Below are 418,810 nucleotides of genomic sequence, written 5' to 3'. Positions count from 1 at the left end.
AAAGATTTTATTTTTATTTATTTATTCATAGAGGCAGAGAGAGAGAGAGGCAGAAACACAGGCAGAGGAGAAGCAGGCATCATACAGAGAGCCCCATGTGGGACTCGATCCAGAGTCTCCAGGATCACGCCTTGGGCTGCAGGCGGCGCTAAACCGCTGCGCCACCAGGGCTGCCCAGGGAGGGCTCTTATGATAGACTCTCTGAACCACAGTCTTTCTAGTACCCCTAATTTATGTGCACTTTTTTGGGGGAAGATTTTATTTATTTATTTATTTATTTATTTATTTATTTATTTGAGAGAGAAGGAGAGAGAACATGAGCACGTGCAAGCAGGGGGCAGGGGGAGAGGAGGAGCAGAAGGAGAGGGACAAGCCGACTCTGGTGCTGAGCATGGAGTACAATGGCTGGATTCCACTACCCTAAGATCATGACCTGAGCCAAAATCAAGAGTGGGACACTTAACCAACAGAGCCACCCAGGTGCCCCTGTGCACTTTTTTTTAAAAAAAGATGAATGCAAATAATAAACTCCAACCCTTGATCAATCCTATGATTCTAGCAATGGTTAAAAGGGGATACAGAAATAAGGGAGTGTTTTTGTTTTTATGAATAAGTTTTGAGCATATTTGTAGCTTTCATATGGGAAGGATCTAATAGAGGAAGAGTTACAAGAGAATAGGGGGACATTTGAAGGAGGAAAAACCAGGAGAAAGGACATAGCAGCTATTTAATAAATCTTTATAGAAGATAAAGACTTCTTGTGTCACCACAGTCGGAGCCACCACTGCTGCCACACCCCCTCAATCTCCATGCCAGACCTTGGAGAAGAACTTCAAATGGTGCTGTACCTTCAAACAAAGAATTAAAGATGGAAGACTTACCCGAGAGCAGCCTCCTACCCAAATTCCATTGATAATAAAACCATACAAGGGTGGGGAAAAAAAGAACCATACATGGCTGAGAAGTGGTTTCCTATCCTGGATAAAACGGAGTTCCTTGCACCTGATTATGTCAATGTAAGTGAACTCATCAAAATAATTAGAAAGCTCTTGCAGTTCAATGCTAATCAAGCCTCCTTCCTGGTAGTGAATGGACACAGCATGGTGAGTGTATCCATGCCAATTTCTGGAGTGTATGAAAGTGAGAAGCATGAAAATAGTTTCCTGTGTATGGCATATGCATCTCAGGAGACATTTGGAATGAAATTGTTAGTGTAAGATTAGAAAAATGGGTCTGTTCTATTTTGCTCCTTTGTCCTCCGTAGGTTAGGTTTTGAACTCTCATACCTATTTTTTTCCTGTTGCTGCTAACTAATGGCTTTCTAGGACTTGGTCTTGAAAAACCACAGACCATTATAATTATGGTAAAAGAAATCTCAATAAGATAAGGAAAAATGTTTAGTCTCCTAGAAAGTCAGAAAAGCAGATACGTATTTGCAACATAAAACTCCTCATAAATGTTAATTCTAATTAAGAGATACCCTGACTTCAGAGATTGTTGTTGTGGCCTGTGAAAATAACCTTTAACATCTAAAAAGTCTGTAATTCTGATTGGTTGTCTTACTTAATAATTTATTGCCCTGGTTTAATATTTAAACTGACACCCTATTTCCTAAGAGGTTTAAATGTACTTTGTAGTAGGTTGAATTTTGTCTCCCCAAAAGATATGTCCAAGCCTTAACTCCCTGTGCTTGTGACTATGACCTGACTTGGAAAGGATCTTTGCATTTATAATTAAGAAAAGGATCTTAAGATGAGATCATCCCAGGTTAGGATGAACCCTAAATCCAATTACAGTTGTCCTTAGAAGTGACAGAAAAGGGAGTGCCTGGCTGGCTTAGTCAGTGGAGTGTGTGACTCTTGATCTCAGGGTTGTGGGCTCGAGCCCCATGTTGGGTGTAGAGATTACCTAAAAAATAAAATCTTTTTAAAATGAGGCAACAAACAAGAAGACACACAGTCACACGGGGAGAATATCATGTGATGGAAACAGAGATTGGAGTGGTGTGTTTACAAGCCAAGATTTGCCTGCAGCCACCAGAACATGGGAAAGAGGCATGGAATGGATTCCCTCAGAGCCTTCAAAGGGTATCAACCCTGCTGACACCTTGATTTCAGACTTCTGACTTCCATAACTGTGAAAGAATAGATTTTTGTTGTTTTAAGCCACCCAGTGGTAATTTGTTATGACAGGCCTAGGAAACTGATACACACACATTTTTTTTTTAATGAAATCAGAACATCATTGGCATTGCTCTCTTATCCTTCATATATGGAGATTAAAAACAAAGAAACAAAAGCTATGACTGGTATATTTCTTAAGTAAACAAGAAGTCTATTCTCTTTCAGATTAATGAGGGAGTCCAAAAAACAGGCATTTTTGGAATTGTCAAAATGTTGGGGGCACAACAAGATGGGTGGTCCCAGTTGTGAAATCAAACTACCTCTTGTTAGATTAGACTCTGGGTTGTAAAGCTGCTTGCTTGACAGAGAGGGAGGACTGGTGAATGTAGCCAGCCCCAAAGTCCTATTGACAATGGTGGAGTCAGTATAGGACCAAAGGGTCGGTAACCATACTTTTATTTTAATGGACTTGGCTATTTGTCTTTTAAAACATTTCTTTAATGTCTTCATCTAATGTGCTCCAAATATTTCACAAGTTTGCTGACCAATTTTGATCTCTTTGTAATACAGTATGCAATGGAGTCACAAATTTACTTTTTTTTTTTAAGATTTTATTTCCTTGAAAAAAAAAAAGATTTTATTTACTTGAGAGAGTGCAGAGAGAGAGAAAGACAGAGACAGAGACAGAGAGCACACATGAGGTGGGGAGGGGCAGAGGGAGAGGAAGAAGCAGGCTTTCCAATGAGCAGGGACCTGGAGGGGCTCCATCCGAGGATCCCAGGTCCCAAGATCATGACCTGAGCTGAAAGCAGATGTTTAACCAACTGAACCACCCAGGCACCCCACAAATTTACTTTTATTGTACAGATGTGTACAGCAACTGTAGCTTATTTTCTATAATCTGCATTTGAGATGTTGGGGCAAAGAGTGTCTCCCCAAACCTCAGCCTTGTGGAGGCCTAGTTGGTCTGGTTCCTCTCCACAGGCTTTGTTTATCCTCTCTAGACTCAGGGCCTGGTATACCTCCCTGACCCATAGTGGGTAGTGGGGAGGGGTTTACAGACCTAGTATCTCCTTAAGGCTGTACATCCCAATAGGTCCCTGACTGAGGCAGTAGTCTTTAGAGTCCTTAGTTATAGACCACCTTGGTACCTCCTGATATTGCAGTGAACTTCTCTGGTAAGTTCCCTAGCCACAATGAGAGAGCTACTACTCTCATTTCCTCAGAAGACAGTGGGAACTTCTGGGTGTCTTCCATACTATAGCCACCATTTCTATTTTATGTAGCTGCATCAGCAGTGGTTGTTGTGGAAGCAGCTGGCAAAGAGTCTTCATCTTTAATTAATGAGATACAGATTAGCAAACTCTTTGAAGAGAAATCTAGCCAAGTTGGGGGGATGGGTTAAATAGATGATGGGTATTAAGGAGTGTACTTGTTGAGATGAGCACTGGGTAGTCTTTTTTTAATATAAATTTATTTTTTATTGGTGTTCAATTTGCCAACATATAGAATAACACCCAGTGCTCATCCCATCAAGTGCCCCCCATCAGTGCCCGTCACCCGGTCACCCCCACCCCCCGCCCACTTCCCCTTCCACCACCCCTAGTTCGTTTCCCAGAGTTAGGAGTCTCTCATGTTCTGTCTCCCTTTCTGATATTTCCCACTCATTTTTTTCTCCTTTCCCCTTTATTCCCTTTCACTATTTTTATATTCCCCAAATGAATGAGACCATATAATGTTTGTTCTTCTCCGATTGACTTATTTCACTCAGCATAATACCCTCCAGTTCCATCCACGTCGAAGCAAATGGTGGGTATTTGTCATTTCTAATGGCTGAATAATATTCCATTGTATACATAGACCACAGCTTCTTTATCCATTCATCTTTCGATGGACACCGAGGCTCCTCCCACAGTTTGGCTATTGTGGACATTGCTGCTAGAAACATCGGGGTGCAGGTGTCCTGGCGTTTCATTGCATCTGTATCTTTGGGGTAAATCCCCAGCAGTGCAATTGCTGGGTCATAGGGCAGATCTATTTTTAACTCTTTGAGGAACCTCCACACAGTTTTCCAGAGTGGCTGCACCAGTTCACATTCCCACCAATAATGCAAGAGGGTTCCTCTCTCTCCACGTCCTCTCCAACATTTGTGGTTTCCTGCCTTGTTAATTTTCCCCATTCTCTCTGGTGTGAGGTGGTATCTCATTGTGGTTTTGATTTGTATTTCCCTGATGGCAAGTGATGTGGAGCATTTTCTCATGTGCTTGTTGGCCATGTCTATGTCTTCCTCTGTGAAATTTCTGTTCATGTCTTTTGCCCATTTCATGATTAGATTGTTTGTTTCTTTGCTGTTGAGTTTATAAGTTCTTTATAGATCTTGGAAACTATAGGAAACTAAGGAAACTAGCCCTTTATCTAATACATCATTTGCAAATATCTTCTCCCATTCTGCAGGTTGTCTTTTAGTTTTGTTGACTGTATCCTTTGCTGTGCAAAAACTTCTTATCTTGATGAAGTCCCAATAGTTCATTTTTGCTTTTGTTTCTCTTGCCTTCATGGATGTATCTTGCAAGAAGTTGCTGTGGCCACGTTCAAAAAAGGTGTTGCCTGTGTTCTCCTCTATGATTTTGATGGAATCTTGTCTCACATTAAGATCTTTCATCCATTTTGAGTTTATCTTTGTGTATGGTGCAAGAGAGTGGTCTAGTTTCATTCTTCTGCATGTGGATGTCCAATTTTCCCAGCACCATTTATTGAAGAAACTGTCTTTTTTCCAGTGGATAGTCTTTCCTCCTTTGTCGAATATTAGTTGACCATAAAGTTGAGGGTCCACTTCTGGATTCTCTATTCTGTTCCATTGATCTATGTGTCTTTTTTTTGGATCACTGGGTATTCTATGTAAGTGATGATTCACAAAATTCTCTACCTGAAACTAATAATACACTCTATGTAAACTAACTGGAATTTAAATAAAAACTTGGGGAAAAAAGGAAATTTGCATTTAGAAGTCTAGGGTCTGGAATTTCTTTAGTTAGCATTATAGGAGAGCAGACCTGAGGAGTCCGATTTTACTAGAAGAAATTACAATGGTGTATGTATTGGAATGCTTTACATCTGTACAGAATCTCAAATGGGAAGCAAGACAAAACTTTCTTATATTTTGGACTTTAACCCAGGACTTCACGGAAGAAAGGTCAGGACTTCTATGTGTCTGTGTCTTCCCACAGTCCCCTGAGATTTCTCACAATGCACCCTCACAGAAAAGGCAAGCTCTCTTCTTTTGTCTCCTCTCAGGCCTGGACACTCCCAAAGTATTCTCTACTTCCTTTTTTGGAATGTAAAGTGAAAGGAAAGAGAGGCCAGTTGATTGATAAGAAAACAAATGAGGTATTATTTCTAAATGTGATGTATATTATGAAGTTATGGAGTTATTTGTCAGCGGCAACATTGGGTTAAGCGATATATGAACCCCTGTATAGTATAGAGTACCAACCTGAGTGAAGAGATAAAGCTGGCTCTAAAGTCTACTGAAAACTTAATAAAACATGAATAAGATTGCAGTTTGTTGGGCATCTGGGTGGCTCAGTGGTTGAGCATCTGCCTTTGGCTCAGGTCGTGATCTCTGGATCCTGGGATCGAGTCTTGCATTGGGTTCTCCACGAGGAGCCTGCTTCTCCCTCTGCTGTGTCTCTGCTTCTTTCTCTCCGTGTGTCTCTCATGAATAAACAAATTCTTAAAAAAAAAAAAAGATAGCAATTGATTCATTTTGTAACATGGGCCCACCTAAATGGGTGGTGACTGTATTCTAATTCAAAAGATTTATCACCTTCACTCACTTTCTGACTGATTCAGTATGTCTCTACATTGTGTAAACATATAACCAACAGTGAGATATCCCCTTCCATCAAACGTAGAGCCATATTACAGTAGATTTTTGGAATTTGAAGATTTGGTGTTCATGACCTTCGAGTATTCTCTTTTTTAAAATTTTTTAAAAAGATTTTATTTATTTGTTCATGAGAGACAAAAAGAGAGAAAGAGACAGAGACACAGGTAGAGGGAGAAGCAGGCTCCATGCAGGGAACCCGACGTTGGACTCGATCCTGGGACTCCAGGATCACACCCTGGGGTGAAGGCAGGTGCTAAATCACTGAGCCACCCAGGAATCCCACCTTTGAGTATTCTCAAATGATTGTGACTGTTCATGAAGTATGGTAATTTCACTGATGGCTATTGTGTAGGATCTTTTTTTAGCTAGTGAGTTGGCTTAAGCAACAATTTAACATCTTCACTGGTGCCATTTTATTGTTGCCTGTATGGGTTTGTATTAATTTTGTGGGGAAAATTTTGTGTTGAAGTCATCTTTTCAAATTTGGAATACCATAAAGGTCTCAGAATTTATCACGTAGGAATGTTAAGAGTCTACAAGTTGCTGTCATGTCTTTGTAAGGAAGATAGTATTGGTTGAGGCAAACTGTGAAATTGGGAATAAGATAGTGAAGCCGTCTTCAGGACTACTTTAAAAGAGTCTGGCATCCTGACACAATGAAGTCTAACCACCTTGGTTTGGATTAACTCAGAGAAAAAAATGAGAATGCTCAGCCTGTACCAGATAAGATGGGCAATTTTATCAAAGTTTTAACTTTCATGTCACAAATGTAGAAGTGGTAAATGTAAATTTGTCTATATACTTTGACAGGAGCAACACAGGCTCCCTGAGGAAGAAGCATCTTCCTTAAAAATTCTGCAGCTGTTCAACCCTAGTTGAAAAATATAATAGACTGTTTTTGCTTGCCGCCTGAATTTTGATAGTAGAAATGGCCCTTATCAAAAGGGCCATATTTTTTTAAGATTTTATTTATTTATTTGAGAGAGAGAGAGAGACAGAGATAGCAAGGGAGAGCACGAGTGGGGAGGAGATGGAGAAGTGGGAGAAGCAGGCTCCCCTCTGATCAAGCAGCCCAACTTGGGGCTCAATCCTAGGACCCCCATGACCTGAGATCATGACCAGAGTTGAAGGCAGACATTTAACCAATGGGGCCACCCAGGTGCCCCGCCCCTGTTTTTTTAAAGAGTTATCTCCAGAGATATCCTAGCAACTTACCTGTGGCCTTCAAACTTATTATGAATCTGGTAATTATATTTAATTCCTTTGTGTATGTCCATATGTCTATTGGCAATCACCTAAAGACCAATTTGCCAAACAGATTATATTAACAAAATTCTGGAAGAAAATTTCGGCTACCATATCTCCTATAGATAACATTGCTGGCACACCTATGTCGCCATTACATTTGCAAACAATACTTTAATGTAATCTTTAACTAAAACTCACACTTCCATGCAATGAGTGCTCTTCAATTTCCCACATCACTGAACCACAATCCTATAGGACATTTACATTATACAAAGCAGAGGTGCTGAGAAGGCACAACCCACAGTGACCCACAGGAGAGGCAATCTTTTTTTTTTTTTTAATTTTATTTATTTATGATAGTCACAGAGAGAGACAGAGAGAGAGAGAGAGGCAGAGACATAGGCAGAGGGAGAAGCAGGCTCCATGCAGGGAGCCTGACGTGGGATTTGATCCTGGGTCTCCGGGATCGCGCCCTGGGCCAAAGGCAGGCGCTAAACCGCTGCGCCACCCAGGGATCCCAGGAGAGGCAATCTAGTGGAATTCTCTATCTAATTCTCTTGCTGTGCTTATACAATCTGTTCCTATCAAAATATGGAGGATGACTTTTTGAGTCCACTCAAAGCCACAGAGGTAGCCAACTCCATTGAATTCTACCCCTCATTATGTTATTCTGTGATATTTTTCCCTATTACTATTCTCGGCTGTGCCTCAGGAGGTCCATCCTGTCCCCACTTCTGATATGGGAAATCAAAGTTTACAGTAGAGGGTAATACTGGTTTAATGGAACCATAAACATCTCTAACACCTGGTCCAATGGAAGGGATTAGATCCAGAAGAGCTGTCATTGGAGCCAAACTCCCACTTCAACAAGAATAATAGCAATACTGATGTTTAATAAGTACTTAGTATGTGTCAATCACTTTTCTAAGGACTTTATATTAATTATTTAATCCTTGTGATTATCCTATGTGTTAGATTCTTTTATTTCCTCCAAATGATGCCTTATGCATTAGATAGCTTTAGTATTATCTGTCAAGCCCCAATTTTTCTTTTCTGACATCGGCTACATATCCTAAGTCAGCTTTTTATTATACAAGCCCATAATTTCTTATTCAAAACCTTGGGCACCATGTGTTCTGAGATTCAGAAAATTTAAGATTTTTAGAAAGGCACTAAACTCTGTATATTGTAGATTATATAATACCCCTGGCAGAATCTGGGGAGGTACTCATAATTAAACACAGATTTATGTAGCAAATAAATGCATGTTAATTTAACATGGATATTAAAGATTATATATAACCTCACTCAGTTTAGGCCACCAAAAAAACTTTTTTAAGTCATGTTCTTTTTGTTTCATTACTTCTGAATACTAGTTTATGGAGATACTCATATACAATGAATTTCACCCTTTAAAAGTATATGATTCAGGGATCCCTGGGTGGCACAGCGGTTTGGCGCCTGTCTTTGGCCCAGGGCGCGGTCCTGGATATCTGGGATCGAATCCCACATCGGGCTCCCGGAGCATGGAGCCTGCTTCTCCCTCTGCCTGTGTCTCTGCCTCTCTCTCTCTCTCTCTCACTGTGTGCCTATCATAAATAAAAAAAAAATAAAAAAAAGTTTAAAAAAAATAAAAGTATATGATTCAGTGGTTTTTAGCATATTTTAAAAGTTGTGTATTGATCACTACTATCTAATTCTAGAACATTCATTACCCAAAAAGAAATTCCATGACCATTAGCAGTTAGTACCTATCTCCCTCTCACCCTAGTCCTTGGTAACCTCTAATCAACTGCCTGTCTCTAATGATGTGCCTGTTTTGAGTGTTTCACATAAATAGAATCAAAGAATATGTACCTTTTGTGTCTGACTTCTTTCACTCAGCATGTTTTCAAGGTTCCATCCATGTTGTAGTGTATATCAGTACCTTATTCCTTTTTATGACTGAATAATGTTCCATTTTGTGGATGTACTGCATTTTATTGATCTCTTCATCAGTTGATGGATATTTGGGTTGTTCCCACTTCTTGGCTATTATGAATAATGCTGCTATGAACATTTGTGTACACATTTTTGTGTGAACATATGCTTTTGATTTTTATGGGTAAATAAATACCCTGGAGTGGAATTGCTTGGTCACAAGGTAACTCTACATTTAACTTTTTGAGGTACTACCAAACTATTTTCCAAAGCAGCTGCATCATTTTACATTGTCAACAGCAACAGATGAAAGTTCCAGTTGCTTTTCATCTGTGAAAATACTTGTTATACTTTTTTTAAAAAATTAGAGCCATCCTAATGAATGTGAAATAGTATCTCAGTGTGTTTTTCATTTGCATTTCCCTAATGACTAATGATGTTGAGCATCTTTTCATGTGCGTAATGGCCATTGGTATATCTCTGGAGAAGTGTCTATACAAATACATAGATGGCTTTTAAATTAGATTATTTGTCTTTTTGCTGAGTTGTAAGAGAATATTCTTTATACTCCAGATTCAAGTCCCTTATCAGATATATGATTTGCAAATGTTTTCCTTTATTTTATGTTTGTCTTTTTACTTTCATTATGGTATTTTTGAAGCACAAACGTTTTAAATTTTGATGAAGTCCAAATAACCTATTTTAAATTTGGTTTCCTATGTTGTAGGTGTAATACCTAAGAAACTATTGCATAATCTAAGGTTGTGAAAATTTGTTTTCTTGTAAGCATTTTATGGTTTTAAGTTATTACATATAGATCTTTTAGCCATTTTGAGTTAATATTTGTACATTATAGGAGATAGCCAGGTTTGCTGCCAAATGAGTTATGAAAACGAGCTTTCATATTGCCGAGATTTTGGGATTTTGGAAGAATATTTAAGAGATTGTAGGCTCTTATGATCTTTCCCCCTGACCACAGGTGATCAAAATAGACATAGACAAATCACCTGTGCTGGAAAGAACGTCATTTTAAGGACAGTAGCCAGTCTCTATATTGTGTGATGAAGCTTGGAATTGTTCTCTGATCATTTTAGTGATCCGTTTCAGTCTTAGAGATTTGATGTTGAGTCATGAGTAATACTACTTCCTGTTGCAGAGGGTCCTGACCCAGTGAAACGAAACAAATTAATATGCTTAATTTTGAGATGATAAATGTTTGAATTAGTAGTATGAATTTTGTGCATCTTCTACATTGTGTGCATTTTTTAAAATCGAACTGGCTGCTTACAGTTAATTGTTTTCTTTATAATTCCAGAATTAAGGTGTTTATGACAGAATATAGTCATTATTTATCTTCGGGAGTGTGTCTCTGGTATAAGTGTTTGTTTATAAGAAATTGAAAGAGCATATCTATTACAAGAGGAACATGAAGATCTGAAATCTTTTCAATGTAACCTGGAGGAAAATGTGTGAGAAGGAACTGAACTGGATCTGACATGGTGGCATGTGAGGGGGCAGTCAGTGAGCCACATGTGATCCTACTTATGGTTGAATAAGTCAGACTTTGGAAACTCTGTCAACTATTATGGATTGGCTTCCTGCAGCCAAGGTCCATATTATATTTTGCATGGTGAGAAATGGGAGATCTTTCCTAAATACTGTGCTTGTTCCCACCATCAGTCATCCTCAAGGAGGAAATGTGGTCCCTAAGTAGAGAAGGCCAGTCTTTTACTCTGGCTGGGTCTGGGAAAGAGAGGGAAAGCCCATAGTCTGGCAGTGAAAAGATAAAAACTGTTGAAAGGGCTCCTAACTCTGGGAGGAAAGCTGTCATTCTACAACACAATGGCCAACTGAAGATCACTGGTAGGGAAACTCTCTATGGTAAAGTATTGCCAGTAGATACAAGGGCAATGATGACTAAAATTTTGTTTTAAATAATCATCTTTTCCTGTGTTCTAGTTTCTTTTATCTCTAAGTCAGCAATTATACTGATGAACACTAAAGACTCAGGTTAGCTGTGCTTTGGGATTTTAGGGAGGTGCCTACATCTACACTTGGCACAAAGTGTTAGTGGATACCCTGGGCAGAATGGAGAAAAGATTTTGAGATAGTAGGAAGAGATCCTGTGAGAAACATAGTAGTGGTCTGAGTAAGAGATGACAAGAAGCAATAATGATATATTTGTGGAGGCATGTAAGCATTTCCCAAGGAATCTTAGAGATACTCGGGGAGTGGATAAAATGCTCTGAGGTCACATAATATGGAAGTTTATGCCATGTTAGCTGGACATAAAAGAGAAAGGTGATTCCCTCAGTTCTGGGGAATTTGGAGGATATTTGAGGGTTATATTTATAACCCAGAAAGCCTTGGCTAGGGCATACCAGGATATGTTAGAACCTTTTAGAGGGCAGAAATCTGGGGCAAGCCTTGGCTTTCTAAGCCTTGGCAAGGCAGGCCTGCATGTGGGAATGAGAAGCTTTCCCTAGTCTACACCTAAGCAAGTCTGGCAAATGTGAAAATGTTAGCTGCAGACAGGCTAGTATTATTATTTATGGCTATGTATTGAACTGCATTTCCTCTCCAATTCTGTTTCTATCTGACCCGAATTCTTGGCTTCACTTCTTGTTTACAGTTCTGCTCCTGCTCATTAGACTGGCATCAGTATTTGGTATTCCCTGTTGGACTTCTGGCCTTTCCTCAAGGATGTGGCTGACAGCCACTTTAGTATTTCAAGTCTCAGAATCAAGCTTAGTTTTGGGGTTATTTAATGCTCTAAAATTAGATTGCAGTGATAGTTGCACAACTCTGTGAACATACTAAAAACCACTGAGGTTTACACTTTAACTGTATGCATTTTATGGTATATGAATAATAAATATGGTATGTGAATAGAACTGCTAAGAAATCAAGCTCTGGATCACTGGCCAGTGCACAATAAAAATATAGTAGCTTATATTTTTAGAATATTGACTATGGGCAACAAAATGGTCTAAAGTCTTTATTCATAATTCTCACCACAACTATATGAAGTAGGTATTGTCATCGTCCTTACTTTTTACAAAGAAGGAACATGTCATTTTCTCTCAGCCTTATAGCTTGTATGTGCCAGAGCCAAGATAAGAATTGGAAGTCTGGCTTCAGGATCAATCTCTGACACCATGCTATCGTGTGGTGTTAGGTCAGAGTAGGGAGTTAAGTATGTCTGTTTTTCTCATTTGAAAATGGAGGTAAATTAGGTGTGAGAATGGTAGGAGGGGTGGTCATTAGATGGTTGGAATAATGTACTGAAGTCAATTGCAAGGTGTATCATTTGTCTATTGCTACATAATAAACTACTTCCAAACTCAATGGCTTAAAACAATACGTATTTCTTTTATTCATGAGTCTGTAGAGTAATCCTTGTGGTCTGAGTCACACTGGGCTGATTCTGGTTTGTGATTGATTGGCTGGCAGGTGACTAGATGAGAAAATATTTAAGTTGGTTTTCTGAGGCATTTTATTTTTAAAAGATTTAAATTATTTTAGAGAGAGACTGTGTGTGAGCGAGGGGTAGGTAGGAGCAGAGGAGAAGGACAGGGAAAGAATCTCAAGCAGGTTCTCCTCTGAGTGCAGAGCCCCACATGGGGCTCAATCTCACAACCCTGAGATCATGACCTAAGCCAAAACCAAGTGTCTGACACTTAACCAACTGAGCCACCCTAGTGCCCTTATATTCTTAGGCATTTTAAATTGGCCTAAGGAGTAATATAGAATATCATCAATTGAAGCATAGTGGAAGTTCAACTTTCCAAATCTTATTCAACAGTTATTCTTAATTATCTAGGAGAGAGACAATACAATGTGTATTTGGGTTGCCGATAACATGATCGAGCCTATTCACTTAGATTACTTAGGTTAGTTTCCTTTTGAGACTTCAGTCTAATCACTCATTTAGAGACTATCCTTAAGATATTTTACTTTCTGGGATCCCTGGGTGGCACAGCGGTTTGGCGCCTGCCTTTGGCCCAGGGTGCGATCCTGGAGACCCGGGATCGAATCCCACGTCGGGCTTCCGGTGCATGGAGCCTGCTTCTCCTTCTGCCTATGTCTCTGCCTCTCTCTCTCTCTCTGTGTGTGTGACTATCATAAACAAAAATTAAAAAAAAACAATTAAAAAAAGAGATATTTTACTTTCCAATGTTTCAGTTATTAAAGAAACACCCCTGCAATGTATCTTGGATAATCAAATTTCCTCTGAAACTCTGTCATCTCATAGAATGGGAATTCATTTTAGGTTCAACTCCCTGTGACTCTCTCAGTAGTCTTAAATGTCTTTATCGTACTTGACTTCATTGATCTAGCTAAAAATTCATTAGAGGACTATTTCCTTGGCCATTTGGGGTTTGCAAGATGGACTTCTATATCCAACTACTTGTTTTTGCCCATTTCCATGATTTTCTCCCTGATGCATAAAGTTGCATAGCTCAGTAGATGAGAACTAAACTGTAATCTTACATTTATGCCACAGTACTGTCCTGGTGGACCATTCTGCTTAGTCAGTTCTTTTGATGGTATTTTATGAAATAGGCCATGTTCAAGGACAAACCAAGAAGTTCCAACAGGTTGCTCCTAAGAAATGAAGATTATGTTTTTTATTTCAGGCCTCTTTTTTTTTGATGGTCACAAGGCCATAAGTATTGTCAGTGTTTTTCTGTTTTTGTTTTTTAATTTAAAATTTGAGTATAGTTGACACACAATGTTACATTGGTTTCTGGTGTACAATACAGTAATCTAATATCTCTGTTATGCTATGCTGTGATCAGTGTTTTTTTTTGTTTTTGTATTGTAAGCTTTTATTTTTAAGTAATCTCTATACTCAACATGGGGCTTGAGCTCACAACCTGGAGAGTAGGAGTTGCATGTTCCACTGACTGAGCCAGCCAGGCTCAGTGTGATCAGTGTTTTGAGGAGGGTAGCCCGGTTTATTTCCTGTGTTAACCTATTCCTTCCTGAACCACTGGATGGGTGTTAGGGTTTAATATATATAGTTTTTATTTATTTATTTTTATTTTTAAAATTTTATTTATTTATTCATGAGACACGCACACACACACACACACACAGACAGACAGAGAGAGAGAGAGAGAGAGAGGTAGAAACACAGGCAGAGGGAGAAGCAGGGTCCATGCAGGGAGCCTGACGTGGGACTTGATCCTGGGTCTCCAGGATCACGCCTTGGGCTGAAGGCGGCACTAAACCGCTGAGCCCAATATACATAGGTTTTATTTGGATAAACACCTACCAGCTGTATAACTCTGGGAAAGTCATCTAAATTTTCTGAGCCTCGGTTCCCTCACCTATAAAATGGGATTACACTTATACCTGTGTAACACGGTGGTTGTAAAAATTAAAGAAGCAATGTGTACGAAGAACCAAGTATAGCCCCTGGCTCATAAGTAGATTGTGCCTGTCTGGGATGATTTCATGGTTAAATAGAAAATGGAGATGTAGAAGTAGTTTATTGAGAAATGACTAATAAAGAAAATAGTCCTAAGATGAGGCAGAGAAAACTGACCATAGGGCTGGAAGCACACATCTTGCTCTTCAATCATTACTACAAATATCAACTTACCCTGAACAGTTAGTTATTCATCCAGATTGCTGGGAAAGTTCCTTCCCAAAGGGGCCAAATAGCAACTCTGCCTCTTCAAGACAGCTCATCAGTCAAAGGTTGCTGGCATCTGATGCTTTGGACAGGCCAAGTACCAAAATCCACTGAACCAGATCCAGTGGATACGAGTACAAGAACCCACTCTTTTGTTTCACAATATGGACAGTAAAACACCAAGCAATCAGAACATAAAACTTCCACCTTCAGCTAAGATGAAGTAATGAGGACCAGATTAACCCCCACTGCCTGTTTTGAACCAAATAAAAAATTGCATGAAATATATGCAACAGTGATTTTCAAGACATTCAATATCAGCCAACATAGGAGAGTGATCCTGAGAGAAGGGAAATCAGTGAGGAGAGCCTTATGATTGCCCAACCTAACTACCGGCAGAGAGATTCCAGAAACAGCACAGGGAGGAGGTATCCAGGCAGCCCTGAGCTAAAGAGAAAGTGCTGGGAGTCTGGGGGAGGTCAAGGCGTCCCAGAGTTAAATGGGCTAAGTACAGGAGAGGAGAAACCCTTGGAAGACATTGAAAGAGAGGGACAAGACAGAGACAGAGAGAGAGGGAAGGAAGGCAAGGGAGGGAGAGAGAGATGGCAGAGACAGAAGAAGGAAGGAAGAAAAGGAGAAGGAGATAGAGAAAGATACAGATAGAGTGGTGCAAGAGCAGTGAGAACCCTCTGGAGATTGGGACAGGGCTGGGACAAGGTGAGGCAAGGGTGAGGCAAGAGAGATGCCCAGACCAAGACTTCGGTTCTTGTTTGAGTCTGAGAGATAGAGCCTTCTCAAATTTTCAGCCCTTGGGCATCCTGCTGGCCTTACTCTAGTCCTGACCCTAGATCTGCAAAATACCCTCTTAAATTCTTCAGCCAAGTACTGATCAGTACCAGCCTGTGAGGAAATTGCCTGAGGCTGGAGAAAGAACCACCTAAAAGATTGGAGGGAACTGTGCTGGAAACTTCTGGATCATAGATGAAGGGCTGTTTTTATGCTCTGCAATCATAGTAGCCAGAATATCAGCACTTTTATGCGTTTCCCCGACCCTTAATTCCCAAAGTGATGTAGAGGGCCAGATGACACCTGCGCATGTAGAAGGGCGTGATATGCGAGCAACCTGGAGTCTAGAGAAAATAATCTTTTATAATGGGCAATAAGCAAGTGAGTAGTATTGTTTTTGTTTTTGTTTTTTTTTCCAAATGAACGGAGGAGAAATAAAAAACGGCAGAACCAGGGGCCAGGTTCGAGAGTGCTTTTAATGGGGAGCGCTCCCGGGAGAGGTTCCGTGACTCGGAGAGGTGGCCCGAGTCAGGGAAGTCGCCGGGGTTGGGGAGTGTGGGGGTTTTTAAGCCTTATTGGTTCTGGGTCCGGATCCGGGTGGGTCCCTTGCCAAATTATGCAAGGGAACACCGTGTCCCTAGGTGACTGGCTGGGGGCGGGGATAGTACAGACGATGGGGGGTGGTCCCTGGCTGGAAAGTCCTGGATGGAAAGTTTCGGTGTCCCGTCTAGGCTTCGATTTACTGGAGGTGATGTGGTGGTCATGGCTGCTTTGGCGGGAAGATCAGCCATTTTGACCCAATTTGAGATGTCCGCCATTTTGGGTGCCCCTGTCTCTCAGCCAGCCCAACAGTAAGCATGCCCCCCTTTGGGCCTGGAGACAGGTGCTATCTGATTTTTGAAGACTGTTCCCTATTCAAACATCTTTGAAAAGATAGTATGAACAAAGGAAGCAAGTGTATCGATTATATAAGGTGTGCAGATACGTAAGACATCCCTGGAGAATTGCGGAATAACTGTGTGTACTATTTCAAATGCATACTATTTCCTTTTAGGAGTTGTAAACTCAAAAACCAAGAGGGGCCAGACAGGAATCATAAATAATGATAATGCTAATTATAGGGAGTGGAGAGCCCTGTGGCAAGGGTGAATTCAAGAGAATATGCCTCCCCCACCAGCCCTTCCTCCTAAAGGTATTCAGATTAAAACATTAAAAAAAATACAGTGTTTGCCAAATACAACTATGGTCATTTTCACAGTCAGTCAAAGATGAACGCAACTCTTTCCTTACACATTTGTGTTTGTGGGTTCCCTATAAGAAATCCGAAAAAAATACTGACCTAATCATTTTCAAGCTGTCTTCTATGATTTTTCACCAAAAACATAAATACCTTTATTTTTTAAAGAAAATTAGGTAGGAAACAGTAAACATTTTATAAAATAAGAATTGACTAACTGGAACAAATATTTAATTATATGATTTGATAAATTTGGCTTTAATACTGAATTGAATAAAATATAATATTTATCTAGGTTTTAGCTAGTGTATCTAAAAAAACTTGTGTGTCTCACAAATATTCCATATATGTATTACATATAAGAATATATGTAAGTTATTAAATATATATTCAATTTATATTTGAAATAATAACCCTTATTTATATAGCTTCATCTATCTAAATTTGGAATATCCCAATGTGGGCCAAATTTCCCAATCTCTAATGCCAGTCCATACTAAGAAAGATAGGAAGCTGTATGGGTTAGTGTGCTTTGATCCATTGTTAAGGGAGATTTTCCCCAAACTAACATTTTCACTTAAGATTTTGTTTGATATTCTGGGCAAACACCATGGTAAATTTTGGAGTGGTTGAGGGATATGTATTTCTTTTGTAAGGTAGAATTATTATTATGAACATATGCTCACTCTTAGACGTATCAATAGTTTAAAATTTTTTTTTAAGATTTTATTTATTTATTTTTGAGAGAGAGAATGAGCATGAGCCGGGGGAGGGGCAGAGAGAGAAGCAGACTTCCGGCTGAGCAGAGAGCCCCATGTGGGACTCAATCAGGACTCTGGGACCCTGGCCTGAGCTGAAGGCAGACACTGACTGAGCCACCCAGGTGTACTTAGACATATGAGTTACAAAAAAGGGATCTAGAAATTTGCTGAGGATCTAGAAATTGACTTCTTAAAAACATCGTGGGATGACTGAAGCTTGGGGCTGCTTTTAGGCAAACAGGCTTGAGCAATGGAATGTAGAAAGAGCCTACAGCAACCCCCTGGCTGGATACAGACAGACCCTTTGGGAGACCCACCTCAAGATATCCCTAGGCTATCACTGACCAATGGGCTACTCACAACCAGGCACAGTTACCAAAATGGGTGAATTCATTAGTGGACTTGCCTCCTCATCTTTCTCCTTAAAAACCACCCCACCCACTACCTTGTGGTAGACAGCCTCTCCTCTGCTTCCTGCTTCATTTAGTCAATAAACTTCTATCTCCTTTGTTCTGCCTCAGGTGAATCCTTTCATGGCCCCAGTGCCACCAGCCTCCACGTGGTCATTGCCCCACATTTGGGGGCCCCAATCCAATGGGACAGACAGCCCTTTTAGACACCACAGTAAGGATGTTGTCACTTATTTTCAGGAGTACTGCATCCTAGTTTGTAGATGCTGACTTACATTGTGCCCTGAGGAGCATCCTTTCCTTTGTGAATAAATTCTTCGTCTGAATTCTTCAAGCCTATTTTAACACTTTGCTCCCTTTTTGAAAACTGATGTTCCCTTGATGATGTTAGCCCCTTTGATCCCTCTCAAGAGGTGGCTTGTTGCTAAAGGCAACAAAAGCAAAAATAAGCAAATGAGCTATAGCAAGTGAAAACTTCTGCACAGCAAAGGAAATCCTCAACAAAATGAAAAGGCTATCTACCAAATGAGAGAAAACATTCACAAAATGTGTATCTGATAAGGGGTTAATATCCAAACTATATAAATAATTTATACAACTCAATACCAAAAAAAATAATCTTTTTCTTCTTAAGATTTATTTATTCATGAGGGACACAGAGAGAGAGGCAGAGACACAGGCAGAGGGAGAAGCAGGCTCCACACAGGGAGCCCAATATGGGATTCTATCCCAGAACTCCAGGATCATGCCCTAGGCCAAAGGGAGGTGCTTAACCACTGAGCCACCCAGGCGTCCCAAAATCAAATCATCTGATTAAAAAATGGGCAGGGGATCTGTACGGATATTTTTCCAAAGAACACATAGAGATGACCAACAAACAGATGACAAGGTGCTCCACATCGCTCATCATCAGGAAAATGCAAACCAAAACCACAATGAGATACCACCTCTCATCTGTCAGAATAGCTAAAATCAAAATGACAAGAACTAACAAGTGTTGGTGAGGATGTGGAAAAAGGGGAACACTTGTATGCTGTGTGTGTGGGAATGTAAATTGGTGCAGCCACCATAGAAAATCATATGGAGTTTCCCCCCAAAATTAAAAATAGAACTACCATATGATCCAGCAATTCTGCTTCTGGATATTTATCTGAAGGAAATGAAAACGCTAACTTGAGAAGATATCTGCACCTGCAAGTTAATTGCAGGATTATTTACAATAACCAACATATGGAAACAACTTAAGTGTTCATCAGTGGGTGAATGGATAAAGAAAATGTGATACACACACAAACACGCACACACACAGAGAAATATTGTTCAGCTATAAAAGAGCAGGAAATCCTGCCATTTGTAACAACATGGGTGAACTCTGAGGGTCTTCTGATAAATAAAATACAAATACCATACGATCTCAATTTTCTGTGGAATGCAAAAAAACCCAGAAAAACAAAACCAGAATAGTGGATACAAGGTATGGATTGGTGGTTGCCAGAGAGGGGGGTAGGCAAATCCTGGGGATGTAATGTATAGCATGGTGACTATAGTTAGTAGTACTGTACCATGTATTTGAAGATTGCTAGGAGAATAGATCTTGAGGATCCTTAGGGCAAGAAAAAAATTGTAATTGTGTGGTGATGGACATTGACTGGATTTATTGTGGTGATTGATCATTTAGCCGTATATACATGTATTGAACCATATGTTGTACACTTGAAACTGATAGTGTTGTATGTCAATTATATCTCAATGATTAATTAGGGATTTGGTCTCCAACTCCCTCATAGTTCCAGGACATGAGGCATCTCATCCAATCCAATCATTTTTCATTTTTTATTTGAGTATAGTTGATACAATGTTACATTAGTTTTAGGTATATAGCATAGTGATTTGACAAGTTTATACATTATGCTATGCTTACCACAAGTTAGCTACCATCTGTCACTTACAACACTATTACAATATCATGGACTATATTCCCTATACTATGCCTTTTCTTCTAAGACTTATTCATTCCATAACTGGAAGGAAGCCTGTATCTCCCACTCCCCTTAACCCATTTTGCCCAAACCCCAACTCCCCTCCACTCCAGCATTAGTTTGTTCTGTCTATTTATAGGTCTGGTTCTGCTTTTTGTTTATTCATTTGTTTTAAAATTTTTTATTTTTCTCTGTTTTGTTTCAAAATTAAAAAAACAATTTATGCTAGTTTATTTTTTTAAAGTTACTTTTCTTTGTAATCTCTACACTCAATGTGGGGCTCAAATTCATGACTGCAAGATCAAGAGTTGCATACTCTCCTGAGTCAGTGAGACACCACTAGATTCTACTTGTAAATGGAATTGTATGGTATTTATTTTTCACAATCTGTCTTATTTCATTTAGTGTAATACCCCTCCAGATACATCCATGTTGTCTCAAATGGCACAATCTCATCCTTTTTCTTTGCTGTACAATATTCCATTGTGTGTGTATTTCACATCTTCCTTATCCATTTGTCTACTGATGGCTACTTAGGTAGCCTCCATATCTTGGCTATTGTAAACCATGCTGCAATAAACATAGTGCATGTATCTTCTTGAATTAATGTTTTTGTAGTCATCTGATACTTTCATTCTTGTATCTCAGCCTGAGATCCTTCAAGTGAAATGTTTCTCATCTTTCAGATCTCAACTCAAGCATCTTTCATCAGAGAAACCTTCTGAAACCTTATTTTGGTTAGGTTCTCTTATTACATACTGTCATAAAATTGTCTTGTCTCAAGCATTTATTTCATTTATAATGATGCATTCATCAGGATGATTATGAGATTACTTTCTGTTTCCTCACAAGACAGTCATCTCCATGAGTAGAGAGAATGTTTGTTTTGCCACCATTGATCCTAGCACCTGCAGAGTGCCTGAAAAATAGTACTTGCTGGACAAATATTGTGGAATAATTGAATGATGCCCTGTGGGTCTCCTGATCAAATTCCATTACTTAAATTTTAAAGCTCCTCAGTTTGTTTCTGATAGTTAGCCAGGCTTGGGGACCGTTGCTCTAACTACATTTTACATGACAGAAGGCTTTGCTTTGTATCCTGGGCTTGGTCAGCAGGTGAAGATACGACATAAGAAAAGCCAGCTACCATTTTTAAAGTTCTGTGTCCACCAAGGTTATTAGTTGTGAACTATAGGAAGATATTCTGGTTGGCTTGAAGGATCATTTATTTTCAGGATATTGGGTTACCTTGGAATCACTGGAGAATCAGGTTCACAGTTGTGCAACCAGTAACAATGTTCTAGATCATGTTGTAGAACTTGTCTGGTGGAAACATTATAACCACTGTCCTTATCACTAGGTGGTTAGACTTGTTCTGCATACAGTTTTGAATACCTTTGCTGCAGCTGCTCCAGGAAATTCATTTACATTTGCAGTGACTACCACAGAGAGAATTTTGGGCTGTTATTACTACTGGGCATAGTTGGTGGGTGGCAATGTCTGATCAGTTGAGCCTAAGGCATGGGACCATGTTCTAGGTGCAAGAGAAGGTAGAAAAGCCACATTTTTAGTTTCCATAGTGGAAGTTGTACTCTGCCTTACTGAGAATCATAAGGAGAGGGAATTTTATAAATGAAAATTTTCAGATACCAGGTGGCTAGAAAGAGTGATAAATGTCAACTACAAATGTTTATTGTGGCCTGTGCTAATTATTTGTTTCTTCCTTTGCTATATATTCATAATTCTTTGTTTGCAGAGCACTTAGGACATTTACACTGTGTAGTATTACTTATATACATGTCCTAGTCCTCCACGAGAAATGAATTAATGTCGCATTTATCTCTCAGAGCCAAGGAAATACTTAGGTTATGGTCAGGTGGCAAGAGGATTGGGATAGCAGTAATATTTTTTGGGAACCTACTATTGAGGTATGCTGTGAATGGTTGAAAATTGAACTGAATTAAATTTGTGATTTCAGGGGCTGCTATCTAAAATATTCTAATCTCAAAATTCTTTAATCTGAAGTTCTTGTGTAATGTTTAATAAATCAAGTCCTGATACTATCAATTCTATACTCTTGAAGTTCTGAAAGATAATCATAGTAAATGTTTCTAGAACAATTCCCTAACACTAGTTTCACCAGTTGTGATTAGAATTACGTTAACACTGAAACAATGATTTCTGTCTCTTCCTTCTAATGCCTTTATTTCTATCACATTTATTCTTTCAAGTTGAATAGATCAGTTGTTCACTCTAATTTTTAGTGTTTAACTTCAGTTTGATAAAATACTGAAATGTCGGTACCAAGTGAAAAATGAGGTTTCTAAAGGTTAATGTTTTAATGCTTTTAATAACTATTAGTGCCACTTCTGCATCTTGTCAAAATGAGACAAGTTCATTCTGGCAGGACTCAGAAGAACTGCTAATGAAGAATTACTTGATTTAGTTAAATAACAAGAAAGAACAACTCTCCTCCTCCATAATTTAAAAAAATACCCCTCCTAACTCTGGCACAAATGTAAAGAGAAGTGCCAAATTATTGTAAACACTACATTAAAAATGTGAATAATTTCTTATCCTTGCAGTTAGAGCCTGAGCTGATCTGTCAGTGCTGCATCACACAAAACAGATTGGCAATGCCAAAAAAAAAAAAAAAAAAAAACCTCTGCACAAATCATGTGCATTTCTATAATATTATGCCAAACATAATATTGATTAAGGAAAAGTATAATGGAGAAAAGTTTAGAGTATTTAATTCTATATTTTTAAGTTTTTTTTTTAAGATTTTATTTATTTATTCATGAGAGGGAGAGAAAGAGATAGAGAGAGAGGCAGAGACACAGGCAGAGGGAGAAGCAGACTCCATGCAGGGAGCCCGATGCAGGACTCGATCCCAGGACCCCGGGATCATGACCTGAGCCAAAGGGCAGACACTCAACCACTGAGCCACCCAGGTGTCTCTAATTCTATGTTTTATGTACACTTGTATACAAAATGTCTGACAGCCTAAAACAAATGGAGAAATTTCCAGGTAAAAAGTGTTAGAGTCATAAATGGTGACTGAAATTCTCCCTGATATCATTTAATTCTTTAGTTTGTACAAAGGAGATTCCCTTCTATATAAACCAGATGGTGTGTATGAATGTATGTATATATATGTATTTTTTCTTTTTCTCAGAATAAAGACCCTTAACAGGTGTGTGTGTGCCTTTGCCACTTTGGAGAAAAATATTCTTTTTCCTATAGATTTTCAGTGGTATTATGGAAAAATACTGGGCAATTTTATCTTCCAAATTCTCTAGATAGGACAATGGTAGCTGGAACTTTAGAGAAATTTTCTGCTCTTGAAATTGGAGTTGTCATAAGATTTCTTCATTGGTTGTTGTAGTAATATGATTTTAAAAAGTATATAATATTCTGCAAAGCCAATTGAAGAAACTTCAGAAAGTATTATTTAATGCTAATTAGAAGGCAAAAATTTTTGGAGCCATTTCTTCGTAAACCAGACCTAACCAATAAGATTTTGAAAATATATTGTCATAAATAAGTAGAAGTCATTATCTGTAGATTTCTGTATTCTGAAAGGTCTGTACTATATTAATATACTATAAACAATGTAAAAATGAAGAGGAAAATATTTTACAAAAAGTATAAGCTTTGGGTTCAGCAAGCATTTATTGAGTATCTCTTATGTGCTAGTCACTGTATTAAACACCAGGGAAATAAAAATGAACATGATATTTGCTTATAAGGTATGCATGATTAATTGGTTAGATAAGTATGAATGAAAACAATTAAAGCCCAGGAAGATAAAACACTAACAGATGCATAAACAAAGTGTCAACTACTAGCATTTAGTTTTCCTCCTACAAAATGAGGATAAAAACTCTGGGAAACGAACTAAGGGTGGTGGAAGGGGGGAGGGCGGGGGGTGGGGGTGAATGGGTGATGGGCACTCAGTGGGGCACTTGACGGGATGAGCACTGGGTGTTTTTCTGTATGTTGGTAAATTGAACACCAATAAAAAATTAATTTATTAAAAAAAACAAAAACAAAAACAAACCAAAATGAGGATAAAGAAATCTTGAATTCAAAACAAAGGTGTGAGATAATGAGCTCCTTAATTGAGTATTTGACTTTCTTGAATGTTAGATGTAAATGTAATAAATGTAATAAAGATGTAATAAAGTAAATAAAGTCACTTTAGTTTCTGGATAGTTAGCTCAGTTGGTTTGCATAAGTCATTCATCCTTCCTTCCTTCGTTCATTTATTCATTTGTATAGGAGATACTTACTGAAAACCCACTGGGTTCCCCTGTGATGGGCACAGGGAACCCAACGGTGAAGCAGGTAGCTACAGACCAAGATTCTAATGGAATAGTAATAAAAAAAGATCATGGATTAAATCACTCTATGCAATTGTGCAATTGTGACTAGAAAAGAAGCTCAAAGAACATGCTCACTGGATGATCTGCCACTAGCAACACTTATGTATATAAAGTTTGCATCTCATCATTATCCCTTATATTCTGAGTTAACATTCTAATTTTTTGCCTTATTTTTTTAAATTAACCATATTCCAAATTCTATAAAATATGAGGCCTTGGGGAGAAAGGATTATAATAGTGGAGCATGTTTTTTTAGAACTCTTTTAAAACTTTGTGGTATTCTCATTAAATGCCAGTAACACAATCTTTTAGAATACTTACATCTAATTTTGTTTTTGATATGCAAACTGTAATTTTGTTTGAGCAAACTTATAAATATATCTTAAACTATCTTCAATGCTCTTTTTTACTCCAACTAAAATTTAAGTAGGATAGAAAATAATGTCTCTAACGTTAGCTTGATCAAATAGGAATTAGATTTTTATAATTTATTGACATAAATAAGCAGCTAAAAACTCAGCTTTTCACATCAGCGGATAAGAAGTATTGTTAAAATAATTACTCTTGTATAAAAGAGTTCAGATAACTATGCCAAAAGAAATGCTGTAGATCCTGCAGGATTCTTTCATAATAAAGGGAAAACAACAACAAAGTAACTAAAATACTTTATAATTAGTTGCAGTAGATTTTAAAGAGCTGTTACTTTGCCCAGATCCTATTCTTTGTTTAAATTTTGTTTGACAAGCATTTTATAAATGATTATAGGAGGTGGTTTCTGTTTCATTAATGAAGCTGATAATAGTTAATTACTAAAGTGGAGTAAACAGTTCAAAACCAGATCAAGAATGAAAAGCCAATTATGTAGAAATGATCCAGCTGTACTAAATATGATTTCCTTGTACTATTAAAAATATCAAAAATATTTTAAAACCCTTGAGAAAACCATCTATCTTGTAACTTTATTTCTTACTGTTTTGTTTAGAATTGAAAGCCACATCTAGTTTAGTTTTCAAATTCAGTGAAATAGCTCCAAAACACAAAATTGAATTCACTTGATTTTAACATAAAATGAAAATCAGTACAATTTAAGAGCCATTCTTTTTGATTGCTTAATATGAACTGCAACTGTAGAGTCAAATTTGGAACTTAGCTTTTCTTGTTTTCTGTGCTTTTGAAATTTATTTTTATTTAAATTCAATTTGCCAACATGTAACACCCAGTGCTCATCACATCACCCAAATACCCCTTCCCCCCACCTCCTCTTTTTTTTTTTTTTTTTTTTTTAAGATTTTATTTACTTATGCATGAGAGACACACAGAGAGAGGCAGAAACAGGAGAAGCAGGCTCCATGCAAGGAGCCTGATGTGGGACTTGATCCTGGGACTCACGCCCTGAGCTGAAGGCAGATGCTTAACTGCTGAGCCCCCCAGGCGTTCCCCCACCACTTCCTCTTCTGAAACCCTTTGTTTGTTTCCCAGAGTTACAAGTCTCTCATGGTTTGTCTTTCTCTCTAATTTTTCCCCACTCAGTTTACCCTCCTTCCCTGAGGGTTCTATTTCTTATATTCCACATATGAGAGAAACCATATGATAATTGTCTTACTCCAATCGACTTATTTCACTCAGCATAATACCCTCCAGTTCTATCACATCGATGTAAATGGTGGGTATTCATACTTTTTGATGGCTGAGTAATATTGTGTATATAGACCACATCTTCATCCGTTCATCTGTCGAAGAACATCTTGGCTCCTTCTATGTTTGGCTATTGTGGATATTGCTGCTATGAACATTGGGATACAAGTACCCCTTCACTTCACCACATCTGTATCTTTGAGGTATATACCCAGTAGTGCAATTGCTGGGTTGTAGCGTAGCTCTATTTTGTACTTTTTGAGGAACCTCCACACTGTTTTCCAGAGTGGCTGCACCAGCTTGTATTCCCACCAACAGTGCAAGAGGGTTCCCCCTTCTCCACATCCTCGTCAACATTTGTTATTTCCTGTCTTGTTAATTTTAGCCATCCTCACTGGTGTAAAGTGGTATCTCATTGGGGTTTTGATTTGTATTTCCTGATTCCAAGTGATATTGAGCATTTTTTTCATGTGTCCGTTGACCGGTTTGTAGGTCTTCTTTGGAGAAATGTCTGTTCATGTCTTCAGCCCATTTCTTGACTGGATTGTTTGTTTTTTTGGATGTTGAGTTTGATAAGTTCTTTATAGATCTTGATTACTCACCCTTTATCTGATATGTCATTTGCAGTATCTTCTCTCATTCTGTCAGTTGCCTTTTTGTTTTGTTGACTGTTTCCTTTGCTGTGCAGAAGCTTTTTATCTTCATCAAGTCCCAATTGTTCATATTGCTTTTGTTTTGCTTGCCTTTAGAGATATGTCTTACAAGAAGTTGCTGTGCCCAAAGTCAAAAATGTTGCTGCCTGTTTTTCCTCTGGGTTTTGATGGATTATTGTCTCACATTTAGATCTTTCAACCATTGTGAGTTTATCTTTGTGTGTGGTGTAAGAGAATGGTCCAATTTCATTCTTCTGCATGTGGCTGTCCAGTTTTCCCAACACCACTTGTTGAGGAGACTGTCTTTTTTCCATTGGATATTCTTTCCTGCTTTTTTGAAGATTAATTGACCATAGAATTAAGGATCCATTTCTGGGTTCTCTATCCTGTTCCATTGATTTATGTGCCTATTTTTGTGCCAGTACCACACTGTCTTGATGATCACAGCTTTGTAATACAGCCTGAAGTCAGGCTTGTGATACCCCCAGTTTTAGTTTTCTTCTTCAACATTCCTTTGGATATTTGGGGTCTTTTCTGGTTCCACACAAATTTTAGGATTATTTGTTCCAACTCTGTGAAGAAAATCCATAGTATTTTAATAGAGATTGAATGTGTAAGTTGCTCTGGGTAGCATAGACATTTCCACAATATTTATTCTTTCAATCCATGAGTGTGAAATGTTTTTCCATATCTTTGTGTCTTCCTTAATTTCTTTCATAAATGTTCTGTAGTTTTTAGAGTACAGATCCTTTATCTCTTTGGTTAGGTTTATTCCTTAGGTACCTATGGTTTTGGGTGCAGGTGTAAATGGGGTCAATTCCTTAATTTCTCTTTCTTCAGTCTCACTGTTAGTGTATAGAAATGTAACTGATTTCTGTGCATTGATTTTGTATCCTGCCACATTGCTGAATTGCTGAATAAGTTCTAGTAATCTTGGGATGGAGTCTTTTCAGTTTTCTTTATATAATACCATGTCATCTGAGAAGAGGGAGATTTTGACTTCTTTTTGCCAATTTGAATGCTTTTATTTCTTTTTGTTGTCTGATTGCTGAGGCTAGGACCTCTAGTACTATGTTGAACAACTGTGGTGAGAGTGGGCATTCCTGTTGTGTTCCTGACCTTAGGGGAAAAAAAATCTCAGTTTTGCTTCCATTGAGAATGATATTCTCTGTGGGCTTTTTGTAGATGGCTTTTAAGATATTGAGTTATATTATTCCCTCTATCCCTACACTTTGAAGAGTTTTAATCAGGAAAGGGTGCTGTATTTTCTCAAATGCTTTCTCTGCATTTATTGAGAGGATCTTATATTTCTTGTCTTTTCTTTTATTAATGTGACCTATCATGTCAATTGATTTACAAATGTTAAACTACCCTTACATTCCAGGAATATTTCCCACTTGGTCATGGTGAATAATCCTTTTAATGTACTGTTGGATCCTATTGGCTAGTACTGTTGGATCCTATTTTGGTATCCATGTTCATCAGGGATATTGGTCTGTAATTATCCTTTTTAATGGTGTCTTTGGTTTTGGGCCTTTTCTTGTTTTTAAATTGAGATTCATGAAATGTCAAATTAACCATTTAATGGTATTTAGTACATTCACAGTGGTGTGCAACTACCACCTCTATCTAGTTCCAAAACATGTTCATCACCCTAAAAGGAAAGCTCATCATCATGAAGCTATTACTCCCCATTTACCCCATCCCAGGCCCTGGCAACCACCAACATTCATCCTGTCTTTATGGATTTACCTATTCTGGGTATTTCATATAAATGGAATCATACAATATGTGACCTTTTGTGTCTACTTTCTTTTACTTAACAATATTTTTGAAGTTTACCTACATTGTACCATATGTTGGTGCACATTGTGGCTTAATTAGTATTTCATTGTAGTTTATACTACACTTTGTTTATCCATTCATCTATTGATGGACATTTGCACTGTTTCCATCTTTTGGCTAAAGTGAATAGTGCTGCTATGAACATGTATTTGAGTACTCATTTTCAATTCTTTTGGGCAATGTATTTAGGAGTAGAATTGCTTGGTCATGTGGCAATTCTATGTTAAACTTTTTGAGGAATCACTAAATTATTTTCCATAATGCTCAACTATTTTATATCCTCATCACCAATTTCCTGAAATTTCAGTTTCTCACACATTCGCCAATACTTAGTTACTATTTTTTAAAGTTATAGCTACGTCCTGGGGCATATGAAGTAGTTCTTCATTATGGTTTTTTTTTTTTAAAGATTTCATTTATTCATTAGAGACAGAGAGAGAGAGAGAGAGGGAGAGGCAGAGACATAGGCAGAGGGAGAAGCAGGCTACCTGCAAGGAGCCCAACGTGGGACTTGATCCCAGGACCTTGGGATCATGACCTGAGCCACAGGCAGATGCTCAATCATTGAGCCACCCTGGCGTCCCATTTCATTATGGTTTTGATTTGCATTTACCTAGTGGTTAATGATGTTCATTTTTTCCATGTATTTGTTGGCTCTTTGTGTATCTTCTTTAGATAAATGTGTAATCAAGTCCTTTGTGCATTTTGAAATCAGATTTTTTTTGTCTTTTTGTTGTTGGGTTGTGAGAATTCTTGATATTCTGGACACTACATATATGATTTGCAAATATTTTCTCCTGTTCTGTAGATTTTCTTTCCATCTTTTTGAGGATGTTCTTCGATGCATAGAAGTTTTTGATTTTGATGAAGTCCAATTTATGTTATTCAAAGTTTTGTTGGTATATCTGAGAAATCATTCCTGAATCCTGGATCATGTCAATTTACTCCTGTGTTTTCTTCTAGGAGTTTTATGGTTTTTGCTCTCATATTTAAGTCATTAACCCATTTTGAGTTAACTTTTTTTGTATGATGTGAGTCAGGTCAAATTTCATCCTTTTGAATCCAGTTGTTCCAGCACCATTTGTTAAAGGGACTATTCTTTCCCCATTGAATGGCATTAGCATCTTTGTAACAAATCAATTAGACATACATAAATAGGTTAGAGATTGGCTTTTAAATTACTGCAAAACGAAATGGATATTTTTATCTTACTACAGAAATTCTAAAAAATTGGATCCCAGACTAACAGGGAGTGTATAAGGATTTTCCTGGTGTTACAAATTGTGGTCTCTTGGTTTAGATCTTTTAATAGGATATGGTAGTGAGGAAGCATTTTATAGTGGAAAGAGCATTCTCTGTGCACTGCCTAGGGTTTGAATCACATCTCTGCATTTACTTGTCATTGATCTTAGGCAACTAACATTATCATAACTAAAGAACTAACATTCTTTAGGACAATGTTTAGAAATTTCTTAGTTGAATTTATTATTGTAGTGTTTATTATTGGCAAGCTGCCAAATGCTGTAGGCATGCTTCTGAAGTTTACTCTTTTACTGCAATGACAACTGTGTGGGAAAGGGTGTCCACTGGATATTTTTTCCATGATTGTGTATTGTAGAAGAAAGAAGTTTGGTGTTTACTTTTTTGTTGTATATTCTGTTCTCCCTTTACCTTCTCCTTAGTGGTTGGACTTGCAAAAGCCAACTGTGTGCATTTTTTTTTCTAATTCTGTATTTTGTAACATCAGAATGTTGTTAGCTTGATATTGGCCATGGTGGGAGTATATACACCAGGTATATACACTACAAATTTTGTTTCTTCCAGTGAGCTGGCTCACTAGCTTTCCACTGCTCCCAATCCTGCCTTACCTTATTAATTTTTAATAATTATTTTTTAAAAAGATATTTATTTATTTATTTGAGAGAGAGAAAGAGAGAGAACACAGCAGGGGGAGCAGAAGAAGGAGAGGAAGAAAAAAAAAAAAAAAAAAAAAAAAAAAAAAAAAAAAAGAAGGAGAGGAAGAAGCAGGCTCCCTGTTGAGCAGGGAACCTGATGTGGAGCTGGATCCCAGAATCCTGAGATTATGACCTGAGCTGAATGCAGATGCTTAACCAACTGAGCCACCCAGGCATCCCAATTTTTAATAATTCTTTAAAATTCAGTTTAAGTGAAATCTCACTTTGGAAGTCTTCATTCCTCTTAGCTCAAGTGTAACTCCTCTCTGCTTTAATAGAAACCAGTGCATTACTATACTGTCTTTTCAATGACTTTTCAAGGATCAAATTCAATGTCAGGATTTAACCAGAGAAGCAGAACCAGACATCTTAAGGGGTTTATTGCAAGGAATTACCTGACACAGTTGTAGAGGGTGGCTAAGTAATCCAAAGACCATAGGCAGATAGATGGTCAGGAAGGAAAGATCACACAGGTTGGAATCCATGGGCATGAGCTTTTTGGACTTTTTTCTGCATCTTCTTGACTCCTTGCATCATTAGGGTCTCCTCTCTTCACTACCATTATTCCTGTCATTTTACAAACAGTCTACTTCATGTTAAGCGCGACCTTAAATCTAGCCTTTAAATACCGGTCTAGACACCATCCCACTGCTCTGCTCCTCCATGCAGCTAAACTTCTAGCCAAATGAACAGAGAATGTTTCTATCTGTTGTGTTTTGCTATTTCTCCTCCAATTCACTTTCTTTTAAGTCAACAACTTTGTTAGAATTCATGTGTTTTAGAAACAGGAATGTAGCAAGCAGGGCAGTGTATTATGAAAAAATGTTTTGAAACTTCAAATTTGGGCAGACGCCGCCATCTATCAGCTGACCCTGCGGCCCAGCCATGTTCAACCCCACTGTGTTCTTCGGATCATGAGCCCTTGGGCCGCATCTCCTTTGAGCTGTTTGTAGACAACGTTCCTAAGATACCAGAAAACGTTCATGCTCTGAAAACTGGGGAAAAATAAATTGATTATAAAATTTCCTGCTTTCACAAGATTATTGCAGGATTTATGTGCCAGGGAGGTGACTTCACAGCCAAAATGGCACTGGCAGCAAGTCCATCTATGGGGAGAGATTCCATGATGTGAATTTCATCCTAAAGCACAGGGATTCTGGCATCTTGTCCATGGCAAATGCTGGACCCAACACAAATGGTTCCCAGTTTCTTATCTGTACTGCCAAGACTAAGTGATTGGATGCACGCATGTGGTCTTTGGCCAGACCAGCAAGAAAATCACCATCGGTGAATGTGGACAAATCTAATAAATTTGACTTGTGTCAAATTGTGTCATCTTTGTGCTCTCTCTACAATTCTATGGGTTCCATATTTTCCTTACTCCCCTCCAAGTCTAGCTGGATTGCAGAGTTAAATTTATGATTATGAAATAAAAACTAAACAACAACAAAATAAAACTGCAGGTTTGTATATATTGCTCTATTTACATCTGGAACAGGCACAGCAGCTGCACTTGTCTGATGCCTCCTTGCAGATGCAGTCCTGGGCATACTTGGCACTGCCCATAGGGCAGCAGGAGCTGCAGCTCTTCTTTAGGAGGGACATTTGCACTCTGCATTTGCAGGGGCCAGCATAGATGCAGGAGCCACTGGTGGAACAGGAGCAGTTAAGGTCCATTTTGAGTAGAGATTATGCAAAGCAGATGACATGACACAGGAGGACATGCTGGAGGTGTGGCTCCAATTCACTCTTCAGTCTACAATATAATTTGGTTTTATTCTCACCACACCACTAAAACTGCCACAGGGTCACTGTGGCAGGCACTTTTGATTGACAAAGCCCTTCATTCCCAGCCCTTTTCCCTTATTCACTTTTTCTGCAGAGGCTAGAAAAATTAAACTCTCATCTTCCCAGAGCTTCCCTTGCAGTTCAGGGTGACTGTGTGACATAGTTCTGACTGATGAGATACAAAAAAATTCTGAAGATAAGAGTTTCTTTTGAGTTTTTCTTTAAGCGGGGTATAGAGCCTGAGATAGGACTCGAACTCACAACCCTGAGATCAAGACCTGAGCTAAGATCAAGAGTCAGATGCTTAACTGACTAAGCCACCCAAGTGCCCTGGAAAGCTCTTCTATTCTTAACAAAGGGACATATGCTATGCGCTCCACAACTTTGCTTCCAACCCCCTCCCCACCACCTTTTACACGAGTCAGAGTAATGGCACCCATCACACAGTCATCAGAGAAAGTCCAAGGGAATCATAGCAGCTCCAACATGCAGCTGCCAACTAGTGCCTGTAGCAGCTCATCTCCAGACCTTTGGTTGTGTGTGTGTGTGTGTGGGGGGGGGGAATCAAATTGTTATTTGGATTTATCTTGATTTTTTTGTTGTTTCTTGATTCTGAAGTCAGTTCTTATTAATATAGTTCTCACCAACTTTCATGCTGCTAAATTCAATAGAAGCTTTTCTTTCTTCATCTTATTTAGATTCTCAGTAGCATTCCACACTGTTGAGCACCTTCTCTATGAAACATATATCTCTTTTAATTTCTTTGGTGCCTCTTCCTTGGTTTTTGCAAGCTCCCTCTTCTTAAACTAGTACTTAAATATTGGAGTTCCTCAAGGCTGTGTCCTACTACTTTTTTCTTCCCTCGTGATCTTACATATTTTGACAGCTTTAAATACCATCAATATCCTGAAAACTTTCAGATTATTATCTCCAGCATTAGCTTCTCTAAGTTCTTTTCTTGACTTTTGTGATGGGTAGAACTTCAAGTAGTATGCTCAATAACAGTGGTGAGAATAGACATCCTTATCTTGTTTCCAATCTTAGGGAGAAAGCATTTATTTTTTTTAGCATTAAGTGTGATGCTAATTGTAAAATTTCTTAAAGATTTTATTTATTTATTTAAGAGAAAGTGAGCACGAGTAGGGAGAGGGGCAGAGGGAGAAGCAGACTCCCTGCTGAGGAGGGAGCCTCTTGTGGGGCTTGATCCCAGGACCCTGGGCCTACAGAATGGAAAAAAGAAATAAAACTATTTCTATTTGCAGATGACACAATTGTCTACATGAAAAAATTCCAAGGAGCCCACAGTGGGTGGAGACATTACTTAAAAATAAAAATCTTAAGAGAAAAAAGAAAACAAAAAAATATACTTCAGATTATGTGCCTTTTCTCTGTTGAATCCTTCAATGATTTCCTATTATACCCAGAATAAAATTCAGACTTCTCTCTAAAGCTCTTATGTTAACTAACTGGAATTTAAATAAAAATGTAGAAAAATAGGGGAAATCTGTTTTTTATTTTCTCTCGAGTATCATCTTATGCTAAAGTTGTCTTCTCTGTCCACTCACCACACTGGAGTTCTTTCAATGTTACACAAGCCAACAGACAGCAATGTGTTGTTCCCACTAAACCACTCATCTCTCTGCTCTTCCTGTGGCTTTTTCTCATCCTTAGGTCTTGGCTTGGATGCCATCTCCTCAAGAGCCTTCCTTAACTTCCAACTTTATAGCAAACTAGTTGATTAGATTTATAACTCTTTAGATTGTTACTGATAAGGTAACAATGTTAATATTTATTTTAAATGGCATGTATTGATAACAATGTTAATATTTATTTTAAATGGCATGTATCTAACTATCTGGGCTAGCTGCCTAGTGAATGACTGTATAAAAAGAATAAACTTCAGGAGATTACCCCATTTATGCTTATTAAGGAGTATCAGGGAACTATGTAATTATAGAGTGCTTAGGTGTCAGTAGTCTGTATAAAGTTTAAAAATATGTTCTGCATTCCCTATTATAAATATTAACATATATTTGCACATATTTTCAAGTACTTTGGAATAAGTACTGTGCTAATATCACAGTGAGTCTAGGGTATTATTATAAACCAGGGAAGTACGTGTAAAATTTTGTGACAGTACAGTCCTGAATGAATTATTATTTGCAAAACTAAATAAGGAAGCTTGTTGCCAATTAACTGTAATATCTTAGACATAATAAGGGTGGGATTGAGGGTGTTAATGGTCATGGTAATATGAGTTAATGAAAAGTTTGAATCATTGAGCATTTAAGATATATCATTTGAATACAGAAGCTAAAATTATAGTTAGAAGTAGCGATTAAAATTGGTAATTGTCTAAATAATAAAAGTTATTTATATAGCCTCTAGCAGAAAGAATAGGCTAGAAGCTCATTGCATTGGTTTTGGTGATGATTTTTTGGATCTGACACCAAAAGCAAAGGCAACAAGAGCAAAAATAAACAAGTGAGACTACATCAAACTAAAATGCTTCTGCACAGCAAAGGAAATCATCAAAATCAACAACATGAAAAGGCAACCACCTGAACTGGAGAACACATTTGGAAATCATATATCTATTAAGGGGTTAATATCCAAAATATATAGAGAACTCATATAATTTGATGGCAAAAAACCCAACCAATCTGATTAAAAAGTGGGCAGAGAGGGGCACCTGGCTGGTTTAGTGGGTGGAGTGTGCTGCTCTTGGTCTCAGGTTTGTGGGCTTAGACTCCATGTTGGGAGTAGACATTATCTGAAAATAAAATCTTTAAAAAAATGGGCAGAAGATCTGTACAGATATTTTTTCAAAGAAGATCTAGAGGTGGCCAATAGGTACATGAAAAGGTGCTCAGCTTTACAAAACAGACACATAGATCAATGGAAGAGAATAGAGAACCCAGAAATGGGCCCTCAACTCTATGGTCAATTAATATTTGACAAATCAGGAAAGACTATCCACTGGAAAAAGGACAGTCTCTTCAATAAATGGTGCTGGGAAAATTGGGCATCCACATGCAGAAGAATGAAACTAGACCATTCTCTTACACCATATACAAAGATAAACTCAAAATGGATGAAAGATCTAAATGTGAGACAAGATTCCATCAAAATCATAGAGGAGAACACAGGCAACACCTTTTTTGAACTTGGCCACAGCAACTTCTTGCAAGATACATCTATGAAGGCAAGGGAAACAAAAGCAAAAATGAATTATTGGGAGTTAATCAAGATAAAAAGCTTCTGCACAGCAAAAGAAACAGTCAACAAAACTAAAAGACAACCTACAGAATGGGAGAAGATATTTGCAAATGACATATCAGATTAAGGGCTAGTATCCAAGATCTATAATGAACTTATTAAACTCAACAGCAAAGAAACAATCCAATCATGAAATGGGCAAAAGACATGAATAGAAATTTCACCAAAGAAGACATAGACATGCCAACAAGCACATGAGAAAATGCTCCACATCACTTGCCATCGGGGAAATACAAATCAAGACCACAATGAGATACCACCTCACCCCAGTGATTATGGTGAAAATTAACAAGACAGGAAACAACAAATGTTGGAGAGGATGTGGAGAAGGGGGAACCCTCTCGCACTGTTGGTGGGAATGTGAACTGGTGCAGCCACTCTGGAAATCTGTGTGGAGGTTCCTCAAAGAGTTAAAAAGAAAACTACCCTACTACCCAGCAATTGCACTGCTGGGGATTTACCCCAAAGATACAGATGCAGTGAAACACTAGGACACCTGCACCCCAATGTTTATAGCAGCAATGTCCACAATAGCCAAACTGTGGAAGGAGCCTCAGTGTCCATCGAAAGATGAATGGATAAAGAAGATGTGGTTTATGTATACAATGGAATATTACTCAGCCATTAGAAATGACAAATACCCACCATTTGCTTCAATGTGAATAGAACTGGATGGTATTATGCTGAGTGAAGTAAGTCAATCAGAGAAGGACAAACATTATATGGTCTCATTCATTTGGGGAATATAAAAATTAGTGAAAGGGAATAAAGGGGAAAAGAGAGAAAATGAGTGAAAATATCAGTGAGGGTGACAAAACATGAGAGACTCTTAACTCTGGGAATTGAACAAGGGGTAGTGGAAAGGGAGGTGGGCAGGGGTTGGGGTGATTGGGGTGATGGGCACTCAGGCAGGCACTTGACGGGATGAGCACTGGGTGTCGTGCTATATGTTGGCAAATTGAACTCCAATAAACAAATATACAAAAAAAAAAAAAAAAAAAGAAAAGGTGCTCAACATCACTGATTATCAAGGAAATGCATATCAAAGCCACAGTGAGATAACATCTTATACCTCTTAGAATGTGTATAATAAAAAGACAAGAAATAACAGGTGTTGGCTAGGATGTGGAGAAAGGGGAATCCTTGTGTACTGTTGGTGGGAATGTAAATTGGTGTAGCCACCAGGGGAAACAGTGTGGGGGGTTCCTCAAAAAGTTAAAAATAGATCCTTTAAAAGAAGGGGGTGTGTCTGGGTGGCTCAGCTCCCCACTAGGCGGGGGTCTGCTTGAGGATTCTCTCTCTTCCTCTCCCTCTGCCCCTCCCCCTGCGTTTGTGCTCTCCCTCTCTCTCTCTAAAATAAATAAATTTTTGAAAAAACTTTCACAATCCACAAAAAAAAAAATTAAAAATAGAACTACTATAGGACCCAGCAATTACACTTCTGGGTATTTATCTGAAAAAACAAAAAAGAAAATACTGACTCAAGAATATATCTGCACCCACATGTTCATTACAGCATTATTTACAATAGCCAACATATGGAAACAACGTAAGTGTCCAGTGATGGATGAATGGATAAAAATATAATATATATAATATATACTAATAATATATATGATATATACACAATATATACCAATATAATATATAATATATATGTATATATACACACCATATATATACCATTTATGTTTACAACAACATGAATGGACCTTGAGGGTGTTATGCCAAGTGAAATAAGGCAGACAAGGACAAATATCACATGATTTCAATTATATGTGGAATCTTAAAAAAGCAAAATAGAACAACCAGGCTCATGGATACAGAGAACAGATCAGTGGTTTCTGGGGGTTGGAGGGTGGAGGGTGGGCAAAATGGGTGAAGGGAATCAGAAGGCACAAATTTCCAGCTACAAAATAAATAACTCATGGGGATGTAATGTACAAGATAGTGACTATACTTAATACTATACTGCATATTTGGGGATCCCTGGGTGGCGCAGCGGTTTAGCGCCTGCCTTTGGCCCAGGGCACGATCCTGGAAACCCGGGATCAAATCCCACATCGGGCTCCCTGTGCATGGAGCCTGCTTCTCCCTCTGCCTGTGTCTCTGCCTCTCTCTCTCTCTCTCTGTGTGACTATCATAAATAAAAAAAAAAAAATACTATACTGCATATTTGCTAAGTGCTAAGAGAGTAGATCTTAAAAGTCCTCATCACAAGAAAAAAAGTTTGTAACTGTTTATGGCAACAGACATTAACCAGACTTATTATATTGATCACTTCACAATACATACAAATATTTGAATGATTATGTTGTAAGCCTGAGACCAATGTAATGTTTTATGTCAATTATACCTCAATTAAAACATTAAAAAATAATGATAAAATAATTTATAAGTTATCCCTGATATTTGTATACTAATAATGAAAGGGTTGAAGTTCTTTTAAAAATGTGTTTTTTTAAGAAACAAATGTTCCTGGTAAATATTTAGAAGTTAAGCATTGCTTTTAAAACACATCAAGTACTGTATGTTTGTTTTGCTCTATTTCATTGTAAGGTTTCTACTAGTCACTTCTTTTAAGACATAATTTGGAGCCTGTTTTTTGAATATTTTAGAATCAAATAAATGAATTAGAATTTTGGAACTCTTATTTTTTGGTTCACTGATTAAAATTCACAGACACAGCGTCTGTTATTTTAAAAAATAAAACTCATGTGACATGACTTGTAGATTTTCTCATGAATTCTTCCCAGTAGTAGATAAGAACCCTTGAAGAATTCAGCATCAATATAGTAGCTGTGAAGCCAGAAACATGATATGGACTGAGATCAGATGCCAAGAAAGATAGAAAAGTGTTTCCTGTGCCACTAATGCAAAAGTAGAACTGGGAGGACAGAGACTAGAGCCTAGAGCCTAGAGTCCTGTAAAATAGGTGAGTCAGAGGAAGTGTGATTAGTAGAGAATTGGAGTTTAGTGGTGGAATGCATTTGTAACCTTGCCTCTGTAGAAATGCTTTCCAGGGGTGAGACTATGAGCCTGGTATCCAACAAACTTTATGTAAATGATATTAAAAATTATAGTGAACTTATATATATATCCTGTCCAACTGCTTGCATTTTCATGGAGGTTTACTTCTGCTACTAACTAGCTATAAGAACTTGAACATGGTTATCTATCTGTGTTGCAGTTTTTCTGAGCCAAAAAATTAAGAGGGTTGGACTAGGTGACTTATACACATATGATGTACCAGTCTGAATTATTATTCACATTTCTAAGTGGATTAACACCTTTTTTGGGTAGGTAATGCGGCAATTAACTTCAAGTTGAATTGTTATAACACCTGTATTAGTAGAGTTTGAATTAATGAGGGGTTTTCCTTTTCTGTGCATATTGCTTAGGAGTTTCTAGAGAGCCAGTGTTTTGCAACCAAAATGGAAGAATGTCAAATTTAATCAAGAAAACAAAATATTTATTAAGTAAACAATAAAGAACTCTGGGAGAGTGTGACCTGAAGGTCCCAAGGACCTCTATCCCTGATGATCTGGTTATTATTTGATTTATGTCAAATAATAACTGCCCTTGTTTTGACCCAAGAGAGGACTGTGTGGGAAGTTTGTCTCTGAGATAGAGCTGAAGAGTTGCTCTGCAGAGTGTCTGGAGCCTAAGTGTACGCAGAGTGCCCCCCTCTCGGCTCCTTGATAAATAGGGGAAAAGGTCCAGTTTGCTCCAGCTGGAAAATTGAAGTCGTCGTTAAATCTCTCTATACTTGATTTGTGAAGAAAAGGACAGTCTTGTAATATCATTCAACTGTGAGTATTTTGTCTTCTCTCAAAAACCAAAATTTTATAATTTTATGCTGTGTCAAATATGAATGTTAATTTTTTGGCAATTGAGACTATTCTTAAACTCTAAGATGTTAAAGGTATTTTTGGACTTCTTTAGTTTCCACCATTGTTAATTTAGCTTCTGCAAAGTGAATAAGCCAATTGTTGTTACTACCATACTCAAGCTATAAAAAGCATTTGCCCCTTGAAAAAAGGAAATCTAAGTGGATTACACAGTGGTTTGGTTTTCCCTGAAGAATGACAAGGCAATTTTGGACTGTAGTTGGACTTCAGGACATTTGGACATTTGATGTAATAATGTAAGTTGATTCATAGTGATATTTACTCTTACATTTTAAAAATGAAACTAGTTTTCAATCAAGAACTTATTCTTAAAATTTTATTTTTTGAAAATTATTTATTTTATTTTTTTAGGTTATATGTGAATTCAAGGCAACTTGAAATAAATATGTTCTGATAAAGGTGTGTTTAGGGGATTACACTTCTATTCCAAATGCTAATTATAAAAATTCTTCCAAATTAGGTAAATAGATGCAAAATATATTTCTATATCTCTGGAGATATATATTAATTTCATAGTCTTGAATTTTCTAAATGTATAGTCTGATTTCTCTATTTTTCTTAAGCTGTGGAAATTACTTGCAATAATATTAATTAAATACCTTTTTCATTTAAAACTATATATAGAATTGTATGATTCCATTTATATGAATAGGCAAATACATAGAAACACAGAAAGTGGATTGGTGGTTGCTAGGGATGGGAGGGTGGGTAGAGAATGGGGAGTGACTGCTTACGGGCGTGGGATTTCATTTTGCAGTAATAATAATGCTCTGGAATTAGATGGTGGTTATAGTTGCATACTCTGTGAATATTCTAAAAACCAAGAAATGTACATTTTAAAAGAGTGAATTTTATGTTATGTAAATTGCATTTCAATAAAACTATATAATAAAACTCTATGTGAAGATTTCAGACTGTAAAATCCTCCCAGTATTCTAAGGTTAAAGGACAGATTTGTATAAAGGAATCAAGAAGCCTTAATTTGTGCTGTTATTCAAATATATCCTTTTCATTTTCAATTTCCTTGGTTCCAATAAGCTCAGAGAATTTTGACTCAAAGAAGCTCTGCTATGAAAAAAAAAAAAAAAAAGAAGCTCTGCTATGAAAAACTTGTTTATAATTATGCATCATAGAGCACTATCATTCGTTTTTTAAAGTAGAGGCTACTCATGAAAACTGAAATGTTTTTCTTGTGAAGCCATCTACTTTTCAGTTATATTAATTTTATGCAATGCATTATTCATGATTCAAGTGACATATATTGCAAGAGTAAAAATGTAAAAATAGTAAAATTCTTTTAACATGTAGAAATAGTTCTCAGGAGTCCATATGTTTTTCCTGTTAATGTTCCAGCTATATGAAGATTTACTAAGCATAATTTCTAGTTAAGGCAGGGGAGAAGCAAATTCATTTCTGCAATTAAGCATCTCTTCAGTAAAATAGCTATTGTAATCTATGAAAACTATAGCTTTTTAATATAATTAAATTTTTAATGAAAAAAATACAGACTTTGCCCATGCCAAATTGATCTTCTTGATAAAAGCTCCTCTCTTAACTGAGTTATTTTTGTTTTTAAATAAATATTTACTAGGAAAGATAACAAAACAGGATCACTTCAGGCCTATTGTAACTTTTTTCTTTAATAAGATAGGAAGTTTTTGATTATATACCTCCCTCTATGCTATTTATAATCTACTTAAGTGTTCTTAAACTAATTGTATGAATAGTTTATTTCTGAAGATTTTGTTTTATTATGCATACATAATACTTCTATTAAATATCTAAAAGCTCAAGAACATCTAATTGGTGAAAAATTTTATGTAGAAAATAACACAGTATTACTATGAACTTATAAAAGAGGTTAATATTTCATATTTTAAAAGGCATATTTGTAATCAAAAGCTTATTTATGTATATGTCCCATGTATGCCCTGGATAACTAGTCCATAAAAAAAGGTCTGCTATGGGGTGCTGGCTGGCTTAGTTGGAAGAGCATGCCACTTTTGATTTCGGGGTCGTGGGTTGAACCCCACTTTGGGTGTAGAGATTACTTAAATAAATCTTTTGGGTGTTTACTTACCAGTATTGGAAGGACTTGGTTTCACAACATTGTTATTTACAATTTGAATCCTGATTGTGGCTCACTACAGGATCACTTATAAGTCACTATAAGATACCTACGGTGTGTCTTTGTCAGGGTATCATCAATTTTGTTTTAGTGAGCTACCTATGTTCATTCTAAATTATTTTTCTTTTTTTTTAAAGTATAATACTGTCGATTTTTTAAAAATTTATGATAGTCACACACACACACACACACACACACACACACACACACACACACACAGAGAGGCAGAGACACAGGCAGAGGGAGAAGCAGGCTCCATGCACCGGGAGCCTGACGTGGGATTCCATCCCAGGTCTCCAGGATCGCGCCCTGGGCCAAAGGCAGGCGCCAAACCGCTGCGCCACCCGGGGATCCCCATTCTAAATTATTTTTCAAACTCTCAGCAAAGTCTCTAAGTAATACCAAATACTTAATAATTTTCAGTCCTCTTAAAATATTCAATATTATTTGAAGCCTAAGGGTAGTAAGTGCAGCCACTTTAGATGAAGGGTGAATAACAACTTCAAGTTTTCACATAGTTTTCTAAAATCTAACTGACGCTCAAAAGAGAAGTTTGGAAAGAACTGAACAGGACCATTGCTACAAAGTATCACACAAATTAAATGGATAGCATTCAGAATTATTTTTTCTATGAAGAGTCAACTGACCTGTTGCAATATAGATATAGAAGTGTAGGGATCCCTGGATGGCGCAGCGGTTTGGCGCCTGCCTTTGGCCCAGGGCGTGATCCTGGAGACGCTGGATCGAATCCCACGTCGGGCTCCCGGTGCATCGAGCCTGCTTCTCCCTCTGCCTATGTCTCTGCCTCTCTCTCTCTCTGTGTGTGACTATCATAAATAAATAAAAGTTAAAAAAGAAACAGAAGTGTAGACTGATAGATTTTATTGATTTTAGTCGTGACTTTTCAAGGAAAACTTCATATTGAAGTTTTGCTTATTTGGGGGCGCTGCTTTTGCTTCATCTCTTCCATCCAGTGCTCATTCTATAGGACTGGTGCTATGTTGTCAGAAGACGGAGATTTAAGCACTTTTAAAGGAACATTACATATGGGTGCCTTGGTGGCTCAGTGTTTGAGCATCTGCCTTTGGCTCAGGTTGCGATCCCAGGGTCCTGGGATTGAGTCCTGCATTGGGCTCCCTGCAGGAAGCCTGCTTCTCCCTCTGCCTGTGTCTCTGCCTCTCTCTGTCTCTCATGAAGAAAATCTTAAAAAAAAAAAAAAAAAAAAAAAAAAAAAGATAAAGGAACAAACTTTCTATTAGATGATAAAAGGGAAAAATTTCAGAGATAATACTATTTAAATCATCTTCATGGATATGGAAACCTCAGCCACGAAGCCCTCACATGAATAATAAATCAAAGAAAAAGGTTTTTCAATATAATCTCAGAGGCTAAGAAGTTTGTCACATAAATTTTTTGCATTATTTAAAACCCATTTTCTTTCTTTTTTAGTATTCTTTTTAAGGGTGAAAATAATCTTTATCTTTAATAGAAAGGATAAAGCTATAAAAGACGATGGAATCTAGAGTGATCTTCAGTTTCTTAAACTGTGATTTCCTGTTTAAGTTAATTCAAATTTTTGGAGTTCCTTTCTAGGAAATAAAAATAAATAGCTTTTCCTGTTAAGGGATAGTCTTAGATTTTGAATAATCTTTTCTCATAATAGCTTATGATTTTTAGGCTTTACCTTTTTAAAAAAATTTTAAATTTAAATTCAGTTTAGTTAATATATACTGTATTATTAGTTTTAGGTGTAGAACTTAGTGATTCCTCAGTTGCCTATAACATCCAATGCTCACTAAGTGCCCTCCTTAATGCCCATCACCCAGTTACCCCATCCCCCCACCCACCTCCCCTCTAGCAACCCTGTTTGTTTTCTATAGTTGAGAGTCTCTAATGGTTTGCCTCCCTGTTTTCATCTTATTTTTCTTTCCCTTTCCCTATGTTCACTTATTTCGCTTAGTATAATACTCTCTAGTTCCATCCACATCATTGCAAATGGCAAGATTTCATTCTTTTTGATGGCTGAGTAATATTCCATTGTACATACACCACATATTCTTTATTCATTCATCTGGTGATGGACATCTGGGCTCTTCCCATATTTTGGCTATTGTGGATGTTGCTGCTATATACTTTGGGGTTCATGTGCCACTTCAAATCACTATGTTTGTATCCTTTGGATAAATATCTAGTAGTGCAATTGCTGGGTTACAGGATCGTTCTATTTTTAACTTTTTGAGGAACCTCCATAGTCTTTTCCAGGGTGTCTGCATCACTTTGTATTCCCACCAGCAGTGTAAGAAGGTTCCCCTTTCTCTTCATCCTCGCCAACATCTGTTGTTTCCTGAGTGGTTCATTTTAGTTTTTAGGCTTTATTATTAAAAATAAAACACTTTTTCCAGTAACCCACAAACTTTTATTTATTTATTTATTTATTTATTTATTTATGATTTTATTTATTGAGACACACAGAGAGAGAGAGAGAGAGAGAGAGAGAGAGGGAGGCAGGGACACAGGCAGAGGGAGAAGCAGGCTCCATGCAGGGAACCCGATGTGGGACTGGATCCCGGATCTCCAGGATCACACTCTGGGCTACAGGCGGCGCTAAACTGCTGTGCTACTGGGGCTGCCCCCATAAACTTTTTTAAATAAAAAAATAAAATTTATTTAGTCAAGCAGGATCAAAATTAATGTTCCAGGGTTTAGGGCTATGAAAAATATTTAGAGAGGACTTAGATTAAAACAAGTGCTATGAAAGCGATTTTTTCCTATTCCTTAATTTCCTTCATGAAAAAAGTCTAATTTTTCTTCTTAATTCACCTAAATTTGAACACTGAGATCTTGAAATTATTAGAATAGCAATTATGAGGGATGCCTGGGTGGCTCAGGGTTGAGCATCTGCTTTTGGCTCAGGTCGTGACCCTGGGGTCCTGGGATCAAGTCCTGCATTGGGCTCCCTGCAGGGAGCCTGCTTCTCCCTGTGTTTGTGTCTCTGACTCTCTCATGAATAAATAAATAAAATCTAAAAAAAAAAGAATAGCAATTATGAGAATCAGTTATTAAGACAAGAACTTCTGGGTTTTACATGCATTAACTAAACTCTCCCAGCAATTTTGCTACAGGTTTTTAATTATTTTTCTTTCACAAATGACGAAACTAAGGTTTAAGGAGATTTACTGAATAACCCATAAATAAGTGGTGAAAGCAGTGTATGAAGCCTAACATGAAAGCTTGGTACACTTTCAAAAGCCACCTTGATTATTACCAAGAATTACTGAGTTATTTGTAAAGAGCTGAGGAATAAGAAACTGGCAGAACTAATAATTTGGTGTGTAGAGATACAAAAATATTTTTCCAGTTAAAGGATAAATATGTCTAATGTATAGATTCTACTAAACTATTTTTCAAAAATAGTATTTTACTTTTTATAAAATCATGCTGATTTGATAGTCATACTTTTAAATAGCTTACAAAAATTTTGTTTCCTTTAGTTCTATTTCAGCATTCACTGATGAATAAGTGAGAATTGGAGCAGAGAATGGCAAATACTTATGTCACTACATCTGATGGGTACTGTCTTGCTGAACCAGTGCAGTACTATGGTATGTAACAAAAAGCTATAGTATTAATAAACACTACAGTGTTTTTTTTTTTTAATTTTTTTTTTTAATTTTTATTTATTTGTGATAGTCACACACAGAGAGAGAGAGAATGAGGCAGAGACACAGGCAGAGGGAGAAGCAGGCTCCATGCACCGGGAGCCTGACGTGGGATTCGATCCCGGGTCTCCAGGATCGCGCCCTGGGCCAAAGGCAGGCGCCAAACCGCTGCGCCACCCAGGGATCCCCACTACAGTGTTAATAAAACACTTTTGGTGTGACATTATGGTTAATTACAGAGTTTTTTAAAAGAGAAATTAACAAGTACATCAATGATTTTACATTATTTCCTATTAGAGGAATTAAAATAAAAAAACAATAAAAGAATATAATTAATTACAAAAAAATCAGTAATACTACAATGTTGTAAGCCAGGATCAGATGTAAAGAGGGAAATGCATGATAGCTTAAAATTGTATTTAATTTTTAAAATTTGAATTAACATGCAAATTAGAAGTTATTTTAGGGCTAGTTGAAGCTAGATCACAAGCAATTTAGTAAATGTGGCTCAGAGTAGCTATTAAGTATCCTTGAAATTTTCATCTTACTGTAAGATTTCTAGCAAAGGGAACAAAATAGAAACAATGCAGGATACAATAGGAATTTTCTCTGAAAAGACTAAGGCAATAAGATAAATTTATTTTTAAATGCAGTTTTCTTTTAGAGTGAAGGTTAGGGTTAGGGTCTCCATTCTAATTTCCATGCCAATGGAAAATCAGTTAGTATTCTCCATGCAGTCTTTTGACACTCATTCAAGAAGGGCCCTCATCTTTAAAAAAAGTTATTGTTTTTACTGATAGCCTTTCTTTTTTATATTAGGCTGTCATTAATATTTATTCAACAGTTAGCGTTAGACTGAAGGCTGTAAGTTTGCAAGTGATTTATGTGAGTTAATAAAAATTATACTGTTTACCAATCTTGGTGGTAGAATTTTGAGGTTAAAAGTAAGTTTAATCACCTCAGTATCAGGAAAAGTATAAATATTACTAGTTACAGATATAGAGCAACTCAGTATTTCTGGGTCCTTTTGGAGCCAATTTTCTGAATTTAGATTTAGAAATTTTCCTGAAAGCAGGTGCAGCCCGGGTGGTTCAGTGGTTTAATGCTGCCTTTGGCCCAGGGCCTGATCCTGGAGAACCAGGGTCAAGTCCCACATCGGGCTCCCTGCATGGAGCCTGCTTCTCCCTCTGCCTGTGTCTCTGCCTCTCTCTCTGTGTCTCTCATGAACAAATAAATCTTAAAAAAAAAAAAAAAAAAAAAGAAAGAAAGAGGTTTTCCTGAAAGCAGAAAGTAAGTTTAAATTTTTGGTGCCTGGGTGGCTCAGTCCAGTTAAGCAGCCAGCTCTTGATTTTGGTTGAGGGCAAGATCTTAGAGTCTGGGAATCAAGCCCTGTATCAGGCTCCTTGGTCAGTGGAGAGTCTGCCCAAAGACTCTCTCTCTCCTTCTGCCCTTCCCCCAGTTGGGGCATGCACTCTCTCATTCTCTCTCCCTGAAATAAATAAATACATCTCAAAAAAGAAAGTAAGTTGGTGTTGGGAGCTTCTGATAATTATAATAATGATATTCATTAAGCATCATTTTATATATTATATATGCTTTTGCATACCCTATTTTGTTTCATCCTTATAGTAACCTAGTGAGGTAGGTGAATTTATCTCCAGATAATTGCTGGTTAGAATTGATAGTCAACAAAACACAAAAGAAACTAGTAATTTAAATCAGGTCTACAAATGGCAAAGGAGAATGTTAAGGTATATTAAATGCAGAGTCCAAAAGAAAACTTTTTTTTTTTTTTTTTGCTTGAAATAACGAGGTAGTTGGTAAAATTGTATTTTAGTTTGATTTTTTTGGGGGGAGTGGGATAATTTACTAATTTATCTCTTTTACCGACCTGACTGTACTGCAAACAGTTGTATCCACACAAGGGAAATGCAAAAGATGGGGAGACCCTTCTTTCTTTTCAAACCATGGGAAATAATGCATTTCTATTTAAGAAAGGAGACTGGAGGGGCAGCCCCGGGGGGCTCAGTGGTTTAGCGTCTGCCTTCGGCCCAGGGCGTGATCCTGGAGTCCCAGAATTGAGTACCACGTCGGGCTCCCTGCATGGAGCCTGCTTCTCCCTCTGCCTGTGTCTCTGCCTCTCTGTCTCTCTCTCTCTGGCTCTCATGAATAAATAAAATCTTAAAAAAAAAAAATGAAAGGAGACTGGATTGTTATGCAGGCCATTAGCTGCCCTTTCTCTCAGCTCCTGAGCAACCTCTGCATACCACGGGGATGGCAGTACTCCTGATGCATTGCAATTCAGTTTACTACCTCCTTCTCATGCTGGACAGCAAGTTCCTGGGATGTAGTGGACATGTGGTACTCACTGTTGAGCATAAAACTCTTTGACATTTGAAAACAATTATGAAATTTTGATTTTTACCATTTGTTTTTTTTTTTATGGTAAAAATAGATATTCTGCCAGAGCAAATCAATTATCAGCTGCACGACACTGATTTTCAAGAATCACCTTATTGCCAGTATTCTACTGTCCAGTTTCCGTCAGCTCTACAGACCCAATCTTTACAAAGTCACTTCAGCTCTTATAGCTTGGATCCACAGTTCAGTGGTGGAGAATGTGGATTTGGTTCCTATGAATTAAGCAAACCCACCTTTGTGGTTGACCATGATGCTGAAGATGGATACTCTGGAATTAAAAGGTCCAGCCTAACGCATTCTTCTATTCGGCTTAAGCGACAGGAAGAACTCTGTGTAGTTTGTGGTGATAAAGCATCAGGATATCATTATAATGCGCTTACTTGTGAAGGTTGCAAAGGTAAGGATAAAGTTAAAACTGAAGTCCTAGTGTTCTCTGAAGAGTCATGAAATTTTAGGCATGTAAGAATACTCTTACTTTTTAAAGTGTGAAAAATAAAACCGGGGAGAGCCATTGATACCTTTAAAGGTAATCTGTGTCATAAAAGACATGAAAATGGAATGTAATAAAGTTTTGATTTGGTTTTATTTTTGATGAAAAACTTACATTTAAATATAAAATAAAAAAATAAATATAAAATCTAACATTTATACATAGAAGCTATGTTCTTAGATGAATCTGATATTGGAATAGAAAATGATTTTTAGGGGTGCCTGGGTGGCTCAGTCAGTTGGGCAACTGGCTCTTGGTTTCAGCTCAGGTTGTGACCTTGGATGGTGGGATTGTGCCCTGAGTGGGGCTCTGCACTTGGCTCAGAGTCTGTTTGTCCCTGCCCCATGCATATGCCAGGGCGCTTGCTCTGTCTCAAGTAAGTAAGTAAGTAAGTATGTAAATAAATCTTTTTAAAAAAATGATTCAAAAAATATCTAAACATTAACTATTATATCTTCTCATGTGGTTGATATAATTCATACATTATAAGGGAATTTGAATTAAATGACTTCTATGATTCTATTTTAATTTCTTTGAATGCTTTTTTTGAAAACAAATGGGGGGTTTGCAAGTGAAGATCATCATTGACAATGAAGTTTTCAGAGTGAAATAGTCCTCGATGAAGTTTTGAAACACTTCTGCATTGTTTTTGTTTACAAATGCAATGTTGGGACAGAACCTGGAAATGATTAGGCTGATGCAGCACTTGGTAAACAGGTCTGTTGGAAGTTCAGGGTGAACATTTACTGTTAGAATTTCATAACTCACCGGTCACAAAGAATAGCCAAATGAAGACTGTGGAAAATGAGGTACCAGCTTCATGAATAGAATAACTGGGCAAATATTTGCTTACTCTTAAAATGCAAGGCCTTGCCGTTAAAGCTAGGTAGAAGAGGAGGCATATAGCTAGGTAGAAGAGCTCGGCATAGGCCGAGCTTTCTATTCCCTTTGATGAATCTAATGCATGAAACTCTCACTCTCTACAGAAAAAGGCATCACAGGTCTGTATGGGGGCATTGACAAAGCTTATCAACTTTACTGCTTGGAATAGATTAAGGAAGATACAGGGATTGTTGCATTGGAATGGGTAATGAAAGAGGAGTTGGGAAGGGGGACTGCTATGGAAGGATTTAGGAAGAGAAAGAAAATATAAACACCTCTACCAAAACACACATACACATAACACAGCCTATTCAATGTCTCAGACCAAATAACCAAAAAATATTTTCTCATCCTTGGGAGTGCTAAGAAAGGAAGGAGGATAGAGGAGTAAGTTTTGAAGTGGAAATATGAGGAGAGAAGAAGAGAGATTTTCCTTCTAGTTTTACATGACCATATATTCTTTCAAGTGCATCTTGAAAGATGCTTCATGGAATCTTGGCATTCTGTACAATAGAGTCGTAAAAATGCTTTTAGATGATATAACCATAATAAAATAGAAAGTTATCGTAATGTGATGGAACTATTTAAAGATGTGATTATTGAAAGGAACAATCTTGGGATTAGAAGATATCAATCATGAGGTAATATAAATGTATATTAAACCAATTCTTATTGATGGAAAAAAACATTTTATTGAAATAATTTATTTTTATTACTTTACTAGGAAGGTAGTAAAAACTGAAAAGATCTAAAGTAAAATTTTAAAAATAATTTTTTTTGTCATTAGGTTTTTTTCGACGTAGCATTACCAAAAATGCAGTATATCATTGCAAGAATGGTGGCCACTGTGAAATGGACATGTACATGCGTAGGAAATGTCAAGAGTGCAGACTGAAAAAGTGTAAGGCAGTGGGAATGTTGGCAGAATGTAAGTGTTATTTATTGACTCTGGGGGTTCTTTTTTGGGGGGATTTTACTTTTTCTTACTTTATTGACAACATAATGCATTTTTCAAGTTATCAATTTGAACATTAACATTTTGTCTAGATTTAAGCTATTTTTCTACCAACTGATAGATTAGGATAACTGGTAACCAATCTAGGTAATTATTTCCATAAACCCTATTCTATACTGTACTGCTTTAATTTTGGCAATACTAGTATGTTCGTCTTCATTGGAAATCCTTGAATTTTCATATTTACTTAAAGTTACGTATCTGTAAAGAGCAGAATTTTAAATTAGTAGTTCCCCTTCTTTGGTCTTATATTTTTAGCAGCCTACATGATAACTAGGTATGTAGAGCCTACTAACTCATCATAGGTGTCAAAACCCAACTCAACAGGCAGAAGGGTACCTTGGTTAAGTTCCTTCTACATTCACAATACTTTTAGCTTATACATTACATGATGTCTTGTAATCTTCAGAGTAGTACCAAGATTTTGGCATTATTTCCTCAATTCCTCCTATTTTCCAGGGCCCAAAATGTCATGGTGATTTCAAAATTCATTTTTCTTAATAAGGTACTATTAGTGTTATCTTTTCATATCTAAGCTAGCCTGGTACAAACTCTTACTATCTTGCACTTATACTATTATATTAATTTCATGGCTATTTCTTCATTATCTCTTTTTAGTTCAATCCACCTCCAACTGCTATGATAATATTCTTTAATTTTTATTACACTATACTCCTGTTAAACAAACACCAGTGCAATGTTGTTTATATTATATGCTTATTTTAATAAAATCAAAGCTCTTTCAAGTTTTTGACCGAAAGGATTCCTATTCTTTAAAATTCTGGAGTCAGGGCTGCCTGACTAGCTAGCTCAGTTGGTGGACTATGTGACTTTTGATTTCAAGGGTTGTGAATTTGAGCCCCATATTGGGGATAGAGATTACTTAAAAATCTTTAAAAAAAATTTCAGGATTGGAGTAGATCTTAAGATTATCCTATCCAACCAGACTGAATCCTTTACTTTATCCCTGTCTGAGACTGCTCAGGCTGCCATAACAAATGCCATTGTCTTGTCTTATTAGGAAAAAATTGACTTAGCTCATTTAACAAAATCACAAAATATTCTCTTGACCTTATATAAAAATCAAAGAAAAAAAGCTCATAGATAAGGTAGTTGAGGGATCCCTGGGTGGCGCAGCGGTTTGGCGCCTGCCTTTGGCCCAGGGCGCGATCCTGGAGACCCGGGATCGAATCCCACGTCGGGCTCCCGGTGGATGGAGCCTGCTTCTCCCTCTGCCTATGTCTCTGCCTCTCTCTCTCTCTCTCTCTGTGACTATCATAAAAAAAAAAAAAAAAAAAGATAAGGTAGTTGAACTGTTATATCAATTGATATTTTATGTCATTTCCAAGATATACTTTATATGGAAATTTATCTAATATAAAAAGGTCTAAATGTATGATTTGGAGTTGCAAAATTGATTTTCAACTTATATTTAGGATGACTGTGTACTTTTAGGTAGAGGGTACTTATGGAAGGAAAAGGAGAAAGTAATGTAGTAAATTTAACTGCTGTGTACATATGTGCCAAAAATGAAATGTTCTTCATGAAAAGACAAGTCTATGATTATACGTGTATACAGTATAAGACAACTTACATCAAATCCTATGTTATTTGCCATACCTAAAACATTTTATATGAATTGTAATATCACAGGTTTGCTCACAGAAATCCAATGCAAATCAAAGAGACTTCGAAAGAACTTTAAACAGAAGAACAGTTTTTACTCTAGCATCAAAGTGGAAGAGGAAGGAGTAGACAAGCTTGTATCATCCACCACTAGATCTGGAAAAGTGGCAAGACTCACAAAATTTCTCGTTTCTTTAATGATGACATGTTTTGCTTAATAATAATTCATTATAGTTTTTCCCTTATGTTTTCTTATAGATTAAGGAGAGCGTGGAACTAACTCAAGAGGAACATCAGCTCATTAATAACATTGTGGCTGCTCATCAAAAATATACAATTCCTTTGGAGGAAACAAAGAAATTTGTATGTGTTAATCACAAGAAATAATTTATAGCTAATTATGTTAGAAAATAAGAGCATAAACATGAAAGTTAAAGATTTAAACAGTTAGTTGAAAGAAATAAAATATGTTAATCTTATTTCTTTTTGTTGGCTAGCTGCAGAAGTATGCAAATCCTGAACTGAGCTTTTTGCGACTCTCAGAGACAGTGGTTCTACACCTACAGGGGTTAATAGATTTTACCAAGGAACTCCCAGGTAATCACTTTACCTTTGGAAAAAAAAGTAATTTAATATTTAATTTTTAAAAAGTTCCCTGTTTTATTTTTTAAAGGTTTTATTTATTCATTCATTCATGAGAGACACACACACAGAGAGGCAGAGACACAAGCAGAGGGAGAAGCAGGCTCCATGTAGGGAGCCCGACTCAGGACTCGATCCCGGGTCTCGAGGATCACACCCTGGGCTGAAGGTGGCACTAAACCGCTGAGCCACCTGGGCTGACCCCTCAAAGAAGTTCCCTGTTTTAAAGAACCGGGACATTTTAGGAAAACAAAAACCTCTATTTTTCTACCAAATCTGCTTCCAAATGCAAAAACATATTCATTTTGTCTGCTTTAAATAATCAGGTGTGGGGGTGGTGCTTTTGTGGCTCAGTTGGTTAAGCATCCCACTCTTGATTTCCGCTCAGGTCATGATCTCAGGTCGTGAGTTCTAGCCCTACTATCCCTCTACCTCTGCGCCTCCCCTCCTCTTCTGCACTCTCTCTCTCTAAAAACAAAACAAAGCAAAAACAATCAGGTGGTTGAAAATATAAATATTTAAAAATATTAAATGACCCTAAAGATGTAGAGCAAGACAAATGATGATTGTTATCTTTTAATGTTTCGAAATAAACTTTTTGTTTTTTATATAAAATATGAAATAAAATTGCCTCTACAATATGAAAAAATAAAGCTACAGTTGGCCAAAATAGAACTATTTACATGTAGATAACTCACTGTAAAAATAAATTATTTGAGGCTAAACTGTGTTTCATTTGCTCTTATTAAATCTCATATTAAAGTATTACAAGTTCTGATGAAAGTGCTCCAAAATACTACCACGTGGAATCAAGAATTTTGTTCAGATTTGAAGTTACAAATAGTGATTATTCTAGGGAAACATACAGGATTCTATTATAACTAAATGAATAATTAAAAATATTAAATCATACACCTGAACATTTTCTTTTCATTATTGATTTCAAACAACTATGTGATCTTTTCTTCAAGGATTTGAAAATTTGACAATTGAGGACCAGACTGCATTACGCAAAGGATCAAAAACTGAAGTGATGTTCCTTCATGGGGCCCAACTTTACAGTCAGAAACAATGTCTTTCATCAGCTTCTGAAAGTAAAAAAGGCCAATCAATTCAATCTTAATGTTAACAGTTACTATAAAATATGGCAATAAATTACACATTATTTTTTAATTATATTTTTGTTTTTCTAGTGTAGTTATGAATAAGCACTTCATAGTAGTTTTTCCAATTCATTGGTCTAGCTTTTAAGCTGCTTTTCTTTTCTTTTTTATTATTTTTATTTATTTTTAATAAATTTATTTTTTATTGGTGTTCAACTTGCCAACATATAGAATAACACCCAGTGCTCATCCCGTCAAGAGCTCACCTCAGTGCCCATCACCCAATCACCCCCACCCCCCGCCCACCTCCCCTTCCACCACCCCTAGTTCGTTTCCCAGAGTTAGGAGTCTCTCATGTTCTGTCTCCCTTTCTGATATTTCCCTCTCATTTTTTCTCCTTTCCCCTTTATTCCCTTTCACTATTTTTTATATTCCCCAAATGAATGAGACCATATAATGTTTGTCCTCTGATTGACTTATTTCACTCAGCAGAATACCCTCCAGTTCCATCCACGTCGAAGCAAATGGTGGGTATTTGTAGTTTCTAATGGCTGAGTAATATTCCATTGTATACATAGACCACATCTTCTTTTTTAATAAATTTATTTTTTATTGGTGTTCAATTTGCCAACATACAGAATAACACCCAGTTCTCATCCTGTCAAGTGCCCCCGTCAGTGCCCGTCACCCATTCACCCCCACCCCCGCCCTCCTCCCCTTCCACCACCCCTAGTTCGTTTCCCAGAATTAGGAGTCTTTATGTTCTGTCTCCTTTTCTGATATTTCCTACCCGTTTCTTCTCCCTTCCCCTCTATTCCCTTTCACTATTATTTATATTCCCCAAATGAATGAGAACATATAATGTTTGTCCTTCTCCGATTGACTTATTTCACTCAGCATAATACCCTCCAGTTCCATCCACGTCGAAGCACATGGTGGGTATTTGTCATTTCTAATGGCTGAGTAATATTCCATTGTATCCATAAACCACATCTTCTTTATCCATTCATCATTCGATGGACACCGAGGCTCCTTCCACAGTTTGGCTATTGGGGACATTGCTGCTATATACATTGGGGTGCAGGTGTCCCGGCGTTTCATTGCATCTGTATCTTTGGGGTAAATCCCCAACAGTGCAATTGCTGGGTCATAGGGCAGATCTATTTTTAACTCTTTGAGGAACCTCCACACAGTTTTCCAGAGTGGCTGCACCAGTTCACATTCCACCAATAGTGCAAGAGGGTTCCCCTTTCTCCACATCCTCTCCAACATTTGTGGTTTCCTGCCTTGTTAATTTTCCCCATTCTCTCTGGTGTGAGGTGGTATCTCATTGTGGTTTTGATTTGTATTTCCCTGATGGCAAGTGATGTGGAGCATTTTCTCATGTGCTTGTTGGCCATGTCTATGTCTTCCTCTGTGAGATTTCTGTTCGTGTCTTTTGCTGCTTTTCTTTGAAAGAAAACCTTTTTTTTTAAAAAAAATTATGGCATCATGGAAAGCATATTTTTGCAGTTTTCTACACAAAATTTATATAAAATATGAACTATTAATTTCAGTTCATGTTTCAGTAATAAAAATTATAAAGCTACCATTTGTTGGGAATATTTCCTGTCTAAAAGATTAGAGAGATTGAATTTACTATCAGTATAAAGTTTTTTTAAAAATCAGACTTTATGTTTTTCCCTGTTACTAGGTACTATGAGAATAGCAGATCATTCAGATCATTCACTGAATTTTCATAATCAGAGTGATAATAGAAATGTTATTTATTCTGTGGAAACATTTCACAATGAAGACTGTCTTCCTACTACACTGACTGGTAATATTTACATACAATACAAAATATTATATTGGATGGAAAATATTGGCCAGATACAATGTTTCATTATTCTGCTTTGAGAAAAAGATTATAACGGTAATATGATTCTGCACTATAGTCTGATGAAAATACATTTAACATTAATCTTTTCAGGTATTGCTGAAGAATTTATTACTACACTGTTTTACTTCTATAGAAGAATGAGTGAACTTAATATTACTAATATTGAATATGCTCTGCTTGCGGCAACAACCGTGTTTTTTTCAGGTAAAAAAACCATTCAGAAATAAAAATTTGGGTTAAGTTTGGCAATCAAATCATGACATCTGTGGTTATTATTCACTGATGCCAAATATAACAATTTAGTTTCATCAAAATTTTCTCTGAGAGAATTCTCTTCAGTTTATGAACATGCTGTAATTTCTTGCATTAAAAAAAAATGCCTTCTTGACTTCTAATCCCTTTCAGCTATTTTCCCCATTTCTCTGTTCTACTCTACAGAATTTTTTTATAGTTGTCTATACTCCCCCCTTTATTTCTCCCATTTATTCCTGAACCCACTGCAGCCATATTTTGTTCCCTTCTTTCCACTCCACCACAATTTGTCCAAGATCTTCAGTAATCTGGCATTGCTGATTATTTTTTTTACAGTGGTCAATCTTAGTTCTCATTGTACTTGGCCCATCAGCTTCATGTGACAGAGCAAAAAATTCCTTCTTTCTTGGAAAACTTTCATCCCTTGGCTTCTGTTGATCACTCCCTCCTGCTAGACATTTCCCCCCGCCCCTTGATTTCCAGGACATCGCATGCTCTTGATTTTCCTCCTCAGTGGCTGCTTTTTCCAACCCCTTTGTTAATTCCTCCTCATCTCCCACACAGATAAATGTTAAGGGTGTCCTAGGGTTCAGTTCTTTTTTCTTCTACACTTGATCCCTTTGAAATTTCATCCTATCTCATGGCTTTAAACATAATCTATATATTGACAACTCCCAAAGTTATATACCACATTGAACTGCTCTCCTAAGCTCCACTAAATAGCTTACTCAAGATTTCAACTTGTAGTAGGCATATCAAATTTAACATGTCCCAAGGTGAACTCTCGATCTGTCCCCTGAACTCCTATAATATTCCTCCGTCTTTACTAAACGGAATCTCCATCCTTCAAGTTGCACAAGCCAAAATTTGTGAAGTCATCCTTCACTACTTTCTCTTATGCTCTATCAAATAGGCAACACCTCCTGTTAGCTCTAGCCTCAAAATATATTCAGAACTCAACCACTTCTTACTCTGTCCCTGCTACCTTAATTCAAACTAGTATCCTTTTTTGCTTTCCTGTTTCTGTCCTTGCCTCCCTAGAGTCTATTCTCCATATAGTAGTCAGTTTTCCTTTATTATTTTTATTTTTTAAAAAGATTTTATTTTTTCATGAGAGACACACAGAGAGAGAGAGAGAGGCAGAGACAAAGGCAGAGGCAGAAGCAGGCTCCATGCAGGGAGCCCAATGTGGGACTTGATCCCGGGTCTCTAGGATCATGCCCTGGGCTGAAGGCAGGTGCTAAACTGCTGAGCCACCCAGGGATCCCCCTAGTTATTCCTTTAAAACATAATCCAGATCATTTCATTTCTCTGCTCATAACCCTTTCATGGCTTCCTGTTCTACACAGATTAAAGCTGAATTCTTCCCATTATTGCCTACTCCTGTTCCTTTTGCTTACACCACCACCGCCACATTACTTTTGAAACATGTATTACTTGAAAATGTCAAGCAGGTTCCTGCCACAGGTTGTATTGTGTTGGACAAATATGTTTGGAAAGCTCTTTCCCCAGATAGCTACATGCCTCTCTCCTTCATCTCAGATCTCTGTTAAATGTCACCTTACCTCTGATTATCCTTTTAAAAATAGCTACTGCCCTTCTACCCTAAATTCTTATTCCTTTCTCTGTTTATTTTTGTCCATAGCACTTATATTGTCATATTATATTTTTATTTAAAATGTGAATATATCTCTTCTCACCGACTCCTCCCAAAGTCAGGATATAAGCTTAAAAAGGGCAGGAAATTGTGTCTGTTATGCTCACTGCTGTATCTCCACCACAATGCCTGGATAGATAATTGCTGCTTAACCATTAAGAAATTCTTGGTTGGTTCTTCTGTTTTATATCTAGGTTCTTAGGAAGCTTGCCTTTTGCTTACTATCGATCTTGAGGAAATTAATCTTTTTAAGTTTCAAGTAAGCTTGAAACTTGCTCTTATATTCCTACAACCACTTACTGACCCTTCTCTTCTCTGCATCTTATGAAGCTCGTCTGAGAAAAAGTGGTAATAGTAGAACTTAACTCATAGCATACTATGAAGATTAAATAAGGCATTGCATGAAATAAGTTACTTAGCATAATATCTTGCATATATTAAGAGTTCAGCAAATATTTGCTCTTTTGATTATTTACAAACTGTACTGTTCTAAATTCATTATTTTCTACCACTTTCCAGTATTCATTAAGATATATATGATGATGTTTTTCAGATCGTCCACACCTTAAAAATAAGCGACATGTGGAAAATTTACAAGAACCAATTTTACACATTTTGTACAAATATTCAAAAATTTATCATCCGGAAGACCTACAACATTTTGCTCATCTCATAGGGAGGCTCACTGAACTGAGAACGCTGAATCACAACTACTCAGAAATACTTAGCACTTGGAAAGCAAAGGATCCCTAATTGGCTAGTTTACTCTTGGAGAAATGGAATTTGTATTCACATTGCTGAAATTTTAGAATGTTGTTGTGGTTTGCCTTAAAACTTTCTAAATCTAGATTATTTACTCTATCATCATAGGATAACTGCTTTGAAAAACAAACCGGATTGCTAGGTTTGTTATAGCAATATATCACCATAAAATGGACTTTATCAGTGCTCATCAAGTTTTGTGAAATATAGGACCAACCACTAGAGGGACATCTAGGATTCTCTTCAAGATTTGACTCAAAGAAGCAATGATGTTACTACATGGTTCCTTTAAATGGAAATAAAGCTAAATAGAGTTCTTACCTGAAGAAACTCTACTTTTTCTCCTTTACTAGAAAATTGAATGAAAACATATGGATTATAGACATGAGAAAGGCTATCTAGTGGAAACAACTGTAATCAGAATAAAGATAGTTTGTGAACCTCATTTAAATTAGGCCAGATTGATGGATGAAGAAATAACATTTGAACTTATTCCTGTTGGAATTTTATGAATTATTAAAGAGGAACAAAACTTTGTTCAACTCTTACCATTTTTTAATTTTTTTTAAGGAGAAATCTTTAAGTCCACATTCTAAAAATCTGTGATGGCGAGATATCGATAAAAGTTAAAATGACTAATCATTAAAATGTTTTCACATAAATTGGGAAATTTAGCACAATTCACTGGTTATTCTGCTAGACAATATTTGACGCTTTTGCCAATACCTTTTGTAGAAAAAGTGAAATCCTTAAAAAGTGAAAACTTTCCACAAATATTTTAATCTTTGTAAGGATAGGAAGACTACTTAGTAAAAATAAATTTCATGTGAATTACATGAGATTGAGAAATTCTACGGTGGCACTATTGTTTTGGAAGACTGGTGTTAAGTAAAATATTATGAATTCAATACTACTAGTAGTAGCATTTTGGTTTTCAATAAAGCAGTTGGTTTTCAAAAGTTGTTTTTCAATTATAAAACTTAAAACTGGAATATTGACTTTATACCTCAACTTTAAAAAGATCTTATTTAAATGTATTAATTATTGCCCTCATGGGGTATCTTGGGCATAAACCTGGGATCATATCATCTCTCGGAATATTTTGTCTTTTTAAAGGTATGTAGACTCCTTAAACATAAAATGGAGGACTTAACTCGGATTATCTTTTCAGCTCAAAATTTTTTGTGTTTTATTTTATTTTATCTTTAAATTTTATTTATTTATTTATTTATTTATTTATTTATTTATTTATTTATTTATTTAATTCATGAGAGACACTCAGAGAGGCAGAAATACAGGGAGAGGGAGAAACAGGCTCCCTACGGGGAGCCCGATGCGGGACTTGATCCCAGGATCCCGGGATCATGACCTGAGCTGAAGGCAGATGCTCAACCGCTGAGCCACCCAGGCGTCTCCAGCTCAAGATCTTTTAAATTTTAGCATGAACCATGATGCGTCATAGATGAAATTTATACAACACAATTGGTTATATAAAAATAGTACTTAAGTCTTTTGGAAAAACATGTTATCTTACGTGGAGACGTGAGAAAACACTGTCAAATGTGTTCAAAATGGAACTCATTATCTTATTGCTCAACCTAGGTCTTTGGTACCAGAATATTTATCGTATTTACTCGCCCCAGCGTGGAGCCAAGCAGTCACCTTAGACTCTTTTCACTGCTTACTATTAAAAAGCCATCAAATCCAGTTTCACTTCTAAACATCTTTTACATTTTGAGGCCTCTTCTTCATCTCCACGCCACTACCAATGGCTCGGCTCCTCACAGCTAACCTAGCCTATTTTTTTTTTTAATTTTTATTTATTTATTTATTTATTTATGATGGTCACAGAGAGAGAGAGAGAGAGAGAGAGAGAGAGAGAGAGGCAGAGACACAGGCAGAGGGAGAAGCAGGCTCCATGCACCAGGAGCCCAACGTGGGATTCGATCCCGGGTCTCCAGGATCACGCCCTGGGCCAAAGGCAGGCGCCAAACCACTGCGCCACCCAGGGATCCCTAACCTAGCCTATTAAAACTGTCTCCCCACACCCCGCCCGCCCCCCAAAAAAGTCTCCTTAAATAACTCCAGTCCCATATGCGTGCGTAACCCGTTTTTCATACTACAAATCTTCTCAATTTGAGCTCACCCCCCTTTCTACTCGGAGCTCTTCAAGAGCCCCCATCCATGAAGGTTAAAACCCAAAAGCCCTGGCAAGACGTCGGACCCGCCAAGCGTGCAGCCTCAGCTCTTGGCGTTTTCCCACCAGGCCGCACTTCTCGGACGCTCCTGCTCCTCTCGCTCTCGCTCACGTCTACAGGGCCGCCGCCTACCTTCCCTCGGTCAGGAATTCCATCCTGCCCGCTCTTTCTCGCTCGTCACTCTCTTGTTTGGGGGGAAGCCCTAAGACATGCCTACCAGCTGGGTGCAGCCTCTCCTGACTCCCCAGGCCCCCTCCCGCGCCGCTTTCCCTGTGTCCTAACCACCCTTTCAAAATTACCTTTAAGTGATCACAAAACCTGGCTATCATCTTCTACCCAACACTGTCCTCCCTAAGATTGAACTCTTGGACACCAGAAATGTTTTTCTTTTTTTTCTATATATATATTTTTTTTAACTCTCCCCTCCAACCAATCGTAGTCCTGGCTAGCCTTCCTTGCATTCTCCGACGACAGCAGACGCTTACGGAACATCGACGCTAAAGAGAAACAGAACCCGTGCGAAGAAGCGATTGTGACCGCGTCGAGGAAAGTCTCGCGAGAGTCGGGAACCTGGCAAACCGTCACCAGCGACCGTTATTTAGCCGTTAAACCGTCGAGCGCCGGGTCCTTCCTGGCTGGCCGCCGAGGTGGAGCGGTTTCCCGCCTTTTCCGAGGTTCGGAGGCAGAAGCTCGTAGTGATTCTTTCTGCTGACCTACGCGACACAGCAAGTAGTTCGCGTGGGCGCCGAGCCCACGGTTTCTCCCTGAATCTTGAGAGGTAAGCGCAGGCTTACGGAGTTCCGTTCTTGACGGAACCCGGAGCAGGGCGCGGTTTGGATTCCGCACCTGCGGCAGTAGGTGCCCCCGCCCCCAGCCCCCCTCCCCCCTCCCCCTCCCCCCTTCCCCCTTCCCACCAGCGCCTCCTAGGCAGCCCGCAGCTTTCTAAGAACCTGTGGTAGTGTTCCCGGCGGGCCGATACAACTTACTGGTGGAGCTAGGGCTTGCTTTGGGGGCTGCCACGGGCATGATATCTGCGTTGGGAGTCGTCCGGCCCATCTAGGTCGCCAGCGTGGCCATTGGGGGTGGGGGATGCTGGGAACAACTGCGGGAGGGTTTTTACTTTGACAGCCCGGGGATGCGACGCTGCAGACTCACACTGTAGCAGAGGTTACACCAGCCCCTTTATATAGCATTTATTATACAGACATCGCTTTTTAAAATAAAGCATAGAGCGTGTATTAATGAAACCATGTGAAACTCTTCCCGCTCCCCTTCTCCCCCCCCCCCCCCCCCCCGCCCTCTAGGGCAAAAGGTAATTTACAACTGGAAGAGAGAAAATGGAAAAGCAAAAGCCTTTTAAATTGTTTGTACCACCAAGATTAAGTAGCAGTCAGGTATCTGCAGTGAAACCTCAGACTTTGGGAGGAGATTCTAATTTCTTCAAGGTAAGCTTGCATATATGAATCTTAATTCTCCTGTTGTTAAACTTGAGGTCAGAAGGCAGGGTGTATTTTATTACTGGTGTTATTTTATAATTTCCCCCCCCCCCCAGCAAATGTGGCCTGATTTACCCAAGAATTTTTTTTTCTTTTTTCTTTTTTTTTTAATTTTTATTTATTTATGATAGTTACAGAGAGAGAGAGAGAGGCAGAGACACAGGCAGAGGGAGAAGCAGGCTCCATGCACCGGGAGCCCGACGTGGGATTCGATCCCGGGTCTCCAGGATCGCGCCCTGGGCCAAAGGCAGGCGCCAAACCGCTGCGCCACCCAGGGATCCCTACCCAAGAATTTTTAAACAGACTTATTTAAAATTTTAAGTCCAATTTACTTGACAGTGTTGTTAGTTTCAGGTGTACAGTATAGTGATTCAGCACTTCCATATATCACCCGGTGCTTACCATGTGAAGGGCCCTCCTTTTTATTTTTTTAATTTATTTTATTATTTTTTTATTCCTTTTTATTGACATTGGCAAATTAAAATAGAATAAATTAACAAGTATTTTTTCAAAAAAAATGTTTTGTACAAAAATACTGTCAAAATTTCCTAAAAAGCTTTCAATACAGTAGTATCTTTTCATGTACTGAACATAACTATTAGCACAGTGTCCAAAATGTTGAAGACAGAAACAAAATAAAAATCTGTGAAATGTTTGCCACTGACGACATTCCACACCCTATTATTGTCTGTACATATGGGGGAGGGGGGCAGCCAACTTGAAAGTGAACAGTATGACTTTTCCTGATCCAGAACGGTTTAAGGGCCCTCCTTTTTAAATTTTTCTAAAAAAATATTTATTCATGAGAGACACACAGAGAGAGGCAGGGACACCGGCAGAAGGAGAAGCAGGCTCCCTGCGGGAATCCTGATGCGGGACTCAATCCCAGGACCCTGGGATCAAGCTCTGAATTAAAGGCATATATGCTCTACTGCTGAGCCACCCAGGCCTCCTGATAAGCCCTAGTTAATCCTCATTACCTATTTCCCATCCTCCTCCCCTCTGGTAACCCATCAATTCTCCCTCCTTAAGTCTCTTTCTTGGGTTTGTCGCCCCCCCCCCACCATGATTGTTTATTTTGTTTCTTTTTTTGCTTTGTTTCTTAAATTCCACATGAATGAGAATATATAGTATCTTTTTCTGACTCATTTATTTCACTTAGGATAAAACACTCTAGCTCCATATATGTCAAATTTCAAATCACAAATGGCAAGATTTCATTTTTATTGTTGGCTGAGTAATACTCCACTGTGTATATATACTGCATCCCCTTTATCCATTCATCAGTTGGTAGACACTTGGGCTGCTTCTGTAGTTTGGCTTTGTATATGATGCTACCATAAACATACATCTTTTCAAATTAGTTTTTTCATATTCTTTGGGTAAATACCCAGTAGTGGAGTTGCTAGATCATAGGGTAGTTCTATTTTTTCATTAAAAAAATTTTTTTTTTGAAGAACCTCCGTACTCTTTTCCAGAGTGGCTGCACCAGTTTACATTCCACCAACAGTGCATGAGGGTTCCTTCTTCTCCTCATCTTTGTCAACACTTGTTGCTTCTTGTATTTTTCATTTTAGCTATTCAGATAGGTGTGAGATACCTCATTGTAGTTTTAATTGCATTTTCCTGATGAAATGATGTTGAGCATCTTTTCATGTGTCTGTTGGCCATCTGTATGTCTTCTTTGGAGAAATGTCTGCTCATGCCTTCCCATTTTTCAGTTGAATTGTTTATTTTTGGGGTGTTGAATTTTATAAATTCTTTATACATTTTGGATACTATCTCTTTATTGGATATCATTTGCAAGTATCTTCCACCCATTTTTCAATTGAATTATTTGTTTTTTGGGTACTAACCCTTTATTGGATATGCCATTTGGAAATATCTTCTCCCATTTTGTAGGTTGCTTTTTAGTTTTGTTGATTGTTTCCTTCACTGTGCAAAAGTTTTTTGTCTTGAGGAAGTCCCAATAGTTCATTTTTCCTTTTGTTTACCTTGACTCAGAAGACTTATCTAGATACATGTGGCTATGGCCAATGTCAGAGAAATTACTGCCTGTGTTGTCTTCTGGGATTTTCATTACCAAGAATTTTTTTTTTTTTTAAGATTTTATTTATTTATGAGAGACAGAGGGAGAGAGAGAGGCAGGGAGAGAGATAGAGGGAGAAGCAGGCTCCTTGCAGGGAGCCTGATACGAGACTCAATCCCTGGGCAGGGATCACACCCTGAGCCAAAGGCAGACACTCAACTGCTGAGCCACCCAGGTGTTCCTTACCCAGGAATTTGGATAGTATTGCTTTGAATGAATAAAGAGCACACTTAATGTTTGGAAGCATCTTCATTTAAAAAAATAATGACTGCTTTTGTAGAACTCTGGATACTTAATGAGTCCTGCTTATTTGAATCTTCCTTTGTCCTTAAATGATTTGAGGCAATTTGTAAGATACATACAATGAAGTAGCAAGATTACAAAAATATATTAAGAGAATATTAGGATCAAAGAAAAAATAAAATTTGGAAAATATGCCAACATACTGGTAAAAATTAGCGTCTAAGCTTAAAATTTGGTTTTGAGCTTCCTGGTTGTCAGGACAAAAAGAGAAATTCATTTGTACAGTAGAGTTCTTATCAGAGAGGAGGAATTAGGAACACCTAACACCTGGTGGCTCAGGGGTCGAGCATCTACCTTCGGCTCAGAGCATGATCCCAGGATATGTCCCACATCGGGTTCTCTGCAAGGAGACTGCATCTCCCTCTGCCTGTGTGTCTGCTTCTCTCTCTGTGTCTCTCATGAATAAATAAATAAATCTTAAAAAAAAAGAAAGGAGGAATTAATACAGCTTTTACTGCTAAATTATTTTATTTATTTATTTATTTATTTATTTATTTATTTCTTGCTAAATTATTTTAAAAATTTCTCTGTGGAACATCATATTGGAGATGGAATGAAGCAATGAATATTTCAGTTTATACACTGTAGAAAAATTCCTGTCTATATAGCTAGAGTATACTATCAAAATGCTATTCAGTGAAGACCACTCTAAATTTTATCAAGGGGAAGATCATATTGAAATTGAAGAAAACTATTAAGCTACTGATTAAAATTACTGTTATTTTCTTGAATACTTACAAAGCATGTATTTTTTGCTTTTTTACATATCAAAACCACTTGAAGTTTTAGATATTGCATATACATTAAAGGATTTGTAATTAAAGTCACTTCTTTAAGCAGATGTGTATTATTTATATAGTTATACATATTATACGAATAGTTATCAGAGTGGTTTGGAATAGTATGTTTAAGAACTTCTTTGTGTTTGTAGGGTGCCAACAAATGTATTGAAGATGATTTTAGTTTTCCATTTGCAATGACTAATCTCTCCAAAAATGGGGAAAACATTGATTCAGGTAAGAGCCTGGGAAAGCAATATATCACTGTATATGGACATATTTTTTACATACATGTTGCTAGATATTGACTATAATTATTGTTATTAGCCTTGATATTAAAGCTAGATTTAATACTTCATATAAAAATAAGATGCTGACATATTTAATACCAGTTGTTTTTTATCTTGCAGATCCTGCTTTACAAAAAGTTAAATTTTTGCCCATGCTTGAACAGGTAAGTTAAGTATAGGGTACATAGACATAATCTGTTTAGGTATTTAGTTGCTTGTTTGAAAGAAGGGAAAAAACTCTTTAGTTGTTGGTTTATGAGTTGTCAGTACTTAATTACTACTGTTTGGAAACTTTCATCAGAAATATTTTCTTACAGGAAACACTTATTCATTTTTTTAGGTTGATAATTCTGACAATTGTCATTACCAGGAAGGACTAAAAGATTCTGATTTTGAGGTCAGAAGATTTTCTATTTTTATTAAATTTCTTGTAATTGGAGTATCATTTCTTGTTAATTATATATATCTTTCTTTTTGAAGCTTCTAAGGGATTAGGATTTGGTTAATGTTTTAAGTTATATTGTTTAAAACTATTTTCTCCCCTTTGTTTTTCTTTAAAGTTGCTGAAATACTAGGCTTTTGTATTTTTCTGGGTTACACAAGCATGCATTCTTTAGTGGCAATTTAATTTTAAGCCATAAAGAGCAATAATAAAAGAGAGGATGTGGCTACAATATGTGAAAACTGCTATTTTACAAGCAATCCTTTAATTAATAGGTTATGAATATTGGGCTTGTTTGCTGTCTAAGGAATTTATAGAACATGCTGTGCTTTTTATTTTAGTTATAAAAATCATTTTTACTTATGACACATAGATGTCTTTAAAACAAAAATTCTGGGGTGCCTGGCTGGCTCAGTTGGTAGAGCATGGGATTCTTGAATTCAAGCCCCATTTTGGGCATGAAGTCTACTTAAGGAAAAAAAAAGAAATTCCATGGCTTTATAAAGTGCTATATGTTTGTTGCTGTGATTAAAATATCACAGAATTTAAAAATATGGAACTTATTCATATATTTTGATAACAAAGAGCCATCAGCAAGCAGACATCTGTGATTTTAAAAAATATAAACTGACTTTTACCTTATAATGTTGAAATGGATAATTCAGGAAATCTGAATAAAAGCTAAATAAAACCTTAGAATAAATGATAGCTAGATCTTGTGTTAACTATTATTTTTGTCATTATATTTTTTTGTTTGTTTTTATTTTTGTCATTATATTTTAAAATTCATGTCCTTTAGATAATCTTCAAACTGTATAACCAAAATGTTTTCAAGACCATTGTAAAAATTTATAGATATTGTGTAACTTATTTTAACTTTTAACCCACCAGATTCTCTCATTGACTAAAATATTTCCAATATCTGGCTTAGATTTATTTTGAAGGTATTGGATTTTTTCAATAGCGCATAACTTAGTCAAGTGACCAGTAACTTTAGTGAAGTAGCTAATGCTGCTAATAACTTAAAGAGTTAAATGTAGTTTTCAGGATGCTGTTAGGACATAAATTGAGGAGAGATTTGTTCTTCACTATTAAGATACTTTATTACTAGGATATTTTTAGCAGGCAGCTGTAGTTTGTGAATTGTTCAAAATTTTAGCATTACTACTCTTTGAAAACCCTTTTATTTTAATAGAATTCAGAGCCAATGAGCAGACTATATTCAAAACTGTATAAGGAAGCTGAAAAGATCAAGAAGTGGAAAGTGAGTGTAGAATCTGAATTGAAGCAGAAAGAAAATAAGTTGCAAGAAAACAGAAAGATAATTGAAGCACAACGGAAAGCCATTCAGGAACTACAGGTATAATAAGATTTGGAATAGAAAATATAGTGTAGTAGATTTTATCATAGTACTGTTTTAAAATAGAGTATTACAGTGATGTGGATTTTAAGGACAGTGCTTTTTTTGAAGTTTTGCTGATACTGCATTTCAACTTTAGGATGAGCATAGAAAAGTTGCCCAAAACTTAATGCAAATGTTTAGGGAAATAATAAATTACTTTAGATAAAGATTGATTCATAGATTTTAAAATGTTTATTAATTCCTGTTACTGATGATGACTTGTATATGTTTTTTATTAATTGGAATATGAGATTTATGGATAAAATTTTATATTTGGAACTCTTCAGCTTTGTGGCGGAGTAAAAGAAAAATGTTGAGAAAATACAATATTGGATTGGGACAAAGATAAAACATTAAAAATGTTTAGGGAAGATAATATTGCATTAAAATATTGTTGATACTTTTTTGGGGATGATTCAGCAAACTTGATTTTAGATTTGTGAAAGTGGGATCCATATTCTTATGGGAAATCCATAAGCTGTGACACACAAAAATTTGCAAAGAATTCTTACACATCTTAGTTGTTAGCAAAGAAATGCTGCTTAATGATTATACTCATGTTTATTTTGCTAAGCAAAATGTGATGAACTGTTCTTTTGTTTTGTAAATTAGTTTGAAAATGAAAAAGTAAGCTTGAAATTAGAAGAAGGAATTCAAGAAAATAAAGATTTAATAAAAGAGTAAGTAATTTAATGAATTTGTTTTTTCTAAATTTATTTATTCCATACTTATTAAAGTGATTTCCAGAAATTTATTTAACTTAATATTCTGTTATGTAATATTAACTTATACGTAGAATTCTACCTGGGAAGTGTGGAAGAAGGAAGACCTACTTATTTTATTTACATTCTTGTATTTGGCCAACAGTGGTCACTGACTAATAATTTCTTGCTTTTTAAAATGTCAGGCAGGAGAAACCATTATTTGTGTCAAAAGGTATCTGATAATCCTGTATCTACAACTGCCTATGTATATTGTCTACCTTTCTATTTGTTGCAGTATTTTAGGTGGAGCATTTGTAAAATCATGCTCAACTTAGTTACTAGCTAATTCTTACTCTTAAATTCCTGTTTTTGTCAGTGGCCTAATGATTCTTCCATTAATGTTAGCTTAAAATTCTAGTATCATCTTTAGCTTTTCCTTTCCTTTGTTTTAGGCAATAGCTAAGCCTTATTTTATACCCTTATCACCTCATTCAGATGATATCGTATAGAATTTAATAGAAAAATGTAACTTGTTTATTTCACCTACTAAGTAGATATTGAGTAGTTAGAATGTAATGTATGGGTCCACAAAGAGTACAGAATTTATATATTCCTATATGTTTAAGTTAAACATCATAGCTTTAGAAGACATACCACTTTGTCAGGGAAGTTGCTGATAAATTAAAAGAGCTCTTACAATAGATTTAGTCCAGTTGAAAAACAACCTATGGGGGTGCCTGGCTGGCTCAGTTGGAAGAGCCTGTGACTTTTGATCTTGGGGTGGTGAGTTTGAGCCCAATACTGGGGGTAGAGATTACTTAAATAAATTAAAAAAAGACAACCTGTGACTTTCCAGATAAAATTTAAATATTAAACCTTAATTTTTTCCCTGTCTAATTGAGGTTTGGTTATTAAGGAGAAAGGATAGAGAAGAGAAAGTTTCTGACATTGTGTGCTTATTGTATGTTTGATACTTATGGTCACTTTTGTATGGGTATGTGATTGAGTTTCTGTAGTATCTTACAAGACCTTTAAAGCCTGCTTTAGCCCTAATACCAGTCTTTGAAAACTTGTGAGTTTTCTTAAGATGGTTGTTGCCTCTGTTGATGAAAAGTTGAATTTTTGTGAATACTTTGAGTTTAGTTACATAGTATAGTGTAAGGTAGTGTAGTGTGATATAGTATAGAATTTATGCCATTTTTTTTTTTTTTGAGGTGAGAGGGAGTGTGTTTATTTTGGGTATGATTTCCTTCTATTTTAAATAATTGTTTCAGTTCTGTTTTTGCCTCAAATACTGAATTGTCAATTGTTGTCTGAAGGAACCTAACATTTAGCTAAGAGCTTTGTCAAAATATAGGTGAGAAACAAAGTTGCGCTTAAGGTAGAGTGACTTGATTGTCGGAAGACAGGTTTAATATACAGTTGCTCAGGACCAGCTCATTAACTGATCATAACTTTTTAAAAGAGATATAGATTTGAAAGAGACTTTGGATATTTCAAAACCATATGCCTGTCCTGTAATAAAAGTTGAGAGGGAATGGACACTTTGGTTTATTGATATTTTTGAGCAGGAAAAGTGTTTTGAGATAATTTATATAATTTTGAAGGCATTTTTTTTTGAATGGAGCAGGACCTTCTATATGATTTGATTTCCAACATTAGATGTAATAATAGTTTCAATTTTCAAATTTCACGAGTCAAACCTGAAGCATCCACAATTACGTATTTTCAGAAATAACCTTAAAAAGCAACATTTGATTTTTGTCAGACTCCTATCTGGGATTTGTTTAAATAATTTGATGAATTAAACCCATCAAGCCCTGTTACATGCATTTGATGGTGGTCATTGTCAGAGAAGGCTTTCTTTCTTTTTTTTTATATTTTATTTGTTTATTCATGAGACAGAGAGAGAAAGAGAGAGGCAGAGGAAGAAGCAAGCTCCATGCAGGGAGCCTGACATGGGACTCGATCCCGGGTCTCCAGGTTCATGCCCTGGGCCAAAGGAAGGCGCTAAACTGTTGAGCCACCCGGGGATCCTTCTAGAAAAGGCTTTCTAAAGATGAGAATGTCTGAAGGATGAATAGGAATTAGCCAGGAGGAGAATTAGAGGTTGCTACTCTGGCATTGCATGACATGCTAAGGAATTTTGATTTTTGTGTCAAAGCATAGGGATTGCAGAGGGTAGGTTAAAGGCTGAGTGATTATAGCTATGGCTCCCTTTAACAGGAACATTGTTATTTTAAAAATACGATTCAAAATCTTGTGTATCCACTTAAGATATCATATTGAAAAAGGATTTTGGTTCTAGAAAAAAAAAAAACTTTGAAAATTGCTGCAGATGGTCATTTGGAAGCTAGTGAAGAGTTTTAAGAATTTTAAAATTGAGACATTTCTAAGAACATAGCAGACTTAAAATAAATATTTTTTGATTGGATGGTTGCTTATATATGGAGTAAATGTCTGGCTTTATGCCAGGTTGTGCTGCTTCTGTGGTTTAGGGAACATACTGCTAAAGCACTTTTGTCCTCTCTCCCTCACCATAAATTAACAGGGGAAAAGGCTGAAGTTGTTTTACAAATTGTAATTGAAGAATTAGGTTCATGGTCACTTGTTTTTGATTTTTTACAAAACCAGTAACAAAAAAGTCCCTCTCTATTGTAATTGAAGAATTAGGTTCATGGTCACTTGTTTTTGGTTTTTTACAAAACCAGTAACAAAAAAGTCCCTCTCTACCAGTGGTTCTTAAATTTTAGCAAGCACCAGAATTAACTGCAGTGCTTGTTAAAACATACACTGTTGTCCTCTGCTCCCTTACCAGAATTTCTGGTTAAGTGGAGTAGGGCTTCAGAATTTGAGCTTTTAATGAGTGATGTGGATGTTGCTAGGACAAGGATCATACTTTGGGAACTACTGCTCTATACTGGAGAACAGTCATAGGCTTTGAAAACAAAACCAAACCAACCTTTCTCTGACTGGCTTATTTTGCTTAACATTTTACCCTTTGGATCCATCCATATTGTTGCAAATGGCAAGATTTCTTTCTTTTTTATGGCTGAGTAATATTCCATATTTTTTGTGTGTATGCTGTTTATTATGTATATATATGTATCACATCTTTTTTTATTTTTTAAAGGTTTTATTTATTTATTCATGACAGAAATACACAGAGAGAGGCAGGGACATAGGCAGAGGGAGAAGCAGGCTCCCTGCGGGTAGCCTGATGTGGGACTCAAACCCAGGACCCTGGGATCATGAGCTGAGCCAAAGGCAGTTGCTCAACCACTGAGCCATCCAGGTTTCCAGACATCTTTTTTTTAAAAAGATTTTATTTATTTATTCATAAGTGACACAGAGAGAGGCAGAGACATAGGCAGAGGGAGAAACAGGCTCTATGGGAGTTGATACCAGAACCCCAGGATTATGACCTGAGCCAAAGGTAGATACTCAGCCACTGAACCACCCAGGTGCCCCTATACCACATCTTTTTTATCCATTCATCTATCAGTGGATACTTGGGTTGCTTTCATAATTTGGCTATTGGATATAATGCAATAGGAATGCATATACCCCTTCAAATTAGTGTTTTCATATTCTTGGGGTAAATACTTAGTGTGATTACCAGATCATAGGATAGGTCTATTTTTTTTTAATTTTTATTTATTTATGATAGTCACACAAAGAGAGAGAGAGGCAGAGACATAGGCAGAGGGAGAAGCAGGCTCCATGCACCAGGAGCCTGATGTGGGATTCGATCCCGGGTCTCCAGGATCACGCCCTGGGCCAAAGGCAGGCGCCAAACCGCTGCACCACCCAGGGATCCTGGATAGGTCTATTTTTAATTTTTTAAGCAACCTCCATACTGTATTCCATAGCAGCTGCATCAGTTTGCTTTTCCACAATGCATGAGGATTTTTCTTTCTTCACATCCTTGCCAACATGTGTTGTTTCTTGTTTTTCATTTTATATGACCATATATTCATGACTTTATTTTTGGACTCTCTGTTCTGTTCTGTTGATTTATGTGTTTTTTTTTTTTTGTTGTTGTTGTTGTTTAAAGTCTTTATTTATTTGAGAGAGAGAGAAGAGCATGAGTGGGAGAAGAGGCAAAGGGAGAAGGACAAGCAGACTCCACACTGAGTGTGGAGCCTGATGCAGAACTCAGTCTCACAACTCTGAGATCATGACCTGAGACAAAATTAAGAGTTGGATGCTTAACCCACTGAGCCAGCTAGGTACCCCTATGTGTCTGCTTTTATGCTAATACCATACTAGTTTTTTTTAGGTTTATTTAAATTCTAGTTAGTTAAAAGAGTATAATATTAGTTTCAGGTGTATAATGTAGTGATTCGGCACTTCTATATAATAGCTGGTGCTCATCACAACACCTGTACTCCTTGATCTCCATCACCTATTTAACTTAACCTCCCAGGGTGCCTGGGTGGCTCAGTTGGTTGAGCATCTGATTCTTGATTTCAGCTCAGGTCATGATCTTGGGGTTGTAGGACTGCTCTGCATTGGGCTCTGTATTTATTAGCAAGGAGTCTGCTTGGGATTTTTTCTCCTTCCTTTGCCCCTCCCTCCCTTCAAATAAATAAATAAAATCTTAAAACAAACCTAACCTTCCACCCACCTCCCATACTGGTTTTTTAAAAAACTTTATTTGAGAGAGAAAGAGAGAGTATGAACAGGTGGAGAGGAGGAGACTCCCCACGGAGCAGGGAGCCTTGATCCCAAGGACCCCAGGATCATGACCCAAGCTGAAGGCAGATGCTTAACGGACTGAGCCACCCAGGCATCTCATCCCATACTATTTTGGTCACTATAGTATTGTCATACGGTTTGAAATCAGGAAGTGTGATTCTTCCAGCTCTTTTCTTCTTTCTCAAGTTTGCTTTGGCTCTTCGGTGATTATATACAAATTTTAGGTTTGTTCTATTTCTGAAAAATGCCATTGGAAATTTGTTTGGGATTATATTGAATCTGTAAACTGTTTTGGGTAGTATGAAATATATAAGAAAAAAACCTATGCTTTGGTCATTCACATGACCAAATATGTTATTTCTCATAGATGTATTTGGTCTTCATCTACCATTCCTGACTCATAATCTCCAAAACCTTTGGAATTTCCCAAGTGCTGAGAGTGACTAAGTTGTCTCTTGTTATGTTAATGAGGTAACTTCTGGACCCCACTTAAGGATGGGGCTGGTTGCCAAGAGAATCAAAATCAACCATGTGATCAGATGGTTGGAACTTTCAGTTCCTCCCTCAACCTTGGGGATGGGAAAGAGTCTGAAGTTTGAATCAATTATCAATGGCCAGTGATTTAATCAATCACAATTATGTAACTAAGCCTCCATAAAAACCCAAGAGGACAAGGTTTGGAAAACTTCTAGGTTGCTGAAGAGATCTAGGGAGAGTGGTGAGCTCAGAGAAAGCATGGAAGCTCTATACCCTTTTCCTCCATGCCTTGTCCTATACATCTCTCCTATCTAGCTGTTCCTGAGTTATATCCTTTTATAATAAACTAGTAATCTAACAAGTAAATTGTTTCTTTGAGTTCAGTGACCTGCTCCAGCAAATTAATTGAACCCAAGGAACCTTAGATTTATAGGCAGTCTGTCAGAGATTCAGGTAACAATCTGAACCTGTGATTGGTGTCGGAAAAACTAAGGAATGAGTCATGAAAACTTCTGATTTATAGCTAGTTTGATAGAAGTCCAGGTAGCAACCTGGGATTACCGACTGGTATCTTAAGTGGGGCCAGGGGGACAGTAGTTTTGTAGGACTGAACCCTTAACCTGTGGAATCTGAGGCTATCTTCAGGTTGATAGTGTCATAATTGAATTATGGGACACCCAGCTAGTGTCCCAAAAATTGCTTGTTGGTGTGGAAATTGGTTATCAGGACCCATTTAAGTAGTGTGGATATTTTACCAATATTCTTCTAATCCATAAATACAGAATATCTTTCCATTTGTTTGTGTTTTCAGTTTCTTTCATTAATGTCTTATAGTTTTCAGTATACAGGTCTTTCACCTCCTTGGTTAAATTTAATCCTAGATATTTTATTCTTTTTGGTATAGTTATAAATTGGGCTGTTTTCTGTTTTCTTAATTTCTCCTTCAGATAGTTCATTCATTATTAGTGTACAGAAATGAAACTGATCTTTGTGTATTAATTTTGCATATTGCAAACTTTACTGAATTTGTTATATTCTGGAAGTTTTTTTTTGTGGAGTCTTTAGGGTTTCTATATATAATATCATGTCCTCTGCAAATAGAATTTTACTTCTTCCTTTCCAAATTGGATACGTCTTTTTTCTTGCCTAATTGTTCTAAGCCTTCCAATACTATGTTGAATAAAAGTGGTGAGAGTGGGCATTCTTGTCTTGTTCTTGATCTAAGAGGAAAGTCTTTCAGCTTTTTACTTTTTACTATTAAGTATGGGGTTAACTGTGGACTTGTCATACATGCCCTTTATTATGTTGAGAGTTTTATCATAAATGGATATTTATACCCACTTTGTTGAGAATTTTTATCATAAATGAATATTGAATTTTATCAAATGCTTTCTCTGCTCCTATTGAGATGATCAGAGGTCTTATTATTCATGTAATGAAAGGCTAGTCAGAAAGTTACCTGTTTAATGTTTTGAGGATAAGACAGCTAGAATATTTCTGGGGCAAATAGTAAAAGAAAAACCCAGCCCTCTTTTCTCATTTTTTTTTTTCCCGTGGGCAAAATCTGGAACTATTTACTGAAAGGTTATTGTTAGCTACTTGGGTAGAAACTTGTTAAGAAACTATCCTTTTTACTTTTAAGAGAGGAAGTTACTAAGTTGTCTTTGCTACTAGTATAATCAACCCATTTTTAAAATCACTTGAGTGATGTGATATATATGTGTGTAAATATAAGAATTTCTTTAAAAATTGTAACGTTTCATAACTTTTCCATATGATTTTGCTTTGAGATCAGATTATACTTAGGCAGACTCTTTGTTTTCTTTCAGGAATAATGCTACAAGGCATTTATGTAATTTACTCAAAGAAACCTGTGCCAGATCTGCAGAAAAGACAAAGAAATGTAAATATATTTCTTATTTTATGTGATTTTTATCAATTTATTTTTATTTTAATGGTGGGGGTGGATAAGGGAAGAAATTATTCTTTCACTTTTTGGATCCAATTTTGATTTGAACAAGTTATAAGTGCCTTATACAATTTCTTTGCATAAGTAGTAATTTGATTCTCAGTTCTTTGAGCTTTGAAAGCTCAAAGTGTTTTGAAAGATAATATATTTCAAAAGATACATACTTGACATTTGTAGTTGAAATGTGATCTTGAGGCTTTTTCTTCTCTTTGGAACAGCTAGCAAATTGAATTGATACATAGCTGTGTTCATAATAGAAAATACCGATGGACAGCTATGCTGAAGGCACAGTACTTAAGAATAGTACAATATTTATTTCAAATCTAAATATAATTCTCAAATTTCTCCTAAAGAAACATGCTTTTAAAATATTCTAATAAGGTTGTAGTATAAATATTCAAGTACACATTCTCATTTTATGCATACTCAATTTTACTTGTAGGAATGTTTTTCATTTTTTAAAAAATATTTTATTTATTTATTCATGAGAAACACAGAGAGAGAGAGAGGCAGAGACACAGGCAGAAGGAAAAGCAGACTCCATGCAGGGAGCCCGAAGCAGGACTTGATCCTGGGACTCCAGGACTATGCCCTGGGGCGAAGGAAGGCGCTAAACTGCCGAGCCACCCAGGGATCCCCCGAATTTTTTTCATTTTGATGAAAAACATAAACATCTTTTTTAAAAAAACAGCAGTATTATCTTTGTCATTAATTTGACACCAGCTCTACTTTGTTTATGCCAAGAATCTATTAGAAAATACTGTCTACCTGCTTTTTCAGCATAGCAGTATAGCTCCTGCTTTTCTTAGCTAAAATTTTATTTCTTAAAATTTATTTATGAGAGAGATAGAGAGAGAGAGGCAAAGACACACAGAGAGAGAGAAGCAGGCTTGCTGTGGGGAGCCTGATATGGGACTTGATCCCAGGACCCTGAGCCAAAGACAGATGCTTAAGCACCGAGCCACCCAGGTGTCCCTAGCTAAAATTTTATTTTATTTTATTTTATTTTATTTTATTTTATTTTATTTTATTTTATTTTATTTTATTTTATTTTTATTATTTTATTTTATTTTATTTTATTTTATTTTATTTTATTTTATTTATTTTATTTTTTTTAAAACCTAGCTAAAATTTTAATATCACAGTGTACTGCTTAAGAGCTTAGGCTAAGAGTAGACAGCCTATGCTCAAATTCAGACTTTCAGTTGCTGTCCACCTGACCATGAATAAGCTATATAATCTCTCTGACCTACTGTTTATTGGTTAATAAAGTGCCTCTTAGTGCTGTTTTGAGAATTAGGTTAGTTAATAAATTGCTTAGAACAGTGCAAAGTGCTCAGTGTTAGCTATTCTTATTTCCATTATGCACTATTACTAGGGTTTTTCTTGGGCTCTGCATATAGTACTTTGCTTTTGGACCTATAAATACTTACCAGAATGTAGCATACCTACTTAACAGAACGTAGGACACGACTAACAGCTCCTCTGTTACATCCCATTTATTTAACTTTCAATATTAGCTTTTCCATCCAGGTATAAAAAGTGGGGAAAAGTGGCTCAGTGGTTTATGCCACCGTCAGCCCAGGGCCTGATCTTGGAGACCCATGATCGAATCCCACATCGGGCTCCCTGCATGGAGCCTGCTTCTCCCTTTGCCTGTGTCTCTGCCTCTCTCTCTCTGTGTCTCTCATGAATAAATAAATAAAATCTTAAAAAAAGTGGGGAAAAGTATATAGATGGGGATGGAGGGATGGTGTATTGACTGCTTTGTAGAAAGTAACTTAGGCCATGGAGACAGGCTACTAGTTTTTTTTTTTTTTGTTGTTGTTGTTGTTTTTTTTTGTTTTTGTTTTTGTTTTTTCCCTCTGTTTAGTTTTATGCTAAGATGGTAGGAAGAGGTTTGAAGAATCTTTAAAAAATTTTTTTTGGTGATCTCTTAAATGAACCAATGAGCATATATATATATATATATTTTTTTTTTATATATATATATATTTTAAAGATTTAATTTATTTATTTGAGAAAGAGAGTGCACACAAGTAGGGGGAGAGGGAGAAGCAGACTCCTCGCTGAGCATAGAGCCCGAAAAGGGCCTCGATCCCAGGAAGCTAGATCCCAGGACCCTGGGATCATGACCTTAGCCGAAGGCAAATGCTTAACTAACAGAGCCACCCAGGTGCCCCCCAATAAGCATACCTTACTTAATATGACATGTAGATAGTTTTTCTTTTCTTAAAAAAGTCTTTAGGGAAGCTTGCGTGGCTCTGTCAGTTAATCCAGTGCTTGATTTTTGGCTCAGGTCATGATCTCAGGGTTGTGAGATCAAGTCCCATGTTGGGCTTTGTGCTGGATGTGGAACCTGCTTAAGATTCTCTCTCTCCCTCTCCCCTCTCCTTTCTCTCTCTTCCTCTCAAAAAAAAAAAAGTCTTTATACTTGCTAACATAAGCCCCACCTAGATTCTTGTCTTAAGCCTTTCCTCTTGCTATTGCAGTTTTTATGTCTTATTTATTCATTCACCAGTTTTTTTTTTAATTATTTATTTATTGAGAGGGGGTGTGGGGAGAGAGAATCCTCAGGTAGATTCCCCACTGAGCCTGGAGCCTGATTTGGGGCTTGATCCTACTGCCCATGAGAGCACTAGCAAGGCAAAGGCCACTTAACCGATTGAGCAACCCAGGTACCTCTCATTTACCAGCTTTTGCTTTTACTTTTATTTTTTAAGATTTTATTTATTTATTTGAGAGAGAGAGAGAGAGAGAGATATCTCAAGCCAGTGGAGGGGCAGAAAGAGAGGGAGAAGCAGACTCCCTTCTAAGCAGGGAGCCTGTATCCCAGGGCCCCGTGACCATGACCTGAGCTGAAGGCAGGTACTAAGACTGAGCCACCCAGGTGCCCCTTATTCACCAGTTTTTAAAGTGCATACTTTGTGTCATGAAATGTTCTGAAGGGTGAGGAAAACAACAATGAACAACAGTTTCTGCTCTTAAGAAGTGTGCATTTGGGATGCCTGGGTGGCTCAGTGGTTGAGCATCTGGTTCAGGTGTGATCCTGGTCTGGGATCAAGTCTCACATTGGGCTCCCTGCAGGGAGCCTGCTTTTCTCTCTGCCTGTGTCTCAGCCTCTCTCTCTCTGTGTCTTTCATGAATAAATAAGTTAAAAAAAAAGAGAAAAGAAGTGTGCATCATAGTGGAGGGACATAGATCATAAAAAAATAAAATATATGTATGGTAATAATAATTGCTTAAGGAGATTTTGGGATATTTTGGGATAGGATGACTGGGGAAGGATTATAGTGACCCTAATAAGTGAGGGAATGAGCCATGAAACTATTTTGGGAAATAGTAAGTGCAAAGTCCCTTAGATGAAAGCCTATTTAATCTTTCCAAGTCAACGAGGCTACTTTACTGTACCTTTGGTATTTCTGCCTTGGGTGTATTTTTTATCTTTTTTCTTGTGCACCATTCAGGAAAGTATCTTCTACTCTCTTCCAGTATACTTATTCTCTATTCACTATTTATAGTCTTTTTTTTTCTCTTTTTTTTTCTAGTCTGTTTTCAAATTCATCAGTTAAGGTTTTATTGTTTGTTATTGGTTTTTTCTGGTTCTGTAAATATTAGCTGATTTTTAAAATATCTGTAGTGTCACTTTTTAGACTTTCAATTTTATTGCTGTAATTTTTAAAAATTGACATGTAGTTGACAACGTTTCATTAGGTTTAGTTGTGTAACTTAATGATTTGATAGGTCTGTATATAATGCTATGCTCACCACTAGTATTCTTTGCTGAAATTTTTAAGTGCAGCTTTTTATCTACATGAATATAGTAAACATTGTTTTATTAAGGTTTTAATAAAGTTTATTAAAGGAGTTTATTTCTGGTCTGTTCTGTAGATTCTAGAGGTTTGTATAGTATACTTCATTATTTTTGATTATTTGCTTGAAACCTAGAATGGTGTCATATTTTCCTAGTTCTTTGAATGTTGAGCATTTTTTGGATTATATTCTGGACATTTTGAAATTATTATGTTGTGAGATTCTCAGTCCTTTTAAAATCCCTAGGAGAATATTTGTTTATTTTTTTTAGCAGACAGCCAACTTGGGTTCATGCCACAAATTCTATCTTTTGTGTGCTGGGTTCCAATATCAGTTCAGTTTTCAATGTCTTTGCTATGCTACTCTGGCTCTGCCACTCAAGATTAGGTCTGGGATGTGAATAGTGATTTATATTATATATTAGAGTTCAGTTTTCAAAGTCTTCGCTGTATTTGTTTTGGGTCTGTCTTATATATGTATATCCTTCCTTTTCCCCATGGGACTTGTGTCAATTCATGCACATAATTAGGTAATCCTCTTTTGGAGCTGTCTCTAAGATTGTCCCCTCATGCTCAGCCTCGCAGGGGCCCATTTTCCCTGTTCTTTGGCTAGAAATACTGAGTTTCTCTTGGAGTTTTATCTGTCCTTGCTGCCATGGGTGCTGCAGCTCTACTTCTGGAGCCATTCTTGGGATAGGGCTATGAGAGGGAAAAGAAGAAAAAAAAATCGGATTTCCTTTTGCTGCTCATGTTTCCTGTTACAGTTTTGTTGGGGCCTTACATTTGGCTAATGCTGGGAGGGGAGATAGGAAAAAAAAAAAAACTAAACAGGAAACTTAAACTTCACATGAGTCACTTCAAGATTTTTACTTTTTTTCTCCCACCCTACCTTCCTTTGCTTTCTTTTCAGAGTCCTGAAGTAGTGCTTTATGTATTTCATTCAGAGTTTTTAGTTGTAAGCAGTGGGAGAGAAAGGCTATAGTGGGATTACTTTGTCCTGACTGGCAATGGAAGGTTGTTTAGTGATTTTTTTTTTTTTATTTTATTTATTCGTGAGAGACACACACAGAGGCAGAGACACAAGCAGAGGGAGAAGCAGGCTCCATGCAGGGAGCCTGACGTGGGACTCGATCCCCGGTCTCCAGGATCACACTCTGGGCCGATGGCAGGCTCTAAACCACTGAGCCACTCAGGGATCCCTGTTTAGTGTTTTTGAATTATAATCCTCAATCTATTCTTGGTCTGATGATTTGTCAGTATCCTTTGAGAACTTTGGTTTTTTTTAAGAATTAAAGAAATCCTCCAGATTTTTAATTGTCTGCAACAGGATGTCTGAATTACTTAGCCATTACCAGAAAACAGTCCTTGATGCATTTCTAAAATACGTATCAGGGCAGCCCAGTTGGCTCAGCGGTTTAGCGCCCCCTTCAGCCCAGGGCCTGATCCTGGAGACTCGGGATTGAGTCCCACGTCCGGCTCCCTGCATGGAGCCTGCTTCTCCCTCAGACTGTGTCTCTGCATTTCTCTCTCTCTCTCTCTCTCTGTGTGTGTGTCTCATGAATAAATAAGTAAAATCTTAAAAAAAATACAGATCAAATCATGTTACTAATTCTTTCAATGACTTTCCATAATTTTTTGGATAGCATGGAGTTTGCACTTCCCTCCACCTTGCCAAATGTTCCCCATATACCCCATATATAAAGGCTCATGGAGAACTACTTGTTACTCCCTAAACAGGTTATTTTTCTGAGTTTTCGTGTGTGTGTGTGTGTGTGTGTGTGTATATATATGTTTTTTTTTAATTGGCTGATACTCTTTCATTCATCTCATTACCTCTTATTTGTCCTTCAAAACTCAGAATAAATATTGCCACTTTTGGGAAATATTCCCTAATTTTGCAGCCTGATTTGGTGGATGCTCCTCTTCTTTCACTTAGTACTCTTAGTATAGCTTAACCATATATTTATGAATTCCCTCAACAGATATTTATTGAGTGCCTATTACATGCTAGACATCTCACTATAATCTTAAGGGTAAGGGGTCATACCTTGATTGAGGATAGTCAACATTTTAGACAGTGTCTTTGAAGATAATAGGCAATAAATTAATGAATTAAAGAACAAATCTATTCTTAGATGTAGCTTTAAAAAAAACCTCTACTTTTTGTAATTGTTTTAAAAAAACTCTTTAATTGGTTCTCTATTGCACACAATATAGAATTATTTTGAATTCTTTAGCCTGCTATTCAAAGTACTGTATAAACTTTTTTATAGCCTTACCTCCTAACCTAAATTAATTGATTTTTGGGGAGGACTTTAAAGCTTTTGTAGTCTACTTACATTTCCATTGACTTCCTTTCCTTTAAAGCATGTCTAACCAAGTGTTAGTCTTTTTTATGTTTGAATATATTCAGTGATGGAAACTCACTAACCTCAAGATTGTCATTTAAGGACAGCTCTTATTTTTATTGAGCTGAAGTTTCTACATAGTTTCTCTTATTGTAATTCTCCTTAGAGCATATGGAAAAAGTATAAGTTATTTTTTATGTGCTCTTTAGATTTTTAAAACTGGCTTCTTGTCCTTTTGAATTTTGCCTTCTTTACCTTAGTTCAAGATTCTTCAGTATTTTTGTTATTTTGGTTGATCTGTTGAACATCTTTGTTATAGAGTTCAGGTCCATATGAGGTAATGTACTGTGTATAACTTAATCTGTGTAAGGGACTATTCACTGTCTAATTGCAGATGTCTTAATGAACTCTAAGGTCAGCTTGAGAGCTACTATACTTTATAGGCTTAGTGACTTCACTAATTAAAACCTTTAAATTTTCTTTTTTATTTCATTCTTTGCATGTACATTTAGATTTTTAGATCCAGATAGCATTCTTTGCACTTATCTATACTGGATTTAATCAGGAACATCTGTGTTTTAGTCATGTACCACTAATTACTAACTTTGGGATCCTGGTGAATAAATAATTTTATATATCACGCTTTCCTCATCCATGAAATGAGGGGATCACAGTTCCCTATATGTATACCTATATCTGTGTTTATGTGTGTGTGTGTGTGTATTCTTGGTGTGTGTGTGTGTGTGTATGTATTCTTGATCCTTATAATTCAAAATTTTGTCCATATGATTATTTCAATCTAGGTATACCAGTCTTTCTTTAGCCCAGGAAACTATATCTTTGGCTACCATCTGGTTTTTGGGCAATACTTATTATTTGTATTGGCCCTCAGTTCTTTTCTCTAATTGTTTTAATGTTTATTTTCCCCCCTTTCGTTTTTTTGTTTCCTATGTTTCCAATTTGACTTTTCAAGTGTCAGTTCTATCCTGCCCTTCCTCTAATTTATAATTCCCTTGTAATCTAATTAGCTAATCCATTGTCCCTTTCCTCATCATTTGTTTTTCTATTTAATTTGTTCCATTTCTTGCATTTCTGTTGTAGCCTATTCTTTCTTTATCACTCTACCTTCCTCTTTCATTGATTATATTTTCCGGGTTCTGTTGAGAATACTGGATAGTTTTCTGAAATTTTCATCTGGATTCTCTAGATAGAATTCATTTTCAGAATTATGTTATTCCTTTTAACATCTCTCATGGTGTCCCCTTTTCTTCCTTTGACAATATTTTTTCATAGGGCTTATATAGTTTTTCACACCATATATATCATTGAAAAAGTCAAGAGCTATCCAGACTAAATAAGCAAACTAGGTGATAAATTGACCTTAGTTCTGATTTGCCTCCCCTGGTTTAGTGGTTGAATCCTCTCTTCATATTCATAGTTGTATGGCACGTCACTGAACAGTTTCTAAAGCTTTCATCTTGTGTAACTCTACCCCTTCTGCCTTGTTTTCTGGTACTCTGATAAGTTTTGTAGAACATATGACTCTGAGCAATTTTAGTCAAAAAACTGAAGCATGCAAAACACTTTCGTATCTTGAAATATAAAAAATATTAATTTTTAATATCTTAAATCCTGATGTTGCTGACATAAGATAAACTTTAATCTTAGTAAATTTGGGAATTTTCACCCTTCTTCTGGGGTTGTATCTAAATTTGGGGATTCCCATATAGTACATGCTAGAGAAGTGGTAGAGTGGTAGAGAAGGACATTTATTTTTCAGTTATCTATCCATTGAGATTTTTAAAAAAGATTTTATTTATTTATTCATGAGATACAGAGAAATAGAGGCAGACATAGGCAGAGGGAGAAGCAGACTCCCTGCCAGAAGCCTGATGTGGAACTTGATCCCAGGATCCTGGGATCACAACCTGAGCTGAAGGCAGATGCTCAACTATTGAGCCACCCAGATGCCCTGATGCATTGAGATTTTCATTGTTTCATTTAGTATTCAGTAACTGGCCCACATAAGTTCCTCATTTATGCCCTCAGGGCCCATTCATGTCGGCTGGTTCTCTGTGCTTTATTACATCATGCTCAGCTGCACAGTGTTAGGACAAGGGAAACTGAAAATGTCTAAGGCCCTGTCTAGACATATATTTCATAGGCATTTCTTCTCAGATTTTGTCATCTTAGAGCCCTACTGAAGACAAAAAAAGTACAATCTCACTCTGCTCTTGGTTTGCCCAAATTATCTGGGGTTTTTGTGGTCCTCAATGCTGAGGCTTAGTCTGGTGAGTGTAGAGGGCTTCAGAACCTCTTCTTAAGTATCTGCCAGAACCTCATAAGCTCTCTTAGCCTCCTCCTTTTATTTTTCATTAAAAAAAATCATTTATTTATTTATTAGAGAGAGTGCATGAGCGGGAGAGGGAGAGAGAATCTCAAGCAGACTCTGCTCTGAGCATGGAGGCTGACTTAGGGTTCGATTCCAGTACCCCCAGATCATGACCTGAGCTGAAACCAAGAATTGGACATTTAACTGACTGCACCACTACCCATGCACCTTAACTCCCCTTTTAAAGGCTTCTTTCCACAAATGAGTAAATATTTCTTGGTGTAGAGGTTAAAAAGCTTCATTCTGATTCAAATATTTAAAAAAACCTATTGTTTATGTCCTGAACCTGCCCCTAACCTTCAACACTGGTCTTTTGAAGTTCAGAGATTTTTTTCTTTGCTTTTGGTTGAATCATCTCTTCTTTAAGGGAGCAAATGCTGAGAGATCTAGTTGCTCAGACTGGGGCAAAGTAAGTGTTGGAGTGGGGGAGGCAGAAAGGGGTTGGGGAAGGGAAGAGGGAAGGTAGGTAGTAGGGAGAGGTAGTGAAGTGGGGGGTGAGGAGATAGGTAGGTAGATAAATGGATAGATAAATATCAAGAAAAACAAAAAATGTAGGCTTATATTTTTACAATACTGCACATCACTACTTGGAATACTCAGCTACCAGAGTCCCTTTGTGCTACCTGTAGGACCTTGCTTCTGACAACTGTAAAGTACATCAAACCCATTTATTTTCTTTTCTGTAGTTTTTTTTGTTCAATTTTTCGGGACTGTCCTATTAGAAGAATGGCTGGAGGGTATTTTGAAAGTATTGATGTTATTGGTAATGGGAAGATTGGAGGTGTTGGCAACAGAATGCAGTTCTTTGGCACAAATAGTTTCTGAGCAGTAGAGAAGATGTGTTTCTAAGTGTATTAGGTAGTGAATATGAGAAAGAATAGGTGGAGAAGTAAAAACTATCTTTCTGTTCAAATGCTGATATGTTCTGCCTTTATTTCCTTAAATTTCCCAGCTCTTTAATATTCAGATAAAAATGGTTCAGTTCCTGTTTCATATGCTATAAGTCCAGAGTGCTTTCCATTATTTTTGAAAGGTTTAGAAACCTGTATTCTTCTGAAGTTAGTTCATATACCCTCTTTTCAGTTATTTGGCTTCTCATTAACAGTTGAGTCTATCATAGCTGTTGTGCTCTTGTTTGCCATTTGTTACTGATAATGTCGGACTTACACCCTGTTTAAATTTGATATGCTTTGTAGCACCTGGGTGGCTCAGTCAGTTAAGCATCCGACTCTTGATTTCATCTCAGGGTCATGAGTTCAAGCTTTGCATTGGGCTCCATGTTGGATGTAGAGGGTTTTTTAAAAGAAAAGTATCTTTAATGTGCTTTATGTGATGCTGGCCTCATTTGGGGGAATGATAAAGGGGCAACCCCACTTTCTGTTATTATTTTGTGCCTTAATTCTGGTAGAATCTATTGAATAGATTATAGCTAGAGGGAATAATTGCTTAGGTTAAAAAACATAAAAATAAAAAGGTGGTCAAGGATTTATAGGGGATTTCCTTCTGGGGTTACACCTATTCATAACCTTGTTCTTTGTGTCTTGAGGTTTATCTTTCTTTCTGCTTCCTCAGGTAGAGCAAGAAATCAGAAGAGTGGGCTTTTCATGTGTACCCTATGAATTGTAAATATACAAAGGAAAAATACTTGAAAGAATAATTGTTAAATCCCTACTCATTGTAAAAGCTAAAACTGTAAATATATTTTACAAAGTTTGGATAAAATCATGGATAGTAATTCTAAAACAGAAAATTAGAGCTTTTGAGGTTGAAGTACAATCATGTCTCACTGTGTCTTACTATGAAGTACTTATCTTAAAAGTTTATGTTGAAGTATAGTTGACATACAATATTACTTTAGTTTCGGATGTACAACATAGTAATTCAATAATTCTATACGTTTGATGATACTTTAAGAGACTCAAGATATACTAATATACTTCACTAACACAGAATTTTAAATATTTTAATGTTTTCCTGAGGCATTTTGAGTATTATCTTGTTGGCATCGTAATCATTTTAAAATTTAATTCTAAAATATTTTATGTTAATAATAGATGAATATGAACGAGAAGAAACTAGGCAAGTATATGTGGATCTAAATAATAATATTGAGGTAAGTGATAGTAAAAAGTTAAATATTTTAAACAGATCATTTCTAAGTAGAGTGATAGCTCTCCTTGATGTAAGGATTATTAATTTGTTGACATGTGATTATATCCAGTAAGATTCTTAAGGTTCTTTACTAGGTGTGTTAATGTGTTGTTAGTAGCTTTTGAATTTCCTGTTAGTGACACCTTTTAATATATCAAATATAAACTCTGTGTCAGAGACTAGCATATTATGACACATACCCATTAATTTGAAAAACATACAAAATATTATTAATCTGTGTCTGGTTGCTGCTTACTTTTCTTATCCCATCCCTTTTTGTTTTCCACTTTGCTTCTCTACTATAGTTGTTCTTTTCTTTTTAAGGTTCCTGAAATTTGCTAAGCTCTTTTTGATCTAGATTCTTTGACTTTGTTCCGTCTAGAACTTTTGTGTCCAAGATTTTATGCAAGTTTATAAGCTTCATTTTCCTTTTTTTAAATCCCCCTACTTTATCTAAAACACCTTTCCATTCAGTTATTCTCTATCTCCTTACCTCATTCAACTTTTCTGAAGAGGACTTAGAACTACATGACATTTATTTGATAATACATGTGTATGTGTAAGTATTCTTTCTTACACTGGAATGTAAGTTAGTTCCAGTAGGGTAAGGACTTTGTCTTATATCTCAAGTGCCTAAGACAGTGATTGGCACATAATAATAGATAGGAAATAAATGAATTGAATTCCTTAAATTTTGAACAAATAAATGAATTCATAAAATTTTGCAAATCAGAATTTGTTGAATACTGAATGAACTCATGCTGTCAGATAATGGAAGCGTAATTTGGACTCTAGTGGGGAGAGAACTCAGATAGGTTACACTTTAGTGGGGGGAAGACAGAAATTAAATAAGTAAGCCAAAAATAAAATTACAGATTTTAATATGAGCTATTAAAAATGAGTAGAATACCAACAATCATTTTGCTGCTGTTTGGTGTTATATAACATGTCTTCAGTGCCTTTAAGCACCTGGGAAGCTAATATAATAGACTCTCTTAATGCATTTTTAGTAAATTACTTAATTATTATAAATTATAGGTATTATTCAAAGTTGAGTGGTTTTAAATCTAATGATCATGAGACAAATTTATTAATATATTCATAATTTGAAGAACCTATTTAAAAAATGTAAGTATGATTCTTAAAAGTTAACCTTTATGTTTCAGAAAATGATAATAGCTTTTGAGGAACTTCGTGTGCAAGCTGAGAATTCCAGATTGGAGATGCATTTTAAATGTACGGATCTGGGGCACTTGGGTGGCTCAGTTGGTTAGCGTCTGCCTTTGTCTTAGGTCATGATCCCTGGGTCCTGTGATTTAGTCCCGCATTGGTCTCCTTGCTCAGCAGGGAACCTGCCTCTCCCTCTCCTCCCTGCTTGTGCTCTTGCTCTCTCTGTCACTATGTCTTTCTCTCTCAAATAAGTAAATCTTTAAAAGAAATAATTGTATGGATCCTATTTAATTTTCATATTATTGTACTGATGTTTCTCTTTTTATTAGATTCTTTTAATGTTTTCACACTGTCAGCTTGATGCTCCAATTGCTTTATTATTTTGTATTTTTTTTTAAAGATTTTATTTATTTATTCATGAGAGACAGAGAGGCAGAGACATAGGCAGTGGGAAAAGCAGGATCCCCACAGGAAGCCTGATGCAGGACTCAATCCTGATCCTGGACCCTGGGAGATCACACCCTGAGCCAAATTGCTGAGCCACCCAGGTGTCCCGCCCCAGTTCCTTTAAATTTTGTATTTGTTGTTTTGTAAACCCCTCAAAATCTTGTGGAATGTGGCAGGGAATTGATAATATATTAAAAATTACCTTCTGGCTTCAAAGCTACATTTTCCCTGAAATCAAACTTACTATGATTTGTTTTTATTTTATTTTATTTTATTTTTGTTTTTTAACTTACTATGATTTGTACTTAATTTTTTAGAAGTGTAATTTGGTCTTATTTTTACATTTTTTGAGTAAAATTTCATGTTAAAATAACACACACACACAGACACACAGACTTAATTTTTTAGAAGTGTAATTTGGTCTTATTTTTACATTTTTTGAGTAAAATTTCATGTTAAAATAACACACACACAGAGAGGGGGTGGGGTGCAGAGACATAGACAGAGGGAGAAGCAGGCTCCATGCAGGGAGCCTGACGTGGGATCTTGGGATCCGGGGTCTCCAGGATCATCCAGGATCAGGCCCTGGGCTGAAGGCGGCGTGATACTGCTGAGCCACCTGGGCTGCCCATCTTTATGATTTTCTTAATATTTTCTTTTTTCTAACTTTATTTTAGGAATTCAGTTTATAATACATTAGATATTTAAAATACGTGTTAAGCAATTTTATATTATGGTTAAGAATTCTGGTTAATAGGCTATTAGTAGTTAAGTTTTGGGGGGAGCCAAATATTATACATGAATTTTCAACTGTATATGGGTCAGCACCCCTAATGTTCAAGGATCAACTGTATATATATTTAAAATTTGTTACTTCAGATTATTATTTTTTTTAATTATTTATTTATTTATTTATTTATTTATTTATTTATTTATTTATGATAGTCACACAGAGAGAGAGAGAGAGAAGCAGAGACACAGGCAGAGGGAGAAGCAGGCTCCATGCACTGGGAGCCCGATGTGGGATTCGATCCCGGGTCTCCAGGATCGTGCCCTGGGCCAAAGGCAGGCGCCAAACCGCTGCGCCGCCCAGGGATCCCGTGTTACTTTAGATTATTATAAAGAATAAGCTCTTACATATATGCTATTGTAAAAATTATAGAATTTTTTTGTTATACTTTGATGTTTTTTAAATTTACTACTTTACTAAACAAAGTTGGCAGCAAGAAAATAGTAATTTAGCTTGTTTGAAACCTTTGGGGTTTAGTATCTAGATAAATAAGGAGGTGGAATAAAATGTCGGAAGCTTTAAATTCTGTTGTTATAGAACTATGTTAAGATATTAAACCATTTCTGCTTTATTTTTAAAGTAAAGGAAGATTATGAAAAAATCCACCACCTGGAAGAGGAATATAAGAAGGAAGTAAATGACAAGGAAAAGCAGGTATTTTTAAATAATCAGCTCTATTTTTTGTATTTGTTACTTCATAAAATACTTAAAATTTCAAAAGAAATCTGTATCAGCTTACTGCATGATGAATTTCTATGAGAATTTTAATATTCTGCATATCTAAATATTTAAACTTTTGCCTAGCAGAATTAATTTACATTGATTCAAACATGCATGCACTGAATGCCAGCCCTTTTAGAAAAAAATCAATGAATTTTCTACAATATTTATATCAGTGGGTAATCGGACATTGCTGTGAAAATATTTAAGAACTTCTGTTCAGATAAAAACTTTCTAAAATGTAAAGATGATGATCATTGACCACTCAACCCACGTTGTGCAGTTTAGTTTTAAATGCATTACTATTCGTGACACCATGGAAGGGGAACTAAAATACTCTTTTGCTTCTTTCTATTAATGTCATATAGTGGAAAACTTGAAAATAAGAGTCTGTGTTCTTAGATATTCACAAGAATGTCGATTTCAGGTTATGGCAACTTTATCAATTTCAAGTCAAATGCTTCCCAAATAGAAAATGATTTATAGAAAGGAATCCTCTTCTGTTTCGCCCTATTTTTTTCAGAGTTTTCTTCTTTGATTTGCCGCAAGATACTTTGTAATGATAGATAACAAGGATATCTACTTAAAAAGTTAATTGAAAGTACAGAGAAGATACTTAGAGGTTTCTTTAAGTTATGGTTATGTTATGCTTGAATCCTTTTTTTTTTTAAGATTTTATTTATTTATTCATGAGAGACACAGAGAAAGAGAGAGAGAGAGGCAGAGACACAGGCAGAGGGAGAAGCAGGCTCCATGCAGGGAGCCTGATGTGGGATTCGATCCCAGGGCTCCAGGATTATGCCCTGGGCCGAAGGCAGGTGCTAAACCACTGAGCTACCCAGGGATCAATGTTTGGATCTTTTGAAAGAGTTAACAGTTTTCTATGTTTTAGCTGAACTTTTAAACTAGATTTCTGAAAGAAGGCCTTTTAAGAGTTAAAATTGTGCATATTATAAGGAACGCAAAAGTAAAAGGAAGTGCTTAAAAGCTTATTGGAGTTCTGGATGCATGAGCAGAGCTTGTAGATTGTTGGAGTTCCCTGTACAATGGTGGTGTGGCCAACTGGTATTTTGCTATGGACTTCTAAATGTTATTATTTATAATAATTTTTTTTCTGGAGTTCTCCAAATTCCTGCTTGGGGATAAAAACTTGGCCAATGGCATTTTGGATTGGGGTTGGTAGGGTAGGAAGGACAGACTGAGTCTCACCATTCCATATGCTGATCTTTCAGTTATATCCTTCACTCCCAACCCGCCCTGTGCTTGGAATACCAGGTTTAGGGATTTTCCTTTTCAATATGACTATGCATCTTTTGCAAAAATTGGGTAGGGTTAGTTCTCTGACTACATTGGCTATCAAGGAGTAGAGTCCAAAAAAAGAAGGTTAAGTGGGCCTAGGGATGTCTTAATACTTTTACAGACTTCCAAATAGTCTCCTTATACTTAGTCTCCTTTTTCATACCTACTTTCCACAGTTTCTGTTGCCTCCAATTCTTGAAACATTCTGGAGTTCTTTGGTTTTGACTTATTTTGCTTCTCAGTAGTTATCTTTCCTCTGTGGGCTCTTAGGTTTGACCTTACTTTTCTATTCTCAATCATTTTCCATTCCTTCCAACTGCTTTCCTTTACATGTTGTGGTTTGGGTTATAGAAGTCTCAAGGTTTCATGGGAGATGGAGTCTGTCCTCCTATTTTTTTTTGTTTTTGTTTTTGTTTTTTTTTGTTTTTGGATGATTTGTAAATGAAATAGGGCAGTGGGGTATTTCCTGCCATCTTGAATTTGCAAGTCTCCGGCTTGTCTTTTTAAGTTTATCTTTTACCTTCTCATGGACTCTATTTTCTAGTCATCTGAATATTTTCAGTTCTCTAAATGAAGCATAAACTCTTGATCCTTTGTGCTTTTGTATGAGTTAGAACATTCATTTTTTCTGTGTTTGCCTGATTAATTTCTACTGTCTATCCGGATTCAGTTCAGTACTCTGAAAAGGACTAATTTTTTATTATATCTCCTAGGGCTGATTTAGGTATTTTTTTTCTTGATTCATATAATAATTTTTTCATATTACTAAAAAAATTTGAGTATAGTTGTTTGTTTCCTGGTCTAGGCTCTGAGTTTTTTTTTTTTTTTATGCTTTCTAATCAGTATATTGAGAAGACATTCATACATTTCAAGGATTGCTTAATTTTTTTAAAAAAAGATTTATTCATGAGAGACACACACAGAAAGAGGCAGAGACATAGGTGGAGAAGCAGGCTCCCTGAAGGGAGTCTGATGCAGGACTCAATCCCAGGACCCCGAGATCATGACCTGAGCCCAACAAAGTAGATGTTCAACCGCTGAGCCACCAAGGCATCCCAAGAATTGCTTAATTCTGATATCTAGATTTAAACTTGTGGACATGACTTTTCTTAAACATACAATTAAAGCTCTTCATCATAATTTGGTATACTACCAACATTAAATTACAGTTACTTTGGAACAGAAGTTAAATGGTTTAGAGTAAGCCTATACCTTAAAAAACACCTTTCTATCTGTCTCATACATGCGAATTAACTTCTCCACATGAATGTCTCTTCACTCCAAGTGACCCTGCTCCCCAAGTCACTACTCTGAAGCTTATCATGGTCCAAAGAGAAGGAAAAAAGTGTAACCAGGAGCCAAAACCCCCACTAGCTCCACCTTCTTTAATTGTCTGTTCCTCCTTCTTTGTCACATAATTCCCTTTTCTTTCCATCGGAGAGCACTTCATAAGCTTGAGAAATCTGTTTAAACTTTTCTCCTTCATTTGGATTCTTATCAGGATGATACTTAAAATATAGTTTCCTATAAGCCTTTTTCAGTTCTTCTTGAGTGGCATTGGGTTTGACTCCCAAAGGATCATATTTAAGTAGTTACTTTCACCATATTCTACAGCTATCATAGAGGCCAATGTCGGGGAGCAGGAAGGAGGACATTGCTGGGTGCACCTTAGGCAGCCACTGCTCCTCTGCTTCTCACCAGCTGTTCTGGAAAGTTCCTAGGCCCTGAGTTTCTTGAAGTTAAGTTCCCTCATCTCTGTATACACAATGCTTACTTAGTATGGTCTGTGGAACAGAGTAAGTGCTCCATAATATTAATGGAATAAATGAACCAACAGATTTTATTACATTTCTTCTAAATGCTAACTTTAAATGAAAAAATAATATTGGATAGATCATATTAGTTTAAACATTTATTGAATGAATGAACACAATGTAAGTATATTACTAAATGCCCAGGCACAACCAGCTAAAAAGCATATAAACAAGTACATAAAATAATCATAGGTGATGGTAAATGCTAAGGTGTCATATTTAATTTTTCATATCTATAATGTATTACTTAAATATTTCCTTTTTAGGTATCACTGCTATTGCTCCAAAATACTGAGAAAGAGAATAAAATGAAAGATTTAATATTTCTGCTAGAAGAATCCAGAGATAAAGTTAATCAATTAGAAGAAAAGACAAGTAAGAATTTACATAAGAAAATATAACAATGAGTCTTATGTATTACCCTTATATTTAAAATTTTGGTTTTCATTATAATTTTGTTGTAATGCTTTCTAGTGCTATAATTCTCAACCTGGATTGGATCAGTTGGAGGAGAATGTAGTAGAGTCACTTTCAGGAGCTTTTTCAACGTACATGTGGTCCTCTTTTTACTTTTCCATACTCTATCCTTCTTCAGAATGTCAACAAAATGCTCCAAAAAACAGAGATGTATTTTTTTTCTTTTGTTTACTGATGCATTCCAAGTGCCTAGAACAATGTCTGACATACAGGACACTCAATAAATATTTCATAAATGAATGAAAACATGGGGAACATGATCTAGAGGGAGTATTTCTGGAGCAAGATATTTGGAAAGGCATTAGGGAAAATTGCTTGTTGAACTAAACCTTTGATAATTATCATTTCACTAGACAGTGAATTGGAAGGGAGAATGTAGGCAGAAGAAATGCCTTGTGCAAATCCTAGAAGTGTCAAAGTTAGGATATATTTGAAACACTGATTAGTGTGTCTTTATGCTAGAGAACTCAGGTAGATGAGACTGGAAAAGAATGATTGGATCAGACTATGAAGAATCTTGAATGTTATGTTTAGAGTATTTTATTGAATATTTTTTAAACTTGTTTAAGTGACAGGGCACTTGGAAGGCATAATACACTTTGTGAAACACTGTGCACCTTTCAGAGCATCATATAGATTTTGTGATATTCATCTCTTTTCTCTTAAAAACATTCTTTTTCACATGGCAAATATTATCTAGTCCTGTGAAACTATGCCCTTCATTTTACCTTACAATTATTAATACATCCTATACTCCAGATATCATGAAATTAACTTCTCCTACATTTTACGTTCTTCCTATGTCACCTTCATACTTTTGACTACTTCCTCTGTCCAAAAGGAGGGACCTCTTATTTCCACTCCAGATATTTTGCCTAAATTCCAGTGAACTCTTTCTTCTTTAGAATGGTTTAACCATTACTCATCTGTGACTGGGTGCCTTGCAGGAAGGGACTGTCTCTCATTAAATATCTATGTAACTCAGTTCCCAGCATACTGCTATGTACATAGTAGTTAAATAGTTGTTAGGATAAATGGATATTTAATCTTATCATATAACCTGGACATAATATACTGGTAACAAGTAACTCTGTGTGATTCTGTAGACTCATAAGCACTGAAATGTATTCATTTAAGTTACTTTTCATTTGTCCCATGTGTATCTTTTATTCTTTTTTTCTCTATTTCATTTTGGAAATCTTCTATCCACCTGTTTCCTAATCTTGCCTTCTGCTGTGTCTAATTTGCTTTTAAACAAAAATGGAATGGAATTCTAAATTTTGGATTAATCATATTTTTTTCCTTCTAAAATATCCATTTTATTACTTTTTCAAATTCCAATTCTCTGGAATTTGAATTCTCTTTTTCTACATACTGTATGTTTGTATTTTTATTAAAGTATAATTAACATATAGTATTATATTTCAGATATATAATATAATGATTTAATTTTATACATTACTCAGAGCTCACTGAGGTACCAAACAACATTACTACATTATGACTATTTTCTATGCTATTCTTTTCATCTCCATGACTTACTCATTTTATAGGTAAAGTTTGTACTTCTTAATCCTCTTTATTTATTTCATGCATCTCCTTTTACCCACTTTCCCCTCTGGTAGCCCTTGAGTTTGTTATCTGTATTGAACAGTCTGTTTTTTTTTTTTTTAACAGTCTGTTTTTTGTTTTGCTTTTTTGATTCTGTGTATAAGTGAAATCATATGGTATTTGTCTTTCTGTGTCTGACTTTATTTCATTTAGCATAATACTCTCTAGGTCCATCCATGTTGTCACAAATAGCAAGATCTCATTCTTTTTTATATCGCTGAGTAGTATTTCATTGTATTTATATACCACATCTCTTTATCCATTCATCTATTGATGGTCACTTGGGTTAATTCCATATCTTGGCTATTGTAAACAGTGCTGCAGTAATATAGGGGTGCATATATCTTTTTGAATTATTATTTTTGTTTTCTTTGGATGTATATCCAGAAGTGGAATTGCTGGATTTTATGGTAATGCTATTTATAACATTGGTGGAATTTTTATACTGTTTTCCACAGTAGCTGCACCAATTTACATTGTCAGCGGCACTGCATGAGGGTTTCCTATTCTCTACATCCTGCCAACGCTTGTTATTTGTTGTCTTTTTTATTCTAGCCATTCTCTGACAGGTGTGAGGTGATAACTCATTGTAGTTTTGATTTGCATTTCCTTGATGTTGAGTGATGTTGAGCATCTTTTCATGTGTCTGTTGGTAATCTGTATGTCTTTTTTGGAAAAAATATCTATTCCAGTCCTGTGCTCATTTTTTAAAAAATATTTATTCGAAAGAGAGAGAGAGAATATCAAAGAACAAGTCAGAGAGGGAGGGGCTGAGGGGGAGGGAGAAGGAAAGGGAAAGAATCTCAAGCAGATTCCATGCTGAGCAGTGAGCCCACCTTGGAGCTTGATTTTAGGATCCTGAGATTGTGACCTGTGCCCAAACTGAGAGTTAGATGCTCAGCTGACTGAGCAACCCAGGAGCCCTAGGTCCTCTGCTCATTTTTTAATTGGATTTTTTTTTTTTTTTGGTGTTGCATTGTGTAAGTTCTTTCTGTATTTTCTATATTAATCCCTTACTGGACATATCATTGGCAAATATCTTCTCCCATTTAGTAGGTTGCCTTTTTGTTTTATTGACGGTTTCCTTTGCTGTAAAGCTTTTTATTTTGGTATAGTCTCAGTAGTTTATTTTTTGCTTTTGCTTCTCTTGCCTAAGAAGATATATGCATAAGTAGGTTACTGAGATGACGTGGATGGAACTAGAGGATATTATGCTAAGTGAGATAAGTCAGTCAGAGAAAGATAAATACCATATGATATAACTCATACATGGAATTTGAGAAACAAAATAGATTAATACAGGGACGGGAAGGAAAAAAAGATGAAAATTGAGAGGGAGACAAATCATAAGAGACATTGAACTCTAGGGAACAAATCGAGGGTTGTTGCTGGAGGAGTGGGTTGGGGGAAGGGATAGTTGGGCGATGAGCATTAAGGAGGTCACTTGATGTCATGAGCCCTAAGTATTATATGCAAGTGATGAATCACTGAATTCTACCTCTGAAACGAATAAAAAATAAAAAGATAAAATTAAAAAAATATGCTGCTGAGGACAGTGTCCAAGAAGTTACTACTATGTTTTCACTTAGGAATTTTATGGCTTCAGGTCTCACATATAGGTTTTTAATCCATTTTTAGGTTATTTTTGTGTATGGTGTAAGAAAGTAGTCCACTTTTGTTCTCTTAAATGTCAGTTTTTAGTCTCGCCAGTCCCAATTGAAGAGACTGTCTTTTTCCCATTATATATTCTTGCCTCCTTTGTTGTAGATTAATTGATTATATAGGTGTGAGTTTACTTCTGGGCTCACTATTATGTTCCATTGATCTATGTGTCTTATTTTTGTGCCAGTACCATACTATTTTGTTTGCGACAGTTTTGTAGTGTATCTTGAGATCTGGGATTGTGATACCTCCAGCTTCATTCTTCTTTTTCAAAATTGCTTTGGTTATTCAGGGTCTTATATGGTTTCATTCAGGTTTTGGAATTATTTTTCCTAGTTCTATTAAAATACTATTGGTATTTTGATAGGGATTATATTGAATATGTAGTTTGCTTTGGGTAGTATGGAATTTTTTTTTTTTTTTTTTTTTTTTTTTTTAGTATGGATGTTTTAACGATATTAATTCTTGTAGTTCAAGAGCATGGAATGTCTTTGTGGCAAGGTTAGGTAGCTAATAAGAGGATGTAGAATAATTTGAACCCAGGGAAGAGAGCATGAACTTCTTTTTTTTCTCTATTGTTTTTATGATGTTTAAAAGTGAATGCACACATACAAAGCACATAGACTAGTAACTAACACTTAATATTTAGTGAATGTTAGCTGTAGAGTCAAAAGCTTTTTCCCCATAATATTTCAGCATATAAATATAATATTTTATTTTAGTTATTTAAAGATTTATTCATTCATTTATTTGAGAGAAAGGGGGGGAGAGAGAGAGAGAAAATGAGCAGGAGGGGCAGAGGCAGAGGGAGAGAGAGAGAGAATTGCAAGCTGACTCCATAGCCCAATGTGGGACTTGATCTCATAAGCCTGAGATTGTGATATGAGCTGGAGTCAAGAGTCAGAGATCTAACCAACTGCACGACCCAGGTACCCCTGAATGTAACATTTGAGAAAAATCTAAAAATCAAGGTGGGCAATGATGAAAATAAAATATGGAATAATTTCACCATTAGGAGATAAATTACTTGTAATATTTTTGTGTGTCCTTTCACGTGCACTATTTATATAACTACCATTTAAACTTGCCCTTTTGTGAATGTGTATTGAAATTGGTGATTAATAAGTCATCATTTTTGGTGGCTACATGGTATGCCATTGTGTGTATGTACCATTGTAATTAATCTATCTCCTGTTGTTTCAATGTTCAGCTGTTATTAAAAACGTAGCACCAAAAATCTTTGTATATTCACTGTTGAGTGCTTGGGAGATAATCTTGAAAAGTCAGTAAAAGTAGATGATGACCAATATCAGAGCATTTGTATTTGCATAATTATACTTCATTTTAGAGTATTTCATTAGAAGAATAAAAGTAGTTGTAACAGATAATTCGCTTTCTTGGTATGTATTTTTTATTAAGTACTACCAATTCACAACTCTCTTTTTTAGAATTACAGAATGAAAACCTAAAAGAGTCAAATGAGAAGCAGAATCATTTGATATCAGAACTAGAAGATATTAAAATGTCTTTGCAAAGAAGTGTGGTATGATATAAAAACCTATTAGTGTCTGATAAGCCTCATACTATGAATCAAATATTTATTGAATGCTAATACTATATACAAGGAACCAGAACTTCAAGTAGAGAAGATAAAATCCTAGTCTATAAAATGCTTATAGTTCAATTAAAAACATTGGATAAAAACACATCAAAAGTAATAACTAAAATAGTTAAGACCATGCTAGGTACCAACAGAGTGATTCAGGCAAAAATTGCTACACTAGTTCTAAAAATTGAAAGAACCCTATGGGCCAGGAGGACTCCATTGGGAAGTTGGGACTATAGATTGGCATTGGGAGAATACTGAATTGAAATAGGAGTACTTGAGTGGGCATTCCAGATTGCCCAGGGTGGTGTAAAGGAGGTGGGTGATAAGAAGAGAGCGAAGGGCAGCGAATCGTAGAAGCAGAGGAGTTCAGGTTTTTTTTTTTTTTTTTTTTTTTTTTTTTAAGGCCCATGGATTATAGCATGTGTTTTTTTACTTTATTTCATTTAGAGTACTCAGAAGGCTTTAGAGGAAGATTTACAGGTGGCAACACAAAAAATATATCAACTCACTGGAGAAAAAGAAGATCAGATGGAAGAATTTAATAAAGCTAAAGCTGCTCATTCATTTGTGGTTACTGAACTTAAAACTTCTATCTACAACTTGAAAGAACTATTGACAACAGAACAGCAAAGGTAAAAATATTTTTTATTTAGTTGAATGAAAACAATTTATTTCCAATATTCATTGTATTCTCTCTTCTTTGTCAACTGAACTCTAATTCTTATAACATTGGAAACCAAGTCTCTTTTTTAATGTAAAAAGTGGGAATACATTTTAAAAGTTTGTATTAGGTAAGCAGGTTTCCTAAGAAAAGATGGCAGGTGTTCTCTGGGATAGTTGCCATGCATACTGTGCCACGGAATCAAGCTATATAGCTAAGCTCATAATGCTGATGCAGTGATAGAATATATTTAATTAAGTTGTAGATTATTTATTAGCTTCATAGAAATAACTTCCTAGGGTGTGGGTTTGTTTTGCTGGGGTCTGTAACCTTTCTGATGTATGATATTAGTAACTAGCCTGGAACAGAGTAGATATGCAAATACTTTTATTAAAATAATGAATATGATTATATAAAAAACTCATTTACATTTCATCTAAATAACAGTTTGTCTAAAACTTGAATTAAAAACTTACTCTGTTTTCATACTTTGTATTTATAAAGCTGTGTTAAGAGGCCTAAGTAATTATTTTTTCCCATTAACATTAGGGTTAATTAAGTTTGGTAGGATGCAAGAGAGGTAGATGCAAACTCTTCTGTAAAGTCATGACCAGTATTTCTTCTCTACTGCTTATGTATAGAAAGAAAATCTAGCTTTTCTAAAAAGTTCACCTCATCTTATGTATTCTTGATTGATCTTTCTAAGCAGTTTTCAAATTTTGCAATTGTAATAGATATCATCTGTTCCAGTTACCTCCAGTTACCAGTTTTATAGAGGAGACCAAAACCTGGAGGAATTAAGTGAATTGCACAATTCTCACATTTATATTGTTCCTAAGGCAGAATTCAATGTAATAATAGTTACATATTCAGTCTCTTTCAAAGTTCTAAGGTGTATTAATTTGATTATCATCAGTAGCTAAGAGATAAATTGTCACCATAAGCTTTAAGGTTTTTGTGCAGATGAAATTAATATACAACTATGTATTTATAATAATGTCTTCTTTTGAAGTGTTATGCATGATAGGTACTCAAAAAATGTTTAAAAATTGAATGAGTGAATCCAAGATATATTGTTAAATTGTACCAATTTTAGTTACAAGATGAATTCTGATTAAAAGAACGTTTTACATTGTAAACATTTTGTAAAATATATTTTACAAGATTGGAAAAAAGTGATGATCAATTGAAAACACTTACCATGGAGCTTAAGAAGAGATCAAGTGAACTGGGTAAGTTTTAGAGAATTAGAATTAGAGAATAACATGTGTACATGTGTACATATACATGATATTAGCTGATTATAAAAAATTATTTAAAAAACACCCTGTTTCAGAATAAAATATAGTTTCTCCTCTATCATTAATAATTAACAATTATTTTGTAATTTTTAATTTGATTTTTCAAAGACAGAAAATTTAAACCTTAAGAAAAACTATTCAGTTCCATTTTGCAATTCATAGATATCTAGAAATGTAAGGAACCTAAGAGATGTTTGTAGTCTGTTTTTCTTTTTTTTTTTTTTATTTTTATTTTATTTATTTATTTATTTATTTTTTTTATTGGTGTTCAATTTACTAACATACAGAATAACACCCAGTGCCCGTCACCCATTCACTCCCACCCCCCGCCCTCCTCCCCTTCTACCACCCCTAGTTCGTTTCCCAGAGTTAGCAGTCTTTACGTTCTGTCTCCCTTTCTGATATTTCCCACACATTTCTTCTCCCTTCCCTTATTTTCCCTTTCACTATTATTTATATTCCCCAAATGAATGAGAACATATACTGTTTGTCCTTCTCCGACTGACTTACTTCACTCAGCATAATACCCTCCAGTTCCATCCATGTTGAAGCAAATGGTGGGTATTTGTCAGTCTGTTTTTCTTATATTAGGATTTAGAGGCTTTAATAATTCTTGCTGGAAAATGTCTCATATTTTAATTGAATTTTAAAATTTTATTGATTTGTCATGTTGGATTATGAACTATTTATAGGAAAATGCTACCCGGTTTTGTCATATGGTATTGCTAATATTCAACAGATTTCATGGCCAAACGAGAAATTCTATAGTTATTTTATGAATTTAAGGACCCATTAATTAGCTAATCCTAATAACTCCTATGTTTCATATTTACAGATAGGTACAGATGAGGAGAATTACAAATATATAAAAACATTTTTTCCAATTTTGGTGAAAAGAATGATTATTTTTAAAAGATTTATTATGTTTAGAAAGAGAGAGAGGGAGAGCATGTGCAAGAGCGGGGTGGGGGGCAGAAGTAGAGGTAGAGAGAATCTCAAGCAAACTCCTCCTCAGTGTGGAGCCTGACATTGGGCTTGATCCCATGACCCTGAGATCATGACCTGAGCTGCAATCAAGAGTTGGGTTGCTTAACCAACTGAGCCACCCAGATGCCCTGAAAAGAATTATTTTTATAAATTAAAATAACTCATGAATTGGCTGGTGTTTTTCTAGACTATACAACTTTCTGTAGGCTTTATTACTAGCTTTGGATACTTGTATAATTAAAATAATTGCAAGAAATTTTGCCTTGTCAGGATGTTTGGTTGAACTTTTGAAACTTATTTATGCTTTCCCTTTGGCAATGCCTAATTTCCTACTATAGACCACAATCTTTGTACATCCAAAATTGTATTATACAATGATAAATACTTTCTTTGGTATTACTTTATATTAGAGTGATTATAAACACATTTTTCATCGAATTTTTAAATCTTCCTTCAATTAAGTGTTGTATATTAAGGAATAATTTTAGTCCTTAAAATATTTTTAATGGATATTTATTTGTAATGACTCAGTCTGATATTGCAATTAAGTGGCACTTATTGTCAGATTAGCAAACCAAATGCATAAGGTGATTTTCCTCACAATAGAGCAATGGATTAAGAAAAGTTTGCATAAGGAATTCTTCGAGAACTGTGAAACAGTTCTGTGTGTGTTTCTTAGCATCATCTCAGGTGCTATGGAAACATATAAAAGATGTAAAATACTATGCTCTTGAAGAAATCTCTAATTATTGTGAGAGAAATGTTGAACACATAAAATCATTAGAGCAGTGTTTCCAAAATGAGGGGATGAGCAAGAATTCAATTAGGATAGGGGAAGGAATTATTGGAACTTCTATTTATTTTATGCTTTTCATATATTTTATAATGAATATCACAATACACATATTTATATTTTAAAACTTTATATGAGAGTCGCTTAGGTGGCTCAGCGACTGAGTGTCTGCCTTTGGTTTGGGTTGTGATCCTGGAGTCCCAGGATTGAGTCCCACATTGGGCTCCTTGCATGGAGCCTGCTTCTCCCTCTGGCTATGCCTCTGCCTCTCCTTCTCTCTGTTCTCTCGTGAATAAATAAATAAAATCTTAAAAAAAACTTTATATGATATATAAATATGTATTTGTGTTTTATACATACTTATATATTTGCGGTGAATGCTCACAGATTTGTTACTGATGGATATGTTTTAATGCTGATGATAAGAGGAAGCCAAAGGTATCACTGTGGACTGGAGAATTGGAAAAGACTTTGTAGAAGAGGTAGATTTTAAAAGTAAACTTTCAGATATAAAGAGGCTTTGGGTAGTTGTAGAGAATGGTGGAACGTGGAAAGCATTATGTGTAGGAGAGCAGCATTAACAATGATGTAAGTACTCAGCATTAGGCTGTTTCCTTCTTTGGTTAAAAGTATTGTTTTCAAAATCAAAATCTTGGATGATACTCTTTTTTTTTCCCCACTTATTTTTCACTTCTAATTGATTATCTAGTTCTTCTGTTTCTAACTTTTATTTTTATTTTTTTTAAGATTATTTATTTATTTATTCATGATAGAGAGAGAGAGAGAGAGAGAGGGAGAGAGAGAAAGGCACAGACACAGGCAGAGGGAAAAGCAGGCTCCATGTAGGGAGCCCAACGTGGGATTCGATCCTGGGACTCGATCCTGGGACTCAATCCTGGGACTCTAGGATCATGCCCTGGGCCAAAGGCAGGCGCCAAACCGCTGAGCCACCCAGAGATCCCCTGTTTCTAACATTTAATATCTACTTCATAAAACCTAACTAATGTAATTCTATCTTTTGAATCATTCCATTTTTCTTCATCTCTATACACTTAGAACAGTTCTAGTCCCTATTTCTTCTTTCCTGGTTTTAAGATCCCAGCACATTCTCTTAGTCTACCAGAGGGATGCATGTGAGTAACATAGTGAAACACAAATTGTATTTGGCAGATTAATCATCAAACCATGCTTCAGATTGCCCTCATTTGTCCTCATTTTTGTTCATCCCTTGTTGTATTCAATACACAATACATTGAATAGAAGACCAGCGGAAGCTTTGCCTTATTTTCATAACCTTTTTCTTACTCCAATAGCCCTTATTCTTATTGCTTTGTTTCCTGATTACACTTTGCATTCTTCCTTGGTGACATATTCTTAAGCTAACATTTTGGTTAGAATGTTCCTCCATCAGCCTCTGTCATTTCCTCAGCAGTCTCAGTCATTGACTCACACTAAGACCACTTTTTTTTTCTGTGTAGTTAAGCCTGCTCTACCTATTATATCTTGGTATTAGGTCTGGACCACATGCCTCTGACCAGTAATAATTGTAATAGCTTGAGAATTGGTACTTTTGTTTCCAGGCTTGTCTCCCTTCTGTTCATTCTTTGCACTAATGCTAGAGTGTTCCTTTAAAAATACAAATCTGGCTATTCTGTGTTATAAATTTAAGAGCCATCTCATTGCTTGAGTTCAAACTCTCTAAATATCACCTTTTTTTATTGCTCATTTAAGAGTATGGTAGTGCAGATGAAGTGAGTTAAAACCAACGGTAAACACAAAGTCTTTGTCAATTTATTCTCAGTTTTTGACTTGGGACAGTTTACTTTGCTTCTTCATATGTCTTCTCTCTTCAGTTTAGTCTAATGTTGCTCTAAACAGGTTTTTACTCCTGTGGTCATTTTTCTATGTACACTTGTTGCTTTTGCTCTGTTAGGTAACAGATTCACCCTCTATTTTTAATCAGTCCTTAAGTTTGAAAAAATTAACTCTTTTTGTGTAAAATGAAATGTGCTTATTAAATAAGCTTTGCATGTGACAGGCTTTTCTTTCAGATTCCATAGTGACATTTTATATTTTGTTGATTTTTCCTTAAAAACGGCGGGCAATTGCAAATTTTTTGCTTATTTTTAAGGTACAGAGTCTGGGAAACTTCTAGCAAGTCTCTCATATCTTCAATGATTAAAACATGTAGCAGTGAGGGAGGACACTGTTTTGGATACAACAAAATTTTAGGTGACCAACATCATTTGGGAACCTTGTAGGCAGCTAAAAAAAATCTAATAAAGGAATGAAAAGCAGGAGGTTTGAATTGGAAAGGTTTTAAAATTAATTAGCTTAAATAAAGTCTTAAAAATTAATTAGCCTAATACTGAATTAATAGAAGGTAGAAGGAAAAGCATTGTAGAGTGTTATTATTTACGGTAGAAAAAAAGGATGTCAGCAAAGAAAATAGGAGTAGGAATTAGAGAGGATAGGAAATGCAAATAATGCAAGGTTTTGAAAATGACAGGGAGAAAAGTAGAGAGTAGTTAATAGCATCAAATATCAGAAAGCTCTACAATAAAGAGGACTGAGAATTATTCCACAAAATGGTTATTGATCTTTGAAATCATAGTTTTCATTAATGTAATAAGATGTGATATGTAGCTTTAGTTTTGCATGGGTCTGAGAAAGAAATGTGTAGATAAAAAAGAGGAATTTGTCTGCAAAACAAAGTAAGAAATTTGACAATAGTATGAAAGGGCAGAAAGGTCAATCAGGTATTGTTTTGTATTCAAATGGATGTTTAGATGGGATGGGGGAATTTAAAGATTCCTCTACAGAGGTTCCATGTATATCGGTAATAGAACAACTAAAGTCTCAGAGGAGGTAGGAACATTGAGGTCTAGAGTACAATAGTCAGAATTAGCTTGAGAAAGTGGATTGCTTCTCCTTTTTAATTTGAAGAGTAAGAGTAGATATTTAGATAGTGATGAAGTAAATGTAAAGGCACATGCTGGATGACCTCATTCCAAATATATTTTATATAGATTCATTGCTTGTTTTGATTAGTGAACTTTGAGTTCATTTGATTGTGACTTTATAGAAACAGAAACATTCCTATTAATACTTATCTATTATTTTTGCATTAGTTCCATTTGGACTGCCTCATAAAGCTTTATGGTGCTTTAATTGGACTAAACCATCTCTTGGTTTTTTTCCCTTTTAAATGATGGTATTCTTATTTCTTGTCTCTCCTTTCATGTTCTTTTAATCTGACTTTTAACATCTTTTGTTTGTTTATTTTAGAAGAGATGACTAAGCTTAAAAATAACAGAGAAGTAGAACTTGAAGAATTGAAAATAATCTTGGTAAGTATATAATTTCTCTTGTTAATACAGAGCAGTTACTTTTCAAAGTAATATTGAATCCACTAACTTAGACTCTCACATTATAGATGTTTTATATTAGTGTTTTCAGCTAAAATATAAAACAAATTGTGTTTTAATGAAGTCACATTCTTAGTTGTACCAAGTTTAATACATTTTGAAAACTGTCTTGGTGAAGGTGTTTATATTATTTGAGTGTGTGTTGACATTACATTTAATTAAATATTAAATATTCATGTGATACTACAGATTTACTGATAGTAAGTTTGGTATGCCTTTGATACCTTTAAGCTACCAAGCTACAGTTTTGAGGAAGATATATATGTTATATGTTCAGTAACTATGTTTAATATTCAGATAGAATCATGTTTAATGAATTTGTTAAGATAGGCTTCATTATGTTTTAATTGATTACAATATACAGAGCATGGGCAGCAAACATTTTTTTAAAGAACTAGATAGTAAATATTTTAGGCTTTTAGTCTACATAGAAAATGTTAATTTTCTTCTCCTCTTTCCACACCTCCCTTCCCCTTCTTGTCCTTTTCCTGTCTTTTATTTTTAACGAGCTTGTAAAAATATAAAAATGACCCTTAGGTTAAGGGCCTACAAAAAGAGACTGTAGGCTGATTTTGTCTGGCAGGCTGTAGTTTGCTAACCTTTGGTATATAATACTGTTTATGATTACAGATACATGATTTTGGGTTTAACCTATTGTATCTCTACTTGATTTTGCAACTCCTGGTTCTTCTCTCAGGAAGCATTATTTCCAAATGCTAATTCTTTCTCCATTGAATTGCTTTACTCCAGCTCTTGTGAATAATAAAGTTTATATTGCTTTTAGATTTCATAATGCATACTTATTTTTTTGTTATACTTTAAGTCTCACCTTGAATGTCAGTTTAGGAAAAATCTCTTGATATTATCTATAAATCCCTCTTATCTAGTTTAGGTCTCTGTATGGCCTATGGCTATAGCCACCCTGAACTTTTCCTTAATAGCACGTATCACAAATGGAATTAATTTATTTTGGTATAATTGTTTAAAGATTTATTCACCCTTTTGACTCCCCCATACTTAGCAAAACAGACTACGAACATCTCTTAGGTTCCTTACATTTCTAGATATCTATGAATTGCAAAATGGAACTGAATAGTTTTTCTTAAGGTTTAAATTTTCTGTCTTTGAAAAATCAAATTAAAAATTACAAAATAATTGTTGTGCCTCAGTTTTCCATCTGTGAAATGGGGAAAATAATTGTACAAATCTAATGGGGTAGTTATAAGGAAAAAAATAAAACAATATATTTAACCATTTGACAAACATATACTGACTTTCTATTATGCTATACTCTGGGGGTATAATTGGGAGCAAATGGATGCATATGCTGCTTGCATGGGTCTATAGTCATGAAATAATCACACTTAAATATAAGCAGTCATTCAAAGATAATATTAAAATGGTGACAAAGGTAGTAAAAGATTAATTCATAGTGCTATCAGGCCTATAATAAAGGGATTTGAACTAGTTAGGTAAGGAGAGCCTTTTTTTTTTTTTTCAAAAGTAAAGATTGAACTGAAATCCAGATAAGGAAGGGAAGAGCTTATCCAGAAGAGAAAATATTGTTTGTAAAGTTCCTTTGATAGGAAGGAGTATGGTAAGTGCAATGTGGAGTGAAAAGAAGAGAGTGGTACAAAATGAGGCTAAAGAGTTAAGTAGTAGGAGTGTGGCAATTGATGGCCTTTTGAATCATATCAAGATAGTTTTGTATTTATCCTAAGAGGAATGGAAAGCTCTAAAGAATTTGAGTAGAGAGTGACTTAGTTTGCATTTTGAAAAGCTTATTTGGCTTGTAATATTGAGAACAGTATATTAAGATACAACAGTTAAGTAGACAGACAACCGAAGTAGCTAGAGGAGAGATTGATTATAACTTAGGCTGGGAGGTGGTGGTGAGAAAAAGTGGATGGTTTTGAGAGATATTTAAGATTTAAATACTTTGGATTGATCTAGGGGGGTATTATCATTTGTTGAAAAGATTCCTTTTCTTTTTCCATTGAATTGCTTTTATACATTTATAGAAAAATCAATTGGCCATATTTGTATGGATCTGTTTCTAGACTATTTCTGTTTTCTTGGTCTATTTGTTATCAGTTCACCAATATATCAGTGTCTTGATTATTGTAGCTTTATAATTAGTCTTAGATTTTGGTAATGTGATTCCTCCAGCTTCATTATTTTTCAAAATTGTTTTAGCTATTCCAGTTCCTTTATCATATAAATTTTCAGCTGGTCTGTATCTAAGAAAATTACATCAGAATTATAATAGTAATTGTGGGGGGGGATCCCTGGGTGGCTCAGCGGTTTGGTGTCTGCCTTTGGCCCAGGGCACTATCCTGGAGTCCCGGGATTGAGTCCCACGTCGGGCTCCCGGCGTGGAGCCTGCTTCTCCCTCCTCCTGTGTCTCTGCCTCTCTCTCTCTCTCTCTCTCTCTCTCTCATAAATAAATAAATAAATCCTATAATAGTAATTGTGTGAAATCTATAGATCAATTTGAGTTGAATTGTTATGATTACTTATGTTGAGTCTTCTAATACTTGAACATGGTATCTATTTGTCCTTGAATCTTTAATTAGCATTTTGTAGTTTTCAGTGTATAGATCTATTCATGTTACATTTATATCTAAGTATTTCCTTTCTGAAAGGTGTTTTGCATTTATTTAAAAGTGTCTTTCCAGTTGTACTTTGCTAGTAGATGGGAAATGATTGCTTTATGCACTAACCTTGTATCCTGCAGTCTTCCTAAAATCATTTGTTAGTTCTAGGAGTTTTTTGCACATTCCTTAAATTTTCTATGTAGACAGCCACTTTGTCGGCAAATAAGGACAGTGGTAGTTCTTTTATTCTTGTCTAACTGCACTGGATCAGACTTCTAATATGACATTCTTGAATAGGAGTGGTGAGCATGTACATCTTGGATACTTTGATCTTAAGTGTGATGTTAATTATTATTATTATTATTATTTTTAGAAATGCCCTTCTATGCATAGTTTTTTTGACAGCTTTTTTTTTTTTAAGATTTTATTTATTTATTCATGAGAGACATAGAGAGGCAGAGATATAGGCAGAGGGAGAAGCAGGCTCCATGCAAAGAGCCCGATGCGGGACTTGATCCTGGGACTCCAGGATCATGCCCTGGGCCAAAGGCAGGTGCTCAACTGCTGAGCCACCCAGGCGTCCCTTTGACAGCTTTTAATGTGAATCTATGTTGAATTTTGTCAAATGCTTTTTTCTGTGCCTTTTGATACAATTATGTGGTTTTTCTTTTTCAGAATCTTAATATGGTATAGTACATTGATTTTTCAAGTATTGAACTAGCTTTGCATTCTTGGGATAAATCCCAGTTGGTGTGGCATATTTTTCTTTTTCTACATTGAATGAATTTGTTTTATTAATATTCTGTTGAGGATTTTTGTTTTAGTGTTCATGGGAAGTCTATAGTTTTCTTCGATTATCTGGTTTTGGAATTAGGCTGTTACTGGCCTCAGAAAATGAGTTGGGAAGCATTTCTTTCATTTCCATTTTTTTGAAAGGGATTTTATAGAATTAGTGTTATTTCTTCCTTAAACATTTGGTAGAATTTTCTGGTGAAATCATCTGAACCTAGAGACTCTTTTTTGGCAAGATTTTAAACTATGAATCTAATGTCTTTCATTATTATAAAACTATTAAGTTACCTGTTTTATCTTAGGTGATTTTGGTAGTTTGTGGTTTTTAGGGAATTACTCCATTTCATTGAAGTTGTCAACTTTCTGTGCATAGAGTTTGTAGCATTTGTTATATTTTGAATGTCTATGGAATCTATAGTATTTACCCTTACTTTCATTACTAATATTGGTGATTTGTGTATGCTCTCTTTTTTCTTTGTCAGTCTTGATAGAAATTTATTAATTTTACTTTTCAAATAACCAACTTTCCATTTTGTTTATATTTCTCCGTTTTTCTATTTTCAGTTTCATTGATTTCTGCTCTTTACTATTTCCTTCCTCCTATTTGCTTTGGGTTGTTTATTTTTATCTTTTTCTAGGTTCTTAAGATAGAAACTTAGATCGTTGTTTTGAGACCATTCTTTTCCAAAATGAGCATTTAATGCTGTAAGTTTCCTTTAATCGTCTCTTTAGCTGCATCCCACAAATTTTGTTATATTTTCATTTTCATTTAGGTTGAAATATTTTCAGTTTCTTTTGATTTCTTCTTTACCCTGGGGTTATTTAGAAGTTTGTTACTTAATTTCTCCATGTATTTGGAGACTTTCCTGTTTTATTTCTGTTATTCATTTTTAGTTTAATTCCATTATGGATCAGAGAATATATTATTTAAATTTATTAAGGATATATCTTAGTAAATGTTCCACATGTACTTGTAAAGAATTTGTACTCTCCTATTGTTAGGTATAGTGTTTTATAAATGTCAGTTAGATTCAGTTGATTAACTGTATTGTGAAAATCTTCTGTTTTTTTTTTTTTTTGTCCTTTTTTCTATAATTGAGAGAGAAGTGTTAAAATCTCCTTTTTTAAAAAAAGTATTTTATTTATTCCTGAGAGAGAGGAGGGGGTTCAGAGACACAGGCAGAGGGAGAAGCAGGCTCCATGCAGTGAGCTTGACGCGGGACCCAATCCCGGGTCTCCAGGACCGGGCCCTGGGCCGAAGGTGGCGCCAAACTGCTGAGCCACTAGGGCTGCCCATTCTATTTTGATTTAGTAATGTTTCTTTCTAATTATGTCAATATTTGCGTCACATATTTTGAATTTATATTATAAGCCTCACATTCATATATAACTATTATATCTTCCTGACAAATTGATCTTTGATCATTATTAAATATCTTTTTTTTATCTCTGATAGTATCCTTTTGTCTTTTTTTTTTTTTTTTTTTTTAGTATCCTTTTGTCTTGAAGAAAGTTTATGATTTGCATGGTGCATCTTTCAACTTATATTAGTCTTTATATTTGTAGATACTTGTGTGTGTGTATATACACATATATATGTATATGGATCTTTCTATATATTATTAGAGTTAGCTTTTTAAATCACAAATATGATCATATTATATGCTGTATTGAAATTTTAAATAGCTCCACATTGCCTATAGATAAAATTCAGACTCTTTAAGTACAATTAGTAGGTTTTTTAAAAAAGTTTTTATTTAAATTCTATTTAGTTAACATATAGTATATTGTTAGTTTCAGGGATAGAATTTAGTGATTCATCAGTTGCCTCTAATATCCACTGCTCATTACATGAAGTGCCCTCCTTAACACCCATCATTCAATTACTCCATACCCCCACTCATCTCTCCTCCAGCAACTCTCAGTTTGTTTTCTATACTTTAGAGTCTCTCATGGTTTGCCTCTCTTATTTTTCCTTCCGTTCCCCTATGTTCATGAGTTTTGTTCCTTAAATTCCGCATATGGATGAAATCATATGGTATTTGTCTTTCTCTGACTTAATTCACTTAGGATAATACCCTCTAGTTCCATCCACATCATTGCAAATGGCAAGAGTTCATTCTTTTTGATGGCTGGGTAATATTCCATTGTGCATATGTATGTGTGTGTGTATATACATATATGCATACACATACACACACCACATCTTTATCCATTCATCTGTTGATGGATATCTTGGCTCTTTCTACAGTTTGGCTATTGTGGACACTGCTGCTCTAAATATTTGAATCACTATTTTTGTATCCTTTGGATAAATACCCAGTAGTGCAATTGCTGGGTTGTAAGGTAATTCTATTTTTAACTTTTTGAGGAAGCTCCATACTGTTTTCCAGAGTGGCTGTACCAGCTTGCATTCCCACCAAGAATGTAAGAGGGTTCCCCTTTCTCTGTCTCCTTGCCAACATCTGTTGTTTCCTGAGTTGTTAATTTTAGCTATCTGACAAGTGTGAGGTGGTATCTCATAGTGGTTTTGATTTGTATTTCCCTAATGCCAAGTGATGTGGAGCATTTTTTCATGTGTCCAGCAAGATGTTGCTGCGGCAGAGGTCAAAGAAGTTTGCTGCCTATGTTCTCCTCTAGGATTTTGATGGATTCCTGTCTCACATTTAGGTCTTTCATCCATTATGAATTTATTTCTGTGTATGGTGTAAGAAAATGGTCCAGGTTCATTCATTCTTCTACATGTGGCTATCCAATTTTCCCAACACCACTTGTTGAGGAGACTTTTTTTCCAGTGAATATTCTTTTCTGCTTTGTCGAATATTTTTTGCCATAGTGTTGAGGGTCTATTTCTGGGATCTCTATTCTGTTCTTTTGATCTATGTGTCTGTTTTTGTGCCAGTACCATACTGTTAGGGTGATTACAGCTTTGTAATAGAGCTTGAAGTCCAGAATTGTGATGCTTTCAGTTTTTCTTTTATTTTTAAAGATTGCTTTGGCTATTTGGGGCATTTTCTGTTTCCATACAAATTTTAGAATGGTTTGTTCAGCTCTGTGAAAAGTGCTCGTGGTATTTTGATAGGGATAGAAATAGTGAATGTGTAGATTACTTTGGGTAGCAAAGACATTTTAACAATATTTGTTCTTCCAATCCATGAGCATGGAACATTTTTCCATTTCTTTGTGTCTTCTTCGATTTCTTTCATAAGTGTTATATATTTGCTAGAGTACAGGTGTTTTGCCTCTTTGGTTAGGTTTATTCCTTAGGTATCAAGATTTTTGGTGCAGTTGCAAATGGGATCAATTCTTGGATTTCTCTTTCTGCTGCTTCATTGTTAGTGTATAAAATGCAGTAGACTTTTTTGTGTTGATTTTATATCCTCCAACTTTATGAGTTCCTATATCAGTTCTAGCAATTTTTTGGTAGAGCCTTTTGGGTTTTCTATATAGAGTATCATGTTGTTTGGGAAGACATGATTTAGATGCCTTTTATTTCTTTTTGTTGTCTGATTGCTGAGGCTAGGACTTACAGTACTGTTATATAACAGTAGTAAGAGTGAACATCACTGCTGTGTTCCTGATCTTAGAGGAAAAGCTCTTAGTTTTTCACCCATTGAGAATGATATTCACTGTGTCTTTCATATATGGCTTTTATGATATTGACATATGTTCCCTCTATCCATATATTGTGGAGGGTTTTTATGAAGAAAGCACACTATAGTTTGTCAGATGCTTTTTCTGCATCAGCTGAGAAGGTCATATGATTCTTGTCCTTTCTTTTGTTAATGTGATGTATCATGTTGATTGATTTGTGGATGTTGAAGCACCTCTGCAGCCCAGGAATAAATCTCACTTGGCCATAGTGAATAATCCTTTTAATGTACTATTGGATCCTATTAGCTAGTATCTTGTTGAGAATTTTGGCAACCGTTTTGATCAGGGATATTGGCTTATAATTCTCCCTATTAGTGGGGTCTTTGTGTGGTTTTGGGGTCAAGGTAATGCTGGCCTCAAAGAATGAATTTCAAAGTTTTCCTTCCATTTCTATTTTTGGGCACAGTTTCAGAAGAATAGGTATTATCCTTCTTTAAATGTTTGCTAGGCTTACCCTGGGAAGCCATCTGGCCTTGGACTCTTGTTTGTTGGGAGATTTTTTTTGGGGGGGGGGAGATTTTTGATGACTAATTCAATTTCCTTGCTGGTTATGGGTCTGTTCAGGTTTTCTATTTCTTCTGGCTTCAGTTTAGGTAGTTTATGTTTCTAGGAATGCATCCATTTCTTCCAGATTGCCTAATTTGTTGGCATATAATTGCTCGTAATACTTTTTTAATTGTTTGTATTTCTGTGATTGTGATATCTCCTCTTTCATTGGTGATTTTAAAGATTTGGTCCTTTCTCTTTTCTTTTTAATAAGTCTGGCTTGGGGTTTATCAGTCTTAATTTTTTCAAAGAACTGGTTCCTAGTTTTGTTGATTTGTCCTACTGTCTTAAAAAATCTTTATATCATCTATTTCTGCTCTACTCTTTATTATTTCTCTTCTCCTGCTGAATTTAAGCTTTATTTGCTGTTCTTTTTCCAGCTCCTTTAGGTGTAAAGTGAGGTTGTATATTTGACACTTTTCTTGCTTCTTTAAGAAGGGCTCTATTGCTTTATAATTCCCTCTTAGGACCTCCTTTGCTGCATCCCAAAGGTTTTGAGGTGTCATATTTTCATTTTCATTTGCTTCCATGTATTTTTAAAGTTCTTCTTTAATATCCTGGTTGACCCATTCATTCTTTAGGAGGACGTCCTTTAATCTCCATGTATTTGTTGTCCTTCCAAGTTTTTTTTAAGATTTTATTTATTTATCCATGAGACACACACACACACACACACACAGAGAGAGAGAGAGAGAGAGAGAAGCAGAGACACAGGCAGAGGGAGAAGCAGGCTCTATGCAGGGAGCCTGATGTGGGACTGATGTGGGCGTGTTTCCAGGATCATGCCCTGGGCTGAAGGTGATGCTAAGCTACTGAGCCACCTGGGCTGCCCCATTCCAAGTTTTTTCTTACATTTGACTTCAAGTCTCATAGCATTGTGGTGTGAAAATACTGAGGTTAGGATCTCAGTCTGTTTTGTACCAGTTGAGTCCTGATTTGTGCCCCAGTATGTGATCTGATCTGTTCTGAAGATCGTTCCGTGTGCACTTGAAAAGATTGTGTACTCTGCTGCTTTAGGAGGAAATGCTCTGAATATATCTGTTAAGTCCATCTGATCCAGTTTGTTATTCAAAGTCCTTGTTTCTCTGTTGATCTTCTGCTTAGATGATTTGTCCATTGCTGTGAGGTGTTATTAAAATCCTCTACTATTAGTGTGTTATTATCAATGAGTTTCTTTAATTTTGTTATTAATTGATTTATATATTTGGCTGCCAAGTTAAGAAGTGTTAAATACTGTAAATATTTACAGTTGTTACAACTTCTTGTTGGATAGACCCCTTTATTATGATATAGTGTCTTTCTTCATCTCTTATTAATCTTTGGTTTAAAATCTAGTTTGTCTGATACAAGGATGGCTACTCAGGTCCATCCTGAGGGAATAAAGTAAAACCATTTCATAGGAAGAATGATAATAGAATTAGAGATTATAGATAGTGAAGATAAAATATTTGTTAGCTGTCATGTAAAAAAGAAATTAGAGTTATGTGACTAAGGAAGGCAGAACAATGATCATTGCATGAAAATTATAGGGAAGCACATTTTAGTATAATATAACGAGAAGCAGGATTGATGAAATAGTGAGTGACTAATAAATTTAATAAATTGGAGTGATTTATACATAAGATAAAGTTTGAATTCAGTAACCAGTATTTTTTTTTTAAATAAAAAATTTCAGGGCTCTGTCCATTGTCATATTTAGTTTTGAAATTTACTTAATTATGACTTGTTTTCTCATTTTGAAAAAATTTAGCCAAAGAGATACTGATAATTCTTTTTGCTACAGTTAGACATTTTGATTATTTTGCATACATGTGTGCTTTGGCCGTCATGATTTGTTAATGTTCTTAAATAGGCAGAAAACCAAAAGCTTTTAGATGAAAAGAAACAATTTGAGAAAATTGCTGAAGAATTAAAAGGAACAGAACAAGAACTAACTGGTCTTCTCCAAACCAGAGAGGTTTGCTTTAAAAAAATACATTTTTCTTTCCAACATTTTATTAGTAGAGTACATGTTTACAGAATAGATTGTGGTATAGTTGTTAGCTTTGTGAGAGATTTCTTCACAAAATTCCTTTCAAAGGACGTGTTCATGCTACATATAATATACTAATGATTGTTTGAAACCAGTCTAAAGAATTTTCATATTATAATGTGGGAGAGAAAGGTCAACATTGAGATCTCAATAGATATCAATAGTATGCATAATGCTATGGTTTATAACAATCACATTTTCAATTTCTTTAGTATTTCTTAATTTATACATTTAAAATTTCACCGTTATTAAGTTCTTTTTAATTTTTAAGTTCTTTTTTATAATTTTATAGTGTTCTTACTATAATTTTAGAATAGATTTTTTATTTAAAAGAAGTATTTTTTCAGCATTACATTGTAACTATCTTTTTATAATAAGAACAGCTTAGATTTTTTTTAAAGATTTTATTTATTTGAGCATGAGCAGAAGTGGGGGAGGGGCATAGGGTGAGAGACAGGGACAAGCCAACTCCCTGCTGAGTGTGGAGTTGGAGGTGGGGCTAGATCTCAGTTCCTGATCATGACCTGAACTGAAGTTATATCCTTAACTGACTGAGTACCTAGGCACCCCCAGAAGAGCTTAGTTTTTAAGATACTGCCTGATTTCATTAATTAATGTATTTTTTCTTAATATAACATTTTAATTGAGATTAATTACCTTGTAGAGCAAAATTGATGAAAATATTTTATATGTGAACATAATTTTACTAGTTGAGCTTTAGAATATCAAGATGGAATTTACTTAAATTTGTCATTGATCCTTGTTCTAAAATTATAATGGTTTTGGCATTAAATCCAAGTTTTAAAATTTGACATTTTCTTATCAAAATATTGCCAAATATATGACTTGATTACAAAGTGGCCATACTTTTAAATAAGAAAATAGTAAAAAAATGTTTGCTGTTATTATATACATTTACTTTCCAGGAAAAAGTACATGATTTGGAAATACAATTAACTGCCATTGTGACAAGTGAACAGCATTATTCTAAACAGGTTAAAGAGCTGAAAACTGAGCTTGAAAATGAGAAGTAAGTTTTCTGTCTATAAATAACTTATATATTCAATTTCTAAGCTTTCTGATAGTTAAGAGTAAATTAGTAAGTTATATTTGATATTTATTTAAATGGGGTTAAAGTTGTGTTTTATTCCTAGAGATCAAAATAATTTATTAATTCCATTGTTAATTACTTTAGCAATGATATATACATATTATTAACATAAAAAGAGTACGTTACAAAGTTGAAAACTTCTTTATAAGATCACTGTATTACTTTTCTTGGAGATATCTGGTTCCTGATAAAAATAATCATTTGCAGTTCTACATAGTTATTTTGGTTATTTTGTTAAATTATTTCATAGATTTGTTTTGGTGACACACAGGTCTTTGAATTATCGGTAAAAATTTATCAACCAAATTTCCTTTTAACAAATGGGTTGGTTAGTTATTTATACTTCAGTATAAATTTATGATATCCTTGGTATATTTGCTTTTTCAACCTTTCTTTTTTTTAATCTACTCTTCAATGATTTTCCAGTACTGGTAAGTAGAAGAAGATAGTAGGTGCTACTGAAATCATTCCATAGAGACACACAGTCCCCTTCTCTCATTTAAAATTGATTTTGATTGCAACCAATAATTGCAATAATCTCTCTTCCAGTGTAGAGCATTTGAGATCTTGTAAGAGCTGTTCAAGTGTTGTGTATAGAAGTTAAACAAATTTTATTTATTTTAATTTAAATATTTTGTTAAAAATAGTTCATACCTCGTGTACTACTTTAATCAAATCACCAGAAGTTTGGAATAGTTTCTAAAAGACAGTATACTAGAGAGAAAAAATAATATGAAAATAATCATATATCCTTCAAAATGTGTGGAAAAATATGGGGCATGAAATGTGTAGGGAATATTCAAGGAAATATATGACATCTTGAAAAATTTATTCTAGAAAATTTCAAGCATGTACAAAGTCGGGGGAATAATGTAATGAAGCAGCATGTACCTATCACTCAGATTCAGAAATTATTAACTAATGGCCAATCTTATTTATACTCCCAGCTCTTTCTTCCTTTACCCTAAGATTATCTTGAATTAAATTCCACATCATATAATTTAATAGGTAAATATTTAGGTCTGACATGTTTTTAAAAAATAGGCTTAAGACTACTGAACTAAATGCAAGCTGCAACAGGCTTTCACTGGAGAACAAAGAACTAGCACAAGAAACAAGTGATATGGCCCTAGAAATCAAGAAACAGCAAGAAGATATTGATGTGAGTTGAAAAAGTACCAGTGACTTAGTTTTCTAACCTTTAAAATTAGGGTATTAGAATAGATGACCTTCCAAGATTCTTTCACCTTTACAAATCTGATTATCTTAGAGCTGATACTTTGTTTCAAAAGAAAAACTTGCATATTGATTTAGATGGTGATAATGAGCAACAGAATATATAGACTACCGATTGATAAAGTTGATCTAGTTTTAAGCATCAAGATTTTTGGAAAGTATTTATTAAGTTATGTAAGAATGTGGAGGATACAATGGTGAATAACCTCTTCCTTCCTCTTAAAGTTCTTATGGCTCAATAGAAACCAAAGGCTCAAATAACTTAAAATACTATATGTGTTGTTTTTGGGATCAAGTGTTGCCAGAGTTGACAGGATTACTTCTGCCTTGGTGGAAGAGAAGGCTTCAGAGAGTATAGCATTGATTTTGGGCTTAAAAGATAAATGAGTTCAGTAGGTAACAGTGAATGGAAAAGCATTCCTTGAAACCACAGAAATATGAAGAGAGGATAGAAGGCTTAAATTATCACTGGGAAACAGCAAGTAAGACTTGTTTTTTTAGCTCCTATATAGAGATTGTTAGGGGAGTAATTAAAGTAAGGCTGGAAAAATAATGTGGAACTATGCAAGGTAAATAACCCATTGTCTTGTTTTATATATAACTAAATGAATTTTATGCTGACAGATAAAGGTTTTAGATAAGTTTCAATTTTATTTTTGTTGAAACAAAATAATTAATATAAACACCTTTATTTCCTTAGAATAGCAAAAAGCAGGAAGAAATGATGTTGAAACAAATAGAAAAACTGGAAGAAACAGAAACACAGTTAAGGCAAGACCAATGAGTTGGCTTTTTTTTTTGTCTGGCAGAAGATTTAGTATTTCTTTTCTGTTAATCTGTTACAGTTAATTTAGATAATACTTAATGTTGAATGTGGGATAAAATAAAAAATTAGAATTACTACGTTGGAGTTCTGCTTAGAAATAAAATTGTAATAATATCTTTTGTTCTTAGTGTTGAAATAGTAAGATTAGGCATAGAAATTAATTTTAAAGCATCCTAAACTTTCTTATATTTAAAATTTAAGAAAGTAACTATATGCAAGAAAATTTAGAAATTTAAAAAAAAATTAGTATTTTTAAACATTATCCATGTTTCTGTGTGTTTTCACAATCATCTATTTTATTGCTTCTAAACTAGTTAAGTGGATATAACTATTTATTTTAATTCTTTTTGATTTTAGATATTTATGTTTTCTAGTTTTCCATTATCATAAATAGTACAGTAGTCAACATTTTGGTGCCTACAGATTTGTTTCCTTATTTTGAATTTGATAGGGTACATTTCAAGGAGTAAAATTTTCTGAGTCACTGCAATAATTGTTTCAATGACTTTTGATAGTCATATGTTTTCTGATAGGTTTTACTGGTTGTAAACCATACAGTTCAATGATTTTTGTATGAAAATGCTAGTTCCAAAGCCTTTTAATTTGTTTTGGATATTATCATTAACTTATTTGATAATATAATAGCTAAAAACAACTCAATACTCTTATGATTTATAATATTAGTTTTTTGGATAAACTTTATCCAAAAACTTTATAATTTTTTGTTTGCTTGCTAGAATTTCTTATTTCTGAAATTGCTTCTATCTGTTCCCCATTAATATTTTGAGGTCTCAATTGTTTTCTTACTGATTTATTTAAGCTTTAAAAAATATAGTAATCCTTTATCTTGTTTAATTTATAGTACATATTTCCCCCAACTTGTTTTCCTTTTATTTTGGCAATTTTTGTCTTACACAAGGTTTTTGATTTTTGTATTAAGTCTAATTGTCTTTTTTGGGGGGGAGTGTAAATTTTCCCATTGCTTGTCTACTTAGAAATTTTTTGCCTGCTTGAAATCAAATATTAATTTTTTTAGTTCTTTTTCAATTTGATATATTGATACTTAGGTTTTTTTCTCTTTTTCAAATAATAAAAACATTTCAAAATAGTAGTTTACTTCTTAACACAGCTATGGATCTATGAACTTGGGTTTTGATATATAGTGTTTTATTTTTTTTATTTTATAAAGATTTTATTTACTTGTTTATGAGAGACACAGAGAGAGAGAGAGGCAGAGACACAGGCAGAGGGAGAAGCAGGCTCCCCGCAGGGAACCCAATATGGAAATCCATTCCAGGATCACACCCTGAGCCAAAGGCAGACGCTCAACTGCTGAGCTACCCAGGTGTCCTGATATATAGTGTTTTAGTGTTTATTTTCTAAGTAACCTGTTTTTGTATTTTATTTCCTTTTAATCCATTAGTAATTTGGATGATTTCCAAATATTTGGGGGCTCTTGTTCGTACTTATATTCTGACATATTAAGTTTTTTTTTTATATTTGGTTAATATATAACATTTTGTTATATGTGGTTATGTGGACAAAGTGCTGCGTACAGTTCCTGGACACATAACTCGTTATTTTCTAGGTTTAGAAAGTCATTTTTTATCATACTTCTAATGATTGCTTTTGTTGTTTTTGCTCAATTTTCTCCTTCAGAAGTAGCCATTATTTTTAGATTCAATCTCTGTGATTAAGGCACTGTATATTTTGAGGATAAAAAGTGAAGACCTATTTTAGGGAAAGCTGCTGTTTATTTAAGAGGATTCAAATTATTTGGTTAATAGCTTTTCGTACGTGTACCTATAGACTTAAAGAACCTAAATATAAATACATAAGAATAATAAGAATATGCCAATTAAAAAAATGCCAATTAAAAATTTAATACTCGGGATCGCTGGGTGGCGCAGCGGTTTAGCGCCTGCCTTTGGCCCAGGGTGCAATCCTGGAGACCCGGGATCGAATCCCACGTCGGGCTCCCGGTGCATGGAGCCTGCTTCTCCCTCTGCCTGTGTCTCTGCCTCTCTGTCTCTCTCTGTGTGACTATCATAAAAAAAAAAAAAATTAATTCTCAGTTAAAGAGTAAATATCCTGGACTCAGTTTTTACATGGCCAGCCATATGAATGAATGATATTCTGTGCATACAGGCTAGACCCAGCAACGTATTAGTGCTAACCAGAGAGACTGTAATTAGAAATAGCTTCAAGGATCTGACACAAAGGTACCTTTGCTTTAATGTGTAACAGGCAGATTTTTAATCTAAACAATTTTGAAAGGATTATACAAACATATGGCACAAGTTTCAAAGTGACAAAGCGGCACATAGGGAAAGAAAACTATCTTCCTATTGTCTCCCTGCTATCTAGTTTCCTTCCCCAGAAGTATCACTGTTTCTTGTGTGTTTCCAGAGATACTCTCTCTATATGTAAGGATATTTGTCTATGTAAATATCTCATTAAAATCACTTGTATTTATGTCCCTAATTTATTTGTATAAAATTGTGACATGTTAGAATGATGACTGGTTTATGACTTACGAGTAAAGTGAAATCTTGACTTAAAAAAAGTATTTCTTTTTTTTTTAATGGATAAAGGATCTAGATGATTAGTTCCAAATTAAATGTATAAAGTAATTTAAGTGTAGGAGAGGAAGTGTACCTGTTGACATTAATGCATGAAAAATTACCAAAAAAAAAAAAGAAAAAGAAAATCTAAACCAAGAGAAAATATAATAGTCAATGATTTTAAGAAATCCCAGAAAAGGAGTGAAACAAAAATATAAAAATTTTTTCACTGTCACTCTTCCATTTCCTTTAAGGAATGAATTGGTATCTGTGAGAGAAGAACTAAAACGGAAAGGAGATGAAGTTAAATGTAAATTGGACAAAAGTGAAGAAAATGTATGTTATATTTAATAATAAATTGTATAACAGAATTTCAAGTCCTAAAATAAACAGCACATGTTTAAAAAAGAAGTGAAGTATGCTATAGTATAAATAGTGATATAGGGACTCTTGTAGGCTATTGACCTTTAAACTATAGGCAAAGTTGGGTTATTTTGCTTACATGGTTTATATCTAGAAGAAATAGTGGCATAATTTTAAATTTCTTTCATAAATGCTCAATATTTAGGGGCACCTAGGTGGCTCAGTCACTTAAGCACCTGACTGTGATCTCAGCTCAGGTCTTGATCTCGGGCTCATGAGTACAAGTCAGGTTCCATGCTGATGTGGAGCCTACTTAAAAAACACAAAGCAAAACCCCATAAATGTTCAATATTTAATGTTGATTTACATTTTTAGGCTAAAGGGGCTCATGTTTTAGTAGTAAGGAACATACTGATAAATTGATGTTTGTGTTGTGCTTTGGTGGATATGATTTCAACAAGTTGAGATAGGAAGATTTTTAAGCAAAGAATGTCACAGAAGTGGAATAGTACAAAATATGTGACATGATAATAGTATTCAGTATACGTAGTGGGGGAAAAATTTGCCTAAATAGAAAGATCAAGCTAGATTGTAAAGGCCTTGACTGTGTTTTTTCATTCATTCAACACATATTATTAGCTACGTACATGTGTGAGGCATTGTTCCAAGTGCCCAGTTTGGATTTCATTTGTTCTGGTGGATAATATGTAATCTAATTAAGGGTTTTTTTTTAAATTAGGGAAATGACATTTTTAATTTTTAAGAATGGATTGGGGAGATGTGAAAGGCACTGGAATCAGTTGGAAGGCTTTAAAAAAACATCTTGAATGCTCTGAAAAAAATCTTGGAAAGGACTTTGGCCTAGTTTAGTTTACTTACTTATTCTTGAGTCAGTAATTGTGGTTAAGGGGTAAAGTAATTTGGTGAAGCCTAAGCTGTGTACCCACCTACTCCTAGAGACAGATCAGCTTCCATCAAACCACATGGATTAATAAGCCAGATTACTATGGAATTTATACTAATAGTGTCTTCTCAGGAAAGGATGGTTGCCAAACCAAAGCAGGTTCTCTATATAAATGATACTGGAATCTATACAGGGAGCATCTAATCAAAAATTGAGTCAGGACAAGCTTACTGGAAGAAGTGACATTCAGTTTGAAACCTAAGATTAATAGGAATTAGTGGAAGGCAGAGGAGTGGACACAAATATATCAGGGAAGAGAGTATTATAAATTATAAGCACACACACATACACTCTATGCAGAGTATGAGAGAGTGTCATATTTAAACAACTATGAAAAGTTCATCTTGGCTAAAAGGTGGAGTTTAAGATAGTAGTAATAGTGGAGGGAGTAGGAAAAGATGAGAGTAGAGAGATGAGCATGGAGAGATGAAGGATAGGGGAAATGAAGATTGAGAGAGATGAGGGCAGATTATTTAAGGCTTCATAAACTATATTTAGGAATTTGAGGTTATTGAACAATTTTGACCTGAGAAGTGTCATATTTATTTTTAGAAAGTTGTAAGACTATATCGACTAAGGATGAGATGAACTAATATTTTTAACGGCTGACAGTGTACCAGGAACATTCTAGTTCTTTATATACATTCTTAGTTAACTGCAAGTTATTTTTTCCTCGTTTTATAAATTAAGGAATTAGGCCTCTGAAGAGTGAAAAAGCCTTGAAAGGAAGGCTACATGACTAAGAAGTAGTGGTGCTGGCCTTTTAACATTGATTGTTTAGACTATACCACACTTTTTTTCTCTCCAAAAGGTATTTTTTCTTTATATTTATTAAGTTCAACTAGACAATGGAATTTAATCTCCCAAAGGTTTGCTATGTAATATACTACTTTAAAATTTGCATCACAGGCTGCTTCAGGACACTAGTTCTTTTGTGATGGAGAAAAATATGAATTTATTGTTCAATGTAAAATAAAAATCCTTTACCAGGAATTTAAATGTATTTCACCAATGTACAAGATATTAGTGATAAGGAAAAAAGCTGAAAATGAAACACTTACACTTTGTTAGCACTTTTAAGCTTGTTCCGTGGTCGGATTTCAATTTACTTATTGAAACAGTTTCCCCAAAAGAATCCAATTTGGAAGTAGTTCTCAGAAGTTTGCCTGATATTGAAATTCATTACACCTTTCTCCCCAATTCGCTACCTTAGTTCAGACATTTATATTATTTTATACATGCTCTCTCTCAGACTATTTTCTCATCTCTACAATGGATATAATAATACCTGCCCTTTATCATTGGGTTGTTCTGAGGTTCAGGTTAACAGATGTTTGTGAAAGATACATTTAAAAGATTATAAACATTTCTGTACAAGACAACTTTAAAAAATTCAGGGTAAACTGGGAAAGTTGATTAAATATTACAAAGTAATATTGGGCTAAGATTAAAATAAGAATGATGAACATTAACAAAAAAATTAATTTCTCTTTAAAAAAGGATACTGCATTAAACTGGGAGTCTGGATATTTTATGTAGAAATATAAGACTAAGTTATGTAATTCCACTTTTGAAAGATATTCATAGAAGAAAATAGAAATTCTGTTAACATTTTAAATCTGATGGCAAATAATGTTTCTTAGGCTCGCAGCATTGAATGTGAAGTTTTAAAAAAAGAGAAACAAATGAAGATCTTAGAAAACAAGGTATTATCAAATTGCAAGAAATGTTTTTAAGAAGAGTCTTTGTAACAATATATATATGACTAGATTCTGACCAGTCTTTATACTGTCCTGTACAGGGAGATTTCAGTTCTCTTTTGAAGGCGTTAAAGGAATAATTTTGGATTTTACCACAGATTTCTTTGAAGAAGCTCTGGTTTCAGGAGTTTTGTACTTCAAAATTTCAAAGAGCAAAGTTTCATTAAACTCCTCTTTAGTTATCTTTTTCCCTTTCCCCAAATTTTACACTCTCAGCAGCTGCATTTGTTGCAGATATGTTTAGAATGGCAAGATGCTTTTAAACATTGTTGTTAGACATTTCTCTCATTCTTATAATCAAAGGAGCTACAGAAAATTTTCTACTCTCTTTATGTGAAGTTGTGAAGTGTTTTTACTGCCTGGCTGCCCATCCCAATTCACTTCTCTCATCTCTATACATTTGTCCTAAACTTGACCTTCTACATAAGTAATGCTCTGGAAAAGTATGGTTCTCTCTGAAGTTCTGACCTCTGATAATCAACACCATTTTTTTTCTGCCTAGAATTCTGGTAAATGAAATTCTTTATTGCTATTTTACTTAGAAATGAACTGTGATTGTGGGACGGCTGGGTGGCTCAATGGTTGAGCATCTGCTTTTGGTGAGTCCCACATGGGGCTCCCTATTGGGAGCCTGCTTCTCCTTCTGCCTATGTCTCTGCCTCTCTCTCTGTGTCTTTCATGAATAAATAAATAAAATCTTAAAAAAAAAAAAGAAATGGACTGTGATTGGGGAAAAAAAACTATGGTAGTTTAAATCCTTTTCAAGAATTTTGGACATTTTACCAAATATATTTATCTTCATTAGCCCTGAATTTGGAGATTATTTAAATTTAAAAGGAGTGACAAGTTATTTTAATTTTCATTAGTTTATTCAGAAAAAAAAAGAGTAAGATGGAGCAGTCAAATGACATTCAAAGTTGATAGTTTTGATGTCATTATTTTAGTAAGACATGCACTTATTTTTGGACTGTAGTAATGTGAGTTATAAAGTTGGCTTTATAGGAATATCAATATCTGAAGTCTTTTCAGGGGTAAGTCTGATTTTCATTCTTTCTGCTGATGTTTACTCATTGATTCTTATGAATTCTTTGTGTTCTTTATGATTCTTTGGAATTTTATCTATGGGAATTCTTTGAGGCTTGTGTTAAAGTTTATATCTTCCCAAAAGGATTTCTTTTTTTTTAATTTTTATTTATTTATGATAGTCACACAGAGAGAGAGAGAGAGAGAGGCAGAGACATAGCAGAGGGAGAAGCAGGCTCCATGCACCGGGAGCCCGACGTGGGACTCGATCCCGGGTCTCCAGGATCACGCCCTGGGTCAAAGGCAGGCGCCAAGCCGCTGTGCCACCCAGGGATCCCCCAAAAGGATTTCTTTAGGAGCACCTTTCACCAGGAACCATTTTAAATTAAATTCTCCATTTTAGGCTTTCCCAAATCCTAGTAATAGTATGAATTCAGGCTATAAACTCCTATAAGGCCACCTCATGGCTAAAATTCTGAGACCATTTTGATACTTTTCACTTAGTGCTAACATCAAGGCAGACAAGTTTTCTTGTGCCCCTCTGTGTGACAGATTTATTTATTTATTTTTACATTTTCATGGAGTAGGTAGTCTTTTGAGTTTGTGGCTTTATGCAGGGTTGTCTTATTCAATTCCTTTCCTTTAGTGAGCTCTAAGTTTTATCTCCTATCTCCCTTTTCCTAGGTAGTTTTAGCAGATATCCTTAGCTAGCTTTGGTGCTACCCCCAAACCTATTATTGCCACTTTAAAGTTACATTTCAAGTAAGCAGATTCCTTATTTTGTAGCCATTTCCTTTTAAATTATCTTTATTAGGAAGGTTGTTCAGAGTATATAGGTGGCTTTTCTGCCAAAATTGGAAATTGTAGATTTTTAAAATAAATAAACATTGTATAATAGTTGTACCTGCTAATATGTTTATATCAGTAAAATTGGCATGAAAGTCACTAAAATGTTTCTCATTTTTCTATAGCTTTTCTTCCTTAGTTTTCTTTTGCGTTTTCTGAAGTAGACCATATAGAGGTGGGGTATATTAAAAATGAGATATTAAATAGCTGTGCCATGTATTACTCAGTTTTAGAGTAAATAGCAGACTGTGACTGTACATGGGTTTTGCAATAAAAATATTTAACAGAGTATTTTGTGCTGAGAGATTAATTTTTTTCCATTGGAGTGTCTTTCTAGATGGAAATTAGGACAACTTACATATCTGTAGCATTTTACGACTGTTTAGAAATCTGTGCTGCTTTTATGGTACTCCAAATATTTCTTAGCCTAATGCCTCTTAATCTAATTGTGTGTGTACTCAGGTGAAATAGTCTCTCAAAGTGAGATATAAAAATTGGTTTAGGTGGTATTTCTATATTAGAATATATTTAGAAGGAGGTAGATTATTATATTATTCCCCTTCCCCAAATATAAAAGTATAAGAGACTCGGAAATGAGAAATGGAGAATAATGAGTAAGGAAGAAGGCAAGTTATAGGTAATCTTACTTCTGGCTGTAGCTTTTCAAAATCCAATTAATGATATAATTCAGCCATTTATATAGAATTAATTGACCAAGAAGTACATTTTCCTTAAAGTAATTGAATTCATGTATTCTTTAAATAGGTTGAGAAATGTTAAGAATTTCAAATTTACATTGAGAAAATCTTTATTAAAATTTATACTTAATCACATAATTTTTTACATTAATGGGATTACTAAACTAAATGATTTTTGAAGTGACCTTTATGTTATTTTATGCAATATTTTTGTTAGTTTGAAATTACCTATGTTGACTGGAATATTGAATAAGATAATTATTAGTTTCTCATAATTTTTTAGTGTAACAGTTTAAAGAAACAAGTTGAAAATAAAAGCAAGTGTATTGAAGAACTCCAGCAGGAGGTATGTACTGATTCTCAAAATTAAACTGTTAAAGAAAAACTTTTTTTTTTCACTATACTTTTAGAGAATAATTCTTTAGTAATTTCAGTCTAAGTCAGTGGCAGTGCAGAATTGAATCACATTGTTAGTAAGCATAATTCTTTAATTTTTTTTTTTTTTTTTTTTTTTTTTTACAGAATAAGGCCTTGAAAAAAAAGGGTACAGCAGAAAGCAAGCAACTGAATGTTTATGAGATAAAGGTATTTGGAATCTTTATTTTTGTTTTTAAAATACTAGTAAGGAGATGAGAACTTAGGAATTTTATACTTTATTTTAGCAGTTATTTTGAAAAATTATCTTTTGAGGTTGTAGGAATCCTTTTAGTTGTAATAGAGTGCTTGTTTGTGACTGAGCTGTATTAGAACAATCTAAGCAGCTTAAATATATGAGCATGTGTGGTATATGTGTGCATTCCTTACCCGTATCTTCAGATTTGAGAATGAGTAGGTTTGAGGTGGAGCCTTGCCCTCTGTGTTTTATAGAAGGTCTATATATGATTATCCTGTTGCACAAGAAGTTTGAGAACCATTGATTTTGTAGAAACAAAGTTAGGAAATGTCAGCTCTTGATGTCAAAGCCTTAATTTGTTTATTTTCATATTCCCAAGTCTCTGAACAACAACTGACAGTATTCAAATAGTTTTTGAGTCTTGAATGGAAAACAATGGTTCTCAGTGTTTGAATGATGTTCCTTTTCTAGGAAAGCAAAGATCTTATATCTTATTTTAATACTTTTTGAAATTAAAATATATAAACATTGTAATAAAAATGAAAAGAATTCTCATATTGCTGGTATATAGAAAAGTAACTGATAACAGATATCCTATAAATTCAGCCTTCTATAGGTAGAATAAAGAGAAATATATAAAATATTCATAACAGCATTATTTGTTGTAGTAGCCCTAAAATGAAGATGACACAGATGGTAACCATTGCTAGTGTAAAAATAAGTCAATAGCAAATCACTCTAAGATGACCCAGATGTTGGAATTAGGAGGTAAGGTCATTTATTTAGTTTTTATAAGTATATTCAAAGATGGAGAGTGTGATTATCATGAAATAACAAACGGAGAATCTCAGCAAAGAAATGGAAACTTTAAAAAAGAATCAAATAGAAATTCTAGACTGAAAAATAAAATATCTTACAAACTTCAAAGGTCCAAGTAGTAGATTGAAGGTAGATGAAAAGAGTGTCAGTGAACTTGAAGCTGGGTTAGTAGAAATGGTTAGAGAAACATAGGAAAAAAAATTAAAAAGAAGAAGAAAGTTTCCTTAGTCACCTGTGGAACAATATCAAGTAGGTATAAATGTGTAATTGGAGACCCTAAGGAGAGGAAAGAGAGGGAGAATAGGGCAAAAGAAAGTTACTTGAAAAATTTCTGAAAAAATTACCACATTTAATAAAAGCATAAATTTGCAGATCTATGGCTTTTATCAAATCTAAAGCAAGATTAACAGAAAGAAAATGATAAATGATAAAGAAAATGATACCTAGGCGCAGGTATCAATGATACCACCTATGCACAGTGGTAAATCCAAAAATAAAGAGAAACTTTTAAAGTTTCTCCCTCAAGGTGGGCGGAGGGTTGGGGTGACTGGGTGATGGGCACTGAGGGGGGCACTTGATGGGATGAGCACTGGGTGTTATGCTATATGTTGGCAAATTGAACTCCAATAAAAAAATAAAAACAAACAAAACAAAACAAAAAAAGTTTCTCCCTCAGAGAAAGGGGAAACACTGACACAAATGAGGGCTGACCTTCAATCAGGACAGTGAAGGCCAGATAACAAAGGAAAGACATCTGTAAAATGATGCCAGAAATAAACTATCAAGCCACAATTCTGTATGCTGCAAAAATAAGGACCTTGGAAACTATACTAAATGCCAAAGACATGCGAAAGGATTTTTTTTTCATCTGAAGGAAAATGACATCAGATGAAAATTTGAATCAATGGGAGGAATGAAAAAAATTATAAACAATATGTAGATAAATATAAAAGGCTATATATTTTTTCTTAATTTTTAAGGTATGTATATGGCTTCTTTAAGAAATGCTATATAGAGTGCATTAGATATATGATAACCATGACACAAAGGGCAGGAGGAGGGTAAATACGACTATTTTGTTATAAAATTTTTTCATTATGCATGAAGTAGTACACTATTAAGTCTTAAGTACACTATGGTAAGTTATTGATACATATCATTCTCCCTAGAGCAGCCACTATAAAATAATGAGAAGAAACCTAGAAAGCCAATACTAAAAAATTGTTTTTCCATCGGTTGTCAAATGATCCTTTATTGAAATATTTTCCTTTGGAGTTCTTAACTTAGTTGGGCTTTCACTACACACTGTTGTCATCTGTGATATCATGAGGCTGGTCATCAACATTTCAGCCTACAGATTGGGTAATCCCCAGGATCTCTTTAATAGTTCCAGAGAGTTCTCTGGCTGAAGATTGGTGCTATGTCTGTTTGGCTTTGTTGATGAGATGACAATCTCATCAAATTAGTATTTCCATTGTGCTTAATGTTTTTCTGCTGTCTCTTGTCAGTTCCCTGAGGGCTTTGATAATCAGGGCAGAGGCAGAAGATACTTCAATCTGGGCTTTCTGATCTGAACGGTCAGTTTCACTGTAATCCTCAGACCCTTCCAATCACTGGTTGCTTTGGCAGTGTCATCACCAACCTTTTTTTGAGACATACAGGGGGCTGATCTTCAGGCCTAGGGCAGATGTGACACCAACTTCCCCAGTGGCATTTCAGGTGTACGACTTTGATTTCATCGGGGCTGACCTTAGGCAGCATGGTGGAGGCATTTCTTTCAGATGAACCCAGATTTGGGATGACCAAAGACATTGCACCTTCATCTCCTTCGAGCTGAAAGCCAAAAATTAGAGCACTAAAAAGTTTTGATAAACCCAAAAAAGGGGCAGAAAAAAAAGGTGATATGAATAGAAGGCAAAGAGCAAAATGATACATCTGAATGAAACATATCAATAATTACCCTAAATATCAGTGGACTACTTTAATAAAAAGGCAGAGATTATTAGTCTGAATAAAAAATGGAGACTAAACTATAAACTGGCCATAAGAGACACACTTTATTTAATATAAAGTTACAAGGAAGTTGAAAATAAAGATTTTAAAAAGATACATCATATCCCATGCAAACAGTAAGAATAGGAAAATTGGATTGATTATTTTAAGAACACACAAAATAGATTGAAATACAAATATCAGAGATCCAAAGAGGCATTTCACAGTGATAAAGGCCTTAGTTCATCTGGAAGATGTAACGATCATGTATATGTTTGTATTTAGTGAAAGGGCTTCAAAAAACATGAAATAAAAACTTAAACTAAAATGAGAACTAGACAATCTAATCATAGTTGGGAATTGTAATATCCCTCTTTTAGCAGTCGATAGTAGTGAAAAATTGGTAAGAATGTAGAAATTCTGAACAACACTATTTATTACCTTGACTTAATTTATATTTATAGAGCACCATAGCTATAATGGTGAAGGACACATAGAATGTTTACTGGAAAGACCGTATGCTGAACCATAAGACAAGTCTCCCTATGTTTAAAATGATTGAGATTTTACAGAGTCTCTTCTTTAACTACATCACAATTATCCTAGAAATAGGTGACCTTAACATACCTAAAAAAGGCTGAATATTTAGATACCACACTGGTAAATAAATTCATGGGCCAAAGAAGAAATCACAAGGAAAATAATCAGAAATTATTTTATTTTATTTTTTCAGAAATTATTTTAATGAATAATCTGAATAATGATAGAAATGTAGCATGTCAAAATTTGTGGCATGAAACTATAGCAGATTTTGGAGGGAAATGTATAAAAAATGTTTATTTTAGAACAGAAGAAATAACTCAGATTTTTATTGAGACACTTAAAAAAGGTGAACAAATTAAACCCACAGAAAATAGATAAAAGGAAATAGTAAAGAATAGAGAAAAAAAGAAAAAAAGGAAAAAATCAATGAAATCAAAAGTTGATTCTTTGAGAATATTAATACAATAGATAATCCCCTAGCAAGATTGATTACAAAAAGAGGATAAAACTCACTGTAGGGTAGGAATGAAATAGGACATTATTAATGTAGATACTATGAATAGTAAAATATAGGAATGTGATGAACAACTTTATGGCAATAAATTTGAAACTTAGATGAAATGGGAAAATTTGGAAAATCCAATTTACTAAGACTGACATAAGATGAAATAGAAAAACTTAAAGAGCCATATACCAGGGATATTGAATTTGTCATAAAAAATTTCCTAGAGAAATACCCAGATCTAGAAGGTCTTACTGGTGAATTCTAATACACACTTCAGGAAAAAATAATACCAGTCTTGGGGAGATGGGCAAAATGAATGATATAGCCTCCTAGTTATGGAATGTATAAGTCATGGGATAAAAGGTTCAGATTAGGAATATAGTCAGTGTTTTTCTAATGGTATTCTATGATGACAGATGGTAGCTACACTTGTGGTGAACATAGCATAATGTATAGAGACATTGAATCACTATATTGTATGCCTTAAACTAATGTAACACTGTATACTCAAATTTAAAAAATTAAAGAAATAATACCAGGGTTTTACAAACTTTTCCTAAAGATAGAAGAGAAAGAAAAATTTCCAACTAGTTTTTTGATACCAAATCCTGACAAAGACATTACAAGTGAAGAAAATTGCAGACCAATATCCCTTATAAATATTGATATAAAATCGTAATTATAATATTAGTAAATATAATCCAGCAGTATATTAAAGCTACAAGTGGAGATTTTTTTCTGGGGAAAGTAATTTTAAAATTTAAGACTATTATTGTAATTTCCTGTATCATAATGAAAGGGAAAAATCATAATCATCTCAGTGGTTGTGGGAAAAGCATCTGACAAAATTCACTCATTCTTTTTATTTTTTAAAAAGATTTTATTTATTCATAAGAGACACAGAGAAAGGCAGAAACACCGGCAGAGGGAGAAGCAGTCTCCATGCAGGGAGCCTGACGTGGGACTCGATCCCGAGTCTCCAAGATCACACCCTGAGCTGAAAGTGGCATATTATTCTTCCTAGAGCAGCCACTATAAAATAATGAAAAGAAAAGAAAAGAAAAGAAAAGAAAAGAAACCTAGTGAAAGCCGATACTAAAAAATTGTTTTTCCATTGGAAAAACTGCTGAGCCACCCAGGCTCCCCAGCACTCATTCTTGATAACAAATTTTCAGTAAACTAGAAATAAACTTCCTCAGTTTGACCCAGAGCACCTACAAAATATTTAAAGCCATCATCATGCTTAACAATGAAAGACTGAATCCCTTTTTTTCAAATATCAAGAACGATTTTTGCTCTAATCACCCGTACTTGTATTGGAGGTTAGTACATTAAGAAAAAGATTTATAGATTAGAAAGAATAAGTTAAACTATCTCTTCTTTTGTTTTTAAGGTTTTTATTTTATTTGAGAGAGAGCCCAAGCAAGGGGAGGGGCAGTGGGAGAAAAGCAGACTTCCTGCTAAGCCAGGAGCCTGAGATCATTACCTGAGCCAAAGGCAGATGCTTAACTGACAGAGCCACCCATGTGCCCTTAAACTATCTTCTTAAGTGATATATTTGTCTATATTAAAAAAAAAATACTAAGGTTCCTATAAGTTGCTAGTGTGCTAGTAAGTAAACTTGGCAAAGTCACTGGATACAGTGTTGATTACCAAAAATCAATTGTATTTCTGTCTATTGACAACTACTAACTGAAAAATGAATTTTAAAACACAATATCACAGTGGCATCAAAATCCATATAATAGAGACAAGTTTAACAAAGTATGTTGAAGACTTATACACTAAGAAGTACTAACATTGATGAGACAAAGAAGACCTAACTAAGTAAAAATAAACATATTCATGTTCGTTGATTGGATGCCTTGGTATCTTAAAGATGTCAGATTTTCCCAAATTGATCTAGAGAGTCAGTCAATCCCCATTACAGCAAACTTATTTTTTTTTTTATATAGACCGTAACAAGCGGCTTATAAAATGTATATGAATGTGCAAAGGACCCAACGATTTTGAGGAAAAAAAATAAAGTCAGAGGATTTAGATTGCCTGATTTGAAGAGTTGCTGTAAAGCTACAGTAATCAAGATAGTGTATTATTATAGTTAAGATGTATTATTATAGTTAAGTTGTATTTCTAGTTCTATCTTAACTAGAAATACAACTAGAAATACACTAGTTGATATATAGTCTGTTGATTTTTCAACAGAGGTGACAAAAAATACAATGGGAGAAATGAAAGTCTTTTCAACAAATGTTTTATTTATTTTATTATTTAAAAAATATTTTTAAAAAAGATTTTATTTATTTATTTATTTATTTATTTATTTATTTATGAGAGACACACAGAGAGAGAGAGAGAGAGAGAGGCAGAGACACAGGCAGAGGGAGAAGCAGGCTCCGTGCAGGGTGCCTGATGTGGGACTTGATCCTGGGACTCCAGGATCACGCCCTGGGCCGAAGGCAGACGCTAAACCATGGAGCCACCCAGGGATCCTTAAAAAGATTTTATTTATTCATAAGAGACAGAGAGAGAGAGAGAGAGGCAGAGACATAGGCAGAGGGAGAAGCAGGCTCCTTGAGGGGAACCTGATGCAGGACTCGATCCCAGGACTCCAGGATCATGACCTGAGCCAAAGGCAGACACTCAACCACTGAGCCACCCAGGTTCTCCTCAACAAATGTTTTAGAATAACTGGATATCCATATGGAGGGAAAAACCCTCCTACCTCAAACTAGAAACAAAAGTTAAATTCAAATGAGTTATAGACCTAAAAATAGTGAGCTCTAAAGCCTCTAGAAGAAAATATAGGAGAGTATCTTCATGCCTTGGAGGTCAGCAAAGATTTCTTAGGGTGCAGAAAGCAATATTAATAAAATTATGATAAATTAGACCATCAAAATCTGAAAGATCTGTATTTTCAAAGGTGTCATTAAGAAAATAGTCAAGATACAAAGAAGGTGCAAATACTGAGAAATACATTTATTTGACAAGTGACCTATATTGAAAATATATAAAGAACTCTTAAAACTCAACACTAAAAGGTAAATATTCCAATTCAAAATGAGCTAAAGACAACAACAAACAACTTGATTTAAAAAATTGCAAAGGTCTTGAATAGACATTTCCCTAAAGAAGATATATAGGTGTCCAATAAGTACATGAAAAGATGCTCAACATCACTAATAATTAGGGATATGCAAATCAAAACTACAATAAGATGCCACCTCACATCCATTAGAATGGATACTATAAAAAAAAAGTGTTGGTGAAGTTGTAGATCATTTTGAGTTTTTGTATAATGGTGGGAATGTCAAATGGTACCACTGCCATGGAAAGTAGTCTGGTGATTACTCAACAAACTAAAAAGAGAATTAACCATATATCCAGTAATTCCACTTCTGGGTATATACCTAAAAGATTTAAAAGCAGAGTCTCAAAGAGATATGTGTACACCCATGTTCACAAGCAGCATTATTCACGACAGCCAAAAGGTAGAAGCAACTCAACATTTATTTATTGTCCATATATAATGGACAAACAAAATGTGGTATATATGTAGAGTGGAATATTATTCAGCCTGAAGAAGGAAATTATGATAGATGCTACAGCATGGATAAAATTTGAGGACAAAAGGACAAATTCTGTATTCTACTTATATGAGGTACCTAAGAGTAGCCAAATTTATAGGCTAGAGAATGGTGGTTGCCAAAGGCTATGGGGAGGGAGAAAGTGGAGTTGTTGTTTAATGAGTACTTAGGTCTAGTTTTATAAAATGAAAATAGTTCTGGAGTTGGTTCCATAACAATATAAACTAACTGTACAGTTAAAAAGGTTAAGATGGTAAATTGTATGTTATAGGTATTTTACCACAATAAAAAATAAAAATATTGGCAAGAGAATAGACATTTCACAAAGGAAATGTACAAGATTAATCAGCTCATGATAAAATGTTCAACACTATGGTTATAAGAAATGAAAAATAAAACCATAAGGGGATATTACTACACCCACAAGCAGAACCAGCTATATATTTTCAGGGGTCAGTGCAAAGTGAAAAGGTGGGGCATCTAGCTCAAAAATCATCAAAAATTTCAAGATGACTATAACAGAGCAGGAAACTAAGCTCAGGGCACTGCCCACAGGAATGGCTGAAGTTAAAAAGACCATCAGCAGCAAATGCTAGTGAGGATACAGATTAACCAGAACATTCAAATTTTGTTATTAGGAGTATAAATAGTACAATTACTTTGAAAATACTTTGGTTGTTTCTTTAAAAACTAAGCATACATGATCCAGTGATTCTTTTCTTAGATATTTACTTAAGAGAAATGAAAATATGTTTACTAAAAGTATTGCACAAGATACTCATAGCAGCTTTATTTATAATTATAATAAACTAGAAAGAGTTCAGATATCCATTAACAGGAGACTAGATAAGCAAATTTGTTATATATTCATGCAGTGGAATATTATTACTCAGCAGTAAAGAAGACCTATTGACTCTACAGAAACATGGATGAATCTTAGAACATAGCAAAATAATCCACATGACAAGGGGATATGATTGGCATAATTCCATTTAAATGAAGTTTTAGAATAGACAAAGACATTTATAGAGACAGAAAGCAGAATATTGGTTGCCTTTGAGAAATGGGGCTTAGACTGCAAAAGGGCATTAAGGGTACTTTCTGGGATGATGGAAATGATCTATGTTTTGATTGATGTTGTCATTACATGGCTGTAAAAACATTTGTCAAAGCTTACCATACTGTTACATTAAAAATAATTCTGTATTTTATTGCATATACATTATATTTTGATAAAGGTGAACTCATTCATGAAACCTCCAGGGCCTAGAGTTCTCTTTGTGGAAAGGTTTGTAATTTATCATACAATTTCATCAATAGTTATAGTATTATTTAGTTATTATTTCTTCAATTTTGGTAAATAATATTTTTCTGGATTTTGCCGAGTTCATCTGTGTTTTCTATAAAATTGTCTGCAGCATCTATAGTTATGTTCTCTTTTCAATCCTGGTATTGGTTATTTGTGCCTTCTCTTGTTTATTCTTTTTTTAAGTTTTTATTTTAATTCCAATTGACATTCAGTGTAATATTAGTTTCAGGGTTACAATATAATGATTAAACAATTCCATGCAACAACTGGTGCTCATTACAACAAGGGTACTCCTTAACCCCCATCACCTATTTAACTCATCCACTCTGCACACCTTCTCTATAGTGACTATCAGTTTGTTCTTTATAGCTAAGAGTCTGTTTCTTGCTTTGTCTCTCTCTCTTTTTTCTTTGCTCTCATTTGTTTTGTATCTTAAATTCCACATATGAGTGAAATCATGAAGTATTTGTCTTTCTCTGATGGAATTATTTCACTTAGCATTATACCTTCTAGCTCCACGCATGTCATTGCAAATGGCAATATTTTGTTCTTTTTTATGGCTGAGTAATATTCTATTATGTGTATATAACCCTTCCAATTAGTGTTTTTTTATTGGTTGGGTACAATTTCTGGATCATAGGGTAGTTCTATTTTTAACTTTTTTGAGGAATCTCCATACTGTTTTCCAGAGTGGGTGCAGCAGTTTGCATTTCCACTACCAGTACACGAAGGTTCCTTTTTTTCCACATCCTTGCCCAGACTTCTTGTTTCTTGTGTTTGATTTTAGCTATTCTGACAGGGTGTGAGGTGATATCTCATTGTAGTTTTGATTTGTACTTCCCTGACAGTAAGTGATGATCAGCGTGTTTTCATATGTCTCTTGACCACCTGTATGTCTTCTTTGGAGAAATGTCTCCTGTCTTCCACCCATTTTTCAATTGAATTATTTGTTTTCTGGTGTTGAGTTTGTAAGTTCTTTATATATTTTGGATACTAACCCTTCATTGGATATGTCATTTGGAAATATCTTTTCCCATTCTGTAGGCTGCTTCTTAGTTTTGTTGCTTGTTCCTTCACTGTGCAGAAGCTTTTTATTTTTATTTTATTTTTTTTTTTTTCTCTTTTTTTTTTTTTTTTTATTGGTGTTCAATTTACTAACATACAGAATAACACCCAGTGCCCGTCACCCATTCACTCCCACCCCCCGCCCTCCTCCCCTTCTACCACCCCTAGTTCGTTTCCCAGAGTTAGCAGTCTTTATGTTCTGTCTCCCTTTCTGATATTTCCCACACATTTCTTCTCCCTTCCCTTATTTTCCCTTTCACTATTATTTATATTCCCCAAATGAATGAGAACATATAATGTTTGTCCTTCTCCGACTGACTTACTTCACTCAGCATAATACCCTCCAGTTCCATCCACGTTGAAGCAAATGGTGGGTATTTGTCATTTCTAATAGCTGAGTAATATTCCATTGTATACATAAACCACATCTTCTTTATCCATTCATCTTTCGTTGGACACCGAGGCTCCTTCCACAGTTTGGCTATCGTGGCCATTGCTGCTAGAAACATCGGGGTGCAGGTGTCCCAGCGTTTCATTGCATTTGTATCTTTGGGGTAAATCCCCAACAGTGCAATTGCTGGGTCGTAGGGCAGGTATATTTTTAACTGTTTGAGGAACCTCCACACAGTTTTCCACAGTGGCTGCACCAGTTCACATTCCCACCAACAGTGTAAGAGGGTTCCCTTTTCTCCACATCCTCTCCAACATTTGTTGTTTCCTGCCTTGTTAATTTTTCCCATTCTCACTGGTGTGAGGTGGTATCTCATTGTGGTTTTGATTTGTATTTCCCTGATGGCAAGTGATGCAGAGCATTTTCTCATGTGCATGTTGGCCATGTCTATGTCTTCTTCTGTGAGATTTCTGTTCATGTCTTTTGCCCATTTCATGATTGGATTGTTTGTTTCTTTGGTGTTGAGTTTAAGAAGCTTTTTATTTTGATATAATTACAGCAGTTTATTTTTGCTTTTGTTTCCTTTGCCTCAGGAGACCTATCTAGAAAAAGTTGCGATAGCCAGTGTCTAAGAAATTAATGCCTTTGCTCTCTTCTAGCTTTTATATGGATGGTTTCAGGTCTCAAATTTAGGTTTTAATCCATTTTGAATTTATTTTTGCGTATAATGTAAGAAAGTGGTCCAGTTTCATTCTTTTGCATGTTGCTTTCAACACTATTTGTTGAAGAGACCATCTTTTTCCCACTGGATATTCTTTCTTGCTTTGTTGAAGATTAATTGACCATGTAGTTGTGGATTTATTTCTGGATTTTCTATTCTGTTCCATTGATCTATATGTCTTTTTTTTTTTTTTTTTTTGCCATTATCTTACTATTTTGATCACTACAGCTTTGTAGTATAACTTGAAGTCTGGAATTGTGATGCCTCCAGCTTTTCTTTTTCAAGGAACCTGTATAGTTGACTTACTATGAACATCATTATGCCAATATATTTGAAAAACTTAAAATGAAGTAGATTAACCAAAAAACAATCTTAAAAAGAAATAATTAGCCTGGCTATTAGTCTTATTACAGAAATTGAATCAGCAATTTAATATCTTTTAACAAAGCTACTTTAAACTCAAGTGAAAAAAAAAACAAACTCAGGTAGTTTTAGATGGGAGTTGTATATGTAGTATATCTATAATTATACAATTATTAAGTGTGTTTATTAAAGTTGTTAGATATATGGCCATTACAGAGAAATATTACTAGTTGTACAAATTTTCAATTTGTAAAATTATTAGAAAATATAATTTACTATTAGAAAGTATAATTTTAGGGGGGCCTGGGTGGCTTAGTTGGTTAGATGTCTGGCTCTTTATCTCAGCTTAGGTCTTGATCCTCAGGGTCATAGGTTCAAGCTCCACACTGGGTGTGGAGCCTACCTAAAAAAAAATATATATATATATATATGTATATATATATAATTTTAAAAATATATGACTTATATGAAAATGCTGTTTTTTTCCAAATTGATCTACATATTCAATTAAAATTTCACCAATGATTTTTGTAGAAACTGACAAACTGGTTCTAAAATTTAAATGTGAGAGCAGTAGGCTAAGAATAACTAAGGCAGTTCTCAGAAGGAACAAGGGGGAGTAAATGTGCCCAACCAGGTATAAAGATTAATTGTGAAGCTAAAGTAATAAAGAGCATAGTACTGGCAGAGGGGTAATCAGATGAGTTTAACACAAGAGAGAATCTAGGAAGAGATCCATGCATAAGTGATAACTTGATATAATACAGGGGTGGGTAGTATTATAGATATGTAGTGCTGGAACATTTGACTCTTCATATATAAGCATGAAATTGTACCTCTATGCTACATACAAAAATGAATTGCTTAAGGATGTAAATGTTAAAGGCAGGGCTTCAAAATGTTTGAGCAAAATTACAGAGTATCTCCTGTAGTCTGGTGGTCAAGAAAGATTTCCTAAGCAGTGTAAGAAGTACAATCATGTTTCAAAATGTTGATAAACCCATATATGCTGTAATTAATAATTTTTGCTTATTTAGAAAACAGAGACAAACCTCATACTTTGGAGGAATATCCATTATACACATATAATGAACAAAATACTAGAATCCATAATTAAAGAATTTCTATAAGTCATTAGGATGAAACAACTAAATAGATAAGTGAAAGATCTGAATAGAAATTTTACAGAATGGAAAAAAATGAAGAATTAAACATAAAATTTTTAGGAAAATACAAATTAAATAACAAAACTTCAGGCAAGTACTTTTGACTGTTACTATCAACTATTGATGAGGCTGTGAAGCAGGCAAAGCTCCTAACACACTGTTGCTGGGACTTTAAATTGGTACGTGTACTTTGTATCTTGACTGAACGCAGAATATTTTCAAGAAATCCACATCATTAACTAATGTTCATGCTATTTTCTTTACTCAAAGGTCAGTAAATTAGAGTTAGAACTAGAAGATGCCAAACAAAAATTTAAAGAAATGACTGGCAGCTATCAAAAAGAAATTGAGGAAAAAAAGATGTCAGAAGAAAATCTTTTGCAAGAGGTAGGAAAAATTAAACATATTTGAAAATTTGTTATATTAAAGCTCTATATTTGTTTATTAGCAATTTAAGAGAAAAACAATTTTAATTTTAAAATTATAACTTAAAAGATTTAATAAATTTATATGAGACAGTTAACTAGTTTCTGAGGAAGCTTAAAAGTATCTTTGTTATTTTAAGTATTTGAGTATTGAGCAGTGTATTATTTTGAAAAGATAAATGCTTATTACAGTGTTATACTGTCATCTCACTTGATAGGACACCCTAAAATAAATCAAAATAGTAATGCATTTTTTACTTGGCTTTCCTAATTTCCTGGTATTTGATTTTTTGCACTTTATGTAAATAGTGTGTGTGGTCTTTACATTTAAGTTAAATTTGTTTTTTGTGCATTAATTTTAAGAAACTATTTTATAGGTTGAGAAAGCAAAAGCAGTAGCTGATGAAGCAGTAAAGTTACAGAAAGAAATTGATATACGATGTCAACATAAAATAGCTGAAATGGTAGCACTTATGGAAAAACATAAGGTAACGTGTGTATTTAATGAAGAACTATTAATTAGAACCATTTTATGCATAAAATGTTAAAATCAAGAAAGCATTCTGATTTGTCAGAAAATTATACAATGATGACTGATTACAGATAGAGAAATAGGAGATCAAGAATATCCTAAGTTCAGGTCTTAACCACACAAAGCTGAGTTTGGGTATATTCCTTCAGAATATCTCTTCTTGTCATCAGTGATGTTTAGAAGTAATTACTTTCCTTCTGAATTTTCCTAATAGTCTCTTAGAGCGCTTTTCACCTTATATTTATTTAAGTAGATCACCCGGAATATGTATCTGGTAGATACTTATACCCTCTATGTGTGCCTAACATATATTAGGCTAAATAAATTTTTATCAGTGGTATAAATAGATGAAAGTGGTATAAATAGATGTTTTTTGTGTTTGTGAGTATGCTTTATTTTTTGTTGTTTTAAAAGTAATCATTCTGTTAATGGAATTCAGCTTTATTCCCTTCAAGATCTGGAGAGAAGAGGTGGGATCTACCTACCTATTCATCTTTAAAATTGTTGGTGGGATATAACATAGTTATGAGGTAACAAATGAAGATTAAAAAGTATTTTAACAATAAAAATTAACAAAATTCATTAAAATACTAGGAATTCAGAGATTTAAATTGAATACTGTATTTGGTATGTCTCAAATCAGTCTAATCCTTGATACTCAAGTTGTTCCTCTTTTGGCCAGTGGGAGGCTCTTCAAACTAGCTGGCCGGTCCTTTTGACTTGACCCTAATAATCTCTGACAGCTTTTTTCCTTTTTATTATGACAAAATGTTCAAGACTCATCTTGTATTTCCTGCCCCAGATCTGAAATCAGTTACATTTCTAAGAGGTCTTGGTATTTCTAGCCTATTTTATAAATCATAAAATTCAGCATTTCCAATTAAAAAGACTTTTTGTTGTTCTTATGTTAGATTACTTTCAAGACTGTTTTCTATGTTTCATTGTTTATTATTTGAATAAAAAATGACTTGAAAAATTAGAAAAAGCTCAAATGTGTATATAACTGAATTCATTGACATTTTTTGCCAATATTAAATGCATAAGGATAACAGTATTATTAAACATAATCTGTGTTCTAATATACCTAAAATATTTTCTCTGTTTAATGTAGCACCAATATGATAAAATAGTTGAAGAAAGAGACTCAGAATTAGGACATTATAAAAGCAAGGAACAAGAACAGTCATCAATGAAAGCATCTTTGGTAAGATACAGAATGAAGAACAGTAAAAGCCAATTTTCATATCAGCATGGCTAGGGTAAAGAATAATATTAAATAAAATTTTTGAGCTGTGGAATCAAAGAATTTTAGATTTGAAAAATATAGGTTTTATAGGTAAATGGCTTTCCAGTTTTATTTTTTGAAATGGTAGAATAGACTCTTTTTTTCAAATGAATAAATACAAACTCCAGTTACAAATAAATTTGGAGCTCTGATAGAGATTGGGAGAGGAGGAATGGGATAGATTGGGAGAAGGTAAGGAAGATATATAGTGTTAAATATTTCTTTAGAGAAAACCATATGAAATTTGTCTAAATGAAATCTTTAGTCATGTTCAACTAGCAGCCTCCATATCAGTAGACCTCAAGTTTATATATTTTATGAGTGAATTCATTTTTCTGTAAAACTAAATATAAAGCATTTGTTAGCATTTTCACTGTTTTGAGAAATACAAGGATACACTTATACATTTCATGTTTTTTTTCTTTAGGAGTCTGAATTGTCTAATCTCAAAAGTGAACTTTTGTCTGTTAAGAAACAACTTGAAATAGAAAGAGAAGAAAAGGTAGATTTTGTGGCATTATAGTAAAGTAACTAATAACATTTAGGTGCAACTTTCTAGTTTTTTTTTAATTAAATTTTTTAACTTAAGTATAACTGCAACTTTGTTTTTATAAGCACATCATATTAGAAAATATATTTGGGTAACTAGGATTAAAACATATAGTTTTTACCCCATTAGCTTTTTTTCAGAAGGATACAGTATATTCCTTTGTTTAAATATTAAACACATAGAAATATATAAGCATACTCTAAGGGTAGAAGTGCTTTTAAATATAAGTACTTGGGAAAATCTCAAATGTTATAAAATACTTATATATTTAGATGTGTTTTTAAACTGTTCATCAGATTTTAGAAAAAATAATGCCTTATATTTGTATAGTGTTTTGCAATTTACAATATGAATTGACTTACTTTAAAATGACAAATACCATTTATTTTTTTACTTCTATTGGACAGGCACTGTGCTATATCCTACTTACATCTAATTTAGTTCTTAGAACAATGCTAAAAGCAATACTTATTATTTTCATTTTTACAGAGGTTAGGTTATTTATTCATGATCACATAATGAAAAAGTAGAATGGCTTAGAATTCAAATGTAGGTTTTGCATGATTCCAAAACCTTTTATCTTAATCCCTCAGCAACAGCCTAGGTAACATGCACTTTCAATTTCAAGACCCTGTCCATTTGTTCTGTTTCCTGTACTTAATTCCTTTCTTCCTTTATCCACTCTTAAACATCTGACACATGTTTCCTATTGCAAAGATGAGCTTACTATATCTACATATTCTCATAGCACTTTGTTTTTATATTAAAATAGTTATGTCACTCTGTGCTTCCATTATGTTTCAAGCTCTTCAAAGGTAAGGATTGTGTCTTATTCTTATTTTCCCTTTATCTGAGCACAATATTTTGAAAATTTTTTGTTTTTAATGAATGTTGTTAAAGGAATAACTAAATAAATGGCTTCTCTTCACCTATAATGGTAACACATACTTACCTTTATACTACTGCTTTAGTAGAAGGCTTCATTGTCTCTAACTAATGTTCTTTTTTTCCAAATGTTTTTGAGATTTATTGAGAGATAATTGATATACAGCCCTGTGCAAATTTATGTGGCATAATTTGACCTATATATATTGTGAAATGATTATCATATAGATTTAGTTAATATCCATCATTTCAATATAAGAAAAAAAGAAAAGAATGTTCTTTGCCTTATGATGAGAACATTTAGGATTTACTCTCTTAAATCTCAAACATACCATACAGCAGTGTTAACTATAGACATTGGGTTGTAAAATTACATCCTTAGTACTTATCTTATAACTTGAAGTTTGTAGCTTTGACCACTTTTCATCTAATTCCCCAACCCCTAAACCTCTGCCCCTGGTAACCACAAATCTGATCTCTTTTTCTATGAGTTTTTAAAATTTTAGATTCCACATATAAATAAGATTGTACAAGTGTTTGTCTTTCTCTGACTTAATTCATTTAGCATAATGCTCTCAGGGTCCATTTATGTCATTGGAAATGGCAGGATTTCCTTCTCTTTATGGCTGAATAATATTGCATTGTGTGTGTATGTGTCTGTGTATCAATCACTCTTACCCATTAATCTATTGGTATCATTTAGGTTGTTTCTATATCTTGGCTATTGGAAATAATGCTGCAGTGAACGTGTGGGTGCAGATATCTCTTCAGCATAGTGTTTTTGTTTCTTTTGAGTATATTCCCAGAAATGGAATTGCTGAATCATATGGCAGTTTTATTATTAATTTTTTGAAGAACATTACACTGTTTTCTATAATGGCTGTACCAATTAAAATTCTACCAACAGTGCACAATGTTTTTCTTTTTGTATTGTTGTTTTAAGTTTTTATTTATATTCTAGTTAGTTATTGTATAGTGTAATATGGGTTTCAGGAGCAGAATTTAGTGATTCATCATTTATATATAACACCCAGTGCTCATCACATGTGCCCTTCTTTTTTTTTATTTTTTTATTTTATTTTATTTTATTTTATTTTTATTTATTTATTTATTTTTTCACATGTGCCCTTCTTAATACACACCACCCATTTAGCCCATACCCTAGCCCACCTCCTCTCCTACAACAACTACAACTAGTTTGTTCTCTGTAATTAAGAGTCTGTTTTATGGCCTGCCTCTTCTCCCCCCATGTCAATCTGTTTTATTTCCTAAATTCTGCATATGAGTGAAATCTAGGGTATTTGCTTTCTCCGACTGACTCATTTTGCTTAGCATAATACACTCTAGCTCCATTTACATCATTGCAAATGGCAAAATTTCACTCTTTTTTGATGGCTGAGTAATATTCCATTGTATAGGTATACTACATCTTCCTTATCCATTCCTCAGTTGATGGACATTAGGGCTGTTTCCATAATTTTGCTGTTGTTGACAATGCTGCTATAAATATCAGGGTGCATGTATCCCTTTGAATCTGTATTTTTGTTTCTTTGGATAAATACATAGTAGTGCAATTGCTGGATCATAGGGGTAGTTCTATTTTTAACTTTTTGAGGGACCTCCATATTGTTTTCCAGAGTGGCTGCACCAGTTTGCACTCCCATCAACAGGGTAAGAAAGTTTCCCTTTCTCTACATCCTCACCAACATCTGTGATTTCCTGTGTTAATTTTAGCCATTCTAGCAGGTGTGAGGTGAGAGCTCATTGTAGTTTTGATTTGTCTTTCCTTGACGATGAATGATGTTGAGCATCTTTTCATGTGTCTGTTAGCCATCTAGATGTCATCTTTGGAAAAAATATTTATTCATGTTGAGCATCTTTTCATGTGTCTGTTAGCCATCTAGATGTCGTCTTTGGAAAAAATATTTATTCATGTTTTCTGCCCATTTTTTAACAGAATTATTATTTTTTTTGGTGTTGAATTTGGTAAGGTCTTTATAGATTTTTGGATAGTAACTCTTTATTAGATATATCATTTGGAAATATCTTCTCCCATTCCATAGACTGCTTTTTAGTTTTGTTGTTTACTTCACTGTGCAGAAGCTTTATATCTCGATGAAATCCAAGTAGTTCACTTTTGCTTTTGTTTCTCTTGCCTCCAGCAACGTGTCTAGTAAGAAGTTGCTGTTGCTGAGGTCAAAGAGGTTGCTGCCTGTATTCTCCTCTAGGATTCTGATAGGTTCCTGTCTCACATTTAGGTCTTTAATCCATTTTGAATTTGTTTTTGTGATTGGTGTAAGAAAGTGGTCCAGTTTCATTCTTCTGCATGTGACTGTCCAGTTTTCCCAACGCTGCTTGTTGAAGAGATTGTCTTTTTTTTCCATTTGATATTCTTAACTGCTCTGTTGAAGATTAGTTGACCTTAGGGTTGAGGGGTCCATTCTTGGATTCTTCCATTGATCTATGTGTCTGTTTTTGTGTTAGTACGATACTGTTTTGATGAATACAGCTTTTTAATATAGCTTGAAGTCTGAAATAGTGGTACCTCCAGCTTTTTTTTCTTTTTCAAGATTGCTCTGGCTGTTGGGGTCTTTTCTGTTTCCATACAAGTTTTAGAATAGTTTATTCTAGAATTATAGAAAATTCATGCCATTTTGCTGATGTCACTCTTCCCTTTTTCCTAATGAAAGCATTTAGCACTATAGATTTTTTTTCTCTCTACTGCTTTAGCTACATTCCACATGCATTTGGTATGTTGTGGTTTTGTTTTCATTCAGTCCTATATAATTTTAGATTTTTTTGTGACTTTTTTGACCCATAGGTTATTTAAAAGTATGTTTAAAAATTTTCATGTATTCTAAGATTTTCTTGTAAACTTTCTGTTACTGATTTTTAGTTTGATTCAGAGAACACAATCTGTATGATTTTTGTATTAGCCTGCTTGGGTTACTGTAACAAAAGACTTAAGGCAGAGACTTAGGCAGAGAGGGAAGGAGGCTCCCTGCAGGGAGTCCGATGAGGGACTCCATTCCCAGACCCGGGATCATGCCCTGAGCCAAAGCCAGATGCTCAACCGCTGAGCCACCCAGGCGTTCCAAATTGCTGGTTAATATAATATATCTATGCTTAGCATTTTAAGGTACTGCCCAACTTTTCCAAGCCAGTTTTTCCATTTTGGGTTCCCACTATCAACACATGAAAGTCCCAATTTTTCCACATCCTCGGAAACACTTTTTGGATTATAATCATCCTATTGAGTATGACATGGTATATCATCATTGTTTTGATTTATATTTCTTTAATGGCTAGTGATGTTGATCATCCTTTCATGTGCTGTTGGCCATTTGTAAATCTTTTTTGGAGAAATGTATATTCAGATGCTTGGCCTATTAAAAAATTTGGTTCTGTGTTTTTTTAGTTTTGAATTTTAAGAATTCTTTATATATTCTAGATATCAGTCCCTTATCTGATATAAGATTTGCAAGGGCTTTCTTCCATTCTGTAGATTATCTTTTTATTTGTTGATGGTATTATTTGTAGCACAGAACCTTTAATTCTGATGAAGTTCAGTTTATCTAGATGCCCTTTACCAAATTGGGGAAATTTCTAATTTATTGAATGTTTTTATCATAGAAGGGTGCTGGGTTTTGTGTTTTTTCTGCCTTTTTTGTGTATATTGAGATGATCATGTGGTTTTTGTATCAATACGAAGTATTACATTAATTGATTTTCAGATGTTAAACCAATCTTACATTCGTGGGAGAAATCCTATTTGTTCATGATGTTTAATCTTTATATTCCATCAGATTCAGTTCATTGCTATTTTGTTGAGGATTTTTTGCATCCCTATTCATAAAGAGATATTGGTCTGTAGTTTTCTTGTGATGTTTTGTCCTTAGGCTTCAGATTTTTTTCACCAACTCAGTGTAAAGCTCTAGAGCCTATATATCTATCTGAAAGGGTAAGTTGTGGTATTTCTTTTTCTTAAAATTGAAGTATCATTGATACACAATGTTATGTTAGTTTCAGGAGTATAACAGAGAGATTCAGACAACTCTATATGTTACACTATGTTTACCCCAAGTGTAGTTACCATCTGTCATCATCCAGTGCTATTACAATATCACTGACTCTATTTTATATGCTGTATCTTTCATCCCTGTGACTTAGTCATTCCAGTAGAAGCTGGTATGTCCTATTCTCCAGCACCCATTTTGCCAGCCCCCACCCACCTCCTCTCAGGCAACCATCAATTTGTTCTTTGTATTTATGAGTCTGTTTCTGCTTTGTCTGTTCAGTTGTTTTTTAGATTCCACATATAAGTGAAATCATATGGTATATGTCTTTGACTTATTAAGCAAAATACTCTCTAGGTCTCTTCATGTTGCAAATGGCAAGAGCTCGTTCTTTTTCATGGCTGAGTAATATTTCATGTGTGTGTGTATACATATACATATATACATATGGTTATTTGCTTTTTGCCATTTTACCAATCTATCTTCAAGATGTATTTCTTTAGCCTGTTTTATGAGGGAAAAGATAAGAATACTATGGTTTGATATATTCTACTTACAGGGTGATGAGAGGGAACCATGGAAAAGTACACAATTCATGTGTTTTTTCAATGAATCTCTTCTTTTTTTGTGTTTTCTGCTCTTTCATAGGGATCTTTTATTTCTTTTTTTTTTTTGAAGCTTGTCTTTTGGCTTTATTGCTAGTGTGTTCTATTTATTGGCAAGGATAATGTGCTTTCTTTGTCTAGACAGAGAGACCAAGGTGAAAAAGTTTAGTTATTTTTCCCAAAACTTTCACTCTCTGTGCATTTTCTTGGCCTCCTTTTTTTAATAGACTACTTATATATCCCCTCAGATACTTCTTATCAATTCAAGTATATTATTGACAGTTATTCTCATTATTGTATGTGTCCACTTTCACCAATATTATGCAAATGATGATTAGATTAAGAGTTATATTGATTAGAGCCAAATTAGCACAAGTATACTCTGTGGCTGTCATGCTGAGCCTCACTAGAATCCCAAATTATGGCATAAGGTTGTGTGTTTTTATTGTTGAATTTGTTTTTGAAGTTCTTAATTACTCCTTTCCCTTGTTGGCCAGTTGTATATCTTGTTTAGAGAATTGTCTATTCAAAGTTTCTATTCTGTTGCCCATTGTTTAGTTGTTTTTTATTGTTGACTTATAGGAGTTCCTTATGTATTCTAGATATTAACTCCCTATTGATATATAATTGAATCATGTTTTTGTCATATTATTTTACATTACATATTAGTATTTTCCTTTTCTCTAAATTGTGTGTATCTGGTTGATTTAAAAGGTGTGTGTAGGGATCCCTGGGTGGCGCAGCGGTTTGGCGCCTGCCTTTGGCCCAGGGCGTGATCCTGGAGACCCAGGATCGAGTCCCACATCGGGCTCCTGGTGCATGGAGCCTGCTTCTCCCTCTGCCTGTGTCTCTGCCTCTCTCTCTCTCTGTATGACTATCATAAATAAATAAATAAATAAAGGTGTGTGTAGTATTTTGAATTATTTTACTGATAACCTTTATATTTTTAAGCATTATATCTAACACTTTCTCCTACTGCCTCTTCCTCTACATATACGATTTTTATATATATTTGGTTAATTTATGTTTTCAAGATTAATAAAAATATATATTTGTTCTGTAACCATGATTCTGGTATTTGTTTAATTTGAACTTTATGTTTACATATATTCAGTTCATCTTTTATGTGAAACTTTTTTCTTAGTTCTCAATTTTGATCCTAGTTAATACACAATCCCTATTTTGACCTATGTTACTTGCCCATCAGTATGACAAAACTGTTACTGGATAACAGTCAATTTAATTTTCCAATTAAGTTGGTTTTGTGGGACTGTGATAAATCACTTTCTCTACATCTTTCATGATTCAATGGACCTGAATCTCTACCTAGGTAAGATGTGGCATTTGATACATTTGTTTACATTCTTGAAATGGAAGAAGGTTTCAGAGTCTTCTAGTTGGTCCTCCTAAACTTAAAAACTTCATTCTGAAACAAACAAACAAACAAACAAACAAACAAACTTCATTCTGTGGTGAGAACCAATATAGGGATTATGGCATTACTGAGTTTATTCAGACTTTGTATTTAGGATCTAAAGAAATGACCACAGATTAGGTCAGTGGTTCCATGGGCTCATTATGAGGTAGACTTGGATTAAATGCCATTTATCACCTGACCCCAATACACTTACACGTGAACTAATGAAAAAATAGCAACATTTTAGGTTATAATAATTGGTGCTAGTTAATAGTCAATGTCCAGTTACACATAAGTTTTAGTATCTTGGTGCACAAGACAGTGGAAAGGATACAGTATATATTTGTGATACTATTGCAAAATCCTTCTATAAGAGTTACTAGGCTTTCTTTTAATTTGAGGGGTTCTAGGTTTATAAATTTATTGAGGTCTGAAATTTGGGTACAGGGCTATCATTCTTTTATTTCTGTGGCTGAAGTCAATCATCTATTTGATGCCATATTATAGGCATATTTGAGTTATTCAGATTAAATAGGGACCATAGTAGACTGCCTATCTCTTTGGTCTTAGGGAACTCATGATTAGTTAGCCACTACCAAAGATATTTGTTTGTGTATGAGCTAATAATTCACACCTTGGAAACATATGTTGTATTAGAACAGATTGTAAGGTCTCCAGACTAGCAAATGTGTCCAGAATCTAGAGAGAAAATGTAATCATAGAAGGTGCTTTTCTCTCTTCTGTCCTCTAAAAGCCTCTGGAAGGTCCTCTGAGAGGCAGTGCAATTTTGCTAGTTTAGAGGATATAATTTATCCTAAAAGACAGCGTTCTAGCCCCTTATTGTAGACCCCAGTTGTCACTGTAACTGAAGATCAACTATTGTTCATTGATAGGGTACATAATAAGAATAGTGACTATTGTTACATTAGCTTACTACCAGCTTCATGGTGAAGTGAGTTCTCCAGTTAGGAGCAACACTCTGGGAGAGAGAATATGGTATATACAAAGCATTCAGTGAGGTTGATATTGGCATAGGCATCATGGGTAGGCAAGGCAAGTTTGCTTAAAATTCTGTGTTGGAACTTTATCTTCTCTGAGTCCTTTAAGGCTTCCTGGGGCTGTAACAATTCTCTTCTCTGGGTGACTATCATATTAAAGGCATAGTACATATTCTTTTTTGTAGGTCAGGGTTAATTTTTCTTTTTCCTCTACTGAATATACACACACCCTAATCTCTAGCAAAAATGATGTATTGTTTCCTAAGTATTTTGTACTTTCTTGTACTTCCTCCCCCATCCTTGTTTATCTCATGTTAAAAATTCATTATTCAAGGTTCAACTGAAATGTGCCCTTCCTCAATGCACATAAAAAATTGAATTCTGTCTCTAAAGGCCCATAATACTTTGGATCTCTTAATAGCTCTTCACAATTAGTTACTTAAGTGTATTCCTTAGTTTATAATCTGATCATTTTACAAATGAGAAAGTTGATTCAGAGTGTTAAAAGACTTACCCAAGATTCCATAGATACATACTGGATAGATAAGAATTTTTTAAAAAGGTAATTAAAAGTAATAACAAGCTCTGTAGAAAGAAACTAATTTATTTTTCTTGTTTTGTTTTCATTATAAGATTTTAGAGTTTATTCTTTGTTAGTAATTCTTAGAAGTATTTTGATAATAGCATTAGTTTTTGATAATAATAGTGACTTCATTGTGTGTACTCATTTTTAATAGGAAAAACTCAAAAGAGAGGCAAAAGAAAACATAGTTATTACTCTTGAAAAAAAAGACAAGGTAAGAGTTTTATATAATTCTCCTGATTTTTCTTAGTAAGTCAACTTGTTTTCTAACATCTACTTGGAAAAATTTTTGTTCATAAATAGGTAAGGAACATCTAATATTCATTTCAAATATAGAATGTGTTCAGATTATGAAAATAGGTGTCACATTTTGTATGGAGTTGTTTTGATTCAGTATAATTTTAGTAAAATACACCCATTATTTATTTCTGTTTTCAAGTAGATTAGTAAATGCCACAACTGTTTATCTGAAGTCCTAGATACATAAATTACAAATGATGAGGAAATAATAAAAACATTTTAAATAGGCCTTTATTTGCTATACTTTATTCCAATGATATTGAAGTATCATAAGCCTTATATATAATAATTAATAGTTTTATCAAACATTTCTGATTTGGACAAGTTATTTCTTTCGGCCTCAGCTTGTTCATATATAAATGACTAATTAATAGTATCTGTTTTTTAAAGTTGTTAAAAGGACTAAGTGAGATAATATTTTTAAGGCATTGATAAATAAACAGTGCTTGGCATGTAGGAAATGCCATATAAGCATTCTAAAAAATAGAATGATGAGCACTGAGTAATGCATAGAATTGTTGAATCATTATATTACACTTGAAACAAATATAATAGTATATGTTAATTATGCTTCAATGTAAAAAAATCGTAAATATTCTATATACAGACATACCTTAATCTTGTGGGTTCAGTTCCAGACCAATGCAGTGAAGTGAGTATCACAATAAATAAAGCAAGTCAAATGAGTTTTTGGTTTCCCAGTGCAAATAAAAGTTATATGCACACTGTATGTTGAGTGTGCAATAGAATTATGTCTAAAAAACAATGTTCATACCTTAATTTAAAAATACTGTATTACTTAAAAATGCTAACCATCATGTGAGCTTTCAATAAGTTGTAATCTTTTTGCTGGTAGAGGATCTTGTCTTGATATTAATGGCTGTTGACTGATCAGGGCTGATGGTTGCTGAAAGTTGGGATGACCATGGCAATTTTGTAAAATAAGACAACAGTGAAGGTTGCTTCATTGACTCTTCCTTTTGTGAATGATTTCTCTTTACCATAGGATTACTGTTTGATAGCATTTTACCCACAGGAGAACTTCTTTCAAAATCAGAGTCAATCCTCTCATATGCTGTTGCTGATTTATCAGTGAAGTTTACATAATATTCTAAATCCTTTGTTGTCATTTTAACAATCTTCACAGCATGTTCACCAGGAGTAGATTTTATCTCAAGAAACCACTTCTTTTTGCTGATCTATAAGAAGCAACTACTCACTTTTTTTTTTTTTGAACATAGCATCAAGATTTTATTGTCTTCATAACAAAATATGAAGTTTAGAACTGGATCACTTGGCCTTTTCTCTTCTTACCTCCTCCCAGTTCAAAATGCTTGCATCTCTTAATAGCCAGCATTCTCTTCGATCTGCAGTTGGGCTCAACACATTCAAGCCTCAGCACAATCTTCTTTGTAGTTTTAGCCTTTTTCCGGAAGATCGGCTTAGTCTGCCCACCATAGCCACTCTGCTTCCGGTCATAACGCCGCTTTCCCTGGGTGTAAAGAGAATCTTTGCCTTTCTTGTACTGTGTCACTTTGTGGGGTTGGTGCTTACCACACTTCTTGCAGAAAGTCCGGCGGGTTTTAGGAACATTCACCATCTTTGCGAGAGCGCTATCGGCACGGAAAGCAACTCCTCACTTTTTGAAGTAATCATGAGATTGCAACCATTAAGTCACGTTGTCAGGCTCCATTTTTAATTCTAGTTTCCTTGCTGTTTCCACCACATCTGCAGTTATTTTTGCCAGGAAAGTCTTGAACCCCTTATAGTCATCCATGAGGGTTGGAATCAACTTCTTCTGAATTCCTGTTAATAATTGATATTTGACCTCTTCCTATGAATCACAAATATGCTTTTTTAAAAAAAGATTTTATTTATTTATTCATGAGAGATACACAGAGAGAGGCAGAGACATAGGCAGAGGGAGAAGCAGACTCTCCCCAAGGAGCCCGATTTGGGACTTGATCTCAGACCCTGGGATCACACCCTGAGTCAAAGGCAGATGCTCAACCACTGAGCCACCCAGGCATCCCAAATCACAAACATTCTTTTTTTTTTTTTTAAGATTTTATTTATTTATTCATGAGAGACAGAGAGAGAGAGAGAGAGAGGCAGAGACACAGGCAGAGGGAGAAGCAGGCTCCATGCAGGGAGCCTGACATGGGACTCGATCCCAGGTCTCCAGGATCACACACTGAGCTGAAGGCGGCGCTAAACTGCTGAGCCACCTGGGCTGCCCCACCAATATTCTTAATAGCATCTAGAATGGTGCCTTCTTTCCAGAAAGTTTTCTTTTTTTTTTTTAAGATTTTATTTATTTATTCATGAGAGACACACAGATAGAGGCAGACGCATACGCAGAGGGAGAATCAGGTGCCCCGCAGAGAAGCCCAATGAGGGACTCAATCCCAGGACTCCAAGATCACTACCTAAGCCAAAGGCAGATGTTCAACCACTTAGCCACCCAGGTCCCCTCAGAAGGTTTTCAACTTACTTTTCCCAGATCCATCAGTAGAATCACTATCTATGGCACCTATAGTTTTACAAAATGTATTTCTTAAATAATAAGACTTGAAAGTCGGAATGACTCTTTGATGCATGGGCTTCAGAATGATGTTGTATTAGCAGGTATCACAGCGTTTATCTTGTGCATCTCCATCAGAGCTCTTGGGTAAGTAGGTCCATTATCAATGAGCAATAATATTTTGAAAGGAATCTTTTTGTCCAAGCAGTAGGTCTTAACAGTGGGGTTAAAATATTTAGTAAACCATGTTGTAATTAGATATACTGTCATCCAGGCTTGGTTGTTGTTCTATTTATAGAGCATAGGCAAGTAGATTTGGCATAATTCTTAAAGAGCCCTAGGATTTTCAGAAGGGTTAATGAGCACTGGCTTCAACTTAAAGTCACCAGCTGCATTAGTCTTTAACAAGGGAGTCAGCCCGTCCTTTGAAACTTTGAAGGCAGGCATTGACTTATGCTCCCTAGCTATGAAAGTCCTAGATGACATCTTCTTCCAATATTTGGCTATTTTGTCTACATTGAAACTCTTTTTTTAGTATTGACCTCTTCAGTACTTAATTAGCTAGGTCTTCTGGATAACTTGTTGGAGTTTCTACATTAGCACTTGCTGCTCACTGTGCACTTTTTTAAAAAAGAGAATTATGTATTAGAGAGCAAGTGAGTGAGAGAACATAAGTGGGGTGGGGGCAAAGGGAGAGGGAGAAACAGACATCCTGCTGAGCAGGGAGCCCAATGCAGGGCTTGATAGCAGGATCCTGGAATCATGACTTGAGCCAAAGGCAGATGCTTAATTGACTGAGCCACCTAGGCACCCCTCACCTTCACTTTTATCTTATGGAAATGTCTTCTTTCCTTAAATCTCATGAGCCAACCTCTGCTAGCTTCAGACTTTTCTTCTGCAACTTTCTCATCTCTCTCAGCCTTCCTAGAATTGAAGAGAGTTAGGGCCTTGCTCTGGGTTAGGTTTTGGCTTAAAGTAATGTTGTAACTGGTTTGATTTATCCAGACCACTGCAACTTTCTCCATATCAGTATAGGCTGTTTCACTTTCTTATCGTTCGTGTGCTCCCTGAAAATAGTACTTTTAGCATCCTTCAAGAACTTTTCCTTTCCATTCACAACTTGGCTAAGTGGTTGGTGCAAGAGGCCTAGCTTTTGGCCATGTCTCAGCTCTCAACATTCCTTCCTCTCTCTAGCTGAATCATTTCTAGCTTTTGATTTAAAGTGAGAGATGGATAACTCTTTTTCTCTTACGAGTGCATGAAGATTGGCCTAATTTCAGTTTTGTTGTGCCTCAGAGAATAGGGAGGCTTAAAGACAGGGAGAGAGATGGGGAATGGTAGGTCAGTGGAGCAATCAGAACACACACAACACTTAGGTTAAGTTTGCCATCTTATATGGGTGTGGTTCATGGTGCCCCCAAACAATTACAATAGTAACATCAAAGGTCACTAATAACGGATTACCATAGCAAATATAATAATCTAGCAGTTTGAAATATTATAAGGACTACCAAAATATGACACAAAGTGACACAAGTGGCATTGAGTAAATGCTTTTGGAAAAATGGTGCTGATAGACTTGCCTGAGTCAGAGTTGTCACAAACCTTCCAATTTGCAAAAAAATAAAAACACCAAAAAACATACAGAATCTGTAAAGTGCAATAAAGTGAAATACAATAAAATATTCTTGTAACATTCATAGAAGAATGTAACTCATAGGAAAGTACATTTCCATGACTTATAATGAAGAGGTCTATTTCAGTGTTCTAGAATGGGAGTGCATTTTCTTTCAAATGTTAAATTCCCAGACTTGGCCACAAGGTGGTGTAGTTGTCATTCTCAGTCCTTTCAGGAGAGAAAAATTTGTCCCTGAAAACAGTTATATTTTGGAGATTCTGAGGATGACTCCTGGTGAACTTAGAGAGCAGAAAAAGTTTGCTTTCATCAAAATTGTGTTATCAACTATAATGTAGAAATATATAGGCCTTCCTAAACAGGAATATAGGATACAAAAAATACAGCTGTGTAAAGTAATGCTCCCAAAATTTATACCTGCTGGAAAAAAGATGGTGAAGTGAGATGACTAGAACTGGGCAGAAATGTACACATCATCTCATTTTTAGTCCCTTCATCATACAGATGCATAAATTCAGGCCTAGGGATGCTTGAAAATTTACTTAATATCATCCAACAAGATATTATGAGATCCAAGAGAAAAGAGCATATTACTTGACTCCTGGTCCTATGGTTGTTTGTGTACACGCGAGTGCGCGCGCACGCACACACACACACACAGTTAACATACAGTGTTACATAAGTTCAGGTGTACAGCATAGTGATTCAATAAGTTTGTACGTTATACTGTGTTCATCGCAAATGTAGATACTGTATGTCCTGTTTAATTGGTATTACAATATCATTGACTTTTCTCCTTATGCTGTGCCTCTTGTTCCCATGATTTATTAATTCCCTAACTGAAACCTTGTTTTTCCCACATCCCTTCATCTATTTTGCCTATCCTTCCCCCATCTGACAAACATCAATTTGTCCTGTGCATTTATAGGTCTGCTTATGCTTTTTGTTTGTTTATTCACTTGTTTTTTGGGATTCCACATATGAGTGAAATCATATGGTACTTGTTTTTGTCAGTCTGATTTATTTCACTTAGCATAATTATGCCCTCTAGGTCTATCCATGGTGTCTCAGATGGCACAATGTCATCCTTTATTACAGTTGTGTTATATTCCTCTTGTGTGTAGGTACCATATCTTCCTTATCCATTTGTCCATCAATCAGTCCAGTGTTTTTATAGCACATGTGGTCACCTCTTAATCTTGCATCCTGTACTCTCCTAACTTAAATTTACTGCAGATTTAACCACTGAACTTTTGAGAATAGCCCTTTGTGTGTATGTGTGTGTGATTGTGTGTTTGTGCATGCACTCTTGTTTTTTCTTGTAATTGCCATGATTGTATTCATGGAGATGGTGGTGACCAAAGGAAGTGATAAAATTAGAAAGCAGCTAGCACAATTCCACCAAAGCAGTTATTATGAACTCTTACTAGAAAGATAGGTCAGGCGCTGAAAAGAAGATACATATAAAGATAGAAAGAAAATGGAAGAAATTGAGTTCAAGTAAAGTCCTAAGTATTTAGAGTAAATTTGTAATTTGTTTATCTTCAGAATTGAAGAAAGTAGTTATTTTTTTCCTCCTGGAAAAAGTTTCTGATTCTTTACTTTTACAATTTTTCTTCTCTATTTTTCTTTTCTCCTCCTCCTCCTCCTCCTCCTTCTTTCTTCCTCCTCCTCCTCTTCCTCCTCTTCTTCTTCTTCTTTCTTTTTTTTTTTTTTGTGAGGAGTAAGGCTGGTGGATAGGAAAGGGCTGATATTTTTATAGATGAGAGAGGAAATATGAAAGCATAAAAGAGAATGGATACAAATAAGAATAAAATAAACTGCCCTCTGGTTTTTAGGCTATTGTAATGAACCACAAAGAAAGGCTTTTTGCCACCAGGAATAGAGATTTGTCTTCAGCAGATCCTCAGCTTTTGGTTGGTTAGAGAATTGAGACATTTTATTTATTTTCATAGCAGCTCTGTGAAGACAGACAGATACCATTTTCATCTTAAGTGGAAAAATAAAGTGGCAAGGGTAATTTATTCAAAGTTATTAATTATTAATAAATTTGAGGATAAATTCTAGTTTATTCCAGTGTTATTTCTACTAATTAGTACACTTTAATTAAAATGACATGTAGTGATGATTTTATTCCCTTTTGTTGTTCAATACAGAAAACACAGACACCTTTATTGAAAACACCTGAAACTCATTATTGGAAATTTGATTCTAAAGCAGCTCCTTCACAAAATGTATCTCAAAACTTCACATCAGCTGACCATAGCAAATCCAAAGATAAGAGAGACTATTCGTGGACACCGACTAAAAGTACTTTATCTACACCATTGCCAAAGGTTGGTTGCTAAAATTTCTAGGAAGGTCATAATATTTTTAGTTAAAAAGTAAGGTTCTGCTATCATATACCATATATCTGGAATCACACATATAAATATAAAACCAATTCAATCTTGTGAAATTTTTTTTTGTATCACTGTCCTCAACTGAATGACATTTTGAGTAGATTCCATAACTTTCTGTCATTCACCAGATGGCATTCCCTGATGTGAGAAATCTGGTTCTTAACATTTTTCAGTATCACCCCAGTTACTTTGTATTATCTTCCTGCTAGAGTCCTTTACTTAGCAGTCAGCCCTTGGTGGATCAGGTGCCACCAACAAGAAGGCTCAGTTACTAGCTACCTTCCACATATCCACTTAATCCATGGGGAATTCATTCAACCTTTGCATGCTAAATAGCAGTACAGAATACTCTATTTCTGACCCCATGTCCTGCCACCCATCTCTCTCTCATTTCTTTTTATTCTAAGCTATCCAGACAGGCACAAAGAGATAAAATTTATTTTTTTATTTTTTTATTTTTTAATTTTTTTTATTTTTTATTGGTGTTCAATTTACTAACCTACAGAATAACACCCAGTGCCCGTCACCCATTCACTCCCACCCCCCGCCCTCCTCCCCTTCTACCACCCCTAGTTCGTTTCCCAGAGTTAGCAGTCTTTACGTTCTGTCTCCCTTTCTGATATTTCCCACACATTTCTTCTCCCTTCCCTTATATTCCCTTTCACTATTATTTATATTCCCCAAATGAATGAGAACATATAATGTTTGTCCTTCTCCGACTGACTTACTTCACTCAGCATAATACCCTCCAGTTCCATCCACGTTGAAGCAAATGGTGGGTATTTGTCATTTCTAATAGCTGAGTAATATTCCATTGTATACATAAACCACATCTTCTTTATCCATTCATCTTTCGTTGGACACCGAGGCTCCTTCCACAGTTTGGCTATCGTGGCCATTGCTGCTATAAAATTTCTTCCTTAGTTTATATCTATTGAGGGAATGAGATGCCAGTCCTTCTTGAAGGTCTATTTTTTGTAAGGCCGCTGTTAAGGGTTATCTCCTCATTTGCGTTGGAAATTGAAGGGAAAAATATTTTGACCTCTCTATTCCTCTAACCTGAAATTTCATGCGTTCCCCTCCTAGTTTCCTTAAAATAACTGGGGAAAAAAGGTGTTTGGTGATTGTAGGGCCAGTTTAACCACCTTTTAATAAGCCCTAGAGAAGGATCTGGCTTTAATCATAGGTTGCTTTCTTTAGAATATGGGTTATTAGCATTTTTTTCCATAGCTTTGTGCTCCAGTTGACAATTTCAGAGCAAAAGGAAGAGTCTCTCTCACATCCTGTTACATATACAATATTATCCACACTATGGAAATTATGAAGATTAGTAAACTACATAGCTTTGAGAGGCTTTTATATAAAATTATTTTTTATATTTATATTATTCAGATTATGAAGTGATCTCTATATGGAATGACTTTACTTAAAAAACTTTATATTGAAATATATGTAAGAAAAATGCACAGCTCTTAATTATACAACTCGATGATTCTTTACAAACTAAACATGACTTTGTAACCAGCATTCAGATTAAAACACATGTTACTGTCACTCCTGAAGATTTTCTTGTGCCCCTTTTAATCACTAGTTTCTCCCCCAAGACCCAACTACTGTCCCAACTCTAATAGATATATCAGTTTTTGCATTTTCCCCATTTTTGCATTTTCTATACAGAGAATCATTTTTGTTTTTAGTTTTTTCACTTAATATTATGTTTGTGGGACTCACTATCCATATTGTTGCTTGAAGTTGTAGATTTTCTGTTTATATTTCTATATAGTATTCCATTGTGTGATGTGCCACAGTTTACTTATTTATTGTATTGTTAGTGGACTTTTGGGTACTTTCCTGACTGGATTTTTATGCATAGTCTTGCTATAAAAAGTCTAATATTTGACATATATGTTGGGTATGTCTTTAGGAATGAAATTGGTGGGTTATAAGGTTATGCATAATATGTTCCATCTTAATAGATAGTGCCTGAGCTGTTTTTTACTGCTGTGTTTTACTGTGATACAAAACATATGGGGTTCTTTTTTCCTATGCCAGTTCTCTGATTTTCCAGACAACAACTAGTTGTCCTAAAATTTGATTAAATTCTGATAGTATTTGGAGTTAATATAGACCCCACAGGTTAAGGGCTCAGTCCCACAATACTGCTTCCACTTCACACACCAGGCATAACCTTGGTTTGCCACTTGTACTACTGACCAACTGGCTCTAAATTGGGGGTTCCTATAACCCTCCTCCCCAGGTTTGCTGATTTGCTAAAATGATTCACAGAACTCAGGAAGTTCATTTACTTACTAGTTCATTTACTTACTATTAACAGTTTATCATAAAGAATACAACTCAAGAACCGTCAAATGGTAAAGATGAATAGGGCAAGGTGTAAGGAAAGGGGTACAGAACTTTCATGCCTTCTTCAGGAGTGCCACCCTTCCAGTGCCTCTATGTGTTTGCCCACATGGAAACTCTCAGAACCTCATTCATTTAGGGGTTTTTATGGAGGTTTCATTACCCACCATGATTGGTTAAATCATTGGCCATTGGTGATTAACTCAATCTCCAACCCCTCTTCCCTCCCGAGGAGGTCAAGGGGTATAGCTGAAAGGTTACAAACTTCTAATCAAGCCTTGGTTTTTCTGGTGACCGCCATTATCCTGAAGTTATCTAGGAGCCACTTACTGCCAGTTATTTCATTAGCCTTAATTCTGGTCCAGTTGAAAGGAGCTTTTTTTTTTTTAAAAATTTTTTTTAATTTATGGTAGTCACACACACACACACACACACACACACACACACACAGGCAGAGACACAGGCAGAGGGAGAAACAGGCTCCATGCACTGGGAGCCTGGCGTGGGATTCGATCCTGGGTCTCCAGGATCGCGCCCTGGGCCAAAGGCAGGTGCTAAACGGCTGCGCCACCCAGGGATCCCGAAAGGAGCTTATTTCGAATAACAGAAGACTCATGTTACATTACTGGGGACAAAACCAAATATTGTACCAAAAGATGCTCTGATCACCCCATCACTCAGGAAATTACACAGGTTTTAGAAGTTGTTTCAGGAACCAGGGACAAAGACTAAACATATATTTCTCATTGTATCATACTGCCAATCATGTTTTTCTTTTTTAAAAAATTGCACCAGTTTACAGCCTAGCTAGCAGTGAGTGAGTATTCTAGTTGTTCCACATCCTTGCCACCACATGGTGTTTTTTAACTTTTTGATTTTAGCTGTTCTCATGGGTGTGGTGACCCCATGAGCATTTTTTTAAAAGAGCATTTTTTTACCATAATTTTAAATTCACAGATAAGTTGCAAAGGTAGTACAGAGAATTTCTTTATATCTGTCACCCAGTTTTCCACATTGTTAACACCTTCATTACCATTTGTTGAAACTAAGAAACATACATTGGCACATTACTGTTAACAAAACTTTAGATTTTATTTGATTTTTCCAATGTCAGAGCTTTTCAAAGCCTCTATGGATGTCTCATTTCCCACCTGTTCTTTTGAACTTTTTGGTTAGTCTATCATTTGCCCTCTTAAAATCATTGCCTCCTGGAGCTGCAAAGTTAAAACATTTGCCTGTAATTGTTTTGACAAATGCTGTGCTGTATTCCACACCAAGGAGAAAGCTCTTTGAACTGAATGAGCTCTAAGTCAGTTTAAATACAGACAGCCTTGTCAGTGAGGTCTTTCAGGGGCCACTAGACAGTTAATGACAACTTTTTTGGGAATAAAGCTTTTTGAAAGAGCTCTCAATTCTGTTCTTCTCTGTCTAGTGGCTCTCAGGCTGGACCAGGACTGTGGGATATTATTTTTTGAGGATAACATAGAAAACCGGGGCTGGGATGAAGAAAAGTTAAGATACCACAAAACTTAATGTTCTTTCAGGGGTTCAGCCATTAAAAAAAAGAAGCAGCACTATAGTTTGTGGCAAGCTTTTGGTTAATTTTCAGAGTTCTAAAAAAGCTGACTTTGACCATTTTACTAGTATTTTTATTGCTTTATGGAAGAGCAAATTTTTGGAGTACCTTACTCTGCCGTTTTTGCTGATGTCACTGATCTAACTCTTTAAAGGTACTTTTTTAAAAAAATTATAAGACTTACAGGATAATATGGAATACTAAACACTTACTAATGTGAATTACTTTATGAACAAAATATAAGCATACCTATTTTCTCATAAATCAGTATTTTTGTAGAGAGAGCAAAGCTCATTCAGTTCTTTGGTCTTAAGTCCCTCGTTTCTTAAGTTTGTTGACTGCTAAAGCTAGAGAGCCCCTCTACCCCCTCTCTCATGCCATTATTTTCCTTAGTCAGTTGAAGGGAAGGACAAAGAAAATGTCCAATATTATAATTTGTTTGAAGAAAGAAGTTTTAGTATCAAAAATATCTGAATGAAATTCTTATCAAAAATCTCTCTATACATCCCATTAATAATGATGACTTATTTATTACTAAAGATTCAACTTATATTTATCAATAATATAGGGTTTGATGTGATAATATGTTTTTATTTTTGGATAGGCATATACTGTGAAGACACCAACGAAACTAAAAATTCAGCAAAGAGAAAGCAAGAATGTACCCACTGAAGAAAGTAATAAAAAGAGAAAAATGGTCTTTGAGTTTGATATTAATTCGGATAGCTCAGAAGCTACTGATCTTTTGGTAAAAAAACTACAAATCAGTATTTATTACTTGTTTATATAATTTTTATACATTATTTTTTGATGTATATATATGATGTATGCACATAGTATCTACCATTGCAATATTAAAACATAATAGAGCTCTATAACTCAGAACTCTATGCTTGTGCATTTTGGAGAAGTAGGGTTCAAAGAATCTAACTTCAGAAAACAGCATTGTGAAATACTTGATGTCACATAATTGACACACGAGATGATGAAATCATTTTGTTTTCCAGCAGAGTGGTATAAAAGAGTTTTTACCACGTTTTCTTTTTCTTTTTTGTTTTTAAGGAAGGTTAGGTGAATCTTGCAAATAACCAAATTTGTTATTTAGGGCCCTTCTTGATTTTGTGTATTATTCATGTTCCTTATTTTATATCACTTATTGATTGAAATCTATATCCAGTTATTGGTTGACAAGTATAACATTTCTATCATTCTTGAAGAGTTAATGTATTAAAGATGAGTTGTTTAAGGAAGATATTTCCCCTAGCAGTTTATATTACTAATTATGCCGTCATGAGTGTATCCACACATACCAGTATTTTCTAAAGTTATAATACTGATTTATTGAGAATAATTAAATTTAGATTAATTCTAAAACAAACCTCATCACACAAAATGAAGCAATATACCAAAGAGTCTTAGTTACAAAATTCCAGTTAAAGGCACTTGTTTGTTTCATTATTGCCACTTATAGCTTTTGAGATCCTTCAAGCTTTTTTACTGCTTTGGGACTCTCTATTTTCATTTATTCTGGAATAATGAGTAGCTGAAGTCTTAAAACATGAATTATTGAAGTTAACATCCTTACTTAAGTACCTCCTTGTTTTATAGATGATGATTAATATTTTAATATTTTAATGATTAAAACTGCGAACCAAGCACTGTTGCAAAGATTACATACATTATTTCTTAGAACAATCTCATGTTAGAAATATACAGTGTTGCTATTCTCGTTTTACAGATTAGGAAACTGAGTCACAGAGGTACCTTGCCCAAGATCATAGCTAGTAAGTCACGGAACCAAAATTTGAACACAGATAGTTTAGCTCCATAGACTATGTAAGTCATTATACATAATAACTGCTAGCTCAAACTGAAGTCCAGATATACAAAAATTTAAAGAGAATTAGTAGAAAGATTATGAGCTCTGGAATTAGTCTAGTGTTGGAATCCATACTATTTTTCTAGCAGTGTGGATTTAGTCTAGTTTCTTAGCTGATATGAGATTCAGATTGATTCATGATTTCATTTTTAAATGGAGCATCACAACTTTGTGACACAATAAACATACTACAGTATTATATAAGTATGCACAATTATTTATACTTGCCTAAAAAGACATTTCACAGTCTATTTGATTATAATTATCACTTGAAGTTACTATTTTTGTAATTTTCTTATTGTTGCATATAAATGTTGGTGAACATTCAAATAATTTTAAAATTAGATTAAAAAATAGATTGTCTAGAGTGACCTTACAGAAGATGGTGGAGTATGAAATACCATGAATTTATTTCTTTACCTATACAGCAGTTGTACTTCAGAAATTGTCTGAAGTGATTATTTTGGAACTCTGGAGACTGTTTGGATTCTTGCAACTTCCAAGGTTGAAACTTAGTAAATTATAGTTAATTTTGGTCAATTTCAGCCTTAAGAATGTTAGTGACTGCCTCTCATTCAATCCATAGCTCTATTGTTGGCAGCCATGCTCATGTCTTGCTGTAGCCAGGGTGAGAAATAAGGATTTTTTTCTCTGAATATCAAGACTCAGTGTTTTGTATTATCATTGCTACTTCTCATCATTGTGCAGGCACAGAAACTGGCTACCATTATTTCAACCCACACTGGCTGAAAGCGTCTCACAGAGGATTTAAATGAACTGTACCTGGTTTTCTTTTTTTCACTTTTCTTCTTTGGAGGACCAGGCATTTTAAGAATTAGGACATTCAAGAGCAATCACATTTCTGGGGTATTTAAAACCATTGCACATGCCCAGGGAAAGACAGGCTCAAAAAAAAAAAATAACTGAGAAGATCTCAAAATTTTAATCCAGGCTGATCCATGGCACAGAAACTTATACTACATAAAGCAAAACAAAACTAACTCACTACAGCAAATCCTGGGGAAAGGGAAGAATCTGATTTGTAGTATCCAGTTAGAAGATTCATATCTAGTTCCAACCACCAAAAAAATCACAAGGTATACAAAGAAGGAAAGCATAGCAAAACAAGTCAACAAAAATGTCTCTGAAGAAGCCCCAGTGTTGAACTTACAGGACAAATATTTCAAAATTGTCTTAAAGATGCTGAAAGAGCTAAAGGAAGACAGACAAAGAAGAATGATGTATGACTAAAATGAGAATATCGATGAAGAGAAATTATAAAAAGAACCAAAAAGAAATTAAGTTGAAAGTACAATAACAAATGAAAAGTTCATTAGAGAATTTTAAAAGATTTGTGTAAGCAGAAGAAAGAATTGATGAAATAGGACAATTGAAATTATTTTGAGTTTGAGTAAAGAAGAGAAAAAAAAAAGAATGAAAAGTGAACAGGCAGCCTGAGACGTGTGGGACATTATCAAACAGACCAATATATGCTTTGTGGGAGTCCCAGAAAAAGAGAAGGGGTAAAAAGGAAGAAAGAATATTTGAAGAAATAATACTTCTCATATTTTGATGGAGGAAATGAATCTACAAGTCCAAGAAGCTCAGTGAATTCTAAGTAGGATTAAATCAAATAGACTTACACACATTATAATCAAACTGTTTAAAGACAAAGACAAAGAATCTTGAAAATAGTGAGAATCAACTCACTGCAGATGAGGTACTCTTAATAAAATTATCAGCTGATTTCTCACTGAGAAACCTTGGAAGCCAGAAGGTGGTAGTTTTCCATATCCAAGGTGCTGAAAAAAACTGAAATTATCAACTGAGAATTTGATATATGCTAAAAGTGTTCTTAAGAAATGGGGGAGAAAATAAGACCTTGCTAGATCAACAAAAGCTGAGGGAGTTACCACTAGAACCGCTTTTTAAGAAATGTTAAAGGGAATTGTTCAGGTCGAAGTGAAAGGATGCTAGCCAGTAACTCAAATCCATATGAAGAAATAGAGGATCTCTGAAAAAAAATATGTGGGAAATTACAAAAGCTAGTATTATAATTTGGTTTGTAACCTCACTTTTTATTTTCTACAGGATTTAAAAGGAATACATTAAAATGGCTAATCTGTGTTACTTGGCACCCAATATATAAAGATGTAATTTGTGACATCAATAATAGAAAAGGGCCATGGAGTCATATAAAAGCAGAATTATTATAGGCTATTGAAGTAAAGCTGTAAATTAAAATTAGGTTGTTAATAACATTAGGATGTTAAATGTAATCTCCATAGTAACTACACAAAGAAATCTGTAGAATAGGAAATATGGAGGGAATAAAAATATTTCACTACCAAAAAAATCACCTAACCACAAAAGAAGATAGTAACAGAGAAAATGAGAAACAACAAACAAACCTATAAGGCATATAGAAAACAAAAAGCAAATAAGAAGTTAATCTCTATCAGTAATTACTTTAAATGTAAATAGATTACATTGTCCAATTAACATAGGTTTATAGAATTTATTTTTATTTTATTTTGAATTGATTTTAAAGAATATACTATAATACATATAATGCTGTCTAAAAGAGACTCAGAGCCAAAGACACTAATTGAAAGTGAACTGTTGGAAAAAGATACTCCATGCAAATAGTAACCATAAAAGATCTGGGATGTCTATACTATGACCAACAAAATAGACTTTAAATCAAAAAGTTAAAGAGGCAAAGAAAGACATTATTAATAGATATTCTTTAGGAGAAACCATATAGACCACAAAACAAGTCTTAACGGATTATTTTAAATTTAAACTTTAGTTAATATACAGTGCAATTCAGTGATCCAACCACTTAAATGCAACACCCAGTGCTCATCCCAACAAATGCCTTCTTTAATACCCATCTAGCCCATCCCCACTCACTTTCTTTCATCAGCTCTCAGTTCTCTTTTGTTGAGTATCTTATGGTTTGTTACCCTCTCTCCTTTTTTTCTTTTCCCCCTTCCCATATGTTCATCTATTTCCTTTCTTAAATTCCACATATGAGTGAGATCATGTGGTATTTGTCTTTCTCTGACTGACATTTCACTTAGCATAATACACTCTGGCTCCATCCATGCCATTGCAAATGGCAAGATTTCATTCTTTTTGATGGCTGAGTAATATTCCAGTGTGTGTGCATGCATGTGTGTATACACCATATCTTTATCCATTCATCCATCAGTCGAAGGATATTTGGGCTCCCTCCATAGTTTGGGTATTGTTGATACTGCTGCTGTAAACATCAGGGTGCATGTACTCTTTCAAATCTGTATTTTTGTGTCCTTTGGGTAATACCTAGTAGTGTAATTGTTGAGTCATAGGGTAGTTCTATTTTTAACTTTTTGAGGAACCTCCATACTGTTCTCCAGAGTGGCTGCACCAGTATGCATTCTCGCCAATGGTGCAAGATGGTTCCCCTTTCTCTGCATCCTTACCAACACCTGTTACTTCTTGTGTTAATTTTAGCCATTCTGACTGGTGTGTGGTGGTATCTTTTGTGGTTTAGATTTGTATTTCCCTTCTGAGGAGTGACATTTTCATGTGTCTGTTATGCATCTGGATGTCTTCTTTGGAAAAGAGTCTATTCATGTCTTCTGCCTATTTCTTAACTGGATTATTTATTTTTTGGATGTTGAATTGTATAAGTTTTTTATAGATTGTGGATACTAACCCTTTATCAGATATGTCATTTGAAAGTATCTCCTCCCATTTCATAGGCTGCCTTAAAGTTTTGTTGTTTCCTTCACTGTGCAGAAGCTTTTTATCTTGATGAAGTTCCAATAGTTTGTTTTACTTTTGTTTCTCTTGTCTCTGGTGACATGTCTAGTAAGAAGTCACTATGACTGAGGTCAAGAGGTTTCTCCCTGTGTTCTCCTCTAGGATTGATGGTTTTCTGTCTCACATTTTGGTCTCTGAATATATTTTTGTGTATGGTGTAAGAAAGTGGTTCTGTTTCATTCTTTTGCATGTTCTGTCCAGTTTTCCTAACACTGTTTGTTGAAGATACTATCTTTTTTCCATTGTTAAAAGACATCATACAGAGCATCTTCTCTGACTATAATGGGTTGAAATTAGAAATCATGGAGTAAGGAAATTAGAAAATTCACAAATTCATGTAAATTAACACTTTTATTTTTTAAATATTTATTTATTTTAGAGAGAGTGTGAGGAAAGGAGGAGAGGGAGAGAGAGAATCTCAAGCAAACTCTCCACTGAGTTCAGAACCTGATATGGGGCTTGACCCTGAGATCATGACCTGGGCTGAAATCAAGAGTCAGATGCTAACCGAGCCACCCAGGTGCCTCAAAATTAACACACTTTTAATCAACCAGTAGATCAAATAAGAAATCACAAAGGAAATTAAGACTCATATAAATAAAAATGAAAACACAATATACCAAAATTTATTTGTTACAGCAAAAACAATACTCAGAAGGAAATTTGTAGCTCTAAATTCCTACATTAAAAAAGATCTCAAATCAATAACTTAAACTTTATAGAGCTAGAGAAGGGAGCAAACTCAAAGTGAGCAGGAGGAAGGAAATAATAAAGATTCATGGGGAGATAAATTAGAGAATAGAAAACAATAGAAAAAAATCAATGAAACCAAAATTTATTTGAAAAGATTAAATAGTGGACAAATCTTTAGCTAGACTAACAAGAAGATGTAAATAACTAGAATTAGAAATGAAAAGTGGGTATATTATTACTAATCACTCACATAAAAAGAAAATAGTTTGTTTACTATATGCCAACAAATTTTAGAACCTAGGAGAAATGGACAAATGGGTAAAATCCCTGAAACACATGAATTAAACGGACTCAAGAAGAAATAGAAAACCTCAAGAGGTCTATCTATAGTAATTGCAGAATTGGACTTAGTAATCAAAAATGTCTCAACAAAGAAAAGTCCTGGGCCAGATAGCTTCATTGATGGATTGTATAAAACATTTGAGGACATAACCTTCTCAGACTTCAAAAATTTGAAGAGAGAACTCTTGATAACTCATTCTATGAGGCTAACACTACCTTGATACCAAAGCAAGATAAAGACATTACTAGAAAAGAAAATTAAAGGCTATTATCCTTTCTGAATGTCTAACAAAATATTAGCAAGTCAAATTCCACATCATATGAAAGTGCTATGAGTTTTATCTAAGTGTGATTTATCTAAGAAATGCCAGGCTGGTTCAATAGAAGAGAATCAGTGTAATATATCACATTAATATAATGAAGGGGGAAAAATCACATATGATCATTTCATTTGGTACAGAAAAGGCATTTGACAACATACAACATTTTTTCATTTTAGAAACTATTATAGAGCTAAGAATAGAGGGGTAGTTCCTCAGCATGATAAAAGGTACTTAGGAAAACCCACAACTTAACATCATACGCAATGGTGAAAGATTGAAAGTTTCCCCCTTAGATTAAGAATGTGACATGGGAGGGCAGCCTGGGTGGCTCAGCAGTTTAGCGCTGCTTTCAGCCTAGGGTATGATCCTGGAGACCCAGGATTGAGTCCCACATCATGCTCCCTGCATGGAGCCTGCTTCTTCTTCTGCCTCTCTCTCTCTCTCTCTCTCTCTCTCTCTCTTCCTCTGTCTCTCATGAATAAAGAAATATTTTAAAAAATGTGACATGGGTGTCCACTTTCACCACTGCTAGTCAACATTGTAGTGGAAGTTCTAGCAGGAACTATTAGGCTATTAGACAAAAAACAAAGGTGGGGGGGAGGGAGGAAAAAGAAAGCAGGCATACAAATGGGAATGAGGTAAAACTATTTGCAGATGCCATGATTCTATCCTATCCATAATTCTATCCTATCCACTGAAAATCACAAAGATCACAAGAAGGCTATTTATTAGAGCTAATAAAAAGTTCATTTGAACTTAGCAGTGTGGAAGGGCATAAGAACACATGACATTGATTATGGTTTTATACATCAGCAGTGATTAATCCAAAAGGAAATTAAGAAAAAATTAAGAAAACAATCCATATACAGTATCATCTAAGCAAATATTTAGGAGCAGATCTAACCAAGAAGGTGAAACATTGAAATACAATGAAAACTACAAAACATTGCTGAAGGAAATTAAAGAAGACCTAACGAAATAGGAAAAAATTGTTTATGGATGTTAAGTCTTTAGCATGTTAAGATATCAATACTACCCAAAGCAGTCTGCAAATTCAGTGCAATCTCTATCAAAATTCCAACAGCCTTTTGGCAGAAATGGAAATTCCAACAGCCTTTGGCAGAAATGGAAAATTTTAAAATGGAATTTTAAAATGAATTTAAAATTCATATGGAATTGCAAGGGTCCCCAAATTGCTAAAACAGTTTTGAAAAAGAAAGGCAATGTTGGAGGACTCCTGATTCTTGACTTTGAAACTTTCCAGAAGCTAGTAATTTAAACAGATTAGTACTAGGTTAAGGACAGATACATAGACCAGTGGAGTACAGTAGCCTAGAAATAAATTCTCACATATGTAGTTAATTAATTTTGGTAAGAGTGCCAAGGCCATTCAGCAGGGGCAAAAGACGTTTTTGTTTTATTTTGTTTTTTTGTTTTTTGTTTTTTTAAACAAATGGTGTTAGAACTGGATATTCACATGCAAAAAAATAAAGTGAGACTCTTACTTTACATAGAAAAACTGACTCAAAATGGATCAAAAACCAAAACTTAAGGCTAAAACTATGATACTCTTAGAAGCAAATATTGGGGAAATTTTCATGACATCAAATTTAGCAAGGGCCTCATGGGTATGACACCAAAAGCACCGACAAGAAAAGAGAAAACTGATAAGTTTGACTTCAAAACTAAGAATTTTTGTGAATCAAAGGACACTATTAAGAAAGGGGAAAGACCAGCTCAAGAATGGTAGAAATATTTCCATATCATATATCTGAAAAGGGATAAATGTCCAGAATACATAGGGAACTCTCATAACTCAGCAATGAAAAACATACAACCCAATTTAAAAATGAGCAAAGGACATGAATTGACATTTCTCCAAAGAGGATATACAAATGGCTAATAAACACATGAAAAGATGAATGTTACAGAGTTATAAGGATAAAGTTTTGTTTTAAATTGGGTTAATTTGTTATTTTTAAATGGGCAGTCATTAACGAATAATAAATTACTGTGCACTGAGTAAAATTTTAATAGCTTTTAAGATGATTTTAAAATAATTTTTCTAAGCAGATCAGTTGGTACATACTGGTTCTGAGTATATTTGAAAAGGCAGCTCTTTAGGTTTTTTTAAATTTATTTTTTTTAAAGATTTTATTTATTCATGAGAGAAAGAGAGAGAGAGAGAGAGAGGCTCCATGCAGAGAGCCCGATGTGGGACCTGATCCCGGGACTGTAGAATCACACCCTGGGCCAAAGGCAGACGCTCAACCACTGAGCCACCCAGGTGTCCCAAAAGGCATTCTTTATGACGTACTGAATTCTGCTGAAATCTTAGAATTCATGAAAATCTGTTTCAATATTTTTATTCATGTACCTCTGTAAATGTGACATTAGTGAGCAGGAAAAGATAATGTGAACTGATTGCTTACCAGACCAAATCTGTGTAGCATATTCATTAAAAGAATGGATTTCTAGAGCCTGCTTTCCTAGATTTGAATCCTGGCTCCACTCTTAACTAGCTGTATTATTTTAGGCAAATTACTTAACATTTCTTTGTCTCAGTTCTTCACCTTCAAAGTGGTGATAATGTATACTTATTCCATGAAATTATCTTGAGGATTAAAACTAATTAAAATATGCAAAGTGCTTAAAACAATGCCTAATATAGAAAGTAGTAAATAAATGTTAGCTATTATTATTTGGGGGGAATTATAATACTCATAAATTGATAGTTGATAACATTATAATTTTTATAAGCTTATAACTGCTTATTTTAAGGCCAAAGTGTGAGTTTGAGTAAGTAGGCTAGGGGGAAAGGGATGGTAAAGTAGTAGTATAAAGACTGAAACTGAACTAGAAAACAGTAGAAAAGTACTATTCATAGATATCGTGTATCTCATATGACCTTTCAGGAATATAGTTAATAGAATCTAAATCTATGTCCTTGTTTGGCATGTCGAGTATTTATTTTGTCATTGTCTTCAATTTTTCTTCTTTTTTCTCTCTTCTTTTTCCTCTCTCCTCCCTTTTCTCACCTCCTTTCTTTCCCCCTTCCCTTTCTCATCTTTCTCCTCCTCTCTGTGATATGTAGGCAAAATTTTAATATTAGTGATGACAGACTCCAAATTATTCTTTTGTATTTTTCTTTAAGAGCATGGTTTCAGAAGAAGAGACATTGAAAAAATTATACAAGAATAATAATTATCCAACAACTTCTCATCTTTGTGTCAGGACACCAAAAAAGGTAGGGCTTTTTAAAGGTAGTTTTTAATTTTTACTTCAGAAAGAAAATTTCAAAAGCTGGACTTTATCTTTTAAATTAGACATATTTTGATTTGATTTGATTTGATTTTGTATTCAAGACCCCTTCATCTCTAACAACCCCTGGATCTACGCTGAAGTTTGGAGCGATGAGGAAAATGCGGGAAGATCGTTGGGCTGTAATTGCTAAAATGGATAGGAAAAAAAAACTAAAGGATGCAGAAAAGCTATTTGTTTAATTTCAGAAAATCAGTGTGATTAAGGAACCTAATAACATCAAATTTATAGTTAATTAAAATTTTTTTATTTTCTGAACCATTTTCTGACATTGAGACTTTTTTATATTTGCATAATTTGTTCCTTATGATTTTTATGTTTTGGCGTAAATTACCACATGTTACCCGAAAACTTGTAATTCTACTTAGGTAATATGATTGTTTTGTTTTTTATCTTTTCTTCTATTCATGGAAACTGTTTTAGCTAAGTTTTCAAATTTGTGAAGTTATCCATTGAATGCTAGGAGCATATTGAGATTTACTCTTTATTCTTTACTATTAAAATATTTTGGATGCAAATAAATGCTTTTCATTGATTCTGTAAAGTCATCTGAATCTGATCATAATTTGATATTTATTTTTAAAATCTTAAGGTCATTTTAATGAGGCTTCACAGTTCTTTTTTTTAAGATTTATTTATTTATTTATTTTAATTAATTAATTAATTAATTAATTTATTTATTTATGAGAGAGAGAGAGAGAGAGAGGCAGAGACACAGGAGGAGGGAGAAGCAGGCTCCATGCTGGGAGCCCGACATGGGACTCAATCCTGGGACTCCAAAATTGCGCCCTGGGCCAAAGGCAGGCGCTAAACCACTGAGCCACCCAGGGATCCCATGAGCTGCCCAGGGATCCCGAGGCTTCACAGTTCTTAAGCAGCTTTATCTATTTATAAAATTGACAAATGGCTTTTAGCTGTAGCAAAAAAAGGCTATACCAGTACGGCTTCCTAATGTTATTTATTCAACACTCATTAATTTAAGTAAATATTGAGTGCCCACTAAGAGTCAAGCACTGTTTTAGATACTGGCGATACGACAGTGAACAAAACAGAGAAATAAACCCTCTTGTTCTTCTAGAGTTTACGTTTTAGTGAGGGAAATAGGCAATAAATAAATATAACTGGAGATGGTTTTAGGACTTCCAGCTTCTGATATCTTCATTGAAAATTGATAATTAGTCTCCTTAGCAAGATTTTTAAGAGGATTATTAGTCTTGATAATGTGATATTTCATATTTTAGCTATATATTTTCAAATGTTTTTAAATAAAACAAGACTAGTGTGTTAAGGTAATGCTGCTTCTCTGGCTGATCATTTGTCAACTTTTCACTTCTCAAAAGTCCAACATAAATGTTCCTAATTAGTGAGTAGCATTCCCGTCAGTGATTCAGGAAACCTGGCTCCCTCCAACTTTTAGTTCTGCCTCATTCAACAGCTGGCTTCCAAGGTTGCTGCAACAGGGGAAACACCAAAAAGATTTGCTGACATATTGGCCTAAAATAAGGATGATGTGAGGAAAAGAGAAGGTGCAAAGTTGGGTCTCAAAGTTCTGTTTTGAGATATGTAATATTGGTGCTATGTAATGATTGAGATATCTTAAGATATCTAAGTGGAGCAGTTAAATGGGTCTTTGAACAAATGAATCTGGAGTTCTCCAGAAGGGTCATTATTTAGTAATCATTGGCATATATATGCCATCTAAAGCATAGGACTGTTCTTGCTGATCTTCTGGAAAAGGGACCTGTTGTGTTGATTCTCAGGGTCTGCCCAAGGGAGAATTGCACCGCTCTTGCCAGGGGATAACTAATCTGGTGATGAACATTAAGGAGGGCATGTGATGTAATGGGCGCTGGGTATTATATAAGACTGATGAATCACTGACCTCTACCTCTGAAACCAATAATACATTATATGTTAATTAACTGAATTTAAATAAAATTAAAATAAAGCATAGTACTGAATGCACTCTTTTTATGGATAGGAGTGTGTAGTTATAGAAAAGAGTTGATACTGAGCCTTGTGATACTGGAACATTTAAAAGTAAAATAATAAAGGAGTTGCTGCAAAGACTAAGGAGGAGAGACGTGAAATATAAGGGGATCATGGAAACTTAAAGAATAAAGTGATTCAAGAAGGGGATATTCTGTGTCAAATTCTTCTGAGTGGCAATACCTGAAAGCATAAATATTTGGATTTAGGATTATCTATATGATATACAATCTCTGCTCTCAATGACTTGATGTCCAGTAGCAAATATAAATGTGTAAACAAATGAATCACTTACAATGTAAGTAGTTCAGGAGTATGTAAATGTAAGAGATACAGAGACCTGAAAGATAATCTCATGTCTTGGTTTCCAAGAAGGCCTTCTAGAAGAGATGAGTTTTGGACATGAATAAGAATAAGCACCTGGGTGGCTTAGTTGATTGGGCAACCGACTCTTGTTTTCTGCTCCAGTCATGAGCTCAGGATCATGAAATTGAGCCCTGTGGCAGGCTCTGCCCTGAGCATGGAGCCTGCTTGAGATTCTCTCTCTCCGTCTCCTCCTCCCCATCCGCTTGCATGTTTGCTCACCCTCTCTCTTAAAAAAAAATGTTATTGATGTATAAGAAGGATGAGAAAATTAAGACAGAAGAAATAGCAATCTTTAGAAAGCTCATTAAAGGTAAATTGGAACAGGGTGAAGCTATTGCAGCAATTGGAAGAGACCAGGTGGTAGATGGGAAAATTTTAGACTAAAAATTTAAGTTCCAGACTTTTAGATTATATCTAATACCTAGCCTAAGAAATATACCCATAATTTTGTCACGTTAGTGATAATAAAATGTCTCCCGCTTCATGTAAATGTAAATTCATGATGTCAAAGAACAACCTGCTTTGGTTGATAATAAAGGTTAGAAATAAATTATTTATAATTCAGGCAACCTGAATTCAGTATAATTAATAGTCCACAGGCTATAGAAGTACATCCAGAACCTTAATCAGTGGCAGGTCAGCTCTGGGTTAGAAATAGGAAATAAACAGGAGACAGATAAGCCTTAACATTAAGTTATGAAATCATAGGGTTTAGTACTGAAGGGAATTGAAAAGATTCAATTTCAACAGATCAGTAATTTGAGGCCTATGAAAGCAATCAAAAAGAAAAGATTTGAAAAATGACTTGATTTCTATATGCATACACATAATTTATATCAGAACATAAATATAATCATATAAAATCTTAGTACCCTCTTTTTTTCCCTTTTGCTTTTATCCTCACCCTCTTTCTTCCCCTCTCTACACACATCAGGGTCCCCCCCTAGGCCAAGTCCCTTTCTCCTAGGGGAAAAAAATCCTTTCTTCTTTTTCTCAATAACAGATGAAAATAATAAATATTTAATTGCATTTTTTTTACATATGCATGCACGTATGCACACAAGATTCTCTAGTCATGGTTAATTTACAAAAATGAGATATACTTTTCAGAATCTAACATTTCTCAGTCTCGCATGAAAATCTAACGATATATTTCCAATGCATTCTTTTAAATGGTTGTAGTAATATTTCATGGATGAACCATAATTCAGCTATTTATTAAATAAAATGTGGTAGAGATTCTTATGATCACCTATACCTAGTTCTTTTCTTCTCTTCTGGGCACGTGAAAAGATTGTATTTCCATTCCCATCATGGCGAGCCTATATGATAAGTTCTGGCCAATGAAGTTAGGTAGAACTGTTGTGCATTAATTATTTCTGTGCCAGAGTATTTGATTAGTAGTGTGAGACCTATCACACTCTTCTCCTGCTGTAGCAATTTGTGACATTACAGTTGATGAAATTCCTGTCATACTATATCTATGAATGAAAACTACATAGAATAAAATTTACCCATTAACCTACCATGGTCAGGTAGTATGAATAAGAAGACTTTGCAGTGTTAAGCCCCTGAGAGTTTGGAGTTGTCTATGATTGTTGGCATAACCTACTCTATCTTAACTCTTATAATGTGCATTCTCTTTGTTTCCATTTTTTCTGCACTGTGAACAATGCTAATATTAGTGTTTTTATTTCTGTAAATTATTAACCTTGGAATTGATGGGCCTACAGAAATGTATATTAAAATTTTTAATAGATGTCTAGGAGTGATAGTAAAAGTATGTAATCATTGGTATGGAAATGTATATTAAATGTATAAATCATTATGTAATTAAAAGTTGAAAATATATTCTATGACACAAATGGATTTACATAGTAAACATTATTCTCTTATAAAAGTGCTAACCAAGAGATATAAACTATAATATAAATTGTCTAATTATTCTAATAATTTCCAAATTATTTTTTAATTTTTAAAAGTATTGTTGTGTTACTTGCTTGAGGTGGCTGTTAAAAGAAGCCTCTCCCTGATTTATGATTTGGCAAATGTATTAATTTTTTTCTAATGACTTCTCCAGTAAATTGATAGTCATTAAATGACCTAGTCTCAGTAAGTAGAGAATTTCTCTTTTCACTAACAATATTTTTAATAGTGCTCAGTCCTTTATCAGCTTATACTAAATTAACAACTATTACATTAAAAATTTTCTAGCCCTTATAATAATATCTGAGATTTTTGTATATCTGTTTATCAGCTGAATCACAATTATAGTTTATTAGATTATCATGTTTACTTAAGTCAAAATGAATTCTTCAGGCCAGGCTGCATGTTATATGTGTCAGTACACACACACACACACACACACACACACACACACACACACACACAGTTTGTTTTTTGGGGCCTGACTGAATTTGGAACCCTAGCATTGCCATTCAGTTCATGTTGTGAATAATAACCTCTGTGTAGCTGAGCTTTTAGGTCTATAAAATGATACTTATAACTAGCAAAAATGAGCTGATAGACATTTTGAAAAGTGTCTAGCACAAAGCAAGTGCTAATCATGGTTAGCTCTCATTTTAATTAATAAAACCAGTCTTATGAATGCCCAAGACGGGTGGGCTTTTAATGGATTTGACTCACCATATGAAGGTGAAAATTCAACAGGGACAGTGAAAAAGGAAGACCTGTACTCTAGAAGTTTCCTAGTCCATATTGGCCAGTGGACACTACTCCAACCTCAGAAGCCTCTTTCCTGTCCTGGGAATACCTGAAATGTCAGCAGAACCCATATTACCAGACTGGTGCCTGCAGTCATTATTACCACACACCTGCTTCTCCCAAGTTAACTTGGAGGTTACAGTTGCATAGTGTATTTTTCTCCAGCCTTTTATTTTCAACCTATGTGTATCTCTATAGGTAAGGTGTTACTTGTATATGGAATACTTGATTGTTTCATCTAATCTGAGAATCTTGCATTGTAATTTTGAATGTTTAAACCATTTACACTTAATTATTGATGTTGGGTTTAAGCTGTGCTATTTACTATTTGTTTTATTTGTTTATTCTTTTTGTTTCTATTTTTAATTGGTTTTTATTGTCATTTCATTTTATCTTCATTGATTTTTAAAAAAATTAATAGATTTTATTTTTTAGAGTAATTTTAAGTGCACAGCAAAATTCAAAGTATGAAAATTTCCTATATACACATGCTTCCCACACATGCGTAGTCTTCCTCTCTATCAATAATCTTGTTCCAGACTAGTACATTTGTTAAAATTGTTGAATGATTATCAATACATCATTATTATCTGAAGCCCATAGTTTACACAAGAGTTAACTCTTGATATACATTTTATGGGTTTTCACAAATGTATAATGACAGATACCTATTATTACAGTATCATACAAAATATGTTCACTGCCCTAAAAATTCTGTGCTCTGCTCATTCATCCCTCCCTTCCCTCAATCTCTGATAACCCTGATATGTATTTTTAAATCAAAGTGTAGTTGACATTCAATATTAGTTTGAGGTGTATCAAATAGAGATTCAATATTTATATGCATTACAAAGTGATCACCATGATAAATCTAGCAACCATCTGTCACCACACAAAGTTGTTAAATATATTAAATATATGTTAAATATGTTAAATATATTTAACTATATTCTGTATTCTCTATATTTTATTCCCATGTCTTATGTGTTATAAATGAAAGTTTGTACCTTTTAATATCCTTACCTTATTTCCCCACCCCTCCCTTCTGGTAGTCACCAGATTTTTCTCTGTATCTATAAATCTATTTCTGTTTTGTTTTTTTTTCTTTTAACATTTAAGTGAAATCATAATGATATTTATTCCTCTGTAACTTAATTCACTTAGCATAATACCCTCGAGGTCTGCCCGTGTTGTCACAAATGGCAAGATCTCTATGATTGGGTAATAGTCCATTGTTTGTACTTTTTTAATGTATATATCTTTTTCTTTCAAAAGACTAACTTTATTTAACATACATTGTTTTATTAGTTTCAGGTGTAAAATAGTGATTCAGCAATTCCTTACATCACTGGGTGCTCATCATAACAAGTGCACTCCATAATCCTTATCACCTATTTAACCTGTCCCACCCATCTCCCATCTGGTAACCATCAGTTTGTTCTCTATAGTTAAGAGTCTATTTCTTGGTTTCTTTCTCTTATTTCCTCTTTGTTCATTCATTTCATAAATTCCACATACGAGTGAAATCATATGGTATTTTTCCATAGTGGCTGCGCCAGTTTACATTCCCATCAACAGTGTAGAAGAGTTCTTTTTCCCACATTTTTGCCAACATTTGTTTCTTGTGTTGTTGATTCTGACAGGTGTGAGGTAATATCTCATAGTAGTTTTAATTTGCATTTCCCTGATGATGAGTGATGTTGAACATCTTTTCATGTCTGTTGGCCATCTGTATGTTATCTTTGGAGAAATGTCTGTTCATGTCTTCTGCCTATTTTTAAATTAGATTATTTGGTTTTTTGGGGGGGTGTTGAGTCATAAGTTCTTTATATATTTTGGATATTGACCCTTTATCAGATATGTTATTTGCAGATGTCTTCTCCCATTCTGTAGGCTACCTTTAGTTTTGTTGATTGTTTCCTTGGCTGTGCAGAAGCTTTTTAGTTTGATTAAGTCCCAATAGTTTATTTTTGCTTGCTTCAGGAGACCTAACTAGAAAAAAAGTTGCAAGGGCCAATGTCAAAGAAGTTACTGCCCATGCTTTCTTCTATGCTTACAGGTCTCACATTGAGGTCTTTAATTCCTTGGTGTAAGAAAGTGGTCCAGTTTCTCTTTGCATATTTCTGTTCTCTGTGCATATTTCAGCTCTGTGATATAACTTGAAGTCCAGAATTGTGATGCCTTCAACTTGCTTTTCTTTTTCAAGAATGCTTTAGTTATTCGAGGTCTTTTGTGGTTCCATACAAATTTTGGGATTGTTAGTTTTAGTTCTGTGAAAAACGCTGTTGGTATTTTGGTAGAAATTGCATTAAATATGTATATTGCTTTGTATAGTATTGACATGTTAACACTATTTGTTCTTCCAATCCATAAGAATGGAAGTATTTCCATTTCCTTGTGTGGTCTTCAATTTCTTTTTTTTTTCATTTTCATTTTCTTTCTTTCTTTCTTTCTTTCTTTCTTTCTTTCTTTCTTTCTTTCTTTCTTTCTTTTTCTTTCTTCTATTTCTTTCATCCATGTTTTTTAGTTTTCAGAGTACAAGTCTTTCACCTCTTTGGTTAGGTTTATTCCTGGGTATCTTTTATTTCTGGTTCAATTATAAATGGGTTTGTTTTCTGCTGCTTCATTAGTGTGTAGAAATGCAACTGCTTTCTGTACATTGATTTGTATCCTGTGACTCTACTGAATTCATTTATGAGTTGTAGTAGTTCTTTTGGTGGAATCTTTAGGGTTTTCTATAAACAGTATCATGTCATCTGCAAATAGAATTTTATTTCTTTCTTCATTACTGATTTGAATGCCTTTTATTTCTTTTCGTTGTCTGATTGCTGTGGTTAGGACTTCAGTACTATGTTGAATAAAAGTGATGAGAGTGGATCCTTGTCTTGTTCCTTACTTTAGGGGGAAAGCTCTCAATTTTTTCCCCATTGAGGATAATGTTAGCTGTGGGTTTTTCATATATGGCCTTTACTATGTTTAGGTATGTTTCCTTTAAGTCGACTTTGTCAAGGATTTTTATCGTGAATGGATGTACTTTTTTGTGCTCTAATTTTTATTATTTCCTTCCTTTACTGGTTTTAGGTTTTGTTTGTTCTTTTTCTAGCTTCTTTGGGGGTAAGGTTGGTTCATTTATTTGAGATTTTTCTTGCTGCTTGAAGTAGGCCGGTATTGCTATAAACTTCCCTCTTAGAACCATTTTTTGCATCCCAGAGATTTTGAATGATTGTGTTTTCTTTTTCATTTGTTTCCTTGTACTTTTTAATTTCTTCTCTTATTTCCCAATTGATCCTTTCATTGTTTAGTTGCATGTTTTTTAACCTCCATGTATTTGTGGCCTTTCCAATTCTTTTTCTTGTGGTTGACTTCTAGTTTCAAAGCATCGTGGTTAGAAAGATGCATGGTGTGACTTTGATTTTTGAATTTCTGGAGGCTTTGTTGTGGGCTAATATGTGATTTATTCTGGAGAATATTCTGTGTGCACTTACAGAATGTGTATTCTGCTGTTTTAGGATAAAACATTCTCTGACTCTGTTAAGTCCATCTGGTCCAGTGTGTCTCTCAAAGCCATTGTTTCCTTGTTGATTTTCTGTTTAGATGACCTGCCCATTGATGTAATTGGGATGTTAAAGTCCCCTACTATTATTGTATTATTTTTGATTAGTTCCTTTCAATTTTCTATTAACTGTTTTGTATACTTGGGTGCTCTTACATTGTGTGCATAAATATTTACAATTGCTAGATCCTTCCTGTTGGATTGTTCCATTTATTTTTTTAAATTTTTATTTATTTATGATAGTCACAGAGAGAGAGAGAGAGAGAGAGAGAGAGAGGCAGAGACACAGGCAGAGGGAGAAGCAGGCTCCATGCACCCGGAGCCCGATGTGGGATTCGATCCCGGGTCTCCAGGATCGCGCCCTGGGCCAAAGGCAGGCGCTAAACTGCTGCGCCACCCAGGGATCCCCCATTTATTATTATATAGTGTCCTTCTTCATCTCTTGTTACAGTTTTGTTTTTAATGTGTATTTTGTCCAATATAAGTATTGGTACTCTGGCTTTCTTTTGACATCCATTTACATGATAGATGTTTCTCTATCCCTTCACTTTCTTTTCTTTTTTTTTTAGAATTTGAACATTTATTTTATTTCTTTTATTAATAATAAATTTATTTTTTATTGGTGTTCAATTTGCCAACATACAGAACAACACCCAGTGCTCATCCCATCAAGTGCCCCGCTCAGTGCCCGTCACCCATTCACCACCACCCCCCGCCCTCCTCCCCTTCCACCACCCCTAGTTCATTTCCTTTGCATGTGTCTTTAGGTCTAAAATGAGTCTTGGGTAGGCAGCATATCGATGGTACTTGTTTTTGTTTTTGTTTTTAATTTATGATAGTCACAGAGAGAGAAAGAGAGAGGCAGAGACACAGGCAGAGGGAGAAGCAGGCTCCATGCACCGGGAGCCCGACGTGGGACTTGATCCCGGGTCTCCAGGATTGCGCCCTGGGCCAAAGGCAGGCGCCAAACCGCGGTGCCACCCAGGGATCCCGGTACTTGTTTTTTTTATCTATTCTTCACTCTGTGTCTTTTGATGGAGCATTTATTCCATTTACATGCAGAGTAATTATTGATAGTTATGTATTGTCATTTTATTGTTTTGTGGTTGTGAGATTTTCTCTGATCCTTTCTTTCTTTCATTGCTGATTTTCTTTAGTGATATATTTGGCTTTCTTTCTCTTTATTATTTCACATTTATTAGTGAGATTTTAAAAAAGATTTTATTTATTTATTCATGAGAGACATACAGAGGCAGAGACACATGTGTGGCAGAGGGAGAAGCAGGCTCCCTGTGGGGGCCCAATGCGGGCGGGACTTGATCCCAGAACTCCGGATTCACGCCTTGAGCCAAAGACAGACATTCAACCACTGAGCCACTCTGTTGTCCCTATTAGTGGTTTTTGATAGGTGGTTACCATTAGGTTTGTATATAACCTCTTCTGCATATAGCAGTCTATATTAAGTTGATTGTTTAAGTTGGAACCCGTTCCTTACTTATCCCCACGTTTTATGTATGCGTTGTCGTATTTTACATTCTTTTATTTTGTGAGTGCCATGGCTGATTTTTTTTACAGAATATTTTTTTATTCCTTTTGTGTTTCCTACCTTTATACTGTCACTTTTGTTATCTCCTTTCCACGCAGAGACCCCCCTTAATATTTTTGGCAAGGTGTTTCGTGGTCATGAATTCCCATATTTTTTGTTTGTCTGGGAAACTCTTTATGTCCTTCTATTCTGAATGATAGCCTTACTGGATAGAGTAATCTTGGCTGCAGATTTTTTTCCCATTCAGCATATTGAATATATCATGCCAGTCCCTCCTGGTTTGCCATATATCTTTGGAGAGATCTGCAGCTAGCCTATGGGTCTTCCCTTGTAAGTTAGGGACTTCTTTTGTCTTGCTGCTTTAAGATTGTTTTCTTTATTGCTCTATTTTGCAAATTTAATTATAATATGTCTTGGGGTTGGTCTGTTTTTGTTGATATTGCTGGGAGTTCTATGTGCCTCCTGGATCTGGATGCTGTTTTCTTCCCCAGATTAGGGAAGTTTCCAGCTATTATTTTCTGTTCCTTTTTCTCCTTCCTTCTCCTCCTCCTCCTCTTCCTCCTCCTCCTCCTCTCCTCTTTCTCCCTCTTCTCCTCCGATAATACTGATGTTATTATGTTTGATGGACTCACTGCGTTCCCTATATTTGTTCTTGTGTTCCATAGTTTCTTTTTCTCGTTTGTTCAGCTTCATTTTCCATTTTTTAATTTTAATTTTTTAATTTTCCGTTTTTAATCTTTTATATCACTCATTTGTTCCTTTGCTTCTTCCATCCTTGTGTTTATTGCATCAAGTCTGCTTTAAATCTAAGTTATTATATTTTTCATTTCTGACTTTTTTTTAGCTCTTGTACTAACTCTGTAATGAAGGTCTTCCATTTTTTTTTCTTGAGCCTGCTGAGTATTCTTATGAATGTTGCTTTAAATTCTCACGAGTCATGTTATTTATATCTGTTTTGCTTAGATCACTGGCCAAGGCCTTATCTTGTTCTTTCATGTTGGATGAACTTCTCCATCTTGGCATTTTGTCTAAATTTCTGTCGTCTTCTCTGTGTTAGAAAAGCCCATTATGTTTTCTGCTCCTGAGAAGAATTGCTTTATGAAGAGGTCATATAGAGTCCAGGGCTTGGTGCTTCTGAGAGTATCTCTGGTATGTGTTGCATGCACTCTGCTATTGTGTTTCGACTATCCTTCAGGCCGGTTGGCTGCCCAGGCTCTCCTTGCTTGAGGTGGGCAGTGTTTGGTCCTTGGCCAGAATGTGGTGAGTTTTACCTTGGTGTGCTCTGGTCTGCTTGTTAAATGGTACTTGATACTACTTCCACTAGAACTGAAGCATTGCAGAACCCTCTGGTTGGGAGATGTGGTATGGGCAGGGGTTCTATTGACCTTCTGGGGAAGGGGCCCACCACACTGGGACTGAGGCAAACTTGACTGAGAAGGGCAGGACTGCCAGAGTGTAGGGATGTGGGACTTGGTATAAGCAGGTACACAGCCAGTGTCAGTGCTGTTTACCACACTTTGCTATGTATTTGTGCTGAGGGGTGCAGGAAGGGAAATGATGCCAGCCAGTTCCTCTGTTTCTGGAGAGGAGTCTCCATACACACTGCTTCTTAGTGAAGCACTCTGAGAAGAGCAAATAATCTCCCCACTGGTTTGTCCCAGGCATTTTTCAGATCAGTGTTTCTACACTGTTTGCCTCTGGGTTGTTTGTAGGCCTTCTCTCCAGGAGCAGTACAGTGCCCTCCAGGCCCTATACCAGCCAAACATGCTGAGTTTTAAAACTCCAGGCTTTAGGCATGTGGTGTGGTCAGGGGACTGTGCTGATCTTCTGGGGAAGTGTCTTGTCACTCAGCTGGGGCAGAGACAGGCTTGACTGAGAAGGGCAGTTGTGCCAGAGTACAGGGGTATTGGACTTGGTGTAAGCAGGTTAGGTAGTCAGTGTTGAGGCTGAGCTGCTTCCCACAGGTGGCTCTGCATTTATGCTGAGGGCAGGGGAGGGAAATGGTGCCAGCCAGCTCCTTTGTCTTCAGAGAGGCATCTGTGTGAACTTATCAGGGATGTGCTCCAAGAAGAGTGAATAATCTCCCCTCTGCGTGCTCCAGGTATTCTTCAGATCCCTGTTTCTACATGGTCTGCCCCCAGGTTTTTTGTCTGCCTTTTCTCTAGGAGCTGGGGAGTACCCTCAGGGCTCTATTGCTGTCAAGCCCCGTAACCTTTAAAACACCAGTCTAAACTCTGCTGGTTGCAAGAACTCACAAAAGTCAACTCCTCTAATTTTCCCAGCCACTAGTTTTGGGGAAATGTTCTCCTTGTGAGTTTCCTTGTGTTCTCTCTCTCCCTCCCTCTCTCTCTCTCTCTCTCTTTCTCTCTCTCTCTCTCTCTCTCCCCCTTCTCCATGACCACAGTTACCTCCCATTTGCAGCACCTATGATCAGTTTTCCTTTCATACTGCATCTTTACACTTCCTACCTTCCTCATGGCCTCTTCTCTCCCTTTAGTTATGCCATTTGTTCTATTAGTCTTCAGGTTGATTTCTGGAGGTATTTAGTATGATTTGATACTAGTTACCTAGTTGGGTGAATGTTCCTGTTGCTCCAAAATCTTTTGGTAATGTCATTGTTTTGGGTTTTGACCATTCTAATAGATGAGTAGTGGTATCTGTTTTAATTTGCATTTCCCTGATGACATATGTGAATGAAGCATGTTTTCATATGCTTATTTGCCTTCTGCGTGTCTTCTTGGTTGCAGTGTCTGTTCAGGTGTTTTGTCCATTTTAAAAATTAGATTGTTTTCTTACTATTGAGTTTTAAGAATTCTTTGTATATTTCAGATAGCAGTCTTTACTTGATGTGTCTTTTGCCTATATATAGATTTTATTTGTTTATTCATGAGAGACACAAAGAGAGAGAGAAGCAGAGACAGAGGCAGAGGGAGAAGCAGGCTCCATGCAGGGAGCCCAGTGTGGGACTTGATCCCGGAACTCCAGGATCACGCCCTGGGCCAAAGGCAGACACTCAACCGCTAAGCCACCCAAGCATCCTTCTTTTGCCAGTATTTTCTCCCAGTCTGTCTTCTCATTCTTTAAACACTCTTGGCATTTTAGCTATACTTTTATTTTTAGTGATTGCTCTAAGATATAACTTATCATAACTTACATTCAAATAATATTATACCACTTCATATGTTTTATATAAGACCCTTACAGAAATATATTTTCATTTTCCATTCCTGTCCTTTGTTCTGTTCTTGACATATAATTTACTTTTTTATAGCATATGTTATAAATCACACAATACCTTGCTACTTTTGCTTCAAGCTGTCAATTGTCTTTTTTTTTTAAGTTAGGTGAAAATTAGATAATAAAATTAAACATTTTAATGTGAATAGTTCCGTGGCATTTAATACATTCACAATGTTATGCAAGCACTACCTTTATCTAGTGCCAAATCGTTTTTATAATCCCAATAGGATACCCATTTGCTTTACCTATTTGCTGTTATTCCCTATTCCTACTCCTGCAGCTCCTGGTGACTACTAGTGTGCTTTCTGTCTTTCTGGATTTACCTATTCTGTATTATTTCACATAAATGGAATTGCACTATATGTGATCTTTTGTGTCTAGCTTCTCTCACTTCAATTGTTTTATATATGCCTGTAGTGAAAGAAGTTAATCACACTATTGTTTTTTGGCTACCACAGATTAATTTGCAAACAACCTTTTGATTTTTGCATATAAAATACTGTGAACTTCTTTTAAAATAAAAGGTGTACTAAACAAAGATGAGAAAAGTTGAAATAATTTTTTGTGAGATTAGTAACGAAAAATTAATATTAATATTGTTGATTAGCTGCTAGGAAGTGGCTACACATGTTATTATGAGTACAGTTAATACTGCTTATATTATTCAACCAGAGAAATAATATCTAATTACCAAGAGTTTTTATAAAGTAACAAAAATAGAGTGAATGATATTACACTAAGGGATCAAGAAATAATTTTTTATAAACAGGAAAGAAAACTTGATACTGATCTGACTTTGTAACACTATGAATTTTATTACTGAAGATGCTAGCAGTTCCTATTAACATTTATATATAACCTTAATTTAAAAAAATGTTTTGAAATGGATGGAAAAAGCTTGTGTAAATTCATAGAAGTCTGGCATTTTATGGGCTTTAGCATGTTCCCAGAAGAGAGAAGCAAAATGACATAATTTTTATACATATTACTAAATCAGTTTTGTCCCTCCACTTAGGAGCTTTAGGATAATAAATGACCAATATGCACATTAGGCCCTACTCTACTTGCTATCATTATCTGTGTTGTTTAAGAAAAAAAGCATTAAAAAGAGTTTAATAAAACTCAGATTTTGTTTCAAATGGCAGCCTATTCTAATGTGACCCTTACTGATAGCTCAGAATTCAGATAGATGAACTGATTTTTTTTTTAAAAAGAACTGTTGCACAGGGTTTTTAGAATTTTATGTAAGTAGAGCAAGCTAGAAAATTACCCTCTCTTTGACAAGGGGAAAATACTAGTAAGTCTGATTCATATTCCAATTCCAACTGAAGACTGTAGGTGGCTTTTTTTTTCCCTTTGAAAATGAGTTAAAAACTTAATGCAATATAAGGACATCAGGAAACTTGAGTTTTAGCCTGCCTTTGCCTGTAACTATCTATAGAACATCAGAGCAGTTAGGGTGCATAGCTGGCTCAGTTGGTAGAGCATGTGACTCTTGATCTCAGGGTGGTGAGTTAAAGCCTCTTGTTGAGCATGGAACCTACTTAAAAAAGAAAAAAAATGCAGAAAAAAATCCAGAACATCAGAGCAGTTGTAATAACATCTCTATGTTTCTAATTATAAGCTCTAGGAAAAGCATATCTATTTCCAGTTGTTTATGCATTCAATGAATGTTTATTGAACATCTAGTATATGTAATAGTCTGGTTTGAATTCTAAAGATACAGTGATGATCAAGGCAGATAATTTCCAATTAAGATGTTTACATCCTAGTTGGAAGGGCAGAAACAGAATAAACATGTAAACAAATAATATCAAAGTTTTAAGTGCTATGAAGAAAGTATGAGATAAGGGATTAGAAAATAACAGGGTCAGCACACCTGCCTGGTTCAGTTGGTTGAGTGTCTGAATCCAGATCTGGTCCTAGGATTGAGCCCTGTGACAGGCTCCCCACTCAGCAGGGAATCCTTGCTCCCTTTCCCCACCCCCTCCCAGTGCTTCTGTGAGCGCTTTCTCTCTCTCTCCCTCTTTCTCAAAAATTAAATAAAATATTTTTAAAAAGTGACAGAGTGATTTGGTGGTGAAGGAAGGCTTTTCTGAGGAAGTATTTTTTAAGCTGAGATGATGAGGAAGCCATCTGGAGAACTGGTGAAAGAGCTCTTCATAAGAAACAATAGCAAATGAAAAAGTCCTGTTGCAAGAACAAGGTTAGAATGTTTAAAGGAACATTGTAAGTAAAGGATAGAGTGAGAGACTGATATGACATGAAGCCAGAGAAGTGGGCACGGGTCACTTCTACATACTGGATTTAAATACAGCCTTGTTGAGGAATAGTTGACATACAGTAAACTGCATGATTTAGTTTCCTATGGCTGCCATAATAAAGTACTACAAACTGTCTTAACAGAAACTTATTGTCTCACTGTTCTAGAGGCTAGAAGTCTGAGATAAGATCTTAGTAGGCCCCACTCTGAAGGTGCTGGGAAAGGATCTGTTCCATGTCTATATCCTAATTTCTGATAGTTCTTTGCCTTGTGGCAGCATAACTGCAATTTTCATATAACATTCTCCTTGTCCATGTGTCTGTGTCCAGAACTCCCCTTTTTATAAGTATACCATTCATATTGGTTGAGGGGGCTACCCTACTCCAGAATGACATCTTAACTAATTATATCTGCAATTCTCCTGTTTCCCAAATATGATCACATTCAGAGATATTAGGGGTTAGGACTTCAATGTATGAAATTTTGGGTATACAGTTCAAGCCATAACCTATAACACTGTGTATATTTAAAGTACGCTGGGTTATGACATATGTAATAGTGTCACAATCAAGATAGCATTACAATCAAGATAATAAACATATTCATACTCCCTAAAATTTTCCTCCTGTCCCTTTGCAATCCCTCTCTCTGCTCTTCCTTCCTGTTCCTCATATTAGGCACTCATATTTGAGGTTATTCCTGATAACTTTTTATTATTGATTTATAATTTAATTCATTTTTGTCAGATTATATTTGTGTGACTTGAATCTTTTTATAAGAGTGTGTATTATTTTGCTTTTGGATGGAATGTTCTACAAATAGCAATTAGGAAATGTTAGATAATGTTGTTTAAACCTTCTCTATAATAATTTTCTGTTCTTGTCTATCAGATATTGAGAGAGGGGTATTGAAATTTCCACTTAAAATTATGGATTTGCAAATTTCTCTTTGAAGTGCAATCAGTGTTTCATATATTTTGAAGCTTTGTTATGTGCATAAGCTTTTAGAATTGCTATGTCCTTTTGATGGATTGGCTTATTTATTATTTTCAAATGACCCTTTTTAACACTTGTAATATTTTTTGAAATCTAGTTTTATATTAATATACTTATTCTCGCTTTATTTTGATTGATACTAGTATAGTATGTCATTTTATATTCTTTCAACTTGTAACCATGTTTAAAATAGGTTTGTTGTAAGTGGCATGTAATTGAATAGGGCTTTTCCCCCTTTATTCTGACAGTCTGTGCCTTTTAATTAGTGTTTTTATAACATATTGGTTTGCTGAGTGAGAAATTACTACAAACAGCTGTTTAAAACAACATAAATTTATAACTCATAGTTTACATGAATTACTGGTCTGGTGCATCCTACCTGGGTTCTCTGTTCAGGGCTTTATAAGGCTGACATGAAGGTGCCAGTCGGCTGCATCCTCATCTGAAGACTTGATTATGAAAAGGTCCACTTCCAAGCTCCCTCAAGTTGTTGGTATAACTCAATTCCTATCAGTTGTATGAATGGAGTTTTCTTTTTCTTGCTTCTGATCAGGGGCCACTCTCAGCTCCTTGGGGCCATTCTCAGGGCCTTGCCATTTGGCCCTTTCTCAACATGGCACTTTGCTTCTTCAAGATCAAAAGGAGGACATCTGCTATAGCTTTGAGTCTTTCTGACTTTTTCTGTTTCTGATATTTTTTAAAAAACATTTGTTTATTTGAGAGACTGAGAGCACAATAGAGAGCAGAGAGCACAAGCAAGGAGGGGTGGAGGGGTCAGAGGGAGAAGGAGAACAGAATCTCCGCTGAGCAGGGAGTCTGATCCCAGGGCCCTGAAACCATGACCTGAGCTGAAGGCAGACACTTAACTGACTGAGCCACCCAGGTGCCCCTCTGATGTTCTTTTAAAAGAACTTACTCATAATCAAGGAGAGGGAATTATGTAAGTTGTGCATAATAGGAGTCAGGAATCTTGGGAGGCTCTTTGAGATTCTGCCTACCACAGAATATTTAAATTAATGTAATTATTGATATGGTTGGATTTAAATTTATCATCTTGCCATTTTCTAAATTTGACCCATCTGTTTTGTTATTCCTTTTTCCCTTTCTTTTTATGACTTCTTTTGGATTGAGCATGTTTTACAATTCTATTTTATTTACTTTGTTGGCTTATTACTTGTAATTCTTTGTTGTGTTATTTTTATAGTTTAAGTATTATGTCTTTATCCATCTTTAACTTAATCTTAGCTTACCTTCAGGTAATACTATATCATTTTACACGGGGCATAAGAACATTATAACAGAATACTCCCATTCCTGCCTCTTGGCCATTGTGCTATAATTGTTATATAATTTGCTTATTCAGATATTATGACTCCCATATTATTATTATTTTCCCCTAAGCATCCAATTATCTTTTAAAGATACGTAAATAATGATACAAAAATCTTTTACCCATGTAATTATCCTTTCCAGTGCTCTTCATTCTTTTGTCTAGGTTTCCATCTGGTATCATTTTCTTCTGCTTATGGTGCAGATCTGTTGGTGATAAATTCTTTCAGATTGTGATTGTGCATTCTGTGAAAGTTTATTTCTCCTTCATTTTTGAAAGATATTTTTGCTGACTTCAGAAGTCTGTGTTGATAGCTTTTTTTCCCAGTACTTTATTATTTATTTATTTATTTATTTATTTATTTATTTATTTATTTATTTATTTATAATTATTATTTTTTATTTCATTATTTAAAAAATTTTTTTTATTGGAGTCCAATTTGCCAACATATAGCATAACAGCCAGTGCTCATCCTGTCAAGTGCCGCCCTCAGTGCCCATCACCCAGTCACCCCAACCCCCCGCCTACCTTCCCTTCCACTACCCCTTGTTCATTTCCCAGAGTTAGATGTCTCTCATGTTTTGTCACCCTCACTGATATTTTCACTCATTTTCTCTCCTTTCCCTTTATTCCCTTTCACTAATTTTTATATTCCCCAATGAATGAGACCATATAATGTTTGTCCTTTTCTGATTGACTTATGTCACTCAGCATAATACTCTCCATCTCCAGGTCCATCCACGTCGAAGCAAATGGTGGGTATTTTTCATTTCTAATGGCTGAGTAATATTCCATTGTATACATATACCACATCTTCTTTATCCACTCATCTTTTGATGGACACCGAGGCTCCTTCCATAGTTTGGCTATTGTGGACATTGCTGCTATAAACATCAGGGTGCAGGTGTTTTGGCGTTTCACTGCATCTGTATCTTTGGGGTAAATCCCCAGCAGTGCAATTGCTGGGTCATAGGGCAGATCTATTTTTAACTCTTTGAGGAACCTCCACACAGTTTTCCAGAGTGGCTGTACCAGTTCACATTCCCACCAACAGTGCAAGAGGGTTCCCCTTTCTCCACATCTTCTCCAACATTTGTTGTTTCCTGTCTTGTTATTTTTCCCCATTCTCCCTGGTGTGAGGTGGTATTTCATTGTGGTTTTGATTTGTATTTCCCTGATAGCAAGTGATGCGGAGCATTTTCTCATGTGGTTGTTGGCCATGTCTATGTCTTCCTCTGTGAGATTTCCGTTCATGTCTTTTGCCCATTTCATGATTGGATTGTTTGTTTCTTTGCTGTTGAGTTTAATAAGTTCTTTATAGATCTTGGATACTAGCCCTTTATCTGATAGGTCATTTGCAAATATCTTCTCCCATTCTATAGGTTGTCTTTTAGTTTTGTGGACTGTTTCTTTTGCTGTGCAGAAGCTTTTTATCTTGATTAAGTCCCAATAATTCATTGTTGCTTTTGTTTATCTTGCCTTCATGGATGTATCTTGCAAGAAGTTGCTGTGGCCAAGTTCAAAAAGGGTGTTGCCTGTGTTCTTCTCTATGATTTTGATGGAATCTTGTCTCACATTTAGATCTTTCATCCATTTTGAGTTTATCTTTGTGTATGGTGTAAGAGAATGGTCTAGTTTCATTCTTCTGTATGTGGATGTCCAATTTACCCAGCACCATTTATTGAAGAGACTGACCTTTTTCCAGTGGTCTTTCCTGCTTTGTCAAATATTGGTTGACCATAAAGTTGAGGGTCCACTTCTGGGTTCTCTCTTCTGTTCCATTGATCTATGTGTCTGTTTTTGTGCCAGTACCACACTGTATTGATGACCACAGCTTTGTAGTACAATCTCAAATCTGGCATGCCCCCAGCTATGGTTTTCTTTTTTAATATTCCCCTGGCTATTTGGGGTCTTTTCTGATTCCACACAAATCTTATGATGATTTGTTTCAACTCTCTGAAGAAAGTCCAGATTTTGTATTTTGTATTTTGATAGGGATTGCATTAAATGTGTACATTGCCCTGGGTAGCATTGATGTTTTCACAATATTAATTTTTCCAATCCATGAGCATGAAATATTTTCCATCTCTTTGTGTCTTCCTCCATTTCTTTCAGAAGTGTTCTGTAGTTTTTAGGGTATAGATCCTTTACCTCTTTGGTAAGGTTTATTCCTAGGTATCTTATGCTTTTGGGTGCCATTGTAAATGGGATTGACTCCTTAATTTCTCTTTCTTCAGTCTCATTGTTAGTGTACAGAAATGCCATTGATTCCTGGGCATTGATTTTGTATCCTGCCACACTGCCGAATGACTGTGTGAGTTCTAGCAATCTTGGGGGGGGGGGTCTTTTGGATTTTCTATGTACAGTATCATGTCATCTGCGAAGAGGGAGAGTTTGACTTCTTTGCCAATTTGAATGCCTTTTATTTCTTTTTGTTGCCTGATTGCTGAGGTGAGCACTTCTAGTACTATGTTGAATAGCAGTGGTGAGAGTGGACGTCCCTCCCTGTCGTGTTCCTGATCTTAGGGGAAAGACTCCCAGTGTTTCCCCATTGAGAATGATATTTGCTGTGGGCTTTTCATACATAGCTTTTAAAAAGATGCTGAGGAATGTTCCCTCTATCCCTACACTCTGAAGAGTTTTGATCAGGAATGGATGCTGTATTTTGTCAAATGCTTTCTCTGCATCTATTGAGAGGATCATATGGTTCTTGTTCTTTCTCTTGTTGATATGATCTGTCACATTGTTTGCTTTACAGGTGTTGAACCAGCCTTGCATCCCAGGGATAAATCCCACTTGATCATGGTGAATAATCTTCTTAATGTGTTGTTGGATCCTATTGGCTAGTATCTTGTTGAGAATTTTTGCACCTGTGTTCATCATGGATATTGGTCTATAATTCTCCTTTTTGGTGGGGTCCTTGTCTGGTTTTGGAATTAAGGTGATGCTGGCCTCATAGAATGAGTTTGGAAGTATTCTGTCCCTTTCTATCTTTCCAAACAGCTTCAGTAGAATAGGTATGGTTTCTTCTTTAAACGTTTGATAGAATTCCCCTGGGAAGCCATCTGGCCCTGGACTTTGTGTCTTGGGAGGTTTTTGATGAGTGCTTCAATTTCCTCCCTGGTTATTGGCCTGTTCAGGTTTTCTATATCTTCCTGTTTCAGTTTTGGTAGTTTGTGGTTTTCCAGAAATGCGTCCATTTCTTCTAGATTGCCTAATTTATGGGTGTATGAACAAGCTGTTCATAATAAGTTTTTAAAATTGTTTGTATTTCCTTGGTATTGGTGGTGATCTCTCCTTTCTCATTTGTGATTTTATTAATTTGAGTCTTTTCTCTCTTCTTTTTAATAAGGCTGGCTAAAGGTTTATCTATCTTATTAATTCTTTCAAAGAACCAACTCCTGGTTTTGATCTGTTCCACAGTTCTTCTGGTCTCTATTTCATTGAGTTCTGCTGGAATCTGTATTAATTCTCTTCTGCTGGATGTAGGATCTGTTTGCTGTTTTTTCTCCAGCTCCTTTAGGTGCAAGGTTAGCTTTTGTATTTGAGTTCTTTCCAGTTTTTGGATGGATGCTTGTATTGCAATGCATTTCCCCCTCAGGACTGCTTTTGCTGTATCCCAAAGATTTTAAATGGTTGTATCTTCATTCTCATTAGTTTCCATGAATCTTTTTAATTCTTCTCTAATTTCCTGGTTGACCCTTTCATCTTTTAGCAGGATGGTCCTTAACCTCCACGTGTTTGAAATCCTTCCAAACTTCTTGTGATTTAGTTCTAGTTTCAAAGCATTATGGTCTGAAAATATGCAGGGGACAATCCCAATCTTTTGTTATTGGATAAGGCCTGATTTGTGATCCGGTATGTGGTATATTCTGGAGAAAGTTCCATGTGCACTTGAGAAGAATGTGTATTCAGTTGCATTTGGATGTAAAGTTCTGTAAATATCTGTGAAATCCATCTGGTCCAGTGTATCATTTAAGCTTGTGTTTCTTTGGAGATGTTGTGCTTAGAAGATCTGTCGATTGTAGAAAGTGCTGTGTTCAAGTCACAAGTATAAGTGTATTATTATCTAAGTATGCCTTAACTTTGGTTATTAATTGATTGATATACTTGGCAGCTCCTGCATTGGGGGCATAAATATTCATGATTGTTAGGTCCTCTTGTTGAATAGACCCTTTAAGTATCATATAGTGTCCCTCTTCATCTCTTACTGCAGTCTTTGGGATAAACTTTAATTTATCTGATATAAGGATGGCTACCCCTGCTTTCTTTTGAGCACCATTTGAATGGTAAATGGTTCTCCAACCTTTTGTTTTCAGGCTGTAGGTGTCCTTATGTCTAAAATGAGTTTCTTGTAGACAGCAAATAGATGGGTCTTGCTTTTTTATCCAGTCTGAAACCCTGCACCTTTTGATGGCATCATTAAGCCCATTCACGTTCAGAGTTACTATTGAAAGATATGAATTTAGTGTCATCATGATACCTATTCAGTCCCTGTTTTTGTGGATTGTTTCCTTGGACTTCCTCTTTCTTTTACAGAATATCCCTTAATATTTCTTGCAGAGCTGGTTTGGAGGTCACATATTCTTTCAGTTTCTGCCTATCTTGGAAACTCTTTATCTCTCCTTCTATTCTGAATGAGAGCCTTGCTAGGTAAAGTATTCTTGACTGCATGTTCTTCTCATTTAGGACCCTGAATATATCCTGCCAGCCCTTTCTTGCCTGCCTCATCTCTGTGGAGAGGTCTGCTGTTACCCTAATACTTCTCCCCATAAAGGTTAGGGATCTCTTGTCTCTTGCTGCTTTAAGGATCTTCTCTTTATCTTTGGAATTTGCAAGTTTCACTATTAAATGTCGATGTGTTGAGCGGTTTTTATTAATTTTAGGGGGGGATCTATCTCCTGGATCTGAATGCCTGTTTCCCTCCCCAAATTAGGGAAGTTCTCAGCTATGATTTGTTCAAATACACTTTCTGGTCCTCTGTCTCTTTCAGCACCCTCTGGAACCCCAATTAAACATAGATTTTTCCTTCTGAGGCTGTCATTTATTTCCCTTAACCTGTCCTCATGATCTTTTAATTGTTTTTCTCTTTTTTCCTCAGCTTCCTTCCTTGCTGTCAACTTGTCTTCCGTGTCACTCACTTGTTCTTCTACCTCATTAACACTCGTCGTTAGGACCTCCAGTTTGGATTGCATCTCATTTAATTGATTTTTAATTTTGGCCTGATTAGATCTAAATTCTGCAGTCATGAACTCTCTTGAATCCTTTATGCTTTTTTTCTAGAGCCACCAGTAGCTTTATAATTGTGCTTCTGAATTGGCTTTCTGACATTGAATTATAATCCAAATTTTGTAATTCTGTGGGAGAGAGAAAGAGAATCAGAGAGAGAAAGAGAGAAAGAGAATCAGAAAGAGTTTCTGATTCTTTCTTTTGTGGTGAGTTTTTCCTTCTAGTCATTTGCTCAGTGCAGAGTGGCCAAAAACAAGTTGTACTGGAAAAAGGAGAAAAGAGAGAGAGAAAAAAAAGGGGAAATAAAGTGGGGGGGGGGAAACAGAGAACAAAAAACAAGGGGGAGTATCCTCTGATTCTATATACTGTAAATCCCTCAACTTCCCCTGGAACTTTCCAGTGCTGCTTGGTCAATAATTTGCTTTCCCCCCTGTCCTTCTGGCTGGTCTTCTGGGGGGAGGGGCCTGCTGTGCTGATTCTCAGCTGTGTGCACCTGGGGGAGCTGCACAGCCCCCTGCCAGATGCAAGGCTCAGTGGGAGCTGTTTATCCTGTGAGGCCCCTGCTCAGTCCCAGGTACAAGGTGACACCAGGAGGAACAACAACAGTGGCGGTGGCCAGTTCTCCATCCCTGGAGTCAGCTCCCGCAGTTAACTACTGCAGCTCTCAGTCCGCAGGGGCCTGGATGCTCCAGGTTGGGGGTCGCTGATCTGCACAGGTCTGGCCCCCTGTGGCAGGAGCGTCTTTGCTCCCCTGTGTCCTCCCGGCCTCCGCCTGTCCCTGGGGGGAGCACAGGATCCTGGGCTGTGTCCCCCAGCGCCCTGGGCTCCGGGACCTGTGCTGCCAGAATCTCACTCGCGGGCTGTGCAGCCCCCGCTTGAGCCGCATGGAGCCCCCGCTTGAGCCGCCGCCTGAGCTGCTCTTGGGGCCCCTCTGGGCATGCGCTGCAGCCGTATAGGGAGCTCGGCCGGCCGCAGGGTGTGGCGCGCTCTCCCCCGGGGCGCAGGTGCTCTGTTAGTGCCCCTGGGAGCCTGAGGGCATCCCCGCCCCTCCGGGGATCCTGCCCGAGCTCCCTGCAAGCGCTTTTCCATCCGGAAGATTGGTGAAGCTCCTGCTGCTCTGGGCCAGGGCTCTCCTGTCCTGGGGGCACCCGCCACGGGGCCTTAGCCCGGCTCCTCGTGGGGGCCCTTCCCCCTTGGATGCTTTTTTATTTCTTTATTGTTTTCTGTCTTCCTACCTTGATAGAAGCGCGAACTCTTCTCCCTGTAGCATTCCAGCTGTTCTCTCTTTAAATCTCAGGCCGAATTTGTAGGTTTTCAGGATGATTTGAAATTATCTAGGTAACTTGATGGGGACAGGTGAGTTGGAGACCCTACTCTTCCGCCAGCTTGCCCCGCCTCCTTTTTCCAGTACTTTAAAGATGAAGGTCCACTGCCTTTCAGTTTGATTTGATTATTCCAGTAAGAATCTCCTGGTAATCCATATATTTGTTCTACTTTGTTCTATAATAGTGTCTTTTTCTCTGGATGCTTTTAAGATTTTTCTCTTTTACTGGTGTTAAGCAACTTAATAAAATGTATCTTGGTTTGATTTTCTTCACATTTCTTAGGTTTAGAGCTCACTGGGCTTTTTGAATTTGTAGATTTACAGTTTTGTTCATGTTTGTAAACTTGTTTGGCTATTATATCTTCAAGTATTTTTATTCTCTATCCCCTCCTTTCAGGAGTCCAAATATATACATATTTGGGATCTTGAGATTGTTCCACAACTCAATCATTTACTGTTCATTTCTTTTCATTCTTTTTTCCTCTGTGTAATTTATTTAGAATAGTTTGTATTGCTATGTCTTTAGCTTTACTAATTTTTTCTCAGCAATGTCTCATCTATTGTCAACTCATTTAAATATATTTTCCATCACAACCATTGTTGTTTTCATCTTTAAAAGTTCAATTTTGGCCTTTTATATCTCCATGCTTCTATATCCTTAATCTTTCCTCTAACTACTTGACTATATAAAAGTTAGTTATAATATCTTTTTCCCAACTTTATTTATAGAGGAACAATTGCCAAATAATTGTATATATTAAAATATACAACATGATGATTTTATACACATACATACACATTGTGGAATAATTGCCAAGATCAAGATAATTAATACATCCACAATCTAAAATAGTTAAGTCTTTTTTGTTATGTATTGAGAATGCTTACCGTTCTCAGCAACATTGCTTACCACTCTCAGCAACTTTCAAAGTTCAAATACTGGGAGTATTAACTGTAGCCATTGTGTTGTACTGTAGATACTCAGAAATTATTCTTCTTATAATTGGAAGTTTACACCCTTTGACCTACATATCCTCATTTCTCCCTATCCTTAGCTCTTGGCAACCACCATTTTATTCTCCGTTCCTGTGAAACTGACTTCTTTTTTCTTTTTAGATTCCACATATAATAATATACAGTATTTGTCTTTAGCTTATTTCACTTAGCATAATGTCTTCCAAGTTCATTCCATCTTGTTAAAAAAGACAGGATTCCCTTCTATTTTATGGCTGAATAATATTCCACTGTATACATTTTTACCACACTTCCTTTATCCATTATCTGTTGACAAACACTTAGGTTGTTTTCATATCTTGGCTACTGTGAATAATGCTTCTGTAAACATGGGGGTGCATATATTTCCTTGAGATACTGATTTCATTTCCTTTGGATATATATCCAGGAGTAGGATTAATGGATTGAATGCTAGTTCTACTTTTAATTTTCTATGAAACCAAAATTCTGTTTTTCATAGTGGCTACACCAATTTATATTCCTACTAACAATATATAAGGATTTTCTTTTCTCCATCCTTGCTAACATTTTGTATCTCTTGTCTTTTGGATGATAGCTTTTCTTACAGATATTGAGTAATATCTCACAGTTTTGATTTATATTTCCTAATGATTGGTGATATTGACACCTTTTCATGTACCTATTGGCCATCTGTATGCCATATTTGGAAAAATGTCTTTTTAGGTCATTTGCCTATTTTTTAATCATATTATTTGCTTTTTTGATATTCAGTTGTATGAGTTTTTATATATATTGGATATTACCTCCTTAACAGATACCTGGTTTGCAAATATTTTCTCCCATTCACTAGGTTGCCTTTTCAATTTATTGACGGTTTCATTTGCTTTTCAGAAGTTTTTTTTTATTTTAGCTTTTGTTACCTGCATCTTTGGAGTCATATCCAAAAGATCATAGCCAGGATACATGTCAAAGAGCTTTTTCCTATGTTATCTCTGAGGAGTTCTAATTTCAGGTCTTACATTTAAATTGTAATCCATTCTGAGTTAATTTTTTTTGAGTAGTATAAGATGGGATCCAGTTTCATTTCTTTACATGTGGCTGTCCTATTTTTTCAATATCATTTATTCAAGAGACTATCCTTTTTCCATTGTATGTTCTTGCCTCCTTGTCAAAGATTAGTGAACCATATATACATGGGTTTATTTCTGTGCTTCCTGTTCTGTTCCACTCTTTTACATGCTTGTTTTGCTTGTATTTATGCCAGTATCATACTGTTTTGGTTATTATATCTTTGTAATATAGTTTGAAATTAGGATGTGTGATCCCTCTAGCTTTGTTTATCCTTCTCAAAATTGCTTTAGCTATTGAGTCTTTTGCAGTTCTATACAAATTTTAGGATTATTTCTATTTCTGTGAAAAATCTCATTGGAATTTTAATACAAATTCATTGACTTTGTAGATTGATTTGGGTAATATGAACATTTTAACACTATTATTTCTTCCAATCTGTGAACACAGGATATCTTTCATTAGTTTGTGACTTCATTTGCTTTCATCACTGTCTTATAGTTCTCAGTGTATAGGTCTGTCACCTCCTTGCTTAAATTTATTCCTCAGTATTTTATTATTTTTGATGCTATTTTAAATAGGATTGCTTTCATAATTTTTTTCAGATAGTTTATTGTTAGTGTATAGAAGTGCAGTTGACTTTTGTGTTTTGATGTTATATCTGGAAAATTTACTGAATTCATTATTTTAATATGTTTTTGATGGAGACTTTAGGGTTTTTTACATATTAGATTATGTCATCTGCAAACAGATACTTTTATTTCTTCTTTTCTGATTTGGATGCCTTTATTTATTTCTCTTGCTCAATTGCTGTGGCTGACTTCTAGTACTTTATTGACTTGGCAATAGTGAGCATCCATGTCTTGTCTCTGATCTTAGAGGAAAGGCTTTTAACTTTTTACCTTTGAGCATGATGTTAGCTGTAGGCTTGTCATATATGACCTTTATTATGTTGAGGTACCTCATTTGTTGAGAGTTTGTATCATGAAAGAATGTTGAATTTTGTCAAATACTTTTTCTGCTTCTATTGAGATAATCATGTGATTTTTATCTTCATTTTGCTAATATATTAATATTGATTTATTTCTATGTATTAAAGCATCCTTACATTCCCAAGGATAAATTCCACTTGATAATGGTATGTAATCCTTTTAATATGCCCTTGAATTTTTTTGCTAGCATTTCATTGAGGATTTTTCATCTTTGTTCATTATTGGCTTATAATTTTCTTTTTTTTTTAAATTTTTTAAAAATTTTTATTTATTTATGATAGTCACAGAGAGAGAGAGAGAGGCAGAGACATAGGCAGAGGGAAAAGCAGGCTCCATGCACCGGGAGCCTGATGTGGGATTCGATCCCGGGTCTCCAGGATCGCGCCCTGGGCCAAAGGCAGGCGCCAAACCGCTGCGCCACCCAGGGATCCCCGGCTTATAATTTTCTTGTTTTGTAGTGTTCTTGTCTAGCTTGGTATCAGACTAACCCTGGCCTCATAAAATGAATTATATGAGAAGAGTTTGAGGATGATTGATATTAATTCTTTAAATATTTTATAGGACTCACCAGTGAAGCCATATGGGCTTTTATCACTGGGAGGTTTTTTTGTGTGTGTGCATATTTTTTTATTGGAGTTCGATTTGCCAACATATAGCATGCCCAGTGCTCATCCCGTCAAGTGCCCCCCTCAGTGCCCATCACCCAGTCACCCCATCCCCCTGCCCACCTCCCTTTCCACTACTACTTGTTCGTTTCCCAGAGTTAGGAGTCTCTCATGTTCTGTCATGTCAGACAGAACATCATATCATGTTCTGTCACTGATATTTCCCACTCATTCCCACTCATTTTCTCTCCTTTCCCCTTTATTCCTTTTCACTATTTTTTATATTCCCATTGGGAGGTTTTGATTACTGATTCAATTTCCTTACTTGTTATTGGTCTATTCAGATTTTATATTGTATGATTCAGTCTTGGTAACTTTTATGTTTCCAGGAATTTATCCATTTCTTCCCAGTAATCTAATTTGTTGGTTTGTCATTGTTCATATTGTCTCTTACAGTCTTTTGTATTTCTGTTGTCTGTTGTAATGTCTCCTCTTTTATTTATAATTATTTGTGTCATCTCCCTTTTTTTCTTGGTGAGCCTAGCTAAGGATATGTCCACTTTATGTTTTCAAAAACTCAACTCTTAGTTTTATTGATTTATATTGCTTTTTCTAGTCTCTATTTCACTTATTTCTACACTAATCTTTATTATCTTCTTCTAACTTTGGGCTTTGTTCTTCTTTTTATAGTTCCCTGAGGCATAATTGTAAGTTCTATATTTAATATTTTTTATTAATATAAACTTTTATCACTATAAACTTTCCTCTTAGAACTGCTTTTGCTGTGTATCCCATAAGTTTTGATGGGTTGTGTTTTAGTTTTCATTTGTTTCAAGATCTTTTTTACTTCTTCTTTGACCAATTGGCAGTTCAGGAATGTGTGGTTTAATTTCCACACATTTGTGAATTTTCCTGTTTTCCTCCTTTTATTGACTTTTATTGGTCAGAAAAGATTCTTGATATGATTTCAGTCTTCTTAAATTAGTTAACACTTGTTTCATGGTCTGTCCTGGAGAATGTTCTGTGTGTGGTTGAGAAGAATGTGTACTCTGTTGCTTTTGGATGGGATGTTGTGTATATACATGTCTGTTAGATCTATTTAATCCAACTTGTAGTCAAGTCCATTATTTCTGTATTGATTTTCTACCTGGATGATCTATCCATTTTTGAAAGTGAGGTATTTAAGCTTCCTATTATCATTGTATTGCTGTTTATTTTTGCCTTCAGATCTGTTCATTGTTGTTTAATGTATTTAGGTATTCTGATACTGGATACATATATATTTACAATTGTTACATCATTTTGATTGACCCTTTTATCACCACATAATGACCTTCTTTGTTTTTTGTTACAGGTTTTGACATAAAATCTGTTTTGTTGACACAAGTATAGCAACTCCTGCCCTCTTTTAGTTTCCATTTGCATGGACTATCTTTTTCCATCCCTTCATTTTTAGCGTATGAGTGTCCTTAAAGCTTAAGTGAGTCTCTTATAGGAAGCATATCACTGGGTCTTTCTTTTTTTCCCATTCAGTCACTCTATGTCTTTTAATTGGAGAATTTAAACCATTTACATTTAGAGTGATTATCAATATGTAAGTGTTTACTATCACCATTTTGTTAATTATTTTCTGATTGTTTTGTATTTTTTCCCTCTTATCGTCTTTGTGAATTGATGATTTTTATAGTATGCTTTGGTTCTTTTCTCTTTATTATTTGTGTATCTATTATGGATTTTTCTTTGTTATTATCATGAGAATTATATAAAACATCTAATGTTTGTAATAGTCTATTTTAAGCTGACAACTTTACTTCATTTGTATAAAAAGTTCTACATGTTTACTTCTCCCATTTTATATTTTTGGTGCCCCAATTTGCATCTTTTTATATTGTGTATCCATTAACAAATTTTTTTCAGCAGTTTGGTCTTTTAACTTACATACTAGTATTCAATATGATTTATATATTCTTCAGTTCCAGAACTTCTGTTTCATTATTTTTTTATTATTTCCATCTCTTTGTTGAACTTCTTGTTCTTTCATGAGTTCACTGAATTGTCGACATTCCCTTGAATCATGCTGAGTTTTCTTAAAATAATTATTTATTTAATTATTTCTTAAAATAATTATTTTGGATTGTTTTTCAGTAACTCCCAAATTTCTATTTCTTTGGGATTATTTACTGGAAAATTTTGTATTCCTTTGGTGGTGTCATATTTTGATGTTCTTTGTCTACTAATTGTATTATCTGTACAACTTCTGGGTCAATTTCAATTAATTTCCTTTTCACTATGAATTGTTTTTTCTTGATTCTTTGCATGTCTACTAACTTTTTAGTTAAATTCCACGTATTGTAGGTTATACCTTCTTGGATGCCAAATATTTCTATAAATATTCTTCAGCTTTGTTTATAGACACAGTTATGTTATTTGCCAACAGTTGATCCTTTTTTTTTTTTAAGTTTTTGTAGGCAGAGTCAGAATAGCATTTAGTTTAGAGCTAATTTTTCCCCTAACTAAAGCAAAACTCTTTTGAGTATACTACCTGATTTCCCCTGAATAAAGAGATTTCCACTGCTGTTGGGAGTACAAGCACTATGCCTATCTCTGTGTAAGCCCCTGGACTGTTCTCTTTAGTCCTTTTAGATATTTCTTTTCCTAGCCTCATCTAATTTTATCACAAGCATGAGTTTATCATTTTCAACTGAATACTGAAAGAGATCTTCTACATATATCCAGAATTCTCTCCCCTCCACTATTCCTCTTTGTGAACTCTAGGACTTTGGGTTCCAAGGACTGCCAAGTTTATCTCCTTACTTTGGGGACAGTTTTGGCCTCAGCCATGGCATCTCTCCCTGTATTATCTGCCAGAAACCTTCAGGCAGTTAGTTGTAGTCCTCTTGTCTGTTTCCTATATCTCCAAGATCACTTTTTCATTGTTGTTGTTGCCTAATGTCCACTATATGCAAAGCATTGTTTCATATATTTTGTCCTGTTAGTTATTTTAGGTGAGAGTATAGATCTGGGCCAGAAGTGAAAGTTTAATCTGCCTGGATTCTTTTAAGAGTATGGGATCATATACATGATATTCCCTTTGAAAAGAAAATCATTACTCAAATATATATTTTAGTAGTTTTTAAAGTAATAGGCCAAGTATATATCAGTTCTATTATTTGTATATATATTTCCTAGGGATATGTATATAAATGTGCTAGAAACTGAGTTCCTGAATCAATAATTTATACAACAAAGGTACTACTTCCATTAGAAACAAACATCTAATGTTCCCAGTTACTGTACTTCTATCTTAACATCTTGCTTGGAATCACATAAAGCAGGTTAAGTTTGGTATCTTCATTTCTACTTGTTTTTGGAGTTTTTCTTTTACTATATAGTAACATATTTTTGAGATGTGGAGGCCTCTGGAATGGCTATTCCTAGTACATATGCCAAATTCTGCCTTGACCTCTCCATCCCACCTTCAGGGAGACTCACCTATGCCAGGACTCATTTTTTTTTTCATTATCTTTTTGATAAAGACTAGGATAAGTGAAGATCAATGGGATTGTCAATAATCAAGAATACTATCTATGATTTATTGAGTATCTCCCATGTGCCATATGTTCTATTATTTTCTGTAACTCTTTTAAAACCACTAATCAAAGGAAGACCTTGGAGAATCAGAGAGGGCTTTCTAGAAGGGCTGCTTTCTCACTTAAGTAATAAAAGATGAGTAGGAATTAGGTGAGATGAGGCATGGAATGGTGGATCAGGCAAATTTCTAAACAGAGAGAATGGCATAAAAAAGGTCTTGGAAGCAAGAAAGAATGTAACTAATTTGAGGACTTCCATTCAGTTTGGCTGAAGAACATAGAAAGTGGAAGGAAGGTGGGAGTTTAGGGGGGAGAGTGACAGATAAAACCAGAGAGGTAAAATGGGATTCGTAAATGATACTAAGGAGTTTGGTCTTTTTTCTGAGGGCAATGGAAAATTCTCATTGAACTTTTGGCATATTACCTTGTTACACAGAGGAATGGATTGAAAGAAGTAAAATTGAGTTACATCCATGGAGATGGAGAAAAGTGTATGTTGGTTTCAGATATTCAATATTTATTTATTCATGCATCCCTCAGCCATTGAGCATTAAACATATATAATGACTGCCTGCTACATTCTAGACATTCTGACTAAATAGTTATTAAACAAATAAGTGTTGAATTATTAGCTATCACTTATTGAGCACTTATTATATGGCAGACACTGTTAAGTGCTTTACATAAACACGGATATTACCTTTAAATAGGTGACAAAACTGAAATAAAGCTCAAGCATGCTAATGTCAGAGCCAGGATCTGATTTCAGATCAGTTTAACATCTTGTCAGATTTGGTCATTTACTTAAGTGTATTTATTAAGTAATTATATTTATTATTTTTTTTCAAATTCAAAGATAAAACAAAATATTTTGAACTAATTAAGGATTTCTTTTTGTTTTAATCAAAAACACATATGTGAATTGTCCTGGATTTCCACTAAAAAGTTGCTTTTGTGGGATGCCTGGGTGGCTCAATGGTTGAGCATCTGCCTTTGGCTCAGGGCATAATCCCAGGGTCCTGGGATCAAGTTCCGTATCAGGCTTCCTGTGGGGAGCCTGCTTCTCTCTCTGCCTATGTCTCTATATCTCTCATGATTAAATAAATAAAATCTTTATTTATTTTAATTGAAGTTTGATTTGCCAACCCATAGTATAACCCCAGTGCTCATCCCATCAAGAGCCCTCCTCAGTGCCCGTCACCCAGTTACCCCATCCCCCTGCCTGCCTCCCCTTTCACTACCCTTTGTTCGTTAATAAAGTCTTAAAAAAAAGTTGACTTTGTTTTGTAGATAAGCAATAATTTTATATATTTGTAAATGAGCATTTAGGCAAAATTTGGGCACTCAAGCTCCAAATAATTTTTTATTCCCAAAACTTACTTAGATGATGTTGACTTTTTTTGTTTATTTCCTTCTGTGTATATACTTTGTTAATACTAATAAATATTAATAAAGGATGTATTTAAGAGGGTAATTTTATTTTGAAATAGGAGAGAGGAAAATTCATGCTGTAATAATGTCAGAGTTTCCAGAGCAGTATGTTGTGAAATTGTTTGTCTAAACATATTTTATTTGGGGTTCAGTATGAATTTTCAATAGATGTTTTTTTCAGATAAGAAAGCAGTAATTCAAATGCAATTATATAAACGAGAAGATCAGAGAGGAATTATCCTGAAGGGTATAAAATGAACCAAGAGCTTTTAGTCTGGGTCATTATACCACCAGCTCACCAATGCAAAGTAAGGTAGGTATCTACACTGAGGAGGCTTTGTGAAATGAAACATTCTTATTCTAATTCTTTTTTCATTTTTACCATTTCAGCCGATATTTAAAAATGGCAAATGCTAAATGATAATTTGCTTCTGTAGACTCTAAGAATTCTAATTATTGCTCCAGAATTGTTCAGTGGTTGGTAAATGTTGGTGAACTGCATATATAAGGATAAGAAAAATTTCATTGACTTAAAGTAAGAGGAACAACTGGTCAGTTTCCTAATGAAGGCTGATTGATGTTCATGGTTTTCCCTTTCTAGCTACTTTTTGATTTTAACATTTTTATCAACTGAATAATCTGTACTTTGATGATCATATACTTCTGGGAAAACTTATAGTACACTCACTTTGGATAATGTCTAATGTACACACCTGCTTTATAGTACATTTTGGTTTCTAGAAAAATATATTGCCTTAGTAAAGTTCCTGGATTGCTCATAGGGTGAGCAATTGATTCTTTATATAGCATAGTAAGGAATTTGGAGAGAAAAGATTGGCAAAGGAAATTAGAAGAGTAGAGAGCAATGTGTTTATTAAGAGTGAAGATAGAACAAAAAAGAGAAGGAGGGAGAGAAAGGTGGAGTAAGTGGCAAAGGAAAGAAGATATCGTATAATAAGGAAAAATGTTGAAAGTGTAGACAAATGGTCATGCCACTGAAAAAGGCATCTCTCATTATTTAGGGCCTGAAGTCATATCATGCCTTCTGTTTTTAGGTCCTCAATACATCATTTATGATTATTTTAAAAGAGACAATTGAGTTTAGAGATTAGAATTCAGGTGACAATAAAGGAGAAATTATGGCAGATCCTATAGGGAGGTATTAATTAGTACTGATTTATATAGTGTTATATAGTTACTAGTCTTTCTTCCATACCATTCTAAAAGCTTCACATATATTTTATTCTTTTTATGATTTTAGGAAGGAGCATATGGAAAAATGAAGGCAAGAATATATTAAGTTGCTCAGTTACACAGAATTGTAATGAAATCTGGAATAGGGTCCCCCTTTTAGAATAGGGACCTGACACTAATTTATCACATAGAATCACAGTCTGTTTGTGCTAATAAGGCCTTTTTGTTCATCTTCTGGTTCCAAGCCTTCCTTTTATAGATGAGGAAATTGAGGCTCAGAAAGATTCTCTAGGTAAAGTTTTACTATTTGCAATAGAGAAAAGAATAATTCTTTTTTTATTTCCATAGTATTATACAGCTACTATTGCTGGTAATTCAGCACTTTTAATTTTTCCCTTTGTTAGTTTAGAATTTTACATTTTATAAAAGAGGAACCTTGAAAAAATATAATGTCCTTAATGAATATGACAACAATGGGTAAAAGTTCTAAAACAGTGTTTTATCCTACAATTAAAAAAGGTTTATCTTCCTATGTTTTCCAGATGGGAAAATAAGGCCCAGACAGATTAAATATTTTAGTTAGTTTCTCATAAATCCATGAGAGATCTTGACATAGGATTCTGTTCCTTAAGTCCAGGACTCACCACTAGATCACCACACATTTATTTTATATAGAATTACAGAGCTAAAATATGTGGGTTAAATATTTTTAATGCAAACCCCAGTGGTTGGCTGGCTAGAGAGGCCATGACAGCTGAGTATTTTATATCATTTTTAGAGGATCCTCTAGGTCTGTGGTTCTAAAATAACAGAACCAATTCTGTACCATAAAGGGAGCTCACATTTGTGAAGCACTTAAGAAACCAGGCTCCATAAACAAGGAATTCTTATATTTTTGCTCCTTTAATTGAAATACCAAAAAATTCTGAAGAATATTTGAATATGCAACATTTTATCTAAATGAGTAAATGAGGAAACCCTTTTTAGTGAATTACTTCACTTTCTTGTTTATATAGAAGAAATTTTTGATAATATTGCATCTCAGAGTCATAGTTTGTACTCTTTCAGAATATTTAGACCAATATTTTTCTTATTAGTGCTCATACTTATCTCCTCTGCTTAGACTGTCAGCCCTTGAAGTCAAGGACCACAGCTCATCCATTTTATATTTCTCATTGCCTGGTTCAAATGCTCATTATATGTTTATCTAACTTATTTGCCATAAGTCATAATTATATTATCCAGTTCATTATAATAACCAGTTGATATTGAACAAACTCTCCATTAGACAGGTTCTGTTGGGATACATATTCTCCTTCTGTCTGAGGCCCTCTGTTGTCTTTCATACAGCCAAAACTTATTTTACTTTTCTGGGCTAACCCACAGTGGATTTGTCCTTGATGGTATACCAGTGGTGATTTTAATTGACCTATTCTGGAAATTCTCTGGCTTCATCTTGTCTTCCTTGACAGACATTGGATAGAATTATATGCAGATGCTTTGCATTGAAATGGTACTGAAGTTTGATTATACATTTTTATGGTTTCTTCAGGCTTTCTGATTATGACCAGCCTGTTGGCATTTTAAGCCACCAAACCAAAGTTTTTAGAAAACTACAGTTCTGAGAAAGCCCCTACTGAGGTCTTGCTCTTAGTTGACTTCTTATAATTAGAGGCAGGTATTTGGACTGTTTCCACTGTATGAATTGTTTTACATTTAGTTGACATTATATGCCTTTGCCACTGTTCTGTTGTGATGTTTTTTAGGCTGTCCTTTTCACTGCCCAGTGCTGCTAAGTGGCACCTGTAAGCAGAACCTTCACTGTGTGAGTTCCTACATTATGAGGTATATGGCTCATAGCCACATCTAAATGCATAAAGAAAGGTTATTGAGAGTATTAACTATGGAAAAGCACCTAATATAGGCCCTAGGATGAAGTAGGCATTTACTAAATACAAACAATTACACACACATACACCCATTTTAGCTCTTTTCACATGTCCCCTCTGAATGTCCTAAAGCATATATGTAATAGATTCTTTAATTTTATTTTTGATTTAGCATGACTGCTATCTACCTGATGTCCATGCTTTTTGGCCTAGCATGTGGGCAAGCAATGTCTTTTTGTTTTCCTACTGAGTATACGATGCATGTCGAAAGGAAAGAGTGTGCTTACTGCCTAACCATCAACACCACCATCTGTGCTGGATATTGTATGACACGGGTATGTAGTTCATCTCCCTTCTTTTGGCTGTAAATTAGATAAACCTAGACTCAGTCCATTTCTATTCAGAAAGGAAATGAGATAATAACAACCTCATTTCCCAAATCTAATAGTTATTGTCTCCTTAGGGGTAGAGTCTCAAGATTATAATATTATATGGGTCTACTTAGCACAAATGATATAGATAATTTTATAATAGTTTTACTCCCAGAATTTATTTAAACCTTATCTTGTTTCCATGATCAAGGATAAAAGGTGTGTGTATGTGTGTGTGTGTGTGTGTGTACGTACATATGTACGTATGTATGTATTTTGTCTCTATAGGATTCAGTGTGGATATGTTGAATTGGTACTGGGGAATGAGACTAAGGAATCTTCCCCTAGTCTTATTTGTATCAAAGGAATATAAATGAATTAACATTATTCTTCCTTTTCTGTTCTTTCCTCAGGATATCAATGGCAAACTATTTCTTCCAAAATATGCTCTGTCCCAGGATGTTTGTACATATAGAGACTTTATGTACAAGACTGTAGAAATACCAGGATGCCCGCGCCATGTTACTCCCTATTTCTCCTACCCTGTAGCTGTAAGCTGTAAGTGTGGCAAGTGTAATACTGACTATAGTGATTGTATACATGAGGCCATCAAGACAAACTATTGTACCAAACCTCAGAAGTCCTATGTGGTGGGATTTTCTATCTAACTTCAATAGTGATGTAATTTGCAATTCGGTTAAGTGTGTTTACCTGGAATAAAATTAATAAAATATCAATATATTTCACAACACAGTGTGTACATTTTGAGTACTATTTCATCCAAGTCCATACCCACACATGCGTTAGAGAGCCTACGCTCTAACTACGCTCTTTAACTTCTCTAGAAGTTAAAGCTTTTAAGGGCTTTAGAAGAAAAGGTGAATGAAAGAGCCTTTTGGGCTCATATGAGGGATAGTTTCCACTGAAAGGGCAGAGTGCAGGTAAAATGGCAAAGAGGGATATAAAATACTAACAAAAGAGCCTTGAGCATGTTTCCTTAACAAAAGGCCATGACACGAGGTTTGTCTTGACAGAAAATGAATGTGGGGATGCTATGGAGTTATAAGGGTAATGTGATCAGAAGCTGAAGAAACATAGCACATCAGCGTACTGGAGACACTTAATTCCAAAGGCTAGAAGCAGAACTGGAAAGGAGATGGAGAGTAAAGAATATGTGAAATCTGCAAATGGCACTTTATTCTAGTTATTCAAATGCACAGGATAAAACTTCACCAAAATTCAGGAGACAGTATATTCTATTCTAAAAACTATTCTCATTAATTTAATTACTCTGATGGGCCAATTGACTTATGAAAGTTATACCCCAAAAGCCTAGAAAAGAGGCCATGATCATTTTACATGTGGAGGTCTAAATCCTTTGTATTCTTTCCAGTAATAGGAGACACTTTTCAGTATTTATACCAAAAGCAACTTATGCTGTTTTGGCTTTTGATGTCCTGAAAAACTAGTATGATTATGAAAGATTTTAGGGACAGGGAGCGAGTACTAAGGGATTAAATAGTATAGAATCATCCTAAATTCTAACCTACACCTTCATCAATATTGAAACACTGTTTTCCAGCAAATGCACTTGGTAAGTGGCAATTTATTATCTTTTCTCTCCTTGGGTACTCTTTCATGAATTTAGTTTCAACAGATGCATGAAGTGAGACAGACCTAGTACCCTGCAGACTTGACCTCAAAAAGATGATTTATCCTGTATTTTCCCATTTCTCTCCATTTAAACTGCTACCACTAGGGTAAAAATCAATTATCAGCAGGGATGGTTGGCTTTGCTGTATCCCAGAGTCACTGGCTGCATTCAGCTGGGCATCTTGTAAATGCCTACATGCCGACAGTGCCCCAGATGTGTGTGTGTGTGTGTGTGTGTGTGTTTGTGTGTGTGCATGCAAGTGGTGAGGTAGTGTAGATGGATTATTACCTGCCAATAGGGAGGGAATAGTAGTACATTTACATACACGGTCAGGAATCCATGTTATGTTTACCTTATTTTTTTAAATTTATTTATTCATGAAAGACACACACAGAGAGGCAGAGACATAGGCAGAGGGAGAAGCAGATTCCCTGTTAGAAGCCTGATGCAGGACTTGATCCTAGGACCCTAGGATCATGACCTGAGCCAAAGGCAGACACTCAACAACTGGGCCACCCAGGTGCCCCTATGCTTACCTTAATATTTGAGGTTGACATCAGTCTTCAAATATTAATCTGGGCGTTTGTGTTCTCATATCACTAGGTAAACATGAACACTTAAAGCTGCAGAGTTATAACACCCCTTCTAAAAACCGTATATCAAACACAGATCTTTGATTAATGAATAAAATGTCTAATATTCATATCTAACTGGCACTAATCACATATAACTTTCATGGAACCTGAAATTGACAAGATGTGTTGAGCCATGAGAACTCCCTCTCCTAGCTGGTGGATGACATTCTGAAGAAGATTTCCTTTTATTAATTTTCACATTTTGATCAGAATATTTCATTGAAAGCACCATTGATCAAGAGTCAAGTTCTTTCTATTTAATGGTTTTGTCCCTTGATACCAGGAAGGATTTTTCCTGGTTGTCATGTCCTATGTCAGAGGGAAGTGCTTAGCAGTTAGGAACCACTTAAGGCCACATCTAAGCAACAAGGAAGGTTAGCAGGAGAAACTCTCAATTACTTCTCATCTAAGGCCTGTCTTTTCAGGGTACCTAGGTGGCTCAGTCAGGAATTCAACTCTTGATTTTGGTTCAGGTCATGATCTCAGGGCCATGGGATTGAGCTCTGTGTAGGGCTCCATGTTCAGTGGAAGGGAGAGGGTCTGCTTGAGGTTCTCCCTCATCCCCCAGGCTCTCTTTCTCAAATATATAAATAAATCTTTTTAAAAAGCCTATTTTTTTCAAGGTTGTAAGTGTTGGAAGTCACCTCAACACACTGAGCCAGCCAGCATCACCTTATTGGGTACATGGTTTCTTAAAGAAGTTTGACAGGAAGAAAATATAAAACTTAATTATACGCAGAAGAAATAATTCCAACTTGTATGATGGTTTTAAACCAGGACTCTAGGTATGAGAATAGCCAACTGAAATATTTATTGGCATTTATTCCAATTTGCCTATGAAGGCAAACCTGGAGTCATGCATGCCTCGGGAAGTGGAAGTCTCTGTTGATAGCGACCATGAAAGCACACTAGTGAATACTGCAGGAGTGCACTGAAAGAATGAACTGAGTACATTGGAAGATACAAGCAGATATAAACATGAAGCAATAGCTGATGAACTTTGTGAAAAATAGCAAAACTTGAAAGATGCTTTAAAACACTATTTTTATCTCAAAAGGACTGTTTGGAGCCAAATGTGTTATTGATAATACAATCTGTAAGGTTGCAAATTCAGAAACCACAAACCAGTTTAGATGAAAGGAGACTTTTGTGAATTCTGAAAATTCTAACTCTTCAGAAAAAAGTGAAAATTAATGTGTCCCAGGATCATGATGAGGCTGTTTCTGAAAGGCCATAATTAAAAGACTAGGTTCTCCTCTTTTGCAAGGGCTTGGGAAATGAGGACAAGGACCGGGTCTTTCCATGGAAGAAGCAGAGAGAAGAAGCAACAGCAAGAAAAAGGTTTATAGACCTGTCCACACATCTTGGAAAAGCTGTCTCATCAGATGTGTCTACTTCAATTCCAAGAAACTTTTACTTTCAGGTCACAGGACAGTGTGCAGTCAGGCTTTGGAGCTTTCTTTAGATGTATCACACAAATCCAAGAGTCTATTCCCTTGAGTTTTGCAGCACAAAGGTGGTTAGCAATTCCTGATAATTATGGGCCTGTCCAATGACATCAGAGTCTTTCTGGAGTTGTCTTTTCCAGCCAGGATTTCCAAATCCTCAGGTTACAAGGTATGATGCTTAAGGTCATTGTCTCTTGGGAGTGTACTTTCTCATTCAGGGACCCAGAGTGATTGACAACAGGGCTGGAGTAGGCCAGCAAAGAGGAGTGGCGGGTTGCAGAGTGCTGCACAGCCACAGGGCACAGAGCACCTGCTGGGCATGGGCAGATTCATGCTTTGTTCTTCAGCATTTGGGTCTGGGGACAAGGCCTGCTCCTCCTGGAAGGGTGTGATGTTGATGATCAAGTAGGGGTTGACTCTCACTGGGACCACAAGCGTAGTGAGTTCCACTGGGGTGTCCATTTCTGTTCCCATCCCAACTTTTACCTCCTAGCCAGGACTTCCACCTGTCATCCCTCCAAGTGCCCCTCACCCTGTACTACCCCCACCAACGTTTGCAATTCAAATGATGGAGGTGGGCGTGCTATTTAGGCTCAATGAGGCCTGACAGACTGAGGGATGGGCATGTAAACTAATCTCTTCCAGTAGGAGTCGGTTTCAGGGCTTTTATTATAATTATTGGACAAAGAGGAATGTTGGCCTGTTGGGGTTTGTAAGCTGTGAGCCTGGAGCCACTGCTGGCCATCTTTGGCATCTTCTAGAAATAGCCAGCCTGAGAATAAAGTCAACCCAGACAACAGCAAGAAAGAGTGAAGGAGAGAGACCTAATGATATCATTTAAGTCTGATCAGAAGCTGGCTTCAACTCTTAATGAAATTGTAACTTTTAATCATAACTGCTAAACTAGTCAGAGTTGTGTTTCTGACATTTGCAACTGAAAAGTACTGACTGATTTAGCATCTTTCTCACTGGTTTCAAAAGATCCCATCCCTCATTCCTTTAGGACTTTGTTATTTTCTCTTTTCTCTTGCTTCCTCTTTATTGACTTTTTCTCCTCAGCATAAGTTATCCTTCAGTCCTTCCTAAATAAAAAAGCAAAAGCAAAAACAAGCAAACAGCCTTCTTGTGAGCCTGTACAGCCTTCTATTTATTTACTTTTCTCTCTTTGAGTTCTTATTCCAAATTTTTTTTTGTGTGTAAAAATCCCATCTTAATCTGTTTGGGCTGCTATAACAAAATACCACAGGATGGGTAGCTTATAAATAATAGAAATCTATTTTGGAGGCTGGGAAGTTCAAGGTTGTGGTGCTCAATGTGGTCATGGTTCAGTGAGAGATTTTTTTTCCTACTCCATAGCTGGTCCTTCTCACTGTGTCCTCACTTGGTGGAAGGGGCAAGAGATCTCTGTGGTGTCTCTTTTATAAGAACACTAATCCCATTCATGGGGGCTCTACTCTTATGACCTAGGAACCTCCAAAAGACCTCACCTCCTAATACCATTACATTGGGCATTAGGATTTCAACACATGAATTTTAGAGGGAAACAAACATGCAGACTATACCAACTTTCCTACACTATTTCCTCACTTCTCATTCTCTTCTCAACCCACTATGATTTGACTCCTATTCCTATCTTCCCTTGAAACTGTTTCCAGTAAGGTTGACAATGACTTACTAATGGTGCAATATATAGGTCCTGATCTTCTCTGACCTTTCTGTTACCCTAGAGGGCCCAGTGATGGTCATATATTTGGATTCACAACATGATACACCTATGGCATTTACAATAAGTCCTAATGAGGCCAAAGTCAACATTTTCTCTTTTCATTCCTTTTCTTGCTACCCTTCTCTAAGATGTCTAGAAATCCATGCGATGGTCTAGCGGGCAACTGTAATGTAGTTCTGAACTGTACTTCCTCTGGGAATGTAATTTTGCTTTGTGCTGTAGGAGTGATTGCACATTTTGTGAAAGAAGGAATAGTGCTGTGATAATCTTATGTGTCCTACTGGCCCTTTGGACATTGTTAAATGTAGAACATATGAGAAACTACCTATTTCAATAAAATATGGTTTAGATGGCAGCTATTGATGGAAAGCAGGTACCTGATAGAGACCCTCTAGCTTTAGATGGAGGAATGGATGGGGAGTAAAGAACTGTTTTGGGCTTTAAATTTTACTGGAGTAGAGGATTCTAGTTTTTGAGACTTTCTCACTGAGGTCTTCAACATGAAACTACCCATATTGTTCAAATATGGGCACTACTACTTTTATATTGCAGATTGCTAAACTATAGTTTTAGCCTAGTCTCCTTTCCTGAGCTCAGGGCATGTATCCAGTGCCTGATTATGTTTCCTCTTGGATGTCCTAGTCATCTCCAAATTGCTTCATCACTGCAGTCTCCTTTTTCTCCTGGGTACCACCATCCTCTAGCTATCAGGAGACCTGGGAATGATTCTAGGTTCCTCCTTCCCTTGATTTCCCCTGTATCTGTCTACTTGATAGGAATCCCAGTATATTAGCTGGGAATCCTCATGAAATCCTCTGGCCCTTGCCCTCCAATGATTGTTCATGCTAAAGCTAACTGATTTTTAAAAGGTTCAAATTTGATTTTGTAACTCATTGTTTAAAATCTTTCCAATGATAGCTATACAAAGATAAGACTCCTTGGTACAGTTTAACGGGGTCCTTTATCTCCCTAGTTCTTGACATGCCCTTTTGGAATGTTTTCAGGTTGTCTGTTTCAGGGCCTACTTGATGTCTGTCCCCCAGTGATCTGCTTTTCTTCTCTACTGCTATTACTTCTTATTTGGCTAATTTGTATGAGTTCTTTAGCACTCAGTTTAGAGATCTCAAAATTCAGGAAAATCTCTCTTCCTGGACCATCCTTTCCAAGGTAGAGAGGGTCTACTCATGGTTAATGGATATCATATCATGGGAATTATATTTGCTTTTTTTCCACTCTAAACTCCTTGAAGGCAGACTTCTCTTGTTCATCTTAGCATATCACTATCTCCTGAAGAGTTTTTTCAAACATATAAAATAGTACTCCCAGCAAAGTAAAAAAAAAAAAAAAAAAAAAAAAAATCTAGTATTAGAGTCAGTTGCATCTTATAAGGCAGAGCAGGCCCAGAGGTAAATATAGGGATTCTGGCTATGGCTATTGATGTCAAGTCTTTGAATTAAAATAGAATTGGGAAATACATCAAAAGCTATTCATTAATCCAACAAGTGAATGGTTCAAATAGGTATTTGGTATCATGCAGAAGGATCTTCAGTTGTGCATGATGATGCATGTTTGATTTATAATTAACAGAAACTCTCATCAATATAATTATAACAATTTAGATAATATTCATTAGTTGCCAGGTTTGCTAACTTCATGGTTGGTTATTTCTTTTAATTTAATTTAAATTTCTTCTATTTAATATAAGTAAAACCATCATTAAATTATACAAGAAAAAAAATGAAAACAAATCCCAAAGCTTCAGATGGGTTTTTAAAAACTTTATGAAATCAGCATGGCTTTTGCTTTGTAACATTCAGGACATTTTACTTCTGAATTTCATGCTTTCCATATCCCTAGGAGGTAGCCATTGAAATAGTGGTTTCCTGGAATGTATTTAACTTTTGTTGACAGTGAGGATACCAACAAAATGATTAATAACATTTTGCATTAGTGTAGTCTTTTTACTTTTCAATGGACACCTACATATAATAACTTACTGATACATTTTATAGGAAAAAAAAGAATCATGTTGAAAGTAGAAACCTTTTGTTCCCCTTAAAATACACCTTAATACAAATTTGATTTTGATGAATCCAAATCAAGATGATGTGGTTAATTGATTAGCTTCAGGGGCCTAGGAATGCTCCCACATAGGGGTGGGTAAAAAAGGGTTGCTGGTATCATGGGGTGGTGGTCAAAAGGGGATGTCAACAGAGCACTGAACCAGGAAAGTTGGGGTGCACTTCCTGAATTCCCAAGGGTGCCTCTTCCTTTTAATCTTTGATACTTACTTCAGAAGGGAAGATATGCTATCTCCTTCACTGCCTTCTTCCCACAAGCCTTGTTCTCATCAAGCAAACCTATTAACAGAGCACATGGGGAACGGAGAGTAACTATCCTTGAAGACTGTGTGGTGGACCACGATGGCCCCCATGTCAGTGTGCAGGTGTGCAGCTTTACAGAGCGAAACATGGAAACAAAGGAGCTATGCTGGGGAAGAGATGTAGAAGTTGGATGAGACAATGCTAATTGAAATATAACTATTTGCATGAAGGTCCTTAGGGTGTTGCTTTTAAGTTTAGCTTCTCATAGTAACACTATAGAAGGGTTACTACACTTTCTTTCTTTCTTTCTTTTTTTTTTTACACTACATTGTTTGGTAGTTGGACATTTAGATAAGTTGTGAAACGTGTGTATATGATAGACTTTTAAGATAAATCAAACAAGCAATTCCAGTACATAGAAAATTTAATTTGAAATAATTTAAAATGTTCATCAAGAAATTTTAATTTTAGTGCCTTGGTACCAGATGCTTAAGAATATGTTTGGGTCTGATCTCAAATCAGTTCAGGTAAACAGACATAACCAAAAATTTATATATATGTGTGCATTTATATGTACCCATATATGTATACATGTCTGCATACACACACATTCATGCATACATATATTCAAGTTATATATATATTCAAGAGTTATATATTCAAGATATATAGAATCAAAACACTTATAGATTCAAGATATATAGGAATTCAAGATATATATATATTTAGGATATATATATATATATATATATATATATATATATATATGATATATAGAAATCTACCCTCACTCAGGGGTGGGATTCTCTAATTTTACTCGTGGTACATATTTTGGAAACATTACTCCCAAGAGGGATACATTAACCATAGATGGAACAGATTCCTACTCTTATACTTCTAAGTATTGTAGTCTTCTTTAGGGTTGTTAATTCAGGTATAGAATGAAACTCTATACCTGAATCAGCGATAACTCTGAGGTGGAAGAAACCTAAGCACTTGGACCTATGTTCAGGTAGAGGATGAACTAAAGCCAGTAAGAGAAATGGACTGTTTAGTCTTGGCTTAAAAGGTTCTATTTCTCACCTACTAGGGTATAGACATCTATTTCAAGAAGTGATTTTCTTAAAAATATCTTTTCTTTAGTTATGGACACAGTAAAGTATAATTCAATTTTTAACTTGCTTTCAATCTTTTTTTCTAGAAAAGCTTCCTCCAAAGTTAGTAGCAGTCAAAAGTATGGCAGAAGTGTGGTTTTCTATGCCAATGAGACTATTTGTAGTGGTTAAGTCTTTTCAGCAAAATGTTTTGTAAAAGTTTCTTGGGGGTGTACATTTTCCTTTAGTGCACACCCGAAGACTTATGTTCTCACAAGTGTGTGTGTTTTGAAAGTCCCTAGTACTTTCATTTTTGTGTAGTCTTTTAAAATATAATTTAAAAACCCCTCCATGATCTATTAAATGTACTGTTATTAAAAATTGGCCAAAATATCAATTTAGATCCTAAATTTGGGTTTACACACCTAAATTGACGTATCAAGACCATAAAGAATATGAAAATTTTATTTTTATAGGAGACTTACACAGAAAAAACATATCTCTGTTCTGTGTGTTTAAGTATTTTAATTTACTTAGCTTGTTTCTGCGTGTGCGCACAACTGGTAGATGCTTTTCTTTCTTTTTTTTTTTTTTTTCTTTTCTTTCTTTTGGTTTGGTCAAGGGTGCTTATGATATAATATTTGAATTAAGGATTTTGTTTTATTCTAAAGGATGAAAATGGGAGATCAAAATCTATGAAGTCTCTAGGTGAATAAGAAAAATACAAAAAATTAGGAAAATATGTAAACTCAAGTTATGAGGTATTTCATAGATACAGTGCCAGTAGAAATTCTCTTTCCCACTATTTGCAACTGCCAGATCTCTTGCTTTAGTCTTTCAATCTGTACATTTGGAGAAATACAGAAAAATTTGAGATAAAAGCCCTTTTGTTCATATGAGGATTGCTATAGTTCAGAGCAGAGTCAGAAAAGGAAAGTAATAAAGCATTATTTAAATGTATTTATATAAGAACAAAAAATTTCCTTAAAAAGTTATTAAAAGTTTTTTTTTTTTTTAAAGTCCTAAAGACACTCAGTTTTATAGGGCACATGATTGTCTGTGTGACCACTCTTTCCAGAGGGAGGTTTTTATTTTTAAATACGAGGAAAGTATGACTTCTTCAAATTAGATTTTCCATGCTATATTTAGTTTTACAGATGTGTTTAGTTCTAAAACTGTGGTTTACTGTGTTCTGGGGAGAGTATGTATATAAAAAAAATCCCAGGAAACCCTTACATCTAACTCAGATGCAGTCAATTTTAGCACTACACCAAGATCTCTCAATTCTTGTAGCTTATTGCTTCTGTGAACCAGAAATCCCTAGATTCTCTGTATCTAACTTTCTATGGCTAAAATCTGAGAAAATGACCTATTATCATTTCTTCTGAATAGCTACGTTGTTTTAAAGTTTATCAAAAATTTATCATTTGTTTCTGAGAGTCAAATAGGTTGTTCCTCTAACATAACAAGAATCAGGAATCTCCAGCAAAGATTTCATTATATACAATGCATACACCAGAAATACACAGATCACACACGAATATGCTCTCAGTCAACATACACAGCATTCACTCAAGGGGTAAATGAGTAACAAGCCAAACATACATACATGTGCAAATGTACAATTAACAGCATATTATTTTAGATCCTAATGTCCTTTGAATATTAAAAATGAGCCAGGAGAAAGTTCTGCTGACAGTCATATGAAAGCTCTAGGTTGCAATTTTCATGTAGAAGTAGCTTCATATCACATCTCTCGAGGTTCGTATTGCACAGCAAAGGACCATGCTGAATATCATGCCAAAGATCTGAAACAGAGGGAACCACTTGTTAATGACATTCAAATGATAGAAATTGATTTTTTAAAAAGTCAGTAAATTGCATGGGTGTCTAACAAATAATTATACCAATAATTACTGGCTTTAAGTGGCATTTTTATATATATTAATTATGGCTGCTGATTAAAGACTTCCATATTAACATGTCAACTATTGGCTGTTTACACTTTGGTCTAAATAGTTTCCTATTGTTGGAAAAGCTCTGAATTTTTGCCACAGTGACCACATATTACAAAGTAGAGCATCTCTTCATTTTCCCTGCTTCATTTTAAAGTATAAATGTTGCTTCACTATTTAACTCAATAGTATTCTGAAAGTATGAACTGAGATATTGAAATATGGTATTACTGACATATTCTGCCTCCTGGATAATTCTTTGAAAAGCCAAACACTGGGAAAAACCAATGGTTTTGAATACAAGGATACCAAAAGATCTTTCTTGTTGTCAATCATTTCCCCTACAATTTCTCAGAGCCTATGGAATGCTATCTGTGGGTACCATGTTAATAAACTACTGTCAATGTTTGTTTAAAGAAATATGTACCATGACCTTATGATTCTCTCCACAATCCTAACCTACATCAGACTAGAATCTATAAATGCTAAACTTAAAAAGACATGACTTATCTGCTATTACGGAAGGGAAGAGGTAGGCTTAAGAGAACCTGGAGCAGGGCTCCAAGCTTCTGGCTGCCACAACTCAGTACCACATATGGCAGGAGAGACACCTAATGGACATTTGGCTAATTGTGCAACTCTTACCTTAAGAAGAAAGGAATTACAGAAGCTCAGGGGGTGCTGATTCAAGATGACCAGTAGCGAGCCTTCCCCCTTTAGTGTGGTTGTCAACTTGGATACAGCCCTTACTTCGTCCTGGTTGTATTCTAAAGGGATCCCCTCAGAAAGGAACTTTTTCAGTATTGTCCTGCTACTTGAGTCAGGGGTTACTGTCTCTAGGATGCTTGCTCATTGAGATTGTAGAATTGTTATGAGTGTCTCTTTGATACCTCTATTATTCAGCACATTTTCAGATCTTCTGCCTCAAAATTGTCCTCAGGAAGCAACAGAATAGCAACTAGGCTACCCCTATAGAAGATGAGGAGGGCCGAGAGATGTTCCTGCATTAGGAGGTACTCAGCATAGTATTTCACCCACTGCCCCACCCCTCTGAGTTCTAAATGCAGAAAAGAGGGAAGATGCTTGTGTGTCCCAGAAAACTGCCAATTCCATGATTTTCCTTGCAATTCCCTTTGCCTCTGCCTTAGCTTATGCCATGAATTGATCTTCATAGAGAGCTAGAGGGTAAGTGCTACCTTAGCATGAGCTATTATCACTCAACCCCTGGACTGTGGAAATCATCTCTTTACTAGCCTGACTCAAATCTCACTTCCTTCCAACTTACCTCCACATGGCAACACAGGTCCTTTTGTCCCTTGGTGGCTTCCCTCTACCTTAAGGATGAAGCCTAACCTCTCAAAAGGGCACAGTTATGTGGATCCTCACATCCTCCTCACTGTCCTCTCTTGCCAGTCCTATGGTCCCTATCAATTCTTGCACACCCTTGTACTGTAGAGGCACTGAGCCTCCTGCAGGTACCTAGGTGCACTATGCTTCACACTTCTACATAGGTTATTTTCTTTGTCTGGATTCTGGGTTCAGGAGCACCCAGATTATGTACAGAGCTAGCATTTACTGAGTGCTATCTTCCAGACACTTTATATGAGTCAATACTCTATATGGATTACCCCATTTCAGAAATCTTCACAACAATCTTATGAGGTTAGTACATTAAAATCCTCATCTTACAGATGAGGGAATTGAGGAATAGAGAAAGTAAGAAACTTTCCATGATCCCAGGGCTTGTAAGAGGTGACCCCAGACAGTGTGATGCCAAAGCTTGCACTATTAATCATTGCACTACACTGCTTCTGCAAATCATAGGTGAGAGAGATTAACCTGGTAGGCTATTTTAAATGTTTAACAGTAAGAAGAGACCCAGAATTGGAAATCACTTGTTTAGTTTAAGCTTGTTGGCCTTAAAATATGAAGTTATTGCAATGATAAACTCAAGGTCATAATTAGGTTAAAGTTAAAATTGGTATCATATTTTAGAGAACTGAGTGTTGCTATAATATCTAATGAGTTTTGTTCTTAGAAGATGTCCTGTCAACAAGTGTCTGTCTTTTATGAGAAATCTCTCCTAAAATACTGACATATCACACTCGAAGGCAAATAAGATGCAAAGGCTTCTTAGAAAGCAAAAAAGATAAGTTCTGGAACTTTCTCACCGTGAGACCTGCAATCCCAATACCAACAATTCCGATGAGCTGGAGCTTAACACTGATTATGGCCTCAATTTCATCAATGCAATTCTGTTTTGGAAAAAAAAAAGTCAGGAATAACAAACGATGATATCTGTGAATTATCACTCTGATCCAACCCTCTCTTTCTCTACAGAGCATCCTGTGAAAGTTAATCCACATCAGCTTCTTGCTCACATTTAAAGCGCTTCTCTTAGCACCATTTTGATAACCTTAAAGCAAAAATGTATATCGGGGAAAAAAATACAATCCTCTTCTTTTGGTGGAATGTTCCTATTTAGGCCAACAGCTCTTTCAGAGCCCTGAAACCTGGCTGGAGGAAGCTATTCTAGGACCTGAAGCATTTAAAAATTTGGGGCATCTTCTTGCTTTCAGCATATAAAAATAAGTAAAATATCCCCCAAATAATAGCTCCTTGCTTTTGTCTTGTCATTAATAATTTAAAAGACTTTCTATATACTTGGTCCAATTTACTATGCAAGGTAGGTATTACCTAGTAAGAGGCTTAAAAGTCTGTACTGGTTTAAATTAAACAAAGGAATAGAACTCTAGCAATTAGACGACCACTCTTATCTATGATGGCTGTGCTGGGTGGGTCTCTATTGTCTCATCTGCCCCATAGAGACTTGTGGAGGTCAGATTCAAAGAATGAGGGATAATTGGATAGGGAGCAGAACAGATCACTTGTCACTACAATTAATTTCTCCAGTTTCTATTTGGAATCCTCTTACGTATAGAGGTATGCTCTCCATGCAATTATGTCTTTAGGCTGTCTACGTCCTTTTACTTGTCACTCGTCAGCTCCCTCTAGTACTCACATATGCTGTATGAAATCCCTATCACTATTATTAGGTCTCCTGTCATAACCGCATTCATTCATTCATTCAACAATCATTTCTTGAGCATCTACCTCGCCTCAGTGAGTTACTGGAATGACATGGTAGGTATAGAGATAAGACATGATTTCTTCTCCCCTTAGGGAGCTCACAGTTTAGAAAAGGATACAGATTCACAAAAAGTAACACACTATAATACATTCTGGTAAAAGTTTGAGAACCACTGCACTAAATAGTGGCTGTCTCACTAAACTGGAGTAAATGGTTTCCATAGGTTCTATAGTCAACCTATAGAAATCCTTCAACCTTCTTCTTCACCTATAAACTTCTATGCTCCATTCAGTTCCAGGCACTGTTGTAGGCAGCAATCATGCAAAGTGAACAAGGCAGCCCTGCCCCTTACCTCCATCTCATCAAAGCCAACCAAGTACCTTTCTCTGTTGAAAGTTAACCCTTTATTGGAGCTAAATCTCATTCCCTCTCATCTCCTCAGGAAGCCTGTACTGTCAGTTATCTTCCCCTTTTCTTGTGCATTCAGCCTCTCCTTCTCTGTTGATATTTCCACTCATCATATAATGCCATGCCTGTGTTCTTCAGCCTAAAACAAAACAATCCCCTCTACTGCAGTCTTCCTCTAGCTCTGCCCACGTTCCCTCCTTGCTTTCACAGTCAGCTTCTTTTTGTGAACAACTCACATGTACTGGTTTGCTTAGTTGTAAAGGAAATATGTGCTTACGGTTGAAATCTGGGAAATTCAGTAGTTCCCCCTTATCTGTGGTTTGGCTTTTGCAGTGTGTCACCCATGGAGTTTCACCTATCCATTGGGGATCTTGAAACATAGCCTCTGCAGGTAAGGGGGAACTATTCCAGATTAAAAGAAAGAAAAGAAGACATATTTGTATTCTTATAATAAAGATAATCACTAACACTGTTGGTGTATTCTTTTGCTTTTTTTTTTTGAAGATTTTATTTTTCATAAGTAATCTCCACACACAATGTGGGGCTTGAACTCACAACCCCAGGATCAGGAGCTGCATGCTCCATCACCCGACCCAGCCAGCCGCCTTTGTTGGTGTATTCTTTTTTTTTTTTTTTTTTTAAAGATTCTATTTATTTGGGAGAGAGAGAGAGAGAATGAGAGCAAGAGAAAGCACAAGCAATGGCGAGGGGCAGTGAAGAGGGAAAGGGACAAGTTGACTCCTTGTCACGCATGGAGCCTGACGTGAAGCTTGATCCCAGGACCCTGAGACCATGACCTGAGCCAAAGTCAGATGCTCTACCGACTGAGCCACCCAGGTGCCCCTGGTGTATTCTTAAACACAAACATACACTTAGTTCATTATTTATATACAACTATGTGCTTTTTAGACTTAAAATTATGACTTCAAAATTACTTTCATTAAAAATTCTTTGAAATAGTGGCCTTTAATGGCTCTAAAACAATTCATCATATGATAGTACATAATTCTCCTATTGTTACAATATCAATGGCCTATTCAGTATTTTATTCTTATGAATAACACTGCAGTGATACCATACCTCTGTCCATATCTGATTTTTTTTTCCTTAAAATAAATTAAGGAGTGAAATTTCTGAATCAAAGGGCATGAACACACTCTTAGCTCACTAGTTGCTTTAAATTTCTTTTTCAATTTTAATTCCAGTTACTTAACATACAGTGTTATATTAGTTTCAGGTGTACAATACAGTAATCAACACTTCCATACATCACTTCCCCATCACCTATTTAACCCACCTCTCCTCTGCTAATCAGCAGTTTGTTCTCTATAGTTGAGTCTGTTTCTTGATTTGTCTCTCTTTTATCCTCCTTGGCTTGTTTCTTAAATTTCACATATGAACAAAATCAAATGGTGTTTGTCTTTCTATGACTTATTTTGCTTAGCATTAAACTCTCCAGCTCCATCCATGTCATTGCAAATGGGGACATTTCATTCTTTTCTATGGCTGAATAATATTCCATTGTGTGTGTGTGTGTGTGTGTGTGTGTGTGTGTGTGTGTATGTGGATAGATATAGATATAGATATATCTCACATCTTTTTTTTATCCATTCCTTAGTCCAATGGATACTTGGGCTACTTCCAAATTTTGACTATTGTCGATAATGCTGCTATAAACATCAGGGTGCATGTATCACTTTGAACTAGTATTCTTGTATTCCTTGGGTAAATACCCAGTAGTGAAATTGCTAGATCATAAGGTAGTTCTATTTTTAATTATGTGAGGAGCCTCCATACTGTTTGCACAGTGGTGTGACGGTTTGCATTCACACTAAGAATGCATGAGGGGTCCTTTCCCCCCACATCCTTACCAACACCTGTTCTTTCTTGTATTGTTAATTTTAGCCATTCTGAGAAATGTAAAGTGACAATTCATTGTAGTTTCGAATTGCATTCTCCTCATAAGGGATGTTGGGCATTTTTTCACATGCTTGTTGACTATCTGTATATCTTCTTTGGAGAAATGTCTGTTCATGTCTTCTGCCTATTTTTTAACTGGATTACTTGTTTTTTTGGGGGGTGTTGAGGCTTATAGGTTCTTTATATATTTTAGATACAAACCCTTTGTCAGATATGTCATTTGCAAATATCTTCTTCCATTGTGTAGGTTGCCTTTTAGTTTTGTTGATTGTTTCCTTCCCTGTGCAGAAGCTTTTTATTTTGATGAAATTCCAATTGTTTATTTTTGCTTTTGTTTCCCTTGCCTCAGGAGACATATCTAGAAACACGTTGCTATGGCCAATGTCAAAGAAGTTACTGCCTGTGTTCTCTTCTAGGATTTTTTATGGTTTCACGTCTCACATTTAGGTCTTTAATCCATTTTGAATTTATTTTCATGTATGGTGTAAGAAGTGGTCCAATTTCATTCTTTTGCTTGTTGTCCAGTTTTCACAGCACCCATTGTTGAAGAGACTTTTTCTTTTATTTATTTATTCATTCATTAGAAAGAGAGGGAGAGAGAGAGGAGAGAGAGAGAGGCAGAGACATGGGCAGAGGGAGAAGAAGGCTCCATGCAGGGAGCCTGATGTGGGACTCGATCCTTGGTCTCTAGGATCACACCCTGGCCTGAAGGCGGCGCTAAACCACTGAGCCACCCGGGCTGCCCGAAGAGACTTTTTCTCATTGGATATTCTTTACTGTTTTGCTGAAGATTAATTGGCTTTTTGGTTGTGGATTTATTTCTGGATTTTCTATTCTGTTCCATTGATTTATGTGTCTGTTTTTATGACAATACCATAGTGTTTTGATTACTGTAGCTTTGTAATATAGCTTGAAGTCCAGAATTGCGATGCCTCTAACTTTGCTTTTCTTTTTCAAGATTGCTTTAGTTATTCAGGGTCTTTTGTGGTTCCATAGAAATTTTAGGATTGTTTGTTCTAGTTCTGTCAAAAATGCTCTTGGTTATTTTGATAGAAATTACAGTAAATATGCATATTGCTTTGCACAGTATAGGCATTTTAACACTATTTGTTCTTCCAATCCATAGCATGGAATGCCACTCTACTTCTTTGTGTTGATTGTCTTTAATTTCTTCCATCAGTGTTTTATAGTTTTCAGAGCACAAATCTTTCACCTCTTTGGTTACATTTATTCCTAGGTATTTTATTATTTTGGGTGCAGTTATAAATGGGAGTTTTCTTAATTTCTCTTTCTGCTGCTTCACTATTGGTGTAGAGAAATGCAATAGATTTCTACTCATTGATTTTGTATCCTGAGACTTTACTGAATTTGTTTTTAGCAGTTTTTTTTTTTTTTTTTTTTTTTGGTGGAGTCTTTAGGGTTTTTCTAATTCCTTAGAACCGCTTTTGTTGCATCCCAGAGGTTTTGAACCATTGTGGTTTCTTTTTCATTTGTTTCCTTGTACTTTTTAATTTCTGCTCTTATTTCCCAGTTAACCTTTTCATTGTTTAGTTGCATGTTACTTAGCTTCCATGTATTTGTGGCCTTTCCAATTTTTTTTCTTGTGGTTGACTTCTAGTTTCAAAGCATCGTGGTTAGAAAGATGCATGGTGTGACTTTGATTTTTGAATTTCTGGAGGCTTTGTCGTGGGCTAATATGTGATTTATTCTGGAGAATATTCTGTGTGCACTTACAGAATGTGTATTCTGCTGTTTTAGGATGAAACATTCTCTGACTCTATTTGTTAAGTCCATCTGGTCCAGTGTGTCTCTCAAAGCCATTGTTTCCTTGTTGATTTTCTGTTTAGATGACCTGCCCATTGATGTAATTGGGATATTAAAGTCCCCTACTATTATTGTATTATTTTTGATTAGTTCCTTTCAATTTGCTATTAACTGTTTTGTGTATTTGGGTGCTCTTACATTGTGTGCATAAATATTTACAGTTGCTAGATCCTTCCTGTTGGATTGTCCCATTTATTATTATATAGTGTCCTTCTTTGTCTCTTGTTATAGTCTTTGTTTTTAAAGTGTATTTTGGGGCAGCCCGGGTGGCTCAGCGGTTTAGTGTTGCCTTTGGCCCAGGGTGTGATCCTGGGGATCCTGGATCGAGTCTCGTGTCAGGCTCCCTGCATGGAGCCTGTTTCTCCCTCTGCCTGTGTCTCTGTCACTCTATCTATGTGTCTCTCATGAATAAATAAAAAATCTTTAAAAAAAATAAAAAAAATATTTTGTCCAATAGAAGTATTGGTACTCTGGCTTTCTTTTGACATCCATTTACATGATAGATGTTTCTCTATCCCTTCACTTTCAATCTGCATGTGTCTTTAGGTCTAAAATGAGTCTCATGTAGGCAGCATATAGATGGGACTTGTTTTTTATCTATTCTTCACCCTGTGTCTTTTGATGGAGCATTTATTGCATTTGCATTCAGAGTAATTATTAATAATTATATGTTTATTGTCATTTTATTATTTGTTTTGTGATTTCTTGTGAAGATTTTCTCTGATCCTTTCTTATCTTTCTCTCATGGCTTGCTGATTTTCTTTAGTGATATATTTGGCTTTCTTTCTCTTTATTCTTTGCATATTTATTAGTGGTTTTGATAGATGGTTGCCATTACGCTTGTATATAACCTCTTTTGCATGTAGCAGTCTATATTAAATTGATGGTTGTTAAAGTTTGAATGGATTGTTTTTTCCTTTCCTCCTCATACTTTATGTTATTATATTTCATATACTTCTTCTGTGAGTTCCTGGACTGATTTTTTTACAGAAATATTCATTTTAATTCCTTTTGTGTTTCCTACCTTTATACTGTCACTTTTGTTCCCTCTTTTCCACTCAAAGAGTCTCCTTCAATATTTCTTGCAGAGCTGGTTTAGTGGTCATGAACTCCTTTAACTTTTTTTCCCCAAGAAACTCCTTATCTCTTTTATTCTGAATGATAGAGTATTCTTCCTGGGTACAGTGTTCTTGGCTGAAGATTTTTCCCATTCAGCATGAAATATCATGCTATTCTCTTCTGGCTTGGAAAGTTTCTGCTGAAAAATCTCCTGCTAGCTTTATGGGTTTTCGCTTGTACTGAATTCTTTTGTCTTTCTTTTAAATTTTTTTTCCTTATTGCTATATTTTGCCAATTTAATTATAAGATGTTTTGATTAATTACAAGATGTTTTGATGTGGAGCTGTTTTTGTTGATTTTTATGGGTGTCCTCTTAGAGCTAAATATCTGTTTCCTTCCCAAGATTAGGGAAGTTTTCTGCTATTATTTCTTCAAATGAATTTTCTGCCCCCTTTCTCTCTTCTTTTTCTTCTTCTTTTGGGACTCCTATAATATGAATGCTATTATGTTTGATAGAGTCATTGAGTTCCCTAAGTCTATTCTCATTTTGCATAATTCTTTTCTCTGTCTTTTGTTCAGCTTGATTATTTTCCATTATTCTGTCTTCTACGTCACTAATTCATTTCTCTGCTTCTTTCATCCTGCTATTCAAGAACATCAAGCATGTTTCTTATTTTGCTTATTGAGCTCTTTATCTCTGCTATATTATTCCTTGTCTCTGTGCTTAGGGTCTCACTTAAGCCTTCTACTTTTTGCTCAAGTCCAGTGAGTATTCATATGATCATTGCTTTAAATATGTTATCAAGCATATTACTTATATATGTTTTGCTTAGATCTCTGGCTATGGCTCTGTCCTGTTATTTCATTTGGGATAGATTTCTGTCTCCTCACATTGTCTGCCTCTCTGTGGTTGTTTCTGTGTTAAGAAAGTCAGCTGTGTTCTCTGCTCTTGAAACTGCTTTTTAATAAAAAGAGGTCCTGGCACTTCAGGAGAGTATCCTATGTGTGTTGCTTATGCCCTGTTATTTTGTCTGAGTAACTTTTCAAATATTTATAGGAAAAAATTTCACAGGTAAATACAAGCATAATAAAAGTAGTAGATTAATGACATAAAGAACAGTATAGAGATTAAAACACAAAAGCAGTAAAATCAATTATATCTATAAAAATCAGTCAAAGAATCCACAAAATAAAAGAATGTAAAGTGTGACATCATATAAAATGTGGAGGAAGAGGAGTAAAAATTTAGTACTTTTAGAATGGGTTCAAACTGAAGTGAGCACCAGCTTAATATAGATTGTATATGCATAAAATGTTGTATATGAGCCTAGTGGTAACCACAAATCAAAAACCTGTAATAATATACAAAAAATAAAGAGAAAGGAATCCAAGTAAATCATTAAGAAAATCATCAAATCACAAGGGAAGAGACCAAAAGAAAGAACAGAGATGACTTACAAAACAACCATAAAACAAGTAACAAATTGGCAATAAGTACATACCTATTAGTAATGACTTTGATTGTAAATGAACTAAATGTTCCAATCAAAAGGGGACTGAATGGATAAAAAAACAAGACCCATCTATATGTTGCCTAAAATAGACTCACTTTAGACTTAAAGATACATGCAGATTGAAAGAGAAGGGGTGGAAAAACCTTACCATGCAAATGGAAGCAAAAAAATAAATAAATTCTAGGCTAGCAATACTTATATTGGACAAAATTGACTTTAAAACAAAGACTATCATATAGGACAAAGGAAGATCACTTCATAATAATACAGGGAACAATCCAACAAGAGGATATAACAATTGTAAATATGCATCTAATAAGGGAACACCTAAATTCATAAAGCAACTATTAACACACATAAAGGAAGAAACTGATAGTTTACAATAATCGTAGGGAGACTTTAACATCCGGCTTACATCCATGGATAGATCATCCTGGCAGAAATCAACAAGGAAACAGTGGCTTTGAATGATACATTGGACCAGATGGACATAATAGATATATTCAGAACATTCCATCCAATAAGAATAGAATACACATTCTTTTCAAGTATATATGAAACATTCTCTAGAATCAGTCACATATCAGGCCCCAAAACACATCTCAATAAATTAAAAAGGATTGAAATCACATCATGCATATTTTTTGACCACAACAGTATGAAACTAGAAATCAATCACAAGAAAATATCTGGAAAGAACACAAATACATGGAGGCTAAATAACATGCTAGTCAACAATGAATGAGTCAACCAAGAAATCAAAGAGAAAATAAACAAAAATACATGGAGACAAATGAAAATGATTAGACAATGTTCCAGAATCTCTGGGATGCAGCAAAAGATGTTCTAAGAGCAAAGATTATAGCAATATATGCCTACCTCAAGAAGCAAGAAAAATCTCAAACAACTTAAACTTACACTGAAAGGAGCTAGAAAAAAGAAAAACTAAGCCCAGAGCCAGTGGAAGGAAGGAAATAATAAACATCAGAGCAGAAATAAATGAAACAGAGACTAAAAACACAGTAGAACAGATCAATGAAAACAGAAGCTGGTTCTTCCAAAAAATCAACAAAATTGATAAACCTTTAGTGAGACTCATTGAAAAAGAAAGAGAACTCAAAATCATAAACAAAGTAGAAGAAAAAACAACTGACAACTATAAAAACATGAAGGATTATAAGAGAATATTATAAAAAATCATAGGCCAACAAATTGGACAACCTAGAAGAAATGGATAAATTTCTAGAAACATGACCTCCCACAACTGAATCTGGAAGAAATGAAAAATTTGAACAGATTAAATACTAGCAATGAAATTGAATCAATAATTTAAAAGCTCCCAACGAACAAAAGTATAGGACCAGATGGCTTTTCAGGTGAATTCTACCACTTGTTTAAAGAAGAGTTAATCCATATCCTTTTCTTTTTCTGAAAGAGAAAGAGAGCCCGAATGAGTGGGGGGAAGGGTAGAGGGAAAGAGAGAAACTAAGAATCCTAAACAGTCTCTACACTCAGTGCAGAGCCTGATGTGGGGCTTGATCACAGGATCCTGAGATCATGACCTGAGCTAAAATCAGGAGTCAGATGCTTAATGAACTGAGCCACCCAGGCTCCCTGAGTTAACACCTATTCTAAACTATTCCAAAAAAGGAGAAGAGGAAGGAAAGCTTCTGAATTCATTCTATGAGATCAGCATTCACCTTTGTACCAAAACCAGGCAAAGACACTACAAAATAAGAGAACTACAGGCCAATGTCTCTGTTGGACAAAGATGTAAAAATCCTCCACAAAATACCAGGAAACCAAATCCAACAATATATTTAGAAAGATCATTCACCATGTTCAAGTGGATTTATTGTTGGTGTGCAAGGGTGGTTCAGTATTCATAAATCAATCAACTTGATATATCACATCACTAAGAGAGTTTTACCATAAGGTCACCTCAACAGATGCAGAAAAGCATTTGACAAGGTACAATATCCATTCGTGATAAAAACCCTCAGCAAAGTACATTTAGAGGGAACATACCTCAACATAATAAAGGTCATATGTGACAAGCCCACAGCTAACATCATTCTCAATGGGAAAAAATTGAGAGCTTTTCCTCTATGATCAGGAACAAGATAAAGATATCCCATCTTACTACTCTTTTTCTTTTTTCCCACTCTTACCACTTTTATTAAACATGGTACTGGAAGTCCTAGCCACAGCAATCAGACAACAAAAAGAAATAAAAGGCATCTAAACTGGTAAGGAAGAAATAAAACTTTCACTACTTGTAGATGACATGATACTATATATTAAAAAAACCCTAAAGAGTCCACCAAAAAACTATTAGAATAGATAAATGAGTTCAGTAAGGTCACAGGATATAAAATCAGTATATAGAAATCTGTTGCATTTCTATACACTAATAATGAAATAGCAGAATGAGAAATTAAGAAAACAATCCTATTTATAATTGCACCCAAAATAATAAAATACTTAGGAATAAACTACCAAGGAGGTGAGAGATCTGTACTCTGAAAACTATAAAACATTGATGAAAGAAACTGAATATGACACAAAGACATTCCATGCTCATAGACTGGAAGAACAAATATTGTTAAAATGTCCATACAACTCAAAGCAATCTACACATTTAATGCAATCCCTATCAAAATACCAACAATATTTTGTACAGAATGGGAACAAATAATCCTAAAATTTCTTTAGAATCACAAAAGACTCCCAATAGCCAGAGCAATGTTGAGAAAGAAGAACAAAGCTGGAGAAAACCAATCCCAGATTTCAAGATACACTACAAAGTTGCAGTAATCAAAATAGTATGTCACGGCACAAAAAGAGACACATAGATCAATGGAACAGAATAGAGTCCAAAAATAAACCCACACTTTATGGTCAACTAATCTATAACAAAGAAGGCAAGAATACACAAGGGGAAAAAGATGATCTCTTCAATAAGTGGTACTGGGAAAACTGGACCACTTTTTTATTATATCATACACAAGAATAAACTCAAAATGGATTAAAGACCTAAATAGAAGCCCTGGAAAAATAAAACTCCTAGAAACATGAGCAGTAATCTCTTTGACACTGACTGTAGAATATTTTTCCAGATATGTTTCCTGAGGCATAAGAAACAAAAACAAAAATTAACTATTGGGACATCATGAAAATAAAAAAAAATTTGCACAGCAAAGGAAACAATTAACAAAACTAAAAGGCAACAAAATGAATAAATGATAAAATAAATAAATAAATTTTTATTCCTACTGAATGAGAGAAGATATTTACAAATGACAAAATAAGGGGTTAATATTCAAAATATCTAAAGAACTGGGATCCCTGGGTGGCGCAGCGGTTTGGCGCCTGCCTTTGGCCCAGGGCGCGATCCTGGAGACCCGGGATCGAATCCCACGTCAGGCTCCCGGTGCATGGAGCCTGCTTCTCCCTCTGCCTATGTCTCTGCCTCTCTCTCTCTCTGTGTGACTATCATAAATAAATAAAAAAAATTAAAAAAAAAAACAAAAACAAAATATCTAAAGAACTTATAAACTCAACACCAAAAAACCCCCAAATAATCCAATTAGAAAATGGGCAGAGAGGTTGAATAGACATTTCTCCAAAGAAGACAGCCAGATGATGAAAAGATGCTCAACATCACTCATCATCAGGGACATGCAAATGAAAACCACAATGTAATATCACTTCACACCAGTCAGAATGGCTGAAATAAAAACAAGAAACAAGGGTTGATGAGGATGTGAAGAAAAAGGACCCCTCATGCACTGTTGGTAGGAACATAAGCTGGTGCAGCCACTGTGGAGAACAGTATGGAGGCTCCTCAAATATTAAAAATAGAAATATGATATGATTCAACTATTCCACTACTGGGTATTTACTCAAAGAAAACGAAAAACACTAATTCAAAAAGATATATGTACTCGAAGTTCATTGCAGCATTATTTACAATAGCGAAGATATGGAAGCAGTCCAAATATCCACCGATAGATGAATGGATAAACCAGTGGTATATATACATAATGGAATGTAACTCAGCCATCAAAAGGAATGAAATCTTGCCATTTGCAACAACATGGATGGACCTAGAGGGTATAAACTAAGTGAAACAGAGAAACACAGTCAGAGAAAGACAAATGCCATATGCTTTCACTCATATATGAAATTTAAGAAATAAAACAGATGAGCAAAGGCAAGAAAAGACAAAAAACAGACTCTAATATAGAGAACACACTGTTGGTTGCCAGAGGGGAAGTGGGTAGGGGGATGGGTGAAATAGATAAAGGGGATTAAGGAGTGCACTTGTGATGAGCACTGAGTAATGTACAGATGTGTGAAATCATAATATACACCTGAAGTGAATTTAATACCATATGTTAATGGTACTTGAACAATAACAAAAAACAATCAAATGGGGAGGTCCTTCTGCAATCCTTCAAATTGCATGACCCCTGTTGGGTCTGTGGTGCTCCCTCTCATGGAGGCTCACTCATGTACTACAGTGTGGGGGTGCTGGCTCCCTTGTAGGTCTCTCCAATGGATGGTGAGAACTTTGAGGGCAGTGGCTGTGCCTTATTCATGTCCTCCAGGTCTCAGGGAGTCGATAAGCATTCAATGGACAACCCATGATACAAGCTAGACCTAGGATCTCATCAGTCTCTTCACAGCTATATGCTTAGAAGCATCCATGTCATTGTCCCCACATGCTCATATTTCCCTCTCTTATTTCCCACATTGAGTCTGTGCTTTCCTCAAGCCCTTCAGAACTGAAACTGCATAGCACACACCATTAATGATCCCCTAGGACCAAATACAACACATTATTTCCAGCCTTCATGTCTTTGTCTTCTTCCCAGCACTGAACTCCATGGACAACTATCTCCTCCTCCACTTCACTGTCTTCGGACTCTTCCCAACTCAATTCCTCCACAGACTTCTGGCTTCTTGTCCTCTGCTTACCTTTGTGACAAGTTTTTCAGCCCACCTCTACCTTGTTCTACACAATCTTCTTGGGCATTCCCTTCTATTCCTATGGCTTTAGCTCCTACCACTATGCTGGGATTCTAACACCGATCTTCAGCTCAGATTACCTGTAAGTCCCAAAGGTACCCAAAGTGTAAACTTGACCAAAACTGACTCAGGATCTGCTCCTTTCCCTATATTCACCTCTCATGGGGAGCGGAGTCTCTACCCATCCTTTGTGCCTAAGCAGAAGTCTGAAGTCTTAACTTCCTCCTCCCTCCTCCCCACTCGCATACAAGAGGTCTCCCAGGCCTGTTGATTCTACCCCTGAACATCTCAGAATCCACTGCTCCCTCTCTCTTCCCACTGCTGGTGAACTTGCATTAGCTCCTCACATCTCTTTTATTTGTTTGTTTATTTTTTATTTATTTATCAAGAGACAGAGAGAGAAAGAGAGAGGCAGAGACACAGGCAGAGGGAGAAGCAGGCTCCCTGTGGGGAGCCCGGTGTGGGACTTGATCCCAGGACCTGGGATCATGCCCTAAGCCAAAGGCAGACGCTCAACCACTGAGCCCCTCAGGCGTCCCTCCTCAGCATCTCTTACCAGGGTGACCACAAGTGCCACCGAAATGGCTCCCTCCGTCACTCTCTGGCTTTCTCTTCTACCTGGCACACTCAGCAGCCTGACTATGGTTTCTACAATGCAAAACTGACCATGTCAATCGTCTGCTAAAAGCAACACCTTTCTCAAACTTCCAGGTGTAAAGTCACGCCTCTGTCTACCTCCCCAAGAATGTCTGGCACCATCTCCTCTGAACTCCTGGCTTCCCTGCCGTCCTGGAGTTCCTCACCGCCACACCTCTGTTCCCGCTGCCAGCTTGGCCTGGGATGACCGTCCTTTGTCAAAGCGCAGCCCATGGATTCCAACCTCCGTGAAGCTTTCCTAACACCACTGTGTCTCCACTGTACTCTGTACAGACATTACACACAGCACGTCTCCCTTGACTAGGGAGGCCACAAGGGGCAGAACCATGGTTTTCATCTTAGAGTGTTCAGAACCCAGCACAGTGCCTGACATACAGCACTTAATAAATGAAGCATTTATCAGCGACTTCCATGGAGAGATGTGGGGTGACATTCTCAGGGTGCACATCCTTGGCCCTGGCAAATTTAATTAATGCCATAGCATTTGTACCATCATGGGCAAGTCAGCATGCCATCATTTCCCAGGGGACCAGCATACTGGAACTCAGCATTGCTTCACTTAGTTTATATAGAATAAAGCTGAGGCAGAGAAGCCACCGGGAGAGGGCCTCTGAGAATCACACCTGTCACCCCACGGGCAAGAGCCATCTTACACTAGAGGTAGGATAGGAACCCTGGAAGAGAAGCTTACCTTGTGCCCCAGAAGCTCCTTTGGGCATGTGGGTTGGACCTGTTCAGAGCTTTCTTTTCCACAGCACTGAAACTAGAGAGTCAGAAAAGAGCTTTTAGGGCCCAGGAAGGGGAAGTAGGAGCTCCAAGTCTGGGCATCACTACTGAGGACTGGAGGACTGAGCAACCCAAAATGCCATTTCTAGAAAAAGAGAAGAGTCGCATACTCATGCTAGCAAAACACAAAGGACTTCTGTCAAGTTGTCTGAGTTTGAGGATGGGAAGTGACTCGAGGCAACCCAAACAAAGCAAGAAGCCAATTGATGATATCTGTGTAAATTGCTATTTTTTAGACAGGAATTGTGTCTTTAGGTTTTTTTGTTTGTTTTTCAGCCTGGGAGTCATTTAACCTGCTGAGTAGCTAATGTTTTATGAGCTTTAGGTAGGGCTGTTTAACTGAGGACAGGCTGGGACAGAGAGGAGAAGTGGTCATAGTAAATAAAGCCTGGGTGCTAAAATGTCAGGGCCTGAAGGCTGGCCAGCCAACAGGTGTCCTGCCTTGGGGCCAGCCCCTCAAAGACAAAGGACAAGGTGTGCTGCCTGGTGTCCTTGGGGCAGCTGAGGCTGAACAGGATCCAGGGTTGGCACCTTCCAGGACATTCCTGTGACAAACAAGAATGGAGCTACCTGAAAGCATATGGCCTAGGATTTCATAGCTACTTCTCTGCATCACAGGGGTTAAGAAATTGGGACGACTCCAGCCTGGCCCGTCTCCTCTGGAAGCCCCTCTTGGTTAACTATGTGTAGCTTTCAGCACTGCACTGACAGCACAATCCCACCAATGTACTAGGATACAGGGAGCATCGCTGTCTCTGCGGCCTTTCATTTTGTAATTGATTCTGTTACACCACAATGCCACCTTTTGAGAGAACTTGGTATTTATTTGGGCTGCTTTCTGGGTGTTCTTATTTGTGCTCTTTTGTCTCTCTGGGGCACAATGCCTGATTTCTTCTTGTGAACTCTGTGTGCTAGGCCTCTTCTTCTAGGTTCTACACGCGATGCCAACTGTGGCTCCCATGAGGGCTGAAATACTGTGCTAAAGCTTGGCTTCATCAAATTTATTCTGATCTTTAATCCAGGTGATGAGAGAGAATCTGGTTAATGAATGATCTTTAGAAGGAATTAAGGAAGAATGAAAGTTACTTACTGTTGAGTGGAAGGTAATAAGAGTCCCATTTCCCCTTTCCTTGTCTTTCAGGTAATCATTATAAGCTTCTTCATACATGGTCTGAACATGTCGTATAGCCTGAAAACATACCAAGGGGACAGTGAGTGGGAAGTTTTAAATATTCTCCTTTCATTAAGGAAAATCCCCTATTCCTTACTCTTGGAAAATATAGTCCTTCCCTATGTTCATCTGTATTTTTTTTATTTTTTTAAATTTATTTATTTATGATAGTCACACACACACAGAGAGAGAGGCAGAGACATAGGCAGAGGGAGAAGCAGGCTCCATGCACCGGAAGCCCGACGTGGGATTCGATCCCGGGTCTCCAGGATCGCGCCCTGGGCCAAAGGCAGGCGCCAAACCGCTGCGCCACCCAGGGATCCCTGTTCATCTGTATTTTAAGATAATTCTGCATATATGGGATGGATTATAGATTCTGGAATTTCTCGGATACTTTTGGAGATGGAAGGATAGACTAAGAATAACTTTCATAGCCTAGAAAAATTTTTTTTAGAGTGAAGCTTCTCAAACCTGAATGGTTTGAGGCCCATCAGCCCTACCCAGGAGATTCTCATGTACAACGAGTGGGGACTTAGGCATTCTTGGTACCACCCTGGTTAAAAGTACTCGAGTCTATTCATGACGTGGTTTGAAAGATGTTCATGACCAAGGAAAACTGGTTCAGCATACAAATATCATGAAACTCAGGGAATGCTTTTTCTGGTATAAAGGCATGTGATCTGACATCCATAGAGATCTCAAAAAGTCCAAAGATCCAATTCTTCCAACCTACAAATATAACCAGATACTTTAGCAATATCCCAGAGGAGGTGTTACTTATTCCACATGTTTACCATTTAAAAAAATCTATAATGAGTTCATAAACACAATATTGGTAGCACATGAATTTATGTGAAATACAGCAAATTAAGTTTCCTTCCTTCCTCCTTTTCACTCCCCTCTTTCCCACCGTGTGTCTTAACACAGTGTGTTCCTTCTAAAAAGGCCTCTTCCTCTGTGAGTTCTCCTGATAACCTATTTTAGACACCTATAGTTTGAGCACCAATTTAAATAAACTCTCACCAGCATGCAGCAGGCCAGGCTCTAGTCTTTGAGGGTAACGTGGCCTCTTTCCAGGCCAAGCCCGATGGACAAATGATAGTCTAACAAGGGATGAAAATGTGTGTTCCTCTCCATCCCTCTTTTTCATATATGCAATCTACTTGTTTTCCTGTTACAAATGGGATCATCTTAAACTAGAGATCCTTTTTTTTTTTAAACTAGAGATCCTTTAAAAAAAATCAGACACCTTTATAACTCTAGCGAAAGCTATGAATTACCTCCTCAGAAAAATGTGTGCACATATATGTATGCACACTTACACATACAACATATATAGGCCTGTATAATACTTTCAGGTTAAAAAGTTCTGTGTAAATGATATATGTGGGGGTTATTTAGTTTTTCAATATCATTGTGGGTGAAATATTCTCATAGCCTTTGCCATGAAGAAACACTTTAACCATCATAAAAAGTAATTGTAATTTCTACTTACTACACCCTTGCCTATAAAAGCAAATACTCCAGTGGTTACTTCAGCAGCAAATATCACCAGTAGGCAGGTAAAGAACTGCAGAGGAGAGAAAATACACATTTCATTAACTCAACGCCTTTTCAATTTATTTGGCCTCTTTAATACTAGTTCCATTTGAAAAACATTAGGCAAGGTTATTCGTTTGCATTGATCTGGTAGGAAGCATTTACCCCCATCCCCCTGTAGTTTGTTTATTCTTTCATTTGCTCATTAATTTATTCAGCAATTGTTCATCGAGCATCTACTCTGTACCAGGCACTGTCCTTGGCACTGGATATAGAGTGGTGAATAAGATATGACCCCAATGTCTGCTATCACAGACCTCCTATTAGAAAATGGGAAGTATGATAAATGAGAAAGGAATAAAAAAGTGAGTTAGATAATTCCAGGTAGTGATAAAGAAATCCCACTACTTTGAACAGTGCCTGGCACTTAGGCGCTCAATGAATTCTTGATGAACAAAAGAGATTTTATAAAGATTTAAAACAAGACTGGGAGATAGGGAGTGACTGGTTGGGCCTGGATTGGGGAAGGTGTGACCCACACTGTGTGGGCTGAGAGGCTTCTCTGGAGGGTGGGAATGGCGGGGAGGGGCATTCTCCTGGACCAATTTCTGTTCTGGTCTCTTGGGTCTACTCTGTGTTCAGTGATAAGCAACAGGGATGCTCGGCAACAGGGGAAAGACAGGTAGAAAGGAGGACTGTGGAGATGATTTAGAGATTTTATACAGCAAGAGGTCAGGAGGAGGAGCCACAGTTAAAAATCAGCAATTATGGTAAAGAGAGACTGCCCACCAAAATTGCTGTTTCTGACTCTTCACGGAGAAAGAAAATTTTCTCTCTTCTGGCCCTTCTTCCTTCTCCTGTTTCTCTCAGGTCACTCTGCCATTGGATGTATAGCAGTAACCGAAATTCTTTTTTTTTTTTTTTTTTTTTTTTAAAGACAGAGGCTTCTTGTTAAAATAAACCACCAGAGGGGCGTTTGGTGAAGGTACTGATCTCCAAGAGCATTTTTTTTTCTTGTAGTTAAGAGCACCTCCCTGCCTATAGGAACCTTAGCCACCTCACTCACTGCGAAATAATTGTGATAGAATGATCATAATGACCCTATACAATTATTAGGCACTTTAACTCCCCAAACATCTTCACACTAATGACCTCATTTTTTTTTTCATACTTTCCATATGAGGCAGGGACAAAGACAATATTATTCTTAAGCGAGAAATGGAGAAATTTTTAGACTCAGGGAGAGGGAGTGAGTGCCAAGGTCTCCGTGGCCCTGAGGAACTGGCGCTGGAGGCCAGACCTCTGGCCCCCCCTCTGGGCCAGTTCCGCCCCGGACGCCCCACTTACGGATCCGAGCACACACTGCGACTCCCGCATGGCCCCGCAGCAGCCAAAGAAGCCCACGGCCATCATCAAGGCCCCCGCTCCGACCAGCACATACAGCCCTGTGGGGAGAGTCACAGGAGACACTGACCGCTCAGCCCACTCGCTGCCCCACCGCTCCAGGTGTCCCCACCCGGCACAGGCACCGTGTTGTGTCTGCTGCTGATAGTGTGTTACCCACGGGTGACCCTCGCTGAGTGCACCTGACTCAACCTGCAGAGGATCCCGAGAGGCAGGGGCTACCGTCGCCCCCGGTGAACAGAGAAAGCTGATACCTATGGGGGTAAAAGGACCCCTCCCTGTCACTTGAGCGGCAAGGCTCCGAGAGCTCCCGTGTCCGACTGCCACACCTGATGCTCTTACTCACCTTGGCACGCCTCCCACAGGCCAGGCACTTTACCTTTCAGATTTCTGCCCCCCCTATAAAGTGGATAGTACTCTTCTTTGCATGAAAGTGATGCAGCAGGTCAGGTGTCTGCGCCAGAGCCGGGACATAAACCCGCTCCCCTCCAGGAGCCCCTTGGACTCTTGTGACACCCTGGACTTCATGACTATCTCCGTCATAACAGAGTCCTTGAGGACCAAGTGGGAGGGCAAAGGGCTGATGGTCTGCCCAGATGGGGAAGCAGGGACAGAGAGGGACAGAAGAGGGAGGCTTTGGTTAGGGACGGGGTTGGGAGGACACAGCAATAAAGCCATCACGTTTTGTGAGAATCAGACTTGAGAGGGCATTACCATGGACACTGAACACACCAGAGGTTGCAATGTTCCAAGAAAACAGCCAAGGAGAGAAGGCGACAAAGACACAGACCAAATACCATTACAAATACAATATTAGCTGCATTTATTATGGGCTGATATTTTTTCTACGTACTGTTCTGAGCAACTGGCACAGATTTATTAATTTAATCTTCTTGAGGTAAGGTACCATTTTTATATCCATTTTCTAGAGAAACTAGGCCCCCAAAGTTTAAGCGATTTGCCCAAAATTGCTGGGATGAGCTGAGATGAAAATACCCATCTGCCTCTAAAGCCATCTCATCACCATCACCCTAAGGGGCACTGCCTCTCCAGCAGTAACAGCACCCTTAACCTGGGTGCTAATTTCCCTTACTGCTGAAGTCAGGCCATAGGAACTGTGGTTCTCACAGAGAAAGAAAAGGACAGATATGTTCTTGTTCTGAGAGAAATAAAGCCAAGCCCTTTCTTACTTCCTTTTCTGATCCTGAGATAAGTTAGAACACAATGTGACGCCTGGTACTTGGCTTGCTTGGAATAATGCTAATTGTCCCTATTTTATTTTTTGCATTTTATTCATGTGAGTCACCTGAAACCCCTCCCATTCGCAGAAAGGGTGGGGAGCCAGCGTTCCACCTCTGCGGGGAAAGCCTGCCCTCGGGGTACCTCTGCCTCCTCCAGGGGTGCCCTCTGGGGTGCTGCCGGTGGTTTGTGGGCAGATCTATCTAGTGCCTGGGGTGGCAGGCCAGGCTGCTGGGCTTCCTGCACCACCCAGGCTGTTCTCAGGGCTTCTGGGACGGGGAAGCCCTGCTGTATCCGCAGTCCCCTGGTAGGTATTTATTGCTTTCCTGCTCTGCCTACTTGGCCACTTCCTCCCCTTTCCTTTTTGGTGAAAACCAAAAGAATGATTTCATGTAGATTGGACGTAGTAATGAGAGAAATGATTCCGTATTAAAAACAGTGCTACTGTTAGCTCCACTGCCTAACACCTCATTGTTTTAAAAATTTTATTTCTCAGAGCTCTTTCATTGCCATCATCTCCCTGGTTTCTCCAACAACCCCCATAGGTAAGGCAAGTGTTCTGTTTCTGTTTTGCCAACGAGAGTCAGAGGGGCATGATGGCTGTAGGCAGGACACACAGGCCTGGAGACCTGATTCCCATCCTATTTCAAAGAGGCTGTGCAGGACCTTATTCAGTCCCCCCACAAAATGTCTCAGGGGTGGGCTGCCTTATTATATTAATTTCCCATTTAAAGTGTTTACAGTCTATAGATTCTGCTCAGAGCAACAGCCTAGGGACCCGGCCTGCCTGGATCCTTATCTAGCCTGGGTTCTAGCCACAGAGGAATTTACTGTGATATGACCTGGCTGGCTCCCTTCCATTTTCTGCTTTTGCGGGTGCTCTTATTTGTCTTTCTCTGAGGATCTGAGGTCCACTAACTAACCTTCTTCCTCCTATCTAAGATATGCTCGGCACAAGACAGAATTATTGATCAGACTGGCTGTCCGCCATTGCCATGTGTTTGCTTAGAGATACATGCTAGGAATACATTTCAGCAAACACCCATGGAGCCCCCATAGGGTTGGGCTCTCTCAAGGCCAGGCAAATGAGCACAGGGATGCACACACTGAGAAAGGGTGCCTGAGAGTCTGGAATGGAGGAAAGAAGGCAGCTCCTGAGGAGGTTAGGGTGTGGGGGACATAGGCACAGGGCCTGAGGAGGACACAATTGTTCCCCACTGCAGACAAGCTCACTCAGTCCCTTGGGCCACAATCTTTGTCCTTCTAGAATAACGATCTCCTCAAGAAAATCTGCTTATTTGTACTGTAGTCCATTCTTAGGCTATCAGAATCCTAGAGTTCAGAGGAAAAACATCCTTAAACTGACCTAGCAGCTCCAGTTCCTGAGGCCTCTCCCCAACAATCAAAAAGCTTTGTATCAACTCATTTAAAGTGGCTCCCCACCCCCGCCCGCCATGGGACTGGATGAGGCACGCTCATCAATTTCTGTGGCTTTTTGGTGGTAGATGGTTTTACATACCCAGCTAATAATCATTTTTCATCTGAGAATATTTTTCTCTGCCTCTGTACAACTCTCCCTCCCTTCCAGCTTGCCCTGGATGCACGTAATTATATATGTGTGTGTGCATATACATATACATATATGTATATATATATTAAATATATATATATATATATATATATATATATATATATATATATATATATATATAATATTGTACGGGACCTAGCTTCTGGGGAAGGTAAAGACTTGGGCTCTATGTAAATTGCAACAGTGATGGGTTAGTGCGTCTTGTTCTATGTAGCTTGACATGTCTTAGTCATGGAGTCATTCAGTACCAGAGTGACAACCACCACTTCCTGCCACTTTGGCCTACTCTGTGCTGCATCCACGTGTTGCACTTAATAGGCATCAGCTCGGAAACCTGCCACCTGAGAAGTATCAATGCTGTCAACTACTCTCTCATTCTGATGATGTGGCTCTAAACCACTCCTGTATCTGTCTCTCCTCATATCCCCCCATGTAATTAGGCTTCCTGTAGGCGGGCTCCTTCCATATTGAGGAACACAATAACCTACTTACATAGAAGAACAAAACCTACAGCAGATATCACACTTATGAGTTCTCTTCTGTTAAATCACCTCATGCCATGAGGTCAGTGGTATGTTAGTGTTCATATTCCACAACCGGGGAAACAGAGACACAGAGAAGTGAAGGCATTTACCTGAGATTGCACAGCTAGTGAGGGGCAACGCTGGAGAGTCTGCTCCAAAATCCACACCCTGACTCCTCTGGTGCAATTCCAGCAGGAGCTCAGAGGAATGGGGACTCTCAGCTAAAAAGCTGTTCACTTTGCAATTATACATGCCAAGAGGATGCTCTTTCTTTTTCCTTGAGGAAAGTGCTTGAGGAATCTCTAATGGATGAGGTCTGGGTTTTCCTCTGAAAATACAGGGCTGGGAGCCAGATCTCTGGACCTGTCAACTGACCTTTAGGTGCGTCCTCTTAGAATTCCTTAGTTTTGTTATCTGCGATTTGGAAATAAGAACCTAACTTGTAAAAATGCTTTGGAGAAACCGTCTCAACCACGTAAGCTATAGCATGTCACTCTGCAGCCCCTACAACTCTCAGGTAAAACTGAAAAACAAGAAGTAAAACAGTATTATTGGAGTGAGTCAGAGTTTTGAAAATGGCAAGCCAGCTCCTCAGCATTCAGTTCTGAAACCCTTTCCTTCCACACAAGGTCCGGCTGCAATCAAAACCAGGCTCCCAGACCCTGCATTCAACACAGAGAGAAGGCTACAACCGTCAGCCTGTGACCCTGAGGAGCCACAGGGCTGCTATTTGTGTGCGCAGAAAGACCTGCCACCATCCTTGCTCACAGACAGGACTTCATGCGCCCCAGCACATGCCACCTGTCTGGGCTTCCAAGGCTGGAGGGGCCAGCTCCCCACTCAGCACTCCTACAAAGAGCCCCTGCCCTGTCACTCTAGGAGGCAGCCCTAGCTGGGGATTGCAGTAGGAAGTCGGAGGGGCTGGGGCGCCTGGGTGGCTTGGGCGGTTGAGGGTCTGCCTTTGGCTCAGGGCGTGATCCCGGGGTCCTGGAATCAAGTCCTGCATCAGGCTTCCTGTGTGGAGTCTGCTTCTCCCTCTGCCTGTGTCTCTGCCTCTCTCTGTGTCTCTTATGGATAAATAAATAAAATCCTTAAAAAAAAAAAAAAAAAAAGGAAGTCAGAGGGGCAGGTTGATGGAGTTTGGATGACGAGAGGTAGGGGAGCTACCCCCAGGAGTTCACTGAGAGAGACTACAGCAGAGAGAGTGCAGGAAACCCCAAGTTGTCCAAGCAGGTCCTCTCTTGCTGGGCTCTCTATTTTCCCCATCAGCACCCCAGGGACACAGACAGCTTACATCAGCCTCCAGACCTTGCCCTGGTTCAGAGGACCCTGAGAAGGGGCAACAAGTGGCATTCTGATTGCCCTTACCCCCTGCCCTCAGTATCCCCAGCTCCTGCTCACCCTCAGGGATCAGTGCTGGATCTCTCCACCCTGGCGCCAGCTGTGATGTCAGGATGGGTCTTTATCACAAGAGGGAACCTCTCTCCATCATAAGGAGGAGGAAGCAAAGATCCCAGACAGGAAAGTATTCCCCCAGGGACAGAGGAAGTTCTACAAAACCTAAGCAGTCACCTGCCCAGAAGCAGGCAGCTAGACCACGTGTGCTCCCAAGACCCCTCCTGCAGAGGGGACTCGAGGCTGTGAGACTCTATTTCTTTAACAGCCACTTGAATGTGCCAAGCCCGGTCACCAACACTCTTTAACAAAGGGGCGATAAGAGTTTAGTGGGCTCATTGCTCTGGAACTTATTCTGAAAAGAAAACACACAGATTAGTGACTGCCACCCTGTGACATGAAGTGAGATTTTCCAAAATCTGGGCCTACTTCTTTTTTAAAGTCCTATTACCTCACACTCTTTGCTATGTAAGTCCATAAGTGGTGTCCTGGTATATTTGTCTTCTCACTTTATTGCCAGAGAGTAGGTATCTTTCTTATTTGGAAAATTATTTATTGAGGAAAGAATTAGTCTCTGCCAACATGTATATCACTCTGTTTATGTTATAAGAAATATCTGAAGTGAGGAGGAGGTCTCTGACTTCACAGGACTGTTGATCGTTGCCACTGTCCAGAGAGACAAACAGAACAAGCACAGGCTGGGGTGTCAGCAGACCTGGGCTGTGGGCTGAGCCCTGCCACGAAGAGCTGGAAACCTTGGCCGACTGCCAACCTGCTGTTGTTTTATCTGCTGGTTCTCTCTCCTTAGTATACGTAGCGCCAAGATTCTTGATAACACGTTTGCCTGAAGCTCCAGCCCTGGGCTTAAGCGTCTCACCACCAGCCACTCACTAAGGGCAGAAGGGAGGTGTGCTGAGGATGAAGAACTGAGGTGGGCAAACCCACACCCAGGCCCCAGGCCCCCAAGAGCACACAAGAAGGACTCAGGCCCGGCTGTATAGACTGTTGTTTCCCCTAGCCAGAATTCACGTCCTCTTCATATCTGTGAAAGACACAAACCCTCTCTGCTCAGTCCCTGCGGACTTTAACCTTTAGGGCAGACATGAAGCCAAGGCTTCAGCCAACAAGCCCATCCTAATGCCTGGCGGGGGAACAGGCACTGGCCCCAGGATTGGCAATGAAAGCGAGGGTCAGGACTTTAGCTGGAGCTGCTGGAACGAAAGAAGGGTGCCAGGGTGACTAGGGAGATGGCATCGGAGCTGGGAGCAGCCACATTATCGTCTTCAGGAAACCTGCCTGAGCATGGAGCCAAAGGGGAGCAGAGCTAAGAGAAGGGGATAGGCAGGACTTGAGCACATCACCTGCACCCCTGAGGCCAGTACTAATCCTGGACTTTTCAGTTTTGTGAGTCAAGAAATTTCGTTTTGTTCAACATAGCTTGCGTCAAGTTTTTGTGATTTGCAATCAAGAGTCTTGACAGGGCATTTCTTGCCTCTTGGGCCCCTCACATTGCCTCAGTTTAGATTAGCAAATAGGACCAGGAATATCTGCATGGAACCAGTTCACCCCCCCCTACTCAACCCAGGATTCCCCTGAACTGAAGAACACTCCATTCTGGGTTTTGCCACGTGAGTGGCCAATTACAGACCGATGTAGGTGAAAATTTGCTTTTATCTGTCGCTTCTTTGGTTTACAAAATCATGAAAAAAGGTTTTCTTACGTTGGACCCAAACCTACGCCTGTGTACCTGTTCGTTTGTGGGACAAGGTAGATGGAGCCTGCTCCCCAGATTGCATCTCAGGTTCACATCCCTTCCCCCCTCTCTGGACAGGAACCAGAGTTTCTTGTGCAACTCAGGTTCCTACCGAAAATCATAAATTATTACTTTGAGGCTTGACTCTTCTATCACTGATTATTTTTTTTATCGTTTTGATTCCTTCTGGCCCTGACTTTAATAATGTAGGATAATAACGTTTAATAATGTTTCTTGTTTTCCCATCTCTTTGCTCACAGTTCCTACTGCTGACAACCACCACGGGCGATGCCCTTATGTCTGAGTGTATCAGTAACCTAGCATGTTCTTTTCTGTCTCCTCTCTCATTCCACAATTTATTGTGGGTCATACCTCGCCCAAACCCTAGTTATCCCTCTATTGCTCACTAATTTAACAAGCTTTGACAGTCAGGGCCCTGTGTGCTTGTCCACCCCCCTTCCCTCCCTGACACTTCTAATCCTACCTCCCACCTTGCCCCAATCTGTTCCCCTCTAACCAGAGTCCTTTGCCTGGCCTGGGCTTGCTGATCACTGTCTTGTGGACACGCCTCTTGTGGTCTTGCCCTATGGCCTTTGCTGTCTTCATTTTGCTTCCACTCATTGATGACAGCCTGGTCTTTCAAACCTAAATCAGATCCTTGCCTCACCAGTTTAGAATGACCCCTGATGTGCCCACTGCAAATACCACTTAGCTGGTTTTAGTTATATACTAGTTTCCATCAGAATTTAAATTGTTAACTCTGTGAGTCTTTTTAAATAGATTACAAAGATACAAGGGAGTGAGTACAGCATTCATTCTCATCACTGTCTCTCATGAATAAATAAATAAAATAAAAAAAATAAAAACACTATGAAGAGAATTTTAGATGGCCAGATGTTTATCCTCAATGAAAGAGAGACAGCCTTTCTTACATGTTTTTCATATAACTCAGGTCTTCATGGTCTTTTATTTTTTTTTATTTAAAAATTTTATTTATTTATTTATTCATGAGAGATACACAGAAAGAGAGAGAGAAAAGCAGAGACACAGGCAGAGGGAGAAGCAGGCTCCATGCAGGGAGCCCGATGTGGGACTCAATCCTGGGACTCTGGGATCACGCCCTGAGCCAAAGGCAGACGCTCAATTGCTCAGCTACCCAGGCGTCCCTTTTCATGGTCTTTTAAAAATGGTTTTTCTTCACTATTGCTGAAAATTTCCAGTTCAAGCTCAGAAATTACATTATAGAGATTTACGTCTTCCAACCTCAACCTCAGTGGTGACGTGGGTACGTGGCTGGGTGTTAGACAGTTAGTTATTGCCAAACAACTTGAAGGAGAAGGTCTGCCTGTAAGTGAGCTGGTGGATGTTTTCCCACGTTTTAGTTCAACAAAGGGTAGACTCCTTCCCCAGCCCTGGGGGCACAACAGCGGCAGCTGTTGATGGAACGTCCTGAGAGTCCTACCTGAGGAAGAGGAGATAAATAGGGTTCCAGCACAGAGACAACAGCATGTGATGAGAAAACAGATTGAAGGCTAATACCCTGAACCTCTATGTGCCCGAGTTTCAGAGGCAAACTATTTCCATGCTTTTATTGGGACTGACATCATGTTAGGACATTAAGTAACTACCGAATTCAGAGTAGGGAGAGCAAATAATGTTCACCCCAAGGATCAGTTATATATGGTTGGAGGGGCTAGGTTAGGAAGATGCCCCTAAAGGAGTATCCTGAACGATTAGCCATCCCTTCCTCGGGCTGGGGAAACAATGAGTAGCTGCCTGCCTTATACTGGTCAGTGCTAATTCAGAGTCATCAATAAGGATCTCCTTAACGCAATCTATCAGAAACCACCTGACTCCCGAGGCACCATTCAAGCACCCCTCCACCTTGAGCTTGTCCTGCAGTCTCCCAGTATTCTCTCCCACTTTTTTTTTTTTAAACGTAAGCTCTAAGCCCAATGTGGAATTCAGATTCATGACTCTGAGATCAAGAATAGTATGGTCTACTGACTGAGCCAGCCAAGAGGTTGCTAGAAGCTTCTTCTAAACCTGTGATGCTTTTTAAATGTGACTGCTATAGTCACAGGCATATACCACCACTGTTCCCATACAAGACTTTTTTTTTTTTTTTTATAAGTAATCTCTATTCCCAATGTGGGGCTTGAACTCACAACCTCGAGATCAAGAGTTGCATGCTCTACCAACTGAGCCAGCCAGGTGCCCCTTCTCACATCTTAATTCAGTGATTATGTTTGTACCACATGTTAGTACTTAACATATGCGTGGGATTACTGTCTGCTATTTACCATTGCATATGGCTGGAGAGGCCAGAGTCCCATTACGATGGGATCAAACCATTGCTATGATGAATCCAGTGGGCACGGAGGTTGTGATTATAGTGAATGGAGTTAGAAATTGTAGGGCACAGTTATGGAATACGCAGCCCCTGGCCCATTAGCAGCATGAGGGGAGATGCATTCCTTCTGCTACCCTCCCCTGACTCTTCGGTACATCTCCTGGAGGCAGTGCAGGACAAGGACAGGCTGAGCTTTATCTGGGGCACAGGGGCCTCTCTGAGATAGAGAACGGTTCTGAGGAGGTCCGTGGAGCCAGGAGAGCCTCAAGGAGAAATATGTTAAATGTGTGTGTAGGCTTTGGACAGAGGGACGTGTGCTACCTGGAAACCACATGGGTGGCAAAGAGCATTTCAGTGTCGAAGTACAATGGCAGATTCCTCTGCTTCTTCCCTATAAAAACTCTGACTTTATCCAAGTGTCAGAGGCCCCCTGGGGAGCTTGGCCCCTTCCCAAGCCCAGGGTTACTCTTCTTTAGTCAGAAGAGCCAATCATTGTAGCTTTCTTCTTGGGCATGATGAGCTCAGGCATGAGCACACAGTACAGTTCTGGCCAATATGCTGCAAGGAGAGGCTGCTGGGTGTCTTCTGACACAGGTTGTAGTCATTCCTAAGAAGGGCCACATGAGGTGAAACTTCCTTTCTTTCTCTTTTGGACGTTGCCGTTTGAGGACACGACCCTTGGAGCCACCGTAGCTATCTTTCAAACCTAAGGGGACGTGTTTGAGGTCATCTCAAGGACAGCCAGGGGAGAGATGGAAAAAACCTGGGTCCTTGATGACTTTGTGGAATCCTGAGTGAATGCTGGAGAGTCCCCATCTCCATGCTTCTTTTACTGTGCTTCATCAATTTCAATATAGGTCTGACATGGTCACATTTAAATGTCCCTAAAATTAGGATGCATTGGTTTTTTAAAAAGATTTTAAAAATTTATTCATGAGAGACAAGAGAGGCAGGCAGAGACACAGGCTGAGGGAGAAGCAGGCTCCCTGCGGGGAGCCCAATGCGGGACTCGATCCCAGGACCCCAGGATCACGCCCTGAGCCAATGGTAGATGCTCAACCACAGACCACCCAGGCACCCCAGGATGCATGTTTTAGGGCACGTCATGGTTGAATTGGCAGCATTTCTTCTTTTCTGAGTGGAAATTAAAATAATCGTGTGTTTTACAAAAGACTGCCTCTAAGATTTGATGAGATGTGTGTGGACTGTTCTTCCTGCCACCCATCTTAGAGTATGTTCCTTGTTACTTTCCTCCAGAAGAATCCTGGCTGCGATGCTGCTCTTCTGGGGAGGCCGAGGGTGGGCTGGGTGCTGGGGAGGGGAGCAGCACAGCTGTGAGGAGCCTTCCCCGAGGCTCTGAGTGAGCCTGGGTGCTCTGTCCCTCCCAGGAAGCACACACTGCTCTTCTTGGCACTGGGAGCAAACGACCTGCACAGGACCCTGCCTCTCCTCGTACCCTCCGCACTCTATAGCTGGTGCAGGCTGTGGAGCAGCCTTTCCCACAGGGAGGGCTCTCACTGGTAGTGACAACAGTCCCGGGCTTTCTGAAGTCTAGAAGCCAGGTGCACTCGGCTAGAGGGTGAGTACAGTCTGCAGAAGAGGATGAGACATAGATCGTAGGGACTGAACCCAGGGAAATGCTCAGCCCCTTACCTCAGGCTTACCATGTTGTCTCAGAATTGCAGGCCACCCCCCCTCCCTGGCCACCTCTTACCCCTTTCCCCTTTCTCTGAATTCGACCCTGCCCTCCACAGTCCCTAGTTGGGGGGACTGGGACTGGGTACCTCTGAACCTTGAGATGTCCCTGCACTTGGGATTGCATCTCTCTCATAGACAACTTAAAATACAAGATCAGCATAAACCCCGAGTCAGCAGGGACCCCACAGCCCAGAGGGCTGACTGTGGAACAGACTCTGTGCTGCACCCCCTCGCTCGGCAGGCCAGTCCCTCCACACTGGTCTTCCTTGACTTGATGAACCACGGGAGGAGCGGGCAGTGAAGGGGTGCAGGATCCCCGCTGGCCCTGGCCACACAGCCCCAGGGCTGGGCGGAGTCTGCACGGACCAGGTTTTGCTTCCTTACTTGCCCTCACATAGAAGTCCGGGTACAGGTTCTGGGGTGGCGCTAAGTGGGGCTTAGGGCAGCTGAGGTCACTCACCCATGTAGAAATACTCTGGGGACTTGTCTTCTGATGAGAAGCCCTTCATGGTGCCTCCAAACCGAAACCAGAGTCCAAAGCCAATGACAGCCGACCCTGCCAGCTGGAAGGGAAACAACATGGTTTTCAGGGGGTGGAAAGGTGCAGTGTTCGCATGAGCCAGGGGTGGGTGGGGGACCCCAAGTGCTGGGGCTAGAAGAGGGCATCTCTTTAGAAATCAGTCCGTCTGCCCTTCACGTTTCTTGGGGGAGGAGAAATGATGGGCTCCAAGCCCCCCATGTCCCCAATGTGATATCAGAACTGGGGGTTCCTGATTCCAAGGTGAGTTTATCCTGTTCTGCTGGAACTGCCCTGTGGTTGCCAGGTATGGAAAGCATGGCCTGGGAGGCGTCTCAGAATGTTCTAATAATAGTCCCCCTGGAAGGGATTTGCCCCCTGCCACGCTGTCCCTTGCTGGGCACTCTGGACCTCCTCACCAACATCACAGTGAGAGGGGACTATGTTTCCACCTCCAGTCACCAACAGCAAGATGAATCCTAAGACCTGAGGGGGAACCCACTTTTCTAAATTGGAAGAAAACACACAAACTTCAGAACCGCCCACACCTCCTGAGTGTGCAGGGCCAGTTAGAAAGCTGTCTCAGAGATTTCTAGAACCCTTTCTTCCCGGGACCTCCATGGTCATTGTACTGCCCAGGGATGGTTTTGCCAGGCATTGAAGGAACTCGCCTTTTTTTTGTTTTGTTTTGTTTTGGGTTTTTTTTTTTTTTTTTGGTTGCTATTTTGAGTTTCCATGGAAAGTGAGAAGGGAAAAAATAATTTTCTGAAAAAGCATGGTCTGTGTGCTGTGTGGCTCTTGGTGAGGCTGTGTGGCTGGCGCAGGCAGCAGTTGGGCAGGCTGGCGGCTGGTGGAGTCATTGCCTGCTTCCTCCAGGCCACTCTGAGGGCTTTTGTGAGGCTCCTTGTCAATGCTGGGAGGCTTTCCTACCATTTCAGAACTGTCACAATGGCCTGCCAGCAGGCTCCTGCCACAGGCACCCATCTGGAATTACATCATATCAATCAATCAACAGATATTTCCCGGGCACCTTCTGGACTCGGGGAAATAAGTAGATGTAAAGCTTGCCTTCTGGTTCTGTCAACCCATCTAGTTAGTGTGTGTGTTGGGGGGTGGGTGGCTAGAACAGATGAACAGCTTAGAGGCTGCTTCTGCCCCAACAGAGAAGAGCAGACACAGATGCTGGCGACAGGACAGGATGCAGAGAAGTAGAGCTTTAATAAGGAAAATGGTATCAAGGTCAGGGCTGGACCAGAGCCCTTTGTACGCAGGGTCCCTCTGTCTGCAGGGCTTATATCCCAAGGACCTGGTGCTACCCTTTGGGGCTTTCAGTCTGGACTCATAGAAAGACTCAGTCCTTCTCTTCTTTCCCCTCCAAGCTGTTTCGCTCTGTGGCCCGCTTCTTCAGAAGAGCAGCGTGACTTCAGTGAGGAGTCGGAGGGGCTAGAGCTCTACCAGCTGGACTCTCTCATGTGGAATAAGTAAGAGTTTCCAGTACTCAGAGGAAAGCACTAATTGGATAATGTGAGGGACAGCTAAAGGAGCTGGACTCCATCAGCTTTAGAAGAGTTTTGCATTTTTAAAAGGGTGGCATGGCATGGAAAAATATGGAAAGGAGTCCTGCTAAAACAGTCACAGTATTTATCTTTGAAGGTGGATTAGAGGTGGCTTTTTTTCTTTTCATGCTATCTTTTAACTTGTCTGCAGTAAGCTTATATTACTCTCATAAATTTCAAAATGCTGTTTTTTGGATGCATTCAATCCAGAAAAAGTGAGGAGGGTTTTCTTGGGCCACGCTCTAGTTTGGGAGGAAATCGGCTTTGAGGTCACTGCTGTTCTGGTGCAGGAAAGAGTGATGCCCTCGGGAAGGCACTGTCCTAAAAGCTCCCCGACGCTGCCTGCCTGGGACAGATGTGCCTAGTAAAGCCTCACAGGCCACCTTACCCATCTTGCCTCTATGGTGACTTGATGGAAAGACAGTTTCCAAATACAAAGCAAAATCTATTGACAGAGGCATCAGGCCAAGGCATGCAGCCACTAAGCAGACTGTGGAGGAGGTGACTGGTCCCAGGGACACCCTACCACGCGGCCACATTTTTGGCATGTCTGTACACAGACTCTAATTTATTGCTGTCTGGGATCATCCTCCCAGACGGAATACATTTGTCCACTTCTGGCACAGATGTATTGGATGCATAATGGAAAATTAAAAGAGAGGTTGCAATTTCAAGCCACGGGGCAACAAGAAAAAAAAATCTGCGCTTGCTCATCCACAGCCCCAACCCCAAACCACACGGGTTTCCTCCCAGGGTGAGGAAACTGTGGCTTAACTGAATGTCATCACTGTGTGCAGGGAATCCTCCCAGCACAGCCACTGGCCATGTCAGGAATATGTGGGTGAGGACCCATCAGGCCCAAGGTTGCTCATGACAACAGTGATCACTGCTTTGGAAAGTGGGATCAACAGAGACCACGTAGCCTGTTGGTCCTTTTGAACTAACTCACCACTCCCATGAGGCTCCTGTTATACTCTGGTCACTGGACTCAGGCTGATACCTCACCCTCAAAATGGAACTGAATTGAAAAAATTCACCCCAGTTCCAAACCAGCCAGGAGCAAACCTGGGAAAGAGACATCTCACTAAATGATGGGGGGGCGGGGGCGGGGCTTCAGGCCCAAGAATCCTAAATTTTAATCCCTTCTAGACCCAACCCCCTCCCTCATCACCCCATTCTTTCTTCTCTTCTGATCTCAGCCACAACACTGCATGTCAGCCAATATTAGACAAGTAAGGAATAAGAGGCTGCCCCTTCCCTTGCCCCTAATCTCATCTCCTTCCTCTCCCTACCAGTTTTTTAAGGAATCAACTGCAGTCTGGGTCAGGGGCATGCTAGGCTTTAGGGAATCAATGATGAAAGACAGGATTCGTAGTCTCACATGGGAGATAATCCCGTAAATGGGTACATGCAATATAATACAGGAAGTGTGCTCAGTGGAAGAGCTTGGGGTGCAGAGCAAAGCGTGACAACAGGTGTTCAGTAGAAGACATTCTGTTTTGGTTTACACCCTGAAGAATGAGTTTGAAGTCCCCGATCAGGGGAGGACTGGAGGGATGAGCAAACACCAGGCAGAGGGAACAGCATGGGTAAGGCTTTGCTTCCTTACCTGGAGCCTTTGATGGGTACAGAGAGGAATCCAGGGCTGGAAAGGCAAGTTGGGGAAGACCATGCATGGCCCACGGCTTCTACTTAGCTTGTTATCATCTTGGAAAGCCTATGGTATGGCCTTGAGGGTAGGGGAGATGGGAGCAACTCATTTTGATGGGAACAATCAGGAGCATGAGGGTTCCCTGATGCCAGACAGTGAGGAGCCAGAGATAAAGACCCGATGGCTGAAGGTGAGAGCGGGGATGCTGGGGAGTGGATGTGGTGAGCAGTGAGGACCATGAAGGAGCCACCCTAACAACTCAAGAACTTTGCTGAGAGCTGCTCTGCTTCTAGGACTAGTACCAATCCCCTGCCCTTGGAATAATTATCACTAGAAATGTTGCTTTTCCAGGAATAGACTTTTTTTTAAAGATTTTATTTATTTATTCATAAGAAACACACAGAGAAAGGCAGAGACACAGGCAGAGAGAAGCAGGCTCTCTGTGGGGGGCTCAATGCAGGACTCAATCCCAGGACCCTGGGATCACAACCTGAGCTGAAGGCAGATGCTCAACCACTAAGCCACCCAGGTGCCCCAGGAATGGACTTTTTTGTACAATAGCACGAGTGGGATTTTGATGCTAGTCACTTAATAAACATTTATTGAGCATCTATTGTGAGCAGGAGCCAAGGATTCATAGGAAAGGAAGATCCAGCTCCTTCTCAGGAGGGTCTCAGGGGCTGGTGAGGAAGCTGATTCCCATTGGGTGGTCCAGGAGGGACACTAATCTTGCAGGTAAGAATTCAATCACAGAACCAGGCCATGAGAAGTTGCCAGATATCATCATTCTTTGTGTCACATTTGTTTTCTGAGTACCACTCGTGCATCAGGAATTCAGAGAATGTGATGAAACAGGACTTTGAGGGCAAAAATGTGCCCATTATTTAAAAGGAAATAAAATAGAAAAAAAGAGGTAGCAGTGAAAGGAACAGTGACATATCAATGCACATCATTAAATAGTGGGTCACCAGATTCAATTATGCATCTTCACAGGCAAGTTATTTCAGTTTCTAATCATATTCCAGAGAGTCCGCAGGACACAAAGTTGCAAATTGTAAGCGTATGTCTTTAGAGAAGACAGTTTGTGTTTTAAAACTGAAGTAGCAGAAAAGACGACTAAGGACCTGCTCAGAAAGTATTTAAAGCAAAGTGAATGGGCAAGAAGTTTCCTTTAAGTAATGGCTATCGGTCAGGAGCAGGTAATTTAGCATGAAGCAGAACTTCTTAAAGGATATCAATTTTATTTTACTGTATTTACTTCTACTTTCCTAGGATCACTGATGAAAGTTCTATCTTGAGGACACATTTTTTTTTTTTTTTCACTTAAAAAAAAATTTCGTGAATCACAAACATGGCTCTTCGGAAGGCACTAAGTTGGAAGGTGGATAGTGCTGAGATGCAAAAATGCCAAGATCACTCCCCAGACCTGGGTCCGGGGGCTGCCCAGCTTCCCTCCAGACTCTTTGCCCCCAGAGGAGGTCAGCCAACCCTGATCACCATCCTGATACATTCCACTCTGCTATCGGATGACAAATCCCAGCAGAAAGCCTCCTTTCTGGGTAAAAAGTCTACTTGGGGAAGCCCTTGGACAGCACATGTTTTTTCACCTAGATGGGGGACAATTGTCCCTTGATGCTCTGATGCTCTATCCACACAGTTTCAGTTCCTTCTCCCACCTGGAAATCACTGCTTCTGCTATTTCTTTAGCTTAGAAAGCTATCCTCCCCTTCCCTTCCACCTAGCTCACAACCTGCTACCCCCCCCCCCCCCACCCCCGACCCGTCAGCTGCGAAGTCACTTCCTCTGGAAAGCCACCCCTGGCCTGGGTATGTACCTGCCTTCATGTCTCATATAACCATTTCTATTTAAATATTTCTGGAATTTAAGAACAAATTAAGTCCTGCATGGGGGTAGGGATAGGGTGTGTACTGCACTTACCCCTCTGTGGTGCAGAGCAGACTCTCAACAGACATCTGTTAAATGAACGAGTAGAGGGCCTTCACAAAGGTACCTCTCAGGCTGTGCTATGGACTGAATTGTGTCTTCCTGAAGCCCTGCCCCCAGTGTGATGGCATTTGGAAGTGGGACCTTTGAGAGGTGATTAGGTTTAGAGGAGGTCATGAGGGTGAGGCCCCCATGTTGGGATTCTCTTTAAGAGACTGCAGACAGTGCGTGTGCTCTCTCTCTCTCTCTGCCATGTGAGAACACAGTGAGAAGGCAGCCATCTGAAAATCAGGAGGAAAGCTTTCACCAATACCTTGATCGGCGATACCTTGATCCTGACTTTCCAGCCTCCAGAATTGTGAGAAGTCAATCCCTGTTGTGTAAGTCACTCTGTTTTTTTTTTTTTTTTTTTTTTTTTAATGGAAGCTTGACTTGTCTAAGACAGACTGACAGGAGTGATTGCCCCCCAAGGGAATCCTTTGCAAAGCACTGTTTTAAAAAACATCCGTGCCTGAGAAACACTATACCAGACACCTTGGAAGGCAGTGTGTGAACACACTGTTGAATATACTCAGCAAAATACTTTCCCACAGAAAAACAAAACAAAACTAGTGCATGAAGTATCAGTTCTGTGTTTTCTTTAGCCTGTGTTTTCTTTAGCCTTTAGATCTGTGCTGTGCGTTATGCACAGACACAGAGGGTACATCTGTACATGCCCTTTATAGGCAGGGGTATATGAACACTTAATGCAATTATAGCAACACACACAATGCACTCGAATGCAAGAATGAACAAGGTCAATTTTGTATTCTTGCTCCCCAGGGTGAATACCAGGTGCATGTACAACCTAACTCCTTTGCAATTCTCTTCTTTGCAATGAAGTCATTCAAAGCTGGAAATGACACTTTAACCCTAGAGTTGTCATTAAAAGCTTTTAAGCTAATACTTGCTCTTGGTGGCAATTCTCATCCCAGATGCAATCATGTAATGAGCACTCACAATCTTGATCTGATTGCGAGCCACATTATGATACCATAAGGGTAATGGAGTTCCATCCTTTTAGCAGGCGAGAGTGAGAAGCACATTTGCTCTGGAAGATGACACTAATTTTCTCAAAGAGGAAAGCCAGTTCCCAAGATTTTCATCCTCTTAGTCAGTGAGAGCAAGGCAAGGAGTCAGGCGGCATTTTCTCAAAATCAAGGATTCTGTCAGAAGAAATACAAGAGCCAAATGCCACAGGACATCCATGTGAAACCATATCCGTGGAAGCTTGCTGCCTTTGCCTTGACGTCAGGAGCAGGTGAGGTGGAAGCGGGAGGCAGTGCTGTGGCAGCGTATGATGAAGCGGCTGTTGGCTTGACAATGTGTTGGTTAGAGACCAGGGTTTCTGGCTTTTCCTATTATTATTCTCATAATGATTCCATGAGAACAAGCTCATGCTAAGAAATTCCTGAAAGACTTCCTTCAGGTAAGGATATATTTTAAAGCCAGTCAATGCTGAATCCTCCACACTGATGGTAGCATTCTGCAATCAAAACCACGACAGTATCAGCAGCATGCTACTCATCTCTGAAGAGAATGCTGGGCTATGTACAAGAGCCGAACATACCTTCTTCTGTTTGTTTAGGTCATTAGGAAGTTAACCTGTGTGGATTGACTGGCACTGCTGGGAGGCGGTGTGGAAGTGCTCAGACCATTCCGGGCTCAGGGGAAGGAAACTAACCTGGGGTGGAGGAAAGCTTGCTGTCATGACAAAGCAGATACAAGACAGGTGGTGGAAAGCATGTTGGATTTATTTGGTGGGTCTACACAATGCCTTTTCTCTAAAGAAATACAGAGCGAAGGAAGAGGGAGGAAAAGTCAGCAAGAATTAGGAGAGAGGTGATGGCGGTATAGTTGTCTTTGACAGCAACACAAATATCACAGGCTGCTGGCTAATGATTCCAGTGAGCAGATGGCTTGATCAAGTGAGGATCAAATATGTACAGAGCTAAGATTCAATTCAAGTGTCCGAATCGGATGAAATCCGATGTCTGCCCTACCTCACCTCGCGGAAGATTTCCAGGAGGACAATGATGACCTTTCCAACATTCTCTAACTTCCTCCTGGCAACACTGGCTGGCTCTTATCTCAGGCTTGCCCTCTGAGCAAACATTTGCCCTTGAGAGCTACAATGCCTACCCTGACATCTCACCTGTATCAAGCTTTCCATGAGCAAGGACTGGGCATTTAACGATATTTGTTTTACAGCCTAATATTTTCCAAGGTAGTTTGAGAGAACTACTCTTGAGATAAATAGGATTCTTACATATTCAATGATAATGGTCTACACCCAGTTTTAGTTGTGACAGAGAGACGATGGCAGAAAAAAACATTTTAGTAGAAGTCAGGTTAGACTGGAGTAAGCCTAAAAGCTTTGGTTTATTAAAAAGTTAGCTTGGATGGAATCCCAGAGAAATTGTGAAAGTCTAGATTGGTGTTCTAGAGAGCTTTCACTTAACAGCAATTTTGCCAGAAGCCATCTGTGTCCCGAAGGCAGGCAGCACTGGGTCATTTGCCGGGAAGGGCTGATTTGAGAGTGTGCTATTCATCTCACTCGCCTGGGGCAAGCAGGTGGGCTCCCCGGCCATGTCAGCAGCTTGCCAGGCACCAGGCCCTGCCGTGCTGGGGGCCCTGCCATCCCTACCCAATTCCCCGGCCCTGGTTTATAAGCTGACTCTTTTCCCAATCGCCATTTTGATGGGGAGGACCACTTGGCATGCACTTTGGAACATTGCCAATTGCTCTTCTAGAAAATTTTACCTCTTCTGAGTATTCAGACTGCACAGTGATGCCCTGAGGCTGGATAATAACAAAAACACCCACCGTATAGTGCTGTGGTATCATGGTATCGAGAGGCTGCAGCAGATAAAAGCAGGGGTTCTAGGCATCCCTAGATTTTAATCAGGCTCTGTCACTTACTAGTCTGTGATCTTGGGCAAGACACCTGATTGCTCTCTGTTTCCTCCTCTGCAAAGTGGAGGTAATAATAGTGCCTCCCTAAGAGGTTAAATGAGTTTGAGTTTCACACTTAGAATGGGGAGTGCCTGGTACTTAGTGTTACTATGGTGGTAGACTTGTTAACGTTACATTCAAATCAAAAACTGAATCCTACCCAAGGTTGGAAAAACCACTCGCATAGTGCCCATAACCAAGTCCTCTGCTGCCTTTCTCTACTCATTTTTATTTTAGCTCTATGCCCTTTCCAGGATGGCTAGAATCCCTTGAGTTCTCTAAGTCATCTATACTCAATAGGTTAAGTGCCCCTTTCTAGAAGCTATGCTCCCCCTCTCTCTTTAGTTTTAGTTTTATAAGAACCAATAAAAGATAAAGAGAAAAATTGTTTAGAAAGAATAACTCTATTTAGGCTAGAGCTACCCAACAGCTCTTTCTCCAGTGATATACATGAAAACGTCCTCAATCTGCTCTGTCCAATATTGCAGCCACTAGCCACGGTTATTAAGCACTCGACATGTGGCTACTGTGACTTAGGAGCTAAATAAATATGAAATCTCTTTCAGTACTAATTAATTTAAATTTGAATAGCCACACATGATTAGTAACATAGACACCGTATTGAAAGTAACATGCTCGTCATAACTCCAGCCTTCTCTCCTGTGCGTCTGCAGATTGGAGGGGTGGACAACATAGACTCGGGCCACACAAGGAATCCCAGCTCTGCCGCTGGCTAGCTCTGAGTCCCTGGAAAGTCTCTTAAACTCTCTGTACCTCTGTTCCTTCCTGTATAAAGTAGGGGTGACAATAGCTGCAATTTCAGGGGGTCAGTGTGAGCATTAAAGGAAATGTGCTCAGGAAAGCAATGGCACACACCTTGCATTTATATAATGTTTACTATTCTTCAAGTTTTTACTACTGAAATTAAATTTAAAAACTCTTTCTTTGATATATACCCTTTCTCAATTCCCTTCTTGCTTTTCCTCTGCCTTAAACTGAGCAGTAGTATTTTCAACCTAGCTCTCCTGCTTATCTCATATACTGAGCTGACTTTTAGCTTCTATGTCTGCAAAATGGAGATAATTATAGTATTTCATGGGATTGCTACAATTCATGATCAAATAGGATAATAAGTGTGAAAGCATTTTGTAAACTAAAACATCATAGAATGTTAATTGGCATTATTATTTTTGTTCCCAATTAAATCCAAAAAAGATGAAGAGGTGGGCCAAAGTAACCCTTACTTATTGTAAGATGTGCTCCCAACCAATCTGATATTCTCATTTTACTTGCTTCTTGCTCAATTTCTTCTCCTGATTCCTTAGCAACCATGAAACTGTCTCAATGGTCAGTATAGCATCACTTACTTCAGGCAAACAGCCCTGGTATGATATTTTTTTTTAAAAGATTTTATTTATTCATGATAGACACACACACAGAGAGAGAGGCAGAGACACAAGCAGAGGGAGAAGCAGGCTCCATGCAAGGAAACCAACGTGGGACTCAATCCCAGGTCTCCAGGATCATACCCTGGGCTGAAGGTGGCCTTAAACTGCTGAGCCACCTGGGCTGCCCCCCTGGTATGATATTAATTGTGAATATTAAGGTAGGGGATGTAGGTTATGTTCTCTTTTGCCATACATAGCTGGAGATCCAAAGATACTGCATGGATGTTCTAGAATTACACAGTGAAATACAGTGGACAATGAACACGCGGCTGCCTAGTAATTCTAGAAACCATCAAGCCTTAATATAAAAAAAGGCTTAAAATGATAATGGTAAAGTAGTAACTGGAATTAAGAGAAGTGCCAAGATGAAGGGCATTCTCTGCCCCATTCAGAAGTGAGAGCCAGCAGTAGGTCTTAACCAATGATTCTCAAAGTGTATTCCCTAGACCAGCACCATCAGCATCACCTGGAGGCTTATTAGAAATGCAGACCTACTGGAGCACCTGGGTGGTTCAGTCGGTTAAGTGTCGGGCTCTTGATTTCAGCTCAGGTCATGATCTCAGGGTCCTGAGATTGAGCTTCGAGTCTGTGCCCAGCAAGGAGTCTGCTTGGATTCTCTCTCTCCCTCTCCTCCTGCCCCTCCCCCTTGCATCCTCATGCACATTTTTGCTCTCTCCCTCTCTCTGAAATAAATAAATCTCAAAAAAAATAAAAAGACCTACTGAACAGAATATATACTTGGACAAGATCCTCAGATGATTTGCATACACCCTGAAATTAGAGGGGCACCAGTCACCAAGGTTTTCCCATCTCTTCCCAAGACTTTGGTAGCAGAGAGGCAGGGCAGGGTACAAACAGGCAGCTCCTGTGCTGGTGTCGGGAGTCGGTGCACATAATCCTGTGAGCTGGAGCTTTGCCACTGACTGCTGAACCTCTTCTAGGAGCCAAGGGATGAAAGGAGGAGGATCCCAGCAAGAAACAGTCACTGCCTCAAGGAGCAAAGACACTAGAGAGGAAATAAACTACAATAAAAGGCAAAATGGAGCACTAAATAGAGGTGTGAATGCCTCAAGGTCAAGGACCTGTGTCTTCAGTATTTTTGAATGCCTAAGCACTTGGTAGGATGCCAGGCACATGGTAGGTCATCAGCATATGTTTCCCAAATGACTGCAGAGGAAGAAATCTCTCTGGACTCCATGCCCTTGAGAAGCTATGAAACTCTTGCTCTTTTTCTTGTTTGGTTGGACACCTATTTACCACCTTTCTTTACTTTTATAAACTTCTTGGATTCTGGTGTCTACTCATGCTTCCAATTCTTAAATATGACTACTACTATTATCTTACATTATTGAGTATTAACTATGCATATGGACCATGCTACTTACTACTTTCCATGTATTAACTCATTTTATCCACACAAAAATCACAGATGACGTTGGTACTTAATTATGTCCATTTTACAGATGAGAAATCTGAGGCTCGAATAGGTTAAACAACTTGTCCGAGGTCCCCTAGTTAGTAAATAACACAGACAAGAATCAATCCAGGCAGTGCAATGCCAGTATCCACCTTCCCGGCTTCAAGTTCCTGGATTTGGATGGTCATCCTGTCTAGACCTGTCTGCTGGACTGCTGGCATTCTATCTCTAACCTTGCACAATGGCCCCTATCACAGACTTGTGGCCCCTTCCGGCAATGCCAGGCCCCTCTCATCCATTTAGGGGAGGCCGGCCTCTACCGCTGTCTTCTCACCTTGACAGAAATCAGAAACAAAGACTATCCTCCAAGAAGACCAAGAAAATTCTTATCTGCCTTCTGGGGTGGTCTAGCTTTTGGGTGGATCCCAAAGAAAGTTAAAAAAAAAAAAAAAAAAAACACACAAAACAGTGTTCCAGACAGGTGGTAGCTCTAAAATTACTGTGTGAAAGAAGTTTGACAAAGAGGAGGAGGCCACCTGGTTAAGCCGCAGCAGTGCCAAACATCTTTCACTCCCAAGCTCAAGGGACACAGTCTTTCCCAACAGTACCTGCTAGGCATCACTGACTGAACCTCCAAAGCTGCATGAATACTGGTGAGAAGGAAAGTAGAGAAACTTCAGACAAGCCATATATGGCATGTGACTTTCAACAATGAACGGCCCTGCTTCCTGTCGGTCGCTATCACTGAGTTGCTCAGTACAGCACAATGATAGGAAAACGCTGAGCGTACAACAATAAGGCAAGGAATAAACAGTGCTTAGGTTTTTCTTTAAACCAACATATGTGGCTTGGTGTACTGTGGTGTTTTATTTATATTGCTATGCAACAGAAGAAAAAAAAATAAAGGTGATTTCAGTGAGAGGCATGGGCATATGCTGTGCTATCTGACTGCAGTGTCCGAATTTAGACATGACAGATGTTGGGAGGGGTTCCATGGCAGACATCAACCATGATAACAGAAGTGAATTTAGTGGGGTTCAGGGCTAGGCTCTGCTTTTGTTTTTAAAAATGTAGTGGTGAATACAGTCAGCCAGGCAGTGTGCTGGCTCTGGCAGGATCTAGCTGAATGTTTATAAAATCAGAGTAGCCTAGGGAAACTTACTGAAACCAAGCTGCCAGAGGAGGCTGCAAATGGATTTGTCAAATTGGAGATCACAGAACACACTTGCCCCCACCTCCTTGCCTGCCTTCTCGTAAGTTCCTGATAGGAAAGACAGTGTGGTCACCAAAGGGCACAAATTGCAGATCACAGAACACACCCGCCCCCACCTCCTCGCCTGCCTTCTGGTGAGTTTCTGATAGGGAAGAGAGTGTGGTCACCGGTCACTGAGGGGGACCTTATCTCAGAAGGGCAGGCACCCGAGCATGTGAAGGTGTGAGTGAATATGACACTTGAAGTCACAGCTGCAGCCTCATCTGCAGCCCCCATCCTTTGCCCCTTCCCCAAACTTTTCATGAACCCCTCCAGCCAGGAAAAACAACTTCAGAAACTAGGGTGAGGCCTTTCTGGAATCAGGTTCCCTCAGTTACAGAGAAGGTGGATATCTAAATAACTTATCCCAAATAATCACTTTCCCCTAAATCATTATGTGTCAGTTTCCATTAGCCCTTTCCTGTGGTGCTGCCCATCTACTCTCCCATGGAGGTGAGAGAGGGGAAGGCCCCATACTTTCCTCCTGGGCTCAGTCTGGGCAAACAAAGAACAAATCAACAGGTAATGTGCAAGAAGAGATAGGATCAGTCCTCTAGATCATTGATCAACATTGATCATTGGGGCAAATTGGGAAGGTCATTTGTACCAAGTGCTCTAACGTGCAGATTCATTCACTCCACAGATATTTACTGAATGCCTCCTGTGTGCCCGGCTCTGTTCTAGGCACTGGAGATATAACTGTGAACATACAGAAAAAAAAAACAAAAAAAACAAAAAAAAAACAAGCCTGCTCTCAGAGCATTCCAAGTTCTAGTGGGGAAAATTCACAGTGCAAACTGAGAGGGTAATGTGTCATCCTAAAACAAAGATAAGCTGCAGGTCACTTGGCAAATATATATGCTATTCCCCCAAATGAAGGGACCTGGGGGGGGGATCCCTGGGTGGCGCAGCGGTTTAGCGCCTGCCTTTGGCCCAGGGCGCGATCCTGGAGACCCGGGATCGAATCCCACATCGGGCTCCCGGTGCATGGAGCCTCCTTCTCCCTCTGCCTGTGTCTCTGCCTCTCTCTCTCTCTCTCTCTCTCGCTCTCTGATGACTATCATAAATAAATAAATTAATTAAAAAAATTTTTTTTTTAAAAAAAAGGGACCTGGGAAAGACAGCTAACTTTTACTGAATGCTCCTATGTGCAGGCACCAATAACGTTTTTTGAGCCCTTACTATGTACTAGATTCACAGGAAGATGAGGTCAGGCACTTTATACATTTCATTTTAATCCTCCTCACAACCCTGTTACCCCACTCGTACAGATGAGCAAACAGACACCTAGAAGTAAGAGTAACTTACTCGAGCACACCCTGGTTGGGATCTCTGCACTCAAGCCCAACCCCTGTGTCATACGGTAATCCCACCCAGCCTTGTGCTGCTCCTCTGCCGGTGGGTGGTGTGTCAGCCCCCTTGCCTTGCCCACCTTCATTCTACCAGTCTTGGGAAGTCCAGCTTAAACACCCTATTCTTCAGGACCAACTTTCCTGGCTCCTCACTCTTGCTATGATCCTTTCTCTGAACTCCTTTTTTTAGATTTATTTATTCCAGAGAGAGAAAGAGAGAGAGAAAGCGTGTGCACAAGGGAGAGGGGCAGGGAGAGGGAATCTCAAGCAGACTCCTCACTGAATGCTGAGCCCAAGTGGGGCTCAATCTTAGAACTCTAAGGTCATGACCTGAGCCAAAATCAAGAGTTGAACGCTTAACCAACTGAGCCACCCAGGCCCTCCAACTTTCTCTGCACTCCTTAATTAGATCATATATATAAAAGGTCATGTCTAACCCCAGTAGCTAACACATGGCAGACAGTCAAACATCGCTTTGTTCCCTCTGTTTCCCTTCTTTACTGTGCTTATGGCCAAAGTGTGACATTTGTCAGTTGATTATGTACTTATTAACTTGTTCTATATGCATTGGACTTGTTTTCTTAACAACATTAGCAGCTAACAGAACAGCATTTTACAGTTACAAGTTACATATATTTATATATTATAAATTATCTAATACTTATTTAATAACTGCTTAACAGTGGTTCTCAAACTTGAGCAAGCATCAGAATTACCTACAGGGCTTGCTAACACAGAGTTCCTGCTTCAGCAGGCTTAGCATGGAGCTGAGAATGTGCATTTCTGACAAGCTCCCAGGAGATGCTGATGCTCTTGTCCAGGAGCCACCCTCTGAGAACCACCACTTAGGAGTGTAATGTACCACAGTGCTTGGGACCACAGAGGCTGAGTCTGAGTCCCACCTCTGCCACACACTAGCTATGTGACCTTGGGCAAGTCAGCCTACGTGAGCCTGTTTCCTCATCTATAAAAATGGGGATAAAATATTATACACATGGGCACTGTTGTGAGGATTAAGTGTCATAATGAATGCAATGTGCTTAGCACTGTCCCTGACACATTGAAAACATTCAATAAATGCTCCCTATGATCCCTGGAAAGGCTGGCACAGCATCAGTCACTAAATAAGCACTGACCCCAGCCTGAGAATTCCTTCTTAGACTGATTGAAAACTTGTTTTGAATTTGTAAGCAGTGAGAGCGAAGGGTGTCACCGAAGCATGACATCTAGAATTAACAGCTTTTAAAATTAAGCCAGACTATGAAAAAGCAGCACAACATAAAGGACCTTTAGAAATGTCCCTCCCTGTAGTATGCTGAATGTAAATGCCCTATGTACAAAAATCATGTGTGTTTTTAAAATTCAGGGGCTGTCTTTGGGGTGCCTCCTTCATACCTTCCTCTGCTGAAGGATGCTGAGCATGGCAAGTTGTCTTCTGAGACGTTAGAGTTCCTGGAGTCACCCAGGCATCTGGGCTAATGGGTTGGCAGACACAGGCAGAGCCCATCATTCAATAATTAATTAGTTGCAGTCATGGGAAGACAAACTCCCTGGAGCAGACAGACAGTCACCATCCTCCTCTCTCCTAGCTGTTTCAAAGCATCCAGGCCATTGCTGCTCCCCACTAGCCTTAGGAACCTGTTTCCCCAAAATAAGATTTATATTTTCCCCCAGGGTCTGACTGACAGTTTCCTGAGAAAACCCAGGAGGAATGTGCAGACAAGACAATTTTTAGACCTTGTCTTACAGTCCTCCAGGGCCTGAGACAGGGTATCCAGGGATCTAGGGATGGTCTGGCCCTAACCTTGTCCCAATAACATAGGAGACAAGGGGCATGGCCCTATCTCTCTGTGAACCGCTAATACGGGGAATGTTTGTTCAATGCAAAGTTGAATGAGATCATCTGTGGTGTTTAGCAGAGGCTGCGAGCTAGGGGCTGTGGGGAGATGCTGCTGCCCTTTGGAAGCCCCTATCTTCTCACCATCCCCTTGACAGAAAGAAGAGCACCACCGCCTCCTCCCAGCCCGCGGTACCTTCCTCTGACCCTCAGAATAAGGACGACACCTGGCCCCCCCCCTACCATTTTCACTCCTACCCCCAATTTCCTTAAAGAAAACCCTCACCGCCAGGTGGTGTCCCCACACACGCCGTTTGGGGCACCGCCGCTGGCAGCCCCGCAGGGGCACAGGGGTTTCTCTCCCAGAGCCCAGGCCAGGCCCCGGCTGCAGCGGAAGGCAGGCGACGGGGGTGAGTGCCCCGGAGGGAGCGGGGGCCAGAGGGGCTGGTGTCCCCGCACCTGGAGTCACCAGCTGAGGCAGAGGCTCCTCAAAGGGAAGAGCCTCAAGGTGTCCCCCCTTCCCACCGGCTCTGTTGCTCCACCTCTCCCTCCCTCCATCCCTCTCCTCCCTCTTTGTCTGCCTCTTCCTCACCTCCGCCCTTCTGAACGCCCAGCCTTCTGGGGCCCGGCTCGGACGCCGCGGCGGCCAGCTCCCCGGGGACCCCCGCCCCGGCCCCGGCCCCGGCCCCGGCCCCCGCCCGGCCCCTCCCCTGCCCGGCCTGCCCGCTCCGGGTCTCACCCAGAAGAGCAGGTTGAAGCCGAGCAGCAGGTACTTGATGCACCGCAGGCCCCCGCGGAAGCGCCCCATGCTGCGGCCCCGGCGGCGGGATCCCGAGTCCCCAGGCCCGCGCTCGGAGCGCCCGGAGCGGCGGGAGCCGGCGGGGAGGGGGCGGAGCGCGAGGGCCCGGGGCGGGGCGGGGCCTCCGGGGCGGGGCGGGGCCGGCGGGGCGGGGCGGGGCGGGGCGGGCCCCGGGGACCCCGAGAGGCTGGCGGGGGTGGGGGCGCAGAGCGGGCGGAGGTCCCGAGGCCGAAGGACGCGTCCGGGCTCTGTCCCCGCACGCGCGCGGGTCGGTGCCCCTGATGCGGGGTCCGGCGGGCGCAGCGCCCTCGGGGCTTCCGCGCGCAGCTGCTGGGAAGGGCGGTCCACTGGGGAGCCGAGACCCATTTAATCAGCGCCCTGCACAGAGACTCATTTGAGGCCTGCGGTGGCGGGAGGGAATGGGGACGCGGCCCCGGTGGCTATGGAAACCTAGGAAGTGGCCCGGGTAGCAGAGCGGAGCGGGGCCGGGGCCGCCCTGACGCCGGCAGCACCGTCGCGGAGCGCCCTTCTGGGGACCCTCCTTCCGTCCCCCCCGCGCCCTCGAACTCTTACCTTAATAGGGCAGAACTGGCGGAGGGCGCGGGATGCGGCTGCCCCGTGCGCTGGCGGCTGCTCCCCACCCTGCTCCGCTAGCCGGCGGGGGCGGGGGATGGGGAGTCCGTCCGACCCCTCGGGGCCCCCTGGATTCGGCTGACGGAAGGGCTTGGAAAAGAATTCAAACCCCCTGGGATTAATTGTGGTGTGGAGATGAGAGAAAGGGGGCGGGTTTTGTTTTGCTCTGTTTATTAAGTTAGGCTGCTGGCTGGAAAACCAGGCTCCCGCTCCCATTGACTAAGTGTCTGCAATATGTGGTGCCAGACGGCGTGGGGGCGACAAGAAGGTGTAAAATCCAGGGATTCTGTGCATTAATTCAGCAAAATTGTAAGTGCCAATTATAGGCCAACCATAGTAGCAAGCCCCAGGGACTCAACAATGAGGGGACAGTCAGGCCTGGTAGCATCATCTCCGGTGGTGGAGAGAGAGAGCTGTAAGCGCATAAATATGACAGGATGAGGAGGTTGGGTAAGGTGCTGGTCAGCACAGCCTGGCCCCACCTTATTGGACAGGGCAGACTTTACTGAGCACAGTGGGCCTCATCTGGTCTCCAAGAATGAGCCTGAGCACAGAATGAGCAGTCCAGGCAGATGGGACACAACGTGCACAGGGCCGGAGACACCGAAGACACTCCCCCCACCCCACCCCCCCCCCCCCCCCCCCCGTCCCCCAGAACTAAGAGAAATGTACTTAGCTCAAGTGCAGCAGACAGATGAGACTGGGGGCTGTTGTTTGGACAAAGATGCAAAACTACCCATGGGCCTCAGTTTCCTTATCTGCAACATGAAACTCATAGAACCTACTGCATCACATTGTAAAGATTAAGGAATTACTATTTGTAGAGTGCCTAGAACTGTGCCTGGCACAGAGTAAGTACTCCATAAAGCTTAGCTATTATCACATTGCACTCTATCAATCAACCAGTTTCTACCATATTGCCATCTTTGCCTCCATCTGTGTCTTTGGACATTTGTTTGAATATCTAATGAATTTTATTTATGAAAATGAGTAGAAGACAGAAAAATGAAAGTGCTGATTCTGGTGATAAATTTTAAATAGCGCAATAGAGAAAAAGATGGAAATCATTAGGTATGCAGAAAGAGGCAGATAGCTTCAATCGAACACTGTTCTAGATCTGTCATCTCTGCTCTATTATAAAGGAAAAGAACTAAAGAGTAGTATCTAGTACATTGTGGGTATTCAATAAATCTCTGAATCGAATGAACAACAATGATATTATACTTTAAATATATTGTTGAATTTTATGTTTCCCAGAAAAAAAATGCATTTAGAGATAATATAGTCTATAGTCCCTGGGAACAGAACCCCTAATATAACATATAAATCTATTGTTGTTGCTTACCACAATTTTAGCACAAATATACTAGAGACATGGTTGCCTGCCTAGCACAACAGGTTTAGATTTTGAGTATTGACGTGCCCAGATCCTCTCTCCATAAAGCTGTGTTCTAGGGGAGTTGATCCTTGACAGGGTTGAAGTACTCTAACTGATGACACATTTTCTTTCTTTTTCTTAATGGTTTGTTTGTTTGTTTATTTGAGAAATAGAGAGAGAGCACAGCAGGGGAGAGGGGAGGGGCAGAGGGAGGAGAGAAACAGACTCTCCACTGAACAGGGAGTGTGATACAGGGCTCGATCCCAGGACCCAGGGATCATGACCTGAGCCCAAGGCAGATGCTTAACTGGCTGAGCCACCCAGGCGCTCCTAACTGATGACACATTTTGAAGAGGATATTATACAAAAGTGGGGAACTACATTACATGACATACTGAGGAAGTAAGGCTTTAAACTCGGTATTATGCAAAGCCAAACATAAGATCTAGGCAGGGGATAAGATGGGTAGATGTCTATTTTTAGAATGGTCAAGCTGGGGCCACACAGAGGATGGTTTGCAGTGAAGACTTGAGACTAAGAGGCTAAGAGTCATTCAGGGAAGAAATGAGATCCTGAACCAAGACAGTGGTAGTGGGTATAGGAAGGAGGCTCAGATTTGAGAGAGATTCAAAGACTGAGAAAAGATCAAGGCAGTGGATATGAGGAGTAGAGGAGAAAGAGAGGGAAGGGTAATTCCTGGGCTCCTTGAGGAACTAGTCAGGTCCTGAACTGTTCACACAGAGAGGCAGTATAGGAGGTAGACTGGGTTTGGGGGAGAATGTTGCAGATACTGCAGGTGGGCTAACCCATCACCCAATCCTACAGCCAAGTTAGAGGATAGGGAAGTCAAGTATGGTGTTTCCTGGTTTCCTGTGCAGCAAGGACAACAGCTCTGATGGATGGGATTTATGTGGAAGTCTGCTAGGTGGCTTCTGGAAAAATATGAAGCTGTGTTGATAAAAGTTCTGTTGTCACTGGCATTCCTTCCTTCCCTTTCTTTCCTATCTTAAACTCAGACATGATGCCTGGAGCTGTAGAAAACTTTGTGACTGGGAAGGAAGGCCAAGAGAATGGCAGACCTGCCAGCCAGGAGATTGTTGGAGCTATTGAACTGACACTAGCAGCTACCTACCTCCCGATCTCTTGTTATGTAAGAAAAATCACCCTTGTTTTGTTTGTTCTATCCTGTTACTTGTAGCTGATGATATTTCTAACTGACACAGGAAGACAATAAATTCTTATTTGGATTTGTTCAGTTTTAGATCTGATGGGAAATCCAGATGGAGCCGTCCAGGAGACAGATGGAAAGATGATTGGGATTCTGGAGAGAGGTTTGGGCTGTAAGTATGGGTTAGAGATTCATTAGCAAATGGTGATAATAGAAACCAATGGTCTCCAAACTTCTGCCCACACATCCTTTAAAGAATTATGATAAAATATATTCCTGTTGTACACTTTCCCCAATATTTTATTGTGAATATTTTCAAACATACAGAAAAGCTGAAATAATTGAGCAGTGAACAAGATATATATGCCACCCAGGTTCTACCTTAAATGTTTTGCTTTAGTTACGTTACTTATCTCTACATCTGTCCATTTGTCAATCTATCTTATTTTTTATACATTTCCATATAAATTTTTGACGCCAAAACATTTCACTCCTGAATTTTCTAGCATGCATAACTTGGACGAGAGTACATATATTTGTTTACAGTTTTTTTTTCTTGAGATCAAATTTACCTCAATGAAATGTACGCATCTTAAGTACACCATTTGATGATTTTTTACAAATGCTTTTGCCTTTCTAACCCCAAGCTCTGTTAAAGTATAAAACATTACTATCACCCCAGAGAGTTCCCTTGAGCCCTTCTACAGTCTATGCCTTCATCTCTCCTGGAGGCCACCACTGTTCTGATTCTTTTTTCATGATAGATTAATTTTCCCTGTTCTGTAACATCATATAAATGGAATTGTACAGTATTTACCCTCAAATATTTTTAAGTTGGTGTGTAAAATTCCTTAACTTTTAAGTTTGCAAAAGATGTTGTTTCTATTGTATTTTAAATACTGACATTAAAAAAATGGAAAGCCACCTCATTTTAATGCATTGAGGAGAAACTTAGTGCTTGTGTGATCTGCTACCTGCCATCATCCTTTTTTTTTTTTTAAATGTATCAGGTTTAATGTTTGAAATGACAACATGAAATTTTTTATCAAGGCTTGCAGATGCCGATCTCTCAGTTTTTAAATATATAAATATGAGAAACTTAGTTCAAAATAAATTTTTACTGAGGTGCAATGGATGTAAAGCATTATATTAGTTTCAGGTGCACAGCATAAAGATTGGCTATTTGTACATATTTGTGGTCCATTTATTTTTTTTTATGTTTTTTTTTCTAAATTTATGATAGAGAGAGAGAGGCAGAGACATAGGCAGAGGGAGAAGCAGGCTCCATGCACCAGGAGCCCGACATGGGATTCGATCCTGGGTCTCCAGGATCACGCCCTGGGCCAAAGGCAGGCGCTAAACCACTGCACCACCCAGGGATCTCTTGTGGTCCATTTAAACAAAAGTATACATAGGCTCCTCTTTAACAGAGTAAAAGTTTGACATCTTTCCTTTTTCTCCTTGGACTTGTAATTCCACTCCATCTTTTCCATGAAATGTAATCCTAAAGTAATTTTTATGCTTGGAAGATTTTTCTTGAGTCCCCCTCCATTTATACTTGTCCAAACAAATATAATTATATATTTATTAAAAATTTGCCTCCTAAGACCCTAACGCTCTAAGTGTTAATTAACTTATTCTAGCTTGAGTTATCATTAAAATTATTCTTAGCACACAATTGATTCCTGATTGAAATAACAATAGAGTTTAAATTCACAATTATTAAACATAAAAATAAAATAGTATTGGAGCTGCATCTCTTAACGAGATTGATGGGGCTGGAATTTTTTTCTGTTAGTTCTTGTATTCATGGATGAATAATCCTTATTGCTAGAACAACACAGGGCTCAGCATAAATTCCCTTAATATTTTTTGTTGTTCTGATATTAATGCTGAGAAATGTTTATATTTTATTTTTCTAAAGATTTTATTTATTTATTCATGAGAGACATAGAGAGAGAGTGAGACAGAGACACAGTCAGAGGGGAGAGGCAGACTTCCCACTGAGCAGGGAGCCCGATGTGGGATTCTATACCAGGACCCTGGGATCATGACTTGGGCCGAAGGCAGACACTCAACCACTGAGCCACCCGGGTGCCCCGAGAAATGCTGTTTAGGTAAATAGTGGGTAAATAAATGGATGAGGATGGAAAAATTTGTTATAGAAATGCCAATCAGTTCTTTAAACCTCTTCTGAATTATAAACCCCAATTCACATATGGATGTATCCTCAAAACCTATCATCAACTGATCAATAAGCTGGCCACTCCATTTGATCTTTCTTCTTTTTTATTGAAAATAGAGTTGGAAGTCTTTTAACTTACAAGAGCATTTATTATCCATATTATAGTCATTCACTGTATTATCGTCACTGTAGATAGTCTCGGTATTTATGGCAATTTTTAAAAAATTGAAGTATAGTTGACACATACACAATATTACATTGCTTTCATGTGCACAGCGTAGTGATTTGACCAGTCTATACACTTGTGCTATGCTCACCACAAGTGTAGCTCCCCTCTGTCCCCATACAATGCTACTACAATGCCATTGGCTCTATTCCCTGTGCTGTACCTTTCATTTCCCTTGACTTATTCTCTCCATAGCTGGAAGCCTGGGTCTCCCATTCCCCTTCACCCATTTTGGTCATTCCCCTGCCCCCTTACCCTCTGGCAACCGTCAGACTGTTTTCTCCTACAGCAGTTTATCAGGTTGCTGGTCCAAATATTTTTTCCTCAAACTCTGCAGAGACCTACCCTTCTTAGATTTAGGATGAGTGAGAAGAAGCTCATGAAGAAACACAGCTTGATCACAGGCGTATTCTCAGGCAGATTGACGCTAGGGAATGAATGCACATGGCAGTTGAGGTTCTGGAAATGGATTCTCTTGAAACTATTCATGTTGGAATCCCTTCTGGAAATATTTCTTACATTGCCAGGTGATGCATGCCCCAGAGATGAGATGGCTGCTCTAAGCCACGAAGAGTGGATGATATGGTCAGGGAGGAGGGGAAAAGTGTTGGGGATGGAAACTTTAAAATAACTACATTTGAAGAAGTGGGCGGAGGAGACATAGCACTCAAAGGAGACTGGTTGGAAATGACCGGAGAGGTAGGAGGAAAATCAGAAGAAAGTGATGTCATAGAGGCTGGTTGGGGGGTGGGGAGGGAAGGTCTGGGAGGAAGTCTCTGAATGGGAGGAATAGCCACAGTGCAGGAACCTCAGCAGGAACCTCAGCAGGAATCTGTGAAGCCATGAGATAAGAGTTGATTGGATTTGGTGCTGTGGTAACTCAAGTAAGGGTAAGGGCTGCTTCAGAAGAGTGGTGGGTTGGGTGTGGAAGCTGGGCTGCAGTTTAGGGGTGAATGGGCAGCTGGGGAGTCACCCTAGTTGCTCTTCAGGAAGCCCAGCTATGAAAGTGGTAGAGCAAGATGGGGAGGGGGCAAGTTTTCTTTTCTTTCCTTCCTTCCTCAATGTAAAGATTTGGATATGTTCTTAGTGCTTTGGGAAGGTGCCTGTGGAGAAAGGTGGAAAAAGAGAAGCAAGAGCAGAGTCTTGGGAGATCTAGGAGTGGGTGGAGAGACAGGACCCAGATGGAGGTTTATGTTTGGAGATAGGAGAACACAGGCAAGGACAGCGTTATAGGAAAAGGTGGCTGTCAAGGTGGCCCAATCCCAATCCTCAAACCCTCTGCGATCTGATTTTGCTGCCTGTGGAACTTTCTACCCATTGATTTTAGCTAGTATCTTGTTTCCTTGTGAATTGTGTGATTTCTTTCACTTTTCTTATGGTCAGCTGCTCGTTTTCCTTGGAAAATTGTGGGAAATGCTTTGTGTCTTGAGTTGAGATTTTGTTTCTCTGGAGGGGATAGACTTTCACGTTTGCAAATCAGTCATCTCAAGGTACCACTGTAGAACCATTTCAAGGCTGGTTTTGCAAGTTCCCAGGGTCATTTTCACCTGAAGCCTCCCCCTGCAAACCTCAAGATCAAAACATGACCATTTTCTTGTTGCCCCCTTTCTTGTGATGGGTTTATTTCCTCTCTATTTCTGCCTTGAGAGTGTAGCCCTTGGGAGGGGACACCAGGTCTGGGTAGGGTTTTCTGATAGACTATCTTAGTAGGAGTTCACACTTTACTTGATAAACTGCAAGACTTTGCGGCTGTTAAAACAGAACCTCGGAGCCAGAGGTGGCCTCGCCACCTTTACTTCAGCAGCATTCTTGCCTTCATGTCATTTTGGCCTTTGTATATTCTTTCTCTTTTGTGCTAGCTAAGCAACGTGTTTTTTAAAAGATGCTGATGTATTTTATCCAATGTTTTAGTTTCTATGGAGAAAGTGGCTTGGGATATCAAGTTTGCCCTACTGCTGGAAAAAAAAGCCTGGTGTGCCTGCTACTGTAACTGATTTTGATAAAACAGGACATGAACAGTTTTTGACTTCTGGGTTTGCAAGGTACAAATCCTGTTGCTATGCCATTGTTGCTGGAAAATAGTCTGTGAGCCCGGTTTGTAAACCAGTCAGTTCTTGGATGGCTGGAGAGAGAAGAGGCAGATTTTATTTACTTATTCATGAGAGACACACAGAGAGAAGCAGAGACACAGGCAGAGGGAGAAGCAGTCTCCCTGTGGGGAGCCCGATGGGGGACTTGATCCCAGGACCCCAGGATTATCACCTGAGCGGAAGGCGGAGGCTAAACCACTGAGCCACCCAGGTGCCCCTGGGCTCTCCTCTTTGAAAGTTTCCTCTGTAGCATTCAGGGAGCAGTAGCTCCCTTTCATCCTTGCTTTGCTTCTGTGTTTGCTGGTGAGAGGAAGGAGTGTACACTTGCTTGTGCAGGCACGAGTGAAGCAAGAGGAGGGACCGTGAAACAGGAGAGGGAACAAAAGCAAAGGATAATTGACTGTTTCCATAGGGTCCTATGGTAATAACCTACTCATTTTTGTTTTTACTTTTATAGGGAGTCGGGAAGGGAGAGAACATGACCCATTCAGGTGTCAGTTCTAAGTCTGAATGTTTATCGTATCTCATAGATGATCCCCATTTTCATCACCTGGATTAGGAAAAACTTTAAAAAATCACAGAATAATAAGCTGGCATCATCTTAATGTGACTTTTCTTGTTGTTTCTAAGTTTTGACAGAGGCCCCACAGACTGAGAACAAAATCTTAGGGACCTTTACATTATAAAGCAAGGTGAATGATTGTCTGTATTAGTAGGGTTCTCTAGAGAAACAGAACCAAAGGGATGTATGTGTAAACATATTATATAGGATTGGCTCACATGATTGTGGAGGTTGAGAAGTCCCAAGATCTTCTGTCTACAGAGGCAGAGCCAATGGTATAATTCCAGTCCCAAAGCTGGCAGGTTTAAGATTGAAACGAAGCTGATTTTTCCATTTGAAATCAAAAGGCAGAAAAAGACCAGTGTCTCGCTCTATGGCAGTCAGGTGGGAAGAAGTCTTTCTTACTCAATCCTTTTGTTCTATTCCAATCTTTAGCTACTTGGATGAGGCCCACCTACATTAGGGGGGGTAATCTGCTCTACTCACTCTACCAACTCAACTGTTAATCTCATCCAGAAGCACACTCAACTGTTAATCTCGTCTAGAAGCACCCTCAGAGACACACTCAGAATGACGTTTGGCCAAATGTCTAGGCACCTTGTCCCTGGTCCAGTTGACACATAAAAATAACTACTGTACTGTCTATGCAGGACTTGCAAAGGGATGAAATGAAACCTAATCTGTTAGCCAAGGGTATCCCCCCATCACCTTGACCTTACAAAAAAAAAAAAATACATGGACAAAGTGGAGAGAAAGGGTCCATCTCAACCCACCAGAGTGAGGGGAGAGGGAAGACATGCTTCTCCTCACAACTCAAGCAGAATCATGAAGGATCCGGTCTCTTTATGTCTGCTAAGTTATTGAAACTTTATTTTGTGGGGAGGAAGAGAATGATCTGAGTAGATTTGTGTTTTGTCAAAAAGAGCACTGGACAGCAGGGAGAATGCATTCATTCAGCAAGCATTAACTAAGCAAGACCCTATGCAAAATAACCAGATATGACTTCTGGTCTCCGCAAGCCAGCAGGTTTTCTGAAAGGGAAGGAGCCTACCAAAGCCTTATACTTCAAAGAGACCCACAGAGAGTCCTAAGTGAGAAGTCCCAGATGCTCTGAGTGCAGTGAGAGCTCAGGAAGGCAAGATTCCTTCAGGCTGCATCAGTCTGGGAAAACCTCAGGAGAGGGTGACAGTGGAGGGTCTTGAATGAGTAGTATGATTTGAGAGGCTGAGTTGGGGGGTGGGACAAACATCGGAGCGAGTGGTGTGTGTGTGTGTGTGTGTGTGTGTGTGTGTGTGTGTGTGTGAGGGGGTAATAGCCCCCTCACAAAATTTGGCCACAGTACAGGATGTATGAATGAAGGGTGCTTAGTGGGTGGGAACCAGGGACACTGAAGTGCCATTAGGGGATGCATGAGATGGTTTTTGGTGGACATTTTAGAGTTCATCAGTCAGGCATTTATATTAATGTACAGTGGAAATATTTAAGCAGTAATGATAACATTGCTTACAATGAGGGAAAGTAAAGAAAATGAGGCAATTTAATCAATTTTCATGAAGTAATGATTTGGATGGGGTACAGATCTGACAAAAATCGTCGAGGAAAAATTAACCCAAGGAAATTGGGCTAAGTTTAGAATGATTTAGGAGGGATGGCACACTAGTTTTTTAGAGTTGTGCTTTGGTAGAAAGATCAATCTGGAAGCTCGTGTAAAGTGGAAAAAGTGATCCAGGCTGGAGAGACCAGTAAGGAAACTATTGTAACGCATTAGTAGTAAGAGTTTCCTCTTTAAGGAACATGTGCTGCTTTTCCTTCACACGTTCCTATATTTGCTCAAGTTCTTATTGTAAATTCATCAGCTTGCTTCACGTGGAGGCAACACGTGCTGTTGGAAGTTTCCCCCACTGCCTTTCTGCAAGTAGCCACCTCCCGGTTTGGGCGGTGGTATTTTGAAGATTTGACAGATTATATGTCAGTCTCCTCTCTGAGCTCCTTTCCTTAGAATCAGTGCCATTCTTTTTGCACCAAAGATTTTTGTCTCGTTGCAATGAAAGAAGTCTTCCATGAAAAGTGTGTGTGTGTGGGGGGGGGCGGGGGTGTGTGGAAGAGGTGGGGGGGGCGGAGGATAAGACCTTCTGAAACTGTCAGGCTGATGCCTTGACATTACACAAAGAAGCTTGAGCTCTATCCCAGTGAAACAACATAGCGGGGAGGCAAGCGAAGGCTTTCCATCCCACCCTAATGTCCACGCCTGTGTCCTTTTTATTTTTGTTCTCTGGCAATGTCTACTTTCTTTGAGGCACTGTGGATTTCTTAAGATGCTGCAACCCACAACGAAATGTTCTTCCTGTGAGAAATTAACGATTGGATTAGCATGTGGCAAGGGAAGTTGCCTGTCCAGGAAGGACACTACAGTGCTATTCCAACTGGTCTTGGGGAGGAGAGGGGAATCGAGCCTGTCTCCCAGTGCTTCCTGCCTATAGCCTGTCAGCTCATTTTTCTGGCTTTTTGTTCTGACATCCGAATCTCATGGATGGGTAACACTTATCCCTTCCTGTATCCTCCCAAAGGAGGGGGCCACTTCAGAATCAGAGGCAGCCTTCTTTAGAGGGGCATGTTTATACATAATCATTGGTGGAATAAATAAATTTCTTTTCGGTATCCTCTGCCACCTTTCCATACCTTGGTGGCTTATTTATCCCGTGGTTGGTTATCTTATCTCTCTGAGTGCTAAGGATGAGTCAGACGAGGCCTGGGGAGGGTTACGTGGCGTGTGACCTGATATGAGGTGCCATCTGGTACATTCTTTCTCTTCTCTCCATCCTCCAAAACTCTTCTGTGCCCACCTCTTGACACAGTGCTGCCTGACTGTTTCTTAGACTAAACCACACATAAATTCACTTTGTCCTTAATGATCCTCTAGCCTTTTTTGCAGAGTCTATACTAGACTCTTTTTTTTTTGGGGGGGGGGGGTTGCAGAATCCCTTCCTACTTCTTTGGAATTATCACTCCAATTTCTCTGCGATTTTCCTTAGCGGAACACTCCTCCCCCTTGGAAGCTGTCTTATTGAGAGTCTGTCGGTGGGCAGTGAGCATATGATCCAGACTGAGCTGTCATAGTCTGCCTCTGGGGAGTCAGAGGCCAAGAGAGCTGCAGCATCAGGACCGGAAGGTGGTCAAGGCAGCTTCTTTGGGACGATGGTGATGGCTAGAATCCCTGCTCCTGGGCCTGGTGGCATTTCCTTTGTTCCTTTCCTTTTCAAAACCCCGTGGTTTAGGCTTTCCTTTGATGCCCCCACATCTGCTTCCAATAAATTAGGTTTTTCTGGAGTAAGCCAGACTCTTGTTGCTATTGTTTATGATCAAAGCACCCAGAAAAGGCCACCCTCTGCCTCTTCTCCGTCTCTCTCCGTCTCTTGTAGCTCCTCTCCTGCTTATGGCCTTGGTGGCTTCATGTTTCTGTTAAGAGCAAGCCCCTGTTCCCAGAGCAGCCTGCGGGCCCAGCCCACATGGGCTCTGGGAGCCTCCATGGGCGACCATTCTCTCTTCTACCTCCCTTGCCTTGTCCCCTTCACTGTGTGTCCCATGCCCTCTCATGTGCCCACTCACTTGTGCTGCCTTCTGCCTGTGGGGCTCTTGGAATCAGCCTTCCCACACCCTTCCCAACCCTTGCCCAGGTTGGTGGGCTAGGGGCTCTCTTAACACTCCTGGTACTTCCTCATGATGACAAGTATTCTGTAATTATATATCTCTCTGTGGCTCATTTGATCATTGTCTCCTTCACTAGACCATAAGATCCATGATGATAGGAGCTCTGTTTTTGTCGCGGACTGTATTCTTGTCCCTAACACAGCACTTGCTATGCGGTAAGAGTCCAAGACCTTTTTGCTGAATGAGTACAAAAAAACCCGTGCAATCTGACCTTGCCAGACCACCTGAGATATGAATTCACTCCCAGTCTCCCTTTTTATCAGTATTTCTGGGCTGCATCTGTTCTCTTTAGGGCTCTGGTCTACACTGGGCAGTGATGGCCAGAGTTCTAATCAAACCCATAAACATAGTTGTAGTTAACAAGCGTTCCTGCAACTCTCCTCTCTTTGACCCTCTGTCCTAGACCTGCCTAATGTTCACCTTATACCACCTGATTATATTCTCCTATGGAGGCCTGTTTCATGGTAGGATTATTAGATTCTTGAAGGCAGCAAATAGAATTGTGAAAACTAATTATTTATTCTGGTTCTGTGCCTGAGTAGCTAATTCAGTTAATCTCTCTGAAGCTTAATTTCCTCATCTTTAAAATGGGGGTGATATTTGTTCTACTGTCTAATGCCTGGTGGTGATGAGAATGTGAAGAGATAATGTCAAAGATTTGGGAAAATTGCTAAGTGGATATAAAATGTGAGAAATATTTATCTACTGCCTTATAGCTTTCTGATATTCATGATAACATTTAGTCTTTTCTAGGCACTCTCCAAATGCTATAATGCTTTAACCCACCTGCCCTTACTTCATCTAGTAAGTGAAAGAAAATAGACTACTAGTTACTGCTGAATGCACTGAGAGCCAGGCATGCACAGAGCTGAGGGCTTCACTTATGTCATCTCATTTAATGTGCACAAGACTATGAGATGGACACGAGTTTTTCTCATTTGAGGAGAAAACTGAAGCTAGAAGAGGTTAAGCAACTTATTCAAGGTCACACAACTTGAAAACTGGGGAACTGGGATTCGAATCAGAAGCCACAGACTTCAGGGCCAGTGCTCTTTAGCAGGGCCTATAGGGTCACCTGTAGTGACCTCAGGTCAGACTCTGCTCAGTGCCCACTGTGCTCTGGGCATTGTGTTGGCTGACTGCGGTACCTCTGTTCACTTCAAGTTCACACCATCATTGTCGTTTCACAAACGAGGAAGTGGAAACTGAGAGAGAGAGAGAACTTGACTCTCTGCTTCTGGGTAAGATATAGAGTTGCAGCAGGCCACCACGACTGTTGCAATACGGCAGGAGCTAGAAGAGAACGGGATACGTTGTTCAAAGCCCATATGGCGAGACGGTAGAGAGCTTTGGAAGCGATGAGTAGGAAGCAACAAAACTAGAGAAAGAAGAGCATCTCCCAGGCCAGCTGATGCCCACTCATTTTCTTCCCTGAGGGCACTTGCCTGGTTTGAGCACGGGAATGCACTTGATCTGAGTGAGCCGACTCCACAGAAAACAAGAGAAACTACAGAGGATGTGGCCATCTCCAGGGGCCGGTGGGACAGAGAAACCAGAGAGGCTCTGAAGGCAAGGCTCCTGCTCTTCTCCATAGAGTGTTGCAGGGGCCGGGGTGGTGGTGGTGGTGGTGGTGGTGGTGGTGGTGGTGGTGGGGGTTGATAAGAAGACTTGGTAAGCCAGAATCAAGCTCTGTCTAAATCTGGGCCTACTGCACAGGCCATTTTTGTTTTGAGTTTCCTTCCTGGGGCCCATAGGGATCAAGGGATCCGGTCTCCTCCTTCCCCTTGGTATCTGTATTCCTCTGCACCAAGGGCGGCTAAACTGTCTGTGGCAAGTAGCTTTTCACAGACATTGGTGCCCCCTGCTGTCAGAGAGCAGTGTTGTGAGGACTCCCAGCTGGCTCTCCCAGCTGGCTCTGGTCCTGATATTGTTCTTTCAAGAACTGAGGCGTTTAACCCCCAGGATCAATTCCAAAGTCTGAGATTTTTGTCTCCCTGGTGTCCTCTACCCCCGAGTGTTAGCTGTCTAGATCGGTAGATGCCTGTGGCTGTCAGGTCCTCATCTGTAAGATAGCGTCGATGGTGCCCCTTTGACAGGCTGCACCTTCCGCAAGGCAGGGTATAAAGTCCTTAACATGCATGGCATCCAGTTAGTGTCATTGGTAAATGGCAATAACAGTAGTGATCATTGTGATCCTTCTCAAAGCTCCCCAAGGAGGCAGCCCTGGTTGGGACTGTCAGCGGTGATGAGAGCTGCCCTGACTCTGGGATGTTCTGGGGCGTTGAGTCGTCCTCAGCCCCATGGGAGTGCACCAGGAGCAGGGAGCCTGGGGCCCAAAACCGAGGAAGAGGAGAGGAAGAGGAAGAACGCTGGGCCGAGGTGTGTGCCACGCGGCTCCCTCCTCCCTCGACATCAGCATCTGGTCTGTTAACTGCTCAGTGTTGGCGATTCTCAGGCCTCAAGCCTCAGGCCCCTGGGAGCTGAGGTTGCTGAAACTACGTCTGTCTCTCTGCAGGTTGCATCTTGGTCCCCTTTTACGAGGAGAGACCCCTGACCTCCTTAGATGGAGCACTCTGAGTTCACTGATCTGACGGAGAACAGTGGTTAGTCAGATATCTCAGAATAGTCTGGCCTTGGGGACCTGCTTTTCGGCCTCCTTGTGTGGGCCCCATGTGTGCGCGCTGAGGGGGATCCATGGACCATGGGTGTGGGGGCAGAAACCTGCCCAGGGTGCTTCCTGGTGCCTGGCTCCTGGGGCCTGGGTTGCCCAGTGTCACAGGGAGCTCAGACCTTCAGTCTATGGCTTCAGCTCTGAATCACTCCTGCTTGCTATTTCCCAGTTCCCCCCACTCTCAGGTTCCCGCACCTTTACGAGCACCAGCACCTTTAGCAGCAGCATTCTCAGGGAGGTTTCTTTTCTGGCAACCAAGAAGACTTCCCATCATTCATTTTGAAAGCACACCCTGTCCCTTGGGCACCCATCTGCGGTCCCCCAGATCTTGGCCTGCCCTCCCCCAGGGCCCACCCATAATCTTCTCTCTCCCAGCGTGCTTGGCCTCAGCTCTGGCTTGAGAGGACCCAGCTGGCTGCCAAGCCTCTGGACTTCTTTCTCTGGGTCCCAAGCTGCCTACCACACAGGGATGCAGCTGGCAGCACCCTGGGATGATGGGTCAGAGTCTGAGGCATTCCCCTGCCACCCACAGACTCAGCAGCACCCTGCTGACTTGGAGCTAGCCTTAATTTCTGTCCCTACAGCCATCTGACTCTGTGACTTTTTAATTTTTTTTTGCTCATGTGTCGCCACATACACAGAAACATATCCAGGGCTTGTGATTTTGTTCTGCTCCAGGGTTGCCAGATAAAATACACGATGTCTGGTTAAATTTAAATTTCGAATAGGCAAGGAATCTTTTTTTTTTTTTTTTTTTTAGTTTAAGTATGGCCTATATATTACATACTAAAAAAAAAGATTCCTTATTTATCTGAAATTGAAGTTTAACTGGATGCATTATGTTTTTATTTGCTAAATCTGGCAATTCTGTTCTCATCTGCTCCATCAGGGGCCTCTAGGGGCCTGGGAACTTTCTAGAGGAGGCTCTTCTGACAGCAGAGACTTGGTCTCAACTTTTTAGGTTAGGAGGCTTGTTACCTGTGATGTCTTCCTTAGACTGGGAGATCCTTGAAGATACAAATTGCACCCCTGTCTCCCATTCCCAGCCTTCAGATGCTCCGGGTAAGCCCCCCTGTGTGTGTAGGGTCTAGAGCTGGGGCTCCAGGGCTGGGCTTATTGTGAACAACATCGCTTTCTTGCAGACCTGCCCATCAGAGCTAAACCCACATGTGTCCTGCCTGCTCGAGGGATTGCATTTCCTGAAATAGCCATATGGGCTGGTGAGCAGCCGGGAAACCTGGAGAGGAAACCCCCTCCATCACAGGTCTCGTGATGCCTCCTGGCCGGGAGGTTGGTTCTGAGCTGAGAGAGCTCCTTCTGGGTACCTCATGGCATTTTGTAGGGCATAGAGGTTCACTTTATATTTTTCTGTGGCAGGTAGTATAGGATAAAGATCAGGCCTGGACTTCATTCTCTGCCCAATGGCCTTTCAATTTTTTAGCTTGTGTTTCATTTCAAAACCTCTTTAGATAGGGATTCCTGGGTGAGTCAGTGGTTAAGTGTCTGCCTTAGGCTCAGGGCATGATCCCGGGGTCCTGGGATTGAGTACTGCATCAGGCTCCCTGCAGGGATCCTATTTCTCCTTCTGCCTGTGTCTCTGCCTCTCTCTATGTCTTTCATGAATAAATAAATAAAATCTCTTTTAAAAAGCAAGCAAGCAATTAAGCTCAGGCTAAAGCAGGAGAGGCTGTACTTTTAAAGAAAGAGATACCCTGTCAGTTGGGCCCCGTTGAGGCAGGGATAGTTGGGGTGACTTCTGCGCCTCTAAAAGAACCAGTAGTGGGGTGATCTGCACATGGACACAGATTCCTGGAAATGAGGGGACATCCAAGGCAGGAGAGGGAGAGGGGATGGCGTCCCTAGCCTGAGGTTTTTTTAGTGCATTATGCCCACCCTCCTTTATTATCAACTTTTTGGCTCCATTTCAAATCACTAAGCGCCCCTTAGAATCCTGTGTTGGGACTCGCCCCCTCCCTCTGGTAGGGGGAGGGCTCCTCCCACAGGTTGGTATTTTTACACTGCAGCCCTTCCCTTGGGCTCTTTCCCACTTTCCCCCACCTCTTGTCCACCTGGCAGCTCCCAGGGAGTGATTAATGGTGTTGTCTCTCCTAACTGTTGCTAGAGGGGAGAAAGAAAGTGATGATGCCAGAGGAGAGAGAGGGGGCCTGGGTTAAGGGGATGAGTGGGCTCATCTCTTTGGAGGGGCCCAAGGTCCTTTGTAATACCTTGAGTTTCATGCATGGACCCCTATGTGGGCAATAAAGTAAGCTTTTAATTAAAAAGAGAGATTTTGAAAGGACTGGAGCCCAGCACAGATGCTGTGGCAATGAGAAGAATAGTTTATTCTGAAACAAGACATAAAAAGAATTTACTACAACATTGCTTAGATTAAAATAAAGAATTTCTGTTTATTAGGCATCTTAAAGACAAGTTACATATTGGGAAGAGGTACTCGGAGTGCATGTAGCTCGCAAGGGATTAGTAATATATATGACAGAAGAATATATATATATATATATATGACACCTACAATTCAATAAAGAGAGAACAAACAACTCAAGAAAAAAATAGAGAAGTCACACGAATAGGGGTTTCACAGAAAAGGAAATATATGGGGCTAAAGCACACACAAAGAGGTATTCAGCTTCTTTAGTTATCGAGGAAAAATAAATTAAGACAACAGAGAGTTAACATTTATCTGTTTAATTGGAAGGAATTGCAAAGTCTGTTAACATAGGGAACTGGAAAAGATGCAGACATTTGTTCACTTATTCAAGAAAAAATTTCATTCAATCCTAGTTGACACTCAGTCCTCTTTTAGGTGTTCAAGCTATTGGAGTGAACAAAAAGATCAAAATGCCAGTTCTGTGGTGGCTTACATTCTTCTGGGAGGAGATGGACAGTAGGCAATAAGCACAATAATCAATAGTAGTTATCTAGTGTGCTAAGAGAGATATAAAGGAAGGTAAGGACAGTTGAGATTAATGGTAGGGCTGGTGGGGTAATTTTCAATTTAAATGGACTAGGTCAGGGTACATCTCATTAAGAAAATGACAGTTGAGAAAGATTTGAACAAGACTTGAACAAGATTGCAGATCAACATGATCTAACAAACATCTACGGAGCACCGCACCTAACAAGGACAGAATACGTGTTCTTCTCAAGTGCACAGAGTACATTTTCCAGGATAGACCATAAGACAAAATTCAATAAATTTTTATTTTATTTTAGTTCCAGTATAGTTAACATATAGTAGCATATTAGTTTCAGGTGTACAGTATTGTGAGTCAACACTTCCATATGACACCTGGTGTTCATCACTAGTGCCCTCCTTAATCCCCATCATCTATTTCTCCCATCCCCCCACTCATCTCCCCTCTGGTTAAGAGTCAGCTTCTTGGTTTGTCTCTCTCTCTCTCTCTTTCCCCTCCCCCCTTTGCTCATTTGTTTTGTTTCTTAAGTTCCATGTGAGTGAAATCATATGGTATTTGTCTTTCTCTGGCTGGCTTGTTTCGCTTAGCATACTGCTCTCTAGCTCCATACATGTTATTGGAAATGGCAAGAGTTTGTTCCTTTTTTTTTTTTTTTTTACAGTTTAGTAATATGCCATTGTATATATACACTACATCTCTTTTATCCATGTATCAGTCGATGGACACTTGGGCTGTTTCCATAACTTGGCTATTGTAAATAATCGAAATTCAATAAATTTAATACAATTGAAGTGACATAAAATATGTTGTCTGACCACAATGGAATGAAATCAGAAGCCCATAACAGAAACAGAGTTGGGAAATGTGTAAATATTTGGAATTAAGCAAGCAACACGCTATTAAATAACCAGTGAGTCAGAGAAGAAATCACAAATCTGCTTGAAGATGAATGAAAATAAAAACACATTATACCCAAACTCATGGTTTGCAGTGAAGGTAGTGTTGAAGGTGTAAACACATGAAAAAAAAAATCTCTCTCAAGTCAAAATTACCATCCACTTAAAGACACTAGAGAAAGAAAAGCCATCTAAAACATTTCGAAGTAGGTGAGGCCTAGCCTATGACCATTCTCACTATAACCAACATCCAATATTACTTTTATTCTCCTATGATAGCCTCTGTTTACCCAACTTGAGTGGTAGTCTTCTGAGGGCAGGAGCAGGGACCACTTATACTCACTGTTGTGTCTCCATTACCTAGTATGGCATCCAGTACGTGGGACGAGCTGCACGTTTTGTGGGATGAAAAGATGGACCCTTATTGCTGTGCTTGTGGGGAGTATAGCATAAGATATAGATTGTCTTGTCTCTGCATTGAGCACCTGAAACTAATGTAACACTGGGTGTCAACTATACTTCAAAAAAAAAAACATCCTCAGAAGGTCTTTTGTCTAAGGTAAGTTTCTCAACACTATTGACATTTTGAACCAAATGATCCTCTGCTCTTGTGGCCGGCCCTGTGCACGGGAGGGAGTGTAGTGATATCCTCACCTGCTACCCACTCAATGCCAGTGGCTTCCCCCAGTTGTGACGACCAAAAGTGTCTCTGAACAGTGCCATGTGTGCCCTGGAGGGACAAAAAAAGCCCTTGGTGGAGAGCCGTTGGTCTAGTGGCACAGTCTTGAAACTTCCTGAAGTTTTGACAAAGGACTTCATACCTCCGTCTCGCTTTGATGCATTTCTTAAAATGGGGATTGTTGATAGTGGAGAGGAGTGTAGGCTGTGGAAAAGAAGTTTAAATTTAATTCTGTGTGTCATGACAAACTACTGAAAAGATTTAGGCAGGAAAGTGTATGATTCAATGTATAAGTAGAAAAGCCAGTGATGCGAATTCAGTCAAGTCATAGGCTATAAAACCAATGTACAGAAACCTGTTGCATTTCTATGCACTAAGAAGGAAGCATCAGAAAGAGAAACCAAGGAATTGATCCCATTTACAATTATACCAAAACCCATAAGATATTAAGAATAAACCTAATCAAAGAGGTAAAAGGTCTGTGCTCTGAAAACTATAGAACACTCATGAAGAAACTAAAGAGGACACAAAGAAATGGAAATACATTGCATGCTCATGGATTGCAAGAACAAATATTTTTTATTATTATTTTTTAAATTTATTTTTTATTGGTGTTTGATTTGCCAACATATAGAATAACACCCAATGCTCATCCCGTCAAGTGCCCACCTCAGTGCCCGTCACCCAATCACCCCCACCCCCCGCCCACCTCTCCTTCCACCACCCCTAGTTCGTTTCCCAGAGTTAGGAGTCTTCCATGTTCTGTCTCCCTTTCTGATATTTCCCACTCATTTTTTCTCCTTTCCCCTTTATTCCCTTTCACTATTTTTTATATTCCCCAAATGAATGAGACCATATAATGTTTGTCCTTCTCCGATTGACTTATTTCACTCAGCATAATACCCTCCAGGTCCCTCCACGTTTTTTTTTTAATAAAATAATTTTTTATTGGTGTTCAATTTACCAACATACAGAATAACACCCAGTGCTCATCCCGTCAAGTGTCCCCCTCAGTGCCCGTCACCCACTCACCCCCACCCCCCGCCCTCCTCCCCTTCCACCACCCCTAGTTTGTTTCCCAGAGTTAGGAGTCTTTATGTTCTGTCTCCCTTTCTGATATTTCCCACACATTTCTTCTCCCTTCCCTTATATTCCCTTTCACTATTATTTATATTCCCCAAATGAATGAGACCATACACTGTTTGTCCTTCTCTGATTGACTTACTTCACTCAACATAATACCCTCCAGTTCCATCCACATTGAAGCAAATGGTGGGTATTTGTCGTTTCTAATGGCTGAGTAATATTCCATTGTATACATAGACCACAGCTTCTTTATCCATTCATCTTTCGATGGACACCGAGGCTCCTTCCACAGTTTGGCTATTGTGGACATTGCTGCTATGAACATCGGGGTGCAGGTGTCCCGGTGTTTCACTGCATCTGTATCTTTGGGGTAAATCCCCAGCAGTGCAATTGCTGGGTATAGGGCAGATCTATTTTTAACTCTTTGAGGAACCTCCACACAGTTTTCCAGAGTGGCTGCACCAGTTCACATTCCCACCAACAGTGCAAGAGGGTCCCCCTTTCTCCACATCCTCTCCAACATTTGTGGTTTCCTGCTTTATTAATTTTCCCCATTCTCCCTGGTGTGAGGTGGTATCTCATTGTGGTTTTCATTTGTATTTCCCTGATGGCAAGTGATGCGGAGCATTTTCTCATGTGCTTGTTGGCCATGTCTATGTCTTCCTCTGTGAGATTTCCATTCATGTCTTTAGCCCATTTCATGATTGGATTGTTTGTTTCTTTGCTGTTGAGTTTAATACGTTCTTTATAGATCTTGAAAACTAGCCCTTTATCTGATACATCATTTGCAAATATCTTCTTCCATTCTGTAGGTTGTCTTTGAGTTTTGTTGACGGTATCTTTTGCTGTGCAAAAGCTTCTTATCTCATTTTTTCTTTTGTTTCTCTTGCCTTCATGGATCAATCCTGCAAGAACAAATATTGTTAAAATGTCTGTACTACCCCAAACAATCTACACATTTAATACCATCCCTATCAAAATACCACCACTATTTGCCACAGAGCTAGAACAAGCAATCCTAAAATGTGTGTGCAACCACAAAACCCTAAATAGCCAAAGAAACCTTGCAAATTGGGGAGGCAAAGCTGGAGACATCACAATTCCAGACTTCAAGTTATACTACAACTGTAGTGATCAAAGCGGTATGGCACTGGCACAAAAATAGAAACATAAGTCAATGGAACAGAAGAGAAAACCCAGAAATGAACCTCAACTATATGATCAACTAATCTTCAGAAAAGCAGGAAAGCATATCCAGTGGGAGAAAAACAGTCTCTTCAACAAGTGGTGTCGGGAAAACTGGACAGCAACATGCAGAAGAATGAAACTGGATCACTTTCTTACACCACACACAAAAATAAATTCAAAATGGATGAAAACCCTAAATGTGAGACAAGAATCCATCAAAATCCTGGAGGAGAACACAAGCAGTAACCACTTTGACATTGCCAGTAGCAACTTCTTACTAGGTATGTCTCCTGAGGCAAGGGAAACAAAAGCAAAAATAAGCTATTGGGACTTCATCAAAATTAAAAAGCTTCTGCACAGCAAAAGAAGCAGTCAATAAAACTAAGAGGCAATCTACAGAATGCAAGAAGATATTTACAAATGTCATATTGATAAAGAGTTAGTATCTAAAATATATAAAGAACTTATAAAACTCAATAACCCAATTAAAAATGGGCAGAAGATATGAATAGACATTTTTCCAAAGAAGACATCCAGATGGCCAATGGACACATGAAGAGATGCTCAACATCACTGATCATCAGGGAAATATAGATAAAAACTACAATGAGATAGGACCTCACACATGTCAGAATGGCTAAAATCAACAACACAAGAAACAGCAGGTGCTGACGAGGATGCAAAGAAAGGGGACACTCTTGCACTGTTGGAGTCAATGCAAACTGGTGCAGCCACTCTGGAAAATAATATGGAGCTTCCTCAAAAAATTAAAAATAGAACTACCCTATGACCCAGCAATTGCACTACTGGGTATTTACCCAAAGAATTCAAAAATACAAATTCAAAGGAATACATGCACTCTGATCTTTATAGTGGTGTTGTTTATGACAGCCAAATTATGGAAACAGCCTCAGTATCCACCAACAGATGAATGGATAAAGAAGATGTGATATATATAAATTGTACTCAGCTGTAAAAAGAATGAAATCTTGTTATTTGCAATGATGAGGGTGGAGTTAGAGAGTACTATGCTAAGGGAAATATAAGTCAGAGAAAGACAAATATCATATGATTTCACTCACATGTCAAATTTAAGAAACAAAACAAATGATCATAGGGGAAGAGAGAGAGAGAGAGAGAGAGAGAAACCAAGAAACAGACTCTTAACTCTAGAGAACAAACTGGTGGTTACCAGAAGGGAGGTGGGTGGAGGATGGGTGAAATAGGTGATGGGAATTAACGAGGGCACTTGCTGTGATGAGCAGTGGGAGATGTAAAAAAGTGTTGAATCACTAAATTGTATACCTGAAGCTGATACTACACTGTATCTTTACTAAATGGAATTTAAATAAAAACTTAAAAAAAAGAGAAATGCCAGTGATGAATTTTATTATTTTTAAAAATAATTCTATTCTATGAATATAAAACCCACATATTGTTCATTCGGAACACACAGAAAAGCACAAAGTAGAAAATAAAAATCACCTTAACCCCACTGCCTGAAGACAACAGGTAATCGCTGTTAATCTTGGAATATAGCAATCTTGGCTTATAGTTTTCCAATCACTGATAGATATTTGATACTTGTAGCATAATTAGAATGATCACCCTATGCATAGTGTTTTGTCAATCAGCACTTAAGAAACAGAGTGTCACATGGTGGTTTTGTTCCAGATTTTGCAGGAAGAGGTGAATGAACACTGGTGAGGCGCCAAGAACCCTGAGGGCTGGATGGGGGACAGAGAGAAGCCCATTCTGTTCCAGGGAGTGAGCCCAGCAGGAGTATGGGCCATGTCTGGGCCATGGGTTTAGGGGGCCACTTGGGAAGGATGCTGGTGAGCCACGTGTGAACTCTCTGAAGATGCTCATTTCCCTGGGTTCTCCAGGGAACATATTAGAGCCACTGCCTTGTCTTCGGCTGTAGGCCTTCGTGACAAAACACACCCCAGCTCTCCAAACGACTGCTAGTGTGGGAGCTGGTTCCGTGCTGCTCTGGGGGCCTCTCTTCCGCCCTCCCTCGGTCATAATTCTGGCATGAGAGGACGGGTAGCTTGTGTACCTCAGCCTCCCCCACCTGTCATAATTACAGTACATCACCGATTTTGTATCAGGCATGGCGACAAGTACTTTTTATGTGGGTCATTTTAATGAATCCCACCTACGCTTCTCTGAGCTAAGTCACACCAGCCCTTTACTGTTGAGGAAGCTGATGCTCAGAAAAGTAGCAGCAGCCAGAAAGTGACAAGGCAGTGCAACTTGAGCATGTCAGCCCCCAAACTCCACGTGTTTCCCCTCTCCTGCACCTGCCCTGTGACCCCAGAGATGTCCTGGGCTGTTAGCAGCAGGGGTTCACATTCTTCATGTGACTCTGGGGCAGGGCCTCACTGAGATAAGCCCGCAGGTGATCGAGGGGGCGGAACAAGCCCTAATGCTGAGGATACTTAAGACACGCAGGGACACCTGGGTGGCTCAGTGGTTAAGTGTCTGCCTTCCTCTCAGGTTGTGATCCTGGGGTCCTGGGATCCAGTCCCACATCGGGCTCCCTGTAGGGGAACCTGCTTCTCCCTCTGTCTGTGTCTCTGCCTCTCTCTGTGTGTGTCTCATGAATAAATAAATAAAATAAAAATAATTTGGGGAATCCCTGGGTGGCTCAGCAGTTTAGCGCCTGCCTTTGGCCCAGGGCGTGGTCCTGGAGTCCCTGGATCGATTCCCACGTCGGGCTCCCTTCGTGGAGCCTGCTTCTCCCTCTGCTGTGCTCTGCCCCCTCCCTCCCACGGTGTATCTCATGAATGAATAAATCAAATCTTTAAAAATAAATAAATGAAAATAAAAATAATTTATGGTGCTACTAAAGGGAATAAGGGATAAAAATGTGGTAAGTACCTTTGGGGTGCCAGGCTTTGTGCTTAGTAGCACCTACATTTTTCTTAAAAATTCACCCAACAGTGAAATGATGAATGTTTGTATCCTCATGGTGGTTTCTCCGTGAAGAAACCCAGGCACCCATTGCTTCCAAGGTGTGGCAAGTGGCAAGCTGAGATTGCAGCTGCTGGTGGGCCTCGGTCTCCCCGACTTCCAGAGGTCTCCCTGATGCATCACCCCATCTCATTCCCCCTAGGTAGAATACGGAGCCGGACAGCTAGGGGATGGAGGATGTGCTCTGAGGACTGTGTCTGTGTCTTTTGTGGCTTGCACCAAATTGGTGTGTGCTCTCACTGTCAAGCAAGCAGGAGCAGGAGCAGGAGCAGGAGCATCTGTGGTGGGAGTCCTGGGAGCAGCTGTCTGCCAGGTGGCCTGTGCTCAGAGGTTAGCAGTGATGTGCTCCCTAGGTCCTCCGGAGGCCACTGAGAGCTGGGTGGGCGCAGGGGCCACAGGCCACCACCCAGGGAGTGGCTGACACCCCCCCCCCCCCGGAGGAGAGAGCATCTCTTTTAGTAGCATCCTTTGTAGATGCTTTTAATAGATCTCTTGGCTATTAAATATTTATGCAGTTAGTTTGGGACGCCTGGGTGGCTCAGTGGTTGAGCGTCTGCCTTCCTCTCAGGTTGTGATCCTGGGGTCCTGGGGTCGAGTTCCACATCGGGTTCCCTGCAGGGAGCCTGCTTCTCCCTCCGCCTATGTCTCTGCCTCTCTGTGTATCTCTCATGAATAAATAAATAAAATCTTTTGAAAAAAGACATGCAAATAATGGGTAGGTGCTTAGAAGGCAGATAGCCGGATGCCAGGAAGCCAGGCTGAAGGACCAGCACGCAGGGCCCGCAGGGAGATAGAGCCCTTGGCGGGAGCAGGGCCACCTCCCGCTTTAAGAGCCGGGCTGAATGAATCCTTACACGGCTGGGCCTCCGCCACAGCTGGATCCGATGGGAGTGCCTTCCCTCAAGCCAACTGGGAAAGTCCCCAGGATGCTAGGCCACTGTGGCGGGGTTCCCGGTCCCGTCCCGTCCCGGAGCCAGCCCTGCTGCCGCCCCCTCCCCTCCATTCATGGAAAAGCACCCGCGGCGCCGGTCCCTGCGGGCCTTCGGGCAATCGCCGCGCTGCGCCCCCCGTGCTCACAACTGCAAGCGCTGACTCGTTTGTCCTTGGGCCAGGGCTGGAGGAAAATAGTTTCCCAAAAAAGCAGCTGCAGAAAATGTGGAAAAAATCCGCACCCCAAGCGTCTGCAGAGTGGGGGCGGGAAGTCCTCTGGCCGAGCCGAGCCCGAGGGAGGATGCGCCGAGCTCCTGCGAGGGGGCAGGAGCGGACTGGAAGCCCCGTGGCCCAGGGGGAGAGGAGACCCGCACCCTGTACCTGTCACTTCCTGCCGCTCCTGGCGGCGTCGGGGACTCGGCTCCCGGGGGAGTTACAGCCCCTTGAGAGGCTGCTGCAGAGGCAGAGCGCGGGTGCTCAGTGCGGACCCGGAACGTGCATCTGTTCTCTCGGATGCGGATGCGGATGCGGATGCGGGGGCGCCTGGGCTCCCTGCGGTCTCTTCCTCACTTCCTACCCTAGTGGGTTATGTGCCATCTCATTTGACCCTTGCGGTGACGGGGGAGTGGGGTAGCAGGTAAACAGTACTGGGTCTCAGGAGGGGAGGTGTCTGCCCAGGGCCACAGAGACCTCAGCCTTCCTGAGTCCAGCGTCCCTCCTGCTGGACTGTGTGCCCGCCTCGGTGTTGGATCTCAGTCACCCGGTGCGGGGGTGGGGTGGGGGGTGGGGGGGTGGGGAGAGGGTGGTGGTGGTGGTGGTGGTGTGTGTGTGTGTGTGTGTGTGTGTGTGTCCTGGGCGGGGGAGCGGGGGTCCCAGCTGCCTGATCTCAGGAAGGAGAAGTGCTGGGAGTAAGGGCTCTGGAGGCAGGAGGCCGACCTTTGTGGTACTGTGCTGGCCCCTAAGTGGCCTCTTGATTATGTGAAAGAACTGATACATGACCTTGGGCAAGTTGCTTTATCTGTGTCTCAGTTTCTTCATCTGCACAATGCAAGTGTGGAGTTACAGACTCTCTGGAGTCTGAGTCCCTTCCCATTCTCAAGCTTTGAGGAGTGAAACTTTCTTTTTCTTTCTTTCCTTTTTTTTTTTTTTTTAATATTTATTTATTCATGAGAGACACAGAGAGGCAGAGACACAGGCAGAGGGAGAAACAGGCTCCATGCAGGGAGCCTGACATGGGACTTGATCCTGGGACCCTGGGATCATGACCTGAGCCGAAGGTCAGGTCAACAACCACTGAACCACCCAGGTGCCCCAAGGGGCAAAACTTTCTGACCAAACCCATATTTGCTAGCTCTTGCCAATGTAGCCAACACCTCCCTAGTCTGTTCAGACTCTGCTGGGACCCTTTCTGACACCCACCTGACCCTGGTGAGTGCATTGAGCACAGAGCTGGAGGCCCAAGGCCTATTTTTGCCTCTGCATCTTCACGCAGAACTCAGGCTGGGTCTCCCACACCCCTCTGCAAGTGTTGGATCCCCTGCATGACCCAGTCGTGGGAGGGCACAGTGAGGCTGGGTGTGGGTGAAAGCTGTGTAGACAGGAAAATCAGGGTCTCAGCGTGGGAGTGTTGAGAAGTGAGGTTTTCTACCAGGGTAGGAAGAAATGCTGTGACTCCATCACCCTGGGCCAAGTGTCATCTGGTTCTGGACTCAGTGACTCAGGGAGTGTATTTTCATTTTATGGTCTTGGATGGCCGGTTCCTTGACTGGGCTAACGGACAAGGCAGGTGAGCATCCACCAAGCATCAGGGAGGTAAGTCCTTGAAGCACCTGGGTGTGCTTGAGGGAGTCCAAGGGCTGGATTTTCACACGAAATGAGGGGCTGAGCATTGTTTGGAGGTTCTTTCAAGTTGGCTCTTCCACGTGCCTAGCCTGTGCCACTCTGGCGGTGTGGCTGGTGCAGGGCCAGCATGGAAAGCTGACTTGGGGAATGAGGGGGCTGGCAGGAGAGAGAAGGGTGGGGCTGCAACTCCGTCAGGGCTGGGATGGCCTACTTCTGTGCACAGAGATGGTGGAGGCGGGGAGGGTGGTGTGTAGCCCCAGGCTTCCCCAGCCCAGCCACCATGTTGGAAATCCAGTTTATTGAATTTACAGTAAAGGTTTTATGGGGCTTTCCTGGAAGCTTCTCATTATGGAAACTCTTGTGCTGGCGGTTTGGTGGCTGGTGTCTGGTTTGTTTGGGAGAGGTTGAGTCAGGTCCCGCCTTGATGGAAATTTCCTCTGCCTGGGTCACTCAAGGGGAGCAGGCTGGGGGCTGGAGTGGGCCTGCCAGATTTGGGGAGAAGACCAGCTGTCCTGCAGGTTGGTCTTGAATGGGTCCCCACTTGTTTCTTATCTGACCTTTCTTTGTGGGTTCCACACATCTTTTTGGGAGAAGCTATGGCAAAAAAAAAAAAAAAAAAAAAGTCATTCCAGTTATTTAAGGCATTTTCATTATTTTCCACATATTTGGAAAGTAAGAGTGCTTGTTGATTAAGCAAAAACAAGCCAACTCCATGAAAATGGATTTGCTGATTATAAACATCAGGAGCGTGCAACACAGAGGGCCATGTCTGGATCGAGAGTCCTCAGGCCTCAGCATGAAGTGCCTGCAGCTGCCCCTTAGAAGTGCCCTTGTCTGGCTTTTCCAACTTCCTCTTGGACTCTCACTTTGTGCCTTTCTCACCATTAGGCCTACCCCAGGACACCTGATTTCGTGGGGAGAAGAGCAGGGCTTTGGTTTTAGGATCTTTGAAAAGATCAGGAACCCACTTTAGGCATGTAGGTGTCTCACCAGGGCCCGGAAAGTGGAGACTGGTTCACAGGTCACTAACCTCCCTTTGGCTGTTGGGAAGACTTTTAGATCCTGTAGCACTGGGTCACTAATCCTTTCCTGGGTGGTTTTTTTGTTTTTGTTTTTGTTTTTGTTTTTTTGTCTTTTTTATTTGTTTAAGCATTTATACCACCGATGTTCTCAGTCTTTAGAACAGGGGCCATTCATAAAACAGAACATGCTGCTTGGGATTTGAATGGCAGTCATGAAAACCAGGTTGCTAAGGTTCCTCTGGGGACTGATGTGGGTCCCTTCATACAGAGTGTGGTGGGAAACTGCAGCAGTGTCACTTCCTAGGGGTGAATGTGGTCCCTCGGCAGTGCTGGTGGACAGCCGTGTTTCTCATGGTCCCAGGTGTCCACGAGCATGGTTTCTGCTGCCCCAGGACATAGTGAGCTGCCTGTCACCAGAGGAACCTGCTGTGGCTTTCACTGACCTCTCCAAGGGGTGGTGGACCTGGAAGCTTCCTAGAGTGGGCAGGTACCAGCTTTGCAGTCTGAGAGAACTGGGTTCAAGCCTCGATTCTCCTGCACGCTCGGTTTCCTTCTCTGCAGAAGAGAAGATGATAGTATCAAGGCTGTTCTGAGGTATAAACGGAGCCTTGCACACAGACCACCTGAGGCTGGGATGATGGCTTGCTATCACGCCTCCCCCCTCTTCCTTTCAAGTCAACTGTGTGCTCAGAGCATGGGCTTCACACTGTAAACAATTCTGTATTTTAAATAAACAACCACTTAGCTTCATTTGATACGTGATATATACATACACATGAGTGTTTGTGCCTTGTCTTGATGTCTCCCCACTGTCTATGTTTCCATCATGTATGTCTGGGTGAGTGTGCCTGCCCCAGATGGCGGAGTGGGGGGGACTCAGGGCCACACTAGGCCTGGTTTCTGCCTTGCCGTGTTGATGCTAACGACACCCATCTTACACTTAGGATTGCATCTGACTTTCGCAGTATCCCTCGAAGGCAGGAAGGACGAATCAGGTGAATGGCATTGGTGGCCAAGGGCACACAGCTGGGGTAGCAACAGGACTGGGCCCAGGGCACAGGCCCAGCTGGTGGCTGCACTGAAGATGCCCCAGGCCAGCCCTCTCTTTGCCTCCCTGCAATTCCCTGCTGCCCCTGCTCCTCCAGACGTTCTTTTCTTAACATCTCAGGCCCCTTTCTTTCTGGACTTGGCTTGAGTTCCAGTAGCCAAATGAGATGGCTAATTTTCCATGTGGGTTCTAAGCAAAAACTAAAAGACCAGAAAAAGCCTTTTCTTCAGACCCTGTAGGCTAGGGTGTCTGGGGTGGCCGAGGGCCCAGTTGCCTGCAGCCTAAAGGCCCCAGGGAAGCCAGAGCAGGGGTCCCCGAGGCCAGAGCAGGGCAGAGGAACACACTGTTTGTCCAGGGAGCTGCAGGCTCACCGGCTTTAGAAAGTCATCTGGTCAGTCTTTTTTCCTCCCTAAATTAATATGTTCAGTCACTCATGCCTCTGGCCTGCTCTGCACATGATACTCGGTGCTTTGTCATACACAAGAAAAGTGAGATCCTCCCTGGCCTTGAGGGTTTTGCAGTCTGGTTGATGAGTCAACTAGATAACGGAGATGGGCAAATGGGAGCACCAGAGAATAATCTACAGGCTGAGAGAGAGAGAAAAAAAAATACATGGCAAAACCAGAGTTTGAATCCTGGCTCAGTGTGGGGAGCGGGGATTGGACTGAGGGGCTGCTGTAGAGTCCCAGTGAGGACAGAAGCTCGGCCGTAGGTCACCTGTGAATGTGAGCGCACTGGCCGTGCTGTCACTGTGTTGCTCCGCCTGTCTCCCTTGAGCCTCCATTCACTCTGGGAAATAGCCCAAGGATTTCATTTTTGCTCAAGGCTGACCCAGATCGGACAGGGCATCTACCCTAAGTGCAACTCACCTCCAAGACTGCCCGTGACTTGGTTTGTCTAAAAGGGTGAACCAGGCCAGGTGAGATTCCCCTCTAACTGCTGAAGAATGACCTAACCGTGGAAGCTGAAGCTGTGAGATTGAGACGTGGGATGGGAGGATGGTGGGGATGGACATGTGCAAGACTCTCTGAGAAGCAGAACCTGTGAGGTGGGGAGAAACTGCAAAGAGTAGAGGCAACCAGAGCCGCTCAGTGGTGGGAAAGGAGAGGAAGGCACAGAAGGGAGCCAAATCATGTTAACAGTGGCCCAGGAGCTGGAAGGTATGCAACCTGCTGTTGAGGGCTGCTGCAGATCCAGAAGCAACACCCAGGTGCTGCCCCTCCCCTGATGCCAGGCAGCTTGGCTTCCTTGGTTCTTGCATCCATGTACCTGTCAAGAAACTCCCATGAAGAGAGGAAGCATCAGTCAGCTTCAGTCTCATACAAACAACAGATATATTAGCCTCATTAACTTCCTAGAAACCTGGAGAATGAAGGTCAGGAGATATCCATATGTGCACACACAACCACATAGACATATGCACACACATGTGTGCATCTTAATTTTTAAAAAAGATTTTATTTATTTATTTGACAGAGAGAGAGAAAGTAAAAAAGAGAGCAAAAGAGAGCACAAGCAAGGGGGAGCAGCAGGCAGAGGGAGGGGGAGAAGTAGACTCCCCGCAGAGCAGGGAGCCTGATGTAGAACTCGATCCCAGGACCCTGGGATCATGACCTGAGCTGAAGGCAGATGCTTAATGTACCGAGCCACCCAGGTGACCCATGTGCATCTTGACTTAAATGCATTTTACAGACTTCTCACGATAAGGAAGTTCTGTAAGTGTGGAGCGGCAGAGCTGTGATGGGGCATGGACAGGCTTGGCAAGGAAAGCAAGGCTCCTCTCTTGGATAGTCCAGTTGGAAGAACAAGTGGGTCATGGCAATAGAAACTGCTAATTTTAGTTTCCTTCCTGATGTAGATGTCATTTAAAGTCAAACTGTTTCCTAATACTTGTGCCCAGAAAATGATTTATTGAGGAATGCTAATACTGTTCTCTGTCCGACGTGGGCAGCGTGATGCCATCCCAGAGCAGGGGTCATGGGGCCAGAAGGGCAGTGACTCTCTGAGCAGGGTTTCCCTCAGCTACCCTGAGACCCTCCACTGAGGTGGATTCCTCTTCACTTAAAATACCTTTAACACATCCCAGCTCTACACACCCTTTTGGCCCCCACCACCTACAGTTTGTTCACTGCTCTTAGAGGTGTGTGTTTGTGTTGGTAGTTATATTGCTTTCTTTGTTTCCCTGAACCCTGGGACTGGAACCTTCCCAGAGTCAGGAGTTCCTGCCTGGGCACTCTATGCTGTGGGACCTTTGACAAGCTGTAAGTATCTCTGAACCTCTATTTTCCCACCTATAAAATGGGAACAGTGACATCTGAGGATTGATATCATGTTCTTCTTTTTTCTTTTTTTAAAAGATTTTATTTATTTGTTGACGAGGCACACACACACAGAGACAGAGACACAGGCAGAGGGAGAAGCAGTTTCCCTCCAGGGAGCCCAATGCAGGACTCGATCCCAGGACCCTAGGATCATGACCTGAGAGGAAGGCAGACACTCAAGCACTGAGCCATCCAGGTGCCCCTATATTATATTCTGCTTGTAAGGATTTTGCTTTATAGTTTTTACTGGCCCTATCACAACCCCCACCCCTACAAAATTAGCATTCTGATGGGCAAATCGGGGCAACTCAAATAACTGTTGAATGTGATCTCTGTTGTTCCCACCTTCACAAATTCCTTATTAATGCCCATCTGGTGCTGCACAGAGAGCTTGCCCTTCCTGCCATGCTGACAGATGAGTATGGACACACACACGCCCGTGGGAAGGCACCAGAAAGTTATGTAATGTGCCGGTAGAGAAGAAACATCAGTTACACGTAAAGGTTAAGTGCATTCTGGAGGTTAGAAAAAGTGATGAGTGAATAATTGAGGTAAGAAAGTAGCTTGCAGGAACAGCTTTAAGATATGGATTGAGGCAGGGTGGGGCAGGGGCATATATGACTAATCTAAGAAGATCTTGTAGAGGAAGTGGGCTTTCAGGAGCAGATAGATTGGAGAAAGAGATAGGCTTGGTGAAGAGGTGGCCAGGGAACATTCCAAGCACATGAGTGTTGTTTCTGCAGGCTGAGGTGCTGAGGTGCCCTTAGGGTGGTTCACTTCTTCAGATTGCTTGGGGTGGCTAGAGAGAGAGAGAGAGTGTGTGTGTGTGTGTGTGTGCGCGCGCGCGCGTGCTTGTGCATGTGTGGATATATGTGAGTGTGTGCGGATGGTAGAGAAGGAGGAGGACAGTGAAACAGGGAGGTGGGATAAGAAAGTAGGTTGAGTGATGAAAAAAGTGTGAGATTGATAACTCTAGGTGTGAGATGTTCCAGAGAAACCTCATCAAGAACCATGATGTCCAATAAAGATGTCCCAGCTTCTGTGTTTGGATTCAGGACTTGAACTTGGGGTGAGATTAAAATCAGAAGAAGGGATAAGGTTAGGAGTGAGGGCAGAGTAAAGAACTCGGGTTCCCAGAACCATATGATTTACAGATCTTACTAGAATGTGGCTGAGACTGGCTGGCTGGCCTACCACCTTTCCTCTTGAAGGTTTGCCATTGAAATCGAGCTTTTATTTCCTTGCTGCTTATTGTGGAGAAGCATGATCAACCCTTCCACGTCCCTGTTCCCTCTAGGCCTCAGATGTGAGGGATGCGATTGGACAACCATTATGACATCGGTCTGCACATCTGGAGGACTGGCCTTCCTTCTGTCCAAGGCAAAAATCCAGACATGATCTCATCAGAGCCACTCCCTGGAGGGAATCGGGAGACATAGGACTGTTTCATCCCATTTTCAGATGGTGAAACTGAGGAATGAGAGGAGCTTAATAAGGATGAGGCAATGACCTTGCTATAGAGCTGACCTTGCTCCACCAGAGTGGCTGTCACCCGGTACAGTCAGTGTGTGCATGCATGCATGCGAGCATGTTCCTCTCTAGTCCTCCCAGATCTTCAAAAAGGACACTGGGGATGACATAGTTTAGAAACAGACCCCAGTTCCTGAGAAAGAATGTGTGGCATTAGGAGAATTACATGATCTTTATAAATTCAGTGTCCTCATCTGTACATAGGGAACAAGGATAACACTCACCTCGTACCACTGTTGTGATGGGCCACCAAGGTCATTCATGGATCTAAATCTTAGGGCCCAACTTCTGACCCCTTGCTAAACATGTGAGCCACCTGACCGCAATGTCCACTTGGTGGCGACTTGTCCTTGTGAGCTGGGCCCACTCTCCATCACCCTGTTCAGGGGTGGGAGCCATGACCTGGTCAGCCTAGACCCCAGCTAATCCAATGTGGGTCTGTATTCTGTTAGATTTATTTTCCTAATTGTTTTATCAATGTAGGGGCCAGGAGCTTGCTTTGAGTGCCTACTATGTTCTGAGCGATTTTCTAGGTGCTCTCCATGAATAATTTTATTGCATTCTTTTTTTTAAAAAATATGTATTTATTAATTAATTGAGAGACACACAGAGAGGCAGAGACACAGGCAGAGGGAGAAGCAGGCTCCCTCCTGTGGGGAGCCTGATGTGGGACTCAATCCCAGGACCCTGGGATTCACAACCTGAGCCAAAGGCAGATGCTCAACCACTGAGCCACCCAGGCGCCTTGGTTTTATTGAATTCTTATAGTCCTGTAAGGAGTGTTATCAAACCAAGGGTTCGCATCCTCTAGGGAACAGTTTACCTGGGTAGTCCTGGACACTGAGCAGTAGAAGGAAAGAGACTGATATTTTCAGAATCCAGATGGAGGAGTAAGACCATGCTCTTTCTCAGCTCCAGGTATCCTACCGCCTGTTGCAAGACACATAGTCCTGGTGGTCATTGGACAAGGCCAATCACACGCTTCCTGAGGTGTCTTCCACAGCTTTGGTCCACAGGTTCTTCCACTTCAGTAATCTCTTTGGGTCTCCCCGGGGGCAGCTTTTCCTCTGCCAGCAACTTACACATCAGCTTTCCCCAAGGGTCTGTCCTCTCTTCATATCGACTGTGCACCTTGAGGCATCTTCTCTTCCAGTGCCACAGATTATTCCCAACCCTCAAAGTTCCCAGAGCTCCAGACGTCATAGTCAGTGAACAGCTGCCTTTTAGAATTTTCCTTGGGGCTGTCCTGCAGGCACATCCGATCCTACCTGTTCAGACCTGATCTTGCCTTCTCACATCCCAATCTGCACCTTCTCTTTGTTTCTGCTTTGACAGGTGACATCACCATCACGTAACCTGGGTCCTTTACCCTCTGCACCTTGTCTACAGTCAAGGCCTGTGAACCCTCCTTCCTTCACATCTCCTCCTCTGTGCCATCAACATCCTCAGCTTAGGCCCTCGGTTTTTCCTTGCGGTTCAGCTTCTGTCCTCTTTACCAGAGAAATCCTTGTAAATCTGTAAAACTGATCTATGTCTCTCTGGTTTCTATCACCTTTGAGATGAAGGTCAAACCCTCCATTATCTGACCCAGTTCGCCTCTCTCTCTAGCCTCTCCTCTGGCCACGGGCCCCACCTTCTCTTTCTCCCAGACAGGACTAGCACACCTCCAGGGTGTGCTATTCCGTCTGGAAGGCCTGCTTCCCACTTCTCCATCTGGCAAACATCTTAGCCCAAAGGTCACCTGTCTTGGGAAGACCTTCCTGTGCCACCACTTCTGCCTTTGCGTGACCACTGCCCTTGACACACGTGCACACACACACACACACACACACACACACACACACACAATTACCACGACTTGTCTAGCCTCCCCAGCCAGCCTCAAACCCTCTTGATGGAGTGATTATGTCTTACTTGCATGTGTATGGTGGTGGCTAGAACGGGGTGGAGATTCCAGCAGTATCTGTGGAATGAGTGCCCAGGGAAGGTGACAGATCAATAGACCAAGCCACTGGGTGCAGAGCTGAGGGCGGTGAGCCCTTGTTGCTTCCGCTAGAGGGCACTGTCGCCGTGTGCTTCGAGGGGAGCCCTGCAGAGGATGGCTCCTCCTTAGTTTCTCCCCAGGAGCTGTGCTGCCCTTACCAGCCTCCCTGTCACTCCTGTTAGATGCATCCTTTGTATTTCTCACCACCTTTCCCTTCCCTCGTGCTCCCTTGGATGGACACCACAACCCTCAACTGTGGCACATTTATACCTCTCTTTCCTTCCTTTTCGGGGTAACCAAAATCATCTGCAATCACTCCAGCTAAGACACTAATTGTAGAAAGTTTGAGTGTGTCACCCTCCTGTCACATCTTAACAATTGCTTTCAATACCTTTGAATCATGTGGTATGTGGGCGATGGGCACAGTTTGGTGGGAGGGGTGGGGATGCCCTTGGAGCCCCTCCGCTCACATCCACGGTCCCTATGAGTGCTCAGTCCCTTCTGATGTGCTAAGGTACACATCCATCAGCATACATCCCAAGCTCACCTTATGTGCCGAGAGTAGTGGCCACCTCCAAAAGCTAGTGTCTAGTTTTGAATTGGGCGGTACTTTCATTTTGTAGAAAATGTTGAAAAAGTAATGGATTCTTTTGTTTCATTAATAGAGTTTTTCTTCATGGAAAGTTCCTCAGTGCTCTGTGTTGTGAAACCACACTTGACTGATTGTGTTCAGTCATGGGCACGTCTTTTTATAGACAATAGGAATTATCCAAGGACGGTATCAAAAGGAGGGTGATCAGAATGGTTGTGGCATTTGGGGGAGGTGTCTGATGAAGCAGTGGGGACCATGTAGACAGCAGAAGAAAAGATGTAGGGAAAATGTGAAAGTTTCCCATCAGTGGGTGGTTCTTTCCACCACCGTATAATAGTATAATAGGGGAATAGAAAGTTTCAGTGCTTTCAAAATCAAGGAAGCTTCTGGGCTTTCTTTTGTAGTGCAGAATCTGGGGAGCGGGGTTAAGAGAGAAAACAACAGAAAGTAAAAAAAAAAAAAAGCTAGAGAGGCTAAGATTATCCCCGAGAGTCAGAGGGCAGGTGGGGGGAGGGCTGTGTAAGAGGCTGCAGTCCACCGGCAGGGTTGTTGGGAATGGTTCAAATGGTTAAAAAATTTTTTTTGGGGGGGTCATCTGCTTTGAGTAGGAGATCAAAAGAGAGTCACATAGAAAGGGGATTGTGAGACCTTGTTTATAGTTGATTGCTTGATGGCTTTTTGATGATCTCTGAGAAATCCCTTGCTGTTTTTTGAATTGCATCTTTACCTTTTCTTGGTTGTAAGACTGTGTCTCTGGAATAAGATGTTACTGCAACAGGAGCACAGGAAACTCTGGGATTATATGAGTGATGTGATTTCTGTTAACCAGTCCCTAATATGATAGGGTCCCCCATAACGGAGTGTGACTGTCAAATTTGGATGAATAGCAGAGGTGTTCGGCCCTGGGAAGAGGGTTGCAATAGCTTCGAGGAAATGAAACTGAGATGAAAATGACAGATTGCTGGGCAAGTGTGAGGGGTCCCACTCTCACCCATGTCCTCCCATGGTCTGATGTGCAGTTGGTAAGAAGTTGGGCATGTACAAGATGATGGGCCTTCAATCTATGCTGGGTCGTTCTTTTCTGGCGTCTAACTTAGCTCTCAGGGACCCCGGTTCCCAAAAGACCATCAAAGGATCATCTTGTATATTGTGCATACAGTCGGAACAGTTAAATAAAAGTGCAGGTGATCAGCTCAACGGACGTCTGCTGCAGGCATTCTGTGTCTGGGGGACAGTCCTAGGGGCTTAGCTTAGGGGTATGAAAATCACTGAGACATAGTCCTTGCTCTTTCTTTTTTAATCTTTTAGTTCTTTAAAAATTGCACCATTGAAGTATAGTTGATATGCCATGGTACCTTAGTTCCAGGTGCACAAAATAGTGATTTGACAATTCTGGTACATGATGCTCACCATAATAAGCATAATTACCATGTGTCACCGTACAAGGTTTTTGCGATATTATTGACTTTCCCTATGCTGTGCTTTTCATCTCCATGACTTTTTTATTTTACAGTTGGAAGTCTGAACTTCTATTCCCTTCACCTATCTCATCCATCCCTCTTCTCCTCTGGCAACCACTAGTTTGTTCTCTCTATTTATAAGTCTGTTTCTGTTTTTTGTTTGTTTTGTATTCCACATGTAAGTGAAATCATATGGTTTTTGTTTTCTTCGGACTTACTTAATTTACTATAATATACTCTAGGTCCATCCACGTTGTTGCACATGGCAAGATTTCATTTTTCTTTATGGCTGAGTAGTATTCCACCATGTAATATGTATGTATGTGTATATATAATATCTTCTTTATCCATTCATCTATTGATGGACACTTGGTTGCTTCCATATATTGGCTTTTTACATAATTCTATGAACATAGGAGTGCATATATCTTTTCGGATTAGTGTTTTGGCTTTCTTTGGGTAAATATTCAGTAGTAGAACTTCTGGATCATATAGTGATTCTATTTTAAAATTTTGAGGAACTTCCATACCGTCTTCCACAGTGGCTGCACCAATTTATATTCCTACCAACATGCATGAAGTTTGTCTCCATATCATTGACACTAGTTATTTCTTACCTTTTTTGATGCCAGCCAGAATGGTGTCTCACCATAGTTTTGATTTGCATTTTCTCGGAGCCCTTATTCTTGAGAAGTTCATCTTCCGTGGGGAAAGTCATGTAAGCCAGTGGCTACATCCAGTGTCCCAAGCATGGATAGAAGTATGTACAAGATACTCTGATGAGTGGGGGTAGGAGGGAGCTTTACTGAGATCATTCTTTTTTTTTTTTTTTTTAAGATTTATTTATTTATTTTAGAGGAATAAGGGAGGAGGAACAGAGGGAGAAGTAGAGAGAATTCTCAAGCAGATGCCTGGCTGAGCACAGAGCCTGACCTGGAGCTCGATCCCATGGCCCTGAGATCATGACCTGCTGAAATCAAGAGTTAGCCGCTTAACTGACTGAGCCACCCAGGCCCCCCTGCTGAGGTCATTTTTGAGCAAGTTTTAAAGAGTGAACAGAGGTTTATCAAGTGAGCAAGGGTAGGGAAAGGGCATTCCAGACAGATGAAGCCCCATGGGCAAGGAGTAGATATGTGAGGCCACATCATGTATTAGAGGCATTGGGGCCAGGGAATCAGAGGCACAGTCAGAGCCAGAATGTCTAGTTAAAACATTTGTGATGTGCGACTATGGAGATATAAAGTCTCTCTTCCATTCTGAGGAGCTTTAACTTTACCCTACCAGGGCTCTGGATCCTAGAAGCGCTTTAATCCTCTCGCTGTTTGGTGAGCAAATGGAGGACAGATTGGAGGAGTGGGATTGTTATGTATATGGATGCACATGGTTCAGATGATAGTCGAAGGGCCTAGGGGTAAGGGGACCTTCCCAGTGGACAGCCTCATGACCTGCTTCTACACCATGCTTCTATCCTCAGCTTGTTTTACTTGTCTCTCATAAAAATTTGACAGAAAAGGAAACTGAGGATCAGAGTGGGACAGTCCCTTACGCAAGGTCACACAGCTAGGAAATGGCAGATCCTTTGGTTTCTTGGTGCTTAATACAGTATTCTCTTTATGTCATTTTGCCTTCTGACAAGTTCCAACATGCAGAGGGCAAAGTGGGAGCTCTGGAAAATGGTAGATAAAGCTTTGGCAGTCTGGACATAGCCATCTTTCCTCCCCAGCACATGGCATGCCTAGGGACACCTCTGTGTCCCTAGGGCTCCTGATTCTCTTCCTCCTGAAGAACTCCTACTCTTTCCAGGATAAATGTCACTTCTCATCTGAAGCAATATGCTACCTCCATGACCCTTCTGGGCAGAATCAATTGTGTTACCTTTGTTTGCACAGCATCCAGTGTGGTGGGTTTACAAGCCTTCTGCCCCATGAGTCCTGAAGCTTCGTGAAGGAAGGCATCATTTCCATCAGGTTGCTGGTTATAGCTCCAATGCCTAGCACTGTACCTGGCACAGAATAGATGTCTGGAAAATGTCTGTTGAATGACTAACTTGATGAATGTATGAATCAAGAGTCTGATCCTGAATCCTTTTGTGTAGATCTATTATCAGGTTTTCAGGGCTCTAACAGAGCACATGGTTTTCATATTATATAGTGGCTGATGCTGATGTTCTAAGTAGAAATGCATTAGTACTAGAAATCTTATTTCTTTCTTTCTTCTTTCTTTCTTTCTTTCTTTCTTTCTTTCTTTCTTTCTTTCTTTCTTTCTTTCTTTCTTTCTTTCTTTCTTTCTTTCTTTCTTTCTTTCTTTCTTTCTTTCTCTTCCTTCCTTCCTTCCTTCCTTCCTTCCTTCCTTCCTTCCTTCCTTCCTTCTTTCTTTCTTTCTTTCTTTCTTTCTTTCTTTCTTCTTTCTTCTTTCTTTCTTTCTCTCTTTCTTTTCTTTCTTTCTTTCCTTTCTTCTTTCTTAGTTTTAAAGCAAAGTGAAGGTGGTGACTCTGGGTTCATCGTTCCTTTGTAATTCTTCTATAATATGTTGGCCATAGGAAATTAATTTCCCTTGGAGACTGACACTTTCAGCCTAGAAGTTGTTGTTGTTGTTGTTGTTGTTGTTGTTTTCTATTTTGTTTTGTTTTGTTTTAGCTCCTAAGAGCTAAAACTGTTTTTACAGTTTAGATTTGTTTTGGGTCTTTTGGTAAGAAAAATTCTCTTCCTTTTTTTTTTTTAATTTCTTCTTTTTCCCTCCCAAATTCCATGCTTGTTTAATCTTGTTTAAACAATTAGAGTCATCTTAAGGAAGCCAAAAATGGAACCACTTTGGGGAGGGGGCCGGGGGCCAGCACTCCTGCCCAGCCAGCTTTTCTCTCTTCAAGAAGAGCCTTTCTCAGAATATAAGGGAAGGGAGAAGAAATGTGTGGGAAATATCAGAAAGGGAGACAGAACATAAAGACTCCTAACTCTGGGAAACGAACTAGGGGTGGTGGAAGGGGAGGAGGGTGGGGGGTGGGGGTGAATGGGTGACAGGCACTGAGGGGAACACTTGACAGGATGAGCACTGGGTGTTATTCTGTATGTTGGTAAATTGAACACCAATAAAAAATAAATTTATTATTATTAAAAAAAAAAGAAGAGCCTTTCTCATCTGTGCTCTTCTGCCAACTGATTAACACCTTGTGATGAGCACCAGGCTATGCATGTCCAAGGGGTTAGCTCTTTCTGCATGGCAGCACTTTTCTTTGTTTAAGGAAGGACTATTTACATTTTTTTGCATTTGATTAAAGCTCCAGGAGTGCCAGACTCCTGGGTCTGGTCCAGGCAAAGCTATAAGAGGGTGACACTGGGGCCTAGGTGGGCCCCATGTGAGAGAGCTCTGGGCTGTCTTTTGAGGAAACAGCAGGGTTTGGCCTGGGCAGGACACCTTTGGTTGTAGGTGTGCAGACGCTTTCTCTCTCTCTGGCCTCACTTGTACCTGAGTCTCAGCTCCCTGGAGCTTTCTGGGGGCTGTTTGTGGCCATCACGAGTTGGCTTTTGGGCAGGAGCTCACAAACCAGCCTTGAAGCCAAGTGGTGTAAAGCACTTCCCAGAGCTCAGGAAGATCTGAGGACAGAGCAGCTGTAGAGTAATAGCCCTTTGGCTACAGGGAAGGGAAAGGCATGGCATTTGTGGATCACCTTGCAAATGTGAGGAATTGGGCTAGGGATATTTCAAATGCACATTCATTTATCCTGATAATCACAATCACTAACATTTACTGAGTGCCTGCCCCATACCAGTCACGTTAATGCATGGTCACACTTAGTCCTCAGAATATTTTTCCATTGATTGCTTACTCTTTATTTCCATTTCGCTGATATGGAAACTGACCCTGGGGAGATCAAGTCAGTTGAAGCACTTGCTTCCGGTGGGAACCAGACCAGGCTCAAAATCCTCTTCTGCAATGTCTTATCATGGAAACCCTTGGTTTTTTTTTTGTTTTGTTTTGTTTTGTTTTTTTCTGAATGCCATAAACTACGATCTCTTGAGTTCCTTCATATGATCAAGAAGCAATTTCCCCCAGCAAACACGATCGTATTAAACCACAAACACCAGCCGCCGAGGTCACAAGAAACAAACTGCTGAAGGATAGGAGAGCGTTTGTTTCTGAGTTTCTCATTTATAGTGTCTACTCATTCATTTATTTTGTCCTATGCTAGTTCTCACTAATAGGGAAGTGGTAACAGGCATGGAGGGTGGAAAAAATTTATGGGAGAAATGCCTACAATTGAGAAAAGTCTATGTTCACATTTTTTTAGAGCATTGAGAAAGCTGCTAGTGTTTGATCTGGGCAGTGCAGGCATGCTCATGGGGCACCAGCCTCCACAGAACCTGGATTCTGAGCCACACTGAGCATGGATGGTAGACATAGGTGTTGGGGGACTGGGGAGGGCTCATCCCAAAGGATGGATCTGTTCTTTTAGACTCTGAAAGAACCTACCATTTTACAGGCAGACAATTCACCTTTCAGGTCCCTTTTGTTTAGGTTACTATCAAAATGATTTGAAATGCTGTGATGGGCATATGAACTTGGCCCGGGTGTGCTCAAGTAAGGGCGGGGGTGGAGAAGGTGCTATTTGCCTTGGATTTTGGGAATTGTTTGGGCTAAGGCTGTGAGTGGGCCACTGCCCTCCAGAAATTACCTAGTTGGTTATCCTCTTCTTGGAAGGTTCTCCAACAAGCACAGACTCACAGACCATCGTTTTTCCCCATGGGTGAACATGTTCCCCAAGAGGGATTGAGAGCACTCCACTCTGGTTCATCTTCCTGCCTCACTCTTTGTTGTGGCCTAAGGGTTGTGAGCATTACCAGTCCCTTTGGTGTTTAGAAGGATTGGAGCTCTTTTGCTTCCATCTCTTATTTATGCATGAGGGCAGCTCCGTGAACAAAACTTTGCATGGACCTCAGACCAAGCCTTTCCTTTGCAAGGTAAAGGGGGTGTTGGGTGGTGGATGGGTTGGGTGAGGAAAGAATACCAGGGCTACACCAGGACCAGTGCATTTCTCCAGAATACCTCTGTTGCCAGTCTGCAGTGAACAGAGACTGGGCTCCAGATGATAAGACCCTAATGAAATAATTGGGCCACACTTTGCACTTGTAAAAAAGAACAAATGTTAACTAACAACAACAGTGGTAGTAATATGATTTTGGTTTGGGGCTGAGGCCTCAGATTTTCAGAGATGGAGCGCATATGGAATACATTCATAGCTCTTTATAATACCCTATAAACTGATTGGGTTCAGATGAGAAGCATTTGTCAGTGGAGTTCCCATTACTGGGTGTGGCGGGGTCTGGCCCAGGCTCTTACTGGAGGGGCTGCCTTAGGAGACAAGATGCTATTGTTAGCTGCGGTGGTGGGAAATGTTCTGTGGGGAACGCTCCTTATCTTCATGAAAGTGCCAAGCTGAAGAATGCTCGAGGTGGCTTAAACTGCTCCTTTCACTCTGGCACATGGCAGGTGTGATGCACCAACCAGAAAATGTTAAGCACACGGGAGGACACCTCCTCGAGTCATAGGCTTTGAGAGTTTCAGATTTCAAGTTCTTCCTTGTAAGATCCAGTAACAGGACATTGTTGGTGAAGATTTTGTAGGTTTGGGTAATCTAGAAGACTACATGTGATGAGTTCCAAAACACTGATGGTTGTGGTAAATTGTGGTGCTGTTGGGGTTCAGTGTATGAAGCCCCTGACCTACCAGTATTTGGGCTGGGAACCCCTTTCATGATAAGCTAAACCACCATATGACCACAGTTTTGTCCTGGAAAAGAGGAAGCTGAAGGTTTTTCCCAGAGGGCTGTGTCCCTGACGTTTCCTGCTCCTCTGTGGTTTGGCTTCCCCGCTTGGGTGGCCTGAGTGGTCTGCTGTTTTCAACCAATTTCCTTGCTTCTATTTTGATCATCGGTGCCACCAGTCATTGTTGCATGTTCCAGTGGAAATTTTACAAATATTTATAATGAGATTGCGTTTAGAGGTTTATCAAATGGAGATCTTTGCCACATTTAGGGAGTAACTGTAACATTTGCAGATTATTTACAAAGCCAAAGCCTATTTTAAGCAGGTTTCTTTCTCCTTTTCGACATAAATCAGTTTTAAAAATTTTGTTTTATAAAACTCCTTCTTTGCTGGAACTTATGAAGAATAAGGGTAGTTAGGAGAGCTCCAGGGAGCCTGGAGGAGAAGACTATTGGGAGCAGGGGCTGAGAAAGGGCACAACAGTGGGAGGATGGGCAGCTAAAGAAAGGGTGATATGCGTGTGGGTGGTTTGGCAACCATCAGCATGACCAGGAAATACTTACTATGATGTACCTGTGTATGCCACTAATAGAAACATGAGGATGACTGACATTTCCAAATCTAGGAAAAGAGGCAGGTAAGTTAGTGGTACTCATCAAAAACGGGAGGCCTTCCTGGAGGAGACAGAGCATTTGCAATGATGGGTAGAAAGAATGCTGGCGGGGCCAATGGGTAAGGGCTGGCCTTCTTTCTGGGGTAGTCTGCATGGGCTACTGGTCTTGTCCTATTCACTTTGTCTATTTTTGCTATCTTTGCCAGTCCTTGATCTAGTTCAAATATTTCAAAGCAGGAGGAGAATTTCAGTAGAGAGACGGGCTAACTTCTAGAAAGGCAAGCTCTACTTCCACTGTTTGAACCCTCTTCTCTCTTGACTCTGACCTTGACTCCTGCCTGAGTCCCACTTCACATTTCACCCTGTTTGTGGGACTTCTCTAAATGCATGCCCAGTTGGTACCTCACATTTGAAATGTGTAAAATATAATCTGAATCCAATTTTACTCTGAAATGAATTCCACATTTTTTTCTATGATTTTTATTCCCATCATGATGACCATAATCTTCTTTTAAGACCAAATGATGTCATGACCAGTGCACTAGTATGGTTATATTTCCCGTCACTGTTCCTCACATTTTCTCTTCCTCCATGTGCTGATGCTAGAATGGCTTCCCATGTAGAGTCCATTTTAATAAATATTGACTGAGTGCTTAATAGACCTAGCACTTACAGATCCCGAATAAATGTGATCTGAATCACAGCAAATTGAAATACTAATGTTAAGATGCATACAATCTCTCTCAAGAAGACAGGCACAAAGTCATAGAATAGAAGTAATCGATCAAAGGAGAGGAAAATATTTGTATAAAAGAAGAGGATGAAGAAGAAGTTTCTAGGCTTTGTGAGATAGTAGACTATTACTGAAGGAAGATCCAGGACTTGCTCCTAGTCAGAGACTTGAGATGGAGTGCAACACTGTACTTACTAGTTATAGGATCTTGAGCAAGTGGCTAGCTATCCCTGGGCTTGTGTCTTCTCATTTTCAGGATGATGATTAAAAACTAGGTCATCAACAAGGTCTAGGGGAAAATTCTTCAATTATTTTGTTGACTTGTGGTCATTTTCCAGCTCTGCCCAAAGGCTTAGGAGTAGAGTCTGATTGGTGATTTAGTTATGAAATCAGTAACTCAGTAATCTACTTGGAAATATAAGTCCCAGAGACAATAAACACCACAACAGGTTTGACGGTTTATGTTGAGCCAATGGACCGGCACATGAGTCATGTCCTCCTGGAGGACTTTAAACTGCATTATCATTCTTCCTGGTTGGGAATACTGCTGACATTCATAGTTGTCTACCAAGACAGGTGTGTCTACAAGTTCCTCAACCTGGGGGAGAGCTTAGTCACCACCCCCTATTCCCCTTCAGCATCCCCCGCTTCTATAAGAGGTCACCTTACTCTACTCTCAAAGTGCAAAGTTCCACTACAGTCCTGGTTTATAATGGTCTGAGTAGTGCTTCAAAAGCCCCAGGCGCTGCATCACACTGGACCTTCCAATAAAGTCTGGACTTTGGATAGTTAAGTTCAAACTGTGTGGAATCTAGAGAGGCTGCTCTCACCCTCAACACAGGCTTCTGAAACTCTGGTTTCAGATATATATTAACTCAAATGTCAGGAGAGAAATTATGAGATGAAAACAACTCCAACTTTATTACCAGCATTTTTTTTTTTTAATTGGCTAATGTCAACTACATGGCCTGTGGCCTAATTTCCTTGGCTTGTTAAATGTCAAAATATTAGTTCTGAAGAGCAGCACTATGGACCCGGGAATGAGCTCAGGAATAATATATCATACATCTTTTAACTCTCCCCAAAGCTGGGAAAACATCTAATAAATTTGGTCAGCCTGAAAAGTCTAGGAAAAAATTAATTTGGATCCAAGGATAAGATTAATAAAAAGAGATCATCCGCCATATTCATTCTTTGCTCTTCCAGCCAAGCTAATTGGCTCGCAGCAGCCTCTCTCCCCGGGCAACTTTGTATTCCTTTATTTCTATCATGGTTTGACTTGTCTCTGTAATGATCTTCACCCTCTCTCCATAGAATTGTGTCATTGGAATCCTTCCAAACTCATTCTTTCCAGAAGTTTTCCATTATCAAGATACCCAATTGGAGGATCACATAGTTGTGTGATAGTGAGCAAGGCTCTTAACTCTTGTGCCTCATTTTTTTTAATCTTTAAAATGAGAAAGTAGAATATCAGGGCTATGGCTCAAGATGTGGAAATCTGTATGTACCTACCGCTTTTATAAGAACTTGACCGCAGATACAGATATAAGGAGAACAGAAAGAGATCCAAGGTTCTATTTGAAGAAATAAAACATAGAAAGCACATTGTATCCCTCTTAGCAAAATCCTCTTCAGATCATGTTATCCTTACCCTTCCTTGACATCTACTTTTATGGGGACGGGGTCATTTTTGATTCTTCCTGCTACTGTAGAGCCGTCCCCAAGGGGTCATCATAGTCATCATAGTCTGACCTTTGTTAAGGTCATTGTACCTTTCAAGAAGACAAGTACAAAGTCATAGAACAGAATAATCCCATTATTAGGTGGAGTCATATGAAATATACTTTTTTTTGTATGTCAAAAAATGGTCTAATAATTGGCAATTTCCTGCAGTCATCCTAGTACAAAAACCTTTCCTGAAGCTGTTCCCTCAGTCTTGTTGCTTTTGTCATCCTCCCTCACCTCCATCATCATTCTTTGACCAGTTGACAAATTGCTGCTCCTCTTTCAAGCCTTTGCTCAAGTATGACCCTTATCTGTGCACTTCACCGGAGGGCCTGGACTCTCCCAGTCCTTCTTATGCTTCACGAGCTTCCCTCTGTTCCATGGGGTCAGGTGCCAAGTGGGAAAGAGAAGGCACATTCAAGTGGGGGAAATTAAGGAGAGCTTAAGGAGGGGTCTATTTATAAAGATGTGGTCAGAATGAAGGAAACCAGAAGGGATGGTGAAGGCACTGGCTAGTGACAGCGAGGAGCCACTGCACACCCCAGGCTTGAAGAAGATGGGGGAGAGTGGGGGGTGGCTGTAACCCAGTGAGAGCCACAGCGAAGCCCAAGGGAGGCCCACATTTAGGAGATGTGCTCTTCGGTAGAGACATGCAACCACTTCCAACATATAGGCTTACAGGAGGAAGTCAGGGAATAAATACCTGGACCCTTTTTTTTTTCTTTCTGTGTAGCCACCTTTGCTTCTGCTTCCCATTTACCAAACCCCATCTGAAGCCAGAAGGTGAAGAGCCTGTTATTTTTACAGATCATCTTTCCAGGGTAGAGAGCAGGGTGGAGAGAAGGTCTGCCCAGGTCAGAGACACTTCTCTGTCAGGAACAGCCTGGAGGAGAGTTGATGATCCTACCGCCAACTTTTGTTCACCATAAATTTCCATTTGCTTTTGAAGAAGGAAGAAAATCTGGCAGAATCAGACAATTTATCCTTTGTGAATGAGGAAGGAGCCTGGAGAATGTTTGCAGAATGGTGATTTATATCCATCATTTTAAAAAAAGTTAGATAGTATTTTAAACATAAAACCACACAATAATATAATAGACACCCAATATACCCACCACCAGATTTAAGCGATTGTTACTATTCTCCCATATTTGTTTCAGATACTTAAATAAAATATTAGAGATTCAGCTGGAGCCATCTTCCCTAAATCCCATTACCCTCCCATCTCATAAGTAACCACTTTCTCGTTCTCTTGTAAATTGGTTACACCTTTTTTTGAATTTTATTTTATTTTTTATTTATTTATTTTTATTGGAGTTCACTTTGCCCACATATAGCATAACACCTAGTGCTCATCCTGCCAAGTGCCCCCCTCATTGCCCATCACCCAGTTACCCCAACCCCCCACCCACTTCCTCTTCCACTACCCCTTATTCATTTTCCAGAGTTAGGTGTCTCTCTCTCTCATGTTTTGTCACTCTCACTGATATTTTCACTCATTTTCTCTCCTTTCCCTTTATTCCCTTTCACTATTTTTATATTCCCCAAATGAATGAGACCATATAATGTTTGCCCTTTTCCGATTGACTTATTTCACTCAGCATAATACCCTCCAGGTCCCTCCACGTTGAAGCAAATAGTGGGTATTTGTCGTTTCTAATGGCTGAGTAATATTCCATTGTATACATAAACCACATCTTCTTTATCCATTCATGTTTCGATGGATACACCTTTATAAGCAACATAGATTGTCTTGAATTCATCAATGTATATAAGTTGCATCCTACTACAACTTTTTTTACTCCACTCTATATTTTTGAGATTTATTCATGTTAATAAATTAGATCTAATTCACTCATTGTAACAACTGCATAATTACTCTGTAATTTATTTACCTATGGCTAGATTGATGGATACTTAGGTTCTTTCAGATTTTTTTCTTCTTTACTTTTTGCTACTACACATAAATGCTATGTTAGATATCTTTGTACCTGTGTACTCTGCAAGAGTACCGCCGAGATATATATTTAGAAGTGGAATTGGTGGGTCACTGGAAATGTACATCTTCGACTTTACTAGCGGTGCTAAATTACCCTCCATATTGGTTGCACCAGTTTACTAAAGTTGTGGAACAGATAGCAGTGGCGTATGAGGGTGCTTGTGAGTCCTGTCTTAGTCTGAGCTTGGTAGAATGTGCTTTTGGGCCCCTCTCATCATCCGGAATCTGGTCCCAAATGGAGAGGGAGAGGAAGGTCAGTATTTGCCTGTGACAGCTTGTAACTTTCCTTGGAGAGCCCCCTGGGAGAACAAAGTCTGTGTGTATGCTCAGGGCAGAGGGGGCTGCTGAGAGAATAGTAGAAACTATTTTCTGAGTCCTTGTTATGTGACAGGCACTTAATTTTAACTTTTTAAATTAAATATAACACATACAGAAATTATATATATATATATATATACACACACACACACACACACACAATATACACACATACTATATATACATTTTAATAGAAAATAAATGTGCTCAGGTAATTATAACCAAGCAAATCACCTGTGTAACTGCTACCAAGTGAGAAATAGAACACTGTTAGCACCTTTCTTGTGCCCACTCATCTGTTTGCACGCTAGAGACTTCTTCAAAGTTAACCAATGACTTCTAATGCTATAAGCTTAGTTTTGCCTGTTTTGAAGGTTATTTAGCTAGAACTGTACCCTAATTTTTCTTATGTGCATGGTTTCTGTGGCTCATTCATGTTGTTAAGCGTACCTGGGATTTGTAAGTCTCATTGTTGCATAATGTTGCATCGTATACATATACTGTAATTTACTTACACATATTTACTGTTGATGGACATTTGGGTTGCTTTCGATTTAGGCTAAGAAAGTTGATATGAACCTTCTTGACCATGTATCTGGAGTATATGTCTAGGTTACAGGATAACAGTGTCTTTATCTTACTACCTAATGTCAAATTATTTTCCAGAGTGGCTCTACCAAAATCTACAACCACCAGCAGTGTATGAGAAATTATGTTGCTCCAAATCCTTACCAAAGCTAATTATTTTTACTTCCATAAATTGTAGTCATGCTGGTGGAAATATAGAGCTAGCAGTTAATAGTTTTATTTTGCATTTTCTTGATGACTGATAAAGTTGAACAACTTTTCCTATTTACCGGCCATTTGGTTATTACCCTTTGTAGAGTGCCTGTTCAGATCTCTTTAACATTTTTCTATTGGGCTGTATATATATATGTGTGTGTGTATATGTATATGTATATATATATGTATATGTATACATATACACACATATATATACAGTATATGTACACACATATATACATATATATATTTTTTCTTTTTTAAATTAATACATAGGAATTCTTTATTTTTTTCTTTTTTTTTCTTTTTTTTTTTCTGAATGCAAACCCTTTGTCAGTTACATAAATTGCTGATACCTTGGTTTATTTTGTGACTTAACTGTGTCTTTTGATGAACAGATGTTCTTAATTTTAGTGTTCTTAATTTTAATTCCCATTTTATCAATCATTTCCTTTGGTGATGCATTTTTAAACTTCTGCTTGAGAAATATATGCTTCCTCACAATCATGAAAATATTCTGTTTATTAATGTCTAGAATCTTTATTTTGCCTTTCACATTTGAAGCTGAATTTTTCTTGGGATTTATTTTTGTGTAAGGTGTGAAGTGAGTTCAGTTTATTTTTTTCCATATGGATATCCAATCTCTACAGCACCATTTATGAAAAATATTATATTTTTCCACAACTATCTGCTATATCACATTTGTCACAAATCAAGTGTTTTTATATGTGTGAATTTCTGAAATTGCTATTTTATTCCATTGATCCAAAGCCACTCTCTTAATTTTTAGAATAAGTCTCCTCCCTCTTTGTCTTTGTCAAGAGTGTCTTGGCTATCCTTGGTCTTCTATTTTAGAGTTAGCTCATTAAGTTCCACCAAAAAACCCCCAAAAGCCTACTTGTTGATGCAAAATAAACAAACCTTTTAACATTTCTAAAAAAAAAAAAAAAAAAAGGAAAAGAGTTTTATTTAAGTCCAAGTTAGGATAGCTGCCCAGCAGGATACCCAGTCTTCACAAAGAAGAGAGTGCTCTGGCAAGGGAACATTTGGTGTAGGGTTATATACATTTTTTACATAAAAAGTTACAAATTCCTAGATTAAGAACATTTCAGAAAGTTGCAGACCCTCTCTTAAGTTTCTAGTATATGTAGGGCTGTATGACTTTAATCTTATGGGAACCAGGGAAGTTTCTTACTTTTTCTTATTCTTTGTGTTCAGAATGCTCCTTTTTTGATTATTTTCCTTGACAAAGCGATATACTATGTGCTTGGGGCAGAAATAGAGACCGTGCTTTGAGGTTTTGCTGAGTCATTTTGACCTTGGTAAATGCGAAAGTATAGCTTCCCTGGGAGTCCAGGCAGGGCCCAAGAATGTTAAAAGCTGAAAATTTCTGGCAATTTTTTATCTAACTGCAATTTTTATTGGAACTGTGTTTACTTTAAAGATAAGTTACAGAGAATTGAAAACTTTACATGGTTCTTCCAAGCCGTGAACATGGAATATCCTTCCAATTATTTAGGTCTTATCTCAATGATGATTTACGTTTTTTCTCTGTAAAAGGTTCACACGTTTTTCATTAGAATAATTTCTAGGAATCTGATATTTTTTAAAAGATTTAATAAATGGCATTCCCTTTTTAAAATTAAGGTTTAATTTATAAACAGTAAAATGCATAAAATGTTAAAATCCATCTAACAATATACTTGAGGTTCATCTATATTGTTGTGTGTGTGTGTGTGTGTGTGTGTGTACCAGTAGTTCTTCTCTCTTTTATATTGCTAAATAGTATTCCACTGAATGGAGATACCAATTTGATTTTCCATTTTCCTGTTGATGAAAATTTGAGCTATTGTGAATAAAGCTGATCTGAACATTCTTATATAAGTCTTTGTGTGAATATATGCTTTCATTCCTCTTGAGGAAATACCTAGATGTGGAGTGGCTTGGTCCTAGGGTAGGTGTATGTTTAACTCTACGAGAAACTCCCAGACTTAGCTCCAAAGTGCTAAATGACAGTTCCATCAATAAATAATGTTTGAAGTCCACTTGCTGCATACACATCTTCAACAATATTTGGCATTGCCATTCATTTTAATTGTAGTCATGCCAGTGGGTATATTTGTAACTCATGGTTTTAGTTTTAGTTCTCTGATGACTAACGATCTTGAGCATCTTTTCATAAACTTACTGGCCATTTATAGATCATTGTTTGTCAAGTCTCCTGCCAATTTTTAAGAAAAATGGATTATCTTTTCATTACTGTGTTGTGTGTTGAAAAATATATTCCTATATATTCTTGATGTAAGTCTTTTGTCAGATTATACATATTATACGTATTTTCTTCTAGTCTTACTTTTCATTTGCTTAACAGTGTCTTTTGAAGAATAAAAGTGTTAAATTTTGCTAAAATTTATCTACCAATTTTCATCTTTTTTGGCTTCCAATCTACCAATTTCATCTTTTCATCTTCATGTTTTCTGTGTCCTATCTAAGAAACCTGAAGATTGTAAAGATTTCCTTCTGTATTGTTCTCCAAAAGCTTTGTAGCTTTAGCTTTACAATTAGGCATACTATCCATCGTATGGGTTGAGTTTTTGTTTGTTTGTTTTGTTTTTTTCGACACGGAAAGGCAGTTTTTCCAGTATCATTAAAAAAAAAAAAAAAGATTTTCCATTCCCCATTTATTTGCTTTGGTACCTTGGTAAGATACTAATTGTATAGTATGGGTCTATTTTTGGACTCTGTTTAGTCTTTCGATCTATTTGTCTATCTTCATACTATTAGCACATTGTCTTGATTATGATAGCTTTATAATAAGCCTTGAAATCAGGTTAAGTAAGTTCTCCAAGTTTGTTCTTTTTCAAGAATGTTTTGGCTATTTATGTATCCATATAAATTTTAGAATAAGCTTGTCAATTTCTACAAAGAAGTCTTTAAGGACTCTGGAATTTGTTGAATACATAGATCAATTTGAGAAAAACTGATGTGTTCAAAATATTATCTTCCCAACTATGAACATGGTATATCTCTCCATTTGTTTAGATCTTCATTATTTTCTTTCAGCAATGTACAATTTCTGTAGGACTTCAAATTTATCCCTGAGGATATATTATGCTTTTTGATGCCACTATAAATCATATTACAAAATTTCATTTTCCAGTTGTTTTCTAACAACATAAAAATACAACAAATTTTTAAATACTGATCTTATTAGTTATCAATTGTGTAATGAATTGCCCCCAAACTTAGCATATTAAAAAACAAACAAACACTGTTTCTAAGGGTCAAATCCAAGAATGACTTATTTGGGTAATTATGGGTCAGAGTCTATCATGAGCTGTGGTCAACTCTTGGCCAAGGCTACAGTCACCCAAATGTTCAACTGGGGCTAGATGATTTTCCAAGGTCACTCATGTGGCTGTTGGCTGGAAGCTTCAGTTTCTTACCACATATAAAATTGAGTATGACATGGACGTGGATTTCCCCTGAATGAATGATCTGGAAGAGCAAGAGAGGAAGTTGCTCATAATCTAATCTCAGAAGTGATGTCTTATCACTTCTGCCATATGCTATTGTATGCTATCACACATACAAACCTTTGTACAATGTGCAAGGGGACTACGTGAGATGTGAATACCAGGGAGTGTAAGATCACACATGATCATCTTGGGATCTGGCTACCACGGTCGTCCTTTGGCCTCTGATAATTCATATGCTTTATACATGCAAAATATACTTATCTCCCTTCCGAAGCACATAAAAGTTTCATCTCATTATAGCATCAGCCTTGAGTTCAGAATTTCATCTTCTAAAACAGATCACGGTTCTCAGGTGTTATTCCTGTTATTCCTCATACAGCTTTATGAGTATAATTCCTCTCAATTTGTAGACTTATGAACTAAGGAAACAAGTTATTCGTCCTCTACCCATACAACATATAATATTGGCACAGCAGATGTTACCCAATATAGACACTCTCATTTGAAAAGGGGGAAACTGAGGCACAAAGGACTCACTAATTCATAGCAATTCTGAAATCCAGCTGGGCAAATGTTGTAAGTTCCTTGATAAAGACTCCACACTACTTCTACTTGGAAATGACTTTCTGTAGTTGTTGATTCTGTTCTCTGGGCTCTTAGTCTTCCTTTGGCATCATCCTTTTCTTTTCATGAGAGTTATTGTGTGTTTACAGCTGAGTGGTTTTCTCAGCCTGTTTCTTGCTTGTAGAAGTTTTGGAGTTCAAGTCCTCTGTTTATTTTATACTGTTTCTGTCCTTTTCAGTTCAAGCTGGCAGTATTTCTGGCCATAACATTCTCTCAAACTTTGTGGTTCTCCTGTGACTTTCATCGAGGTTTGCTCCATTTGACAAGCCCACACCTACAAATCTCTTTGAGGTAAATCCTCTCCACTTTGGGCTTCTGCTAATGTGGATGAAGGACAAAGCACTTAAGTTTCTTAGGATCCATATTATTTTATTTATGGGTGCCATGAGGCAAATGTTTGAACTCTTTAGAGGGCCTTTTGTCTGTCTGAAAATACCCTGAAGACCCATCTTTTAACTTTCTGAGGCCTTAACAAAGGATTTTACAGATATACTCTTGGCTTTGCCTTTAGAACATTGTTTCCTAAGAATGTCCTGGATTTGATCTTTGCGTGGGAGCAATTTAAGTTTAGTATTATTTGTCATTTGGGAGGCTCAATCTTCAGAATCAGAAAATCTCATTTTCTTTCGGCTTAACAGTCCTTCTTTTAAGCTCATCTGTCTCCTCCCACATTTTATTTTTTATTTGTTTTTAACAATTTAATTAAATAATTTGGGACAGAGACTGCGAGCATGAGCAGGGGGAGAGGCAGAGGGAGAGGGAGAAGCAGATGCTCCTTTGAGCGGGGAGCCAGATGTGAGGCTTGATCCCAGGACCCTGAGATCATGACGTGCACCGAAGGCAGCTGCTTAACCCACTGAGCCACGCAGGTGCCCTCCTCTCACATTTTAATATAAGCAGTCACAAGAAGCTGCTGGTATAAGTACCACAAGAAGCTGGTGGTACCTTCAACACTATGGCTGGAAAACTTCTTAGCTAAATAAGCTAGTGTATCAGGTATATGTTTTTACCTTTCTCATTATTACAGAAGAGAGTGCTGCTAAACTTTCTGCCATGTTTAACAAGGATCCCCCCTTTTCCAAGTTTCTAACAAGATTTTCCTCACTTTCCTTTAAGATCTCACCAGCTACCTCCTCAAAAGCTGAGCCTGACAGTCTGTTCAAGGTAACTCAGGCTTTCATTAGTGCTTTCCTTAAAGTCCTTACAACCATTCTAGCTCTGTTCATTGACTGGTTCCCACACCACTCTTACATTTCGTTTTTATTATGGCAGCACTTTGTTCCCAGGTACCAAAATCTGCACCAATTAAAACACTAGAAGGTGTATATTTTTAGGTCTTCTTGGGTGCAGTCTAATTCACCAAAGGACAGTAATGAAGTGCCTTGGCATATCACATACTGATTCTTTCAGTGGAATGATCTGGCTCCAACTTGAGTTCCTGAATTAGTTGGAGTCACACCTGCAAAACTCTATTGTTCTAGGGATAAGTTAATGATTAACATATATGGAAGGATCTAGATCAGTGGTAAATATTTAAGAAAATAAACACACGCACACACACACACACACACACACACAGAAAATCAAGACTTGCTTCATTTTACAGATGAGGAAGCATGATTCAGAAGGATAAAGAGAGTTGCCTAAGGTCACATGGCCAATTAGTGGTGGAGAAGGGACTAAATCCAGTTCTTCCAACTCTTTATCCAGTGCACATTCCAGGTACCATATGGCCTTAGGGTTCCATTATGTTCTGTGGCTTCAAGAAATCATCTTCTACCTGAGCATTCTCAGGGGCAGTGTGTGAGAAGAAAACAAAGGGAAGAACCTTAGGATTTTCTGCTGAAAAATTCATTTTTTTAAATGCTTTGCAGTAATCCAGATAATTAATGTTTGGAGAACTACTGCTGTTCATGGGAACTTTTTCCTTGGGATTTTGAAGATATGAGGACTTCACTGTGACAGATTCAAAGATCAAAGTGTGGAAAATTATCTCTGGCTTCTCCTCTCATCTTTGCTTTTATTTCATGAGTAATGAAGCAGGGATCTTTGAATGCAGTCTTTATTTTCTTAGTTATCTTTTTCTTTGGAGCAAAGTTTTCAGCACATGTTAAAAAAAAACACTTAGATTTTGAATAATTTGGTACACCTGCTTATATGAATGGTCATGAGTAAAAATTAGCCAATAAACTATCTTCTGAGGCCCTGATGCATATTTCCAGCTGTCTTTTGGACCCTAGCCCCCAGATACCTCTAATTCAATGTGTTCTCAACTCAATTCATTTCCTTTCTCTCTCAACCTGCTCAGCCTTCTATATTTAAAAACTCTTAAAGACCTTATTAATCACACAACATGGAAATTTTGAATTTTTCCATTTTCCTCAGACCAAATTCTTCAGAATTTTCCCTGGAAAATATTTCTTGGATATGCCCCTTTCTTTACATCTCTACTGTTAGTGCCCACTTTAAGTTCCCATTCATTCATTCGCCTATGAATGGCATTTATTGCATGCCCACATGCATGGCATTGTGTTCTGGGCTAGGATACAAAGGTGAACAAGACATGGTACCAGTCTTCAGGAGCTTATTTGTATGTGGGAATTGGAGGAGACAAAAACAGTGACAGTACAATGTGATATGTTGTACATATATCCTTTCTCTCCTAGCTATTACAATGACCTTTCTCTGACTTTCTTTTCTCCCTCCTGATCTGTTGTCTTCATTGCTATCGGAATGACCTATCTAATATACAGTTTGATTATGAACATTATCTTTGTCTCTTTGTTGCCTAAAAAATGAAGACCATAGTCCAGTCCTTAGTCTGTTGTTCCTTCACAGGCTGGTCTAAACCTGCTTATCTTCTACATCCTTTTGTTTTCTAGCTTTGAACCCCATGCCATAGCCACATTAGATTACTAGTGAGTCGCCAAATACTGCTCAGGTAGTATCACATTTTTGTGTCTTTTCTTTCCCCCTATTTCTCTTGCCTTGGATGCCCTTCACATCCCATTCATCACCTGGTTGGCTCTGACTCATCTTCAAACTATTACTGTTTAAGACTCACCTTCTTCAGCTTCCCTACCCTGAGGCAGAATTAATTACAAACCCCTTATCACATGCCACTATTATAGAATTTATTTCATTGCATTACAGTTAATTCATAGCCTAGATACTGAGTTCCCTCCCAGCACCTAGCAAAATGCTAAATATGTATTTGTCAAATGATTGAAAAAAAGAATAAAATATTTAAAATACACAGTGTACCATTGTAAAGAGTGTTTTGATTTTTACTGGTAATATATTGTGAAAAAGTAAGCAACATCCCTAAGTACTTGGCCAGGGTAATCAAAATTCTTGCATTTGGAAATCAGAAGTTTCCATGTCTGTTTTTCATCCTTTCTCTTTCATGCAAAGTTTGGGGATATGAGTTGGGACATCTATTTGGTTATCCTGAGTTTCCAAGATGTAAGATGGGACTAAATGACCTCAGGATTTTCATCAGAGAAGTGAGTGATGGTGAGGGAGAGCATTCCTCAGGGATGCTGGAGGTCAGGAGAAAGTCCCACTTTCGCTTCGTCCATGTGACAGGAGTTCTTTCGCAATCCATCTCATGGTTCTGGTGGTGAGGTGTATGTAAATGTGTGTGTGGCAATACTTGAAGATAGTTTAAGACCTTAGACACGAAATGACCCAGATGTGATTCACCAGTCATTGTCAATGCATCTTCCCCAGCAGCTTTATGAGTAAGTGGCAAGGTATCTGGGCCTAAGTGCTTTTTTCCTACCAAACCCTGCCTTGAGAATGCAAACAGGAAGCTTCAGAAGAGAATCTGCCCCACATCCAGTTGGATAAAGATTTCTCATACATTTGGGAAAAATCACTCAGAAAATTGTCAGCCCTTATTGCAGATTAATCCCCAGAATTTCATTTCATGAATGCCCACTATTTCAAAACATTTCCCCACAGGGAATCCTACCAATGAATAGGAAGTCTCCAGAAGGTGACAGATAAGGGCAGGAATTCTTTCCTTCTTTTTTTGAAGCTAAATTTCCAAAAATGAAACCATATGATTCCTAGACCTGGTTTAGGTTTGCATGTTTTCAGGCCCTTAGAATGTTGGAGCTGGAAGGGACTTTGAGGGAACATCTGGTTCAGCCTCCTCATTGTACACATGGCATCAGGGAGGTGAATGGCTTTTTAAGGTCACATAGCTTGTCGGGGTGGAGCTGGGACAAGGACCTAAGTCTCTGAGCCCTTAGCCTAGAGATCTTTCCTCCATATCAGCTTAACCACAGGAAAGTTCCTCTATGAGATGCATGGGGAAGTTGTAAAGGATAAAGGACTTTAAACATTTTGAATATGGACATGTTGCATTGCTCTCCTGAAACCTGAACCTTGCTATAGGTCAGCTATCAGAGACAGGCCTCTCTTTCTAAGAGGCTTGCATTGTCAGCCCTCATCTTGGATCTGCTCTTAGAGGAGCTATAAATGTTGAAGACAGATCAATACTCATCTTAGATTATGGGGATGAGTTAATTCAATGAATTTATCTGGTATCAGTTCTGTCTTTCCATTATAATGGGGAATCTCTAGCCCATTTTCAGCCTTCACCTCTTCAGGCAGTGTCTCCTGTCGTCCTCTCCTTCTATCTAGTTCAGCCCCATTCTCACCCTTTGCTTCCCCCTATGAGACTCTTCCATTGAGTCCAGGAGAACCCGCAACCTGTTGAGGACAAAATCTTCTCTCATCTTTCCTGAAAACCTTCTTTCTGCCTCCTTGTCACAGCAGAAGCTAGTCTTTTCTCTGGATACTATTTCTGCAACTTTCTCCAACATAGACCTTCCTCCTCCCTCTCACAATGGCTCACAGAGTAAGGAGAGTGAGGTGAGCGTGCTCCCTCATTTTCCTCCAGATTATACTCATTAGTCATCCTCAGGCCCTCGCCATCTTTTTGCTATTGTTTGAAACATTCTGACATTACTGACTCACCAAAGCTTCCTCAAGGAGCTAATTTCTTCCAAATCCTTTCTTCTCTCTTTAAATCTTGAACACTTGTTCCACTTCCTTAGACTATGTAGATGGCTCCATGTCCTTCCTGCAGAGATGAATGAAGCTTTTCCTCCTTTTTCTCTCAAAATACCTATGTGTCTTTCCCCATAATTTTGTTCTTCCTTGTTATTTCAGAGCAAGAAGTCAAGACTTGAAAGCCAACTTCCCCATAGTTTCTGGATTCTTGCTCTGCCTATTCTCGGGCATCAAGACCCAAATCTCTGAATTGCATATCTTGGTGTTTTTGTTTCACTGGATGCAACCCTTCTTCCCCCACCTGCATCACAACCATCTCAGATATTTCCCACAAGTGCAATTCCTTGGATCCTTTTCCAAAGAGTATTGTCCAGTTAGTGCCACACCCCCGGTGCCTAAATAAAAATCTTTGGGTCTGGTGCCCAGAAACTGCATTTTGACAGACTCACAGATAATTCTCAAGGACAATACATTTTGAAACTAGAATCATGGCCAGGCATCTCTTATCAAAGATCCCCATCCCATGTTCGATCTCTATTGCTGTGTAGCAAATGATCCTAAATTTAGGGGCTCAAACCCTAAATAAACCCATGGGCTTAAACCCATGATTTCTCATCTCATGGTTTTCTATAGATCAGGACTCAAAATGTGGCTTAGCTGAATTCTCTGCTTTGGGGTCTCTCACAGGCTGGAGAGTGGTGGCTGGGGCTGCTGTCCACATCAAGGCTCAGTCGGAGAAGGATCCACTTCCAAGTGCATTCATGTCATTGATAGCAGCACTTAGTTCCTCGTTGGCTGTTGGCTGGAGGTCATTCTCAGTTCCTTGCCATGTGGCCCTTTCCACAGGTGGCTCATAATATGGCAGCTTCCTTCATCAGAGTGAGCAAACTGAGAAAAGACAGGGGAAGACAGTGTAAGTAATACAAAATCACAGACCTTTAAATCCTAATCTCAGACATAACATCCCAACATTCCTGCATTATGTTTGTTAGAAGTGAATCACTAGTCCGGCCTGTGTACACAGGGATTGGATTAAATAGAAGTGTATCAGGAGGAGGGATTTGGGGGTTACATTTTAGAAGCTGCCTACCATATACCCCAACCCCAAATCCTTCCTCAAATCTGCTGCTACCCACTTAGGATGTCAATATTTTTTTTTCCTTATATTACCCACTCAGCATCCTAAGAGAGGGATCCAAATTGGTAGAAGCCCCATTTTCTGGCCACATATTCACTCAACCTATTCCATGGTGGCTTCCATTCTTGCCACTCTACACAATGGTCTTTCTTTGTTTCTTTCTTTGTTGTTTGTTTCTTTCTTCCTTTCTTTTCTTCTTTCTTTCCTTCTTCTTTAAGATTTTATTTATTTATTCATGAGAGACACACAGAGAGAGGCCGAGACGAAGACAGAGGGAGAAGCAGGCTCCTTGTAGGGAGCCTGACACAGGACTTGATCCCAGGACCCTGGGATCATGATCTGAGCTGAAGGCAGATGCTCAACCACTTAGCAATCCAAGTGCCCCTACACATTGGTTTCCTTGAAGGTTATGAGTGAACTTCTGACAGCCAAATCCTTTTCTCTTCCTCCTCCTTTATCAGGGCTTCGCTTCAGCATCTGATTGCCCTTTCTTTCTTAAGATTCTCTCTTTCCTGGCTTCCATGATAGTCTACTTTCCAGGGTCCTCGAGCTTCTTTGCATGTGTCTTCTCTGTTTATTCCTCTACCATCTCCCCATCCTCAATTTTGATCAATCGTTACAGTGTGCTGGGCATAATGTTTTGTATTTCATAGGACGTATTATTTGAGAGAGACTGAAAAAGCTTTAGGGCCAGCTTAGGATTAGGATTTACCTAGGGACAGAGAAATGACCAGTTCACTAAACCTTTATGGAGAGACAGCATAAGAAAAACTAAAGTTGTTTTAAAAATGTATGCCATTGGGCATCTGGATGGCTCAGCTGTTTAAGTGTCTGTCTGTTGGTTTCAGCTCAAGTCATGATTTCAGGGTCCTGAGATTGAGTCCTGCATCAGGCTCCATGCTTAGTGCAGAGTCTGCTTGAGATTCCCCCCTTTCCTCTGCCTTCCCCCACCCACTCTCTCTCTAAAATAAAATAAATGAATAATTTTTAAAAATGTACACTCTCATCTGTCACAGTCATGAGGATCCTAAGGAGACACAGTAACTAAATGTAATGTGGTATCCTAGCTGGGATCCTGGAACAGAAAAAAGACATTCAGAAAAAACTAAGGAAATCTGAATAAAGTATGGAGTTATGTTAACAATGATTGATTGATATTGCTTCATTAATGGTGACATATGGACACACTAATATAAAATGTTAAAATGAGGAACTAAGGTATGGGATATATATGCAAAGTCTGTGCTCTCTTCACAATTTTTCCATAAACCTAAAAACATTATAAAATGGTTGTTAAAATTTTTTAAAAAAGATTTTATTTACATTTTGAATGCATGAGCAGGGGGTGGGGCAGAGGGAGAAACAGATCACCCACTGAGTGGGAAGACCCATATGGGGCTCGATCCCAGGACCCTGAGATCATGACCTGAACCAAAATCAAGGGTCACTCACTCAACTGACTGAGCCACCCAGGTGCCCCAAATATTTATTTTTAAAAATGCACCCCTTCCAGCTCTACTCTTCCCATTTATTTATTTATTTTAATTTTTTTTCTTTTCTTTATTTATGATAGTCACAGAGAGAGAGAGGCAGAGACACAGGCAGAGGGAGAAGCAGGCTCCATGCACCGGGAGCCCGATGTGGGATTCGATCCCGGGTCTCCAGGATCGCGCCCTGGGCCAAAGGCAGGCGCCAAACCGCTAAGCCACCCAGGGATCCCTACTCTTCCCATTTAAAGGTTACACTAGTATTATGTATATTTACACTTATGTCTCGTGTCTCTACAAGATTCTACCTTCAGGTTTGTACTCACCTTATCTACCTCCTTAGAACTAAGCCTAGGGCCCTGCACACTCTACATAACTGTTCACTGAATGAGCGGGCGAGTGAGGAAGGGATTGTGAAAGACCTCAGTGAACTCTTGGACAGGCTGTTCTGGGAGGACATAATTAACCTAGTTGAAGCCCCGGGTAACGGGAATGTTTCACTGGCCTTTGTCTTCAGTTCATTCAGTCAACCAAACCTCTGAAGTGGCATGTCCCCACTTTTTTCTTCAAATTACATGTTCCTGCTCTGTTTTTATCTCTGTCACTTCATCTTCTTTCTTTTCTTTTTCTCTATTGTAGGTTCTCCTACTGTGGTGCCCTTTCCACTCATGTTGACCCAAACAATGGTTGTTCTTCCTAATGTGTTGTGGTCTCGTGGGAAGCTTCATGAGTGTCAGTGATGAGCTGGGACTGAAGGAATAGAACAAAGACGTTCGGTTCTGGCTGTGTGCCACCCAGGTAACCACAGATACTGGACGGGAAAACTTTGTGCCACTTCCCACGGAATTCATCAAAACTGACTTGTTTTGACTAGCATTAAACAATTAGACTTAATTTTCATATTTCGTCATTTTGGGACAACTGTTTTGGTTTCCATTACCTTCAGTTTTAGTGTTTGCTCAAGGATATAGTGATCAAATAAAGAGCAAAGTCTCCTTTAATGATCACTCACAGAGCTCTCAGCTCTATATCATAACATTTGTGCACTTAGAAGTATTTGCCTCATCCTCCTCCCCCTCCTCTTCCTCTTTCTCCTCCGTCACCCCTAGATATATAGCTTGCTTATTCCTGGATTTTATTTGCCTGGGCCTTGCAAAGTGTCCTCTTTTTGTTCTTTCTTCATGTTTCAAAAATAACATGCCATCCTCTGTAAAGGAAGCCAGTGCTATTGGCTGCTCCTCAAAAAGGATAGATGGCAGTCAGCTGATTTCTATTGGTTTTAATCAGCTGTTCAGGGTTTAAGTCCAGGATGTGACATGAGAATAAATGCAGTTAATGAGACCACAAAGTTTTGGCCTCAGCAGCACAATTTTCTGATCCTCTGACCTGACTGGTTATAGATTGCAATTAAAAATGCCTTGTAATTTTACAATGTTTCATGCTCTTCACAGAAGGTTATTTTATCTGTTCTCATACTCTTAAGACGTGGTTCTTTCAAGAGCTGGAGTTCTCAGGTTTTCAGACCAATATGGCACTAGATGGAAAGTGTATCTGGAGGGGATGGGGAGTTGGGAGGGACTAAGCTTAGGGTGAATTGTCTGGCACTGTGTTTCAGAGTGGTGAAGGCTTTTGTAAGCCTAGGAGAGAATTTATGTCCTTAATGGAGGCAGGGATGGTGTTTGTCCTGTTAATGCTCTATGCTCATGCCTAAAATAGTACCTGGCATAAGACAGGCACCCAGGGAAAGTTGGCTTGATGTCTCTTTCCCTTGGGGGAGACAAGAGAAGAAAGCTGAAATGGGCAGAAGGGTGATTCACTCTTATCATCTGTACCCCAAAATAGAGATCTCAATCAATGGTCTTGGGGAAATTGTGGTTCCCAAATTATTCCTATTTGTAAGCGAGGGATGAGCTTAGCTCTATTCCGACTTCCCTTCTTGTGTCTGGCAGGGAAGATGAGTTGTTAATTAGGTTAGTCACAGTTCAGAACATTGAGCCATATTTACTCGTGGGTAGAACTTTAAGGACAATGGGCTGGTGTGTTCACCAACTCACACAGGTTTGTGGGAGCACATCACTTTGGTCCTCTGAAGCTGGCCAGAGGTGGTAAGATCCTTCAGCCATTCAACTGGGACAATGGGTCAGCTCTGCTTATCAGGAGTGGGCGGTGGAATCTCAGGCCCAAACCCAGTTAGATGTGTAGACAGAAGTGTGTTGATCTTGCATTTGCTATTTTCCCTTGGGCTCCCATTTCTCTTAGGAACACACAGGGAGTGGGCTGGCTGAGCCAAAGCAGATCTTGAGAATGCTGGACCCATCGACAAGGCTGTAACTAAGAGTCCCGGCTTCACCCAGGTCCGAGTGTAGATCCTACTGTCTATTCTATGTGCTCTTTCATTTACCGCTCTCTCCAGGCTCATCTGCAGTGGCTCTTGGAAATAAGCATCACATTCATTTCCTGTGATTGCTGTCACAAATTGCCACACGGTTGGTCGATTAAAACAATAGAAATGTATTCTCCCACAGTTCTAGAAGCCAAAAGTCTAAACCCAAGCCAGCAGGGCATCCTCTGTCCTTGCCTGTTCCAGCTTCTGGTGGCTGTCGCGTTCCCGGTGTGTGTCTGTAGTACTCCGACTTCTGCTTCTGTCTTCATATGGCTTTTTCCTCTTGTGTGTGCATCAGGTCTGCCTCTGCCTCCCTCTTATAAGGATACATGTGGTGGCACATGGGGCCCACCAGGATAATCCAGAATGACATCTCCATCTCAAGGTCCTTAATTTATTCACATCTGCAAAGACATTTTTCCAGAGATGAGGACCTGGTATCTCTGGGGCCATCATTCGTCCCACTATAAGCAGACTCCAGAATCTTGCCTTTACCTCACCCATTCTTTTCTCCTTTTAAAGAGATTGGTATCTTCACAACTGAATTTCTTTGGGCAGATTAAGCCCCCAGGTCTTGTTCTTGGGTATGGTGCCAGAAGGGACAAATGGCATCTTATTTCTTCTAGTTATTACAACTTGCTCTGAATCATAATAAAAAAACCCAGGACTTCCAGGCTGGATCTACATGACACCAACATCTGTAAGAAAAGCAAAAAACAAATGAGAAAACCCCCAGGCAGTTAAACCAGGTGCTTGTTTCTAAGCATCTAGATGTTGGGTCCTTGTATTTGGGGGTGTAAGCAACACTGTGGAAGCAGTCTCAAGAAGAGGGGGAAGGTCACGGGTGGCCTGCCTGGCAGGGCGGCAGGATGTCAGGGGTCTGGAGGGAGGGCACACTCTTAGGCGTGGGGGGAGATGAGAGGGAAAGAGGACGGACTGGCCTCCAAATGCTGAGCTGCAGAACTGTGTCCAAAAACTTGGGGTGGAGGCACAATTGGTGGAGAATGGAGACAGAAGTAGCTGCAAATGCCCACATCCTGGCCCCTCCACGCAACCATATTAAAGATCAAAGGGACAAAGTCCGTGCATTCCAGAAGGAATCAGGCAGCAAAGCGCAACTATGAAAGCATTCTTGACTGTCATACCCTCGAGTGCAGTGAACGGGCTCTCTGCACGGCCCTGTGCTCTGCCTGCAGAGTGGAGAATGCTCCTTTAGTCTTCATAGGGTCAGGCCTGTGACGGGGATGTTTTCAGTGCAATCAGAACAAGATGCTTCGGCACAGTGGCTCCTTTTTCCTGCTTCCCTGGGGACATTTAGGGGCCTCTGGGGATGGAGAATGAGGGGACACTGTCACTTTGGTTTCTGGCTTTTCAAGAGCAATCTAACCCATTTCATTTAGGCTAAGCTTTTGGAACAGTCACCTGGTTGGCAGCTCCTTTTCCCTATAGGATCTTCCTGAGGGAGGGTTCAAGACTCCAGGATCTTAGTGATAAAAACTCGACCACTTGCCTGACAGTGGGTGCCTGACAAAAGGATGTCAGGTGCCTGACAAAAGGATGGCAGGAGAGTTGCTCAGGTCTGAGCTCCCAGGCCTTTATTCTGAGGTGGTGATGTGCTTTCTCTTCATCTCAAATCACAATGACTCTTATTCCTTCTCCACTGCATGGCCTGGATTTTAGATGGGCTAATGGACACAGGCCATGCTATTTGGTCATAACTGAGGCCTGCCATCCAGATGGGCCATAGGAGTCAGTGTAGTTGGGGACTAAGGGCCCAGACTCTGAATTTAGTGACCCTGCCACTTCCTAGCTGAGTAGACTCAGACCTCAGCTTCTTTCTCTGTGGGAGTGTGAGGATAATGACCACCTTTAAGGCTGTTTGTATGGATTGCATGACACAAATTCCCAAAGCAACTAGCTCAATGAGTGACCTATAGTAAATGCTCAATAAATACTAGCTATTTTTTATTGCTATTATAAAAGGACTTTTCAGAGAACATAATTTTCTTTTTTTTCTCCTCTGGTTCCTGCCCCCCCCCCCCCCTGCTGCTGCCCTACTTCCCTTCTAGGATTCCACATCTGGGAACCAAAAACATGAGATAGAGACACACACAAACAGAAACAGAGTATGGATGTTTCCAGAGGTCCTCACATCTTGGCTGGGAGCTTATTTGTTTATAGTAAACCAGTTTTGTTAAACTCTGAGACAATTATTAACTTAAAAATATGTAAATTTCAATTACAGCAAAAATTATGAACCATTATTCAGGTTCCCAGGTAGAGTTAAATCCAGTTAGTAGGTTAATATGCCTGTGACATCCTGACTTTCCTACAAGAAGTCGAGGCAGGAAGCTGCAAGCGATGGATGTAATTGTAAACAAGGCCTTTGAAGATCATTTTTAGATCATGAATAGTTGCTTACAAGAAGAATGAAAAACAACATTTCTGACACTATACATTTTCTTTTTAAAAATTTCCCATCTTTTCTTTTCTTTCCTTCATTCCTTTCAAGCTTGCTCTCCATTTGTGGCTCATGCCTACCTGATTTTGGAAATTCTAATGACAGAATGAAGCAGAATTCTTGGCTAGTATGCAGTAGGTGCTCAGTAAAATTAGGTTGAATGAGTTTCTTTCTTCTTTTCTTCCTCTTCTCTTCCTTCCTTTCTCTATTCTTTCTTTTCTTTTTCTTTCTTTCTTTCTTTCTTTCTTTCTTTCTTTCTTTCTTTCTTTCTTTCTTTCTTTCTTCTTTCTTTCTTTCTTTCTTTCTTTCTTTCTTTCTTTCTTTCTTTCTTTCTTTCTTTCTTTCTTCTTTCCATGGAAATTTTTTTCTAAAATATTATTTTATATACCATGTAATTTAAATATTTTTCTAATTTAAATTTTCTACAGTACATGGGCATTTAACTATTTCATTTACTACTCCCCATATTTATATATCAAAACTGGAGAAATACTTAATCACTTATTTTGGGTAGCACTGGGCCAGGGAACTGGAAGCTATAAGGGACAGGGAAATAAATTTTCCTTTCACCTTAGCTTCTCTGTGGGTGTCAGCTTTATCCTGCTCTCACCATGGACTCTCTTTCTGAAAGTTGCCCTTCGCATCCCTACTCCTGAGTCTTTCCACATCCCCTGTTTAATCCTTTAGTCCAGAGTGGGATTGGAATTTCTGAACCTCTTTTCAGAATTTCACAGGAAGAGATTCAGACCAGCCCAGGTTAGGCCAGGGGCTCACTCCTGAACGCCTGGCTGTGGCCAGGGCCACACGGTGCAGACATAGCTGCCACAAGTTCCTTCTCCTCATCCTATGTGTGGTTGGCAACAAACTATACAGTGCTAGGAAGAGATATTTTTACTGAATTTAGTATGAGATGAGAGTTTTTAAGTACTGAGCTATATCTGAGGAAGGTTACCTGGTAGTAATGTCAGAAATGACTTCAATGGTGAGAGGGATGATTTACTAGAAATTCTTTTTTTTTTATTTTAAAGATTTATTTATTTATTTATTTATTTATTTATTTATTTATTTGATAGATAGAGTGCATGCAAGTAAGAGGGAAGGGGCAGAGGCAGAGACTCAAGCAGACTCCTCACTGAGCCCGGAGCCTGATGCAGGGCTTCTGAGCTGAAAAGAAGAGTCAGCATCCAACCAACTGAGCCACCAGGTGCCCCTACTAGAAATTCTTTTAGCAAGATGGGGGAAGGGAATGGGAAGGCACTGGGGCCTTCAAGAATTTTCTAGCAATAGATCACAATTGCCATGGAAGAGCTGCTTTCTCTACAATTATACCCTAGCAGACAATACAGAAGCAGGTAGCAGTAAGGGGAAAAGAAGGGCAGACTAGGGAGGGCTTTTGGGGGAGGGAGAGAGAGTTCCTGGTAGGGCTTAAGGTTAGCACCATGTTCAGTTTTGGCCCTGGGCCTCATTTTCACTGGGACACCACAGAGAGTCTGGAAGCACGTGGCTCCTGAAGACATACAGAACCTGGCTAGTAAGCAGATCTCATTGCCGCTGACACACCGTGAGGCATGCCAAGCTTCACCTCTGTTAGAAGGCATTTCTCCTGGGGGAGGGCAGGTAAGCAGTGAGTCACTGACAGGACAGCCTAGGACATAGCTTAAATAAAACGTGAGAGAAAGTCTTGACTCATCCTGGCTGGTGGTGTCTGCTGAGTGTGCAGGTATAGATATAAACACATGGCCACACACATTCCCCCACACCCTCTCACACTCGAGGGCAGGGCCACAGGGGGTCAGGCAGTGACTCAGAAGGTAGCGACACAGATAACCTGCTGACTAATGCTTGTGCATTCCTCAGTCAGAGCCCAGGTTTGAAGGACAGGTGACTCACAGAGTAACCCTCTCTCTGATTTTTCCAACTACTATCCTTAGTTCTCCAGGTCACTCCAACCTCAGGGACACCCGTGGTGTGGAGGCTAATCCTGCTACTTTCGGTCCTCAGCCCCCTATTTCATTTGCTCACCGGGATTCCTGTTCCACCAGCCTTTCCACTTCTAATCATTCACTCTGTCAACAAATATTTAATCGATGTCCACAATGTGTCAGCTCCATGCTGGGTGCTGGGGATCCAGCAGTGCACAGGTAATGGCTCCTGCCCTCAGGGACCTATGACCTCCTTTGGGGGACTGTCCTGACTCATTTTCTGTGGAGGCTGGTTCAGTCAGGAAAGAGACACATCTTCAAACTCCCCTCTCTCCAGAACCCAATGGGGCTTTTGCTTCTGGGTGGGTGACTGGTGGGATCTCTAGTCTGGCATGAGTAGCTGGATCCTTTCCCATGTACCTACTTCACATTTCCTGCCACCTGAAGAGAGAGATTCCTCTTCCTTCCATCACATGTGTAGCAATTTGGGACTATTTTGTAGGCAAAGGGCCAGTTAAGGGTGTACTGAACTTCACACATACAACAGCCTCTAGCCCTGTTCCAGGGGTGCTATTTGTCATCAGGCCATATTATCATCATCACTGTTACATGTCAGGAAACTGAGGCTCAGTGAGGTGAAATCCCATAGATCACAAGCCTGTAAGAGACAGTCCTGGTCCATCTGGAACCTACTGCTCTCAATGGTCACATGTATTATCTCAACCCCAGGGCAAATTCTCTGCCTTCTTGGAGGCATATTCATTTTGATCCCAAGGTGGAGCCATTCCTCTTCTGGCTTCTCCAAGTGCCCAACCTTCTTTGGTCCAGAAGGCACAGGGAGGGACAGAGCATCACAGCAGATAGCAGATAGCTGCAAACATGAGGGAGATTTCAGTGTTGCATAGGTCTGGTGACCAGGGCTTATAGCAGGACTACAGGGTGGTCTTTGGTATGGATAGAACTTATCTTTAGGCTCCAAAATCCTTAGTAATATCTTCTCATGGTGCTAGTTATGTGGGATACTCCCTCAGGTGGGGCCCACTTCTGTGGCCACATCAATAATGTGGAGAGAAAGGTGGTAGGGTCATGATCACATGCTTTTGAGCTAGAAGAGGTCACAGAGATCATTGATTTTTTTCATGTTTCAGACAAAGAAAATGAGAGACTGAGGTGATTCCAAGATTCCCGAAATAGGGGTGGGCCTGGGACTTGAACCCACGTCTCCTTTCTCTGACATCACATTTCAGCACTCTGTCCAAGATTACAGGAAGCTCAGGAATCAATGCAGTTGGACATGAACTACAATGAAGCTTTCATCTATGCGAGTGTACACAGATGGGCTCCTCCTTCTGCAGATCTCCCCTCCCCAAGTGACCTGTCTTGCAATTTCACCCCAGGTCTCTAGGGGCCCATCCTTCCCTGGCCCTTATTTATGTTGTCTTGTATTATAAAGATCTTCAGTGTAAGAGTTCCTTTCCAACAGTGGCATTTGAGAGTGGAAAGTTTAACCATAAGTTTGGCTGGGAGAGCAAGCATTCTATTCATCTGCAGGTGTTCCCTTTCTTTCTCTTTTGACACTGCTAACTGTCTTTGTTTTTGTCTTTTTTTTTTTTCTTTTGTGGAAGAACCTGTGTTTGGCAGGATAGACATGTCGGCATCTTGTAAAGTATAATTTCTTTTACTGAAAGGCCTTGCATAGTGGGTCCTTAGCTTTATTTCACTGGCTGTGAGGAATCTCCTCCTGGGAAGATCCACGATTCCCTTCCATTTTGCTTGAGGTGGCAGGTGCTTTGGGAAGGCTTAGTTCCTGAAGTTGAACAAAGCCTGGTTTGAGTCCTGGCTCGTGCACTAGGAGAGCAGTCGGACTTCAGAAAAGATACTTAATAGCTTTGAATCTTGATTTTCCCACCTGTATAATGGGTATATTGAGGAACACACAAGCCAAAGAGAGTGAAGGGGTCTCACATGCAAGATGGTCCAGATGCCCTCATGGGAGAGGCATCTTTACCTTCAGTAAATTGAGAAGTGTTGGCTGCCTTTCACTGCTTGGGAAGATAAAAGGCCTTTAACTTCAGGTAAACCCCACAGTAATCTCTTTGGTACATACACATTCATGAGATAATCATTCTCTTGCTGGTCTCCATGTGTTTTCCTCCGGTGGCATGGCAGCAAGGTGGTTTGGGGATGCTGTTACCTGTCTATGGGGAGCCAGAGTGGTGGGAAATGTGGCTGGAGAGTCCTCGTCCTTCCCCAGATGCCATTTATAAACCATCCTGAGACTCTGGGCAGGACATTAGCTTCAGTGTTCTCATCTGTAAAGTGATAGGAAGACTTAACCCTTCATTAGGCTGCTAAGAAATGAACTGAAATGGCCTTTGGAGCAATTAGCACAGTGCCTGGTGCAGGTGCCACTGATTAAATTGGCATAATTTCAGAGGGTTCTTGTTTTGAGGGTATTCTTATGTTGTTAATGAGGCAATATCTTTTTATAGGGTATCAAGAAGTGAGTCCCTCTTGAGTTATTCCCTGAAGTTCCCCTTAGAAATGTTCCAGTTGGCCGGGCTGTGTTCCTGATCTCGGAAATGTAGGCTCTTCTCAGTCGGAGGGTCCCCATGCATAGGGCCCTTAGCCTAAGTAAGTAGGTATTCCTTGTTGCCAGTCCCCCACCCCCTCCCACCCCCAGCACTTTTTCTGGAGCTTCATAATCTTGACCTTGATACAACCCTGCAGAACAGAATTGGGTACATGGTGTTGTTCATTCTGGACCCCATTGGGGTTGGGGGAGAGAATAGGGTTGGTTTTCAAAGCGCCCCGTGCCCTTGCACACACTGGTTCCTCTGCCAAGAGTGGTTTCTGTCTTCCCCTTTCTTCTGCTAAGTGCCTGGTCATCATTTAGGAGGCATTCTTGTGTGCTTGTTTGTTTGTTTGGAAAGCTTCTCCAGGGGGTCCTCAAGGAATTCCATGGCTGCTTCTCTGTGAACCCACAGCTCACCTATCCTGCTGCTATGAAGCTCCTGCTGTGCGCTTGCGTTGTGCCCTGTGCATTGTGCATGGAGGCCCTGTGTGCCACCTGCTTTCTCTCTCACCGGTCCCTACATTTTTTTCCTCCAGTCCTACATGAGCCATGTGTTCCCTGTCGTTTCACGAGGGGCTGTGCCTCCTCTCATCTCTGCCTCAGCATTGCGTGTCCCTCCTCTGTGCGTCTACTCCACGTGGTTAGCCCCTGCTCATCCTTGAGCCTCTGTTGAACACCTCAGCTCTGAAAAGATGTCCCTGAGTACCTGTGTCCAGGTGGCCCTCCCTTGGGCATCAGGGGCACCTTCTCATAGTCCCTATCATACACACTGAGCAGTTGCTTTCTGTTTTCATCTCTTTGTTCCTGCTGGTCTGTGTGCATCTCGGGGGAAGGGGCTCTATATCCTGCACTTTATTGTAGCCCTGAACTAGCACTGGCTTGTAGTAGCTGTTCCTCATATTAACCCATCATATCTATTTTCATGTTTGAGGATGTAACTTATTACCTTCATTATTTCACATCTGCAGGGGTTAGCACAGGCCTGGCTTGCAAGAGCTCCTTATTGAGGCTGACTTAGAGCATCAACTCCAAGGCCCTGTCCCCAAAGCTCCTTCTTCCTGCATAATCTCAAATTTCTCTTTTAGCATCAGAGAATCAAGAAACTGGAAGGAGTCCCCAAGGCCCATCTCCTCACAGAAAGCTCCAGCTCCCTCCCCTCTCCCTGGCAGGTGGTCCTGCAATGCCTCCCCACTCACTCCTCAGCACTTCCACTCACCCCTCCCCCCCCAGCCAAGCTGTTATTGGCAATTCAGGTAATGTTTCTGGGCCTTTCTTCAGGTTTAGACTCACTCTGGTTGTACTTAAGAACATGAATTGGCATTGTCCAATGTTAGTAAATGTTCTCGCAAATCTGGCTGTTGCAGACCTGTCTCCATCCTCTTCATCAGATCAATATGCTGAGCACCCAGGTCAATGGGAATCACCCCATGGGTTCCTGGCCCATTTATTAAAAATGTGGAACAATTTAAGTTCTTGCTGCTTTGACTGGAAACCGTTGAACACATGTTGTTTCCAGCAGGCTCTGGGGCTGGGAGGTCAAGTTTCAGATGCGATTAATTCAGTGTAAAGGTGAGCTTGCCAGGCCTGGAATAAAGAAGAACTGACAGCTGATTTACGATGTGGCTTTTAAACAAATCACCCCTAAAGCCCAGCTCGTTTCATTATGGAAGGGGCTCAATTTGTATTAAAGTGTCATCCTTGGCCCTGTAGTCAGCAGCTGGTGGAAAGAAATGGGATTTCAGCGATTCCAGAAAGTGTCTCCACAATGTTTGGCAAAAGAAATGCTGGTGCTTTCAGATCCCTCTTACAACTATTTGGTGACTAAACGTACTGTTGGCACTGGGGGTGTGTCCAACTGCAGAATTAGCTCTGGGAGACCCCACAACTTGGGCTGGGGGTGCTCCGGTATGTGGGAACACCCTCCACGCAAGCTGCCCTTTGCATCCGTGACCTGCAATGGTTTCTGTCCCCAGAATGGGGATCAGGGACAGGGACAGGTCCAGAGAGGAGGCTGCGCTGGACCTTGGGAAAGCAATGCCTGTCTGCAAGTGTTTACAGGGATGCTTTCCCTAATTAACATTGTTTCAGTTCACTGCCTCCTCTGTTCTCTGCAGGAAATAGAAAGCTTGCTTTAGCATCCAGGAAATAGAAAATGTGACTAAAGCCTCCTTGTGACTCTGGCGCCGACTTCCAGGTATTTCAATGTTTAATGACAGACTGTCTTGTTTCTCTTTGTCCTTCCTGTTCCAAATATGACATGGATCACTCTGCCACCATCCAGGAACATGGGGCTCAGGTGGAGTCCCGAGAGTGGCAGTGGAAGGAGGCCCCCGTGACTGAGACTCGCGCTTTCATGGGTTTTGGTCTTTCTGTCCCGATCCCAATAACGATGACTAAGCGGCAGAGAAAGCAGAGTCATTTCTGAGGCCCAGACAGGCTGCCCCGGGGCCTCCTTGTTAGTGGTCAGCAGGCGGCTGGCCATGGCTGGCGGGAGGAGAGGGAGCATCTGTGTGTACGCAGGATGGCAAAACCAGGGACAAGGCGCCCTGAGAAGGGAGAGTGACAATGGAAGAAAACCTCACTGTGACCGTGGTACAGAGTTAGCCAAATACTGCAGGTAATAAGCTTGCTCAGGTCCTGGGTTTCTAGGCTGACCTCTGCTCTCTGTTTGGACGTGTGATAGCAGATTGCTCCTGGGATGGGCAGCCCTCATTCCGGGTGTTTGCAGACGAAATGCTGGGTAGCATCTGGAGCCATGAGCCGGAGATGCCAGCTTCTCTTGGCTGGGCAAGCGGCTCCCCGGACTTTGGAATTGCAGTCCATAAAAGGAGAATTTATGAACAAACAAGGAAACCGATCTCTCTTCTGCAACGTTAAAAAATGTTTTCAACATGAAGTCTTCATTGTCGCTTTTTTTTTTTCTGGCAACCCAGTCCAATTTGGTAAATTTACTATCGCTCCAAATGTCTGTCACCTGCCACCCCACTTGCTGAATTAGTAGCAACGTGTGTCTACTTCTGGTTTTGCACGCATCACATAATGCCCAGGGTTTTGCGTATTTCTGCTTCGATCTATGTCCTCGGTATAGTTTGATGGAAAGAATTTGAACTTTGGGGCCAGGCAGATCCAGCTTTTCAATAGTTGTGTGAACTTGAAAAATCTATTTAACTTTTCTTAGCTTAGTTTTCCTTCTCTGAAAGATAGAGACAATTCCTATTTTGGGGTGCAGTGAGGCTTCTGAGGGGCAATGCATTATAATTGCATTGTAGTAGGAGGTGTGGGACAGGGCAGGCCCTAGACTCTGTGTTAGCACCCATCTCTCCACCCAGCCAGTTTGCACTTGCCTTATAGGTAACATTGCCTCATGTCTGTTTCTGTATCTCTCTCAACACTCAACCCATTGCCTCCTGTAGAGCGTTACTCTGATAAAGTGAATGGACTAATTTTATTTTAAAGTTGAAGTGGAGTGAGGAATGGACTCAAGGAAGATGAAAGGGACATCTGATTGGGCTGGAGCCTTGCTACTCAAAGTGTATCGTAAGGGTCGGAGTCCCCAGAGTGCTAATAAAAATTCAGAATCTCAAGCCCTGCCCTAGACCTACTGAGCCAGAGTCTGCAGGTTAACCAGTTTGTCCAGGCAATTCATTTGCGTATAAAACCGTGAGAAGCTCTGGGCTAGAACGTTGTGTCAAAAACCGTGTACCAGCCCCGGTGGCACAGCGGTTTAGTGCTGCCTGCAGCCCGGGGCGTGATCCTGGAGACTAGGGATCGAGTCCCACGTCGGGCTCCCTGCATGGAGCCTGCTTCTCCCTCTGCCTGTGTCTCTGCCTCTCTCTCTCTCTGTGTCTCTATGAATAAATAAAATAATAAATCTTTAAAACAAAACAAAACAAAACAAAAAACCCGTGTACTAAATAAATAAATGAAGGAGTAAGATTAGGAGGCTAGCAAAATACCTTGCTCAGACACTGCCGGTTTTATTTAAAAGGAAAATTCTATTAAAAATGGAAGCCAATACTAATACTACTAAGCAAATACTAAGTCCAATGGCAGTCCACTTGCAGAAGACCCTGCCTCTGGTCCACAGCCACAGACACTGAGTTGCCCCCAGACCCCCATTTCCCCTGAGAGCACCAAGTACCCAGCCCTTGGGCCTGAGCTCCCACACGGCTGGGTTGTCCCTGGTGGCCACCTCCTGTCCCTGGCTCTGTGAATCTGCTTGCTGCTTGGGGTTTCCTAGCTTGGCTCCATGCCTCAGGACACCCTTGGTCACTGTGACTATCTGTCTGCCTGAGTGCAAAGCGTGGGGACCTTTCTCAGCCCTGCACAGAGCACCCATTGTTCCTGTTTGGATGACTGCCCTAAATTCGATTCATTGGAAAGTGCTGGAGAGGATCTGGCTCTCACATCCATTTTTCAGAGTCATGGTGCATACCTGCAGAGTGGCACAGAACCACTTGTTCCAACACCAGGGTGTCCCTTTGTGTCTGTCTGTCCTTCCCACCGGTACACGCTGTGCAGATGTGGTCTTTCTTGCCCACCTCCTTTGGACTTTTGCTTGGTAAATAAGGCGCCCACTTGGGGTCTAATTCCTGCTACTGTCTATGCAACTTGTCTTCCATGGTGGTGGGGGCAAGGCGTCCGTCCCTTCTACCTCTAAAGTACACTTCCAGGCACGGTCCTTCTCTCCACCTGTCAGGCTACCACCGGCCCTTGCCTGGACAACAGCAGCTCCCTTGTCACTGAGTGTCTGCGGGTAACTCTCTTGATAGCCACCAGAGATGTTTTTCTTAAAACATGAATTGGATAGTGTTTGTTTCCTGATCCAAGGGCAATGTCTCCCTGAAGCAAGACACTCTAGCTTCCTCCTGGCAGCCTTGAGGGGAGCTGCCTGTCTTCTGCCTTCTCTTCTGTCACCTTGTCCTCATCTAGGGCTCCCTGGTCACACTGATCTTCCACTTCCTGCACCTCAGGTCACTGCTGAGACAACCATCCCCAGGCCTTTGTCTCCACCCCAGCTAAAATAGTCACTTAATTCTTACTCTCCGTGCTGTTCATCACTTTTCTAGCAGTTTCAGTCCTTTGTTGGTGTTCTTTTTTGGCCATCTCCTCTGCTAGCCTCTGAGCCCTGCAGACACAGGGAGGGGGTCTGTTTGCTCACCAGGTGCCTGCTGCTTCTGCCCTGGGGTCTGGGATACACCGGGTGCTCACTTAACAGCTACCAAGTTGAACGAACGAGCCCACGGGTGCTGCGTATTTTCACCCTAAGGCCCCTTTCTCCCAATCTCTATCCAGAGGCATCTTCTTCACTCCTTTGGGCTTTCTCTGTCAGGTGGGTAGACTTGCTTCCTGAAGCCTTCCCAACCCCCACCCCACCCCACTCCCTGCCCAGAATCCTCTTCTCTCTCAGAATCTACTGGGCACCTGGGTGGCTCAGTGGTTGAGCATCCGCCTTCGGCTCAGGTTGTGATCCTGGGGTCCTGGGATCGAGTTCTGAATTGTGCTCCTCAGAGGGAGCCTGCTTCTCCCTCTGCCTGTGTCTCTTCCTCTCTCTCTCTCTCTCTGTGTGTGTGTTTGTGTCTCTCATGAATGAATAAATAAAATCTTAAAAAAAAAACAACTCTCCTCTGTCACATGACACACATGCCAACACACGCATGTACACACACACCTGTTCTGTCTGTTGGCAGATGTTGTTCTTCTGAGAGGAGGTAGGGACAGAGGTTAAGTGTGGGCTTCTGAGTCCAACTGCCAGGATTTGAATCTTGCCTCTGTCAGTTACTTATTGGGCAAGAGACAGACTCTCTGGGCTTCAGGTTTCCCATCTATGAAGCAGGGACAACAGCAGGACCTTCCTTACGTGGTTGTTGTGAGAATGCAAAGGTCGAAAACTTGTAAATCTATCCAGAACAATGATGGGCAAGTAGTAAGTCCTATATAAGTGTTAGGAAGAAACCAAGGACCAAAATGTGATTTTGCTCCATGAAGCTCTCCTGGAAGTGGACTTAGAGCCCAGGTTTACCCTAGGCCAAGAACCTTCCCACCTTCACCATGGCTACTAGAGGTTGCCTTTGGGACAAAGTCCCTGGAGTCTCCTAGGGCTCCATCATGGGTACATCCAGTGAAAAGGAAAAAGAAAATCAGGTATCAAGCAAACTCCTATGTTCATTCAGCAACTTACACCTCTCTGCTGCCCTGATGGACCCTCGGCTGGAAACTAGAGGGCGGGGGGTGATTGCAGTCCCTGGCATGGACTCCGGGGACAAACGGGGACAGCCCAGCAAGCAAGGCACCTGAAGTGAGGGCTCCTCTCAGCTCATCTCAGGGGCAGGTGGGAGGTGTCCTTCTTTCCCCCAGCCTTCCCTCCCTCTCTCTGTCCAGCTGCCTGCCTACTTCTCACTGTCACTGTCTTCTTTCTGTATTTCTCTTACTTTGTAAGTCTCCCCTCTCTCAGTCTCTTTCACCACATTTTCTGCCCTTCCCTCACTTCCAGAGCTGACTCATGCTTCCCAGGGCTCGCAGCCTTCTCTAAGTTAGGGATCATCCGGGGCACAGGTTTACCAGGCCTTTCTCTTGCCTTCTGGTTGGAAGCCCAGGAATCTGTATTTTCTTTTTCTTTTTTCAGACTAGGGCTTTCAATTTTAAAACTCCATGTCTCATTTGAGAAATGAGAAAATATACAAAATTAAAATACAGCGAAAAAAGGGTTATGAAACATGTAAGAGAGGGGTAGGATTAGGGCATCCAGGAATCTGTATCTTTAGCAAGCGCTCCTAGTGACCTGTCTTTAGAGAAGCTGGGATGTCCCGGCTAGGGCTTACTCATGTTCCTCCTCCACAGAATCTCCGTGGTTCTTCCCCAGCCCAGGCTGTATCTCATGCTTTGACCAGGTGATGGCTGTGGTTCTGGGACCCTGAATGAGAGTCATCAACAATCTATAGCTTTTCTACTCAAGCCATAGAAATTTCCAGACAGTGAGCATCAAGTCTTTTCTCACATAGTGGACCCCCTCCACACGTAGTTGGTTGAAGGTTTACTTTTTTCCTCCTATCCATTATGGATGAACCCTGGAATGGTTTTACTCAAGCACCATCAAAAAGCTATGAGGGAAGAGACACAGCAATATGCTAAGGAAGAGAGGTATGTTCAGAAGCACCTGGGTGGCTCAGTGGTTGAACGTCTGCCTTTGGCTCAGGGTGTGATCCTGGGGTCCTGGGATCAAGACCCACATTGGGTTCCCTGCAGGGAGCCTGCTTTGTCTATGTCTCTGCCTCTGTCTCTGTGTCTCTCATGAATCAATAAATTAAAAAAATTTTTTTAAAGATTTATTTTTATTTATTTAAGAGACAGAGAATGAGAGAGAGAGGCAGAGACACAGGCAGAGGGAGAAGCAGGCTCCATGCCAGGAGCCCGACGCGGGACTCGATCCTGGGACTCCAGGATCACGCTCTGGGCCAAAGGCAGGCGCGAAACAGCTGAGCCACCCAGGGATCCCCCCCGCCTCAAAAAATTTAAAGGTATGTTCATTTCTATTAAACATGTCGTACTTATTATTCTAGGTTTGACTGAGTAACCAAAAGGTCTCTGCTGCCTGGATTATTTGCTGATGTCTCCAAGGGAAGAAGATACACAGACAGAGCTGGGCTGGGTTTCTTGTCTGAAGAGCTGCTCCCACTCCCAGCTCCACTGTGAGCTACGTGTGTGACCTCAGGGAGATGTGTCAGCAAACCCAGACTCTGTTTCCTCACTGTAAAGAGAAGGTTAAAAGCCTCTACTGTTGGATGATTGCGAGGTTAGGTGAGACATCATGTGCAAAATCACTCTGTAAACTGTGAAGTGCTGTGCCAGTGGTAGTAATTACTCTTCGTCATCCCTAGAGTCGGTTTTTCAGCTCACCTGTTTCCTTCATTGCCTGGCAGCTTTCCTACCTGGGGCATGTGACTAGGACTGAAATGCTAGGGAGCCCAGAAAATCTACTTCCCAGCAAGAGCTGTAAAACATCCCATCCTAATTGAGAGAGACAAAGGAGAACAATGAGTCAGAGGAGCTCCAGGGGAGCGGCCCGCTCCGACAAGAGGCTTTGCTGAGGCTCCTCTGGCCTTACAACGTCTTACATGGGTGTGCCAGGGAATGAAGGCGAGCAGACCCGTGGTAAGCTTTAGTTGTTCAGGGAGAAATTTGGAAACCAGACTATGATCGGACGGATGCTTAACATCACTGAGAAGGGATGAGATTGGCAGATGGTAACACTTAAAATCTGAACAATAACAATAAGAAAATGATAAAGGCATTACAGTGAAAGGAGTCTGTTGTTCTGTAAATGAACTCTTAGAAAATCCGATTTTCTGAATTTGATATGGATGTATCGGAGCAGGCAGTTTTCAGAGTTCTGCGAGCTCTGGCAGGGCTGGCTCAGTGCGTGTGAGAAGAAAGCAACAGATTTAAAAAATCAGGACAAGCATCAATAGAAATAAACTTGTAACTTGTTGTGACGTACCCGCATCATTAGAGATTTTGCCCTTCACATCTCTCTTTTAAATCTGACTCCAGGAAATCGATTTGGAACCGGATCAATCCCATCCTCGACTTTGCCATCCCTCTCTCAGAATTATAAACATAAGATGATTACAGCACACTTCCTGCATGTGCCTTCCATGTGGCTCCAGTGTCAGCCTCACAAACGCAGGCGAGTAAACACTCCTGGTGCAGCTCTGAGGCCTCGCCCCTCTGGTTTGCTCTTGAGCAGGGAGAGGCTGGGAGGATGGGCCCCGGGGGACGTCTGCCCTGGGAGGTACCAGCCTTCTCCCTTCTGGTGGCAGAGGAGTCATCCTGCCTTCAGGGCTTTGCATGTTGGGGTGGCGTTGGGGAGCTACAAAGGAGGCTGGGAAATGTTTTCTTTTCTTTCTTTCTTTTTAAAAAAATCTCTTTCGCTCCAGCCCATTCCTGGAAAACCACAATCCCCCCGCCTCCCCCAAGCAGTCTCCAAGTCCTTCAGTTTTGAAAAACACACATTTTCTCTGCTACCCCTTGCTCCTGTGGATGTTTCGAGCCACAATTACTTTTCAGTGTAAATGAGTATGAGGCTGAGGCTTTCCTTAATGTGTTAGGATGCCAGGCCCCTGTGGTTTGACACCACCAAAATAGACAAATTGTTAACTTGATGGTTTTTCGGCAATTTTCTCCCCTCTCCCGGATCTCAAATGAATCTCATTCCTAAGGAACTGACCAAGGAACTCTGACCTCTTGCCTCAACTGCTTAAAGGCCTCTAGTACTTTTTTTCCTTGGCCTGCTACTCTCTTGATATCAGAAGGTGAACTGAACTTCAAAGGGCAATAGGCCAGATGTCTTGTTTCCCCCACGAAGGGCTGGTTTCCTCTCATTTGTCTGCATTCCATGTGCGTGATTTCAGGTTGGTATCCATTTCGCCTGGGCCCCCACTCTGCAGGGCAGTGACTTGGGTTATTTGCTGGTCCTGATGCTGCAGGGATTTGACAAAGTTCCGTTATCCATGCTGCTTGGTGTGAGTGTGTGCATGCATGTGTGTGTTCTCCGGCAGCACCAGCAGCCCCTGGGGCCGGCACTCTAGTTTAGCAGCCACAATTCATTCACACAGTTCATGTTGATTCATACTGAGTGCTTGAAATATGGCTTGTGAATTAAGATGTGCTTTCAGCAAAATATACACTCAAAGATTTAGTATGAAAAATAAAATGTAAAATATCTCAATAATTCTTATATGGATTGCATTGTGAATTGGTACTATTTTGGATAGGTTGGGTTAAACTAAATACATTTCAATATTAATTTTACCTATTTTTATTTTTTAAAGTGTGGCTACTAGAAATCGTGAAATTCCATTTGTGGCTCATAGTACATTTCTGTGGGACAGTGGTGATCTGGACCAATGACGGACACTTTGCAATGCCTCAGCTGAGTCATAGACTTTGAGTGTACTTGTCCTGGTGCCCTGCACCCTTCAGGCTGTGCATTGAGTGAATGGGTGGGCTTTCATAAATCACGTTCCAGAACTGAGAATAGTAGGAACACTCTGTCTTCAAGTGTACCTTTGGGATCCCACACCAAGTCCCGTCAGGTGGCACCTCTTCCCTGGCCAGGCTGATGTCCTGTGTGTGTCCCCATGTGCAGCATAGATAGACTTGTGCTCACTGGTCCAGGGCTGGAAGGAGGCTCCTGGTGACCCAGATCTGGTTGGTCGCTCCCAGTACACCATAAGTGTATTTGTCCTGGACAATATGCTACCATTTGCCACCAAGTCTGAGCTGGATCACTTTGCTTTGACCTTGACATGTTTAGAAGGAGGCTTAATGGGAAAGATGGGGTAATCGGGGTGGCTTAGCATCTGGCTCTTGGTTTTTGGCTCAGATCATGATCTCATGGGCCATGGGTTTAGGCCCTGCGTCAGGCTCCACACTCTGCAGGGAGTCTGCTTGAATATTCTCTCCTTCTGCCCCTCTCCCAACTCACACATGTGCTCTCTCTCTGAAATAAATAGACCTTAAAAAAAAAAAAAAGATTAGGTAGCCTAATCTTTTCATTTTACAAAAGAGAGCACTAAGAGTTGGCTGTACAATGTTAGAGGGCAGTGACTAGGAGCTTAGACTTTGGCAGAGGAGGTTGGGAGTTCAAATCCTAGCTCTGCCATTTCTGAGTCAGAAAAACTTGGGTAGAGTCATTGAACATTTCTGGATTTGGTTTAGATTTCCATTAAATGAACACCATCATATCTGTCTCAAGGAATTGTTGCAAGAATGACATAAGAAATATATGGAAATGCCATGGACTAAACATCCCTACCCTGACCCAAATTCATATGTTAAATCCTACACCCAAGGCTTTGGTGTTAGGAGGTGGGGCCTTTGGGGGAATCATTAGAGCTCTGCTTTCTGTACCAGATTCACGCTCTTATGAAAGATAACCCAGGGAGCTCCCTCATCCCTTTGGCCGTGTGGGGACACAGCACAAAGACAGCCATCTATGAACCAGACGCCGAATCTGCTGGTGCCTTGATCTTTGGCTTCCCAGCCTCCAGAACTGTGAGAAATAAATTTCTGTTGTTTATAAGCCAGCCAGTCTACGGTACTCTGTTACAGTAGCCCAAACGGACCGAGACAGTGAATTACTCACACTGTGATCTGGCGGAAAGTGAGCACTTGATAAATAGTAATTATTTTCGTAAGATCCTACGGCTGATTTGCAGCTGAGGTTGGGTTTGGAGCCCAGATCTTGACTTCCTGTTCCAGTGTCCTTGTTTTATGGGATACGCCAGGCTGGGAAAAACTTGTCACATCTAAAGTCTACTCACCAGGACTCACAGCTCTGCCAAGTGCTCCTGCAGCTGCCTGTTCTACCGCCAGCACTACGCTTCTACTCGGCACCGCACTGAGCTGTTTGCTTGTCTGTGTCCCCCAGGCCCTGTAAGCTCGTTGAGGGCAGGGTTTCTATCTCATTCATTAGCACTGCCCTTTTGTTCTTTCAAAAAGTACTGAGGACCCATCATGTGCCAGGCCTTTACCTAGATTCCTGGGGTGCATCGGGGAACACAAGTAGACAAAGGTCTTGCCTTGAGGAGTTTAATTTCTAGTCGGGGGAGATGTTGGAAGGTTATACAGGATTCAGTTTTTATGTCATCCAGATCCACAGACCTGGCCTGGCTGGGAGCAGGCCTGGCATTGGCTGCGTCTGTGCCTGCCAGTCTGGAGCCACTTATGCGTGCACACTGGTGCAGTCCTTGGAGATACCCACCACTGCCACTCCTACAGCTAAGGGGCCAGCTGCAAGGGCCATCCTTTAGGCTGATCTCAGGCATGGCCCAGAAGCCCTCACCTGGTGCCTATCCTGCCATCGTTTAATTCTCACCTTCCACACTGGGGTTTCCTGTTCTCATGAAGCTGAAAAACTCCTCTGGGCTCATCTGCTTTCACATCACTTAGAAGTATGAGTTGACACACATGGGGCTGACTTTGACCAATGAGAGAGCAGCGACCAAAGGGTACATTCTTCTCTCCTCCCCTGGGCAAATTGTTCGGAGATGAATTGCTTTGCTTAGCCTCCCTGAAGATGTCCTGTGGGACCCAGCTGTCACATTTTACAATACTATGGTCATTTGGAAAACATATTCCCTTAGGTTTGCTCTCCCTGCTTCTATACCTTACCTCCTCTTCCCTCATGTCTGCTTCCCTGGGATTGCATTCCTTTAAGCTATGTTTTCCAGGGAACTGGGCCAAGGCAGTAGGTGATAAGTGCTGCAGAAAAAATAAAATTTAGAGTGGGTAAAAGGTGGTGTCAGGTGTGCTGGTGATGGGTTGCAGTTGTCAGCAGTATTGTCAGTATTGGCCTTGTTGAAAGGTGATATTTGAGCAAAGATTTGAAGGTGAGGAAGTTGGCTACTGTGGGCAAAGGGCATTCGGGGAGGGGAGTGGAGGGAACAGCCGGTGCCAAGGCACCCAGGCAGAAGGTGGCAGGCATGGCCACGGCACAGCAACGAGTCAAGGATGGCTTTGGATCATCACAAGGAAAGTTGCAGGATGTGAGATCAGAGGGATGGTGGGCAGGAAGGAGGGTCATCTTATGAATTGCTGATCACTGTAATGGCTTGAGCTTTTACTCAAGTGACATGGGAACCTGTTCTGAATTTTGCACAGTGGCACAGGTGCACATGGCACCTCCAAGTGCCTGATGAATGGCACAATGCTTGGCACATAGGAGGTGTTCACTCAATGTTTGTGGACTTGAAGGAAGACATGCTGGTGATCTTCCACAGATCCTGCTCTGGAGCACAGATCTGCTCCTTTGCAGGGATCTTCCACAGATCCCTGCAAAGGATCCCCCAGCCACATAGAAGGCTAGAGCCTGACTCGGACGTTTCTAACCCAGAGTTGAAAACAGATGGAAATAAAATGCCAGCATTAATCCAAAAAGCATGTGGAAGAAAGATCAAATGGGAGAAGAGAGTGAATGTGTTTTCAGAGGAGCTGTGTGCTTCCTTCAGAACCAGATTTGTGGGAAGCCAGCCGAACCACCCTTGTGCCTCGTGGCAGAAAGTGGGTTTTTGCCTGTATCTGGGTAGTTGAGAGAAGTGCATCCAACTTCCTGACACCCTAGCAGTGAGGGAAGGGCTCTCTACTACCAGCCAAGTGAGTCCTGTGAGCTTTGACTTGTAGGAAATGTACCCAACGAAGTGTTTCATGGTTGGTTCTATGAAATTCCTTTAGCAGGGTCATTTCAGGTTTGAGTTCTGTGGATCATACACTAGTGTGTGTGGCTGGCTCCTTTCCCACCCATCATGGCTGGCTGAGGTCAGGAGTGTCAGGAACAAGAAACCTCCATATGTATCCTCATTTTTTCTAGGGCTTTTCTTCTTCCCTTTGCTCCTTCCTTTTGTCTTCACTTCTAAAAGATTTTGAGTGTCAAAGGAGAAAGAGTCTGGGCTGGTGGCTGCAGAGTTAGAACTTTTAGAGCATAGATAAAGCAACAGGTCAGCGGGAGCATCTCCAACATCCTCTCTAAAAAGCAAGAATAACTGCTTCCAGAGAGCAGAAAAGAAGGGAAGTATAACAACATGGATCCTTTTATTCTGGGGGCAGTGGTTCGGACAGGGGTGGGGTTTGGGGTGTTTTAGAATCTGAATCTGAATATTGATGATTTATTTTAAGGAAATCTGGAGACTTATGTCTAGGCCAAGGAAAATTGGGCTCTTTGTCAAGAATCACGTATGTCAATCTTCCTAATCACCTTATTTTGATGCGCAGCTACCCCTCAGTTATGCTGCTGGGAGAAAAGGCAAAGCCCAAGGATTCTTAAGTATTTTCCAACCAAGGCCACATAAATCTTTGGAAATTAGGATAGATTGTTTAGTATCTAGTAAGGGAAGACACTGAGACTTGGGAGGGTCAATAAAACATCATGTGTCTGCAGAACATATGAGAACCTTACAAGTGGGAGCAGTCAGTTGGGCAAGAGCAGGTCTCACAGCTTCATAAGAAGTTTTGCCATTGCCCAGATGGGCAGCTGGGGCCGTGAGGTCTAGCTGTTCATGGGCATGCCTCTAGGTGTTAACCTGACTTCCTTAGTATCCAGATATATATATATATATCTGAGCATATATATATATGATATGCTCATATCATAGCCAAAATATGTATGGCTATTGTTGTATTATGGTTTTTTTTATACCATGATTTGGTTTATAGAAATATTGGAAGGAGTATTTCAAAATTTAATTAATAAAAAACAATATAAAACCCCACTGCTACATCCTTGATGATGGGAAAACGAGTGGTACAGTTACTGTATAACTTATTATCTAGGGAGACACCAGTGAAAGTAGAGAAACTGTTCCGTTCTTCACTTTCTGCCCTATATCCCATCCCAGTCAGAACCCACAGGAGTGTAGGTTTAGGAATGACTTCTCTAGGCTACTTGACCCATTCCAGCTCTTCTGTGTGAGAACATTATTCTAAACCAGGGATGGCAAACCACATTCCACACACCAAACCCAGCCCACTGGCTGTACTAGTATGTGAGCTAAGAATGGCTTTTATGTTTTTAACTGAAAAAAAAAATCAAAGACAAATATTTTGTGGACATTTTATGAAATCCAAATCTCAGTGTCCAAAAACAAAGTTTTACTGAAACATAGCTATGCTTCTTTATTTACCAATTGTGCTAAGTGACACAAGATGCTAAGTGGCAGAGATGAGAAGTTGAGACAAAGAGCGAATGTCCCACAAAGTCTTATATTTCTTGTCTGATCCTGTGCACTCCTATGGCATTCAGGTTGGCAAGGGAACCTCTCACCTTTGACACTGTCTTTCTTCCCTTCATCCTTGACCCTTTGGTCACTTTAACAGTTTTTTTCCCCACCTCTTCCCATCTCACTTTTCTCTTTTCTTTGGCACCACTGGTCAGCTAGTCACTTCTGTCTGCCATTGGGTGGCAGGGAGTGGAGCTGGAGGTGGGGAATGAGAAAGCCAGAGCAGGAGAAGGAGGCTCTGCCCTTGTCTGGCCACAGCCTGGAGTCACCACAAGACCACCAGAGGTTTCATGCCATCAGGAGGGACTCTTTTCTTTTCTGGATTATAGTCTAGAAGAACTTCTGAATCTCTCTACTTTGAGCTTATGATAACCTCTCTTTATGCCTCAGGAAAGTAGGAGTTTGGGGGAGAAAACATAATCTATCTGGCACAAATACTTCCCTGTAATGGGGATGAGGATTTACAATGTAGAGGGCCGGTCAAAGGTTATACATTCTTATTGTTGACTGACCTTCTTTTGTGAACCCAACCTACACATTATGCTTGTCTTTGTTAATTCTGTTTCTTCCCCTGGGATCTGCCCTCTTTCTCCACCATGTCTTCTTCTTCTTTAAAGTTTAAAGGGCTGCTCAACTCCTCTCTCCTCTACTAAGCTTTCCCAGACAGTCTGTCACAAAATTTTTCTCAAAGCTTAAGAAAGTACTTCCTTTCTACTTCTCATCAGGCTCTTGGGATTGTTAGGAACTGTCTTCCATCTGGTTTCCATAACCATCATCTCCTTGTAAGCGATCTCTGTCTCAGTGCACACTCATCTTTCTTCTGAACCCCTAGAGGTGACCCTTACCTCCATCCTGATTGTCCCATTCACATCTTTCCTCTACAGGGCTCTAGAGCCTTCATTTGAGCTGTAAAGCTGACCACCTTGACACCCACCTTCCTGGCTTTAAATTCTTCACTACCCTCTGGAGGTATATGAAGCCTCATTTGAGCTGGTTCCTACCTTCTTCTCCAGTCTCATCCCCTGCTTCAAATTCTGTGCTCTGGAAAAAAACCTAACTGTTATGTAACATGTCATTCCTTATATCTTGCTCTCTTCCTGGGATGCTTTTCTGCCACCCACCCAGTCCCCTTTTTTCTAACCAACTTCTGCTTATACTTAAAGGCTTAGTTCCAGGGCCAATGCTTCCAGAAATCCTTCCTAGACTTCCCTAATCTTCCCTTTCCAGTTGGGTGTGTTTATCTATGCTTCCAAATGCCTAACTTTGTGATTACGTTCTCTATGTTATATTGTATTTATCTGTTTTCATGATTGTTTCTTTCTGGTAAACTATGGTAAGGACTAAGTCCTATTTATCTTTATACCACTGGTTGTTCTTTTGGTCTCTGACTTATAAGAGGTTCATAATAAATGCTTATTGAGTTGGTAAAAAGATAGATGGTAAATCCCTTTAGAACAGGTGGTGTTTTATATGTTTGTATTCTAAGGACCTGGCTCAACATGTGTTTTTGCTGCTGCTAAGGATGATTCCACATTCCTCTTCTTTGGGTTAAAGATGTCATTGCAGACTTTTGGCCAAACCGGAGCCCCAGAGCAGGCTCTGCAAGTCTACATGTTCTCTGACATGCTTCTTGGCTTATATTATATAATCATAATGATAAAATAATTGCAGGTTGAGGGGTGCCTGGGTTGCTCAGTCAGTTGGGTGTCTGCCTTTGGCTTGGATCCTAATCTCAGGGTCTTGGGGTCAAGCCCTGCATCGGGCTCCCTGCTCAGTGGGGAGCCTGCTTCATGCTCTTCCTCTCCCTTTGCCCCTCTTCTCCTGCTTGTGTTCTCTCTCTTTCTCTGTCTGAAATAAATAAATAAATAAATAAATAAATAAATAAATAAATTTAAAAATTACAGGTTGAGTGGTTGGTCTTTGTTTATTTAGTGTCCTAAGACACAATCACTAATCTTTAGCATAACCCTGCAAAATTAATATTATTCTTTGCCAAAGAAACCGAGGCACAGAGAAGTTAAATAACTTTCCCTACATTGTATAGTTAGTCATTGGCAAAACTGCCATTTGGATCCAGGTCTTCCCAGCTGCAAAACCTTTAATACTTCCATATTATCTCTTTTCCTACCTAGAATTTGTATTTTAGCAACATCAACAAAACTATAAACTAATAGGAAGGAGAAAAAAAGAAAGAAAAAGAAAGAAAGAAAGAAAGAAAGAAAGAAAGAAAGAAAGAAAGAAAGAAAGAGAAAGAAAGAAAGAAGGAAATGAAGAAAGGAAATTTCAGCCACTAACTACCTTGGTACATGAAGAAAATCTCGCTGTTTAAATTTGTGCATGCTCTTGTCCTGTACCTGTCCATATGTGTACCAAGTGAACATGGGTAGACACATGCCATTTGTTTTTGTTTGTTTTTTTAACCCAACATTACATCAAAAACATTTTCTAATGTCTGGTCATAATCTTCAGAATTGTAACTTTAATTGTTTGTACTTTGTTTCTGATTTTGGTGTTACTAACAAGACTCTTCCAATTCCAGCGAACTCTAGCACATCTTTATCCCTTATCCTATCTATTCCTTGCTCTTGCATCTGGACTTTATTGATGACAGCTGTTAAGAGGTCACTGAATTTGGTGCCAGAAAAATTGGATGGAGGATGGAGTCCCGGATCTGACAGTAAATAGTTATGTGACCTTGGGCAAGTCAAGTTCAAATTCCAAGCTTCTGCTTTGGTCTCCGAGCACCTTTAGGGCAGGAACTTTTTTATTTCTTTTTTGTAGGTCTTGTGTTTGGCACAGAGTATGAGATCAATACATGTGTAACAAAGACTCTCAACTTCCTCATCTGTAAAATTGGATAATTAAGCCTATTCCATAAGGATATGGTAATTAAATGAAGTTATATAAACACACACACATACTTACACATATATGTATCCTGCAGTTGTAAATCATGGAAATATAAGTTGGCATAACTATTATAATTGTTAGGTTTATACAATTCACAATGAAAGTCTATTCAATTATCTGGAAGAATAGTGAAACTCCTGACCAAATGTTGCATCTTCCATCCAGATGTTTGGCATCCTGTAGGCACAGTAGGCCACAGACTTAAAGGAATTATTACTCAGTGTTTATGTCAAATTATCTGTATTCCCTCTTCATGGTGTTCTCTGCTTTGACAACAGAGGCTGCATGTGCTTGACTTGCTGGGTACAGTACCTTGCTCAGCCATGCCCTTAAAATGTGCTTTGGTATTAAAATGAAAGATGAGGAATGTTAAATGTTCAGGCCTAAGAGACATAGTAGTTTGCAAGAATTCATTCTAGTTAGTGAAGTCCTTTGCCTGGGGGTAGAAGCTGCTAGGATAGGTTGGTTTGCTACTTAAGGAAACAGACCAAGCGTGTGGGGGCAATTTTCCATTCTTCTTCAAGTATAAGGACAATGGCCTTATAAAACATCAGGCAGTAGCATATAAATTTGCTTTCTCTTGATTGCCATTTTCATGGAATATGTTTTTCCCTTTTAGTCTATAAGTGTCCTTAAAGCTGAAGTCTCTTGGAGGCAGCATATACTTGGGTCTATTTTTTTCTTTTTAAAAATATCTATTCAACCATGTCTTTTGATTAAAAATTAAGTCCTTTTACATTTAAAGTAATTATTGTTAAGTATGGACTTATTGCCATTTTGTTAATTGTTTCCTGGCTGTTTTGTAGTTCTTTTGTTCTTTTTTTCCTCTGTTGCTATCATCCTTTCTGTTTTGATGATTTTCTCCAGCAGGATGCTTGGATTTCCTTCCTTTCCTCTTTTGTGTATCTACTGTAGGTTTTTGGTTTGTGGTTACCGTGAAGCCTACTTAAAACATCCTATACTTTTAACTGCCTATTTTAAGCTGATACAAACTATAAATGCATGTAAAAACTCTAAATTTTTACTCTTCCCCTACATTTTCTGTTTTTGATGTTTCAATTTGCATCTATTTATATTGCATATACACTAAAGAGTTATTGTAGTTTAGTTATTTTAATATCTTAGTGTTTTAACCTTTATACAAGGGTTAAAAATGATTTTCCTTCAACCATCACAATATTGGATTATTCTGAATTTAATTCTACCAGTGAGTTTTATACTTTCATGTGTTTTCATGTTACTACTTAGCATGATGTCATTTCAGTTTGAAGAATTCCTTTTGACATTTTTTGTAACACTAGTCTAAGCCAATCTAGTGGTGATGGATTCCTTTAGCTTTTGTTTGTGTGGGAAACTATTTATCTATCCTTCCTTCAATTCTGAAGTACTACTTTGGTAGGTGAAATGCTCTTGGTTGGCAGTTTTTTTCTTCCAGGGTTTTGAATATATCATCTACTCTCTTCAATTCCTGCAAGGTTTCTGCTGAAAAATATGCTTAGTCTTATGGGTTTTCCCCTGTATGTAACAAGTTGCTTTACTCTAGCTGCTTTTAAGATCCTCTCTTTGTCTTTAACTTGACACATTAATTATAATGTATCTTGGTGTGATTCTCTTTAGTTCTCCTTATTTGGTATTCTTTGGGCTTTATAGATCTGGATATCTATTTCTATCCCCAGATTAGAGAAGTTTTTAGCCATTTCTTTGAATAAGCTTCTACTCATTTCTTTCTCTTCTCCTTTTGAGACCTCTACAATGCATACATTAGTGTTCTAGAAGTCCTTTAAACTATCTTTACTCTTTTTCATTTGTTTCTTTGATTGGATGACTTCTAATGCCTTGTCTTTGAGTTTGCTGATTCTTCTGCTTGATCTAATCTCTTGTTAAATTCCTCTACTGAATTTTCCTTTCAGTTATTATATTATTTACCTCTATGATTTCTGTTGTGTACTTTTCAGTATTTTATCTCTTTCTTTAAATTCCTACTTTGTTCATGAATTGAACAAGTTTTTTAAGTCCTCATTCAGCATTTCCCATCTTACATTTCCACACAGTGTGTTGCCCTGAGTGGGCCTCCCTGACCACAGGGAATATATGTCAGGCACCAGGGTAAAACAGAAAGGGGGAGAAATCCACTGTGGAACTGAATCTGATTGGATTTCTCTGAGAAAACCTCATTCAGTTATTCAACAGATATAGATTGAACTTCTTGCAAGTGCGAGAGATTTCCTAGAGGCAGCAATCCGGAGGCAAACTGCTTTCTGGGTTCATGCGTTAATGGAGCACACAGTAAGTACACCTCCCTGAGCCTCAGTTCTCCTGTTGATGGAGTGTGGGTAACAGCAACGGCATGGAAACACTGTAAATGACCAGCAGCGTATGAGTGCATCACGGGGTTATGATATAAGCTTGAGAATTCTATACAGCAGTGCAAACATATGAACTAGAACTGCATTTGTCAATATGGATGAGTAAGGTAAGTGAAAAAAGCACACTGGAGAAGTATACATTAGTAGGATTATCCATATAAAGTCTTAAAATGCGCAAAACAATAATATATTGTGGATACATCTCTTTGTAACAAAATCAAGAATTTATGCATGGGAATGATATATCAAATTTAGAAAAACTATTATCATGAGCTCTCTGGAGGACTTGGCAGCTTGGGTCAGAGGCAGGAGCCGATGGGCATGATGGACAAATCTAAAGAAAACTGCATTGCAGGGCCTGTTAAGACTACAATTGCACTTGGTGATGGTCCAAAATGTGTTCTGGTGGCACAGCAAGTTCCTTCACAGAATCCGTTACCTGCAAATAGTGGCCAGGCCCAGCGGGTCTTGTGTCCTTCAAATTCTTCCCAGCGAGTTCCTCCACAAACACAAAAGCTCATCTCCAGCCATAAACCGGCTCAGAATCTGAAGCAGAAACAATTGCAGGCAACTGGTGTCCCTCATCCTGTCTCTAGTCTCTAGGACACTGAATAATACCCAAAAGAGTGAGCACCCCTCGTCATCAGCCCCTGGAAATAATTCTGAAATGGAACTGGCAACAAAACAGAAAAATGAAGAATCAAAAAAAAAAAGGGGGGGGGGGCAATGGGCTTTGGAAGATTTTGAAATTGGCCGTCCACTGGGTAAAGGAAAGTTTGGTAATGTTTACTTGGCAAGAGAAAAACAAAGCAAGTTTATCCTGGCTATTAAAGTATTATTTAAAGCTGAACTGGAGAAAGCAGGAGTTGAGCATCAGCTGAGAAGAGAAGTAGAAATACAGTCCCACCTTAAGCATCCAAATATTCTTTGGCTGTATGGTTATTTCCATGATGCCACCAGAGTTTACCTAATTCTAGAATATGCACCTCTTGGAGCTGTCTACAGAGAACTTCAGAAACTGTCAAAGTATGATGAGCAGAGAACTGCTACTTATATCACAGAGTTGGCAGATGCCCTGTCTTACTGTCACCCAAAGAGAGTAATTCACAGAGACATTAAGCCAGAGAACCTACTCCTTGGATCAGCTGGAAAGCTTAAGATTGCAAATTTTGGGTAGTCAGTACATGCTCCATCCTCCAGGAGAACCACCCTATGTGGTACCCCGGATTACTTGCCCCCAGAGATGATTGAAGGCCAAATGCATGATGAGAAGGTGGATCTCTGGAGCCTTGGGGTTCTTTGCTATGAATTTCTAGTTGGGAAGCCTCCTTTTGAGGCAAGCACATACCAAGAGACCTACAAAGAATATCACAGGTAAGACCTAATGAGAAATGATCCGTTGCTTCTGGTAGAATGCTTATCAGCCTTAACATTGGCTGTGAGCTGAATATTCATACTGTTTCTCTAAGCTGCATTTTGTGACTGAACTTACTGTACTCCAAGTTGAATTCACATTCCCTGACTTCGTGCTGGAGGGAGCCAGGGATCTCATTTCAAGACTGTTGAAACATAATCCCAGCCAAAGGCCAACTCTCAGAGATGTACCTGTGGATCACGGCTAACTCATCAAAACCATCAAGTAGTCAAAAAAGCAAAGACTCAACTAGCAAGCAGTTTTAAGGATTGTGCAGGGGGAGAAATCTGAGAAGCAGGGCTGCTGATACTGCTGACGGCCTTCCCGTGAGGGAGGGAGCTGCAGAGAAAGGCCTACTGCGCAGGTGGCGCCTCGTCCTCCCCACTCTGAGTCTACTTAAGTGAACAGTACGCTCAGGAGTGAAAGTGTAGCCACAGGAATTGTGGCAGTGTCACTAGTTTCACAATTTGGAGGTGAGGATCACCTGGACCTCCCCACAGCCTGTTTCGAGTCAGGCCTCCTTGTGGAGGACCCACTCCGGGTCCTACTGCAGGGAGAGTGGCCACCTCGCCGTGACTCCATCAGTGAAAGACGCATGCAATAACCTTCCAAGTAGCTACGTGTGTGTGTAACTTATTGGATGGCCAAATCTGGTAAAACTGTCAGGATGAACATGTGATTCTTCTTTTAAATGTTAAAATAAAGATTTTTATAAAAAAGAAAAACTGTAATCTCTGGGGAGGAAAAGGCATTGAAAAGTACACTCAGGAGTTTATCAGAAGGTACACTCAGGAGTTTTCACTGAACCTAAAATGTTTTATCTTTTCAATGAGCTAATAGGTCCATGGGTGTGTCCATGGGCACCTGGGTGGCTCAGTGGTTGAGTGTCTGCCTTTGGCTCAGGTCGTGATCCCAGGGTCCTAGGATTGAGTCCCGCATCAGGCTCCCTGCAGGGAGCCTGCTTCTTCCTCTGTTCATGTCTCTCCCTCTCATTGTGTGTCTCTTATGAATAAATAAATAAAATCTTTAAAAAATAGGTTCATGGGTGTTTGTTTTATTATTTAAACTTTTGGTTTGAAATATATAGAAATAAAAGAATTGAATGCTACATTGTACTCATAAGAATAATTAATTTTTAACCCTATTATTGGTCAATTCTACCGTCGTATAGAGAACCCAAACAGCAAATAATTGTAGGCATACCTATTTGGGTATAGAACATGCCATTTAATTTCTGAGGAAGGCTAGATAAAAGACTTGACTTACTGATTTGTACTGATAATTATTATTATCAACATTTACTGAGTGCTTACTACATGCCAGGCATGTGATACATCATCACTGAGGATTTTACATGCATTATTACCATTTTAAGAGAGGTCACTGAAGCTCATTGAAGTTGAGGAACTTGCAGACCTTACATGACCATAAGATGGAGACTCAGAATTCAAATCCAGGTCCTGTTGCCTGAGTATTTACCATTTGAGAAATTTTACCTGGGAAGTAACTCCTGGGCCACTTGGCACCCTTCCTGATTCAGTGCATGACACCAAGCAGCTCCTTCACCCACCCTCTATATCTCAGCTTTCCCTCACTCCCTGGGACATGAGGATAATAACAATCAGCTTCCTCCTGAACAGACTTTCTAACTGAAAGTGGTGGGCAAGTAAGTGGTGGCTGGATGATGCATGAATAGGAAGTACACGGCAAATAAATGGATGATTGTTAGACTGATGAGTAATGGGTTGTGTCCTGTGAAAGTGCAAATGGAAGGTGGGTGGTGGGTACAGGATTCGGTGATGGATGACTGGTAATGAAATGATAGATAGCTACATCATGGAAAATGGATGTATGAAAGGTGAATGGTGCATGAGTAGATGGTAGAGAGATGGGAGTTGGGTGGTAGGTAGTGAGGGGTGTATGGTAAATGAATGGTTTAATGTTTAGGTGGAGGAAGACTGGTGGATGGCAAGTGGATGGTGAAAGGATGATGAATGAAGATGGATATTGAATGAATAGGATAGTGAAGAATGGATGGGGGGAAAAAAGAAAGAAAATGTGTAGATCTCTCTGTGGGCTTTGGACTGAACTAGTGCCACACAGGTACACATAGTGATGAGGTTCAGTGCAAGTTTCCTGTGTTGTCCCACTTCCCCATAACACTTCTATTACTCCCTCTCATGGTTGCCCTTTTGCTCAGTCTGACTCTCCCTGTTGACAATTTCACCATCAGCTCTGAAAAAGTGGAGTAGGTTCAAAATGGGGCTTTTTAATTAGACTATTACATTCCAGACTTAAAATACTTTTTTTTGCCTTTTGTAAATAATAAAATTTTGGTTTTCATTTACATTTAATTTCAGAGATAACATATGAATACATTTTTATGGTAATAAAGCCAAATTCTCTATCAAACATTATACATAGCTTTAAATGAGAGGCTAACCTCCCCAGGAACAATGGTTTCCAGTTTGGTGGATATCCTAGACTCTCTCTCCAGTCATTAACAAACATTGTATGTGCCTATAAAATATAGTGTGGTGGCATTCATAGAAATTGTATCAGGCTATATCTATCAGTCTAGAACTTGTTTTTTTTTTTTAACTTTTTAACAACATTATATGAGCACATAATTTGAAAAGTCAACTACCAATAAAGTTTATTAAGTCAAACAGTGGTCCCCAGCCTCCTCACCACCATTTCTTCCTTCCCATAAGCAACCACTTGCTGGTTCCTCTATCTTGTTCTTTTGGTTTTGGCCTCTTACCTCTTAATAACGTGCTTGGTACTTTGTTTTTGTTTGCTTGTTTTAGGAATTATCTGTTAATTTCCCACAGTAAAAGATGAAGTTTGGCTCTCTTTCTTCCATCCCACTCCACCTTCCCCCATGCATTCTTCCCACCCCTTCATTCTAACATGCTCAGGGCACATTCACAGCTGAGCTGTGTAGTAAGCTATAATTAAATTCCTTCCATGAGCAACTTTTTGTTTTCTCTGGATTTAACAATTTTCTTTTTTCCTGTTTTCTTTATTTCCTAAGTACCTATGATTAATGCAACAAAATCATTGCCAACTTTTCTCTCAATATATTCAGATACTTCATGTAGTCTGTCAATTGCATTGTCTTGAAGAAGCCTCTCCTGGAGTCTTCCCACTTGCTTCTGTTTTCCTTGAATGCTGGGTGCCCCACTTTTATCATAGGATCTCCCCCACATTAGTACTGAGAATTATTTTCACCTTTCTCCTGTGTTAGATCTCCTATGTCCTGTTCCTTATCTTTCTCCTGCTTAGTTTTCTCTCTCAATATAATGGAGTACATTCTCTGGCTGCTTCCAAATAAGGTGTATATGGAAAGCAAATTGGTAGAGATCTTGTCTGCAAGGGCTTTATTCTACACTAACCCTTGATTGATAGTTTGGTTAGGTATAGAATTCTAAGTTATAAATCACTTTGAAATATTTGAAAGCTTCACTCCACTGTCTTCTGATTTCCAGTATTGGTTTTGAGAAATACAAAGCCGGGCAGCCTGGGTGGCTCAGCAGTTTAGCGTTGCCTTCAGCCCAGGGCCTGATTCTGGAGACCCGAGATCAAGTCCCATGTTAGGCTCCCTGCATGGAGCCTGCTTCTCCCTCTGCCTGTGTCTCTGCCTCTCTCTCTCCCTCTGTGTCTCTCATGAATAAATAAATAAAATCTTAAAAAAAAAAAGAAATACAAAGCCATTTTGCTTCTTGATCTTGTGTCATTGACCACTTATAAAGATCTTCTTTTTGTTTCCAAATATTGATATGCAAAACATTTAAGTATTACATGCCCTTTCCTAGGTTTCCAAGCCTAGCTGGATTAGATTAGGACCATGTGACTAGTTCTGGCCAGTGGTGTAAGAGCAGAAGTGACACATGTCCCCTCCAAGCTAAGAAGTTACAAGCCACTGTACCTTCTCCAACCTTATTTTCTCCTCCTACAACTACTTACCTCAGTGTACCCTTGATCCAGGTGATATATTTACAAGGTAGAGTTGGACAACCTAAAGTATATCACACTTTGCAAAAGTGACAAACTTTGGTTTTGTTAAAACACTAAGATTTTTGAAGGTTGCCTATTGCTGGAGCCAGCACTAATTACCCTGACAAATATACCAATATTCTGACATTTCCCTGGGATATGCTATGATGTGAGCCTATTTTAAATAATTGGGCTAAATAATGGCTCCAAAAGACTCAGAGTCCAATTCTAGAGATTTTTATTTTATTAATAATTTCCTTTCCTTAATTTTCTTTAGAATTTTTTTTTTTTGTAAACTCCTGTTACTCAGTTACTGGATCTCCTAGATGAGTCCTCCAACTTTGTATATTCCCACTTCCGTTCTTCATCTCTGGATTTTTGCTATATTTTCTGAAAATTTTCTCTAACTCTATTCTCATATTTCTATTGAATTTTTAACTTCTGCTATTATGTTCTAAACTTTCAAGAGCTCTTTTATGTTTTCTGAATATATAAGTCCAGAGACCCTCTTCCAAATTTGACATACCATTCCCATGCATAAATTCTTGATTTTGTTACAAAGAGGTGTATCCACAATATATTATTGTTTTGCACATTTTAAGACTTATATGGATAATCCTACTAATGTATACTTCTCCAGTGTGCTTTTTTCACTTACCTTACTCATCCATATTGACAAATGTAGTTCTAGTTCATATGTTTGCACTGCTGTATAGAATTCTCAAGCTTATATCATAACCCCGTGATGCACTCATACGCTGCTGGTCATTTACAGTGTTTCCATGCCGTTACTGTTACCCTCACTCCATCAACAAGAGAACTGAGGCTCAGGGAGGTGTACTTACTGTGTGCTCCATTAACGCATGAACCCAGAAAGCAGTTTGCCTCCGGATTGCTGCCTCTAGGAAATCTCTGGCACTTGCAAGAAGCTCAATCTATATCTGTTGAATAACTGAATGAAGTTTGCTCAGAGAAATCCAGAGTCAGATTCAGTTCCACAATGGATTTCTCCCCCTTTCCGTTTTACCTTGGTGCCTGACAGATATCCCTGTAGTCAGGGAGGTTCACCCTAGGGCAACTCAAAGTGTGAAAATGTAAGGTGAGGAATTCCTTCCCTTCCTGTTTGTGAATGTATCAGGACCTCTAGCCTTCATGGGATTACCTGAGCAGTAATTCTGCATTCTTTATGAAACATTGGCAAAAGCAGGAGCACTTGAAAGGGGCATGCTTTATTAGGATAAAACTCATAGAACTCTTGGCTCTGGTTAGGCTCCTGAATTTCCTGCCTATTCCTTATTTCCCCACTTGCTGCCAGTAGGAGACGCCCACCTTCTGGCCTAACCTGACTCATTCCTAAAGATCTCAGAGGAAAGCATTCTCCATGTGGACAGAATCTCTGGGAGATTATTATGTTCCCAGAAAATTCAGAGTGGGGGTTTGGTGCTGGTGCTTCCAGGAGAAGCCATGTCTGTGACAGGTGAAGGCTTAATTTATTCCCCCAGAATTAAGTACCCAGTTGAGCTGGCCATTGAACAGCCTCTGTTTGCAGACTGTCCAGGCCTGTGGTTGCCTGGCCTTGGGCGACAGCCCTGCCTCCACCTCCTGTGTGGAAGGCTTAGACGGTTCACAGCAGGCCCGTGCCCTGTGCCCCCTTCATGACACACCATGCTGGGTTAGTGTCCTCTGTGGAAACCTCTTGAGCGCAAATGGCCCCTTTATGACAGAAACACCACAGGAACATTCCCCAAGGGTGCTGTTTGCTGTGGTAGTTCGTCTACAGATTTTCCCACCAGGATCCTGGAGCAAGTCCAGTGCAGAATTGCCACTGTCATGAGAAGGGAGCAGATGACCATGGACTTCAGTAGTAGCCCTTCCCCCTTCCCTCCTCAACCCTTTGATTTCAGAGGATCTACACTCATTGTTAGTGGTCAGGAGTCCTGCACCTCCTTTTTGAACTAGGAAGACGTGGGAATGAGAGGTCTTTTGGGCACTTAAAAGCAGCAACAAATAGCCCACAAAACCACTATCTGCAGCTTGAGCAACCTTTGCTATGAAGCTCCCTGGAGTGCAGCCAGGAAAACAGCTCAATCCAGCCCCCAAAATAAGCTCCATGCAGGCACTTTCCTAAAGAAAAAGAGAGAGAGAGAGAGAGAGAGAGAGAGAGAGAGGGAGAAAGAGAGAGAAAACTAAAACAAAACTCCACTTAGAAGCAATAATAATATTTGTAGAATGCATTTTTACTGTTGCTTCCTTGGCTCAAGTCTAATAATCTGTGAAAAATACATATCAGCTGATAAATAGCATGGCTGTCAAGAAATTCATTGCTGGGTTCCCCTCTCCCTCAGAAGCAGCTGATTTAGGATTCAAGTGAGGGCTCCGCACAGTGTTGATTTGCCTTCACCAAAGCTGTCAACAAAAGGGCCTGTGAGGCATGGAGTAGACTCCTTCCGAGGGTGGTCCCTGAATTTTTTTTTTTTTTTTTTTTTGCATTTTTCTAGAAAGCTTTTCAGATTGAATAGAGCAGACAGCCATTTGCTGAAAGAGGCCTAGGTTGTGCTGTATACTCTATTGGTGCTTTTGCAAATGTTGGCTCCTTTGGTTCTAAAACAATCTTTCTTGGTAGATATCACCACTAACTCCATTTCACAAAGAAGTGACTTGTTGAGTGACAAACAGTTCTGGTTTTACGAGGCTGAGTTAGTGTTCTTTACTCTCTGTACAACTACTCATTCATTTTATCCTTTGACACCTTAATGAAAGGAGTTTAATGAAAGATTACACTGAACCACATCCATGTCCTGCCAGTTTACACTTGTGACTTGCAAACTTGATCTCTACCTGAAATTCTGGGCTCATTTCCAAATGTCTACATAACATAGTCTTTGGATGTCTAGTAGGCCTCTCCAACCTGACTGGGACAAATAGATCTTTTGAGTTTTACCTCAAAATCTGTTGTTCCCATAAACAAACAAGGGGTAGTGGAAAGGGAGGTGGGCGGGGAATGACTGGGTGATGGGCACTGAGGGGGGCACTTGACGGGATGAGCACTGGTTGTTATACTATATGTTGGCAAATTGAACTCCAATAAAAAAAATATACAAAAAAAATCTGCTGTTCCTATAGTCTTTTTCATTTTTGTAAATGGTCTCAGCATTCATCCTCTAGTTGAAGCCAATGTCTTGTCCATCAGTAACCTACTGAGAAATATAACAAAATCTGTCCACTTCTTTCTTTTCCACTGCTACCACCTGAATCCTTCTTCTGTTTCTCATCAAAGTTACTGTTGGTCTTACTGTTTTCACTCTTGCCTTCTACTTCTTTCTCCATTTTTCATGCACAAAACACATGCACAGTGTCTTTTTTTTTTTTTTTTTTTTAGAGATAGCGTGTGTGTGCATGGGGGTTGTGGGGGGAGGAACAGAGGAAGAGGTACAGAGAGAGACTCTTAAGCAGTCTCCATGGTGTGGAGCCTGACACAGAGCTCCATTCCACAGTGTCCTTAAAAGTCATCATCATCACAGATGTCAAGGTACACATCAAAAGCCTCTGTGTTGCAGTTTCCATCAAGAGTGAAGACATATTTGTGGAAGGTCCCATCCACACAGATGGCGATGACAGAGTTGAAATCTGAGATCGTGACTTGAGCCAAAATCAAAAGTCAGATACTCAACTGACTGAACCACCCAGGCACCCCATGATGCACAATATCTCATTCAAAGCTTTTCAATGGCTTTTCGATTAAAACCCAAACGCCTATAAGGCTTCCTTACCTGACTCTTATTTCACACTATTTTCTCATCACCTGTCATACTCCAACTACTCCGGTGTCATCCTTTATGTTTCTTAAACATGTCTCAGGGCATTTGGGCCTCCTTGTGGTCTCTGATTTTCACATGTCTGGTGCCTGCTTGTCATTCAAATCTCAACTTCAATGTCACTTCCTCAGAGAGGACTTTCCTGAACACCAACTTGAAGAAACCACTGAGTCATTTTCTGTTACATCACCCTTTCCTCAACAGTACTTATTGTTATCTGGTTGTATTCATATACTTGTATATTTACCTCCCCCCATAGAATGTAGATCTGGACTGGTCTTCCTTGTTTATCTCTGACCCAGAACAGTCATTCTGCATACCTAGAACAAATTCCTGGCATATAACATGCACATCATAAATGTTTGCTGGTTGAATGAATGAATGCTTTTGTGAGTAGTGGCAAAGGATAGTTTATGGGAGATCTTTCTGGATGTCCTTCATGACTCAGGCCTCAACGGCACAGATGTATACTGCTTTGTGTAATCTATGTCCAGATAAAAAGATGGCATATCTAGAGATCAGTACTCTATGAGGACATGAATGCAGTCATCAGTGGTAGAATAACAACCAGACTGAAGTTCTTTTTTCATGAGACTGCTATCATCTTTCAAATCTCACTTTGCCTCCCTAATGCCACAGGTTTGCTACTCTTCTTCCTCCTCAGATAAAGCAGTTTCTTTTTTCTTAACTCAAAAAATTCACTCAGTTATTTAATTTGCCATTCCTTCATCAAACACATATAATCAATGTTTAATATCTGGAAGCCTTTCTATGATAGTGGAAGAGGGTTTATATTTGTGGTTTGAGATTTCTGAGAAAAAAGGGTACTGATTGTAGCCTCTGGGAAGTTTCTGGCCAATCAGAAGAAACACTTGACCAAAGAGGTGAGGCAGGGGCTCAAAGATAGCACTGCTCCATAATATCTCCCTCGCTGTATTTGTCCCCAAGAGTTATGTGAGTACCAGTGTGTATGTATCTCCATGGGACGAGCAGCAAGGGACTCCTCCCCCATGCATCCCTAGCTTGACTATCTGGGATCTAGTTATAATCCTACAGTTGCTTACAAGTGAAGGCCAATAGAATAGCCTGGGCCAGTCCTATGATGAAGATGAATTGGATTCTGACCTTGTGGTCATCTGTTTAGTAATTTCCCCAGTGTTCCCCATCTTATATACTCTGAAAAAAGAAACCAAAGAACCTATTTTAAGCAAAGGTTACATAAGTGACTATCTTATTTATATTTGTAGCCCTGTTCTCACCCTGACACTCCCCTATTTCCAATCTACTTTTCTCTGTAGCATTTAGTACTTTCTAACATATGAGGTAATATACTTCTTTCCTTATTGAAGGCTTGCTCCATTGGAATGTAACTTCCTCCAAGACAGTAGGGATTTCTGTCTGTTTTTCATACTGCTGTATCCCCAGCACCTGTAAGAGTGTCTGGCATTATAATGGTTAGTAATTATTTGTTAAATCAATCAATCAATCAGATATTTTGAAATGTGTAATATTTTTTGACTTAAAAATTCTATTTCTAGGAATCCATTCTTCACAAAATGGCTTGAATGAATGGAGAATGTGTGAATTAAGATAATTTCCTTATTATTTATAAGTATGAAAACTAGGGAACAATATAATCCTTTAGCAATAAGGAATTGTTTATATAAATTGTGGTATAACCATTCAATAGAATGTTATGAAACCATTAAAATTCACTTCTTAGAAGAATATTTAATAATGTGGGAAAATGCTAAAATGTTTTGTTAAATGATAGTAGTTAGTATTTTATGATTTGATTGCTAATATATAAAATGACTGTGTATGTATGCATTGAAAAAATAATGGGAAGGCAAAAGTATCTTTTACCTTTGGGAAATAGGATTATCTGTATTCTTTGTGAGAAATAGAATTATCTGTGATTATTTGTGGGAGATAGAATTATCTGTGTTATTTGCAGGAGGTAAGATTACAGATTATCTTAATTTTTCTTTTTTAAAGGAAATATCCTAAGAAGGAGGGAGGAGGAGGAGGCTAGTGGCAGCACTGGGATGTTTCCCTCCAACCTGAGGGTCTAGGGGGAGATGGCCTCTTTAGTTACCTCCTGGTAACCACATCCTCAGATAGATCCCTCCCACTCTGACTCTTGGTTAGCTCATGTGTGTCACTCTGGCCAATGGAACTTCAGCAAACATGAAACAGATGGAGGTTTGAAAATCACTTGTGCATTAGGGTTCTATTGCTGATAGGAACTCTTCTTCTATCCTGCAGACAAATCTGGGCTGCTCTCCTGGAGGATGAAATGCTATGTGAAGAGAAGCCTCAGCCATTCCAGACATTTGAACCAACCCACCTGACACCTCAGACATATGAGTGAGAGATAATTTTATGGTGGCTGTTGAGCACTTGAAATGTGGCTCATATGATATGAAATGTATTCTAAGTGTAAAATACACACAACTTTGAAGACTTGTATGATAAAAAGAATGTAAAATATTTCACTAATAATTTTTATGTTAATTATACATAGAAATAATAATATTTGGACATCGGGTTAACTTAAAATACATTGTTAAAATTAACTTCACCTGTTTCTTTTAAGTTTTTTAAATGTGGCTACTAGAAAATTTCAAATTGCAGACATGGTTTGTATTATATTTCTATTGGACAGCTCTATTCTAGACTGTTTAGCCACAGACAAGCCATCCCAGACCAGAATAACCACCCAGATGATCAACAGAATTGGAGTAAATAGAATGGTTGTTGCTTTAAATGACTAAGTTCTATCATGTTTTCTTATGCAGCAAAAACAAAAAAAAAATCTATTACCAGAAGTATACTGTGCTTTATAGATCCTACCAATTCAGCTCTTTGGCCTTTACAGGAATGAGCCAGAGCCTCCAAAGAAGCTTGGAAAGAAAACAGAACATGATGGAGGACAATGGCCAGTGATCTAGTGCTGGAATCAGGAAGACTCAGGAAAAGGTTGTAGAGTTTGGAGGGGCTGGAGGATGTTGAGAGATCTTCACCTTCTCAGATTCCCAGCCTGGAAGACACGCCTCCTCGGCCTGTGGCTCTAGAGAGCAGGGGCTTGGGGAATCCTGGAGAAGTCCTTCCTCCCCTTTCCCACTCCCGCTCTCCTTTCCTATCTGCTCTGTGTGTTCTCTGCTGTCCTATCCCACAGAGCTCTGTGGGAAAAAACACTACATCAACAACAACAAGATAATAAAGGGCATGTCAATGAGAGAACAGGAGGAGGGAGGGGAAAGGGTGATTTTGGCAGCAATAACCCATCATCTAGGACCTCTGTGCTTCCCTCAACTCCCTCCTTCCTGAGCCAGAGTGGACTGGTCGTCAGAACTAGGGAAGGCCATAGAGATCATCCAAACTAGCTCTTTTCTCTTACATATGAGTTAAACCCAGTCTCAAAGATGTTAAATGACTTGTATAAGGTCATCAGGAAATTAGTGATGGTCAGGTCTAGGATCTAATTTCTGAACTTCTGGGCACGACACCTCTTTGGAAGGCCAATCCTCCCATACTATTCTATTTACTGCCTTTTGCTTTTATCATTTGATATCTTGTGGATGATCTATGGATGTTCTTGAGGATTTGAGCACAGGTTATTATGCTGTATCATCTCAGGGACTTTGGCATCCATATGGAGGTATCTCTGCCCTCCCAGTCCAGTTCCTTAATGGAGTCAGTTCCTGTGATCTTTATCTTTGTTCTCTTTAGTTCCTCATCAGCCACATATTAGTACTGATTACTATACCGTGGCTGAACTCAGAATTGCTTATCTGCAAGACTCCAAAATCTTTAACCCCAACCTCCTGTACGTTCAGTCTTCTCACCTGCCTGCTTCTGCAGTGTTCTCTTAGATCTCTTCTGTACTGACTCCATTTACCCCCAGGGTGAAGATGCTCAGCACTTCCTTCCCAGAGCTTACTGCCCTTCTTTGGAACAGAAGAATGCTCGCCTGGAAGGCTGCTTACTGTTGACAAAGCAACATGCAAGGAGATATTGAAACCAATAACCAAAAAAGGATCTCAATGAAGGAATAAATCTGCAGGTATCTGGAACCTTGTCACTATGATGCTAAACATCCTGATTTTCTGAAAGGATTTTCTACTTTTCATCCAGGTATTTAAAGTCAGGAAGATACATCCAATATTGTATAACTACAAAGCTATTCCCTATCTCAGTATCAGGAAGCAAATAAGGAGAATGTGGCCCAAACCAGGGAAATCAGATGGCAGATGATGACTCTTATGGGTCTAAGGAGTTGGCCTTTGGATTATTTCTGGTCCACCTGACAAGTGCTCAAGGTGGATGTCTCAATTCGTTCTGGCTGCTGTAACAAAATACCACAGACTGGGAACCTTATAAACAACAAAAATCTATTTCTCACAGTTCCATGGGCTGCAAGTCCAAGATCAAGGTGCCAACACAGTCAGGTTCTGGTGACTGCCCTTTTCCAGACTGCAGATTGCCAACTTCTGGCTGTGCCCTTACATGGTGGAAGGTGCAAGGGCTCTCTCTGGAGTCTTTTTACAAGGGCATGCATCCTATTCATGACCCTCAAAGCTCTCATCACCTGGTTATATCTCAAAGATCATAGCTCCTAACACCATTGCCTTAGGGGCTTCAACATAGGTATTTGTGTGTGTGGTGGTGGTGGGGCACAAGCACTCAGACTATAGCAGTGAGACAGAGCAGAAAAGCTACATGAAGTGATGTGAGAGTTGAAAGGAGAAAAGCATGTGATGCTATCCAGGAACCATCTAAGGAAAAAACTCTTGTGAGGCAGATTGAGAATTTTAAAACAACACTCTCCCACCCAACTGCCCCATGACATCTGTTAACACAAGAGGCAGAGCTATTTCCTGGAAAGGCTCCTTGTGTTTACAAGGGTGAGACCCTCTTGATATTTTCATAACTTTAATTAAAGAGCTGAGGGGTGGATTTACATCCTCAGCAGTTCCCATGGGAGAACACACAGGCTGGTTGTACACAATACCGCACATTCAAATAAAAAGAGAAAAAGTCAATCAATTATCCAGATGTTTTTGAATTTTACATGAATGTAGCCACAGTGGGGAATTAGTTCTTGATAATAATGTATTATTCTTGCAAAATTGTGGAGAGAAACATTCTTAAAAGGAAGGAAGAGAGTGTTTTCCAAATACTCTTTTATGTTTTCTTTTCCTTTCTGGGTTTAACATCAAGCAGAACACAGAGATGGAGGACAGACAACAGGAAGAAGCCTAAGGCAGGCCCCTCTCTTCAAACTACACTGAGTGCTCCTGGTTGGAGTAAAGCAGCCTTGAGCTGGGGGGTTAGGGCTTGGAACAATACTTAGGCAGAGTCTGGCCATTTTGGGGTGTGCAGACCACCACAAAATAAGCATGTGTTCAGAAAGTATTAATGGCATTTGACCTAAGAGTCTCTCTCTCTCTTTTTAGATTTTATTTTATTTCTATTTGTTCATGATAGACACACAGAGAGGCAAGATATAGGCAGAGGGAGGAGCAGGCTCCCTGTGGGGAGCCCAATGCGGGACTCTATCCCAGGACCCCAGAATTATGACCTGAGCCGAAGGCAGATGCTCAACCACTGAGCCACCTAGGTGCCTGCCACATAAGAGTTTCTACTGCTCAAATAACTCTTTGATCTTCTTTTCTCTGAAGTCTGAAATTTCACTGTTCAAAATCTTGTTCCTCGACTCAAGAAAAAGGTTCTGAGATATTAATGTGCCTAAGAATTGTCCTAGAAATTAAGATGTGAAGTTACAGGCTTGTGGTCCAGTCCCAAATATTCAAGTTTGATAAGTCTGAGGTGCATTTTAGGAGTCTGCACTATGAGGAAGGACCCTGATGGTTCTAAGCATGTCTTTGCCTTGAGAAATAATTAAGGCTTTGCCTATTTCAGCTGTTCTTTTCAAAAAGGAGACACACAGGCTGAACGAGCAACCATCCAGTCAGTGTGGGAACCAGGTTCCAGAACCCTCTGACCAAGTCCCAGCTCCCCATCTGTCTAGCTCTGTAATTTTGGGCCAAATCATTAAACTCACCCTCAATTCCCTCATCCATGAAACAGAGCAGAAAATTTCAGCCCCCTATACCCAATGGGCCAATCAATAGAAAAAACATTATATCAGGTGAAATAATTAGTGTAAAATCTTTGAAAACTGTCCATCGCTTTGAAAAGTATCTTATTGTATACAAATGTAAAAGGTTGTTATTGTTATTTTCCATTATCGTCCATTAACACATCCATTTGAATTATTTCAAAAAATTAAATGATGGGGCAAGAGGTGAACTTGGGTACCAGGGCTGCTTGGGAGGTAGGTGGGCAAACTATGCCACTGTGGCATGCCCCAGGCTGCTAGGAGAGAGCAGGGGGTATCAAGATGGGGAGAGAGGCAAGCAAAGTGTGTGTGTGTGTGTATGTGTGTGTGTGTATGTGTGTGTATGTGTAGAAGATGTTGAGTGTTGGAGAAAAACTGAACTTATTTTATAGCTTTGTTTCAGGTTTCAGATTATTGAGCACTAATAACATGCTTGGAGGGAGTTCTCTGTTTTTTATCCTGAAGATATTTGAATAAGCCCTGAGAGTCACCAATAGTAGAGTATAGGAGAATAGCTTTTATGGAAAAATAAATAAAGAAAAGGAACATTATGGAAATAGTATGGGAAAAGAATCAACTTCAACGTAAAACTTAAAGAATGCATTCAAACTAGCCACAGAGGGCCTCTCACCTTCTGGATATTCTCACTCTCTTTTTGGACAATGAGAATGGTCAGCTATCTTCATATCCCCCAGGCTGGTTTCAAAATAGCCACTTCCCTTGAGAATTCAAACCAAAAAAGAACCCTGCCTTCCAGGAACCGAAAATGGAACTATGTGCGTACACTTCATCTCCCACAAATGTGGAGGGCACCATCTCTATCTCCCCTGCGCTTTGTGATCAGCAAATCTGTGATTCGGGAAATTATGCCTGTCTTTTCCTTAGCACAGACCATGAGAGACTCCAAGATGTGAGTCTTGGGGAAGGGGAGAAGGTACAGGGTGGAAAGGGGAAAGAGCTGGTTGCAGGAGTTGTCCCCATCTCCAGCTCAGAATGAGGTTGCCTCTGGATCTAGCAGATTCCATCTCGATAGGTTAGACTTCGCTCTGAATGGAGAAGGCACCTGTGGTCCCCACTCCTGCTGTCAGCTCAGCACACCAACCGGAGTTTGCATGGCACCTTGACGTGGTGCCGTGGGTCACTGAAGGGCATCCATCTCCACAAGGTGGGAAGTGACAGACTGCTTTACAATCAGTGGAGGGAGTGAGACAGGAAATGAAGAGGAGCACATCTCCCATTTAAAATTTTGTGGAGAAGGCAAACCAATGGAGATTTGATTATCAGCTCGGAATTCGGCCTGGAAGAATGGAATGCTGCAGGGATGTGGTCCAACCTAGCCTGCGGAGGGCCAGAGAGGCCTTTTGTGGTCAGGCTTGGGCTGATGGGTGGAGAGGATGCTGCTTTGCTAGTGAGGCCCCAGTGAAATCTCTAATGCATCCTGAGCTTAGAGAATGGAAAGCACCATACAGAGGTGGGGCTGTTTTCACATCCCTAACACATCCCAGATTTGTGCCGTTGGGGGTCAGGTCCAGTTGTGTGAAATTCCTGTTGTTTTTCCTTTTCTAACAGAGCCCAGATATCAGATCTGCTTCTTTAAGCAGGATAATAGAATATGCCACAGTGCAATTGACTCTAGGGGAACAGTGAGGCACACTATCCCTGCTCTGGAAAAATCCCCAAATCATATATAACTAGTTTCAGCTCTCGCGCGCTCGCGTGTGTGTGTATGTGTGTGTGTGTGTCTGGGGTGGGGAGTGAAAAGAGCAGATTTAACTGTACTATGCATGCTTTAGTTGATATTAAAATACAGAAGAATGCCGTGGTCCTTGCTGACTAATGACAGGTGCGAGAATGCCCTGCAACATTTGTGGGCACGGGGTGGGGGTTGGGGCTGTCACCCTGCTACGGCAAATGGGGTGGAAAATTAATGAAATAATGAAGTTACATAAATGTAATGAGGTGTTTACTACATGTGGGTACTCTTTTTAAATTGCATATGATGTGAACTCTTGGTTAAGCTGCTATTCCTCTTAATTCTCTAGGTGATGTAGGAATAAAACAGGCTTTCTTCTATATGCAAAGTAGGTTCTCAAGCCCCTGAGAATGAGCCTTATCCTGGAGGTGGTTGGTGATTAGAGTGATTAATTTATCGATATATTCCTGGGAAGGAAGCCTTCAAAGCACTAGTGGACTTCTGAGAATTTTGACAGAAGCCCCTCGCCCCGTCCTGCCCCTCCACTCTAGGAGCATGTGGTTTATGAACCTGACTTGAGAATAGAGCTTGGACACTCTTTGGGACTGCATGCTTGCTACTCGTTACCTGGAACAAGCCACATTTTGCAGTGATGCAATTTTGCCAGACATCTGAAGGGGAAAAGTCCTCTTGTTCTTACATTGTTTCTGATGTTAACTTTATCCCTTCTGGGGTGAGTATAAGCTTGAACTCTCTGGCCTAATAAGATGGTCTGCACCTTGCTTGCTTGGGCTCCTTTCAAATGCAGCTTTGTGCCCTACCCCCTACTTTACACAGCCTTTTAAATAATTCTGGAGAGATAAGCTGGAGTCTCCCCTAAATTTTCCTGCAGCCCCAGTCAACCCATTCACCAGCTCAGCTGGATGTATTTAGGGAGGACCTGCTTTACATTCTATGTGGGGTAAGGAAGATATATAGTATAACCTATCTGCTCTGTTACCCCAAAAGTTGTAATCTCATGAGGAGAATGATATATTTAATAACACACAAATAATTGCTTTTGAAAAAATGCTATAATGTGCTGTAGTCAGAGGGAAAAGGTTAACAAGGAAGGATTTCCCCTAGACAAGAGTGAGCTTCCCCTCGCAGGTAGGAACCCTTCGTAGAAGACTTATGAAGTTATCATACCTTCTGGATGTTCCACAGTCAACAGCAAATAGATTTCAGTGAGTTTCAAAGATTTGTCACTGATAAAAGCACCTTGAGTTGAAGTCCCCAAGAACTTAGCGATATAGGAAAGTTTGTTAGATCTATGGAATTCTTTCTCTCCTAATTGTGGAATGGAAGGCAGCAGAGCACAGATCTGAATCCTTACTTCATTTATATTTGTATTTTTATTTGACCTTTATAAAATGAGGACAATATTGACTACTTGTGGGGTTGTTGTGGGATTAATTCACATGACTATCCAAATACATGGCTTATGGTAGAGTCTCAGCTGGTAGCAACTATTATAATTATGATTCAATACTAAACTATTGAGACAGATAACTTCTTTGTGATCAAAGAATTCAACTGGAAAATACTGAGGAATTTTGGCAGTAGAAACAAATGAATTTTACCTTTTTATCACTTAATAGCTCTGGGACTGAGAAACTACATAATCTAAGTCCTAACCTCCTCGTCTATAAGACATTACAGGTTTGTTGGAAGAATTGAAACAGCAATCATGACAATGCTTTCCACTTTATTAATGTTTTAAAGATTTATTTATTTATTTTAGAGAGAGAGAGAGTGCATGCGTGAAAGTGAGCTGTGGGGAGAGGCAGAGGGAGAGGGAGAGAGAGAATCCTCAAGCAGACTCCACACTGGGCACAGACCCTGATGTGGGGCTCAATCCCAGGACCCTGAGATCATGACCTGAGCCAAAACCAAGAGCTGGACACCTAATGGACTAAGCCACTTAGTCACCCCAAATGCTTTCCACTTTATACATAAAACCTCCAGAAATGATTCAACTCAGATCTCTGTTGATAAGTAAGCGCCTTTTGCAAAGCTGAAAGAACCTCCGGTGTGTCTTCATGGTTATGGAAGCAATTCTTGGGTTAGGAAGGAAATGGTTTTTGGAATTCTTTCTTATATAAATAGGAAAATTGAGACTTGAAGAAGTTGTGACATGCCTCAAATTGTGACACAGCCAGAGAGGAACTTGGTTCTCTGATCTGGCGCTTTCTGGCAGACAACTTTAAAAGTGGGAGACTGATAAGCATAATGGAAGGAGGGCTCTCCCCTCTCTGCTCCCAGCCCTCATGGAGGGAGGTTTACTCTTGTGCTCAAATGAGCCCTCAACTCTGGCGAGATGGGGTAAACAGCTCTAAGATCTCCAAAGGTTTACAGTAAATGGAGTGTCAAGTTGTCACAGGGATTGATTTTAGTCTCAGGTACTGTAAAGGAAATACTTTTAAGGCTCTTCTAAGAATAAAATTCCTCTGAGGAGATGTTTAGCCTATGGCTAATGTGTTTGGAAAACTGTTTTCTGTAAAACTTCAACCTCATTAATCTACTTGCAAATCCAGAAAGGCAGCTTTCATTGCACACATCAGGGCTTGCCCCAAACCTCCCCTATTCACAGTGGGAGACACAGAGAAATGAAGCACGGGCCCAGGGTGGCTCTATCTTTTTTATCCCCACACCGTTCAAGAATTGAGGATGTGGGTGTCATGTTCAGCCCCTCCTCAGCTCTGGAAGCTGGCCCTCAGGGCCCAGGAACCTCTGGGGAGCCTATGTTCTTTCCCTGTGTCTTAGCACTTTCCATCCCTGATGCCGTAGGGGACCTTGGAAGGGGGTGAAAGCTGTCACCCCCCTTACAAATCAGGGAGAATCTTTTCTCTCCAAGAAAGGCTTTTGCTTCTTTCTGGTTCCTAGCTATTTTCATGGTTCCTGAGGAATCAGCCTCTGACATTCTAATTATTCATTCATCAGAGCTGTCAAACCTTAGGAATCTCTTCTCCCTTCCTCTGGCTGGCTTACCCTAGACACTCATCTTCAACAGGTTTGGAATCAGCAAAGACAGCAAAAAATACAAAGAACTCAATTCCAACAAACTGCTAATTTACTGATATGTAATTGGGGGAGTGGCCGTTTCGTAGATGGAGGGTGACTGCAAAGGAATGAAGGAGTCAGGTGAAACTGAGGACCAGGACTTGGATGCTCACACGCTTCTGCTTTTCTTCTCTATTACGAGATTGCTGATCCAAGCAGAGAGAGGTGAAGTTTACATGTGACATTCACAGGATGGAGATGGGTGTCATGAGTCTCCAACAAAGTCCCAGTGTGTCCTCAGTGAACCCAGGGTGAGTCCCATATGGAACAGACTTTGTCAGCTTTCATCAACTTTGCCCCAGACACTCTTCAATATTGTGCCTTGAACTGATGTGATTTCTTCTAATAAAAGGATTGAAATCCATCCTTGACCTACATATTTCACATGCATATTAAGAGGGTTGTCCTAGGAGCAGCAGCTTGATGTTAGGAAATCTGAGCCTGAATGGTGTGTTGGGGGAGCTTTACGAGGCATTCCACCATGTCTAGCTTTAATTTTGCTTTTATTTCAATGTGACAAGATGTGTTGGACTGAGATGCCTCTGGCTCTAGCCCTGGAATTTATGAAGAGCGAACGCTGCAGGGTTATGGTGTGGGTGAGACTGGAAGATGTCACCCACACACAGGGTTCAGCACAATAACATTTAATAGAAGAATAAACCAACACTGGAACGGTAAACACACACACACACACACACACACACACACTTATCCCTACGCATACACACAGCAAAGCCCGTGTCAAATCCTGGACACCCTCCATTTGGTCCTCTTAGCCTTGTGGGGGTTGGAGACCAGTTTCATTAGGACTGTCCTTTCTTTCTCCTCTCTCACACATAGGAACATAATGGAGGACAGGAGCCAGGAGCCAGGAGCCACATGTCTGGACCCCTCTCAGCCCTTATTCCACTTATTCTCTTCCAGTTATTATTGGAAGTAATTTATCACTACTGTCTCCTCTCTCTTAACCCTTCTCTTGAGCCTTCCCTTGAGCTGCCTTAAAGGTGGCAGATGACAGGCTGGCCTGGCCAAGAACAAAGACAGTTATCCTTGGCCGGCACCTGTATTCCTCTGGGTGCCTGCCCTGTCTTGTTGCACTCCCTCTGTGTGTCTAATTTACATGGCAAGCCTCTGGGCAGGGTCTTTTTTTTTTTTTTTTTTTTTTAATTCTCTGCTCTCCTTTATGGTTAGATGGCATGGTTAGACAGCTTATGTCTGATGTTGAGCTATTTGGCCCCACTCAGCTTCATTCTTAAAAAATACCAACAGAAAAATATTTAACACATTTGATTGTTGTTAGACATACAAAAATTTTTTTTACAGTAAGTGGGACCTGGGAAGAACTACGGCTGGCATGTCTGTAAACCCTTTAAATTTATATGCAGAAATCCTGCCCCCAAGGTGATGGTACAAGGAATTGGGCCTTTGAGAGGTGATTATTAGGTCATGAGGATGGAATCTTCATGAATAAGATTTGTGTCCTCATGAAAGAGGTCTGAGAGGGCTCCTTTCACCCCATTCACTAAGTGAAGACACAGTAAGAATGCAGCCATCTGTGAATCAAGAAGGAAGATCTCATCAGACATTGAATCTGCTGAAGCCTTGATCTTGGGCTTCCAGCCTATAGAACTGTGAAAAATAAACGTCTGTTGTTTATAAACCACCTGGTTTGTGGTATTTTGTTATAGTAGTGTGAACTAAGACAGGAGGCTTTTGGTGGCTATTGTTGGCCACTTGGTGTAGCTGGTGATTGCCAGAAAGAAGAGCTGAATAAGTCTTCATCCTTACTGAGAATGGTGACCCAAACATAGACCAGGACCAGGACCTCTGATTGCTTTGTTCAGAACAAAGAAGACTTTATGATTTGGACCTTGAGATTGGGAAGTGTTCTGGGATAGAAAAACTGGCCTCATGGCAGAGAAAAGTCCCTTTCTTGAGTACTTTTCTGAGTATTATGCTGAAGATTCTTGTGCTAAATGGGACATTTAGGGTTAGACAAAATCTAGGGCCTGGTGGAAGTCACTATTTCTTTAATCCATCCATCCATTTACCCATTCATCCATCCATTCACCCACGGTTTAACGGTAGAGACAACTTTAGAAGGTAAGTGTGGTAATGTGCCCCAAACTTGCATCCACCTGCATATAAGCTGACATAATGTGGCTAAAAGACCAGACGGCTGGAAATGAAAGGGGAAGGGCAACAACGTGGCTAGGTGAGGTCCACATGGGCAGGTTTTCTGGAGGGGTGCTCAGGATAGAAGAAAAGGGGCACAGAGGTGGGGTGAAGGGGCCAGTGGGCATGGCTTAGGACTTGGAACAGGCACTCAGGAATGAGGGCAGTAATGACAGGTGGGGGCTAGCTAGAAGAATAGAGAAGGATTGTGGGAACTGTCAGCGTGCAGTTGGGAATCTGATAAAGAAGTCATGCATCGTCATAGGCCTAGAGACTTATTTAAGGAAGTGGAACAAACAGAAAAATGGTCCTCAGTACAAGCAAGGGTGAGCATTCCATATCAGACAGTTAAGAGTCCACACTCACAGCTCTGAGTCTGTGGCAGAGGAAACAGTCTGGCTGAGATATTGACAATGTGCAATTTGTCCATGCCCAAAGGGCCAGGGGCTAGTCCTGTGGCACAATGAAGGCATTGAGAATCAACAGTCCCAGGGCCTGGGGGCTCTAACAAGATGCCAAGGCCTAGAGAAGTAAGACTTGAGCACTTGCCATGAAGGTGCAGAGAGCTGTAGTCTCAGTCCTTGGAAACATCATCAAAAGAAGCCGTTCAGACCAAAATGCATTCCATGTGTTGGCTCTGCCCATGTGTTTCTTGTCAACGAGGCTGATCTTCCTGGGTTCAGAGGGTTTCTGTTTGAAATTTTATGAGCCTTGGCTGGGAAGCAGCACTTACCCCTGAGCCGTGGGAGTTAATGGCTTCTTCTGGCGGCATGACTCTGGGGGCCTGGGGGAATTCCCAAATGCCAGGCAAGGATAAGCCTATAGCCCATATTTCAACTTAATATTGTACTTTATTTACAGGCAAGCCAGGGACCAAAGGCTCCCCAGAGGAGTCCTTCTTCAGCATCACTTCAGAAACTGAGGCAGCGTATTTAGGCTCACAGGGCTTTCCTTGGGCCAGTGCTTAGGGTTCCGGCCAGCTCTCTTATGGGGAAGAGAGCCAAGTCAGGGGCTCTTCACTCCCTAGTGTCAAACAGAGACATCAACCCTCATCCAGAGAAGAAGCTGCATTTGTTGCTTAGTCTTCCATTTTTTGGCTATTTAAATAGAAAAGTCAACACTAGTTCCTGACACACCATGCCTACTTAATGTACCTCAACCAACATTTTTGGGGCAAAGACTGGGACTTGATCTTTGTATTAGGTGTCATGGTGAATATGAAGGGACATAAATGGGCTGAGGGATTCAGAGTATGATAGTTCAAGCCCTGACCTTCCATAATCTTTTTTTTTTAAGATTTAATTTATTTATTTATGAGAGACACACAGAGAGAGGCAGAGACATGGGCAGAGCGAGAAGCAGGCTCCCTGCAGGGAGCTTAATGCAGGACTCGATCCCATGACTCCGGGATCATGCCAGAGCCAAAGGCAGATGCTCAACCACTGAGCCACCCAGGCATCCCTGCCCTTCCATAATATATCAAGTTCTGTCACTGTGACAAATCATGGCCCTTTTTTAGGCCTCCGTTTCTTCATTTGTAAAAAAAGGAGCTTGGATCAACTAGTACAAGTCCTGAAGAAATTCAAACTAATGAAAAGATTCTTGAAGTATTAGTCTTTGGAAGATAATTGAAGGAAACCCATGAAATTTATGCAAATATTGTTATTTAGTATGAGTGTCACTTAACCGCTTATGATCTATGGTAGATTATCTACCTGAAATATAAAAAAAAGACTCCTCACTGCCGCCTAGCTTGGCTGTCTGGGGCCCCTTGCCATCCTGTATCTTTATGCCAGCCTGACATCTCATGTGCTAGTTTCCTACAGATGAGTTGCTATTCACAGCAATGATCCCAGACCAGGCTCTTGACCTGCACCCATTCCGGTGTTCTTTCTGCCTGGGCCTGATTCTTGGCTCTAGGTCCTGTTTATTGTCTCCTGTCCTTTGGACTAGGGTTTTTCTTTGTTCTTCTTGGCTGGACTCTTATATTTCCCTCAAAGTCTTTGCTGGGACCCATGCGTGGACTCATCTTTTTTTTACTACCTCAGGTAGGACTTGAGTGCTCCATTTGGTCCCCCATGACTCAAGTCCTGTTGCTAGACAAAAAAGAATGAGAAGCAGGGAAGTTGGAAACTCCTGAATAGAACACTCCTAGCTGGGCAGTAAACACCTCACCAGAATTTTAGCCAAAAGTAATATGTATAAAGAAAACTGTATAAGATAAGCAAAAATATGACTCATTTAGGATACCAACCACTAGTCTCAGTTTTATCTTTTGAGATCACACATGAACAAGCTTAATTCCTTCCTCCTATGCCAGCTCTTCACATATTTAATTACAATTATCAAGCCTTCAACCTTCTGTGATTATCTCACCCCCCACCTTCCCCCCGCCAAGTCAGCTCTTCTCCAGGAAAAACATGTCAATTTTTTTCCAACATTCCTCAGGTATTATGGTTTTGAATATTTTTGCCAGCCTAACTGCCCTTCCTAATCCTGTCCAACTGATCTCTATTTCTCTTTCTTTGAGATACCCAGAGCTGCATGCTGCCCTTTTGATAGGCTCTGAGCAGCCCAGGAAGCTGAAATTCTCTGCTTCTCAAAGTGAGTTTCACTCATCCCAGCTCCTGTGACATGATTAGGGGGTCAGGACTGAGTGGTCAGTTAGTTTCAGTCAAATATGTTCAGGAAATCCTGTGGACTACCATAATCTCCCAGGAATTTAGAATGTACTCAGAACACTGAAGGATCTGAGCAGACCTGTTGATCTTTCTAACCTAGTGTTTCCCAAACTTATTTGACCACAGAGCTATTTGTTAAAATTTCACATGTTAACCTCCCTAGTGGCCCACAGCCTTGGAAAGCACTGCTTGATTTCTACCTATGCCACCTGAAATTACTTACTTTTTCTCTCTTTCATTCTTTTTCCCTCTTTCTTTTCTTCTCCTCTCCTTCCTTTCTTCTTTCTTTCATTCTGACATATTGAGTTTTATATAAGTCAAAACTCTTAGATATTTTTCAAATCCATTGCTGATAAATCATGACCAACTCCTCCCATACTCTTTCCTGTGTCAGGACAATTGGTATTAAGCATAACTTGTATACCTTAATTTAAGTCATTAATAAAAATACAGAACAATAAACATTTGTGGCATAATTGAAGTATAGGGCTGAGGGCTGTATCCATCTAATACATAATTCAATTAGTTATTAATTGCCCTAGTTATATTATCCAGGTAGTATATCCTAACATCTAGCTCTGTTTCCATGCTTGGAGGCTATCTTGAAATGCTTTTCAAACGCTTGATTGTAATCATATTCACTACCAAGTCAGATTCCCTAACCTACCCATATTCTAGATTATCCAGTCTAGAATCATCTTGTCCTAGAAGGAGATGAAATTGAGGTGGCAGGTCTTTGCCCTTTGGGATTCTATGCACAAGTTTAGAAACAGGTGAGCCATTAATGATGGGTAGGGTTTAAGTAAACAGAGGAGATCAGAAAGGGGGTGGTGAGAGGGTTGGGATTAATATGATTAATGGACTATAGGTTTGTGTAGACAGGCTTGCAACAGTGAGAATAAATTCAGCACATGTTTATCTAGAGTTTTCTGTTGTGAGGTTTTATGCAGGGAACTGGCAGGAAGGGAATTTAAATGAAATGAATAAGTAGCTAATGATTTAATTTTGTAATTATCACTTAAAGGATAAAATGTGTTGAGTGTTATGTAAAAGAAATGAGCAAAGTAACACGGAACTTTTGTCCTTGGGGGAGTCAGGGAAAGTTTCACAGTAGAAGTATCTCCCAAGGTAGACATGAAGACTGAGCAGCCTCTCCCATGTAGGGATAGAGGGCTTCAGAACTCAAACAGATCCCACTGCTGATGAGTTGAGTATGATTAAAGGGAGACAAAATTTGGTGGGGATGGGGGTTACTGACAAAACATGGATCATGGCATGAGATAAGAGCCCTTTGCAGACATTATAGAGGGGAAGACAGGGGTAGCAAGAAGGACTTAAAACAGGTGTGAAGGATGGGCTAGGGTTGTAGCCTTATGGGTGGAAAAACAAGAGCAAATGTGAATGCTTTTCAGAAGAAGAATTAGCAGGACATATTGATGTTGGAATAAGGAAAAACAAAAAGAAAGAGTCAAGAATGCTTGCCTAGCTGTCAATCTGTGAGGCTGGAGGGAGGATCTTGGAGGAAATGAAGATAAGAAAGGATGATGAATTCAAGCATGGGGAGTGAACTTTTGCTGGTAAATGCCCTTGTTACTCGAGTGGGTTAAAATCCTGGGATTAAACATTTTGAGTGTTCAGAGATGGTCTAGGGCCAATATGGGTTTTATTTTGTTTTAAACATTTCTGAATGTGGTGAGATTAGCTCGTGTCATTGATACCAGCCATTCTCACAGAACAAACACATTTCTGTGTTTGTTGGACACGGGGCAGTGCAGGAAGTAATTCTGGTGTATGTTGCCCTGGAGCCAAATGGTTCCACAGGGTCTTTTCCTTGGGGGTTTTCCACTGTGGGATTTTTCAAATGTTCAAACACTATGGCTCCCATTCTGGGATTGATGTTCATCTAAGACAAATCCATATAGATTCCTAGAAACTCCAAACTGGTTAACTGCTTCTTTTCCTCATTGATGTCTCTACCAGCTAGAATAATCCTAAACCATTCATTGAATGCCTCTTTCTTTCAAAGATGTTGTACCTGCTACTTTCTTATTGGCCCTTTTGGGAAGGAATAAACTTTTACTTCCTCCAGATCATTCCTTGTTCCTGTCTTCCCCAGAGTCTCACACCACATTTTTGAGCCTGTTTTCCCACCAGTTTATATTTTCTGGATGAGGCTGGGACCATATAAGAGGAAATCTGCATGGTGAGCTGTAGGACTGTGATGTCCATCCACTGTCACTCATCTTTCCACACTGCCATTGCTCCTCACCTCTCCATGGCTAAATATGCTTCAAAGTCTTAGAGGACCACAAAGGTGGGCTAGGGAAGCTCAGGGATGATTAGGAGCTTGTGCAGACCCCTCTGTTCCTCATCTCTCATGACAAGTGACTGGCTGGCTCTGTTCAGGCCAGTGCTCTTCCATACTGAATAGAGGAGCACCATGGGACCAGGGGACCAAGGGACACTGTATGTGAGAATGGTAGACAGTGGTCACAGTGATTGTTTTTTAGCCAGAAAGGTGCCCTAGAGAAGATTCTTTCTGTTTAGGAGCACTGAGCTCTATATGCTCACTCCTAACTTCATTCCTTCATTCTCTGCCCCCAGGTCCTGCTCCCCAGACAGCATGTTTGAACTCTTTGGGGGAATCTGTGGGACTCTCTGTTACTCATTTTTTTTATATAGCAATACAATTCCTCTCTAATATGTCTCTAAAGAAAGCAAGTTTTCTTCTGGTGGGAGACATGAGGCCTCAAGATTTATTTAAGAAAGCTTTATATAAAATAAGCTGAATTTGTCAAACAAAAGAGTGCAGACTTTGAAGCAGGCCTCACCACAAGTTCTCCAACTGATAATATTTATAATCTAATAGTACTCACTAAAAGATCTTTGCACTGTTGCACATACAAAGACCTTATGTGCTAAGTGATTAGCCCCATTTTACACATCAGTAAAGATCAAAGAGATAGGGAGGGACTGAATCCCTTTCCTGAGGTCTCACAGCTGGCAAGTGATGGAGCCAAGATGCAAATAGAAACCATGCCCCTTCAGGACTATGCCATTAACCTCCACACTACGGCTGGCATCCTGTACCCTTAAATATTTACATGTATCCTTCTAGGAATATGTTCTTAAGGTGAATCCCTTCATTTTTCTCCCCCTTTTCCCTAGGGTTTCTCTTAGCTTTGGAATAGCTAATACCTCCTAGGACAACCAGGCCTGGGACGATGATGGAAAGTTTTCAGATGATAAACTGTTGACAGCTATCTTGAGTCTCCCCAGACTTCTGACCCTTTGATCCTCCTAGTAAAGCTGGGACCCCAAGGTTCAAATTAGTTCAGAGCTTTGCAGATTAATATGAGAGGCTGTAGTTGCCCATCTATGAGGTCATTGGAGTGAGTGCAGTTTTGAAGTACTTGATCTCTAGTAAGTAGCCTAGAGTTCCTTAGTTCCTTATGTGGCTGAGCAGATGGGGTTGTTGGGCATGGTGAAGGGGCAAGGGAAAGGGCCACAGTTCTAGGCCAAATGCCAGATTAGGCCTTTCTTAGCCCCAGAACATTTAAGGATTTGAGGCTTCCTCATGAATTCAGGACATGAATTGTTAATAACTGAATCTCAAAGGAAATAAATAAGAATTAACTTGATTTAATGTTATCTGGGGACATTATTCAATTCAGCATTGTCTATTTGAATATTGTTGAAGGTGTGGCTTAGAGCAGAGGGACCCATGGACATTTGTCCCAGCTTGGGGGACTGTATATGTAGGGATGGGAGAGGAAGGGGAAGATGAAGCGTAGGGTCTGGGAAACAGGATGTGCAGATGGAGCTGGGAAGTGCTGATGGGCTGGAGCCAGCAGTACCTTGTGGATTCCATTCCTGCCAACTCATGCTCCATGGGCAAGGACACTTCTTTTCCAAGTGTACTAGGTCTTGAATGACCACCTGGCTCACACTCCTATAATGTAGACATGCATGTTAAGTCTTTATGAATCATCGAGCCCACTGACTCTTTTTACACATGAAAAATCCCTGGCCCCCGAAGCAAGATGTCTTCCCCAAGGTCATCTGGGTAGTTTGTGGCAGAACAGCAGCTAGAATCCAACTCTCTAGATTTCCAGATTCATGAGATTTTTCTTGGATTTGATGAGGCCCTATGGAATCAGACAGAGCTGGATTTTAGAGTCATGCACACCAGTGATCGATCAGTCAATTACTGGCACAGATCTTTGTCTGAACCACAGTATTATCACTTATAAAATGAAGATAATAGTCCTATAATGGTGGTGAGGGTTGCATAGGCAGGGTAAGCAAATCTGTCTTACAAAAATGCAAAGTTACAAAATGGATGAAGTTTTGTCTTTGGTGTCCTCTCATGCACATGTACAGCTGTCCAAAGCTGCCTTCCCTGAAATATCCCCGCCATCCCCGCCGGGTCTTATTCTCTTGTTCCCAGATTATCTCTTTTTCATTTGCCCTACCACTTAAAAAAAAAATCACCTACCAGAGGTATTTAATGAACTGTCTTCCTCCTCACACAGGTTGGCCTCCCTGTCCCATGTGGGCTCAGTGTGGCAGAGCTGGCTGCTGAAGGATGGTTTCCTTTGGCACTTACCCAGGGCTGAGCAATCCAGGCTCATAACTCCTTGTCTAGCTTCATTCACCCTGATGAGGCTGTGGCACTTATGTGGATCTGCCTAGGGCCCAGGCACATGGGGCACCTCCTCTCCATGGTCAATACCATTGCCTTCTACTGTGACACCTTCTCCAAGGTGGCTATCTCTGGTTTGACCCCCTTCAAGTCCATTGGACATTGAGTGCTGGAAGGAAAGAGACTTTTCCTTTCTTTGTTTAAAATGCATATATGGGCAGCCTGGGTGGCTCAGCAGTTTAGGGCCACCTTCAGCCCAGGGAGTGATCCTGGAGACCCAGGATCAAGTCCCACGTCAGGTTCCCTGCATGGAGCCTGCTTCTCCCTCTGCCTGTGTCTCTGCCTCTCTCTCTCTCTCTCATGAATAAATAAATAAAATCTTTTAAAATGCATATACAAGAAAGTAAACTCACTTTACCTTCACCAGTTCCCTCAACTCACCTTTCTCAATCATTCCAAAGAAGGAAGGACAACCGGTGCTCTGATCTGTTGACTCAAAGATCCTAAACCCAAACTCTTAGTCTTTCACTCCATGCAACTCTGACTAGTTGGTTGGCATATTAAGCCCTTAATAACAATTGGTAATAGTTATTACAACAGTAATTGCAATAGTTAGGAATTACTGTTTTATGGGAGACTCTATGCCAAATACCCACTTTATCCTCATGTTACAGAAGAAGAAACTGAGGCTTAGAAAAATTATATAGTTTTCTCACAATTGCACAGCTAGCCAGTGGCAGAGCATGGATTTGAATTTATTTGAACTTAGATTTGGCTGATCCCGAAGTTCTCTCAGCCACCGTGGTTTACATGACATATTTCATGCGGAAACATTTTCTGTGGAAACTCGACTGTGAGCCTGCCACCCTAGATTGGGTCCACCCTGCCCCGGAGTCACATCCTCAACCTCAGATATGGAGCAGGTTGGCAGTCTCAGCAGGGTTCGCTGCCAGGAGGAACTTGTCTTCATCACTTCCACAGAGACAGCAACAGAAGCAAATAAAATATGAGGAGAAGGCTTCCCAAAGCGCCTAGCCTCCCTGGTGGGGGCTGGCTGTTTTAAATCCTTCAGCACAGCAAGAAGGTCATAAAATGGGAGGCTGCAATTTCCTTTCTTCTGCACTGGCTCTGGCAGTATAGGGAATTGATGGAGGAAGGGGACACTCCAGTAGGGTCGCCACTCCTTGTTCAGCAGGGCCTGGGATGTTTCATTGGCTGTGCTATAGTTAGGACTGAAATGGCATTTCCATCTTTGGGTTCAGGAACTTGGGAAGTGATGCCTAACAGAAAATATCAACCACCACTAACACTTTCTTGAGGTCTATAATTTATAGGGCATTTGTGCTTTATACTTTGTACCTGTGTCTCCTGATTATTTTCCAAATTTCCTGAATGAAAGTTTGCGAGTCTTTTTGACCTTAAGGATTGAAGTTTCATAATGGCTGGAGAGTTAATCAAAAAAGTTGTCAAATTATTTTGGCCCTTTAGCCCTTGAAAGAATGCTGCATGAGGAGTCAGAAGAAATAGATTCTGAGCCTTAGTTTTCTCATGTGTAAAAAAAGGAGGATAACACTGACCTTGCCTGCTGTACATGGATGTTGTGAATATCTAATGAAATGCAGGTTAAAAGGTTTTGGGAGCTCTAAAGTCCTAAAACCAGGTAAATTAGAGGGAATGTATTGTTACTCTTACAATGTATTATAATTTAAATGCATACATTAATGTATGTATATATGTATGTATAAAGCATACATAATGCATGTATGTATAAATGCATACATTTAGCTTCTTATTTATGCCCTGCATGTATTTCATTGTTAATCCCTAAAATTTATCTATCCTTTTTTTTTTTTTAAAGATTTTATTTATTTATTCATGATAGTCACAGAGAGAGAGAGAGGCAGAGACACAGGCAGAGGGAGAAGCAGGCTCCATGCACCGGGAGCCCGATGTGGGATTCGATCCCGGGTCTCCAGGATCGCGCCCTGGGCCAAAGGCAGGCGCCAAACCGCTGCGCCACCCAGGGATCCCTATGTATCCTTTTTTAAAGAAAAACCCTGCAATCTATTAACTTTCATTAGTTTTTCAGTGCGCAAGCTTTTTTTTTAAAAAAAAAACTTTTTTTTTAGGGCAGTTTCATGTTTACAACAAAATTGAAAGGAAGTTACAGAGATTTCCCACATGTTGTCCTCAGGCATAACCTCCCCTTTTAGTAACATCACCTCTCAGGATGTACCTTTGTTACCAAAGATGAACATATATTAACACATCATAATCATCCAAAGTCCACAGTTTACCTTAGGCTTCAGTATTGGTGTTCTATGTTTTATGGGTTTGGACAAATGTATGGTCACATATATCCATCATTATAATACCAGATAGAGTGTTTTTTCCTGGCCTAAACAACCTCTCTGCTTTGCCTATTCATCTCTCCCCCACCTCCTGCATCCCTGGCAACCACTGACCTTTTTAGTGTGTCCATAGTTTCACATTTTTCAGAATGTTATAGAGTTGGAATCATGCAATAGATTGGCTTCTTTCACTTAGTAATGTGCATTTAAGATTTCTCCATGTCTTTCCATGGCTTGATAGCTCATTCTTTTTAGTGCTGAATAACATTCCATTGTCTGAATGTGCCACAAGTTATTTATCCATTCACCTACTAAAAGACATCTTGGTTGTTTCCAAGTTCTGACAACTATGAATAAAGCTGCTATAAACATCCATGTGCACATTTTTGTGTGGACACAAGTTTTCAATTCCTTTGGGTAGATACCAAGGAGTACAACTACTGAATTGTATGGTAAGAGTATGTTTACTTTTGTAAGAAACCACCCAAATATCTTCCAAAGTGGCTGTACCATTTTGCATTCTCACCAGCAATTTCTGGGGCTCTACATCTTCACCAGCTTTGATGTCATCAGTGTTCTGGATTTTGGCCCTTCTATTGGGCATGTAGTGGCATCTTGTTGTTTTAATTTGCATTTTCCTGTTGAGATATGATGTAGAGCAACTTTCATATGCTTATTTGCCACTTGTACATCTTCTTTAGTGATGTGTCAAAGTCGTTGACCTATTTTTTAATTGAGTCATTCATTTTTTACTGTTGAATTTTAAGAGTTCTTTGTATTTTTGGATAAGAATTCTTTATCAGATGTGTGTTTTACAAATATGTTCTCCCAGTCAGTGGCTTGTCTTCTCATTCTCATTATATTGTTTTTTGCAGAGCAGTTTTTAATTTTATGAAGTTTTGCTTATCGATTATTTATTTCATGGATTGTGTCTTTGATATTGTATTTAAAAAGTCATCACGAAAAATAAAAAGATAAAAATAAAAAGTCATCAACATACTCAAGTCATCTAGGTTTTTTCCTATGTTATCTTCTAAAAGTTTTATAGTTTTACATTATACACATAGGTCTCTGATCCACTTTGAATTAATTTTTGTGAAGGGTAAAAAGTCCGTGTTTAGATTAATCTTTTTGGGGATACCTGAGTGGTTCAGTGATTGAGAGTTTTCCTTTGGCTCAGGGTGTGATCCCAGTCCAGGGATCAAGTCCCACTCAGGTTCCCTGTGAGGGCCCTGCTTCTTCCTCTGCCTGTGTCTCTGCCTCTCTCTCTATGTCTCTCATGAATAAATAAATAAAATTTTTAAAAAATCATCTTTTTGCATGTTGATGTCCAGTTTATCCAGTACCATTTGTTAAAGAGACTGTCTTTGTTCCATTTTATTGTCTTTGCTCCTTTGTCAAACATCTCTTGACTGTATTTATGGGAGTTTATTTCTGGGCTCTCTGTTTAGTTCCGTTGATCTATTTATTTATTCTTTTGTCAATACCACACTGTCTTGATTAGTGTAGCTTTATCATAAGTCCTGAAATTGGGTAGTATTAGTCCTCAATTTTGTTTTTCTCTTTCAATATTGTGTTGGCTATTCTGGGTCTTTTGCCTCTCATATAAACTTAAGAATAAATTTGTTGATATCCATAAAATAACTTGTTGAGATTTTAACTAAGATTGCATTGAATCTGTAGATCAAGTTGGGAAGAACTGACAACTTGACAATACTGTCTTTTATTTACAAACATGGTTTATCTCTCCATTTCTTTAATTCTTCTTTGATTTCTTTAGCCCTTTTCTGATATTGTATAGCAACTATGATCAGAATATTCATTTAGCAATAAATCATGAATTGTTTCATAATAACCTAACTATTGTTTTGAGCTCTTATTATCATTTAGCATTTTATGTAATAATAATTCCATGTTTTCTAATTATATCTTAAATGCTGTCCTCAGGGGAAACGAACTTTGGAAAGTTTTAGTATTCTGTCCAGCGTCGCATGTGGCTCACTGAGGTTAGAATTCCCTAAAAGTGGCAGCTTTCCTTTCATGACACTATAGTTTTCACTGCAAATGTCAGTGGAGTCCATCTCAAATAGTTCTTAACACCCCACCCCCGTAATTCTTTTATGTTGGCTTTCAAGAAGAGTAACAGGAGGATGATTGATAGAAGCTGAACCTATGCGATAGAATGAACCATGTAGAATTTGTTAAACAGTTAATTTAAGAGCATGGTGAGTGTACATGTGAATACCCCCAAATACATACATGCTAAATAAACTAAAAAAAAACAAAACAAAACAAAAAACATAAAACAGAGTAGTGGGATGCCTGGATAGTTCAGTGGTTGAGTGTCTGCCTTTGGCTCAGGGCATGATCCTAGAATCCTGAGATCGAGTCCCACATGGGGCTCCCTGCAGGGAGCCTGTTTCTCCCTCTGCCTGTGCCTCTGCCTCTCTCTCTCTTTGTGTCTCTCATGGATAAATAAATAAAATCTAAAACAAAACAAAACTACAAGAACAACAAAACAGAATATACAGTTTTGGTTCTGGTGCTTACTACAAAAAAAACTTGTTCTGTGGAGCACTAGTGAAATACTGAGCCAGGAATGATTAAGGAGCATGGATTCTGGTTTTGGACCTCTATTTTTATTGTTCTTTTCTGAGTGTCAAATTGATTCAGGACAGCACATATACATCAGTCACTTCCTTTGACTACTGCGGGAGGTTTATACTTACTATGGGAAATGGGCTCCTATGATTCTCTGCCTGTGATTAGGTTAAGGTACAGAATTACCATCCCCTTTATTACTGCAGTCTTCACTCTGCTCCTGCTGTTTATCGTATGTATTTGTGTAATGCTGAACCTAAAGAAAGAGGGACTTTGCTTCACTGTCTTTTCTGTTGCTTTGATGATGTTATACAATACCTGCTCTTTATGGCCCTGTGGGAGTTAAGGAATTTATAAGGTTCCATAAGACAGAACAACTCAGGACTGAATGATGCCACCTTTGTCTTCCCCCATCACTTATGGTTACTTTCTGCCTACTATGAAACCCTCCCTCTTCAGTTGCTGAAGTAGGCTGAGTGTTTGTTGTTCAATGACATCATATTTGCTGTACATCTTGCACTTAAAACTTCCTTTATAAATTTTGTTAATGTAGTTCTTATCTTGATTTTTAATGACTTCTATTTTATTTTGTGTCCTACACAGTATTGACATTGGGAAAACTCTAAGGGTGGTTGGATTGGTCTTTGTGTCTTTTCCTTGGAGTTGGGGAGGGCATTTCTGGGTGTCCAGGGATCCCATGTCACCTTTTCCAGACAGCAGTCTGTGGTTTAGGACAGATTTTCTTATAAATCTGTTCTCAGCTCACCGAGGGAAGGTGGTCACCACTGATGTGGGCTTTAAGTACAATGCATCTTTTAGGAGGAAAAGGCAAAGAATCAAAGTCATGCATCATGATGCTCCAACATATTAGCAAGAATAAATGACTTCTGGACTCCTAGGCAAGGTACAAGGAATAAACATAGAGGTCAGAAGGGAATGTACTCTGAGAAGACAAAGATGAAAATGAGTGCCAAGGACAGCATGAATGAGGAAGAGATCCTCAGCAGGGAGAGAAAGAGCAGAGATAGAAGCAGTGCCTTTGGAGCTATCTGTATAGACAGCAGGTGTGAAAGCCTGCGCCAAAAGGTGAAGCTGAAATGTCAGCAGAAGGAGCAGAACATCTTATAAATTCTGGTAGTACTTCATACCTTTCTCTCTTAGAAAGTGGAAGAAGCAGTGAAGGGACTTGTCATTCTGCACTTCATTTTTTTAAACAGTCTATTTTATTTTGAAGAAAAATATGGAAAAGTACTCAACACAATCTAATAGAAGTGAATGTACTAACTAACCTCTAGAATTAACAAATATTACAGCTTCGAGATATGTGCTCTAGATTTTCTTTGGAGAAGTAAACCATTTTTAAAAGATGTTTTCTCCCTTCCTTCCTTCCTTCCTTCCTTCCTTCCTTCCTTCCTTCCTTCCTTCCTTCCTTCTTTTCTTTCTTTCTTTCTTCCTTCCTTCCTTCTTTTCTTTCTTTCTTTCTTTCTTTCTTTCTTTCTTTCTTTCTTTCTTTCTTCTTCTTCTTTTTCTTCTTCTTTCTTTCTTTCAGATTTTATTTACTTATCCGTGAGAGACACACAGAGAGAGGCAGAGACACAAGCAGAGGGAGAAGCAGGCTTCATGCAAGGAGCCCGATGCAGGACTGGATCCCAGGACCCCAGGATCATGACCTAAGCTGAGGGCAGATGCTCAATCACTGAGCCATCCAGGCGCCCCAGAAGTAAACCATTTTTGGATGGAGTGAGGCTCCTTTGTCCCCCAACCTCAGTTCTCTGGCCCTCTCTCTCTCTGGAGACTGCAACTGTTTTGAATTTGGGAGTTTTCACAGTCTTTGGACTGAAAGGTGAGCAATATGAAACAGCTGATTTTGAAGATAAGGAGATGACAAAAAAATTGGGGGGAAAAGTCCTAGACAGCAGTAGCCAAGGATGGCAGCCCTGGTAACTTCCCTAGATTTAGGGAAACTAATGCCATACAAAATCAGATGTAAATTCTGGCCTCTGAAAGGTGGAAGCAGAGGTAAAAGTTGGAGAAAGTCTCAGAAAATACATTTGGGACTATTCAATTGCAAAGGAATCTGCTGAGGAAGAAAAATGGAAACAACTTTTAAAATAATGTAGTTGCCTTCGGAGCTCTCCTTGAGTTCAGCTTTCCAAGAGCACATCCCAGAGACACGAGAGGAAGTGACTAAACCAAGGTTAGCAGTCAGGAAATAAATAAAAGAAACCTCGGTTCAGATGGAGTCGGGAAGCCCTTGAAGGGGGAGCTGTCATGCAGGTCCCACTTATGGCAGCATGTGGAACCACAGAAAGGAGGAAGATCAGGATTATCTTGACAAGGATGGACATTTTTCACGTCAGAGTTTCACCTCCCGCCTTTAAGAGATCCCTTCCTGCCCAGCAACAAAATAGTAACCACTGCTTGCACCCCAACCTTGAACTTGTTCTTTCCCAATGAACTTTTGTTTAAAACAACCCTCCTTAAGTTCCTCCTAAGACCTTAGAGGTGACTTTCTCTTTGTGTCTTCAGACTTGCAAAGATTCACCATAGTTTGCTTGTCCCAAATTGCAAATTCTTTGCTTTTCCTGAATAAACTCAATTTGCTGATAACATAACTGGCTTCTTTATTTTTAAGGTTGACTGCAGAGAATTGTGAGAAGCGTGTCAGAGTTCTGGAATTGCTAAAGGACATGAAGCTCTCAAGCAGTGCTGAGAACATGAACAAAAAATCTGCTTTTAAGACTATAATCAGAACAAAAGAAAGATCAAAGGGGTTGCAGGCTCACTTCTCTGGACAGTTGGTGAAATGTTAATGGATGGTAGAAAAAACCCAGAACAACTCATTTTCCATTTTTGATCATTTGTTCATTTCCTCCATTTTTTTTTTCTGTAAGAACAATCAGTCACAGCAGAGCCTGAGGTCTCAGACAAGTGAAGAGCTGGTAAGAGAACATTCAACATGGCCAATCAGCCATAATCCCAGAGGCAAATGAGTGATGCCCCAGGGGATGAGTACAATTGCAGATGTGATTATAGAATCTTAAGTACTTCCAAACTTGGGATGGGCAGATGTCTTAATTTTCAAAATGGTGGAAAAATTTACTTGAGATTAGAGACCAGAAAACATGCTTTCTTTCTTAAGCAAGACATTGGAGGTGTGGTATGGAGTTCTCTCCATACCTCTCTCAAGCCCATAGGGGCAGATCTTTGCCAAGAGATTTCCTCCACCTGAGGCCCTTTAGTTCCTGGTGGCAAAGGCACCAGGAGACATAATCCTGAGGGGATACCCTACCTCCAAAGGGAATAGTTCAGAGTGGAACTACCAGAAGGCAGTATGTTCACCTTTGTGACCTGTAGGAATCTCTTGTATCTCTGGATCTCTTTTTGGGAGAGTATCCAAAAATCCTTTACTGGCCTTAATTTGGCAGACATGGAAGCTTAGGTGCCTGGATTGGCAAGGTCCAGAGAGAGGAAGCAACCTGTCCAAGTTTACACAGCTGTTAATGGCTTAGCTGAGATCAGAGCCAAGTGGGCTGAGTCACCACCTGGGGTTCTCCCCCTGTATGCCACACTTGCATTGCCTCACATGCACTTTTCATTGTTGCCTATATAGCTTTTATCTCCCCAATAAGACTGAATTCATTTCACATTTTATTGAGTATTTATTAAATGGCAGGCACTATGCTAGCTGCTTTGTGGATATGAAGATGATAAAAACCTGGTTCTTGGGTTTGGTGAGCTTCTACTGTAGCAAGGGACATGAGCAGTGACCTACTCACAGCATGAGACTCAATGAGAAGAGGGACAGGCAGAGTGCTATGGGGTCACAGTGGAAGGGGCCACTGTGATCTAGAGGAGCCAAGGAGGCTCTACCAGGAGGCATGAGCCTTCTATGGGCAGGGACAATACTTTACACACCTTTATATTCTTCTCAGATCATTGCACAGTGTGGTGGAAGCTGAGAAAATTGCATTGCCACTGTTTTCCAAGACCTCACAGAGCTTCTTGTTTTAGAATTCAGAGAACTATTTTTTATATTCCCCAAATGAATGAGACCATATAATGTTTGTCCTTCTCCTATTTATGGTCTCATTCATTTGGGGAATATAAAAAATAGTGAAAGGAAAAAAAATAGTGAAAGGGAATAAAGGGGAAAGGAGAAAAAATGAGTGGGAAATATCAGAAAGAGAGACAGAACATGAGAGACTCCTAACTCTGGGAAACAAACAAGGGGTGGTGGAAAGGGAGGTGGGCAGGGGGTGGGGGTGACTGGGTGATGGGCACTGAGGGAGGCACTTGATGGGATGAGCACTGGGTGTTATGCTATATGTTGGCAAATTGAACTCCAATAAAAAAAATAAAGAAAGAATTCAGAGAACTAGCTCAATATGCTCCTTTAAAAAAAAAAGATTTATTTATTTATTTTAGAGTGAGAGAATGGGAGAAGGACATAGAGAAGAGAGAGAGAATCTCAAGTAAACTCCTTGCTGAGTGTGGAGCCCCAGGTGGGGCTGGATCTCATGACCCTGAGATCATGATCTGAACTGAAACCAAGAGTTGGCTCAACCAACCGAGCCACCCAGGCACCCCTAACCCAACTTGCTCTTGATCTCTGCTCTGAAGGATACCTGAGACCGAGATATATCTCTTTCTCCTTCCCCTCTCTCTCTTTTTTTCTTTCTCATGCCATTCAGATCTCCTGGGCTCCTCTTCAAAGATTTAATGAAGATTAAAATTCATTTTTGAGCCAAGATATGTCACTGGCTGGGAAATGAGAGGCCAGTGAATCATACCAGGAGGCTGACAATTTATGGTGCTTGTACTGGCTCTGAGGCTGGACTGTACCCAGGCCTGCCTGCGGGAATAAGAGGGAGTTATGGGGCAGGGAAAATTTGCATTGTGGGGCTTCCCCTCTGAGGCAGCGTAGAAGCATCCATAGTCTAATGAGGAAATTCAGAGAAAGACATGGAATCAAGGACATGGATGTTAGGAATACATTCTTTCCCATTGAGCCTTACTCCCTGGGGTGCAGGCCTGTGGGGTGATTTGGAACAGAGACAGCTCCCTGGGTGCCTGGATACACTGGCAAGGACTAGATTTGCCGAGACTCCTTCAGACTAGAGGCCAATGGTGAGAACAAGGATACTGTGGGGGCAGGCTGCTGGGGTCACTGCCCCCAGCCCTGGGTACCTATTAACCTGCACTGGGTGTCTGCAGCAGGAGTCTGGTGTAAACTAGGCAGAGGGGGTTGGAGAAGAGAGATGTTGGAGCCAATAGGTCTTAATAGTCAGTTTCCTTCTCTTAAGTTGACCTTCAGTTCAAATGCACATATGTAATTCTCCAAGGCTAAGGAGGGCCTCATATAGCTGAGTTTGGTGTTTGGAACAGAGAACCTCTAAAGCTCTTTCCATCTCAGGGATCTGGAATTCCACAAGGAAGAATTTAAGAAAGCCCATTTGTCCTCTTTTCTATCTCTCTGTCACTATGTTGCCATCTTCACTTATCTGTTGTGTGACTGTGGGCTCTCATCTTCCCTAAATGTCAGTCTCCTCATTTGTAAAATGGGCATAAAGCTCCCTACTGCCCTGGGTCATCTCAAAGACTAAATAAAATAATATATGTGAATGTGTGTGATTAAGCTTCATAGAATACAGTCTCCTCCCTTCCTCCCTTTCTTCACTTCTTCTCACCAATATCTTAACAAAGATGCTGAATACAGTCAAGCGTGAAAACTTAAGCAGGTCTTTTACAAAGTGAAGTTGCCCAAGTGAAATCACATTAAGAAGACCCTCCTTGTCCTACCCTAGACCAAAATTTTATCTTCCAAATCCTATGATAATTGGTATGATAATGCCTGGTGAGGTGGCATTAGTCAAAATCAAATGATTTTTTACTATATGGATTAGTCATTGAAATCTTAGTGGGAAATAATTTTAAAAACATAGCTTCTCAAGGTTGGAGGTCACTTTGTCCAACTTCTATATCCATCCCATCCCCCAAAATTGTTTTGATAACTTCTTGATAGATGGTTATCCAGACTCTTTTGATTCCAATGGCAAAGTGCTCAGTACTTTATGAGGTAGCCCATTCCACTGTGGCGGAGTGGAGTTGACAAGACATTCTTTTATAAGTTGAAATAAGTCTACCTCCCCAGATCTTTGTTTCATTGGCCTGAGTTCCGTGAAATAGAGCAAACAATCTGCTCTCTCCTTCATTTGATAGAACTTTAAATATTTGAAGACAACAATTTTCTGTTTTTCCAGCCTCTAGAACTTGATTTATCTGATCATTTCCCCTGTGACAGTTTCTAGATCCTTTACAATACAGGCTGCTCTTCTCTAGGGCCCACATTTTCCAATGTTCTCTGAATGTCTCACCTGAGTACTACCCCAGGAGGGTTCTAACACTATGGAGGATAGGAGGTTAAAATCTCCCTTGGTCTGAATTTGGGCTGATAGCATTACAGTTTTGTTTCTAAAAATCAGATTGTATGGTTATTTAATATTTGATGTCTAATAGATTAAACCCTCAAGACTTGTCCATAGAAATTGCTATCAAGTTAGGTCTTACTTGGACTATACTTAGACTTACCTATACTTACCTATACTTGGACTAGTATATTAAGCAATTAATATCTTAACCTAAATGCAGATAACTTTACAATTAGGTAAAAATTTCTCCTTCTCCCCTTTCTGTTTGTTCCAGGCCATTGTTCTTGTCTGTGCCTTGAATCTTACTTAATTTGTCACCCTACCTGTTAGTGGCTCCTCCTGGCTTTGTATCATCTGTGAGTCTGAATAAGCAGGTCCAGTGGCAGAGCCCTTTTGCCCAACACTGAAGTCTTTCCGAAAACTGACACATATCCACCATCTCTAAATAAGATTGCTGAATGGCAAAATTATTTAATAGTGCTGCATTGAGTACAATCTTGAGAACTCCCAAGCCCAGATGCTTCCATAGTCATTCAGTTAGCGAGTGAAAGTTCACTCATTAATAATCTGAGTAGGGTTCTTAACATGCATATGCTTGGCAGACAGTATTAATCAGTATGAGGTTTCTGGATGCCTGCAATGCCACCTACAAGGTGGAGTGGCTCTGGCCCAGAGGCAATATACTCATTCTCTGAATAACAGGAATATTGAGAAATGCACATGAGAAATCCTTAATTTGCCTGATGTCTCAGAAGGTTGAGGAAGAGCTGGCTGTATTTAATTTTGACAGCAAAAGGAACCTTGATCCACCCAGAGGCCAGGATGCCCAATCTTCAGGTGTTTCTCTGTTCTCACCTCGCCCCATAAACCAACAATTGTATGAGAGACCTCTGCAATTGTGAAAACTGCTAAGATATTCAAGGACAGACAATAGAGGAAGGCGGAAGGACTGTCATTGGGAGGAAACCTAAGCCTTAGACAAAGGAAGCTTTGAACACTGGGCTCCATGTAGGGCTGGGGACTGAGGTCAGTGGGAGGAAGAGATTGTGCTATATAATTATTTTCCTGAGACCACAGACTTAGCTTGAACAGTTGAATTGATTTTTCCCTCCCATCAATTGGTATGCATTGTTGTAAGAAACCAGCATGAAACCATCACCACTCTTAAGTCTGGTTCCAAATATGCAGAATCCCTCAGCACACTGGGAAAGCCAGCTGTCAGGGTGCTAGTCTCCTCTGGAAACATCTACCAACTTATCAGGGATGTGGACAAACAAGAACTTTGGGTAAAAGTATCATATTTTCATGTAACTGGTCAAGGCCGAGGGAGGCCTTGTTGAAAATGGCAGATGGCCTGAGGTTCCCAATACAGCTTCTCAAAATATCCCAAAGACATAAATACTCCTGAAGGACCAGCAAAAAAAACAAAAACCAATGAAACTAAACTAAACTAAAAATGACGGACAACCTGATGCTAGAATCTAAGAAGAATCTCTTAGGTATAAGAGAGAAAGAATTAACTTGGGGGAATAAATCCTGTGCAGGTTTCTCTTCATGACATATTCAAGCTTTGCTTAACTTCATGAGACAGAACAACTGGTGGAAAGAAAAGTCACTTCACAATCCTTGATATCTGCTTCAGTGATTAGAGGCTAAGGATTTTCACAAACCAAAAAAAGTAGGGAAATATTCTTTTAGGGCCCAGGGTAGAGCACTTAAGGGTTTCCTGAAAACTCTTCTCCTACTACTTAGCCATCTTTCTTAGAAAGACAGATATAGTCTCATCAGTTATGAAAATATATCAGTGAATGTACTGGGAAAAGCTACTGAACATCTGGAAAACAATTGCAGGGGCAAAAATGGACATGCAGGAAGTCGGTAAGAGAATGGAAGGCTATTGGAGAAACGGTGGGGGGGGGGCACTGCATTTAAATAGGTATTCTCCTGAGTAATATAGGTGAGAAAAACAGTGAAATGACAATGTCAGAGAGAAAAACAATATCGATAACAACACGTGCTGGAAACTATAGATTTTCTTTAGCCACATTTGTTTAAAGTATTAGAGCCTGGAACAGTAAGTATAGGAGAAAATACCACAGAAACTGAAATAACTGAAGTATATATTGTAGCAACTTGAGCCATGAATATCAACCTGCCCTTTATCTGTAGAACTGAGAAGAGCCATCTTTTAGCCTGGGAGTGCAGCCAAGAACAGTTCATACACCCTGTTGTTCACAGGGATTCAGACTATATAGGTCCTGCCTTATCTGAGGATGAATGAAGAAGAACCCTGTTCATGGAGACAATCTAAAAAAAAAAAAAAAAAACCCACTGTAGAACAAAGAAAATTTAACAAGAGTGTGAATACTCAGAGGAAGAGGGCTTCAGTTTTTCATGACATGGAAGACATTTTCATTTAGACAAAGAAATAGTTAATTAGACTGGAGAAACTCTCCAAGTGAAGAACACCTAAAGATGCTGGATAATTTATTTAAATGCTTTGCTGAGTTGATGGAAAAATAAAAGAAATATTTAAAGTCTGGAAATGACAAGAAGGTTCTGGCCAAAATTTGCCCCAGGGTTTATGCGGATCCTTAGAGCTTAGTATTTAACTGGGCAGAAAACAGAGCCTATGTTGGGTGGAAGTTTAGACAGATTTGAGACTCCTGCTGAAAGCTGGCATCACTGAAAAACAGCATCTTCAGTGGTAAACTAGGGAAAAAGTGCCACACTAGAGAAAGAAATAGTAGGAATCCTTGCACATCATGCCTTTGAATTGGGTGGAGGAAAATAAGATAAAAGTCTTCTACAAGAATTCCTAACCCCAAGCTTACCTTGGGTTACCTGGGACCAAAATTTACAACCACTTGAAGATTTAAAAACCAACCTCCAATGTAAATCCTTATTTTAAAGAGATCTCAGGATTTGTTGTTCCCCAGGTATCTGGAAGAATTAAATGAAAACCTGTCTGTGAGAATATTTTTAAGTTTCAGGATCCCAAAATTCCTATAGATAAATTTCCAAGGACTATGCACTCACTCTCACACACACACACATACACACACACACACACAGAAAGACACACACACACACACAGAGCACTAGGTGCTAGAATCAGAAGACACAATAAATTGCAGAACAGAAACAGAAAGTCAAAACTTGAAGATATTGAAATTGTCAAAAATAGGATGTAAACTATGTCAATAAACTTAAAAAAGATGGCATTTAAAATGTTACAAAAGGGAAGGGGATTATAAAGACTGACTGAAAAGAACTGAAAAAGAACCAAATGGAACTTCAAATTGAAATTAGAATTTCAATGTGTGGAGTATTGTGTGCCTACTTGGTTAGGCAGGGAGGGAAGTGATACAATAGACCAGATATTTGTCCATATGAATCAATAAGGGAGGTGAAATGACATAATCACACAAATACATGTAATTATAAAATATGGTAGGTGCTATGAAAGCAAAGCAAAGAAGGCAGTGAGAGAATGTAATGGGAGTCCTTCCCTGAGGAAGTGTCATTCAAGCCCCTTCTGTGGAATGCCTGCCAAATGGAAGGCACCCAGTATATATAGTTTTTAAATGATTGCTACTTTTACCTTCTCTATTCATTCAACAATATGTATTAGGAACTTCCTCCATGATATGTATTAGTATAGGTGCTAGAGATACAACAGTATCTCGTTATAAAGACAGCCAATGAACAAAGCAAGTAAATAGCTGTATTTGAAGGCATCGAGATCTAGTGAGAAACATAATGAAGGAAAGCAAGGCAGAGAGTATTGGGAGGATGTTGGAATTTAAAATAAGGTGGTCAAAAAACTGTATGTCCTTGAGAATATGAAATTTGAGCAAGGCTTGAAAGTGGTATAAAAGCAAGAAAAAATTATCAGTCTACAAAGGGGAGCATAGAGATGGTTAAGGGGAAATTAAGGCCCAATTTAGGTAAGAACTAGTTGCTTTCAGTTCCAATTTCCAAGCCCAGAGACCATTCATCCTAGGGAATTTAAGCAAAGGCATATAGAATCTCTTCACTCAAATGGAGACACATAAATATTGTTTTTAAAAAAAATTCAGAAAAGGTAGATTGTGGCCTTGACCAACTGGTTAGATTTCTATGCATCCTTGAGAGAATTCTAGAATGCATAATAAACACATGATTTTGACAATTTACTTTATTATTTTAAGTAATCTCTGCACCCAACGTGGGGCTTGACCTCAGGATTGAGTCAGTCAGGTGCCCTGATTTGTGAACATTTAGACAAAGAAATAGTTCATTGGTGCCCAAATATACCCTATTACACAATATACCTCAATATACTTACACATATGTGTGTGTGTGTGTGTGTGTGTGTGTTTATGCATGCCCAGCACAGACTCCCTGGTCAACGAATGTGAAATTCTACATAGAATACTACTCTAACTAAAGCTTCACAGTGCACATTAGCATATTAAGAGCTCCACAGTAAATGAACTAATTTAGTTTTTAAGCCCAAGAATCACTCCTTAAAAAAGAAAAAAAAAAAAAAAACATTACTGGCAGAAGGCGTGTTCCATGAAACACACTTATAGATACATCGTGTGAAAAGAAAGGATCAGAGATGGGGCTAGAATGTCAAGGAATTAGACTAGGTAGGGGAGGTTTTGGGAATAAGACTGGGCTGGACTGAACTAGAAGAAGCAAGAATAGCCCCGTGTGATGACCGCGAGCAGCTGGGTAAGTGGTGTAGGGGAGCCAGGCTCACTTAGAGGGCCAGAAGGAGGGCAGACAAGCATTAGAGCCAGCATAGATCCTTTAAGAGCAATCATTCCAAAGTAAATCATTTTCTTTGATGGGTTTATTGACCTTGAAGATCAAGGGAATGCTATAAACAGTATATTTTGACTCAAGGAAAGCATTTGACAGAGTTATTTCTAATATTCTTAGGGAAAGGATGGATGAAAATAGGTCAAATGATGTTTAGTTTGACTTCTAGCTGGTTGACTCCATTGTTCCTAAAGAGAATTGATTGTTGGTTTAATGATGTCAAAGTGGAGGGAAGCCTCTTGATATCCTCTAGCAGGAATGGTGCAGAGCAGCACATTTAATCCTCTCATCAATCCTCATATATAGGTGCGATCAGTATCCCCACTTCACTGATGAGGAAGCTGAGGTACAGAGAGTTTAAGTACCTTGCAAAGGTCCCTCAGCTAAGATTTGAGGCCAGGCAGTCTGGCTGTAGAGCTTGTTGAAACAACTGTTTCAACATATTTGACTGTCTGCCATGAGAAAGAGGGATTTGATGTATCCTTTGAGGCTTCACAGGGTAGAACAGGTCTGATGGTTTGAGTTACAAGAAGCAATTGAGAGTGGAATATGGAGATGAGCTAATAAATAAGAGGTCTGGACTGCCCCTTGAGGTAGCAAACACCTGTCAGAGGGAAGACGACCCCCTAAGCGCCTTGTACCACAGGGAAATTCTTGCATGGGGAGGAGTGTCCCATTGGATGATGACTGCATTTCTTGCCTACTCTGAGAATTGCCATTCTGGGAGCAGGGTCTGTTAGGTTTGGGAGAAATTTCTTTGAAGAAAAAAATATTCACGAGTCTCTGTCTGCAGAGAATAGCAAGAGGACATTTGGGACTTGGTCTATTATTTCTGGGAAGATGGCAGTGAAGGGGCCACTGCCCACCACTAGTCTCAGCCTATTGGCCTGTAACCTCTTTCACATCATGGACAATGCCTTAGAGACAGAGCCAATTTTGGAAAAGATAAAAGAGAAATGAAGCAAGTGTATGCACTGTAGAAGGCAGTTCTTGTTTGGAGAGTTTGTTTTATTCTTCTCCTTTGGTTATTTTCTAAACAGCTTGGCAGCAGAACCCACTGGAGATGGTGTCTATGCTCCCGAGTGTGAGTTTCCAAGCATTATAGGCACAGATGTTTTTGAAATCTAAACAGGCTGTCTGAAGCTGCTTTTTAAAATGAAGGACTGTTTTCAAGTACTGTGGCAGTCCATTTGGACTGAATATTTAAAAATATTCTGTATTTGGATAAAGGCCAGTTTTAACTCCATGGCCTGACCATAACTTTTTCATGAAGATGATTGGAAGAACTTTCATGTGATTGAAATCTGGGGCCACAGAGAACGGATTCTACAGCAAAGGAGGAAGGCCCTCTAAAACCCTTCATTTCCATTCCTGGAGGACCTTTCTCCAGCCTTCTTTCATTTCAGGGTAGATTTAAATGGACTTGATAAGGCTTCTGTGTCTGAGTGATAATAGAGTTAAACAGAAAAGTAGGATCCGGGTCTTCAGGAAGCTTTGAATCAAATCAGGAAATAGTTTTACCTGCACAAAGTGACTTGAGGTTCATTGTAAGGCAATTCACAGATAAACGGGTCTGGCCACGGCCAGGGTGGAGACAAGCCATGTTCACCCCCTCACGCGCCAATGTCTCACACGCCAATGCAACTTTTTTTTCTTTTGTAGAGCGACTCATATGATGGCAGCTTCTTAGGAAACACGATTACAGACAGAGGTAGTTCCCGAGTCTGTTACATAAATCTCCAAGTGGCATGGTTAATGCAACTGCTCTACTTGGCCTCTGATCCTCAGGAGGCAAATTAGAGAGTATCAAGGAGGAGCTTGGTATGAACTTGCTGGCAGAAGGACATGTGTATCTCTCACTTGGCTTTGAGCAAGAATAGAAAGTAGTAAGAGTTCAGACAACTTCATTGAGTAACTGTGGTTAATTCATGCTCATCAGATGAGTTGAGATAGAGTCTCATTCGGCATTCGTGTTTTGAGCTCTTTTATGCTACGTGTGCAGTACCTAACTACAAGGGACAGCTTATGCTTGTGGAGGAGGCAGATTTGTGAACACAAATCCCAATACGCTAGACGTAAAGAATTAACCAGGGTACCCTGTTTTCCAGCATGGAACAAAAGGAATTCTGCAAGGACTACTTTGCTTGTCAAGTCTTCCAAATGGAGCCCTAACAGAGTCTTATTTTTTTAAACCTCTAGTACATGGTTATTAAAAAGAAAGCATTGATAGAAAGGGGTAAAGTGTCTTTCATTTGGGGTTGTGAGAAGGAAGAATGTGCACCTTCTTTTTCTTGTAATAACTACTCATCTGAAGAAATTATAGCATTATTTATCTGATCCTCATGAACCTCATTAATGGCGATGTTGTCTATGCAGTGAAAATTATGTAAAGGGAAGGAAATTGGACATAAGACTCACCGTCTTAACCCTCAAGGCTTCCTGCTGTATCCCTTGCTTGAAGGACAGGAGTTATAGAAGAAAGATTGGGTTTGGTTAACCAGCCATATATACCCATTTCTTTACATGTCTTTAAAAATTGCAACATGATGCAACTGTTCTTCCTTCTCTGTCACTCTGTCAGGATTCTTCCCTCATGAGTTTCATTTCTTCAGAATGTTGGGATAATAGTCCTTGGTTTTAGGCTGGACATGCATCCTTCTCTTAGAGCCTGCAAGTCTGTCTTTATTCTAGAGGAGATCATCCACCTGAATGCTGAGTATGCACTAGCATCTCATAAGGGTCTTCAACACAGACCTCAAATTATCTGGTTCCTTCTCTCAGAAAATTTTTCCTTTAAGTTAAAGAACTGTGTCTGTTACTTCAGTGTCTTTGCTCCCAGCTCTCTGTCTGCACAACAAGAATTGATTATCAAAGTGAATAGAGAGCTTGCAGTGGACAATCCTTATCTGAGACTCTATGAGTCTTAGTGGTCGAATGTACCCCTAGAATATTGCAACAGCAAGAAGTTTCTTATCAAATTCCCATTACCTGGAAAACTTGGAGTCATCTTCAGCCTTCCTTCTTCATCACCCATATCCAAATTCCTAGCAAACCCTCCTGATTTCACCTCTGTGACACCTGGTATTTTCAACTCATTGTCACCACCACAATCCAGGCTGTCATCCCACCACTGCATCTCCATCCACATTCCTCTTTCTGCTGGTCAGAGGGCTACTGCGCTGCTCACTACTGATCTCAGCAATCCCATCTCCTTTTTCTGGCCTTTGATGCCTACCATCAATCCTAGATCCCCTTCTTGCCACCTTATTTCTCCTGAATCATTAACATGCATTCCTCACTCTTAAAAAGAAAGCAAATTTGCCACCACAGAAATGTGACTTCAGCTGTCTGATTTTTAAATTCTTTCAATCATTTCAATAAGTAATTTTTTTTCTGTTCCAGGCCTCATGTTCTGTGCTAAAGAGTCAAAGTTCTGTAAGACATGGTCCTTGGTCTCCAGGTAGTACTGTGGAGTATGAAAGCTCTGGGTTGAATCTAAGTTCTGACGTTTGCCAGTTGTGTAATCTTGGGTGAGATGCATAATCTCTGAACTTCAGGTTTCTCATCATAAATGAAATAATATGCCTGATTGACCCATATTTTGGTCTTCCATAAATGTTGGATTATTTTTGTTGTTGTTGTTATTATTATTAATTATTATTATTATTATTATTATTATTATTATTATTAATGAGTCAAGTCATCCAACTCCTGGAATTCATTCACTGTAAAGAGCTAATGCAGGAAAGAAGGACCAGGTGGGCCCTACCTGTGGTACACAAGAGAACTGTGTTTGAGTGAACAAGTGAGCTACTCCTCGGTGATGTCACGAAGAGTTTGGTGGGATATTCCAGTTTGTTCTCATATTGGGTCCTATTGCAGCTCGGGGAGGCAGTTACATTCAAGGGGTCATTCTCCTAATCACCTGCCTGAGAACATCGGGAACACCCACATTTACAGGGTGCTTCCCATCTTTATACTTTGTGCTCTGTTTCTGCTCAGAAACAGCAGATTCTGCCTGTATTACAGAGTAACTCTTATTTTCTAAGGTTTTGTAAGCTCCTGGAAGGCAGGGAATCTTTTACAATATTTACACCTCCCATAATGTTATAGGAGTAGGTGCTTCAAAGGTGTGTTAAATATACTTAGCCTGAACTTCAGTGATTCCCTATTGGTTATCTGAGTTCCAAACTCGGCCCACCACCAAAATGTTTCATCAACTTTATCTTCTGCTATTTTCCAGGGCTGTTTTAGACAACCCTGTCTCCTTGAGGTCCTGGAAAAACATAGTGTTTATTGCTTTCTTGGCATGGAATAAAAAATTTCACAGGTTTTGGGACCGAGGACACTTGCATCGGAGGGCCAGTTCTGTAACTATTGGAGGTATGTTTTTGGGAGAACAAGCCTCAAGATCGGTCTGAGACCCAGTCTTCTCTATAAAATGGGGAGCATAAAATGTAAACCTTCCTACAAAGTACTTGGGATGTAATAGGTGATATATAAATTTTAGTTCTCTTCCCATGTTTCTCTGTTGTTTTCCCCCTCTTTTTTTTTTTTTTTAAGATTCTATTTATTTATTCATGAGAGACACACAGAGAGAGGCAGAGCCACAGGCAGAGGGAGAAGCAGGCTCCCTGCAGGGAGCCCGATGGGGACTCCGTCCCAGGACCCCAGAATCACGACCTGAGCCAAAGGCAGATGCTCAAGCACTGAGCCATGCAGGTGCCCCTGTTTTCTCCCTCTTGAGGAGATGTTATGTTCCTCTCTGCACCCCATACCTACTCACCTCCCCACTTTTAATGGTGTGTTCATGTCCTACCTCTGTTGCAAAATCTTCCCTTATTATTCAACTCACATGGATTTCTCATTCACTCATTAATTTGTCAAACATTCATTTAGCACTTTCTTCATTTAGGCCTTGATTAATATTGTCTTAGATTGTTGTCCAGTTTTTGCATGTATTTGCGATATATTTCTATTCATATTTAGTACATTTGTGACAGACATTAGTCCTGCTCTTCAGTATTTCCAGTTCTCCATCTTGTGGGCACAGTAGGATCATACTTCCCACCTCTTGAAGTCAGTCATGCCATGTAACTTGTTTTAGCCAATCAGGTCAAGAAAATTTGACACCAGCGACACACTCAGGCAGAAGGTGAGGAAGGGTAAGTACAGGATTCTCCCTTCTTCCTGCCATTGCTGTGACCTGTGACACTCCACAAAGTTGAATCTCTGTTAATCTGGATTAACCTGCCCCCTCCATGACTTATGAAAGACATGTAGCATATATGAGCATTTAAGCGCTGATTATTTTAAGTTTTGGAAATTAGCCTAATGAGGTGTTTTATTTCCTGACTAAGGCTAAGCACCAGGATTGAGACTTTATTTGTTTCTGCATGTCTCATGGTACTATAAGCAGTATGGTGCACATACCAGGCTCTTAGCATTGGTTAAAGGAACATGTTTTAATTCAGTCATCATACCGTAGGATTGAAGGTAACTAAGATCATCTAATAGCAACATTTATTTGCTTGTTTGAATCTCTTCCATAACTTTTTTGCCTGGTAATCAGTCTATTTAAATAATTCCAGTGATATGGGGCACCTGGGGGGCGCAGTGGTTGAGTGTCTGCCTTTGGCTCAGGTCGTGATCCCAGGGTCCTAGGATTGGGTCCTGCATCAGGCTCCCCATAGGGAGTCTGCTTCTCCCTCTGCCTATGTCTCTGTCTTTCTCTCTGTGTCTCTCATGAATAAATAAAATATTTTTAAAAATTAAAAAATTCTAGTGACAGGAGACTCTGTTTATTAAAAACAAATTATGCTAGGAAGTTCAGGCTCGTGTTGATCCAAAACTGATTTCAGTATAGCATCCTTCATCTGAGCTACCTCACAAGCTGTAAGGAAAAGCTGTAAGTTGGCCCAGCAACTTACTGTGTTGGTGCAGAGGGGAGGAGTGGCTCCCTCTTACCTGAGAGAATGCACATCAGTGAATTCCATGACTTGGGTTGAATATTCCTCCCTGTTCAAGAAAAACCTCAGAAAGCCCCAGGTCACTTGTGGAATAGCTTTTAAATGTATTGCTGTGGCATGCCATCATGCAAAGGAAGATCTATCCTTTTGCCACTCCCAAACTGTGCAACACACTGGTGGGGGTTTGAGGAAAAGTGGGAGCAATCTGTGACTATGAATTATGAGGACAAACAGTCACTATGTGGAACTCTACTCATTTATCCCATAGATATGATACAACACCCTGACTGATGGCTACAAAACCATGCAGAGATGCTCACCTCATCAGTCCTGGCCTCAGCTGTGCTGTCTGGCCACAGACCCTATACTTTCTCCAGGGAAAGTTCCATGATTAAATAGACATGGGAGGGTCCACCTGCAAGGATGCTGCTGACATGGACCTGAATAGAAGCCCAGAGGATAGTGATTTATTTCTCTGAGCTGCATCTCCAGGCTCTGCAGCTAGTGGCAGACTCTGCAGAGGGGCCATGTGTTCTACCCTTAACAGCACCCACAGCCTCGGAGCTATTCCAGCCTCAGAGGAGTTTAGAAAGTTGAAAGCTCAGCAGAGGAAATAATATCACAAATTAAATCGTTTTGAACCATAACAAAATGAGTTTTCCTTGGAAACTGTTTTGTTTCTTTAAATCAAAAACAAAACCTCTCAGACTGTGGAAAAACACGACCCAGAGACTTAGGCAATGTTGCAAGCCTGGGTACTTCTTTCTGCCCTTCCTTTCACTTGTTCAGTCCAGGAGACATGAGGCAGGGTCACACTCAAAGCTGGTGACATGAAACTTCTTTGACAGTTGGACGGTCCCTAGCATGTGACTTTCTAAAGTCCAGAGATGGAGTTTTCTTTAGGAGACTAGAAAGAAGAGAAGAGAATAGAAAAAGGTGAGGAATTACTCAGTTCCTCCCTCAAACAATTACCTAACCTGTCTACTTCCCAGGCATTGCAGATGTGAGGAGGAAAAAGACTCATTTCCTATCTTCAAGGTGGGCGATATACTCATTCAATAAATAATTATGTTTTGATATATAGATATTCTTCATTATATATTAATATGTTGTATATTTGTTATTAAATATTAAATATATTTGTTATAGATTTATAACTGTAAAGCAGCTTTCTTAAGAATAATTCACATTGATTGAGTTCCGCTATGTGTCAAGAGTTCAATATTTCTCAATAAATCTAATGAAGGTAGAGATACCACTACTATTCTCTGTATAGATGGAGAAACTGAGGCATAAAGTGTCTAAGTAATATGCTCAAGATCATGCAACAGGTAGGAAGTGACACCATGACTAGTACCAGATCTGTTTCTACAACCAATGGTTTTAACTGTGGAGTTATATATACACACTTTATTTAACCCTCCAAACAGACCTAGGACATGGGAAATTATATTGTAGTTTTACTAAATAAGGAAATGGAGACAGAGAATAAATAATAACCTGCTCATCCTCTCACATCTAGTGAGTGGCAGAGCCAGGGGTTGGCCCCAGCTTTGTGTGCAGCAGTAAGATCTGGAGACAGTCCTAGGCAGCTGGTTAGGACAAACCCAGACTATTAGATATAGAAGGGGCTTTTCATATCAGTGAGCTCTGAGCATGGTGCCTGGCACCTACCACAATTTCTGTAGATATTTGTTGAAAAATTTAATTTGTACTTTAACTTCCTTATAAATGAAGAAACTGAGAGAATCAAAGAGGTAAGTGACTTGAGTTTGCATAGCTAGTCAATGTAATGAACTAAAGCTTCTTGCAAGAAGACAAGAACCTGGTCATTGTAATGGGGTGAGGCAGTATATCACCCATTGTAATGGGTGAGGCAGTATATTCATCAAGATAGGCTCTGTGTGTGTGTGTGTGTGTGTGCATATGTGTGTAGGCATATGTGTGTGTGTGCATGCACGTTTGTTTGTATAGCATCTTCAAATCCCAGTGGTTGAAAAGTCCAGAAAACAAAGGTTTCTTTCTTCCTTTCTTCCTTTTGCCTTTCTTCTTTCCTTCCTTCCTTTATTTCCTTTTTTTTTTTTTTTTTTTGAGAAAACCAGAGATTGAGTGCAAGGTGGCAGGGAGGGACCCAGGGAAAGAGAAAATCTTAAGCAGGCTACACATCCAGCTTGGAGCCCGATGTGAGGCTCCATCTCATGACCCTGAGATCATGACCTGAGCCAAAATCAAGAGTCAGATGCATAACCAAGTGAGCCACCCAGGTTCCCACCAAAGGTCTATTTCTTACTTATGCTTAGACTCTGTAGGTTGATGAGAGACTCAGCTCACCTTGGTCTCTTAGGAACCAGGCTGACAAGAGCCCTACCCTCTTATGATTCCATCATGTCCACTCAGAGCTCTGGAGTTCACTGCAGCAGGGAAGAAGAGTATGGAGAGCTGCACACTAGTGTTTGGATTCTTCTGCCAGAATATGACTCACATCGCTTCCACTCATTTCTCATTGACCAAAGCAAGTAAAGTGGCCACTCTTAACCTTATAGGGGGTTGGAAGTAAAATCTTCCCTTGCACCTGGAGGGAGTTCGAACTGGAAATACTGGTGAACACTAACCATGTCTTCTTCAGTGGCAAGTTCTTACGTGTGTAGTCTCTGGACTTGGACAGTCACATCTATGAATTCCATCTGAGACATACTTGCCATTTTTATCTTGATTGAGTTAATCTCTCTCAATTGTGGCTTCCTCTTCCTTAAAATGGCAACAGTAGAAGTAACCTGTGAATCTCTTAATCCATGTGTCTGCAGCTACCTGCCTTATGTCTTCTTTGATGCTTCCTGAAGAAGCATAGGGACAGTTGCTTTGCTTTATCTCCTTTGGGTTACCTATCAGGCCACTCTACTCCCTCTGGGTGGTAAGCTAAAGTATCATGTCCTAAAATATAATTGACAAATATTACCCCCACCCCCACTATATAATACCTAGTAACACCCCAATAGAGCTAGTGTTCTGTAGAACACACTCTAGGAAGAATTGAGCCAACTCTGTCTTTTCAGGGATTCTGTGATTGTCATTAATGTTAAGATTTTCTGTCAAATAAATCAAAATAATACCACATGTGAACCACCACATGTATATGGGCCAACCAGTCACTGGTGTCAGACGAGTTAAAATTCTCCGTGACTTTTCATGATTACAAATTATGTCTTTACATGGCTGCCTTGGCAATCTTTTAAAGTACAAATTGGGGCTTCATAGGCTTGCCATTGCTTATGGGATAAAATCTAGATTCTAGAGAGCAGTGTTCAAGGCTCATCATGAATGACTCCTAACTGTTTTCCCAGCATCATCTCTCTCCTGACTCCTAAGGACATCTTGGACTCTGTCCAAGCACCTTCCTCCAGTTACCCAGAATCCCATGCTTTGCTTTGCCTCCCTCCCTTTGTAAATGCTGTTTTCTCTGCCTGGGACTTCCTTTTGTCCTTGTAGGGTGCTCCTCCTCATCCTCTGAGCATAAGCTCAAATTCCCCCTTTTGTCAAAGGCATTGCTGACATCCTTAAGCAGAATTAAAAAGCTTTCTCTCACCTCATGTTACCTTTTACCACATTCATATCTATTCCATTACTCACTAATTGGATTGGGTCTGGTTTTCCCACTAGACTGTGAGCTCTCTGAAGGCAAATACTTTGTCTTACTCATATCCTCCCCACCCAGTGTCTAGCACATAGTAGAAACTTAATATGTGTTTGTTGAAAGAATAGACGATTAAATGAAAGAACAATAAAAGTAGAGGATGTTACTGCCTGGTTACAGATTTGTAACTGGTGTTCAATAATCCAGGAATGAAGGAAAATGAGCTTCAAATTGCTTGGTCACCAGCTGTTATTTCTTACCAACAAGGAAAAACATTGAACAAATGGAAAGCAATGCTGAATGATGTGATCCTTAAGGAGTAGTGAAACCCTTCAGAGAAAGCTGTCAGGCAGGTACCTAGTGTTTTCTCAGAAAGGACTTTGTTTTTCATCCATATCAAAGCTTCTCTAGCATCCATATCTTCTCCCTCTTTGATTCCTTCCCTATGCTTTTAAGTATGTTCATACATTCCATGTTAAACAAGAAAAGCAAACAAGTAATCTCTAATCACGCCTAAAGTTCTACCTCTGAGTTCCACGATGGAATCTCAGGGTCATGATACACACAAAGTAGTTTGACTTCCTCAAGGCATTTGACAACATAGCTCATGAAATCCTTGCAGACAGGATGGAAAAAGCAGATTAAAGGTTTATGACAACTGAGTTTAAGAAGCACTGGTTGTAGATCAAAACTAATCTGGAGGCAGGTCTTGGTGACCAGCCAAGTGGCTCTCTCCCATGGCCTCATCTTCCTTTAGGCTCCTTGTTCTGCATTCCATTCCAGCCATGCTGGCCTCTTTTCAGCTTCCAGTACTTCTGGGCTCTCTTCACCACCAGACCTTTTACAAAGGCCTTTGCATCTGTCTGGAAACTTCTTTACTTTCATCCTCATCTGGTTGGTCCCACGCATCCCTCACCTCACACATGATCCTTCTCTCCAACTAGGTCAAACCCCTTTATTATGATGCTCAGGGGTCCCTCATATTTCCATTTGTAGCACTCCTCATGGCTGCAAAGTTATTTATTTTGGGGTTATCTTTCTTCTTCACTAGACTCTAAGGAGATGTTTCTTTTCCCATGTCCGATTTTTCTTACTGATGCAGTCTCAGTTCCTGTACAGCTCTTGGCTTGGATGAACAAATGAATGAATAGAAAAGCTGCAGTCCAAGTTAAGCAAATTCAAGACCTGAAAGTATGTGAGAGTGTGCTGCCTGGGGTCCAAAGTTGACAGGAACAAGCAAACAAATAAGGAGAGTGTTCAGACAAAGTGAGTTTGCAGTGAATTTCTTGGACCAAGGTCACATATGTTGGTATTTCTTTTAAAAGCTCCAGTTTGGCCCGAGTCACAGGCCTCAAGTCACAATCCTCTGGAGGTTGAGCGAATCGATCAGGATGTTGGATCACCAGATCAGGATTTAGAAAAAACGCAAGATCAAGGATCCTTCAAATTATTGGGCCTCTTTTATCAGTCTTACACTTTAACCTCTAGGGGGAGCTCTAGGCTTCTTCTCCTCTTACCAGGTGACCAAAGTAGAGGGGTGGGGCTCCTAATAGGAGGAATAATGCAATGATTAAGTGGAGATGGATTGAGCAGATGCTTTTATTCATCCCTTGTTTCATGGTTTTCTTTTGTTCTTAGTTTCTTTTCTTTTTCTTCCCTGCTGTTTGTCATCAGATGGGCTTGTTTGGATGAGATCACACAAGTTCTACAGCAGTCAGAGGTGCTCCAGGCCAGGTTGCCAGGGTGGGAGACATTATGGGGATATGAGGGGGTAGGAGGGGCAATGCTATAATTAGGAGTAAAGACCAAGATTTTGCCTGATGTATTATTGGTGCTTTTATGCCTTAAGCTGTCATCATGTTGGAAGGAAGCTGTTACAAAACATAGTTAACATGTCAGTGAGCCAGGCACTGTGCTAGGTTCTGCAACACCATAATGGGCTAGACATAGTTCCTGCCCACAGAGGCTTTCGATCTCACTGTTTAGTCAGCCACACTCCTATGTTTAACCTAAATAATAAGTGGCAGAGATGAAAGATGGAGGAGTACTGGTTTAATAATAGTATGAAAACAAAACACAACAAAAACCCAAGGAATTATAATTTACCATAAACTCAAAGTGAAAAAAATCTAGAGTGATGTGGCAGCTGAAAAAGTTTTTGTAATTTTAGGCTCCATTAATAGAAATATACTGTGTGGATCAAAGGAGTTAATAGTCCCATTGTAATTAGTGCTGGTCAGTCCACATCTGGAGTATTGTGTTTCCTTCTGGACACCACATCTGAAGAGAAACATGGACAAATTAGAGTGTCTCTAGTGAGGGCTGCCCGGGATGGTAAGGGGGCTGGAAACCCTATCATACACAGATAATTGAAGGACCTGGGAATGTTTAGGCTGGGAAATAAAAGACTTAGGTGGGGGATATAATAGCTATTTTCAAAGATTTGTCATATGGCAAAGGGCATGGGCCAACTTCATGTGTTGCTACAGAGAACACTTCTCAGGGATAGCTCTTGGGGGTACTGGTGGAAATGTTGGGGAAAGATTTTTAGTTTGACATGAGGAGAAATTTTCTAGTATCCAGGCTGTCCAATGGTGGACTGGGTGTTCTCTTTTCTTACCACTTCACTTTCTTGTCTCCTTTCCTGCCTCTCTTTCCAAGAACTGGTTTGCAGGTTCTTTTTTCCTCCCCAATGATCTCAAATTCCTGATTCTTCTTGGTCATGATGGAATGAAGTCTTAGAATTTACTTCTGTGTGAGTGGATGGTAATATTGACAACTGACACTATGCTAAGCAGCTTATTGTGGTGATACTGATTTTTATTTAAAGCAAAGTATGGAATAAATATAGTCATCATTCCATTTTAGAGAGGAAGAAACAAAGCTTAGATGGCTTGCTCGTAGTCACATACCTAGTATTGTGGACTGAGTAATACACCCCTAAAATTCATATGTTGAAGCCCTAGCCCTCAATATAACTGCGTTTGGAAATGGGGCCTCCAGGGAAAAAAGTTAAAGTTAAACAAAGTCTTAAGGGTAGGGCTCTGATCCAATAGGGTTAGTGTCCATATAAGCCCTCTTCCTTTTCCTCCCGATTATGCCCCCTCCTCTCTCTCTCTTTCCCTTCCCTCCATGGGATGACATGGTGACAAGACACCATCTATAAGCCAGGAAGAGAGCCCGTACCAAAACTCAAATCAGCCAGCACACTGATTTTGGACTGCTCAGCCTCCAAAACTGAAAAAAATTATTTTCTGTTGTTTAAGCCACCAATGATATTTTATTAAGGTGACCCAACCTAACTAAAGCAGTCAGTAAATGAAGATTTGAACCCAGAAATTCTACTTTCATAGCCTATTCTAGCCACCCTGTTATACTTGCCTTTTCTCCACCAAAATATAAATTCATGAAAAAAAAAAGAAAAAAAAACCAGAAAAACAAACCAGGTAGATTCAGAGTTTGGACCTAAGTGGACTAATGGAGTAGGATTTTTTTTCCCAGTGAATGGGGGCAGGCGTACATGGCAGAAATAAGTAGGTAGCTTGTGTGAGTGTATTGAGGGCAGCATTGCTCAGTGTGTTCTTCTGGACTTGTCACTTCTTGCTACCTGAACTGTGCACAGTCTCTTTGTTAAAGGGAAATAGTACTCAGATCCACCCTGTAGTCCAGATGGTCTGCATGTGTCATCAGGCTGGACCTACTTTATTTAGTGGCACAGCCAGGATTCTGATTCAAATATTGCCTTCCTTCTCTGACACTCTCCCTTGGTGCCACAGGGATCTGGATATTCTATTTTAATTGTGTCTTTATTGCTTGACGTGGGACAAAGTCTTTTATAATGAATAAGACAATTGAAAAGCTCTTTCCTCTTAAGAGGCTCTATGACTCACTAAATGCACTCAAACCACAACTCAATAAAGCCATGATTAAAGTCTATGTCGAATAAATCTCTCAATGAGCAGAGTTTTGCGTGCTGTTACCACAAGTCATCCAAACCCTTTGATGTATGTTGGGCCTTCTTGCTCATAGACCCCTGTCCTATCATCACTTTCCCCAGCCATGAATCTTATGCCTGTGTGATTTCTCAGTGGAGAAGAAGTCTTGTCTAATGGGAGGTACAGAGGGAAGGCTTCCTGGAACATGTGGAGAAAAACCAGGAAAGTGACCCAAATGAAAGGTAAGACTAGAAGAAGAAAATCAGCAGCAAATGGATAGCTTTCCCAGCTGGACTCCTTGCCTGCACTGAATCCAGGGGCTGCTGGAATGAGTGAACAAGATTGATTTAAAGGAAGTTTTGCCCACATTTTCATCTTCTGGTTCTTGTTCTGTGTAGAATTATGTTGTGGAAAAAAAAAAAAAACCACACAACAAAAAAACCACCCTTCAAACTGTGTCTGAAACAAAATTCTTTCCAGAGATAAATTTATATTTATCACCTGAGGCTGTAAGTACCAATACCAAGAGGTAACTGAATTATCTGAATATATGATTTCTGGTATACATGTACAACATTTTCTTTGATTTTATTGCTTCCGGCAACTATGAATTCAGACAGAACTAACTGGCCATCTGTTCTGATAAACTTGAGGTGGCTTGAATTTTTTGCAATTTTTTTCAAGCAAAGTTTCTCTTAGGGCAATTGAAAGCCTCATTTCTTTGTGCATTCATGATGCTTTACTCAAAATAGTGATTTTTTTTTTTTAACTTAACGGGTAAAAGGGAGATTGTAATTACAGCAGCAACTGTATAGATCCAGAAAGGAGCCACATAAAGAGAAAAGAATAGAAATGGATGTCCTTTTAATTTTTTAAAAGATTTTATTTATTCATGAGAGACACAGAGAGAGGCAGACACATAGGCAGAGGGAGAAGCAGGCTCCCTGAGGGGATCTCGATGCGGGACTTGATCCAAGGACCCTGGGATCATGCCCTGAGCTGAAGGCAGATGCTCAACCACTGAGCCATGCAGGTGCCCCTGGTTGCCCTTTTTAAATGATAATCTTCATATATGACTGACTGTAAAGAAACTGTATATTGCCCTTGAAGGGTGAAAGCCAGAGGTGGAAACTCCACATATGGCCATCAAGAGATCTGGTTTGGGGTTTTCAAGTGCTTCGAGTGCCTCCTGATGTGGTTGGGCTATGGAATTAATCTATTTAAAGCTGAAGGGAGACAAATTCTGAGACCAATTGGAGCTACTTGTTTTACACACTTAACTGTGACTTTTTTCATTTTTACAACCATTGCCGATAGCTATATCGAGTGTTATGTAAACTGTTCTGGGTGCAGTAAAAACAGCCCCTGGGGGAAATTTTAGGACAGATCGGAATGTCTCACAGTGTTGAGGATGACTTTTCATCCCTCTGTTATCAAGATGGAGAAACTGGGGGTCAGAGAAGAAAGGGAACTTGCTCAGATTTATTTTGTGAGGGAGAGGCTCTGTATCAGGCTTCTGTGGTGGTGCTTTGCTTATCACTGACTCTTTTTCTGCAACTAGGATCGAGCCTGGTGCTGAGTGGCAGATGCCCCCTTTTCTTCTTCTTCTTTTTTTTAAGATTTTATTTATTTACTCATGAGAGACACACAGAGAGAGGCAGAGACACAGGCAGAGGGAAAATCAGGCTCCCTGTGGGGAACCTGATGCAGGACTTGATCCCAGGACCCCAGGATCATGACCTGAGCTGAAGGCAGACACTCACCACTGAGCCACCCAGGTGCCCCATTTTGGTATTTTCTTTAGCAAAACCCACCCAGCTGGATCAGAGAAGATCCAGCATCATAGCTCTTGAAAGCCGAGGGAGTGCCCAGAAGACCCAGATTCCCACCCGGGTGTTGACCCATCCAAGTGCCACCTCTGCACCAAGGAAACGGACCTGCTGGTTCTTGCTTTTACTGACAAGAGAAAGAGCTGGTACCTAGGTGCCAAAGCCAGATCCCTGATGTGCACGGGTGTGGGTGGGGTGTGGGATGGTTAGTGCCAACCTCTGTAGAGCCTCAGGAATGAACTCCGCTTGCAACAGCCTTCTCCTGGCAAGAGTTAATGCTAAGGTGCAGCCGGAGGAATGCGAAGGCTGCAGAGCCAGCTCAGGGGATTGCTATTGCAATCAGGACGGCCCGAGTCAGAGCTCCAAAGTCCTTTGAAGGGATGCCAGCTCAGACACATGTTTCCAATTATCATATGCAATCTTGAGTCAGTGTGCAAGTTGCACTTTCATTATGTCAAAGTGAAAGGAATGGTGAGGGCAAGTTAAAGGGGAGAGAGGCCGCCAAGCCCAAGAGGGCACAGAGCTGTGGCACCCAACATCAGCCTAGGCGGCTGGCAGGCCTCCGACCCAAATCCATCCCTGAGGCTAGAGGCTTGTGGTGCCCACTCTGAGGGCCAATCTTTTTCCTACTCATTTTGGGGATTAAGTAAACCCGGCTGATAAGGCTGGAGGAAGCTTCATCTTCAAGAAACTCTTTGACTCTTTTTGCATTTGGGCTGAGTATGAAGATTTTGTGGATAGCATGCAAGGACCTTGTGTTCATCCACAGGATTTCACACCGTTCTTCCTTGGGTTTTCCCAAGGTCTGTCTGTGCAGGAGAAGTTAGTTCCCCTTTGCCAGTTTATAGCTCAGAATGAGGCAGCTCTCCTCTCTCCCTCATCCAGGGTTGGGCAATCTCTTGGGTGGGTTTTACATGGTGTGTAAATCTAGATAAAGTCCTAATGCAAATGATAATTTCATTTGATTTTTTTTTTTTCCAAACAGGTCTTAGAAGTTGTTTCCTTCAGGAAGTCTTCCCTGATTTACTCTTTCTACCTGATTGCTTCTTAGCACTGTGGCTGTCGTTTTGAATGTTTATCTGCACTGGTTTATATGTTCCTCTGTGTTTTTAAGTCAGTATGAGTGTAGGTTGCGCCGGCTGCTTCTTAGCTCTGGAGGGCTCTCTTTGTATGTGTCTTTGTGTGTTGTGTCTATATGTGGGCATACATGTATATATATAGCCATGTGCCTATTTATATATGTTTTATATACAATGATTTACAAAGTGCCAAGCACTAGACTAAGTGCCTTACAATTCAACAAAGTTGGCTCTATTATTATCATCCACATTTTCCAT

At 39.2% G+C, this 418,810-nt stretch overlaps 6 protein-coding genes, 1 long non-coding RNA gene and 2 pseudogenes across 22 annotated transcripts; 5 read left to right on the top strand and 4 right to left on the bottom strand.

Annotated features, from left to right (window-relative positions):
• Nucleotides 1-30,531: 30,531 nt before the first annotated feature.
• On the bottom strand, nt 30,532-36,057 carry LOC144280580 (metallothionein-1 pseudogene; annotated as a pseudogene).
• Nucleotides 36,058-39,055: 2,998 nt separating this feature from the next.
• LOC144280576 (bile acid receptor-like) lies at nt 39,056-58,923 on the top strand. 4 transcript variants are annotated; one of them, XM_077842755.1, is made up of 12 exons: nt 39,056-39,352; nt 39,486-39,687; nt 45,071-45,181; nt 47,694-48,056; nt 49,819-49,959; nt 51,700-51,839; nt 51,931-52,035; nt 52,170-52,269; nt 53,286-53,408; nt 55,111-55,236; nt 55,390-55,503; nt 57,762-58,923. In XM_077842755.1, exons 3-12 carry the CDS (start codon nt 45,118-45,120, stop codon nt 57,959-57,961), a joined length of 1,476 nt encoding a protein of 491 aa, XP_077698881.1. In that variant the 5' UTR covers nt 39,056-39,352; nt 39,486-39,687; nt 45,071-45,117; the 3' UTR covers nt 57,962-58,923. The 4 variants fall into 4 exon arrangements, with proteins under 4 accessions (XP_077698881.1, XP_077698882.1, XP_077698880.1 ...); XM_077842756.1 differs by lacking the exon at nt 39,486-39,687; XM_077842754.1 differs by having other exon boundaries at nt 39,056-39,687.
• LOC144280579 (uncharacterized) lies at nt 51,350-61,269 on the bottom strand. Of its 2 annotated transcripts, XR_013349009.1 has the most exons (4): nt 61,155-61,269; nt 60,468-60,881; nt 53,230-53,402; nt 51,350-52,012 (listed from the first exon to the last, which is right to left on the bottom strand). It is a non-coding gene; the product is annotated as an uncharacterized LOC144280579 (long non-coding RNA). The 2 variants fall into 2 exon arrangements; XR_013349008.1 differs by lacking the exons at nt 51,350-52,012; nt 53,230-53,402 and having other exon boundaries at nt 57,766-60,881.
• SYCP1 (synaptonemal complex protein 1) lies at nt 60,605-204,377 on the top strand. 7 transcript variants are annotated; one of them, XM_077842750.1, is made up of 33 exons: nt 60,637-60,946; nt 61,473-61,613; nt 64,988-65,072; nt 65,246-65,289; nt 65,466-65,522; nt 66,763-66,927; nt 67,582-67,649; nt 74,681-74,754; nt 85,427-85,485; nt 86,690-86,759; nt 88,511-88,584; nt 92,030-92,138; nt 96,962-97,056; nt 97,570-97,754; nt 98,948-99,015; nt 104,153-104,214; nt 113,734-113,838; nt 114,840-114,943; nt 116,069-116,186; nt 116,961-117,031; nt 119,905-119,986; nt 122,621-122,683; nt 125,588-125,650; nt 125,827-125,889; nt 138,649-138,765; nt 139,181-139,291; nt 140,447-140,539; nt 141,048-141,122; nt 149,829-149,888; nt 156,291-156,470; nt 161,078-161,221; nt 170,678-170,770; nt 204,246-204,377. In XM_077842750.1, the coding sequence occupies exons 2-33, from the start codon at nt 61,506-61,508 to the stop codon at nt 204,258-204,260; spliced, it is 2,880 nt and encodes a 959-aa protein (XP_077698876.1). In that variant the 5' UTR covers nt 60,637-60,946; nt 61,473-61,505; the 3' UTR covers nt 204,261-204,377. The 7 variants fall into 7 exon arrangements, with proteins under 7 accessions (XP_077698878.1, XP_077698875.1, XP_077698874.1 ...); XM_077842746.1 differs by lacking the exon at nt 204,246-204,377 and adding an exon at nt 170,889-171,388 and having other exon boundaries at nt 60,638-60,946; XM_077842747.1 differs by lacking the exons at nt 60,637-60,946; nt 204,246-204,377 and adding exons at nt 61,206-61,228; nt 170,889-171,388.
• On the bottom strand, nt 151,195-151,603 carry LOC144280578 (large ribosomal subunit protein eL42-like). The gene has a single exon (XM_077842759.1). It carries the CDS (start codon nt 151,572-151,574, stop codon nt 151,254-151,256), a length of 321 nt encoding a protein of 106 aa, XP_077698885.1. The 5' UTR covers nt 151,575-151,603; the 3' UTR covers nt 151,195-151,253.
• TSHB (thyroid stimulating hormone subunit beta) lies at nt 204,246-208,269 on the top strand. Its single transcript, XM_077842758.1, has 3 exons — nt 204,246-204,377; nt 207,320-207,482; nt 207,932-208,269. The coding sequence occupies exons 1-3, from the start codon at nt 204,319-204,321 to the stop codon at nt 208,184-208,186; spliced, it is 477 nt and encodes a 158-aa protein (XP_077698884.1). The 5' UTR covers nt 204,246-204,318; the 3' UTR covers nt 208,187-208,269.
• Nucleotides 208,270-214,744: 6,475 nt separating this feature from the next.
• On the bottom strand, nt 214,745-272,325 carry TSPAN2 (tetraspanin 2). 5 transcript variants are annotated; one of them, XM_077842743.1, is made up of 8 exons: nt 272,017-272,325; nt 249,775-249,877; nt 238,705-238,802; nt 237,314-237,388; nt 235,738-235,836; nt 234,553-234,624; nt 220,526-220,609; nt 214,745-218,207 (listed from the first exon to the last, which is right to left on the bottom strand). In XM_077842743.1, the coding sequence occupies exons 1-8, from the start codon at nt 272,158-272,160 to the stop codon at nt 218,142-218,144; spliced, it is 741 nt and encodes a 246-aa protein (XP_077698869.1). In that variant the 5' UTR covers nt 272,161-272,325; the 3' UTR covers nt 214,745-218,141. The 5 variants fall into 5 exon arrangements, with proteins under 5 accessions (XP_077698869.1, XP_077698867.1, XP_077698870.1 ...); XM_077842741.1 differs by lacking the exon at nt 272,017-272,325 and adding an exon at nt 266,655-266,945; XM_077842744.1 differs by lacking the exon at nt 272,017-272,325 and adding an exon at nt 266,022-266,166.
• A 52,520-nt stretch (nt 272,326-324,845) lies between these two features.
• Nucleotides 324,846-395,080, top strand: LOC144280573 (uncharacterized). 2 transcript variants are annotated; one of them, XM_077842739.1, is made up of 7 exons: nt 324,846-325,160; nt 327,512-327,670; nt 338,328-338,407; nt 343,773-344,010; nt 344,764-344,899; nt 367,760-367,861; nt 368,373-371,616. In XM_077842739.1, exons 4-7 carry the CDS (start codon nt 343,929-343,931, stop codon nt 368,443-368,445), a joined length of 393 nt encoding a protein of 130 aa, XP_077698865.1. In that variant the 5' UTR covers nt 324,846-325,160; nt 327,512-327,670; nt 338,328-338,407; nt 343,773-343,928; the 3' UTR covers nt 368,446-371,616. The 2 variants fall into 2 exon arrangements, 1 of the variants encoding a protein (XP_077698865.1); XR_013349007.1 differs by lacking the exons at nt 324,846-325,160; nt 327,512-327,670; nt 338,328-338,407 and adding exons at nt 338,626-338,830; nt 392,416-392,709; nt 393,502-395,080 and having other exon boundaries at nt 343,773-344,364; nt 368,373-369,560.
• Nucleotides 355,812-358,713, top strand: LOC144324623 (aurora kinase A-like; annotated as a pseudogene).
• Nucleotides 395,081-418,810: the final 23,730 nt, after the last annotated feature.

This window comes from Canis aureus, chromosome 12, assembly GCF_053574225.1.
Source record: "Canis aureus isolate CA01 chromosome 12, VMU_Caureus_v.1.0, whole genome shotgun sequence".
Lineage (NCBI taxonomy): Eukaryota > Metazoa > Chordata > Mammalia > Carnivora > Canidae > Canis > Canis aureus.
The sequence above is the reverse complement of the archived record's forward strand: the minus strand, read 5'-3'. Positions and strand labels throughout refer to the sequence as shown.

What these genes read in the sequence shown, in the direction of transcription:
- LOC144280573 (XM_077842739.1), top strand. Translation starts at nt 343,929, where the DNA reads ATGTGTCAGCAAACCCAGACTCTGTTTCCTCACTGTAAAGAGAAGGTT. An exon ending in TTGGATGATTGCGAGGTTAG is followed by an intron (nt 344,011 to 344,763) that starts GTGAGACATCAT and finishes ATCTGACTCCAG; the next exon opens with GAAATCGATTTGGAACCGGA. An exon ending in TGTCAGCCTCACAAACGCAG is followed by an intron (nt 344,900 to 367,759) that starts GCGAGTAAACAC and finishes TCTATCCTGCAG; the next exon opens with ACAAATCTGGGCTGCTCTCC.
- SYCP1 (XM_077842746.1), top strand. Translation starts at nt 61,506, where the DNA reads ATGGAAAAGCAAAAGCCTTTTAAATTGTTTGTACCACCAAGATTAAGT. An exon ending in TGGGGAAAACATTGATTCAG is followed by an intron (nt 65,073 to 65,245) that starts GTAAGAGCCTGG and finishes TTTATCTTGCAG; the next exon opens with ATCCTGCTTTACAAAAAGTT. An exon ending in ACTGAGCTTGAAAATGAGAA is followed by an intron (nt 114,944 to 116,068) that starts GTAAGTTTTCTG and finishes TTTAAAAAATAG; the next exon opens with GCTTAAGACTACTGAACTAA.
- TSHB (XM_077842758.1), top strand. Translation starts at nt 204,319, where the DNA reads ATGAACCAAGAGCTTTTAGTCTGGGTCATTATACCACCAGCTCACCAA. An exon ending in GCTCACCAATGCAAAGTAAG is followed by an intron (nt 204,378 to 207,319) that starts GTAGGTATCTAC and finishes TTTTTGATTTAG; the next exon opens with CATGACTGCTATCTACCTGA. An exon ending in CTGGATATTGTATGACACGG is followed by an intron (nt 207,483 to 207,931) that starts GTATGTAGTTCA and finishes TTCTTTCCTCAG; the next exon opens with GATATCAATGGCAAACTATT.
- TSPAN2 (XM_077842741.1), bottom strand. Translation starts at nt 266,930, where the DNA reads ATGGGAGCGGGAGCCTGGTTTTCCAGCCAGCAGCCTAACTTAATAAAC. An exon ending in CGCAGTGTGTGCTCGGATCC is followed by an intron (nt 237,389 to 238,704) that starts GTAAGTGGGGCG and finishes TCTCCTCTGCAG; the next exon opens with TTCTTTACCTGCCTACTGGT. An exon ending in TTGGGATTGCAGGTCTCACG is followed by an intron (nt 218,208 to 220,525) that starts GTGAGAAAGTTC and finishes CCTCTGTTTCAG; the next exon opens with ATCTTTGGCATGATATTCAG.
- LOC144280576 (XM_077842756.1), top strand. Translation starts at nt 45,118, where the DNA reads ATGGCAAATACTTATGTCACTACATCTGATGGGTACTGTCTTGCTGAA. An exon ending in TACTTGTGAAGGTTGCAAAG is followed by an intron (nt 48,057 to 49,818) that starts GTAAGGATAAAG and finishes TTTTGTCATTAG; the next exon opens with GTTTTTTTCGACGTAGCATT. An exon ending in AACAACCGTGTTTTTTTCAG is followed by an intron (nt 55,504 to 57,761) that starts GTAAAAAAACCA and finishes GATGTTTTTCAG; the next exon opens with ATCGTCCACACCTTAAAAAT.
- LOC144280578 (XM_077842759.1), bottom strand. Translation starts at nt 151,574, where the DNA reads ATGGTGAATGTTCCTAAAACCCGCCGGACTTTCTGCAAGAAGTGTGGT.